This window comes from Dermacentor silvarum, chromosome 5 (genome assembly GCF_013339745.2).
Source record: "Dermacentor silvarum isolate Dsil-2018 chromosome 5, BIME_Dsil_1.4, whole genome shotgun sequence".
Classification (NCBI taxonomy): Eukaryota; Metazoa; Arthropoda; class Arachnida; order Ixodida; family Ixodidae; genus Dermacentor; species Dermacentor silvarum.
Genome location: NC_051158.1, coordinates 173880722 through 174457437, shown reverse-complemented (window position 1 = coordinate 174457437; position 576716 = coordinate 173880722). Strand labels below are relative to the sequence as shown.

Below are 576716 nucleotides of genomic sequence, written 5' to 3'. Positions count from 1 at the left end.
TTCAAACGTAAACCCTTTTCCCAGCTGCCGTTTGAGGTCTGTCTCAGTGGGCGCGGTGCGCCCCGCTCGGTTCCTTGCAACACAATCCAAATTGCGATCGCCTCCGTGCATCTGCGGCAGCGGTGGAGCCCACCGTGTGGGTGAAAGAAAAATAAATAAATAGAAAGCTCGCCTTCGTGCATAGCGTTCGCCGCCAGCGTTTCCAGGAACACATTCAGGTTACAAAAGCTACAAATGTCCAGAAAGTGTGAGAAGCAGTGAGGGATCTTTGAGTACTATCGCGTTCCCCTCTTCAAGACGAAGCTTAAGCGTCTTCAAAGCTTTTTCTTAATATTTTACATACAATATTTTATATTCTATCTACCTTACAATGCCCTTGCTTGGGCCTCCGCAAGGCCTGCAACATTTCAAATGCGAAATAAATATGCGACATACTCCGATATCGTCGCACTTTGCAATGGAACTCGCTTGCCGAGGTCCCCGACGTGCATGGCGGCATGACGAAGATAGCATAACAGCAATGAGATGAATATTGCTAAATGATGACAAAGTCAAAATGAAGATGATGCAAAATGACCCTTTCACGTAAGAACTGTGCATCATATATTTAAATTGAGTAGAGTACCTTCCACAATTATTTATACTGTGAACACGCCTCTATAAACAATGCCCCTTTTGACGTAGTTACCAAACAACTAGGAAACTCCATGAGCGATGATGAACCAACTGTAGCGCACTCTTTATTAAGAAAATAAGTGGCGGGACATGTCTGTGAGCGATGGCACAAGATACTTTCTTCATGATAATGTTATTACGTTTGCCTCCGCAATAATATTTTTAAGCTGTAAAGAAAGGCCAAGCTTACTCACGGGGAGCTTACTTCCGAACAAATAGAGTTGGGTAGCGCCGGCAATCTGCAGGGATCGGTGATATTGCCGATGCTTTTCAACATAGCTCTCGGGGGGGTTGCCGCCTGAGCTAAACGAAATCGAAGGGCTCAATCACAGCCCTACGCCGACGGCATTACGTTGTGGGTTACCGAGGGCTGCCACGGCCAGATATACGAGGGGCGTTGATAAAGTTCGTATTATCAGTGGGACAGATTTAGATAAGTCGTGCACAATATACATAAAAATGTGTTTGCGTCTGTCTAGTTTTAGCGTAATATGAAACTAATGTTCTATATATTTCCGCGCAACACCACTAGGGGGCCAAAACAAAAATGGCAGCACCCATCGGGAAAGTCTAAGCTCGTGCAGTGATCCGCTTTCTCTATTTAGAGGGACAAGATGCGAAGACAAATCACGCCGAGCTGGTAGCGGTTTACGGTGACAATGCCCCAGCCTATTACACCTTTGTCAAATGGCGCAGACGATTTCAATGTGGTCAAACAAGCCTGGACGACGCAGAACGAAGTGGCCACCCTTTTCTCAAAGGTGAACCACAAATTCCTGCACAAGTGGAGGCTCTCGTACTCGTTGACCAACGGATAACTTTTGAAGAATTAGTAGGATAGGCTTACGTAAGCACAGGCTCTGTGCAAAATATAATTCACTACAGCCTGCATATGACGAAAGTGGCTACGGGCTGGGTTCCCCATTTGCTGACGCTAGTGCAAAAAGACTTGCGGAAGGAAGCAGCCGCGAAAAGGTTGAAGTCGTCAGGGTCGCTTGTCAAAGTGACCCTGACGACTTTTTTGAACGCCTCATAACCAAGGAAGAGTGTTGGGTGCACAATTATAACCCCGAAACTAAACTTCAAAGCAAACAATGGAAGCACGCAAAATCACCCGCGCCAGAAAGGGCCAAGGTTGTAACGTCAGCAGGCAAGATCATGCTTGAGCGTCTTGTGGGACTGCCGTGGTGCTCTTTTCACAGATTATGCCAGCAAAGGCCAAGTTTTCTATTACATCAAAGTACTATTGCGAGTTTTTCACCAAATTTCGAGGTGCTATCAAGGAGAAGCGTAGAGGAAAGTTCAGGAAAGGCGTCCGTCTGCTCCATGACAATGCACCGGCTCACTCAGAAGATGTCAGGGCAGTGCATTCAGCCTCCTTAGGCTACGAAATTTTGCCTCACGCGCCATATTCACCTGACTTCGCACAAAGTGGCTTTTTCCTCTTCCCTCGCATGAAGAGCACACTGCGCGGGAAACATTTTCGGGACGACGAAGAAGTCATCGCTCAAGTCCAGCTCTTCCTGAACACTCAAAATGAAGAGTGCTACAGCACTGGACTGCGGCAGCTCATGCATCGTTGGCAGAAAAGAGTGACTTTGGGAGGAGGTTATGTAGATAAGGAATAAACTTCCAATAAAATTTCGTTTCTTTCTCTCTCTTTTTTTATGCTAATAATATGAACTTTATGAACGCCCCTCGTAATACACGTTGCAACGTGCTATCGAGACGGTCGAACAATACTTGGAGCACACCGGACTGACCTGCTCCGCAGAAAAGTCCGAACTGTTAGTTTACAGACCTACGCGAAGAGGCCGCAAGCCGAACGGCGAGACGAACGACGAGGATCCCGGTAGGGACGCAGGACTAACGACGTCCGACGTGCGCCCCTGGTTACGGGGCGCCCGTCGGACGCATGCGGGTTCTGGGCTTACACATCGCGGCCAACGGACATAATGGCGAGACTATCAGGAGAATGGAAGGTGTGGTCGCACAGACCGTCAGGTTACTCAGACGCATATCCAACAGACACAGCGGAATGAAAGAAGGTAGCATGATCAGACTATAGTTCAGGCCTTCGTAATAACCCGAATAACGTACGTGGCACCCTACCTCAAGTGACAGGTTGCGGAGAAGACAAAGATGGAACGCTTAATCCAAAAGGCTTTCAAACAGGCAATAGGGCTACCGATCAACACAAGCACGAACGGGTTAGTCGATCTGGGTCTACACAATACGCTGTGAGAATTGATAGAGGCACAGAACATAGCGCAATACGAACGCCTTTCCAAGAGCAGGACGGGCAGATACATACTAGAGAGGTTAGGCATCGGTTATCACGCTCAACACGGCGTCAAAGTCGACGTACCGAGCAGCCCACAGGGGTAGAAGGGAAAAGAGAGCACAGGACGTACAGAGGAGGTACGGCAACTGTGAAGGCGCGGTGTTCGTGGACGCGGTCAGGTACGCGCGCAGGCGCGGCTTCGCGGCTGCGGTGGTAGATCACAAGAACACTTGCAAGACTAGCGGTACGGTACGCATGGTGCACGCGGAGACAGCGGAGGAGGTGCCCATTGCGCTAGCGGTGGCCGCCACCGCGGCCGAAGCGATCATCAGCGACTCCCAGACGGCAGTTCGCAACTACGCCAAGGGCCACATCTCCCTCGAGGCGTTACGAATACTACTCGCAGGCAAAACCGAGAATAAAGAAGTTTACATCGTATGGGCGCCCGCCCACACAACCTCGCTCACTGGCCACGAGGCGGCGCACGGGGAGGCTCGAGGGCTTACGGACCGAGCCGCCAACCACACTACCGCCGCCTCGGCCGCAACGTCTGGTGAGGGGTGGGAGGATCACCTGACGAGTTACAGTGAAATAACGCAACACCACAGACTGGCGAGGTGCAATGTTCCGCCACCACACCAGAAATTGAACAAGAGACAGGCGGTCACATGGCGACAGCTGCAGACAAGAACGTTTGTAAATCCGGCGATCTTGAATCTCCGTTACTCAGAGCTTTATTCGTCAAACCAATGCAAGTTTTGTGAGGCAAGAGCAACCCTGGAACACATGTTATGGGAGTGAAAACAAATGGGGCTTCCAGACGGGGACGCAGCCTCGAACCGAACGCGCTGGGAAACTACGCTGTTCAGCTCCGCCCTCGAAGACCAACTCTGGGCCGTCCAGCGGGCCGAGGAAGCCGCCAGAGCTCAAGGGCTCGTGGCCGACACCCAGGCAGGGGTATTCGCCCAAATCCCTCTAGACTATTAATAAAGTTATGGTAGCTCGTAAAGCGTTCTATGGCACAACATGCGCAATCTTCTCGTGATGCGTATAAAAGAAAAAAAATATTGCATATCTGAAACATTACTTGAACATTAGAATATACATAAGGAAGCAAGTAATCAATTGGATAAATAATGCGTGCTACGTTGGCACATTGCCCGACGTAACAGCTCTATAGACTGCCACAACTTATTACAGTTTATACTGCGTCGTGAAATTGAGTGAGCTAAAATTTACCACATTTCTCAGAAGGTCGCAATGTCTTAAGCAATAGCTTATAAGAGGTGACGGACTATATAAATGCATATTATTCACGGATTATCACAAAGTAGGTATGACTTGCTCTTTCGCTTAGGACATGATGAAATGAAGAAATTTTCGCTCTTTCGAAATTGAAGCCAGTTGCAACATGAGGCACGCATACATTCATGAAACTTTCGGAAACACTTTCAGAAAATGCTTTCAGAATGTTACTCGTAAAATATGTGTGACCTGCTCGCCTTTGTTCTACCTTATTTTGCCCTTGAGAATTTTTCGCGAAAGCATGAATTAGATTGAAAGTATATTTTTCTCGCGCTATTATTAGGAAGGACTGCATTGAAATGGGCCCTATACTTGCAGAACTTTAACTAAACACACATGCCTTGATCCTAGACCCGGTTCCATTTAGTAAAGAGAAGTCATTACTTGAAACCCAGAGCTAAAATGTAAAAACGCATATTTCATATTTATTAGTTAACAGAATGCACGTAGTCATGCCTGCTTTCGATAGTATCTTTCACGCCAGAATACTCTATATTACAGCAGTGCATAAATTTGGCGGATATTCTTCTTTCAAGCTAGCTATATTTGAAAAAAAAAATATGGTGCTTACCTGCGGCGTGTTTATGGACATTTTTGTGGAAGCTGTAACAACCTGGTTTTGGCATTGCTTTTTTAGAATAGTAGTCCCAAGGCTTTCAGCGAAGCTCCAAAGTCACGTACGCGACAACCTTGAGTGAGAAAATAAAGCGTATAACGGTGCTTTAAGGCCATACCTATTTATTAGAGCGACATTTTATGCTTAAAACAAACCCCCACGGCAGCTGCTGCAACTAACCTACGGTACCTCGTCGCTCAATCACAAGGACAGTCCTTGAGCCATATTGCACGTGAAACTTGGGTGTTCGTAAGCATAATTTTGTGGCATTTACGTTTTTCTCATTTCAGTGTTTGTAATTTAGCGTAATGAAAGGAGTAAAAGCAAAGTTATTGGTAGATGAGTCAGGGCTGAACGTGATGCAATTTTGACCACAACTTCCCCCAATAAAAATTATTTCTTGCACGGAACAAAAACTCATGGTGATGCTATATTTGCATGAATTCAGTCCTTAAAAAACCGCATTATTTGTGGAACTACTTAAGAGATAAATTTTGAAGACAGAATAAGACCGAGTGACAACAGAAACAGAACTTAGTTTCCCTTCCGCACAATTTTGGCATGTTACAAGCAAGAAACCGAAAGTGCTCTGTTGCTTGAAGTTGATGCCTCCAACTCGGTAGCTTGCTGTTGATTTATCACAGTCATATATACTCTACAGGAAGGCGTCCTACGCACTGTCTTTGTGTTCTACTGTTTTTCAGCAGGTATTCTTACAGGCTCTGAAAAGACAGTTGTACGTTGCTCTTATTTTAATGCACTTTGGCCCATCGCAGATCGCTTCGAAGATGAGGCTTCAAAGTGATCTGGCGATTCACAGTTCTGGCGGTACTTATCGCCGAAGAAAACCCACGTGTCTGATATCTGTGTGGATGGTTTCATACTGACAGGTAAACTGAAAATTGCAAATGCACTTAACAAGTATTTTGCTCTGTGTTCACGAACGATGATGGAAAGACACCGCGCATAGCTGTTTTAAATGATATTCCACCCATCGGTGATCTAGACGTAAACGAAGCAGGCGTATTGTCCTTGCTTCTTGATCTTGATATAAATAAGTCGCCAGGCGTCGACGAAATACCTGATGCTTTTTAGGTGAGATACGCCGAATGGTGCACCAAATATCTATGCGTTATTTATAACAAATTACTTTCATGTGCAGAAATTCTACGTGATTGGAAACATGCAAAAATAATTCTCATCCGTAAATCAGACGACCGTTCACTGCTCTCCTCTTACCGTCCTATATCCCTACTTTGCACTTCATCAAAACTGATAGAACACATACATAATATTTAAGCACATCTCAGTCTTCATTGTAAGTAATGGCCTCTGCGACGAGCCGCAACACGGCTTCCGTCGTGGTAAATCCACCGTAACACAACCATTAGAAACAGTGCATGAAATTGTGGCAGCATATTAGACGGTCAAGGCCAAATTGACATGGTATTCTCAGATTTTAAGAAAGCCTTCGACCGTGTGTCCCACCAAAAGTTGTTATCGAAGCTAAAACCTATTCTCAAAAACGACCAACTACTTCACTGGATTGAGGCGTATCTTACGGGCAGGCGACAGACAGTCGTTGTTGATTATGGGAAATCAGACTTCTCCGATGTGCAATTTGGAATCTCACAGGGATCAGTCTTGGGCCCCCTCTTCTTTCTAGTCTTTATCAGTGATATAGTAAATAATATACCAGGTAAAATTCGGCTGTTTGCAGATGACTGCGTAATTTATCATTGAATTCACAGTTAGGCAGATCAGACGATCCTAAATTCATCTTTATCAGCAATAGTGACACGGTGCTTAGTGTGACAACCTAACCTAAGAAAACCAGTATCGGTGATCATTACACGGAAAAAGAAGCCGTTACCTTTTGTATACAGCATTATAGGCCATAATTTGTCCTCTGTTACAGAGTATAAATATCTTCGTTCAGTAATCACATCAGACCTTAGGTGGAATAGCCATGTAGCTTAGATAGAAAAAAAAAGCCATGAAGAAACTCGGATACCTGAGGAGGACCTTAGCTAAATCTACAAGTAACATAAAATTACTAGCATACAAGAGTTTCATCAGACTATTGTTAGAATACGCTACTTCTGTCTGGAACCCTTACACCCAAGCAAGCATAAATATTATTGAAATGATACAGCGGAAATCAGTCAGGTTTATTTTTAATTCCTACCGCCGTCATACATGAGTTAGCGCTCTTTTACAGGAGGCAAACCTGGAAACCCTAGAGGAAAGGCGATATCGAGAGAGGCTGAAAATGTTATATTTAATTCATCAGGAGCATGTAAAACTAGACAACAAATTGTATATTGCATCTTGTAGCCGGCGCCTAACGCGTTCATCACGTTCATTCAGGTTAGACGAGTATTCGCACCATACCACTTTATTTAAGCAGTTGTTTTTCCCCCTAACAATTCATGATTGGAACGCCCTGCCTGAAAACGTTTCTCAAAGCTCAACCTTATCATCCTTTGTGCACGCTCTCGTTAATCTAGGACGTGAAACGGTTCTCACGATCTCTGTCCTATTCCATATACTATGTGATATAGATCATAACATGTTAAGAGCACCCTTATTTTTGTGTGTATAAGCCATTGTGTAAACATGTGCTGTATTGCGGAATTCCTTTTATCTTCCTTCCTATCTCTTTTTTTTCCTTTTTTCATTGTTGTTTCTTCTCTTTTTCTTGCATTGTAACGAGATGACGCGTTGCGTGTTTCCACCTTCTTTTTTGACATTCTTTTTTGTGTTTCACATTTTATTAGGTTGTTAAACATTTAATGTACATCCCAGTCCTGCCTAGGGCATGTATAACAGGCTGGCAGTGCGAAATAAATAAATAAATAAATTAGATAGACAAACTTAGAATTGTCGTAACAAATTGTAGCCTTCCTGATCATGTGAGCAAAGTTTTGCATAACGGTTCTAAATTTGGGTGTGAACGTGCTATCATTTCCTTGCGAAGGACAGATGTGTAACCGCATGCATGAATTATAGTAATTGGGGTTGAACCTGCGGTGACGCAGCGAAATGTTTTTTTAAACGTCTTTATCTCTGCATTTATTAGGCGAAGCATTTATTCAGCAATGTTATTGCTAGACGTTTGAAAACGCTTCTTTTAATTAATTGGTAGACGTACCTAGTCAACCTCAGCCTTGCTGTGGCCTAGGCCGACAAAGAAGGCTTCGTCGTCATGTACCAAGGAAAGCTCGAGAGAAAAGTCATAGCCGCTATTCAAAAAAAAAAAAAAAGCTTCAAGTGAATAACTTTCCAACTACAGCTTTACGAAAGGACCGCTATCGGGCTGTTTAAAGGCATGATCCAGGAAAAACCCTAGAAGAAGGTTGAGAAGGCCGTGAAAAGTGCTGTGAAAGTCTTCTTCACAGGAAAAAAAATATCACTGACGGCTACCATACTCCCTAATTCAAAATTTCAGCGAAGGTCTATACGTGTATTCATTTCACGTTATATTGGCTGGCGCGGACAACCTGTCTCGTGCGGCACGTTGCCAAGGGAGCGAAGTATGGCGCGACTGCCTCGCTAATCTGGAGATCACGAGAGCCAGCGTGTTGGTGACGCGTGGGCACGATTCCCAGCAGAAACGCCGACAGACCTCTTAGACGCCACGCGCTACTATGGCGCCATCTCGTAGCCATAGTCGCCGTGCTACGCTTTCTCACGCTTTCGCCATGCCCTCCTCCGCTTTCCGCCTCATGCACCCTCCTCTCCGCTTTCTGCCTCGCATATTTCATGCCCCGCTCCGCATTCGATTTCATTTTTCGCTGTGCTCATTCGCTCGGTTACGTCGCTGACGCTCGCCGCAGGAACGGCCTCCTAAGAGTTGCTCTTTACAGATGCGTTCACACCGGAAGCGGAGCGTCTAAGCGGCCGAGCGGCCAAGCGGAGGAGGCTAGGTTAGGTTAGGTTACGTTAGGTTACGGCGGACGTGTCGCTATCTCGTCGCACCGGTCATCGGCGCTCACTGCCCTCTCGCTGATCTTGCGCCGAGATACACCAACGCCATCATCGTCTGGCGTTCTCAATGGCTGCGGTAATGCGGAGAGCTCCGGTGGGCGGAAAAGTCACAGGTCTGCGCGGCACACACAGCACAGTCACAGCGTGAGCTGGTGGAGCGGCTCAAGAGTAACTCTAATTTCGGCACCACGCACAACAGGGTCTTCGCGGCAAAGTCCCTTCGCCTCTTTTTGACGAGAGCAATCTGAACTGCCAGCCCGACGTCGACGGCGAGCTACGGTTTGTAATACTCTCTGCACAGCAGTCTGCTGAGCTCGATGATGGTCGGTTGTAGCCGCGCACGTAGCTCTACGATTCGCTTCTTCAGCAGCGGTTATTACCTTGCGAGGAGATGCCATAACGTGTGCCGAAGAGGTACCGAGAATACGTGGCGCACATCTCACATCGGGATCACATTTATTGCGCGCCTCGTCTGAATCGCATCTCGTTGTCTGCGCCTGTGCATGCGGCTTCTGCAGGTGCCTTAACTAGATGGCGACACAATACTGGCAGAGGCTGGGGTCGTCTGCGCCTGCGCGCGTTCCTATAGGCGCGTTTAAAGGGCCCTTTTCTGACGCTGATAGCAAGCGCTTGCGTGGCTCAGTCGTAAAGTGCCCCACTCCCACGCAGCGGGCCTGGACTCGATCCCGGCGGAGACCGGGTACTTTTTTGGCATTTCGGGCAATAGCGGCTATGCGGCGCCGGCGGCGGACAACAACGCGAAGCAAAACGGCTATTAGAATGAGCCCATAGCAGCTTACGCTGTTAAAATCGGTCCTGAGAGCAATCGGGCTTCCCGCCTCGTTTTCCGCCCGCTTTACCCGCTTGGCGAGGAGGTTTTGCCCGCTTTCGCCGCTTCGCCTTTGGTGTGAACGTGCCTTAAAAGGTTATCACGACGACCTCGTTGGCGTATCGAGGCCAAACCTAAACACAGTCGCCGGGCTGGTATTCCACGTAGTGTCGCTGAAGATTGTAGTGTAGGCTGTCCGTCCATTGCTGGTTCTTGATGCGCAAGCGGACGTGATGTCGGGACTCTTCAGCGCATTGGAGATAGGCTGTGACATCTGTGTTGTCTTCCTCGGTGACGTGCGGCAACATGACGTCCAGCATTGTCACCGGGTTTCTTCCGTATTGATGATGGTGATTTACCGGCATTCCCTTTGAAACTGGGCAGGGCCAAATCATTACCTAGCCTGCTTAAGTTACTCAGGTATGCAATCAATGATGTTCCTTGTAGCATTGTTGTAGACATCTTTTGAATCTTCTATCTTGTACGGCTTCCTATGCCTGTAACGAATCCGGTCATCCCTGCTTTTTAGAGCGCAGCTCTCAGGCTCCCGTTCCTGCGGCTAGCGCCGCCGTCGGCGGCGTAACGGAGCGAATGAGCACAGCGAAATGTGAAAGTGAACGCGGTTCGCAGCGGGGAATGAAAGACCCGAGGAGCAAAGCGGAGAGGAGGATGCAGGGGAACCATGAGGCAGACAGCGGAGGAGGGTATGGCTAAATCTTGAGAAGGAAAGCGTAGTGCGGCGGCATTCGCTATGAGAATAGGGCACGTCGTCTGGTAGGTCTTGTGGGTGGCGGCTTTTTTGAAGCGCGCCCACGCGTCATTTACGCATTGGCTCTCACAGTGCAAACGGAGCGAAGTGTGGCTCGACTGCCTCCAGATTAGCGAGGCAGTCGCGCCACACCTCGCTCTGTTTGCACCATGCCGCACGAGACAGATTGTCTGCGCCAGCCAATATATGGCGACATGAAAACACGCATAGAGCTGCGCTTAAATCTCACATTAGGGAGTATCGTAATTGCCGGTGATCTTTTATTGCGATAGCAATTACATGGACACTTCAACCGGATTTCTGCCGACGGCGTCGCCGTCGCCGTGAGGTTCGGTATAGAGAAAATCTTCCCCGCGCGCCGTATGCCCGAGCGGAAGCGTGCGGGGGACACACGCTATCACGGAGAGCGAACGCACTCAATCTCCCACGCGCAAGCAAGGAAGCGGGAAGCGAGCGCCGGAGGGAGCGGGGGGGGGGGGCACTTCTACTCTGCCAACAACCGCGCTCGTCGCTCGCCCGCACCGTCTCTTATCTCCACACGGCTCCGACCTTTATGCGCTGTGCATTCGCCGCTCAGTTTCCGTTGAAGCGATAGACCAGCACGTACCTTCGCCCGCTGCGGCGTATGCGCTTGCTGCCAGCGTTTTGACAGTCGTTGTCTGCAGTCATTCGGTGTGATCTATTCATGTTTGTGCGCGCTCACACCACAGTTAGTAATAGTCGGGCCACATTTTCCAACGCACGCTACACATGCAATGCTGCCCGGATCGGCAGTGCAGCGCTACAGGTGTCTCCCTTCGCACGCGCTGCCCACGGGAAGCGCTTCTCATGAACACCACCGTTTCACACTCGCCTTCTCGTGGTCATCGAGTCTATCTTCATGTCGGTCTACTTACGCCGCAGCACACCTGCTTACTTAATCAGCTCATGTTTACTACAATTAAAATTGCTACCAAAGCCGCTCACCTTACTTCGTATGACATTGCTGTGTTGCTTTCGCATTCATTGCTTCGCCTATAGGAGGAAACTGTGACATTTTATTTTTCCACCAATACTCTAAACGTCTTGCTTACCTCGACTGCTGACCGGTTGGTACTTCCGCTTGCTTTAAGTTCAAGCGCTGCTCGATGTTACGTGTTACGTGTTGGTCTTACTGGGTGAATTCCTTCATCGCTTTCTATTAGAAAGTGCTGAGCGTTCTCCGGATATTTTCTGCAGCATACAAATGCCTCGACTAATTAAAATAATTGCTCCCGTATGTTTTTGTCCTTAGGCAACCAGCTTGAGCCTCAAATAGCAAGGAACTTCCTTTCGTGTTATCGTACAGATTTTTCCTTCCAATTTCTTTTTCTTGGGATAGAAAATATGTGGACACTCCAGGTACATTTCTGCCATCGCCGCCGTCGTCATCGCCGTGAGCTTCCGTATTAAGTCCAATTGTGATAAAATCGCCACCGCGCACTGTATGCTGTGTATGCGAGTGAAAGCGTGCGAATGTAAGCCGGCGATCGTGGCGCGATCTCGCGCACCCAAGGGAGGAAATCGGAAGGAAGCGGGCCGTCTTCCGTTGCGCCCAAGGCTTCGGGGGAGGGTACGGAGGGGGGCGGGCGTTCTGTTCAGTGCGGCCGCTAAAATTCAGCGCACGGAGAACTGTGTCCCCGACGCAGATGGCTTTCAAGATACAGCAGCCCGCACGGGCGTGTGTGGCCGCTGGCTCCGCAAGGTTCCGGGGTGAGGATAGGGAAAGTGGGCGCGTTCTACTCGGGTTGCCCCCGGCAGCCGGGCGCGCCTGCCCGGACCGCTGCATCTTGAGCCATTGGCGTCGGGGACACAATCCGCCGTGTTTTCGTGGCTTAGTTCGCGTTGACGCGAGACGCAGCACGAATGTCAATTCGCTCGCTGCCACGCTTCCTTACTACAGCATTTTGACAGCGAGTTTCCTCAGTCATCGCGTGAGACGTTTTCATGCTTGCTTTTGCGCATGTGACACCACGCTTGTTCATTGAGTTAGTAGGCCTATGTTTATAAGTTTATACTGTCATTAAAACTACTATCCTTACTTCGTATAGCTGTCTACTAATTTGCTCTTTTGGGGAAAACTGGGGGTTCTTTCTTATTCTTGTAAAATTTCATGCCATTTTTCGCTTCCGTACGCCGTAAACCAGCTTTAACGGCGCCATCTGGGTTGTGTCTTGCACTGCCCTGTTGCAAACGAATGTCAGGTAAAGAAGGATAGAATCCCACATCTTGTGTTTCATGCCGACGTACATTGCTAACATGTCGACGAGCGTCTTGTTCTGGCATCTTGTTCGGGTTAGACTATTCCTCTGTAGGTGGTACGCATTTGTCCTCTGACATCTAGTTGGACTATATTGCAGGATAGCGCGAGTAATCTCAGCTGCAAAAGCCGTTCTTCTGTCGGTGATGAGGACTTGTGGCTCACCATGTCGCTGCAAGATGTTCTCAACGAAGAATTTCGTTATTTCCGCCTAGCAACCTTTGGGCAGGGCTTTCTTTTCGGCTCAGCGGGTAAGGTAGTCGGTGGCCACGACGACCCACTTGTTTCCGGATGTTGACGTCGGAAAGGGCACCAAGTCCTTCGCGATCTACTGAAATGGTCGGCGAGGAGGCCCAATCAGCTGTAGCAGTACCGCTGGCCTAGTCTTGGAGTGGTGTCTTGCGTCGCTGGAATTTTCGGCAGGTCTTGACGTAATGGCTGTCGTGAGCGTTCAGGTGTGGCCAGTAATATTTTATATATAGCTAAGCTGTTTATGGCTAGGGCTCTGTGGATTTTTCGTGTCCGTAAGCAAAACCTCAGGTGTCGCGTGAAAGCGCTCGTCGCACTGCTCGTGCGTTCGTCGTCGTCTTCTTCCGCAGTTGGCTCGTCGGCGTCCCTCGGATAAGCATTTTGGGTAGATTAGTAGTCAATAGGCACCATTTTCAAGATCATTAGGCTTCCAGGTAGATAAAACACTCAGAAGTTCCATTAGCTATGCCTAAGAGACCTTAAGGCGAAAGCCATTGTCATGATCATAACTATGACTTCGACCATCAACCTTTAGCCTTTTCCTTCACTTAGTACCCCATCTGAACCCATTCCATTGGTTTTTGAGTGTTAGTCTTTTTTTCGCCGAGCCATTCACATTTTTTCTGTGTTATGGTTGTGTCGCCACAACTCGCAACGCTCTCCAGAGAGGGCGTCACGTACCTGTTGGGATTGCCACCACTAGGAAGGCCGAAATGGCTACAGGCGCGCTGGGCACACGGAAAAGAAGCACGGTGTAAGAACAAACATACCTTTCGTTCTATTTTTCAAAACCCAACGTGTCTCGGTCTTCCTCCAACCCCTCGACAACACGACAAGGTGGCAGTGGTGAACAAGAAGTCGTCTAGCATCCGGTGAGGGCCACGAAGCGATCAACATGTCAGAGGATAAACGATGCTCAACAAGCAGTGGCAGCGGGCCAGCAAAATCGCGCGAACTTTTACAGCGAAGCTGTTATAGGTGAAGTTCAAGGATATCGCGTACAGCAAGGGAAGTAAATAGATGAACCGGAAGTCGATCAACTAATTTCAGCACCATGTGCGTGGGGCTTTGGCTCCATGTGCGTGGCGGTTTCCCGCGGGGTGGCGCGAGCCTATGGGGCCCTAAACTAAGGGCTCCACCCTACGAGGAAGTCACCCCACCTCATTAACAATAAATGTTTTCTCTCTCTCTCTCTCTCTCTCTCTCCCGGCAGCTGTGCCTTAGCACAGCTGTCAAAATGGATGATGGATGGCCCATTCTTATACCCCTCGCCACCGCCGATGCCTCTTTCACAAGTGTCCCGTACTCGGCGGCGGCACGTCCCACCAATCTTTGTGCCTCTTTGTCTCGTGACGTATTGATCGCGCTAGCGCTGTTATCAGCAGTTGCCCTTTGGACTCGCTATGGGACGGACGCTCGTTTAACCACATATTCCAGTATCCTGATGATTGCGTGCAGTGTGCCGCGGCTATGAACGCAGTGACTCATAGGCTGGTCTTTTTGTCAGTCAGTCGGTCAGTGTTTATTTTCACCAAACAGTCTCTGACGATGGGGAGGGGGGGGGGGGGACTTGGTGCAGCAAACGCACTACTTGGCCATCGCGCCGGGCGAAAACAAGGAGCCTGTGTCCTTGCTCTTTGACAAACATGTCGAAGACGCTTAATAGAGTCAATAACGATAATATATAAATTCGCTATAGCAATATTCACTGTAGCAGACCCACCATAGAGCTCTGAGTTTTTTCAACCCGTTTACATTTAACTGCCAGAGAAGTTGGCCTTCCGACGCCAAATGACTCGAAACGTTCGATCGCTAGGTGGGAACACTATCGCATTGTGTCAGGACTTCCCTTTCGTGGTATAAAAACACAGGTGAACACGTTCGTGTACGCGATCGGGAAGGAAGCCGAAGACGTATTGGCGTCACTATGCCTGACAGCCGCCGACCTTGCGGAAAACAAATTCGAGAGACACTCGATACCCAACACAAACGTCATCTTCAAGAGGGCAATGTCTCGAAGCATAACCTCGCAAAAACTTGGCCGAACCGAGATAAAGCTAGGTGGAGTCGCCAGCTTCGCTGTTCGCCCAGTCTTCGCACAACTAGTGTGACGCTGCCCCTAATTTTTTTGACCTCGGACTAAGTGTAAAGCTGCACTGCACCTCAGACTGCCACTTCAGTCTGCGATGAACATTGCACGGAACTCCGAAGTCGTCAAAAAGACATCCCATATCCACGAAGTGAATAATGATGAGTGGGGGAAGCACCGGGGGATCATTCGGACAAACCGCCGGAAGCGTTAGCCGGAAGCCGGAGCTTCGCGTACATATTGTTACCGGGAGTATTTATTTAACAGTAAACGGCTAGCGCTTGTCTAGTCAAGGCTGCCCAGAGCGAACAGGTTCCAGCAGGTTCCAGTCCGACAAGAGAGCCTCTGACCCAGCTCCCACTACAACATCTGTGTCTTTGCCATTGCTCGTGACATTATCCCCGGCCGATGAAGCACCGTCCCGGTGCTTGTTGTGGTCAAAATGGATTATCACAGTTGTAAAGTTTGAGGCGGGAAACATGTACGATGTCACTTCGTGGTGAGGCAGTCGATGAGGTGGATGCCATGGGAGATATCTCATAGGTGACAGGAGTTACCTGGCGCAGCACGCGGTAGGCCCCGACGTACCGCGACATTACCTTTTCACAGAGGCCGACACGACGAGATGGGAGCCCGAGAAGGACGAGAGGGACCGGTGGAAAATCAGTATCCCGCTGTCGACGATCGTAGATGGCCTTTTGTGCGGTCTGCAATGACGAGAGCCGAGCGCGGGCTACTGTGCGCGCGACGAGCGCACGCGTGATGGCATCTTGCGCATAGGAAGTCGTGGACGTGGAGGCCGCATCAGAAGGGAGCAAGGTGTCAAAGGGTAGTAAGGGATGGCGCCCAAAGAGAAGATAGAAGGGTGAGTAGCCGGCAGTTTCATGACGCGATGAGTTGTATGCAAATGTGACGAACGGGAGCGCACGTCCCAATCATGGTGGTCATCGGAAACGTACATGGAAAGCATGTCGGTCAGTGTACGGTTTAAGCGTTCGGTGAATCCATTGGTTTGAGGGTGATATGAGGTCGTGAAGTTGTGATGAGTAGCACATTATCGAAGTGGATCGTCAACCACACGAGACAGGAAGCAGCGACCGTGATCTGTGAGTAGGTGACGTGGAGCACCATGTTGGAGGATGACGTCGTACAGTAGGAAGTCGGCTACGTCTGTGGCACAGCTGGTTGGCAACGCTCGAGTAATTGCAAATCGAGTGGTATATTCCGTAGCGACTGCAATCCATTTGTTGCCTTTCGTGGAAATTGGAAAGGGACCCAGCAAGTCCAGGCCCACTCGATAAAACGGCTCGGCTGGAACGTTAATTGGCTGAAGGAGACCAGCAGGTAGAGTCGCAGGTTCCTTGCGACGCTGACACAGGTCACAAGATGTTAAGGCCCAACCACAAGGAACGGATTTCCGACGGATTTTCGGCGTCGGCGCCGGCCGGCGGCACGCGACGGCGGCCGGCGGCGTGGAGAACAATGCGCCGCCGGTCGGCGCCGCAAGACCGAGCAGGCCAGACTGTAGCGCTGACGGCGGAAGTGGCGGTAGACGCAGGAGACAAACAAAATATAGCCTCTGAGATGGTGCGTCGTGCCATGTGAGTGAGCTCGGAGGCCATTTACAAAGCGAGCTTTCGGCGTTGCCATCCGCGAGTGCCTGTGCCTCGTCTGCGTCCCAAACAGCCGATCGCTCGCGCGTGCTCCGGCCATTGCAAGTGGTGCAGCTTTGTACAGTATCATAGATAATGATGTATACTCTTTCCAGACAGGGACATGCAAGGAACGCCGAAGTACACACTTAAGGCCCGTCCACGTTACCGGCACGCCAACTCGCCGTACGCCGTTCGCGGGTCGCCGTTTGACGGTGGTTTCGCTCGCGAGCGGCGAGATTTCCTTGCCGTAGACAGGATGGGACCGGGACCCATTTGTGCTGCAGCTGTACAAGCGAAGTGGCCAATCAGTGACCGAGGGGTGGTCACCCTGGCACCGACGGCAGCCTCACCGCCGCTGATCGTTCGGCGGCGCCGATATCGTCGCTAGGCCTTCTCCGGCTAACTCGAAAGCTTAAGCTGACGGCGCTTCGGAATGAATCACCGACGCTCACCAGCCACGATATTTTCTCACCGTTGTTGTCGCTCTTCGCTATAATTATACACAAAGAAGAAAATGCGCTGATATTAGCGGCGCCGTCGGCTGCGATGCGGGCACAACCGAGCCGGTCGTCTGCCGCCGGTAGCCGTGCACTGTAGCTGAGCTCGACAAGTATCGGAGCTCTCGTTCGTGTTTAACGTTCGACAGCGGATATAGTTTTTCATACAATGTAGAATTTACGCGTCACGTTATCTAGCGGAAAGTATTTTGCTAGAACAGAAGCTGCTGGTGATGCTATGCTTGCTATGCGACTGGTGCTACGTTTTTCAGCACAGACAACCAGCGTATATGTTTGCACTAGAGCTACAGGCAATTTTTTAAGAAGTTTTAAAAGTACAAGAAGTCCTTGCTTACTAAAAACAATTGTTCTGTTAGCGGAACATTTTGCAAAACTGACCGGCTAAATTCGGGGCCAAGGATCTGGCCACATTGCGCCATGCTTGAAATACGTCGACGCCGAGAGTCTCTTGTGGTTGAGAGCCGTCAATAAACCTCGTTGAGCGTCCACGCCGCGTGCCGCCGGCCGGCGCCGACGCCGAAAATCCGTCGGAAATCCGTTCCTTGTGGTTGGGCGTTTACGCAGCGGCGAACGGTCTGATAAACATACCCGTGTTGGTTTGCGGACCAGTAAAGCGCCCTTGAACTACCCTTTTCACACTTGTGACCTAAACAGCCAAAAACACCACCCCTTCCCCTATCGCGAAAATGGGGGTGACTAGCGAAAAATCAGATGACTAGCGAGTCATCCGATTCTAGCGTTAGGGCGTCCGAAGCTCAGGCGAAACGTCAGCGAAGAGCCGTCGACCCCGAGTTTAGGGCGAACGAAGCGGAGTGCCTGTGACAGCGTCGTCTTGCCACAAGCTTCACTTACTCCCAGTTTCTGGACAGGGGAAGAAGGGCTCTGAATTTTTTCATGCTCATGATCATCATTGTCGTTAGAATAATTATGTTATGAATATTCTAACGACAATGATGATCATGTAGCGTTATTTATCATGTAATTGCCTTCGATTGATGTGTAATGTTATGGGGTTTGTAATGATCTTATTGAGCTATCGATTTTTGGTAGATAATTTTTATCGAATTTTTGTATGACTTTTGGATCCATTTTTTCAAGATCACATCAAAACGAGACATAAAAGGATTTCGCCGTAATATATGTTGCTCAAAGATTTGCCGCTGTGCGATCCGCGTCGTCCATGTCTACGTTCGCCACACCCTCTCTTTGTCGGCGTTCGAAGCGCTAGAGTATCTAGTTTCCTTCCGCTCTCCCGTGGTGGCCGTACATAAACAAACCAGAAAGACAAGTTGCCGTTCTCCAGTTTGAATTTCATTTCTCTTCTATTGTCGGTAATGGGGAGGCCGCGGATAGTCCGGGCTCCCGAGGATCAACGAGCCTATGCGGAGCGATGGCGAGAACAGATGCGTAAGTGCAATCGGCGCCGGTGGCTCGCAAACACCAATTGTCCACCGACCAAGACAAATGTTGACCACCAATCAAGACAATAAATGTGTTCGCACCTTTGTTCAAAATTCTGTGCCGTGTCTGTGTCGTGTGCTAAACACCTTCGCTGGTCATTCACTAGCGAGCGTGCGGGATTACCCGAGGTGGTCTGCCGTTGGCTGATTATGAAAGGCGTCTAGAACATCTGACTGCAGTGCTAAGGGTAAAACCGGAAGGTATTTGGCGCGGCCCGGTGAGATGTTTTTCTTTACGAAGACGTTGTTTTGCAACGAAAACGAAGACAATCCTCGCTTAAATGCCCTTGGGACAAGAGCAGCCTTATCTACACAAAACTCGACGAGGCTCCGGATCCACTCAATGCTGTTCGGCGAAGTCGTCGGCACTAAGTGTTCCTAGGAAAGAGTCGTCGCCCTGGTCGTCTTGCGGTGACGGGTCTATAGGGACGCGGGTTAGGCAGTCGACGTCAGAGTGTTTTCTTCTGGACTTTTATATCACGGTGATGTCGAATTCTTGCAGTCAGAGGCTCCACTGTGCTAGGCGTCCCAACGAGTCGTTTAAGTTGGCTAGCCAACACAGTGCGTGAGTGTCGCTTGCCATATTGAACATCCTGCCATATAGGAAAGGGCGAAATTTTGTTGAAGCCCAAAATATGGCAGCGTGTTCCTGTAGAAGGGCATGCATTCGGGGTGGTTGGTTCATGATTACGAGAAGATAAAACAGCGCTGAACAGGACGATGGGAGAGCACAGACACGGGTGCTAACTGACAACCATATGTGTTTTATTGCTTCAGTCGTCGTACATAAGTCGACAGCCACTATCACAAGGAGCACGCGCTGAATCTAACTTCAAATTAGCAACTCAGGTACGATATCTCCTTCGAACGAAGGGCAATGGGAGGTAGGCTTGCACATGCCTCTCCACTATTATGAATGTGACAGGCCTCTAAGACACGACGAGCACGTTCATCCCGGTATTTCTATAAGAAAATCAGATTTTTGAAATACGGCTCGCAGCCGCAGTCAATGCAAATGCAGTGACAGTTGACTATCAGTGGCCTTCGTTTTAACCGTTCGCGTGCTGACCAATGCGTACATTAACGCACCGGCCAGTTTCCCCAATATAGAAGCGGCCACAAGGCTTTGGATCTTGTAAACAACGGATTCGCAACATTTTTTTTTTAGAAAAATGGTTCCTATGCTTCTTGCAACTTATTGTGGCCTATGTCTCACGACTGACCTGTTGGCACATGCTACATAGCTTGTATCGGGTTGTGAACAGCAACCTAACACTTGCTCTGCTGACTACTTTTTTGAGGTTATGTGCAAGCTTGTCTACATAAGGAATAACTGCAACCGTTTGCCGCGAGTCGACCTCATACTGGGCTGCTGTCGGGAGCTTGTTTTTTAACCCCGTTACGAGGCTTTTGGCTATGCTGGATAATAGCATTTCATGAAATCCCGCAAGCTTCAACCGCGATACTTGCAATTCAACGCTAGCCACAACAAGACCTTACACGTGCCGCCTTCATGCAAGCTTTCGCAATGCCATGCTTCACAATCTTGGAGTGCGCAGAGGAAAAGGGAAGGAAACCCTTGCGCGACCGAGGAGCATAGCCCCAATAAACATGGTTTTCTGAGAACAAGAGTTCCAAGTCTAAGAATAGTAATCTGTTGTCTGACGGATTCTCCGTGGTCAATTCAAAAGAACTTAATTCAGTGCGAAATACGTCAATCATTATGGCCACCGCAGGCTGAGTGTAAGAAGGTTTAGCGCTGTAAAATATTAAAAAGTCGTCCAGGTATCGCATCACTTTTACTGTGTCTAGAATTGTACTATCGGCCACAGGCAACCTTGAAAAAGTTTTGAAAGTGTTCGCTCAAACACCCGGTATATAGATGTGAGCTATGGGTGCTTGCGATCGCACTCTTGATAAAGGCAGCACGCCAGCCGTAACGTCGACATTGAATGTTTGTTTTCGCTTTTCCACGTGGGCCTGCACTTATTTCTATATATATATATATATATATATATATATATATATAGTTATAGCCTACGCGAGCCGCACTCTGTCACGCGCCGAGTCCAATGATTCCACCACAGAGAAGGAGTGCCTCGCGGTCATTTCGGCTACTACAAAGTTTAGGCCGTATCTCTACGGGCGGCCATTTAAACTTGTGACCGATCATCACGCTTTATGCTGGTTGGCCAACCTTCGAGACCCTTCTGGACGATTAGCACGTTGGAGTCTACGACTTCAGGAATTTAACATCACCATCGTATACAAGTCAGGCAGAAAACATGAAGATGCTGACACGCTATCACGAGCACCTGTTGAATCTGAGAATCCTGACGAGGAAGATGACAGCGTCTTCCTGGGAGCCCTCAGCGGGCCGGATCTGCTCGCTAAACAGCGATCGGACACTGAGTTAAGGCCCATCATCGATCACTTAGAAGGCGGCATCGCGTCCATTCCTCGCTCGATTTCGCGACGGTTGTCGTCGTTTTGCCTACGAGAGGGCATCTTATACAAAATAAACACAGGTGCCGCCGACAAACCACATCTTCTAGTAGTGCCTCAAGCCCTTCGCGACGACATTCTATTAGCCTGCCACGACGAGCCGACATCTGGTCACTTGGGCTACTCAAGGACTCTGGACAGGGTACGACAACTGTACTACTGGCCTAGACTGACTGCTTGCGTCAAACGCTACGTGAAAGGATGTCGTGAATGCCAGCGCCGCAAGTCACCACCCTTCAAGCCTGCAGGCCTTCTACAACCCATCGACCCTCCGCGTACGCCGTTTGATCAAGTTGGAATGGACCTTCTTGGCCCATTTCCCTTGTCTTCCTCCGGCAATAAGTGGATCATTGTCGCAACCGATTACTTGACGCGTTACGCTGAGACGAAGGCACTACCACGCGGGACCGCATCTGAGGTTGCCCAGTTTTTTATGCATCACATTGTGCTTCGGCATGGCGCACCGTCATTCATCATCACTGACCGAGGGACCGCATTTACGGCGAAGCTCCTGGACGACATCTTCAAGTTGAGTTACACGAGTTATCGAAAGGCCACTGCATACCACCCTCAGACTAACGGCTTGACAGAAAGACTAAACAAAACACTGGCAGACATGATATCTATGTACGTGGATGTGCAACACAAAACGTGGGATGAAATCCTGCCGTACGTAACGTTCGCGTACAACACTGCCACGCAGGAAACTACACGATTCACGCCGTTTCGTCTCGTTTATGGTCGAGATGTCCAAACTATGCTCGACGCCATGATTCCGTATGACGACATCGATGAGCTCGACCAGTTAGCTCCTGACGTCGAGGAGTACATTCAGCGCGCCGAGGAAGCACGTCAACTGGCCCGTGTGCACATAAGACAGCAGCAGTCTACAGATGCAATAAGGTACAATCTCCACCATCGACAAGTTACCTATGAGCCCGGCGACCAAGTTTGGGTTTGGACCCCCATTAGACGGCGAGGCCTCAGCGAGAAACTCCTGAGCAAGTACTTCGGACCGTACACAGTACTAAGGCGTGTCAGCGATGTGAACTATGAAGTGATTCCTGACGGAGACCTGCCATCGTCCAAGCGCCGATTACCCCGTGCAGAGATTGTACATGTCGTCCGCCTCAAGCCGTATTTCACACGGTGATGTTCACATAGTGTACTGTTGAACAAACTTTTTGCTGTAGTGGCGTCGTCCTCCGAAGAACTCCGAAGCGAATTTTTTTTCCCGACCACAGAACGCATTTTTTGCCTAGTGTGCATGTCCGTATCTGGGCTAGCACGTTTACATTTTTTTGTGCGCCTTACCTAATTTGTGTACTTTGCATGTACGTCTTGTGTTTGAGCATCGAGTCGATGCTTCATTGGGAGGGGGAATAATGCCACCTGGGTGTTTTGAGCCAGACAACAATCATCATTGGGTGCCCAGCAAGAACGGAGAAGACGACGAAGTCGAAGATCCCGCGCCAGCTGGAGAACCGTCCCTTCGTGTCTGGCTGCTGGTACTGTTGCTTGCGCTTGCCTTTGCGCGTGACAATATATATAAAATGCAGTTTCTAAATTATGACGTTTGTTGTCACATCTAAACATATCGGACGGAAACATTATTTCACAAAACTTGTAACAAGCTCGCCCAGCTTCTATCGTTGCATTTATGACCTAGATTATCATTAGCAGAAGAATAAGGCATGACAAAACATGAATAACCTAATTGCATGTATAAAGTAACTAACTCCTAAAGCATTGGGCTGTGTTACAATTGAGATTTATTCAGAAAATCTATCCTTTTACACGGTAAAAGGCGCAATAAGCGCTAGAAAAATGTCAATTTAACTGGCTGTTTGATTTAGAACATTTTCGACAGATACGCACATTTGAGAGGAAGTGACACTATTTTCTAAAAACGGAGTAATCAATTGTGGCGTTAACACGCCCCCCCCCCCCCCCCCCATACAGCACACAACTGGCCTCGACGGGAGCCTTTGATGTACAACGTAGCGTACACATTAAAGAATGGGACGCTACCACACAGGGCCAGCAGGCCACAGCACACTGCCATTTTATATTTTCTGCGAAAACGCCTCCGCAGCTAAGAAATGATGCCTAGCGGCACGTTCGAAAAGAAAGGCTACGTGTAATTTTGTTCATGAAATGCGGCCGCTGGACACGCAGACTTTCTTCTCGTTTCTGCTGCTGCTGCATTTCGCACAACACCATCGGTCTTTGAACAAGCTGGAGCCTACTATGCAGAGAAGCAAACTAGTTCAAGCCGTCGTATATCAGGTTAGTTAACACGGAGCACTTCAGACACAATGACATCATAGACCTTGCTCCACAAAAGCTGAAGGAGAGCGTGACATGCAATAGAAAAGCGTCTGGTCAAACAATATCTCAAATATCTGTAAATTCTGCAACTTAGGCATTTGAAAAGGTCAGGCCACTGTCGCAGTGCAACACAAATGGCTCGAAGAGTGCTGACTAGGCAATAGATGGCGGGGCACTACTATTTACAACATATGTTGCGTAATTTTATTCCAACCACATTTAAAAATTGGTTGAATTGTGTATCCGAATTTACCAGAATATGTTAGCCATATTAAACATCATTGTGCATTGATGAAAGAAAACCAATACAACGATAATTATTTCAGTGATAGGCTATACACTGTTTTTCGTGACTCAGGTAAACATCATCCTGAATTATCTATCAATCTGGTTAGTGAAGTACTGTTCGCAGTTTCTGTGTGCGCAAATAAATTAACCTGTTGGTAGTATAGGCGCTTGTCCTGTCCGGTCTTCTCCCGTTATTTTCGCGCAATTTTATGCCATGAAACTTTCTTATTATCGCCATAGAATTAAGCGAGAAGAATAGAGGAAACCAAGGGGCTTTGTTTTCTGTTAGTTAGAGGCATAAGAATCATAGTTTGTCAATGAAACTAGAAAATGGATCGGAGAATTGAAGTGGTATGTTTCTCATAATTGTACAAGTAACGAGGAATGGGGAAATAATGTTCACGGAAAGAAAACTAACCGCATGTGAGAGCCGATCCAGTATCTTCTGCATTAGACATGCAGTGTTTGAACACTAGCCTACTTTGGCTGCCATCCTCTTACCCACTTTCTTGGGTATCGGTGCGTATGTACAAGATTAGTCGTGGGATTATTTACGCGGCGCCATTTACAGCCATAGCAGCGGATCTGGAACATACTTTCATCGGAAGACGTCACGATGACTGTTAATTTAGGAACTGCCAAAATTGCCAATAAACCCTCATATGCACTCTGCCATGCACTTTGAATCCTCAGACCGCGCGCGCCGACTCGAATTTCAAGATCACCGATGGGTTGCGGGGCGAAGTGATAACACAGAAAACTAACCAACATGTGGAAGAACCGAGAGCTGGGCGAGTTGGCACATGTACCAACTCGTCTAGCTCTTGACTCTTTTACAGTTAATATTGTTATACGTCGGGCTGTTTACCGTGTTACAACCCTCCAGCGCCTGTGTTGTTTCTCGCCCTCCTTCGTCCTTCCTGCGCTGTTTCTAGTCTGCCAAAAACAACCAAAAATAATGAAAGGGCAAACGTCAGATACTTTTTCTCGCGACAACAACATATGCTGTCAGTCAGTGAATCAAAGGAACTTCTGTTTCTCGATGATAAATAGAGAAACTGCTAAACGTTTTTTTTTTCTTGTTGTTGTTTAGCCAATAAATATTCTACGAATGACACGTTGTAACATGTTTTTACTTGTACCGAGTCACTACCAAAAGCTCGGCAAATATTCAACAAATCGGATATTTTCTTTATTTTTTTATTTCTAGACAAAGTTTTTACTAACATCGGCCTAATGATATGTTCATCACAAGCAAAATTATTCACGCAGTCATCTAAGTTTTATGGAATGCTAAGCAAGATGGATATTTTAAGTTTCAACCATCAGTACATTTTGTATAATTTCTTACTGTTCGAGAATACATACTAGAGAGACACAATAAAAAATATAGTAAACTTCGGCACCATGTTTAATAGCATCTTCGTATATTTCGCATTAAAGTATTTGTGGTGTGAGTTAACAAAATAAATTTCGATTTGCTTTCGTATAGACAGTTTCAAAGAAATTAGTGAGTTTCGAGAGAGTATAGGGAATGGAAAATTATTTTCCTTAAATGTACAGTAAAATACACAAATTTTATCACGAAACACGCAAGGTCGACCGCCAAGTCTTGGGCACTAGGGCATTAACAAGCCAACTGGGAATGACGACTAGTAATGATCGAAACGTAGCGGCAGTCAGGAACTTTTTTTTTTTTCGTGACACCGTAGTTTCGAACGGCAGTGTTCGTAGGCAATGGAGTGTTCAGTGTCTCGAAGACGCTGGACAAAGATGGCATTCCAGCGTATTCCGCTAGAGTCGGCATGCAACTTTCTGGTGCCAGACGGGCTATAATGGCGATATATGAGGCCGAAGATAACATATACTTTGATTCAGAAAACAAGGATTCGTTATCCACCATTTAGTAGAGACGCAAATTCTTATGCAGCAATGAATTCAGAGGGCTCATAGTGTCGAAAAACTTCAGAACCGTCTTCAAGGAACTAGCAAAGAAAAGAAAAACTTTAAAGCTGTGAAGAGTAATCAATTTCCTTTTTTTTTCTTTTGCCTTTACATTGTGAGAAGCAACTTAGTGACATTTTGGAACGAAGAGAGAAAGGGGAATTAGGCAAGGCGTCACCGTCATTCAAATAGCAGAGGTCACCTTTAAAGTTATGGTTGTTCAACTTTAATCTCCAGATGATGGAAGAGGCCGGAAATGTCAGAAAAGGTCTCTTATGCCAGATCACTGTCGTTTCTCACAAACTGACGCAGAGAAAATCTAGTTGTGAAATGTCAAGTCTAGTTGCAGAAATTGCCTTCTCTGCTCTCAAGTTTTCAAGTACAGTGCTCCCTACAGTCCTAGAATAAGGGTTGTAGCAATTGCTAACTCCGAATGATATGCATGTGTTGTCCTATACAGGGTGTTTCAGCGAACACTTTCAGAAATCCTTAAAGGTTGCCTGTGGCAGATAGCACAATTCTAGTTCATGAGCTGCTCTACTCGAAGAGGCGGACATTACTTGCACAAGAAATTGAAATGCATAATCGAATAATTAACAGAAATTCACTAATTAAGTTTTTAACTAATGACCTCATGGCCCATATTGCAATTTACAAATTGTAGCCGTGGAGTTCGCAAAGCGGATCCACTTGGAACGAATTCTCGGGATGACACCAGTTTCGAGATATTAATTCCCGAACTTTGCGGAAAAATGCATTGGCGTTTCAGTTAGGTTCTTAACAAAACGTCGCTGCATGCATTGAAGCACAAAATTAACTGGAACGCCAATGCATTTCTCCGCAAAGTTTGGGACTTCTTGAGTATAGTAATCTCACATTCATTACAATGTTTGTCGAAGGCATTGGTTTGCTGAACCCAAACCAACATGGATTCTGGAGGGGCCTATCTACTATACTGCAACTTGTCTATGCAATGCATACTTTGCTAAGGTATTACAGTGATACTGAATCAAACGTTTTCTGCCAAGATTTTTAGCCTGAATGATAGATTGGGTGCGGAAATTGGTTTTGTTTGAAAACATTGTTTTTGTTTGCAAAATACCGCGTCTAGCGGCCACACCATGAACTAGAGGAAGTGACGTTTCTGTGACGTTGTCTGTGCCGGATACCGGAGTACGAGCCATCGCCCGCGTCTCTCCACCCGCATGCACGGCGCCGGTCAGCAGCGAGCGACGTCTCAAATACGCAGTTGCTAGCGGCCGCGTATTTGTTTTCGCAAGCGGAGTTTGTGCCCAAGTCTTGAAGATCGCTGTTTGTGTTGTGTGCTAGCTGCTTTGTGATGTGACCAGTGAAGCACCTAGCACAACGCAGGGGAATGCCTCTACGCTGCTGCATGCGTGCAAGGGTGTGAGAAAAGTATCGTGGTAGCCATGTCATACCTTTCCGGCATAGCTTCGAAGGATATGGATTCGGGCTGCGCGCCCATCGCAGCAAATGTGGGTACCGTCATAGCGTGACTTTCTGTGCGGCGAACTCTTCGGGGACATTGCCTATCAGACGAGCCATGCTTCGCTGCACAGCTGTAGCATGTCAGTGAAAGGGCGCTATTGCATCGTAGTAGCAGGGTACTTCAATACTTTTCATCTGGTTATGAAACTTCCACGTAACGCAATCGGAGAGCTTCATATAGCGCCCGCAGTGGACACACCACAGCGCTGGCGCAAGTGGAACGTGCAACCGATGCCACAGGCGTTCTATGCGTACGCCGCGCAGGCGCGGATCCAGGGGGGATGTCCGGATGTCCTGACCCCCCCCCCCCCCCTCAGATTTCTGCTTCGCCCCCTCGCTGACAGGGGGATGGCCCTGTCGCAAAAAAAAATATGGCCACCAGCATTCTTCAAAAGTATTTTTCGCGAGTACCAGTGGTAGCAGCCATGTAGAAGTAAAGCTAGCTCGCTCACAAGCTTAGTTGTATTCCGTAGGGGTGTGGTGTCGCGAAGTTGCCGTAGTTAATTTTTCTCATGAACACCTTGGACCTCCTGGCGCCGGCCGTGCCTTACTCTTCCCATCGGTGGCGTCGAATGAACGATGGGACGTGCCTTTTGCCAAGCACGCAGATGCCCGCGCGAGCGCCTTCGCAACTGATCAACTCAGTTCCCGATTGGGGTGTCATCGGTTGCCTCATTGGCTGCCATCGGTTCCGCGACCAACCTGCTTAATGAAAGAGATCTCTCGCTGAAGTGTTCATATATAAATAATAACAACTAACAGATAAACTAAGAACTTCGCATAGGCAACTTTTTTTTTTAACTGTAGCACTCAGTGTGATCACTGGTTTTGGCACGTAAAACCCCAGAAAGAAGTGTGATCACAGTTACACGTTGACAATATCCCGTACGAGCGCAGTACGGTTCGTACGCTACAAGTTTTTCATTGTAACTTCGCAGTTTTATTGTAGTACATTAAGCATAGGAGGCTCAAAGCCGTCGGATCCGTTTATCTGAGTGGCCGTTCTCGCGGAGCGGGGCGAAGCCTCGAGCAGCGGCTGCGAAGTGGGGGAGCGTGACGTCAACGGCCAACGCCAGCGCGCGGGCGTTGGCCGCTAACCACGCGTGGTTAGAGAAACGGGAGCAGATGTGCGCCTTGTGTAAAAGGATGACGTCGCGTGGGAAGCAAAACATGTAGACGCTGACTCGCGCTCTCGGCTACTAGGCCACATCGTTCTTGTGGGTGGCGTCGTGAGTCTTCTTCATACGCGGTGATTCGCATATCGCAAAACAACCAGCGTAGTGGTTGCCGCGTTGGAGCTCCAAAGCAAACGAAGGTGTCTCAGCCGAACACAAAGAATCTTCTTAAGGAAATCAAGATGTCCCAACAGAACTCCAAAGATGGACCCGTGCTTACGCATTTATAACAAACCTGCGACAGATTATCCCGAATTTTATTTTAAGAAACAATACAGGCTAGATATACCGGGTGTTCAAAATTAAGCTTTATGGTTTTCTTGAAATTAGGCACTGGGAGGCACGTAAAGACCACCTGGGCAAATAAGTTATGTGGCCAGGGGGACACATAGTGAGATAATAATTATTGCCGTCAGCAGCCGAATATTACCTAAAATTGAATAATTAACTATTTATCGACTGCAGTAAGTGTGTATGTTTGTATTGAAAAGTTAGAGGCAGCCGTGTTTCTACACAGTTTCACTTAATAGAATTCTTCTAGCATGTCTATTCTCCGAGATATCCAACTCCAAATTTTAATTGTCGTTCACATGATTACGCATGCAAGAGAGTGAGGATTGGCGCAAAGCTCCTCCATGATGTGACGCGGCTGTTGGGTGCGGCGTTTAGTCTGACAACGCGGCGGAGGCATTGGCAAAGATAATAACTGTCCCCCTTCCCCTGACGGCTGGCGCAATAAAAGAAATCGAAGAACCCGTAACCGTAATCGAAGAACCCGACCGCGCAGCCTGTAAAGCTGGCGGCAGCTGCCATGCCGAGATAATGGCGCGAGCGGAGAAGCCGGAGGGCAATGCGCGTGCGTAATGGTGACTAGACGACCGGGCATGGTCATTTCCTGGGCTACGCAAATAAAGTGACTGCTGATTTGCAAGTATTGTAAGTTTTATTGAAATCAAAAGCAACAACTACACCATCAACAACAGAAACCTTTTTAGCTATGCTAACGAATATTTCATATATACTGCCCGCGTCAAACCCGTGGGGGCGCCGGGGTTGCTGCTCCGGGGACGTTCGAGCACGCTAGTGTCTCGCTTTAATTCCCCTACCCCTTCCCCCCTTTATGCCGGATCGACAATAAAGTTGTTTCACTCACTCATATATACTGCCGTTTTAAGTTTGATGTTGTCATTCACGAATCTCATGACAACACTTCACCCATCAGGATGTCAATGCCGTAAAAACGTTCAAAATGCCTCCCTTCCACAGCAACGCAAAGCATAAACCACTCCCGCGTCGATTCCATAACTCTTCGCAGTACGACAATAGAAATTTGGAGTCGGATATCTCGGAGCACGAACACGCTAGAATAATTCTTCCGACCGATACTGTGTAGAAACGCTACTGTCTCTAAGTTTTCAATACAAACATACCCACTTACTGCAGTCGACAAAAAATAATTGTTCAACTTAAGTGAATTCGGCTGCTCACAGCGATAATTATCGTCTCACTTTGTGCCCACCTGGCCACATAAGTTATTTGCACAGGTGGTCTTTGCGTGCCTCCCAGTGCCTAATTTTAAGAAAACCATAAATCTTAGTTTTGAACACCCTGTATTATCAGGCACAGCCGCCAAGCACATGGCTGTATTGGGTAACGTCCTTTTCCTTTATGCTCGGACAAACCGATACCTGGCTTCGCTATAGGGCTTCTTCCTCTTTCTCCTCTTCCGTTTTAAGTGCCAAAACCAGTTCTGATTATGAGGCACGCCGTAGTGGAAGGCTCCGGATTAATTCTGCCAACCTGGCGTTCTTAAACGTGCACTACAACGCAAGCACACGGGCGTTTTTGGATTTCGCCTCCATCGAAATGCCGCCGCCGCGGCCGGGATTCGATCCCGCGATCTCGTGCTCAGCAGCGCAACACCTGAGCTGACTGAGCCACCACGGCGGGCTACAGGTGTTGCTCTAGCCGTAAAAACGCGGGTTTATTGTGAGCATAAACGGTGCATTTCGGTTAATGAGAAAGGCTACTATCATCATCATCACCATCATTGACAGAAGCTGACCCCCCCCTCAGAAAAAAACTGGATCCGCCCCTGCGTACGCCCACTATTACGCAAGGGTTGACTGCCTGTATCGACTTGTGAATATTGTCGACACAACGTGCAAATCACCCCCCTATTTCTGCACAGCGTTCTAAAACTTAAACAGAAACAATGAACAACTTAAACGCCTTGAACTTCAGTGCGTTCAGCGCTGCTGCCGCTGTAAGCCGGCAGACATGACGTCACGGCGGTTGCACCAGCCCCGCGCGCTCACTGTCATGAAAAATACAGTCATCTGGTAAAAGATATGTGAAATAAAAAATCCGCCAGATCCCACGCCCTTCGGGAATCGATATTATGCGAAGCAGTGTGGGGGGTGCCTACCAAGTTAACGAAACGAGCAGATCAACAAGCACAGCTGTTACGTCTGTTGTAAATACGATATATAACGCTTTGCATAACAAAGAAACAGTTATTGGCATATTTTTAGACTTAAAAAAGCGTTTCATACGGTTGACCATGAACTTTTACTAATGAAACTAGCTTGCTATGGTTTTCGTGACATAGCGTTAAACTTTTTTCGAAGCTATCTCACAAACCGACAGCAGAGAGTGCATATAGAAGCAGACACTTACGATTTCTTGCAAATCTCGCATAAGGTGGCACAAGAATCGGTATTAGGGCCCCTGTTATTTTCCTTATACATAAATGACCTCCCCAACTGCCTGCATAATGGTGATGCCGTTATATGCGCTGATGACACAGCTGTACTAATTTCCGGTAAAGATAATGATGAAATAGAAGAAGCTGCTAATAAAGAACTAAACATTATATCTAAATGATTAACTGCAAATAAACTGACATTAAACTTCACTAAATCTTAATACGTAATTATTGCATCCTCAGGCAACAAAAATAAACGTTCAGTAACTTTGAAAATTGCTAACAATGAAATCGTCTAGGTGGACGCATGCCGATACCTTGGCATCACACTAGATTCCTCACTACACTTTAAGGAACATACCAGTAACGTCTGCAAGAAACTAACACATGCATGCTTTGTGCTCAATCAGGCACGTCAGCACTTTCCTCTAAGTACACTGAGAATGGCTTACTTCGCAATTTTTCATTGTCATCTTACATACTGTGTAGAATCATGGGGATAAACGTATTCTTCGTATCTAGCACCACTCATCACATTGCAAAAACGGGCCCTGCGCATTTTAACCTTTTCAAACAGCAGAGACCATACTGTGCCATTGTTTCACGAACTACAGGTTATGCCCTTTATCGTTGCAGGTGATTATCAAACAGCACGTGCTACGCATACAATTCTGTCGAGTAATCACCCACTTCCCTCCACCATTTTTATCCCCTCCAAAAGACGCGCAAGCTGTCAAGATAACCATAATTTCAATATACCAGCGGTTAACAACTTATACAGTAGGCGACTGTTAGCTTATACTGGCACAAAGATATGGAATGCTCTCTCAGTTGAGATAAAAAGAAGCCCCAATTTTTCTCGCTCACTAAAGGACATTATTGCTAAAACAATTTTCAATTTTTTGCCGATTTCTAGTGCTATGAAAATAGTTTGCCTTGTTGTTCTTGAAATACAATGTGTTCAATTTTATTTTTTTTTACTCCTGCTATTGTATGTGCTTTTGCGGATGTTGAAAAAAAAAACACCGACCCCGTTTGATTTTTTATTTATTGGTCACTTATATGATTATGATTATTTCTGTTGATTGTTACTTTCATATAATCTATCTTTTATTTTATTTCATTATTTTCATGTAATCCATCTTTTATGCATGTAAAAGTTCGAACATTATATTCATGTTTTGTTACTGGCGCCTGGGTGCATTATTTTGTGTACTTAATGCATGGGCCCGAACTAGCAAATTTCAAAGGGCCCAGATGCTTTTGTCACTCGCTTTTGTATGCATCTTTCGCAAAGTAAATAAATTGAAAATTGAAAAAAAAAACTATGAGAGCACCAAGACGTAGGCAGCTCTTTCATGACGAACATGACACGCATGTCATGAGTCCTCAGGAGTCCCTTAGCTATGACTAAGAGACCTTATTGCGAAAGCCTTAGTCATGCTCGTAACTATGACTTCTACCATCATCCCTTAGTGTTTCTTTCATTTAGTGCCCACGTCCGAATCCATTCCAGTGGTTTTTCAGTGTTAGTCTTTTTTTGGCTGAATCGTTGTCATTTTTGCTCATTCATGCTCATGACTATAACTTCTACCACTACACTTTAGTGTTTCTTTAACTTAGTACATCCGAACCCATGTAAGTGGTTTTTGAGTGTTAATTTTCGCTCGGTCATTGTCATGACCTACATGACCCGCATGTTATGACATTTATGTCATGACCTACCACTTGTATTCGTCATACACTCCTGTCATATTCATACTACGCCAATTTTGGTACCTACCAGTGTTGCGGAGTTACCACTCAGGAATTTGAATGACTCCAGAATCATTCCACATTGTCGCCATCCCGGAATGGAATGGGAATGAAATTACGTGTTTCTCCGGAAATGGACCACTTTTCCGTCGACGCACTTTTTTTGTGAAAACATGGCGAAAAACGAACCAGCCCACGTTCAAAAATTAGTAAGTCAGAAATTCGAATTTAGCCATAATGCAGTTTTTTTTCGTTCCATCGCTCTTTGTGCGGTCCTTAACTTGTTCTCGAGCTTCCTTGTTAACCTCCAAGTTTCTGCCCCATATGTTCGCACAGGTAGAATGCAATGGTTGTACACTTTTCTTTTCAAAGAGAGTGGTAAGCTCCCAGTCAGGATTTGGTAATGCCTGCCGTATGCACTCCAACCCAATTTTATTCTTCTGTAAATTTCTTTCTCGTGATCAGGGTCCCCTGTGAGTAATTGACCTAGGTAAACGTACTCCTTTACAGACTCTAGAGGCTGACTGGCGATCCTGAATTCTTGTTCCCTTGCCAGGCTATTTAACATTATCTTTGTCTTCTGCATATTAATCTTCAACCCCACTCTTACACTTTCTCGGTTAAGGTCCTGAATCATTTGCTGTAATTCGTCCCCTGTGTTGCTAAATAGGACAATGTCATCTGTAAACCGAAGGTTGCTGAGATATTCGCCGTTGATTCTCACTCCTAAGCGTTCTCAGTTGAAGAGCTTGAATACTTCTAAGCATGCAGTGAATAGCATTGGAGAAATTGTGTCTCCTTGCCTGACCCCTTTCTTGATAGGTAACTTTCTACTTTTCTTGTGGAGAATCAAGGTAGCTGTGGAATCCTTGTAGATGTTTGCTAAGATATTCACGTATGCCTCCTGTACTCCTTGATTACGCAATGCCTCTATGACTGCTGGTATCTCTACTGAATCAAACGCCTTTTCATAATCTATGAAATCCATGTAGAGAGGTTGATTGTACTCCGCAGATTTCTCGATTACCTGATTTATGACATGAATATGATCCATCGTAGAATATCCCTTCCTGAAGCCAGCCTGTTCCCTTGGTTGGCTGAAGTCAAGTGTTGCCCTGATTCTATTGGAAATTATCTTGGTGAATATTTTATACAATACTGAAAGCAAGCTAATCGGTCTATAATTCTTCAGTTCTTTAACGTCTCCCTTCTTATGGATTAGTATAATGTTGGCGTTCTTTCAGCTCTCTGGTACACATGAAGTTGTGAGGCATTGTGTATAAGGGGACGCAAGCTTTTCAAGCATGATATCTCTTCCATCTTTGATTAAATCTGCCGTTATTCCATCTTCTCCAGCAGCTTTTCCCCTGGTCATGTCTTTCAAGGCCCTTCTAACTTCATCGCTAGTTATACAAGGAGCCTCTGTATCCTGTTCTTCACTACTTCGAATTAAAGTAGCTTGGCTGCTCTGAGAACTGTACAGCTCAGTATAGAATTCTTCCGCTGCTTTTACTATGTCATCGAAATTGCTGATGATATTTCCACGCTTATATTTCAGTGCATACATCTTGCCTTGTCCTATGCCAAGCTTTCTTCTTACTTGTTTAATGCTGCGTCCATATTTGACGGCTTCCTCAATCTTTCCCACGTTATAATTTAGAATATCCCTTACTTTCTTCTTTTTGATCAGTTTTGACAGTTCAGCGAATTCTATCTGATCTCTTGAGTTGGATATTTTCATGTTTTGTAGTTTCTTTAATAGGTCCTTTGTTTCTTGGGAGAGCTTACCTACTGGTTGCCATGGTGCCTTACCTCCCACTTCAATTGCTGCTTCTGTGATCAACCTAGTTACGGTTTCATTCATTACCTCTATGTTGTCGTTATCTTCCTTTTATAGAGCTGCATATTTGTTTGCGAGCACCAGCCTGAATTGGTCTGCTTTTACCCTTACTGCCTCTAGGTTGGCCTGTTTCCTCTTGACTAATTTTATTCTTTCTCTCTTCAAATTGAGAGAAATCCTAGACCTCAATAACCTATGGTCACTGCACTTTACCTTACCTAACACATCTACATCCTGCACTATGCTTCGATCGGCAGAGAGTATGAAATCTATTTCATTCCTTGTTTCCCCATTAGGGCTTTTCCAGGTCCACTTCCTGTTGCTGCGCTTCCTGAAGAAGGTATTCATTATTCGGAGCCTATTCCTTTCCGCGAATTTTACTAACATCTCTCCTCTTGCATTCCTAGAATCGATGCCGTAGTTGCCAATTGATTGCTTGCTTACCAACCTGCTTTTTCCCCACTTTTGCATTGAAGTCGCCCATGACTAAAGTATACTGAGTTTGCACCTTTCTCATTGCTAGTTCAACATCTTCATAAAACTGTTCTATTTCTTCATCATCGTGGCTAGAGGTTGGGGCGTAGGCTTCTACTACCTTCATTTTGTACCTTCTAGTCAGCTTTATTACGACGACTGCTACCCTCTCATTAATGCTGTAGAATTCATCAATGTTGCCCGCTATGTTGTTATGGACTAGAAATCCTACCCCGGATTCTCTCTTATCTGGAAGACCTCTGTAGCAGAGGACGTGGCCGTTGGTCAGCACTGTGTAAGCCTCACCAGTTCTTCTAACCTCACTGTATCACATCGCACGCATGCGCACCAGCACATGACGGCACAAGCCGTCATCATGCCGCTGTCGCATGTACGACAGTGCACTCCCCCTCTTACGGACCGAGTGCCCTATAAATACCGACGCTCAATAAAAGCTGTTCACTGTTGTCTTGACACGGGTGCTGTTGGTTTGATCGACCTGAACAACGGCAGATACATGGTGTCAGAAGTGGTGAAGCCTGCTCCTCACGAATTCCACTAATGGTGGTCACCCGCCGACGGACGTCCTGGATCCCCCTTCAGCAGTCATGGAAAACGTCAAGCCTCCGGAACCATTGAACACATCGGGCGACACCGGAAAAAGCTGGAAGCTGTTCCAACAAAGGTTCGAACTCTTCTTGGATGCAACGTCACCTGACAAACCAAGGTCGGAAGCAACAAAAACTGCGCTCCTTCTAAGCGTAGCAGGCGAAGATGCGATAGAAATCTACAACAATGTTTCGTTCCTTGGGACGGAAAGCAAACATGACTACAAATTGGTCGTCGCCAAATTCCAGGAGTATTTCGGAGAGCAGGAGAACGAAGTTCACGAAAGATATGTGTTTCGAACGCGTGTTCAGCAGGAGGCCGAACAGCTCGAACAGTTTCTACGAGAAGTCAAGAAACAGGCCAGGGTCTGTAATTTCGGTACCCTAACCGATGACATGGTCCGGGACCAAATCGTTTTCGGAACGAACTCCCCGAAGCTGCGGGAAAAAATGCTCAGAGAAAAGAAGTTATCCCTGGAAGGTGCTATCGCCTTACGCAAAGCAGCCGAAACCTCAGCTCGCCAAAACAGATATGGTCTAGGACAAAGGAAGCACCTGAAGTCGACTCAGTAACTGCGAACAGAAAGGTGGCACGTCAGCCAGCAAGGTGTACCAGTTGCGACCGAATGCATCCGCCAAGGCGCTGCCCGGCATATGGCAAGACTTGTCGTTTGTGCAACAGGCCAAATCATTTTGCGTCGTGTTGCAGAAGGGCAGCTAATATTGGCGAAGTGCAGCAAGGAGACGATGACTTCGACGTCTTGGATGTAGCTGTAAACTGTGTTCCGACCGGACGCGACTGGCTTGTGAAAGCCACAATAGATGGGAGGAACATTACATTCAAGGTTGACACCGGATCCCAAGCGAACCTCGTGCCTCTATCAGTTTATCGCAAGTTAAATGTCGGGACGCTTCAGTCAAACTTCGCGGCGCTGCGCTCGTACAATGGCGGAATTATCAAGCACTGTGGAACGTTCTCGGCACCTCTCGTCATTGGTAACCGGCAGGATAGAGCACAGTTCTTCGTGGTGAAAAAAGACCACCAGGCCATTCTGGGGTTGGAGGCCAGCGAGCGCTTTGGTTTGATTCAGCGGAACGTTGACACTGTAGCCACAACCACCTCCGAAGGAAACAGCCCGGCAGTTCTCCCACCTATTCCGCGGAACTGGACGCCTTCATCAGGAATACAAATTGTGCTTCGCGAAGATGCTACGCCGATCGTCCAGCCAGCGCGAAGAGTGCCCCTGTCTCTTCAGCAGCCGCTGCGTGCAGAATTGGACCGAATGGAACGAGCGGGGATCGTGCGGAAGATGAGCAGCCCAACTGACTGGGTAAGCCCATTAGTCCTCGTGCGCAAAAAAGACGGCAAGCTAAGGATATGTCTTGACCCCAGGAAAATTAACCACAGCTTGAAACGTGAACACTATCAGATGCCTCGTCGCGAGGACATAGAGGCGGAACTAACAGGTGCGAAATTCTTTTCACGTTTAGACGCAAATGCCGGGTTCCATCAAATTCCGCTGGATGAGGATTCATCGAAAATATGCGCGTTTTCAACGCCTTTTGGCCGGTATTGTTTTTTGCGGCTTCCCTTCGGCATTTCCTCAGCCAGCGAAGTGTTCCAGAAAGCCCTAAATGAGATATTTGAGGGCCTTCCTGGTGTGCGCGTGTATGTGGACGACATGTTGGTTTGGGGTGCGACCAGAGAGCAGCACGACCAGCGCCTACGAAGTGCTCTCAAAGCAGCTGAGTTCGCGGGACTTACCTTCAACGCTGAAAAGTGCACGTTTGGTGCACAAAAGATTGCATTCTTAGGTGACACGATTTCCAGCGACGGTATCAAACCTAATCCAGAATTAAAAGCCAGCATCCACGCGATGCCAAAACCTGAAAACAAGCAGGCAATACAAAGGATGCTTGGGACTATCAACTATTTCAACAAATATTTGCCAGGCTTGGCGCAGCGGACTGTGCTGTTAATGTCGCTTCTCAGGCATGACGTACGGTTTGAATGGACGCAAAACCATGAAACAGAGTGGCGGGATATTTGCAAAACTCTGAGCGCAGCACCACTGCTAGCGATTTTTGACCCGAACCTGGACGTAAAGGTGACGTCAGATGCCTTGCAATACAGCGTTGGTTCAGCTTTGTTGCAAAGACGTGATAACGGATGGAGACCGGTAGCCTATGCGTCGAAATCGTTAACGGAAACGGAACAGCGCTATTCTCAAATTGAAAAAGAACCTCTGGCGCTTGTTTTTGGCTGTGAACGGTTCCATCACTTTGTGTACGGCCGCCCGGTGACACTTGAAAGCGATCACAGGCCTCTCATTGACATTGCAAAAAAGTCGATATCTGATATGCCACCACGAGTGCAGCGTTTGTTTCTCAGGCTTTTCAAGTACGATTACACAATCGTGTTCATTCCCGGCAAACAGATGGCGCTGGCGGACATGCTGTCAAGGGCACCCGCTCCTGGAGACGGCACTGCCACGGACACCGCCGATGTTGAAATTCACGCCGTCAGCGTGGTGTCGTCACTCGTCAGCGAAAGAACTGCCTTACGCCTCGCACGTGAGTCCGCATGCGACCCGTACCTGAAGATAATATTGCAAAAGGTAAAGGACGGACAGGCTGTGGAAGGACCCCTCGCGTCTGCGTCCTCCGAGCTTTCAGCCGTGAACGGAATACTTCTCAAGGGGACAAAGGTTGTAATTCCCACACGAATGCGGGCTGACATTTTGCACAGAATACACGCAGGGCACCTAGGTATAGGAAAATGCAAAAGACGAGCACGACAGTTAGTCTTCTGGCCCAACATCAACTCGGATATTGAAGCGCTAATACAAAAGTGTGCTATTTGCAGAAGCCATGCATACAACCAACCAGCTGAGCCGTTAATGCTTCGATCAATCACTTCACAGGCTTGGTTGCGTGTTGGAGTTGACATCTTTCAATACGGCGGCAAGTACTACCTGTGTGCTTACGACTCCATGTCTAACTTTCCAGAAGTCGACCAGCTGCGTGACCTGCCAACCAACTCCGTGACGGAGAGGCTCGGAGCGATGTTCTCACGATACGGCATCCCAACAGAAGTGTGCACTGAAAATGGTCCCCACTTTTCCAGCCAGGAGTTTGCCCGTTTCAGCTAAGCTGTACGACTTTCAGCACGTGACTTCAAGTCCCTGGTTCCCGCGCTCAAACGGACTAGCAGAAAAAGGCGTGCAAGTGGTGAAAAGAATATTGAAAAAGTCCACCGAAGCAAACGAAGACTTCTGGCTTGGTTTGCTTAGCTACAGAGCCAGCCCCTTGGAAGATGGGTGGTCCCCTGGCGAACTGCTTCAAGGAAGGCGTTTGCCCACCCCTCTACCTGACTTCACACCGCAGCCAGTAGTACACACAACGAAGCACAAGCAAACAAGTCGGAGGCAGCATAACTTTCCCCCGCTTCAACATAATGACGTCGTGCGAGTGAAGGGAACGTCGTGGTCAGAGAAAGCCAAGGTAATGGCACCAGCTGGACCACGCTCCTATGTCCGCACAGAGGGCCACAAGACACTACGCCGAAACCGCCAACACTTGCTAGCCACGAAAGAAAGCTTCAGTCCCGACATGTCGGCAAGTGAGTCGGACGACGAACAAGATACCACGCCGTCTGACGGTGCAAATACTCCACTAGCTGTGTCTCCATTGGTGTGCGTGGGAACAGAGAGACAACAAAGCCCGCCTCCAACGCTACCTAGGAGATTACAAAGGCAATCCAGGCCCCCGGAACGTCTGGCCTATGATGACAACTTCGAGCAAGTCAGCTACAGGCGCTGAAACGACCCAGACTTCTGTAAGAAGGGAAGATGTATCGCATCGCACGCATGCGCACCAGCACATGACGGCACAAGCCGTCATCATGCCGCTCTCGCATGTACGATAGCGCACTCCCCCTCTTACGGACCGAGTGCCCTATAAATACCGACGCTCAATAAAAGCTGTTCACTGTTGTCTTGACACGGGTGCTGTTGGTTTGATCGACCGGAACAACGGCCGGAACAAAGGCCAATAATATTCCAGGCAATGCCTGATAATTCTTCAAATAGTCCTGCTAAGCTAGCCTCACTCGAGAGGGTACGCTTGTTGAACGTTGCCAGGTTCAGTTTCCATTGGCGGCCTGTCCGGACCCAGAGATTCTTGGCACCCTCTGCCACGTAGCAGGTCTGGCCGCCGCCTTGGTCAGGTGCTCCACAGCCACTGGAGACTGAGGACCATGGGTTAATGGTCGGAATCATGAGGGATGTAGTGGCCGAATACTGCACCAGGGAGGCCAATTCCTGTTCTGGTGAGGGAGTGACTTTGATGAAGCTTAGTGGGCCTTCCTTGTTTGGCTGCACCTGAACTAGTATAGCCCCACTACCCCACGGCAATATAGTTTTTTTCTTGCCGGTGTCACGCACCACTCCATGCCTGAAAATGTGGTGGACTGGCGGAGGATTCGAGCTTACGACCTTCTGATTTGCGGCCGGGTATTCTACCTCTGCTCCACGCCAGCACCACCCCCACCACCAGTATTTTTAAAATGGCTTGGCTGATTACAAGCACGGCACGCTTATAAGCAACGCGCCTACTACAATTCTGTCCTTATACATTGAGTTGCTCCGATGTTTGTCTCGATTCTTCGCGTAACCACGGCTCCATGTCGTTGGTATCCATCGTGCGGAGCTACGGCGGCGGCTTACCCCCCCCCCCCCCCCCTTACGCCTTGTGATTTTTATTGCGATAGCAATTATATGAACACCTCAAGCGGATTTCTGCCATCGGCGTCACCGTCGTCGCCGTGCAGTTCCGTGTAAAGTCCAAGGGCGATAAAATAGTCGCCCCGCGCCGTATGTGGGAGTGAAAGCGCGCGTGGGACGTGCGCTTTCACGGAGAGCGAACGCATGACGTAGAGCAAACGCGACTTCTTCCGTGGCGCGAAAGCCGTGGGGGTATGGGAGGGAGGGGGTGACGACGGTGTGCTGCTGCACCAAATGCGTATCTTGCAACCAGGCGCAAGGGGAACTGGCGACTCAATCTTCCACACGAAAGGAGCAAAGCGGAAAGGCAGCGCAGGAGGGAGGGGGGAGGGCGGTTTTTCCTCTGCTAACAACCGCGCACTTGTAATTTGAGCCTGTGCTGTCGCGCGCACCGTATCTTGACAGCGATCTCCACCGACGGCTCGGACCTTTGTATGCGCTGTGCTTTCGCCGCCGTGTTTCGTTGAAGTGATAGACCGCACGAACCTTGGCTCGCTGCGGCGCCGCGCCTGTTCACGCCAGCGTTCTGACAGTGGTCGTCTGCGATCATCGAGTGTGATCTATCCATGTTTGCTTGTGCACGCTGACATTATGCTTGCTAACTCAGTAAGCAAATGTGTCCAATTGTATGCAGCTGATGAAACTGCCATCCCTACACCGTTTAGCTCTCTACTGATTTGCTATCGCAATTGATGCTCCGCCTTTCGGGCGAAACTGCGAGATTTTTTTTTTCACCTCGGCAGCGCCTCGGCCGCCTGCTGTCTCCCGACATTTCGCTTCTGTCGCCGTCGGAAACTCGGACGCATATTTCAAAAACCGCTTCTATAAGTTGTGATGCGTCTTGACGTGCGCTGGCGCGATGCTTGTGTTCAATGCAAGCTTTCGCATAGCACCTTGCGCACCGTCTCACCTCGTACTCGCTTGGCATGCGTGAGTGGTGACAAGCAGTGCTGCCCAGTGTTCCGTATTTGATACAAAGGCACGACAAGGTGCTCGAGCGGTGCACTGTTCCAACTAACACCAGCATATCTGGAGGGTTCTGTTCCCCATTAACCAAATCTTAGTTTCCTTCCTATTCACGACCGCTCCAGACGCGTGAAAAAACTGCTTAGTGAGGTGGAAAATAGTGTCCTTGAACACTACTTTTGTCAGCCAGCGTAAAAATGCGCTATGTCCCCATTTTAGCATTAACACATTTAAGTTTAAACAATATGAAAGCATCACAAGCCGTTGAAACATGCTGACCATGCAAATACTATGGTACAGCGGGGAGTACTGCCACTATGGGAATGAGTAGGGTGGTTTTACTGCACAGGAAATGTCACAAAGCTACTATCCCTTGACCTTGATAACGTGTTTTGCGTATTTTTGCAGTTTTTAACGCGCCTGATCACATCATCTTTATGGTGCGTTCATCGCTAACTCGATAAAACTATCAGATGCCTTTCCTACGTTGAGGAATTAAAGGAATAGAATTGAACTACCCGTCCATTCGCGGAGTGGGAATGGGCTAAGTTTTTTCATTCCAAGGAATTGAAACGAATGGAATTGCGGCAAGGTTCTAATTCGCCGGAATGGAATTGGAATGGAATGGGATCGCCCATTCCTCAACAGTGGTACCTACCAAGTTAACGATATGACCATGAGAGCACCAAGATGTAGGCGGCTCTTTCATGACCTACATGACACGCATTTCATGAGATTCATGTAATGACATATCATGTATGTTCGCCGTATACTGTTATCATAGTATGCCACTTTTGGTACATACCAATTTAACTAAACGACCATGAGAGCACAAAGACGTAGGCGGCTAGATAGACAGATAGATAGATAGATAGATAGATAGATAGATAGATAGATAGATATGGATAGATAGATAGATAGATAGATAGATAGATAGATAGATAGATAGATAGATAGATAGATAGATAGATATGGTTAGATAGATACTGTCAAAGTAGCAAATGTTCGCAAAGAAATGGTTCCCATTTAACACGGCGTATCACAACAGTCGCGTCTTCCAAGTTGAATTGCGATGCTTCACTAATTGTTTTTTTTTATATATATTTGTTTAGTATCTCTTTACTGAGCACTGTCAAACAGACACAATTTTAACGCCAGAGCGTTAAAGGGTCCCTGAAACGGTTCGGACAAATTTTGTAGACGCGTAGGGTGCAGCTACAGTAAAACATTCGTGTCACAATTTAAGTGAAGCGTCTCATATTGAGAGAGCTACGGACGATTACAAGTTACCCTCCACCCTAGCCATGCATTTCCTCCTCAACTCGCTCGCCGAGTGATCGGGGCTAAGCTCCGCTTGCGCTGGAACTACGTCATGTTGTGGCGTACGTTTCATCTATTTCCGGTTGTCATGGAGCCAGCGCACGAAGGCTCGCCAACCAAGGTCGATCCACATAGGTCGCGAAGCTTCGAGCGAAAAGCGGTTCAGAACCAATTGTCACCGACATCAGCAAGGGTGGTTATGGGAGCAGTGATTGAAGCGCGACTATGTTTGGCGGGAACAAACATTGGGAAAGGAAAAAAAGCGCTTTATAAATAGAGACACAATTAGATTCATTCAACGAAAATAAGGTTCCTAATCAATTTTATATACGCATGGCGAGAAAAGAAGAGACAATTCTATTTTACTGGATCATTATCAATAAATACCTTTTTTAAGCGCCCACCGTAAGAGCGCCCACCGATAGCGACGGGCGTTGAAGCCGTTATCACTTGCAATGAAATGCAGCTCTTGAAAAGCGCAGAAAGGCGCGCTCGTGAAGTTCACCTGTTACAATACGCCCCCCTCACATGTCGTGTTGTTTTGCTTGCCTACGTTTGCCTAAATATTGTGACGCGGGTAGTTTGATTGTTTCTTAACCTATTCAGTCAAAAGCAGTAAGTTGCGACCGCCAGGTAATTGTTTCATCAATACTTCTTTTTGGGCGAGTTGGTACATCTTGAAACTTTGGTCAACAGCGCAAACAGACGACCACAAGAAGGGAGACACGTACACACAAGCGCTGACTAACAACTGGCTTTATTGGCAAGGATAGCGCACCTTATATATGCCAGGTTGAAGCAAGGGAAAGGGGAAAAAACATAACAAGGGTAAACTCGTGCCATCAACGCAAGCGCAAACAACCAACCAAGCGCAACAAGACGCAAACAATTATTTTTATATCCGATCTGGAACCCCGATAGCCGCATCGAGAAGATCAAATTCAGCATCAAAGAGAGCAAGGGAAGGGGTGCTGAAGCACTTGCTGCCGAACTTCCTAATGTGGTACGCTTCTAAACTGATGCGCGCGGTCGTGTCACTGCTCTTTCCTACAATCTTTGTCTCTTTTAACCGGGCCTCACAATCAGTACACATGCTAACGTGCGCAACTATATGTGCGTACTTGTCATGTCGTTTTTTTTAAGCTTTTGAGCGTGTTCCCCTAAACGGTCAATGACGCAGCGACCAGTTTCGCCGACGTAAACCTTCCCACATGACATGGGGATGCAATAAACCACTCCAGTGGAACACTTGACGAACGGCGATTGGTGGTTCTTCTGGCATCCACGTTTACTGGTGTTGCAGATACGTGGGCACAACTGTCCCAGCTTATTTGGGGCAGAAAAACAAATTGGCACGCCGTGCCTACTTGCCACCTTTTTTCTTCTCGATGCGGCTATCGATGCGGCTATCGGGGTTCCATATTGGATATAAAAATAATTGTTTGCGTCTTGTTGCGCTTGGTTGGTTGTTTGTGCTTGCGTTGATGGCACGAGTTTATCCTTGTTATGTTTTTTCCCCTTTCCCTTGTTTCAACCTGGCATATATAAGGTGCGCTATCCTTGCCAATAAAACCAGTTGTTAGTCAGCGCTTGTGTGTACGTGTCTCCTTTCTTGTCGTCGTCTGTTTGCGCTGTTGCCCAAAGTTTCAAGATGTACCAACTCGCCCAAAAAGAAGTATTGATGAAGTTCATTTCTTATACAGTGGGCCCTTCTTTCTGTGTTTCACCTACCTCTTCCACCATCGACCTTCTACTGAGCCACATCGTCCACCCAACATGCCAGGCAAGACGCTTCGCCTTTTGCATCCGGAAAGGACTCGTCCCTATTGAAGTAAGTGCCCTGTTCGGCCCCGTAAAACCTTCATGGGGGCACGTGAAAAGACTTTGCAAATTAAGCCGCTCAGAACTGTGGCGTCAAGTCCGACTTTTTCAGGACGTCGGGTCCCAAGGATTAATCTCACTGATGCGTTCATAATCGTCAATCCAATATTCGACTTCAATTTCATCCGTACCGCAGAACGTCCCTGGGTCGTTAGGATGCGTAAGGACGATCGTTGACGCTGATGTCGTGGCTGGTACAGGCGTCGTACTGGCTGGCTCAGGCGGCATGGTCGTGGTCTCATCTGTCATCACGATGACCCCGACTCGACGACCACTTCGGAGCTCCGCTGTACAGCGCTGCGTCTGGAACCCCGCACCTCTACCAAATTGTCACCGGTATTCACGAGTATACGGAAGAGGCGGAATCGTATATTACGATATTTACAGGCTGCTGCTACAACAGAACTGCTGACAGCATCTCACGCGGCATGTCCGTCTTCGTTCTCTTCGTATAGCAAAGCGGTAATATAACGACATGCCCACACGCAATGCCTCGTAACAGTATGCACACTCCAGGTACATTTCTGATGTCGCCGTCGCCTTGCCGAGAGGTACGGTCTAAAATCCAAGAGTGCCGAAATGATCGCCGCGCGCCGAATGCTGTTGCGCGATTGAAAGCGTGTGATCATAGATGGTGCAAGGGTGAGCTGGCGATCGCAGCTCAATCTCGCGCTCTCAAGAGAGGGAAGTGGGAAGGAAGCGCGCGGTCTTCCGTAGTATGCAACACTCAGGGGGAGGTGAGGGAGGGGGCGCATTCTACTACGGGCAGCCCGGGCGGCGGCGTGCGCGCGCTCGGGCCACCCTATCTTGAAAGCCATCTGCGACGGAACCGAGTCCGCCATGTGCTGTGTTTTCGCGGCTTAGTTCACGTTTATGCGAGAGGCAGCAGTAACGTCAATTCGCTTGCTCCTGCTGACGTGCTTCCTCCCTCTAGCATTTTGAAAGTTATTTTCCACGGTCATCGAGTGAGATGTGTTCATGTTTTCTTGCGTGGATCGCATCGCACGCATGCGCACCAGCAGCGGGCGCAAGCCGTCATCATGCTGCTGTGGGCTATACGATAGAACACCGGGAAGGCTCTTACAGACCGAGTGCCCTCAATAAAAACTGCTCACTGTTGTCTTGACACGCGTGCTGTTGGTTTGATTGACCGGAACCGCGGTCTATAAATGGTGTCAGAAGTGGTGAAGCCTGCTGCTCACGAATTCCACTAATGGTCGTCAGCCGCCGACGGACGTCCTGGACTCCGTCGGCCCCTTCAGCAGTAATATAAAGCGTCAAGCCTCCGGAACCATTGAACACATCGGGAGACACCGGGAAAAGCTGGAAGCTGTTCCAACAAAGGTTCGAAATCTTCTTGGATGCAACGTCACCTGGCAAACCAAGGTCGGAAGCGACAAAAACTGCACTCCTTCTAAGCGTAGCAGGTGAAGATGCGATAGAGATCTACAACAATTTTTCGTTCCTTGGGACGGAAGGCAAACATCACTACAAATTGGTCGTCGCCAAATTCCAGGAGTATTTCGACGAGCAGGAGAGCGAAGTTCACGAAAGATACGTGTTTCATAGGCGTGTTCAGAGGGAGGCCGAACCGTTCGAACAGTTTCTACGAGAAGTTAAGAAACAGGCCAGGGTCTGTAGGTTCGGTACCCTAACCGACGACATGGTTCGGGACCAAATTGTTTTCGGAACGAACTCCCCGAAGCTGCGGGGAAAAATGCTCGGAGAAAAGAAGTTATCCCTGGAAGGTGCTATCGCATTGTGCAAAGCAGCCGGAACCTCAGCTCGCCAAAACGAGATATGGTCTAGATCAAAGGAAGCACCTGAAGTCGACTCATTAACTGCGAACAGAAGAGTGGCACGTCAGCCAGCAAGGTGTACCCGTTGCGATCGAATGCATCCGCCAAGGCGTTGCCCGGCATACGGCAAGACTTGTCGTTTGTGCAACAGGCCAAATCATTTTGCCTCGTGTTGCAAAGGGGGAGCTAATATTGACGAAGTGCAGCGAGGAGACGATGACTTGGACGTCTTGGATGTAGCCGTAAACAGTGTTCCGACCGGACGCGACTGGCTTGTGAAAGCCACAATAGGTGGGAGGAACAATACATTCAAGGTTGACACCGGATCCCAAGCGAACCTCGTGCCTCTATCGGTTTATCGCAAGTTAAATGTTGTTACAGGCAATGCTTACACAATTGGTTCGTTCCTTGCGAATGCTGCTTATGGGAGTTGAGACGCCCGTTGCCAATGCGGCGGTGCAAATTCTCGACGCACTCGAACCGGTGCTTGCTGCTATATAAAAGATAGCAAGAACCATGGCATCATCAACTTCAATGCTGTCACTTCAGGAAAGGATCAGCCGTTCCATAATATTTCAATTGAACGCACGAGGTCTACGAGGTCGCCTCGGAGATTTTAAACAGAGACTGCTCAAGTATCGATTTCCCGTTATTGTGATATGCGAGCCGAATAAGACTTCGAAATTTAGACTGTCTGGTTACGAACAATTCGCGTCTGAGACAAGTGAAAATCCTAGCAAAGTCTTACCATGCGTGCGATGTGACCTCACGTACTCGCTAAACCAAATTCCGGTGCACAACAGAAACGAGTACGTTTCTATAACACTCAAGCTAAAGCGCCGCACAATCTCGGTCATCGGTGGCTATATTTCTCCCAGGGGGAAGATTTGACGCTGGACACCTGAAACTTGTTCTTGACTCCAACCAAGAACCTCATGTTATCGTAGGTGACTTCAACGCACACCACCACCTTTGGGGTAGCCGGGCCATTAACATTCGAGGAAGAGAGCTTCTTGACTTCACAAAGAGCAATGGTCTTGACATCCTAAACGACGGCTCACCAACATATTTGCGAGGCACAACGTACAGCAGCTGTCTCGATTTAGCTATCGCTTCACGATGCCTTTCGTCTTTTGCTGCCTGGTACACAGATGCTGAAACGTACGGCAGCGATCACCTACCTACTTATGTACAATTTAGATGGTTCAAGAGACTCCCTAATCCTCATGCACAACGCACTGACTGGGATGCTTTTAAAAAAAAACTGGAAGAGTCCTGCGGCTGTATAACTTCTCCGCAAGAGATCGAAGAGCGAATTACAGCAGCAATGCACGCAACAACAGACATCGTCACAACATCACATTCCAGAACATCCGTTGATGTTGTATATGAGCAGCTGCGGGCAGTCCGTCGTCGCGCCGAGAGGAAATACAGGCGAACTAAATTGATATCAGACTTGAGGACGTCACGCCGTGTGCAAAATAAAATTCAAAGACGCCTAGAAAAGCTCGACAGACAGCGTTGGAGGTCCTTTTGCAGCAGCCTGGACCCAACAAAACCATTGTCCACGATATGGCATGTTGTACGAGCCTTGCCATCTACTCCACAACAACGACGTCCCTTCCGAGCTCTGGCTATCAATCAGATGCGCAGTGAGAAGGAGATCGCGGAAGATTTCTGCTTACATCTCTCCGGCTCTACAACAGTGGTATCTACGCTGTTCAGGGGCTCTCCGCCAACAGTGGACGATCGTCTCGACCTTCCATTCACGCTGCACGAGCTACGTGCTGGGATCTCTTCTTCAATACACTCAAGTGCGCCAGGGCCTGATGGCATTCCCTATTCTACTCTACGCCATCTGGGCCCTCGAGAGACTGAAGAGCTTCTGGCTTTATATAATCTCTCTTGGGCCTCGGGAACTGTGCCTGCACATTGGAAGACAAGCAAGATCGTGGCATTATTAAAGCCAGGCAAGTCACCCCATGATATGCTTTCCTACAGACCAGTGGCGCTTGCCAGTTGTATAGGAAAAACCATCGAACGGATGGTTTTGCTGCGCCTAGAATGGTTCTTGGAGAAGCGTAATATATATCCAGACGCGATGACAGGTTTCCGAAAGGGTAGGCCGTCAATCGACAGCGTAACGACTGTTGAACATCAGAAACGTCGCCGTCGATTGTCGGCTGCTGTCTTTCTGGATATCAAGGGTGCATTTGACAATGTTCTACATGATGCTATTTTAAATGCCCTTGAAGAATATGGCATCGGTGGCCGTATGCATCAGTGGATAGCCAGCTATCTTCGAGAGAGAAAGATATTTATGACAACTTTAGACGGTCATACAAGGAACCATTATGTCTACCGTGGGGTGCCTCAAGGAGGTGTACTGAGCCCAACCTTATTTAATGTTGTTCTCGTTGGACTCGTCAAAGAACTCACAGGCGCAGTCTCGGTCTCTGTGTACGCAGATGGCATCTGTATATGGACCACGAGCTTAACGCGCTTACAAGTACAAACGAAGCTACAGCGTGCTGTGTCAATAACACCACAATACCTAAATAGTCGTGGACTTCAGCTCTCACCGACTAAGAGTGCAGCCATGGCATTTACGCGGAAGTCAATGGCCTGCTACCCCGTCATGATTGATGGCAAGATTATACCTTCGGTAACCCACTATACGTTTCTCGGAGTCACCATAGACCGTGACTTATCCTGGTCTAAACACATCTCTGCATTGAGAAAAAAGCTGGACAGATTTGCACAAATTATTCGACATATGTCTGGAAATCGTGGGGGCCATCCCAATCATCTCCTCTGCAGCTCTACCAGGCACGTTTTGTTGGATACCTCCGCTACAGCGCACCCGTACTTCCTCAGATTAGTTCATCTGCCCTCCGCACACTTGAAGGAGCGCAGGCTCGCGCACTAAGAATTTGCTAAAGGTTACCACGATGTACTTCCACATAGGGCACTATTGCAGAGGCACGCGCATGCCCAGCTCGAGTGTATCTGCAACATGAGCCAATGCGAGTGTATTTAAGGCTACTGACAAGGAATAGGAATCATCCACTGACAAATGTCACAAGTATACGGCCTGACTGCCGCCTACTCAGGAGCCGTATTGTCGCAACCGGGATCTACTGCCGTCGGACTTCGCACCGCATGGCATACCGGAAGCTCCACTCTGGACGATCGCAAAGCCGATGGTGAAAATCTCAATCCCCGGAATAACGAAAAAGTCGAAAATGCCGCTTGCGGGTCTCAAACATTTCGCGTTATCCTACATTGCTTACAAGTACGGATATACCGAACATGTTTTTGGAGATGGTTCTGTTACACAGACCTCTTCCGCGGCAGCTTACACGGTACATGCAATGGGGATTACGCAGCGGTTCAAGATAGGACACAAAACATCGTCTACAGCAGCATTCGAGAAGCAGTCCGCTGCATACTACAACAAAACCTCGCTAACTGGACAGTGTTCTGCGACTCAAAACCGGCGCTGCAACTCATAAGCAATTATATGAATCGCAGAAGCGCATATAGCCCTCTAATCTACGACATCATGGCTCTGCTTACTGAGGCGTCTCAATCCGGACATACCATTGCACTGCAGTGGATTCCCAGCCACTGTGGAATATCTGGAAATGAGCAGGCTGACGCGGAAGCAAAAATGGCGCACACTGACGGGCAGATTATAAAACTTCCCTTTTGTCGTTATGACATCAACGCCTTGCTACACAACTCCATCAAAACGTCTATGGAGCGACAATGGGACAACCCCGAACATCGGCAAGAGCGCCTGTATAGACTTGACGCCGGTTTGCGATTCCGACTTCCACTTCGGATGCGGAGAGGCCAGGAAACACTAATCCATCCATTACGGCTTGGTGTGGCATACACTCGCAAATACCTTCACAAGATTGGACGAGAACGGGACCCTGATTGTAGCAACTGTCACACTCCCGAGACAATAGAACACATACTTTGCGTGTGCCCTCAATATGCGGCTAAGCGAAGGACACTAAAGCGTAGTGTTGACTGTTTGGACTCCTGCCCCTTTTCGGAAGCCAAGGTTTTAGGAGCATGGAGAAGCGTTGACCATGCCCAGCGCACCATAAGATCACTTTTGAACTTTATGTGTGAGACGGGCTTAGACGGTCGTCTCTAGTACCTGTGCAGTGATCAGTGCGCGAAATGTGTTTGTGCGATTTCGTTCTGTGTGGACAACACTACTGCGTGTAGTGTGTGAAAAGTGCACAACCGCGTATTGGACAACGTGTGTAAATAGTAGCTCATTGTACGATATCATAATCACCTGCCACCTACCTCTCTCTGTATCTCCCACTTTCCCTTACCCCAGTGAGGAGTAGCAGGCTAGAGACACGCTCTCCAAGCGGACCTCTCCTCCCTTCTCTTCATTAAAATCTGCTCTCTCTCTCTCTCTCTCTCAAATGTCGGTACGCTTCAGTCAAACGGCGCGGCGCTGCGCTCGTACAATGGCGGAATTATCAAGTACTGTGGAACGTTCTGCGCCACCCTCATCATTGGTAACCGGCAGGAAAGTGCACAGTTCTTCGTGGTGAAAAAAGACCACCGGGCCATTCTGGAGTCGGAGGCCAGCGAACGCTTTGGTTTGATTCAGCAGAACGTTGACACTGTAGCCACAACCACCTCCGAAGAAACAGCCCGGCAGTTCTCCCACCTATTCCACGGAACTGGATGCCTTCATCGGGAATACAAAATTGTGTTTCGCGAAGATGTTATGCCCATCGTCCAGCCAGCGGGAAGAGTGCCCCTGTCTCTTCAGCAGCCGCTGCGTGCAGAATTGGACCGAATGGAACGAGCGGGGATCGTGCGGAAGATGAGCGGCCCAACAGACTGGGTAAGCCCATTAGTCATCGTGCGCAAAAAAAGACGGCAGGCTAAGGATATGCCTTGACACCAGGAAAATTAACAACAGCTTGAAATGTGAACACTATCAGACGCCTCGTCGCGAGGACATAGAGGCGGAACTTACAGGTGCGAAATTTTTCTCACGTTTAGATGCTAATGCCGGATTCCATCAAATTCCGCTGGATGAGGATTCAACGAAGATATTGTCACGTAGTAGTGACGGTAAAGAAAACAGTCGTAAAACTGTGTATGACAAAAATGGTTGTTTATTGGGCGAACCTGTGCCCACAAAAGCAAGCTACACTTAAAGCACAACGATAGCGGCGAACACAGTCGGCGATCGTCGAAAATCTGATCAGCGGCGAAACGCGTCGGCTTTTATACCTGAGTCATCGAAGGTTCCAGATTAATCCCTGATGCCCGCGTGTCTCCCAGAAAGTTCTAGACAATTCGCGTCGGTCATACAATCAGATAACATAAGCGTCGGTGAAAACAGGCAACGGAATGAAGCATCGATAACGTTTAGAAACTTCCGATACAGGCGCGTCCTGCGCCGAGCGATAACGTTTAACATTTGTTAGCCGGTGGAAAGCGGCCGCCGGTGAAAGATAAACATGTATACGTGTCAATACCCTCCCCTTAAAAAGCATCGCCCCGATGCTACAAACACGAAAGCGAAAACAAAACCACGCGTACAGAAAGGGACAAAATTAACAAAGCAACAAAGGACCTATATAAGTTCGTCAGCGGGCGTAGAAAGGCTTAAGACGCACCACGTGGCTGACTTCAGGTCGTGCGCGGCGCCGCTGTGATTGCGAAATACCGTCTGGCACGACCTCATAGTCCAGTGCGCCAATACGTCGGATGATCTTATATGGTCCGAAATAGCGACGTAACAGCTTCTCGCTAAGTCCTCGTCGGCGTATTGGAGTCCAGACCCAAACACGGTCTCCGGGCTGGTACTCTACGCAGCGTCGTCGAAGATTGTAGTGTCGGCTGTCGGTTCTCTGCTGGTTCTTGATGCGCAGGCGGGCGAGCTGTCGACCTTCTTCGGCACGCTGCAAGTAGGTGGCAACGTCGATATTTTCTTCGTCGGAGACATCCGGTAGCATGGCGTCAAGCGTAGTTGCCGGTTTCCTTCCGTAGACTAGGTTGAACGGTGCCATGTGCGTCGTTTCTTGCATGGCCGTGCTGTATGCGAATGTCACGTACGGAAGGATGGCATCCCACGTCTTGTGTTCGACGTCGACGTACATTGCCAGCATGTCGGCGATGGTCTTATTTAGGCGCTCGGTGAGGCCATTCGTCTGTGGGTGGTAGGCGGTGGTCCGGCGATGGCTTGTCTGGCTGTAGCGCAGGATGGCTTGAGTTAGTTCAGCCGTGAAGGCCGTACCTCTGTCGGTGATGAGGACTTCTGGGGCACCGTGACGCAGGAGGATGTTCTCAACGAAGAATCGGGCTACCTCGGCAGCACTGCCTTTGGGAAAGGCTTTTGTTTCGGCGTAGCGGGTGAGGTAGTCCGTAGCTACGACGATCCATTTATTCCCGGACTTCGAAGTCGGAAAAGGCCCCAGTAAGTCCATCCCGATCTGCTGGAACGGTCGGCGAGGTGGTTCGATCGGCTGTAGAAGTCCGGCTGGCCTTGTCGGCGGTGTTTTGCGTCGCTGACAGTCTCGGCATGTCCTTACGTAATGGGCGACGTCGGCAGAGAGCTGAGACCAGTAGTATTTTTCTTGTATCCTCGCGAGCGTACGGGAAAAACCGAGGTGTCCAGCCGTTGGGTCGTCATGGAGAGCTTGCAGAACCTCTGGACGCAATGCTGAGGGTACCACGAGGAGGTAGTTGGTTCGGAGAGGCGAGAAGTTCTTCTTTAGAAGAATGTCGTTTTGCAAGAAAAACGACGCCAATCCTCGTCTGAACACCTTCGGCACAATGACCACTGTTCGGCAATTGCACTCTGGTTTCTAAGAGAACCTCTGCCCTTTCCTTTCGTACGACGCTCGTAAAGGTCCTCACGAAGTTCTCACGAAAAAGGTCCCACGTTACCAGGGTGGTCTCTCTGTTCTCGAACCAGGTCCGAGCAGCGTCATCCATCGAAAAATAGACATGGCGCAGCTTGTCGTCGTCGCTCAATTTGCTGAACGTCGCGGTCCACTCGTATGTCTCCAGCCAGGTTTGAGGGTCTTCAGCCGATGATCCACGGAAGGTCGGTGGCTCCCGAGGTTGTTGGAGCAGGATGGGGGTCGCTGGGGCTGCCATTGGGGTTGTTGACTTGGCCTTGATCGCTGTGGTTTTTTCGGGAAGAAGTCCGTACTGCGGGAGAAGTCCTTGCTGCCTACGGCTTGCTCGATGGTCCTTGGCGACGTTGGCGTTGTCCTCCAATTTCGGGCTTGGATCGCGGCTTTGCGGGGGCGTTCGCTGCATGAACGCACTAGCACCTCCACCAGATGTCACGTAGTAGTGACGGTAAAGAAAACAGTCATAAAACTGTGTATGACAAAACTGGTTGTTCATTGGGCGAACCTGTGCCCACAAAAGCAAGCTACACTCAAAGCACAACGATAGCGGCGAACACAGTCGGTGATCGTCGAAAATCTGATCAGCGGCAAAACGCGTCGGCTTTTATACCTGAGTCATCGAAGGTTCCAGATTAATCCCTGATGCCCGCGTGTCTTCCAGAAAGTTCTAGACAATTCGCGTCGGTCATACAATGAGATAACGTAAGCGTCGGTGAAAACAGGCGACGGAAAGAAGCATCGATAACGTTCTAGAAACTTCCGATACAGGCGCGTCCTGCGCCGAGCGATAACGTTTAACATTGTTAGCCGGTGGAAAGCGGTCACCGGTGAAAGATAAACATGTATACGTGTCAATATGCACGTTCTCAACGCGCTTTGGCCGGTATTGTTTTTTGCGGCTTCCTTTCGGCTTTTCCTCAGCCAGCGAAGTATTCCAGAAAGCCCTAAATGACATATTTGAGGGCCTTCCTGGTGTGCGTGCGAACAGCGAGACAGCAAAGTCCGTCCCCAACGCTACCTAGAAGATCGCAGAGACAATCCAGGCCACCGGAACGTCTGTCCTATGATGACAACTTCAGGCAAGTCGGCTACAGGCGCTGAAACGACCCAGACTTCTGTAAGAAGGGAAGATGTATCGCATCGCACGCATGCGCACCAGCAGTGGCCGCAAGCCGTCATCATGTCACTCTCGGATATACGATAGCGCACTGCCCCTCTTACAGACCGAGTGCCCTATAAATAGCAACGCTCAATAAAAACTGTTCACTGTTGTCTTGACATACGTGCTGTTGGTTTGATTGACCGGAACCATTGTTGATACATCGTGCGCGATTTATTTTTTACAATACATTACAGGGCCCAGAGGGCATTGAGTATGTGGGACGAACAAGAATTTTATAAGGAAATGCAAAATATTGAATTGGGCACGGCTGCAGCGCAACGAACATGTGGTCCTCAAACCCCTTTGTTTTTCTTATCCAGGCAATACTGGGAATCCTGCTAGCGACCCAGAGCAAGCAGCACGTTTCGCAACTTCCCGAATGAACCATAGATGGAAGTATAAGCACGGAATTCTGCGACGTTCCATGGGCCGATCTGTTCACCGACACACGGGAATATCAACTGCACAGCTATCATACCGTGATACCAGACTACGTGACGTCATCGACGACTGACGCTTATAAAGAGAACAGCGTACAAGATTCCGGCATTGGGCACGGCGGCACCGCAACGAACATGTGGTCCTCAAACCCCTTCGTTTTTCTTCTCCACGTGAGAAAATATTTTGGAAAATGCTGTCACAGTAATGACCTGTTTCTCCTGGTGCTGCCGTGCCCTCGGCCAATGTGTTTTATAGTTAGCCGTTGTTTTCGCATTTGTAAAACTGCTACTGCTAGTGGATGGCGATATCGAGAGCAACCGTGGACCTGACACGCCGGCGATCTTGGCAGAGATTCGAAATGTTGCTTGTGATCTAAATACTATCAAAGCAGGAGAACCAATGAGTCCTTAACACCTATACATGCTAAGCTCGACAAGCTTGCACTTCTAGAAGATAGGATAACATCTGCTGAAGAAAAGGTATCGTCGCTGGTTCCACCGACAATACAGCGTCAATCGCATGGCTATACAAATCAATGAACTGGAGAACAGAAGCAGGCGGTCAAATTTAATAGTATTTGGCATTACTGAGACCGAAAATGAGACTACGGCTACTCTTGAGGCGGAAATTACCAATAAACTTCTCAGACACCCTCGGGGTGACAATATCGGGCACCGAAAGAATTCATGGCCTCGGTGCAAAAAAAAAATAATAAGACAAGTAATATTCAAGCTTGTGGACTTCAGAGACAAATTCAAAATACTCAGAAATTGTTCGAAACTAAAAGGCTTCAAGATATCTATCGGCGAAGACTTTTCAATGAGAGTGCGGAACATAAAAAAACATCTTTGCGTTAGCAGCAAGATAGAGATAGACAAGAAAAGGTTACGCTACACTTCGATAAAATTAAGATGAAGGATCAGTTATTCACTTGGGATGAGGAGACGAACACCACAGTAGCTGTCACAAAAAACTAAGCAAAGCCGCTCACACTACCACACATATGATAGATTTACCGTCATTAATATCAACGCCAGAAGTGTCGTAAACAAGGTGGTCAAACTGGAAGCATTCCTTCTTGAGCATAGTCGTGATATTACTATCACCGAAACATGGCTCTCCCCACTTATATCAAACAGCGATATCTTTCCACCGGGCTACGTAGTGCTACGCAGCGACAGAAGTACATGTGGTGGCTGAGTTGGAATTTTAGTGAAGGACGACGTTCAGGTAACGCCCCTACCACAAATCGACGGCGCCGAGACACTTTGGTGTAAGATTAAGAAGGCGAACTCATCTGCCGCGGTTAGAACACTGTATCGCGCACCTAACTCAGGAGTAGATGGGTTACAAGCTGTGACCGAACATATGCAAATTCATCTTAAAAACGCAAAACAAATTCTTCTAACTGGAGATTACAATTTTCCTGACGTAGACTGAAATTTGAATTGCAGTGGGCACACAGAAGTAGCCTCTGCAGAAACACTGCTCGAGATAGCATTCAACTTCGATTTACGACAGATAATTCGACAACCCACTCGCGTAACTTCCACAAGCTGCAGTATTCTGGATTTTTTATAAGTGACGATGTCCTTTCAGACAGTGCCGCGTGGGAAATATTGGACGGCGTATCAGATCATAAAGCAACTAAATGTTCTCTGTTATTGCACTCACCAAAGCGTAAGGATGAGCTTTTCACGAATGTTTTAGACTGGTCAAATGCTGATGGCGTCAGCACTATTGATTTTCTTGAAAACTGTTACTCGGCTTTTCTTAATGATTACCAAAACGATACAGTTCGAGCAGATTTTAAGAACATTGTTCAAAACTGTTTAACATCATTTGTACTCGTAAGGAAAAAGAGAGTGTATAAAAAGAACCCGTTGATAACCATAGATATAATATTGTCACCTGTAGTAGTGGGCATAGGGCAAGCGCAGAGGCGCAAGAAGAAAGAAGTGCGCGTGCTAACCGCCCCGCTCGATAGCTGCCTCTCGCTGCCGTTTTCGCCAGAGCCCCAGCCGCTCCCAATAAACGTCGTCAGCCCCTTTTGAAGACCCGTGGCAAAGTGGTGGAGGTGCTGGGTATTTATCACTCATGCCACAGACTCCTCCTGGGAGCAGAAGCACCAGCCATGTGTTAGTCGATACTCCCGTCCATCGGACCAGCCGCAGGATCCGGGGACTGCCCCCTGAAGACACCGTAGTGCTTCAGACTACCTCAACCGGTATGGAACGTGCAATGACGAACCGGTATACACTTCAGAACCCGCTGGCGCCGAAGTCGTTCCATGGCGACATCTTCGAAGACGTCGAAGACTGGATGACCGACTTCGAGCGCGTCGCCGAATACAACGAATGGGACGACGCGACTAAACGTAGGAATGTCTACTTTTGCCTCGAGGACGGCGCGCGTACATGGCTTCAAAACCGTGAGGAGCAACTGACGTCGTGGCGCGAGTTCCGCCGTCATTTACTGGACACTTACGCCAGTCCTGATCGCCGCGAACGAGCCGAACGAGCAATTCAGGTCCGCGTCCAGCTTCCCAACGAAAGCGTTACCGCGTTCGTTGAAGATATGACGCGCCTCTTCAGACGAGCAGACCCTGGAATGACCGAGGACAAGAAGTTGCGTCACCTGATGCGAGGGGTGAAGGAGCAGCTCTTCGCTGGTCTGGTGCGCAATCCTCCGCAGACTGTCGCCGAATTTCTATCCGAGGCGGTCAGTATGGAGAAGACGCTTCAGCAGCGCTCTAACTTTTACGAGCGGCAAGTGAACGCGACTACGGACATGTCCACGGCCATCGGAAGCCACAATGACAACCTTCGAGACCTCATCCGCACCGTTGTGCGCGAAGAGATACTGAAGGTTTACGGCACCCCACAAGCCACGGTGAGCTCCATAGCGAGTGTAATAAGAGATGAAGTGCACCAAGCGCTCCGGTCCACCGTTCCTTTTTCTAACACCGCGCCTGCACCTTCTGTACACCACCGTGCGACCTACGCAGAAGTCTTGCGACAGCCTGCTTCGTCCCCGCCGCTGTTTGTTCAAGCCGCTCATCCGGTTGCACTCCCACCAGCCCAACCGGTGCCATACATCGAGGAACGACGCACGCCTCCACCGTTTCCCCATGCCGCTTCTCCGGTTGTGCTTCCGCAAGAGCGACCAGTGCATTACGCCGATGATCGACGCATGCCCCCTCGGAAGTCAGAGGTTTGGCGCACTCCGGATCGCCGTCCTCTGTGTTTCCACTGTGGTGAGGCAGATCATTTGTACCGCCAGTGCCCATACCGACGCCTCGGGTTGCGGGGCTTTTCTGCCTATTCGCCGCCACCCCGACTGGGCCAACGACCTCGGGACATTGAGGATTATCTGGCTCAGCAACGCATGCCACCGCCTACCGGGCGGCAGTCACGCTCGCCGTCGCCAAGGCGATTTTCACCATCGCCCCAGCGGTATTCGAGCGGACGGTCGCCAAGTCCCCGCCGGGAAAACTAACTACAGCGACCTTTGGGGGCGAGGCCGCTGGCAGTCGACGCGCTGAAGACCTCCGATCGACGCGAGTAAACAAGGGTACCGGTACGCCATCAACTGAACGGAATGACCGGCTTTCGCTCGACATACCGGTGGTGATCGACGGTTACGCGGTTAGCGCTTTAGTGGACACCGGAGCGGACTATTCTATATTAAGCGGGAAGATGGCGACGTTTCTGAAGAAAGTAATTACACCTTGGCATGGCTCGCAGATTCGTACGGCTGGCGGTCACGTCGTTACTCCACTGGGAACCTGCACGACAAGAGTTCGGATTCGAGGATCGACATTCGTGGCGAGTTGCCTTGTCCTACGCGAATGCTCCCGCGACGTCATTCTCGGAGTTGACTTCCTGCAGGAATACGGCGCTGTTATTGACTTACGGGGCGGTGTAGTCACCTTCTCAGCCGACCAAGCAATCGACGCAAACGACGACAATCGACGTGATGACGCGCTACGTGTTTCCGCCGAAAGTGTTACGCTTCCTCCACGAGCCAGTGTTCTAGTCGAAGTGATGTGCGGTGGAATGCGCGAAGGTGGAGTGGTCGCAGAAAGTAACTTAGCGCATCTACTGACACAAGGTGTTTGTGCGGCCAGGAGTGTGCTACAGCTTCGTGATGGTCGATCTAAGTTGCTAGTCACCAACTTAGTAATGAGCATCGACACCTCTTCCGCGGTACTTCGATAGCGTTTGCCGAAGAAGTGGAACACGTAGCTGAATGTTTTGCCCCTGAACCAGTGAGGCTGGCTGACAAGTCACTGGGCACCGTCGACATTAATCCTGAGTTATCTAACGACAAACAGGCAGCACTGCACGAGCTCTTGCTTGAATTCAGGGCATGCTTCGCAAGCTCGTCTAAGGTACGCCAGACTTCGGTTACAAGGCACCGGATCATCACATGCGACGACGCACGCCCGATACACCAGCAGCCTTACCGCGTGTCGGCAAAGGAACGCGCGGCGATTCGTACGCAAGTACAAGAGATGCTTGAAGATGGCGTGATCTAACCTTCCAACAGCTCATGGTCGTCTCCGGTCGTTCTTGTCAAAAAGAAAGACGGAACGCTACGCTTTTGCGTCGACTACCGGAAGCTCAACAACGTAACTAAAAAGGACGTGTACCCACTGCCACGTATCGACGACTCGTTAGATAGACTGCGGCGTGCCCAGTACTTTTCGTCACTCGACTTTGAAAAGTGGATACTGGCAGATCGAGGTAGATGAACGAGACCGCGAGAAAACTGCCTTTGTGACTCCCGACGGCCTTTACGAATTTCGAGTGCTCCCTTTCGGTTTGTGTTCAGCCCCAGCAACTTTCCAGCGCATGATGGATACTGTCCTCGCTGGATTGAAGTGGCAGACTTGCCTTGTGTATCTTGACGACGTAGTTGTCTTTTCTGAAACATTTGAGCAACATCTTCATCGCCTGCGGCATGTGCTAGAAGCGCTCCGATCGGCTGACCTCACGCCTAAACCAGAGAAGTGCCACTTCGGTTATGAAGAGCTCAAGTTTCTCGGACACGTCGTCAGCGCCAAAGGAGTTCGACCCGATCCCGACAAGCTTGCCGCTGTAGCAGCTTTTCCTCTTCCTGCCGACAAGAAGGCCGTCCGACGCTTCCTGGGCTTGTGCGCGTATTATCGCCGCTTCATTGACAACTTCTCGAAGATTGCGGAAACGTAGGGTTAGAAGGCTAAGAAAGGCTGAAAATAGGTCTGACGAATCGCACTTAACTGAACTAATCCGCAAGCTCCCCCATTATCTAAACACAAATAGAGCAGCTAAAGATAGATACCTTAATGTTACTTTAAATAACTTTATAAAAACGGCTCCCTATAAATTCTGGCGCTATTTGAACTTCCTAACTCATAAAGAAAATAACCTCCCTCACACTGAAGCTTTAAAGAAAGCGAAAATGTTTAATGACTATTTCAACTCTGTTTTTACTAGTGATGATGTCGTTTTACCCCCAATAGGAATTGATGAAGGAACTAGAAGGGAACCAATGGGCGAGATAGATAGATAGATAGATAGATAGATAGATAGATAGATAGATAGATAGATAGATATAGATAGATAGATAGATAGATAGATAGATAGATAGATAGATAGATAGATAGATAGATAGATAGATAGATAGATAGATAGATAGTGCTTCCGATGCTGCCATTCCACACTCCAGGTTTAGCCGCTCACCGTCCCCACAAGGCCGTCGATCTCGATCGCCACGACCATACCGGTCATCGTCCCCTGCACGGCCTGGCACCTACGCTCCGGAAAACTAAGCCGTGCAGCTAACGGAGGTGATGCTGCATCAGTGACCCGATATACAAATCCTCTGTTGACTGTACCTACGCGCCGAAACCTTCTGGACATTGAAGTGGACGACGTCACCGTTACGGCCCTCATAGACACCGGGGCGCAGATTTCAACAATGAGCGCTGCTCTCCGTACTCAGCTCCGCAAAGTGATTACGCCCGCAATTCAGAGCACAGTACGGGTCGCTGATAGCAGCTCGTCTGCCGTTCTTGGTATGTGCACCGCCCGAGTGTGCATTGCTGGCCATCAGACCATTGGTTTGTTTGCCGTGCTTGCGCAGTGTCCCCACGATGTGATCCTAGGCCTAGACTTTCTCTCGACGCACTCAGCCGTTATGGACTGCTCCACAGGTGTCCTTCAACTGGAAATTCCTTTTGACGCCCACGTACTATCGGACACTCCCAGCCGCTTATGTTCTGTTGAGTTCCTCCAACTGCCACCGCAAGCCTCCACGTACGTCCCATTAAGTCCCCTCCTCCTGTGTGCAATGGTGAATACGTTGTTTCCCCGATTCTCGACGTGGCCTTGATGCACTCTGTCGTTCTCCCGCACACTGTGGTTACCGTACGCGACAACAAAACCTGCCTGCCACTTTTGAACTTTGGTCTTTCTACCCACGTGCTACCTGCTGGTATCGCACTTGCCACCGTGTCGTCGTTGCAAGAATGCGCGATTTCTGTGTTAGCCGTCGACGGCCCTCGAACTGTTTCCGGCTCCTTCAGAGCCACCTTGTCGCTGTGTGCCAACTTCGAGAAAATGATATGAGCCGTCCTCCCGCATACGCAAGCAGAAGATCTTCGCCGGGCCTTGCTGTCGTATTCCGATATCTTTGATCTCGAAAATCGCCCTTTAGGCAAGACAACAGTTGTTAAGCACTCCATCCACACCAGTCATGCTCAACCGGTTCACCGGCGCCCTTATCACGTTTCCGCTGCGGAACGCGCCATAATCCAAAAGGAAGTCGATAAAATGCTGGCCAAGAACATCATCGAACCGTCCTCGAGTCCTTGGGCCGCTCCTGTTGTGCTGGTCAAGAAAAAGGACAACACCTGGCGATTTTGTGTTGACTATCGACACCTCAACAAGATCACGAAAAAGGAAGTCTATCCCTTGCCCCGTATCGACGACGCACTCGACTGTCTTCACGGCGCCCAATATTTCTCATCTATTGAACTTCGCTCAGGTTATTGGCAGATTGCTGTTGACCCACTGGACCGCGAAAAAAACCGCATTCGTAACTCCCGATAGCCTCTACCACTTTAAAGTGATGCCTTCCGGCCTTTGCAATGCGCCGGCCACATTCGAGCGCATGATGGATTCGCTTCTTCATGGCTTGAAATGGTCAACCTGCTTGCGCTACCTTGACGATGCCATTGTTTTTTCGCCAACATTTGACAGCCATCTTCAGCGCCTCTCCGTAACAATATCAAGAAAAAAGAAGCCCCTGTCGTTCATCTATGTAATAGATCAAGTACCGTTAAAAGTCACGGCGGCACCGCAACGAACATGTGGTCCTCAAACCCCTTCGTTTTTCTTCTCCAGGCAATACCGGCAATCCTGCTAGCGACCCAGAGCAAGCAGCACGTTTCGCAACTTCCCGAACGAACCGTCGAAGGAAGTACAAGCACGGAATTCTATGACGTCCCATGGGCCGATCTGTTTGCCGACACACGGGCATATCAACTGGACAGCTATCATACCGTGATACCAGGCTTCGTGACGTCATCGACTACTGACACTTATAAAGAGAACAGCTTGCAAGGTTCCGGCATCGGACACGGCGGCACCGCAACGAACGTGTGGTCCTCAAACCCCTTCGTTTTTCTTCTCCAGGCAATACCGGCAATCCTGCTAGCGACCCAGAGCAAGCAGCACGTTTCGCAACTTCCCGAACGAACCGTCGAAGGAAGTACAAGCACGGAATTCTATGACGTCCCATGGGCCGATCTGTTTGCCGACACACGGGCATATCAACTGGACAGCTATCATACCGTGATACCAGGCTTCGTGACGTCATCGACTACTGACACTTATAAAGAGAACAGCTTGCAAGGTTCCGGCATTGGACACGGCGGCACCGCAACGAACATGTGGTCCTCAAACCCCTTCGTTTTTCTTCTCCAGGTGAGAAAATATTTTGGAAAATGCTATCACAGTAATGACCCGTTTCTCCTGGTGCTGCCGTGCCCTCGGCCAATGTGTTTTATAGTTAACCGTTGTTTCGCATTTTTAAAACTGCTACTGCTAGTAGATGGCGATGTCGAGAGCAACCCTGGACCTGACACGCAGGCGATCTTGGCAGAGATTAGAAATGTTGCCTCTGACCTAAATACTATCAAAGAAGAAAACAAGAGAACCAATGAATCCTTAACAGCTGTACATGCTAAGCTCGACAAGCTTGCACTTCTAGAAGAGAGGATAACTTCTGCTGAAGAAAAGGTATCGTCACTGGAACACAGCGTCAATCGCATGGCTAGACAAATAGATGAACTTGAGAACAGAAGCAGGCGGTCAAATTTAATAGTATTTGGCATTACTGAGACCGAAAATGAGACTTCGGCTACTCTCGAGGAGGAAATTACCGGCAAACTTCTCAGAGACACCCTCGGGGTGACAATATCGGGCACCGAAAGAATTCATCGTCTCGGTGCAAAAAAACCAAACAAAACAAGACCTGTAATATTCAAGCTTGTTGACTTCAGAGACAAATCCAAAATACTCAGAAACTGTTCGAAACTAAAAGGCTCCAAGGTATCTATCGGCGAAGACTTTTCAATGAGAGTACGGAACATAAGAAAAAATCTTTGGGTTAGCAGCAAGACAAACAGAGATAGACAAGAAAAGGTTACGCTACACTTCGATAAAATTAAAATCAATGATGAGTTATTCGCTTGGGATGAGGAGACGAACACCAGAGTAGCAGTCACAAAAAACTAAGCAGAGCACGTAACCTCTCACCCTACGAGTCATATGATAACTTTACCGTCATTAATATCAATGCCAGAAGTGTCGTAAACAAGGTGGTCGAACTGGAAGCATTCCTTCTTGAGCATAGTCCTGATGTCGTCACTATCACCGAAACATGGCTTTCCCCACTTATATCAAACAGCGATATCTTTCCACCGGGCTACGTAGTACTACGCAGCGACAGAAGTACACGTGGCGGCGGAGTTGCAATTTTAGTGAAGGATGACATTCAGGTAACGCCCCTACCACAAATCGACGGCGCCGAGGCACTTTGGTGTAAGATTAAGAAGGCGAACTTATCTGCTGCGGTTGGAACATTGTATCGCGCACCTAACTCAGGAGTAGATGGGTTACAAGCTTTGTCCGAATATATGCAAATTCATCTTAAAAACGCAAAACAAATCATTCTTACTGGAGATTACAATCTTCCTGACATAGACTGGAATTCGAATTGCAGTGGGCACACAGAAGTAGCCTCTGCAGAAACACTGCTCGAGATAGCATTCAACTTCGGTTTACGACAGATAATTCGACAACCCACTCGCGTAACTTCCACAAGCTGCAGTGTTCTGGATTTGATATTTATAAGTGACAATGACCTTTCAGACAGTGCCACGTGGGAAGTATTGGACGGCGTATCAGACCATAAAGCAACTAAATGTTCTATGTTATTGCAGTCACCAAAGCGTAAGGATGAGCGTTTCACGAATGTTTTAGACTGGTCAAATGCTGATGACGTCAGCACTATTGATTTCCTTGAAAACTGTTATTCGGCTTTTCTTAATGATTACCAAAACGATTCAGTTCGAGCAGATTTTAAGAACATTGTTCAAAACTGTTTAACATCATTTGTACTCGTAAGGAAAAAGAGAGTGTATAAAAAGAACCCGTTGATAACCATAGATATAATATTGTCACCTGTAGTAGTGGGCATAGGGCAAGCGCAGAGGCGCAAGAAGAAAGAAGTGCGCGTGCTAACCGCCCCGCTCGATAGCTGCCTCTCGCTGCCGTTTTCGCCAGAGCCCCAGCCGCTCCCAATAAACGTCGTCAGCCCCTTTTGAAGACCCGTGGCAAAGTGGTGGAGGTGCTGGGTATTTATCACTCATGCCACAGACTCCTCCTGGGAGCAGAAGCACCAGCCATGTGTTAGTCGATACTCCCGTCCATCGGACCAGCCGCAGGATCCGGGGACTGCCCCCTGAAGACACCGTAGTGCTTCAGACTACCTCAACCGGTATGGAACGTGCAATGACGAACCGGTATACACTTCAGAACCCGCTGGCGCCGAAGTCGTTCCATGGCGACATCTTCGAAGACGTCGAAGACTGGATGACCGACTTCGAGCGCGTCGCCGAATACAACGAATGGGACGACGCGACTAAACGTAGGAATGTCTACTTTTGCCTCGAGGACGGCGCGCGTACATGGCTTCAAAACCGTGAGGAGCAACTGACGTCGTGGCGCGAGTTCCGCCGTCATTTACTGGACACTTACGCCAGTCCTGATCGCCGCGAACGAGCCGAACGAGCAATTCAGGTCCGCGTCCAGCTTCCCAACGAAAGCGTTACCGCGTTCGTTGAAGATATGACGCGCCTCTTCAGACGAGCAGACCCTGGAATGACCGAGGACAAGAAGTTGCGTCACCTGATGCGAGGGGTGAAGGAGCAGCTCTTCGCTGGTCTGGTGCGCAATCCTCCGCAGACTGTCGCCGAATTTCTATCCGAGGCGGTCAGTATGGAGAAGACGCTTCAGCAGCGCTCTAACTTTTACGAGCGGCAAGTGAACGCGACTACGGACATGTCCACGGCCATCGGAAGCCACAATGACAACCTTCGAGACCTCATCCGCACCGTTGTGCGCGAAGAGATACTGAAGGTTTACGGCACCCCACAAGCCACGGTGAGCTCCATAGCGAGTGTAATAAGAGATGAAGTGCACCAAGCGCTCCGGTCCACCGTTCCTTTTTCTAACACCGCGCCTGCACCTTCTGTACACCACCGTGCGACCTACGCAGAAGTCTTGCGACAGCCTGCTTCGTCCCCGCCGCTGTTTGTTCAAGCCGCTCATCCGGTTGCACTCCCACCAGCCCAACCGGTGCCATACATCGAGGAACGACGCACGCCTCCACCGTTTCCCCATGCCGCTTCTCCGGTTGTGCTTCCGCAAGAGCGACCAGTGCATTACGCCGATGATCGACGCATGCCCCCTCGGAAGTCAGAGGTTTGGCGCACTCCGGATCGCCGTCCTCTGTGTTTCCACTGTGGTGAGGCAGATCATTTGTACCGCCAGTGCCCATACCGACGCCTCGGGTTGCGGGGCTTTTCTGCCTATTCGCCGCCACCCCGACTGGGCCAACGACCTCGGGACATTGAGGATTATCTGGCTCAGCAACGCATGCCACCGCCTACCGGGCGGCAGTCACGCTCGCCGTCGCCAAGGCGATTTTCACCATCGCCCCACCGGTATTCGAGCGGACGGTCGCCAAGTCCCCGCCGGGAAAACTAACTACAGCGACCTTTGGGGGCGAGGCCGCTGGCAGTCGACGCGCTGAAGACCTCCGATCGACGCGAGTAAACAAGGGTACCGGTACGCCATCAACTGAACGGAATGACCGGCTTTCGCTCGACATACCGGTGGTGATCGACGGTTACGCGGTTAGCGCTTTAGTGGACACCGGAGCGGACTATTCTATATTAAGCGGGAAGATGGCGACGTTTCTGAAGAAAGTAATTACACCTTGGCATGGCTCGCAGATTCGTACGGCTGGCGGTCACGTCGTTACTCCACTGGGAACCTGCACGACAAGAGTTCGGATTCGAGGATCGACATTCGTGGCGAGTTGCCTTGTCCTACGCGAATGCTCCCGCGACGTCATTCTCGGAGTTGACTTCCTGCAGGAATACGGCGCTGTTATTGACTTACGGGGCGGTGTAGTCACCTTCTCAGCCGACCAAGCAATCGACGCAAACGACGACAATCGACGTGATGACGCGCTACGTGTTTCCGCCGAAAGTGTTACGCTTCCTCCACGAGCCAGTGTTCTAGTCGAAGTGATGTGCGGTGGAATGCGCGAAGGTGGAGTGGTCGCAGAAAGTAACTTAGCGCATCTACTGACACAAGGTGTTTGTGCGGCCAGGAGTGTGCTACAGCTTCGTGATGGTCGATCTAAGTTGCTAGTCACCAACTTAAGTAATGAGCATCGACACCTCTTCCGCGGTACTTCGATAGCGTTTGCCGAAGAAGTGGAACACGTAGCTGAATGTTTTGCCCCTGAACCAGTGAGGCTGGCTGACAAGTCACTGGGCACCGTCGACATTAATCCTGAGTTATCTAACGACAAACAGGCAGCACTGCACGAGCTCTTGCTTGAATTCAGGGCATGCTTCGCAAGCTCGTCTAAGGTACGCCAGACTTCGGTTACAAGGCACCGGATCATCACATGCGACGACGCACGCCCGATACACCAGCAGCCTTACCGCGTGTCGGCAAAGGAACGCGCGGCGATTCGTACGCAAGTACAAGAGATGCTTGAAGATGGCGTGATCTAACCTTCCAACAGCTCATGGTCGTCTCCGGTCGTTCTTGTCAAAAAGAAAGACGGAACGCTACGCTTTTGCGTCGACTACCGGAAGCTCAACAACGTAACTAAAAAGGACGTGTACCCACTGCCACGTATCGACGACTCGTTAGATAGACTGCGGCGTGCCCAGTACTTTTCGTCACTCGACTTGAAAAGTGGATACTGGCAGATCGAGGTAGATGAACGAGACCGCGAGAAAACTGCCTTTGTGACTCCCGACGGCCTTTACGAATTTCGAGTGCTCCCTTTCGGTTTGTGTTCAGCCCCAGCAACTTTCCAGCGCATGATGGATACTGTCCTCGCTGGATTGAAGTGGCAGACTTGCCTTGTGTATCTTGACGACGTAGTTGTCTTTTCTGAAACATTTGAGCAACATCTTCATCGCCTGCGGCATGTGCTAGAAGCGCTCCGATCGGCTGACCTCACGCCTAAACCAGAGAAGTGCCACTTCGGTTATGAAGAGCTCAAGTTTCTCGGACACGTCGTCAGCGCCAAAGGAGTTCGACCCGATCCCGACAAGCTTGCCGCTGTAGCAGCTTTTCCTCTTCCTGCCGACAAGAAGGCCGTCCGACGCTTCCTGGGCTTGTGCGCGTATTATCGCCGCTTCATTGACAACTTCTCGAAGATTGCGGAAACGTAGGGTTAGAAGGCTAAGAAAGGCTGAAAATAGGTCTGACGAATCGCACTTAACTGAACTAATCCGCAAGCTCCCCCATTATCTAAACACAAATAGAGCAGCTAAAGATAGATACCTTAATGTTACTTTAAATAACTTTATAAAAACGGCTCCCTATAAATTCTGGCGCTATTTGAACTTCCTAACTCATAAAGAAAATAACCTCCCTCACACTGAAGCTTTAAAGAAAGCGAAAATGTTTAATGACTATTTCAACTCTGTTTTTACTAGTGATGATGTCGTTTTACCCCCAATAGGAATTGATGAAGGAACTAGAAGGGAACCAATGGGCGAGATAGATAGATAGATAGATAGATAGATAGATAGATAGATAGATAGATAGATAGATAGATAGATAGATAGATAGATAGATAGATAGATAGATAGATAGATAGATAGATAGATAGATAGTGCTTCCGATGCTGCCATTCCACACTCCAGGTTTAGCCGCTCACCGTCCCCACAAGGCCGTCGATCTCGATCGCCACGACCATACCGGTCATCGTCCCCTGCACGGCCTGGCACCTACGCTCCGGAAAACTAAGCCGTGCAGCTAACGGAGGTGATGCTGCATCAGTGACCCGATATACAAATCCTCTGTTGACTGTACCTACGCGCCGAAACCTTCTGGACATTGAAGTGGACGACGTCACCGTTACGGCCCTCATAGACACCGGGGCGCAGATTTCAACAATGAGCGCTGCTCTCCGTACTCAGCTCCGCAAAGTGATTACGCCCGCAATTCAGAGCACAGTACGGGTCGCTGATAGCAGCTCGTCTGCCGTTCTTGGTATGTGCACCGCCCGAGTGTGCATTGCTGGCCATCAGACCATTGGTTTGTTTGCCGTGCTTGCGCAGTGTCCCCACGATGTGATCCTAGGCCTAGACTTTCTCTCGACGCACTCAGCCGTTATGGACTGCTCCACAGGTGTCCTTCAACTGGAAATTCCTTTTGACGCCCACGTACTATCGGACACTCCCAGCCGCTTATGTTCTGTTGAGTTCCTCCAACTGCCACCGCAAGCCTCCACGTACGTCCCATTAAGTCCCCTCCTCCTGTGTGCAATGGTGAATACGTTGTTTCCCCGATTCTCGACGTGGCCTTGATGCACTCTGTCGTTCTCCCGCACACTGTGGTTACCGTACGCGACAACAAAACCTGCCTGCCACTTTTGAACTTTGGTCTTTCTACCCACGTGCTACCTGCTGGTATCGCACTTGCCACCGTGTCGTCGTTGCAAGAATGCGCGATTTCTGTGTTAGCCGTCGACGGCCCTCGAACTGTTTCCGGCTCCTTCAGAGCCACCTTGTCGCTGTGTGCCAACTTCGAGAAAATGATATGAGCCGTCCTCCCGCATACGCAAGCAGAAGATCTTCGCCGGGCCTTGCTGTCGTATTCCGATATCTTTGATCTCGCCCTTTAGGCAAGACAACAGTTGTTAAGCACTCCATCCACACCAGTCATGCTCAACCGGTTCACCGGCGCCCTTATCACGTTTCCGCTGCGGAACGCGCCATAATCCAAAAGGAAGTCGATAAAATGCTGGCCAAGAACATCATCGAACCGTCCTCGAGTCCTTGGGCCGCTCCTGTTGTGCTGGTCAAGAAAAAGGACAACACCTGGCGATTTTGTGTTGACTATCGACACCTCAACAAGATCACGAAAAAGGAAGTCTATCCCTTGCCCCGTATCGACGACGCACTCGACTGTCTTCACGGCGCCCAATATTTCTCATCTATTGAACTTCGCTCAGGTTATTGGCAGATTGCTGTTGACCCACTGGACCGCGAAAAAACCGCATTCGTAACTCCCGATAGCCTCTACCACTTTAAAGTGATGCCTTCCGGCCTTTGCAATGCGCCGGCCACATTCGAGCGCATGATGGATTCGCTTCTTCATGGCTTGAAATGGTCAACCTGCTTGCGCTACCTTGACGATGCCATTGTTTTTTCGCCAACATTTGACAGCCATCTTCAGCGCCTCTCCGTAACAATATCAAGAAAAAAGAAGCCCCTGTCGTTCATCTATGTAATAGATCAAGTACCGTTAAAAGTCACGGCGGCACCGCAACGAACATGTGGTCCTCAAACCCCTTCGTTTTTCTTCTCCAGGCAATACCGGCAATCCTGCTAGCGACCCAGAGCAAGCAGCACGTTTCGCAACTTCCCGAACGAACCGTCGAAGGAAGTACAAGCACGGAATTCTATGACGTCCCATGGGCCGATCTGTTTGCCGACACACGGGCATATCAACTGGACAGCTATCATACCGTGATACCAGGCTTCGTGACGTCATCGACTACTGACACTTATAAAGAGAACAGCTTGCAAGGTTCCGGCATCGGACACGGCGGCACCGCAACGAACGTGTGGTCCTCAAACCCCTTCGTTTTTCTTCTCCAGGCAATACCGGCAATCCTGCTAGCGACCCAGAGCAAGCAGCACGTTTCGCAACTTCCCGAACGAACCGTCGAAGGAAGTACAAGCACGGAATTCTATGACGTCCCATGGGCCGATCTGTTTGCCGACACACGGGCATATCAACTGGACAGCTATCATACCGTGATACCAGGCTTCGTGACGTCATCGACTACTGACACTTATAAAGAGAACAGCTTGCAAGGTTCCGGCATTGGACACGGCGGCACCGCAACGAACATGTGGTCCTCAAACCCCTTCGTTTTTCTTCTCCAGGTGAGAAAATATTTTGGAAAATGCTATCACAGTAATGACCCGTTTCTCCTGGTGCTGCCGTGCCCTCGGCCAATGTGTTTTATAGTTAACCGTTGTTTCGCATTTTTAAAACTGCTACTGCTAGTAGATGGCGATGTCGAGAGCAACCCTGGACCTGACACGCAGGCGATCTTGGCAGAGATTAGAAATGTTGCCTCTGACCTAAATACTATCAAAGAAGAAAACAAGAGAACCAATGAATCCTTAACAGCTGTACATGCTAAGCTCGACAAGCTTGCACTTCTAGAAGAGAGGATAACTTCTGCTGAAGAAAAGGTATCGTCACTGGAACACAGCGTCAATCGCATGGCTAGACAAATAGATGAACTTGAGAACAGAAGCAGGCGGTCAAATTTAATAGTATTTGGCATTACTGAGACCGAAAATGAGACTTCGGCTACTCTCGAGGAGGAAATTACCGGCAAACTTCTCAGAGACACCCTCGGGGTGACAATATCGGGCACCGAAAGAATTCATCGTCTCGGTGCAAAAAAACCAAACAAAACAAGACCTGTAATATTCAAGCTTGTTGACTTCAGAGACAAATCCAAAATACTCAGAAACTGTTCGAAACTAAAAGGCTCCAAGGTATCTATCGGCGAAGACTTTTCAATGAGAGTACGGAACATAAGAAAAAATCTTTGGGTTAGCAGCAAGACAAACAGAGATAGACAAGAAAAGGTTACGCTACACTTCGATAAAATTAAAATCAATGATGAGTTATTCGCTTGGGATGAGGAGACGAACACCAGAGTAGCAGTCACAAAAAACTAAGCAGAGCACGTAACCTCTCACCCTACGAGTCATATGATAACTTTACCGTCATTAATATCAATGCCAGAAGTGTCGTAAACAAGGTGGTCGAACTGGAAGCATTCCTTCTTGAGCATAGTCCTGATGTCGTCACTATCACCGAAACATGGCTTTCCCCACTTATATCAAACAGCGATATCTTTCCACCGGGCTACGTAGTACTACGCAGCGACAGAAGTACACGTGGCGGCGGAGTTGCAATTTTAGTGAAGGATGACATTCAGGTAACGCCCCTACCACAAATCGACGGCGCCGAGGCACTTTGGTGTAAGATTAAGAAGGCGAACTTATCTGCTGCGGTTGGAACATTGTATCGCGCACCTAACTCAGGAGTAGATGGGTTACAAGCTTTGTCCGAATATATGCAAATTCATCTTAAAAACGCAAAACAAATCATTCTTACTGGAGATTACAATCTTCCTGACATAGACTGGAATTCGAATTGCAGTGGGCACACAGAAGTAGCCTCTGCAGAAACACTGCTCGAGATAGCATTCAACTTCGGTTTACGACAGATAATTCGACAACCCACTCGCGTAACTTCCACAAGCTGCAGTGTTCTGGATTTGATATTTATAAGTGACAATGTCCTTTCAGACAGTGCCACGTGGGAAGTATTGGACGGCGTATCAGACCATAAAGCAACTAAATGTTCTATGTTATTGCAGTCACCAAAGCGTAAGGATGAGCGTTTCACGAATGTTTTAGACTGGTCAAATGCTGATGACGTCAGCACTATTGATTTCCTTGAAAACTGTTATTCGGCTTTTCTTAATGATTACCAAAACGATTCAGTTCGAGCAGATGACTTATGGCTATCTTTTAAGAACATTGTTAAAAACTGTTTGACATCATTTGTACCCGTAAGGAAAAAGAGAGTGCATAAAAAGAACCCGTGGATAACCCGTGATATAATACACATGAAACGTCGGGTTACAAGGCTAAGAAAAGCTAAAAATAAGTCTGACGAATCCCACTTAACTGAACTAATCCGCAAGCTCTCCCATTCTCTAAAAGCAAATATAAGAGCAGCTAAAGATAGATACCTTAATGTTACTTTAAATAACTTTATCAAAACGGCTCCTCATAAATTCTGGAGATATTTGAACTCCAGAATTCATAAAGAAAACAACCTACCTCACACTGAAGCTTTAAAGAAAGCGAAAATGTTTAATGACTATTTCAACTCTGTTTTTACCATTGATAATGGTGTTTTACCCCCAATAGGAATTGATGAAGGGACTAGAAGGGAACCAATGGGTGAGATAATTATTACGGAACCAGGGATCTTTTCACTACTTCTTAACATTGACGAGAAAAAATCCAGTGGACCTGATGGCATTCCGAATACTTTTCTGAAAAGATACGCCGAGTGGATAGCCAAATACCTTTCACTTATTTATCAAAATCTATGAACACTGGTGAATTACCGCGTGAATGGAAAACTGCTAAGATTATACCGATCCATAAATCTGGAGATGCTACAAATCCCTCTAACTATCGTCCAGTTTCCTTAACTTGTACTGTCTGCAAAATATTTGAACATATCATACTTAAACACATTATGCAGTTCACAGACGACAACAAACTTCTATGTGAAAATCAACATGGGTTTAGAAAAGGCCGGTCAACGACAACGCAACTAATTGAAACAATCCATGACCTCGCAACTTCCATTAATAACCGTGGACAAACTGACGTTATCTTTCTTGATCTATCGAAAGCCTTTGACCGGGTATCGCACACTAAGTTATTCTGGAAACTTGATAACTTATTTGGTAATTGCAAGGTCACAAAATGGATTAAAAATTACCTTTCAGACAGGACCCAGTATACTCACTGCAACGGCTACTCATCCGAACACTCACCTGTTTTATCAGGAGTACCGCAAGGCACAGTACTAGCTCCTATTCTTTTCCTCATTTTTATTAATGAATTAGCTGAGAACTCGGATGTGACAGTCCGCATGTTCGCAGACGATTGCATAATATATAAAGAAGTCAACAATACTACAGACCAAGTTACTCTGAACAATGCACTTAGAAACGTTATGAACTGGTGCCGATCATGGCAGATGAATATTAATCTAGATAAATCTGTCTGTATGACAATATCAAGAAAAAAGCAGCCTCTGTCGTTCACCTATGTAATAGATCAAGTACCGTTAAAAGTCGTTGACCAATACAAGTACCTCGGAGTAATTATTTCCTCAGACTTAAAATGGGATAAACAGGTGTCATATATTTCATGTAAAGCCTTTTCCGCTCTTTGCTCGCTAAAACGGTCACTCCGGACTGCTTCACCAAGTACAAAACTATTAGCATATACATCATTAGTTCGCTCAATTCTTGAATATGGTATTATAGCTTGGTTTCCACACACGAAAAGATGTATTGATAAATTAGAAGCAGTACAAAGAAAAGCAATTAGATTTGTATACAACAAGTATCGACGCCGTGATTCGCCTTCTGAACTCCTTGCAAGAGCAGGTCTTTTTACAATAAACAAACGAGCAAAGCTTCTACGACTCAAGTTCGCATTCCAGCTATTAAATAATGAAGTAAACGGAAATAGCCGCCGACTTCTGTCGTTCTCAGAGACCAGGCCCACTAGAACAAAACATAGTAAACACTTGAAAGAGTATAGATTCCACAATGACACATTTAAGTTCTCATTTTTTCCACGGGCAATAACAGAATGGAATGCACTACCAGAAGACGTCGTTGGTAGCAGTTCAAGTGATATGTTTGTCTCAAGACTAACTAATTATATTTCTCTACTGCCTTAGCTTGAAAGATTAAAAGTATATATCAGTGTTTTTCAAGTGTTTTTCATGCCAGTGATTGTTTGTGAAAAGGTTTCTTTTTTATGTTTACAGTGTTATTATTACCTTTGTGTATATGAATTGCATACATTTATATGACTTGCAGGAAAGTGTCTGTACTGCCTTTATTACTTGTCCACAATATTTGGAATTGTTATTAACAGAAACTGTTTGGTAATGTTATTAACGGAAACTGTTAATCAAGTTTGATACCACTCTCACAGTTGTATTTGTGTCCCGACCCTGCTACAGCCTTACATATAAGGCTAGCAGTATGTATTAAATAAAATAAATAAATAAAAGTCGTTGATCATTACAAGTACCTCGGGGTAAATATTTCCTCAGACTTAAAATGAGATAAACAGGTGTCATATATTTCAGGTAAGTCCTTTTTTGCTCTTTTCTCGCTAAAACGGTCACTCCGTACTGGTTCAGCAAGTACAAAACTATTAGCATATACATCTTTATTTCGCTCCGTTCTTGAATATGGTATTGCAGGTTGGTTTCCGCACACGAAAACATATACTGATAAATTAGAAGCTGTACAAAGGAAAGCAATTAGATTTGTGTACAAGTATCGACACCGTGATTCGCCTTTTGAACTCCTTGTAAGAGCAGGTCGTTTCACAATAAACAAACGAGCAAAGCTTCTACGTCTCAGGTTCGCATTCCAGCTCTTAAATAATGAAGTAAACGGAAATAGCGCGCTTAATGCTATTGTTCTCAGATACCAGGCCTACTAGAACAAAACATAGTAAACACTTGAAAGAGTATAGATTCCACAATGATACATTTAAGTCCTCATTTTTCCCACAGACAATAAAGGAATGGAATGCACTACCTGAACACGTCGTTAGTAGTAGTTCCACTGATACGTTTGCCTCAAGAGTAACTAATTATATTTCTCTACTGCCTTAGCTTGAAAGATTAAATGTATGTATCGGTGTTTTTCATGCCAGTGATTGTGCGCGGAAAGGTTTCTTTTTTATGTCTACAGTGTTAATAATACCTTTGCGTATACGAACGACATACATTGGCATGACTTGCAGGAAAGTGTCTGTACTGCCTTTATTCTTTGTCCATGATATTTGGAATTGTTAACAGAAACTGTTAACCTAGTTTGATACCACTTTTACAGTTGTATTTATGTCCCGACCCTGCTACAGCGTTATATATCAGGCTAGCAGTATGTATTAAATAAATAGAAATAAATTCATTAAATAATTATACAGGGCAAAAAGGGGAAAGGGAAAGTATTACACAGGGCTAGGACTAGAAAGTAGCAACAGGCATAAGAGCAAAGTACACAAAATTATAATGGAAGAAGTATATAAATGCAGCACCACTGTCACATACATGACTACAGAAAAAAAAAGAAAGGAAAGCAGGGGTTTACAAAAATAACAATAGCTACAAAGCAGGATATTATATACACGACAAGGTTTAACGTCACGATGTCACTTGAAAGTATTCACGCAGCTGATCATGGATTGATTGATGGTAGCATCATCATCATCATCAACAGCCCATGTATAAAACCATTGCAGGAAGAAGGCCTCTCCCTGCGATCTCTAACTACCCCTGTCTTGCGTTAGCTGATTCCAACTTGCGCCTGCCAATTTCTTAACTTCATCACCCCACCTTATTTGTTTTCTGCTGTCCTCGACGGCGCTTCCCTTCTCTGGGTATCCATTCTGTAACTCTAATGGTCCACCAGTTATTCATCCTACGCATTACATCGCAGATGGCACACATTGTCCGACGGATGTCCGATTTAGGTCCGTATGTCCGGAGCCGAGCATGGACGTCCGCCGGACCTAGAACGCACGTCCCTAAGCAGACGTCGCGAGCGGGCCGTTCACGGGACATTCGCGGTACTTACGGTATCGGATGTATGTTGATCCCGTCTGAAGCCGAGCCCGAGCATCCACCGGACTTAAAATAAGTATCCCAGTGTGTACATTGCGACAGGTACACCTAAGGGACGTTCGCAGTACTTACAACCATGTATAGTAAGTTTTAAAATATATCAGGAATTAATTTACGTGCTTCTCGCCTGGCCCAATTGAAGTCCCTTCGATAAAGTGACTCGATGGTGGTATATGCGTTAGAATACTTATGTGGATACATGTGGTCTCTGCAGCTGAGTCTATATCGGTGTATTCTCGCAAAAATATTCTCGCAAAAGCGGGTGTTAGAATACCAGCGACCATCCTTTTCCCACAACGTGTGTTATACTACTGCGAGTTTACTGCAGTATTTCGAAGATGTATATTTTACATTATGGCATTGTTCAACGATCAGCAGTCTAGTTACATTATTTCATGAACCAAGTGGGTGTTAGGATACCAGTGACCATTCTTCTCCCACAACGTGCGCTGTACTACTGCGCGTTTGCTGCGGTATTTCTATTCTATGTTTTACATTATGGATTTGCTTAAAGAGCGGCAGTCTAGTTACATTATATCATCTACCAAACCGGTGTTATACAACTGCGAGTGTGCTGCTATATTTTGAATATCTATATTTTCTACCTTTGTTTTTATATTTTCGAAATAAAATTTTTAAAAACTCCACGTAGCTCTTGAAATCGTGTTTTCACGTTACGCTTGCATGATTTCTTATGAGGGAACAAGCAAGTTAAACGTGATCGGTGCGAAAATGTAGGTCCGTGAGCATTCTGCAAGAAATATTCTAATATACGTCTTTGGATATTCCAGAGACCTGTGAATGAATGTTAAAAGGTCTGGCTACGGATGGTCCACTGGATGTCCTTCAGATGTATCGTGGGGGTAAATGGATGTCCGCAGGACGTCCGGATGTCCAGAAAGAAATGTCCCTTTGGTGTTCCATGGACGAAAATGTGCCGTGTGGCATGGCCTGCCCAGCTCCATTTTTTCCTCTGAATGTCAACTAGAATATCGGCTATAGCTATTTGCTCTCTGATCCACACCACTCTCTTCCTGTTTCTTAACGTTAGACCTAACATTTTTCGTTCCATCGCTCTTGGTGCGGTCTTTAAGTTCTTTTTTGTTAACCTCCAAGCTTCTCCAAGCTTCTTTGTTAACATCCAAGTTTCTGCCCCATATGTTAGCACCTGTACAATGCAATGATTGTACAGCGGTACAATCATTGCATTGTTCAACGACAGCGGTAAGCTGCCCGTCAGGATTTGGTAATGCCTGCTGTATGCACTTCGACCCAATTTTATTGTTCTGTAAATTGCCTTCTCATGATCAGAATCTCCTGTGAGTAATTGACCTAGATACATGTACTCCTTTACAGAGAGAGAGAGAGAGAGAAATTTAATGATGCGAAAATCAGAGAGGTCGGCCTGAGGTAAAGTCCTCTAGCCAGTTACTCGGCGTTGGGGGAAGGGGAAGAGGGAAATAATGAGGGAAGAAAGAGGCGCATGATGGGTGACGATGACGAGAGCAGGAGGATGTAACACATATGGCAAGCAATTTGGCATGCTCAAAGCCTACAGTCAAGGCCTGTACTTTTTCAAAAGTTCAGTAGCGCCTGGATGGCCTTGAAACTCGATTAAGCGTCTGGCCAATCCTTCCTTTACAGACTCTACAGGCTGACTGGCGATCCTAAATTCTTCCTCCCATATCAGGCTATTGAACATTATCTTTGTCTGCTGCATATTAATCTTCAACCCCACTCTTACACTTTCTCGGTTAAGGTCCTCAATCATTTGTTGTAATTCGTCCCTAGTGTTGCTGAATGGGGACAATGTCATCTGCAAACCGAAGGTTGCTAAGATATTTGCCATCGATCCTCACTCCTAAGCCTTCCCAGTCTAAGGGCTTGAATACTTCTTCTAACCATGCAATGAATAGCATTGGAGAGAGTGTGTCTCCTTGTAGGACCCTCTTCTTGATAGGTAACTTTCTACTTTTCCTGTGGAGAACCCAGGTAGCTGTGGAATCTTTTTAGATATTGACACATGTACATGTTTATATTTCACCGGTGACCGCTTTTCACCAGCTACCAATTGTTAAACGCTAGGCATAGGATGCGCCTGCACCTACCAGAAGTTTCTCGAACGTTATCGATGCTTCTATCCGCTGTATGTTGTCGCCGACTCTTGTGTAATCTAATTGTATGAGTGACACGAATTGTCTAGTACTTTCTGGAAGACACGCGGGAATCAGGGATTCCTCTGGAACCTTCGATTACTCATGTATAAAAGCCGACGCGTTTCGCTGCTGATCAGATTTCGACATTCGCTGACTGTGTTCGCCGCTATCGTTGTGCTTCGAGAGAAGCTTGCTTTTGTGGGCACCGGTACACCCAATAAAGAATCAGTTTAATCATACACAGTTTTACAACTGTTTTCTTCACCGTCACAACTACGTGACAATATTTCCCATGATATTCACGTATGCCTCCTGTACTCGTTGATAAAGCAATGCCTCTATGACTACTACTATTTCTACTGAATCAAATGCATTTTCATAATAGCTGAAAGCCATATAGAGATAGAGAAGTTGATTGTACTCCGCTGATTTCTCGATTATCTGACTGATGACATGGATATGATTCATTGTACAATATCCCTTCCTGGAGCCAGCCTATTCTCTTGGTGTACTGAAGTCAAGTGTTGCCCGGATTCACTGGAAATTATCTTGGTGAATATTTATACAGTACCAATAGCAAACTAATGGGTCTCTAATTCTTCAATTCTTTAATGTCTCCCTTCTTATGGATAAGTATAATGTTGGCGTTCTTCCAGCTCTCTGGTACACTTGAAGTTGTGAGACATTGCGTATAAAGGGCCTCAAGCTTTTCAAGCATATCTCCTCCATCTTTGATTAAATCGACTGTTATTCCATCTTCACCAGCAGCTTTTCCCCTGCTCATGTCTTGCAAGGTCTTTCTAACTTCATCGCTAGTTATACAAGGAGCCTCTGTATCCTGTCCATCACTACTTCGAATGAAAGTATCTTGGTTGCTCTGGGCCAGTATAGAATTCTTCCGCTGCTTTTACTATGTTATCAAAAGTGCTGATTATATATATTACCATGATTATCTTTCAGTGCATACGTCCTGCCTTGACCTATGCCAAGCTTTCTTCTTACTGATTTATTGCTGCATCCATATTGGAACAACTATATTGCCGCGGGTATGTGACAGTGGGGACAAGGTTGAAGTAGCGCGGGCTTTCAGGTTGAGCGTGGAGAAGAAGAAGACGTTGTTGGTTTTTGCTTGGCGACTGATAAAGTGTCTTTGTTGGTGCTGCTCCGCGTCCTCGTCGATCCCACGTCGTTACACTGGTGGAGGTGCTGAGTATTCTCCATCCTTCATGCTTGGCACCCCTTCGCGTAGCCAACGATCGAGCCCGGAATCGCCATTGCGCATCGAAACACCGGTCCATCGGTTCAGTCGCCGCCTACTAGGCCTAGCGCCCGAGTCCGGTCCCCTGCAAGAAACCTCAAGGAATCGTTCGCCCCCTGCAACTACCATGGCCACCGCGGCTCCAACGCAAGTAACCCTGCAGAACCCTATGGTTCCGGAGAGTTTTCATGGTGATGCCTTTGAAGACGTCCAAGATTGGCTTGATCAGTTCGAGCGCGTCGCCAAGTACAACCTTGTGACCAGCTCGGCGGACAAACTTTCGAGCGTCTACTTCTATCTGAAGGACAATGCTCGTACGTGGTACGTCAACCGGGAGAGAAGCTTTGCCACCTGGGACGACTTCTGCACACAGCTGCTGGATACATTTACGAGCATCGACAGGAGGGAAAATGCGCAGCGTCTCCTCGAAATCCGAATTCAAAAACCCAATGAGAGCGTTGCTATGTTCTAGGAAGATATGGCCCGTCTTTTCCGTAGAGCAGACCCTGACATGCCAAAGGAGCGAAAGCTGCGGTATCTCTTGCGGGGAGTGAAAGAACAACTGTTTGCCGGCCTTGTGAGAAATCCACCGACTACAGTGGCGGAGTTCACAAAAGAGGCCACAGCCATTGAACGGGCCCTGCAGCAACGATACCGCCAGCATGACACGAGTAACTCGGCGGCGAACACTTCCTTTCTGACTGCAAGTAACGACAAGCCTCTGCGTGAAATTATCCGAGAGGTTGTGCGAGAAGAGCTTCGGCAGCTCGTATTTGTGACTACGGGTACGGAACCGGTGCCAACGGTATCTCTTGTAGCTGATGTGGTCCGGGAAGAAGTCCAGCAAGCTTTTTCATCGCCAGACTATGGTAACGCGCCGCGGCGCCTTACTTATGCGGAGGCTCTTCGCCGTCCAGTCAACGCAACTTCGACGCCATTGACACCCGCAACTAGACCATCACCTATGCTACAGTTGATATCGTCACCCCCGTCGACTCTACCGACATCGCCGATCACGCCACCACAAACAATGTCGTATCTTCGACACACGCACGCCAATCCTTGGCTCCATGGAGAGTCGCCACCGAACTATCAGCGTCGGAAAACCGATTTGTGGCGCACCGTCGATCGCCGACCAGTGTGCTACCATTGTGGTGAAGCTGGACACGTCTATCGAGTTTGCCACAAATGGAACAGCTATCGCGCCGCCCAATACCCTAGCTTTCCATCCAACTACTATTCTCCGTATGACGGTCGACGCGCCTACGACGCTCCTGTGAACGACCTGCCGTAAAGTACGACGACTCCCCGATCACGTTCTCCTTCGCCATCACCTGCGCGCTACAATTCACCGACTCGTCGCAGTTTAGCCGACGTCACTAGGGGCAGGTCTCCTAGCCCGCGACGGGGAAACTAGACGCAGCGACCTCCGGGGGTGAGGTTGCCAGTACTCGAAGTTCGCCATATCCCCCATTTTCGACGTATGACGATGTAAAGACTCCGATGAATGCAACGACGAATACGGCGAAGACGACGAATGCAACGACGAATATGACGGACTCAACTACAAAAGACGTAACTGACGTCGTCAGCGCCGACCTCATCGTTCGCATTGACGGCCACCAAGTAGCCGCTCTTGTTGACACTGGCTCGCATTTTTCAATCATAAGCGCACAGCTCGCCGACAAACTAAGGAAGGTGAAGACGCCATGGCACGGACCCAACATACGAACCGCCGGAGGTCAGTTGATGACACCTGTCGGGAAATGTACAGCCCGACTCTTAATCGCCGGTTCAACCTTCGTCGCCACCCTCGTCATTCTTTCTGAGTGTTGCAAGGAACTTATATTGGGGATGGATTTCCTGCGTGAGTACAGTGCCGTGATTAACATCCGCGACAGAAGCGTCACGTTTGCAACGAACGCGGATAATGTCACGCATGAGGAGCATCCACAACGTCGCTTACGTATAGCTGCAGACGACGTGATACTTTTGCCGCGGAGTAGCTCTCTCGTACCCGTGCACTGTGACAGCCTGCAGAATGGGACTGGAGTCGCTGAACGCATCAATGCGCTAGCACTGAATTGCGGCATATCCATTGCCAGAGCACTTATTAATGTAATCGACGGAAGCGCCGAACTCTTGCTGACGAATTTTAGTAAGGAGCGTCGACACATCGTGAGAGGCACTTCTGTCGCTTATTTCGACGAAGTTATGCCGATAGAAGACTGCCACTTAGCGCAGGAGACGACATCTACGATCCCCACAGCTGCGCCTATTGTAGACGTTAGTTCGACGTTAACAGCCGTTGAGCGAGACCGTCTTCTTGAGCTCATCAACCAGTACCAGGGCTGTTTCTCATCTGCCTCAAGAGTTGGTCAAACGCCACTTACCAAACATCGCATCATTACTGATGTCGACGCCCGACCTATTCGACAAAACCCTTATCGCGTGGCCCCAAAGGAACGCGAGGCAATCCAAAGACAAAGGAAGACGATGCTGGAAGATGGCGTTATTCGACCATCTAATAGTCCTTGGGCGTCACCTGTAGTTTTAGTGAAAAAGAAGGACGGTAGCCTGCGCTTCTGCGTAGACTATCGGAAGCTCAATCAGGTCACAAAGAAGGACGTTTATCCACTGCCACGTATTGATGATTCCTTGGACAGGTTGCGAAACGCGTGCTACTTTTCCTCAATGGACTTGAAAAGCGGTTATTGGCAGATCGAAGTGGATGAGAGAGACCGTGAGAAAACCGCCTTTGTGACGCCTGATGGACTTTACGAATTTCAGGTACTGCCCTTCGGTTTGTGTTCAGCACCAGCAACATTTCAGCGTTTAATGGACACTGTGCTCTCTGGACTCAAATGGCAAACATGCCTGGTGTACCTGGATGACGTGATTGTCTTTTCCGCAACGTTCGACGAACACTTACGAAGGCTGAAAACTGTTTTTGAAGCAATACGATCTGCCGGTCTCACGTTGAAGCCTGAAAAGTGCCATTTTGGTTTTCAAGAGCTCCAGTTCCTCGGTCACGTCGTCAGTAACCAAGAAGTCCGACCTGATCCGGATAAAATTGCTGCCGTCGCTAATTTCCCGACCCCATCAGACAAAAAGGCCGTGCGACGTTTTCTGGGACTATGTGCATATTACCGGCGATTTATTGCGAATTTCTCACGCATCGCGTGGCCGTTAACACAGCTCACCAGAGAAGATATACCTTTCACTTGGGGCGAAGACCAGCAGCGGGCATTTCACGAGCTCCGGCAACGTATGCAAGCGCCTCCCGTGCTTGCACACTTCGATGAAGACGCCCCGACGATATTGCACACAGACGCTAGTAATGTCGGTCTAGGGGCGGTGCTAGTACAATGGCAGGACGACAGCGAAAAGGTGATTGCTTACGCCAGCAGGACACTGTCCCGTGCGGAGGCTAACTATTCCACCACTGAAAAAGAATGTCTCGCAATGGTATGGGCAGTTCTGAAATTTCGTCCGTATTTGTACGGTCGGTCTTTCACCGTTATTAGCGATCACCATTCGCTCTGCTAGCTGATTAATTTAAAAGATCCTTCCGGCCGGCTCGCACGTTGGAGTCTTCGACTCCAAGAGTTCACTTTACTGTCGCATACAAGTCAGGAAAACAAGCACGCAGACGCCGACTGCCTTTCTCGGTCTCCTTTTGAGACGGCAGCACAAGACGATGACGACACGGTCTTTCTGGGACTCGTGGACACTGCTGATTTTTCACGCCAGCAACGGAATGACATTGAATTGCTGCCGCTGATTGATTACCTGGAAGGACGAACCAACAGCGTGCCGAGGCTATTTACAAGAGGGCTGGCGTCATACTGCTTGCGCCGCAACGTACTCTACAAGAAGAACTTCTGCCCTAGCGGCAGCAACTACTTACTCGTTGTTCCCTCATCGCTTCGACGTGAAATCTTACACGCCTGCCACAACGAGCCGACCGCTGGGCACTTGGGCTACGCTCGCACATTGGCACGGATTCGGCAGAATTACTACTGGCTGCGACTTGCTGCGGTCGTTAAGCATTATGTTCAGATATATCTGGATTGCCAGCGCCGCAAACCACCTTCCGTCAAGCCAGCCGGCCTTCTGCACCCTGTTCAAGTACCTGCCACACCATTTGCACAAGTAGGCATGGATTTTCTGGGCCCCTTCCCAACGTCTACTGCCGGCAACAGGTGGATAACCGTCGCCACGGATTATCTCACTAGATATGCCGAGACAAGTGCTCTGCGACGAGGAACAGCAGATGAAGCGGCGCAATTTTTTCTTGAATCCATCGTTTTAAGACATGGCGCTCCGGCAGTAGTCATCACGGACAGAGGTACTGCGTTCATGGCCAAGTTCTTGGACATCGTTCTACGTTTAAGTGGTACCGCCCACCGGAAGACCACGGCCTATCACCCTCAAACAAACGGGCTGACGGAACGACTCAACAGGACACTGGCTGACATGATAAGCATGTACGTCGATGTAGAGCACAAGAACTGGGACGAGGTTTTACCCTATGTCACCTTCGCCTACAATACTGCTCGTCAAGAGACCACTCACAAGACACCCTTCAGCCTCGTGTACGGCCGTGAGGTTACGACAACATTAGACTCAATGCTCCCTCATGAATTTGATGACAACGAGACGGGTGCTGAAGAGATCACACAGCGAGCAGAAGCAGCTAGGCAGCTTGCGCGTTGGCGAATCCACGAACAGAATGTGACGCCAGACGCTACAATCTTCGGCACAGACCCGTAACATACAACATCGGCGACAAAGTGTGGGTCTGGACACCTATTCGTCGGCGTGGGCTATCTGAAAAGCTCCTGCGCACATACTTCGGGCCCTACATAGTTCTTCGACGCATCAGTGACGTCACCTACGAAGTCGTTCCGGATGGCTCTACCGACTGTTCAAAGCGCCGACGGCATTTACCCGAAGTCGTTCACGTGCTTCGTATGAAGCCTTACTATAAAGACTGACAAGACTGCACAGTTCTTTTTCTTTATCGCCGTTTGCCAAGCCTCTGTCATCGGGACGATGATTTTTTTTTTCGATGGGGGGAGCCAATGGAACAACTATATTGCCGCGGGTATGTGCCAGTGGGGACAAGGTTGAAGTAGCGCGGGCTTTTAGGTTAAGCGTGGAGACGAAGAAGACGTTGTTGGTTTTTGCTTGGCGACTATTAAAGTGTCTTTGTTGGTGCTGCTCCGCGTCCTCGTCGATCCCACGACGTTACAATATTTTACGGCTTCCTCAATCTTTCCCACGTTATAATTTCGAATATCCCTTACTTTCTTCTTGTTGATCACTTTTGACAGTTCAGCGAATTCTATCTGATCTCTTCAGTTCGACATTTTAATGTTTTGTCGTTTCTTCATTAGGTCCTTTGTTTCTTGGGAGAGCTTACCTACTGGTTGCCGTGGTGCCTTACCTCCCACTTCAATTGCTGCTTCTGAGATCAACCTAGTTACGGTTTCATTCATTACTTTTATGTTGTCTTTATTTTCCCGTTCTAAACAACATATATGTTTGCGAGCACCAGCCTGAATTGGTCTGCTTCTACCCTTACTGCCTCTAGGTTGGCCTGTTTCCTCTTGACTAATTTCACTCTTTCTCTCTTCAAATTGAGAGAAATCCTAGGCCTCACTAACCTATCGTCACTGCACTTTACCTTACCTAACACTTCTACATCCTGCACTATGCTTGGATCGGCAGAGAGTATGAAATCTACTTCATTCCTTGTTTCTCCATTATGGATTTTTCAGGTCCACTTCCGGTTGCTGCGCTTCCTGAAGAAGTTATTCAGTATTCGGAGCCTATTCCTTTCCGCCAATTCTACCAAAAGTTCTTCCCTAGTGTTCCTAGACTTGATGCCGTAGTTGCGAATTGCTTGCTCACCAGCCTGCTTTCTCCCCACTTTTGCATTGAAGTCACCCATGATTACAGTATACTGAGTTTGCACCCTTTTCATCGTTAATTTAACATCTTCATAAAACTGTTCTTTTTCTTCATCATCATGACTGGAGTTTGGGGCGTAGGCTTGTACTACCTTCATTCCATACCTTATTACGACGACTGCTACCCTCTTATTATTGCTGTAGAATTGATCAATGTTGCCCGTTGTGTCCTTATGAACTAGAAGTCCTACCACGAATTCTCTCTTATCTCGAAGACATGTGTAGCAGAGGACGTGGCCGTTAGTCAGGACTCTATAAGCCTCACTACTTCCACTAATATCCCAGGCAATGCCTGATAATTCCTTAAATAGCCCCGCTAAGCTAGCTTCACTCGAGAGGGTGCGCGTGTTCAACGTTGCCAGGTTCATTTCCCACTTGGGGTCTGTCCTGACGAAGAGATTCTTAGCACCTTCTGCCGCGTCGCAGGTCTGACCACCGCCTTGGTCAGGAGCTCCGTAGTCGCTGGGGACTGAGGGCCATGAGTTAATTGTAGGAGTCATGAGGGAGGTAGTGGGCGAATACTGCACCAGGGAGGCCAATTCTTGTTCTCTTGAGGGAGTGACTGTGTTGAAGCTTAGTAGGCCTTCCTAATTTGGTTGCAGCTGGACTAGTATAGCCCCACTAGCTCTCAGCAACATTTATTTTTTGCCGGTGTCAGGCGCCACTCCATGCCTAAAATCTAGAGGACTGGTGGAGGATTCGAACTTACGACCTTCTGATTAGAAGCCCGGTGTTTTACCTCTGCTCCACGCCACCACGTATGGAACTGTATGGTAGCATACGGATCCAATATTATCGCGAAGATCATTCTAAAGAACGATGACACGTGGAAGTGCTGATGAATTGAAGGCTTGTGTTCTTCCGTGTATGCGCTTGGTGCTGTACTGATTATGTAAACAGCGCGAAATTCTTGAAGGCGCTTCGAGAGGTAACACAGATTGCCTGGTGTTGTGATGTTCTTTGTGAAATAACCATAAAAAACGATTGAACGACGAATATGTATGGTTCAAGAGATATATCAATATTGATCTGTGTTAGGCTCGATGGGGACTGTAGTTACGCGTAATGAAGCGAGCGGCTCTATTTTGTACGGATTCTAGCAGGTTGATTAACTAGCTTTCATATGGGGACCATGTGGATGCTGCATATTCTAGCTGTGGCTGCACAAGTGTTAGAGAGGCCAGTTTTGTCACGCTGTTAGGGGAATTGCGCAGGTCACGGCGGAAATACCCTAGTGCCCTTGACGCTCTTGCACAAATGGCGTTGACATGTGTGGCCCAAGAATGATTATGCGTGAGATGAATGCTTAAATAATTATATGATGATGCCTGAGACAATACCGTGCTATCTGTGAGATACGCGAAGTCAGAATTGGTACGCTTGCGGCTGAAAAGATACCCTTGCATTTATTCGAGTGAAGTGTCATTTGCCATTTATAGCACCAACTGTAAATTAGGTTGAGGTCACTTTGGAAGGCGAGATGGTCACCCAAGGAATTATTGGAGAGGCAAATGATACAGTCATTAGCAAAGAGTGGTAGACGAGAAGGCATGTTATGGGGCAGGTCGTTAATGTAAATTGGAAACAATAAAGGGCCAAGAACGCTGCCTTGAGGTTACGTGAAGTTACGTCACAGAGTGATGAAGTAAAATTGTTAACTGTTGTAAACTGCTGGCGGAAAGTTACGAAGCCATGACAGTGTAAAATAATCTAGACAAAGAGCTGATAATTTCAAAAAGAAATGGGAAAGGTGAACGTCGTTAAAAATTTTAGCAAAATCTGAAAAGATGCAGTCAGTTTGTAGGCTAGCCTGCATGTTGAAATACAAATCAGTCGTAAATCCTAGCAGTTGAGCGTCACAAGGTAATTCTTTCCGGAAGCCGTGCTGTTCAGGAAAAAAGAGAGAATTATGTTTGAGGCAATGGTAAATGTGAGAAGCAATAATGTGTGCCAGTTTTTTACAGCAAATGCATGCTCGGGAAATTGGACGGTAATTTTGGGGTGAATTTCTGTTTCCGCTTTCAAACACAGGGATGGCCTTGGCAATTTTCCCGTCTGTAGGGAGCAAGCCAGATGATAGAGATTGCTGGAAAATGATGCAAGAAATTTGACTGGATTTGGGTGCAGTGCTTTTAAACACTTTAGAATTAATGTTGTTCAACACCAGCACGTGTAGAAATCTTTATATTAGCAGTGAGTTAAGCGCTACCACCAACGGGGACATTATTAGGGGCCATCTGTTGCCAATCATGATCAGTTACTACGGGTATGTTGGATGGATCTTCCCTTGTGAATACTGATGCAAAGTATCTGTAAATGTTTGAAGGCATTCCGTGTCTGAAAGTGGTAGATGGTCATCATTGCTCTGCGAAATATGATTACTTCCACTGTCGGGAGACAGCACACGCCAAACCTTATTCGGGTTGGATATTAAAGCAGAGGGGAGGTCGTGTGAAAAATATTTGTCTTTAGAAACTCGAACAGAATAACAGTAAGACTTTAGCCATGCACTATTTTCCCCAAGCCGATGATGTAGACAGGAGCTTGGCCTTTTATTGCGATAGCAATTATGTGGACACTCCAAAGCGGATTCGTGCCGTCGGCGTCGTTATCGCCGTTGCCGTCGCCGTGAGGTTCCGTATGACGTCAACGCGGCGATGAAATCGTGGCCGCGATAAGTGGTTCTTGAGGGAAAGGGAAAGGTTGGCGCTATCTTCTGCAGCCCTTGAGGGAGCACGGCTCAGCGCCAACGTGGCCGCGCGCCGGACGCTGTATGTGCCAGTGAAAGGGCGCGAGGGACGCGCGGCGGAGAGAAAACGCGCGTTCTGCGCCGTGCTCCCTGAGGGGCTGCAGAATTAGCCTTCTCTTTGCTCCTTTACAATCACCATATATATAGAGCAAACGTGACTTGTTCCCGTCGCGCGAAAGGCCGTGGGGGGACGGGAGGGAGAGAGGGGAGGCGACGTTTAGCTGCAGCACCAAATGCGCATTTATATAAAAACGTTGCGAGGCGAGAAGGTGCTAAAGGCTTCCGACGCTGTTCGACGAGTTTCCCGTTGTGATCTCGTCGAAAACCTCCGAGCCGCCCCCAAAGGCACCGGCAACAGTCACCAACGCCGCGCGAGTTCGGCGCGAACGCGGGCAAAACGCCGACTGCGTCGACAACAGTTCTGCGCGTTGCTGATGATGCTGCATGTCCAAGTTTATACAGCTGATAAAACAACTATCCTTACTCCGTATAGCTCTCTACTAATTTGCTATCGCAATTGATGCTTCGCCTTTCGGGTGAAACTGCGACATTTTTTTTTCATTTTTTTTCGATGACGGCGCAGAACTTTTGTGAATCATGGTTTAGATTTGTTATTTGAGATAGAAATCAAGGGAACATACTTGTAAACTACATTACTTATCATATTCTTAAAAAGCACCTGGTTGTGTTCAACAGACCTGTTCGAAAATGAGTGCAAGAACGTTTGAACGAAAACTCATTAGGTGTATAATTCATTTCTATATATTGAGGTGCATTATAATCGCGAATTCGCCTGGTTGTTGTACCTTGAAATGTTAATGGGACATTGAGCTCTAAAGGGAATAAGCTTGTGATCACTAAAACTATGGAAGTACAGAACTCCGGAAATCGTTTCAGGTGCACTGCAGAAGACAAGATCTAAAATTGGAGAAACCGAGTTGGTTCAGTTACCACTTTAAAAAATTGAAGTCTAAAGTACGGCTGATAAGCTCCGATGAGGTGCTACACGAGGATGACAAGTTCGACCAGTTAATCTGCGGGAAATTGAAGTCAGTGACCAGGTAAATGAATTCAGCTGCGCATGTTTTGATGACATAAGCAATATTAGAATGAGGTTTAGTAATGAAGGAGGGATTAGAATCAGGCGGACGGTAGCAGACGCCAACCAATACTTTCACCGATGCCGTTGCACAGGCGGCCCACACCATTTCAAGAGAAGAATCACAATGTACGTTAAATGACGCAAGCGTCTTTTTTTTTTTGGTGGCGATAAGGACACCGCCACCCCTCTTAACGGAACTATCACGCCTGTATATGTTATAGGCACTTTGGCTAGGGAATATTTCATTGTCCACTACAACTTTATGTAGCCAGGTTTCTTTCAGTGCCACAATATCACTCTTAGTATCATCCAAAAACAACACACTTCACGCTTAGGAAGCAGGCTCCGGATGTGAGTAAGTGATAATGATAATTGTGGATAAGTGCTAGATGGCCTAGGCTGTACCCGAGTGCATAGGCTCTTGTCTAGCTATCTTCTTGACAGTACAACTGAGTTAGTCGCGCTATCAAAGACGTATGTTTGGTTGTCAATATGCAAGTGTACTTTTATTATTCTGGTTTCTGGTGAGTTCGAGTAGTTCCCGTCTAGCTAACATGGTCGGCAAAGAAAATTTTTCGCGAATAGAATAATTACAGCCTTTAAACTTGTGGGCGGATGCCAGAATTCGCTGTTTTTCCCTAAAAACGTTAGTTTTGCAATGATGGGTACTTGCTTGTGTACAGCGAACTTCCCCAACCGATGCACACGTTCAAACTGGGATTCGGTTACAGCGATTCCTCGTTGATTAGAGCAAAAGGTAATTATTTTCTGCCCCAAGCCATCCCAGTTCACTTTGGCGTCATCCTCAAGACCAAAGAACGCCAGGTTTGACCGACATTGCCTCTGCTCTCGGCGTCGTCACATTTCACTTCAAGTTCTAGCTTTACAGTGGCTTCACGCAATGCAAGGTAAAGACCACTGTTATCGGTTAGGTTACGTCTTTCTACCTAGGCTTTCAGCGATGTAACTCTGTCAGACAGCTCCTTAATTTCATATCTGTCGCATTAGTATTTTTTTTTTTGACACTCTCGAATTCGTGCAGTGTTGTGGCCCCACTTTACTCAAGCCTATGCATGGTTCACAACAAAAACGAAAATAACTGCTTATTTGGTCAGGAGAGTGACCACGGTTTTCCTCTGTATCACCGGCAAGTAAACCAAGAAATACAGGGCGGAGGAACAACATCGCGACACTCGCAAAAGAAAGCTGTTCGTCTTGGCGCATAACTTAGTCGCACGACACTGCGAATAGACAGTAATCGTCACTCTTAGGACAAGTAGCACCATCGAGGTAACTAACTTGCACAGTCAGAACTGTTACTTGATGCATGCCTGACCACGTGCCATGCCCCAATCCAGCGGCCGCTCGATAGCTTTCATATTCCTGGCTGGATGTGACATCGATAATTGTCGGTGAACCACGTTGCCAGATGAGTGGATCGGTGGCATCTGGAATCATCAAAAACAGCAGTCATCCAAGAAAGGATGGCATCAGTGTTTCGCGACCAAGCTCACGGTGGGTAGCCGGCCAGCAAGTGACGCCACAGAGGAGAGCGCCCTGCGCAATCAGAACTGTTAATTGATGCATGCCTTACGCGGTGCCATGCCCCTTGCCTGTTAATTAGGTGCCATGACACCATGCTTGTTAATGTAGATACTATGCGTATGTTTGCAAGTTTATAAGGTTGATAAAACAGTTTTCCTTACTACTTCGTATAGCTGTGTACTAATTTACTAGGGCAGTCGATGGGTGAAACTGCGCCTTTCGCCTTTCGAGAGAAACGGCGTTTTTTTTTCGTTTTTTTTTTTATGGTGTTAGGTTCGCCCAATAAAGAGTGAACGTTTTGAAGCCACGCTTTTGAGAGTGTGTTATTCTTCGTCATCACGACAACGTAACAGTTTGAATGTCAGAAGATGCACGCAGCCTGGAAGCACTCCTTTCTAACATGGTCGATCTTTTCATGTTTCACTGCTGGTATGGTCATCTGGATACTATAGCTATAAGCTCCCAATATGTAATTCTATCAGTAGCAGCTGTCATATCTCAATCCCCGGCGCCAGTTGTAGCTACCTTTTCTAAACTAAATGACACTACTCGTTGTAGTTGAATATGTCATGAGTTGACGTGACAACGTCAGCATATGTCTAGTGGATAATTGTGTCGTCTTAGCAGAATTTCTACAATAAATATCGTGTGATTGGCTGCATCTGGTGTCACTATATAAAAGTGAACTACTTGAGCTTTTCTTAAAGAAACTTCTTCGAAACTTCATATAAGCGCACAGACGTTTTTCGTGCCGTTTCTACATCAACGTCGGTAGAAAGAGACGTTTTAATCAAGAAAAAGCAATGAGGCTATTCTTATCATTCCAGATTATTTCTGCTCTCTTTGCATTCCAGTTCTTATGTGCTTCTGAGTTCGTGGATGAAGTGTCCAGTCAACTGGGGACATTCTGCAGTAAGTGAATTTAAATTTTTAAAAACGCTTAACCTTGTACTCGGCCACACAACGCTTGAAACAGCGAAGATGGGCGATCGTAGCCCAGCAGTTTCCTGAAGTGCGGGCGAACTTTTCATCTTATTAGTCATGAAGATAAAGCTTTTCGCGCTTCACGGACTTACGCCTGTCACTCCGCGTTGCATAGCGCAGCTTGCAACACCGACAACGCGTTCCAGGAGACCCGCTCCGGGAATGCGTCTCTCTCTCTCTTTCTGTCGCTCTAATTTTCTATGTCTCTCTCCGGAGCATAGCGCGCAAAGCCTCTTCTTCACCTCGCAGAGCCCGAGCATACGATCACGCCAGTTGTCGACGAAGACAACGACGCTCGAACGCAATCATATGGTTCGCATAAATGCATGATCTGCAAGCGTGGCTGTATAGCCTAGTGGAAGCCTAGTGGAAGAAGAAGAAGCCGCTTCGAACGGCCGTGTTCAAAATGTGCTCTGCTGGAAACAGCGCATCGGCCCTAGGCCGAGGATCTCTTGCAACGTCTACCGTGACCGGTAATTACAAGATCGTTCTTCCTCGTTTGCGATCGGGAAACACCGTTCTCAACTCAGTGTTCCTACACGCGGACCTCGCTGGTCGGCCGTACCGCGCCCAGGATTTTCGTGATGCCTTGCTCTCGGTGCTCGATACCAAGGACATTCTCGGAGCAGGCCAGTATCAGATGAGCCATCTGTGGCTCGTCACCTGTGCCAACAGCCTTTCCAAGCAGAAGATCGTTGATAAAGGTGAGCTACTAGTCAAAGGACTGAAGTGCCTTTTCAGCGACCGAGAAAGCCGGAACATCAAAATGAAGCTTCTGTGGCTTCCTCCTCACCTAGAACAGAAGCGTATTGTTGAAGCATTGGAACCATTCTTCTTTCTGGGGTTTTACGTGCCAAAACCAGTTCTGATTATGAGGCACGCCGTAGTGGAGGGCTCCGGAATAATTTCGACCACCTGGGGTTCTTTAACGTGCACTACAACGCAAGCACACGGGCGTTTTTGCATTTCGCCTCCATCGATATGCGGCCGCCGCGGCCGGGATTGCAACCATATGGCATGGTGCAATCCATAACCAGAGAAATGTGGCGTTGCGAGGGCATGGAGAGTTGGCAGATGAATCGTGATGTAGAATTCACGCTCAAAGAAGGCCTCTCTATCAGTTCCCTCCCTCGTCTTCTGACGATCTTCGGACATCAATGCTTACTTTTGATTCCCGGACGACGTCCCTTGTGCCTTCGATGCAACAGAGTAGGGCACATAAGAAGACAGTGCAAAACACCACGCTGCGCGAAGTGCCACCGTTATGGTCATAACGCACAGGCATGCGTTGGCACGTATGCTGACAAGCTTTGTGGCAATAAACCGGTGGACGATGACACCATCGTTAACCACCTCATGGATGTAAGTGAGGTCGTAGATGCCTCTGGCGAAGCGCCTGCTGAAGACCACCGGGCTGAGGAAGTGCAAATACCGACAGCTGCGGACACAGCTACCGCGAAGGTTACTGAAGAACATACAGTGACTAACCGTGAAAAGGACCCTTGTGCAACGTGGGCCGAATCACCACCATTTCGGGACCAGCTTCATCCTGCCGAGGATACTGAAATGACTGAGACATCGAAGAAGCGTCCAGCGCCGGCAGATGATTTGGAGTGCTCTGGGAAAGAGCCAAAGGTCGCAGCGGCTAAGGCGAAGAAACCCCTTCATGGAGCCCCTGTGAGTGCAGATGCCGCTGCAGTTCAAGAAGTTGCTACGTGTAGGCGCTGCGCCTCAGTAGTGGAATCATGGCGGGCGCCCTTCCCTTAACGTTTGGAGCACTGAATGTCCGTGGCTTACGTAGTAAGCGACAGCAGGGTCAGTTATTGCACTTGTTGCGTAGCCGAGCGTTAGATGTTATTGCAATTCAGGAAACAAATATTGAATCCGATGACGATACAGCGGCTGTTGTAGCTCCATTTCTTTCGGAGTATGAAGTATGTGTCAGCCACGCGATTGGTGTCTCTGGAGGATGTATGATATTTGTGCGGAAAACGCGGCAATGCAACGTGTTGGGACTGTGCACTGATAGGGAAGGGCGCCTTGTATGGTGTAGTGTCAGTATGGATAGTCATGTTTGGAGGTTTCTTTGCGTGTATGCGCCAAGTAAGACAAGCGACCGGGAGGGCTACTTTCTCTCATTGACCCAGCACTTACGCAATGACCGTGTATTAGTTGTCTTAGGTGACTTTAATTGTGTGTGTAGTGGTCAGGATCGGTCGTCTATAAGACAACGCCATCATACCAGCGTTGACGTTTTGAATGCCATGACATGTAACTACCAGCTTGTTGATGTAGGGGATCATGAAAAGGTCCCTTTTCGATACACACATTTTTAAGGTACATCTCATGCAAGGCTTGATCGGATTTATATATCTTTACCTATTCTCCCTAGACTATACGGCTACAGTGTGCACCCTGTGTTCTTCAGTGATCAATGTTTGGTGTCGGTTTGTTTTGGCAACCGGCAGTGTCAAAGTTCGCGAATGAACTGGGATTTATGGAAAATTAACAATCAGTTACTCTTACATAAGCCTTTTCTCAAGCGCGTCCCGGAAATTCTTATTGACGTTTCAAGTCGTAGTTGTTTATCTGTCTTTGCGCGATGGGAGATATTCAAGCAAGAAGTTAAAATGATAGCCATTGAAGAACCTTCCATATTGTCTTTTGAGAAAAAAGGAAAATATAATGAGTTGTGCAAGTTGCTAGATAAGCTACACGAACTTGAATGCCTGCATCCTGGCAAGTACATTGAGTACATTTAAAACATTAAGGCACAAATGCAGGCACTGAGAGATACAGAGGTGCTCTAGTTCGAGCGCGTACTCGTCGGTATTTGAAGCAACAGCCTTGTAGTCGTTCGCTTGGTATGAGCATCGACATGCTCTGTCGAAGCAAGTTCTCGAGATAGAGTATACGGGAACGATTGTTCATGACCAGGATACAATAATGAAAGCGTTCACGGATCATTACGATAATATATTTCAGTCTCATAAAGTAATTAAGAGTGAAGCTGTCACGGAAAACTTTATTTCGTTGCTGCCACAGCTCAGTCAAGAAGAATGCAATGACGTTGATAGAGACATAACTATCAAGTAAGTGGAAGCAACCATTGCTTCGCTAACTAAAGGCAAAACTCCTGGGACTGATGGCTTGAGTGCAGAATTTTATCAGTGTTTCTGCTCTATATTGGCTCCCCTTCTGCTTAAACTGTATGAAGAAGCTTACAGGATTGGATACCTACCTGCCACGCTCTATCAAGGGCACACAGTACTTATCCCAAAAAGCAGTGATGTAACAAAATTGCAGAAAGTTAAGGGATATCGCCCCATATCGCTTTGCAACGTGGATTATAAAATATTTGCTAAGATATTAGCTAGTCGCCTTCAAGAAGTACTTCAATTCAATAATTGGTGGGAGACCATCAAACATGTGGCATTAGAGGAAGATCAATTCAGACAAATATCCACGTTGCACGGTCTGTGCTTAGAGTGTGTGACAGAAAGTGCGGGTCAGGTTGCAATAGTTCAGGTTGATTTGGCAAAAGCATTTGATAAAGTTAATCACTGCTTCTTGTTTAGTATTTTAGAGCACATAAACATTGGATCTCTTCTTTTTAAAGGCATCTCCATGTGTTATGCTAATGGCACAACAAGGCTAATAGTTAATGGTTGTCTATCTGAATCTATCTACCTCAGGGCATCGGTAAGGCAAGGTTGTCCCTTGTCACCTCTATTATTCGCTCTGTACTTGGAACCGCTTTGTGCACGAATTTTGAAGGATTATGCCTTTCAAGGGTTCACATTGTTATCCAATGAGGTCCCCGTACTTGCCTATGCAGATGACATAGCCTTCTTCTGCGCTGACAAGAAAAGTGTGGAGACTGCCCTTGCCATAACGCAGCAGTTTTGCTCAGCTTCTGGTGCCACTGTGAACTTTGAGAAGAGTTCCGTATTTTGGTTCGGTCTATGGTGTACAATGCCAACTCACTTCGCAGGTATTCAGCGGAGGCAACACTTTAGGTACTTAGATGTACCCCTCTCTCAATATCGCAACAGTAATCCTCACTGGTCAGCGGGAGTTGCAGAAGTACAACGTAAGGTTAACAACTGGAAGGGGCGGCAGTTGTCCATATTTATCCGAGCTGAAGCTTGCAATCTGTTTCTAGCAGCTCGACTTATGTATGTCCTGCAGGTATTACACTGCTCGCGACTTAGGTTGCAAGCTTTCCATCGTGTGTTTGCTACCTATGTATGGAGCTCACGTGTTGAGGCCATGCGGCGTGATAACCTTTTTCTTCATCATGAGAGTGGTGGTCTTGGCCTATTTCACCTTTTTGTTAGGCAACTTGTCTCCCGGTTATTCTTCTTACGTGATGTAAACAGTCCTTTTCTAAGAGATGTTACAACGTCGATTAATGAATTACCTTCCAGAAATAGTTGTGTCGTCATCTGTCAGAGATGCACCACCTGCTCCTTGGGGCTTCTTGAAAGAGGTTGTTCAAGGCTTTCACTTTCTTAAAGCTCGCTTTCGCTTGGGTTATATTTTCACTGCCTCCCGTAAAGAAATTTATGCCGCACTGATAGACACATTGTTTCCTGTTCCCCATTGTCGTGCGCCTTATTTGGAATGTTGCTACTTAGATGTAGTCAAGCGTGTCCGTCGAATGATCATTCCTCCAGGGTTCAATCGAGGCACTTGTCAATCTTGACAACTCCTCGCTACGAGAGCTTACCGCTCACCTTAACGAAGTATGGAGGGAAGGAAACCTTCCCGAGGACTGGAAAATGGCCGAGGTTCGTCTGATACCGAAGCCAGGCAAGCCACCAGCCATTGAGAACCTACGACCGATCTCCCTCACTTCGTGTGTAGGAAAGCTCCTACTTCAATCAAGACATCCTACTTCCGCTGAAAGAGGAGGTGATTGTACCAGCGACACGCAACTCCCCCACGGCTATCCTCGCCTTAGATCTAAAAGGGGCGTTCGATAACGTCAAGCATACAGCAATCTTACAGAGGCTAAACACGCTGGGCTGTGGGGCCAGGACGTATTCCTATATCAGAGATTTCCTCTCAGATAGAAAAGCCATCCTAAAGGTCGGGGACCAAGCTACATATCCCTTCTACTGGGCAGGCGCGGTACACCACAGGGCGCAGTATTATCCCCTCTCCTTTTCAATATCACCCTAATAAGCCTCCCACCGCTGCTCGATAACATCCCGGGGATCCGGCATGGCCTATATGCCAACGACATTACCATCGGGTCGTCCACGGGGTCCATCGGGGCAATGGAGAGCCGCTTGCAGGAAGCGGCAGATGTGGTGAGCGACTATGCTGTCTTGCGGCCTCAGCTGCGCCCCCCAAAAGTCAGAGCTACTCCTGCTCTCACCGCGAAAGAAGCATGCATCCGACTCACCCACTATCAACATACAACTGGAGGGACACACCATCGTTCCGTCTCAGAGCGTAAAGATATTGGGAATGGTTTTCCAGTCGGAACGCACCAACACAATATTAATTAACAAGCTTAAGAATACCACAGCCCAAGTTACCGACATGATCCGGCGAATAACAACCAAGACAAGAGGCATGGGGGAGGCGGACACGCTTCGGCTTGTCCAAGCCTTCGTCGTGTCTCGAATAACTTACGCTATTCCATACGCACTACTGAACGCAACGGAATTCACAAAAATCAACACATTGATCAGATAGGCATATAAGCTGGCGATGGGCCTGCCGATCAGTACGTCCACAGAACGCCTACTGCGACTAGGCGTGCACAACACGGCCGAGGAGCTGATCGAGGCACATTTATCCAGCCAGCGAACAAGGTTGGCGGTTACGGAAGCGGGGAGGTCCATCCTCTTACGCCTGGAGCTCTCTGCTCCTCTCAGCCATCCGCAGCCTCAGACTGTTAGCTTACCCCATGCCATCCGGAGCAACATCACCGTACCTCCTCTACCTCGCAAGATACACCCAGTGCACCACGCACAGCGAAGGGAGGCCCGGGCTCGGGCCATACACAAGCGATACGGGACTTTGCTCTCTACAGCCTACACGGATGCGGGGTCTTACCCCAGACGCGCAGCCACAACAGCCACCGTAATCGTCAACAAAGAACTACGGAGCAGCATTTCGCTCACCCGATACAATCCCCTCCAAGCCGAGGAAGCGGCCATAGCCCTCGCGCTCTCCCAAACACAGGTTGAAGTCATTGTTACCGACTCCCAACAGGCGTGCCGCAACTTCGCTAGCGGCAGAATTCATGCCACTACTCTCAAGATAATAAATCAAAAGACGCCAACCAGATCAGTCATAATCATGTGGGCGCCAGCTCATCACGGCATTCCTGGCAACGAGGTCGCCAACCACGTGACTCGAGATTTGACCCACCTAACCGACGCCGAGGAATCTGAACCCGAGCGCATGCACCCTCTAGTCTCATACCAAGACATCACACGATACTACAAGCTAACCCGCAGGACCTATGCACCCCCACACAAGTCACTACCTAGAGAGCAGGAGCGATTTCTCCGAGCTCTACAGGTTAACACATTCCCCCACCCAACCAGAAACCACCTTATAGCCCCTACCCAATTCTCTCCGCAATGCCGCTTCTGCGCAGAGCCCGGGTCCCTCAGGCACATAGTAGGGGGCTGCAGAGAGGCACTACTCACTCCTCCGAACCCTTACCACACCAACGAGCTTTGGGAGAGAGCCTTGGCCAGCTCCGGCCTCGAAGATCAGCAGCGGCTGATTGCGAGGGCCCAGGACGCGGCCCTAGCTCAAGGCATTCTGGAATGAGGACGGCTCTCCAAAGCTGCATTTACACATTAAAGATGTTTATTCTCTCTCTCTCCAGGGATCAAAACTTCTTTCTTTAACTTACATTCGGCAACCCTTCCTGTCAAAACCTGGTTAGAAAAAAGGGGCTGTTTCGTGTTTCGGGTACAAACTGCCGTTTGTGTCCACATACTGAAACGATTGATCACCGTTTTGTCGATTGTAGGGATGCAGTGTTCTTCTGGGACATTCTCCAAAGAACACTTAGAAAAGATTTAGACATCATACCATACACAATTCGTTTCTTACATTTTAAAGATTCCTGTGACCCACCATATGACGTGTTCATAGTACTTGGTCTACATAGTCTTTGGCGCAGTAGAATGTGTGACAGGCACGCTGAACCACCGCGAAGCACTTGGTCGTTTTTTTTTTTTTTTTTTTTTTTTTGGGGGGGGGGGGGGGGGGGGAATCTGCTGCCTACGTTCGTAGTGTGTACGCCGCTCAAGAAACAGCGCTGGACTGGATGCCTTTATTGGACGCGTGCACATGCTTGCCTGGTTTTTGAATATGTACCTGTAGCGCCTTGTTTCTTGTGTTGCTGCAGAGTCTGCTCCCATGTAATAAAAAAAGGTGGCTGTATAGCCTAGTGGTTACAACGCTCTCCTTGGGACCGGGGGTACGCGGGCTAGAATCCCGCCTCGGCAAGAAAGTTTCTTTTATTTTCTTTCTTGGTAGTTTCTTGACAGGCACCACAAATTACGGCTGGCTTAAACAGCTTCGTTTATTGCTTAGGCATTTTACTGCAAATTTCAATTCCATGTGTCAAGTAACCACCCGGTAAGAAAAGAAGACTTGTGTAACGCGAAACGTGTTGCCCTCCGTCTGAAGGTTCGTGTGATACCAGGTGGTGTTTTTACAAGAAGTGCGGTGACGGGCTTCAGATCCTATCAGGTGTGATAGGTGGCGCTCGGGCGGAGCAACTGCCCGCAATTTCTGCAAGGCTAGGTACGAGTGCAGAAACAAACACACCTAGTTTTACTCGGTATAATATAATGCGTTATAATTCTTAGGGAACTTCACACACTCTACGGGGGCTATGTTAGTTGGCATGCTTGTACCTAAGCGGTTTTCTGCCTATCTGGGTCACTTGCCGAATGGCTGTGTCCGTGGCCGAATGGCTAACGAATCCGGCTGCTGTGTTTATGTAACAGGGTAAGAAGCCAATCATTGGAGCAACTTCGGCCACCGAGTATGTGGCAGTGTGCACATACGTGCCGCTCATCAATGAACCTCTTTCAAGCACACCTGGGTCATAGCAAGGTGCAAGACTCGGTAGTTACCGCTGTTAAAAGAAATTATTTGACACCGCCTTGGAGTACTGCGTAGGTGGCACTCGCTCTGTGCTGGTCTTCATTGAACGTTTTGATGCCAACTTGGGTAACTAGGGTGTGTGCCACTGGGAAGGTGCTGCTCTACAATGACGAAAGAGATCCTTAAATTTCTCGGATGCTGATTGGAATCAAACCCACGTCGCAAGGCTTTTCAAGTACAGCAACTCGACGCATTGGCAGGCTGCACCACAAATGCACTGGGTATGTGCCGCTCTTCAATGACCCTCTCGTGAACATGAGTCACTCAGTATGTGCCACTGAGTGAGCGGCAAGCGAGAAAACAATTCTCAGCGTTCGCAGGCACCGGCCCTCCACGCTTCTCGTTTCGGAGGCTACGCGCGGACTTCTCGGCAGTGCCATGAGATAGCGCTGCATGTCCAGACCTAAGCGTGAGAGAGGAACCCGGTTGTGGCATGACACGTTCCTCAGCGTTCGCGCGCACGGTGCACCATGCATTTCGGAAGCCACCCGCATGCTTCGCGTTAGCAGTGGTAGTGGGCGCCGAGTCTTTCTAGGGAGGCGTGAACGAGGAGTCCCGCTGCAGTACATGCCTCATACATTTCTATGGTGCAGTACGTTTGTCGCTATATTGATTCGATGATACCACATTACCGTCAACAGTCATATGTCAACAGATGCCAAAGCGAGCGTCTTCCAGTGCCTTCTAGTGTGAAACGAGCGCGTTGTTGACACTGTATCGCACTGCGGTCGCTGGCGCTCGCTAGGAGTCACTGGGACACCAGTGATATCGCCGGATAAGAGCAGGGTCACACTGGACGGGACGTGGGTTTCACTGCTATGAAGCTGGGGTGCACTGGTATGCGCGCTTTATCAATCAACCAATCAATCAATCATTCATTCAATCAATCAATCAAGGCTTTATTTCAGTTTGCACTGAATGTGCCAATGTGCACTACAAACTGGGGGTTTGAGAGAAAAAGCAGTCTACACGACCGCTTGACAAGGCTCTCGAACCCTTTTAACACATTGACAGTTGCGACAGGAGGAAGAGAGGAAAAAAAAGAAAAAAAAGTGGAGCAATAACAAGGTGCAATATGTGTAAATGCAATGAAATCTCTCGGACATTGTTAGTACAACAGTAGCGTATATCATTATACAATGATACATAGAACTTCATATGCAGTTAAAACATGTAGTGAATACTCGCATAATAAATACACAGTACGAAAAATATTTGAGGTCACGTCAAATGGTGCAAAATTATATTTATAAAAGAAAATGGGTGTGTGCTAGTCCTCAATGACTCCTACTGGAAACTGCGCTTGTTGCGTTTGGTGCCGCACTGCTTCCAGTATGCAAGGATCGAGTATAGGCGCTGTTGGATATTAATTCTTGATACAACTTATCGGAAGATAGTAGGGTCCTGTCCTAAATGACGGTTTATTTTGAGGTCATAGATATTTGTTTCATGTCACAGCTTGGAATAAAGATGCGTGTGACCCTTTATGCGACGTTTAGCTGCGGCACCAAATGCGTATCTTGCGACCGGGCGCAAGGGGAACTGGCTACTCAATCTCCCACGCGAAAAGAGGAAAGCGGGAAGGCAACGTGGGAGGGAGCGTGCGCGGCTTCTACTCTGCCAGGAACAGCGTACTTTGCGCGGCTGAGGGCTGTCGCGCGCACCGTATCTTGAAAGCGATCTCCACGCGGCTCTGACCTTTGAAGGCGCTGTGCTTTCGCCGCTCAGTTTCCGTTGAAGCGATAGACCACACGAACCTTCGGTCACTACTCCTGCCGCGCTTGCTGACGCCAGCGTTTTGACTGCGCTTGTCTGCGGTCATCGAGCGTGACCTATTCATGTTTGCTTGTGCACGCTGACACCATGCTTGTTGAGTGAGTGAGTGAGTGAGTGAGTGAGTGAGTAAACTTTTATTGTTCGTAAGGGGTGACACCGGAGCTCCGGTACCGCTCGTAGGCATCCAGGGAGCCCGATGTCACCCCAAGATGCAGGGGTTAGTAGACGAAGCGGCTTGCCGCTTCAGCTGCCAGACGGACAATGTTGGCCTGTGCCGCCGGGTCTTCGCTATGAAGCGCGGTCTCGCATGCTTGTTCGTCCGTGAATAAATTATATCCCGGGGAGTAGCTTCACTCCCATAGGATATGCCTTAAAGTTCCCATCTTATCGCAGAATCTGCAGAATTGGTCCTCGGGATTTCCCGCATGCGTGAGGTATCTCCATCTGGGAGACATGTGCTTCTTGGCTTGCAGCGGCGCCAGGTGACCGCCTCTGCAGACGTGAGGTACCTATCCGGGAGTGGATATTTCCGGCGTCATAATCTGTAGTGCTCTGTGATCTCGTGGTAGGTCACGAGCGTCTCGACCTTAAAGTTAGGTTGAGGCCGCCGTCCCCGCCGGAAAATGAGCGCTCGGGCGAGGGCGTTGGCGGCTTCGTTTCCTTTTATGTTGCAGTGAGCGGGGGCCGAGGTTATGGGGATCCCTCTGTCTATGTTACCTTTCGATATTATGCTGTACGCGTAGTCTGATATTTTGCCTCTGCAGAAATTTCTTACTGCTGATTTATTGTCGCTAACGATCACTCTCGCGTCCGTGCTAACGCACGCCAGGGCGATCGCTGCTTCCTCCGCTGCCGTGGCGTCTACTCCGCTTGTATATATCGCGCCCTGTTCTACTCCGGACCCGTCCCGCGCAGGGGCGTCTGCGTTAGCAGGCGTTTGGTGAGTGGCGCCACCACGTACCCGAGCACACGAGGGTTGGACCCTCTCGCGTCTAACCTTGCGCGGCTTAGCCGTGTCCGGGGAAAAGGGGATCCTGGGGGTTGAGCTGATGCCGAGTGTTTGGACCTTTGAGGCCCCTCGGTGGAGGTAAAACACCCCTTTGGCCTCGGCTTCACATAGACGCCCCCCCCCCCCGGACTGACCCACCCGGGGGAAATCGGTAGTTGCCTTTTCCTGTCTCTCTCTCCAATCTTCGTCTTTCTCTCTCGCCTCTTCATCTCTCCTGTCTTCTACTCTCTTCTATATTACTTCCGATCTTCTTGGCAGCGAGGGTTAACCCTGTGTGAGTAGCCAACCTAGCTTATTTCATATTCGGTTATAGTGGTGACGTAGAGCTGGGTTCTGCAGGACCCGTGTTTACAGGCCCTGCAGTGTCCCCATGTTGGGCTCCATGGTGGGTGGCTGGCGTTGCTGCCGAAAAATCCACATATCCTTATGCCTAGTTCCTTCCCATCACTCCCTGATCACCGTCTGAAACGAGGGCGCACCGAAGACGTGTTCCAGTTCTTCGGACATCAAAAACAAAACTTTCCACGATTTCATGTAATTCACTCGGAAAAAGCAGGAAAACAAGTACGAACAATCTCCCCTTTTCTAGTCTCTAAATCCCTTACTGATGCTCTTGGGCCAGGTTATAAGGCATCGAGAATGGCCAGTGGTGATCTCCTCTTGGAGCTCCATGATCAGAAGCAATATGAAAAGCTGCCTAATCTAGTGTCCTTTGGGAACATCCAAATAACTGTAACCCCGCACTGCACCATGAACACCACCGGTGGCGTTGTCTCAGACAACGATTTGTTGGAACTGACTGAAGCTGAACTCTTGGAGGGCTTCAGTGAACAGAATGTTGTCAACGTTAAGCGAATTAAAATGAGGCGTGATGGAAAAGAAATCCAGACTAAGCACCTGATACTCACTTTCAATTCAAGTGTTCTGCCCGAGTTCATCGAGGCCGGCTACATCAAACTTCGTGTAAGGCCATAGGTGCCAAATCATCTGAGATGTTTAAAGTGCCAGCAATTTGGGCACAGTTCACAGAACTGCGGAGGCCGGCAAACTTGTGCCAAATGCAGTAATCATGAACACACCTCTGAATCCTGTGAAAACTCTCTTCACTGTGCGAACAGTAATGGGGAGCACGCCGCGTACTCGCGGTCCTGCCCATGCTAGAAGAAAGAAAAGGAAATTGTTACAATTAAAGTATAACAAAACATTTCGTTTAAAGAGGCACGTCGGCAGGTGCCCTACCTGCCAAAAACCAGCTTTGCCGAAGTCGTGCGTCAGGGGGCTGCACCACAACGGCCTTCGGCGGCTGCCTGGCACACGCGTAGTGAGCCAGCGGTGACGCCATTCGCTCCCTTGGCGGGTACAGCCAGTACTGCTCCGCCATCCAAAGAGGGCCCATCAACCTCCGGGCTGGTGGGCTCCAAGACCCCGTCTTTCAAGGCGTGGCTTTCAAGGCAACCTTATTGCTCGAAAGAGCGCGTGTCCGGCGCCTCGAAAGAGGCCATGGACACAACACCGAGCGTGAGGGCGCAGTCAGCGCCTAAGGAGCGGCGCGATTCCATCGACCGCTCCAAAAAAGAAAAATCTCGTGTCACGGCGCCTGGAAAGGGTCTGTGAGGTAACTTTATATTCTTGAACACACAGCATAAAAATCTATCAAAATGAACACACATATCCCACAATGGAATGTGAGAGGACTTCTGCGTAATCTCGATGATATCACAGACCTCCTCCATAAATATACCCCAAAAGTGCTGTGTGTTCAGGAAACACATCTAAAACCTACCCAAACAAACTTCCTCAGACAATATGCTATCTTCCGTAAAGACCGTGATGTTGCTGTTGCCTCCTCAGGAGGTGTAGCAATAATTGTGGATAAATCTGTTGCTTGCCAGAATCTCTCTCTTCAGACACCTCTTGACGCAGTGTCCGTGCAAGCGATTCTTTTAAACAAGTTGGTAACCATCTGTTCTATTTACATACCCCCAGATTACAAACTCAGCAAAACGGAATTTTACACGCTAACTGACCAGCTCCCGGAACCATACATTATTGCAGGTGATTTTAATGCTCACAGCACTTTGTGGGGAGACTCCAGGTGTGACGCCAGGGGTCGGCTTATAGAGAACTTTTTGGTAACCTCTGGTGCGTGTCTCTTTAACAAAAAAGAGCCCACCTATTATAAGATCTATCATAATTCATTTTCTTGTATATATTTAGCGATCGGCTCTGCTACCTTATATAGAATGGAATGTTGTTAAGCATCCATTTGGCAGCGACCACTTCCCTGTGACGTTGACCTTGATAGAGGAACATGACAGTCCACCCCACGCCCCCCGTTGGAAAATAACATCAGCTAAATGGAAAGGTTTTAAAGAGTCCACCTACTTAACACAATATTTTATCAGCCATTTTAGTATTGATGACGGAGTAGCGTATTTTGCCGGTTATAAAACTCGACGCAGCGGAAAAGTTCATTCCACAAACAAAAGGTTTCTCAAGTAAAAGACGGGTCCCCTGGTGGAATGAGGAGTGCAGGCTGGCACGAAAGAAACAGAACAAAGCGTGGGGCACACTGCGTCGCTCCCCGACTGCAGAAAATGTTATGGAATTCAAACTGGCAAAATCCCTGGGACGGCGTACGCGGCGACAGGCAAGGAGGGCTAGCTGGGAGAGGTTCCTCTGTGGCATAACATCCTACACCCAAGAGTCCAAAGTATGGAATGGCCTAAGAAAGCTAAACGGGCAGAAAATCCACCCATTGCCTTTAGTTGACGACCAAGGGAATACCTTGGAAGACCAGGCCAACGCTCTGGGCGAGCACTTCGAGCGTGTGTCAAGCTCCATGCATTACTCACAAGCATTCCTAAAATATAAACAAGTAGCTGAACTTAAGTCACTGGATCGTAAATGCCGACCGAATGAACCATACAACCGTCCATTTAATATTGCCGAGCTAAGAGCTGCCCTGAGCGTATGAAGCAGCTCTACACCGGGAGCTGATAGAATCATGTATGACATGATTAAAAACTTACACACTGACAAGCAGATGACATTTCTGGGCCTTTTCAACTCTATCTGGGCTGCCGGATACATTCCATCCTCATGGAAGCAAGCTGTTGTTATTCCAGTTTTGAAGCTGGCTAAAGACCCTTCCTCGGCGGCAAGTTACCGCCCGATAGCTCTCACAAGTTGCCTGTGTAAGCTTTTTGAAAAATGATTAATCGCCGACTTATACATTTCCTTGAACTGAACAATATGCTTGATCCCTATCAGTGTGGCTTTAGAGAAGGGCGGTCCACAACTGATCATCTTGTGCGAATTGAAGGACATATCCGTGATAAATTTCTACACTAACAGTTTTTCTTGTCGACATTCCTTGATATGAAAAAGGCGTACGACACAACTTGGCGTTACGGAATTTTGCGAGACTTGTCGGGAATGGGCATCCGTGGAAATATGCTAAACGTAATAGAAAGCTATTTGTCTAAACGTACCTTCCGTGTGAAAATCGGCAACGTTCTGTCATGTCAATTCATACAGGAAACTGGAGTACCCCAAGGAGGTGTGCTCAGCTGCACACTGTTTATCGTGAAGATGAACACGCTTCGTGCTTCACTACCGCCAACTATTTTTTATTCTGTCTACGTAGACGACATACAAATAGGTTTCAAATCCTGCAACCTCACAGTGTGTGAGAGACAAGTACAACAGGGCTTGAACAAAGAGTCCAAGTGGGCAGACGAAAACAGATTCAAGGTGAACCCCCGCAAAAGTTCTTGTGTTCTTTTCACCAGGAAGAAAGGGCTTGTTGCAGATCCCACTATCGAAATGTATGGACAACAGATACCTGTCAACAAAGAGCAGAAGTTCCTAGGCATCATACTTGATTCTAAACTTACTTTCATTCCACATATAAAATATCTCAAGGTGAAATGTCTAAAAACAATGAACTTACTAAAACTTTTATCTCACACATCCTGGGGTAGCGACAGGAAATGTTTAATCAATCTTTACAAGAGTCTCATTTCATCACGATTGGACTACGGTAGCGCGGTATATCACTCTGCCGCCCCTAGTGCGCTGAAGATGCTTGATCCCGTCCACCATCTAGGTATCCGCCTGGCCACTGGCGCTTTCAGAACAAGCCCCATTGAAAGTTTATACGTCGAATCAAATGAGTGGTCACTGCATCTGCAGAGAACATACACCAGCTTCAAATATTTCCTTAAAGACCGCTCTAATCATCAGCATCCATGCTTTAATACCGGTAACGATATGGCGTGTGCTACACTTTTTCGTAATCGTCCCTCTGTAAGACAGCATTTCTCACTGAATGTCAGGGAGCTTAGCGAAGAAATGGATATCCCACTCCTCGAACATCACTTAATGCCTTCAGCCAAGCTGTTACCACCTTGCAGTGGCGTAGCCAGAAATTTTTTTCGGGGGGGGGGGCTCAAGTTGCAACGCGGCCTCCTCCTTATAAACGTTGTCGAGGCATCAAATACATGAATAATAACTGCATTGCCATTGCCAATGCCATTGTATAATAGGTGCTGAAAACGAATTATTTAACGCTACGCGCAGTCAAGGCAAGTAAATTATGTGTTTGTTTCATAAAAGAATAGCTTCGTATGTCCCAAAAATTGTGGCAGTAATAGCTGATATCAATGCTTCCACGGTTTTTTTTTTTTTGGTCTATCTAATAAGTAAAGAAAATATCACGCGAACTCTAGAACTATATCAGTTCGAAACCAGCAAAGCAGTGCATGCAGCTGGTATGAAAAACGTAAAGGCCATAAAATGAACAAGTTGACAAGTATTTTGATGAATCTTTGTCATTTAACAACCTTGTTTACATTTTTGTACATATGCAACGGCCAGGGAAAAACCTAAATGACGCTGTCCTTTGTTGCAATGGATTGCGCAGGAGCAGATGTTACCGGTCGTATATTGTAATTGCACCGAAATTATAGTTGCAATAACGAGTACATATAAAAAGCAGAAGTTCCGCAAAATATACATTAGAAATGCGAAGATAGAAGGGAATATACAAATGCCAAGATAAACGGCAAGAAAGTGTCGCGTGAAACCAAGTTCACTGCTTGTATACACAAAACCTCGCAACAAGCTATTTAAATATACGTATAAGTCTGCAATAAATCTACGTATCTAAGGAAACGTCGTTGTATATAATGCGTCAAACAAGACAAATAAACATGTTGCGCAGTCACAGATAGTACACTTCACGCATACGAGTATAAAGACAGACGATCCAGACAAGAAGAAAACTATGAACTCAGAAATTGTGATATGCATTTGGGCCATACTGCGATCGCGACAGCACCATGTGGCTAGAATAAGAGAAAAAGAATGCAGAAATCTATACGAAAATGCGTATTTTAACTGCCTGCACAACGGCAACAATTATTCTGCACCCAAAGTCAAAGAAGGCTATTGCTTCGTTTCAAAAAAGAAGTAAATACATGTAGCTAAAAAGGAAAGAAAAGGACAAACGAAAGCCACAGATGATGCGGCAAGTTGATATACCTAACATCCGAGTGCGTTTTTAGGCAACGCCGCGTGTGCCAGGCTTTCAATGAGCATGGTTTGTCAAAATTGGTTATTGATGTCCCCGTAATTTTTGTATTCCCATGATAATTTTGATCATCATGCTAACTGTTACAATAAACGGTGAAAATTTCTGTGGTTTTAAAAGCTAATGAACAGTCATACGTTTTCATAATTACGAGCTTATATAGGAACGTGAAGAAACAGATATTTTTACAGGCATTGATTTTTGCTGCTTCGCTATCTAAACGATAAACTTCACTCGGCGTGGAGGTTTAGCGAAGCGTTCAGTAACTTCGGACACGTTGATGGCGACGTTTCTGTGGGCGTATAGAAGCGCCAGCATAACCATGCGTTCCTCATTGTAAAGCGCAAGTGGTTTTTTTAGTAATCTCATGTTTCAAGATTTCTCTGCGCTGCAGTGGCACTGGAAGGGCGACTAGAATATGCAGCAGTTTGTACTAGAGCACTGCACGGGCCGATTTTTTCAGCCCGGACCCGGCCCGGGCCCGTTTTTACGTTGGGCTGCCCGCCCGAACCCGAACAAAACTTTTATGGCGAGACCCGGGCCCGGCCCGGGCCCGGAAATAATCTACGTTACCCGCCCGGCCCGGCCCGCCACCCCTTTACCTTAGGCCCGAGGCCCGGCCCGAGCCCGGCCTGAGACCGAAAAATACATGTTTTTCACAGTTGAAACGCCCGAGAATAACTCGCTGCACGTTACATGCACACCACCAGAAAGTCCGAGCCCGGCCCGGGCCCGGGTCAAAAAGCACACGCCGTGCCCGAGCCCGGCCCGAGCCCATGAAAAAAATTATCTACCCGGCCCGGGTTTTCGGGTAAGCCCGAGCCCGTGCAGTGCTCTAGTTTGTACACATATACATATAACCTGCAGTCTCCATGAGAGAGGGCATCTATTCTTGTGCTAAAACCTAAAAACACTTCGGTATCGTTTCCTCAGCACCACGCTCGACAAGGTAGACAGCCGTCCTCTTACGGAAGCCACAATTCTTGGTCCCTGGTCCCAGCCGACGTCGGAACGAACTGCTTTAAAAACGCTATTACGCTTTTTAAAAGAAACAGGACTTAGTAAAAAACTATAGAATGTGCCGACTGATACGTTTCTTTTAGTTTTTTTTAAATCTTCTTTTGTTTTCTAATCTTTTCTGCCCTTACCCCATCCCCCTGTGCACAGTAGCCAATCGGACACTTAACCTGGTTAACCTCTCTGCCTTTCACCTCTTATTTTCCTTCCTTCCTTCCTTCGATATCGTTGACATCCTTGTTTACGTACCTTGCACAAACAGTAAGCTGTTCGATTCCAGCAATATCCGTCGTTTCGTCAGCAAGTACGGAGAAGCAGCCTGCAGCGTTCACTTTTGCATCTAGGCTTTCTTTGATAATTTCACCACAAATTTCTATAATTTGGTTTTGTACATCTGGTTTAAATACGAGGCATTACTGGGGCAACTTTCCAAATGGTTCTTCAGATGTGTATCTCAACAATCAGCTCGCATGCGAAGAAGCGCGCTGGAAATACCTGTATTTTCAGCGGGGGCTTTGCTTAAATCCATAGGACCAGTGTCCCTATCGCCACGGAGAGCAAGACCTTGCCGCCGGCAAAAAAAACTGTCTCAAATTAAATAGGCCGTTGAGTTTCTTCTGTTTTCTCTTATTTTACTTTGCCTGTCCTGGTCCAGCTTATCGATCACATTGGGCGCGCTTGCTGAAAATGTTTTAAGAAAATTATCAGATGCCAGCTGACAGTCACGGTGATATTTAATATTTTCGTGTGTGTGGAAGATTGCGAACGCGTGCTTCCATTTCTGGAACGGCTTGGACACGCGCGTTCGAGTGCGTGCATGTTGGCCCAAGTTTATAAAAACATTAAACCCAGAAAGTTCCAGAATTAAAAATCAGAAGCACGCCTTTGAAAATGTCAGTGCACTTTTCGCGTCAAAAGTGTATGAGAACTTTCCGCTCCGTAGATTCCGGTGCCGCTGCGAGATGCCGCGACGCGCCCGCTCGCTATCGAAAATCCCTTGAAAATTTGTGCTCGGCTGGGGCTCCTTACGTTATGTGACTCCAGGTGCATGGGCGTTTCCACGAAATCCAGCCCGCGTTCGCAATTTTCGCGCCGAAATGTCTTTTCGATCCTCAAAAAGACATTGTAGACAAAATCCAGAATGATTCCCGGCGCCGGTGGTTGTTTTGGTCGGCGGTTCATGACAGCACGAAAAAATTTCGGGGGGGGGGGGGGGGAGGGGCTGAAGCCCCATCAGCCCCCCCCCCCCCCCCCCCCCCTGGCTACGCGCCTGCCACCTTGGGAGTGGCAGGTAGTAGCATGTGATATGTCCTTTGTAGAGGTTACAAAGCACGCGTCAGAGGTTGAAATCAGAATGCATTCCCTAGAATTACAGTCCAAGTACCCACGCACAGAATTTTACACAGACGCTTCTAAATCACATGCCGGAGTATCTTATGCAGCCGTCGGCCCGTCCTTCTCGGAATCCGGCGTACTTCACCAAGAAACAAGTATCTTTACGGCTGAGGCCTACGCAATATTGTCAGCTGTAAAGCATATAAAGAACTCAAAACTTCAAAAAACTATTATATTTACAGACGCTCGAAGCGTCGTAAAAGCCTTGAAGTCACCCTGTAAACAGAAAAACCCTATTCTCATTGAGCTCTATTCTATTCTTTGTAGAGCATACGCAACTAACCAACATGTCATTATATGCTGGGTGCCTGGGCATAGAGGCATCGAAGGCAATGTTCTTGCCGACCAAATGGCCACATCAGTCACAACACCCGCTATTAACCCTACAGCTGCTGTTCCTGCAACAGATTTGAAACCTTTCTTGCGAAAGAAACTGCGAAGCCACTGGCAACGCTTGTGGGACGCAGAAACAAGTAACAATCTTCATTTAATTAAGCCACAGTTAGGTTACCGGCCCTGCGTAACGAAAACCCGGCGAACTGATATCCTATTCTGTCGTCTCAGAATAGGACACACGTACGGCACCCACAATTTTCTATTGAGTGGCCATGATCCTCCTAACTGTGGTAAATGTGGCGAGAGGCTCATTGTCCTCCACGTCCTCCTGGAGTGTCGGGAAGCCGAAAGAGAATGAAAGAAACACTTTCCTCTAGCATATCGCTATTGTGTCCCTCTACATCCCGCTATGTTTCTTGGTAAAGAACCACTTTTTAACACCAAAGCAGTCCTCGCATTCTTGAATGATGTTGTGCTACATGTTATTAGGCCAATAAGTTCGTAGCGCATCCTCTCTTCAGAGGACGTTGTTGTGGCAGTTCTTTATAGCACATGTCTCCAGGCCCTTGTGTTTCAAGGGCTCTGTTTCAAAAACGGTGGCTGACTAATGGAGTAGCACACGAGGAATAAGGATTATAAACAGGGATAAGGTGCCTCAGAAAGGCTGGCCAACGTTTCGATAGGAGGACCTATCTTCGTCAAAGGCGGCCTCGTCATCCTCGGCGGGTTAGTTTTAAAGGGTTAGTGGAGTGACGTCACGTCGATGTCGGCTGTGGCTGGCTGTAAAGTCTCTCGCTTTACAGCCAGCCACAGCCGACATCGACGTGACGTCACTCCACTAACCCTTTAAAGCTAACCCGCCGAGGATGACGAGGCCGCCTTTGACGAAGATAGGTCCTCCTATCGAAACGTTGGCCAGCCTTTCTGGGGCACCTTATCTCTGTTTATAATCCTTATTCCTCGAGGGCTCTGTTTTAGGCACTTGTGCTTCTGGCCAATTCTTGCGTCTGTAATATTTTGTAAGTCTTATCATTCTTTTGCAATGCATTGTTCATGTCTATAGTACACATCATGAGTCATTGCCATAATCTTATTACGTGTAGATTTTACGCACTTTACAGCGACTGTTTTTAGGCCCCTTTACAGCCATGCCACATCTGTTCATGTAATTGACTATTCATATATCACTAACAAGCCATTACCATCGTCTTGGCGCTCTTTGGCCACATCTGGCCCTTGCGCCAATAAACCACAATAATCAATCTACTCCGGACCCGTCGACTACCACTGAGACGGAGCTTCCGTCTCCGCCAAGGGCGGCGTCTGTGAAGGCAACTGTCTCGGGTGGCATTCTGCTTAGCTTTGTTGTCAAGTGTTTGGCTCTGTGCTGGCGTTATTCCTGATCGTGTTGTGGGTGCATGTTCTTAGGTATCGGTGCGACCATGAGAGCTTTCCTAATTTTGAACTCAATGCTTGTTAATTCAGTTAGTAAGCGAATGTGTCCAGTTTATGCTGCCCATAAAACTACTATCCTTACTCCGTATACTCTGTACTAGTAAATTTGCTATCGCAATTGCTGCTTCGCCTTTAGGGCGAAAGTGCGACTTTTTTAAATGTGTAAGCTTTTCTACGCCTGCTCAACGAGGAAACTCGTCCATCCGTCTGTCATGAAAGATGAATCGATATAGAAATTATTGCATAAAAATACCATCAGCCCTTCCACTGTCGCTAAAGCGGGGGGGGGGGGGGTGTAAACGAAGTTTGCTCCAAGACGATTCTGTCGCAGGCGTTCCGCTTCGTTTGCCCTAAACTCAGGGTCAGCGGCTTTTCCGTGACGTTTGGCCTCAACATCGCGCTCTCGCCACTCGGGGTCCGCGGCTCTTCGCTGACGTTTCGCCTGGGCTTCGGAAGCCCTCACGCTAGCATCGGAAAACAAGCTTCGCTTACCCCCATTTTCTCGACAGGGGAGGGGCTGGTGATTTTGCCTGTTAAGGTCCCACGTGTGACAAGGGTAGTTCAAGTCAAAAGCGCGTTACAGGTTTCCGAGCCTACACGGGTATGTGCCACTGAGCTTGGACCCTTTCTGCAGAATCACCAGGATTGGCCCTCTTTTCAGCGTGACACCACCACCACCGCTGCCGAAACTTGTGAGCCTATAAAGCTTAGCTTAAAAACAGAAAACTTGGAAGGAAAAACGGTAGCTGGGGTAATTTTCGAATCTACGACCCCACGCTCAGATGCCGAATCTCTTACCTGCTGGGTTAAACAACAACGCTTAGTGAAGTTGAATGTATCTGTACCCTATGAATGCGTCGCACCAGCGATACAAAACAAATGTCAAAGAAGAACAGTTTATATTGCCACCAGCAGTAGTGGGTACAGTGCTAAGAGGCAGGCACGGACAAGAAGAAAGAAGTGCGCGTGCTTCTCCGCCCGCTCGATAACTGATTGAAATTTATTACCTTCTATCTTGATCTCCTTCCAAAAAGCACATTAATTCCCTATAAGATGAAATAAAATACGGCTCTAACATCAGTTACTTTCATTGCATAATTTCAACCCACCTGTTTAACCGCAGGATCCTTGGCCAATCCCGCGTGGTGGGTATGCGCCATGGCATAGGAAGCAAGCAAGCAAGCAAGCCAGCTCCCTGCGCCGTGTTTTTCAGGAGCCGGTATACCCTCAATGCCTTGTCCTACGCGCATGCTCCCGTGACGTAATTCTCGGGGTTTATTTTCTTCAAGAATACGGCGCTGTTATTGACCTACAGGGAGGTGTAGTCCCCTTCTCGGCAGACCGAGCACTCGATGGGTACGACCACAAGCGACGAGACGACGCCCTTCGTGTCTCCGCCGAAAGTGTTACGCTTCCTCCGCGAACCAGTGTCCCATTCGAAGTGAAGTGCGGTGGAATGCGCGAAGGTGAAGTGGTCGCTGAAAGTAACTTATCGCATCTACTGATGAAAGGTGTTTGTGTTGCTAGAAGTGTGCTACATCTTAGTGATGGCCGTTCTCAATTGCTTGTCACGAACTTCAGTAACGAGTATCGACACCTGTTCCGCGGTACTTCGATGGTGTTTGCCGACCAAATAGAGAACGTGGCTGAATGTTTTACCTTTGAAGCTGAGGGAATGGCTGACAAGTCACTGGGCAACATCGACATCAATTCAGAGCTATCGAAAGATAACCAGGCTTCACTGCAGGAGCACTTGCTTGAATTCAGGGAATGTTTCGCAAGTTCGTCTAAAGTTGGCCAGACTTCAATCACACGACACAGTATCATCACATGCGATAACGCACGCCCGATACGCCAGCAGCCCTACCGCGTGTCGGCAAAAAAACGCGAGGTAATTCGTACCCAAGTCCTAGAGATGCTTGAAGACAGCGTTATCGAACCTTCCAACAGCCCATGGTCGTCTCTGGTCGTTCTTGTCAAAAAGAAAGACGGAACGCTACGTTTCTGCGTTGACTACCGGAAGCTCAACAACGTAACTAAAGAGGACGCGTACGCTCTGCCACGTATCGACGGCTCGTTAGACAGACTGCGGCGGGCCCAGTATTTTTCATCACTCGATTTTAAAAGCGGGTACTGGCAGATCGAGGTAGATAAACGAGACCGCGAAAAAGCTGCCTTTGTGACTCCCGACAGCCTCTACGAATTTCGAGCGCTCCCTTTCGGCTTGTGTTCAGCCCCAGCTACTTTCCAGCGAATGGTGGATACTGTCCTCGCTGGACTGAAGTGGCAGACCTGTCTTGTGTACCTCGATGATGTGGTCGTATTTTCTGAAACGTTCGAGCAGCATCTTCACCGCCTGCGGAGTGTGCTAGAAGCGATCCAATTGGCTGATCTTACGCTTAAACCAGAAAAGTGCCACTTTGGTCATGAAGAGCTGGAGTTTCTCGGACACGTCGTCAGCGCCAAAGGAGTTCGACCCGATCCCGACAACCTTGCCGCTGTAGCAGCTTTTCCTCCTTCTGCCGACAAGAAGGCCGTCCGACGCTTCCTCGGCTTGTGTGTGATTATCGCCGCTTCATCGACAACTTCTCGACGATTGCGGAACCCCTGACTCGCCTTACCAGGGATGACACGCCATTTGCCTGGACGAATGAGCAGCAGGCGGCCTTCGCTGAACTGCGACAACGCATACAGTCAGCACCCATCCTGGCACATTTTGACGACGCGGCTGACACCGAGGTGCATACTGACGTCAGTAACATCGGTCTTGGCGCAGTACTCGTCCAACGTCAAGACGGCTATGAAAGAGTGATAGCTTATGCTAGCCGCTCGCTGTCCCGTGCCGAGGCAAACTACTCTACCACAGAAAAAGAGTGTCTCGCGGTGGTGTGGGCGATCACGAAGTTCCGCCCTTATCTCTACGGCCATCCCTTCAAAGTGGTGACAAGTGGTGACAGACCACCATGCTCTATGTTGGTGGCAAACATACGCGATCCTTCAGGACGACTGGCACGGTGGAGCTTGCGGCTACAGGAATTTGACGTCACTATAGTTTACAAGTCTGGGCGCAAGCACGAAGACGCTGACACACTGTCCCGTGCACCCGCCAAATCTGTCCGTTGAGAGTCGGAGGACGATGACGGCTTCCTGGGTGCCATGACTGCATCAGACTTAATTAGACTGCAGCGTGACGACCCTGAAATTCGACCTATCATCGATCACTTGGAGGGCCACGCCATCTACGTCGCGTATTGACGTCCTTCTGTCTACAAGATAACGTGCTTTACAGGAAAAATGCCCGTTCGAACGACCGAGCCTACCTCCTGGTAGTTCCTCAAGGCTTGCGCGACGATATCCTTTTCGCTTGCCATGACGAACCCACATCTGGCCACTTAGGCTCCTCACGAACGCTTGCCAGAGTGCGTGAGATGTATTACTGCCCCGGGCTTTCGGCAAGTGTCACTCAGTACGTTAAAGGCTGCCGTGAATGCCAATGACGAAAGTCACCGCCCATAAAGCCCGCCGGGTTATTGCAACCCATTGAAGCACCTCATCGCCCATTCGACCAAGTCGGCTTGGACATTCTTGGGCTTTTTCCTCTGTCAACCGACGGCAACAAGTGGGTGATTGTTGCAACTGACTATTTAACCCGCTATGCCGAGCCAGAGGCACTCCCACGAGCCACGGCTTCTGAGGTAGCGCAGTTCTTCATGTGTCACATTGTATTGCGTCATGGTGCCCCATCCACTCTCATCACAGACAGAGGGACTGCGTTCACAGCACAGCTCATGGAGGAAATTTTTCAATTGAGCGACACCAGGCATCGAAAGACGACTGCTTACCATCCGCAGTCCAATGGACTTATGGAGCGATTAAACAAGACGATCGCAGACATGATCTCTATGTACATCGACGTCCAGCACAAAACATGGGATCGCATCTTGCCTTACGTGACCTTCGCGTATAATACCGCCGTACAAGAGACGACGCGGTTCACACCGTTTCGTCTCCTTTACGGCCGCGAAGTTCCGACGATGCTGGACGCTATGCTTCCGTGTCCAGACGCCACGCATCTAACGATTGACGGCGAAGAATTTGCTGAGCGCGCTGAGGAAGCCCGCCAGCTCGCGCGGCTGCACATCGGTCAGCAACAGTGCGCAGATACACGGCGTTATAACATCCGCCACAGACACGTGTGCTACCATCCCGGAGACCAAGTGTGGGTGTGGACCCCTGTTCGCCGCCGTAACCTTTGTGAAAAGTTGATTAGCCGCTATTTTCGCCCATACAAAGTGCTGCGCCGCATTAGTGACGTGAACTACGAGGTCCTTCCGGACGGTGCGGCGCCAACACGTCGTCGAGAACAACCTCGCCCTGACATAGTTCACGTTGCGCGCATGAAACCATATGTTGCGCGTTCCTGATTATTGTTTATTCATCTTTCTACTTACGCTACTGTTTACAACCTCTCTGTTTCTTGAGAATGTGCCCGTTGCGCTTCACCGCTGCTGTGCTTCTGTTTCGTTTTTTTTTCCTGTAGCTGTCATTGTGTCCTTTGCACCATGCTTTTCCCCGTCCTTTTCTTACACCGCTTCTTGAGCATCCAGCCGATGCTCTTTCCGAGGAAGGGGGGAAATGCCACCAGCAGTAGTGGGTACAGTGCTAAGAGGCAGGCACGGACAAGAAGAAAGAAGTGCGCGTGCTTCTCCGCCTGCTCGATAGCCAGCTCCCAGCGCCGTGTTTTTCAGGAGCCGGTATACCCTCAATAAAGGTCGCGTCGCCCGTTCTCTCACAAAGCACGTGACAATATGCAAGCTTTCTTGAAAGATTTGGTGATGGTGGAATAAAAGCCATCTCTAGGACCACATGTATACCGAGCTGGCAGCATTCTAGACATTAGGAAAATTCCAAATTTGCAATAATTTTATTCCGAACACGCCACATCCGTGATACGTTTCGGTAGTCGCGGGATGCGCCTTCCGTTGGGGCGTTCGCTCACCTTCCGAAATGCCACTGATCTCTGAGCGCGCATGCGCTTCGTGTCGCGCAACACTGACAGATAAGCAGTACCAATGGATTATAAGGATGATAACGAGTGATGAGGGGTTATATGGGTGTCATCATGGTTCTTAATGGTTTGACGCGGAGGAATAACGTGCTAAAAAGCGATGAGGGCATATTATGGCGGGAGCAATTCTGGTATGGTTGACAAAGACCGATAAGAGTTGATAAGCGCCCGATCATGTCCGATTAGGTTAATAAATACAGATAAGGGTTTATAGGATTCGGACCGATTGCGAAAAAGGTGATAAACAACCGACAACTGTTGATAAGGGTCGGATCAAGCCCGATAAGGTTAATAACAAGCGATAAAGGTTGATAAGGTGAAATATAGTGCTATTAATTTTATAACGACGGATAAGGATTGATAATCCCTATCGGTCCGATGAAGTTTGATAAGATTGATACTGACACCGGGTGCGCGGAGATGAGTAAGTGGCACAATGCTTACGCATATTTGGACAACTCAAGTGGAGTTTCTTTTGTGATCTTGTTTTACAGCGGAAGCTGCTACCGGCTCATTCCAATAGCCGTTTCGGTTCGCGAATCTGTCCGCCGCCTCCGCCGACGGCGCCTGGCAAGCGTAACCGCTATCGCTGGAAATTCGAAAGAATACCCGGTTCCCGCCGGGATCGAGCCCGCGCCCGCTGCATGGGAGCCAGATACTCTACCACTGAGCCACGCAAGTGCTTGCTATCGGGTACCGGAAAAATGCCCTTTAAAGCAGGCGTAGACTATCCGAGCCTCGGCCAGTATGGCAGCGCCATCTAGTTAAGGCGCCTGCAAATGCAGCGTGCGCATGTGCAGACGACGAGATGCGATTCAGGCGAGGCACTCAGTCTAAAAAAACGCAATCCCCACCCTCCGCCAGTGTGGTGGCACCATCTAGTTAAGGTGTCTGCAAACGCAGCGTGCGCAGGCGCAGACCTCGAGATGCGATTCAGACGAGGCGCGCAATCAACGCGATTCCGATGTGAGATGTACGCTACGTATTGTGGATACCTCTTCGGTACACGTTATGGCGTCTCCTCGCAAGTTACGAACCGCTGCTGAAGAAGCGAATCGTAGAGCTACGTGCGTGGCTACCACCACGCATCATCGGGCTCAGCAGAGTGCTGTTCAGAGAGCATTACAAGCCACAGCCCACCGTCGACGCTGGACGGGCAGGTCAGGTCGTTCTTGTCAAAACGAGGCGAAGAGACTGTCGCGAAGACCCTGGTGTGCGTGGTGCCGAAATTGGAGCTACCCTTGATCCGCTCCACCAGCTTACGCTGGGACTGCTGCGTGTGCCGCGCAGGCCTGTGATTTTTTTTGCAATGCACTTTGCATTGTGCTGATAGCTATGTTCATGAAGGAATATACGCCAACGCAAATACCACCTGATTTTTTTAGTAGTTTATATTTTTTCATTCATCTAGCGTAACGAGGTCTCATTCCTCCGCAGCAGTGCATGTGTAGATTTAGTTCACGTTCACCGCTCTTGTTACGACAGGGTCTGTGTCGTTTTCCTCGGCTGTCGTCGTCATGTATACATATATATATATATATATATATATATATATATATATATATATAGTAGACAAACATTAATAAACCGAAAATTGGGTGGTAAGACGGCACCGCGGTAGTGCAATTGGTGAGAGCATCGCACTCGCAAACCGATGACGAGAGTTCGTGCCCCACATGCGGCCACTTGTTTTTTCATCCCCTTTCATTTATCGATCGTTTGTTCAACTTAATTAACAACTACAAGTAATTTCCACTATGCTGTTTTCCACTATATGCGGTTCTTGTGATATGGCTTATCAAAATCGGGCCCCTCAGTTTCCCTTCTTCTCGTTCATATGTGTGTGTGTGTGTGTGTGTTTGCGTACTCTCTGATTTGATGAGGTTCTTCTCCTTAAATACAGCACTGTTATAACAATGGTGACTTGACATAAATAGCATAATCTCTACAGCTAGCAACTGTTGCATTCAAATGACATAGAAATAGTAAAGATAACTTCACGAAAGCAACTACACGCTGAAAGTAAAACAACAGATGAATGGCAGTATTTCCGTGTTACTAAACACTCACTGTGAGGAAATGTAGCACACTCTATCGTTTATACAGCTTCTTATTAGACATAGCATAAGGATATTCTAGACTTGGTCCGTAGTACAAGAACGGAATGAAATCAAGGAAACAATCGCTTAGTAACAGCGAAGTTGTTTAAGCGAGCGGTAATTTGTGGTTCGTATCAAGAAACCATCATCATCAGTAATGAAGAAAGAAAATAATATAACCTTTCTTGCCGAGGCGAGCGTCGTAACCACTACACTATACAGCCACGCTTGCAGAACAGGCATTTATGCGAACCATATTGTCACATGCCTTGTGAGAGGACTGGCGACGCGACGTTTATTGAGGGTAGCGGCTCCTGAAAAACACGGCGCTGGGGGCTGGCTATCGAGCGGGCGGAGAAACACGCGCACTTCTTTCTTGTCCGTGCCTGCCTCTTAGCACTGTACCTACTACAGCTGGTGGCAATATGATTGCGTTCGAGCGTCGTCGTCTTCATCCACAGCTGGCGCGGTCGCACGCGCTCGTGCTCTGCGAGCTGAAGAAGAGGTTTTTTGCGCTATGCTCCGGAGAGAGACAAAGAAAATTAGAGCGAGAGAAAGAGAGAGAGAGAGAGAGACGCATTCACGGAGCGGGTCTGATGGAACGCTTTGTCCGCATTGCAACGCGGTGGAACGCGGTGTCCGCATTAGAACGCGGTGTCGGTGTTGCAAACTGTGCTATGCAATGCGCAGTGACGGCCGTAAGTTCGAGAGAGAGACACGCATTCATGGAGCGGGTCGGCTGGAACGCGCTGCCGGCATCGCAACGCGGTTGAACACGGTGTCGGCATTTCGGCCAGCTTCGCTGTCTTGAGCTTTGCGGGGCCTAGTGCAAGCTTTCGGATTTTAGATGCGAAGCATCTTATGGTCAGGGATATGTCACTCCCTCCCTCCCTCCGTCCCTCCATCCATCCATGCGTAGTAGTAAGTGGTTCGTGTGGAAAGGAAAAGGTTGACGCTAGCTTCTGCAGCCCTTGAGGGAGCACGGCTCAGCGCCAACAGGGAGGGGAAAGTGGGAGAGAAAGGGGATAGGACGAAGTCGTCACCATGGCTGGGCGAGGCAAACCGGCAGGCTGTGGCGGCACGTATCAGGCCGAGATGGTAGGCATTAGAGTGCTGCTTAGACCGCAGGGGTGTTGTTCCGGACCTGTCAGGTCTAGGGTGGGTTGGGAGGCCGCGAGGCCATCCGTCTGTGGCAGAAATCTGGTCTTTGAGGCGCGCGGAGAGCCCTGACGAGTCAAGGTACTCCACGACGCCTCGAAGTGCAGAAAGGTGATGTCGGTCAGGGAAGAGATCTTCCTCTTTGCCAGAGGGGAGGCCCAGGCGGCGGAACTCATGCAGGAGTGGGCCCCGCTGTTGAAGGTACGCCGGACAGGCCAGCAGGAGCTGCTCCGTGGTTTCCGGCTCCCCGCAGGAAGCGCAGGCCGTGAACGTCGCTCGTCCAAGGCGATGGCTGCGTGCTGCCGTCCAGCTGCAGCCAATCCGGAGCCGGAGCAGGAGCGAAGTCTCCCTGCGAGCTAGGCCTCGCTGAGGGAGTGGATGTGGGGGGCGTCCCAGTGGCACTCGCTTGTCTGGGTGCTGGGTCACCAGGTGTCACCGTAGCCTAAGTCTGGTGAAGATATTTCAGGCCCCCCTCCGTCACGGCCCAGCTGAGGGGCACAGTGGCGTGGTGGGCGTCTTTCGCCAGGGTGTCGGCTTCCTCGTTACCTGAGATCCCTACGTGGGCGGGGATCCAGTATAGGGATACCGGGTGGCCTGCATCCTGCAGCGCCGTCAGCCGGGTAGACAGCAGGGCAACCCCAAGACTGGCGCTTTTTCGCCTCTGTAAGCCGAGGAGGGCTGCCTTGGAGTCGCAGAGGATGGCTGCCGGCACGTCAGGGAGTTCCTCGGTGAGCAGATCGACGGCCAGGTGGAGGCCTGCCAACTCCGCTGCTGTCGAGCCGGCATGTCTGGGCAGACGACACTGCTTGCTCTTCTGCAGGGCAGGAGCCGTTTAAGCCGCCGTGGCAGAGCCTGTGTCTGGGACCACTGAAACGTCGACGTACACCAGGAGGTGGGCTCCGAGAGTCTCGTCCAGGAGGCTGGCGGCTGTCTGCTGCAAGGCACAGGTAGGCGAGCGCCTCCTAGACATCCCGGGGAGCTCCGTGGTGATCAGGACTGGGGGTCGCTGTGGTGGGGGCAGCTGTACCGCGTTCGCCGGTGAGTTGCCAACTACCTCCTCGTAGAGGCGGCACAGCTGGCCCATCCTTGAGGATGGACGGGTGCGACGCCGTTTGGAGCAGGCTTGGTTGCTGCCTGCTCGTTGCCGCCTGTTGGAGCAGCTTCAGGCTGTGTCCGGGGCGAGGCCTAACCGAGGCCTTTGCTCGAGGCCTAACTGAGGCCTTTGCTTGGAGGCCGCCTCTTGCTCGAGGTGGCTTGTGGAGTTGTGGCGGTGGAAGCCACCCGCCTGACACCCGTTCGAGTGCTCTGGCCACGGTAATGCAGCCGTGGGCCGTCGCCTGCCTCATTTGAAGACCCGTGCTGTCATCCGGCCTTGGCTCGCCTCCCACGAGGGTCATCGTGCGTTAGTTCATCAAGGGAAATCGTCGCGACTGCTCGAGACGACCTACCGCCGATCGACGACATCAGTACTGAATCCGTGAGGCCTATTTGCTCTTCTCTCGAACGCTGCGCGTAGGACCTCGTGTAGACGTGTTTGTTGTAAGGACTTTTGCTCTGTATGCTGTGTTTAGTGTTTGTCTTGTTTCAGTCCCATCATGTTATATAAATGTTCGTTTAAATCCGTTCGTGCGTCTCTGACGTTTATTACCGCCTGACTGCACACAGACATACGTGCCGAACTATTCCATCACAATTTCTGGCGTCCGCGACAGGACAAAGCTCTAACGTTACATCTTAGAGCCGCACGTAGTTTGTGTGTGGTAGACGATAATGGACGAAAAGAGAATGCTAGTTGAGCTCGGGAAGGAGATGGGACTGAGTGGAGAGGCTTTGAAGGAATGGGTGAGCTCAGAGCAGAAGGACATGAGAGATCAGCGAGCAAAGGAACGAGAAGAAACAAAGATAGCGGCACAGGAAGAACATGTACGAGAGTTAGCCCGCATGGAGGCTGAACGAGCGCTCCTCGAGGAGCGACGGCGGATAATAGAGGCAGAGCGTTCACAGGCGAGTGTCTTAAGCGATGAGACTGGTGGTGGTCATAGTTTTCGCAGTCCTCATAAGATGATTCCACCCTATAACGAGGATAGGGATGAACTAGACGCCTACATTCAAAGGTTTAAGAGAGTGGCTGCTAGTCAGGGTTGGCCACGAGACAAGTGGGCCTTGTCGTTAAGTCTGTGTCTGACCGGTGAAGCATTAACGGCAGTAGGTCGGATGTCTGCAGAAGATGCCACGGACTATGTAAAGTTGAAACAGACTCTTCTGCTGCGGTTCCGCTACACGGAAGAAGGGTATCGCGTGAAGTTTCGAGACGCGAAGCCAGAAAATGCTGAGACGGCAAGACAGTTTGCAGGACGTCTTCTCGGCTACTTTGACCACTGGCAAGAGTTAGCCAAGACACCGAAGACTTATGAGGCGCTGAGAGATAGCGTCGTGTCTGAACAGTTTTTACGACGCTGCGAGGCAAAGTTGGCCATCTTTCTCAAGGAACGAGGTTGTCGTGACCTTGACACACTTGCAAAGACAGCCGACCAGTACCTGGAAGCACAAGGTATTAGGAATCTTGCGAGAGGCAAGGAAGAAAAGGAGGGGAAGCTTATAGCCCACAATAAAGCAGTGGCTACAAATGAAAGCAAAGGAAAGCCGCTCTGCTTTCTTTGTAACAAGCAGGGTCACCGAGCTTCCGACTGCTGGACTAGATCCAGAGCTCCAAAGGCATCACCATGCTGGATATGTAAGAAGACAGGTCATAGGGCAGATGCTTGCCCTACTGGCTCTAACGGGCGTGGTGAAGCGTCATGCTCTCTCTTACGACCGGAACAAATCTAAGGTGAAGAGGAAAAACAACAGGAACTTGCCCAACCAAGTGCGGAAGACGATCACGACGTTCTTTACGTTGCTCAGAGTGGTACAACGTGTGCAGATGTGTCAAAAGCAATGCCGACGGTAATGGGTCAGCTTGAAGGGAAAAGGGTGACCATCCTGCGAGATACCGGCTGTGATACAGTCGTAGTGAAACGGTCCCTGGTTCCGAACTCCAAACTGACGGGTAGTACCCGCATAATACGCCTATTAGACCGATCCGCAAAGAAATTGCCAGAGGCGGAGGTGTACATTGACTCTCCGATTTTCAAGGGACACGTTCGTGCAGTTTGCATGGAGAATCCTCTATACGACGTTCTACTAGGCAACGTTGAAGACGTCTACCCGATTGACGATGCTAAGTGCAAGCAAGCAAGTTCAGAATTGTCAATCCGCAGTGCGAAAGATTCACGCGAAGACGGAATGACAGCTGCTGCAGGGACAAAGAAAGAACGGCAACAACTACCCGCACCACAAGTCAACCCGTTAAACATCAGCCCGGAGGAAATGCGGAAGTTGCAAAGCACGGACCCCACACTAGAAGCTTGTTTCACAGCATTGGACAAAAGAAGCACGTCCAAGAAGCAAGCTGTAACCGAGTTCGTGTTGGTTCGAGGCATCCTCTTCCGGCGCTACCAGACTGCAGAACGACGGGACTTGGAGCAACTTGTGGTTCCGAAGAAGCTCCGTTGCACAGTGATGAAGATGGCGCATGAAGGATTACTTGCTGGACATCAGGGACAAGAGGACGATAGACCGTGTCCTTGAGGAATTTTATTGGCCGGGGGTACAGGCGGATGTTACACGTTTCGTAAAATCGTGTGACATATGCCAAAGAACTGTGCCAAAGCACCTTGTAGGTCGCGTGCCATTAGGGAATATGCCCATCATCGGGACACCATTCCAACGAGTCGCAGTCGACATTATTGGTCCGTTGTCACCAACGTCCGACAAAGGGAATAAATATGTACTGACCATGATCGACTTTGCCACACGCTACCCCGATGCGGTAGCATTGCCAAGTATTGAGACAGAGCGGGTGGCAGAAGGCCTACTATAAATGTTTTCCCGTGTTGGTGTTCCACGTGAGATAGTGAGTGACCGTGGCAAGTCTTTCACGTCCAGCCTAATGCAGGAACTGGGACGACTACTGTCATTTAGACAACTGCCCACAACGCCGTACCATCCCATGGCGAATGGTCTCGTGGAAAGGTTTAATGGGACGCTTAAACAAATGATCCGACGCATGTGTCAAGAATGCCCTAAAAAATGGGATAGATACTTAGCCCCATTGCTGTTCGCCTACCGAGAGGTCCCACAAGCAAGCCTGGGGTTTTCGCCATTTGACCTCCTGTGTGGAAGATTTGTGCGGGGACCGATGTCCATCCTTAAGGAATTATGAACTGGCGATAATCTCGACGCCGAGACCAAGACGACGTACGGATATGTCGTAGAGCTCCAGGGAAGGTTACAGGACACATGCAAAATGGCTCATGAAGAGCTCCAGAATGCAAAAGCTTCCCAAAAGAAGTACTATGACAGAAAGTCAAGGGCCAGACAGCTTGTTGCAGGTGATAAAGTGTTACTGCTCCTTCCATCAGAGAAGAACAAGCTTATCTTGACATGGAAGGGTCCTTTCACGGAGGTCGAAAAACGAAACGACTATGACTACCTTATCGACCTCGGTTCGCGAGTGAGCCTATTCCACATCAATCTGCTTAAAAATTATGAGGAAAGGGAAACGGAACCACCCAACCAGCTGTGCGCCGCAATTACCGTCGAGTCGGATATGTTAGAAGAACATGAAATTCCATCTGTGACTCTACACCAGAGAGAGACCCATAAAAATGTCGCTGTAGCGAGGGATTTGAGTTGCCAACAGATGGAACAGATTAATAATCTTTTGGAAAAGTATCAAGACGTGTTCTCCGATATGCCAGGCAAGACGAACGTTGTTGAATGCAAGCCACGCCTCACAACAGAAACACCAGTGAATGTGCGGCCGAAGTGTCAGCACCCTTGACAGAACTTACGAGGAAGAGGGCACCAAACAAGGTCACCTGGGATGAATGCCACCAAGAAGCTTCTGAGACGCTACGTCATCTTCTATCCTCTAGTCCTGTCCTACGATCCCCGAACTTACACGAACCCTTTATTTTACGAACAGACGCCTCCTCGTCAAGCATCAGAGCCGTCCTGATGCAACGACATGACGGTGTGCTTCACCCTGTAGCCTATGCCAGCCGTAAACTTTTACCACGTGAAGTCCGGTATTCGACTGTTCAGCGAGAAGCACTGGCTCTTGTATGGGCCATTCAAAAGTTTCACGTTTATCTCTTGGGTAAATGCTTTGTGCTGCAGACCGACCACCAGCCACTTGCTTACATAAACTCTGCGAAACAGATGAACAACCGCGTACTCCGGTGGAGTTTGCTCCTTACTGAATACGATTTTACGGTGGAGTATATCAAAGGGGCAGACAACATAGGTGCCGACTATCTTAGCCGTGTATGACGTACTCTTGGACAAATGTGTACAGCAGCGTGCAAATCATGTTTCTGTATGTTGTTTAGCTGTGTGCACTGTGGACAAGTTGTTCCCCAAACAACTTTCTTAAGTGGGGGGATAATTGCGACGCCGTTTGGAGCAGGCCTGGTTGCTGCCTGCTCGTTGCCGCCTGTTGGAGCAGCTTCAGGCTGTGTCCGGGGCGAGGCCTAACCGAGGCCTTTGCTCGAGGCCTAACCGAGGCCTTTGCTCGAGGCCTAACTGAGGCCTTTGCTTGGAGGCCGCCTCTTGCTCGAGGTGGCTTGTGGAGTTGTGGCGGTGGAAGCCACCCGCCTGACACCCGTTCGAGTGCTCTGGCCACGGTAATGCAGCCGTGGGCCGTCGCCTGCCTCATTTGAAGACCCGTGCTGTCATCCGGCCTTGGCTCGCCTCCCACGAGGGTCATCGTGCGTTAGTTCATCAACGGAAATCGTCGCGACTGCTCGAGACGACCTACCGCCGATCGACGACATCAGTACTGAATCCGTAAGGCCTATTTGCTCTTCTCTCGAACGCTGCGCGTAGGCCCTCGTGTAGACATGTTTGTTGTAAGGACTTTTGCTGTGTATGCTGTGTTTAGTGTTTGTCTTGTTTCAGTCCCATCATGTTATATAAATGTTCGTTTAAATCCGTTCGTGCGTCGCTGACGTTTATTACCGCCTGACTGCACACAGACATACGTGCTGAACTATTCCATCACAACGGGTCTGGAGGCGACGCAGCAGGCCTCTGCCGTCAGGAGCATGGTGGAGGCGGTCCACATGGCTTAGTCCCTGTTGCAGAAAGATGAGCTACAGGGGCCATGCTCCCACCTACGCAAGGGTGGCGCCGACCTGCGAGCTCCGTGGGACGTCCAGGCACAGTCGGATGGCCGCCCGGTGCTGCAGCTCCAACTTTCCGAGGCGACGTGGCGGCAGCGCCACCAGCGGAAGAGCGTACCGCAGACGTCATGTGGCCGCCGCCTGGTAGAGCCGTAGGGCCCACCTGACGGAGCAGCCCTCTCCGCGGGCAAGGAGCTGTGACACGGTCTTGCGGACCCGGATCGTCTGCGCCTGCATGGCCTCGACAGCCGGTTGCCAGGTTAGCCGGTGGTCGATGCGCAGCCCAAGGTACGAAACAGTCGTACTCCATGGGATACGCACGCCCTCCAGCTGCAGCCGGGGAGCCGAGCGTCGCGCAGCTGCTCTCGGGTGGACGAGGAGGGCCACCGTCTTCCCCGTCGACACCGCAAGGCCAATGCTGTCCAGGTAGGCGGCTGTGGCGTCCAGGGCTCTCTGGAGGGCCAGGCGCACGTGACGGCTGGACTGTGGCGGTCCCCGCACCCACAGGGCGATGTCGTCCCGTACATGGAGCACTCCACTTTGTAGTGTGGGTCGGTCGGCAGTGCAGCAGGCAACCGGGCCAGGATGAGGTTGAAGAGAGATGGGCTCACCACTGACCCTTGTGGTACGCCTGCTGCCACCGGACGGGGAGTGCTCCTTGCATGGCCCACGCGGACCCTGAGGGTGCGGTCGTTCAGGAACGATGACAGGAACCGCCGCAGGCTGCCGCCAATGCCCAGGAGGTCCAGAGCCTGCTGGGCAACCGCATGCTCCCGGGAGGCCATCGAACGCCCCTTTGACGTCGATGAGGAGGAGCATGGCTAGGTCTCCGCTGGCCCTGGCGTCCTCCAGGGTGGAGACGTCGTCAGCGATGGAGTCCGCAGTGCACCTTCGGCGCCGGAAGCCTGTCTGCTGGTCCGCGAGGAACCCGCAGGCGCGGGCCACCCATTCGAGCCGTGCCAGAGCAATGGCCTCCATCACCTTACAGGCAGCGGAGGTGAGGGAGACCGGTCGGTATGAAGACAGCTCGCCGGCCGGCTTTCTGCCCTTCAAAATGCGGGCCACAATGGCCGTGCGCCAGGCCTCCGGCACCTGTCCTGACCGCGAGATCTTGTTGTAGCAATCGAGCAGGCGTCGTTGCTCACTGGTGGCCAGGTTGCGAAGCATCTGGAGTGTCTCTCCATCTGCTCCTGGCGCACTTCGACGCTTTCCCCTCCTCAGGGCGCTGCAGCTCGTGGAGCGTCAATGGGTCCTGGCAGATGGCCGCCATCTGGCTGGCCGCCTACTCAGGATGGAGCTCCAGCAGGCAGGTAGGCGGGCTGGCAGGGGGACGACCAACCGGCAGGGTGGCAGCAGTGAGGGCAGCAGGGGGGGGGGCGAAGCGGTCAGCTAGTAACTCCGCTAGTGGCGCCTCACTGATACCCAGCGAAATGGCCACCGCGAGGACGCGGTAGCGGTTTGCCTTCCTGCCGGTCAGGGACTTTAGGAGGGGCAAGGCCAGGGGGCCCTTCGAGCGATCCTCGATGGTGGCGCAGAGGCTGCCCCAGCTCTGGTTCCTTCTGCGCCTGGCCTGTCGTCTGCAGCGGGCGTCCGCCCTCTTGTACTCTGTCCAGTGCTCTGCGTTGCCCGTCCGGATAGCTCGGCGCTCCACGCGGCGCCTGGATGCACGGAGGTTGAGCAGAAGGAGATCCGGGGCAGGGGTGTCCGGTTGAGCAGAGCACTGGACTGTGGCTGCCTGGGCGCACTCTGTGATGGCGCCCAGGAAGTCACAGCCATCGACCATCTCACTGCAGCGCTTCCTGAAAAAGGGACCAGTCTGTGACGTGGTATGTCCGTGACCTTGGCCTTCTCCCACACCCGGGGGTGATCAAGATCGGGAAGTGATCAGAGCCCCAAGTGTCGGGAGTTGTAGCCCAGTCGTAGGAGCGCTGCTGGGTGGTGAGGGAGAGGTCGATGGCTGTGCTCACCCCACGGCGGACGTAGGTGGGTCCTCCTTTGTTGAGCACCATCAGGCCAGCACGGCTGATAGCATTGCAGAGGTCCCTGCCTCGGCGGGTGCACCTGCGGCTGCCCCAGTCGGTGTGGTGGGCATTGAAGTCACCACATAGGACTGTTGGCCCGCCGAGGCGTGCTGCAAGCCGCACCAGGCTGGAGGGGTCCCATTGTTGCCTAGGACGGACTTAGATGCTTGCCACGGTTGTGTCCTGCCTGTCAAGGCGTACCGTGACAGTGCAGCCCTCCATGGCGCCTCCCACGACGTCGGTGACCGGCACGAGCGTGGGGGCCAGGCTGCTGCGAACGTAGCGCCGTCCTCGGCTTCCCCCTCTTGTGGGCACCCTCCAGGCAGGGTGCATCTGTGCAGCTCTGCGTCGATCAGGTGGTGGCGCCAGAGTAGCCGATGTAGCCAGTTCGCCCTGACTGTCGAGCTGAGAGGTTGTGTTGCTTTTCGCTCCGACGACCTCGCCTCATAGAATTAAGACCAACTTTAGAGAAAGGAAACTGTACCTTCCACAGTGGTACGAAATTAAGAAGCGGCAGCGCTTGGAACTCACTGGAGTACCCGACAGATGGCGCTGCTCAAACAGGAAGCGGAAATGATATTTTTAGTGCAAAATCCAATGTGGCCGTTTTTTACCGGTCGCGCGCGCACGCTGGTACGCGCGGCGCTCGCCCGGCTGGCGTTGCGGCGTGCCTCAGTGCCTTGCCGCTTAGCTTGTGCGTTCTAATTGCCAGGAGACCAAAGAGCCTCCTACTGACGCCCATACAAACAAGCCACAAGTGAGTGAACAGGACGTACGACTTTATTGGTCGAAGACAAACAGTGCACCTTCTCGTACAAGAGCAGCAATAAAACTTGCATGTTGAGATACGCTGAAACAATAAACGCGAGCTCGTAAACTGCTCACTTTCGTCAACGCACATGGCAGTCCGGTAACGTGCGGCAACCAGCAGCGCAAGCAGATGTTTGCTCCGACAGTCACCTTTGAAGATTAGCAACTTGCATACCGAAGAAATCGGGTGACGCAGGCATCTGCTGCCGCACCCAACACAGCAACATGGACTACCGTGCGTTTTACCATTACCTCCTTTCCAAGCTGCAGGTTTATGTTTGTCTATCGGGGCCGCTAATATGTCACTGACACTCGGTGCCCCATTTTCTCTCAATATGCACAAGTCGGTTTCGTGGGCATCACCTTCGGCAGCCACTTTTGCGGGCCATTCCACCCAGGTGGCTATCAACTTCATACACTTCCGACCATGTAAGCAAGTATGCCAAATTGCGGCTCAGGAACCGCACAAGCACAATTTGCCCGCGGCTGCAGCAGGAAAGGACGGAGCGGGGAGCACCAATCACGGTTCGTGTAAATTGGGAGTCTATGTTGCTGCGCGGACTGCAGGAGCAGGTGCTTACCTCGAGAGACTGTTTCCCAATGCAAATGACCAGGCCGCTACATCCAAGAAACGTAATACAGTGACCATAAACAAGTGAGATAATAGCAAAATGGGATTCCGCATTCAATCACCGCATGAGGTTCAGACAATACACTATACATTGGCTAAGATCCACATGGTAACAGTGAGGAATGACGTACACGGGTCACTTAGGCACATTCAGTAGTCCAACTACAGGCACAGTGCTTGTGCTTGCCTTCGTTGCACATGGTAGTCTGGTAACAAGCGACAACAAGAAACGCAAACCGATTGGGCAGCATATTCCACCTGTTTGCCCCCGCAGTCATCGTTGAAGATAAGCAACTTGCATTGCGAAGCATTCGGCTCATGCAAGGCATCTGCTGCCGCCGCCAACACAGCGACATCGACTACCCAGCATTTTAGCGTTAACTCCTTTCCAGCCTGCACGTTTCTTTTCTTTCGGGGGCCGCTAATATGTGGCTCACACTTGGTGCCCCACTTTGTCTCAATATGGACAAGTCGGTTTCTTGGGCATCACCTTCAGCAGCCACTTCTGTGGGCCTTTCAACCCATGTGGCTATCAACTTTATACACTTCAGACCATGTAAACATGTACGCTGCTCTCTGTTGACGACAAATCACGGCCAACGAAGGCCACAAACAACATTTGCGCACGGCTGCAGCAGGAAAGGATGGAATGGGGAGCACCAATCACGGTGCGTGTAAATTGGGAGTCCATGTCGCTGTACGGACTGCAGGAGCAGGTGCTTACCTCGAGAGATTGCTTCCCAATGCAACTTACCAGGCCCCCCAAATCCGAAAAACGTAACATAGCGACCACGACCAAGTGTCTGCAACCAGATTGTGCAATCAACCCCTTCAGTGTAGCTTGCGCAAAAACCCAGGCTATTGAGCAAGAAGAGCAGTCCTGAACGAGACCAAGAATTAAATATGGGAATGAGAAAGCTTGCATTCAAGAAAGGCACTCTGCTCTGCAAGCAGTGAAGGTCAATAACATTAAGAAAAGTGAAATGCTACATAGCACATGGTGCAAACCTTAATGCAAGACACATGCCGATGCCGCATCTGCTATTTCAGGAGAGAAATTTAACATGGCAACGTACAGTAGAGAATACTGCTACAAAGATGTTAAGCTAATAGACAATGATGGGCCTTAAGTATGAGCAAAGAATCAGTTCACGTTTATGTTTGGATAAGGAAGAAGAATGATATCTAGCAAGAATGGTGAATGAAAAAGCTTGCACTCATAGAAAAAAATTATACTTGGCACAAATTGAATTTTACAAGGCCAGGAAGCTGATTAAGGAAGGGCAAACTGATGGAAATCTTTTGGCCAGCATCGTCCATGCTTGTTCAGAGGTTGCAGGCGCATCTAAACACGAAGAATTTCTTTTGTTGAGGTACCTGGATGACTCTGCCAATATGCGTGCTGGTGGAATGATGGCTGAGGCGCTTTTCAGTCTTGATACAGTCTATACGTAGACTTGGTATCTCATCGAAATACTTCTGGATCCGCTTCTTTGTTCGTGGTGTAAGAGCCTTGTGAGTTCGGCTCCAGCCCCTTCCTGTTGGTGTAGATATATGAGGGCTCCAGTGATGAGTGCCAAGATGTGCTTGGTGCAGACTCTGTTGGAGCAGAACAGTAACACATGAGATACAAGAGAGATTAGCCAAACTCGTGTAGTGTTTCTATCTATGTTTCAATCAATTATGCTGCACCGTAAATATGAACAAACATTCATATCATCTGCTACAAACAAATGACAATGTATCTCAAGACTAGCAAGCCAATACAGCATATATCAAGCATATTTGTTTCTGAACCCGGTGTTGTTTACCTTGTAGTAGCAGCAAAAGTCCACACGATGACCTGGTTGTAGCAGCAGGCAGTAGCTTCTCTTTAGTGTGTGTAGTGTGTTGCTTTACACTGGTGCCGTCCTCTTCATGTCCGAAAGAGAAATTTTGACTGCATCAAAAATTGAAAAAACACAATTTCACGATATGAAATGCAAGAAGCTCTGATATATATATATATATATATATATTGTAATGGTTTCTGACTGCACAACACATGTAAAAAATGTACACCGCTTGTTCTAGGGAGCTTAAGCAGCATGTTATTCACCAAATATTGATACTGTCCATAAAATTGTTGTCTGCCTAACAACAATGCGTTTGCACACCTGAAGTACTATTAGGATCACAAATGAGAACATTTTTGCGCTCATTTATACACTAGAAGAGATCACACTGCTGGTTCCACAAGCAAACGCATGAAAAACATGAATTTCATGTATTACAACTGATGCATTCTTTTCTGCACGACCGCGATGCACCGCTGCACTACTGCAAAAATAAATGCCCTAAGGTAAACCAAACTTAACAGCAAGAACACTTGGAACCAACAAGTACGAAATATGGGTTAATTAATATGCGTTCAATTCTTTGATACATTCAATTCAGGACTTTCACTTTAGTTTACCAAAGGGTTAATCGGTTTTGTGGACGAAAGAAGTTGCCGGCGGACTCGAAGAAAAAAAAACATACTGATAAGGCCCAAGGCCACGGCTACAACGAAATGAAAAATGTGCTGCGCGTTCCGATGTCGCTCTCTTTCGTGATTGTGTGCATAACGACGGTCTCGCAACTACAGGTTTATTTCAGAAACGGCAACGTAGGGTCCCGACTACCCATATGTAATGCAGGATTTAGTTCGTTAACTTGTCTCCGCCTGTGAATTAACGAGACGAATATTTAATAACGATTGAAGCAGCAATGTTAAACGACTCACCGGTATTGCCATCCTCAGTCGCAGCAGAATCCGGCTCCCGTTTCGATGCATACTTGTTCAGCATGATTCATGACCAAAACCTAGCTTTCGGGCTTGCATCTCAGCTCGCAAACACGTCACTTCACCCCAAGTAAAACAACGCGAGGTTTCGAAGCGCAATAAAGCGGTTTTAGCACAAATAATCAACCAGCATAAGTGTACCGACCAATGAATTCGTGCTTGTCGTGTCCCGAAAATACCGGTAAAAATTTTAAATCCAGGTGAGAGGTCACGTGGGAGGTTGATGATGATGAACGTTATTTTGCGTCTTTAATAACAAAAAAAACAATAGCGTTACTACTCAAAAGTAGGATGTATAATTAGGAATAATAAATATGTACTTTTTCTCATTAAATAAAACTTCGATAAGCGTGGGAGTAAGTTTGTAGGTTGAAATTGCGCTTACTACGGCGCCCCTAGCAGGAGACGACGGAACTCACCGGGCAATTTTTTTGAAAACGCACTAAGCTTGGTTTATTAGCCGCGCCCACGCGGTCGATTTTTTCGCCCTCTGTGGCCATTTGTTGAACTTGAGAGTGTGAGAGCCCTGGGTGCCCCAGAGGCACCGGCAACAGTCACCAACGCAGCGTGCGTTCGGTGCGAACGCGGGAAAAACGCCGACGGCGTCGACAACAGTTCTGCGCGTTGCTGGTGCTGCTGCATGTCCAAGTTTATACAGCTGATAAAAATAGCTCGAGTAGACCCCATGGCTGCGTCGCATACTACTCAGGGTTCCCCTACGGGAAGATGGTGTAATTTTTTTTTTTTTTTTTGATGCAGAGCTCCTAATGCAAGAAAAATATACAGGCTTCATTCAGTGCGATAAGGAATCGTCCGTTTTATTGAGAACCACTATGTTTCACATGGAATTATTTCCCCGCATTAAAACACAGCAGCCCACTGAAAATTACAATTTCTATTCACAGCCTTGCTTAACTTTGGTCATTGTCACAACAGCAAATGTTTGTTCACTTTATACAATCAGAGGCCAGTACAACCTAATTTGAGTGCTAGATGCAATAGGCATAAAGAAATATCTATATATTTCTTTAATTATCTGATATGCCCCTTATGCCAAGCCAACAGTCAACATTTATTTCATGCACACCTGGTGAACCTGACAATGTTTTCACTATTCTTGTATCATAGAGGGGGAGTAATGTCGTTATAGTTTACTTTGTGATGATCGACAAAGAATATTGGTGACGACTTTTTTTCCATTAACATGTACGTTCAACGTCTTCTCAGTCAATGGACATCTCACGAATCATGAAAAATGCACGTTAAGCTATGTCTATACTCATTTTTAGCGTAAACTATTTCGCAGACTATTGATTTATTCGGAGCAAATGGCGACCAACTTGAAAAGAACAAGCAGCAGACCGACTAACGAAAAAGCCTATAGGCGTTAACAACTTAAGGCACGTTCACATCTTATGTGGCAGGAAATTATCTCGCTATATTTCATGTAGATCAGCCCGGGCCCCGGCTGCGATTGTTACAATATTTATGTCAGTTCAGGTCCAAGCTTCTTTATCTTTTTTCTTCCCATACATCAAGATCTCAATGACGAATCAAAGAAGCAATTGTTAACATGCCTCGGAAGTGCAGTTCCGCAGGTAAGAACAACAAAACATCCAACTTTTTTTCTTCTTTTTCGGTTATCAGCAAACAGTGCCATCAGAGATAAAGTGTACTAGAAGGAGGTAGTGTCATGCATTGCCCTGAGGCGAAAAGTGTGGAAAGGTCCGGCACTTCGATGACAGACCATGCGACAGCAGCGGCGCTGCCAATGTCCGTCGATCCGTCGCTTATTCCTGCTGTTGTCAGTTGTGCTATGTGTACGTAGCTAGCGTGTAAGTCGAAGTTTGTGTTGTTTGTAATTTTGTTCGTTCGTAGTTTATGTAGTTCAAACGAAGCGTTGTTTCAAATAAAGGCTTGATTTTTCCTTCTTCTTTCTGGGGTTTTACTTGCCAAAACCAGTTCTGAGTATGAGGCACGCATGTAGTGGAGGGCTCCGGAATAATTTGGACCACCTGGGGTTCTTTATCGTGCACTACAACGCAAGCACGAGCGCGTTTTTGCATTCCACCTCCATTGAAATGCGGCCGCCGCGGCTGGGATTCGATCCCGCGACCTCGTGCTCAGCAGCGCAACGCCTTACCTAACTGAGCCACCACGGCGGGTTGATTTTCCCTGAGGTATTCCAGTTTGAATTATACACAGTGGTTATCACCGCAATATAAAGTGCTAAATGCGTTTAAATATTTACTGAATTACTTCATTAATTTTAATTATCCAACTTTCAATTAACCCAGCTAATTGACGCTTGCAATAATTAATTAATTATTATTTAGTTACGTAATGAGTCAATTAAATATAATTCTACGGTTTGTTTGCATTACTCATAAATTAGTATTTAGGTAAATATTCATTTTGTACTTAATTACTGTTTCTATATCCAATAGATTGTTGACCCTGTGACTTTTAGAAATGAAGTATAGTAAGTATCTTTACATAATATTGACGTATTGCTTGAGTGATATATGCATACGAAGGAGTAGGTTTTCATTGATAAATTTTTTCATCTGTGACCCGTAATTCTAAGAATTGCACGTGCATTTTCAGACTTGTGCGCTGTGCATTTCCAAAAATTTCTCTAACCGTACCTGTCTGCGCTAGGATCCGTTAGAGAACTTCTTCTGGATTTTTAGACAATCATGTGGATCAAATGATCATCCCACACCAACGCATTTTCTCACTGTTGTAAACTGCTTGTCATTTTACAACCTCGCAAAAGCAGTCAGCTCGGGCCATGCAGAGCTTGATTAATAAATGAACTCTGTTCTTGAACCTTGCGATGGCTCCACCCTACAAACCTGAGTTTATGACATGGACAATGCCGTCGAAGCAGGGACGCGTTAGCTTTAACTTGTTAGCAATTAAAAATATATATTGTTAAGCACGGTGTATGCAAAGCACCGTTGCGCATCGGAAGCAGTGCATGATGCGAACACCTCCCTGAACACACTACCCCATATAAAAGTACACTATAACCGAGACAAACTGGAAAAAAATGTGTTTTGGAACACCTGACAAAAAGCCAGCCTCCACTCGGTATTGAAGAACATGCAGCTACGCCCAGCATAAGATTTGCAAAATACTATACACGTAGATGTCCACAAAGATACTGCAAGAAATTCGCACTATTACTAATCATATAGTAATGAAAAAGACTAGTAGCAATATAACCTTTGCTAGGCTACAACTAAATGTTACGCTCGTGCTTTGTTCTGCGCATGTAGCTGATGAAAAGAAGTTGCACGTTAAAGAACCCCAGGTGGTCCAAATTTCCGGAGTTCCCACTACGGCGTGCCTCATAATCAGAACTGGTTTTGGCACGTAAAACCCCATAATTTAATTTTTAATTTTGAAGTTTCACGCAAAGTACTGTCAGTATTACCTGTACCCAGCCGCGCGCACTTGAAACCCTAAATGTTATTATATGCAGTGTACTCCGCTTAAACTAAACTCGAAGGGACAGGAAATAACGTTAATATTGTCAGAAACTTCATGCAAATGACGCGACAATCGCGATTTATTTTTTTAAAGCGTTGGATCTTTTCGTTTCCCTCCGACGAAAAAAAAAAGCAGCATTGCACTCTGTTGGAATGGGACAGATCCTTTGGGACATGGTATTTGTTCATGCGCACTCACTTTCTGGCAGTCCTTATCAGGGCATTGAAGCGGAACTGAACTGGAAAAGGAAAAACATGTTTCTGCTCAAACCTAAGGTGAACCAGAACGATACAATTTTTTTTTTCACTTCGAAGCGCAACAGAAAGAAAATCCTAACAGTTTTTCATTCAGGCTAGCCACTTTCTTTTGAGCTTCTCATCCATTCATTGCCAGCACTTGGTGGTCCACTACAGTACCTTATTTGTAAATACACACTATCCTTCGGTAATTCTATAAGTACCAGCACCGTTAATACGGTTTTCACCCTATCGCATCTGAGGGGAGACTAAGTGTCGCGTTAACGCGAAAAGAAGGAGGAAGGAGGAATAGACGGAAAGACGGGAAGGTTAGCCAGTTCTCATACCAGCTGGCTAATTTGTGCTGGGGAAAGGGAGTAAGGGGAATAAAACATAATTGATAAGAGATGTTACAAAAAAGGGGGGAAGAAGAGCACAAAAAAGGAAAAAAAGCAGAATACGGCACTGTTTAAATTTTGTCTCTTAGACCAGTTTTCCGCAATCTGAAAAGCGGAAGCATTCCTGAAGGTCATACCAAGCCACCAACGGCACAGAAGCGTCTCCTCTGTTTTAGATATTCCAGACGGAAGAAGCAGCTGTTGATTCGGATCCAAAATGTGGAAATAAGCGTTGGTAAATTCCGCCGAGTTCCACTGTGCAAGTGTATGTTCTTGTGCGAGCGAATGAAGCCCTGTAGCTGCGTCTGTTCTGGATAGCGGTATAGCCACACAGTGGAGACCATCAATAGCAGATCGGGTGACCTCATTTGCACGGTCGTTTCTGTAGATACCGCAATGGCCCGGAATTCACTGATACGCTAAAATATTTGCGCCGCTTCCCACGCGCAGACTCGTCAGACTGTGATGCGGTCAAGGTACTGAGGTAATAGGGAGCTTTAGATTTTGCGTACACAAACGCGCTTTTGGAAACTAAAGGGACCTATGTGTACGCAATGAGCCACGCTCGGCTTGTGTTCTTCTGTTACCCCGATGGTCTGCCTGCCATAATTTGCCGTGTGCAAAATCTAAAACATTCTAGTTGCTTATATAGTATTTGCGTACCCGTTTCTTGTCCTCACTACGAATGTTAACGGCAGGCATTGACCTTCAATAGCAGCAATTAAAAACTGTCGCATTCTCCCCCTAAACGCGAAACTTCGATGGCGATAGCAAATTAGTAGACGACTATACGAACTAAGGATAGTTATTTTACCGGCTGTATAAATTTGTAAACATTTGCTTACTAACTAAATTAACAAGCATGATGTCATGCGCGCACAGGTAAACATGAGCACGTCTCGCTCGATGACCGTGGAAACTCGATGTGAGAACGAGGGAGTGAGGAGGTGCGGCAGCAGCCGCGAGCGAATTGACCTTCGTGCCGTCTTTCGCGTCAACGCGAACTCAACGTCGAAAGCACAGCGCATACGAAGCTACCGGCACTAGTTGCGCTTTGTCCACATCGCAGATCGCTTTGAGGATGAGGCCCGCGTGGTCGCGCACTTTTTCCATGTCGCAGATCGCTTGCAAAATGCGCCGTAAGCAGCAAAATGCGCTGTAAGCTGCCGACGCCGGAGTAGAGTGCCTCCCCTCCCCCCCCCCCCACCCGTCCCCCGCCCTCCCTCGCCTCCCATCAACAGTGTCCAGCCTAGGCGACGTGACACCATCAACGTTAACAGAGTAGCAAAAAAACTTTTAGATAAAACCTTTAAAAAACCAGACTACACGTGGAAGGCCACGTGAGTCAACGGTAGCACGTGGAACACAGGTACGCATACTCCATGTCAGATAGATGAATCGACAGGTGGCTAACGCACCCCTCTGCATTTCTCCTGATGTGGAAAGCCTCTATTTTTTCGGGGACGCGGAAGCTATTTCCAGCGAAAGCAGATTCATCGGCCGTAAGATAATTTATATTTTGAGCTTTCGCTGTTTCTAACTTAAAAGGCTTGAATTGATGCCGAAGGTTCGTTCAGTAACTATGGCCGTTGAAAGGCAGAATCCGAGTGGGCAAAGGCATTCGTTGCTGATTTCCACAACTTTCTTTATGTATGCCATCCTCGTGCCCTTGTTGAGGTGATTGTAATCCTGGATCAACTTTGAGAGCATCACTTTCGCTTTTCCTGCGTCCAATCCAAGCGATTCCTAATACGACGCAGATTTCACGGTTTAGCAGTAGATGTTGGACGCCCTTGACAAAGACTTCTACGCCTGCGGTTGTTCCAGTGCCGACGGAAATGATGACGCAGAAGCGAAGCGGGATGCTGACTTCGTCTTCGAGCCCATTCAAGGCACGGCAACCAAGGACCCTATACAGCGGTATCGCTTGCTCCGCGGACAGCTTTATCGACTTGAATTCTTAAGTCAATGACTGCCCGTATTATTTGAGGAAGTCCATGCTGAGTATTAAGTACAATAAGCATTGTTGCAGGATCACGGACGTCACAGGGTAAATCTGGCCATGAATTATAACTCTTGCCGTGCAGATTCCAGTCGGCGTCATTAGGTGTCCTCCATGTGTCCGCATTTGAGGGCCGTCTCATGGAGCCTTGTATCTGTTCAACTGGCGAAGGATCCACTCATAACGAAATATTCGCCTGTTGTGTCTCCTAGGGGGCGATTTCATGGCTGTCGAGAAGCACATTGCATGAATTCGGTGGTTTCTTGTCTTGCATTGCAGTGAAGTCGCAGCGTCGGGTCACTGCTGCGTCGTATTGTTCAGTCGCTGTTACTTCTTGTCACTAAATCTTGTCACGGCGGCGTTTGCTTTACATCAAGTGTGCATCTCGATGGCGGCGTGTCATTGCTGCGTCGCTCAGAAGGCTTTTGTAGCGTCATCGTTCTTGGCATTTCGACAGTTTTCCGAGAAAAAGGACTGCCAGATCGGCCACGGGTTGGGCCAGCGTACTGCGAGTGCTGCAGCGAGAAAGGGCATGACATCGGCGAAGGGGATGGTCGTCGAGGCCCCGGCAGGGTGCTTGCGAGTTAGTCGGCGATGTCAGGAGGGCGGTCATCTGGTAGCGGGCGAGGCGCTTTTACGATGAATCCTCGTAAACCAATCTCGCGGTATGGGCAACGATGGTAGACAAGGCCAGCTCCACCGCAGTAGCTTAAGACAACGTACCACTTGTCGCCAGTTTAACTCGGCTGTTATCTCTCGGGTATGCAGTGAGATTTGGTTTTCACAACTGGTAGTAAATGCAGCAATGGTGGTTATGTGGTTTAATTTGTTTTAATGCTCAGTATAGCCATAACTGTCATATTTCTGCTCATGGTAAGCTAAAATGTTCTTCTCATACTCACTTTACAGTTGAAAAGCCGCATAATGTCTGGCGAAAGAGACGTTAGCCAATTATCCGTGAAAATCTGCAGTACTGTAAGTGCTACACATTTTGTTCCTCTTCGATCTTAATGTTATCTTTCGCATTGATGACTTGAAATGCAATGTCCCTTTTTCTTCAATCGTGCCAAAGGCGAACAGTAATTTAACGAGAAACCCAATTCCTCATAAATAGGTTCAAACGGGTATCCTGATTCAATATCGACAATTTATTTCGTAAACGTTGTGAAACCGCCATATAATCAAGCCAAGAAAATCTTAGGCACAATAACTCAGGTTTCCGGGTGTTTCCGAATGTTTCCGGGCTTATACCCTGAGGCCAAATACAAAGTGTGATGATAGAAGAGCTACATTAGAGCGTATACTCTGGGATTGCAAAATAGTTCAGATGAGAATTGAAATACCCCCGCATGAACTCAGGGCGCGGGAGAAAGCCACACTGACCAGCTCGGACCTCCAGGACCAAATTTGGGCCATCCAGCAAGCCCGGGAAGCTACCGAGAGACAGTATGCTGCCCCCGGCGTGGCCTAGACCGAGGCCATCAATTTGCAGGATATTGATTAAAGTTGTCTCACTCACTCAATAACTCAGGTAATTTTAAAATTAGTAATGATATTGTAAAGGGAGATGAAACTACAAATGAACTTCCCGCTACTCCCACCATTGGCAAATCCACTTTAATTTTCCTCTTTTCCTAATATTTCTAATAATCAATTACGACCGCAGGTAATTTAATCCATGCTTTTATTTGCTTCATTTTCTGTTGGATTGAAATGGTCGTGGCTAGTAAACGTTGCGCCGTAAGTTCACCCTGTTCTCGTTGAGTACCTCGACATTTCCAATAATCATCCAAGGAGTTTCGACCTCCAATAAATAGGGCTGGAAAGAAGGGAGCAGTATTTTGACATACAATGTTTAAAATGCATGTTCAAACAAGCAGAAAAACAATACGAAAGCTATGGCCTACTTTTACGGTAAAGCAGTTTTGCGGAAGCTCTGAAAGTGGAGGAAAGTGCATGAAAGGAAAAAAGTCACAGTATCGCCGAAAAGGCGAAGCGTCTATTGCGATAGCAAATTAGTGGGCAGCCGTACGAAGTAGGGATAGTACGTTTGTCGGCCAATCTTGTAAACGTAGGAACACTAGCTAAATGAACAACCATTGTGCCACGCGCGCACAAGCAAACATGAATACATTTCGCTCGATGACCGCAGAAACTCGATGTCAGAACGCTAGAGTTAAGAAGTATGGGCGCAGCAGTTAGCGAATTAACATTCGTGCTCCGCCTCGCATCAACACGAACTAAGCCGCGAAAACACGGCGTACGACAGTGGCTTTCAAGGTAGAGCAGCCAGGGCAGGCGCGCGCGGCCGCCCGGGCAGCCTGGACTAGTACTCCCCGGAGCGTTGCACGCAACGGTTGACGGCGCGCTTCCTTCCCACTTTCCTCCCTTGCGTGCGAGAGATTGAGCCGCGATCGCCGGCTCACCCTGGCACGATTTCACTCGCACATGCAGCATATGGCGCGTGGTGATGATTTTACCGCCCTTTGATTTATACGGAACCTCATGGAACCTCACGCCGACACCGACGGCGGTAATGCGCCTGGAGTGTCCAGGTAATTGCTATCGCAATATAATTGTCAATAATTCGCCCTCGCTCGACCATTTACTAGGATCCTATTTAGTTGAGATGCGACAGCGACTATCCCTGTAAGACATCGGTTCCATGATTGCATCCCCCAGAATAAGATGGTTATTTAGTGGCACGAGCGCGAGTGACACACTGTTTCTTGAGCAGTGACTTCCGGTTGACCACCTACTCCGGGTTCGCGCTGAATTCAAAAATTATGCCTGATCCCTCTTTCATTGGAATCGGTAGAACACGAAAGTGAAACGTGTCTACACAGAAGCTGCTGCATGTTTGCTTCGTGAACTCACGGTGCGCTGTAGCGTAAGGCAAGCGATTTGCGGGCCGGCGGTGGTCCTGCAGGTTTGCTTGGCGCGCGGCGACCTGTTGGCGAGCGCCGTCCTGCTGGCGAGTGGCTTCGGCCAGAGCCTCCTCTGTTTTTTCAATGCCAGCCAGATGCGGCCGATCCAACCATTCACCACCTTTTCCGATCACCCTTTCCCACTCTCCCCCGTTGGCTAGCGTTCGTGCCTGCTTTACGGTCGTGGGGGAGAGTACCTAAATCCTATTGATGTTGAAATGTAGCGGCGCTGTTTGACCCACGCCGCAACGACCTCGCCGGAGCCGTCCACCCCCTCTTTTTCTCCCCCTCATTCGCAGAGCCAGCGTATCCGCCACGCTCAATGGCTGCGGTCTACTCAACTAGAATATCTGCTAGTGGCGCGACCGCCTCCGCAAAAGAGGGCCTCGAGGGGAAGATGTGGCAGCGCTGTAGTCGACCGCACTTGAAAGCGCGTCAGCTTTCGGGCCGTCGCGCTCTTAGAACAACCGAAACTTCGTCCGGCGTTCTTGGCGGGAGAAGTTTACCGCCACGAAGACGGGCAAGGGACAAAGTTTTTGGTTCCAGTTTTTATTTTTTGAAGCTTCGTTATGCATATAGAAAGATTCAAATACTGTCGCTTGCGCGTTTTGCAGTCGTGGAATCGTCTGGTATCCGCAATACTTCACATTTCGCAGTGGTATTCGTTGCAGTTTGCCAGGCTTATTATCCACACTATTTTTTCTACGATAGTCTAAAACGTAAAATGAGTGTTTGCGAACGCTTACTGCGATTTTCGCGAGCGGCTGAGCTGGATAGCCTACTGCAATATGCAGGGTGCCCGAACTATCATGAACCAAATTTTTAAAATATGGAAATGCCACGTAGCTGGACAGAACCAATGTAATGTTCTTTGCCGTCGCTTGGAGATACCCAGATTATATCTTTTGCATTCCGCCTAATTACATAATTAGTCTTAATTATTCAACTTCCCAAATATTACAATTTGATGAAAAGTGTTAATGAGAAAATTGAAGAGCAACATGAAAAACTACCGATACAGGTTTCTGTTGCTCAATACATGCTACATAAAAGTGTTTTTTCGAGCGTGATAGAAGCCCGCGAACACATGCAAAATTGCCGCGCGACCGGCCGTTCGAGGCGCTTTCCGTGTATTCGCTGGTAGAGTTATGAACAATAAATAACAAAGTTGTGATATAACACTTCAATGCACTTTTATTTACACAATATGCTCACTTTTCAGTCGACCACTGTCCAACGGCTTGGTATAGTTACCCTGATAAGCGGGGGCTGCGGATTAATTTTGACCACCTGGGGTTCTTTAATGTATTGCACGTTAAAGAACTCCAGATGGTCAAAATTAATCCGGAGCCCTCCACTACGGCGTGCCTCATAATCAGAAATGGTTTTGGCACGTAACACCCCAGAAAGAAGAAGAAGACTAATTAAGCTTCAAATGTTGGTGCGACTTTCTCCGCGCTGCATCACGCAACTTGTTTAATAATAATGATAATAATAATCATAATATATGGGGTTTTACTTGCCAAAACCACCATCTGATTATGAGGCATGCCGTAGTGGGGGACTCCGGATTAATTTTGGACCACCTGGAGTTTTTTAACGTGCACCTAAATCCAAGTACACAGGTATATTCTGCATTTCGCCCCCCATCGAAATGCGGCCGCCGTGGCAGGGATTCCATCCCGCGATCTCGTGCTCACCAGCCCAACACCTAACCACTGAGGAACCACGGCGGGTGAGACTTGTTTAAACCTTTAATATAAAAGTGGAGCAAGCGTTAGGAGCAAGCGTTGGGGTCTCCCTCGGAATTATAATTAACTTCAGTTCCATTGATTATGTGCAAATAATGCCTCAAAATAAAATGCGGCTTGAAATGTAGTTCTCAAACAGCACAATCAGGGTCCAGCGGCTTGTCAAGGCTGTGGAGATTTTGCTGCCAAACAAGCCTGTGTTGTTCATCTTTTGGAGCCTTAAAAAGTAATAACTGGCGCGCCTGGGCTGTTCTTGCATAGCCAGTTGCGCAGCCTGGCGCGTAACAGAGGTTTAACTGCCGCTTGGGCGACATCGTAAACACTGACGCAGGAAAAGGCGCGAAAGAGGCGACGTTCCGCGACGACGACATCGAAAAACAACGTGCAGACGCAGAAGCGGTGCACACTCGATTTAAGCATAGAGTAACATATACAAGGATAAGAGAGGACATTTTCATAGGCCCCTGCGGCTGATGATGATGATGATATTTATTGGCATCCCCTTTGAAACGGGGCGGTGACATAGTCACCTAGCCTGCTTGATTTAATCAGGTACACTATACATGTTCTTTATCTAGCATTTTTGTATACCTCTCACTATTCTTTTTCTTTTTCAAAAATTTGCCTTGTACCGCTACCTACGATTTTAAGAGATCAGGTCGCATCGATCTTTTCCCTGCTTTTTTTCCACCAGTACTACTACTGATTTGGGTTCGCAGTGCACCTAGCTGGTGTGTGGAATCTAGACAGACTTAGAGATTGGGACCGCAGGAAACCCAATCTCGAAGGCTATCTTCAGGCGATTACAAAATTACACGGCCTCCAAGATTGCTTTTGTGCGAGTGCTCGTCTCGGAGGCTATATTTTGATTATTTAACGCGTTGCTTGTATACATTGAGTAGCTTCGTGTAAGCTGTACCACCAGAGCAGCAAGCACACGATGACCCTGTGTGTTTATGAAGATATTAAAAAAAACCATGACAAGTGTTCGAATACACCAAACTTTATTTTCAAATCGTATTCTCAGTTTTTGATGTGAAGCATTTCTTGGGGAACATTTGCTACTATGACCGTATCTATCTATGTAGCCGCCTACGACTTTGTGCTCTTGTGGTCGTTTCGTTAACTTCGTATGTACCAAAATTGATATACTATGACAAGAGTATATGACGAACATAAATGATATGTCATGACATGAATAACATAACATGCGTGTCATGTAGGTCATGACAATGACCCAGCGAAACACTCAAAAACAACTTAAATGGTTTCGGACGTGGGTACTAAGTGAAGGAAACACTACAGGATGCTGGTAGAAGTAATAGTCATGATCATGACTCAGCATAAATGACAATGACTCAGCGAAAAAATATTAACACTCAAAAACCACTGGAATGGGTTCGGACGTGGCCACTAAGTGAAGGACGATGGTACAAACCGTAGTCATGAGAATGACTAAAGCTTTCGGCTTAAGGTCTCTTAGCTGTAGCTAAAGGGACTCCTGAGGACTCATGACATGAATGTCATGACATGCGTGTCATGTAGGTCATGAAAGAGCCACCTACGTCTTCGTGCTCTCATGGTCGTTTCGTTAACTTGGTAGGCCATCCGCCCTCTGCCTCGGATAACATCGATTCCCACGGGGTGTGGGATCTGCCGGCTTTTTTCGCAACATTCGATGAACGCAAGCACAAAGAGATTGGTGTACTGCACAATACAACACATGCCAATAGAGCTGTCATATGTTGAGAATAAATTTCAGAAAATGAATAAACAGGCGATATCGTGAAAACCCCACAGAACAGTACAGCTACAGAACAGCATTGGCAATAAACTACAACTACAGCATTGGCATTAAAGAGGAAAACAACGCAGTTGTCAGCCAACCACGTTCTCTCCCTGCAGGTCCTGCCGTTGTTTATGCACCTCGCAACACAGCAGTAATTCCCGTAGTACTTGACTGTGGTGGCATGACCTGAAAAAAAGTATTGGTTATGTCTTCTCTCCCGCCTTCGCACAAATTTTCACCTACGCACTTCAGATCGCCCTTTCGCGAAAAGCGTCACGTGCAATTGTCGCAGGTAGAAAAAAAAGCAACCTTCGGTGCCATGCATGCGCTACTAAGGCAGGAGTGTTTATTCAGAATACGTCGTAGCCACAGCTTACAAACATTCTTCTCAATTCGCAAGTTCTCCCTAATTGCGCTTGTAACAAAGGCTTCAAGCAATCTGTGCACGCCACGAATAACGATCCTAAGCATAACGTTTGCATTCTTTCACACAATTGCACACACGTGCATTGAATTCACATACGCATACCGGCGTGTGCCCACTCACTTTCTCGCGCCAGGAAACGATTTTCTTGCAAACGTGCTGGGCAGCATTCCAAATTGCTGTGTCTTACATAATGTGAAGAATCCACGAACACCATGCGCGAAGTGAAGAACACAAAAAGCTCTCTGCGCCGAACAGCACAATGTGACAAATGTGAACTTATGGCTGAAGTGACAAATACATAAGCAATTTGGAAAGTAATGAAGGGAAAAAACGTAATGAAGGCGTTCTTACCAAGCAGCAGCCAAGCAGACAGATGTTCAGGCAGACGAACCCAGCGAAGACGATGGAGACGTTATTGCACATCTTTTATAGCGTCGCCTTGCCTTATCACACCATGGCCGGTATTTTATAGCAATGCGTATGCTTTATTCTATACTAGTCTTATCATCCACCGCTTACGGCCGGCTGATCTCGTTGATAACGTCTACGTCTACATTCACATAGACAAGTAGACGTATAGTGCACTAGAAAAGTTACTACAGTAGTAGCACGCGCGTTCCCTTGGAGACAGGGAGTGTTGTATTGCCCTCTAGCGGGCGGCATGAAACTGCGTAGCTCAGCCTCTTTTAGACTGTAATCTTGTAATCCGTATGTTACTCTATGCTTCAAGCGCGGGCCCAACGACAGCACCACCGCTACTTTCTTCCAAAGCGGGTAGGCGACGCGCAATAGGATGCGCCTCCGCTTGAGCAAATGCAAAACATTTTAGTACACTGTAGCTGCGGCGCTCAATACCCTGACGTCACGAAAACAGCGCGAAACTCGCTTTCGCTCGCTTCTGATTCCTCGCGCCCGCCATGCGCCTTCCCAGCTATGGTCGCCCTGCCGCATCGAACGTGTGTTTCTTTGGGATTGCTGTCTTTCCGTAGGAATCTGAGCTTCGTTCTCCGTGGAAACGCCTTGCTGCTGCACGTTTCAATGCAGCAACAGGTCAGAGAAAGGGCTACCATTATTACAGCAAAGCTGCTAAGGGCTTACTCTTAGATGGTCGCGTCCGGCAGTAGAAAAATTGGCTGTATCCTGTATGTGCGCGTGAAAGCGCGCAAGGGCGAGGGACGCGCGCTTTCACTAGGGAGCCTACATGCAAGTGCTGTTTTAGGGTGGGGAAAAACTTTTGTAATGGTACTTGTCGCCGCCAGCTGTGCAAGTACCCTATGCAGCTATGCCGGCCGGGTAAAATTTTCCGCCAAATATAGGATGTGTCAAGGTGCTTATTGACAGGATTGAGAGGTCGAACTCCCTGCGAGCAGTTAGTACAATCCCCGTGCGTAAAAACGCTGGTGATGCACCTGACTGATCGGCACTTCTTCGTCGTATTTCATACACCGGAGATGCACCTGGCTAACCGGCACTTCTTCTTCCTTACATTTGTCCTCCGGAGAAAAAGACGCCATCCTGGCGATCTAAGCATACCGTAACATAGAGGGATCGTAGAAGGGCTTGAGCCGATCTACGTGAACCGTTTCGCGACCGCGATAGCGCTGATCAGAGGACGGTGACACAGGCTCGACAACATAATTCACGGGGGAAGTTTGTGCAATTACACGGTAAGGTCCATGACATCTTGGGAGCAGCTTAGAAGAAAGGCCGGGAGCTACAGGTGGAACACACAGCCAAACCAACGAATCGGAAGGGAAGCTTGGGGGAACAGAGCCACCATGACGGAGCTTCTGATGTGTCTGATCTGCGGTGGTAAGACAACGGGCGAGTTGTCTGCATTCTTCAGCATGCTGCGCAGCTTGAGACACAGGAACACATTCCGATGAATCAGGCTGGTAGGGTAGCACGGTATCGATGGTGCAGGAACGTTCACGGCCGTACAGTAAGAAAAACGGAGAAAAACCAGTGGTAGCTTGAGTGACAGTATTATAGGCGAACGTGACGAACGGAAGCACAGCGTCCCAGTTGGAATGGTCGGACGCGACGTACATGGCGAGCATGTCGCCAAGGGTACGGTTGAAACGCTCCGTCAGCCCGTTCGTCTGTGGATGGTATGCGCTAGTGGTCCTGTGGATGATGTGACACTCCTTCAGAAGCGACGGCACGACTTCAGATAGAAATGCGCGGCCTCGATCACTGAAAAGTTCCCGAGGGGCTCCGTGACGAAGAACAAAACGCCGCAGTATGAAGGATGCAACATCTTGGGCAGTTGCAGATGGAAGTGGAGCGGTTTCAGCATAGCGTGTGAGATGATCCACTGCAACGATAATCCAGCGGTTGCCAGCACCAGTACAAGGAAGCGGGCCGTAAAGGTCGATTCCGACCCGATCAAAAGGACGGGATGGGCAAGGAAGCGGCTGCAAGGGTGCGGCAGTGGAAGTAGGGGCCGACTTTCGGCGCTGGCAGTCGAGGCAGCAGCGGACGTACTTCCGAACGAACTTGTACATGCCAGGCCAGTAATACCGGAGCCTAAGGCGGGTGTAGGTCTTTAGCACGCCACCGTGTGCACATTGAGGATCAGTGTGAAATGATGGGCATAAGTCAGCCCGAAGATGACGCGGTATTACTAGGAGCCATTGCCGACCCTCGGGGAGATAATTGCTACGGTATAGAAGTTGGTCGCGAATAACAAAGTGATGCGCCTGCCGCCGTAGAGTCCTAGACGCCGTAACAGTGGTAGGATCAGAGAAAAACTCCAAAAGCGAAGAAATCCACGGGTCTTTGCTCTGCTCAGAGCGCATGTCATCGATGGCAAGTGCTGAGAGGACAAAGTTGAGTGGGCAAAGACTGTCAGGATCAGGGTCAGGTGATATTGGCGAGCGGGAGAGAGCGTCGGCATCGGTGAGCTTGCGTCCAGAGCGGTACACAACCCGGATGTCGTACTCTTGCAAACCGAGTGCCCAGCGTGCGAGGCGGCCATAGGGGTCTCACAATGAGGAGAGCCAGCACAGCGCATGGTGGTCCGTTACTACATCAAATTGGCGGCTGTATAAATAAGGTCGAAATTTCGTAAGGGCCCACAGTATCGCTAAACACTCCTTTTCTGTAACAGAGTAGTTTAGCTCCGACTTTGTCAGCGTGCGGCTAGCATAAGCAACGACGTATTCCAAGACCACTTTTGCGTTGGGCAAGCACCGCCCCAAGGCCGACTCCACTAGCATCTGTATGCACTTCAGTTGGGGCATCGGGGTCAAAAAGCCGCAGAATAGGAGGAGAGGTGAGCAGATGGCGAAGGGTCGTGAACGCGTCATCGCATGCTTTCGACCAGGGGGATAGGGCGTTGTCTCCAGCCAGCAGTTGAGTCAAAGAGGCGATGATCATGGCGAAGTTCTTCACAAAGCGGCGAAAATAGGAGCAGATGCCGACGAAACTGCGTAGTGTCTTCAGATTAGTGGGCTTGGGGAACTCGGCAACTGCACGGAGTTTTGCAGGATCCGGAAGCACGCCTTCTTTGGATACGACGTGGCCTAAGATGGTAAGCTTACGAGCAGCAAAGAAGCCTTTTTTGATGTTAAGTTGCAGGCCAGCCTTAGTCAGACAGCTTAATGCCTCTCTTAGTCGTTGGAGGTGAGTCGAGAAATCAGGTGAGAAGACAACGACATCATCTAGGTAGCACAAACACGTGTGCCACTTGAGACTGCGCAAGATACTGTCCATCATACGCTCGAACGTAGCGGGCGCATTACATAGGCCGAATGACATGACATTAAATTCGTATAATCCGTCCGGTGTAACGAAGGCGGTTTTGGAGCGGTCAGCCTCTGCCATGGGGACTTGCCAATATCCAGACCGCAAGTCCAAAGAGGAAAAGAACTCAGCACCTTGCAAACAGTCAAGAGCATCGTCTATGCGCGGTAGGCGATATACGTCATTGCGCGTAATTTTGTTAAGACGGCTGTAATCAACGCAGAAGCAAATAGAACCATCTTTCTTTTTTACGAGGACAATAGGCGATGCCCACGGGCTATGGGACGGCTGAATCACGCCACGCCGAAGCATATCGCGCACTTGTTCGTCGATGACGCGGCGTTCAGAAGCTGAGACACGGTAAGGACGCTGCCGGAGTGGGGCGTGCGAACCGGTGTCGATGCTGTGCGACACTGTGGTGGTGCGGCCGAGAGAATGTTGATGGCAGTCGAAGGAGGCGGCAAATTCGCGTAGCAGGCTGACAAGTTGCGCGCGTTGTGTGGTTGGCAAATCACCGGAGATTGACGGTTGGAAGCACTTCAACGGCGGTCGAGTCGCATTGTCGAGCGCAGCGAGGGATGTCGAATGCGCGGTGTCGGGAGCATCGAAGAGCATTGAAGAATCCACAATTTGAGCGTAACCGAGGCACTCTCCGCAATGCAAAGTAACCGGCAGGAAAGACACATTGCACACACACATCATACCACGGCCAGCACTGATGGCGATGACGGCAAAGGGCAGCGGAAGGGAACGGCGACGGGCGAACAAGTCACATGGCGTGAATAAGACGGTTGCGTCACGTGCAGATACGCAAGACACAGAGACGACGGCGGCGGACTGAGGAGGGATATCGGTAACTTCGGCCACAATCATTTTTGTAGGTGTCACAGGATCTTGGTCCATGGCTGCAGCGGAAGGAAACGACAACTCCACCTCGGCGCGGGCGCAGTCAATGAGGGCATTGTTAAACGAAAGGAAATCCCAACCTTGAATGACATCGTGGGAGCAGGACGGCAAGACAACGAACTCAATGACATGAAGAGATTCCGCGATTACAACACGAGCAGTGCAGGCTCCCAAAGGTTCGACAGGCTGTGCGCTCGCAGTACTCAAATACAGTCCGGAAAGCGACGTCGTTACTTTTCCTATCCGTCGGCAAAGTCCTGCGTGTAACACCGAGATTGCTGCGCCCGTATCGACCAGTGCGAATGTTGGAATCCCTTCGACGTATACCTCAATTACGTTGCAGGGTGATTTCGAGGCCTTGGGTAAAGCGAAGGGGACGCAGTTCTCGCTTCGGGAACTGCGACACTTAGTTTCCCTGAGGCAGAGGGCTTGGCCGGCGTCTCATCGTTGAGATGGAACGGCGGCGTGGGGATGGCGAACGACGAGTAGTGTAGGGAACAGGGGTTTCATCTGGCGGCACAGGGGATTGTAGCTGTCGAGGGGCGTAAGTGTTCATGGGTCGGCGGTAATCATAAGTAGGCTGCATAAGGCGTCGACAAAAGCGGGCAACGTGTCCCGGAATACCACAATGGTAGCAAATTGGGCGGTTGTCGGCTGTGCGCCAAGGATTTGGCTGGCGTGGTAGCTGTGGTGCAGGCGGCGAGAAGGGAATCGGGGGCGGTCGCGCAACAGCTTGGAGATGTGAAAGTGGAGCGAAGGGCGGCCTTGCAGTGACGTCAGCGTATGTCAAGGGCGCCGCGACTGTAGGCAGTGGAATAGCAGCTGGCAGGCACTCAGCGACTTGCTCCTTGATGACGGTCTGTAACCCCCGTGTCAGTGGGGAGTGTGGTTGCGCGTTCGTAAAGGGCACCAGGGAAAGCTGCCGAGCAACTTCTTCTCGCACGAACTCCTTTATCTGGTGCATTAGAGGCGACTCGTCAACACCTAGCGTCAGACCTGAGACAGGGGCGAATTCTGAGGGCGGGTGTCGTGTGACATCTCGCTGCCTTCGAAGTTCGTCGTAACTTTGACACAGCGCAATGACGACAGACACTGTGGTCGGGTTCCGGGCGACCAACATCTAGAAGGCGTCGTCCTCAATTCCCTTGAGGATATGCCGGATCTTATCGGCGTCTGGCATCGTTGCGTCGACTCTGTTGCACAGATTAACGACGTCTTCGATATAGCTGGTGAAATTCTCACCTGGTTGCTGGGCGCGTCCGCGCAGGCGTTGTTCGGCCTGAAGTTCGGCCAGCAGGATGACCAAAGATTTCCGTGAAGTTGGTCTTGAACGCCGACCATGTCGAGATGTCGGATTCGTGGTTACGATACCACAAGTGCGCAACGTGGCCCAAGTAGAAAATTACGTTGTTGAGCTATTCCCTATCATCCCAGTGGTTGTGCCTGCTAACTCTGTCGTACGAGGCGAGCCAGTCCTCGACGTCCTGATCACCGGTACCCGCAAAAATCGCAGGATCCCGCTGACGCTGCACGCCAGGACAGATGACAGTTGGTGCCCTGACTGCAGCTTCTTGGGCTGGATCGTCAGGCATGGTTCGAGAAGACTGGGCTGGATCGTCCGGCATGGGCTGAGATAATTGAAGGGTTCGGCTTGGAAGTTCCAGCGTTGATGGAGTCGTACCCAGCACCTCCAACAAATGTCAAGGTGTTTATTGACAGGATTGAGAGGTCGAACTCAACCCTGCGAGCAGTCAGGACAAGCCCCGTGCGTAAAAACGCTGGTGATGCGCCTGGCTGACCGGCACTTCTTCGTCGTATTTCATACACCGGAGATGCACCTGGCTAACCGGCACTTCTTCTTCCTTACAGATGTGGGAATCAAAATGGCGAAACACCAGCCGGCAGACCACGTTCCACACAACCCTTGGTGACGTGAAACTAATTCACATTAAAAAACAAATTTGGCCTCAGCAGCCAGACACATAGCGTGTCTGAGAGCAGTATATGACACGTCTACATTTTAGTTAAACAGGCTTGGCAGCACAGTTTTTATTACAGCACACTTTGATCCCACTGGACGTGGGATCTGCCAGCTATTTTCGCTGAGTCATTGACGTTTATGCAGAGTCATGCTCATGACTATGGCTTCTACCACCATCCTTTAGTGTTTCCTTCACTCGGTTGGTAGCCACGTCCGAACCCATTTCAGTGTTTTTGAGTTAATATTTTTTCGCTGAGTCATTGTCATTTTTGCTCAGTCATCGTCATGACTATGACTTCTATCATCATCCTTTAGTGTTTCCTTCGCGTAGTACGCACGTCAGAACCAATTTCAGTGGCTTTGGGGTGTTAATCTGTCACGCTGCTCGCCATTGTAACAATCGTACTGTCTCCTCCCCTCAGCGACCGCCATTCAACAGTTATAATCACCCCGAACAGAGCCCGCGTCGTTACCAGCCTGCATTTGACGCCCAACAGCCAAAAAATGACACTCATGCCACTTGGAACAGTCCCTCATCGTCATTCCGACGCCACCAGCCCTCATCGCCACCAGCTCGTCAGCTATCGTCCCTATCACCGGTCCCCCGAAGCCACTACGTACATCACCCTAATGTTTCCATATGTTCCTAACAGCGTCTGCTTGCTGTCCCACCATGGACATACTGCTTGAAAGGAATTTGGCCATTCCCCATACCATGCTCACTGTTACAGGCAATCAGACTTCGCTCCCTCTACTCAATTGTTCCCAGAGGCATGTCTTTGGGCGATACCTTGCCAATCAACGTTTGCGAGATATGGGCGCTTAGCGCCGAAATTCCGCCGCCTCTACAGGAACCTCTGATTCACCGACTCTAGTCACAGATGAACTTAGTAAGATGATTGCACCGGACCTCCTTCCTACGCAAGCTCTTGACATCCGCTGTCTCTTGGAAACTTACCGCGACATATTTTACCTTGACAGCCGCCCTTTGGCCCACACATCGGCATTCACAAATCGTATTTACACTGTAGACGTCGATCCGATACGCCGTCGTCCGTACCGTATTTCACATGCTGAACGACAAGTGATACAGCAAGAAGTCGATTAGATGTTGCCAAAAGGCGTTACCGAGCCATTTTCCAGTCCGTGGGCGTCCCCCGTTGCCCTTGTCAAGAAGAAGGATGGCAGTAGGCGCTTTTGTGTCGATTACCGGCATCTCAACAAAATCACGCGCAAGGATGTCTACCCTTGCCTCGTATTGATGACGCTTTGGACTGCTTGCACGGAGCCAAGTACTTCTCGTCCACAGACATTCAATCAGGCTATTGACAAATTTCGGTAGATAACATGGACCGTGAGAAAACTGCCTTCGTAACACCTGACGGCCTCTATCTATTCAAGTTTATGCCGTTCGCCCTTTGTAATGCACCGGCTACCTTCTAAGTAATAATGGACTCCTTACTACGCGCCTATACATGGTCTACATGTATCTGTTAGCTAGACGATGTGATAGTCCCTTGACCAACTTTTATGAAGCATCGGCTATCGGCCTGTCGGCTATTCTTGCTGTTTCTCGACGTGCCAGCCTGCAATTGAACTCATCCAAGTGCCACTTTGGACGTCGTTAAAAAACCGTTCTTGGCCATCGCGTCAGTGCCAGTGGCGATCAACCCGACCCAGGCCAGATTCGTGCATAAGGGTGCTAGGACTACACCTTCAACGCAACCGAGCAAATCAGCGTACTTTGCAAGCATTACAAAGAGTAGATAATACGCTACACTTCATAGGAAGGATGTCCAATAAACACGGAGGGCTTCGAGAGAATAAGCTAATCCCTCTCATCCACGCTATTGTCCTAAGTAAGATCAGTTACGCACTACCATATCTCTCTCTCTCTCTCTAGGAAGCAAGCGGATACTGTAAATTGCTTGATGCGCAAGATGTACAAAGTCGCTCTTGATGTTCCGATTAGAGCATCCACACAAAGGGTGATGGCGACAGCCACAACTACTACGTTTCAAGAAATAATTGAAGCACATCTATCATCGCAATACCACAGACTCATCACCACTGACACTGGACGTGAGATACTGAGACAACTTTACTACGCTCCACCATTCAACGAGATCAAGCGACATCAACTTCATCCGAACATACACGGCCTACACCACATACAACCCCTACCCAGAAACATGCACCCCGAGTTTCACGTTAAATGCCGGAAAGCTCGAGCCAAGACGCTATAGCGCAGCTATGGACAGGCAGAAGGAGTCTACTATGTGGACGCCGCAGCCTACACCACTAACATCGTTATGCTCTAGCGATCGTAGGCAACCAGGGCAACATGGTTCGTTCAGCATCAGTCTAGATCACCTCGGCGGGCTACGCGAAAGATGCCGCCATTGCACTCGAATCGGGGCTACCTGATTGCCACGTCATCATCAGTGACTCGAAGACTGCTATCCGGTACTTCAGTAGCGGCTACATTAACAACTTCGCACACTCTCTCCTTGTCGCTCACCCACCAGAAAACTACATCGCTCTCGCCTGGACTCCAGCGCATCAAGGACTACCAGGCAACGAAATGGCTCATGCCGCTGTTCGAGGATTCACGGACCTAGTGGCCACAAATGTGGGCCTTACTCTAGAACCCCATGACTCCCAACAATACACCAATAAAGACACATTCATCACATTCTATGAAATATGCACATATTACAAACACCAACGCCTAACGTATACACCTCTCTCTGTGCCTAGCACGCACCAGAAAGAAATATTGTGGCGCCAACTACAAACACGGACTTTTATTACCCCGCGCACTTTGCACTTATTCTTTCCCGTCACATACCCGGCACCCAAGTTTCACTTCTGCCATGTCCATACAGCAGATCTCTCCCATATCATCTGCCAATTTCCCATCAAATCTCACCCCCCCCCACACCCTCAAACCATTAATTAGTAGCGAGGAGCTGTGCGAGACTGCCCTGCGCAGCTTCAATGCCACCTTCAAGACCGAGTCCTGAGGTGGGCTGAGGATGTAGTGGAGGCCTACCACGTCTGGCCATATAAGGTGGTGGGACTGGAGCATAGATACCTCTCTCTCTCTCACCCCCAGCCCCTCCCCTTTCTTAACAACGTAAATAAAAGTTTATTCATTCAATCAAGATTATCGCTGTCCAGAACTTTCCTGTGCCGTCTTCTACCGAAGACATAAGAAGCGTTGTTGGACTATGCTCCTATCTCATCGTTTCATCAAGAATTTCGCCGACACGGCTCGCCCACTCATCGACTTAATTAAGGAGGGCGTTGCATTCACGTGGGTCTCTGCACAAACCAAACCCTTCTCCTCACTCATACGCTTGCTAACGGCTCCCTATTGTTGGCTCATTATGATCCATCTGTCGCCACTGAAGTTCACACGGATGGCAGTGGCCATGGCATTGGGGTTACACTCGTTCAATTGCGGCGTAATGAATAGCGCGTAATTGCATACGCCAGCCGTCTCCTCCCACCCGCCAAGAGAGACTTTCCCCTTACTGAACGGGAGGACCCAGCGTTAGTTTGGGCAGTAGTTAAATTCCGCCCTTACTTGCACGGCCACACATTTTCTGTGGTTACCGATAACCACGACTTGTGCTGGCCGTCGTCACTTAAAGACCCCACTAGACGATTGGGTAGATGGGAGCTACGGCTCCAAGAATATTCATTTGTTGTCTTGTACAAGTCAGGCCGCTTGCACAAGCATGTCGACTGCCTCTCCCGTCATCCTGTCGACCACCCTTAACATGATGCGCATGACACTGACGCTTGCGTCCTGGCCATTTCACATCTGCGTGACATCCGTACTGAACAACGGCACGATGACTACCACGTGTTCTCATCGATCTTCTCAATTCTGGACATTCGAGCCCACTTTGCGCATGTTCGTACTCGGCGATAATGTTCTATCTCGTCGCAGCTGACACCGTGAAGCACCAGCTTTTTTACTCGTTGTGCGACGCCATCTACGGACATCAATTCTTGAGCAGTTGCATGCCGCACCTACTGCAGGGCACCTCGGTTTTTCTCGTACTTACGACCGCGTACGCTGCTACTGGCCAGGCCTGTACCACTCCATGCGTCGCTACGTTGCAGCCTGTACACTCTGCCAACGCCGAAAAAAACCTGCTGTGCCGCCCGCTGGACGCCCTCACCCCATCAACGTGCACTCAGAACCTTTCTTTCGCATCGGTATTGATCTTCTCTGGCCTTTTCCGACGTTGAAATCTGGAAATAAGTGGGTCGTTGTCGCGACTGACTACGCGACCCGTTACGCGATCACGCGAGCTTTGCCCACAAGCTGTGCAATTGAGGTGGTGCATTTCCTTTGACATGGAGTCATCCTCCATCACGGCGCACCCCGTGGCATGATGGACGATGATCGCCTAACTGATCGCGGCCCCACCTCCTTGTCCCGCGTTGTTGAAGGCTTACTTCATTCCTGCTCTGCCGAGCACAAGCCTTCCACCGCATACTACCCGCGGAGAAACGGACTCACGGAGAGGCTCAATCGCACGTTGATAGAAATCCTGTCTTTGTACGTTTCTGACCACCACAGGGATTGCGACAACGCGTTACCCTTCGTGACTTTCGGTTACAATTCGTCCCGTCACTCGACTGCTGGCTTTTCACCCTTTTACCGCCTGTTCGGCCGCCACCCTACTTTGCCCTTTGACACACTGCTTCCTTGCTCGACGAGCACTCCCACTTTATATGCTCAAGACGTCTTCACCTGGGCTCACACGACGTGCCAGATTGCCGGCTCCCGGCTCACCGAGTCTCAGGCCGCGCAAAAGATCCGTTACGACAGCCGACACGGGGACGTCACATTTTGCCCTGGCTCCGTTGTCCTCCTATGGACGCCATGTCGCCCCATCGACTTGTCTGAAAAGCTGCTGCCGCGCTACACAGTGCCCTACACGATATTGCGGCAGCTTGGCGATGTTAACTACGAGATCGCTCCGCTGGACTCGCCTGTACCCACTGACATTGTGCATGTGTCTCAGCTGAAGCCTTACTTTGCCGCGAGTTCACCTCCATTATAACTGGCGCCGAGACGGCACCTTTACAGGCAGTGGTTATGTTACAGCGCAACCAATATTGGCACCAAATCAGAAGACGACGATTTGACGTGTCTAGGTATAGCCAAGGGCTCTCTGCGACGCCGCGTGACTAAGAACTGTTCAAAAAATGGGAACGTGCACTTCACCGCGCTGACAAATAACTTCAACCGCATTCGGAAGTGTGCGAGCGCCATTTTGAGCACCAGTTCATTGAGCGTCACTACGCTCATGTGATAGGCAGGCAGGTTGTATAGATCCCGAGGGCATATCCGCGGCTAAGAAGCGACGCTGTTCCATCAATACTGCCTGGCACGCCTACTTACCTATTGAATACCTATTCCGCAAAGAGAAGAAGCAAGACTTCGACGGGATGTCGGCCGGCAAAATACGAGAAAAAAATAAAGCGCCTGAACTTCGACAGACTTCGACCGAATCACTTGCCAATGAAAGCAGCGCTTGTTGTAATCCGTCTGTTGTAACCATGCACTCAAGAAAACATTGATGGGAGTCAGCTACGCATTTCGCATCTTTTCTGTCGAGGCGAAGTCTTTTCATGTACAAAGAACGAATTGAGTAGAGGCACGGTTCCATCAACGCGACTGGCGCTTTTGTAAGACTGATGAAAGACGTGATTGAGATCATGACATCGTGGTCTCCTACAGACGCCCTTTGTGACAGCTCAAAAAAGCTGACCGACTTGCCGAGTTTCTCGAGTACTTGTATGAGTGGGAGCATTCCGCTGAGAACAGTGGCTTCATATCGGCGAGCACAGCGGAGGGTCTACGTGTTACGCTGTCCAGCACACTTTCCCTCTTGCAGTATGCTACCACTAAGCTTGACTTCAGGTACATCATGACGTCCAGACTGAGCCAAGATACTTTAGAACAGTTGCTTGGAATCTTGCGACAGATGTCTGGCACAAACGACCGTCCAACTCCCGTGCAGTTTTTATCCTGTCGATTAACACACGGGAATTCATGAATTTGGTCAAGAGCTCTGCTTCTGGAAACGTGTCTTCTGGCTTCTTGAGCAGCCTCCTTAGTGTAAGCGACCTCAAGGAGCAAGTGACAAAGGAACAGAAGCACGTCGACGACCTCATAGACATTGGGAACTTACAAGCAGCACACGAGGTGCTCAGTGCCTGTGAAATTGACCACAGCTGCATAGCAACAGAAAAAAGTGATGCCAGGCTTAACTTCTATGTGGCCGGCTATGTGGCCAGGAATTTCGTGGTAAAGGCAATGTGTACGAATGTTTTACTGCTTTGTCTACGCCAATAGGACAACCCCTTTCTCCAGAGTCATCACTGACAGTTACGTGAACATGGGTGGGCTGACGCTTCCTTCCAATAGTCTGAAGAACATAGTGACGTCCCTACAAAATACGTTCACGCTCTCTTTCAGTGCAAATGAGCTGAGGCATGAGAGCCTAGCAGATTTTTCATCCTACATCCTGCAGACGCCTCCAGGAATGGTAGGCTGTGAGCAATACAAATTTGAACTTACAAATAAAATTATCTAATTTTATTACATAATGCGCATTCACTTTCTTGTAAAGAGCAGGAATTTCACGTCTGGACGCACACAGGAAAAGAAAAAGCAGATGAAATTACGACATGTCTTATGACCTCAGCAATGCAGTGCTATACTTCCTAAACCTTGTTTGCTGTCATATCTTTTTTCGTTGTGTTGTTGGTGCGTGTGTGTGCTCGAAGCATGAGTGATTCATTACGTATGTGATGATCCAGAGGCTTAAATATTTTTTACATTCTATAACCAACAGCTAGTCTGCACATTACATATAATTTTGTTGCTCTCGTGTACCTACCTCGTGCAATAACATACAACAAAGAAATTACAATGGAAACACTGGTTTAATACAATAACATACTAACATAAGTTTCACTCTTAATATTTATTCGACGGCATTCTACGTTCAGTAAAACAGAAACAATCCCCGACGCGGTCTCGACAAAACACACTTCGTGCGCGAATGACGCCTCCAAACGCCCCTATAGGGCTCCTGTATATATTCTGTCGCGAAATACGAATTTTCGTCTCTCTCGCCTTAGAACTTACACAAAGCGATTACTCTGATTCACAATTAGTGTCCTTATTAATAGACTTACGTGAAAGATCTTTAGAATTGTCAACACAGGTTACATATTTTACCTCTCGATATTGGGAAAAGGTAGGTGACGGACCACTCAAATACGATACTTTCGCCATTCAAATACCTGACATGCATTGATAAAATTTATAGCTGCCTCTGATGTCACTTAAAGATGGCTTCCACTTTAAGTACACGGATAAGTGCGCCGAAGTTCCACTGCTAAACGGCCGCAGCAGCAGACGCAAATTTTGTCGTCATGATGCGGAGATGCTCTGAACTACTCTTCGTGCCCAGCGGACGGCACACCTACCCATCTAGCCACCGTACAAACGTTACTAATTGCAGTGGTTCAGCTTGTCAAGTTGGCCAAGTCGAAACTCGCCAAGCGTTGCAATGCACTGGCTTGCCACGATAAATTTAATAAGGGCGTTTTATGTCGCTTGTCGATGCATGCGTCCGTGGCCTAATGGTTTCAATATTAGGCTTCTCTGCTAGAGGTCCTTTGTTCAAATCCTGTCATCGGACAATTATAATAATATTTACTTCTTCTATTATTATTTATTGTATAATTATTTCATGAAACTCTATGCACGAGGCTACTCTTGGTTCTTTATTTCTGGCTACACCGCGTTGGAGCCTCCGCTGCGCTTTGACTACCGAAGCGCCCTCTGTCGTCGCTCGTTAGTGTCACGAGGAAGTATTTCGCTTCACCGCTCCTAGATGACGGCGCCAGAGCCGACGTCAGGACCGTTACATCCATTGCAGGAAGTCAGTCTTCAAACCCGGCATGAAACACTTTCGTGTTAAAAATGTTTCTAAATTCAAAATAAATCATTAAAAATAAAAACTCTATGAAATCGATAGTTCTACCTAATTTTGACGATATATATGACATCAGAGCATAAGTTTAGTTACAACTTGAGTTAGGTAACTGTCATGAATAATTCAAAACAATTAAGGAAAATCTTATTGCCGCACACCAAAGCACACAATCGTACACTTTAGATACACCGACCGCAAAAGTACAGCTTTGGCTCCATGTGGGTGGTGGTTTCCCGCCAGATCCGTTCGCACGCTCCTCCGAGTTTGGTTTCCCACCCGTTCCATTCGCCATGAAAGTAGACGACGAGGACGCCGGGCCTAGTGTAGTGTAGTTTGCACCGTTTCCATCAAGAATTCACCACCATTTTCTGTGCCTGTGTCGTACTTCACTTTAGTAACACAATGTTAACACAAGGAAAACACAAAGTTAGCCCAAACAATACACCAGGCCACCGCAACGCCGAGGTGCCAGGGCCACTACCAGACACCTAAGTCAAGTATTATGGTCGCCTCCAGCTTTTTTTATTCAAGTGCGAAGCTTTGTTTCTGAGAGACCGTATGTGTTTCCTTGTAGCTTCGTGCTACACTCACTTGGATTATAATTTTTCTGCTTGAAAGTTTTGATTTGCCTGAAAATTATGTTCTTAACAATGCTTTTTCGGGATAACCGGGATTTGGTGACTGGAAATATAACTGCATTTTTCAAGGATGCGGTACCATGGGAAGCGTGTAGTAATTGTTGAATGGGGCACAGAATTCGGGTACTTATTATATACAAGGGAATCAGTTTCTCCTCTTCTTCCTTTCTGGGTTTTTACGCTCCAAAACAAATTATGATTATGAGGCACTCCATAGTGGAAGGCTCCGGATTATTTTTGACTACCTAGGGTTCTTTATAACGTGTACTGACACGTTATATGATTTGTGCGACACGTTTGTGAGTTCGGTAGAAATGCACAATAACAGGGTCGGAAGAAAGGTCAACTTTCATCTCGCAGCGGTATCATATGCTTCGTAAAGTATCTGTATGGTTAACTTCACAATGACCGAGACAACTACATTATCACAGCTATAACAACGTTGTGTCGATTACGACACTATGATCACGTGACGACAGCACTTGGCTTAATAACATTCAATACAGTCTTTGTGCTCTTCTTCTTGGGGTTTTACTTGCCAGAACCAGTTCTGATTATGAGGCTCGCCGTAGTGGTGGGCTACGGATTAATTTTGCCCACCTGGGGTTCTTTAACGTGCATTACAACGCAAGCACACGGGTGTTTTTGCACTTCGCCTCCATCGAAATGCGGCCGCCGCGGCCAGGATTCGATCCCGCGACCTCGTGCTCATCAGCGCAACGCCTTAGCTGACTGTGCCACTCCGGCGGGTCAATACAGTCTTTGTGGGGGAAGCGCTGTGACTAACTAAGGTGTGGAAATAGGTGGTGCGACAGGCCGTAATTTACTAACCAAAAATAGTTAAGCATCTAAGAATGAAATCGTGTTATTTCACTTAATAGTTGACTGTCAGTGCCACTTGGTGTAAGTGAACACAAGCGTATCAATATCAATCAGCCATAATTTAGAGTCAATCAATGAAAAGATCACCAGCCCTTCCCCTGTCGAGAAAATGTGGGTAAGAGAAGCTTGTCATGTGTGTACCTGACCTACTACTTTCCTGTAGTTACGAGGCGTTCAGCACCATTGTCGGATTCCCGGAGGGCAAGACGACGCTGTCGCAGGCGTTCCGCTTCGTTTGCCCTAAACTCAGGGTCGGCGGCTCTTCAATGACGTTTGTCCTCAACATCGCACTCCCGCAACTCGTGGTCTGCGGCTCTCCGCTGACGTATCGCCTGGGCTTCGGAAGCCCTCACGCTAGAATCGATGAGCCCTTACCCGAGCGAGTTCGCGGTGCCGTTGCTCAAACTCAGCCTCCTTCTCGGCGGAACGCACCACGCGTGGCCTTCCCCACCCGTTCACAACGCGGCCTTCCCATCGACGTGGCCTTCCCCTCTGAAGCGGGGAAAGCCCGCCGGAGTGCGGGTTAACCCCCTTTCCATCCCTTTCCCTCCTCGCGGCACACCAAACGACCCTGGTTGCTCGCGCGTGTCACGTTCAGCGCCGATGCACGCCGTAAATCAGCGGAGCTGAAATCTGCGGCCCCGGTATGAGCCACACGTGATTGATTTCTTTCCTTCTATCCTTCTTTCTTTCTTCCTTCCTTCCCTCCTTCCTTGCTTTCTTCCGTTCTTTCTTTCTTTCTCGTCCCTGACTCATAACCACATACCCAATGTGCGTATGCGCCGCACCTTATTTGTTATCGTTAATCGTGGCGTAACTGACGAGCAAGTGATGTTATTGATGTCATGACTATCAGTCACGTTAGTCATACATTCGTACCCTTCCATGCCAATGTTGTTATATAGCAAGTGAACGAGACGCGATTTTTCGACAGGTTTTCGACAGGGTTTTAGCGTGACATCGCCACTACCACCGCCACTTGTGAGGCAATACTAGCTTCGCTTGAAAAAATACCTAAAAGCAATCTGAAGAACGCAATCAAACAATTATGCGCGGCGGTTCTAAAGGAGTAGCACGTGACCACCTTAAGAAGAGGAGGTGGTGCGCGGAATCTTCGTGCGCTACAACGCCGCCATTCCATCCAATGTGTCAATTGAGAGAGTTTTCACTGTCGCTGACACTCCCTTAACACAGAATGAAGAAAAGACGATGGACGAACATTTTGAAAAGCTACGTTTACTAAATGTTAGCAATGCCTGAAGGCCTGCGCTAGACAATAAATTTGTGAAAAATTAAACCCAGAAGTGAAGGAATGGTGTCAGTAGTAATTAATTTGCTTTTGTACTGCAGTAAATGGTCGATGTGAATAATTGTATTTCTGATTGAAAAATGTCGCAATTTCACCCAATAGGCGAAGCATCGATGGCGATAGGAAATTAGTAGGATATTAGGAAATTAGCAAGGATGGTAGAACTGAGGTTTGAACAACGCGAATAAAAACACGAAGAAACAAATACCACAGACGAGCGCTGACTGCCAACTGGAAGTTTACTTGAAATTCATCAGCCATTTATACTTTTTCCACCATAAGCATGCGAACACCAATCACATAAACATCAGCAAAATCAGCAACATCATGATTTATCATGCATAAAAGCTATTTCTTTCTCCGACAAAGCCAGACGGGGAAAGCTTACACATTTGTCTCCTTCCTTTCGAATGTTATATGCATCTAATATTTCTCTTTCCTTCTTAGTTGTTTATTTGCCTATGAATTTGGTCTGTTTAAAAATAGGAGTGTGTAGAAACTTTTTGCAATGCCTCGCTAAATGACTTCCATAGCCGTTCTTCTCGTTATTGTTGTGCTGACGAGCTCTATCATTGGAACACTGTCATGTTTGTCCAATATAAACTTAGCCATAGCTCAGCGATATCTGATAGATAACGTTGCGGTGCAGTCAGTGAAACGGGATTTATGATAGGTGGTGCACAGGCGCTTATTGATAGCAGTAAGGATAGCAATTTGATCGGCCGTGTAAACTTGTAAGCATCCGTATACTAACTGAATTAACCAGCATGGTGTCACGTGCGCACAAGCAAACATGAATGCGTCTCACTGGATGACCGCGGAGATTCGCAGTCAAAATGCTGGAGGGAGTAAGAGCGGAGGCAGCAGCAAGCGAATTGACCTTCATGCTGTCGCTCGCGTCAACACGAACTAAACCGCGAAAACACAGCGCAGGGCGGACTCTATCCCCGCCGGAGATGGCTTTCGAGATACAGCTGCTCGGGCGGGCGCACGCGGCATCGAACGTGGCCCCCTCCCTACACTCCCCCCGGAGCCTCGCGGCCCCGGCGGGCACGCGCAGGTGCTGGGGCCACCCACGCCTCCCCCCCTCTCTACCCACCCTCCGGAGTGTTGCGCGCAACTGGAATACGGCGCGCTTCCTTCCGGATTCCCTCCCTTGCGTGTGTGACATGAGCCGCGATCATCGGCTCATCCTTGCACGCTTTCACTCGCACATACAGCATATGGTGCGCGGTGACGATTTTATCGCCCTTGAACTTTATACGGAAATTCAAGGCGACAACGACGGCAACAGCAAGGACGACTGCGACGGCAGAAATGCTTCTGGTGTGTCCATATAATTGCATTCGCAATAATATTGGTCGTATCACCAGTCACCTAAGTGCCTTCAGAATAGCCGCATTCGTGAAAGACGCTCTGCGCACGGCAACAGACCGGAGACACAAGCCGTCTCCACGGTACTGTTATTTGCATTTCTACTGGAGAATGTCCCCCTGTCAACATTTTTAACGCCAGCCTATCCTGTTTGCCAACGAGCAGTTTGAATAGTAAGCTTGGTGCGATCCGCAAAGAACCAACACTTCTCATCATGGCCAATACGAACGTAGTGCAGTGAGCCCCTCATCACATGTATAGCAGTACAGACTGCACTTACGATAAAAAGACTGTTTCGAAATCGCCAGCTACACGTGAGGCAATCAAGCGGTTAAACACTTACAACAAGCCGCGTTCCAGCTTCAGATAAGCAGCGTGCACGGGCTAATGACACAAGCACCAACTCAGGGACGAAAACAATGTCCTTGGCAGCACAATTAAAGCGGTAAACGGCAAATATTCCGACCACAGAGAGCTTTTTAAGGGTTTCGGAAATAATCAAGATGATGGGACAAGAGCCTGGCGATGGTGGCATGACGACGTCTGAATGAAGACAATGCAGTGACACTGACGGCGGATTGGGCATCGGATGGCAAAACTGGAGTGTTGACGACAGATAGGCCTCATGGCATCGAAACTACGGCATGAGAATAAATGCATGACCACTTTATGGCAGCGAAACACTGACGACAACGGCATGACATCTGCAGCATGATCACGATTGAATGATGACACCACAAATCAGATAGAATGATGCACGAATGACCTCGATAGGACGGCGAAGGAGGTATAACGACGACGGCATGGTGAATATGGGATGATGATTCTGATGATTGAGTGGGCACGGCGAAAGCGCTTGGCGCAGGTCATTCACCATGCGATGCGTTTTCTTCGTACAGGCTCTGTTGCTGACAGCGCGCGAGGCTTCGCCAACGGCCACGCTAACGCCGGTTTCAACATCAAGCGACATCAGCGATGAAGCTCGGATACACGGCGTCATCCCGGACCCGCCCCTTCGCCCAAGCCATGGATTCGTGACGTCACCAGCCTCTGCCTTTATAAAGTCTCTACCAGACCCGAGGATTTTCAGTGGGCACGGCGAAAGCGCTTGGCGCAGGTCATTCACCATGCGATGCGTTTTCTTCGTACAGGCTCTGTTGCTGACAGCGCGCGAGGCTTCGCCAACGGCCACGCTAACGCCGGTTTCAACATCAAGCGACATCAGCGATGAAGCTCGGATACACGGCGTCATCCCGGACCCGCCCCTTCGCCCAAGCCATGGATTCGTGACGTCACCAGCCTCTGCCTTTATAAAGTCTCTACCAGACCCGAGGATTTTCAGTGGGCACGGCGAAAGCGCTTGGCGCAGGTCATTCACCATGCGATGCGTTTTCTTCGTACAGGCTCTGTTGCTGACAGCGCGCGAGGCTTCGCCAACGGCCACGCTAACGCCGGTTTCAACATCAAGCGACATCAGCGATGAAGCTCGGATACACGGCGTCATCCCGGACCCGCCCCTTCGCCCAAGCCATGGATTCGTGACGTCACCAGCCTCTGCCTTTATAAAGTCTCTACCAGACCCGAGGATTTTCAGTGGGCACGGCGAAAGCGCTTGGCGCAGGTCATTCACCATGCGATGCGTTTTCTTCGTACAGGCTCTGTTGCTGACAGCGCGCGAGGCTTCGCCAACGGCCACGCTAACGCCGGTTTCAACATCAAGCGACATCAGCGATGAAGCTCGGATACACGGCGTCATCCCGGACCCGCCCCTTCGCCCAAGCCATGGATTCGTGACGTCACCAGCCTCTGCCTTTATAAAGTCTCTACCAGACCCGAGGATTTTCAGTGGGCACGGCGAAAGCGCTTGGCGCAGGTCATTCACCATGCGATGCGTTTTCTTCGTACAGGTTGGTCACAACTGTTCGTTACGTAGTGATAATAGATTTTTAGTGGTTCTGCCGTGCCCCAAAGTTTGTATAAGTATAGCTTATGATTGTTTTTGTTCTTGCAAATTGATGATGTGTGGCGACGTCGAGGAAAACCCTGGGCCAACTGTTGAAGAAATGTTTAAATCATTGATGGATGGACAACAGGCAATAAGAAATGATATATCGGCCTTGAAGACGCGCCTTGAAACTACGGAAAAAGCTCTCGTTAGTTTTGAGAAGCGTTTCACTCAGTTGGAAGAACACGTAAAAACAAATACGAGCGCAGCTGCTGACTTGGTTGCAACTGTAGGCAAAATGGAAAAGACACTCAAATCACAGCAAGCCAAACTGATCGACCTGGAAGATCGCAACAGGCGATCAAATCTGATAGTTTTTGGCATTCCCGAAATTCCCAATGAAACTGCATCATTGTTACGCGACAAAGTTATCAACAAAGTGTTTTTGGAAAAAATGGGCGTGAGCTGTACATCGGTGGCCAGAATACATAGGCTAGGGAAGAGTTCAGAGGGCAAGCCGATTATCGTGTATTTTCAGGACTACGCGGAAAAGCATTCAGTCATGCAAAATGCACGCAAGCTAAAAGGGACAAATATTTCTATCCAGGGTGATTACTGCGCAGACACGAGGCGGAAACGCAAGTTGCTTTGGAATAGTGCGAAGGCAGATAAAGATAGCGGAAAGAAGGTCCAGCTAATACACGACAAGCTCCGAATTGATGACCAGTACTTTTCTTGGGATGACGCCTCGAACTCCCGCAAAAAGATTTCTGCAACTGACAGCTCACGGCGCCGCAAACAAAAATTTGTAACGAACTGCTCAGCAACCGAAAGCTAGCGCTTGCAGGTACATCAGCTCCGGCTACTTTCGTTCAATGCCAGAAGTATTGTAAATAAAACCGATAAGTTAGAAGATTTGCTTTTGTTATATGATCCCCATGTATGCGTCATTTCCGAAACTTGGTTGCATGAAGCCATTCGTGACGATGAAATCGTTCCACCAAACTATCGCCTGTATAGAAAAGATAGGGGTTCTCGCGGTGGCGGCATTGCAGTCGTAACGAAGTCCGATGTTCATGTAACAGTTGCAGATCAAATCATGGGACACGAAAGTTTGTTCTTGAAGGTGTCTATCTGGGGACTGTCGTTTTTCTTGTGTTCTGTATATCGAGCTCCAGGTGCCGATGACTCATATATGCATATATTGTATGATCACCTTTTAAGACTGCGAGAAAAAAACTTGATAATAACAGGTGATTTTAACCTGCCATGTTTAAACTGGAATCACTTAAATTATGGTTCGTCGGTTTCCGGTGACTTGGCGATAGACATTCTGCTCAATCTTAACCTCCAGCAGGTTATTAATAATAATACCCGGGGAAATAATGTTCTTGATCTTTTGCTCCTGAGCGAAATATTTTTTGGTGGAACGGCAGTGGTCGAGCCTGGCATATCCGATCACAAGCTCATATCTTTTTGCTGGAATGTTCCAGCGGAAATGCACCAAAGTCATAGAACCGTAAAAACAATCAGAGACTTCACTAAGGCCGATGATGTAGCAGTCATAGATTATCTAGATACACATCTTAAGATAAGTGATAATAATGTTGAGCTCTCATGGCAACGATTTCAGGATACTGTAAAGTACTGCACTGAACAGTTTGTACCTTTAAAAGCTGTTCGAAAACAACGGATGAATCCCTGGATAAATCGGGAAATTATCCAAACCAAGCGTAAAATTAAAAGATTGAGAAAGAGGAACAAAACGATGACCCCGCAAATTGAGCATCTGAAACAAGAATTACTGATAAAGGTAAATTCGGCCAGAGATAGGTTTTATAGCACGAATATTGAAGAATTTCTTTCTAGTGATCCGAAAAAGTTTTGGTTACACCTAAGTCAAAGGAAACAGCAGATAGATAGCATTAAAGTTAATGGAATTGAAATAGAGGATGCGCACAGCATTGCAGAACATTTCAATGTTTATTTTCAAAGTGTGTTTGCAGATCAAGATCAGACTGCGCTTGCAAGCACATATAGCCCGTCGGTAGATCACATTCTAATAACTCGCGAGGGTGTCCTGGAGCTGCTCCTAAATATAAATTTGAAAAAATCTGCTGGTCCTGATAACATTCCCAATGCTTTCTTGAGGCGATATGCCGAACAAATATCGGAATTTATTTCAGAGTTTTTTCAGTTATCCTTAACATTGGGAGAAATACCAGCAGACTGGCGCAAAGCGCGGGTTGTGCCGGTACACAAGAAGGGAGACTATCTCACAGTTTCAAACTACCGGCCAGTATCTATTACTAGCACGAGTTGCAAGCTATTGGAACATATTGTCGCTGGTTTCATACAAGGGTTCTTGAAAGATCATAACATACTATCACCTTTTCAGCACGGTTTCAGAAAAGGACTCTCCACGGTGACTCAACTAGTAACAACCGTACATGAACTTTCCCAAATACTTGATTTATCCGGACAAATAGATGTACTTTTTCTGGACTTTAGCAAAGCATTTGACAGGGTTCCTCATAGTAAGTTAATATATAAATTAGAAAAAATTGGACTTCCTTTTGGTATTGTACAGTGGATTTGCGCGTACCTGAAAGATAGGGAACAGTTTGTTGAAGTTAGAAATTGTAGTTCTAGTGCCCGTCAGGTCACCTCAGGAGTTCCACAAGGCAGTGTGTTAGGGCCTTTGTTATTTTTAATTTATGTCAATGATATGATTGATGTTATTCCTGCTAATATCTCCATTCGGTTATACGCTGATGACAGTGTTATTTTCAAGGAAATTGTGTCCCATGATGATCATGATGTGTTGCAGAGATGCCTTGTAGCAATCTCTGACTGGTGTTCCAACTGGGGAATGCAGCTAAATGCAGAAAAAACCGTACTTTTACGCGTAACAAGAAAGAAATTTCCCAGCAAATTTAATTACCAGCTTGAAAACAGAGTTATCACCGAAGTCGAAAAATATAAATATCTTGGCGTTACTCTTACCAATAAACTCACATGGTCAACACATATCTCGGATATCTGCTCAGCGGCATTAAAGAAACTGTGGTTTGTAAAGAGAAAGCTTAAATATGCGCCTATAAGAACTAAAATATTAGCCTACAATGCAATAGTGAGATCCAAATTAGAATATGCTGCAGAAGTCTGGGACCCGCATACTAAAAAGGACATCATGGAACTGGAGCGAGTCCAGAGAAAAGCTGTGAGATTTATATACGGAAAATATGCCAGAACTGATTCCCCGTCCTTATTAATGTTACAAAACAGAATACAGACACTACAAACACGCAGAAAAATTAATCGCCTTATACTACTACACAATACTCTTTCTGGAAAAAATAATATGGCGTTACCCGCTTCTGTATGTCGGCCTACTACGAGAAGAACACGACACAGTCACGAATATTTGCTCGCACCAATTTTCACTAGAACAAACGCCTACAAGTACGGTTTCTTCCCCCGAACGGTGAGCGAGTGGAATTCACTTCCCATTGGTGTATTTGAGTCAGATGATTTCATGGCTGCATTGGAAAAGCATTTTTGTGAATTTTAGTGATTCGTAGTGTGATCCCCGCTTCTTTTTATGCATAATGTTCATTTTATGCTACGTTATTTACACCTGTCTGTATTTTCTTTTTGCTTGCTGTAATGCAACATTATTTACGCCGGTGTGTATTTTCTTTTTGCTTGATGTAATGCCCCTCCTGCTTGGGCCAAAGTATTGGCCTGCAGTATTAATAAATAAAAAATAAAAAAATGATGATGATTGTAAAACCACAAAACAATGGCAAAGGCGGCATGAAGGCATGAGGGTAATGAGCTGACGATGAGTGTAACAGCCTGACGAGAATCGGATGATAAAGACGTAATGACGAGGATGGCACGACCACGATGGCATTACGATTACGAGCACATAACTAGTGGCCTAAGCTGTTGACAACTTCGGTCAGTGGTTCAGTGCATTAGGACGGACGGACAGACGGGCAAGCGGACGGGCAAGCGGGCGGGCAAGCTGGCAGGCAGGCAGGCAGGCAGGCAGGCAGGCAGGCAGATGAAAATTCGGTCAGAGACACTGCAGACTGCTAACATATGGGAATGCGAAACAATTACAGGCCCTTTGGTTAAACCTTAAGTCAGCCATATGGCTGCGACGTCACGTGTGCAATTGACGCACGCCTTAAGGCTGTTTCACATGAAGCGATTTTTATCTCACCGGAAGTGCGATTTCCGTCGCATGCGACTAAAATCGCAGTCGCAGACCCAACCACGCGACTTCAGCGATGCCGTCCCAGCGTCGCAACGTCGCATTGATCGCTGCGATTTTCCGTCGAAATTGCGCCGAGAGCTATTTCGCGGTTTGTTTTGGGAAATGGCCTCGGTCACTCAACACAACCTTCAGTCTGTCAGTCAGTCGAGAACTTTATTGAGGTCCTGACGAGTTTTAAGCCGTTGGAGATCCCATGCAGGGAGCTCCTCCGGCCGAAACCGTAAACGACGCCCAAGTCGGGACGGGAACGTGATGACGCTCCGCCAGTTCTTGGGCCCTCTGGACGGCCTTGAGTTGGAGTTTGAAGTTAGGGCTTTTGAGGGCATCTTCCCAGTCGGGCTCACTGGAGAGAGGGCCCTTTGGTAACGCGGTACATTGCCATAGCATCTGCGAGACTGAGCAATAAAGTTCTGGGCAGTCTGGCCAATTTGCCGGGATGTCTGAGTTGTAGTGACTTAGTAGGCCTCATTTTGTCTATAAATGCTGGCTCAACAAGCCTCGAACATTACAACTAATTTCGTGGAGCCGTGGATTGCGCAAGTGGTACGTACCATCAGCACCGACACGCGAACAAGGAAGATAAATACTCGTAGGTCAGATTTGGTTCTGTGATTTCTATGCGTTTGTTGACACGCTACGTTGCTGCTTTTTTTTTTTTTTACGTAGGTTTCAGGTGCTGATACTACGTACTTTTGCGTGCTTTTCTGTTATTCACACGCACTGCGAGTTGGTAAATACTACGAGGTGTCTCTCACCGGAAGACATGGCCTTCGGATGTCGGTCCCAATTTTGTGGTTGTACAAGCTACTCGCGATATACGAAATCGCCACAGTTGTAGCGCGGTATGCTTTTACGGACGGAACACCTTAAGGAATATGCAACTATGGACAAGTGCTGCGGTCAAATGGCCCCGCTATACGCGTGACCATTTAGTTGCAGCCGGTTGCTTTGGACTTTCACGCGCATTCTTCCCAATGAATTATCTCATTTTGAGGTTCTGTTACTTCCGCTGCGAGACGCGACTGCTTATCAAGCTCGCAAAGCGAACGTGCAAACTATATATCGTAATAAATGTTCTGCAATAGCATATTTAACGCTTTGACTGGGAATAAACAGCATCATCAATTTGTTTTCGGAGCATTATTTAAACAGTTTAATCTCATTTTTCTGATGTATCATTTTTATCCCGCACAAAACCTTCAGTGTGTTGCAGACTTTGTATCTTAAATGCACCTGTATTAACCCTCACATTAAAAGGCAATTGCATATTGCGCTTACTTCAGGGCATCGAATTTCTTTTCTTTCTCATCAATTATAAAAACACAAGATTTTCAGCATGACTCAATCTTCTCCTTCCAAAAGCAAGAACTAATTATGGGATATTTACCGCCGCGTTTTCAGGCATTTCTATGAAGTCATTTACATTATTACATTATTATCATTAGCACTTCATGAACACTTTATCTGACACAGAGTATAATTTAACGAACATAGAATTAATTAGATTTTATTCTGCTTAACCATTATGCGATGTACTGTTCAAATTACCGAGTCACTGAATTTGGCCAATAACTAATACTTCTCCTCGTTGTTAGTTTTACATGCCATTTATCCTCGGTTGAATTTCTGCGAGTTATGTTTAAGATGGCTTCCATTTTTTTTTCTTTTTAACTGTGTGATTATACTTGCAATATTTTCAATAGATTTTTTTCTCTCTTACCGTTTATTTCCGATGATGATGTAAAAATTGTACAATATATGACATCACTAACTGTTTGCCACAATCTTACTGAACCCCTTTTCAGTGTCTTATTAGGAGGTCCCCCCGACAGTTATCACTTGGGGACCATCGAACGTGTACTTATACCCATTTTGTATTTGATCTCGTTATCAAAAATAAATATTGATTGATTGATTTATGCTGGTCGTAAGATATCGCAGTATTCTAAGAAACTACTTGGCCATTACCATCCCTGCTTTTCCTTGTTTCCCTATCTCTACGTCCTGTAAAACACAAGCAACAATGTGAAAAACAGGCAAATACCTTGTTTTTATAAGCAGTAGATAACACATTAAACAAAAGCAGATCAAAATTGTAGAGTGAAGTCAGCCGGTTGCATCCCTTCCTGTGAATGATAGCACGTTTCCAATTGTGGCTGGTTCTTGCATGTCCACAGCTCATAAAGTGTGCAGACGCATCACGAGGCATAGGCCGTGGCCAACAAGGTGGAGGCAATGTTGCTAGTGAGTTTGCAGTTACATATGTGATTGCATAAACTCGTATCACCACATACCATCATTACTCAGCCGAGCTTGCGCTGGGTCATATTCACCAAAATTCTACTTAGGCGAGCTTGCTCTGACTCATATTTACCAAAGTTATACTCAGCCGAGCTTGCTCTACGTTATATTCACCAACGTTATTCTCAGATGAGCTTGCTCCGACTCATATTCATCAAAGTTCTAGTTGGCCGAGCTTGCTATGACTTATGTTCATCACAATTCTACTCAGCCGTGCTTGCTACAAGTCAAATTCGCCAAAATTATACCAAGCAGAGCTTGCTCTGACTCATATTCATCAAATTATACTTAGTTAAGCTTGTTCTGACTGATATTCACAAGAATTCTACTTAACCGAGCTTGCTATGACTTATGTTCATCAAAGTTATACCCAGCTGAGCTTGCTCCAACTCATATTCACCAAAACTATAGTAAATCGAGCTTCCTTTGAGTCATATTGACCAACATTATACCAAGCTGAGCTTGCTCCGACTCATATTCACAAACATTATACTCAGCTGAGCTTGCCTACTACCACGTGACAGTATTCACTAAAAGTTTACTCAGCCTAGCTAGCTCTTACACATATTTAAAAAAAATTCTACTCAGCCAGGCTCACAGGAATTCAGCCTCATGGTTAGGTCCAAGTCATAGTGAGCCGACGTTTGAGTGAGTTCACCGAGCTATCTATACATTACGTTTTGTGACCTGTGTGATGCACAAGCAAACATTGCATGTGAGTACGTGTTGCATCGGATGAAATAAGGACAACTGTACTCATTGCAGTTAGTTTTATAGAATTTAATTCACCGTTCCGTGAAAGGTTCGCCTCATGTCGATAACAGCAAGTGCATTGGATCTGCATCATATTTTTTGCCAATGCTGCTGGCTATCTTAGCCATTACTGGGTGACCACATTTTTTTACATTTCACCACAAAGTTGATTAATTGACTGTGGTGCAATAGATTAAAAAAGATGCTTGCATCACTGCAAGTACAACAATCAGAACATGATACAAACACATGCACATAATAAGATGGAAACAATGTTAAATGCATGAACAGACGGAATCAGTTGGTCAACACCTATTGCAAAGAAAAAAAAGCACAGGCCAACGCAGCAATGGAATCACGCACAATCATTCCCTTTGCAAGGTACACGGGCTTTAGGAAAAGCACACGTGGAACCTAGCAATTACCTTGAGGTAGCAGCCATGGAAACTTGCATTCCGCAGCTGGTCTTAACCACTCAAGTGGGTTCACTCTGTACTTGATCTATGCACACTTTTTATTGTCTATATCTTAAAAATTTAATTAGGTCTCCTGAAAATTTCACAGTTTGGATTCTGACACTTGCAAAGGTAAATATACTAGATTTATTTCATTCTTGTTCATGAAGAAAGCTCATACAAAAGCTTGGAGATATTACCAGTGCCCCTCACTTTCCCTCAGAACATATGTAGTATGTTATTGTCATTCAAGCAGCTTTTCAACAGCATGAAAGGCAGTCAGCTTCCCCTGTTTTCAGCATTGGGTAATGTAGGCAATTCAGGGAAGCATAAAGTTTTGCTAATAGAATCGGTTCGGGAATACCAGATTAGATTGTACCTTGACGCTTTCCTTGCACTTTCTTATTTTGGTCAAATAATCTAGTTCGAAATAGCTCCTATTAGCTTGCTGTACCATTTGTCTAATACATGTTAAGTACCTGACTAGCTTAACAGATTGGGTTGCTTGCTTTCATTTCCAGGAAATGAACCTTAGCACCTGCTCCAGTCGCATATGTTTTGGTTATCTGGGGTTGTCAGCCGCACTTTTAATATAATGTGCTGAAGCAGGTAGAAGCACACACATGCCATTGGCGGCTAGTTTCTATAGCTTCTTACTTTACGCTTGCTACTACGAATACAATATTGTAGCGTTCTATTTTGTTATTAAACAAACGAACGTACTCCTAACAAGGTATTTTAATGTTAGCTGTGGGGCTACGCGGCTGCGCTACGTACTGCAGAATATTGACTTAAGCTTCTTGATTCAGATCCACAGTATACTAACCTCGCCAGACACAGGACGAGAAAGTAGACGACGCCCATGCCAGAATGCTATGATGCTACGTACACAAGTGACTGCAGCTCCTCAAAATTGCGGTGTCGGCTTTTACGCCTTTCGAAATATTCAGAGAGGACTTGTACACATAATTACAGCAGACGCGCCGCGATCGACGAACCCGGCTGGAGCTAAGATTAAAGTTCACAACTCAAATTCCATTGCACGTTCAGTAATTACACACAGATCATTTGCGTCTTCCTTCAGGGACATACGTGAGCTTTCGGGTTGGTGCAAGAATATTGCTAGGAGCAGGAACCGCTTATGCGCAATTACGAGCAATATAAACACATAATTTCTTCAGAAGCTGACGTTAAGCACGGGTAGCGCGAGGGTCTCACTGCGTTGACATCACGACTTCGCTGCAGCCGAATTCCGAATACTACATATGCGAAGAAGATAGCTATATGTCTTTGTTAAGACCTCTTGTAATTTCTTGTATCACAGGCAGAACGACACGGACATGAAAGACAAACGAGACAGCACACAGCTCTGAACGACCAGCTGCTAACAGCTGTATACGTCCGCCATGTCTCCTCGCACTGAACTTCAGAAACCGCCGTTGCGCACTGCGAAACAAATGAAACTTTGAATCGTTCCAATATCTCAAAACACGTGTATTATTTGCTCCTATTAAAGACTGCTCAATAACTGTGTAATGCACACGTTTTCCCATTACATTTGAAAAATTATGCAGAGTATGCCACAAAATTTGGTGGCAGCAAGCAACCCAACTAGCCGCATTGTTGAAATCGCTATCGTGTGAAATGAGCCGTCTAAAAATCGCATTGCGACACGTGCGACCCCACCGATTTTTCTCGCTCCAGTCGCAACATGTGAAACAGCGTTTAGGCACGCCTTCAGTCAGCCAGAACCGCGGAGCCGCCGTGCCGTTGAGGAAGCGTGGTCGTTTCGCACCCAGGAGGCCCACGTTCGATTCCAACTCAGACTGAAATGTGCCAAGTTTTCGTTTCAAAACCGTTAATTTACGTTGTGTTCAGGAACCTGGCTGAGAAATTTGACGTGCATCCGAGTAATTCTTACTTATTTTTATTTTTTGCGCCATCGGTCGTTTTTTTATATCATCGTTCGGCCACGCCGCCCAGGACGACGCCGGATTTTCATGTAGTGGAGCGAATAGTGCTTTAGCATTAATAAATACAGTAAAACTCACCTGCCGATGAGTGTCGTTGGTAATGCGATTAGCATTCAAGCAATGTAGCAACACACTGTTTTGCTAAAGTCACATTTATTTAGAATCTGAAGTGATCAATTGGATACTTTCATCATTTAGGCTGCATGTGACGTACTATCGATCAAAAAAGTACAGACCAAGGGATCTGACAAAAATCTGAATATCTCCGCAGCCTCAAAACGCAGCCTGGTATTGCCATTTCCAGTCTCTACTAGTATTTGCGACCATTGTCATGTCCGGTTTTACTGGCTACGTTTAAAGGCTGCTCGGATATTTAGCGTTTTCTGAGATCCCGTGGTCCGTAAACTTTTTTTGTCGATAGTACATTATCTCCTGATCTGGCCCATTTTCTATAGCAATTGCTTGCCGTGGTCGCCTAAGAGCATGAATACGACGCAGTGATGACGATGCAATGACGTCAATGCATGAAATGACAGAGACGGTGTGACGACGATGGCATAGTGACAAAGACACGACTGATGGCATAACGACGGCAGCGTGGCGGTGACAGCTTGAGGGCAAAGGGATGAAGACGAGTGTATGACGAGGATGGCATGACGAAAACTAGATCTGCAATGACGACGATGCCATGACTAGGGCGTTATGACAACGACTGCCTGACAATGACAGAATGACGACGACAGCATCACAAGTACGGTGTAATCACGATCGAATGATGACAATATCATTGTGCTGGAATGAAGGAGAAGAAACGAAGTCGATATAAGGACATAGGCGTTATGACGATGACGCATGACGGCAATGGAATTACGTTTCTCGAGTGAAAACGGTGGTAGAACTAGCGAGTGACGACGATGCCATGACTACAATATCATGCGTGACTACAATATCAAGCGGAGCGCCGCTTACGCTCCGCTCCGCTCAGATTTCATGTTCTCATATACTGCAGAGAACTACGTACATTTCTCATTTGATAAGCGCGTCTTGCCGAGACGCGAGCGACGCGCTATCAAGTCGGCTGCAAAACGACGAAGAGGTCAAGTAGACACGCTGTCACGTTCCGCTCAGTCGGCTTTGTAGCGGAGCGAGGGATGCGGTCTTCGTTCCGCTGACGGTATGAGCGTTGTGCGCAGGCGCAATAGCGTTCCCGCTAACCGATTGTGTGGCATTTCCTAGCATATGCCGGTCTGAGCGGAGCGGGCAGCAAGCGCTCAGCCAAAGCACTCTGTTGTGACGGCTGCATAGCAATGACGCAATGAGGCCAACGGTATGAGAACAATGGGGGGACGACATGTGTGCGACCACAATGGTGTGACGACGACGGCATGACGAGAGTCGAATGATGAAGCGTGAGTAACAACGGTGAAGTGACTACGACGGCCCGCATGACGGCTGTGCAATTAACACGATCACGAAGACATTTAGTGAGTCGGCCTATAAGACAACATGGATCACTGGGTTAGGGCAGAACGCGTGACGACGACTGCATGACGAGAGTCGTACGACAGAGCTTTAATGACGACGATGAAACGACCATGACGTCCTCGCGACGTGCATGACGACTGTATAATGACAATGGTGTGGCGACGAGGGCGTGACCACGACGGCATGATGAATGTCAGAAGACAAAGCTATGATGACGACAACGCAACCACCAGGACGCCATTACTGGCCACGAGCACATACCTAGCGGCCAAACGTATTAGACGGCTTGGGGCACTGGGTCTTGGTCACCGCAGAAGGCGCGACAACGACTGCACGATGAGAGTCAGATGACGAAGCTTTAATGATAGAGCATCGATTGAGATTGAGCCGTGATCGTCGCTTCCCCAGGCGCGCGGTCGCGAAAGACGCAGTTCCCCCCCCCCCCTCCTTCCCATCCCCCATAGCCTTTCTACGACGGGAGACAGGGCGTTTCCTGTCAGCTTCCCTCTCTTGCACGCGCCACATTGAGCCACGATCGCCGGATCCCCTGGCTCGGTTTCACTTGTACATACATCATACGTCGCGCGGCGACGGTGCTATCGCCCTTGGACTTTATACGGAACGTCACGGCGACTGCTATGGCAGAAATGCACTTGGAGTGTCCATATAATTCCTATCACAGAAAAAGTTAAATTAAATTATGGGGTTATACGCGCCAAAACCACGATTTGATTATGAGCACGCCGTAGTGGGGGACTCCGGAAATTTGGACCACGTGGGGTTCTTTAACGTGCACCTAAATCTAAGTACACGGATGTTTTCGCATTTCGCCCCCATCGAAATGCGGCCGCCGTGGCCGGGATTCGATCCCGCGACCTCGTGCTCAACAGCCCAAAACCATAGCCACTGAGCAACAACGGTGGGTTAGCAGAAAAAGTTAAGCAGTACCATGACATGCGTGCTCCCTCTCTACGCCGTGACAGCAAAAAAGGATGATCGACTTGAGACCGTTTGATTGTGTCAGCATCATACATGCTTATTCCATTTTGATTACTCTAAATATAAACAATAAGCTCACACAAGATGCATATGATAAGTGAACTATTGTACGCTCTACTCAGGCTACTTGAATGAGTTGGGCATGGGCTACGTATTCTCTGATCTCTCGTGGTGCGAATAGGGTTATGTAGTAAGTGGTTTGTGTTTGTCTTTCTTAATTACTAGCTGCTTTAGCATGCAAATTACAATGAAATGAAGGCTCATGCTGCAGAAGACAGGCCCGCACAAAAAGTGAGGAAACATTTATGCACATTTCTTAAATTTTCATAACGACCGAATAGTTTCTTAGGTTCAGGTTTATAAATAATGCGCAAGGTGTTCTGCGTAAAACTGCAAGATTGGTGTGCTCCATTATCTATTTCCTATTCGAGTAGCAAAATTAATGGTACCCCCATGAGCACTGTAAAATAGAGCAAGAAAATTTGCAGTCAAGATGCCACAGTGGCTCAGCCTCTGTGCCAAACGTAAAATTGTTACAGAAGAAAAGATGTATAGTGATGAATTGGGTATGCATTTCAAATGTACTATTCAAATACGCACATTACAAATAATGAATAATTGCTTGCCGCATTGCTCACCGTTGTACAGGCTTTAATGCAGCGCTGTGTGTGTTCAGTATAATTACTTGACAAATCAAAGCTGTACTAATTCAGTACACTGAAAGCAACTTCGCGTATGGCTTATAGATAATATAATACTCCTACATATGGGCCACCTTAATATCAGTCGCTTTCTGTACGAGTTGTTCACGTTTACGCCTGACCTACACGGTGCCACCAGTCACTGCTGTATTCTTGCAGGCACGCTAGAACAGCTTGACTATGCACCAACATCCCATTCCGTTGCGCTTAAATTAAGGTTGTGCAGATTTGCTGTGAGAATGTGTTTATAAGCATAAGTGCCTACCATTAAAAAAAACGTGGATAGCTTTCACTAGTGGTGCAATGCTATCCACTAGTGGTGACGTCCACAGAATCCTATGTCGTGTACATACAGGATGTGCTGGCTCTCTCTGCAAGGCTGATAACACCATGTCCGAGGCGGACAAGATTGGTCACATACTAAAAGGTATTGCAGACGACGCCTTCAATCTCCTGATGTGTAAGGATTGTGCCACTGTGGATGCAATTATAAAGGAGTGCCGGCGCTTCGAACAAGCGAAAGGCCGCCGCGTCCCTCAACATTTCGACAGACTGCCCAATGCAGCGACATCTCCGGCTCCAATTCGTTCCGACTGTCGGGAAAGTGTGCCCGCTATCTCGCTTATACAAGCGGTCGTTCGGGAGCAAATAGCGAGTTTGGGCATTCCATCTCTCTGCTCGGTCCGCCATACGAACACCTACCAGATTTCTCCCGCCGCTTGCTCCCAGACGCAAAGCTTTCCGCCACTCCGCCGCAACCCCACTGACTGGCGCACAGCGGATGAAAGACCCATCTGTTTTAATTGTTCCGGTATTGGACACATCGCCCGTCATTGCCGTAACCGCTGTTCGTCGTCTCCTCGGTGGTCGTCTCCGAGTCACTACCGCCAAGTACCAGCCAATCGCACTTTCTCGCCCTACACGCCGCCTAGGAACATCAACGCCGACAGTGCCCCACCAAGATCCAGCCGTTCCCCGTCTCCGCAAGGCCGTCGGTCCCGTTCGCCTCTCGTTCACCGCTCTTCGTCCCCATCTCCAACCGGTCGCTTCCCTTCGGGAAACTAGGCAGTGCAGATCCCGGAGGTGAAGCTGCAACTCCGACCCGGCCCACAAATCCTCTGTTTACCCTTCCTACACGTTGAAACCTACTGGACATTGAAATTTATGGTGTTCCTGTTACATCTCTCGTTGACACAGGAGCGCAGCTTTCAGTTATGAGCGCTGCTCTCCGCCGAAGGCTAAAAAGGTTCTGACGCCCGCCGTACCGTGCACTGTGCGAGTCGCCGATGGGAGTACTTCACTGTTCTTGGAATGTGCACAGCACGTGTGACCATTGCGGGCCATTATAGCGCTTGTTTTATTTATCGTCCTCGAGCCCAGTCCACACGACCTAATTCTCGGCCTCGACTTCCTTTCGAAACACTCTGCCCAAATTGACTGCTCCGCAGGTGTTGTACAGCTGGATCTGCCGCTTCCTGCCGACGCAGACGCAACAACTTGTGCTTCACCCCGCTTATGTTCTGCTGAGTTTGCAAGGCTGTCTCCACAGGCGGCTACCAATGTCCTCATGACGCCCTGTCCTCCCGTACCTGATGGCGAGTACGTCGTGTCTCCGCTTACTGACGTGGTTCTGTCACGAAATATTGCCGTACCGATCACCTTAATCCGGATCCTCGAAAACTGCGCTCGGGTGCCCATCCTCAATTTTGGATTTTCGACGCATGTGCTGCCACACGGCATTGCCGTCGCACTTATCACTCCTTTGGATGAATTTGAGATTTCTTCTTTGGCCTCCGAATCCTTCCTGCAGAGTACCAACGCACCTTTGTCAGCCATTCCTTCGTGCTCGACGCCTGCGGACGATGTTTGTAAGATGATCGCCCCTGACCTTCCTTCCGAGCAAAGAACAGCTCTTCATCATGTCCTGTCATCTTATCGGGATATCTTTGATTTGGACGACCGTCCACTTGGTCAGACATCTGTTGTCACGCATCGCATCAACACCGGTGACGCCAGCCCCATTCATAGGCGGCCATATTGTCACGAGCCTCGAGAAGTAGCCCTGAAGGTTTAATAAACGTAGAGCAGCTGGCTCTTGGAAGACGCGACCGTCGGGGCTGGCTCGAGCAGAGAAGGAGCGCGCGGTCTTCTTTTTTCTCTTGGGCTCGACCCACTCTTGCCCTCGACCCACTACCTACAGGTGGCAATATCCCCCCTTCCGAACAATAGCATCACTTCGATGCTAAAAAAAAAAAAAGGCGTAGAAGACAAAGAAGAGGAAGGCAGGCAAAGCGAAAGTACACAAAAAAAATGTAGCTGTCACGCCGGCACAGTCAATGAACGAAGAAGCAAGCTCCCAAAGATAAATGAAAAGTAGAAACAAAGAAGGGAATGAGAGAAAAAAAATGAAAACAAAAAAAATTACGGACGCGCAATGTACGGCTTCATGCGCACAACATGAACTATGTTTGAGGTCGGTTGTCTTTGTGTCCTACTCCGTGTCTGCGATGTTGCGTCCGGAACAACTTCGTAGTTTACGTCACTGACGCGGCGGAGCACTTTATACGGACCGAAATACCGGCTCAGAAGCTTTTCACAGAGGCCACGACGGCGAACGGGGGTCCACACCCAAACTTGGTCTCCGGGGTTGTAGGACACGTCCCTGTGGCGGATGTTGTAGCGTCGTGCGTCTGCCTGCTGCTGCTGGCCGATATGCAGCCGCGCGAGCTGCCGAGCTTCCTCAGCACGCTCTGCAAATTCCTTGGCGTCAGTTGTCAATTGGTCAGCGTCTTGACACGGCAGCATAGCGTCCAGCATCGTCTGGACTTCGCGACCGTAGAGAAGGCGAAAGGGCGTGAAGCGCGTCGTCTCTTGCACGGCGGTGTTATACGCGAAGGTCACGTAAGGCAAGATCCGATCCCATGTTTTGTGTTGAACGTCGATGTACATTGCGAGCATGTCTGTGACAGTCTTATTCAGTCGCTCGGTAAGTCCGTTGGTCTGCGGATGGTACGCGGTCGTCTTGCGATGCCTGGTGTTGCTCAATTCAAAAACTTCGTTCATAAGCTGCGCTGTGAAAGCTGTCCCTCTGTCGGTTATTACAGTGGAGGGAGCACCGTGACGCAAGACGATGTGGCGCATGAAGAACTGCGCTACCTCTGAGGCCGTGGCTCGTGGGATCGCCTGCGTCTCAGCATAGCGTGTTAAATAATCAGTCGCGACGATCACCCATTTGTTACCGTCGGCCGAGAGAGGAAACGGTCCGAGAATGTCCATGCCGACTTGGTCGAAAGGCGTGTGAGGTGCTTCAATTGGCTGAAGTAAGCCAGCCGGTTTAACGGATGGTGTCTTGCGGCGCTGGCATTCACGGCAGCCTTTAACGTACTGTTTGACGCTTGCTGAAAGCCCGGGCCAATAGTACATTTCGCTTACTCTAGCGAGTGTTCGTGAAAAGCCTAAATGACCAGATGTCGGTTCGTCATGGCAAGCGAAGAGGATATCGTCGCGCATGTCCCTTGGAACCACCAGGAGGTAAGCACGGCTGGTCGAACGAGCATTCTTCTTATAAAGCACGTTGTCTCGCAGACAGAAGGACGTCAGCGAGCGGGACAGATGGCGTGGTATGGTTGTGTCGCGGCCCTCTAAATGATCGATGATCGGTCTAATCTCAGCGTCGTCACGCTGCCGTCTGCTCAAGTCCGACGAACTAATGGCGCCCAGGAAGCCGTCATCATCCTCTGTTTCCTGACTGGCAGGATCAATGGGTGCGCGGGACAGCGTGTCAGCGTCTTCATGCTTACGGCCAGACTTATAAACGATGGTGATGTCAAATTCCTGTAGCCGCAAGCTCCATCGTGCCAGTCGTCCTGAAGGGTCGCGCATGCTTGCCAACCAACAGAGGGCATGGTGGTCCGTCACTACTTTGAAGGGACGACCATACAGATAGGGGCGAAACTTGATGATCGCCCACACGACCGCGAGGCACTCTTTCTCCGTAGTCGAATAATTCGCCTCGGCACGGGACAGGGAGCGGCTGGCATACGCTATAACTCTTTCCACTCCATCTTGAAGCTGGACGAGCACTGCGCCAAGGCCAATGCTGCTGGCGTCGGTATGCACCTCAGTATCAGCATCATCGTCAAAATGTGCAAGAACGGGTGCTGACTGCAGGCGCTGTCGTAATTCAGCAAAAGCCGCCTGTTGCTCATTATGCCACACAAATGGCGTATCGTCCCTCGTAAGGCGTCTCAGGGGTTCCGCTATCTTCGAAAAGCCTTTAATAAACCGGCGATAGTAGGCGCACAAACCCAGGAAGCGCCGGACGGCCTTCTTATCGGCAGGAGCTGGAAACGCGGCCACAGCGGCAAGCTTGTCGGGATCGGGTCGGACCCCTTTGGCGCTTACTACATGCCCGAGGAACTTGAGCTCTTCGTAACCAAAGTGACACTTTTCGGGCTTAAGTGTGAGCTCTGCCGATCGGATGGCTTCTAGCACACTCCGTAGGCGGTGAAGATGCTGCTCGAACGTTTCAGAGAAGATGACCACATCATCCAGGTACACAAGACAGGTCTGCCACTTCAGTCCAGTAAGGACTGTGTCCATCATTCGCTGGAAAGTAGCCGGGGCTGAACACAAGCCAAAAGGAAGCACTCGAAATTCATAGAGCCCATCTGGAGTCACAAAGGCTGTTTTCTCGCGGTCACGTTTGTCTACCTCGATTTGCCAGTACCCGCTTTTTAAATCGAGAGAAGAAAAATAGTGGGCACGCCGTAGTCTATCTAACGAGTCGTCGATACGCGGCAGCGGGTACAAGTCCTTTTTAGTCACGTTGTTGAGCTTGCGGTAGTCGACACAGAAGCGTAGCGTTCCGTCTTTCTTTTTGACAAGAACGACCGGAGACGACCACGGGCTGTTAGAAGGTTCGATGACGCCATCGTCAAGCATCTCGCGGACTTGCGTACGGATGGCTTCGCGTTCTTTTGCCGACACGCGGTAAGGCTGCTGGTGTATCGGGCGTGCGTCTTCGTACGTGATGATCCTGTGTTTAGTGATCGAAGTCTGGCGTACCTTGGAAGAATGTGCGAAGCAGGTCCTGAATTCAAGCAAGAGCTTGCGCAGTGCTGTCTGGCTATCGGTGGACAGTTCAGAATTGATGTCGAGATGGCCCAGAGACGTGTCTGCTGTCTCCACGACTTCTGACGTGAAGCAGTTGTTAACGTTTGCTACTGCGTCAGCAAACGCTAACGAAGTGCCGCGGAACAGGTGTCGGTGCTCGTAGCTAAAGTTGGTAACAAGCAATTGCGAATGACCAGCACGAATCTGTATAACACTTCGAGGCACACAAACACCTTGCTTCAGTAGGTGTTCCAAGTTGCTTTCGGCCACCGCTTCGCCATCGCGTAAGCCACAGCATGTAACGTCGACGAGGACACCGGCTCGTGGAGGAAGCGTTACACTGTCATCCGAAACACGAAGTACGTCGTCGCGCCGTTGGCCGTCTTGCACGTCGATTGCTCGTGCGGCGGAGAAAGTGATACGACGCTCTTGCAGATCGATAATCGCGCCGTACTCCTGCAGGAAGTCAACCCCAAGAATAACGTCGCGGGAGCATTCGCGTAAGACAAGGCAGCTCGCAACGAATGTAGATCCTTGAATCTAAACTCTAGTCGTGCAGGCGCCCAGCGGAGTAACGACGTGGCCGCCAGCCGTCCGAATCTGCGAGTTATGCCAGGGCGTGATCACTTTCTTCAGCTGCGTTGCTATTTTCCTGCTTAGTATGGTGTAGTCTGCGCCGGTGTCCACTAAAGCACTCACGGCATAACCATCAATGGTCACTGGTATATCGAGCGAAAGCCGGTCGTCTCGTTCAGCTGCAGGTGATGGCGGATCGGTATGTTTCCGTAACTGCGTCCGTCGGAGGTCTTCAGCACTTCGACCGTCAGCGACCTCGCCCCCAAAGATCGCCTCAGTTAGTTTTCCCGGCGGGGACTGGTCGACCGCTCGGGAGAATAGCGCTGGGGCGGAGGTGAAAATCGTCTGGGAGACGGCGATCTCGACTGCCGCCTGGCAGGCGGTGGCAAGCGCTGCTGAGAGAGGTAGTCCTCAATGTCCCGGGGTCGCTGGCCGTATCGGGGTGGCGGCGAGTATGCGGAAAAGCCGCGAATCCCAAGGCGCCGGTATGGGCACTGGCGGTACAGGTGGTCAGCTTCACCGCAGTGGAAGCACAGAGGCCGATGATCGGGTGTGCGCCAAACATCCGACTTCCGAGGGGGCGGGCGTCTGTCGTCGACGTAGCGAACCGCTTGCTCCGAATGGTGGGCAAATGGAGCGGCATGAACAACCGGCGGCGGTGTATACCCAGCGTCGTCGTACGACATCGGCTGCGCCGACTGAATTGACACCGTAGGAGGAGCACGAACGAACCGCGGCGGAGAGGGAGAAGGGCGCTTCAGGGCTTCCGCGTAGGTCGCACGCGGATATTCAACAGGTACTGCCGCAGCGTTAGCAGGAGGCAAGGTGTCACGGAGCGCCTGGTGCACTTCGTCCTTGATAATGCTCGCTATGGAGCTTACCGTAGGGTGCGGTGTTACGGCGGCCTTTTGCAACTCTTCACGCACGACAGAGCGGATGAGTTCTCGCAGACAGTCACCGTTGCTTCCTATGGCCGTGAAAATGTCAGCAGCAGACATGCTGTTCGCTTGCCGCTCATACATGTTCGAGCGATGCAGAAGCATCTTTTCCATAGTCACGGCCTCGGACAAGAACTCCGCGACCGTCTGCGGAGGGCTCCGTACGAGGCCAGCGAAGAGTTGCTCCTTGACCCCGCGCATCAGATGACGTAACTTCTTCTCCTCCGTCATTCTTGGATCGGCCCGTCGGAAGAGGCGCGTCATGTCTTCGACGTAAGTGGTCACAGTTTCGTTTGGCAACTGGACGCGGGCCTGAATCACACGTTCCGCTCGTTCGTGGCGATCAGGACTGGTGTATGTCTCCAAAAGCTGACGACAAAACTCGCGCCACGACGTCAGTTGCCCCTCGCGGTTCTGAAACCACGTACGCGCGCCATCCTCCAGATAGAAGTAGACGTGTCGGAGTTTCTCCGTGTCGTTCCATTCGTTCACGGAGGCCACGCGCTCGTATTCGACCATCCAGTCTTCGACGTCTTCGAACACTGTGCCATGAAACGTCTTCGGGATCCGTGGGCTCTCAAGTGTGTAACGGTTCGACATCGTGCTTCCCGTACCGGTTGGGGCCGTTTGAAGAGAAGCGCTGGTCATACCGGTTGATGTGGTGGGAACTGTAGCGTTGACGACTTCTGGAGACAGTCCCCTGATCCTGCGGCTGGCCCGATGCACGGGAGTGTCGACAGGCACTGGATTCGTAGCGCGGATCCTTGGAGGGGTCTGCAACATCCGTGAAGACGCTTACCCCGCACCTCCACCAGTTTGTCACGAGCCTCGAGAAGTAGCCCTGAAGGTTTAATAAACGTAGAGCAGCTGGCTCTTGGAAGACGCGACCGTCGGGGCTGGCTCGAGCAGAGAAGGAGCGCGTGGTCTTCTTTTTTCTCTTGGGCTCGACCCACTCTTGCCCTCGACCCACTACCTACAGGTGGCAATATCGTGTCTCCACAACAGAAAGGGCCATAATCCAGAAAGAGGTCGACAAGATGATGGACAAGGACATCATTGAACCTTCCAGTAGCCCGTGGGCATCACCGGTTGTCTTAGTAAAGAAAAAAAGACAACTCGTGGCGCTTCTGCGTTGACTACCGTCACCTCAACAAGATAACAAAGAAGGATATTTATCCCCTGCCTCGCATTGACGACGCTCTTGACTGCCTTCACGGATCCCAATCCTTTCATCAATTGACCTCCGCTCCGGCTATTGGCAGATTAGCGTCGACGAGATGGACCGCGAGAAAACCGCCTTCGTCACACCGGACGGTCTGTACCAATTTAAAGTCATGCCCTTTGGATTATGCAATGGCCAGCTACATTCGAGCGCATGATGGACTCTCTGCTGCGCGGCTTGAAGTGGTCTACATGCCTCTGTTACCTCGATGATGTGATTGTGTTTTCGTCGAACTTTGAGAGCCACCTGAGGCGCCTCACGACCATACTCTCCGTGTTTCGCAGGGCTGGCCTTCAGCTAAACTCCTCCAAGTGCCATTTCGGTCGCCGTGAAATTACATGCTCGGCCATCTCGTAAACGCCGCCGGAATCCAACCTGATCCACAGAAAATCCACGCCGTGCGCAATTTTCCTGTACCTTGTTCAACAAACGATGTCCGTAGTTTTCTGGGCTTATGCTCTGATTTCCGGCAATTTGTGAAAGAATTTGCCGACATCACTCGCCCTCTCACTGACCTTCTTAAGAAAGATGCCTCTTTCTCTTGGGCCCCGCAGGGGCGTCTGCGTAAGCAGGCGTTTGGTGTGTTGCGACACCACGTACCCGAGCACATGAGGGTCGGACCCTCCCGCGTCTAACCGTGCGCGGCTTAGCCGTGTCCGGGGAAAAGGGGATCCTGGGAGTTGAGCCGAAGCCGGGTGTTTGGACCTTTATGGCCCCTCGGCAGAGGCAACACACTCCTTTGGCCTCTGCTTCACGTAGACGGCACCCCCGGACTGACCCACCCGGGGGAAATCGGTGGTCGCCTTTTCCTATCCCCCTCTCTGCCCTTTTTCTTTCCTATCTCCTTTCTTTACTGTCCTGTCTCCTATTCTCTTCTGTTACTTCCACGTTTTCATAGGCGGCTCGGGTTAACCTTGTGTATGTGCCCTCTCTTGGGTATCTTATATTGGGTTATAGCAGCAATGCACGGCTGGCGTCTGCAGCCTTACACCTTAAGTGCTGCAGCGTCCCCTAGTTGGGCTCCGTGGTGGGTGGCCGCCATTGCCGCCGAAATAAACCGAACTAATATGGGAACACCTGCATTTCCCCGTCTACTTGATCGTCACCCTCACAAGAGGGGGCGCACCGATGAAATATTAAACTTATTCAGACCGAAAGAAATTTTTCCCCGATACCAAGTTGTGCACAGTGAGAAAACTGAAATACCAGCTCGAACCGTATCCCCTTTTCTTGTTGCGAAAGGCTTGACTGACGCCCTTGGCCCAGGTTACAAGGTCACCAAAATGGCGAGCGGGGACCTCCTGCTTGAGATCCGTGACAAAGCGCAGCACAATAAATTGAACAACCTTGTGGCATTTGGAGACATACCTGTTACCGTCTCACCTCATCGGTCTATGAACACAGCACGTGGAGTAGTGTCTGATGCAGATCTAATCGACTTGTCCGAAACCGAACTATTGGAAGGTTGGAAAGAACAAAACGTAACAAACGTACAGCGCATCATTATCAGAAGAGAAAATAAGGAAATTCCCACTAAACACCTGATCCTGACTTTTGCCACTTGCGATCTGCCAGAAACCATAGAAACCGGATACACAAAGTTAGCTGTCAGGCCATACATCCCCAATCCCAGAAGATGCTTCCAATGTCAAAGATTTGGCCACGGCTCGCAGAGCTGCCGTGGTAGACTAACATGTGCGAAATGTGGAACGCAAGGTCATTCCTCAGACAACTGTGAAGCGGCACCTCACTGTGTAAACTGTGATGGTGAGCATCCAGCTTACTCCCGGTCTTGTCCGAATTGGAAAAAAGAAAAAGAAATTATCACTCTCAAAGTTCGTGAGAACATCTCCTTCAAGGAAGCACGTAAAAGGTGCTTGCCATTCCACAGCACAACATATGCCGAGGCGACGCGTCAGGGGGCAACGTCGCACCGGCTTCCGCCACCTGCCCGGCCCGCGCGCAGCGAGCCGCCGGCTGTGGCAGCCGCCCCTATGGTGGGAGCAGCCAAGGCTGCCTTGCCATCACCGAACTTGGCCACACCAGTGGCCCCTGCTAGCTCTGGCAGCAGCCAGGATAGCACGGAGGCTAAGGAGGTACCGTCAACCTCCGCACTGGTGGGGACAAAGGCTTCGTCTTCCGAGGCGAAGCCAAACCGACGCACACATCGCTCGTTAGAGCGAGTGTCCAACGCCTCGCAAGAGGCAATGGACACAACTTCTCAGACGGCACATGGAGTGCCTAGGGAGCGGCGACTCTCCCAAGAACGCTCCAAAAAAGACAAGACACCAGTTACAGCGCCTGTAAAAGGCTCTGTAAAATAGGCTGTACACACCCCTTGAAACACACAGCACCTTTTATTTTCCTCCAACATGAATAAAATAATGCAGTGGAATGTTAGGGGATTAATCCACAACCTAGACGATATCCAAGAACTTCTCAGTAAATTTAATCCAAAGGTGCTGTGTGTTCAAGAAACACATCTAAACTCCAGAAACACCAACTTCCTACGTCAGAATATTGTTTTCCGAAAAGATCGCGAGGATTCTGCCGCATCATCTGGTGGTGTGGCCATCATACTCGACAGAAGTGTAGCCTGTCAGCAACTTCCACTTAATACGGCACTTGAGGCGGTAGCCGTTCGTGCTGTACTTCTGGGTAAACTCGTTACTATTTGCTCGCTCTACATACCCCCACATTATCCTTTACACAAACATGAATTTCAGTCACTAATAGATGAATTACCAGAACCTTACCTAGTTCTTGGCGATTTCAATGCACACAGCAGCTTGTGGGGCGACACGCGTATCGATGCGCGAGGACGCCTAATCGAACAATTTCTTTTCTCCTCTGGTGCGTGTCTCCTGAATAAGAAGGAACCCACCTACTACAATCTCGCAAACAAAACGTTTTCTTCCATTGATCTCAGTGTAGCTTCCCCGTCTATATTTGCTGAACTTAAATGGGAAGTTATAAAAAATCCTTACGGGAGTGACCACTTCCCGATACTGCTGAGATCACCACTACAAAACGAACCTCCACCACAGGCACCCCGCTGGAAGTTGGATATGGCAGATTGGGAGAAATTCCAAAGTCTTACAAGTAGTATCTCGTGGTCTGAAATATCTTCGCTGGGAATTGATGCTGCTGTCGAGTTTTTTACATGTTTTATAATTGATGCCGCTTCTGAATGTATACCTGAAATAAGTGGTGAGACATGCAAACGCCGTCTCCCATGGTGGAACGAGGAATGTCGGAACGCTCGTAGGAAACAGAACAAAGCGTGGGGGTTGCTACGCGACTCCCCAACTGCGGAGAATCTTGTCAATTTTAAGAAGATAAAATCGCAGGGGAGAAGAACACGTCGACAGGCCAGGAGAGAGAGTTGGGAGAAGTTTTTATCAGGCATCAACTCGTATACAGACGAGGGCAGAGTCTGGAAGAAAGTTAATAAGATAAAAGGGCTACAAACTTATTCACTCCCATTGGTAAACACACAAGGCGACAGTCTGGAAGACCAAGCTAACTGCCTGGGAGCACATTTTGAACATGTGGCAAGCTCATCCCATTATTCGCCAACATTTAAAAGACACAAGGCTACCATAGAAAAACAGAAAATAGAAAGAAAATGCACCGGAGACGAGGCATACAACCAGCCATTCTGCATCGCTGAGCTCTATGCGTCGCTTAGTTGTTGCAACAAGTCTGCCCCAGGCACTGATCGCATAGTTTATCAAATGCTAAAACACCTTCCCCATGAAACAAAGAAAACTCTCCTCTGCCTTTACAATGCTATATGGTCCTCCGGCAAGATCCCCGCCGCCTGGAAAGAGGCCATTGTCGTCCCTATACTGAAGCAGGGCAAGGACCCATCGTCTGTTTCGAGTTACCGGCCTATAGCACTAACAAGCTGTCTCTGCAAACTGTTCGAAAAATTGATAAACCGCCGACTAATACATTTCCTCGAATCAAACAAACTGCTTGACCCGTACCAATGCGGGTTTCGAGAGGGTCGATCCACCGCCGACCACTTGATACGTATTGAAACGCAAATTCGTGAAGCTTTTGTCCATAAGCAGTTCTTTCTGTCTGTATTCCTTGATATGGAAAAAGCCTACGACACCACGTGGCGGTTTGGAATACTAAGAGACCTCTCACACGTTGGTATACGTGGTAACATGTTAAATGTCATAGAAAGTTATCTATCTAATCGCACATTCCGTGTTCGTGTGGGAAATGCTGTATCAAGACCATTTGTGCAGGAAACTGGAGTGCCACAGGGCGGGGTGCTGAGTTGCACTCTCTTTATTGTAAAAATGAGTTCTTTGCGTCTGTATATCCCAAGAAACATGTTTTACTCTGCATACGTGGATGATGTACAGTTAGGTTTCGCCTCGTGCAATCTTGCAGTCTGTGAGCGGCAGATTCAGCTTGGTCTGAACAAAGTGTCTAAGTGGGCAGACGAGAATGGATTTAGCCTTAACCCACAAAAGACCACCTGCGTCCTGTTCTCCAGGAAGAGGGGTCTGCACCCCGATCCTGACATTGAGTTGCAGGGACAACGTGTGGCCGTAAAAACAGAACACAAATTTTTAGGTGTGATTCTAGATACGAAACTTACATTTGTGGCACACATACAGTATATAAGGAACAAGTGCATGAAAACAATGAATATTCTAAAAGTGTTGTCACGCACCGTTTGGGGTAGTGACACAAAGTGCCTTTTAAATCTGTATAAGAGCCTCATACTCACACGACTAGATTACGGCGCCATAGTGTACCATTCCGCTACGCCAAGCGCCCTAAAGATGCTGGATCCTGTACACCATCTAGGCATCCGCCTAGCCACTGGTGCCTTCAGGACAAGTCCTGTGTCAAGCTTGTACGTAGAAGCGGACGTGTGGTCGCTTGACACGCAACGTTCATACTTAAGCCTTACCTATTTCCTGAAAGTAAATTCGAACTCGGAACATCCGTCCTTCTCAATCATAAATGATATGACCAGTGCCACACTCTTTAATAACCGGCCGACAGTAAGAGAACCCTTCTCACTACGTATAAGAAAAATTAGCGCAGAAATGGATATCCCACTACTTGAAAATAATTTGATGGCCCCAGCAAATCCAGTGCCACCGTGGCAGTGGCAACTCATAGAGTGTGATACTTCGTTTGTAGAGGTCACAAAAGACGCTCCAGAGGTACATATCCAGATGCATTTTCTAGAAATCCAGTTCAAGTACTCGTCCTGCACTCAGTTTTACACTGACGCTTCCAAGTCACCTGCAGGAGTTTCTTATGCAGTAGTCGGCCCATCGTTCTCCGAGTCCGATGTACTGCACCCGGAAACAAGCATTTTTACGGCTGAAGCCTATGCACTTTTATCAGCCGTGAAGAATATAGGCAAGTCAAAACTCAAACGATCAATAATATTTACAGACTCCCTAAGCGTTGTGAAAGCTATCATGACTCTACATAGACACAAAAACCCTGTACTCATTGAACTGTATTCTGCTCTGTGCAAAGCATACATGTCTAACCAGCATATTATTTTGTGCTGGGTGCCTGGCCATAGAGGCATCGAGGGCAATGTTCTGGCTGATCAAATGGCCTCATCAACTACATTGCGAGCCCTTAACCCTACCGCTTCTATCCCTGCCGCAGACCTCAAGCCCTACTTGAGAAAGAAACTTCGAAGCCATTGGCAGCGCTTGTGGGATGCCGAAACCAACAATAAGCTCCACTTAGTTAAGCCACAGATAGGTCCCTGGCATCCCGTTACGAAAATACGAAGAACTAATGTCCTATTCTCTCGTTTGAGAATAGGACATACATACGGCACCCACAATTTTCTTTTAACTGGAAATGACCCACCAACCTGTGGTAGATGTGGAGAGAGGCTTACCGTGCTTCACGCCCTCGTGGAGTGCAGAGAAGCCGAAACAGAGAGAAAAAGGCACTTTCCTCTAGCATACCGGTACTGTCTCCCTCTCCATCCCGCTATGTTTCTGGGTGACAAACCCCTCTTTAACACCAAAGCTGTCCTGGGCTTTCTTAGCGATGTTATATTGCATGTTATTTGCCCAATAGTTTCATAGCGCATCCTCTCTCCAGAGGATGCCGCTGCGATAGTAGTTTTGTATAGCACGAGTCTCCAGGCCCTTGCATTTCAAAGGGCCTGTCAAGGCAGTAGTGCTGTTTGAAAGACTTATCAGTGATAAATTCTCATTTATCATGATTATCTTGCAAATTGTTCTTTCGTCTCATAGTGCACCTCATTAGCCATTGCCATAATTTTATTACATATATATTTTACGCATTTTACAGCGATTGTTTTTAGGCCCTTTTACAGCCACGACACATCTATCTTTCGCAATTCATTGCTCCATTGTCAACCTATCAACACTGGCCTGGCGCTCTTTGGCCATACCTGGCCCTTGCGCCATTAAACACCATTCATCATCATCTTTCTCTTGGGGACCACTGCAGGAGCAAGCCTTCTCTACCCTGATCGAGCGGCTTACAACCTCCCCGATTCTGTCACACTTTGACCTTTCTGCGCCTACTGAAGTACAAACTGACGCGAGTGGTTATGGCATCGGCGCTGTACTCGCTCAACGTCAACAGTGCCACGACCGTGTCATCACTTACGCCAGCCGCCTTCTTTCCACGCCCGAGCGAAATTACTCCATCACTGAGAGGGAACGCCTCGCGCTCGTATGGGCGGTCGCGAAATTTCGGCCGTACCTTTTCGGTCGGAGCTTCTGCGTCGTAACCGATCATCACGCCCTCTGCTGGCTCTCCTCTTTGAAGGACCCAACTGGACGACTTGCACGTTGGGCATTGCGTCTACAAGAATATACATTTTCTATTGTGTATAAGTCAGGGCGCCTGCATAAAGACGCTGACTGCCTGTCCCGCAATCCCGTGGATCAACCGGACGATACCGATGCAGACTCGGACATCAGTACTCTGTCCCTCTGCGACTTTCTCCATATTGGCGACGAGCAACGCCAAGATCCTGTTCTTCGAACACTTATGAAACGCCTAAGCTCCTCGCCTAATGACCCATCTCTGCGGATGTTCACCATGCGCGATGGAACTTTATACCATCGTAGTGTTCGTCCTGATGGCCCGGAGCTCCTCCTAGTCGTTCCAAAGCACCTTCGACTGGCTGTGCTCCAGCAACTTCACGACGCTCCTACTGCTGGACATCTGGGCATCACTCGTACTTACGACCGCCTGTGGCGCCGCTTCTTCTGGCCCTGCATTTATCGCTCTGTGCGCCGTTATGTCACTTCTTGCGACCTGTGTCAGCGCCGCAAGACGCCTGCTATACCTCCTGCTGGTTTGCTTCAACCAATTGCTATCCCTACAGAGCCCTTCTTCCGTGTGGGCCTCGACCTCCTTGGCCCCTTTCCTATTTTTATGAAAGGAAACAAATGGATTGCTGTAGCAACAGATTATGCCACGAGATATGCCATTACACGAGCGATGCCAACCAGCTGCGCTACAGATGTCGCCGACTTCCTACTATACGACGTCATCCTGCACCACGGCGCCCCTCGCCAGTTACTCACGGATCGCGGCCGCTACTTTCTCTCGAAGGTCGTCGATGATCTGCTCCGCTCATGTTCTACAGAACACCAGCTGGCTACCGCATACCACCCTCAAACCAACGGCCTCACCGAACGACTCAACCGCACACTAACCGAAATGCTGGCCCTGTACGTTACCGACGATCACCGCGACTGGGACGTCGCTTTACCGTACATCACTTTCGCATACAACTCGTCCCGTCACGATACTACCGGATTCTCCCCATTTTACCTTTTGTATGGCCGCGACCCCACCTTGCCCTTCGACACGTTGCTACCTTCCGCAGTAAAATTACCCAGCACTGGTTACGCTCGCGATGCTATTGCCTTAGCCGCCCAGGCCCGAGAGGTTGCCCGTCATCGCCTCACAGTCTCGCAAGCTTCTGAAAAACGACGCTACGACCTTCGGCACCGAGACCACCATTTTTCACCTGGTTCCCTCGTCCTTATCTGGACGCCTTCACGTCGCGTCGGCTTGTCGGAAAAAATACTTTCCCATTATTCTGGTCCATACCAGATCTTACGACAACTGTCCGACGTGACATACGAGATCGCCCCAGTCGGTCAGCCTTCAGTGTCTCCCAACGTCACCAGCGATGTTGTTCACGTCGCCAGGCTCAAGCCCTATGTCCCCCCATTAAGCGACGCTCCATAACCTGCACCGGGACGGAGCTAACCCCACCGGGAGGGTGATGTTACGGTGAAGGGAAAGAAGAAGGTGACGCGAACGAGAGGAAGACGAAGACTCTGGCCGTTGCCTGAACGCCATATTTCTTCTCTTGTAAATATACATCCTTCTACACTCGTGGGCCTGCTTTCTTCCTGCAACAATATTCACTATTTGTAGCTAAAAACAGCATGCATTTCATATTTAGAGCTGAGAATAATCCGTGCAAAAGATTTTTAATGTGTCAGACATACACACGGTCACTTGTACAATGCTTTGCACGCTGGTAGCTATGTTTGGTGCAACTTGAGCAGCACATTCATAATGGACTACTGCATACAACATCCGTTTTGGACGTGTCCTTTGATATTGTCACGAGCAATGGCAAAGACAAAGACATTGTAGTGGGGCTGGGTCAGAGGCTCTCTTGTCGGACTGAAAACCTGCTGGAACCTGTGCGCTCTGAGCAGTCTTGACTAGGCAAGCGCTAGCCGTTCACGGTTAATTACATACTCCCCGCAACATCTTTTTGGTGGAGGTTGCGGGCTCTATTCCACCCGGCCCTGGATCTTCCGGGCGGACGCCACGTTTCTCCCGCCTCCATGGCCCAAGACAGTACGCAGTCATCGCAGCCCGCACCGTGGTCCTTTCGCAGCCCCTCGACCCCGGCACGTTTTGCGGCACGGACAACAAAGACGTCGACGATTGGCTCCTATTGTACGAGCGCCTCAGCAAGCACCACAGGTGGGATGAGACTCTAATGCTTGCCAACCTCATTTTCTACCTACGGGGCACGGCTCGGGTGTGGTTTAACACACACGAAGAACTTACAAGTTGGGACCTATGCAAAGAGAAGATGCGCGCATTGTTTGGCCGATCGGCCGTGCGCCAAATGACAGCCCGGCACGAGCTGGCAGCCAGAGCTCAGACGTCCACGGAGTCGTACGTCGCATACATTCAAGACGTACTAGCCTTGTGCCGTACCATTGACAAAGACATGCCAGAGACGGACAAGGTTGGCCACGTGTTGAAAGGCATAGCTGACGATGCCTTCAACGTCCTCATGTGTAAGAACTGCACCACGGTTGACTCCATTATCACAGAATGCCGGCGGTTTGAACAAGCAAAAAGCAGGTGGATTACTCAGCGCTTTGCAGACTCCCGAATACAGCTGCGACCTCCTCGTGCGATGATCCCGTGACGCTCCCTCCGTTCTCGCCGCCTAACAACTTGGCCAGGATGGTTCGCCAGGAGCTCGAAGCCATGGCTCCAGCCGCTTATCAGGCACCTGCTCACGACCATTTGGCGACAATATCTCTCATTCAGGCCGTCGTACGTCAGGAGGTTGCAAATATGGGAGTACTATTTCCACAAGCCCCCAGTTACGCCCCTCCGCCCATGTGCGCTTCCGCTCCTCCCACTGAACACCACACCGCCCCAACTGTTGCTGCTGCCGCTTCCACTCCCCGGTTCACACCCCGCTACCACAACCCTTCTGAGTGGAGGACGCCTGACGATCGCCCAATCTGTTTTTCTTGCTCTCGCGTCGGCCACATTTCACGCCACTGCTGCAATCGCCGGAATTACCGACCAAGTTTCCTCGGTGACCGCCGCCAAGATCTACAGCACATCTTTTCTTGACGACCAACTCCCGGCCCGTGATCCTCACCGTCTTTCTTCGCGCTCAGAATCGACCTACGCCGATATTGCCGCACAAGGACACTGGTCCAGCCGTTCGCCGTCCCCTCAGAGTCGCCAGTCGCGCTCCCCTCAACGCCGTCGCTCTCCTTCTCCGGCTTCCTCTGGACACCACTCGGGAAACTAGCCAGTGCAGCTCCGGGAGGTGAGGCTGCATTGACGACAAGGACCGCAAGACCTCTATCGACCCCTACTTCAAGACGCAATTTGCTCGGTGTTCTCGTCGACGGCGTGCCCGTTACTGCTCTCATTGATACTGGCGCCCACATATCTGTTATGAGTTCTACGCTCCGACGCCGCCTACGCAAAGTGCTGACACCTGCCGTCTCTCCTACTGTGCGAGTAGCTGACGGCACCCAAACACCTGTTCTTGGTATGTGCGCTGCCCGCGTTACTGTTGCCGGCCACCACACTTCAGTTCTCTTCGCCGTTCTCGACGCTTGCCCACAAGATGTCATTCTTGGCATTGACTTGAGCGCCCACTCTGCCCTCATCGATTGTTCTTCTGGCATTTTGCGGCTCGAACTGCCATTGTGTCCTGATGACACCGTATCAAGTAACGCTCGCCTACGTTCCCTGGAGTTTCTACGACTACCCGCGCAGGCTGCTACCTACGTCCTTATGCCACCGTTTCCCCCAGTCCCTGATGGTGAATATGTGGTCGCTCCCCTCACAGATCTGATCCTCTCGCGCAACATCGCACTTCCCCATACCGTAGTGCTTATTGCCAACAACAAAACGTTGCTTCCAGTCCTCAACTTTTCTACTTCAACCCATGTTCTTCCTCAAGGAATTTCACTAGCCGAACTGTCACCTTTGGAAGAATGTATTGTTTCTGCATTCGCTGCTGACGCTGAGACCGCGACGCAACCTGCCATACCGGCGCCAACCCAGGCTCTTCTGGACAAAATGATATGCCCCGACCTCCTACCTTCCCAAAGTGAAGCACTCCGTGGTATCCTATTTTCGTACCTTGACATATTTGATGTTGCGAACAGTCCACTAGGACGTACACATGTAGTGGCCCACCGCATCGACACTGTAGACGCCAGCCCCCTTCACAAGCACCCTTACCGAGTATCTCATATCTAACTCTGAGCGCGAAGTCATCCAAAAGGTGGTAGAGAAAATGCTTGATAAAGATGTTATAGACCCTTCCTCTATCCCTTGGGCATCCCCTGTAGTGCTTGTGAAAAAGAAGGACAACAGCTGGCGGTTTTGCGTCGATTATCGCCATCTCAATCGGGTAACGAAGAAGGATGTGTATCCTCTCCCACGAATTGATGATGCGCTCGAATGCCTCCATGGTGCCAAATATTCCTCGTCGCTAGATCTCCGCTTGGAATACTGGCAAATATTCGTCGATGACCGCGACCGCGAGAAGACCGCATTCATCACACCCGACGGCCTCTACCAATTTAAGGTTATGCCTTTTGGGTTGTGTAATGCTCCTGCAACTTTTGAACGCATGATGGACACTCTTCTACGCGGTCTGAAATGGTCGACCTGTCTTTGTTATCTGGACGACGTCATCGTTTTCTCGCCCAGCTTTGACAGCCACCTCCCTCGTCTGTCAGCCATTCTCGACATCTTTCGCCGGGCTGGCCTCCAGCTTACTTGAACACTTAAAACATCAAATTACTTGAACACTTAGTCGACGCTACTGCATGGTGTCCAACCGGACCCTGACAAGGTCCGTGGCGTCCGCGAGTTCCCAGTTCCACGGTCCACGCAAGAAGTACGCAGCTTTCTTGGGCTCTGCTCCTACTTTCGCCGCTTTGTTCTCAACTTCGAGGACATTGCTCAACCCCTCATGGACCTACTCAAAAAGGATGCGGCCTTTTCTTGGGGCGCGGACCAAGCGTCTTTCTTTGCGTCGTTGATTTCTGCCCTCACTACACCACCTGTGCTGGCTCATTTTGACCCGGCTGGTAGAACAGAACTTCGCACTGACGCAAGCGGCCATATGGCATTGGTGCTATCCTCGCCCAAACACAGAACGGAGCCAACCGTGTGATCGCGTATGCTAGTCGTCTTCTGTCACAGTCGGAGAAGAATTACACCATTACTGAGCGGGAGTGCTTAGCTCTCGTCTGGGCTGTCGCGAAATTCCGTCCGTACCTATATGGACGGCCGTTCGTGGTCATAACAGACCATCATGCGCTCTGCTGGCTTTCAACACTCAAAGGCCCCACAGGGAGGCTCGGCCGTTGGGCATTACGATTACAGGAGTACACGTTCTCGGTAATGTACAAATTTGGCAAGTTACACAATGACGCCGATTGCCTCTCCCGCCATCCTGTTGAACCATCCGACTCCACCGAAACGGACCCCGACACCTATGTCTTGGCGATAACAGACTTCACCCATGTGGCCGACGAACAACGTCGAGATCCATCTTTGCTCCCTCTTATTGACCGTCTGCAATCCGGCCCCCTCTACCCTTCCATCAACGAGTTCTTGCTTCAGGATAACGTTCTTTACCGCCGCAACATGCACCCCGACGGCGCAGTACTCCTGCTCGTTGTCCCGCATCATCTGCGCAGGGATGTCCTCATCCAGTTTCATGACGCCCCCACTTCCGGGCACATAGGCGTCTCCAGAACTTATGATCGCATACGACGACGCGTTTTCTGGAAGGGCCTTTATCGGTCCGTTCGCCACTATGTAACATCTTGTAACCTGTGTCAGCGTCGGAAGAAACCTGCGACTCTACCCGCTGGTCTCCTTCAGCCAATTGATGTTCCAGCCGAGCCATTTTATCGAGTGGCCCTGGACTTGCTGGGTCCCTTTCCAATTTCCACGAAAGGCAACAAATGGAATGCAGTCGCTACGGATTATACCACTCGATTTGCAATTACTCGAGCGTTGCCAACCAGCTGTGCCACAGACGTAGCCGACTTCCTACTGTACGACGTCATCCTCCAACATGGTGTTCCACGTCACCTACTCACAGATCGCGGTCGCTGCTTCCTGTCTCGTGTGGTTGACGATCTACTTCGATCATGTGCTACTCATCACAACTTCACGACCTCATATCACCCTCAAATTAATGGACTCACCGAACGCTTAAACCGTACACTGAGACATGCTTTCCATGTACGTTTCCGATGACCACTATGACTGGTACGTTGCGCTCCCTTTCGTCACATTTGCATACAACTCATCGCGTCATGAAACTGCCACCTACTCACCCTTCTATCTTCTCTTTGGACGCCATCCCTCACTACCCTTTGACACCTTGCTCCCTTCTGATCCGGCCTCCACGTCCACGACTTCCTATGCGCACGATGTCATCACGCGTGCGCTCGTCGCGCGCACAGTAGACCGCGCTAGGCTCAGGCCATCGCAGACCGCACAAAAGGCCATCTAACGATCGTCCACACCGGGATACGGATTTTCCACCGGGCTCTCTCGTCCTTCTCTGGCTCCCATCTCGTCGTGTCGGCCTGTGTGAAAAGTTAAAGTCGCGGTACGTCGGACCCTACCGCGTGTTGCGCCAGGTGACTTCTGTCACCTATGAGATATCTCCCATGGCATCCACCTCATCGACTGCCGCACCGCGAAGTGACATCGTACATGTTTCCCGCCTGAAACTTTACAACTGTGATAATCCATTTTGATCACAACAAGCACCGGGACGGTGCATTATCGGCCGGGGATAATGTCACGAGCAATGGCAAAGACAAAGACATTGTAGTGTGGCTGGGTCAGAGGCTCTCTTGTCGGACTGAAAACCTGCTGGAACCTGTGCGCTCTGTGCAGTCTTGACTAGGCAAGCGCTAGCCGTTCACGGTTAATTAAATACTCAGCGTAACAACATTTTATCCTCCGACACACACGACAAAAGTGCAGACTCGAATTTTTCTTTACGTCAATATTCAAAGGCAAGCAGGTTTTTGGCCGCGCACATCTCTATTTTCCACACGTGGCACTTATTTGCTCGTTCTGAATGTGCATTCATTGCCGATGGGATATCTTCTAATATGAAAGTACTTTTTTCCACGTGTTTTACCATACAGATACCTCCTTCAGCAATGGTGCCTTTGCTGTGCCTTCATTAGTGATGTAAATGTTACGAAAGCGGGGAATTCAGAAAATAGAAAGCCTATCCAATATAAACAAGAAACGAAAACCAGCTGAGATGGTCGTACTATTCTACTTGTTCCCACTTGTGCTGTCGAAGGTTCTGACCGATATGCTCATAGGTTTGGGTCATTAAGATTTCATGGGATGAGTGACGGTTGCATACGTGTAACATATTGCCTATGTCAATGACTTAACTACCTGTAGCAGGTTCAGCTCTGTGATTATTGATTTAGCTGAAGTGATGTATCATACACAGTTTCCGCACATAATCTGATTGGCCAACAGCATGCAGGAATTTGTCTTGGAGCTATTGGTTCAGTGGTGACTTTCCTCAAAATTGACTGTTGAACAGGCAGATTTCCCTTCATCCAAAGGCCTCCCAAGTGAAATTGAGCCTAGAACTCATCATACCAAATGCAGTCACCATGTATGACTGAAGAACAACATGCGAGAGAACGATGAGTGGAATTCATCAATTCATCTTACTAGTGTACAAAGTAAACCTGCATTGAGTATTTCAGTGCTGGTATACTAAACGCAATACAGTATATGAGTTGCTTAGATGGCATAATCAACTAGACCCCTCTAATAAGCGATGGAAAAGGCTAAACAAAAAGCTGGTGCCTCAGGTACTGCCATTGGTCTAAAACGTGCATTCTCACGTGCAGTATAGATACATACATACAGTTGTAACTGCACCACGTAATAATATTTAAATAAGGCCAGCTGAATACTGTATACAAAATATTTGATGTCTAGTTGGTGCGACACGTCTTGATATTAGAAGCTGCGTTGTTGTATTCACACACACATGCACGTAAACGCAAGGTACGCACACAAATTCTGCATAATGAACATAGCTTTCAACGCCTCTTTGACAAAACTAAAGCGTTTAATTTATCCGCCCTGCCACAGGCTACTATATACTGGAATGGTCTTGCTGGCACAATAGCTAGTATGGTTAATCCCGTGATTTTTAGACAAGAGTTAAGTGCACATTTTAAATGTTGTTTTCGAATTGATTATGCGAGTATGTCATGTGAACGTGTTTTAAATTGAATTACCTGTATATTTACAAATTTCTTACTTCGGCCTGAATTGCATAAACTGGAGGAGGAGGAGGGAAAACTTTATTTTTGTCCGATGCAGAGTTACTTAAATTACTGGGTTTCTTCTGCTAGGCGGCGTGAGGTGGCCGTAAGCCCTTGACTTTCGGCGACCTCCAAAGCCCAGTTGACGGTCCGCAGCTGGACCGCGGGATCCGAGCTGGACACCGCCACCTCCCAGTCTGAAGTGTTATTAAGCTCGAGTTCCGCCCTAGGTTTCAGCCCGGGGCAGTCGCTCATTATATGTGTCAAGTCCGCTTTATAGGCGTCGCAGTTCTTGCATTTAGGTGAGGAGCAGCCCGGATATATTAGTGAATATTTGTAAGGGTTGGCAAATGAGCCAGTCTGCAACTATCTCCAGGTCACCTGTTGCAGTTTATTCAGTGATTTATGCGGAGGGGGGTATTTTTGTCTACCGTGATCCCTCGCTGAACCCAGGTCGAGGCCTTCCACCGCCCGGCTGACGAAACCTCGGGCATAATTGTGGGCAGCCTCATTTCCTGGGTGCGAGGAATGTGCTGGGACCCAGATGATTTGAATCTGGCAATCAGGCGGTGGATATTTGTTTAGAATTTGCATGGCCGGTTTGTGGATTTTGCCACTGGCAAAGTTTCTAACTGCGGTTTTGGAATCGCTAAAAATGATTTCCGCGGTGGTGCCACTTATAGCCAGAGCTATAGCTGCCTCTTCTGCTTCCTCTGCATGCATGCAACAAATTGTATAAACTGGAAATGACCTTTATCGCAATGACCTTTATATGTTATATTGTATAAGTTCTATTCTGGTTAATTTATGTATAAGAAGATTTTTGCCCCTTTTCATTGTTTAACCTTCTGTAGCCACCTCACGCAATACTTCACTTCAGAACCTGCGAGGACCGTGAATAAATAAATAAATTTGTGTTTAGGTGTTACTGGTGTGCGTCAAATGAAAGGGACAACTTATACAATCAAGACATAAATACTACTATTTTTGTAGTGGACTAATTTCTATTAGTTACATGATTATTTTATTTTCTCACATGCAACAACTCAACTGCGTGCGTAGGTTAAGCTGATGTTGGGCTTGGGTATCATTTCCAGAATATGATAAAATAGGGTCCATATGTATGGGCCTGAAACTATTTTGACAATAACTTATCTAGCTGGGTAATTAATTTATGTCAAAAGAAAAATGCAGCACACTGACCAAAACAGTGTGGCTAATATAATATAGGGAGCAGACATTCTAAAGGCAGAGTCCCTTGAAAATTTCGCCAGCAGTTCGTCCTCATTGACTGGATTCGATCACATAACTAATGCTGACATAATTGTGAAAATTTGTGTGTACGATATTGACACGTATACATGTTTATCTTTCACAGGTGGCCGCTTTCCACCGGCTAACAAATGTTAAACGTTATCGCTCGGCGCAGGACGCGCCTGTATCGGAAGTTTCTAGAACGTTATCGATGCTTCTTTCCGTTGCCTGTTTTCACCGACGCTTATGTTATCTGATTGTATGACCGACGCGAATTGTCTAGAACTTTCTGGAAGACACGTGGGCATCAGGGATTAATCTGGAACCTTCGATGACTCAGGTATAAAAGCCGACGCGCTTCGCCGCTGATCAGATTTTCGACGACCGCCAACTGTGTTCGCCGCTTTCGTTGTGCTTTGAGTGTAGCTTGCTTTTGTGGGCACAGGTTCGCCCAATAAAGAAAAGAAACAGTTTCGTCATACACAGTCTTACGACTGTTTACTTCAGCGTCACTACTACGTGACAATATTCTCATGACAACCAATAGGCAGCCTTTATATTCTGATATCCGATATTCTAGTTGACATTGAGAGGGGGAAATGGAGCTGGGCAGGCCATATAATGCGTAGGATGGATAACCGGTGGATCATTAGTGTTACAGAATGGACACCAAGAGAAGGGAAGCGCAGTCAAGGACGGCAAAAAACTAGGTGAGGTGATGAAGGTAAAAAATTTGCAGGCGCAAGTTGTAATCCGCTAGCGCAAGACAGGGTGTGATGACAGGTTCTTTTGTCTAATATTTTCTGATGGTTCTCTGAGGCGAAGCCTCCCAGAACCCAAACGAGGACAAAGCCGTTTGTTGAAAAACACACAAGCTTTTAATAAAACCGAAACGAAAATTAACCCATAAAAACAAACACTTAAAACGACTATCAAGGCACAAAACGTTCGGGCAGCTAGTTCGGGCAGGAAGCAGGCGTGTGTGCGTACTATAGTCTCGACGCGGAGCAGCGGAGACGAGACGACGAGAGAAGCGGTGTTGGTCTCACCAAAAGGTCGCTGTATCGGACCGTCGTACAGGTTGCCAGAGCGTGGCAGCTCTGGCTCGGGGGGAGAAGACAGGCGGCTCGGCAGCATGGGCAGACGGCGGTGGCGTTCTGGCCGGGCAGCTGGTCGTGGCACTCGGGCTCATAGCCCGACAGCTCACGTTCTGCCCACGGGCGCAGACGCTCACCGGCCTCGGGCAGCAGCAGTTGACTATCGGGCAGAGTGGCGATGCCCAGGAAGGCAGGCGGCTTGGCAGCACGGGTTGACGGCGGCGGCGTTCTGGCCGGGCGTTCTGGTCGTGGAGCTCGGGCCCGTAGCCCGACACCTCTCGTTCTGCCCACGGGCGTAGACGCTCACCGGCCTCGGGCAGCAGTTCCAAAACGGATGGATTGGCGACGCCCAGGAATGGGTTGGCAGGAGGCCCCGGCCGGGTGAAGTCCTGGTGGCTCGGGTCCGGAACCCGACGGCCGTCTTCAACCCCCGATCCGATGGCCGACCTTCTCCTGGTGCCGCTTCTGGAACTCTTCCCCCCTACTGCCAGCGCGGCTCGCTTTTCTGCCGCTCTGACCGATTTGTCATTCGTTCATTGGCTTCTTGAAGCTCCGTGGTCTTTTGCGATTGGATGCCTTTTTCTTTGTTTTGTTTCTTGCGGCGCGTGTTCACGCGCCGGACGCTCTTCGACGTTGTCGTTTTCCATCAGCATGGAATTCGCCTATGAGTAGCTAGCTAGCTAGCTACTCATAGATGAGTACACAAAGCTCAGGGGCTTTGTTATAGAAGCACCGCGCGATACTCGGGAGAAGATACCAGGAAGGCGCCAACAACAAGAATGTCTTCTTCTTCTCTTGATGCCTTCCGGAATCTCGAGCAGCCAGGTCGTCGTATTTGTCGGCGCCAGGGCGCACTTGTGCACGAATACCGCCACGGCATTACCGTCCCTCCAGAGCGAGCATCGTCCCGATGCTGATTAAATCGTGGCAGATAGACTCGTAGTGGATAGCTTGGCGGTGTCCACTTCACTCGGAATTATATGGCTTCATGCGCACTACGTGCACTAGCTCAGGCACCTGTTGACGGCGTTTCGAGCAGCACGAACCGTCACCAACAACCTCGTAAGTCACGTCGCTAATACGGCGTAGAACCGTGTATGGTCCGAAGTACCGATGTAGAAGTTTCTCCGAAACCCCTCGGCGTCGGACAGGAGACCAAATCCAGACTCTTTCCCCGGGCGTATAAGCGGCAAATTGGTGGCGGGGATCGTAGCGTCGTGCGTCGCGTTCTTGCTGACTAGTTATCCCGACGCGAGCGGGCTGTCGTGCTTTCTCGGCGCGTTCAGTGAAGTCTACGGCATCTGCATCTGAACCATTGCAGTCACGAGGCAGCATACCGTCAAGCATTGTAGCGACTTCTCGACCATGGACCAGAGCGAACGGTGTCATTTTCGTTGTTTCTTGGCGTGCCGTATTGTATGCGAATGTGACGTATGGTAAGATTGTGTCCCAGTTCTTGTGCTCCACATCGACATGCATGCAAAGCGATAGTCTTGCGATAGTCTTGTTGAGGCGCTCGGTAAGCCCATTTGTTTGTGGATGATAGGCCGTCGTCTTCCTATGGACTGTGCCACTCAGCGTGAGCACAATGCGCAGAAGCTCAGCTGTGAATGCGGCTCCTTTGTCGGTTACGATGATCGCTGGAGCACCGTGTCTGAGGACAATGTTCTCGACAAAGAATCGTGCTGCTTCAGTTGCCGTGCCGTTCGGAATCGCCTTGGTTTCCGCATATCGGGTTAGATAGTCCGTCGCGACTATGACCATTCTGTTGCCGCTGTCAGACAGTGGAACGGGGCCCAAAAAGTCTATGCCAGTTTGAGCAAACGACTTTTCCGGTACCGGAGCGGTGTTCAATAGCCCAGCGGGTTCAGTCGGTGGTTCTTTGCGTCGCTGACACTCAAGGCATGTCCTCACATAGTGTTTCACCTCTTCTGCGAGTCTAGGCCAGTAGTAGCTTTGTTTGATTCGTGCTAGTGTTCCCGTGTAACCAAGGTGGCCCGAGGTGGCTTCGTCGTGGCAGGCTTGCAAGATTTCGCGGCGGAGAACTTCGTCCATTTTGTCCTGACTTTCTTGAGTTTGTCTTCCAGCGGCTCGCTCATAATTGAAAGGTCCGCGCCAGTGTCTACTAAGGCCGTCACTTCTTGCCCGTCAATCGTTACAGCGAGGTCGGCAGTCACAGTTTTGTCGGCATTATGTACGTTTTGATCGGCGTCTTCCTTTCTCGGCAACAAGGGGGGATTTTCGGCAATTTCAGGACTTGAAACCTTCCCCCTCGAGGTCGCTGCTTTCAGTATCCCCGCCGTGGGCTGGGCGAACGACCTCTCACGGCGTCAGCAAAAGTGCGGCTGTTCGGCGAAGCGAAACGTGCTGGAGACGGTGAGCGCGACCGGAGATTAGAAGAGCTCACTTGCCGGCCAGTGCGGCTGTCGTTGAAGGGGACACGGTTTTCATCAGCCAGGCGACGCGTAGTGGCATATGGGCTGCCCTGGTAGCCAGCTGGGCGATGAGCGCATGTGTCCTGGTTCTCCACAATTGTAGCACAATGGTCGCCGATCTTCAGTGCGCCATATATCGGTCCTACGGAGCTGGAGCCGTCTGACAGGTTCCCGTTGGGTCCAGGCTGCGACAGGAGGCCGTTGATAGTATTGCGGCGCCGGCAGGGAAGACAAGGGACGGTAAACAGCGTCTGTATGGCTGTATGTGTTCGGCTAGTACGGCGGCTCAGACGGCGACGGACGGCGGACCGCGTCTGCGTAGCTGTATGCATGCGGCTGGTATGACAGCTCGGTATGGATCTCGGGAGGGGCAAGCACCTGTAAGAGTTTCTGTCGTACTACTTCAGCGACGGAGGCAACCGGAAACTCGTGCGGTGGTGGTGCCTGCGGTAATGGTGCAAGCCTAGCGTTCTCCTTCGCAATTTCCTCGCGCACAATCTGGCGTATCAACTGGCGTAAGCAGGTTTCATCGTCTGTAACCAGTGCTGCGGCTCCTGTCGGTGCCCCGGCAATCAGACAATCGTACTGTTGGTACCGCTGCTGCAGCGCCAGCTCGATTGCTGTGGCCTCTTTAATGAACTCGTCCACTGTTGTCAGAGGATTGCGCACAAGGCCAGCGAACAGCTGCTATTTGACACAACGCATGAGATGGCTGAGCTTTTTAGCCTCCGGCATGTTGGGATCTGCGCGGCGAAACCAACGCGCCGTGTCTTCGGCAAACATGGCAACACCTTCATTCGGCTTTTGGATGCGCGTATCGAGAAGGCGCAGTGCGCTTTCACGTCGATTTGTGTTCCCGAATGCGTCGAGAAACCGACGCGAAAAGTCCTCCCACCTTGTCAGACTTCCCTCGCGGTTTCCAAACCACGTCTTTGTACTTTTTTCGAGGGCGAAATAGACGTTGAAAAGCTTCTGGTCTGGGCGCCAGTGATTCGATCTCGCTACCCATTCATACTTCTCCAGCCAGTCCACCGCATCTTCATGCGCGTCACCGTGAAATGGTTCAGGAATCCGAAGGTTTTGAACTGTTACCTGAGTTGGGCTGCTCGGAAGTGCCATTGCTGAAGCTGGGGTGGCGGCCGTTGATGAAGACGATGTTTGCAAGATATCAAATTCGGGGCTCAAACCTTGCAAGCGCGGCTCGTGCGGTGAACAGGCGTCTCGACGCGTGGGTGTCTTGTGGGGCTAGATGCAGGGCTGCTCGTAGAAGTGCCGATCATGAGGCGACGGTACCCAGCAAATCCACCAGTGTCGCGATACACAAAGCTCAGAGGCTTGATTATAGAAGCACAGCACCGTACTCGGGAGAAGATACCAGAGAGGCACCAACAACACGAATGTCTTCTTCTCTTGATGCCTTCCTGAATGTTGTTGTTGCTGTTGTTGCCTCAAAACATGAATCTCGAGCAGCCCGGTCGTCGTCTTTGTCGGCGCCAGGGCGCACTTGTGCACGAATACCGATGCGGCAATATGATATCCAACACGCGAGCACGCTTCTTGGCCGATTCTCTATTGTGGCTATGTGCCACAGTATGGAAATCATTGTCATCATCAACATGCGGCGACTATCCCGAAGAGCTAGATGACTTTGGCACAATATGTATCACGCGCTTCTTGGCCAATTATCCATTCTCCACAAATTCTCTCGGCAACAAAAGATTTAACGGGCACCAGGGATAAGGCGGTGATAGTGGGGGACTTTAACGCGCCCCATATACTATGGGGATACGCGAAAACATCGCCCAAAGAGTTCCTACTCGAGCGTACCGCTACACCCTTGTGCTTACGGGCAATCAATCAAACCGGCAAACCGACGCGCACGGGTAACAGCATCAGCAGAGACACGGCGCCCGACCGTGCATATACAATTAATGTCAGAGACGTACAATGGGTTTCCCTCGACGAAAACCTGGGAAGCGATCATGACACAATCAGAATAGCGCTCTCCACACCCAACATACGGAGAACAATAGGAACCACCAAGTTAACCAATTGGCCTAGCTCGTTATAGAAAACTCCAGAGGGCACTGGAGGAGTCAGATACCGCCCCGACCAACATGCGGGAATGGACTAAATTCCTTCAACAAGTGCACGGGGACACCACCAAAGCCATAGAGCGCACAGCGGAGGCACCGGTGATAGACTCTCACCTAGTCAGCCTATGGGAAGAGAGGCGGAAACTCGTCAAGAGGGCGAAAAGACAGCGCCTAAACAAACACCTAAGACAACGCATCGCTCTCTTGGCAGAGCAAGCCCAAGGCCACGCCAACGAGCTAGCTAAAAACGAGTGAGCGACGTTCTGCGGAAACCTATCAGGGACACTGGGAACGACCAGTACGTGGCGAATACTCCGGAGTATGCTAGACCCAATGAGCACACGTACTGAGAATAACAAGAAGCTCCAAATTATAGCAGACAACTTCGAGGGTACAGACCACGGAGTAAGATAAACAGGAGCGCCGACTCCGCCGCCGCGCATCGCATTCGCTCGTGACAAAATGTGCAACGCAAATTATACATCGCGTAGCGCCATCTGTCGAGGCGCGTGGAAAACACTCAACAGCTTGCTTCCATGTGCGCATGCGCTGAGTGGCGGAGACCGGCGGAGACCGGCGGCGACGGCGGCGTAGAACCGGCAGTGCGGCACGCGTAGAGCGTGTCGTCTCCTACAAACGTTGACCCTCGGCCGTCTCAATTTGACAGCAATCAAACACAAAAAATATATGCGCACAAATTATAAAAGCGCAAATAAACACGCGGTAGCGCTTTCATGCACGCATACCAAACATTTTTTAGATTTCTTTAGAGGAAACAGCCGATAAATGATGGTGTACAAAAAGACACAACAGAAGTACTTGTTTTTCACTCTACGTCTGCGCGGAAGTGAAGGTGCGAAATTTTCGTCTTCCTCGCTATGTTTACCATGTCTGCAGAATGTTTATTGATGCCTGACGGAACAAGGTATCTTGATACTTGTGCGTGAAGAGACTGAGCAACAGGGCAGTGTTTTGTTCCCGGCTGTAAATCTGGGTATGGCCAAGGACGCGAGAAGTTTTCGCTCTTCGCGGCGCCATCTGATCTTAAACTACTGCACCAGTGGTGTCAAAAAATTCCTGAAGGTAAGCGAGCGCTTAAAGCAATGGACAAAATATGTTCGCGACACTTCGAGCAGCAGCTTATTCTTAGTTATTTCAGCCATTTCTTCAGCAAAGACAAAGGCGCTGTCCTACTATATGTAAAGAAAATGTCTCGACTTCGAAGCGGAGCCATTCCTTCAATTTGTTTAGGGAAGCCTAGCATAGCTCAATGATGCTGAATGCCAGGAGGAACCAGAAGACGCCAATGCGGAAGGACGAGAGGAGCTCAATTTAAATTTGTCTACAACTACACACAGTGCAGGTGCCTTTCCTTGTCCAGAGACATGCCGTAATGTAGAGAGAGAGAAAGGGAAATAAAGACAACGAAGTTAGCCAGTGTAAATACCGGCTGGCTACCCTGTAAATTCTCAGCCTCACCTTCGAGATGATTCCCACAGTTATGCAGACACATAATCAGAGGTTCTCTTGTGAAATAATAAGCAGGAAACACTGGCAGGAATTCCCAATTATTATGTTTAGTGAGAATGTGGCGATTCTGCTCGCAAGAGAACCGGACGACACGAAAAGCACCGCGAGAAACAAAGAAGCAAGCGAAGCATCTTAGCACTTGATGCGTGCTCACATAAAAAAGAGTGATAAAGGTCAGCTTTTGCATAAAAACTTCTTTTCGTTGTCGCCTGTCATTGCTTGAGACCACCCGAACTGCCGTTATATCGCCTTACCATTTGATATAGTTTTTCTTTCCGTTTTAGTTCCCGTAATTTGTTTATTTTCTGTTCCTGTGCCTTGTAAGGTTCCATGTAGGCCACCTGACAAATGCCCTGCATTTGGCCTGTATAAAATAAATTAAATAAAGTGATACATGACTTGTTTCTCCTGCTAACGTCACTCCGTGAACCGCAAGAGCTATATGCGCTACAGGCGTCAGGGCGTGCGTGGAGCAGACGACAAAACGGATAGGCAAGCAGGCGCCGCGAGAGAGTCCCCGCGCCTTTGCTCCTTCGGTTGGTTGGGCCCGCCTCTCCGCTGCAGACTTTTTCATCACTCGTAGCGCCGTCTAGCGAACACGCCGTGAAGCAGGAACCGGCGTTGCAGAATGTGTCCCGTCCAGACGAGCTGAGTCGGCGCTTCTGTCTTATCTTCCTCCGTGGTACAGACCAAGAACTAGTCGACGTCCTTCAGAACAAATACATAGGACCCTCACCCGCGGCGGGATCGCCCTACGCGGTGAGACCATACGCGGGAGAGGCCAACCCTAAATTAGACGAAGAAATAACGTACGCGGAAGTGTACGAAGCGGCACAAGCCGCAGTTAAATACTCGGCACCGGGTCCAGACACGATCACAAGTTCAATGATTCGAAACATGGATTCGGTGGCCCTAGCGAAAATAACAAAGGCTTTCAATAGCGAGTACTGGGCCAAGGGAGATTTGCCCCAAGAATGGAAATTGGCTAAAATAATCATGATCCCCAAACCGAAAAAGAATCCCTCGATCGATACCCTCCGGCCGGTATCGCTCACGTCCTGCCTCGGTAAGCTCTATGAGAGGGTGATCCACAGCAGACTACAGCGATACCTGGAAGAGCGGAGCTGGTTCCCAGACTCCATGATAGGATTTCGCACAGGTTTATCGTCGCGTTCCTCCTACTTAGGGACGAAATTCTAACCAATATGCCGTACGGTGACGAGAGACTAGTCCTAGCACTAGACCTCAAAGGAGCCTTCGACAATGTCTCTCACGGCGCAATACTCGAGGAACTCGAACTCTCGGGTTGCGGTGAACGCACCTACAACTATATAGGGCGTTTCTTTCCAACCGCTAGGCCAACATCAGTATTGGCCAAATCACATCGCAGATATTTAAAATGCCGAGCAAAGGAACCCCTCGAGGAGCGATAATATCTCCTCTGCTCTTCAACATGGCGATGTGTCGCCTCACGCACAATCTCGATCCGACCTAGGTTAGACCCTTTACGCAGACGATATCAGGCTGTGGACGAGCAGAGGTTTCCTAGGGGATAAAGAATGTGTACACGCTCCAAACCGCGGTATTGGCGGTGGAGAAATTTTCCCGAACGAGTGGGCTGAAGTGCGCCCCCGAAAAATCCGAGGTCATCCGGATACACGCGAAAGGCTACAAATCCAGAGGGTCGATTAACATTGTGGATGAGGGCCAAACGGTCCAAGAGGTACCTACGATGCGAGTCCTGGGTTTGTGGCTTCAGAGCGACGGGAGAGCAGCACAGACGCTCAAAACCATCAAATCCGCAACCCACAACACAGCCCAAATGATTCGTCGAGTGACGTATAGAAAGGTGGGAATGCGAGAAATCGATACCCTAAGGCTCGTACAGGCCTTAGTGATTAGTCGAATCACATATGGCTTGCCCTACCAAATCCTGAACAGGGAAGAGGAGAGGCAGGCCAACACGATAACTCGAACAGCATTCAAGGCGGCTCTGGGCCTGCCTAAATCTACCTCCACGGAGTGCATGCTAGCTTTGGGAGTACACAATACTTTCGACGAACTGAGGCAGGCCACTCTGATGCGACAGAGGGAGCGTCTCAGCTTCACAAAAACTGGTAGGGCAATATTGGCACGATTTAATATCCCAGCATATCCCATTTATCTCACCGAACAGGCCGTACCTCTCCCTCCTTCGGCGAGATCCATAATTACGGTAGCATCATATTCCCAAGAATATGCATCCCGACTACAACAAGGAAAGGTGCAAAGCACGCGCAAAACATATTCAATCGATGTACTCCAATAACGCTAGGTACAATACGTACTACACGGACGCAGCTGCGTATGCAGAAGCTACCCGGCAGCGCTACCAAAGGAGGTATGCCCTGGCAGTCGCGGACGCGATCAGCCAGCAGCAAATTACCGCGTCGACCACGGCGGGCTCCCCCACCTCGGCCGAAATGTTAGCAGTGGCGATCGCGCTCGCTCACGCGGAGCGTTCGCAAAGGGACTCGGTCGTGGTCACAGACTCTCGGGAAACATGTTGCATGTTTCTTAAGGGGCACGTGACTGCGGCTAGCCTCACGATAATCCCCAAATCGTTCAACCACCGCCTTCGCCTACTCTGGTGCCCGGGACATGCGGGGGTACAGGGGAACGAACAGGCTAACGCCTTAGCTCGAGCGTCTACTAACCGTGCGATGGCGTCCTCTTCAACCCCAACCCCTCACACTATCCCTCACAAATCCCATCAATTTAAATGTCAAAGACATCCTTGCTCATCAACGAGGAGTCCGCCGAAAATACCCGCCGCCACACCCACAACTTAGCGGGGAAGAGGCCGCCGATTGGCGCAAAATACAGACTGGGGTATTCCCCCATCTAAAACTGTTAAATGCCATGTACCCCACCCGCTATAGGGCCACGTGCCCTTGGTGCGGTGGCATACCTACACTAATACATGTAACCTGGGAGGGTACTAAGCACCCTCATAAGCCAACTAATAACATCTCAATAGAGCAGTGGGAGGCACAGCTCGCCCGTTCCGACTTGGCAGGACAAAAGTCCTTAATTAGCCAGGTCAGGCAGGCGGTAGAGGCCAGTGGGGCCTTGGACTGAGGGGCTCCGACCACCGCTATACTTAAAATATTTTCCAGCCAAATAAAGCTTCTATATATATATATATATATATATATATATGTATATATATATATATATATATAATCAAGTACACATGTTACTGTAGTAGAGACCGACAATGGATATATATATATATATATATATATATATCCATTGTCGGTCTCTACTACAGTAACATGTGTACTTGATTATTTTTTTTTCTGTGACCACTCTTTCACCTGCTAACAACTTTGACATCATTGACAAGAGGCGCATTTATGTAGCCGAACATTATCGATTGTTGTCGCCGATTCCATCTGTTGCTTATTTTGTCGCCGAACCTTGTGTAACGGGATTGCTTGCGCGACGGGACTTATGTTGTGCATTCTGGAAGGCACGCGAGAACCAGCGATTACACTGGAACCTTCGGCGAGGCAAGTGCAGCCTCCTGCATTTTATTGCGATAGCTATTACACGAACACTCCAAGTGCATATTTGTCGGCGGCGTCGCCGTCGTAGTCACCGTGAGTTTCCGTATAATGTCCAGCGGCGATAAAACCGTCGCCGCGCGCCATACGCTGTGCTTGGGAGTGAAGGCGTGCGAGGGTGATCCGGTAACCCCAGCTTAACCTCGCGCACGCGAGAGATGAAGGCAGCCGGAAGCGAGCGGTCTTCGGCGAGGAGGCGACGGAGACAGAGGAGGTGGGGGTGCGTTCTGCTCTTGCGGCTGCTGCTAACGTAGCTGCTGCGCGGGCACCTTATCTTCAAAGCGATCTGCGATGGGGACAAAGTTCATGCGTCGAGTGCCGGTAGCTTCGTATGTGCTGTGCTTTCGACGTTCGCGTTGAAGCACTTTCGTAGTCCAGTGTTTTGATGAGTTTTCGCGGTCATCGAGCGAGATGTGTTTACCTGGCCGCGCGTGACACCGTGCTTGTTTATTTAGTTAGTAATGGAATATTTACAACTTTATACGACCGATAAAGCCACTGTCCTTACTTCATATAGCCGTCTACTAATTTGCTATCGCAATCGATGCTTCGCCTTTCGGGCGAAACTGCGACTTTTTTAACTATATCGTGCGAGAACACTATAATATGGTCGTGCGCCATCCTGAAGGGAAAATCGCATTAGACGACTCTTGCACAGGAGAGGGCTTAGTGCGCTTGAGTGTACTTCTGCCGGTCTCGCTGATTACCGCCGCTTAAACGCGCTAAAATGACCCGTGATGGACGCTCGCGCGATAAAGTTAAAGATGCGAGAGGCTGTACACCCGTGCGCAAAAGCATATGGAACGGACCGCGGCAGCACGTTACAAATTGCATCGACGCGCCACCTTCCGACGCGGCCCCGGCTATCGAGAGTGGCGCTCTAGCGCCGGTGCGCATGCGCATTTCAACTTATCTGACGTCCTGTAATTTTGCGTTTCTTGTCGACGTACGCTGCTTGTCGGCTAAACGTGCAACGGGCGGCCGTCTGTGCCGCTTCCTATGTTCGGTCCTAACGGCGCGTCTGTTTCACTGTGTGATTATGCCATTGCCGGCTCGCGCGTCCATCGTGCATTGCATTTCGTCGATTAATGCGCCTTCGACCGACTTCTCCGCGTCTTTTGACAACTCGGCCGGCATGTTCGCTTCTCCCTGCGCCGTGGTGTTATAGGAAGCTTCTAATATTTGCTGTCGGCGTACTGCTGCTACTTTCATAGATGAAAGTGTCGATACATTGCTCCAATCCTTCAGTGCGACAAAGGACACTGATTGGGAAACCGTGCTTCAATATTCGGCAGGAAATATGGGATTAGCTTCCTATAGCCTAAGGCCGCAACGCCGCAGTAAGAAGCAAGGCCTTCTGTGCGAGTCATCAACAGGCGCGAGAAAGGCTGCGCAATAACCGTAGAAATGCGATGCAGGATGAACGCGCAAGCTGTGGCTCTATCGCAATCACTCATTGCACAGATGTGCCGAAGCAGAGTAAGGAGCACAGACGGCTGCCAGTTGAGCGTTAAGTAGATGAGCTCGTTAAGAAAAGCAACATGAGATGCTGGCACCTATGACGGGACGCGCATGCGTACCGCCGCTCGAGCGCTAGTCTCGATAGCACACACCGCGCCGCAAGATGGCGCGTCAATGCAGTTTGGCGCGATAGTCGATTTAAGCACCTCTGGCCTCCTTGAAGCCCTTGGGTTCTGCGAGAGCAGGGGGAAAGTCAACATGTCCAGAATAGAGATTAGTAAGAGGCGATTGGAAGATTGGTGAAAGAAAAGTAGGGAAACGGCAAACAACGTACAAAAACAATGTTCCCAATAGTGGTTCAGAAAGTTCGGTGATGGGAATTCTTTGTGACTTTTTTTTTCTTTTTTGGTGACAGGTAGGCCATTAGGCAATATAAAACAACGAACTTGGTGACTCAACCCACCACCCAGTTCGAAAGGGGACGCTCCTAGCATCCATCCATCCATCCGCAGCACGCGCTCCCGTGGTCCATATACATTTTGTTCAGGGTGGATAAAAAGCCAACACTCTTGATTCGCAGAAATAAGATTTCCGCGATCGACGCATGTGCTCCGTATTGTCGTTCAGGCTCATTGTAACTTGTTTTTGTGGGTACAGGTGCGCCTGATAAAACGTTTCGTGACTCGCCGTTGCAAGACCGTCAATACTTCTTGCGAACTCACTGGCTACAATTCTTAAATTGCAATATGTGCCATATAGTAATGAATTGGAAAGATTATTTATGACTTTTTGTTCATTATTTGAATATGTGTTTCCATTTATAGCGCAGGTAATTTCCACCTCCTTCGAATAATCCACCTCAAGGACATTAGGCGATCTACCACAGGCGATGTTTAAAAATTCTGAAAATCTTAACAATCTTAAAAATTATCACGCCATATATATGAATCGCTGTTTACGTTTTATTGAAATCACAGTCCTGTGTATCTTCTTGTACATCTGTGTCTTTTCGAGATTCCTGCACTCCCATTCTTGATCTGACCATTCATGGGCATCTACATCATCAAGGATTTCTAAAATTTCAACTTTTCCTGAAATCCAAGAAACTGCTTTGGAGCCTTAAAGCTCCGCAGCTACACTGTTTGCCGATTTCGCCATCTTTGTGCCGAATTCGATGTTGCCTGCAACATTCTTTTATTGTTCTCTTGGTTACAGTGCTCCTTTCACATCATCAAAACTTTACACAGGTCCTGAGGTGGGCTAGTGCGTTAGTCTAGTTGGGCTGTTTGTTCTGCTGGGCTAGTTTCGTGTAAAGTTTCTAGTTGTATACCTGATAAGTCGTCTTTTTTGTAAATATGACCTGCTCGGTAATTTTGCTTGTCTTCCAGTGCCGAGTGGCTGAGTCACACACATACAGCATCATCTTCCTCATCTCTCTCTCTCTCTCTCTATATATATATATATATATATATATATATATATATTGACACAAGACAAAAACCGTCTTTAAATAACGCGCGCAGGTTCGTGCGCCCTCGAAGAGGACAGCGGCGTATTAGAAGAACAAAGACGAAGACGTAATGGCACGTGCATTCGCCGCACGCACGGGGATATATGTGACCGTCGCCAAAAAAGAAGAGGAAGTGGAGCGTCGCTCGAGAAAAAGAAGGCTTCTTGATCTCCTGCTTGGAACGCTGCAGCTATTTAATTTATTTACTTGCCGGGCACAAGTTCGCCCCCAATAAATAGTTATCTCAGAAGTCCTTGTATCATTCGTTACAATTCTGGTGGAGGTGCTGGGTATGATTTCCAGCCCCATTCGAGTTGAAGAAAGCAGCCCCGAGCCACGCCAACTCGGACCCAACGAGCTCACGCCTGTCCACCAGCGCACGAGTCGTCGCCTACGTGGTGAGCGACCCGAGTTTTCTCTTTTGCCGGAGCCAACTAGAATAGCAGCAGCAGCCAATACCGAAATGACATCCCAGACCGCCTCAACCCACGTCGTCGTTGATCAGCCGATGACGCCTAAGCCTTTCCACGGCGACACTTTTGAAGACGCCGAGGACTGGTTAGAAGGCTTTGAGCGTGTGGCGGACTACAATGGATGGAACGAAGATCGGAAGCGCCGCAACGTTTACTTCGCGTTGCAAGACTCTGCACGAACGTGGTTTGAAAACCATGAAGCTGCCCTCCGGTCGTGGGATGACTTCCGACGGGAGCTGCTGGCTACGTATTCGAGCACAGACCGCAGGGAAAGAGCTGAAGCCGCTTTGCAAACAAGAAGCCAACGAAACAACGAAAGCGTGGCAATGTATGTCGAAGATATGTCGCGCTTATTTCGCCGGGCCGATCCGAGCATGAGCGAGGACAAGAAGCTTCGGCATCTGATGCGCGGTGTGAAGCAGGAGCTTTTTGCCGGTTTGGTTCGAAGCCCTCCACGCACCGTTGCCGAATTCCGTGCCGAGGCGACAACTATGGAAAGGACACTCCAACAGCGAGCGAGGCTCTACAACCGCGATATGAATGTCGCATCTGTGGACGCTATATCAACGGTGTTCGGGAACGGCGTCGATGTCTTACGAGAACTCGTAAGGTCTGTGGTTCGAGAGGAGCTCCAGAGGCAACAGCTGAACAATGGCCCTACAGCGGTCTCTTCATTGGCAGAAGTGGTTCGTGAAGAAGTGAGACAAGCAGTCCGCGAACAGCACCCACAAGCACAGCCACAAGCGTCACCAACGGTACGGCCGACTGTATCGTACGCCGAGGTACTCAGAGGAACGCCTGGACGTACTTTCGTCACAGCACCTACCCATGTACCTGAACCTCAGTTCACGCCGCCTCCGCCTGAGACGAGATTGCGGAAGGCTGACATATGGCGCACTCCTGATAGAATCCCACTGTGCTACCACTGTGGCGAAGCTGGTCATCTCTACCGGATGTGCGAGTACCGCAGAGCGGGACTTCGTGGTTTTTCCGTCAACGCTCCTTGCCCAAGAAACGGTGAACGCCCTTTTGAAATCCGGGAGTATTTGTCAACGCGCCAAAGCCCACATACTTCACAGCAACACCAATCTCGGTCGACAGTACCACTGCGGTATCGATCACCAAGCCCACGTCCATCCTCAAGCTCCCCAAGGCGAAGTTCCCAAAGCCCGCGTCGGGAAAACTAATACCGGCGACCTGTGGAGGTAAGGCCGCTGTCGACGCAAGAACAGAGCCTCCAGCGCTGACTACGAAATGTAACGACAGACTCGAGAGCAGTTGCGGGAACAGCGACGTTACTTCCGATTTGTGTGTGGTGGTAGACGGCTACGAAATTACTGTTTTAATAGACACAGGCGCCGACCATTCAGTTATGAGTAAAGAACTTGCCAGAAGACTGAAGAAAGTGCTGACTCCTTGGAAAGGACCGCAAATTCGAACAGCCGGAGGACACCTTATCGACCCGATGGGCAGGTGCACTTCTAGAATTGGAATACGTGGCTTCACATACGTCGCTACTTTCATTGTCCTGTCAGAATGCTCGAGGGATTTAATTATTGGAATGGACTTCTTGCAGGCGAACGGTGCAGTAATCAACTTGCAGGAATCTTGTGTGTCGTTCTCAACGAAGCACGCCATCGCTACGTTCGAGTGTGAAGAACAATTCGATGCGCTCCAGATTATAGACGACGACGTCACGATACCCCCAAGATCCAGCATAGCTGTCGCCGTAAGAAGCAACGTGTTCACCGACTATGAAGGAATAGCAGACAGTAACATTGGCCTCTTACTCGAAAAAGAGATCTGTATGGCCAGAGGTCTTGTTCGGCTGCGTGGTGGGTGTTCTAATGTCTTTGTCACTAACTTTGGAAATGAAGTCCAGCATATTGCGAAGGGAACTGTCATTGCCCGCCTTAATGATTATGTCCAGATTATGGATTTGAACCCTTCTGAGGCTGCACCACTCAAGTCTGACAACGTAGACTCCATACTCGCATCCATCAAGATCGAAGCAGCACTATCATCGATCCAGAAGCAGCAAATAGAAAGCCTTGTACGAGAATTCGCCACGTGTTTCTCAACGTCGTCCAAAGTCCAGAGAACATCCATCGCCAAACACCGTATCATTGTCGACGAAGCTGTCAGGCCTATTTGCCAGCATCCCTACCGAGTGGCACCGAAAGAGAGAGAGGTCATCAGAAACCAAGTTGAAGAAATGCTGAGAGACGACGTAATTCAACCGTCGACAAGCCCGTGGGCTTCGCCCGTGGTGCTAGTAAAGAAAAAGGATCAGACCTTGCGTTTCTGCGTGGATTACCGGAAGTTGAACGTCGTCACAAAGCGGGATGTTTATCCACTTCCGCGGATCGACGACACCCTTGATAGACTACGGGATGCGAAATTCTTTTCCTCTCTCGACCTCAAAAGTGGATACTGGCAGATAGAAGTGGACGAAAGAGATCGTGAGAAGACAGCGTTCGTCACACCAGACGGGTTATACGAATTCAAGGTACTTCCGTTCGGCCTCTGTTCCGCACCTGCCACATTTCAGCGGATGATGGACACTGTGCTATCCGGGTTAAAGTGGCAGTCCTGTCTTGTTTATCTTGATGATGTCGTGATTTTTTCTACCACCTTTGATCAGCATGTGGAACGACTGCGGACTGTGCTCAACGCTATTAGTTCAGCAGGGCTGACGATAAAGCCACAAAAATGTAACTTCGGCTTCCATGAGCTCCTTTTCCTCGGCCATGTGATTAGTTCAGAAGGCATCCGTCCTGACCCTGAGAAGACCGCAGCAGTAGAAAAGTTTCCTAGACCAACGGATAAAAAGGCCGTCAGGCGATTTTTAGGACTTTGTGCCTATTATAGACGTTTCGTCAAAAATTTTTCGAAGATTGCCGAGCCGTTAACGCGATTGACTAAAGAAGATGTACCTTTCATTTGGCTAAGTGAACAAGAAGATGCATTCAATGAGCTACGACGCCGACTTCAAGACCACCCGGTTCTTGCGCACTTTGATGAAGAAGCGGAAACAGACATCCACACGGACGCAAGCAATTTCGGGCTTGGTGCCGTCCTCGTTCAGTGGCAAAATGGAGAGGAGAGAGTGATTGCATACGCTAGCCGCACTCTTTCGAAGGCTGAAACTAACTACTCTGCAACGGAAAAGGAATGTCTCGCAGTAATATGGGCCATAGGAAAATTCCGACCATACTTATACGGTAGGCCGTTCCGAGCAATCAGCGATCATCATTCGTTGTGCTGGCTTGCAAACCTGAAGGATCCTTCTGGGCGACTTGCTAGATGGAGTCTGAGGCTGCAGGAATACGACATAACGGTTGTGTATAGATCTGGTCGCAAGCACAGTGATGCTGATTGCTTGTCACGTGCTCCGGTCGAGTCTGCTCCTGTGGAAGATGGACACAACTTTCCGTTTCTTGGAGCCGTAACCACGTCTGAGATGGCCAAACATCAACAGTCTGACGCCGAGATGCTTCTACTCATCAGGCACCTGGAAGGACACCCCGTCCATGTTCCGCGAGTTTTCAAACGGGGATTATCATCGTATGTGATGAGAAATAACGTCCTCTACAAAAGAAATTTTGAGCACAGCACAGAGAAATTCTTACTCGTCGTTCCTTCATCCTTGCAATCCGAAATCTTGGAAGCCTGTCACGATGACCCATCCGCAGGACACCTAGGAGTGAGTAGAACATACGCTCGAATTCATGCTAAGTACTACTGGCCAAAGCTATTGAGTTCGGTGCAGCATTATGTGAGAACGTGTCGGGATTGCCAAAGACGCAAAACGCCTCCATTAAAACCCGCAGGCCTCCTTCAACCAATAGAACCCCCAGAAGCCCCGTTCGAACAAGTAGGAATGGACTTGCTTGGTCCATTTCCGACATCGTCATCAGGGAAACGATGGATTGTAGTAGCGACTGATTACCTAACCCGATATGCCGAGACAGCCTCTCTAATCAGTGCGACAGCCATTGAAGTGGCTGAATTCTTTGTCACCAACGTGGTACTACGACATGGTGCCCCTGCAGTTATTATCACGGACCGAGGAACTGCGTTCACAGCGGATTTGACGCAGTGCATTATGCAACTAACTCATACCAGCCACAGGAAAACAACTGCCTATCACCCTCAAACAAATGGGTTGACCGAGCGACTGAACAGGACGCTGACCGATATGTTGTCAATTTACGTAGACTTAGAGCACCGTACATGGGACAAGATACTACCATATGCAACATTCGCTTACAATACCGCATTGCAAGAGACCACTCAAGTGACGCCATTTCAGCTTGTTTTTGGCCGAACAGTTACCACACCCTTAGATGCAATGCTGCCAGTAAACGACAGTGCAGAACAAAACCCTGAAATCAGCGAATTTATACAGAGGGCCGAAGAAGCACGTCAGCTGGCGCGACACCGCATTCAACAAAGACAGCGCATTGACGCCGACCGGTACAACTTGCGGCGAAGAGAAGTCGAGTATGCACCAGGTGACAGAGTATGGGTGTGGACTCCCGTACGGACGCGCGGCCTGTCCGAAAAGCTTCTGCGCCGTTATTTCGGCCCTTACCGAGTACTTCGCCGCATTAGTCCATTAAACTACGAAGTTACGCCGGAAGGACAAGTGACCTCATCACGATGCCGACGTCGCACAGAAACTGTGCATGTGGTCAGAATGAAGCCATATTATGACAGGCAGTGAATGTTCTACCAAACACCTCTACTCAGTGCCATATACCACTTTAGTGTGGACAACAGCTTGTCAACAGCTTCGCCACTTTACGCATCGGGACGATGCGTTCTTGGAGGGGGAATAATGACACAAGACAAAAACCGTCTTTAAATAACGCGCGCAGGTTCGTGCGCCCTCGAAGAGGACAGCGGCGTATTAGAAGAACAAAGACGAAGACGTAATGGCACGTGCATTCGCCGCACGCACGGGGATATATGTGACCGTCGCCAAAAAAGAAGAGGAAGTGGAGCGTCGCTCGAGAAAAAGAAGGCTTCTTGATCTCCTGCTTGGAACGCTGCAGCTATTTAATTTATTTACTTGCCGGGCACAAGTTCGCCCCCAATAAATAGTTATCTCAGAAGTCCTTGTATCATTCGTTACAATATATATAATCTTCCTGATAAACTTTATTACTTCGACTGAAGAACCACTTCACACTCAGTGCACTCTTTTGTCTGCTGTCACCTGTCCCGTAGCCTGCGCTGTATCGCCATAATGGGAAAACTTCAAACGTCTCAATCATAGGGCCCTCGCGAATCCAATAGGACGTGTAGGCAGCCAATGTAAGTGGGGATTAGCGCAATGAATACACAAACAACTGGCATTGATGTTTAATTTGAGAGCCATCTAAAGGCAAGAAATACGCGAGCAATGAATTGTTTTCGTTTTTATTACTTTTACTTCGCTTCATAAATATTTATCATCAAAGGTACAACAGATATCTATACTTTGTTTTTAAAAGGCATAATAATGATTATAGCAGCAGCGAAGTGCATTAGTGTGATACTCTATATCTACCTCGTTTTTCCTGCGTATTACTAAGCCCGAATCAGTACAGCACCTCCTTCTCTTTCTTCTTTTTTTCAGCCGCCTGATCTTCCAGAGGATATAGCGGAAAAATTGGTGAATCGATCTTCTCCTTTTAGTGAGCTTAGCCGCAACAGGCGTCGCATATGAATGGCCTAGCTCACAGACAACCATTGAAACATTACGAAATAAGAGTAGTGCAACAGACAATGGGCAACGAATGAAGACACCACAAGTGATTACTCGCTACAAAAAAATCATTACAAAAACAATAATAAAGTTAATCTACTACTAACTATTCAGGCAGCATAAATGATCAAAAGAACAAAGCTATCACTCTTCAGTAGTAAACATTGGTTGAAGTAGTTAGAGAGATTATTATTATTATTATTTGATTTGTACACATATACACACAAGGACACAAAGGGATTAAGGAGGGAGCAAGCTGACAACTGCCACCGAGAGGGGCACAACGCCTGCCTACTCCTATAGGAGGAGGGAATAGAGGAAATGAAAATATGAGAAAAGAAAAGAGGAAATCAAGAAATGACGGAGACACAGGCAGAACAAAACAAAACAAAACAAAATACAAATAATGTCAATAAACGGGAGGCCAAGTCAGTGTCTTTCAGAAAACTTAGCAGGGCTCGATGGGCCTGGTCACGTCTTGCAGCGCTCCCCCTTGGAAAAAGGTAATCATCAAGGGTCGCACATTGCAGCCCCATAAGTCTATACTCCTTAATTAGTAGTGCGCGCTGCACAACGAATGCGGGACACTCTAAAACTAGATGTTCAAGTGTCTCACAGGAGCCACAAAACGTACACGACGGGCTGTCCACACGTCCTTGTCGGTATAGGCGTTCGCGCACCAACACAGACCCAACCCGTAACTTGTATAGCAGTGCTCTAGCACCGCGGGGCAAGCCTCGACCACGAACACGGGGAGGGAACGATCCGTCTGCAACACGCCGGTCTGGGTGCTGCTTTAGTAGGTGTCGGCGTATCAGGAGACGGGCATTTTCAAACGTGCACGAAATGTCAGGGCAGTCACATTCATGGTGGGCACAGCTTGAAGCGAGGCGATCAGCCTCTTCATTTCCAGCGATGCCCACATGCGAGGGTACCCACTGGGCAATGAGGGACACTCCACAGGAAGTAATTTTGCCGGAAGTTTCTTGGATACTGCACAACAATGGGCTATCGGCATCTTGTCTAAGTCTGCTGAGGGCAGCACGGGAGTCTGTAAGAATGACGACCTTCAAGGCGTTTAATTCTTCATGTACGTATTTCAGAGCAACATCAATCGCTGCTAGTTCTGCAGTTGTTGATGAGGTTGGATGTAGTATTCTAAATACCCGTCTGATGCCAGTCGAAGGGCAGAAGAAAGCTGCAGAAGCGCCTTGCGCGTCGCTGTGTACAGATGCGTCCGTGAATACTTCAATATAACCTTCAAATTTTTCATATAGGTGGGACTGGGCCAATTGAAATAGTGCCGGAACAGGCTGACTAGATTTTTTGTGGATTTCAGGAATTGTCAGTTAAATGGGGAAGGAGCATTTGTTGCGCTTCGTCGGAGTTGTGAAAGAAGTAGTGTCTCCTGACCTGTGAGTAATGTCCACAAACAATGCCGCCATTTTTCCCATCCGAGAGAATGGGCGCTGAAGCAGCCGATTAATCAGTGCTTGGCCGTCTGATGCTCGGTGCAAACGCTCGATATGGTGTAGCGCTCTCTGGTCTGCTTGCAAGCTCAGGGGCAACTGGTGCGCTTCCGTGAGTAGTGGAACAGATTGCGCCTCACGAGGTAAGCCAAGCATGACTCGGAGGGCAACACGATGGTCTCATTCCAACTCAGACATCACATTTGACGGCACGTTCAAGACTGGCAAGGCATACATCACGCCAGAGAGGACAGACGATTGGTATACCTGAAGTGCTGTCGTCTGGTCGCAGCCAGCGCCCCTAGCAGTCAAGGCGGCCACATACTTGAGCAGCGACCGGAATTTGCACCGCACAGAGGTAATGGCAGGGCGCCAAGAGAGGCGATCATCGATAATTACGCCCAGGTAGCGGTGGTGCTGTACCCATTGTACCGGTGTCTCTCCGAGGTACAGCCGGCTCATGGTTCGACGAGCCCATTGCCTTGGATGATACGCAATCGCGGCTGACTTAGCTGGTGAGATCTGCAGACCAACTTCCTCCAAGTACTCTGAAGTCGCATTCAGAGCTCTCTGCAGGATTCCACGAAGACGTGGACCATGGTACGAAGGACCGCTGATCCACAGTGCAATGTCATCAGCATAGATTGCTATACATATTGGAAAGTCTGCTTCCTGAGGCAATCGGCTTGGAAGTCCAGCAAGTACACTGTTGAAGAGAAGCGGCGACAAGACGCTGCCTTGTGGTACATCGCACTTAACAGGGCGAGAATCACTTGTTGCTCCTCCAACACGCACTTTCATGTGGCGCTCAGATAGAAAGTTTTGCACGAAATGAAGCAGTCGACCCGAAATTCCCGCATTCCTAAGGGCGATAATAATCGCCTTATGGGGAACCGAATCGAATGCTTGCTGTATATCCAGGAAGAGCATGTATGCAGAGTGCTTGTTTTCTCGAACAGACTCTAGAGATGAAACGAGGTCTGCTATGCTATCGAGGGCTGAACGGTGACGACGAAAGCCGCTCATGACATCAGGAAAGAAATTAAGCTCTTGTAGCCTGCCGTCTAGACGAAACAGTACCATTCGTTGCATCAGCTTCATAACATTAGAAGTTAGCGATATTGGCCGGTAAGACTTTAGGTGTTTTGCCGGGCGGCCGGGCTTTAAGACTGGTATCACCACAGATGATTTCCAATCATTGGGGATCAGAGACGTTCGCCACACTTCGTTATATGCGTCCAAGACATTTTGATGAAAGGCCTCATCGATGTTTCGTAATGCCTGGTACGTAACACCGTCTTCACCAGGGGCAGTGCGATGTTTGGAGAGGCTGAGGGCGTGATGCAGCTCTTCGAGAGTAAAGTCTGTTTCATCCATCTGGTAGGCTGGACCATAGCAGAACGTTGTGATGTTCTGACTTGTCAGAGGATTAAGGTCATTGTTTGCGTTGTTACTTGGCATAGGAGGTACGAAAAGGTCAGCAAATGCTTCCGCAAGAATTTTCGGAGTCCGGCCAGTCGTTATGCACAAAGCAGCAGTTGGATTCTTGCAGATCTCAGGAGTGCGAAGAGCCTTCAGTATTCGCCAAACACTTCCAAAACCATTTGCCGTATGCAGTGAACTACACAGTACTGCCCAGCTCTTTCGACGAAGTTGTTTTGTGTGCCGCCGTATGGCTGCGTCTAGGCGGTTATACACCGTCCAATCGGAGCTTCTTTTAGAGCGCTGCACTCTCCTGTAAGCGCGGCGTCGACAGGCGCGTAGCCTCAAGAGCTTAAAATCAGGGTTCGGTTTATCTATGCCCCGCCGTCGTCTTACGGTAGCTTGTTGTAGACACTCGCTCACCAGTTTAAACAACTTGTCGTGCGATGGGGCCTCTGAAATCAGCTGACGGAACTTGTTCCAGTTCGTCACTGTGTAGGCGGCAGTCTGGTGGCTAGGAGTATGTTCTGGAATCAACCCATGGGTCAGATTCACATGACAGCAGTGAAAAAAATGCACATAAGCTTGGTGGTGGTGGCATGTAGCATGTGAAAGGCTGACACCACCTTAAAACAGGGCGTGTATTTCAGTTGCATTTATGAAAGAAGGTAAAAACTCTAGTTTAAGGAGGAAAGTATACCTCGGCGTCAACCCCGATTTCGATATTCAAATAGATATAAAACACTGACTTGACACCTTAGATTGATTTGAAAATATTTGTTGTAATTGAAAAAAAATCTAACTTGAGTAATTTATAAGCATAAATGCAATAAAGGGCTTAAAGAAAATTTTCGACATTCAGAACGTTTTAAAAACTTTGAAGCCCGCGGTTTGTAAATCAGTTACCCAAAGCTCAATGTCCCAAACTATTACCACAGCTCAACAAGAAGCACCTCTTTGGGCATCTAGAGCAGGGAAATTTCATCTATAGATTTAAAGCTTACATAAAAACTTACAATGTTCACTATATCTTTGCAGAAATTCTACTTACAAATTAGCGGTATGTGAGGAATCCGTGTAAATACTACAAGTTTGTGCGCTTTAGATGTGTTAATAGGCATTGTTGCAGCGTTGGTGACGTGTTTATGAAGAACGTGCCAACCTTTGCCGTACACCCTATGGCGGTGTACCGTAGCGACCCTGTGGTCACTAAACAAATGAAAACCAGCGGATCATATATATTTCTCATGATTTAATAGTTCACACACTATCACATCTTAATAGTCTAAATTGGAAATGCATAATTCCCACTATAGTACAGCTTCGCTGGTCGTCCATCTCCACCCCAATGGAAGGGCTGACAGTTTTTTGTTATAAAGGAAATGTTTTTTTAAAGCAAACCTTTATAGGCTCACAAGTTTCGGCGGTGATGTTGGTGGTGGTGTCACGCTGTAAAGTGAGCCCATCCTGGTGATTGTGAAGAAAGGGTCCAAGCTGAACGACTGTGGGCTCGGGGACCTGTAACGCACCCTTGAACTACCCATGTCACATGTGGGACCCCAAGAGACAAAATCACCAGCCCTTCCCCTGTCGAGGAAATGGGGGTAAGCGAAGCTTGTCGTCCGATTCTAGCGTGAGGGCTTCCGAAGCCCTGGCGAAACGTCAGCGAAGAGCCGCGGACCCCGAGTTGCGTGAGCGCGATGTTGAGGCCAAATGTCACCGAAGAGCCGCCGACCCTATGTTTAGGGCAAACGAAGCGGAACGCCTGCGACAGTGTCGTCTTGCCACAAGCTTCGCTTACCCACATTTTTTCAACAGGGGAAGGGCTCATCGCAATTGTTTTTAGTGCATTATTTCCATCAAACGTGGTTTTACTGTTTCTGTTTTCTTTTTTTTTCTGTTTTATTCTATTTTATTTTATTTATTTACTTATTATTTTTTTTGCAGGAAAGCCTAGGCGACACCGGTGAGCGGACATTCAAAGATGGATTGACGAAATGCCAGAAAGACCTACAATCCTAGATATCTTCCCGCATTACTGCAATCATACCATAAAATAAAGGATATATTTTGAAGTTCAAAAAAACTCCGATTTCATAAAACATTGAAGTTTGCGTATATGGTTTCTACGGAATTTTTTTATCAGGCCTAGTATTTGCTTTGATAAGCTGATTTCACATTGTAAGTTTCAGAAAAGAATGCCGTAAGTGATGCAATCATGATGACATTGCAGATACAATGCATGTTCACAGTGTCGTATGAAAATTAATGCAGGTGTACTTCATAAAGCACGCTGGGCCTATGTGTATGGTTTGCTTGGTTTTCAAAACACATATAAAAATTTTTACCAAGATAGGGAAATTATTTTTGCAGAATATTAGCAATATGACGGACGGCTGCAGGTATAAAGAGAAAAAAACTCAACGTGCACTCAGTTACCCCTACTTGGATGAATGCGAAAGCATTGCGGCCAGCAAAAGTAGAGAGTTCGACTCCCAGCAAAGGTTGTGGGTTTGAGAGCCTCAGTTAACTATATGTTAAATAAATACGTCTTAATTACCTTGGCCTTAATTTACACCAAAGGCCGTGGTTCCACTCCCACCACAGGTTGTAGGTTCGACTGCGCTAATTAACTCTATCTTAGTGAAATATGCCTTTATTAACACCAATGGTCGTGGGTTCGAGTGCTGTAACGAAGTCTATCTCGATTAAACCTGCCTTAACTATCTTGACCTTGATTCAATCTGTCCTAATTCACTCTACTTTAAATAAATTCGCCTTAATTGACATCATCAACTGCCTCGATCAGCTCACTTGGGCTCACTTGACAACGCCGACTGCATCACCGATTTTCAGCCTCATGAGTCATATTGTAACAAGGAAAGCGAGAGGCAAAATGTATATTTACAGGAGCCTATATATGTATACGCGCACAACAGGCAATATGGCGAAATCCACACACCAGCCGAGGCGCGCCTTCATAGTCTTCCTTTCGATGCGTCCTCGTGCACGCGCTTGGGGAACGGTCCCGTGACACAATCCCCGGCGGCAGGAGCACCGACTCGGTGTTGTTCAAGGACACGAGAGGCAAGCAACAAGGGGCCGATGGGTAAGGTTAGCGGGCATAGTTGAGCCGTACCACGTGCACAATTTCACATTGTGGGTGGCGAGTCGACAATGTCGGGGTTTGGAAGGGTGCAGTTTCTTAGGTGAGGTCGGTGACCCGTCGAAGAACACTATAAGGGCCGTTTAAGGCGACACAAGTTTTCTGAGAATCCGACTCGGCGCGTTGGAGTCCATAGGTGAACGAGGGAACCTGGCGGAAAATGGTTGAGCCGGCGATGCCTGTCGTATAAAAAATTCTGTCTTGCTTGCGATGTGGCTAATCGGTGGCGAGCAAGCTGACGGGCATGATCAGCTCGAGCAAAGGCGTCGTGGGCATACTCAGTGGTGGTAGACGTATCAGAAGGCAGCAGCGTATCCATGGGTAAAGCTGGATCACGGCCGAAGAGCAAATAAAATGGAGATAAACCGTGGCGTGATGAATTGTCGCGAACGTCACGTATGGAAGGTTAACGTCTCAATCGCGGTGATCCGAGGACACGTACATCGACAACATCGACAACTTGTCCGTTAGCGTGCGATTTAAGCGTTCTGTGAGTCCATTAGTCTGGGGATGATAAGCGGTGGTGAGCTTGCGCCGGACTGCGCACTATGTAAGAATGTCGGCGGTTACTTTTGAGAGGAGCTGCGGTCCTCTGTCCGTAAGAAGTTGTTTAGGGGTACCGTGATAAAGTATAACATCGCGCAACAAAAAGTCGGTAACGTCAGTTGCACAGCTTGTAGGGAGGGCGCGCGTGATCGCGTACCATGCGGCGTAATCTGTCGCGACGGTGATCTATTTGTTCCCTAAGTAAGACACTGGGAAAGGGCCAAGCAAGTCGACAACGACGCGGAAAAAAGGCGCTTACGGGATGTCCAGGGGTGGAAGGAGACCACTAGGGGAAATGATGGGCTTCCTTCGGCGTTGGCAGAGCTCGCACGAAGCGACGTACTGGCGCACCGACCAATACATGCCGGTCCAGTAAAATCGGCGGCGCGAGCGGTCGTATGTACGAGCAACGCCGAGGTTGCCCGGCATGGGTACGTCATGAAGTTCAGCAATGACGGTCAGCCGCAGCTGTTCCGGAATAACAAGCAGGATCTCGGGGCCGTCAGGGAACAAACTTCGACGGTACAGTATTCCATCCCATAGAAAAAAAACATGTGGAGGTCGGCCTCTCAAGGCTAAGACTCCAGCCGCGCAATAAGTTGTTGCAGTGCGCCATCACGCCATTGGTCAACTCCAATATGAGTGAGGTTCGAGATCTGCATGACACAGGCTGTTGTAGTGTCGCCGGAGTCACAGTCGGGTGGGTCCACCGGGTGACGGGATAGACAGTCCGCATCCTGATCTAATCGACCAGACTTGTAGATGAAGAAATAGGAGTACTCCTGCAGCCGCAAAGCACAGCGACCGAGGCGGCCAGTTGGATCTTTCAGAGATGAAAGCCAGCATAATGCATGGTGGTCAGTGACAACAGATAACTGTCCGCCGTAGAGGTAGGGTCGAAATTTCGCGATGGCCCAGACAAGAGCGAGACATTCCCTCTCGGTGATGGAGTAGTTCTGCTAGGATCTCGAAAGAAGACGGCTGGCGTAAGCTATCACTCGGTCGTGTCCATACTGCTGTTGTGCTAAAACAGCGCCTATGCCATGACCACTTGCATCGGTGCGTACCTCCATAGGGGCGGAGTCATCAAAGTGAGCCAAAATAGGGGATGTCGTAAGCACGGCTATCAGCGTGGTAAAAGCTGAAGCTTGTAAAGGACCCCGGAGAAATGGGCGTCTTTCTTAAGAAGTTCGGTAAGTGGCCGGGCGATAGTTGCAAAATCTCTCAACGAAACGACGAAAATAAGCGCAGAGCTCAACAAAGCTGTGAACGTCATGGATGACGCGGTACGGGGAAGTAGACCACTGCACGAACCTCGTCGGGGTCTGGCCTGATACCTGCAGTATCAACAAAGTGCCCAAGGATTGTAATTTCACAGCGGCCGAAATTGCATTTGGAGGAATTCAACGGCAGGCCAGCTCGCCGGAACGCATCGAGAACCACTGACAGACGCTGCAAGTGACTTGAAAAAGTAGATGAAAACACGACGACATCGTCGAGATAGCATAGGCAAGTGGGCCATTTCAAGCCCCGAATAAGGGAGTCCATCATGCGTTCGAATGTCGCTGGGGCATTGGAAACACCAAACGGCACGACCTTGAATTGATAAATACCGTCTGGTGTTATAAACGTGGTCTTTTCGCGATCGTTGTCGTCCACTGCAATTTGCCTATAGCCCGAATGGAGGTCGATCGAGGAAAAATACGTAGCTCCATGGAGACAGTGAAGCAGGTCGTCAATTCGCGGCAATGGATAAACATCCTTTTTAGTGACCTTTGTTTAGGTGACGATAGTCGACGCAGAATCGCCAACTGTTATCCTTCTTCTTTAGGAGGACAACATGGGAAGCCCAAGGGTAGCAAGAAGGCTCAATGATCTCCTTTTCGATCATCCTGATGACTTCTGCCTGAATAACGTGACGTTCAGTCGCGGAGACTCGATAAGGACGCCGATGAATTGGGCGAGCATCACCAGTGCTGATCCGGTGTGCTGCTTGAGAGGATTGGCCCAATGGTCCGCCTTCAGAATCGAATATGTCCCGGTATGACGTTAGCAAGCGGCGCAGCTCCTGAAAGTTGGACGTAGGAAGCTCAGGGGCTATAATTTTATCGATGGTGTCGGGTATCTTAGACTGTGTCCTTGGTGAAAGGCGGCATCATCATACAGCAAGGCGGCATCATGATCAATAGGAAACTGGGCGTGTTATTTAAGGGCAGATACACTCGCTAGTCTGATGTCTTGCGGTAAGATTTGGGGGGAATGGTGCCGAAGTTCAAAAGATCCGGTGCGCGCGACAACACCGACAGCCCGTACCGGTGCAAAGTAGAAGCGCGGTTGTTGGCAGAGTAGAAGCTGCCCCCTCCCCCTCCCTACCGCGCTGCCTTCCCGCATTCCTCCTTTCGCGTCGGAGATTGAGTGGCCAGTTCCCCTTGCGCCCGGTTGCAAGATACGCATTTGGTGCGGCAGCACAGCGTGCCCCCCCCCCCCCCTCGCATACCCCCACGGCCTTTCGCGCGGGGGAAGTCACGTTTGCGCTCGGCTATGCGTTCGCTCTCCATGATATAGCGCGCGTCCCCCGCGCGCTTTCCCTCGCACGTACGGCGCGCGGCGACGATTTTATTGCCCTTGGACTTTATACGGAACCTCACGGTGACGGCGACGACGACGCCAGAAATCAGCTTTAAGTGTCCATATAATTGCTATCCCAATTAAACAAATACGCGAAATATCAAACAAAACACTTATCGCTTTTGCACGCTGCTGGTGCTGCGCTAAGAAGCACCTCCAACCGGCATTTCCGTTCCCTTCGGCTTCACTCGATGGAGTCGAAGACCAGGACTTGAAAGAGCAAGACCTAAAGCCCCTGAAACTTCGTAAAGTCGCGACACTCTCCTCCTCCTCCTTCACTCCTCCCCGTTGTTCGTCTCTTTCACGCTCTCTTCTACGCTTCAGCGTAGCAGACGACGTTTCGCAGAGTTAATGCACTCATAGCTAGGCGGTGCCCTTTAGGCGTTCGAGTTGGCTTTCTAGCTCTCAGTAACTTCGTGTACAGCATAGCCTTTCTATACGGAGGGTTATACAAATTCAGTGACGGCAGCTTTTTTTTCTGTTGGATAACTATTTTTTACAAGCATATAAACGCGCGCTTACGCCGTACCATGACGAATCCGAATGTATCGCATGCGCTACAATTAGCTACACAACATTTGTCAAGTCCACGTCGTAAGATCTTGTGTTGCGAATAACACGTTTACGATCGAATGACAACATCTGGGCCTCCAGCAAACCCCCACTAAGCTAAATAATCCGTGCCGTCCTTACCATGTGAACTCGCGGCGCGTATTAGCTATGATGCCCAAAGGCTGGCAGAGGGCAGGCACGCACCAGCCAAAGTGTCCCACTGCAAGTCCGTCTCAGAGACTAGCAGCCGTACGAACTCATAGTTGAGCGAGCAAGCAAACGACTAAACGAACGAGCAAACGACTAAATGAACGACGACTAAACCATCCAGCGAACTAGCGGGCGATCGCATGTTTTCTTTGCGAGTGCTCCACCGCCGCATCTGCACCTTCACACACTTTAAAGCTCACGCGTATTAGCACTTACGTCTCAAAGATGCTGTCGTTCGGCGACGAACGCACCCCGTAACTCGGTTTCGGGAGAGCACGCACGCTCTTCATCGATGCCTTCGTATCGCAAATTCAACGGGCGACCTACAAAGATGAACACAAACAAAAGATGCAAACAAAGCTGCTCGCGCTAAAAAGGCCTAGTAAGTATACCCACAGAGGGCAGAGAGTTGCTTTTCTAGGATGCGTTTTCACGCTAGAGCCTCGAATTTTGTCGAAAGGACTTTCGTAATCCCGTTTTCGCACCCAGCCTCACGTGCCCGCGAATTCAAGCCTGTTGGCGTAGAACACAAATAAGCGCGCCAAATAAGACAACGTAGTGCTTATATAAACAAAGTACATGTCACGTAGGGGTCGTGTTAAAGCGTGCATACAAATGACAAGATGCCCAGTGAACTGTGCAATATCTACTACGTTATAGCCCGCAACGAATTCCACAAGCCTGACACATATGAGAGACTCGCAACATAGCTTGCTTGCATAGTCTTGTGGAGGATGTTGATCCCACGCGTCGCGCTTAGCGCACGGTATCGTGTATTTGCTGAAACTATTTTGGCATCTGAAGGCGTAGTACGTCATGGTAATGGAAAATAGCGTGAAGGGACGTCGCACTTGCCACAAAACTTAGTTCATGGCATTCGCAAACCAAAAGAATACGGAAGAGCGACGGCGCGAACACGCGCTCCTCGCCGGTAGGTAGACGCTTCTCATGCGAAAATGGCGATCGAGCGCGACTGTAAACAAAAGAATCCGGCGCGAGGGCCCAAGTGATGTCATTAGGCCAATAGCGATGCGGCGTCGGCCTCGGCCAGGACCCGCGAGGAGGTGGCGGCGTTCTTCAAAGCATGGGGCTACTTTACGGTGTTTGAGGGGCTTTAGCAAGATCTAAAGCCCCTGGAAAAACCGGGAGATTAGCGCCATCTGGTGGTGCTGCAAGAAACTCAGCGGCACGCGCGGGAAGGCCAGCACAGCAGCAGCAGCGCCGTCGGGAAGAGGCAAAGAAAGCTCCGCCATAAAAAGCACACCGCTTGCAATATAAAAAATGATCTAACATTAGTTTGTTTCATTGCATAATTTCAACTATTCCGTCACATGTATTTTTTTCTTCAAGTTTCCTGCCCCCGCCCCAACCGGCCAGTCTCCCGTAGTGGGTGCGCGCCTTGATATAGGAAGCAATCAAGCAAGCACGCGCGACCGTTCTGTGGATGCTGGAACGCGCCTTGACTAGCACGCAGTATGGAACACCAAGGAGGCGGCGACGTGCCGGCGCCTGTCTTAGCAGGCAAGAAGAAAGTTTCGGGCCGAGGGCGCGGTAAGGTGGCGCGCTCGGGACCGGCAGGCTTTTCGGGACCGTCTTCGCATCCGTCGAGTGTAGCAGCACCCGCTGCGGTTACATCGCAGACGACAGCGCCCGAGGCACGCACCACCGTGCAGCACCGAGCACCACAGAATGGCCGAGTGGATCAGCCCTTGGTATCGCAAGAGGTGAGAAAATCGCCACGATCATTCCGATTCCTTTGGGCGAATCAGCAATGCGTGTATAGCGAATGCTGCGGATATTTTCCCGTCTGCTGACAAAGACCCTTGCGTGGACACTTACCGGGACCAAAAGAGGGTGTGTGGGTCAGTCTATTCGCAACTAAAATCAACCTCACGGGGCACTGCGAAGTGGCGTGACTTTGTTTGCGCAATGTTTCAAAGGAACTGCAACTCGCAGTGTGCACTGTGCCTGAGGTTGGAAGGCATGGGTGTGCAATTGAAAGTGCTGTGCTTGCAGTAAACAGGGAAGTTTGGAAGCAAGCTAAAGCAATAAATTTAACGGTAATTGACATCAACCGAGAAGTGCACCGAGCTGGCCGCGAAGGCACTTTTGTTATTCACGGGATACATTTTAGCGAAAGTGTAGCAACAACGGTTGGATATCGATTCGCAACGCGGGTAGTAGCTTTTTTAGGCGGGCCCCAGGCAATCGGGAACCAAGATTAGGTATTGAATATAGCGACACACCAGTAAACGGCACAATTAGGCCACAAGGAGTTAGGAAAAGACGCAGAAAGGATAAGAATAGACAAGGTAAATGTGTTAAAACATTCAGGGTCTCAAGCAGGAAAAATGGCTGGAAATTCAAACGCAGGTGAATGACGAAGCGACTAGCGTGTACGCCTTGACCGAAACGCATCTACGAGATTTGGAGCAGTCGCCTGTTATTGAAAATTTTGTATGGGAAGGGTGCAACAGATTGCCCAACTCAAAAGAAAGGCGGAGGCATAGGCATACTAATTAGGCAAGGTCTGAAGTGGCAAAGGGTAAAAGAGACATGTAGGGACCATTCATGGATTAGCGGCACATGACATGGCAAAAGGACGTGGCTGCGAGTAGAGTACATAACACGTTGTGATACCAGACAAAATTATTAATAATTGATCTGCATTAGAAGCGATATTAATGAGTTCAGTAAATCGGGCCAGATGGTATCAGCAAGAGATATGAAGGCGCACATGGAGGAATTAGTCGGATATACCGATTAAAATGATTCTCTAGTGCTGGATTAGTGCGATGAACAGAACCGTATACTAGTTAACAGGAATAATAAGTGTTATGGACAGGTAACGTGGCAATGCGAACACAGGTAGTCATGTACCGACTGCGCTTTAGTCTCAGAAATTGTCTACGAACAACTAGACCAAATTATAATATACGAAAGTGGGACAAATAGCCTGGGTAACGATAATAGACGTCTAACATTAAAGTTTGGTAGACATACTAAAACAAAACACGAACTAATAGCCTCAGAATTTCAAAAAAATAATGAAGAGCAAATAAGGGGAGATCACAATAGAAAATGAGAAATAGAAGAAAGTAGATGCTTTTTCTACATCAGTCTTGGAATATAAGGAACTAGTGGACGTTATTCAGCAGGAAATAAGACAGACACGGCAAAAAAATTCTTGGATTGGAACGAGGAGACCACGTAAGTGGTGGAACAAGGAAATAAAGCAAACTATTGGAGAGCGTAAAGAGGCATCTAGGGCTCATCGAGAAGCCAAAAAGTTGAGATTACAAGAAGAAGAGATGCTCCTTAGATGGAACAAATACCGAGAAATGAAAAGGGTGGCCAGTGAACTCGTGCAAGAGAAAATAAATGCCCAAAGGCGCCCGAAAAATATTCTGGAACCATGTAACAGCATTCAGAGCTCCAAATAATATCCGCAAACAGCGATAACTGATGAAGGCGCTAACATCTACGAAGGAGACGATGCACTGTGGTACATTACAGACGTTATTAGGGATAACTTCGGCACGAGAAAAAGCGTAGTTCAGACAACATGTCCAGCAACGACAGAGAGGGCTGAGAGATCAAAATTTAGCATAGAAAGGCTGCAGAAAATGTTCTTAATGACACGGCAGCAGGACCCGATGAAATTCCGATACAGCTAATCAAAGACCTCATTCCAACGATAATGCTGACTGCTGACTAATGCTATAGAGCAAGTGATTTGAACGAAGAAAATTCCGGTTGGATGGCCTGAAAGCAAGATGAACCTCATCTACAAACGCATATAATTCACACTGTAAATAGAAAACCAGGAGTCATCAGAAAGAAAGTGAGAGAAATAGAGACAGTGAATTGGATGCAAAGAATCGAAACAAAAAAATGTCGCAGTTTCGCCCGAAAGGCGAAGCATCAATTGCGATAGCAAATTCGTAGAGAGCTATTCGGAGTAGGGATAGTAGAGTAGTTTTATCGGCCGCATAAACTTGGACACATTCGCTTTCTAACTGAATTGACAAGCGTGGTGTCATCGCGCACAAGCAAACATGAATAGATCACACTGAATGACCGCAGACAACGACTGTCAAAACGCTGGCGCGGCCGCTGCAGCGGGCGAAGAATCGTGCGGTCTATCGCTTCAACGGAAACTGAGCGGCGAATGGACAGCGGATAAAGGTCAGAGCCGTGTGGAGACACGGCCGGGCTCGACTGGCGCGCGCGCTCGCTCGCTTGTTAAGAAGCGAGTGCGCGCGCCAGTCGAGCCCGGCCGTGGTGGAGATAAAGAGACTGTGCGGGCGATGGCACCACAGCCAGTGCAAGCGTATTTGTTGGCAGAGTAGAAGCTGCACCCCCCCGTTCCTCCTGCGCTGCCTCCCCGCTTTTTTTTTTTTTTTTTTTTTTTTTTTTGCTTTCGCGTGGGAGACTGCGTTGCCAGTTCTCCTTGCGCTGGGTTCAAGATAAGCATTTGGTGCCGTAGCACAGCGTCGCCCCGCCTCCCTCCCCCCCCCCCCCCCCCATACCCACACGGCTTTTTGGGCGACAATCGCGTTTGCTTTCCGCCGTGCGTTGGCTCTCCGTGATAGCGCACGTCCCCCGCGCGCTTTTACTCGTACGGCGCGCGGCGACGATTTTATCGCCCTTGGAATCTATACGGAACCTGACGGCGACGGCGACGGCGACGACGACGCCGACGGCAAAAATCCCGTTGAAGTGTCCATATAATTGCTATCGCAATAAAAGGACAATGTATATTTACAAGAATGAGAAGAAAAACATTAGAAGGGAAAATCTGTAGGATAACACGAAGGGCAGTGCCTTGCAATTTGAGGCTCAAGCCGCTTGCCTAAGGACCAAAACATACTGGAGCAAATAATCGGAACTAGATGACGCATGTGTATGCTGCAGCAAAGATCCGGAGACCACTCAACACATCCTAATGGAATGCGAAGCGGTTCTTTCAGTGAGGACCGTAGGTAATGTTCACCATTCAGAAGCGCTTGGGTTTAAAGTTGACGGAAGCATCAACCGGTCAGCAGTAGAGATAAGCGAGAGACGTTTAGACTAATGGTGGAAAAAAAGCAAGGAAAAGACTGACATGACGACGGATCTGTTACAGGCATAGGTAGCGGTACAAGGTAGAAAGAAAAGGTCTGAAGAAAAAAAATCTATAAGGAGATGTATACAATAAATGCTAGAATAAAAAGAACATGTGTAGCATACCTGATTAAATCAAGCAGGCTAGGTGACTATTTGTCACCGTCCCGTTTCAAAGGAGATGTCAATAAATCATCATCAACATCATCATCATCAGCTACAATGTGCAGCATGATGGATGCACCGAGGTCCCCGCGTCACCGCTACAGCCCCCTTTGATGATTTTTTTTTTTTTTTTTTTTTTGCAGTGTGATGTCCCTTTGCTCTGTTTTGGGGGGATAAAAGCGGGTAATTGACGTCGAGAACATCAGTTCAGTCGGTATAGACTGACGCCCCCAAACCTTTGAACGCACTTTACCTCTGCTAAAAGTATCGCCGTTATGGCTAGGCTTTAGTTCGGAAGCTTCTATCGTTTTTCTCGGCACCCACATCACCTATAAAGATTGAAATCGGGCGCTATCACGTAAAACGATTTCAAACTGTTTTGATTCCAATTTCTACAATCAGCCTCCACGATTGGTCAAAACATTTTCGGGCCACTCCCAATTTCGCCTGTCTGTCACGCGACGACACGAAAACCGTGATAGCTCCCCATCTGATATCACGTGTACACACTGATTATGCATGAATAAACCACACAAAAGAAAAATAATCATTCCTGATTCAACGCCTTTTCATAATTAGCCCACTGCTATTGGTCCAATGTTTTCTGGCTACGCCCACTTCCCCTGTCTGTCACGCGACGTCACAAAACCGCGAAAACGCACACGTCAAAGTGACGTGCACGCGAAAACAATGCATCAATATGCCGAACAAAACTGAAAATTTTTCTGAATAGCCACAGACTGCCCCGTTCCGAAAGGAATAGAAGGTGGCTGCCCACCGATCGCTCAGGCCGTCGCTACTCGCACCTGCCGGTGAGCATGTATAGTTTTGCGCATGATAAACCTTTTTGCGTGGCAACAAAACGTTATAGAGCCATTTCGGCATGCATACGACATCGCTCAGCCAACTCTTCCTTGCTGAGGATCCGTTTTAGCGGCATTCTTATCCTTCCGTTGCATGCCGCCGCAATTTTCGACCAGCCACCGCAAGCTAAGTAAGGCGAAGCGGACCAATCAAAGAAGCCGGCACCACCCTCTTCATGCGGTTATCTATTTTCACTGTGCTGGCTCGACCCCATCTAAACCCTCTCCTCGCCTCTTGTCAGTCAATTAGATAAGAAAAACCGCTGAGTGTAGACAATGTTATTGGTTTTGAAAGCGAACAAAGATGACCTCATATATAAACGAGGAGAGTGTTTGATTGGGTTGTTCAGACAACGCTGCGGGTCACCGCCCGATGCTTGCGTCGGTGGTTACGTAAATTTGACGTCAGGAGTTTGGAATCAAAACAGTTTGGAATCATTTTACGTTATAGCGCCCATGATTTTAGCTCCCGTTGTCGGCGACCTCCAAGTGACCTTGAGCCAAAAGCCAGAGCCATTATCCGAGCACTCAAACGAGACCATCCGAGCATCGTTGCAAGAAAAAAATGAGATCATACGGGCAACCAGTGAAAACTTATGAAAATGGAGTCTCTAGCCTCCAACACTTTGTTTAGCACCGCATTCCATACGCTAGTTACTGCCCAAACAAGTTACAAAAAATATTGCGTCCGAGTTCTTCCTTAATGTTTGTTCGCAATATCACTGAAGCTGTCATTTATAGTACGCCGAGGTTTCAATTGTAATTTCCAATAACGACGTTCAATAGGCAGATACAGGGCACCATACACTTGAATGTCATGTTTTAGCACTAAGACAGGGTCAACGTTAGTAGACTAGCTTCAGTTGTAAAACTCGGCGGCGTTACGCGGAACCGCCCCCTGCCCGCACCTTCATGGCGCTGCCGTCGCACCCAGCTTCACTTCCCCACTAGCCGGCTACGCGAACTGGCTGGACGAAAAACGCGGTGCAGCATTGGTGTATTCTGTGGTTGGTTGTTGACGGCGGATTTGAAGAATCATGTCATCCGCGAAACTGTAGCCTTCACCGCATTTTTTAATGATATTAGCAGACGATGTCGACGTGCTGCGTTCCTGACTACAACAAGCGGCTATCGAACGATGTCGACAGTTCGGTGCGCCACTTCTTGTGTGCTCCCAGCAATGCGACGCTTCGCTCGGCGTTGAACAGAGCGATTCCTCGTGCCGACCGGGAACTCTCTGCGAAATCCATGGTGTGTGATTTACACTTTCGTGAGCAGGACATCTTAAACTGTTTGTGCATATTATCAATGGACAGACGGCTGAGGTGCCACGACACAAGTGGACATCTGCCGAGGGTGCGGTGCCGAAAGTGTTCCCGAACTTTCCCTCGGGGGGGGGGGGGGGGGGGGGGGGGGGACGCAAACGAAGAGGGATGTTTGGTGACCTGTTCTGGGCTATCTTCGAAGACCTGTCCGAGAATACGCTAAGTCGTGTTGGGTGCCCCTCGCGCTTTCAGGAACTGAGTGCACGCATCATTAAATTTTTAACAGCGGAACTGTTTAAGCTTTTTGCTTCCCCGCATAGTGTTCGCCAAAACTCGCCTAGCGATGACGTCACTGCGCACAGCTGCGCCTCGCATCACCTTGTGATAGCCAATCAATAGCTAATCGATAATCGATCAATATTCAATAAATTCTGAGAAGTGCTGGATATGACTTGGTAGTGATTACCCTAGCCCAAATACGTGGCCAATACCTTACGATTGCCAATCAATAGGTAATCGATCAATAATCAATAAATTCCGGAAAAGCATAACCCGTATAAGGCCAGGGCCAGCTAGGTGCCGAACAGCTCCGCTATTTCTCTAGCTTTGCGCCACTTGTGCAAGCTACGCTAATTTCCATTTAGTCACTCGCATACACGCATAGCTTGCATGAAAATGCATCCTTAGGCAGGGTTCCTGGAGCAGTGGCAAGGATCCAGTCTTGAAGTAAAGGCAGCGATGAAACGTGCCAAGCTGCTGTAGGTGGAGTTGGTTTCCACGTAGGCCCAAATCATTTGCCTAGATTATGTCCCTTGCGACAGTTTAAGTCTTAGCTATATATAGGGGCATACAGTTGTCTTTTACTTCGTTTTCTTTAATGAAGCATTCAATGGTTTACAAGAAAGTTGTGCTGTTATTTTTGTGGATAACAAATTTGGGCTCGCTAGCTGGCGTATAAATGCCCCAGACCAAAGCGTTGGGCAAGTAAAAGCAGCGAGAAAACGTGCCAAGCTGCTGTATGGGACGAGTAAACGGCGTGAAAAGTTTAGGCGGCAGAAAGAAACACACGGCACTTAAAAACGCAGCTCCTGCGCTTCGTCGTATGCGTTTCTTCCTATCGTGCAGTTTACCATTCTTTCAGTATGAACCAACTAGCCCGATATATGTTATTGCTGTAGGTCGATACCGATTTCGCATGGTACCACTAATTCTAACTAGAAACGCGCGCAAGCGGCCCGTCCGCACGAGCTCAAGGCTGCGGCGAGGCGCCTGCAGTGGAGCGCGATGGAACGGCGCCGCCATCTCGCGGCTGCCCAAGGAGTGGCGACAGTGGCGGTAAGCGCTCGGGCGGAGAGTTTTACAACTGAAGCTAGTCTAGTAACGTTGGACAGGGTTGTCTGTGCTCTTTTCAACGCCAGTGGTCTGTGAGTTCCGCGGCGCGCCGGGCGCTGCCGGCTTGGTCACGCAGCGTGGCGCCATCTCTCGAACCAGCACAAGACCCGCGCCGCAGAACTCACGAACCGCTCACGTAGGAAAGAACACAGGTAACCCTGTCTGAGTGCTGAAACATGACATTCAAGTAAGTGTATGGTGCCCTGTATCTGCCTTCTCAATGTTTTGAATGTGTAGCTCAACAAAGTGCATGTTCATGGTCCTTTCGTCATTCACGATATTGTGGATCAGAAACTGTGTTGCCATTTTAGTCATTTTTCCGGAGATATAGCGACTTTTTTTGTTCTCTGCAAAGCGATAGTTCTTTTTTTTTTTGATTTAGTGACCGGCTACTTCTTTTCATGACAAAAAATCTGCAACATTTAACGACTTCAAAGTTAGGAAAGTGGCTTCCAAAACAGCCTTCTAGAGCGCACTTTATTATTCAAAAGCTATATGTTGCAGCCGAAATCGGCTCTATGACGCGCAGGCTCTGTGACCATGCTGAAGCAACAGTCGCCTTCACAGGATTACCAGTGGGCCGACATCATGCATTTTTGTTTTGTTTTTGTTCTTTATAAAACCGATTTGTATGGTCTTAGCGCTCCGGTTTCGGCACTTTAACTAAATGCGTTCGATTGGTGGACAATTACAAATTTTAATAAGAGATTTAGAACACAGGAAGTGAATAAGAAGAGATGGACTGTAGAGAGGCGTATACATAGGATCGGCTGGGCTTGCTCATGTAGATATTTAGGTGCGAATCACCTTATGCGCTCGGGCTGCCGGCGTCATCTGTCGTCGTCATCACGGTAAAGTAAGCGGCATCACTGCATGCTTCGCAGGTTTCACTTTAGCGGAGCTGCATTTCGCTCAATGGGTCATTTGACACTTACGCATAAAATTTCATTTACCGCTCAAACCGAGCCTACGACTTAACTCATGCTAACTGTAATAACTAATAAAAAAATCACCGCATATCTACGAAGTGAATGATGATGAGTGGGCGAAGCACCGGGGGATCATTCGGGTAACCGTGAATCCCCCCTACATGCGAGAGTACGGGAAGCGGCGGCAAAACAACGGAAGCATTCTCTACCAGAGGTTGGTGGCGCCGATGCTCAGTTCAAGCGCGACGCCGGCAAGCGGACCCAGAGGCGGCGAGAGCGCGGGAAGCGGCGGCAAAACGCCGCAAGCGTTCTCTACCTGAGGTTGGTGGTGGCGTCGATTCTCGGTTCAAGCGAGGGCTTCGCGAGCCCTCATCTCCGGGTCCGCTTGCCGGCGTTACCGTACTGCTGCAGCTTTGCGAGTCCTGAGGTCCGGGTCCGCATGCCGGCGTTGCCGTGCTGCTGCAGCTTCGCGAGCCCTCAGCTCCGGGTCCGCTTGCCGGCGTTACCGTTTTGCTGCAGCTTCCCGCGCCATTTACTCCGGGTTCGCGTGTTGTCTCCGTCGCCGAGCTGCAGCAACTTTGCAAGCCCTTGACTCCGCTTGCAGTTGAGCCGCCACTCTTGCCTTTTCATCCATAGCGGGCGCGCCGTTATCACAAGCGACCGTTATCATCCATGGCTGAAGAGAGAAAGAGAGCGCGCGTCGGAAATGAACGCCCTTGTGCACCGCAGCGCCCCTAGCGGACTGCATGCAAACCAGAGATATGGATGACGGGCGACGAGGGAGGGACAAGGTTCGGCCCTTAGGTGCTTCGCCCCTAAAACTACAAAAGTGCACCACAGTGCAGCGTCGTGGCAATGAAGCGCTGAAGAGGGGCATGCTTGCTTGCTTGCGTACAAAGCATTAACCCCGTTTTTTTTGGACAAAGCACTACTACGAAGAGCGTTCAGGTAGACGAGGAGGTGGAAGCTTAGTATTTTACCTGCATAAAAGGTCACATAATTGTTATCCCAACGTTAACTGGTGACCTTGAGCGTCTTCCATAGTTTTGGTATCCTTGTACAGCAGCCAAGAATTAGGAAATTTTCAGGGATATTGTTGACCAAGTGCCTTTTGCGTGGTAAATGAGATTCCTTGTGCTCTTTTGAATCGTGCTGCATTTGTAACCTTACAACCTGAGGTTAAACGCCGAATTGCAGCTGTCATTACCGTTCTTATCCAAGTATAATAGTGCCACCTGTAGGTAGTGGGTCGAGGGCAAGAGTGGGTCGAGCCCAAGAGAAGAAAGAAGACCGCGCGCCCCTTCTCTGCTCGAGCCAGCCCCGACGGTCGCGTCTTCCAAGAGCCAGCTGCTCTACGTCTATTAAACCTTCTGGGCTACTCCTCGAGGCTCGTGACAAACTGGTGGAGGTGCTGGGTAAGCGTCTTCACGGATGTTGCAGACCCCTCCAAGGATACGCGCTACGAATCCAGTGCCTGTCGACACTCCCGTGCATCGGGCCAGCCGCAGGATCAGGGGACTGTCTCCAGAAGTCGTCAACGCTACAGTTCCCACCACATCAACCGGTATGACCAGCGCTTCCCTTCAAACCACCCCAACCGGTACGGGAAGCACGATGTCGAACCGGTACACACTTGAGAGCCCACGGATCCCGAAGGCGTTTCACGGCACAGTGTTCGAAGACGTCGAAGACTGGATGGTCGAATACGAGCGCGTGGCCTCCGTGAACGAATGGAACGAAACGGAAAAACTCCGACACGTCTACTTCTACCTGGAGGATGGCGCGCGTACGTGGTTTCAGAACCGCGAGGAGCAACTGACGTCGTGGCGCGAGTTTTGTCGGCAGCTCTTGGAGACCTACACCAGTGCCGATCGCCACGAACGAGCGGAACGAGCGATTCAAGCCCGCGTCCAGTTGCCAAACGAAACTGTGACCACGTACGTTGAAGACATGACGCGCCTCTTCCGACGAGCGGATCCAAGGATGACGGAGGAGAAGAAGTTACGTCATCTGATGCGCGGGGTCAAGGAGCAACTCTTCGCTGGCCTCGTACGGAGCCCTCCGAAGACGGTCGCGGAGTTCTTGTCCGAGGCCGTGACCATGGAAAAAATGCTTCTGCACCGCTCGAACCTATATGAGCGGCAAGCGAACAGCATGTCTACTGCTGACATTTTCGCGGCCATAGGCAGCAACGGTGACTCTCTGCGAGAACTCATCCGCTCTGTAGTGCGTGAAGAGTTGAAAAAGGCCGCTGTAACACCGCAACCTACGGTAAGCTCCATAGCAAGCATTATAAAGGACGAACTGCACCAGGCCCTTCGTGACACCTTGCCTCCTGCTAACGCCGCGCCAGTACCTGCTGAATACCCCCGTGCGACCTACGCGGAAGCCCTGAAGCGCCCTGCTTCCTCTCCGCCGCTGTTCGTTCGTGCTGTTCCTACGGTGTCAGTTCAGTCGGCACAGCCGATACCGTACTACGACGCTGGGTACACCACGCCGCCCGTTGCTCATGCCGCTCCATTTGCCCACCATTCGGAGCGAGCGGTTCACCACGTCGACGACAGACGCCCGCCCCCTCGGAAGTCGGATGTTTGGCGCACACCCGATCATCGGCCTCTGTGCTTCCACTGCGGTGAAGCTGACCACCTGTACCGCCAGTGCCCATACCGGCGCCTTGGGATTCGCGGCTTTTCCGCATACTCGCCGCCGCCCCGATACGGCCAGCGACCCCGGGACATTGAGGACTACCTCTCTCAGCAGCGCTTGCCACCGCCTGCCAGGCGGCAGTCGCGATCGCCGTCTCCGAGACGATTTTCACCTCCGTCCCAGCGGTATTCTCCCGAGCGGTCGACCAGTCCCCGCCGGGAAAACTAACTGAGGCGATCTTTGGGGGCGAGGTCGCTGACGGTCGAAGCGCTGAAGACCTCCGACGGACGCAGTTACGGAAACCTACCGATCCGACATCACCTGCAGCTGAACGGGACTACCGGCTTTCGCTCGATATACCAGTGACTATTGACGGTTATGCCGTTAGTGCTTTAGTGGACACCGGCGCAGACTACACGATTCTAAGCGGGAAAATAGCAACGCAGCTGAAGAAAGTTATCACGCCCTGGCATAACTCGCAGATTCGGACGGCTGGCGGCCACGTCGTTACTCCGCTGGGCGCCTGCACGACTAGAGTTGAGATTCAAGGATCAACATTCGTAGCGAGCTGCCTTGTCTTACGCGAATGCTCCCGCGACGTTATTCTTGGGGTTGACTTCCTGCAGGAGTACGGCGCGATTATCGATCTGCAAGAGCGTCGTATCACTTTCTCTTCCGAACGAGCAGTCGACGTGCAAGACGGCCAACGGCGCGATGACGTACTCCGTGTTTCGGCAGACAGTGTCACGCTTCCTCCACGAGCCAGTGTCCTCGTCGACGTCACATGCTGTGGCTTACGCGATGGCGAAGCGGTGGCCGAAAGCAACTTGGAACACCTACTGAAGCAAGGTGTTTGCGTGGCTCGAAGTGTTATACAGATTCGTGCTGGTCATTCGCAATTGCTTGTCACCAACTTTAGCTACGAGCACCGACACCTGTTCCGCGGCACTTCATTAGCGTTTGCAGACGCAGTAGCAAACGTTAACAACTGTTTCACGTCAGAAGTAGTGGAGACAGCAGACACGTCTCTGGGCCATCTCGACATCAATTCTGAACTGTCCACCGATAGCCAGACAGCACTGCGCAAGCTCTTGCTTGAATTCAGGACATGCTTCGCACATTCTTCCAAGGTACGCCAGACTTCCATCACTAAACACAGGATCATCACGTACGAAGACGCACGCCCGATACACCAGCAGCCTTACCGCGTGTCGGCAAAAGAACGCGAAGCCATACGTACGCAAGTCCGGGAGATGCTTGACGATGGCGTCATCGAACCTTCCAACAGCCCGTGGTCGTCTCCGGTCGTTCTTGTCAAAAAGAAAGACGGAACGCTACGCTTCTGTGTCGACTACCGCAAGCTCAACAACGTGACTAAAAGGACGTGTACCCGCTGCCGCGTATCGACGACTCGTTAGATAGACTACGGCGTGCCCACTATTTTTCTTCTCTCGATTTAAAAAGCGGGTACTGGCAAATCGAGGTAGACGAACGCGACCGAGAGAAAACAGCCTTTGTGACTCCAGATGGGCTCTATGAATTTCGAGTGCTTCCTTTTGGCTTGTGTTCAGCCCCGGCTACTTTCCAACGAATGATGGACACTGTCCTTACTGGACTGAAGTGGCAGGCCTGTCTTGTGTACCTGGATGATGTGGTCATTTTCTCCGAAACGTTCGAGCAGCATCTTCACCGCCTACGGAGTGTGCTAGAAGCCATCCGATCGGCAGACCTCACACTTAAGCCCGAAAAGTGCCACTTTGGTTACGAAGAGCTCAAGTTCCTCGGGCATGTAGTAAGCGCCAAAGGGGTCCGACCCGATCCAGACAAGCTTGCCGCTGTGGCCGCGTTTCCAGCTCCTGCCGATAAGAAGGCCGTCCGGCGCTTCCTGGGTTTGTGCGCCTACTATCGCCGGTTTATTAAAGGCTTTTCGAAGATAGCGGAACCCCTGACCCGCCTTACAAGGGACGATACGCCATTTGTGTGGCATAACGAGCAACAGGCGGCTTTTGCTGAATTACGACAGCGCCTGCAGTAAGCACCCGTTCTTGCACATTTTGACGATGATGCTGATACTGAGGTGCATACCAATGCTAGCAGCAGTGGCCTGGGCGCAGTGCTCGTTCAGCTTCAAGATGGAGTGGAAAGAGTTGTAGCGTACGCCAGCCGCTCCATGTCCCGTGCCGAGGCGAATTATTCGACTACGGAGAAAGAGTGCCTCGCTGTCGTGTGGGCGATCATCAAGTTTCGACCCTATCTCTATGGTCGTCCCTTCAAAGTAGTGACGGACCACCATGCCCTCTGTTGGCTGGCAAGCATGCGCGACCCTTCAGGACGACTGGCACGGTGGAGCTTGCGGCTACAGGAATTTGACATCACCATCGTTTATAAGTCTGGCCGTAAGCATGAAGACGCTGACACGCTGTCCCGCGCACCCATTGATCCTGCCAGTCAGGAAACAGAGGATGATGACGGCTTCCTGGGCGCCATTAGTTCGTCGGACTTGAGCAGACGGCAGCGTGACGACGCTGAGATTAGACCGATCATCGATCATTTAGAGGGCCGCGACACAACCATACCACGCCATCTGTCCCGCTCGCTGACGTCCTTCTGTCTGCGAGACAACGTGCTTTATAAGAAGAATGCTCGTTCGACCAGCCGTGCTTACCTCCTGGTGGTTCCAAGGGACATGCGCGACGACATCCTCTTCGCTTGCCATGACGAACCGACATCTGGTCATTTAGGCTTTTCGCGAACACTCGCTAGAGTAAGCGAAATGTACTATTGGCCCGGGCTTTCGGCAAGCGTCAAACAGTACGTTAAAGGCTGTCGTGAATGCCAGCGCCGCAAGACACCATCCGTTAAACCGGCTGGCTTACTTCAGCCAATTGAAGCGCCTCACACGCCTTTCGACCAAGTCGGCATGGACATTCTCGGACCGTTTCCTCTCTCGGCCGACGGCAACAAATGGGTGATCGTCGCGACTGATTATTTAACACGCTATGCTGAGACGCAGGCGATCCCACGAGCCACGGCCTCAGAGGTAGCGCAGTTCTTCATGCGCCACATCATCTTGCGTCACGGTGCTCCTCCACTGTAATAACAGACAGAGGCACAGCATTCACAGCGCAGCTTATGGACGAAGTTTTTGAATTGAGCAACACCAGGCATCGCAAGACGACCGCGTACCATCCGCAGACCAACGGACTTACAGAGCGACTGAATAAGACGGTAACAGACATGCTCGCAATGTACATCGACGTTCAACATAAAACTTGGGATCGGATCTTGCCTTACGTGACCTTCGCGTATAACACCGCCGTGCAAGAGACGACGCGCTTCACGCCCTTTCGCCTTCTCTACGGTCGCGAAGTCCAGACGATGCTGGACGCTATGCTGCCGTGTCAAGACGCTGACCTATTTACAACTGACGCCGAGGAATTTGCAGAGCGTGCTGAGGAAGCTCGGCAGCTCGCGCGGCTGCATATCGGCCAGCAGCAGCAGGCAGACGCACGACGCTACAACATCCGCCACAGGGACGTGTCCTACAACCCCGGGGACCAAGTTTGGGTGTGGACCCCCGTTCGCCGTCGTGGCCTCTGTGAAAAGCTGCTGAGCCGGTATTTCGGTCCGTATAAAGTGCTCCGCCGCGTCAGTGATGTAAACTACGAAGTTGTTCCGGACACAACATCACAGACGCGGAATAGGACACAAAGACAACCGACCTCAGACATAGTTCATGTTGTGCGCATGAAGCCGTACATTGCGCGTCCGTAACTTTTTTTTGTTTTCGTTTTTTTTTTCTCTCATTCCCTTCTTTGTTTCTACTTTTCATTTATCTTTGGGAGATTGCTTCTTCGTTCATTGACTGTGCCGGCGTGACGGCTACTTTTTTTTTGTACTTTCGCTTTGCCTGCCTTCTTCTTCGTCTTCTACACTTATTCTTTTTTTAGCATCGAGGCGATGCTTTTGTTCGTAAGGGGGGATATTGCCACCTGTAGGTAGTGGGTCGAGGGCAAGAGTGGGTCGAGCCCAAGAGAAGAAAGAAGACCGCGCGCCCCTTCTCTGCTCGAGCCAGCCCCGACGGTCGCGTCTTCCAAGAGCCAGCTGCTCTACGTCTATTAAACCTTCTGGGCTACTCCTCGAGGCTCGTGACAATAGTAAAGTTCCAAGTAATAGTAAAGTAGTGTCCAAGTAAATAGTAATAGTAAAGTACATACTGCTGGTAAATTCACTGTTTATTTCTCACTCACACAGACCCTAAAGACCAACGTGACATGTTTCCGCAGAATATTTACATCATGCTCGCGCATGTTACAGTATTGCAAAACGCCTGGGTTGAATGAAGTTTACTCGAAAGTATTATCGACAATTTTAGCGACTTCGTTGCACAATTTAGTGGAAACATAGCTACTCTTTCGCCTCCTTTTAGCGACACGCTTCCAAAAAATTCTTGCTACACTGATCAGGAATTTTTCCCGAATGGCCAGACTAGGAAAATCGAGAATAACTGCCAAATTTGAGGGCTTCTGAGAGAGGACGTTTAGCAAAATCGGCCCGATCTGTGCCGTACGAGGAGCGGAATGCTGCAAGACGTCCATGCACTCTGTCACAGAGGAATCCGCACACGTTGCTTTCTGGCCAAAAACAATGTTTTATTGCGATAGCAATTATATGGACACTCCAAAGCAGATTTCTGCCGTCGGCGTCGCCGTCGCTTTGAGGTTCCGTATGACGTCAACGGCGATGAATTCGTCGCCGCGCTCCAGACGCTGTATGTGCGAGTAAAAGGGCACGAGGGACGCGCGCTTTCACGGGGAGCGAACGCACATCGGAGAGTCAACGCGCGTTCTGCGCCGTGATGATAAGTGGTTCTTGAGGGAAAGGGAAAGGTTGGCGCTATCTTCTGCAGCCCTTGAGGGAGCACGGCTCAGCGCCAATGCGCCGTGCTCCCTGAAGGGCTGCAGAGTTAAGCGTCTCTTTCCTCCTTTCCATATATAGAGAGAAAACGCAACTTTTTCCGTCGCGCGAAAGGATGCGGGGGGACGGGAGGGAGGGAGGGGAGGCGACGTTTAGCTGCGGCACCAAATGCGTATTTATATAAAAGCGCCGAGCGCGTTCGCTGCGAACGCGGGCAAAACGCCGACGGTGCCGACAACAGTTCTGCGCGTTGCTGGTGCTGCTGCATGTCCAAGTTTATACAGCTGATAAAACTACTATCCTTACTCCGTATAGCTCTCTACTAATTTACTATCGCAATTGGTGCTTCGCCTTCCGGGTGAAACTGCGACAAAATGTTTTCTCTTCCCATTCACCTTGTTCGTCAGATTTGGCTCCTACTTATGAACAGCGGATCTGTTTTTAGTCGACCTTCGCTGTCTGTCCGGTGTCACGCAGGGCCCGTGACCAGGAAGGGATGAGAGCCGCCCCGGTAAAGGGCAGGTCACGTGACCAGCAGAGGAGGAGAGGCGTGCGGGGGGAGGAGGCGACCAATGAGAGGGCGCGCTGGGCGCTAGTTGCTGCCTCTTCTCGCCTCGCAACGTTTCAATATGATATAACTTCCTGTTGTAGATCTGTGTTTACTTGTGTTTACGCAATTGCACCACGTGCAACACATGCACATGTAAGACCCGTAACACTCTGTGTAACTAACACAGCTTCGCGGTTCGACCATCTTAATGGAGTGGAAGGGGCAGTGATGTTTTCGCGGTTTTCCCAAATAAAAACCCAGCGCAAAGGTAGCCGCGAATCACAGAAGGCACTCTACGATACAGAAAAGAAGACTTCCAGCACATATTCGCAAGTTAAAGAGAACACGGCAAATTCGCCGTGCCGTGGTTGCTTAGTGGCTATGGTGTTCGGCTGCTATGCTAAGCACGAGGTCATGGGATCGAATCCCGGCCATGGCGGCCGTATTTCGATCGGGACAAAATGAGATAAACACATGTGTACTTAGATTTAGGTGCAGGTTAAAGAACCCCAGGTGGCCTAACTTATTCCGTAGTACCCCACAACGGCGTGCCTCATAATTAGATAGTGGTTTTGGCACTAAAACCCCATAATTTATTTTAGAACATGGCAAGCCCTGTATTGCTGCCCGAGGGAACCATTTTCAAGGTGATAGTGTTTGAATTCACATATTTAAATTACTTTCTTCTACACAGAGCCTCTGTAGAAACTTTTTGATACAACCTCACACATCTCGACGATCGATGAGCGTGGTAGAGTGTTAATTTTTTTTCTGGGCACTTCTGTCATTACTGAGTTAAATTCGTGACTCGCAGCTGTGCCACTGTCCGGACCTTCGCCGCCAACTTAACGTGGCAATATCAACCGCAGTGCGTGCGCATATACCAAATGACTACCGTGTCAGGGGCACTGATGAAAATTAGTACGGGAGCCCAATTCATCTGCCACTGCAGAAAGCAGGCTTCAGAGCTTAGCTCACAAACGGGTTTTCATTGCCCTAAATGAAAAGCACCTGTGATAATTGATCAGCTGTTTAAAGGGATCGAACCCCGTTTTACCGAATTCTGCAAATGCACTTCAAGTTATTATAGGCTATTTCAGAAATACTTTGCAACGAAAAGTACATCTCTGCGTCCAGCAGAAGCGGGGTTATTGGCAATCAAAAATCGCTTCTGATCCTCTTCGGGGTGCTCCCGCTTCTGCTTCAATGCGTTGCATTGCGACGGCTACAATGGAGCGAGCCGCGGCCCCAACACTCCACCTTCAGAACGTCACTATAGCGCGCAGCTCACATTTGATTTGAGACGTTCATGAACAGGTCACTACTTCCAAATTTGATCCCTACGACGCGCCAAACCCGTGTGCTATCCCTCAAAACTACGGTTGAGTTCACGGGGTCTCACAGTTGGCTGTGTTACACTGCACTGGACAGCTATATACGCGCGGCTTACTCGCACCGATTGGCAAGTAACACATTTACTTTCGAAACCAACTTTACGGTTATCAGACTATTTCCGAGCGTCGAACGAAATGTCGTCTTAACGTTCACTCGTAACTAACTTCGATCACGATGGCGGCACTCCTCGACGGTGTGCAACTCAGGAGGCAGAGGGTCTGTTGCAGTCGGGTGTTGGCACGCGGAGAGGCTCGCCACGCACCTGGAGCCACGTCACCCACACATACGACTCATAGTACGCGCTGGTTGAGCAAGACGTAGGGACCTCAGCGAGCGGGCTCCTTTTCTACGCTACGCAGCAGACGCAGCTGCCTGCAACTGTAGTGGCCAGATGTGGTGTGTACGCCAAGGGCCAGATTGCGCGCTCGCGCTCATGTTCTCCAGTCTGGGCGTGCTACGTCGTGCGGATTGGCTTTTTCCTGCTCCAGCTTGATGGACAGATAGTAGCTTCATCCAAATTGCGCACTTAGAAGCGCTGTCATTCGCTCAATACGAAGCGATGTCTGTGAAGGCGTCTAGCCAGGAGCTGCCAGGAGTGAGCGCGCGCTGACAAGCGTACGTGTGGTCTTACATAAAGCTTCGCCAGGTTCGAGGCTAGTTGACTGTTAAAAACTAATCGAAATTAGCGAGACCCAATGGCTACGATCTCATTAGGCAGTGCGGCCAATGTTTATTTCCTATGCGGGCGGCCGCGCCCTACTGTCAGCAGACGATAATCGGCTTCTTCCGGGAGTACGTTAATTCTTATCGAACTTCAATTCACGTTGCTATTGCCACAAACAACCTAGAAAGAAAGGAATGAGCAGCTTGACTAGGCCCATAAACCGGCACAAGGCAGCTGCGTACATTCAGGCATGAACGTACACGTTGGGGAAAACAACAACAAAACAAACACGGAATGTTGTTCAATCCGAATAAAACGCTAATTAGAGAATAATAACAGCTTTTGCAATAGTGTTTATATTTTTCGCACAGGATCTAGAGCAGGAATGCAAACAACAAAAATAATAGCCATTGAAACAGTGCAAACAATAAACCAGTTTCAAAGATTAAAAAAACACATTTTTATGTGTAAAGCTATTATGTTAAATCTTATATAGCAAACATTCGCAAGATTCCAGGTAGAGCAATTACGACGTAACATTGCGTAATCAAAAATAGATAACTTTTATAACTTTTTTGAACTAAATAACAAATCCATCAATACACCAGTTTAAAAGAACCATGTCTACATCAACTGTTATAGGTGTACAAACAGTATTTCATAATACAGAAAAAAAAGACGATAACTGAGGGACAATTATTTAACATTCCATTACCTGATAACAATAAAGTATAATTGTTTCCCTAAAAAATAAAAAGCTAAATTACTGCAAATTTACGAAGTGGCACTTCAATTCCTTAGAGGTTCGTATTTGTTTAATATCGCGGGCAGATTATGTTAAACAATGTAATTTAAATTTATTTCTAAATCTTGGCACTGTCCGGGATACAGAACTGCATGTACGTGTTCTGTTCCTTCGTCAGGAATGAAACGTTCGTAATAAAATATTTTAAGCTGTTAGAAGTAAAAAGAGGGGAGTATTTGATAAGCATACAAGTTATTTCCTCCTATAATACGGAAATTCTTAAATACTGAGATTCAGAAAAAAAAACATTCTGCGTTGCGGAGTAGTAGTCAAGACTAGCTATGTGACGAACCATTTTTATAAAGTGGTAATATTTTCGTAATCCTTCTTTTATTGGTAGCTGTCCCTACTAATGTGCAGTAATTGAGATGGGAAACACAGAGCAAAGTAAATCTGCATCTTGGCTCTGACCGGAAGAAGCGGTCGACAACGACAAAGCACGTCAATAACTATAGACATTGGTGACATGCCTGTCTTACTTAGCTGTGAAGTGAAAATTGAAACGCAGATTTTCGCTAACTTTAAGCCTTATTCACCGCCGCTCACATGCAAGCCATTTGACATGTACCGGGTGTTCTCTTTTGTTTTTACAAACAAAATAGCACCAAGAAGTGGGTGGCTGTTTCATGACCTACATGACACGCATGTCATGACATTCATGTCATCATTCCTCAGGGGTCCCTTTCGCCACGATTAAGAGACCTTAAGGCGAAAGCCTTAGTCATGCTCATGGCTATGACCATCAACTTCGACCATCAACTTCGACCATCAACTTTTAGGCGTTTCCTTCACTTAGTACCCCATTCAAACCCACTCCATTGATTTTTTGTGTTAAATCTTTTTTCGCAGAGTGATTGTCATTTTTGCTGAGTCATGCTCATGACTGACTTCTGCCGTCATCCTTTAGTGTTTCCTTCACCTAGTGCCGACCTCCGAAACCATTTCAGTTGTTTTTTAGTGTTAATCTCTTTTGTTGAGACATTGCATTTTTGCTGAGTTATGGTCATAACTATGACTTCTACCACCATTCTTTAGCGTTTCCTTCATTTAGTACCCACGTTCGAAGCCATTCTAGGGGTTTTGGAGTGTTAATAGTTTTTCGCTAAGTCATTGTCATTTTTGCTATCATGCTCCTTACTATGACTTCTGCCACCATCATTTAGTGTTTCCTTCACTTAATAGAAACGTCCGAACCCATTTCAGTGCTTTTTAGTGTTAATCTTCTTTCGCTGTGTCATTACTATTTTAGGCGGCTGTTTCACGATCACATGACACGCGTGTCATGACCTAATATTTTTGTTCGTCATACACTCTTGTCATACAATGCCAATTTTAGTGCCTTCCAAGTTAACGAGACGACCATGAGAGCACCAAGACGTAGGTGAATAGATAGATAGATAGATAGATAGATAGATAGATAGATAGATAGATAGATAGATAGATAGATAGATAGATAGATAGATAGATAGATAGATAGATAGATAGATAGATAGATAGATAGATAGATAGATAGATAGATAGATAGATAGATAGATAGATAGATAGATAGATAGATAGATAGATAGATAGATAGATAGATAGATAGATAGATAGATAGATAGATAGATAGATAGATAGATAGATAGATAGATAGATAGATAGATAGATAGATAGATACTGTCAAAGCGGCAAATGTTCGCCAAGAAATGGTTCGCATTTAAAACTCCCGATACAGCTTTCTGTTGCGCTATATGTGCTACATAAAAGTGTTTTCCCGAGCGTGAAAGAAGCCCGGGAATACAGACAAATAGCCTCATTAGGTAAACACTTATTTAGTGATTTTTAATTAGTGGATAATGCATTTCAATCTTTTTTTTGTGTAAGTAATGTCCGGCTCTTCAAGTAGACCAACCACCTCATGAACTAGAATTGTGCTATCTGCCACCGGCAACCTTTAAAAAATTTTGAAAGTGTTGGCTGAAACACCCTATTTAAGTAGTCTGCAATAGGTCATTAAGACCTTTTCAGTTAATAGCGCAATCCTGTGACTTTCTGTCGTATTCGTCCCTTCTTGCTTTTCCTAATCATGAGCGCACCGAACTTGTCCAGTCTGCATTTTGGCAACGTTTATGAAGGTAGGCCAATTTTTAATTAACTCTATCATGTATCACATGTATTCCTCACAGAATGACCTTACCGATGACACAAATTCAGAATGCGAACTAAAAAATGTCAAATCGGCTTTTTTTTTACGGAAGTGCATGTACGCAGGGTACGACGCAGGTAGCCTAATGTAGCTGACGCTGTGACACAGCTAGAACTAGCTTGTGTAGACGTCGAAAGGTTTAGCGCGAGATGCACATACATGCGTTTTAGGAAGTATCCTATCCTTGGATGCTTCCGTACTATTAGTGCGTAAGTGCATAATACGGTTTTTAATAACTGGTACTTAGGCCGGTAAGATGCAGTTCAGACAGCTATGGCAAGGTAATGTGTTGCGTTTAAGCTCCTCCAATTGTGTTCAAACAACGCTGGCCTTTCTTGAGGTTTCCGTCGCGAAAAACGTCGTTCAGTTTCCCGAACATGGTACTGGAATCTACAGAACGCCGTTTCCCAAGTAATCAGAGCAATGTTGTTCTAGCTACAGCGCCACAAGCTACACGGGGGAGCAGGCAGCCGCCATGTAAACCAACCACCGACGAAGCGCCGGTATACAGTGCCTAGAATATACTGGCCAGTGTATTCTAGGCACTATAGCCGGTATGATGGCCGAGGCAAACTGCCCCATAAACTGCGCGGTCTTAGTTGCGCCGGCTGGCAGAAGTTGACGCTTAGTGTGCACTAAACCCAGACCACATAGCTGCTCAGGAGGAGCGCCAGTGCTAGCGTGCGCAGCGCTTAAGCCAGTAGCGCAAGCCAGAACACTGGGCTCACTCCGCTGCCGAGCCGATTGAACGGAAGTCTACGGTGCGTCCATATGGCTTCGTTGTTTTTGCAGCCAAACGCGGTACGTGCCCTGGAGACCTTTGACAGTTCACAGGAAGTGTCGTCTTAAACGCGTCTCGAGTGTCCGCAATAATAGACAGTTTTAGTTTAGCGTTAGCGTAATAGCGGGGTTACGGAAAATAGCGTTACCGTTCCGCAAACGTACTTTGCAGAAAGAGAGTTTTAGTATAGCGTGATAGCGTAGTTTACGTGCGGGACGCTATTCCATTACGCTTTGAATTTCGCATACATAGGGCACCTAAGTCTACGTGTGTGTGCGTCCGGAAAGTGCGAGAGGCAGCGCAGTGGAAGCCAGGAGCGCGTTGTATTTTTACTTCACATGTCCGTCGATCTGCAGTGAAACAGACAAGCGTCTTCCTTGTTGCGCCCTTCTAAAACCATGCATCCGTACCAACTCGCCCAATTGTCAGTGCTACTCAAGCAGTACAAGCTGTCTACCATAGCCTCCGAAATCCTCGCATCTCAGAGGCCATATGCCGTCGTCGCGCCTATCTCCCGACTTTATCGACAGGTGGCGCTCACATCTCGAAGAAAAAGAGACAAAGGCGCCCCAAAAAGATTCTGGAACCATATAACAGCACTCGGAGCTCCAACTAGAAGCTCCAACTAGAAACTCGCAAACGGCTATAAGGGATGAAGACGGTAACATCTATGAAGGCGATGATGCGCTGCGGTACATCACAGACGTTATCAGGCATAACTTCGGTACGAGAAAAAGCGTACTTCAAACAACAGATCCAGCAACAACAGAGAGACTTGAGAGATCAAAATTCAGCATATAAAGCTTTTATTGGAAAAAGGCAGCAGAAAATGTCCCTAACAACACGGCAGCAGGACCCGATGAAATCCCAATACAGCTAATCAAAAACCTCGGTCCAAAAAGCAAGGCACTGCTGACTAATGTCATAGAGCAAGTGATTAGAACAAAGAATATTCCCGTTGGATGGCGTGAAAGCAAGATGAATCTCATCTACAAAGGCAAAGGAGATAAGGATAAGACGAGCTCGTACAGGCCAGTTACAGTAACGTCGGTGATATATAGAATGGCAATGCAAGCCATAAAATTAGAACTGTCGAAGTGGGTGGAGGAAAACGGTGTATTGGGGGAACTACAGAATGGGTTCAGGCCAGGCAGACGCTTAGAAGACAATATGTTTGTACTAACTCAGTGCATAGAGATTTCAGTAGCTCAGAAAAAACCTTTATGGGTAGCATTTCTAGATATTAAAGGAGCTTATGACAACGTAGACAGGGAATTGTTGTGGGATATTCTTCAATACGAAGGCATAGATGACGATTTCGTGGAGCTGCTGAGGGAGATATATCGAGACAACCAAGTACAAGTGGCATGGGAAGGCCGAAAAGGAAATGAAATGGTGGGAATTCACCAAGGATTGAAGCAAGGATGCCCTCTGTCACCATTGTTGTTCACGCTTTACGTCAAGGGCATAGAACGACGACTGGAAAACAGCGAATTAGGTTTTGATTTATCCTACATGCGTAATGGACAAATGGTGCAACAGAAGGTCCCTGGATTGCTGTACGCAGACGACATTGTGCTACTAGCGGACAATAAAAAAGATTTACAGATACTTGCGAATATCTGTGGGAACGCAGCGACAAATCTAGGCCTTAAGTTTAGCACAGAGAAATCAGGGATTATGATCTTTAATGAACACACGAGTAACTTCGTGGTGTCAATTCAACAGCAAGTAATACCCATAGTGAAGCAATATAAGTACCTCGGCGTACACATAAACGAAGGAAAGAATTACTCAAGCAACCACCAAGATAATCTGAAAATAAAGGGGAAGCGGAATGCAGCATTAATGAAACACAGAGCACTGTGGGGCCACAATAAGTATGAGGTGGTGCGTGGAATCTGGAAAGGAGTAATGGTGCCAGAGCTAACATTCGCAAATGCCATTATATGCTTAAAATCGGATATATTGGCGGGTTTGGAAGGTAACCAAAGATCAGTAGGCCGGTTGGCTTTGGGAGCACACGGTAATACGACAAATGAGGCAGTGCATGGAGACATGGGTTGGGCCTCTTTTGAAGTCAGAGAAGCACAAAGCAAAATTACTTTTAAAGAAAGGCTCAGGAACATGGATGAAAATAAATGGGCGGCTAAAGTGCACAAGTATCTCTACATGAAAAGCGTGGACACAGAATGGAGGAAGAGGTCAAGGAAGTTGGCAACCAAGTAGAGGATAATAGAAACTGTAAATAGACAACCAGGGGTCATCAGAAAGAAATTGAGAGAAATAGAGACCGTGAATTGGATGCAAAGAATGGAAACGAAAAGGACAATGGAGATTTACAAGAATGAGAAGAAAGAAATTAGAAGGGAAAATCTGTACGATAACACAAAGGGCAGTGCCTTGCTATTTGAGGCTCGAGCCGGTTGCATAAGGACGAAAACATATCGGAACAAATATTCGGAACTAGATGAGACATGTGTATGCTGCAGTAAAGATCCAGAGACCACTCTGCACATCCTAATGGAATGCGACGGGATCCACCCAGCGAGAACCGTAGGTAACGTGCAACTCCCAGAAGCGCTTGGGTTTAAAGTGGAAGGAAACATAAACAGATCAGCCGTAGAGATCAGCAAGAGACGATTAGAGTACTGGTGGAAAAAAAGCAGGGCAAAGATGGATACGACCTGATCTCTTAAAATCATAGGCAGTGGTACAAGCTAAATTTTTGAAAAAGAAAGATAATGAGAGGGGGGGGGGGGGGTATACAAAAATGCTAGATAAAGAACATGTGTAGTATACCTGATTAAATCAAGCAGGCTAGGTGACTATTTGTCGCCACCCCGTTTCAAAGGGGATGCCATTAAATCATCATCAAATCATCATCAAATTTCTTTCGTTAGGCTTAGGCGCGTTCGAAACGAGAAGCGATCTCGAAAACTCCCCTAAATTATCCATAAAAACATATTGTCGATCCTGCCTGAAGGTAAGCGAAAGCCATTTACGCAGTCAATTCCTACCAACGAAGTGAATTATTCAACAGCAACTCCAAATTCAGTTCGAAGCGGGCGGCCGGGACCGCCGCCATGTTTTACGTACACTACGTAAACACGCTAACACGGTAACGTTAACTCTGAGAAATAGCGTGCGCACGGTAAACGGTATGGCTCGTTTAGCGTTCTGCGCATGCGCATTTCGATCCCGCTATTCCGGTACGCCCGCTATTCCGGTAACTACGCTAAACTGAAACTGTCTAATAACGCATTCTCTCCTGCCAGTAACTCTACAATTCCATTTGAGACCTCTTCTGTGTTGGCTGTTGGTGGGCTTCTGTTGTTGGAAGGGAAGCATAGGAAACGACGAATGCGGTACCAGGCGGGTAATGGAAGCTTGCCGCTTCTACGCCTTCTTGACTATTACTGAGATGGTTTCACGTACATGCTTTGAGCAGATGCCAAATGAAATAATATTTTGGGCTTTTACGTGCCAAAACCACGATTTGATTATGAGGCACGCCGTAGTGGCGGACTTGGGGTTAATTTTGACCACCTGGGGTTCTGTAACGTGCACCCAATGCACGGTGCACGGGTGTTTTTGCATTTAACCCCCATCGAAATGCGGCCGCCGCCACCGCGGTTCGATCCCACAACTTCGGCCTTAGCAAAGCAACACCGAAGTCATTACACCGCCACGGCGAGTAGCAGCTGCCAGTACAGACGGAAGAAGGTCCTATGAATAAAACGGCGCTTCCACATTGTTGCGCGAACGAGACAATCTCTTGCGCAAATTTTCTTTTTAGATGAACTAAATTTAGGAAATGTCCTGGCGTACACAGTTACCATGTAATGGGTGCCCGTTGAGCTCGTATTTAAAATTGTCTAGAGACGCACTTGCGTGATTTTGTCATCTAATGTTTTAGTACAGCTTGTTTCGTTCGTTTTATGCTTCCTACGTTGATTAACGGTTCTCCTGAAATCCTATTCATATTCATTTCCCTTTTAAACTTACCATCCTTTCCCACTTCTGTCACCACTGTCAGAAAGTCATTACACGGAGTACGCTTGCTTCATTCTCTTTCTTCTCTCCTCCAGACTGTTTCCACACTGCCATCCCCCACAGAGCGCCAGGAGGCGGCTGCAGGCAGCGGCCTAATTTGCTCCGGAGCCATTGCGTGGAGCAAAAAACAGCCTGCTGTCTACCGGGAGATCGTTGAAAAAGCGATACAGGGTAACATTTCAGAGACACGCAGTTTACAAAATACTTGGCAAATGATAACTAATCAGATCAAACCTGACATCAAAAACAGCGAACCTGTTTAAGCCAATTCTCAAATCCGTCGGGAGTAAGTCAAGAAGCTGTACGCTTCATCCAGTGCATTTATTTCGCTCTGCCGAAGTCTCTTCATACACAACACTGCATCCCAGATTAGTTCAATTTTAGTTTTTAGTTTTTCAATAAAGCGTGTTACATTTGCGGTCAATTCTGTTACATTTGCAGTCAAATTCAAGGTGAAATGTCAACTCTGAAACTATGCGTTGTCCTGACAACCCCTCCAAAATCTGTGTCTTCTTTGTTTGTGTTTCCTGGATTAAGGACCAATCCGCAATAAATTTTACACGATCATGGAAACCACCCCGAGTGCCAAGGAATATAACTTTATCGGCGACTATAGAATGCTAACTTCTTAGCTTTCAATGCTGAATTAGCATGCTTTGTAGATGAATTTTTCTCCGACTTCTGGGCAAGATTTATTGGCGAAAAGGCGAATGATCACATCGAAAAATGCATTCCACTTCGTGTTGCCTTAAGCGGTCACCGTTGTTTAACATATGCCTGAAACGACTACAAAACAAGAAGAAACGCATCTTGAGTCAGTGAAAATTGCGTAAAACAGTTCCAAGATGGTCCGCTTACCTGACAATTGCCGCTGACTACAAACGTGCTCTCACTCGAGCTGAGCGCCCTTTTTTTCATGAAACATTTCCTCCTTAACCCGCCACTAATCATCGAAAATCTTGAATTATATTACTATGCCCGCAAAGAAATACAGACCTCAAATCTGGTAATGACAACATAGTTCCACGTTACCTTAGTTGCGTCATCTTGAACGATGCCTTTCCATAAGTTTTTTTCGGATATTGTTCATACTAGGGCACCTTACGCAGATTATAAGAACTTTCCGCTTACGCAAGGAGTAACAATCAACTCCGAAGGAATTCAAAAACTTACTGAAAGAGCTCAAGCTTCATCAGCTGCAGGTACTGACAGCATTATTTGTAATGTTATTGCGATAGCCATTATATGGACACTCCAAGCGAATTTCTGCCGATGGCGTCTGTGTCATTGTCGCCATCGCCGTGAGGTTCCGTATAAAGTCCAACGACGGTAAAATTGTCGCCGCGCGCCGTACGCTGTGTGCAGAGTGAAAGCGTACGAGGGTGAGCCTGCAATCGCGGCTCAATGTAGCGCACGCGAGGGAGGAAGACAGGCCGGAAGCGCACGGCCTTTCGCGTGCGAGGCACGGGGGCGAGGCGAGGGAGAGGGGGGTGCATTCTACTCCATCAGTTGCTCACAGGGCGGCCGCGCGGGCGCCGTATCTTGAAAGCGACCTGCCATGTGGCCGAAGTTCCCCCGCGTGGGCCTCATCTTCAAAGCGATCTGCGACGGGAACAAAGTGCATGCGCCGAGTGCCGGCAGCTTCGTATGCGCTGTGCTTTCGACGTTTAGTTCACGTTGAAGCGAGACGAGAGACAGCGCGAAGGTCCATTTGCCCGCTGCTGCTCGTGCGCTTTCTCACTGCGGCGTTTTCACAGCGAGCTTCCGGGTCATCGAGCGAGATATGTTCATGTTTACCTGTGCGCGTGTGACAATGTGCTTGTCTATTTATTTAGTAAACGAAGGCTTACAACTTTATACGGCCCATTAAACTACTATCCTTTCATCGCAATCAATGCTTTGCCTTTCGGGCGAAACTGCGAATTATTTTTAATTACTGTCATCTACTCTTATTGTAATCTTTTTATTTTCGCGGTGACTTCTATGTGCCACACTACCTGACGACTGGAAGGTGGGGCAGGTAGTTCCGGTGTATAAATCTTGTGACGTTTTTAACCCTATAACCAAAGGCCTATTCTTCTAATCCCCATTCTGTGCAAACTAATTGAACACGTGATCTCCACAACTTTAATAAGTTTCTTGGAAATCAACTCGCTCTTCTCACCTTGCCAACATTGTTTTCGCAAAAACCACTTCTATGAAACATAATACCTTTCACTCATGACTTATTTTCCTATTTATATTGCTCTTCAGGTGTTTATTGTTTATTTATTTACCTTGCGAAAGCTTTTCACACGATCTCACATTCATTGCTACTATTCAAACTCAGCCGACTTAATATATCAACACAAATAGTTTGAAATGAATTGAGTCATTTCTTGATTATAGAACCCAGCACGTGTATTTGGAACACCTCGGGTATTATTTTTCTAATTTACATTATTGACCTTTCCACTAACATTGCTTCATATACAGACTTTTTTTTGCAGATGACTGTGTTTCGTACAGAAAAATTTCTAGTGACTCAGACGTCTTCCGTATTCAAACCGACATTAACAAGATTTCCAATTGGTGCAATGTATGGCGTATGTCCCTGGATAATAAAAATGCAAAACTATGAGGATTACACGAAACACTAAACTACTGGAACCACCCACTTACTACCTCAATGGCTCGGCTATTTCTTTTGCCTTGTGTCACAAAACACGAAATTCATTGGCTATTTCTTTTGTTAATAAATACAAGAATCTTGGCATTAACATTACGAAAAATGTGACCTAAAATGCACACATCCAGTACATCTGCAACAATGCTAACCGTACACTGTGTTAACTTTTCCTAAACTTTCATTGTCCCTCTGTGCCACTAAAGCTTCTTCACTATAAGGCACTTGTACGGTCCAAGCTGGAGTACGCTCCATCCGTTAGGAACCCGCATACACTATCACTAGTTAAAGCTATCCAAGTCATTCAGGAAAGGTCTGTACCCTTTATCACAACTGATCCTTCTCGCATGTCGTGTAATACATGTATGAAGAAAAAGACATTAGGCCTCTATAATCTTTCCACTCGTCCTCTCGTGAATCGTCTGCCTTTTTCACAAGCTTTATTTGTTTTAAACGAGAACATAAAACAGTCTTTATACTGTTCCTAACTATGTATCTACGCATCTCGATCACCATGTGAAAGTTGGTATACCATCGTGCCGGACTAACGCGTACTCTGACTCGTTTATCCTGAAGACTAGTCAAGACTGGATCCACCTTCCCACTGCCATCGTCTCCACTATGGACCGAGACAATTTAAAATCCGCACTTACGCTCATCTTTTGTAATCTGTATTTGGTGAATGTATATGTATTATTACCACTCCTCCATGTAAAGCCTAAACTCCACTGAAAGCAAGTAAATAAATAAATAAATAGGCTAGACTCGTCCTGCCCAATTTTGTTAGTCTGCTCCTCTGCGAGTGGAGAGATGTGGCCGACCAGCATTTGGACGTTTATGACAATGCTGGCCATAAATTGGTCATGCTGGGCATAACGTCCTACTTTCTTAAAACCTCCCTGCAGACCACAGGTTCTTATCGCTATATTGGTGTTTACATATGCAGTGACTTATGGAAACATCACGTTGATTATATAATAGGTAAAGCGAACCAAACTTTAGGTTACTTGAAAAGAAACTTCTACCCTGCCCCGCTGTCACTACAACTGTTACTTAATACATCCTAGGTTCGGCCCCAACCAGAATACGGCTCGCCTGTCTGGGATGCGCATCAATCTACATTGATACAGGGCATTGAGGCAGTGAAAAATTGCTCCGCTCGCTTTATTTCAGCTAACTATAATCGCAGTGTCAGCGTCACAGAAATGAAAGCTACTCTTGGTCTTCCTTCCCTGGCCAACCGTAGAAAGCAGTCACGCATTTGTCTTTTAACACGAAGGTGTTTTATGCCGGGGTCCACCAAGACTTCACTGACGTATTTCCGTCACGGAAATACGTGACGTATTTCCGTCACGGAAATACGTCACACGAACATACACGAACATAATACAAAGAAAGAAACCAGAAGAAAAAGTTCCACAAACATGCAAAATTTGGAAATCGAACCCACGACCTCTCGGTCCGCGACGATAGATCGCCGAGCGTTTAACCCATTGCGCCACAAACGCATTTGTAGAGAGCTACACAGACGCGCCTTATATATCTAACACTCCTCCGTGTACCCGCGCTCTTGCTCGGGGCGGTGCCGCCGCCTACGAGCAGAAAAGAGAAGTACTGCATTATGACACTAACGCGCACCGACAGTGAACGCTTCGGTGGTCTCAGCACTACGACGCCTCGATGCCAGCATTCGAAGGGACGCTGGCATCAAGAAGTACTACCAACGCCACCTAGGTGGCGTTCACCGTACTCAGCACAGCGGAGCGTGGCCTCCGCAATTAGCTCTGAAAATGTTTCTGAAGTTGATCGCGGAGGCTGCAATTACGACGCGCTGTACGCGCTGATTTGACTCGGTGATGATTCAGTTACGTGCTTTGTCTTGCGCGTTGTATTAGTGTGTCAGTTACGTGCTTCGTCTTTCGCGTTGTGCTAGCGTGTGCAGCGTAGTGCAGCTTCCATATGCACGACGGTTGCTCATGGTCATCGACGTTGGTAGTCGTGATGGAGGAGACGTGCCACCAGGCGTCAGCGTGGGTGCATCAACGCCTAAGGGCGCTTTAGCCACAAAACACCAATAGACATTATATATCAATGTGCAATAAACATTACACTACTTCTGTGAAGACACGTTTCACTTTCGTGTTCTATACCGATTCCTATATAAGAGGGATCAACCACATTTTTTTCACAAAATGTACTACCACAAAACCGCTCATCGATCCTTGTTCATCCTACCAGTGCCATTTCGCTCATACCATCTTGATCATCCCCATAAGGTTAGCATACCATATTTTTCAACTACTGCAGGCTCGCAATCATTTGTCCCCAGAACCGCGAGGGACTGGAATCACTTACTTTCCTTCATAAAGGACATAGCTGATTCAACTGCCTTTAAAATACCCTATCAAACTTACTCTACTACCATACATTACTTCTCGTGTGTACTTTACGGCAGTATGTAATTATTCTGTATAATGCTTTGTGTAATTATTGTGTACAGTGCTTCGCTTTTTCTGTTATTATAATTTTGTGTGTTCACTTTTACTATGTATGCCACTCCCCTCTGTAATTTATTGATACCCTGAGGGCACTGGAAATAAATAAATGAATACCACGTGCTTAAGCTATCAAGCCACTTCGGTGGAAGCATTGATTTATGGGTTTTAGGAAGGAAGTTTTGCAAGCTTATATGACCAGGTTCAGAGCTCGCGCTTGATGGAGGATTAACTTCTCGAATCCTGCTCTAGCGGGTCTAAAGAGTGTCTCTGTAGACTAATAAGCGCAGTCGATGACTGATACTGCGTGCCGTGTGAAGCAATGATTGGTCGCCCGCGAAGAATTTCAGCCGGCATATCAGAGAAAATGTGATGCCCACAGAAGCTTCATAAGCGTTGCCAATTTTTCTTGTCTCATCTGGCCACGGAGCAGTTTTCAAATGGTTTCCTCAATTTACATGTGCAGTAGAACAATGAAAGACGCGACAAAAGTGGTGGATGGTGCTATTGCGTTTATTCCGAGCAGCTCACGTGTACTGCGAATATGTCCTACAAAATGGCCTCGACACAGAGGTGATATAGAACTGTAAATTTTCTGCCTTCATATTTATGAGATCACAATGACGCGGAGCGTTGTTGTTCCGGTGAGAATTCAACAGACGTGAGCTTAGCGTTCTTTCCGTTTCTCCATGTAAACAATCTGCTACTGCAGAACAAATTGAGCTAGAGCTTTTAAATAAAGGTTTATTAATTTTGAGCTCTTTCATTTTTAATGGCTGTTTAAAGGGACACTAATGGCAAGTATTAAATAAAGCTGAAGTGATAGATTAGTGCTCAATACTCTCTAAGGCGTCAGTATTATAGCGAACAAAGCTATATATAGCAATCGAGAAATTCAGTTCAGCCCAGGACACGATAAGAGACTCCCCCGGGATATTCCAGTACTTACCCGATGGCCAAGGCACTCCTCATTTATATTTTGTCACTAGTATTCAACCACTTGTTATAAAAACATCATTGTATTGCATTAAAAGACAAAAGAAAATGCAATTTGTCCATTTTTATTTTATTTTTACAAAAAACGAACTCATTGACTATTGAGAACAAAGCGGGCGGTCGAAAGGTTTAGTTTTCGCTCGACTCTGCGGCGCCCGCGCTTTCGCGTTTCAGTAGTTTCGTTATCCCGTAGTGCTGCGCTGGTTTTGCTGGCTCGCGAAACCCGCACGAACTGCAAGTGGCAGATAATTCCACTTGCATGTGATGTCACAGGATGCCCGAACGGTCCACGCCACTTGACCAAAAGCAGCTGCAGCAGCGAATCCACTGCTCTGCCTTGGCTCTGTTTCACCATGGCTGCGCGTTTGCATTTTGTGCAAAAAACCCTACCACCATTTGTCGGCCACCGTTTTACTCACCCACGGAACCAAGGGCGGTGATTGTGTATGCAACGTCACCATTGCCCGGTTGAGTGGCGGGATATTTGAATTGCGATAAAGGTATTCGGACCCTTCGGATGCAATTTTCTCGTGAACTAAGTTTGTTCTTGGCACAAGACAAGCCTTGTGAGGTTTCTGGAATGGTATTTAACCATTCCACGTCGACTTAGTATTTGCCTTTAGTGTCTCGTTAAGCTCCAATGAGCAATGCCGTCACGTTTGTGTATTCACGCATGTAATCGCACCTCCTTGTTTCATTCGAACTTTACATGAGAGATCACTTATCCTTGTGTAAGTAAATGTGTCTCCTTTCAAATAGAAAAGTCGCATCTCGCTGTTCGCGTCATAAGCGTTGCGCATGCGCACGCGAGAGCAGAGGTGTTTCTTTAAGGCGTCCCTTTGGATGCGCTGATCCATCTAGCGGAGGCGCCGTGAAGTACGCGTGTGTCACGTGTTTAAATACAATATTCTCATTGGTTAACTTTCTTTCTAATATGAGATTTTCTGGATATATATATGCCGTGGGTTTGATTCTGCCCTGCACCTCAGAACTTTTAAAGGATGCCCACTTAACTCAGTGGCGCATAGCCTGGCACCGAAGTTGTCGTGAGAGAGGTTCAGTGAACAAAAACGGCACACACTCACTGGTGCATACCTAATGAGGCGAGTTGGCTTGAATGAGTTCAGCTACAAAGCATACCCCAAACCGGACCAAGTCCCAAAAGAATGCTAATCACATTATGAACCCGTGAAATTTTTCGCGTAGACAATTTGCTACCTGACGCGACCCTCTTGTCCTGTGCGCAGACCCGGCTGCAGTGCGCGGCATTCAGTGGATGGAACTGGCCCGAGCTTGCTGCGACAGCGTCGTCGAAAGCAATGAAAACGCAGGAACGGTGGCCACGTTCTGCGTCTTTTTTAGTCAGGTAGGTTATCTAATTGATTATTCTACTACGCCCACAGCATGTAGATGATCCGCTTTAACACATGGTATAATACCGGCTGACATCGCATATCGCCAGGAATTTAACCTCATGCGTACGCAAATTTAAGAAACATGCGAGTGGCACCAATAACGATCCGTGGTAAAGGCTGGGAAAAAAATACATTTTGCAATAGCACATAGAAACTCATTTCACAGATACGGATGATAAAGATACTGAGGCGGTAAGCATTTCAAATATACACACGACATACTAGCGTAATAACTGTATCTGATACCATACTCGCTATTTGTAATATTTCGAGTCAAGGATTTACGTGCCAAAACCATCATTTGATTATGACCCGCCGTGGTTGCTCAGTGGTTATGGTGTAGGGCTGCTGAGCACGAGGTCGAGGAATCGAATACCGGCCATGGCAGCCGCATTCGATGGGTGCGAAATGCAGAAAACACCCGTGTACTTAGATTTAGGTGCACGTTAAAGAACCCCAGGTGGTAAAAATTAGTCCGGAGTCCCCCACTACGGCGTGCCTCATAATCAGATCGGGGTTTTGGCACGTACAACCCCATAATTTTCTTTAAATTTGATTACAACGCAGGCCGTAGTGGTAGGCTCCAGTTTAATTTTGACCACCAAGGCATTATTAACGTGCCCCCAATGCACGGGACACACGGGTTTTTGCACTTCGCCCCCATCGAAATGCGGCGGCCGCGGTCGGGATTTGATCCCGCGACCTCGTGTTTAGCAGCGCCACACCATAGCCGCTACGCCACCGCGGCAGGTGCTATTTGTATCATGATTTCAATGTCTTCGTGTGTGTTAAGGATACGTGGTTTTTAAAATATACATAGTGTTGTATGCCTTTCATAAATCGAGCCTGGTTGGCAAAAACATGGAATGTTCGCAATAATATTAAGAGCTCGCGCACCCTTATGAGAGTAAAGGTGGAGATTTTTTACTTACAGCGAAGCTGTATACCTCTACCAGCCAAGGAACTTTTCGGGTCGTTGGCGTAAGCAAAAAACACCATACCCCATACCAGCTGTGCGATAGCTTCTCCGATCTGGGAGAGAGGGAAAGCATAGTATAAAAACACGCTTAAGCTTCGCCTTTAAGAGTGGAACGCGATAGCGTACCGGGACTTGTTCGCATCGCATTTTTCTTTGAGTCGATTCCACGGCAGCACAGAACGTTGGAAACCAAGCTTACAAAGACCAAGGTTACACCGATCCTGTTAAAGTCGGCTTCACTTTTAAACAGAAAAGCATTGCTGGGAAGACGTCTTTGCAGGGGCAATATAAGTTGTCTTATAATAAAATGTGAAGGCCTTAGGACATTTTGTTATTATTTTATGAATTGTTTGCTATTGCGCCGACGCGCGCGCGTGTCCAAAACTCATTAGTGAGGTCAAGTCCTAATTTGAACTGCCGAGGACGCGACCGCCATCTGCATAAGATTTTCGCAAGTAGCATACCTGAGCGCGCCGCTATCGGTATGGTAGAAACAAGTTTTTTTTTTCTTTTTCAACCTCCTCAGGTATAAATGCTGGCAAAATGGGTTTTAGTTTGTTTCCTCGTAACATAATTATGTTTTCTTGAACATTCAAACAACAGTCTGACGCCACCATGTCTGTAAGTTGTGGTCAAGTCATACTTTACCATTTTACAGCCTAAGCTGTTATTGGCTCATTCCAATAGCCGTTCCGTTACGCGACGTCGCCGCCACCGCCGCCGTTGGATGCCCGACCCTCCGCCAGTATGGTGGTGCCACCTAGTTAAGGTGCCTGCAAACGCAGCGTGCGCAGGCGCAAACGACCAGATGCGATTCAAACGAGGCGCCTCTTTCTTCCTTCATAATCACCATATATAATCAACGCCATTCCGATGTGAGATGTGCGCCACGTATTCTGGATACCTCTTCGGTACACGTTATGGCGCCTCCTCGCAAGGTACGAACCGCTGCTGAAGAAGCGAATCGTAGAGCTACGTCCGCGGCTACAACCAGGCATCATCGGGATCAGTAGACTGCTGTGCAGAGAGCATTACAAACCGCAGCTCGCCGTCGACGCCGGGCGGACAGTTCAGATCTTTCTCGTCAGAACGCGGCGAAGAGACTTTGCCACGAAGACCCTGTTGTGCGTGGTGCCGAAATCGGAGCTACTCTTGAGCCGCTCCACTAGCTTACGCTGTGACTGTGCTACGTGTGCCGCGCAGCCCTGTGACTTTTTTCTGATGGATTCCACTGTGAGAAGTTCAGTTTTTGTTCACTAACATCTTGCACCACGCGGAGGGCCTGCACGGTCAGGGTGGTTCGGAAAGATTTTCTTCTGCACAACACATTGCGTCAGGCGGAGGGCCTGCACGGTCGGGGTGGTTCGGGATGATTTTCTCCGCCACGGACGCCGACATCCACGCCGACACCGGATTTTCTGCGACACGGGGCCCTTAACGACGTTAAAATAGCATCGCGCAGCATAGCGAATGCGAGGTAGAGAGTGAGGCAGACGGTAGTTGGACGCGTAAAGCTGCTCCCGATGCCGACCGCGTTCGCGCCTAACGCGCCTGGTGTCCGTGACTGCAGCCAATGCCTCTGTCGGCGGCTCGGCAGGTTTCCACCAGAGAACTGGACACTAGTTGCTTCCAAAAGATTGAAGCGAGAGCTAGGGAAGCTGAAACCAAGCGTCGCAGAAGATAACATCCCGACTCGGACAGTTCCGACATCGTGGACAGTTCCACGAAGATAACATCCCGATTTTAGATTGAGTGAAATCGAGAGTTCGCGTAGGCGAAGAAATGAAGATCAGGAGGCTTTTGAACGTGGCCGGTTGAATTCATCGCGATACTACGCAGAACATCGCGAAGAAATCCTGAGCGCCAGGTGTGGTTTGCTACCACTTTACTAGGCTTTCCCCAGCTCCGCTGGTCTCTGGTGTTTGCGGTAGCAGAGCCACGCATAATTTTACAGCGAAACTGTATACCTCTACCAGCCAAGAAACTTTTCGTGCCGTCGTAAGCAAAAAGCGCCAGGCTACAAATTGAGTACAAACAGCATATCTCCTTTGAAATCAGGCATACAGCATAAAGCTCAGCACTCGTTTTCAAAAGAAAAATCACAAAACAGGCATCCAAACCACATGATGGATGATAAGGCGCGTGTGAACAATGAGAAGACCCTCCAACGCGTTCCGGTAAAGATTAGGTTTGCAGCTGCTTAAAGGGGTTGACGTCATTCAAAACTCTCGTGAAACCATGTGTCTCTGGTTTCACTCTTTGTAGAGCCACATGTGTGAATTCAATTAACGCACAATGGGTAATCGTTGTGGGTGTCGTTTACAGCGTTCCTTCTCCCACATGTGTTTCCCGGTAAATATTACGGTTGCGTAAGCTACTTCGAGTGGAAAAATACCCAACGGCATAGAAATCACGTACTGACATCACCAAGGTCTAGCAACTCATTCAGTTCATTCCAGGCTACCATGAGTAGACCACGGAAAGTAAAGACGCCAGAAGAACATCGTGGATATAATGTCGTTGAGAAGTACTAAGCCTTGCATGTATTGTATCAATATGAAAAGCTTGTGGCTTTTCATTGTAGATGTTCTTTTTTAAAGGGTGTGGTGAAGTACATTTCACTAGTCTCTGGTTTCACTCTTTGTAGAGCCACGTGTGTGAATTTAAGTGACGTCATAATGGGTAATCGTTGCGGGTGTCATTTAGAGCTTCTGCCCAACCACCTTCACAGTGTGGATTGGAGCCACAGTTTTTTCGACTACGTCATTTCATTCCTATCGATAAAACAATAACCACGCCGAGCGGATGCCCTCAGCATTTCGCGACGTGAGATCGAACTGATCCGTGAACATTGTGGCGGCGTCGCCAGGCGCTTTAGTTTGTAAATTGTTATGTTATTCCAAGATTCAAGCTAAGCTGTCTTGCAGAGAGGTAACAAGAGTAATTCAGTTCTGCTAATTACGTATCACTAGTGTTCCCCTAGGATGTCAATAAAGTTCATTCTGTTTCCTTCCATGCTCCACCTCCGCAGATGAACAAAACGAGGGCGTTTCTGTGCGCTCTGATCCGCACTGTCCGTAAGTGGTTCGATCGGCGCGATCAGCTGCTGCAGGCGTCCAATGGTTACCCGCGTCGGTGGATGGCTTACGTGTCCCTGGTGACCGAGCTCTTCATGGGACTGAGACGGCAAGGAGCTCGCGTCAGTGACATCGAGCTCTTGGCGATGTTGATCTTTCAGTGTTGCCTCGTCATTCTGCGCACACCAATGGCGGGCAGAAACACTGAGGCGAGTGTGTATTTCGCATTCAGGAGGCACAGAGTTTCATACGGAAATCACTAGGGGTAAATGTGGTGCTAGTGTTACCGCCTGCCATCTGCACCGCACCGTGCCTATGGTTTTGGTCCAGCAGGCTAATTGTGGGTATAACCTCATCTCTGTGCTTTCAAACAAAAATATGCTTTCTCGTTTCAACGTATTATTTTCATCTAAACTTTAGAGTGGTGTAATTGCTAGCCTTGGTTATTCTATAATGTTTACCATCGTACAGTTTACACGTCAATGCACAAAAGTCTCAAATCTACCAACACATACAATACATACACTCGGAAGTGTGACAACATATTTATGCAGTCAAAGTCACGTGATATAATAAATCTCTTCCTAACTTGAAACACGCCACGGCTCTAAGGAAATGTTGTACGAATAGCACATGACAAAGTTGAACCACAACACACAAAAAAGCAGCTTCTTTCGAAATGAGACTATGCCAACTCGTAAAAAGAAACCATGTACCATTCATTACTCCCTTGGTGTTACAACGATTGCTACGCTAGGTTTACCGCTAGTAATATCAGAAGGATATATTTGAGGGCCCTGAATCCCATACGAACTTCTTCCCGTTAGCGACGTAGGCAATAAGCGGTGGCGCTGCTGCCAGCACCGATGCCCGACTGAGCTTCATGGGTTTCATCAACCCTTAAAATCACATGAAGAAGTTTGTAATAAAATTTTTAGATATATGAAACGATTCTGAGGTGCGCGCTTGTTTAAAAAGTTACATGTTCGAAACAGCAAACTGGGAGACTTGGTAGGTGAAAATCTTCGTGAACGAACAGCGCAAAACGGACGACAGCAACGCTTGGGGTGCGTTAATCCTTGTCCGTCGTCCATTTCGCGCTGTTCGCTTAAGAATATTTCTTTCATATGAGCAATTTCAAGCAAGGCATGTTCTCAAAACGCGTCTACAAGCGGAAACAATGCCGTCTGACTTCGGGACCTGCCAATGCTGACTTCGGGACCTGCCAATAGCCGGAGCGTAAATCCAACGAAGAATGAATGAATGAATGAATGAATGAATGAATGAATGAATGAATGAATGAATGAATGAATGAATGAATGAATGAATGAATGAATGAATGATTATTTTCCACAAAACATGTACAATACAGTGTGGTGGTGGGAAAGTGGTCTGGAAAGTGGGAAAAACTTCCGGACCTGCCAATAGCCGGAGCGTAAATCCAACGAAGAGAAGAATTCAGCGCATTGCAAGCTGTCAAGAGCCTCGTAAATGCGCGGTAGAGGATGCACGCCTTTTCGCGTTAGCTTACTAGGATGGCGATAATCGACGCAGAACGGAATGAAACCATCTATTTTGTGATGAGAACCACCGGTGATGCCCACGGGCTATGGGAAGGTCAAATGACGCCGCGCTGAAGCATGCCATCGACTTGCTCACTGATCACCTGACGCTCCTTGGCTGAGACGGGGTACGGGCGCTGCCGCAATGGCGCGTTGGAGCCAGTGTCGATGTGATGGCTGACGGTTGATGTGCGACCCAGAGTAGGCTGAGCGACATCAAAAGAAGAACGGAACTGGGCAAGCAGGTGAAGAAGCTGGGAGCGCTGCTCGGAAGTAAGGCCTTCGGCAACGAAAGGTGTGAATAATTCAGGTGATGGCGGAGCAGAAGTGGAAAGTGCACATCAGTCAGTGAGCTCTGCATACGAAGCATCCCGCACGTCCGTAATAAACATGTCCTCAATAGGCTGAACACGGCCAAGTGCTTCGCCGCAAAGAGCCTTCAGGGCTGTAGGAAGCGGATTGCAGATAACGATGGAGCAGAAACCGGCTGAAATGTCAAGCATGGCGAAAGAGAGGGGAACATCTTTGCGGGTTACGAAGAGTTCCGAAGGAGTGAAAAGGACAGCGCCTTCGGAGACGGCGCCACAGAAGACGGGAACAACGGCACACGAGTACGGCGGTATGACGACGTCTTGCCGAAGGACTACCTTAGCGGGAAGAGAAGTGGCGCCGACGAGGGGCACGTCACACACAGGCGATAATTCGACTTCAGTACGGGCACAGTTGATGACAGCGTTATTTCGCGAAAGAAAGTCCCACCCAAGTATAACGTCGTGAGAGGATGACTGCAGAACCACAAACTCCACAATATAGAGAACGTCCTGAATAACAACTCTAGCTGTGCATGCTGCTGAAGGCTGAACTGGCTGGGCGCTTGCTGTGCGAAGAAAGTGGCGTCGTAACTTTTCGTAAAGCGCGAGAGAGGCGTTTGCTTAGGACAGACACGGCTGCTCCAGTATCAATTAGCGCAACGGTATAGAGACGCCGTGAACAGTAAAGACGATAACCTTCGAAGGTGACAATGGAGGACTTGTACAGATCGATGGCGACGCAGTTCCTGCTTCCTGAACTGCGGTGATTAGTTTTACTCCTGCGTGGGTGAAGGGCGCCGACGCATGGGGGACAACCACAACGTGTAAGGACCGGGCGCTCGGCTGGTGGCCAGTTCGACTGCCGACTAAAAGAAGTGTCGTGGAAAGGTGGAACGTCGGCGTAGGGAGGCGACTGCACAAAACCATCAAAGTACAGCATACGGCGGTAGCAGAGTCGTGCAACATGGCCCGGAATACCGCAGGCATAACATATTGGTATGTTGTCTTGAGTGCGCCAAGGTATTAGCAAAGGCAGGAGCAGGTCGATGAACGGGATGATGAACGGGTGGCAGCGGCCGTGGATGTAGCGCAACCAGTGGTTGACGAGGAAACTGCGCGGCAACGAATGCGTAAGTAAGTTACGCTACCACAGGGTACTGCTGATGCTGCATTGGTGGAGCCTCAGCAACTTGGTCTTCAATAACCCGCTGGAGCGTCGGGGCGAGCTGTGTAGGAGGCTGTTGCCACAGCGGCTGTTGTTGGGGTAGCTCAGCGAAGGGTAGTAGAGAAAGGTGACGTGCAACTTCCTCCCGCACGAAAGCTTGGATTTGTGTGAGCAGGGGGAAGCGATCAGAGAAGACTGTCATGGAAGAGAGGGCCTCGCCAGCCGCTGAGGGGCGCCTGGTCAAATCGCGCTGCCTCCTCAACTCGTTGTAGCTTTGGCACAAGTTTATGAGCTCTGCTACGGCGCGCGGACTCTTGGCCATCAAAATTTGGAAAATGTCGTCGGCGATGCCCTTCAAAATGTGTTTCAATTTACCATTTTCGGGCACAGAAGTATCCACACATTTGCATAGGATATAACAGGTGAATGTTTCACCGGTTTGTTACAGTCGCTCTCGTAACCGCTGCACGGCGCGCAACTTGTGGACGGCGGGGCGAGCGAAAACTTCAGCGAAACTGGTCTTGAACGCGGACCAGGACTGAAAGTCGGCTTCGTCCTTTTTAAACCACAAGTGAATCACTCCCGCAAGGTAGAATATGACGCCATTTAACTTGGCGGTATCGTCCCATCGATTGTGCAAGCTCACCCGTTCGTAGGTAGACAACCACTCACTGACGTCCTGCTCATCCGTACCGCTGAAAACCGCTGGATGTCGGAGCGGGAGAGCGCCAGAGCAGGCAACGGTGGGTAGCGGCGACGTCGGCTGGGGAGCGTCAGGCATCACGGGAGGCAGAGTCCGAGACCGGAGTTCTAGGGGTAGATATTCTTGAATACCCAGCACCTTCCACAATTTTAAAGGGGTGTACTGAATAATTTAGATGGTAGCGTCTGTTTGTAACCGAGAAAGCAGGTGGCGCAGAGCTGGAACAGCTGGTTGCCCGAACGGCTCACACTCGTGCTGAGAACTGGTGAACTTGCTGGCCCACTGGTTGCACTGCAGGCATTGAACAGACGATCTGGCTGGCCTTGTCCTTGTGCTCTTCTTCACTACAATTGTAATAGTTTTGTACTTGGTGAAGCAGTCCGTGTTGACTGTTTTAGTGAGCAAAGAGTGGAAAAGGCCTTAGATCAAATAAATGTTACATGTTTATCCTATTTGAAGTTTGTGAAAATAATTACCCCGGGAGTATTTGTAGCGGTCAACGACTTTTAATGGTACTTTATTTCTTACATAGGTGAACGTGACAGGTTTCTTATTTCTTGATATTGTCATACAGACAGGTTTATCCAGATTAATATTCATCTGCCACTATCGCCACCAATTAGTAACGTTTGCAAGTGCATTATTCAGAATAACCTGGCCTGTAGTGTTATTTACTTCTTTATATATTATACAATCATCTGCGAACATTCGGAATATCACATCTGTATTCTGAGCTAATTCATTAATAAACAAAAAGTCGCAGTTTTGCCCCAAGGGCGATGCATCGAGTGTAATAGCAATTCAATGGACAGTATACGAAGTAAGTTTTATCAGCCGCAGAAACTTGTAAACATAGGCATACTAGCTAAATAACAAGCATGGTGTCACGCTCCCAGAAGCAAACATGAACACATCTCACTCGATGACCGCGGAAGCTCGCTGGCAAAACGCTGGAGTGAGGAAGCGCGGCTACCGCTCGCATCAACGTGAACTAAGCCGCGAAAACACAGTGCAGGGTGGACTCTGTCCCCACCGCAGATGGCCTCCAAGGTATGTAGAGCAACCCAGGTTGGCACGCACGGCCTCCCGGCCCGCCTGGAGTAGAACACGCCCCCCTCCCTCCCCTGTCCCCTTAGACTTGCGCGTGACGGAAGACGGCGCGCTTTCTCCCCACTTTCCTCCCTTTCGTGCGCGAGATTGAGCCGCGATCGCCAGCTCACCCTCGCACACTTTCATCCGCACATACAGCATACGGCGCGCTGCGAAGATTTTATCACCCTCGGACTTCATCGGAACCTCACAGTGACGCCGACAGCGATTGAAAAAATGCGCATGGAGTGTCCATATTGTCACGTAGTAGTGACGGTGATGAAAACGGTCGCATATCTGTCAATGACGGCACGGACTTTTTAATGGGTGAACCTGTGCCCACAAAAGCAAGTTACACTCGAAGCACAACGGTAGCGGCGAACACAGTCGGCGACCATCGAAATCTGATCAGTGGCAAAACACGTTGGCTTTTATACATCAGTCATCGAAGGTTCCAGAGTAATCTCTGGTGACCGCGTGTCTTCCAGAAAGTACTATACAATTCGCGTCGCTCATACAATCAGATTACATAAGCGTCGGTGACAACAGACAACGGATAGAAAGAAGCGTCGATAACGTTCGAGAAACTTACGATACACGCAGGCGCGTCCTGCGCCGAGCGACAACGTTTAACATTTGGTAGCCGGTGAAAAGTGGTCACCGGTGAAAGAGTACACGAGTACACGTGTCAATATGATTGCTATCGCAATGAAACGGTGAAACTGGCTGCATCAGCAATCTCGCGTCGGAGGAACCACACAAGAGTTCTCAGTGTTATGACAGGTCTATGCTGTGAAAATTATTTCGCTGGTGAAGAGAGTTCCCAAGTGTTCCGCATTTGCCACCCGTGCCAACTTTGTCTCTTCACCTACGTCAGTACACGTCATCTCTGGAATTTGTAGAGGAACATATTGAGGTCCCTTCGCATGACTCTTCGTATTGTCGCCAACACATTCAGCTCCAAGGCCAGCCTTCTGATGCTGCTCCATGACTGGCATTTAATTCTTTTCTCACAATTTTCTAACGATGAGAAGTGGCCGCAAAGACAGATGACCATTGCGGGGAAAGTCCATAAGCGTACCATGCTTGAAAGCCGAGTGGACAGCAGTTAATTTCCAGAATATTGGAGCCCTCGTAATCAGTGCATGCAGCCTTGCTCAGTGACGAGATTACGGGTCGACGTGGTCTAAGGTGCGCCATTTTCAGAAAAATAAACAACCTAGCCTTAAACACGGTCGAAATACAAAATAAAGATAGAACAAATAATTTTAAAAACATGTGCAATAATAAAGGAAAATAAAAAGCAGAATTAATGATAGAATGTATAACAGTAAATATTTAAAAAGAATAAACTATGGGGTTTTACGTGCCAAAACAACGATTTGATTATGAGGCACGCCGTAGTGGGGGACTCCGGAAATTTGGACCACCTGGGGTTCTTTAACGTGCACCTAAATCTAAGAACACGGGTGTTTTCGCATTTCGCCCCCATCGAAATGCGGCCGCCGTGGCCGGGATTCGATCCTGCGACCTCGTGCTCAGCAGCCCAACACCATAGCCACTGAGCAACCACGCAGGGTAGGGGGAGCAACAGTACCAGAGTAACATTAAAGCCGAAACAAAAAGAAAGGGAAAAGAAAAGGGAGAAACAAGCAAACACAAAAACGAATTAACCATGACAAGTTACTTAAGTTACACAATATCACAAAATCAGCAATATGGAAAGAACACGTTACTCAGACCAGTCATAAGTGCTGATAACAGAGATGACGCAGCAAAGCTAGTATTGTGACCTACAAGTACAAACTATTCAGCATAATACCAGCGCTAGCAGCAACAATAATTATGCAGACTAGTTAACGAAGTATGTAAAACATCATCATCTGTGGTCAGTGTGTTAAGTAGGACAGGCAGCGTATAACCAAACATTTGCTTTCCGGAATGAGTGCGCGGGTGAGTTACATAGCAGTATTCTGGAGATGGTGTTTGATAATGGTGTATATTCTGTTTAAGGTTGATGTGCTCTTGAAAAGATCGTCATAAGCCCATTTTTATGTACACTACAGGACGAAGACCTCTCCCAGCGATCCCCAATTAAGCCTGTCTTGTACTAGCCGATTCTAACCTACACCTGCAAATTCTCTATTTTCATCATACGGCGCAATTTCCCGCTGTCCTCCACTGCGCTTCCCTTCCCTGGCACCCATTTTGTAACTCTAATGGTCCACCGATTATCTGCCCTACGTATTGCACGAGAAGCCAGATGAGAAGGTGCGCGTAAGCACTGCCTCGTAAGCTTCACTGTATATAGATTCCAACAAACCACCTAGGATTTGCAGCACCTTTTTCTCTTAGTGTTAAATATTATGTTCCATGTTAACTAGAACTAAACGGGCACTACGTAAGGGCCGAACATCAGGCTGGTAATATTTCCTTTCATGAAAACGCTTTCAAATTCCCCTCATCAGGACTCCGCGCTCTTCGGCTGCACGCTGGTGCCGGCGCACGTCCAGTTCAAGACACGCTACACGAGATGAAATCAGTCGATATTGAACGAAACACGAGAGAGAGGACGAGGGTAAGCGGGCGTGCGTCGGCATAGCAAGGACGGGCTGGGTGGTTGGCCCAATGAATCGGAAGTGATGCCTCCATATATGCACCACTACATGAACTTCGCCCTGGAGACGTCACGTGTTTTACGCTGCTGACGTCACGACATGGGAACAACTGGAAAAGTACGGAGAGGAACATGTCATTCTTTTTCGTGTTATCAGATTTGTTTCAGCGCATCCTTAAGGCCTCTTAAGGCCTAATTTTCCGTTCAGCCTGCGAGCAGAATCAATAGACAGTATTTGATTAAGGTCTCGCAAGCAGCTTGCGCCCCTAATCTAAAAGTCTGTAATCATTCGCTCGTGGTATGTTTGAAGGTACTAACACCGCTGAGCACAAAAGGGTAGTACGGTGCTCCGTTTTCAAATCTTGCGCATTTTATTTGCGGCCCCCTCAATAATAGTATCACAACAGCTATCTTCAAGGACAGCAATAGGATGTCCATCATGTGTATTCAATAATTCAAGATGTTCAGTTCAGGTGAGTACATTAGGTGTTGATTAAGTAAGGTAAATAGTAATTTAAGGTCACTTCAAAACGTACTTTTGTTTGCTCGAGAGGATAGTGAACAATACTAGGCTGGTTGCATCTTCCTATCGCACAGGTAGATTCTTTAAAGCTTTCCAGAAGTTAGCTTAAATACCTGGTATGGTGCATGACGTTGCTAGTGCCTCTCAGAAATAAAGGGGCCTAATAATGCCTGCCGTATTGCAGTTATTCAAATTTCTTTTTCCAGCCCTGCAAGTAGTCTTTGGCGAAAAAAGGCGTTTAAGGTATGAGGCCAAGTGCTGGGAAAAAAGCTTAAAAGATGGCAAACTCTACAAATAATTGGTCTACATCATAAACACACTTCTTTAGGCCTATGAGGAATAAGGATTATAAACAGGGATAAGGTGCCTCAGAAAGGCTGGCCAACGTTTCGATAGGAGGACCTATCTTCGTCAAAGGCGGCCTCGTCATCCTCGGCGGTTTAGTTTTAAAGGATTAGTATGTGAGACTTTTAAAGTATGCATTATTTTTTAATATTTTTATTATTTGAAAAACCTAATTAAATGTGGGTCTCATGACAACAGTCATAACTCTAATTTAACTCGATGAAAAAACACATTTTTTGGCAGTGTTATATGGGAGGCTTTGATCTATGCAATGAAATAAAATTGCTGAGATCAGATGAATTCTCGAAGCATAGTGATGAAGTAACCAAAAACATGTGTGCTTCCATTGGGTGTGCCTTGGTGTAAAAGGCATCCATATCAAAACTTGTGCAACGATTTTACTTGTTGAGGTTCATTTCGTACCCAATAATGTGAGAAAAATTGTGCCGAGTTTCACAAAAGAGATCTTTATTAGGGAAAAATGTATGAAAATTTGCGTATGAAGAAATCGCAAAAAGATAGGTTCTGAGAAAACCAACAAAGATTTCTAAGCATAACGCTTGCATATGATGATCAGAAGAGCTAAAATCCCCTAAACTTGTAGCCAGTTCCGTCTTGGGTCTTGCTCTTGTCTGAGTTTGCTCGTGTGGCACCTCGACTTTTTTTTTCTAGCTTGCTTTGCAGTTTTACAGGTATTTGCAGTATGTCTCCAGGTCCGTCGCCTTGTACTGATTACCGGCAAACTTTCATTTTGTGCATCTTTGCGCTCTAAACTTTCCCATTCTGTGGCTGCCAGTAGGAAAAAGTAAGCGACAGAAAGTAAAACCAAACAATCCGCTGCTCCTTTAGCATCCTCCAGAATGTAAACAGGTGCAAAACATTGCACGTCCACCTGGATTATTTTAGGTGACAAATAAAGTGTTGAAAATGCTATTATGGCATTTTTATACTTTTGTACGTGATACGATTCTTAAAAAACCAGCAAAGAACTGCAAACCAGAGCATTTCTTCTGTTCCACAGAAAACTGACCCTTTCAGTTTCGGTTTCGTAGAAGCCGGGTGGGTTTACATTTTTTTATCTATCTTTTGAAAGAAACTGCGTAGGGAGAAACTTTTTTCAGCAAAATGATGTAGAATAAAGTCCTCATCCAACAAAGCGGAAAACAAAAAATTGACATTTTGAAAAAAAATTGCAATTTTGACTTGGCCTCGCACCTCAAAAGTTTCTTACCGTCCTTCCCGGTGACGGTAGAGCTCACAACTGTGGCGCGCAGCCTGAAGTTACAAACAGGATGTGAAGGACGCAACACTACACCTTCCTGTTGTAAATACACGCTGCGCGTTTCAGTAATCATGAGCCAACTAGAGGGGACAACAGTTTATAGGATGACCAAAAGATGCATTTGGTCTTGACGCATCAATGTGTCGGACTAAGTGGAGGATTTCTTGAGCTTCGGTGGCATCAATGGCCCTTTCGACCAGCCGCAGCTGTTCGTACTGGCCGAAGTTCGCCAAGTCTATATTCTAAAGCTCGGTAGCGAAAAGGTGGATGTTGGGGGACTAATTAGGTATTGATCACATCCGGATACCATGTGTCCCCAGCGTACGGAACACCCCGCAAATGCCGCAATGAGGGGAGTGCTGGTCAGCGTAGAATAAGCTCCCGCAATGCCTTTGGTATTTAAAGCTACACTCAAATCACTTTCCAGATGGAGTGCCTGCTGTGGGTGCTGATGGTAGCCGGTAGAGACGTGCAGAGCGCCACCCCGTGGCTCATGGTGAGGCTGATAAGGCGCATACGCGACGCCTTCGTGCAGTCGGATGCCTCGGCTATGGCGCGCCACACGCTGCTTCAACTGATCGAGCTACACGCCTCCGGATGGCAGCTGAACGCTGAGTATCTTCAGTACTAGTAATTGCCCGCACGCGAAACGGCACTGCCTCGAGGCTGGCAACAACAGCGCCACAGGAGCAGCCGCTGACGGTCCACGCTTTGAGACTGCCTATACCAACGGTTGAGGTGTTCACGCACTTGACGTTGTGAGTTGCGTGAACACCTCAACGCAATTCACGTTGTGCGGACCGTGCAGCACGCGTGCTGGTCTACACAACACATGATGTTTCTGCTGCCAGAAAGGTGCAGAGCGTGAACAATGTATTGTCAGCTCCAGACAATCTGTAGCAGAAAGTCCTAACTCTGAACAGCGCTTCATCGGTGCCGGCTCACTGGAATGAATAAATGAGAGCTTATTTCATTGTCTGCGTTGTGTTCGCTCCATTTCGTACTAGCCTTCTTTCTTTGGTTTTGGACGACACAAAGCTTCCATGGCGACTTGCAGCTAACACATCTTTTCTGCAATGACATCCTTAACCACAGCAATGGTCGATCTGCCTGCTTTCGCGCCCACTCCTGTGCATTCCCTCACTCAAATAATGTTTGGTATAGATTTTTTTTTTCATATACGCTGTGAAGATGGTCGCCCGTCGAGCAAGAAAGCCTCTCACCAATGCAGCAATTAATGAGTGCAGATGCCTTCTTAACATTACGTCGTCTAATTATCAAACTTTTCTTTGTGAACTTGTGATAATGAACTAATGTTATAAACATTGCCGTGTGTGATTAGTGCAAGTCGTAAAAGTAAGCTTTTTACTGTATGTCTAAGGAACACTGATATTGAAAAAATTCTGGTAGTAAATGCGGGGTTTTCGTTTCGGCTTCCACATTCCCTGGTAAATTACGCAAGCTTTTGAAATTTTATTTGCGTCAGTCACCATCAGCTTGCAGGCAATAATTTGAAAAGTTGTATAAATGTTGTCAACGTTATTTTAGTAACATTTTGCTTACAACTTTTATACAATAATCTTAGTTACCTATTTACGTAGGCCAACGTGTTGAACAGAACATAACTTTTTACTTGAATATCTTAACTAAGTGTACCACTAGGAAGCACAGAGGGAGGAGGAAACAACTTTATTCAAATTTTCAGATGAAGATCTGAAGGTCTTGGCCTCTAGGTGGCCTCGGTTGAGGCGACCTGCACAGCCGAGGTTGTGCAATCTTTTTGGATGGTCTTGTCTTCTGACCTTAAGAGGGTCTCCCAGGGTTCCTCCGAGGGACCTGGCAGTAGTGTTTTCGGAGGGGGCTTGCCAGAGCATCCCCAATAAGATTTTGGGTGGCCAGTTGGTTCTGGACACAAGTTAGGCAAATTGGGTCCACCTGTGCGCACGTAATATACGCCAATCAGTGTGGGCAAGGGAAAGAGTCAGTATCTGACGTAAAATCGTGGCCTGTTCCCTGGATAGCTCCTTATAAGGAACTGGATAGATTTTTCTAACCTCTTTGAAAAATCTCGGAGTAATTCGCGAGTCGGGAAGAAAGCCGGCAGCTTCACGCCCTGTGGGAATCGATGTTATGCGAAGCAGTGTGCTGGGAGCCAACCAATTTAACGAAACGACCATGAGAGCACGAAGACGTAGGCGGCTGTTTCATGACCTACATGACATATTGTGGGCATCTCTTAGTGACTTCTTCGTTGGCTGCACATGTTCATCATCTCACCGGCTTCGTCGTCTTCATCGCTTGTGGGGACTCATCTTGAGACTGATCTGTGCCTCGAGTGTGATCGGTCCGCCGCGTCTTCGGGGCGTATTAAAGGTCGTGTAAACGCTACGTCGCAAGTGGTGGAGGTTGATCCTCGGTCCCCCGTCCTCTGCTCGCCCGCTCTACCTCCTGGAGCTTCGCTCAGGTCGCCGTTTGTGCCAGCTGTCCGCCAACATGCCGCAGGACGAGCCATCGGGCACTTCTACGTCTACAATATTGGCTCCTCCTGCCGCAGCCTCTCCATCTTGGATCGTCAGTGGGCCCCAGCGCGACCCCCATCTGTTCGCTGGCTTCCGTGGTGCAGATGTGGAGGATTGGCTTGACAACTACGACCGGGTGAGTTCTGCTAACCACTGGAACGAGGTGATGAAGCTACGCCACGTCTCCTTCTACCTCACGGGCGTAGCTAGCGAAGACTTGGTTTTTCAACCACGAGATCGACCTCACCGACTGGAATATTTTCAAACAGCAGCTCCGACAGGTTTTTGGTACTCCGGCTGTTCGTTCCGCCATCGCGAAGAAGACACTCGACACTCGTAAACAACAACTCGGCGAGTCATATACCTCGTATATAGAGGATGTCCTCGCTCTGTGTCGACGCGTCAACGCTTCCATGGCCGAATCAGACAGAGTACGCCACATACTAAAAGGCATTGGGCCTCTTGCCTTCAATGCGTTGGCAATCAAGGACCCGGCTACCGTCGCTGATATTGTAGCTACGTGCCAGCGCCTCGACGAACTCGAATCTGTCCGATTGCCACCCCTGGACACCCCTGACAACAACCCTATCACCGATTGCTCGTTGCGCGCAATGGTCCGCGCAATCATACGACAAGAGCTGCAGTCTCTTGGCTTCTCGGCAGGTCCCATTCCTGCCCACACCCCCAGTACCACATTGCGTGACGTTCTCAAGGAGGAGTTGGCGTCTATGGCGGGTACTGCGTATAGGGACCCTCTAGTCCCTAGGCCGCCACCAACGTACGCGCAGGTAGCCGCAGCTGCCCCAGCACTCGTGCCATCGATGCCTCGGAAACCAACGCAGACGCACTTGGCTTCGATGTCTACCAGCACACCAAACCAAGCTTACTTTCCGCCATGGCGTCCAACCCGACCTATTTGTTACTACTGTGGATATCATAGCCACATCGCACGTTTCTGTCACAAGCGGCAGCAAGACGAACGGCGCGGATTCGACACCTACGAACGGGACGACTTTTGTGCTGGGGCCTCTTTTCACCGCCGTCCTTATGCGCCGCGTTCCGACCGCTCGCCGTCACCACCTGCAACCTCCGCGACACCTTCTAGCTACCGTCCTGCCAGACGTCGCTCGCCGTCACCCCTTCGTCGCTCTACCTCACCACTTCGACCAGCCTCTCCATTCGCCGACCGTCGCCCGGAAAACTAAATTATGCAGCTTTTGGAGGAAAAGCTGCATTGATCGACAGGACAGAAATTCCTCCAGCGCGTCCGCATAACATGCTATCTGTTTTCGTAGAAGGAGTACACGTGGAAGCTTTCATAGACACTGGCGCTAGTTTGTCAATTATTCACCGTGATTTGTGTTCGCGCCTCAGGAAAGTTACCACTCCTTATGATGGACCTACGATACTCGCTGCTCCAGGGAACGCGATTCGACCTGCCGCCATGTGCACTGTTCGTGTCTCCATTGATGGAATTCTGCATTATGTACAATTCGCAGTGCTCAGTTCGTGTACCCAGCAGCTGATATTAGGATGGGATTTTCTTTCTACGGCGTCCGCTTCTATCTGCTGTCGGAAACGTGTTCTCCACATGACCGACACCGCCTATTCGCTACATACAGATGACGCACCCCTTCGTTTGCTTGCTGCAGAAGACACCGAGCTACTTCCTTGCCATCAGCGAATTGTTGCAATCGCGTCGGATGTCATTGACCATGGTGACGTGTTCGTACAACTATCTGCGCACTGTCTCAGCAGAGGGATAGTCTTTGCATCAGGGCTGGTCCGGCTTGAGAATGGCTCCGCATTCGTCTGCGCTACCAACCCGAAATCCGAAAAACTTCTGATCCCCAAGGGCACTACGTTGGCTTGCGTCACTAAATTCGAGCATCTCTCTGTTGTTTCTGTTGAAGTGGCTTCTGTTGGACGTTCGGCGCCTCTCTCTGCCCTTGAGGCTGCCATCAGTTCCGACGTGACCTCTTCACAGTCACAGCAGTTGCTTGCTTTGCTGAAAAAGTACAAAACTTCGTTTGACGCACATGCCACTTCATTGGGACAGACTTCCGTCATCACGCATCGGATAGAAACAGATGGCGGGTCCATTGTTCGCCGTCGACCATATCGTGTCTCTCTCGCCGAGCGGAAAGTCATTGAAGAAAACGTCGACGACATGCTGCAACGGGGGATAATACGCCCCTCCGCTAGTCCTTGGTCATCCCCCGTCGTTCTAGTTCGAAAAAAAGACGGCTCTGTCCGGTTTTGTGTTGATTACCGGGCACTCAACAAGATCACGCGCAAGGATGTGTACCCTATGCCGCGCATAGACGATGCCTTGGATTCACTGCAGAATGCCGAGTACTTCTCGAGTCTTGATTTGCGTTCGGGCTACTGGCAGATACCTGTGCATGAGGACGATAAAGAAAAAACTACGTTTTCAACACCAGATGGGCTCTACGAGTTCAACGTAATGCCATTCGGCCTCTGCAATGCACGCGCAACATTTGAGCGCATGATTGACAACGTTCTGCGTGGCCTAAAGTGGAAGACTTGCTTGTGTTATCTCGACGATATTGTTGTTTTCTTTTCCACCTTCTCTCAACACCTGCAACGACTGGACGAAGTTCTCACGTGCCTTGCCAACGCTGGCCTACAGCTTAACACGAACAAGTGCCGTTTTGCCAGCAAGACAATTAAGGTCTTGGGTCACATTGTGAGCAAGGACGGCATTTGTCCTGATCCCGATAAGGTTTCAGCGGTTATTCACTTCCCTCGCCCCGAACGGACCAAAGATTTGCGCAGTTTCCTTGGCCTCGCTTCTTATTTTCGCCGCTTCATACGTGACTTCGCCTCAATAGCTGCCCCGTTGCACAAATTACTCGGGTCGGGTGTTCCCTTTGAGTGGTCTCCCGAATGCGAATCAGCGTTTACCCATCTGAAAAACTCCCTCACATCTGAACCAGTACTTCGCCATTTCGATGAAACCGCACCCACACTCCTACATACGGACGCTAGTGGTCATGGCATCGGTGGTATTCTCCTACAGCGATATGAGTCTTTACGTGAGCGGGTCGTCGCCTACGCAAGCCGCGTACTGATGCACACCGAGAAGAATTATACCATCACTGAGAAGGAGTGCCTCGCTGTCGTTTGGTTGGTACAGAAGTTTCGACCTTATCTTCACGGCCGCCATTTTACCATTGTTAGGGACCACCATGCCTTATGTTGGCTTTCCACGCTCACGAACTTGTCTGGACGCCTTGGTCGCTGGATTATCCGTCTTCAAGAATACGACTTCACTATTATTTACAAGTGTGGCAAAAAGCATCAGGACGCAGATGCGCTTTCTCGCTGCCCCCTTCCTACGACGCCATGCCATGGTTCTGCTCCTACCTTCCGCGACAAGCTTTCGGACCGTCCTTCTCCGCATGTGTTGTCTTTAACCGCTATTGACCAGACTCCTTCTGATGATCATGGATCGCTCATATCTCACCAACTCGCTGACTCCTACTGTCGACGCATCATAGACCGCCTTCGGGGAACTTCGCGCCCGCCCAACGCCCGCCTTCGTCGACAGCTGACGCAATTCAAGCTCGACAACTGCGCCCTGTACCGCCATATCTATCACCCTGACGGTCAACGCTGGGTGCCTGTTCTACCTCGCTCTCTTCGCGCGCATGTCCTTAAGGCCTATCACGACGACATGACTGCTGGTCACTTTGGTTTCCAGAAAACGTACGACCGCATCAAAGGTCGCTTCTACTGGCCTGGCGTATCCACAAGTGTAGCGCGGTACGTCGCTTCCTGCGCCATTTGCCAGCTTCGAAAGCTACCCACACAGGTCAAAGCGGAGAGCTCCAACCACTCCCGTGTCCGTCGGCACCATTCGAAGTCGTCGGCATTGACCTGTATGGTCCCCTTCCCACGACTCTCACCGGCAATCGATGGATAGTGACAGCCGTCGACCACTTGACACGTTATGCCGAAACAGGTTGCGTGACTTCGGCGTCGGCTACAGAAGTGGCTGCGTTTATACTTCAAGCATTAATCCTGCGTCACGGTGCTCCTCGTGTCATCTTTGGCGACCGTGGAAAGGCTTTCCTTTCACAAATTGTAGAAGAATTGCTCCGAGCCTCCGGCACCACCCACAAGACAACCTCCAGTTACCACCCTCAAACCAACGGCTTGACTGAGCGCTTTCATCGCACGCTCTCCGACATGATAGCTATGTACATTCAACCTGACCACACACACTGGGACGCAATTTTGCCATTCGTGACTTTTGCGTACAATACCGCCGTACAATGCACAACTGGTTACTCGCCATTCTACCTCGTATATGACCGTTCGCCCTCTTCTTTTCTTGACGTCTCTTTCTTCTCCGCCCCGGTCACTCTAGCTGCATCCTCTTGTGAACAATATATATCACGCCTCCTCCACTGTCGCCAGTTTGCCCGCATCAACACTGAAGCAAGGCAACATGACCGCAAGAACCTCTATGACGCATCCCACCGTGCAGTGTTTTTCCGCCCGGGCGATGAAGTGCTACTCCGGACTCCAGTTCGCACTCCTGGCTTATGCGAAAAGTTTCAGTTTCGGTTCATAGGCCCATACAGAGCCTTAGAGCAGACTTCTCCCGTTAATTATCGCGTTTAACCTATTGTGGTTCCAACTGACCGCCGCTGTCGCGCTGCCGAGATTGTCCACGTCTCTCGCATGAAGCCTTTCACAAGGCGTTCGCCGTCCCTTTAAGTTGCGGCCAGGCTGGCCGCTCGCACGTGGGGGAAATTAGTGTGGGCATTTCTTAGTGACTTCTTCGTTGGCTGCACATGTTCATCATCTCATCGGCTTCGTCGTCTTCATCGCTTGTGGGGACTCATCTTGAGACTGATCTGTGCCTCGAGTGTGATCGGTCCGCCGCGTCTTCGGGGCGTATTAAAGGCCGTGTAAACGCTACGTCGCAATATCATTTATGTTCGTCATACACTCTTGTCATACAATGCTAATTGTGGTACATACCAAGTTAGCGAAACGACCATGAGAGCCCCAAGACGTAGGCGGCTGTTTCATTACCTACATGACACGTCATGATAGTCATGTCATGACCTATCATTTATGTTCGTCATGCACTCTTGTCCTACTATGCCAATTTTGGTACCTACCAAGTTAACGAAACGACCACGACCGCACCAAGACCTAGGCGGTTGTTTCGTGAGCTACATTACACACATTTCATGATATTCATGTACTGACCTATCATTTATGTTCGCATACACTCTTTCCATACTATGCCACTTTTGGTACCTACCAAGTTAACGAAACGACCATGTGAACACCAAGGCGTAGGCGGCTGTTTCATGCCTACATGACACACGTCATGACCTAATATTTATGTTCGTCATACACTCTTGTCATACTATGCCAATGTCAGTACATACCAAGTTAACGAAACGACAATGATAGCACCAAGATCTAGACGGACGGACGGACGGACGGACGGACGGACGGATGGATGGATGGATGGATGGATCGATGGATGGATGGACGGATGGACGGATGGACGGACGGACGGACGGACGGACGGACGTAAAGTTGCAAATGTTAACACGCGCGCTGTTATCGTCAGTGCTCTGCCCCACTTTCCCACTGAGACTGTTTGAAGGCCCTGCTATCCAGTGCGTGTGGGTGCGTATTCACATGCTAACAGAACCTCGCTATAATCATTCCGTCGTCCGCAACTTCGTCGAGCTGGGGGAGAGAGAATTGAGAGAAGGTGAAAGCAGGGTATAAAAATAGCATCGCGCAGCATAGGGCATGCGAGGTGGAGAGGAGGAGTGAGGCAAGTGGGAGCGGGACGCGTAGAGCTGCTGCCGACGAGGACCGCGTTTCCCCGCGTTCGCCCCGAACGCACCCGGTGTACGTGACTGCAGCCGATGCCTCTGGCGGCTCCTCAGCATGCAGGTTTCGACCTGGGCACTCGTCGTCTCCGAAAGACTGAAGTGGGAGATTGTTAATCTTAGCATTCTCAATCTGCACTGGCATATCAAAAAAATTATGCGTGGCACGGCTATCGCAAACACCCGAGACCAGCTGAGATGGGGGAAGCCCAGTAAAAGTTAGACTAAGTGTGTGGTTTGCTAATAGCTCCGCTCCTGTCTGGTGTTTGCGATAGCAGAGCCAAGCATAATTTTAGGGGCGAAAGTCCTTACGCCGTGGGTCAATCTCTCCTCTGTCGTAGCCACCTCGTGTAGTTCGTGAAGTGATCACTAGATGGCGTTGGTGGCGCTCGCTCCATGGAGCTGCGGTACATCACAGACGGTACATCACGGACGGTACATCACAGACGGTACATCACAGACGGTACAGACGCTGCGGTACATCATGCGCTGCGGTACATCACAGACGTTATCAGGCATAACTTCGGTACGAGAAAAAGCGTAGTTCAGACAACAGATCCAGCAACAACAGAGAGGCCTGAGAGATCAAAATTCAGCATAGAAAGCTTTTATTGGAAAAAGGCAGCAGAAAATGTCCCTAACAACACGGCAGCAGGACCCGATGAAATCCCAATACAGCTAATCAAAAACCTTGGTCCAAAAAGCAAGGCACTGCTGACTAATGCCATAGAGCAAGTGATTAGAACAAAGAATATTCCCGTTGGATGGCGTGAAAGCAAGATGAATCTTATCTACAAAGGCAAAGGAGATAAGGATAAGACGAGCTCGTACAGGCCAGTTACAATAACGTCGGTGATATATAGAATAGCAATGCAAGCCATAAAATTAGAACTGTCGAAGTGGGTGGAAGGAAACGGTGTATTGGGGGAACTACAGAATGGGTTCAGGCCAGGCAGACGCTTAGAAGACAATATGTTTGTACTAACTCAGTGCATAGAGATTTCAGTAGCTCAGAAAAGACCTTTATGGATAGCATTTCTAGATATTAAAGGAGCTTATGACAACGTAGACAGGGAATTGTTGTGGGATATTCTTCAATACGAAGGCATAGATGACGATTTCGTGGAGCTGCTGAGGGAGATATATCGAGACAACCAAGTACAAGTGGCATGGGAAGGCCGAAAAGGAAATGAAATGGTGGGAATTCACCAAGGATTGAAGCAAGGATGCCCTCTGTCACCATTGTTGTTCACGCTTTACGTCAAGGCCATAGAAAGACGACTGGAAAACAGCGAATTAGGTTTTGATTTATCCTACATGCGTAATGGACAAATGGTGCAACAGAAGATCCCTGGACTGATGTACGCAGACGACATTGTGCTACTAGCGGACAATAAAAAAGATTTACAGATACTTGCGAATATCTGTGGGAACGCAGCGACAAATCTAGGCCTTAAGTTTAGCACAGAGAAATCAGGGATTATGATCTTTAATGAGCACACGAGTAACTTCGTGGTGTCAATTCAACAGCAAGTAATACCCATAGTGAAGCAATATAAGTACCTCGGCGTACACATAAACGAAGGAAAGAATTACTCAAGCAACCACCAAGATAATCTGAAAATAAAGGGGAAGCGGAATGCAGCATTAATGAAACACAGAGCACTGTGGGGCCACAATAAGTATGAGGTGGTGCGTGGAATCTGGAAAGGAGTAATGGTGCCAGCGCTAACATTCGCAAATGCCATTATATGCTTAAAATCGGATATATTGGCGGGTTTGGAAGTTAACCAAAGATCAGTAGGCCGGTTGGCTTTGGGAGCACACGGTAATACGACAAATGAGGCAGTGCATGGAGACATGGGTTGGGCCTCTTTTGAAGTCAGAGAAGCACAAAGCAAAATTAGTTTTGAAGAAAGGCTCAGGAACATGGATGAAAATAAATGGGCGGCTAAAGTGCACAAGTATCGCTACATGAAAAGCGTGGACACAGAATGGAGGAAGAGGTCAAGGAAGTTGGCAACCAAGTACAGGATAATCGAAACTGTAAATAGACAACCAGGGGTCATCAGAAAGAAAGTGAGAGAAATAGAGACCGTGAATTGGATGCAAAGAATGGAAACGAAAAGGACAATGGAGATTTACAAGAATGAGAAGAAAGAAATTAGAAGGGAAAATCTGTACGATAACACAAAGGGCAGTGCCTTGCTATTTGAGGCTCGAGCCGGTTGCCTAAGGACGAAAACATATCGGAACAAATATTCGGAATTAGATGAGACATGTGTATGCTGCAGTAAAGATCCAGAGACCACTCAGCACATCCTAATGGAATGCGACGGGATCCACCCAGCGAGAACCGTAGGTAACGTGCAACTCCCAGAAGCGCTTGGGTTTAAAGTGGAAGGAAACATAAACAGATCAGCCGTAGAGATCAGCAAGAGACGATTAGAGTACTGGTGGAAAAAAAGTAGGGAAAAGATGGATGCGACCTGATCTCTTAAAATCATAGGCAGCGGTACAAGGTAAATTTTTGAAAAAGAAAAATAAGGATAGGTATACAAAAATGCAAGATAAAGAACATGTATAGTATACCTGATTAAATCAAGCAGGCTAGGTGACTATTTGTCGCCGCCCCGTTTCAAAGGGGATGCCAATAGATCATCATCATCATCATCATCACCATGGCAAAGGCAAAGGAGATAAGGATAAGACGAGCTCGTACAGGCCAGTTACAGTAACGTCGGTGATATATAGAATGGCAATGCAAGCCATAAAATTAGAACTGTCGAAGTGGGTGGAGGAAAACGGTGTATTGGGGGAACTACAGAATGGGTTCAGGCCAGGCAGACGCTTAGAAGACAATATGTTTGTACTAACTCAGTGCATAGAGATTTCAGTAGCTCAGAAAAGACCTTTATGGATAGCATTTCTAGATATTAAAGGAGCTTATGACAACGTAGACAGGGAATTGTTGTGGGATATTCTTCAATACGAAGGCATAGATGACGATTTCGTGGAGCTGCTGAGGGAGATATATCGAGACAACCAAGTACAAGTGGCATGGGAAGGCCGAAAAGGAAATGAAATGGTGGGAATTCACCAAGGATTGAAGCAAGGATGCCCTCTGTCACCATTGTTGTTCACGCTTTACGTCAAGGGCATAGAAAGACGATTGGAAAACAGCGAATTAGGTTTTGATTTATCCTACATGCGTAATGGACAAATGGTGCAACAGAAGATCCCTGGACTGATGTACGCAGACGACATTGTGCTACTAGCGGACAATAAAAAAGATTTACAGATACTTGCGAATATCTGTGGGAACGCAGCGACAAATCTAGGCCTTAAGTTTAGCACAGAGAAATCAGGGATTATGATCTTTAATGAGCACACGAGTAACTTCGTGGTGTCAATTCAACAGCAAGTAATACCCATAGTGAAGCAATATAAGTACCTCGGCGTACACATAAACGAAGGAAAGAATTACTCAAGCAACCACCAAGACAATCTGAAAATAAAGGGGAAGCGGAATGCAGCATTAATGAAACACAGAGCACTGTGGGGCCACAATAAGTATGAGGTGGTGCGTGGAATCTGGAAAGGAGTAATGGTGCCAGCGCTAACATTCGCAAATGCCATTATATGCTTAAAATCGGATATATTGGCGGGTTTGGAAGTTAACCAAAGATCAGTAGGCCGGTTGGCTTTGGGAGCACACGGTAATACGACAAATGAGGCAGTGCATGGAGACATGGGTTGGGCCTCTTTTGAAGTCAGAGAAGCACAAAGCAAAATTAGTTTTGAAGAAAGGCTCAGGAACATGGATGAAAATAAATGGGCGGCTAAAATGCACAAGTATCTCTACATGAAAAGCGTGGACACAGAATGGAGGAAGAGGTCAAGGAAGTTGGCAACCAAGTACAGGATAATCGAAACTGTAAATAGACAACCAGGGGTCATCAGAAAGAAAGTGAGAGAAATAGAGACCGTGAATTGGATGCAAAGAATGGAAACGAAAAGGACAATGGAGAGTTACAAGAATGAGAAGAAAGAAATTAGAAGGGAAAATCTGTACGATAACACAAAGGGCAGTGCCTTGCTATTTGAGGCTCGAGCCGGTTGCCTAAGGACGAAAACATATCGGAACAAATATTCGGAATTAGATGAGACATGTGTATGCTGCAGTAAAGATCCAGAGACCACTCAGCACATCCTAATGGAATGCGACGGGATCCACCCAGCGAGAACCGTAGGTAACGTGCAACTCCCAGAAGCGCTTGGGTTTAAAGTGGAAGGAAACAAACAGATCAGCCGTAGAGATCAGCAAGAGACGATTAGAGTACTGGTGGAAAAAAAGTAGGGAAAAGATGGATGCGACCTGATCTCTTAAAATCATAGGCAGCGGTACAAGGTAAATTTTTGAAAAAGAAAAATAATGATAGGTATACAAAAATGCAAGATAAAGAACATGTATAGTATACCTGATTAAATAAAGCAGGCTAGGTGACTATTTGTCGCCGCCCCGTTTCAAAGGGGATGCCAATAAATCATCATCATCATCACCATAGAGATACATGGTAAAGGCTAGTGTGACGGGATATCACTAGATGGCGCTAGCGCAGCATAGTTGACGCATTAAAATACGAGATGGCGGTGCGGCGCTCGCTCCATTCAGATGTATGGGAGCGCATAGTGTGATGAGCGATCACTAGATCATTGGATGGAGGCGATCGTTCGAGATATTTCGATGCAGTGCGATTGGAGACCGCTAGGGGTGAGAGCTATAAAATGCGCTCGCTCTTGGCGCGCTTCCTCTGTCGCTCGGAGTCGCTGCGCCATATGGAAAACAAGGCGGCAGAGCGGAGGGCAGGGAAAGCGGCTGCAGCGCGCGCTCGCAGACAGAACGAGGAGGTGAGAGCCCGCGAAGCCGAAGCTGCACGGAGGCGCTGAGAAACGGATCCCGATGTTCGAGCCCGCGAAGCAGAAGGTGTGCGGCGACGCCGAGAAGCGGATCCAGAAACTGAGAGCCCGAGAAGCGGCGAGGAAACGCGCGTACAGGCGGGCGGATCCCGAGGCTGCGCGAGCGCGGGAAGCTGCTGCCAAGCGCCTCAAGCGAGCTCTGCCCGAAGTTGCAGACGCGCGTTTCATGCGCGACTTTCTAGACAATGAAATGAATAAAAGTTCTCATATAACCTCACACACTGGTTCTCACGTCTTTCATGATGATGTAATGGGCGAATTTTCCCGGAAGAGTCATGAACCTCCTCCGGAGCTTCGCCCACTCATCATCATTCACCCCGTGGATATGCTGTGAAATTTTTTCATACATCGCCGGCTTTCTTTATTGGCCGGAAAAGTAAACAAGCTTAATTTACCTTGCTCGAAAAGCGTCGTTTTTTATGTGCCTTACGATTTTCTGCAACCACCTGATTGGCATTATGACAATTCAGGTAATTAAAAAGTTAATTACTTTACTGGCGGCTTCTCGACAAGACTAGCACCATTCACTTTGTGTTATTCAGGTACTGCACGACAGCTGCAACACCATGCCTATACGATATACCGTGTTCTTTTCCAATAAAGTGTGTTGTAAGTTCAGGACTGTGGCGGTCGTCTCATCCTTAACTTGCCCCCTTTTAGTGTGCGCGCCACTTTTCATTCGTCAAAGTGAACATTGAACAAAATGTGCAAAGCTCCGATCATGCTAAACGCACCCATCTGTATCCGCTCTTTCATTACCTCCAATCGGCTGAGGAGCTGGTCACCGGGTTAATCATGGCAGAGACTTTGTCATGCTTGGGGGAAGACCCTAACAGACAACACTTGCGCTCAAGTTGGACTATGTGAAGATTCACTTGGTTTCGCTCATTCTGCCGCATCCTGCCTTTATAAGGTGATTTCTGAGCTGTTGCAAGTACGACTGTTCAAGCGATCACGTTCTTTTAGAGCGTAGTTCTTAAGGGCCCATTCCTGCGTTAAAGTGTCGGCATCCCCCCGGCGTAACCGAGCAAACGAGCACAGCGAAGGATAAAAGAGCGAACGCGGAGCGCAGCGGGGTATGAAAGACGGCGATAGCGAAGAGAGCGCGAGGAGACAAGTGGAGGAGAGGGTGCAGCGGAAGCATTAGGAGGAAAGCGGAGTGCCGCACTAGACGTGCTTCACGGCGGTGCCCAGGCATGTGGCGTCCACCGATACTATATATGGAAACAAAGCACTGGCGGGGGCTTCGAACCCACTGCACATGCGCTATTTCGCCTGCGGCACCGCTGCCGCTAGAGAATGCGCTCCGCGCAAGCCACGCGTTCCCGTGTTCACGCTTTCTTTCTGAACAACGTGCGACGCAACCGGTGGAAATGACTCGTCTGCCGCTGCTGCTAAACGAGCTTCCCTAGCAGAGGCTCAGCGCCGCCGCCGAATGGACGGTGTCGTTCAGAATCAAATTCTTTGGCAGAATATCTCGCGAACTTAAAACACCTAAACAGGTGCGCTAAAATTCACATTAGGGAATATCGCAATCGCCAGTGAATTTTTTTTCGTTGTTTCAATTAACGACAGCACGTATTCCTACTCTATAGCAGTGCTTTCGTGCTGGTATTCATGTGCAGTCATAAACGTAAGACGTTGACTATGGCAGCACCCATGCATTATGTTCTCCGTGGAAGGTACACCGAAACGATTGCACTTTGCGGGTGCCAAGATTGCCAAATCTTTATCAACCTTGGCTGTTGAACCTTCGCATCAACCTTCGCCGACAACAAACAACAACATGCCATAGAGGAACGCCAGGGGGCGGAGCTCCTTGTATCTCCCTTGGGACACTCAGTCCCATGCGGGAGCGACTAAATCCCCACCAGAGCAAACCAGTGTTGCCAGATCTCGTCTTGTGCGGTTCCCTAGATTTGCGAGGCGGAGATGTCCCTAGTGAATTCGCGCGACTGCGTGCTGCGCCGTTGGCTGCGCTCGCCTTCTTATCACAGAACGCCTCTTATCGCCTCCCTCTCCTCGTACGTGCGTGCGCCAGATTTCAACGTGTGTGCACGCAGGAGATGAACGTGGGCGCAAGGTTTACACTTGCAGCCTATTCCCAAGGGACAGTTAATAAATAAATGAAAATATATTTCATTTATTTATGAGAAATCTAAGTTAGCACGTGGTACGACGGGGTAGGTGAGCCTTCAGCTAGGCGACTGGCCACGGCCGTCTGGTGTTTAATGATCAGGCAGTGGCGAGAGGCTCTCTCGACTCGTTCATGACGCCTTTTATGCGGTCCCCCCCCCCCCTATCCTAAAATTATTTTCTGTTACGTTAGTCACTGTCGCACTCTTCAACATTCCCCTGATTTTTGAACGGCGTGGCGGCGCCTGGCATTCCTATATTTCTTTCTGCGTGGACGTCGAGGCCATTCACCTACCTGCCCTCCCACTTGTTTGTTGTGGCGCTTTCTTAGCTTCCCTGGCCCAGCACATCTTGCCGTGCGCAAATCAGCGTTCTGTAGGCCTTTCTTATCGATGCTCAACACATTTAGCAAATGTAATGCTATCTTTTCCGCAAGGCAGTTGCTAAACTAATGGTGGTGCAGTTAATTTTGCAATCAGCACCGCATAGTTCCAGCTATGATCTAGGCAGGCTGAGCGGAACCGATTATTTTAAAAATCTCGGTTCCATTTGTGCCTTTGCATATCCTGCATCTCATAACAGTACACACTGCGCGACTTATCTATTCCCAAGTTCAAATAAAGTCCGCCTATAATCTGCATTCACAAACGCGCTGACAATCTACAGGTGCATTGCAACAGTAGCCTACTTCTTCGACCTGCCACGCGGACTTCCCGTAGCTCTAACCGGCAACGGCTCACCGGTTTAAGAAAACGGAAATATCATGTTTCTAACGTGCCTTTTTGGAATCATGAGGTTTGGGTGCACAGATGTGAACAGATTGCGCAATTTGAGAACACAGAAAGAGCCTGAAGCTTGATCGAGGAGCGAACTAAATTTCTTGTCAAATAAACACACACACACAGGTTAATGCAAATAACCGATTCCTTATCGCGCACAATCGACCACTTACGTACACAAAAAGGGTCAACAATCGTCGCCACCAAGACGATTCATCGTAATGATCGCACATGCCACACAAGACCATAAGGCATCGCCGAAGATGAAGTTGTTGACAGTCGTAACAATCTCCCCGTGAATTCATGTGAGCGCTCGCGAGATAACGCAATCCTGGCTAAAACAAACAAACAAACTGAAAATATTATAAACAGAACGATACGCATAAGCGGGTCCATCATTAATCATATGGGCAGCAGCGAAAAAATATACACAGCGAGTTTCACTTCGCCTGTTCGACTTGAGTATGGAATTTCTGCCTCCATTCTGGGTACATGGAAGAGCTAGTTTTGATGAGCAGCCGAGAGTTGCCAGCATGGTGTTTTCAATATGGCTAACCTTGGGCGATGTTGCGGTTGGTATTTAGTCTCGCGCGTCCCATGTCGATACGCTGAGGCAGCGCCGCTTCCACCACTGGCGGTTGCCGGATATCCTACTGGAAATAATTCACAAACAAAACAATGCCTCCATGACGTCACTGATGAGCTCAGAAGGTAGAGGGGGAGAGCGCGCCTAGTAGCAGGAGGGTTGCCACGGAAGCCCTCCTTTCCCACTTCACATGCAAACGGGCTGTACATGTGTCCCTGCTGTCTTGTAGGTCCGCTGGCCGCGCGGCGACATTGGCCAAATCTCGAAGCAGAACCCGCTGAAGTGTGCTGTGTTTAGGAAGCGCTTTCTTTCTGCTGCGTTTACCTTGCAAGATTCAATTCGTTTTAAATCGCCGGGGAATCGCTCATCCCCACCACCGCCGAGAAATATTTATACAGCAGAAATATTTATACAGCAGAACGACGGCAAAAATAAAAGCAGAAATACAGCAGAAATATTTATACAGCAAGCCGTTGGTAACTACCAGCATTCGCTGTTAAATGTTACATTTCGTCATTTCGTGAAAGTATAGTCGCTTTGAAATTCTTGTGGTTAAGTTTCGGGCTACGGTTCAACTAGCCCACAGATAGCGGGGGGCTAGCATAAACAAAATAACTTCTTGGCACCATCATTCGGTAATTTTGATCGTCTGTTGTGAAGTGGATCAAATTAAGCTGGCCGATTTCTCAGTGAGCCAAAGCTCAAGACAAGTAAAAGTCAAACGTTTTCATTTTATTCACACATTTCGTACTGGAAAAAGATTGAGCTCCACGCAGTGCGAAAGAATCTATTGTTCGGGATATTCCTCATTACCCGATTCGCAATTTAGAAAATGCGATGATGGAAGCTGTCTAAGAGGAATTCTCACGATATCTGTTTATTAAAAAGAAACTTACACCACGACAATTTAAATAAGTCTTGCTTCCGGAAAACAGAATAATTGAGAAACCAAGCGCTTTGCTTACGGCGTCATTTATTGCAAAACAAGTTTATTATCGTTCGTGATATTCCTCATTCGCCGCTTCGCAGATTTGAAACTACGGTGATGAAAGCTATCTAAAGGGTATTCTCACTACTTTTTTACTTATAGAAACATCCACGGGAACATATGCTCGCTACCCTGGTTTATCAAAAGGAACTAACCACCAGACAATTTAAATAAGGTTTCCTTCCAGAAAACAGAATAATGGAGTGTCAATCTACACAAGGGATTTTCATTCAAAACGGAAATTTGTAGCTCATGAGCGAACATTGATTCCAGAAGATCCAAATCAGTGCGAACATCATTAACCACCACGGCCGCGTATTTTTTTCACCTAGGCTGTGCATGTCGATAAAGAGTGAAAAAAATGTATACCCCAACAAACACGTACTCAAGCCCTTCATCACAAGTATTTCACCGGGAGCAGATGGCTGCCGTCATGAATGAGTCGAGCGACACTGCTCTTATGTCAGTCCACTCAAGCTTGCACAGAACTGGTTTACTCATGCAAAATGAATACCTGCTCAGAAAATAGAGTGAACTATATATGCTCACCTGTTATTAGGAAATCTGGAAAACTGTGCTGAACTGGGAATCCCGGTGTTAGAACACCCTATAGCCGCACAAGACATGCGATGTCACGATTTAGCCATCTTCGTCAAATGCTTGGTTGGCCTGCTTTCCTGCGTCTTCCATTCCTTGCACGCCTTATCAAGCTTATCTGTCTTACCTTACCCATCTTCATACTTGACACAACTGAAGCAGGTGACCGAGCGCGATTCGACTTGTGATACCGCTGAGCGAGTGGCAAGGGTGAGCGGAGGCAAGCTCGACGGACGCACGAAGACAACCACTTTCCGCGCATCGTTCGGTTTCAAATTCACGAAAACAGAAATGAAAAAATAACTTCGGATGTCCGGCAACTGCTAGGAGCGCGCATGTTCCTTGAAACTGAAACTAGCACTCGTCTTCCAGGGGCTGGGGACGCTACGGACGCAAGTTCATCACCAATGCCGAGTAAAATTGCAATCGCGAGTAAGGAATAATTTCAATCAACATATCGCTATTTAACAAGAAGTATTTGTCTTCACCACAATTGTTTTTGTGCCTTAAAAGTTATTTACCACGAGAATGGCAGCTGTTTCACGGGCACGAAGGTCCGCTGCAGCATGACAGTGAAATTATAACGTATCACTCAACGGACACACAGTGATGAAAGTTGTAATATAATCAGCGCACTGTTTTTAGTAAATATTTTATGGAAATTCTTAAACGACATCAATTCTTGCAGCTGTAAAAAAGATTTGTACACGTTTTGACCAACTCAAACTTTCCCATCTTCTCCACTTCAAACTACTCGTCAAGACTCAAACTAGTCCAGTTACAATAAAGCTGATGCAATTCGCATTCAGAGAAAAGCCACTTCATACTAACAGACTTCAATGGTTATCCAATGAGGTAATATCTACTATTTCGCATTGGGCCTACATTGCAATCGCGAGTAAGGACTAATTTCAATCAACATATCGCTATTTAACAAGAAGTATTTGTCTTCACCACAATTGTTTTTGTGCCTTAAAAAGTTATTTACCACGAGAATGGCAGCTGTTTCACGAAGGTCCACTGCAGCATGACAGTGAAATTATAACGTATCACTCAACGGACACACAGTGATGAAAGTTGTAAATAATATAATCAGCATGTAAATAATCTACAGCATGTATTCGCCCGACATGCCTTGACAGGCCCCGATACGCTATGAGCTGTTCGGCGTACATAAAGAAAAGCCCTTGACTGAAGGGAGCCAATTATTGAACTGAAACAAACAAAAGATTTCATTTATTAAAATTATTCGTACTGTACTGCAAAAATGAAGGTTTTGAATGATGGTCGGGCTGATAACATAGTGAGCAAATAATACATCTGATTCGCACAGACATCAGCCTAAGTTTAGCCCGTCTCCTAAAATACCCCTTATTGTTTTGGTAAAAGACTCGCTTCGCATGCAACCTGTTGAAAAGACACGACATAAAACATAGATGAAGAGCTTTTCTTACTTTAATTATTGGGAAAACAAAGTGCGCGATAGCGTTTACGTCAATGCCTCCGCATGCCTCAACACAGCACAGCTGGGATGGCACCCCAAGTTCAGTCAGTGCGCTGAGCACCACCGGCATCTTCAGTGTAGTAGCGCTCTTGAGGTTCTTCCATTTTCCACCCCGAAGCTCGGAGCTCGAGAAGTTCAAGGAGCGCCATGCGTGCCTCTGGTGGACATTGTTCTGCGAGAAATCTGTCTCGCAGGCATTTGGCCAGCTCCGACACCCGGAGAGGAGCGGCTCGCTCGGCGCCCCTACCTGCGGTCTTCAGCGCGAAGTGAAGACACTCCAACTGCGGCAATGAATGCAATGGTTTTTGTTGTAGTTGCTGTTGTTGTTTTGAGACGAAACGTTTAATACATACGAAGTGCGTTTCCAATAGCATAGCATTGATGAACAGCCTCAGTTACCTGGTGCTTATGATTTTACGGTTTCGAGCGACCTTGCTGATTGTTGCAGTTACGCTTTCGAATTTCATCCATCATAAATTTCGTCTATCAAATTATTTATTACAAATATATAGGCTCTAATTGCGGGGATTCTGTGGATTTCAGAAAAGTGCTCACAAGTATTATTGGTAAGATATACAGAATAATTACGTACGGTGACTGTTACCGAGCATCTATATTTAGCAAATAGCGTATTATCTAGAAATACGGTTAATGCTATGGAAGTTGCATCTCAAAAGAGAAACCACCGTAGACAGTGGGCATGTAACAGCTCGAGAAAACGGTTGAGAAAAGCGAACAGCGCGGTTCAAACGAAAAAAAATGAAGATAACTGGGGTACCTTGCAACAAATACATTCCAAATCGTACAAAAAATGATCTGTCTTTTAACGTTCACATGGCTTTGGAAGAAATGCTTCCTACAAGGACATAGCGATGTTTTATTTGCTTGGGTTGCCGATTGTAGCGATAGATTTGCCTGCATTGCACTTTCTCTAAAACTATTTCATCGGTTGCCGCAAAGCACTACTGTTACATGCTAGGCCACATTTTCTCCCCTGGTTTGCATCAACGCTCGTGAGAATATAGAAGGTCTCGCTATTTAGCCCTGACCGAGCAGAGCATTCTCATCGACCACTCACCTCCGCAGCGTCGTCCTGTGTCATCATGTCAAGCATGACCTTGCAGCACTCACACAGCATTGCCGCCAGGCAGAAAGCGCGTCCGGAGAGCTTGGTGCCGACCACGCTTCCTCTCTCGCTGATGGCCCCCAGGAGCTCGGCCAAGAAGCTCACGAGAGCCCTCCAACGGTGGTTGGGCCCTGCCGCTGTCAGCGCCTGTTCGGTCGCTGCGCCAATTGCTCCACACCTTGGCAGAAACTGCTCGCGCTGCCTGAAGCGATCCCGGCAGTTGTCCATCAGGAAGTCGAGGAAAGTATCCTCACTCTCCTTCTGCGATCGATACCACAGCAGTTGCGATTAAGCCTTTGCGGATGCTGCATTCCCATCCAGACCCCAAGTGCCGTAGTCAACGAACCAAAAAATGCCATCGCTGGTACCAGCGCTCTACGTTGCTTCTATGTCGTCTGTATAAGATTTGCGCTGGCAAAGTTCCTCCCACATTGACGAATCAGATACAGTGTCGCGTTTTGAATTATCGTGTAAGCTAATGAACACGAACCTTGGCCTACATCAGCTCTGCGTTGTGGCCCAGCATTCTTCTTTTTCGCAATGTGTGTGTACGCTTTGCAGAAAAGAAAGCCACCCGCTCCACTGTCTCCACCTTTGCAAATTAGCCTCGTAGATTCCTCCATAAGCTCAATGGTCGCCACTCTTAATTCTCTGTCGGCAAGGACTGCTTACGGAAAAAAAATAAATTATGGAATTCTAAACATGAAAACCATTATCTCATTATCATTACCTCTTGCTTAGCAGCGCAACGCCACCACGGCGCGTGTGTTATCGCGGCTAAGATAGCGTTGATGCGAGCGCCGGCACCAAGGTGAATTCGTTCGCTCCTGCTGTCGCGCTGACTCACTCCGGCGTTTTCACAGCAAGTTTCCGCGGTCATCGAGTGAGATGCGTTCATGTTTGCTTGTGCGCTCGTGACACCATGTTTGTTAATTTAGTTCGTATGCTTACATTTACAAGATTATATGACCGATAATTTAATGTCCACTACTGTGGATATCTATACAAAGTAAGGACAGCAAAATCAACGCTCCGCCTTTCGGGCGAAACTGCGACTTTTACAGCGTAAGCTGTTACGGGCTCATTCCAATAGCCGTTTCGGTTCGCGATGATGCCGCCGCCGGCGTTTGGCCGTAACCGCTATCGCCGGAAATGCGAAAGTACCCGCTCTCCGCCGGGATCAAACCCAGGCCCGCTGCGTGGGAGTCGGATACTTCACCACTGAGCCACGCAAGCGCTTGCTATAAGGCGGCAGAAATATTCCCTTTAAACGCACCCTATAGCCAGGCGCGCAGGCGTAGACGACCCGAGCCTCCGCCAGTATGGTGGCGCCATCTTGTTAAAGTGCCTGCAACCGCCGTGCGCGCAGGCGACGAGATGCGATTCAGACGAGGCGCCCAATCAACGCTATCCCAATCTTACATGTGCGCCACGTATTCTGGGTACCTCTTTGGTACACGTTATGACGTCTCCTCGCAAGGTACGAACCGCTGCTGAAAAAGCGAATCGTAGAGCTACGTGCACGGCTACAACCAGGCATCATCGGGCTCAGCAGACTGCTGTGCAGAGAGCCTTACAAGCCGCAGCTCGCCGTCGACGCCGGGCGGCCAGTTCAGATCGTTCTCGTCAAAATCGAGGCGAAGACACTTTGCCACGAAGACCCTGTTGTGCGTGGTGCTGATATTGGAGCTACTCTGGCGCCGCTCAACCAGCTTACGCTGTGACTGTGCTGCGTGTGCCGCGCAGGCCTGTGACTTTTTTTCATGGCACGAGCACCAAGTGACACTCTTGTTTCTTGCGCAGCCACTTTTTTTAGGGACCGACTTCCGGTTTGTCAAGAGGTGCAACGAAATTAAAAATAAAAAAATAAAAACAGGTTGATATTGATGGCTCTACTTATGGTTGACATACTCGTATATGACATCAGAACACAGGTTTAATACAGTATCGAGGTAATTAGGTGTCAGGAATAATTAAAAGAAATAAGGAAGGGCCAATTGCCGTACACCAAAGCAAACAATATTACAGATTAGATACCAACCGCATCAGTACAGGTACCCCTGAAAGACCAGAAGTAACGTCATCAGTGACGTTACTTCTGCAACCCTGCAATCCTGCAATCCTGCAACCCTGCAACCAGGGCTGCAGGGCCTCTGCAAGGAAGTTAATGCGGAGAGGAGAGAGAAGTACGAATGTTCCATAAACCACCATGAACAACACGTGGACTGCATTAAAGGTACTGTATACTGAATACCTTTGTAATGTATGCGCGTGTACGTACATAGGTCAAGCAGGCCGATGTCTCAACCAAAGACTTAAAGAGCACCAGTACAATGTAAAAAAGCAGTGTCAGGCCATCTAATAATCCACTGCTAGAATTGCGGCTGCGCCCCCAGTCCTCGAAAACACAACCACTATAACTAGGGCCCAAGACCGAATGAAACGAGGTTTAACTGAAGCCTATGAAATAAACAAAAATGAAAGAAACATGTCTGAACGTTCCATCTTTGGCATTCTAGAATCATTGCCTTGAAATGACCAGGTGCGATGTGATTAGTGATGACAGGTGTGGTTACTGTACTGTATATTTATATGTTTGTCTCCTTGGTATCGATCCGCTGTCATTGTACAAATAACACGTGCGATGAAATAAAACTTTTAGTTAAAGTTGGCGCTGTGTACGTATGTGTCTTCTTATCATTGGTCCCTGTTGTGTTGCACTACTCCAGGTCATGACGACCGCGGACAGCGAGTGTCCGCGGTCATCGAGTGTGATCTGCTCATGTTTGCCTGAGCGCGCTGGCACCATGCTTGATTTAGTTAGCAAGCGAATATTTCCAAGTTTACACGGCCGATAAAACTACTATCCTTACTTCGTATAGCTGTCTATCAATTTGGCAATCGGCGCTTCGCCTTTCGGGCGAAACTGCTGCTCTTTTTACGAGAACTTTCTGACTGTTTTACCAGGGAAGCTTTCCAGGCCAGAGCTTCATCCAGGCAATGTTATTCTTGGGACACTGTTTACGTCGCGTGAAGGAGAAACACTAAGTGGCGGAAAATTCTTATTCGTTCTAAGGTCTTACGTGCCAACACCAGTTCTGATTATGAGGCGCACGCCGTAGTGGAGGGCCCCGGATTAATTTTTGACCACGTGGGGTTCTTTAACATGCACTACAACGCAAGCACACCGGCATTTTTGCATTTCGTCTCCGTCGAAATGCGGCCGCCGCGGCCGGAATTCGATCCCGCGACCTCGTGCTCAGCAGCGCAATGCCTTAGCCACTGAACCACCGCGGCGGGTGGTGGAAAATCGATGAGTCAATGTTTGAATGTACGTTAAAAATATATATAGAATATAGAATATAGAATGTACGTTAAAAATTAACTTATGGGGTTTTACGTGCCAAAACCACAATCTGATTATGAGGCACGCCCTAGTGGGGGGACTCCAGAAATTTGTACTACCTGGGGCTCTTTAACGTGCACCTAAATCTAGCTACACGGCTGTTTTCGCATTTCGCATCGATATGCGGCCGCCGTGGCCGGTATATAATGTACGTTCATTGCAAAAGCAAAAAAAAAAGTTCGTTATATTTATTTATAAGAACACTAAACATTATTATTGCGATAGCAATTATATGGACACTTCAACCGCATTTCTGCCGTCGGCCTCGCCGTCGTCGTCGCCGTCGCCATGAGGTTCCGTATAGATTCCAAGGGCGATAAAATCGTCGCTGCGCGCCGTATGCGCGAGCGAAAGCGCGCGGGGGACGCGCGCTATCACGGAGGGCGAACTCCAACGCGCGCTATCACGGAGAGCGAACGCACTGCGGAAAGCAAACGGGACCGTCCCGCGAAAGGATGTTGGGGTATGGGAGGGAGGGACGCGGGGCGGCGCTGTGCTACGGCGCCAAAGGCGTATCTGGCCCTCTCAATCTCCCACGCGAAAGCAAGAAATGGGAAGAGGGGGGTGGGGGGCAGCTTCTTCTCTGCCAACAACTTCTCTGCCCGGCGGTCGCCCGCACCGTCTCTTATCTCCACACGGCTCTCACCTTTGTATGCGCTGTGCATTCGACGCTCAGTTTCCGTTGAAGCGATAGACCGCGCGAACTTGCGCTTGCTGCCAGCGTTTTGACAGTCGTTGGCTGCGGTCATTCAGTGTGATCTATTCATGTTTGCTTGTGCGCGCTGACACCACGATTGTTAATTCAGTTAGTAAGCCAATGTGTCCAAGTTTATGCAGCCGATAAAACTACTATCCCTACTCCGAGTAACGCTCTACTAATTTGCTATCGCAATCGATGCTTCGCCTTTCGGGCGAAACTGCGACATTTTTAAACTAATTATGCAAATACACGTGTTTATATATTCGTGAGTAGGATTTTCTCTTTACCTGGTTGGTACACGTTCATTTACTTTTTATTTATTTTATTTGAGCATAGTGCAGCCCTGGAAGGGCTATTGCAGGAGCGGGTACAATCCATCAAGTACAAAAAGGTAAACATGTTAATAAAGCGCACTCGAAAATGTACAATAAATAGAAATGTTATTACGCTGCATTGCCAGCAAGTGCGACGAAAATATTGTTTGATGGGAGGGAACGCATCATCATCATCATCAGCAGCAGCAGCAGCAGCTGCATCAGCCTATATTTTATGTCCACTGCAGGACGAAGGCCTCTCCCTGCGATCTCAATTACCCCTGTCTTGCGTTAGCGTATTCGAACTTGCGCCTGCAAATTTCCTAACTTCATCATCCCATCTGGTTTTCTGCCGACCTCGACTGCGCTTCCCTTCTCTTGGTATCCATTATGTAACCCTAATGCTCCATCGGTTGTCCATCCTACACATTACATGGCCTGCCCAGCTCCATTTCTTCCGCTTAATGTCAACCAGAATATCGGCTATCCCCGTTTGTTCTCTGATCCACACTGCTCTCTTCCTGTCTCTTAACGTTAGTCCTAAGATTTTTCGTTCCATCGCTCTTTGTGCGGTCCTTAACTTGTTCTCGAGCTTCTTTGTTAACCTCCAAGTTTCTGCCCCATATGTTAGCACCGGTAGAATGCAATGATTGTACACTTTTCTTTTCAACGACAGTGGTAAGCTCCCAGTCAGGATTTCGTAATGCCGGCCGTATGCACTCCAACCGAATCTTATTCTTCTGTAAATTTCTCGTGATCAGGGTCCCCTGTGAGTAATTGACCTAGCTAAACGTACTCCTTTACAGACTCTAGACGCTGACTGGCGATCCTGAATTCTTGTTCCCTTGCCAGGCTATTGAACATTATCTGTCTTCTGCATATTCATGTTCAACCCAATTCTTACACTTTCTCGATTAAGGTCCTCAATCATTTGCTGTAATTCGTCTCCATTGGTGCTGAATAGAACAATGTCATCTGCAAAACGAAGGTTGCTGAGATATTCGCCGTTGATCCTCACTCCTAAGCCTTCCCAGTCTAAAAGCTTGAATAGTTTTAAGCATGCAGTGAATAGCATAGGAGAGATTCTGTCTCCTTGCCTGACCCCTTTCTCGATAGGTATTTTTCTACTTTTCTTGCGGAGAACCGTGCAATCCTTGTAGATATTTGCCAAGATATTCACGCTTGCCTCCTGTACTCCTTGATTACGCAATGGTTCTATGACTGCTGGTATCTCTACTGATTCAAATGCCTTTTCATAATCTATGAAATCCATGTAGAGAGGTTGATTGTACTCCGCAGATTTCTCAATTACCTGATTTATGACATGGATATGATCCATCGGAGAATATCCCTTCCTGAAGCCAGCCTGTTCCCTTGGTTGGCTGAAGTCAAGTGTTGCCCTGATTCTATTGGAAATTATCTTGGTGAATATTTTATACAATACTGAAAGCAAGCTAATCGGTCTATAATTCTTCAGTTCTTTAACGTCTCCCTTCTTATGGATTAGTATAATGTTGGCGTTCTTTCAGCTCTCTGGTACACATGAAGTTGTGAGGCATTGCGTATAAAGGGCCGCAAGCTTTTCACGCATGATATATCCACCATCTTTGATTAAATCTACTGTTATTCCATCTTCTCCAGCAGCTTTTTCCCCTGGTCATGTCTTTCAAGGCACTTCTAACTTCAGCGCTAGTTATAGAAGGAGCCTCTGTATCCGGTTCATCACTATTTTGAATTAAAGTAGCTTGGCTGTTTTGGGCACTGTACAGGTCAGTATAGAATTCTGCCGCTGCTTTTACTATGTCATCGAAATTGCTGATGATATTACCATGCTTATCTTTCAGTGCATACATCTTGCCTTGTCCTATGCCAAGCTTTCTTCTTACTGATTTAATGCTGCGTCCACATTTTACGGCTTCCTCAATCTTTCCCACGTTATAATTTCGAATATCCCTCACTTTTTTCTTGTTGAATAGTTTTGACAGTTCAGCGAATTCTATCTGATCTCTTGAGTTGGACATTTTCATCTTCTGTCGTTTCTTTATTAGGTCCTTTGTTTCTTGGGAGAGCTTAGCTACTGGTTGCCTTGGTGCCCTACCTCCCACTTCAATTGCTGCTTCTGAGATCAACCTAGTTACGGTTTCATTCATTACCTCTATGTTGTCTTTATCTTCCTTTTCTAAAGCTGCATATTTGTTTGCAAGCACCAGCCTGAATTGGTCTGCTTTTACCCTTACTGCCTCTAGGTTGGCCTATTTCCTCTTGACTAATTTCACTCTCTCTCTCTTCAAATTGAGAGAAATCCTAGACCTCACTAACCTATGGTCACTGCACTTAACCTTACCTAACACTTCTACATCCTGCACTATGCTTGGATCGGCAGAAAGTATGAAATCTATTTCAGTCCTTGTTTCTCCATTAGGGCTTTTCCAGGTCCACTTCCCGTTGCTGCGCTTCCTGTAGAAGGTATTCATTATTCGGAGCCTATTCCTTTCCGCGAATTCTACTAACATCTCTCCTGTTGCATTCCTAGAATCGATGCCGTAGTTGCCAATTGCTTGCTCACCAACCTGCTTTTTCCCCACTTTTGCATTGAAGTCGCCCATGACTAAAGTATACTGAGTTTGCACCTTTCTCATTGCTAGTTCAACATCTTCATAAAACTGTTCTATTTCTTCATCATCGTGACTAGAGGTTGGGGCATAGGCTTGTACTACCTTCATTTTGTACCTCCTATTCAGCTTTATTACGCATATTGGCAGGTAAAGAAATCCATAGGCAAATAATACGTGGGGTAAAACTGTATTTAGATGTGTTAGTGCGAGCGAAAACGGGCTTCAGGTTAAGTTCACTATAACTGCGGCTCTAAGACTGTTTAGTAACAGATGAGTATTCGCTATTTGAAAGCCGATATGAAGAGTTAATGATATATATTTTAGTGAATTATTTCATGAGGGACAGAGAGTGCTCCTAAGTTTAGTGAAGGAAGAACGGATGATGGGGGGCCTACCGCATATGCAGCATGTAAAGCACACAGCTTTTTTTTGCACCGCCTCAAGCTCTTTTTTAATACATTGAAGGCACGGAAACCACACAACTGAGACATATTCTAGTGTGGTCTGAATTAGCGAATTGTATAATAGAGGTTTAGGGATTAGCAGCTTAGAATATAATAAACGAATCTTAATCTAAGGCGCCTTAAAAATGACCAAATAATCCTGTAACTCTTTCGCGTATTGTCAGGCGAAATTAAGTGCAGCTTGCCTTAGTTTTGTATTCAAGGTGGTATAGATGTGAAGTTGAAAGGTTAACGTGCAGAAAACTGTCTTTTCTATACCATGCGCTTTTATAGTGTGCAAAATTTTGCGGCTCGATAACGCTATCTCGCACCTTGCGAGATTTTGTGAGTTGAGATTTTTTTGTATGTGAAAAGCAACTGTGTGTTTGAAAAGTAGTAGTTCCGCGGTGTCGAAGGACTTTTATGCCTCGTATAAAAATTTCAGTGGAAATAAAGGATATTCGGAACCAGTTTTGCGACTGTCCTCATCTGAACATACTCAGCTGGCTCATCCAGTGTAGTGGCGTCATCATGCTTTCCCACTAGGCTGGTTCATCGTTCATGTACACGGGGAGCATTTCAGATAGCAGATGTAAATAAAGATCAATGCCAGATATAGGTTCGCCCGACTAGTCTGAAAACACTTGCTGTACGCGCTCTCCCGTGCTTGCTGCTTCAACGTACCGCATAGCATTACGGATGCAGGAGCCCTCACTGATTTCATGTTTAAAATGAGGCAAGATATACCATCACGTTTCGCCGCCGCTTTACCGGCGCGATACTAGTCCGAAGTCCTGTCATCCACTCTCGAGCAGCGGTCTCGATTAGCGGTACGACGGTTTTCACGCCGCGCTTCCTCTTCTTCGGTCGCCCGATTCTCACGGTGATGTGCTCGGCGCGGAGACGCGGGGCATTCTGTCGCCGCCGCGGTGACGCGAAGGCATTATGACGATCAGCGCAGTGACGTCACGGCTTAGTCCGCCTTTGCAGCTGCAGCAAGGCTCGGCACGGCTAGGCGGGGGCTCGGTTGATGACGTCACGGCTTAGCTCACCTACACAGCTGTTGCGAGGCTCGGCGTTCCTAGGCGACGCGGAGTGACGTCATCGCTCGGCGAGGTTTTTGTGCCCCCACTCCACTGAAGAACCACCGGCCTCAACAGCTTCGCTGTTAAAAAACATACTCAGGGTGCCATAAATTCACCTTCCCTTGGACCAATAGTACTAGTGGTGAATTTCAGGACAAAATTCGGTGATCTTTAGAGTGATAGGCCTTCGAAAAAACGATGTTTTCCATCCGTAGTGAAATAAGAATTTTTTCAAGAAATCTGCGCTCAGTTTCGCAGAACGATTCCTTTCTACACAGACAACGACGTCATTCCTCGTACGTCATTCTATCGTAATCACGCTCTCGTCATTGGATCGTAAATATGCCGCCGTTTTCTAGCCATCATCGTCGTTGCGTCGTCATCACTAGAGGCCGGATCTTTAGGCATTAAAAAGTGCGTTTTAGGCGCCAAAAATTGGCAGGCAAAACGACGTTTTAGGCCTCCAACGTCGTAAATATAGGCACAATCATTTTTTTAAATAAATGCAAATATTTTCAAACGAAGACGTGCGTGGCCTATATCTACGATAGGAAAACAAGAAAGGTTATTGTCTATGATGGCACAAAGGCGCCAACAGTTGAACATAGCCGTGCAATTGTCCCATAAGACTGCTGGACTAATGACGATCAATTGGCTTCATCCAATAAGCACACTGCTCATATTCATGTTCAATGGCCACTGTACTCGAGCGTCGCATATAGTGAAACACGCATGAAAAAGAATACTTGAAAGCTGGGAACACTGAGTTAAAGAACCGATACTTTGTGCCTGCCTGACGCAGTTAAATTAAGACACAACAAAACAGACAAATAACCAATGCAAGAGAGACTACGATTTATTAAGAAATTAGCATGCTCGTACCTGAGGACTGTTAGGCACAACTCTTCGCAATTTCCTCATATACAATGACATTATCCGAATTGTACAGGCCAGACGTCCCAACACTGCCAAATACACTTCCGCCCATTTGAAGTGCACATGTTTGAAGAAATATGTTTGGAGAGCACGCGGAACGTCTACTAAGAATCACTGTGACGATTGTGGAAACAATAGCAAACTACCACCATCTCCAAATTTTTGGATTGAAAATTGTGCCTCTTATCACTGAGAATGATCTCGTACGCTGAGAAGGAACGCCCGACGGCGGTGAACACCTTAAAAAGTAAATTACAAACAAGACAAAAGCCGCGTGCACATCACATTTTTCTTTCTTCTTTTGCTCTGCACTCTCCTTTCCCCTGACGGCTCTCCGCGGTTTCGCATTCGCCAACAGCTCGCGCAATGTCAGCGCGGAAGCGTATGCTGGCCGGCGCGTCCCATTTCAAAGCTGCTAGCAGTTACTTTCAGGGAGTTCGTTGAACTAAAGGACTATGTTGAACCCCATAGAGTTCCGAACAGTCAATGTTGCCCGGTAACATGAATAACGGTCTCTAACAGCACTCGAAAACGAAACTTGAGGCTAAATAGTGTTCATATAGGCGCCCATATTGAAAATAGGCATTTATTGGCATTTATAGTCATTTAGGCACAAACGCCAAAATAGACATTTATAGGCACTATAAAAACACTTAAAAGGCCTTCTAACATCTAATTCATGCTGATATATCAAAGTGGGGCGATAGGAGCGCAAAGAAAAAAAGGGCATTTGCCTAAAATCCGGTCTCTAGTCATCACACAAACTATCATGTATCCGGTGTCATACCCTCGTCTTCATGTCATATGGTGGCGCCATCGTCGTCATTCGCGTTACTTCACCTGGTTGTCTTCATACCGTGGTCGTCATGCCACTGCGTCGCCATCATACAGTGGTCGCCATGCCTCCATACTCATGGGCGACCTCGGCCAGCGAGTGTCATAGCAAAGTGCGACGATATCGGAGTGTGTAGCTGATAGCTGAAGCAACTAATGTCTGGATATTACCACAACACTTGTTAAATAAACGTGACTTTGGAATATGGTCTGTCGATAAATTCTTCGATTGCTATTCGCATTACCGTCGACTGTTACCGTGGCATGAGTTCTGCCGTAACATTTTCTATCTGCATCTCACACGAAATTGAAATGACTGATATTTGTTTCAATAACTATTAACATCGGACGTTTTACAATTTGCAGTCGAACCACATGTACGTGAAGAAATCTTCAGAATACGTCGAGAACGTTCAAGCAGAGTTCTAAGAGCGTTTCGTGTCATTCGAAAGTGAGAAACAGAGCGACCACTTGTTTCACGATCATTTCGTAACGACAGAAGACTGGGTCTATAATAGAGTACAGGTAGAGCTGGATCGACCCGCAATGTTCACCGAAGTAAACCAGCGTGCAGAATAACCAACCCCTGATTCGGTTTTCTTGGAACCCCGATAAAGACAAATACGGAAACATATCCAGCAATGGATCAAAAATGGCGCCTATCTTCGGAAGCATCAACGTGTCTTAGTTTCCATTTTCTTTGATGACCATGACCAAGAATTCTATCTTCAAGAGCTGGCGTGACATACCGATCGGCGAGGAGTAGGAGTATCAGAACATGCAGTGAACCAGAAGACGGGACAGGGGGAGAAGAGGTGAACGACTACACAAGCAGTTTTGTCAGCGTAGAAGTACCAGCATGCGTGAGAGGGGGGAGTCGCAAGCGATGAGCCCCGGGACCCCTAACCCACTCTGGATCCGCCAGTGCACAGGACACCAGCAAATTACACCACGCAAAATGTCCTTAAGCCACCAAAAAGATGCTATGTTTCCTATAATGTGTGGACCGCAAGATTCCCATGGGTGCTGCTTTAGGCATTTGCCCATTTTCAGTTGTAGAGCTGTGCTCGCAACAATAGCCTCAATTTTCTATTTTAATTCTTGTTTCATTGGTATTTCGTTGTGTTATTATTCTTGCATTACCGTGTTATTTCATCTTGTTCTTGTTAAGTGTTATTGTTTATTCGTTATTTTTGTGCTACCGTCTACAACGCTGCTCAATGGGTTATTATGTGTACACCTGACAGGCCATTCCCGTATAGGCTTCAGCCTCCTGTATCTTCATTTATACGCAATAAAGCATTATTGACAATGTATAAGTCTGCTCGTTCGCATATATATATATATTGACGCCACGTTGTAGTGAAGGTCCCAGTGAACCATTAATGTACCATAGATGTCCATAGAACATCATGTTTGAGACATTGCACACGTCCTATAGATATCTATACTTCTCCAAACAACGTTACAAGTACGTACGATAGATAATCTAAGTCCCATCCAGATCACGTTGCTCTAACGTTGAAAGGATGTCGCAGCTGGACATAAGTAACCTCTAATAGATGTTCTTTTTTGGGACGCAGGACGTCCATAGAACATCTAGTGGATCTTTCCTGCTGACGCTATAATGAGCTGTATACCTGCGAGTGCCACAGTAGATGTACTATTGAATACAAATGAAATACGAACAACAGAGTGTGTGGCCAAAACGTAACTAAAAGCACAATGTGTGGCGTCGGCCAGCGATGATTGTACACATGCATGTGGTTTCGATGCAGAGTGCGGGGCTGCTTGTCCTAGTGCGTATTACGTCACCTGTATTTTGTTGGAAGCTTGTATTCTCACCTCGCCATTGCAGTGCCATTCCTATCTGTGATTACTTTTAAGGTGGCTAGCACTGTTATTGCGCATCCAATGCAATACATTTTTCGTGCTATTCAAATTACGATTAGACACTGGCAGCTTTGATGGTGGTAACAAAAGCAAAGCAATGCACGTTAGCAAGCTGGGTGCATGCCAGCTATATCACGCTACAGATGTAGCGATGGTGCTAGTCACCATAACAGTGTACTGCCAGGTGGGTATGGCACTGCCCGAGGAGAGATGAGAAAGCAACTTTCGGACAAAATACGGGTGACATTTATCGCAATAGGGCGAGCAGCACTGCACTCTTCCTTGAGAACTACATCCCCACGCACGTGCACAACGACTGGCCGATGACATACACCATATACCTTCAGTTATGCTTCGGCCACACGCTCCGCTGTTCGCATTTAATTTGTCCTCGATGGTACATCTGCTGAGGCACACTAATGGCACAGTTACCCACATTGTCGGCATGTAGCTGGTGACTTTGCTTGAAATGTTTTGTTAACGTGTAAACGTGTGAATGTGAAAATATAAACTGCAACACTTAAGGTGAAATCCTTAGATGGCTCAATGGTCGAAAAATCCGATGTCCAGCGTCGCAGCACCAAAATTCAATGGCACTAAAATTGGGGATTGAACCTTCGACCTTTGGTGTTAATTAGGTCGAAGCGAATTAAGGCACAGTTCATTAAGATAGAGTTAATTGAGGCACTCTAACCCACGGCCTTTGTTGGGAGTTGAAACCACTTGGAGATATGGGCGAACCGGCCACATCTCCAAATTATCTCCAAGTTGGATTCCAATTGACATGGTGAAGGTAGAGTTGAACCCACTACCTTGGGTGTTCATTAGAGTGAAGTTATTTAAGGCAAGTTAATTACGGCAGAGTTAATAAGGCACTCGAACTCTCGAACTTTGGTGGAAGTCGAACCCACGACTTTTGGTGTTAAGACAAAGTTAAGATACAATTAAGGCACTCAAACCCTCGACCTTTGGTGGGAGTAGAGCCCGCAACCATTGGTGTTAATTATGACGAAGTTAATTAAGGCACAGGTAATTAAGGCACTTGAGCCCACAACTTTGGTAGGAGAAAACAATAGAAGTAACAACGCATGCGAATGACAAATAATTTAATTAATGCTTCGTGAGTGCGCAGGCTTCTGCCTTCATCCTCTTCAGTGTTCGCTAAAGTGACTGTCAACTTTTATATATAGTTCTAGCGCTCATCAAAATGCGAAAACTGTGATGAGAAAACCGTAAATCCGCATTTTGATCATTATGCATCATTACAAATCCTGCAATGGATAAATGAAAAATAGTGAGTTCAGTAAGCACTAGGTAAAGCACACCTGTGAAACTCACAATGTCATACCAATGTTACTTTTTTATTTATACAACTGATAAAGCTTTATTACAAAAATGATCGGCCCCCAGCCACGCACATGTATGAAATTATTCATTACATGTTCTCGCTGTACACAAACAGGCTAAACGCGGATCTAAAAAAGAAAAAAAAGCACGTAATCAAAAACAGATTCTTGAAAATTAAACTTTATTAAAACACAAGTAACGAGTAGGCAAAATATGACTAACGAGTAGGCACAAAATGACTAGTAGGCACAGTGCCACAATTATAATTAAAAAGAATAAAACTGATTAGTAAGAGGTAGTATCACATACTAATTAATGACCAAAAGTGCATGGCCTGCTTGCCAGCAGCTGCTTCTGGGGCCACCAGATTCAAGATAGAAAGCCAGTACTTTCTAGCTGCATTGAAAAATATACGGTAAAATAAATTCCACACAAGCAGAATCCAGAGATGGAATGTTCATCTTGATAGGCAACTTGGTCAGGCAGCTTCTCAGATCACAAAAGTGCCAATAACATAATGCTGCCAGGGACTTAGATATAGGCATTGCAAATGAGAAATATCCCTGACACTTGAAGAGGAACGCCGGAAACCAAGCGATACAAACATGTGCGAAAATTAACCATCAAAACATTCCCTCCAGAACATTCCCCTAAGCGCTCTGCAAGGCGAACAAACGTACCACAAATAGCAGTCAGAAGCACAGCACGCAACTGTACAGTTCTGCCTAGTATATACGTACAATACTTGGGCCATGGTTAACCGCACAAAAGTCGAAAAGACACAAATAAAGCACACGCTGCTCGCGCCCGTTTCGGAACATTGCTGCGCACTTGCATCGAGGCGCGTGTTGCTGAATCAGTGGCGATGCGAAGTCAAAGCTATTTCGAGTTCAAGCTTCTTTTTTTCTTTATAAACTGTCGTAATACATCAGCAAGTTAAAGGTTACGTATTTTCAACAGTGTACTAATAGATATAACTGAAAAATAAATCATCTTTGTATGAGAAAGAAAATGACGTAACCGAGACCGAAAGCATAGCGAAAAAATGGCGAAAGTATTGGGGCTTTTGCGCGCGGTATCCAGCAGCAACGTTACTAGACCTCCAGCAGTGCGTGCAAAGGTCGTGCTAAATTGCAAAATAATTAATTTAATGCTTTTGCTCTCCTAGCTTCCCATTGTTAGGCATTAGAGACAATTTGCTTGTATTTCTGCGGCATAGTGCATGCATCGACTCATAACGCACAATGTACGATCAATGCACGAGAGCTTTGAATGTGCAAGAGATGTCCAAATCATAAGGACATTCGACGTCCTCTGGATGACCCTTCATTGCCACGTACTAGTCGAACATACTATAGATGTAAACTGGACGTCGTTAAATGTCTTGGATATTTGGTCTTTTGTATTACATCCAATGGATATTTGTGGTTCACTGGGGTGATGCACACAATAGCAAAATGTGAGTCACGAAACCAACTCTTCATTTGGCGAAGCTGTGCCCACAAAAGCAAGTGACACACGCAACACAACAATACCAGCGAGCACAGTCGGCGATCGTTGAAATCCGATGTGCGGGTCAGGCACGTCGACTTTTATACAAGCATACAGAAAGAAATTCAACAAGAGCGGACACTCGGCGAAAGCTGGCAACAGGAAATACGTCACGCTAGTATTCATATCAGCCGATAGCTGACGCGAGCTATCGCGAAATGTGAAATCAAGTTAACAATCGTTTTACTTTTTTTTTTCATCCTTTCCCGCTAAGCTTAAAGTAGTTTTGCGTATGAATGAACTTCTACTCTGCGACTTATTTAGCTTGCGTTACCTAGCAACAAGCCAATGATGGGGCAGACGTACCCGTCGTACGCCGGACACGCCACCGAAGCGAGCGAGGCCGGCTGCGCATGTGAGCGTTCGCCTGTTCGGCGACGGGTCTGTCTCTTTCTCCCTATTTCTTTTTTTTTTTTTTTTTTTTTGTGGGTGCAGTTTGTTTTCACGGGCTCTCGCTGTATTCTTGCGTTACTTCTGCACTTGAACACGGCACCACTCCGCTATTGGAATACGGCACGATGAGGAATTTAATTTGACAGTCTGCGCTGCATTTAAGGCTTACGGCACGGTACCGAGCGGTGTGCCGCAGTTTGGTGTGTATTGTATGCAAGGACGTTTAAGAAGAAAAATGCAGCCGGTTTCCCGAAGTGAAATTTGTCGAAACAGCGGAGCTATGGTCATTCTGCTTCTGCGATTGTAGCGGTGCTTCTGCGTATTGCCGCTCGCGCCGAGCGGCGTCCGTCGTGCGAAGAGCGTGCGGGCGGGGCGCGCGGCGCAAACACCTGCTATTTTAACCCGGTGCATTTCCTCCTCCTCGTCCTCGGCGGGCGCTCCGATTGGTCGGATCCTCCCTGCGAGCGGGTCAAGTGACCTCTCCGGCTCTGCTCCTGCATGACGGCACCGTCATCGGCGGCGCACGACCGACTAAGAACAGTTCCACTGTTAAAATTGCTGGAGTGGAAATGATGTCGGGGAGGTGAAGCCGCACCGTAGTCATCTTAGGAGGGACACGATAAAACACTAGCTTATGGTGAAGTAGCGCTTTCCTCACACTTCCCACAAGTTAATCATTTACCAGACAGATAGAAGGCTCATTTCACCAGACAGATTCGTATCTACATGTATCTCTGTATTACTGGTTTTAGTGGGGCATCTGAACATGCTGGCAAATTTTATTGGAAAGAACGTCATCGATACTCAGAAGAAGTTACTATATGCGTTGGGAACAACCAGCTTTTATCTTCAAATTAGCCTAGCATTACAATAACAGAGCCAAATCACTTAATCTTTAAGCGGACATCACCAGACAAGGCTCTATTTCAGAGGAGGAGCAAGCATTGGCTTCACCTCTCCTGGTAAGACGATATACGGGAGCTTTCACTCCAGTAATTTTTTTAATGAATCCTACTGGGACATGCTTTCGACGCTTTCTATGGACCCCAACAATAATGTAGCTTATTTCGGTACTTTTCGGGCACGCTCGCCGCACCCGGCGTTGTCACGCAGTCAGCTAAGTGCAGCTCAGCCGTCGTGACGCAGTTACTTTCGCGTGTACTGCATAGTACTAGGACAAGTTTGTGGCGCTTTCTCTGACCACCTACACTACTTCAACAAATTTCATTACTTTTGGGGGTACTTTTGAGGCACGGTGGCCGCACCCGGCGTTCTGATGCAGTTATCGAAAAGCCATTCGGCCATTGTGACACAGTTTTGCGTGTACTGAATCTAACTGCGACAAGTTTGTGACGCTTTTGATGACCACGCAACAACATATACCTTCCTTCAGTACGCACGCTTTTCGAAAACGCCACGAGCAATTGTCGAGAGCGATAACACGGTAGTGTGTTGCTTGCGCCAGCGCACCGCGCAAATGATATTGCCGAGGAGAACTTGTACGAAGAACGAAGAACTTGTAACTGGAAAATTTCGTCTCCTGCACGACTAAATACAGGCTTTGCACCCACGCATTTGTCTTGAATGCGAGTATAAGGCATTCTGCGGGTGTCTAACATAGTCTGGCTGAGATCCTGTGTTGTGGCCACCTCTGTGTCGGCTGACGCCAATTTGTATCAAAATATGCAGTCGCCCGTGTATTCGTGCTTTAAAGTGCAGGAAATAAGGCCCGGGAATAGCTTGGAAATTGGAGGTTTCCGTCATAGTTTATGTATGGTATGTTTAGGATAAGTCGGGTACTTTATATGCCATTTTTGTAAAAGCGAAGCGCGCGCGCGCGCGTGTGTGCGCCTGTGTGTGTGTGCGTGTGTGCGTGTGGGTGCGTGCGTGCGTGCGTGCATGTGTAATGTCGCCCATTCATCACTTTCACACGTTTCGCCTCTACACGCACTTTTCCTATAACTTATAAATACCAAAATGACACATGCTTGTAATTTACTTTTTCAGCTGATGCCGTCTGGTGGAGCTTCGCACGGGAACTTCTGCCGCATAACTGGTGCCACAACGTTGGATGAATGCCTCAAAAAGCTCCGGAACGAGCATTTATATAGAGTAAAAAAGTATTTCCTTATTTTCCAAGGCGTCTTGCGTCTACTTTATGAAATTGCACTTGCACAGAGGATAGATTCGATGAAGGCTTGTACGAATCACTCGTCGTCATATTTATTTAACAAAAAGAAAGCTTCCTCACTAAGACAGCGTGCGGTTGAGCCGTAGAAGTAAAAACAAATGCCGCGCTTACCAGCACAGCCGGCGTAACGCATACTAGCAAGAGTTAACACGCGCGCGCCCAGAGCTGAAACCGGAAGTGTGGTTCAGGTTTCCACATCAGCCGTTTGGTGCGCTACAGACAATTCGGCCGCTGGGTTCTGCGGGAGTGTCCGGTTTTGTAGAATGTCTTTCTCTATGGTTCATGCATAATTGCTGGTGTCCGATAATACAAGGTTTGCTGATAACAGACGATTAGAACCAGCGATAACAAACGAGAAACTTCAGATACAGAAAGGCGTGTCTTAAACTGAGCGATAGCATTGCAACACAGACTGGCTCATAAAAAAAGTTACTCCATCTCCCGCTAAAGGGAGCCATGTGTGGATGCGAAGCAGCGGGGAGATGGTTAGCTTGAGCGGGAGATGGTTTCGCGGCAGCGGCCCGAGCGCTCGTCGCGGTGCTGCACCACGGCCGGACTGGAGAGGCGCGCGCGCTTTCCTTACGGCCTTCGCTATCGCTTCGGGCACAATGGGAGCGCGTCTCCGCGGGTAACGTCACGGCTCGCCGCGTGAGGGCGCAGCGACCCTGCTGTAGTTGTAGTTTTGGGAGCTTCTTGCTACTGCCGTCCTGACATTCTCTTTTTATGTCATGTGCTGCATCGTTCGACAGAGTGGATGCTGCTAGCCAGATACGTCGTGATTTGAGCACCTTTGACTCGTAGCTTTTGCATTCTAAGGGATATGCCTTGCAATGCGAAGCAGTGAATCCGGTTGCTGTGGACCGGCCAGCGAGACCATGGTGTACTGTTGCGTACCGCACTGTTAAGTCGCAGTCAAGTAGGACTAAAGGCGTTTCCTTTCATCAATTCCCGAGTGATGCAGAACTGGTGGCTAAGTGGCTGAAAAACATTTCAAGGGAAAATTTGGTTGTCAACGACAAGTCGGCGTCAACTGTCGTTTGTAGCCGGCATTTCCTCTCCACTGACTACGTGCCTGGGTGCCGAATCGGAAACTTCTACCTGGTGTTGTGCCAACAGTGTTCGACGAGTACCCAAGTTACCTCGTGCCGAGTGCCAAGAAGCCTCGTAAGGAGCCCGCATCTAGATGTTCTGTCCCTGCTCCAAAACCAAGTAAGCGAAAAGCGGAGCCAGAAGGTGCGGTCGACCTTCCTGAATCGCAGGACGACTTCGCTGGCAAGAAACATAGTGTCTGCACTCAAACGGCAAATAAAGACGCCCAGCGAGTAAGTGCGTATGTTTCGCTTATCGGCAGGCTTCGTAAACAAGCTGCGTACCACCGTTCGAAGTGTAGCAAACTCCAACAGCAGCTGGACGCTGCAAGGAAAGCAAACGCTTTCTATCGGGAAAATAAGAGGCATGCTTCTGTCAAAGAAGTTGTTGCTGATTCTGCAAAGGGTGAAAAGAAGGCCATCTTTCTCCTTCATCAACTAGACAGTTATGGGCAGAAGCGACCGTGCTACCCAGAGGAGATAATCAGAGAGTGTGTCGTGTGGCGCTTTCTTTCGCCTAAGGGGTACGATCACGCTCGGACATCCCAGCTGCTGACACTGCCAGCAAAGTGCACGCTGCAGCGGTACATGGGACCAAGCCCGACAACGACAGGGATGAGTCCTGCGATGAGAGAAAGACTGGTTTTTGAAGCTTCCTTACTCAGCTCTAAGCAGCATATGGCAACGCTAATCATTGACGAGGCTAGCATCAAGCCGAAATGCATATACGATAGGAAATCGGACGCAGTCTTTGGCTTGAGAGACAAGCCTAGCAGTGACACACCAGGTGGCTCGAAGGAAACCCTTGCAAACAGGGTCCTGTGTTTTGTGCTTCACGGCATCGCTAGCTCCTACAGAATTCCCTGCTCGTACTATTTCACTAAGCAACTTAGCGGGAGAGACCTGTTTGCATGGACTAAGGAAGTGATCAACGCTGTTGAGTCGTGCGGATTTTTGATTGTGCGCATTGTGACGGACAATTATTCCGCCAATACTACAATATTTAAGCTGATGGGAAATGGCTGCCTATCGACTGTAGTGGAGCATCCACATGATGACAATCGGGTGATCTTCCTAAGCTTCGACCCATGCCACGTACTAAAAAACGTTCGGAGTCAATTTCTTGAACGAGAACTGACAGACGGCGTAGGGGACATCTCTGGCATATTTGTCCAAAAGCTGTACGAGCACCAGAAGGACATGACAGTCAAACTGGCAAGAAACCTAACCAAGAAACATGTCTACCCTACAAACCTGGAGAAGATGAATGTCCTTCGGGCAGTGCAAACATTCTCTCCACAAGTAATTGCAGCTATTGAGCACCTCCAAGAAAACACAGGCGGTGACTCTACCCTCACGTGTTCAGCAAAGCAAGTTCAACCATTCACTTTATGAAGACAATGAAACGATGGTTCGATATCCATGATACCACGTATGCCGGCAGCGGCCAAAAGAGCCCGATATCAAATACAGACGACCCTCGGCTGCTGTGGCTTGCAAACGAGTTCACCAGCTACATAGAAGGCATCCAGGAAAACTCGAAAGCACGGGGAAAGGATGGTTTCACTTGTGAGACATTTGAAGCCTTGCGCTTTACGACGAAGTCTACAGTCGAAACTGCACGTTTTCTTCTGCGGAATGGTGTCAACTGCGTCCTTACGCGGAAGCTGAACAGCGACCCCATTGAGGCCATCTTTGGAAGAATAAGATTCATGTGCGGAGGAAATGACATGCTCGACGCAAGGGCAGTGACGACTGCGCTTGATCACATTATCAAGTCTGAGACCTCAATTGGCAAGAAGCTCACAATACCTTGTGGTGATGCCGAAGAGCTGGCTGCAGCGCTACCACAGTCTCTGACTGAGGAGTTGAATGACCTTGCGGAATATCCAGACACCCCATCACCCTCTGTCACGTACTCTGGTTTGGTTTATGTCGCTGGATACATCGCCAAGCTAATAAGTGACTTTGAGTGTGACGCTTGTTCAATTCTCCTTGAAACGCACGAGAGAAGTGATCCTCTGTACACGCTTCTACAAAGCCAAGATTTTAGTAGGCTGCACTATCCAAAAGCCGAGTTTGTGGCACTGTTGGACAAAATTGTGTGCTTTTTTGAGAAAGCTATCCTGCACCTTCCACGGACAAATGTGCTGGAAGTACTACGAATCCTCATTCAGCCACATCTTGAAAACTCGCCGCTGCTACGTTGTCCGGAAGGCGTCGACAACAGCCACGCGATAAGGTCTGCCGGCTTGATTTCCGAGAAGTTTGTCAGAATACTTCTGATCAACTACACCCAGAAGATAACCGACAAGAACGAGAAGTCAATAACTTATGTGCACAAGCCATCCAGGAAACACTTTAGGCTTTGAATTTGTGTCCCAGGTGGGAGTTATTTCAGCAAGAAGTGATGTGCTCGACATGACCGTTTTCAAATAATGCGGTATTAGTGAAGGAAATGCTCAGTTTGTTTTTAGTTTCATCGTAAATAAATACTTGTTTTCACCGAATGTGCAGCACCATCCCTTAATTGTTTTTAATGTGAGTGGTGCTCAAACAAAATACCAGCACTACGGCTTCAGAGCTATGACGCAAATCCAAGCCTGGTGTTTCGTTCTGTGCAAACACTGCACGTTGCGCGGAAATTTATTTGCCGACTCAGACCCATTACTAGGCAAGACAAAACTGCGCGGTGGTTCTATAGGAATAAGGGTCAGAAAGTTTTTATCAGTGCATGGCACTTCCAAATAATGCGAGCATGCACGGCCGAGAGGGGAGCGAGCGCACGCTCGCCTTCAGTTCGCGCCGACGGCGCTGGCGGCAGCAGTAGGGTCGCAGCGCCACCACGGGTGCGCGGCGTGAGGGGGAAACAGCCGCAATGAGAAGGCCGTAAGAAGGAAAGCGCGCGCGCCTCTCCAGTCCGGCCGTGGCTGCACATGAGAGAGAATTAGAGTGCCTCGATGCCAGCGCCGCCGTTCAGGGTGGTGCCATCCTTTGACCGCCCCCGCGCCGCCGCTTTCTCGCTGCGACGCCATCTTGAATCACAGCGAGCGGTTGCGATTGCTTGGTGCATGTGCTTAGTTGGAGACACAGTGCGCGCGGATGCTTCGCTGACGCTTCTACTTGCTGGACAGTGTTCAGCCGCATGAATGACAAGCTTGTCAAGTGCATCGAGTCGACATGACGGGCTGTTGTGTTACCAAGTGCACCGGATCGACTTGTATAGGGCTTCGTTGTTTACGCTTCCCCCGGGACCCAGAGCGAAGGAAGAGATTGGAAGCCCAAGTAAATCGGTATCACTGGAAGGCAACGGATAGCTCCTACATTTGCGAGGTAAGTGTCAAGAAATTTTAGACTATCGCACCGTGTTTTTCATTTAAATAAGAAAGTATTCTCTGATCCTCGCTCACGTACCTACGTTCGCTCACGAACTAAGCACTGCACCGATGCTGTCTGAGTAGCCTATGGTTTGCGAGCGCGCGTCGCATATGCTTTTGCCGTTTTGATCGGCGCAGGCTATGCGAGTAGTACCCTTATTTTAAGGACTGACGAAAATGCTTCGCGCGCGAAATAGTCTTACATTAGCTACAAATCGTCATGTAAACCACCTATTTTACTTTTTCACGGGAAGCACACATCGTGTGTCTCTTGTTTATTTTTTTCCCCTGTTTTTTTTTTTTTCGCTACTGGTTATTTGCGACTAAAGAACGCAGTGCTTTTTCTAGGGAGAGCGGCTGTTGTGTACGTGGCAAGCGAAACGTTGTGATTTTCTCTATTCTCAGCAGATATCTTGCGGATCTCAGGTTGTTACGTTATATAGCTGATTTTTTTATACGATTTGTATCGTGGTGCTCGTAAGCCGATCGTCATTCGTGCTTATTCCCGATCGTAGTGGGTACTGTGACGGTCTTTAAATGCCTGTGCATGGTATGCCCAGGTGTAGTAGAGTTAAGGGGCATCATGGGACCAAAATGTTTCGGCGCTTTCTGGCATGGTGTCTGTTGTAGCCTTTGCATTTCTTCGAAACGTGTGAAGTGAGGTAATACAGCATTACTTCTGCGAAAACTTATTTTTAAGCACTGTAATGGGTTCTCTGTATTTACAAGGCAACTTTCCATATCAATAATCACTTTTGTTGTTTTACTTGTACTTAGAAACACTTTGAAGAGGACCAGTACGAGGGAAATCGACAGGATGGGCGCCGTCTGTTAAAGTCAACAGGCCTACATCATCATGGACTATATTTTCGAAGTGAAAAACATTGCTAATCTGTATTTGACTGTCTTAGTTTCATTTACGGTTTTTGTACGCAATATGTATGCAGTGTTGTTTATTTTTTGAATGTATCTATCAGTGTTCTAATGGTTATTTATAAAATGTTCTGTACTCGCCATCGATGTGTTTGGCTGATGCGACGTATTCGATGGTAGCTGATGTATTCTGGCTGGATATCTTGATTGATATTACCCGCGGTTGCGTTTTCTTGTTTGTATTCTTGTTTTCGATTTATATTGTGTGTAATAAGGTTGATGTACTCACTTGAAACCCCCCCCCATGTAATGAATAAATTAAAAAAACTCTCCCTATCCCGAATTGTGTGGGTCGAGCCTACCTTGCGATTTTTTTTTATCTCGTCTTTCAACATAACCTTCAGGCGCCACACAGTACATATAATTTTTCATGTACAAATCTCTTTCATGATTGACTGTACTAGACATTACTAAGTAAATGTATTTTGTGCCTCGTTTGGTTTCTTGTGTGTACTACGCAAGATTGACACAGACAAGTTACGTTACATTTTTCTCTACAGCACTAACTAAACCTTATTTTCACATCGCAGTTATTTTTACACCAGCTTAATCCTGTCAGCACACAGGTTTGTGGGCAAAAAAAGGAAAATTGCGCGTAGATATCGTGAAATAATTGCAACGAACACGAAGAGAACGCGCAACGCAAGGGAAACTAACCGCCGTGCGCGAGTGGCTGGCTACGGTATAGGAGGCGTGACGTTAAACCAAAACACAACAGCGAAAAAGAAAAACTTCCACACACAGGGGGTCGCAAACCTTATATACCAAGCATCGAAGCGCAAAAAAAGAGAAAATAGAGGGTATTTCAAACATACACACCGCATATTAAATGTGATTGAATTAGGCAACTTGGGGCATGTTCCAGGCGCCATACATTTACGTCTTCGACCTTCGACGAGTTAACGGCTATTGGTTATAAAGATGTGCAGATGCGATACCGATAAAAAAATCCTCATCAAGGCAAAGCACTTGGAAGGGCGCCGCGAGTAACACTTTTTATGAACGCAAGCGTAGCTGAGTCTGAGTTCGTGTGATTCAATATGGCGGCGCCAGCGGGGTTGTCTCCACCCTGAATGGCTGCGCTGGCATCGAGGCACCCTAGAGAGAATGAGGCGCGCGCACTCCGTCATTTTCATACCGCGCAACTACCGTGGCGCCCCCTGTGGAGTATGCAGCTGTCGCACCACCTGTCGTGCGCGCCGCTCCTGATTCCTAGAGAGAAAGGGGGAGCATAGGAGAGGAGAGAGGGGGAGTGGACGCGCATGGGCTGTGGGGGTGTGGCACGCGGAATCCTCCGTAGAGGATTCCTAGAGGAGAGAAAGGGGGAGCGTAGGAGAGGAGAGAGGGGGAGGGGACGCGCATGGGCTGTGGGGGTGTGGCACGCGGAATCCTCCGTAGAGGATTCCTAGAGCAGAGAAAGGGGAGCGTAGGAGAGAGAGGGGGAGGGCACGCACATGCGCTGTAGGGGTGTGGGACGCGGGAGGGACGGACAGAGCCGCCGGCAAGAAATGCTTCGCATTTAAAACATTTACCGAAAATATAAGAATTTACACTCGTGTCGGTATACATATATAACCTTTTAGTCGCCGCCGCCATAGGCGATGGTCCCACCGCCACATCTGCAATTCAAACCCGGTGGCCTTCGTGCGCTATACAAACTTCGTGGTAGGCAAGTGCGTAGCGTCTGATCGAAGCATGCGCGGCTCACTGAAAGGGCGGTAAAGCTATCTCCAAAGTAACTTCAGTTTACGGCTTCGATGTGGTTTCCAAATTACTGTGTCAGCCGGCTATCTTGCTGAACGTGGAAAATGATCAATGTTTTATCCACACCACACAAAGAGACATTGTTCTATATCCAACGAGCATGTGTAGTTTGATCCTGGAAAATATCTGAAATATGGCAGTGTTTACCTGCCTGCCACACCTGAGCGTCTCTGTAATTAATTGGAAACGCGGAGGAGCCGTCGGTGCGTGCCTTACCATGATGACGGTGGCGCAGAACTTAGCTGCCGGTTCCGCGCTGTCGGCGTCGTTGAGGGCTTTCTTGCATAGCACGTGCGCCAGCCGCTCCATCTGCTCGGGTGTCAGCACGTCTGGTTCTGTGCTCGAAGAGACGACAAGGTAATGTGTTATTTACCTAATATAATTATTCTGGTACCTGCTTCGCCTGCAATTATAGAAGGGGATATAAATCTAATTAGCACCAATATCAAACACAGGAAGCGAGATAAAAAATTTGGAGGACGCTTAAGCTTCGTATTTAAGAGTGGAACACGATAGCATTCAACAAGCCCTTCCCGGCAAATGAAGCTTTCTTTTTATTGCGATAGCAATTATATGGACACTCAAAAGCAGATTTCTGCCGTCGCCGTCGCCGTGAGGTTCCGTATGACGTCAATGGAGATGAAATCGTCGCCGCGCGCCGAACGCTGTATGTGCGAGTGAAAGGGAGCGAGGGATGCGTGCTTTCACGGGGAGTGAACGCACGGCGGAGAACAAACGCGCGTTCTGCGCCGTGCTCCCTTAAGGGCTGCAGAAGTAGGCGTCTCTTTCCTCCTCTACAATCACCATATATGTAGAGCAAACGTGCCTTCTTCCGACGCACGAAAGGCCGTGGGGGGGGGGGGGGGGGGAAGGAAGGGAGGCGACGTTTAGCTGCGGCACCAAGTGCCTATTTATATCAGAGGCTCCGGCAACAGTCACCAACGCCGCACGTATTTTGTGCGAACGCGGGCAAAACGCCGACAGCGTCGACAACAGTTCTGCGTGTCGCCGGTGCTGCTGCATGTCCAAGGTTATACAGCTGATAAAGTTACTATCATTACTCCGTATAGCTCTCTACAAATTTGCTATCGCAATTGATGCTTCGCCTTTCAGGTGAAACTGCGACAACTTTTTTCTCCAACGTTGCCTCCTCATGCAACAACCGTAAAACCCCTGAAACTTCGTAAAATAGTGACACTCTCCTCCTCCACCTGCGCCCCCCCCCCCCCGCTTCTTCTCTCTTTCGCGCTCCCTCCTCGACCGTGGCGCCGCCTACAACGTTTGAGCGTAGCAGACGACCTTTCGCAGAGTGAAAGCACGCTTATCAATGCGGTACGCTTTAAGCGTTTGCGCTGGCGTTCTAGCTCCGAGTAACTTCGTGCATAGCATAAGATTTTATACGGAGGGTTAAATTATATATATATATATATATATATATATACAAATTCAGTGACGGCAGCTTCTTTTTCCTGTTTTGGACCCCTATTTTTATAAGTATCTAAACGAGCGCTAACGTCGCACCCTGACGACTCCGAATGTATCGCGTGCGCTACATTTGTCAAGCGCGTGTCGAAAGATCTTGTTGCGAAAAGTTGTAAATAAGACGATCCCGAAATATCATGAAATACCGATCGAATGCCAACATCCTGGGCTCCAGCACACCCTCAGCAACCTAACTAATCCCCGCCGTCTTTGCCACTTAAATTCGCAACGCGTATAAGCGATGACGCTCAAAGGCTGGCAGAGCGCATGCACGCACCAGCCTTTAGTGTCCTACATACAGCAAGTGCGTCTCAGAGACAGTGTGGCCGTACGAACTGATAGTTGAACGAACAAGCAAGCGAACGACTAAACGAGCGTGCGAACCACTAAACGAATGAGCAAACGACTAAACGAACGACTAATGGGCGCGAGTTCCACCACAGGAAAAGCTGGCGCCACCATCGGCGTGACGTGGTATGAGGGATCACGTGGACAAAGCGGCCGCGTCGTCTGCTTCGTAAGCGCCGAAGCGAGAGCTGAAAACTAAAGTTTAGTCCAACGTATATGCTACGGTTCTGATTAAGTGGGGATGTTCTCCCGCTTCGGGTGTCTGCTTCAAAACACTTCAAAGCACTACAATAGGTAGTGGCTGCCTTTGAAGACGTCCGATATGGTAGGTTATTGCTCAGTACCGCAGTGCTGGACGCATACGCAACGGAGCCCGGTGTCAGGCTTCGCACGAACCCGCAGGCCAAGAAGCTGCGTGTGGCTTGGATTGCGAAACTTAGGACCGGCAAGCAGCCATCGGCTACAACTCGAGTGTGTAGCAAGCACTTCCGCGAGGAACATTTCTGCTACGGCGTTGGGGCTGCGATGTTCGGTGAGTAGCAGAAAGCGCGCAATGAGAAGCTCGCCCGCGCGCGCTGCCCGGTTAATGTCATGAAGATTTGGTCTATGAACTCGTTGATGCTAAATACTGGCAAGTTCACCAGAATGGAAAGGGAACGGTAAGAAGCACATTCAATAAAAGGCGTGGCAAACTAGAATGCTCATGTTTGTGTTAGCACCAAACAATGAATGTACGGGATTAACAAAAAGGAGCAGCGGGAAATTCCTCGCTCAGAAGACCGATAAACGTACAGTGCGACGCAACTTGAAAAATAACAATATTGAAACGTCCAGGAATTTAGAAGAACCGAAAAAATTATTGAATCGTCGTGATGGCACATCACGAGTCGCTGTATAGCGTCAAAGTCACTAGTTATAAAGAAATTATTTTGAAAAGCTCTGATAGCGTCCACACAACATTGGTTGCTTATGTACTGTCAAATGTTCAAATGATGTGGCCGACCTTGTTCACGGCATGGTGTGAAACCGCGCTCGCAGCGAAAGCGAAACAATGTGCGCGGACATGCACGCAGACGCGCAGTCAGTCGCTGCGAACCCGTGCGATCACTGCATTGAGGCTTCTTTCTGTAATGCTCTGTTTGGTTACACAGACAGCACACTATAAGAATATATTTCACATAGTCTGCTCTCAGTGATTGCCTATATACGTACCTTTCACGCAAGAATTTGGCTTGGGGCACTCCATCATGGCGACCACGCACAATGGGCGTTCACGCCCACAGTATTCGGTAAAGAGATAGCACCTGAAAACTATTCTGCGGTTTCTGCGTGCCTAAGATTATTATTTTGATAGTAAGAAACTTCCCTCGTTTGGAGAGTACTTCCAGAAATGGCCGGGAAGGCTCCCGCGTTGTGTTTTTATTGAGCGCCGACAGCCAAACCTATGAGTCTCCTCATAGCCGCTTTATCACTCATACTACGCAAGCGAGGCGCTTCCGACAGATGGTGACTCTTAAGTCCTCGCCCCCAACACCAGCCAGTGAACGAGCGGCCGACCGCACGTTCTCTTTGCGAGTGCTCCCCCACCGCATCGTAAAGTTCACACATTTCAAAGCTCACGCGAATTGGTACGTACGTCTCAGAGACCTATGATGCTGTCGTTCGGCGACGAACGCACCCCGTAACTCGGCTTCGGCAGAACACGCACGCTTTTCATTGGTGCCTTTGAATCGCAAATCCACCGGGCGGCCGCGAACGATGCACACGAACAAAAAAGGCAAACAAGGCTATTCGCTCTAATGCTGGTAAGTAACCCCAAAAGGCACAGTTGCTTTTCGAAGATTAGTTTTCACGCTCTAGTCTCAAATGTCAAAAGGATTGAGCTGAATCGTAAAAGTTTCGTAATCACGTTTTTACACGCAGCCTCGCGTGCCCGCGAATTCAAGCCTGTTGGCGTTAAAACGATTACTTTTCTGCGATTACATTACTTTGCCTTTGCTGAAACTATTTTGGCATCCGATGGCGCAGCAGGTCATGGTGATGGAAAATGCCGTGAAACGACGTCGCACTTGCCACAAAACTTAGTTCAAGGCGTTCCCAAACCAAAACAACACGGAAGGGCAACGGCGGCAACATGCGCTCCTCGCCAGTAGGTAAACGCTTCTCGGGCGAAAATGGCGATCGAGCGTGACTGTAAACAAACGAAGCCAGCGCTCGGCGATGCGACGGCCCACGTGATGTCATTAGGCTAATAGCGACGCGGCATCGGCCTCGGACAGGGCGCGCGAGGAGGAGGCGGCATGCTTCAAAACGTTTCGCTACTTTACCAAGTTCGAGGGGTTTTATAGGCGGCCGCGGAGGCGAGCGCCATCTGGATGGTCTTTTTGCAAGAAGCTAACCGCGGCGCACCGCTGTATGCGTGGTATAAATGCTAGAAAAGGGGCTTATGTTTTCACTTTCTGCGTAAGAGAATTCTGTTTTCTCGTACTATATTCAAATTACAATCCGACGCTACCACCCCTGTAGTTAGTGGTTACGTCGTACTTTGCGATATTTATGACGCATTTAACTTGGAGATATTCGATTAGTTCACGAACTCCTCTGCGCCACGTGGAGGGCCTGCGTGGTCGGGATGGTTCGGGATGATTTTCTTGGCCGCGGACTCCGACGCCGAGACCGACGCCGAATTTTCTGCGACACGGGGCCTTTAACGCTATCGCCTTAAAATAATCTATTGATACTGCGGGCACATTCGTCAGATGAAGAAACATTTCAGCCTCGATGTACTGGTGCCACCGTCGCGGTAAACTCTAGACAGATCACATCAATTACTGCAGTTTGGAGACATTCTCTCGCGGTTATTCTTTCCCAGACTGCTTTTTCTTTTCTATTTATTTAGCTGCTGCCTAGCGTTAATGAAGAGCACGTAACATCTCCTCGGATGCTTCTTTTCGGGCTTCTACGTTTTCGTTCAGTCAATACCTTGGGCTTCGCGCGAACGCGCGGGGCAGAATGAAGAGGCTTCAAACAGACAGAGGCGAAATCCAGGTTGGTCGGCTAGCAGCGCTTTCGCACTAAAAGCAATGCGCTTCTTTTCTTGCATATTTCACAGCTTGTAATTGTCGACCTCGGTTTCCCGAGATTAGTACTCTTGAATGTAGCTAAGAAATTAGTGCAAGCGAACTTCTGGATGCCATTCATATCAGGAAAAGGGGCACGGATTGCTTCAGCGGCACGTCTATTAGGAAGCGACATTTCCGTCTACCTATAAGCGCTCTAGGCGAACCCTCCCGGACTCTCTTGACCATGGCTGCCGCTGTCGTGCCGAATAAACGACACAAAAAAGTTCTTTAGATCTTTTAAAATTAAAGATCTTTAAAAATTTGGTTCAGCTAAAATGAAACACCCTGTATATTTGCATGCTAAATGACATCATAGAACCGTATCGTACAAATAAACGTAAGTGCATGCGCACCACCAGAAAAATAGTAGCACAGGCAATGGGCCGGATTACTAATATAATAATTATGGGGTTTTACGTGCCAAAACCAGTTCTGATTATGAGGCACGCCGTAGTGGAGGACTCCGGAAATTTGGACCACCTGGGGTTCTTTAACGTGCACTTAAATCTAAGCACACGGGTGTTTTCGCATTTCGCCCCCATCGAAATGCGGCCGCCGTGGCCGGGATTCGATCCCGCGACCTCGTGCTCAGCAGCCCAACACCATAGCCACTGAGCAACCACGGCGGGTGGGGCCGGATTACTGATGTTCCCGTGGGAGAAACAAAGATTTCGGCCTTTTATTGCTTATATACAGCAGCTGATTAAATCTCGAGAAGGTGAGGCTGACAGATACGGTACAATCTGTAAGTAAAAAAAAGAAATTTTTTTTTCTTACAGGCCGGGCCTGCTCATGCACACGCGGGCCCTAGCTAAGCTTAGTAATAAACGCCCGGGCCCGGGCCGGGCCCGAGCTCAGTAACACGCGCCCGGGTCGGGCTCGGGCTTGGAACCACGGGCCCGGGCCGGGCCCGGGCTGGTCTCGGTCATGTACGCCCGGGCCCGGGCCAGGCTCGGGCTTCGTATTACGGGCCCGGGCCAGGTTCGGGCCGAAAAATCAGGCCCGTGCAGTGCTCTATTTCGTACCTTGCGAGGAGACGCCATAACGTGTACCGAAGAGGTACCCAGAATACGTGGCGCACATCTAACATCGGGATAGCGTTAATTGCGTGCCTCGTCTGAATAGCATCGCGTCTGAATCGCATCTCGTAGCACGCGGCGGTTGCAGGTACGTTAACTAGATGGCGCCACCATACTGTCGGAGGCTCGGGTCGTCTGCGCCTGCGCGCCTAGGCAGGCGCGCAGGCGCGGAGGTGCAGGACGCGTAGAAAGTGATTATTTCTTCTGCCTGTTTGCAAGCGCTTGCGTGGCTCAGTGGTAAAGTATCCGACTCCCACGCAGCGGGCCTGGGCTCGATCCAGGCGGAGAGCGGGTACTTTTTTCGCATTTCCCTCGATAGCGGCTACGGGGCGGCGGCATCATCGCGACCAGAAACGGCTATTGGAATGAGCCCATAACAGCTTACGCAGTAAAAACAGTACTCGCACAACTAATTGATTTAAATGTAGATGCATCTGTACTAGCCACAGAGGTGCCAGTGGACGTCCCTATTTTCTATCAAATTATTCTGTGAGACAAGGAAAGTTGCCTAAATATTCTCAGCGCAACAAATATCCGCCTTCATGCGCATAATTCATTTATTAAAGCAAAACCTTATATCCATTCTTTCCCGGGATGTGGCGTGTCGGCTGTATTGGGTTCGTGCCGAGTAAGATGGGCCGGTCCTGGACATAGTGCAAGAGTAAACTGGGCCAGGCGCAGAGACGTGGTCCCTAATAGGCTGCAGAAAATAGCGCCTCTTCCTCGCTACAACACCTTTCTCTCTCTCTCTGATGCTGTAGATGGCGTTACGAAAAGTGTGTCGATCCCGAAGGTTGCGTAAAACCCACGGTAAAGCACGTGGGTTGTGGGGCAGGAGTTCCACTGTCTTGGTAATTTGCCGGCCAAACACCTATCGCTAATCTGCGATAGGCGTTACAGAATCTGAATAGTTTAAGAATCTGAAAAACATGGCTTCATAATGACTGTTATGTGTGCGTTGCATTCGCGTTTTTAACTATTTGGCTTCGCCGTGATGAAACTATAAAGATGGGCAGCGTTGTACACGTTTTCTCGTGTTGTCTGCGACTGCAATCAACAAGTTGTGTGTAGCACTCCCTTGCTGTCCGGTATTCAATTCGTGCTTGCTTTGATTACGCTACAATTGCTTCACAAGAAACAACGTGATTAGGATGATGATAGTGCGTGAGGACGGCTTTACCAAGCGCAATGCGATCACCGAGACGTGGCATCAAAACGGCTACTTGGAGCTCAGCAGCAATACTTAAAAGCCCCAGTAGTGAGCCATTGTGGCCCTTTGAAGCCATACCTAGCAGTGCTTGCTCCACGACACTGAGTGATCTGTCTGGGCATGCAGGCTGCTCTCGGGAATGCTGCGTCTTGTCGTCACTCGCGCCGCCGGGACGTTGCTGCTGCACGGCACCCTTGCCGCCTCTGCCCTGAGGCTGGCCGTGCTGCTGCTGCCATGGTGGACCGGCGCGATTGGAAGAGGAACGCTGCGTAGAAGAAAGCACAGCTCAATTCCAGTCTCCCAGCTGATATTTTGACGCTGCTATACAGTTGACGAAACTTCAGTCCGCTGCATTTTCTTTCAACGATAGCCAATAGATTCATCCGGCAATCGTAAAGCGCCGGCGAATACCGGTTTAAAACCATGATCTGGCACCCCACACTGCCAACTACTCACCAACTACTGATACATACATACATACATACATACATACATACATACATACATACATACATACATACATACATACATACATACATACATACATACATACATACATACATACATACATACATACATACATACATACATACATACATACATACATACATACATACATACATACATACATACATACATACATACATACATACATACATACATACATACATACATACATACATACATACATACATGCATGCATACATACATACATACATACATACATTACATTTTATAAATTAAAAGCTCCGGTTGTCATAACCTCTGATAATGCGAAAAGTCAATAATCTTGATTAGAATGCAATCGCAGCAGTGGAAAGTGCAAAACGTCATAGAAGGTTTGTAATGCTCAACCAATACTATTCCAGATGACTGTGTCTTTAAAAACAATAATGGCCCAAAACACAAATGTCAACACCCCCCGAGGGCGATGCAAATGCTATGAGCCCGCGTTATGAACAAAAGATTTTCATGGCCCCAAATGGTAGCGAAAATCCTGCGAAACACATGCCTCTCTGTCGTCATTGCATGTGGCTTATTAGCATAATTCGCGCGGCTCCGCGCACCTCTAATTATGGCGGAAAATATCTGCAATGGCGGCCCAGCGCAACATAACGTAACGTCAAATTGACGTTTTCGAAATAGCCCTTCCTGTGACGCTTCTCACAGCATATTTTTTCAATCAGCTAGCTGAAATGGCGACTGCCTTGGAACGCCACCACATATTTGCAAAATTGCAGATGCATTGCAGGGATTTGCACGGGAATCGCACGGTAGCGCGGACGCTACCGTCCACTTTCTGCTTGAAGCGCTAAAGTCTCAATATAGCTGCCAAGAACATCAAAAATGTATTAGTCGATAAAATTTGCAGCTCCACGTCACGTTTCGTCATTTTGATGAAAACGCAAAATGAAACTTCCGTTTCCTGGCACAAATTTCAAAGCACGTGACCTCTTGATAGCCAATCGATAGTCAAGACGGCGGATAATGGCGGCAGGCCATGCGTGTCGAGAATCGCCGGTCATCCACCATCACAGAGGAAAATAGCTCAGTATTTTCATTTGCTTGAATGTTGCGTCGCGATTTATTTCAAAAGATGGTGAAAATAAAAAATAATTTATTTGTTGTTAACAGCACTAGAGTAAAAGGAATAATAATGGCAACATTTTAAAAGGGACACATTCAAAACGATTATTTTAACGAGAAAGCAACCACGTTTTAATTTTTTGTTCAGTTTTTGTTTAGGAATGTTGTCCAATATTCCTTTGAGCAACTGTTCAAAATCCTTTGTCGTAGTTTTTATATATGCGCCGTAACTTATTTATGACGGTATCATTTTTTTAGTATTTAGCCTGCAAAGAGTATTCGCTATATGGAAGGGCATGAGACAACACTGACGATTTCAGCCAAATACTTATTGCAAATTTTCAGCATTAGTGAGACAGACTGATAACTTGTATATAACCATGGATCTAGTCACTCGGTTCGCTTCCCCTACGCAGTCTTCTACACCACTGAACTGTTCCTCTCTAGCGGCTGTAGATAGTAGCGCTCAGGTAAGTACAAGAACAAAACCACTCCCTTCTTGAAAAGCACTTAAACAGCCTGGCTGATTATCTGGAGGCTGTTCTGCGTGGGTTATTTATGCTCGTGAAGCCACAGTACTTAAAGAGTTTTTCACAGGTCCTTTTTGTAAAAGCTAGGCTGGTTTTCAGCATTTGAACGTATATTCTCTGTAGTTAATACATATTGTTTCATCATAATCATCATCATCAGCCTATATTTATGCCCACTGCAGGACGAAGGCCTCTCCCTGTGATGTCCAATTACCCCTGTCTTGCGCTACCTGATTCCAACTTGCACCTGCTAATTTCCTAACTTCATCACCCCACCTAGTTTTCTGCCGTCCCCGACTGCGCTTCCCTTCTCTTGGTATCAATTCTGTAACTCTATTGGTGCACCAGTTGTCCATCCGACGCATTACATGGACTGCCCAGCTCCATTTCTTCCTCTTAATGTTAACTAGAATATCGGCTATCCATGTTTGTTCTCTGATCCACACCGCTCTGTTCCTGTCTCTTAACGTTAGGCCTAACATTTTTCGTTCCATTGCTCTCTGCGCGGTGCTTAACTTGTTCTCGAGCTTCTTTGTTAACCTCCAAATTTTGTCCCATATGTTTGCACTGGCAGAATGCATTGATTGTACACTTCTTTTCAAAGACATCGTATATATATATATATATATATATATATATTCAACTCTTCAACTCTATTACATGGCGAATCTGTTGGGCGTCTCGACACTTTTGATGCCATCTTTCCGTTTGATGCGCCTTGCGATACGACACCACTGCCTATCGATGCCGTCACTTCTGCCGCCGCTCCCGCCTCACCAGACCACGACGTCTTGTTGCGCAGCGTTGATAACGCGCTCCCGCAAGCTCAGCGCAATCAGCTCGTTCAACTCCTTGACCGTTTTCGGACCTCTTTCGACCTCGGCCAACCTTGTTTGGGGCGCACGTCAGCGGTTGTTCACCATATTGACACCGGTCACCATGCTCCACTGCGTCAGCGCCCCTACCGAGTGTCACAATCCGAACGCAGCGTCATCAGTGAACAAGTCGATGACATGCTGCAACGCGGCGTGATCCAGCAGTCACACAGTCCTTGGGCTTCTCCGGTCGTACTGGTGCGGAAAAAGGACGGCTCAATCAGATTTTGCGTGGATTACCGCCGACTAAACAAGATCACACGTAAGGATGTTTATCCTCTACCACGAATAGACGATGCTCTCGATTGTCTACAAGGTGCCGAATTTTTTTCTTCCCTGGATCTTCGCTCTGGATACTGGCAAGTGCCGATGGCTGCAGCGGACCGTCCAAAAACGGCTTTTGTGACCCCTGATGGGTTATACGAATTTAATGTGATGCCCTTCGGCCTGTGTAACGCGCCTGCGACTTTCGAGAGGATGATGGATTCTATCCTCCGGGGACTTAAGTGGCGTACCTGTCTTTGCTACTTAGACGACATAGTTGTCTTTTCTCCCAATTTTGCATCTCATCTCGATCGCCTCGAGCAAGTTCTTGAGTGTCTCACGGCCGCTGGTTTGCAATTAAACATGAAGAAATGCCACTTTGGTGCCAGACAGCTTACGATTCTAGGACACGTCGTTTCACAAGAGGGAATCCTACCAGACCCCGCCAAACTGCGAGCCGTTGCCGAGTTTCCCAAGCCAGCCACTCTTAAAGAGCTCCGTAGCTTCATCGGCTTGTGCTCTTATTTTCGGCGTTTCATCCGTAATTTCGCCTCTATTATCGCCCCCTTGACTCAGCTACTTGCCAGCAGCGCTGACCTCTCGGCATGGAATCCCGATTGCGACGAGTCATTTACGACGCTCCGCCGGCTCCTTACGTCCGCTCCAGTACTGCGCCACTTCGACCCCAATGCGCCTACTGAAATTCACACGGACGCTAGCGGTGTCGGTCTTGGTGCCATCCTCGCCCAACGCAAAGACGGCTATGACGAGTATGTCGTTGCATATGCCAGCCGTACCCTAACAAAGGCAGAGTCCAACTATTCTGTAACGGAAAAGGAATGTTTGGCAATTATTTGGGCAATCAGCAAATTCCGTACTTACCTTTACGGACGCCAATTTGACGTTGTGACTGACCACCATGCCTTATGCTGGTTGTCATCTATGAAAGACCCCACTGGCCGCCTCGCTCGTTGGGCTTTACGCCTTCAAGAGTATGACATACGTGTTATTTATCGCTCGGGCCGCAAACATTCAGACGCCGATGCCCTATCCCGTTCTCCGCTTCCGTCTGACTTACTTTGTTTACAAACTTCCACCTGCGATTCGTCGTCCCTCAGCATCACCGACATGCCGGCCGAGCAACGCAAGGATCCCTGGATCGCTTCTCTGCTTGACGTTCTCTCTCAGCGTTCGCTTGAATCTGTTTCACGCACCATTCGTCGTCAAGCGCATCACTTTGTCGTTCGTGAAGGCTTGTTGTACCGCCGCAATTACCAAACCGATGGCCGCAGGTGGCTGCTTGTTATCCCCCGTCATCTGCGCTCGGACATATGGGCCGCCTTCCACGATGATCCTCAATGCGGCCACGCTGGCGTATTCAAGACCTACTCCCGCCTACGCCTGCGGTATTACTGGCGCGGCATGTATCGATACATTCGCCAGTACGTGCGATCATGCCTTTCGTGCCAACGCCGCAAGACTCCCCCTCATAGCACCGCTGGTCCTCTACAACCTTTACCGTGCCCTACAAGACCATTTGACCGTGTTGGCATTGATCTTTACGGTCCCCTCCCCAACACTCCTGCGGGCAACCGGTGGATCATTGTCGCCGTCGACCATCTCACACGGTACGCTGAAACACCTGCGCTGCCAGCTGCCACCGCGATAGACGTCGCTCGCTTCCTTCTTCGCCGCCTCATTTTGCGACACGGTGCGCCCCGTGAAATATTAAGCGATCGTGGCCGCGTCTTTCTCTCAAACGCTATCGAGGCACTGCTCCAAGAATGCCGCATTGTTCACCGCACCACCTCTGCGTACCATCCGCAAACAAACGGCATGACGGAGCGTTTCAACCGCACCCTTGGAGATATGCTTGCGATGTACGTGTCCGATGATCACTCCAATTGGGACCGGGTGCTCCCCTTCGTCACGTACGCCTATAACTCTGCGCCACAAGCTACCACCGGCTTCTCTCCTTTTTTTTCTTCTATATGGACGTGAACCATCCTGTTCCATGGACACCATTCTCCCCTACCGACCCGATGTCTCTGAAGCCTCGCCCGTTTCCGAAGCGGCTGCTTATGCTGAAGAGTGTCGTCAACTGGCTCGCTCGTTTACCGCGCAAGAGCAATGTCGCCAAAAATCTCGCCATGATGAATCCGCATCTAGCGCCCACTATTCCCCGGGAATGCTAGTTTGGCTCTGGGTCCCGTCCACTACTCCCGGCCTTTCGACCAAGCTTCTCTCGAATTACCACGGTCCCTACCGAGTAGTCGAGCAAACATCTCCGGTCAACTACATCATCGAGCCGCTCGAGCCATCTTCCGACCACCGCTGCCGAGGGCGTGAAACAGTTCACGTCACTCGGCTGAAACCGTGCTACGACCCTCCTGTGCTGTCAATCCCCTAAGTCGCCAGGTTGGCTCCTTTCTGCGTGGGGAGTGATTGTACCGGAGCACATCGGCACCAGCTCTGTGCCAGCCAGTGTGTGGAAGAAGACGTTGACGATCGTGTGGTTCGCGCTAGGTCGGTTTTCAACGATCCGGCTTGTTAAACCGCTTTATCAAGTCTACCTGTAAAATACTCTTGTTGCAATATATATAGTTAAGTTAAACCAAGCTAAGGCCTAGCAGCAACCAAGTTCATACGTAGCAGTAGCAGCCAGTAAACTTCGCTGTGCCTAAGCTTTGCGCGACCGAGTTCGAACTTGCCTGATTTTTTTTTTCTCATTCACGTCAGATTTGTGAACGTGTGGCGGGCATCGGTGCTCAGAAAATATCACGAAGTAAGGTTTTGCAGCCAAGCTAGAGCGGCATCATTCACCGCGCTTCATAATTGCCCTTAAATGTACGCACATGTGGAGACAAACAGATAGCGTAAAGCCATCCTGATAAATTACTGAGTTGTACAGACGCGAACCGTAATTGGGCATTGCACCCCACAGGCGTCACGTGTGCGATTTGTGACTGTTAAGCATTGATGTCTTACCATTTACGTTGTCGTGCAGGTTTTCCTCAACGCGTATATATATATATATATATATATATATATATATTTAAGGGCAATTATGACATTTAAGGGCAATTATGAAGCGCGGTGAATGATGCCGCTCTAGCTTGGCTGCAAAACCTTACTTCGTGATATTTTTCTGAGCACCGATGCCCGCCACACGTTCACAAATCTGACGTGAATGAGAAAAAAAAATCAGGCAAGTTCGAACTCGGTCGCGCAAAGCTTAGGCACAGCGAAGTTTACTGGCTGCTACTGCTACGTATGAACTTGGTTGCTGCTAGGCCTTAGCTTGGTTTAACTTAACTACGCATGTAGGAACGTATTCTCGAGCGATCATTTTCGGAGGTACCTTTCCTTTCGCGACATTTCGTGTGACTAGCGCTGGACGCGTGGGCATCTACGAGCGACAACGCTCCTGGCATGCCACAAACGCAGACAGGCTAACCAAGTTTGCCACAGTGCCAAGAACGCTGCTGCTTGCCGACGCTGAACGCGTTAGAGGTAGCCGCTCGATATCAATCGGCCAGCTTGGCTGTGTCTTCAGCTTTCAGTGGCCTAGTGCAAGCTTTCGCCAGTTTTTTTTTTTTCTTTTTTTCTTTTTTCTCCTGGCTCAGCGCGCCGCGTAGAGGATAAAGGCAGGGGTCGGGAAGGCAGGGAGCTGGCGAGGAGGAGACCGCATCCATGCGCGCGCGTTCTCCTCCTCCTCCTCCTCCGGGTTGCCATGGCGACCACGCTACGCACCACAAATAACGGCCGGCTTAAACAGTTTCTCTGTTAAAAGGTGGGCTCCACCAATACCAGCGCTTACAATGAGCCCCCACTAGCTTCCAGAAATAAAGCTGACGAAAAGAGCAATGCAATTTAGCTGCCATTTGAGACCAGTCATCAAACAATTGCCAATTTCGCTGGAAGTGCGAAGCATTCACAGCGACAACAACCTAAAGCACTTGAGCTCATTGGCCAGTTGTTTAACGATACGGGGAGAGAAATGTCCCGATGTAGCATTGCGTGGTAACTGCTGATTCGTAACAATACCCTGGCAACAGTTACCGGGAGTGTCACAACACTGGGGTGATGCTGAGTACTGCTAGGGTGGCTCCTGGTATTGCTAGAATGCACTAGATAGGAGAAGGGGGATCAGCGCGGGCTGCCGCGCTGAGGCCTGCACCCGAATGAGGTCCTGAAGCCGCAGTTGCACGAAGTTTTGACAGGCGTATCACTCTGCAGCATCTACTTTTTATACTCAGTGACGGAAGCACCGATTTTATTCCCCACCGACCCGTAGTCATTAAAAATGGAGAAAGAGCCAAAGGAAGCAACGCAAAGGACGCAACAACGACGGTGCGTCGAGCGCACGACAGCTACTCCGCACGCGAGGTCGCCTCTGCCTATGGGCGCTGCAGAATCAGCCCGGAGCTTGAGGATCAGACTACGGCAGCGCCCCCACGATTTCAGCGTTTCTTTAATCTCGCTCGACGCATGCCAAGGCGTCCGCTGGACCCATTCCGCTATACTCCAGTGCTTCCATCGGCGTTGCAGGCGACGCGCATCAATGATGCCCAAAATGCATTCGTAGCTTAAAATTTACTGCCGACCAAAGCCAAGGTATGCACTACAGTGTGGCGTGCACATAGCTGCAAATCACGAACCTAGTCTTTTTTCGCACAGCACTCATGCCAGCAGCGGAAGGCAAAACATCGACCTATTTTTTTGTTTTGTTTTGTTTTTACAAGAAAGTGTGTTATCCCGGGATTCACGACTTATTTCCGGCAACGGATGTAACAGATATGATAGTCGCCATCTAGGAGCGGTGAAGCGAAGCACTGCATTGTGACACTAACGAGAGATGACAGGGAGCGCTTCGGTAGTCACAGCACAGCGGAGGGTCCAACGCGGTGTAGCCATAAATACACAAACAAGTATAGCTTCGTGCACAGTTTCATACATAAAAATGCAATAAATAATCATACAATAAAAAACAATATTAATATTGTCCGACGGCAGCATTTGAACACAAACTCTGGAAGGGAAGCCCGATGTTGAAACCATTACGCCAGAGACGAGTTTTTTTTTCTGTATCGCCATATTTAATAACACATCCGTCAGCCTGTGTAAGGCTAGTGGCGTTTACTTAGGAACTTTCAACTGTGTAAGGGCATCCACTATTTGAAACAGTGGCTTGGTGTTTCAGCACATCTCTGAGTTTCGTGACATTCTCAACAAAATTTGCGGTAACTGATCATACTTGGGGATCAGCGTTTTGGAAATCCATACGTGAGCTCCATACACAAATACACAAACAAGTATAGCTTCGTGCATAGTTTTATACATAAAAATGCAATAAATAATCATACAATAAAAAACAATATTAATATTGTCCGACGGCAGCATTTGAACACAAACTCTGGAACCAAGAAGCATAAATACATCATAGGGGATGCCATTTCCTTGAACAGGGAGAAATCTTATGCCATGTGCATCTATCGGAAGGTGCTTCTGCAGAGTCCTTTGAAGGACATCCCAATATAAGGCAGCGTTCCAACAGTCAATGAAAACATTCTCTACTGTCTCTGGTTTCCTGCACAAAAGACAACTCCCCACGGCACAAACATGCGTCGTCGATCGAGCCAAGTTTTTACTCGCAGTGTGTCTGTGTGAAGTTCAAAGAAAAACGTTTTGACCCCTACAGGGACTAACAAGTTTTTGAGACGTTTCAGAACATCGTTTCCTGAATTTTTTTGATAAATCGATCTATACATAGGGACCGGAAAGACTGCGTCTGCCAGATCCCTTCGGAGGCACTTCCTGGGCACATCGCTTAAGTACTCAATAGAAAACCTGCCGATGACAAACTTATACGGTGGATACAACCTCGCATAGTTAACGGGATACCCTATAGGGACCGTTTTCAATGGTAGAGCCTACAAATTCTGGTATGGCTCCTGTCAGCAATAATTGAATGTGTGTACGAATAAAAGGATCTTTCTGATCTCTTAAGAACAAAAACCTGTTGGTCACCTGTTTTAAGAACAAGTGACTTAACCCCAAGCCTATTCCCTGACCTTACGAAAAAGATTAGTCCGCGATGTTCGCTCGTACTTGGAATCCCAGACAAATGTTGCAGAGACTCTATGAAATCGCTGGATATTGGTTCTTGTGGTACTTGGAGGTACTTGGAGGACGTACCATATTTTAGCTACTAAGAAAACGTTACATATGGTGGCTCGCGCAAATATTGATAAATCTCGTCCCTTCCAGCCTGAAGATTTTGTTTGCAATTCATTCGTTCTCAGCGTCCAAAACTGCGTATTTTCTCTGTACCAACACATACCAGGACACCAAGGTATGTGTTGGGTACTGTGCTCCGTCCGCTACATGTTCTCAAAGACCTCTCGGCGACTGAGGCCATGCACCATGCCGTAATCCCAAACTATTGTCCCTGTTCAACGGGTTACCAGTTTGGTCACATAAACTCTGCGTGATCTGCAGTGCCGCTTTTCCTGTCGGTGCATGTGATTCCAACATCATCCGCGTAGGCCAGGACTCGTACTTCACTGGACTGCAACCTAAAACATTCTAAGCTATCACTGTTAATTATTTTTCTACATTGTGGTTGTAGAAACAAAGCAAAGAACAATGGTGACACAGGACATCCCTGCGTTACAGAATAATGAACGTCAATGCGCTGTGTAAGCTCTGCATTCACAACCAGACCTGTACAGATTTTATACAGCATTCGAACTCCTTCGCATAATATAGAACCCAAGCCAACATGCTCCAATAATTTAAAAAGAATGTCATGACACACCCTATAAAAGGCTTTAGAAAAATTCACTTGTATCATCGCTGCTCTTTCTAACTGAGCGTCACAGTATTCCAGAATGCTCCTTGCCACGTGAATATTTTTAAGTATGGTCACGAGCTCTTGCCATGGACCACGGCTGCCGCGCAGACAACCACATGAAATAAAGAGGAGAATGACGTGAGCCAAGCTGCCTCGGGACCGCGCTCGAAACGCTCTCATCAACCAGATTCGCCTGGTTCGACATGAAACATCTCGTGTGTAACATTTGGTGGAGGTGCTGGGTAACTCCCACGACCTACGACGGAGCCATCAGCGCAAGAACTACGCCGAAGCCGTCGCCTCGCCCGACTTTCGCCATCGCGCTCAATAATGGCCACCGACCAAAACACCCTCACCAGCAGTGCCTTGGCGAGCCCAGTCTCTGTCCAGCGTTACCGAGAGCCACGCACGTTCTCGGCGAAGGCAGAGGAAGATGTGGATGAGTGGCTAACCCATTACGAAAGGGTAAGCCAATACAATAACTGGAACGCTGCCAGTCAGCTTAGGAACGTTGTTTTCTTTTTGGCCGGCACGGCGTTGGTATGGTACTACAACCATGCGGACATGCTAACTACGTGGACACGCTTCGTTGAAGCGATAAAGAAGTGTTTTGGTGTCTCGGACGCAAAGAAGAAACGTGCGGAATTCACATTATCCCAGAGAGCTCAAATACCTGGCGTGACTTGCACGACCTATATTGAAGAAATATTGAAGCTATGCCGAACCATCAACCCTCAAATAACAGAGGAAGATAAAGTGGGGCACGTCATAAAGGAATAGCGGAAGACGTGTACAACTTCCTCATTGGAAAAGAGAACTTGCGCACGGTATCAGAACTGATACGGCACTGCCGTACGTTCGAGGCGCTGAAAACTCGCCGAATTACACCAAAGTTTGGATGGCTGGCCAACGTAACGACCATAGCAAGTGTTGAGACGAGTCCTCCGCGCCCAGAGATTTCGTCCACCATCCGTCAGATAGACCGTGAGGAGCTCCAGCGGCATGACGAACAGGCACGTTACGCGGCGCCACGTTGCAGCTCATCCGTTTTCCGAGCAGTGTTGCCAGGTCCGACGAGGCGGCGTAGCCAAAAGCTAGAGAAGTTGTAGCCCAAATGTAGCCAAACAGAAAAAAATTGCAAAATATTTCGTAGCCAAATATAGCCATTTTAATGCGATAGCAATTATATGGACACTTCAACCGGATTTATGCCGTCGGCGTCGCCGTCTTCGTGGCCATCGCCGTCGCCGTGAGGTTTCGTATATACTCTAAGGGCGATGAAATCGTCGCCGCGCGCCGTATACGCGAGTAAAAGCGCGCGGGGGACGCACGCTATCGCGGAGAGCGAACGCACGGCGGAAAGCAAACGCGAAAGGCCGTGGGCGTAAGGGAGGGAGGGAGGCGGGCCGCGCTCTGCTACGGCACCAAATGCGTATCTTGCAACCGGGCGCAAGGGGAACTGGCAAGGCAATCTCCCACGCGAAAGCAAGAAAGCGGGAAGGCAGCACGGCAGGGAGGGGGGGCAGTTTCTACTCTGCCAACAACTATGCTTGTACTGTCTGTGGTGGCGGTCGCCCGCACCGTATCTTATATCCACACGGCTCTGACCTTTGTATGCGCTGTGCATTCGCCTCTGAGTTGCCGTTGAAGCGATAGACCGCACGAACCTTCGCCCGCTGCGGCGGCTGTGCTTGCTGCCAGCGTTTTGACAGTCGTTGTCTGCGGTCATTCAGTGTGATCTATTCATGTTTGCTTGTGCGCGATGACACCACGCTTGTCAATTCAGTCAGAAAGCGAATGTGGCCAAGTTTATGCAGCCAATAAAGCTACTATCCCTACTCCGAATAGCTCTCTGCTAATTTGCTATCGCAATTGATGCTTCGCCTTTCGGGCGAAACTGCGACATTTTTATGATAACAAAAGTAATTTAGACATTCGTGTTTAGCCTTTAATTACAGTTTAGAACTTACTCGATTAGCAGCTTAGTTTTGAGGAAACAACTTAACGCACCTTCACCCAGCCAAGTCAATCCGTGATAGGCCTACGAGCCATGAAATCGACAATTGAATTCGGAATCAGTGGCGTATAATGAATCCATCTTCATAACACATGTTAGTTGAGAGAAAGCGATAACTGCAATCACTTGTAGCGTACGAACTTCACGCATTACCACGAATCGAGTCCAGTTGTGTGCTAGGTTACAGCCCTCGCTTCGATGGGCGTCGCCACGTTTGTTGACGAAAGCTTTTGCGGCAGCTTTTGGGCCTCCCACTAAATCGATGAAATAGCGTGCCCGACGCTAAACCCAAACACAGTTTCCGCCTTGCGCATGTGAAGTGGCTTCGACGCTATTTCTTCGGGGCCCCAATACGTCTCAGGCGCCTATTCTAAAACTCTAATAATTGCTGGGGTTTCACGTGCCAAAACCACGATATGATTGGGGGGCATGACGCAGTGGGGGACTCCGGAATAATTTTGGCCACCTCGGGTTCTTTGACGTGCACCTAAATACACGGGTGTACCTGCATTTCACCTTGATCGATATGTGGCCGCCGTGGCCGGGAATCAAACCCGCGTCCCCGAACCAGCAGCCCGACACCTTACAAGCTAAGCTAACACAGTGGGTGAAGTTCATGTGACGTGGTGTACTGATGTCATCGTGGCAAACATGTTTCGATATTAGCAGAATGAGTTTGGGTATCCGTGGCGTAAGGGGCAAACCATCTAGAAGTAAAAGTAGCAGTACCCACCTTTGGCTCGGGGTCTTGCTCCCATTCTTTTTTATACGTTCTCGCATACTTGGTCCACTTCCCCATGTTTGGATTCTCCTCTCTGAGGAGGATCCGATCTTACGTCCAATTATCGAAATGAATCTCTAATCTAAGCACGAATAAAAATTCAACTAGCAGGAGAAGGAAAATGGCAGTAAAGCTTCGCGCGAGATACGTGAAGGATCCTGATCGAAAGCTGTGCCCGGTGCGATACTTGACCCAGAATTAAGACATGGTCATGAACACACTGGGGCGTGTCATCCACCCGTGGTTCCCTTCTTTCATGTTGGCGTCACGATCACCCGACGGCCCCGACCCTATGTTATTGCTCTCCCTTCCTGAGCACAGCCATGTTAGTACAGTGTACTGTGAAAAACCCACTACTCCCAGGTTCATCCCGATGCCCGGGGATCGGGAGCCTAACGTTCAAGCATGGTGTAAGTTTAAGTGCATCAAAGCTCAAAGCCACCGGCTCAGACAACGGCGCAGAGTGGAAAGGAAAGGCGGGGGGTCATTTCGCCCACGCACACACGCACTGCCACGCGGCCGGCTCAGCCAGCTAAGCACAGCCTTCTAGATTTGCTTCTACCAGATCAGAGCCACCTCTGGAGCGTGGATTAGGGCGCCACTTATAGCCCAAACACAGCCAAGTCGCAGATTTTCAGTAGCCCAAATATAGCCACATAACCAACTCGTCCAAGTCGACGCCAAAAAATTTTTCCCGTAGCCCAATTTGGCTATATATAGCCAAACCTGGTCACACTGTTTCCGAGACACTCTTTGGGAACCCCCGTCGGCTACTTGGAACCACTCGGTGAACGTCGCGGACTTTAACGGCTCCAGAGACGAACCGCATTACGACAGGACCGAACCACCACGCAATGATTCGCCCCCTCAACGTTTTGATCCACGTCCACGCAACTTTCGTCCGCGAAGACTTGCCGCTACCTACAACATTCAAGGGGAAGAGCCTCGTTATCCTCAACCGATGTCTTCGGCAGAATACTTCAATCCGCATCCTGAAGTTCGCCCTTTGCCAGTGTGTTACTTCTGCGGCATGCCTGGCCACATAGACTGTGTACTGTAGCCAACACCGAGCATCGAACTACGGACCGTCAGCGCCGACTATGCGGTCTAGCGGTCGTACACTGCGCACTCAGTGGCCAGGAGACTCCACTTCAGGAAGCCACTTCGGAGAGGACCGATGCACCGCCCAGGAGACTTACTTTGGAGGAGCAAGAACCCGCAACCGCTACCGCTCCCCTGCCTCCAACCGTACTTTGACGCCACCACCAGCCTTCCGAGCCTCCCGATCACCATCCCCTCGGCCGCGATTCACGTCACCGTCGCCTCGGCGCGTTTCGTGTCGCCCCCACCGGGAAACTAGCCAGCGCGGCCGATGGAGGTGAGGTCGCTGGAAAATTGGAGACTCAACTGCCTCCAATATTTTCATGCTTAAGAATAAGGTTCATGTACTGATTGATGGGGTCTCTACAATGGCTTTAGTCGACACGGGACCAACTGTCTCGGTCATTAGTGTGGGGTTTAAAGGCCTTCTGGGACGCAAGGTTATGTTTCTTTGGGACCAGTGCACAAGTTTCCGTGGAGTCAGTGGTGAAACATTATACCCGGCTGGTGCGTAGTATAATGTGGATGTGTCTTTGGGTGGGAGAGTTTTTAAGGCAGAGTTCACTGTTCTTCCTCGCTCCTCGCATGAAGTTATTCTGGGGATTGACTTTTTGCAATTGTGTGGTGCCAATGTTGACTGCCGGACGGGAGAACTAAGTGTCGACACCAGTGTTTCGCCTGTGCTCTTTGAAGGTGCAGCTTGCCCGGAGAGTGTGTTTTGCGTGTCTGATGACACAGTTGTGCCCACCTTATCCGCGATGCGTGTTACCGTCGCCTGTTCATCTCCGACTCCTATCTCGTTCGATGCTGCAGTGGAACCTGTACATCGGAACTGCCTGAAGAAAAAATGTCGCAGTTTCGCCCGAAAGGCGAAGCATCAATTGCGATAGCAAATTGGTAGAGAGCTATTCGGAGTAGGGATAGTAGAGTAGTTTTATCGGCCGCATAAACTTGGACACATTCGCTTTCTAACTGAATTGACAAGCGTGGTGTCATCGCGCACAAGCAAACATGAATAGATCACACTGAATGACCGCAGACAACGACTGTCAAAACGCTGGCGCGGCCGCTGCAGCGGGCGAAGAATCGTGCGGTCTATCGCTTCAACGGAAACTGAGCGGCGAATGGACAGCGCATAAAGGTCAGAGCCGTGTGGAGACACGGAAAAGACACGGCCGGGCTCGACTGGCGCGCGCGCTCGCTCGCTTCTTAAGAAGCGAGTGCGCGCGCCAGTCGAGCCCGGCCGTGGTGGAGATAAAGAGACGGTGCGGGCGACGGCCACCACAGCCAGTGCAAGCGTATTTGTTGGCAGAGTAGAAGCTGCTCCCCCCGTCCCTCCCGCGCTGCCTCCCCGCTTTTTTTTTTTTTTTTTTGCTTTCGCGTGGGAGATTGCGTTGCTAGTTCTCCTTGCGCTGGGTTGCAAGATAAGCATTTGGTTCCGTAGCACAGCGTCGCCCCGCCTCCCTCCCCCCCCCCCCCCCATACCCCCACGGCCTTTTGGGCGACAATCGCGTTTGCTTTCTGCCGTGCGTTGGCTCTCCGTGATAGCGCGCGTCCCCCGCGCGCTTTTACTCGCGCATACGGCGTGCGGCGACGATTTTATCGCCCTTGGAATCTATACGGAACCTCACGGCGACGACGACGGCGACGGCGACGGCGACGCCGACGGCAGAAATCCCGTTGAAGTGTCCATATAATTGCTATCGCAATAAAACGTGTTAGTTCCGCACTGCATGGTCTCAGTGACCAATGGATGCGCGGGGCTGTGGGCGCTAAACTGTTCCACTGAAGCGGCACTGCTACCTCAAGGCCTTAAAAATGCCACGTTTCGGAAGACTCGCCTACATCAGTGGAAGTACTTACAGAGCTACCCGATGGAGGAGCAACCAGTGTCTCGAGCCCCGGGAGCTCGAAGATACTTTTCATGATTGATAAATCACCCAGTGATCACGAGCGTCGAGTGTTGATGGCCCTACTTACGAAACACACCTCGGCATTCGACTTAGCACAGCATGAGGGCCCGCCATCGATTCCTGCGTCCAGAACTCGTCACCGCATCAACGCAGAAGCCGCCCAGCCAATACGACAAAAACCCTATCGTGTGTCCCCGTCAGAACGCAAGATAATCAGCGATCAAGTCCAAGAAATGCTATGCAAAGGCGTCATTCAAGAGTCATCAAGTCCTTGGGCAGCCCCCGTGATATTGGTGAAGAAGAAAGACTGTACGTGGCGGTTCTGCGTGGATTATCGTCAACCTAAACGCCGTTACTAAGAATGATGTATATCCGCTCCCACGAATTGACGATGCCATCGACTGCCTTTTTGAGGCATCTTACTTTTCCTCTATTGATTTATGGTCAGGTTACTGGCAAATTCCTATGCACAAGGACTACAGATAAAAGACAGCATTTGTTACGCCCGACGGACTATTTGAGTTTAACGTGATGCCTTTCGGGTTGTGTAACGCGCCCGCAACGTTCGAAAGGTTCATGGACACGATATTACGCGGCTTGAAATGCGAAGTTTGCATGTGCTACTTAGACGACGTTGTGATCTTCGGGAGAACGTTTAGTGAGCACAACAAACGTTTGGGCTTGGCCTTGAACTGCTTGGAGAAAGCGGATCTTGTGCTCAATTTAAAAAATGCCGTTTTGGGGAACGGCAAACTCTTGTGCTAGGACATCTCGTCGCTAAAGAAGGCATCCGACCAGATCCACAAAAGACTGCGGCTGCAGAAGCATTTAAGGTACCCAACTCTGTCAAGCAGTTGAGAAGTTTCTTGGGCTTGTGCTCCTACTTTCGCCGATTCATTCCCCAGTTTGCTGACATGGCTCATCCCCTTACACGCCTTCTACAAAAAGGCGTTCCCTTTCCCTTTGAGTGGACTGCAGATTGCGACTCATCCTTTCGCCAGCTAAAGTTCCTATTGACGTCCCAACCAATTCTTCGCCACTTTGATCCTTCATCACCAACTGAAATTCACACCGATGCCAGTGGCGTAGGCATCGGTGCTGTGCTAGTTCAGCGTATTGGCGACAGTGAGCACGTGATCTCGTACGCTAGCCGGTCCCAGAGCCGCTCCGAGCGCAACTACACAGTGACCGAACAAGATTGTCTGGCGGTCATCTTCGCAGTGCGACGGTTTCATTCGTATCTCTACGGGCACCCCTTCACTGTGATAACGGATCATCATTCGCTATGCTGGCTTGTGAATCTGCGGGATCCCTCAGGACGACTAGCGCGCTGGGCCCTCCGCCTACAGGAACACGATTTCGTTATTTGCTACAAAAGTGGCCGGCGACATGCTGACGCTGATTGTCTCTCTCGGATGCCACTTCCAACAACTGAATGCGATGCGGACAACTTTGATGAATGCATCAGAGGTGGTCATAGCGCTAGAAGACACGGACAAGAACGAGAGAACAGGACGAGCGCTAACTTTCAACTGAGTGTTTATTTCGAGGAACAACCGTATTTGTAGGCCCGCAGACAGAAAAGGCCCAATCATCGCACATGAAAACCAGCCACATCAAGGAACGCAAATTCATCACTCAGTTGAAAGTTAGCGCTCGTCCTGTTCTCTCGTTCTTGTTCGTGTCTTCTAGCGCTATGACCACCTGTGATGTATCTAACCAACTAGCCCAAAAAGCCCTATTTTGATGAATGCATCGCTTTTGTGTCCCCGGAATTTCCGGATATGGGTACCGTCATATCCGAGCAGCACAAGGACGAGAGCTTACAACCGCTCTTCGCGGCAGCACAGGAGTCACCAGCAGGCAGTCGCTTTCGCCTACGCGATGGTGGCGCCCTGTATAAGAAGAGCTACTCGACCACCGGTGCACGCTACCTTTTAGTTGTCCCCAAGAACCTTCGCAGCCAAGCATTATACGCCATGCACGATGACCCAACTTCCGGTCATCTTGGTTCCACACGTACGCTCTACCGGGCTCAAGAACGTTTTTACTGGCCTAAGATGCGGAAGGATATCGAACGGTACGTCGCCAGCTGCTCTCAATGCCAGCGCTACAAGCGTCCTCCACAAGCGCCACACGGCCTGCTTCAACCAGTTCCCCCTTCTAGCATCCCCTTTGAGCAAGTTGGTATATTTCTGGGCCCTTTCCCGCAATCCTCCGACGGCAGTCGTTGGGCTATCGTTTTCGTAGATCACCTTACCCACTATATATTGTGAAACCGCCGCGTTGCCATCGGCCACAGCTACAGAAGTTTCTATCTTCTTGCTGGCTCACGTTACACTCCGACATGGACCTCCTCGCATAATAATCAGCGATCGTGGGCGACAATTTACCGCGGACGTAGTTGAAGAAACCCTTCGCCTGTGTTCATGTAGCTTCCGCCACTCTACGCCCTACCATCCACAAACTAATGGTCTGTTCGAGCGCACAAACAGAACGCTTGCCAACACGCTGTCCATGTACGTCGATTCGGCACACAAGAATTGGGACAGTACCTTACCTTTCAACACCTATGCCTTTAATACCGCGAGACACGAGACTAGTGGTTACTCACCATTTTTCCTTCTTTATGCTCGTCCGCCGCGCTACACCCTCGACACCATATTGCCCTACTTCGCTCATGACAACGAGTCAGTTGATGAGATCTTCTGTCGAGCAGCAGAAGCGCGGCGCCTCGCTAGGCTACGCACCCTGGCATCGCAGGACCGGTCCAAGATACGCTATGACGGGCGTCACCGCCGCGTTTACTTCGATCCTAGTGATCTTGTGTGGCTCTGGACGCCGTTGCGGAAGCGTGGCTTGTGCCAGAAGTTTCTCGCCCACTACTTCGGCCCCTACGTTATTCTGGAGCGCCTCAGCGAAGTGAACTATCGCATTGCGCGTCTCACGAACAGTGGACGACGCTTGTCCAAGGCTGAAGTGACACACGTCGCGCGTCTGAGGCGTTACAATCCACGAGATGACTGACTCGCCCGGCGGGCTTCGTCTGCCAGCGGGGAAATGTCACGATCTCTTGCCATGGACCACGGCTGCCGCGCAGACAACCACATGAAAGAAAGAGGAGAACGACGTGAGCCAAGCTGCCTTGGGACCGCGCTCGAAACGCTCTCATCAACCTGATTCATCTGGTTCGACATCAAACACCTCGTGTGTAACAATATGCTTCTGCCTTTGATCCCGCAAGTCTGATGCGGGCCTACTGTATATGTCACGACACCTTGCAACCTAGCAGTCAAGACTTTCATAATTATTTTGTAGTCCACATTTGTTAACGTTATCGGCCTGTAACCTTGCACTGACCGAAGCTGAGCTTCTTTAGTAGACTTCAGAATCACCACTGTGTGCGCTCGTGCGAACGAGGGTGGTAATCGCTCTCTTTCGAAAGCTTGAGCAAATACACGCTGCAGGATCACTGCGAATGGCGGCTTAAAAGCATTGTAGAAGGCAGCCGTTAAACCGTCTGAACCAGGCGATTTTCTGTAATTGAGATCATCTATTACCCTTTCCACTTCCTTGACGTCGATTTCTCTTTCTAACGATGTGGTTTGCTCGCTGGTGCATTGTGGTATTTCAGGTTAGAAGTCTCTCTGAAAGTTTGGATCGTTAGGCTTTCGGTATGCAATGAGATTTCTGTAGTAATCTAGAAAGGCCAGCTTAACTGCATTTTTGTCTCGAGCCACAGTGCCTGTGTATTCTATCTGGGCTATTTCGTTGCCTCGTCCGTAAGTTTTCTCGTAGGAGAGGGCACGTTTTGTCGGCGTCTCACCCACAAGAAGTTTCTCAGATCTAGCACGAACCATTCCACCTTTGTATTTTTCTTGTTCTATAGCTTCTAATTTTGACTTTGTTTCTTTTACTTCGTTTATGCACGACCCAGGATTACTTGTTTCTTCTTGAACTACAGTTTCCAGATGGGACCGCCAAGCATCTTTCTTCCATGCACATTAAAATCTTCAGCTGGCAACCTGTTTCTATTGCTTTCATCTTAATGTTCTGTTTAAAACTTTCCCACTCATCAAATTCGTCTTGTTTCTGCTGATAAACCAAACGCTTCATTGCGCTCTTCGTGGTGTCCAGGAACTTCTCGTCCTTTAGCAGCCTTGCATTAAACTTCCCCGACCTCAGGTAACCACATTTTCTGAAACAATGCCGATTGAATTTTAAATGCACAGCATTTCTTTAACTCACATGTAGCGTGCGCCGTCCGTCCGCAACAGCTTGAGTACAGGTGCGCCCTCTCCCCCACCCCTCCTCTCCCGCATCACGCTTGCAGCACATGTGCAGCGCTCGAAGCGTCGTAGTCGCGCTCCGGCGCTGCAAGCACCGTAGCAACAGCAGGTGCTGGCGTGGTAGCGCGCCCTCTCTCCACCCCTTCTCCCTCTAACGCGCGCGCTAGGAATATAAAGCGGGTTGGCGCGGGCTCCACTCGTCAACTACTGCGCTCTCTTGCGTTCGTCGGCGGTCGCAGTTGAAAAGCGATGGAAGCAAGACCTTCAACTAGTACCTCGACGCAATCCAACATCAACACCGAAGCACCAGTTCAAGACATCGAACCATCGTCTTCGTCGACGGCGGCAGAAGACAAGGCGGCGAGGTGGCGCGCTGCCGACGCCGAACGCAAGCGTCGTAAGCGTGCTGCCGACGCCGAACTTCGTGAACGAGAAACCGCGGCCAGGCGTCAACGTCGACAAGCGGATCCCGAGCAGCGTGCACGAGAAGCCGTGGGCAGGCGTCAGCGTCGGGCCGCGGTCCCTTCGAGTCGAGAACGACACGCGGCTGCGTCACGTCAGCGTCGGGCCGCGGACCCCGGCGTACCCGAACGAGAGGCGGCGGCGAGCAAGCGTCGTCGTCTGGAGGCCGCCGCCGCCGCCGCGGAGCCCGTTGCCCCTGAGGGCGCCGGCGCGGAAGCCGTCGGGCGACGTCAACGGGACTTTGGGGGTGCCCACGCGCGCTTCAAACGCGAGTTCCTGGACCGGAGCTTCGGGCACAGCTGCGACGTGTGCGACCGGCTGTGGTTCGACAACAACTTAACCACGGTCGGGAACATGCGTAAGAAGAGAACAACAGAGAAGCAATAATAATATAAGAATCGCAGTGATGCCAATAAAAGAATAACAACTTTACATTACCTACTTACGATTCTCTCTTCTCTCTCAACCCAGACCACCACCACCACACCATCACCACCACCATCACCACCACCAACACCACGGAATCCCACTATGCTCTTCATTTACACGTGTCCCTCGCGCGGTGGCATGCGACGGAGATTTTTTTTTTTTTCTTTTTTTTTTTCAGCAGTAGGCAACATCCTGCGCTTCCAACGGCATGGCTGACACACACATTGTAATGGATACCAAAAGGTGCAACCATGTCGTTGGTAAGACTCATTCTCCACTTCCGTTTCTTGAATCGCGAGCACATTCCCATGGCAGGCATTTCAGCTGATACTGTTTGCACCTGGCGCCTAATCCGCGGACATTCAGAGTGGCCGCGCGAAGGAGTGAAGTAAACGTCGTCATAATAGTCACCAGAGGACGCTGGAAGCCTGGCGCTTACCGGCAGGTGCCGACAATCCGCAACATTCGCTCATCAGAGCGGCTGTCGCGGGGTACTGACGCCGCTTTGTTTTGGGGAACATCTTTCCGGTTGCCATCTTAGATTCGCGTTGGAGCCGACGCTGCTCGCGTTCAGTCACCGCGGCGTCCTCCTGACGGCGTCACTTCATAAGTGCTGTGTCCACGTCCATATTCACCAATGCTCCCCGGTCACTCTCGATGCAGGATCCCACAACCTCTCCTTCGCAGCTCTTTCATTTCCGGCTACTTCAGTCGACGCACTACCGTCCTTCTCACCGCTTTCACCTTCTACGGACGCCTCCGAACGCGTTTTCTGGCGTGTAGTCGTCGACTCTTCCCAAGGTGCTATGGCCTATGATTTACTACTACCTTTTTACTACATTGTGTTTCTACTTGCTGCGGCGCGGCTAGCGTTCCCGTCGCGTTGCCATTAGTGCCCCGATTTTCTTCGCTCTTTCCTTTGCCGGAACGTGATGCAGCCTCTTCTGCTTCGACTTCATCCATCAAATAAAGGGTTTCCTGGCGCTTTGATGTATCACCAATCACCGTGGCATAAGCGCGTACGCGATCCTGCCGTTCGTGACCGAAAGCGCGAAATTAGAGAGTTTTAGTATTGCGGAAAATGTTTGCGTTAGCGTTAGCGTGTTACGCACGCTAAATCTTTGCGGAACGCTGTTCGATAAAGTTTTAGTATAGCGTAAGACAACAATGCGCCGCTAAGCGCGAAACTTCGCCGTGCCCTCTAGCTGCGAGTAGTCAAAGCCGCAAACTGAGCAGCTCGACAACCAAACTAGCCCTGTGGATCCACGCCAAGCCTTGAAGAGAGCCCGCAGGTCAAGCCAAAGGGCCAAGGGTGCCGCCATGTTTGCAACGCTAAAAACTTAGCGAGCGTTTAGCGTCTCCGCTAAATTTGAAAAATAGCGGACGCACGCTACGCGCAAAACTGAAATAGCGTTCTGAGCATGCGCAGTCTGGCCCCGCTATTTTTTTGCGTTGAGCGTGATGCCATTTCCGCAATACTAAAACTGTCTACTTAGTGCGGGGCGGTGTTCGGCAGTCGCGACGGATGTGCCCCTTAATTCGATAATGCAGGCAAGTAGGTGCTCTGCCTGGCGCCACTACCGAAACTGCGGCTCTTTGGAACTTGAACAGATCCGGCAATTCATACGCGGTGATCCCGTCACGAAAGGTCATACGAGTGACGTGCGCCGTCGAATCGGCCTGTTGAAATTCCGGCACACCCCACTCCTCTAGCTTGACGTCCTTCACGTCGCCAAACTCACTAAGCACTTTTCGAACTGCCTCGTTAGGCACGTCAAAAGCGACCCAGTGTACTTTTACAGTAAGCTCCTGCTTGACAGGGTCGATAACAGCGCAGTATTGTCCTTTTACCCTAATTCATCTGCAGCTCACAAGCGATTTATCGCTTCCGGGGTACGCAGCTTGAGCATCCAAACATTACTTATTTGGTAGGGCCCGATGCCACTCACCGCTTTGATTACGCCCAGTTCTTGAACCGGTGAACAGAAATCCTCGATCCGGCACGGTCTTCCTCCAACGTCGCAATCCAGGAAAACACATGGTTTCATTGTTTCGTCTGATGGCAACGTAGGAAGAACAAACTTGTAGCCTGCAGGCGGGCTGCAACCCTTTACAGCGGGGCCAGACGCGACCGCCGCAACACGTTCGTCGGAGCAAGCCATGACGCGTCCGCACACCAAACGCGGTAAGGCGGTTCTTGACGCCACAGACGAACGCCTCGACACGCGACATAAAACGCCCTTGCTCACGGGCATTGAGACTCTTGGCGCGTTTCCATTTGGACACCTCGCCACCGTTTTAATTAAGGGCGATTGTGCGTGTCTTCTGCACTTCGAAAAGTATACATTCCTCGGAAATTTACGACAATGAAGGCATATGAAGTGCAATAAACAAAGTCACAAGAACGTCTAAATCCACAAGCACGAAGATCAGACAAATCCATGCACTTCCCATCATTCCCATCGTGGCTGAACGATTGCAACTAGAGTGTACTAGAATATGGTCGAGTGGGACGAGCGGCTGGGGCGGCGCATGCTTTGCAGTGAGGCGCCCGACGTGGAAAAATACTGGGGCGGCGCTGCGGTCGAAGTGGATTGGGCCGCATCAAGGTCGCGCCGTTGGAAACTGCTGGCGATACTGCTCGGCAGGGTCATTCGTACTACTTCGCGCGCTGGTATTTGCGTTCAGACTGCTCAAATGGTGTTCATAATTGCATATGACATGTATTTATGCCTTTCTTTTCCTTTCTTTTCTTTATTTATATATTATTATTTTCTAATGCCGCTCGGTGATTTCGCGTGCATTGCGGCCGCAGTGTCGGCTTTCATTCTACTATGTTATTGTACGGTTCCCTTTGGAGAAAATATTTTTTTCTAGTTCTTCAAGCGACAGGTATCTCTCGTGTGTATTGTTGCGCATATAGTTTTCTATCAGTAGGTCTGACGAAACGCAGACGAAGCAACATATGTAACCTAGCTTGCCGCTTCAAACAAGTAAAGCATTTCTGCCCCATCCGGCGCCTCGTACTTTGATTTACGGGAAGCACTGGTATAGATTAAAAAAAAAAAGAGTAAACTGCAGTGCAACATTCCATTCAAGTTTCCGCCTTTCTCGCGTAAGAGAATGCGGAGTAATTGGTACGGGGTCATTTATTGCAGTCGGACCTCGAGCGCCGAAAACGGTTTTAGCTAGCCATTCTATATGTTCATCTTTGGCCGTAAGCCGTACGTGGAATCTTTTTCCAGGCGATACTTCAAAAGAAAGCCTGCGCGGTAGCCTAATTAGTGCCTATATCGTGGATACGGCGTTGCGCTGCTAATTCTGGAGCTCGCGGGTTCAATCCAGGTCGCGGAATTTGATGGGAACGATATGGAAAGAGACTCGTGTACTTCTATTTAGGTGCGCGTTAAAGAACACCAGGTGGAAAAAACTAAACCGGGTGTCTCATAATCATATCGTGGTTTTGCCCAAGAATTTGCTTACATTAAAAAAAAAGAAAAAGCAGGTGGCTGCGTTCTTCGGCTTATTTATGGGTGTGTAAACAATATAAATTATTCTCGAGTCTGATTTCCGAGAAAAACATGTTACGCTTATCCTATATTTCATGCGTAAATGTAATGCCGTTCCCAAATGTATGACCGCTCAACTCTGTAGCGTTCAGTTATCCGCTGCACTATCGTAACAACTATAATGAAACAATTAAAGGAACGGCATGTCTCACACACACGTAGAGATATGTGCAGATCTGTTGCGTTCGTTGAAGAAGATAAGCGTGGTACACATGGGGCACTCAGTTTTAATGGGTTGCAAACATGGTGAGACTGTCAAAAATTCTTGTCTGAATCATGTTAGGAGATTTACAGGCTGCCCCAAAACGTGGCGTTTATATTGAATGAGAGCTAGGAACTTGTTAAGCAGGACTTATTAACACCCGTCCGTTAATTCTCTCAGGAACTGCGCCTCTGCGCAACAGCCACGACTCTCCGGCAGCAAAATTATTCGGAATAACAGTCCTCACTTGCATGCAGTCACTCACCTTTGAGATTTCAATAGTGCTGTTATGCGTTACATTCGAGCGGAAATGGGGAAATGGCTATTCCGCGTCATACAGTATAATAATAACACTTGCACACACACAAACACACGCACGCACACATATATTTATATATATATATAAGATGGTTTTGTCTGCTATGAATACTATTTCTGCGAATGAGAGTTTTATTTCCAGTATTCACTGATAAGTGTGTTTGTCACTGCAAACACGTGCGCTTATTCCGGTCGGAAGTTCTCACTTTTTCAATTGCATTTAGAAAATTTGTTATTTTTCCCTTACACACACACACACACACACACACACACACACGTATATATATATATATATATATATATATGTACCATTTGATTTAATTACCTAGAAATACAGTGGTCATTCTTCGCGCCACGCAGTTAATAAACCTGGTTTATTTCACTCTACTATTGTTTTCTTCCATCATCTTCCCTGATCAATATCCACCAACAAGAAGCGCATGTAAAATGACACGACATCAACAATAAAATTTTCTTACGTAGCCTCCATGGCGCGGAGATAGCAGTTACTTTTAGAGGACAGTGGTAAAAACAGCAGTTCACCTGGCTAAAACTACGTTTGGCACCGGCCGTCAAGAGTCATGGGCGCACCGAAGCAACTAAACCATTAAAAAATGTACTGCACAGAGGTTCTGCGAGAAAAACTGGGCGTGCGCCAGCGTCCGCGTAGCGAACGCGCGCTCGCTAGCAGACGACGCGCTTGACAACGACAGCAAAATTGAAGACGTCGCGTTGTATAATCTATGCCTCAAATATATATGTTTGGCAAAATAGTGTAAACATAAAGTTGCAGTTGAAATAAAGCGCTATTTTAAAAGCGTACTATGCGCAATCGGCCTCGGCGCCCACAGCGAAAGTGCGTTGAATATGCCGCGGAGCGCGGCTCCACCCCAATCCAGTTCGCTCGCAGCGCCCTCGCACTATTTTTCCACACACGGCGCCTCAGCGGCAGAGCGCCGTTCGGCCCACTCGACCATTGTCTAGTACACTCTAATTGCAACGCTAGAGTATGTGGCCCCGTGTAGGCAGTTACCGCACATGGTTTGGCCATATAGATGCATGTTCTGTGCTTTGGCTTTCGCGTCGGATTAGCCTATGGCGCCTCGTCGCCTACGGATTAAGGCTGCACCGTGCGTCAGCAGTGCATCGCCTACTGCTTCGCTTGCGATAGCACCACCTCAGACAACTTCTGCGCTAAGCGGCGCAGAAAGGCAACGACGTCGCCGGGCGAATCTCGTTGTGCTCCGGCGAGAGCCACTCCGGCGTAAAGCACAACGCCGTAGAGCGTTCGCGGCGGATGGTGCGTACTCTACCACTCGCATTCCTGTCGCTGAGCGCTTTGCTGCTCGACAGGATGCCCTAGCCACTGCGAAGCCGGATCAGAATGCTTGCACCTTCGCCAAAGCCATTCGCCAGCAGGACGCCACGCGCCAACAAACCTGCAAAACGGTCGCCGACCCGCAAATCGTGCGCCTTTCGAAGCAGCGGAGCGTGAGTTCACGAAGGAAACATGCAACAGCTTCTGTGAAGACACGTTTCGCTTTCGTGTTCTACCGATGCCTATGAAAGAGGGATCAACCATTTTTTTTAAGCACGAACGCACTGCACGCTTGTCCGCGTGCCTGGAGGCTCCACGCGCGTGCCGCGCAAGCGCCGTCAAATCACGGCAGGATGACGGTGTCGCTATAACTGCAACAACGAGTAGCGAGAAAGTACAGCGTACTGCAAGTAAAGACCACACGTCTGTAGGCGATCCCCAGCCGCATTTACGTAAAGGCCAAAACTGCAAGTACACTTGCCGGCGCCACAGCTCGCCTCCACGCAACTTGCGCTTGGCTTGACGCGCCTCGCGAGGAATGGCGGTTGGAACCTGAAACGCGCGCGCCAGGACATCGAAAAATTCCCTGTCAGGCGTTACGACACCGAAATTGTGTGCCACCAAAAAGTGCCACCAAAACCCACGACCAATGGTGGGAGTGGAACCCACGACCTTTGGTGTTAAGGCGAACTTACTACCTTTGGTGTTATATATGGGGGAAGTTAAGTCAGTTAATAAGGCGGAGTTAATTAACGCACTCGGGCAATAAAATTCAATGGCCCCAAAATTGGATGGCATAAAGCTCGATCGAAGTCGAACCCAAAACATTTAAATGCGAAGCATTTCTTGGCGAACATCTGCGACTTTGACAGTATTTATTTATTTATCTATCTATCTAGCCGCCTACGTCTTTGTGCTCTCATGGTTGCTTCGTTAACTTGGTATGTACCAAAATTGGCGTACTATGACAAGCGTATATGACGAACATAAATGTTATGTCATGACATGAATATGATATGCTTGTCATGTAAGTCATCAAAAGCCGCCTACGTCTTGGTGCTTTCATGGTCGTTTCGTTTACTTGGTAGGTACTAAAATTAACATAGTATGACAGTATACTATAGTATAGTACATAGTATTAACATGATATGACGAACATCAGTGATAGGTTATGACATAAATGTCATGACATGTGTGTCATGTAGGTCATGACAATGACCCAGCGAAAAAGGTTAACGCTCAAAAACCACTGAAATAGGTTCTGACGTGGGTACTAAGTAAACACTAAAGGATACTGGTAGAAGACATAGTCATGAGCATTATTCAGCGCAAATAACAATGACTCAGCGAAAAAAGATTAACACTCAAAAACCACTGGAATGGGTATTGACGTTGGTACTCAGTGAAGGAGACACTAAAAGATTATGGTAGAAGTTATAGTCATGAACAAGCAAAAATCGCAATGACTCAGCGAAAAAAGAATAACACTGAAAAACCACTGCAATGGGTTCGGTACTAAGTGAATGGGTACTAAGTGAAGGAAACACTAAATGATGGTGGTAGAAGTCATTGTTATGAGCATGACTCCGCAAAAACATCAATGACTCAGGGAAAAACATTAACACTCAACAACCAATGAAAAGGGTTCGGACGTGGGTTAAGAAAAGGCTCAAGTTTGATGGTCGAAGTTATAGTCATGAGCATGACTAAGACTTTTGCCTTAAAGAGAGTTTTAGTATTGCGGAAAATGTTTGCGTTAGCGATAGCGTGTTACGCTCGCTAAATCTTTGCGGAACGCTGTTCGATAGAGTTTTAGTATAGCGTAAGACAACGATGCGCCGCTAAGCGCAAAACCATCTAGCTGCGAGTAGTCAAAGCAGCAAACTCGACAACCAAACTCGCCGTGTGGATCCACGCCAAGCCTTGAAACGAGCCTGCATGGTCAAGTCAAAGGGCCGAGGGTGCCGCCATGTTTGCAACGCTAAACACTTAGCGAGCGTTTAGCGTCTCCGCTATATTCGAAAAATAGCGGACGCACGCTACCCGCAAAACTGTAATAGCGTTCTGAGCATGCGCAGTCTGACCCCGCTATTTATTTGCGTTTAGCGTGGTGCCATTTCGGCAATACTAAAACTGTCTAATGTCTCCTAGGTGTAGCTAAAGGAACTCTTGAGGACTCATGAGATGAATGTCATGACTCATGACATGCGTGTCACGTAGGTCATGAAACAGCCGCCAACGTCTTGGTGCTCTCATGGTCGTTTCGTTAACTTGGAAGGCTCTCCGCATACTGCTTCGCTTAATATCGATTCGAACAGGGCGTGGGATCTTCCGGCTTTTTTGGTATTTAAGGCACAGCTAATTAAGATATAGTTAAGGCACTCGAACCCACGACCTTTGGTGTTAATAAATGTGAAGGTAAAAAGGCACAGTTAATTAAAATAAGGTTAATTAACGCATCCGCACTCGAACCCACGACCTTTGGTGTAAATAAATGTGAAGGTAAAAAGGTACAGTTAATTAAAATAAGGTTAATTAACGCATCCGAACCCACGACCCTTGGCGGGAGTCGAACATACGACCTTTGGTGTTACATACGGTGAAGTTAATTAGGGCCAATTAAGGCACTCGAATACACGACCTTTGGTCGGAGAAAACAATTAATAGGAATTAACAAGGCATTCGAAGGAGAATGTGGTATAATTTAATGAATGTCTCGTGCGCGCAGGCTTTCGCCTTCATAATCTTCAGCGTATGGTAAAGTGACTCAAATTTTTTCACCTTGGTAGACCTCTTTTCATAATTTTGTGAGGCAACCAGAGGACCGATATTTGTCTGAACTAGATATCGGTGCTCGCGTCGCGCTTCGACGCGTACGATCTGTCTCGCACCATCTGCGCATGCGTGCGCGTGGACGCGAGCTTTCGCGCGCCGGCAAGCTTACGTGTAGTTTGGCCTTAAGTGTGCAGCGCAACACCCAACATTCGTTGAAAGAACGCCCCGGTGGAAAAGATATACTGGTACCGATCCTTCCTTTCATTGCGTCGCATTGAATTCCAGGCTTCTTGTGCAGCACAAGGCACGTCACAAACGCTGTTGGAAATGTGCGAATGTCACATTGGCAAAGTGTTGGCCTCGGGGCGAGCTTCCACGAAGAGTATTGGCGCCTGTATGTTTTTCGTGTTTGTCCCATGTGCGCTACAATAGCTTCCGCAAATGTAAATCAATTTGTTCACAAACAAGTCACAATGAGTGAACTATCATCAGTTCATGTTGCCACATGTGGACAAACATATGCTGAAGACGCATTTTATGTCTTAAAATTAGTGAAAAAAATGGTGGACGAGAATAAATGCGGCCTGACTGCACCTACACGCTGCCGACTTTGCCGTCAGCCTGCTTCCTTATGTGGAAAAGACTGCTATTTTTTTCTTTCAGGACAAAGGCTTTCTGAAACCAAGTCACTCCATACAATACCATCAAGAAAAATCTCGTGCCGTGTGGTTCTCAATTTAGCGCTTTTTTTAGTTTTTTCGTGCTCAGACATTTTTCATAACACTCTGCCGACGCCTCTCGCGAAGAAATGAGGATTCTATACGCGGTTGTTGACGTGGCATCTTCTATTTTGTTGTACCGCAGGCAGAACGACTGTTACCACAGAAAGGCACAGTAGACCAAACACAGCGTTGCACTTTAAACAGCAGGTTTATTTCCAGTTTTTGCCGCCGTACTTATACCCCCCAAAACATCACAGGATACCCGTAAGTTGCTGAATAAGCGTAAACACAACCGAGGAACCGCAAGCCGACACTTTTGTGGCCGTACTAATTGTTGGAAGGTACGGGATCTCATCGAATGCACGAATAAAATCATCAAATGTACAGTCAACACTCACGTGAATTGTGCATAGACTATGAATCTGATCGTTTTGATAATGCATTTGCTTCCGTTTTCACCGCTATCCGCTTCTGTCTTAAACCACCAGATCACATTCCATGACTATAATGCTGTGCTAAACGACAGCAAAAAAAAAAAAAAAGCCGGGGTTACGAACCTTGGGCAACTGATCCACTTTTGCAGTTTCATTCTGCTCATACTAAAGTTGTGAAGAGAGGAAGTCAGGCGCTAAAGAAGTCATTGCAGCACCTCGTGTCGATTCCCAAATATTGCGGCTGCGTTCGTCTTCCCTTCTGTTGTTCCGTCCCGTTGCGCGCCATATTAAGATGGTTGTCGTGTCAAAACACCAACTAGCCCAATATTAAACTCTTTTATCGTGTGCGATGGCTTCGGATGACAAATCTAAAATTAAGGCGCTGCCAAATACATTAGCCACGTGCTCTTGTCAGTCGCAAGAGGATTGCTTAAATAAGAAAGCAGAAGAAAAAAGTTCCGAGGGATGCTCAGAACTTTCTAAAAATGTAAAGGCGAAATCCTAGTTGGACCTCTCTCAGCGGCCTCTCTCCACCAATTCTGCATTCCCATTAGGGAATGCAGAATACATTAGGGAATGCTTCGCACATTTCCCTCCTCCTCCTCCCCAGCGGTGTTGCTGCCCTTTCCCTCCACGCTTCTACTGCACAGCCGTTGCCCTTTCCCTCAACTATGTGTCTGCGCTCCGTCGCCCGTACTCAGAACTCTCCTCCAGCGCTGCTGTTTCCTTTTCCCGGCTTGCTCTGTTTTTCTGTATCTCACAACGCGACCTTGAAACATTGAGACCTAAGGCTTTCGCCGTAAAAAATCCGACGACACCTAAGAATTAATGAGTTGTGAATGCGAAAGCATTAATGTCCAATTGAACGCTGCTGAGTGGTCTTTCGAGATATTAAATCCTCGCGGGAAAACGAGCGCGTTTTAACGCGATAACGTTCAGGGCCCCGTGTCACAGAAAATCCGGCGTCGGTGTCGGTTACAGCGTTAAACATCGGCGTCTGGCGTAAATAATCATGCCAAACCACATCATCCCGAAACACCCCGACCACACAGGCCCTCCGCATAGCGCAAGGCGTTAGTTAATAAAAATTTAGTTTCTCAAAGTAAAATTCGTCAGAAAAATCGTAAATTACGACTTAGCCACAACCTACAGACGTGATAGCGTCGGATTGTAATTTGAATATGCAAGAAAAAATTACACCATCTTCCCGTAGGGGAACCCTGAGTAGTATGCGAAGCAGCCATGGGGTCGAATCAAGTTCCCATTAGTTTTCAGATCGGCCCGTCGCCGCTGCCGTTTCGTGGCAGTGGCTCGAGCCCTCTTCTCCGCGGCGCTGTCCACGGCGCTGACACTGGCGTTGACGCTGGCGCTGTCCGTGGCACTCATCGCGGCGTTGCGGAAGGAGAATGAGAGGACGAAGTGAATGATGATGAGTGGGCCAAGCACCTGGGGATCATTCGGGCAAAACGCCGGGAGCGTTCTCCGGAAGCCGGAAGCTGGCTTCCTGAACCGGAAGCGGAAGCGCAACCGGAAGTGAAACCGGAACAGGAAGTGGACGCCGCACGGCGGAGGGAGGAAGCGACATAGCCCCGAGCATAAGATGCTTCGCATCTAAAAAGCCTCATAAGCAGCCAGGGATCTTTGAATTCTATCGCGTTCCACTCTTAAAGGCAAAGTTTAAGCGTCCTCCAGTTCTGATGGGGTTTCGCTGTACTTTGGTTCTAGGCAACATTGAGGGGAACGTTGAAAACCGAGCCTTTCTAAATTTTGGAGACGCGCGCGCCTCTAAACTAAATTTTAAAATAATAAAAAAAGGTCCTAGGGCCTTCACATTTTGATATAAGACGGCTTAAATTGCTCCTGTAATTCTTAAAGTGCTTTCCCAGCAATGCACTTGTGTTTAAAAGTGAAGCCAACTTTAAGGGGATCACTGTAAGCTTTGTTTTTGTAAGCTGGATTTCCCACGTTATGTGTTGCCGCGAAGCCTACATATAAAGAAAAATTTGACGCGAACGGAGCCCGATAACGCTATCGCGTTCCCCTCTTAAAGGCGAAGCTTAAGCGTCCTCCAACTTTTAGGGGCGAAGCTCCTTAGGGTGTGGGTCTGTCCCTCCTCTGTAGTATGTAGTAGTAGTAGGTAGCCATGTCTACTTTTATGAAAAAAAAAATTCCGAAAGTTGTGTCCGTAGCGCGGAATCGAACCAGGGACCCCTCGCTTACGAACGCGCGGCGCTAGCCGCTACGCCACGAAGCGCACATGGAAACACGCACCACGATGACAATAAATACCCAACATTAACGAAATACTGCGCATTTCTAACGCGTTTGTGCTAGCGCGTTACGGCCCGTGTAAGAAGCTGGTGTAAGACGCTGTGGCCTCTCCGCCTTACCCCCGTATTCATAAACGCTCCTTGACTTGAACTTGACTTGCCACCGCCTTGGGCAGCGCGTTCGAAACGCGTTGAAGGCGGTGGCAAGTCAAGTTCAAGTCGAGGAGCGTTTATAAATACGGGGGTTATACTCTCTCAGCAGTCATGTGATGGCGTCGGCAAACGCGGTGCACGTTCCGGCATGTGTAAACGGCTGCGTAAGACGCTGTGGCCTCCCCCCCTTACTAGAGAGTACTGCACCGTTTCTAACGCGTTTGTGCTAGCGTCCCCTTAAGCGGGAGATGGTGCAATTATAATGAAGGGCGCTGTTATAAAAAAATGTCACAGTTTCGCCCTAAGGGCGAAGCAATGAATGCGATAGCAACACAGCAATGTCATACGAAGTAAGGTGAGCGGCTTTGGTAGCAACAACACGCAGAACTGTTGTCGACGCCATCGGCGTTTTGCCCGCGTTAGCTCAAAATGCGTGCGGCGTTGGTGACTGTTGCTGGAGCCTCTGATATAAATAGGCACTTGGTGCCGCAGCTAAACGTCGCCTCCCTTCCCTCCCCCTCCCCCACGGCCTCTCGCGCGTCCGAAGAAGGCGCGTTTGCTCTACATATATGGTGATTGTAAAGGAGAAAAGAGACGCCTACTTCTGCAGCCCTTAAGCGAGCACGGCGCAGAACGCGCGTTTGTTCTCCGCCGTGCGTTCACTCCCCGTGAAAGACGCGCCCCTCGCGCCCTTTCACTCGCACATACAGCGTTCGGCGCGCGGCGACGATTTCATCTCCAAATGACGTCATACGGAACCTCACGGCGACGGCGACGGCGACGCCGACGGCAGAAATCTGCTTTTGAGTGTCCATATAATTGCTATCGCAATAAAAAAATGTCACAGTTTCGCCCTAAGGGCGAAGCAATGAATGCGATAGCAACACAGCAATGTCATACGAAGTAAGGTGAGCGGCTTTGGTAGCAATATGAATTGTAGTAAACATGAGCTGATTAAGTAAGCAGGTGTGCTGCGGCGTAAGTAGACCGACATGAAGAGAGACTCGATGACCACGAGAAGGCGCGTGTGAAACGGTGGTATTGATGAGAAGCGCTTCCCGTGGGCAGCGCGTGCGAAGGGACACACCTGTAGCGCTGCACTGCCGATCCGGGCAGCATTGCATGTGTAGCGTGCGTTGGAAAATGTGACCCGACTATTACTAACTGAATGAACAAGCGTGGTGTGAGCGCGCACAAACAAACATGAGTAGATCACACTGAATGACTGCAGACAACGACCGTCAAAACTCTGGCAGCAAGCGGATACGCCGCAGCGGCGAAGGTACGTGCGGTCTATCGCTTCAACGGAAACTGAGCGGCGAATGCACGGCGCAAAGAGGTCAGAGCCGTGTGGAGATAAGAGACGGTGCGAGCGAGCGACGAGCGCGGTTGTTGGCAGAGTGGAAGTGCGCCCCCCCCCCCCCCCCCCCCGTTCCCTCCGGCGCTGGCTTCCCGCTTCCTTGCTTGCGCGTGGGAGATTGAGTGCGTTCGCTCTCCGTGATAGCGCGCGTCCCCGCACGCTTCCGCTCGGGCATACGGCACGCGGCGAAGATTTTATCTATAGGGAACCTCACGGCGACGGCGACGGCCGAAATCCGGTTGAAGTGTCCATATAATTGCTATCGCAATAATAGGAATGACGTCACATATGGCGCGTGTCATTGGTGGAAGTCAATCGTTCAATTTAGTGCGGCGAGACTGGGCGAATTACACGGAAGATTCACGGTTTACCGATGATTCACTCCGGAGCTTCGCCCACTTACCATCATTCACCCCGTGGATATGCGGTGTTTTTTTTTTATTTGCCCTTACCGAGGCGCAGCTAGAACGCAGGCGAAAGCTTGCGCGGTGCAACTATAATGACCCTTTGTGGGTTGACAGTATTAACAAACAAATAAATAAATAAGGAACGTGTGGATAACACAGGCTTCCAAGAGCGAGGGTGACGTGGCATCGCGGCGATGCCGTTACCTCTGACGCAATAGCGCAGCAGCAGGTGTTCCCTTTCGCCTGCTCTGCACCGTCGAGGCCCGAGCCAGCAAGCGCTCGAGACGGGACGTCGCAGCCAATGGGAAGTTAGGTGCCGTTTCGCTGCTACAGACGCCGCCGGATTTTTCTCTCAATGGGCCATTGGGCACTTTCGCATCAAAAAGTCAGTTTCACCCGACAGGCAATGCAGTGATTGCTTACGAAGTAAGGTTAGTTATTTTATCGGCTGCTATAAACTGCTGTAAAGATTCGCTTGCTAAATAAATTAAAAAATTGCCGCGTATCTGCGTGCTTCGCTGCAAATGTCGTCGAAAGACGACAGTCTTCTGCCGGCCGTACTACATGAGTGCTGGTCTGATCCGCGGCCACCCGTGATGCTGTTCTCGTACCATTTCCGTCCTGGCATGATAAATGCAATGGAGGTTTGTTTGAACAGATTTCATTTTACCGCATTATTTCATCAAGCGGCCATTTATGTTTTTCCCTGCCTCAGACAGCGCTTCCTTTATGTTGAATCGGCCGCATCTGGCTGGCATTGATAAAATTGAGGAGGCAGTGCGTGAGACATGGACGCCATCTGGCAATACATCGGGAAACATGAGCTTGTGCAGAGGATTTCCTTCCTCCATGGCAGAGGGCGCTCGTCGGCGCGCAGTCGGGGAACGTCGTTCGTCGGCGCGCATAGCATGGCATTTTCAGCGCAGCTTAAGAAACTAGGGTCTTTAGAGTTACGTATCTATGTATTTTCTATTAAAGGAACACACCTCCTAATACTTACCTAGTGATGTTGCACCTCAGATATGCGTAATATTTACTTTGTGATCGATAACGTTCACAAGTATGAACAACCGTACCAGTTTAAGTAGTGTGGGCGGTAAGCAAGTGATCCAACTTTGGCCAGGTGGCTGAATCGGGTGACAGACAGACAAACAGACAGACAGACAGACAGACCAAATTTACAGCGTTTAAGTTCCCCAAGAAAGACTATCGTCTTTAAAAGCACTTTGACACGCGCGCACAGGCAAACACGAACACATCTCACTCGATGACCGCGGACACTCGCTGTCAGAATGTGGCGTGTTGAAGAGCGGCAGCCGCTGCGAGCGGATTCCCCTTCCGGCCGCCTCTCGCTTCGAGGCGAACTAGGCACGCGAGGACACAGCGTACACGAAGTCATCAGCTATCTCAGGTGGGCTAGCCTTCGAACACAGCTCAGATTGTCTCCGAGGTAGTGTCGCGAAGAAAGTATGCCGCGGGTCTCTTTGTGAATTCTGGGTCTTGCTGAATGAGGGGGAGCCGGGCAGAGCGCGGTGTCCGAGACTTGGAACCATGAAAGCGAGCGGTGCAGGCGAATGGCGCCTTTGCGTGGGTGTCTCGGGCATGTGCTCTCGCCCGGCCGACTGAGTCCTACCTGACGTTCCCTTTCGCTAAGAATGCACGCCTCCAAAGGATTCTTCTGCACGCGGCCTGCCTTAAAGGTACCGGGGACGATGCTGTGTATGAGTCGCGGTCGGTTCACGCTCGGCTCTACTATCGATGAGTCACGATTAGTTTTGTTCCCTGCGTGGTGTTTTTGAGACCATGTCTGGTCACTTAAACACTGGCCCCTATTGGATCGTGTCGGCTTGCCTGATTGGTCTGAGTTGGCAATTGGCGGAGAGGTCTGCGTCTCCCACGAGTCCGCGAGTCCCTTGGATGCTGGAAAATGAGATTTAAAGAAGGAGTCTCAGTCTTGGCGGGGTGAGCAAGAATACAGCAGTTCCCGGCACCCCTTCACCACGGGAGAACAAGCCAGTCAGGCAGGCCGCCGACAACCGATATGACATCGCTTTGCATATTGTTTGTTTGACAAGTGCAGAGTGTAACTTTAGAATAATATTACGTTTAACCTTGTTTCTCAAATGCTGGTCTTTGTCGTCGTCGTACCTGCCGTATCTGCGCTTGCCCCTGCCGGATCTTATCGCCCTCATCGTCGTCGCCATGGTGAGCTGAAGCGTGTCATTTCGCTACAACAGGGCGCGCGCGGCCGTGCTCAGCCGCCGCAGCTGGAGGTAAAGAGGAGAGGCGCCCACTAACCTGCCTCCCATTCCGTGCCCCTCCTGGAGCGCGCACATGTCCCCCTCCCCCCTTCGCGCGCCTGAGAAGACGGCGCGCATCCTCACCGCCTTCCTCCTTCACCAGTGCGAGAAGATACCATCTATGCACCATTCTTCTCAGCTCGCATCTACAGCCTACGGCGCGTGACCGCGATTTTATCGTAATTGGACGTTATAGGGAACATCACGGCGACGCCGAAGACCCCCGTGGAAATTCGCCTTGATTGTTCATATGACTGTTGTCGCAACAAAAGTTGTCAGCACCATAACTGTACGAGCATCGCCATTAACAACAGAAAGATTGCCGTCATACCGCACATACGTAGCTTCTCCCACAGAATTAAAGATGTTGATGGAAGTAGTGACACAAACGTTGTTTTTAGGCGCATAATAAGTTAGTACGCCAGTGCAAAAATACGTGACCAGAAGGAATCATTACTAAAGCTGCAGGCGAAAAAAAAAGCATAAGAACAAATTCATTGGATCCACCACATGTGTAGTATACAGCATTTTTCTAGCTTGTCGAAAGAGCTACATCAAACTGCGACTTGTATGACTCATAGTTTATGGGAGCGTGTTCGCAAGGTAAACAAACTGGCGGCTGGCGGTTTTCTTGCCCTCTCCTGCCAAATATGCGATGGCCAATCCAAATTAAAAGAAACAGCTATCCTGAAAAGAAGCAAGTGGGAAATGACGCGCTTTATTATGGAAGCTAGGAATAAGCAACATTCGGTGACACATGCATCCGTAGCCATCGATTTCATTACGCTCGAATATATTTGCACGCGTTACGCGGGTACCTTCTAACTATAAGGTGCTTATGTACAGCTGCGAAAACAGGAAATAAACGTGTTGTTTTAACTTAGTACTGTGTGTTTGTCTAATGTACATTTATGTGTCCCTGTCGTTCTGACTGCACTACAACAAAGTAGAACTCGCGAGGGAAGATGCACCTGGAAAGTTGAGCAAATGAGTCCAAGTTGCGTGTTCACTTCAATAACTCCTTCACAATGCCCCGTGCACAAAGTACAGTACCCTGCAAATTTCTCGCATCTCCCTATCCACAGTGGTTGGTGTGCACAATGGCCTATCCAGCCGACTAGCTCGCATGCACTAATTATGTGCCCTGCAGTGGAGGCGAAGTGTAACGAGTAAATCTGGCAAATTGTCCCTGGTGTAAATACTCTAATTGTACCAAAATTTCCCTCGGTGCTTTCTTTCTCCCCGTAATTTACTTCTTTCTGCTCTTTTGTCTTTTTCCTGCAGTCTTCTTCTGGCAGAGCGGTTGTCGTTCGCCTCAGGTGCGGCCACCATAATTTTCTCCTTTCTTTCCTTCAACGTCTGCGAGTAACAGTCGCTTTTTAATGCGAAGCATTCTTGATGACTTTAACGCAGTTTTTTTTTTTTTTTTGTAACGGCTAGCTGGCTATTCATGTGGGCCCGGTTGTGAAGGTATGCCGTCTAAAAATGTGGGCTGATCCTGGAGGTAGTGCAAATTAAATGTGAGCCGTTCTTGAGGGCGTGTGCCACTGGGCACAGCCCCTTTTCAATGAACATCTTTGCCGCACAAATTGTGGTCACTGGCAATCAAAGTAACAACGGCGAAAAAAAACATTGCACCGCACTCCGCATCATTTCGCAACACGTGGCGAAAGCATCAACCGTTCGCTGCAGAACCGTTATATGATTCATAAAAACAATACCATTAATGCTTCGCACATTAATTGTCAAGTGAAGTTGACTCTTGTGCACAATTACGCGAAAGCTGACGGCGGAGCCGCGGTTTGGTGCGCACGTGTTGTTGGCTCGGTGTCCTCGGCGATTATTTTCAATAATTTCGACGTCCTCCCTCTTTTGCTGAGCCGGCAAACGCATCATCACGGTAGCCTATAGGCTTATTCGTGCATTCGACATCGCTCACCTTTGAGCGTCCTGTCGCGGATGCAGACGACTGCTGATGACGTTGATGAGGCGCAGTGCATTCGGAAACGTCCGTGTTGTCACCGCAGCCAGCAGCGTTTGCCGTTGGGGCATGTTCGTCTCTGCGCACGGATTGGTGAGGGCCGTCCACTGCAGCCGCTGCAGGCGAATGAAACAGATTTAAAGAGACACGGATACGAAATCTCAAAATTTTACGAAAATGCTGAAAATGAATCCTCAGTGTGTGATTACACCGAAAAGAAGCAGTCACTTAGCTCGTTTTTGAGCCGATGGCTTTATTTTTGGCGTTTTTGTGAGAGCGCACTTCGCCGCCCGACCCGCGGGAGTTGGAAGGCGTGACGTCACGACACCCTTGTCGGATAGCCAGCCGGCCGGCCGCGGTCATTCGAAGCGCGCCGACGCCGCCATCGCGAGCATGGTTTCGAGTTCTAGTGCCTCCTCCAGCGATGAGTACACTTCTGAAGACGAGGACCATTCCAACTTCGCAAGAAATATTACTGCTTGCGGTTACGAGCCTTCCGCGTCAAGCGACGAAGAAGATCAGTCGGCCGCGGAAGTGCCAGTCAGGTTTTCGCGAACCGTAGCGCGAACATTTCGCTCTGCACCAGACACTTGTGCAAGAATTATTTGTCATTTCCTCTGTAAACATGCTTTTTCAAGAGCGCACGCAGGCGAAGCAGCTGCGGGGTACTTCAGCACTGCGTTGGTGACTGAATAGTAGTTTATGCCGTCCGCGTGAGCAACCGCTGTGAGGTATCAGTACCTCCGAGACTCTCACGTCCACTTCGCCAGCCGACCGACAGATGGCAGCACCTGTCTGGCGTGCTGCTCAGTTTTTTCTGCGTTTTCCCTGTGGAGATGCAGAGCTGTGTGTGTGCGTGTGTGATCTCGTAAGTCGCGCTCGCTAGCCTTGTATTGTTTTACTATGCTTTGCCAAGATCTTTAAAGACATCACTGCCTTCGTGCCCAGCCCCAGCCTCGCGCGCACACTGCTCAAGAAGGCTGCAAGTTTACGAAAACATTACCGACATCTTTTCGCCTCCTCTTTTCCAATGCGCCGCTGATCATTTGTGCCTTGCGTTTTCGTGAGAAGACCGATGGCACAACGTCAGGCTTTAAGCATTGCCTTTTGAGCGGCATGCCGACGCCTTTCAGAACAGCTAGGGCTGGTCGCAAAATTATCGTCGACAAATGGTCCGCGTAAATCAAGTCATTTTTAGAGGTCTCCAGGCTGTGCGTGATGGCTGACAGGCAGGTATCCAAAGTTTACGCACCTTCTCGTCTCTGGGAAACATGTGCGACGGCGTGTCACGACCGACGATGCTTTTATAACAGCAATGTCTGGGCATTTCCTTCGGCCTCGACGAACGCGTCAATACCGAGCGACGACCGCGGGAAGGCGCATCTAAGACGCACCACCTGCGTGGACTGCCGACGGGGATAATGTTTCGGACGGACCACGTGCGAAGATCGCCGAAAGGCGTTCAACAAACGCAGCCAGGGACCGACAACCCCGAAAACACTGCGACGGCTTTGGCCGACCTTGGCCGCGCGCGCGGGCGCGGGTAGGTGTTATATGAGTATGACGTCAAATTTCAGCTTCTGCCGGTGGCCGCTTGGAGGCAAGGTGCAAAAGAAAATCGAAAAAAAAAAAGATGTTTCTCGCTCTTTTTTTTCAAAGCAGCTTGTTGTATTCGTCATTTTCAACAGTTCAACTTTTGTTCCGACGCAAACAAACCATCCGCCAACGTTTGCGTCCGTATCCCTTTAAATGATTTCACTTTAAAGTACGCAACGGCATGGCGTCTGCAAGCCGGTTGTTGAAATTTGCATTAGATTTCAGATATTCGTCATCAAAATTCAAAGCTCAACAAATACATGGCATATTGAAATCAAGCCCTCCGGAAGAGCAGTAAAGCAGCCCTTCTATCAGACATCTTGTCAGGGGGGCACGGACTCCCCACCTTCACCCTCCACCTTAGACAAGATTCGCAAGCGAAAGTGGTAGAAGTCCAAGCAATGATGCACCCATTTCTCTTTTGTAAGGAATACGCAACCCGTTCGCATCAGAAAAGAAAAAATGTGGTTGATCCCTCTTATATAGGAATCGGTATAGAACACGAAAGTGAAACGTGTCTTCACAGAAGTAGTGTAATGTTTATTGCACATTGATATATAATGTCTATTGGTGTTTTGTGGCTAAAGCGCCCTTAGGTGTTGATGCACCCACGCTGACGCCTGGTGGCACGTCTCCTCCATCACGACTACCAACGTCGATGACCATGAGCAACCGTCGTGCATATGGAAGCTGCACTACGCTGCACACGCTAGCACAACGCGAAAGACGAAGCACGTAACTGACACACTAATACAACGCGCAAGACAAAGCACGTAACTGAATCGTCACCGAGTCAAATCAGCGCGTACAGCGCGTCGTAATTGCAGCCTCCGCGATCAACTTCAGAAACATTTTCAGAGCTAATTGCGGAGGCCACGCTCCGCTGTGCTGAGTATGGTGAACGCCACCTAGGTGGCGTTGGTAGTGCCTCTTGATGCCAGCGTCCCTTCGAATGCTGGCATCGAGGCGTCGTAGTGCTGAGACCACCGAAGCGTTCACTCTCGGTGCGCGTTAGTGTCAAAATGCAGTACTTCTCTTTTCTGCTCGTAGGCGGCGGCACCGCCCCGAGCAAGAGCGTGGGTACACGGAGGAGTGTTAAGCCCAGACCACACGTACGCTTGCGGACGCGCGTAAGCTCGCGTCTACGCGCCTTGCGGTTGCCGCGCCTAGCGAGGAATGGCGGTTTGCATCCACAAATACGCGCGACAGCGCGCGCCACTGGCTTCACTTGTTTACACCTTGGCAGACGCCACTTCGTATCAAAATGCTTCAAAATGCTTCAAAATGCTTCAAAATGCTTCGATATCTATAAACGTAATTGTTATCTTTTTGGAGCTGTTAGATCAGCACGAAAAGTGAAGAAAAAGCACTTTCTTGCATGATATAATTCTGCTTAACTGAGAGTTGAATGTACCGCGCCGTCGCTGCGTAGCCAGGCGCGCCGACGCGAGGCAGCGAGGCAGCCCAGGCGCGCGATAACTGAGAGGAGCTGATCACCGAGATCGCGCCGCGTTTCGACGCGTACGAGCCGTGACGCACCGTCTGCGCATGCGTGGGCGTGCGGACGCGAGCTTGCGCGCGTTTGCAAGCGTACGTGTGGACTGGGCTTTAGATATATAAGGCGCGTCTGTGTAGCTCTCTGCAAATGCGTTTGTGGCGCAATGGGTTAAACGCTCGGCGATCTATCGTCGCGGACCGAGAGGTCGTTGGTTCGATTTCCAAATTTTGCATGTTTGTGGAACTTTTTCTTCTGGTTTCTTTCTTTGTATTATGTTCTATGACGTATTTCCGTGTCGGAAATACGTCAGTGAAGTCTTGGTGGACCCCGGCATAAAACACTTTCGTGTTAAAAAAGACAATTTCCCCAGCACATTGTCCTAAGCATGCAACCAAACGTTATTGCTAAGTTTTCACTCCAACTCGAAGAGGGCACCGATGGAAGTCGTAAACCAATCCATTCCTGCGTTGCGCCCGCGCTACGTCGTCCTTCTGGCATTCGGGAGAACTTCTCTATTTCGTTCCTCGTGAAGACCTCGCTGCGTAAAACTTAACTGACGCACTAAAAAGCGAACCTGGGAAACTTGGCCGGCAATTTAGCATGATTAGATGTCAAGGACTGATGACGCAGAGTCTATGAGTGCGCAATTATGCGACGCGCAGACGCTCATCAGAAGGGATTTGTCAAACACGTTGTATGCGCAATGCTCGTAACGTCCCCGCAATCTCTGTTCAAACAGAGGGACCTCATCGGCGCATATCTACTTCATGTTTCATGCTGCTTCATAAATATACTTCCCTATCTAACCACTACACACGCAATTTATGTTACAATTTATCAATGCACATTAAACATTGAAGAGGCCAGTGTATTCAGTTTTTAAATTATCAGGAGGTTCCTGTTCTTGGTTTGTGGCACTTTAGCACACTTCTCATTACTGTTTATCTTTTTGCCTGGACAAGACTGTTGGGACTCTGCACCTCAACGCCTTCCAATACCCCTCCCCCCCTCCCCAAGAAAAGCATATACCCTTCCTACATGCTTGCGCGCTCTCACGACAAACCAAAACACCCCTTCCGAAAAACAACGAGCAAGTCTTCAGTTCAACGCGACAGATACTAATACGGCAGGTTTGTCATAGTAAACATCTGGTGCAATGTGCCGTATCTGCATTTACCGCTAAATGCCATCGCGCAGAATAGGTGCCGCACTTTTTCCTCGTCGTATCTGTCAGATATAAAGCGGTGCTCCTTTGGTACCACTTCGGTTTCAGTATTGTCTTAATTGAGCGTCAAACTTCGGTTATGAATGTATGTCGCATTAGAAGTGATTCCTTTAAAAATGAGGCAGAAATAAAACGCGACTGCTTCAAAACTTGCCATATATAGCTTATAGCTGCCCCAAAGGCTTTTCGAAAGGGGGGGGGGGGGGAATTCGGGTAAAAAAGTGTTCTGAAACTCACGTTATAAGCTGCAATGTCTGCCTCGCCCTACAACTGCTCTGCAAAAGCGCAATGTTCCCAACGCTCACAGTATTTTCCTTTTTTTTAATTGTACAGTGTAAAAAACACGCTGTGTGCGTACTTGCATCTTCGATAATGCTCGGCTTTGAGATTCCCGGAAACGGGCCAAAGTGAAATTTTAGCTAGCGTACATAAAGAAATAAAAACGCTTCCTACAATATTTTTCGGCTGCGTTCAGTCCTGTTTCATCATAGGTTTCGTTGTCCGCCCACAACAGACGTCATGCACCGAAATGTATACGGAAGGAAATGTAAAGTAGTATGTTCAAGGCAAAAATTGTTACATAGGTGCCTTTTAGCTCCTACCTGGACGCTTTGTCGTCTGAGTGTCAGTCTTGACGTTCTTTGAACCTGTCCGTCGAAAGGGTTTAGAAGTGTTGCTTTTCTCGCCCGCTTCTTCCTTCACCTACAAGCAATCACGCCACAAAAATGAGAATGTAAATACTGAGGAACGCGTCTCACTGTAAATCAAGCTAGCTAATAAACGCCGTACATTCTTTGCATATCTAGCAGTATATTGAGTAATTAAAGATAACCGCCCAAGCACTTTGTACTGGTGGTGTTTATCACTGTATTAATTCCGACCGTACATTAAAGTATTTCTCAATTATTGGTTACGCCTTTGTGTTTGTTAATGAGGTTACACACACGTTCGGCTGCGACGGAGAAAACAACGTCACTGACGGTATATATGCCCGCAGTATGCTGTTGTCGCAATTGCCGCTTGCGATCTTCAAAATTAAATTGCTTCAAAATTAAACTTGTCCGTCACGTGAGACAATGAATGGCTCATACCCCCTTAGGCTCATGCCCCCGTAAACGCGGCCTCCCCATTACTGCGACAGAAGAGAATTGAAATCCTACGTTGTAATGATGAGAGGCAACAGAACCAGCTGTGGAAGAAGACGACGAACGCGGCAGCCGTGGCACGAGCGCGTTCGCGCGGTTGCGCCAAGGGGCACCAACGACCAGCTGTGGAAAAGGACGGCCATGCTCGCTGACGACGACAGTTTCTGCGTGCAGGCGACGGACGGACCAATCGGCTAGCCATACACAGCCTCGCTGTAAAAATGAGGCTACTAGGCACGAGGTGCCGTTTGACCGCCACCGCCTGAAGCACATGCAAATAAGGATCACGTGCAGGAACGCCTTTCTGCACAGCCAGGTGCTTTCTGTTCAGGCGTATGAGTTTGTAATAATTACACTTACGCGGCAATGTTTCCTTCTTCTATTTGAATTATTTTAAGCAGCATGAGCAATATAGTGCTCTGCAATACCTCAGACCATCAGCCCGACAATCCATCTAAAAAAACGCCGCATATCCACGAAGTGAATGATGATGAGTGGGCGAAGCTCCGGAGGGAATCATCGGTAAACCGTGAATCTTCCGTGTAATTCGCCCAGTCTCGCCGCACTAAATCGAACGATTGACTTCCACCAATGACACGCGCCATATGTGACGTCATTCCTATTTTATAACAGCGCCCTTCATTATAATTGCACCATCTCCCGCTTAAGGGTACGCTAGCACAAACGCGTTAGAAACGTGCAGTACTCTCTTGTAAGGGGGAGAGGCCACAGCGTCTTACGCAGCCGTTTACACATGCCGGAACGTGCACCGCGTTTGCCGACGCCATCACATGACTGCTAACAGAGTATAATCCCCGTATTCATAAACGCTCCTCGACTTGAACTTGACGTGCGTTTTCAACGCGTTTCGAACGCGCTGCCCAAGGCGGTGGCAAGTCAAGTTCAAGTCGAGGAGCGTTTATGAATACATGGTAAGGCAGAGAGGCCACAGCGTCTTACACCAGCTTCTTACACGGGCCGTAACGCGCTAGCACAAACGCGTTAGAAACGCGCAGTCTTTCGTTAATGTAGACCCACACCCTAAGGAGCTTCGCCCCTAAAAAACGCCGCATATCCACGAAGTGAATGATGATGAGTGGGCGAAGCACCGGGGGATCATTCGGGCAAAACGCCGGAAGCGTTCTCCGGAAGCCGGAGGCTGGCTTCCGGCTTCCGGAAGCCGGAGCTTCGCGTACAAATACTATATACATATATATATATATATATATATATATATATATATATATATATATATATATATATACAGTTAAACCTGGATATAACGAAATTGACAAATTCCCGAAAACTTCGTTATTAAGAGGATTTCGTTATATGCAGATTCGGCACGAAAATTCGAAAGAGAAACGCTTACCGTATTTACTCGATTCTAACGCGCCCTCGATTGTAAAGCGCACCCGTTTTCCGTTTTCGTCGAAGCACTCATCCTCGGAATGCCACACCAGGTACCGGATGCGTGGACGCGTGTCGTTTCGCACAAGCGCGAGACATCGGATACGAAGAGCGAGCGTCACGATGGCGTCGTATCGTCGTATAGTGTTACAGTAGAACCCCACTGTTACGTTCGCGGGTGCTGAGTTTTCCCGGCTGTTACGTTGTTTTCGGCCGATCCCGGCACAGCTCCCATAGAAGCCAATGCATTGGTAACCCCGCTGTTGCGTCGCAACTGTGGGACCGTTTCCGCATCATACGATGCTGAACTGCCACCCCGCACCGGTCCGAGCGGCCATTTTGACTTTTCATGTCGTTTGGCTTGGTGGCTTGACGATGGCATTGACCGCCCAAAGTGCCGGGGGCGACAACTATGACGTATTTTCGGTTTCCGCCAGCAAAAGTATGGCCCTTGAGATCCGCATTAGCTATATAAAGATGCTGTCTATGACACGTTGTGGCCCTAAAATTGGTTTTGGCTCATATATGTTCCGTATAAAGTCCAAGGGCGATAACGCAGTCGCCGCGCGCCGTATGCTCTATGGGCGAGTGAACACGTGCGAGGGGAGCCGACGACCGCGTCTAAATCTCGCGCGCGCAAGAAAGAAAAGCAGGGAGGAAGCGCGCCTTCTTCCGCACCGGCGAGGGAGCGAGGGGGGGAGGGATAGCGGGTGGCGTTGTAGTGTACTCTGGCATCAACTGCGTACTGCGCGGCGGCGCGCGATCTGCGTTGGGGCAGAGTCCAGGCAGTGTATGTGCGTCGGCGGCTCGTAGCGTTGTGCGTGCTGTGTGTCCTCGGCGCTCAGTTTGCGTTGAAGCGATAGACAACAGTATGAAGGTCACTTCGCTCGCTTGTGCAGCGGCGCTTCCACACTCCGCCAGCGTTTGACAGCGCGTGTCCGCGCTCATCGAGTGTGATGTGTCACAGCGTCTGCCAGCGCGTCGGCAACATCAACAGGAAAAGGAGAGTGCCGGCTTGGCGGGCTTAAAGTCCCTAGGGACTTTAGGCGGGATAGGCCAGCTGCAGCAAGCGGCAGGATCAGGTTTGACTGAAGGTAGGGGGAAAGATCACGCCCGCGGCGGTAAGATCGCCAGGTCGAGGGATGCAGGCCCGCCTCGCACACGCTCGCACGCACGCACACGTGCGCTCGCTTCGAATTCCGTCGCAGCGGAGAAGGTGCTTCCAGTTGCTGCTCGCGAAAAAATGACAATATTTGGGGCGAAATCTCTAGGTTGTCGGCGGGGAAAATTCCTTATTTCGAGGGAGTCTCCCGCTGCCACTTCGTTACCTAGAGGTCTCAAATACATGTGCTTCAATGGAGTAACGGCGGGGAATAGAAAAACTTCGTTATATCCAGGAATTCGTTATAGGGAGGTTCGTTATAAGCAGGTCTAACTTATATACATACATATATATATATATATATATATATATATATATACATACGTGTGCGTGTGTCTGTATACATATAGATATACTGTACATGTGTACAGTATATACAGCGCTTATATAGCCCTTGTGCACCGCAGCGCCCCTAGCGGTCTCCATGCAAACCAGAGCAACGGACGACGAGGGACAAGGCTCGGCCCTGAGGTGCTTCGCCCCTAAAATTAAGCCACAAGCACACGCACAGAGCTCGCGTGCCAACGCCAAGTAGTCTTTAGCTTCGATCAGTGGGTGCGCCGCTTGTCGTACGTGGGAGCACGGTGCAAGAACCGTGGGAGCAAGTACCACGGCCAGTGCAGGCCTCGTGCATCGGCAACAGCGGGATCCGCCATGGCACCACCAGTCAAGGACTGTTGCCTAGGAACCACGTAGAAAAAAAATGCGGCCAGCTTGACACTAGCGGTGCCAAGTCTGAAGAAACAGCGGAGCTGGGCGACGTTCCTTAGCAACTAGTTGTTGTATACTTAACGTGGCTTAACTTGGCTTTTCCTAGGCAAGGTTGCGTTATCAGGGCAAGGCAAGGCTATCAGGTCAAGGCGTTGACGCTTGGCCTGATTCTCGCGTTCTCGATAGGTATTCCGGATCGGCTCGGCGACGTCCTTTATCGGCGGCTTTGTTGGCGAGGTCGGCTGGATCGGCACGAAGACTGCGATTCCTTTCCCGCGTGGCTTGGAGGTGCTTCTCTCTACGGGCAGCCTCTTCTCCCGGCGTCAAGGTGCGCTTAGGTCGAGCCATATCTCGGTAGAGCGGAGAAATGCCCGGGCGCAGCCGCGCGCACGCTTTCATTAAGGCGGTCACATGACTCTGCTGAACAGGTGCTCCGCGCAGCTACGTCGTCAATGTCCAGGCTACTACTAAGTGGTTCATTTGGAAAGGAAGGGGGTTGGCGCTATCTTCTGCAGCCCTTGAGGGAGCACGGCTCAGCGCCAACGGGGGGGGGGGGGGGGGGGGGAGAGTGGGAGAAAAGGAGGGTGTAGAGGAAGGTGTTGGTGTCGCCATGGCAGGGGCGAAGCAGACCGGCGGGCAGGAACGGGGTCACGCCATCCGGAGGGTAGGGCCTTGACAGCTCGCGTCTGGCCTGGTGTGGTCAGCCAATCCAGGCTCTTCTCGAGAGATAGATGCTCCTCCTCGCTCAACCAGTTTTAATGAGAAATCGTTTAATGGCTCATACTCGCGGCGTCCGACCGTCCGTCCGTCCGGGCCCTGGAACGGTACCAGCTGTAGCCTCTCCACCTCACACTCTCTCAGCAATCACATGATGGCACAGCGGCGCATAGCCACAGTTGCGCTATCACAGCTGTGGCCTCTCCCCCTTACACTCTCTCAGCAATCACGGGACAGCACAGCGGCGCTCGCGGCAACGCTCCTTCGTCAGACGTTTCGTTACAGCAATCGAGTTCGTCGGATGGCTCCCAAGCGGCCCGGTGATGATTCCACGGCATGCGGTTCGGAGAAGCGCCCCAAGAATGTGGATTCCCCCGGTACCAAACGCCAGAAGAAGAATGAGCCAATGCGCATGCGGCGGTAGGTAGTCGAATGGGCACAGGCTTTTGCCGAACACACTTTGAATTTACAAATTGTCCGTCAACTTTGTTAGCGTTGCACACCGGAATTTCGCCAAGCTTAAGGTGTCCGGAACGCGCTGGAAATTCCGTCGCCCGTGGAAGCCGATGCGTCTTATGCCCACAGGTAGCACCGTTCGGGCCAGCCAAGAGGCCACGAATTCAGCTAGGGCTGTCACACGTTCGCTCCCATTGCAGACCTGACGCGGCAGGCCACACCTTGTTATTAACAGCGAAGCTGTTTAAGCCAGCCGTAATTTGTGCTGCGTAGCAAGAAACTACCAAGAAAGAAAAGAAACTTTCTTGCCGAGGGGGGATTCGAGCCCGCGTACCCCCGGTACCAAAGCGAGCGTCGTAACCACTAGGCTATACGTCCATGCCTGCAGAGCATGCATTTATGCGAACCACATGATTGCGTTCGAGCGTCGTCGTCGTGCACAGCTGGCGCGTTCGTACGCTTGTGCTCTGCGAGGTGAAGCTATGTTTACGCGCTATGAGAGCGAGAATGAGACGCATTCACGGAGCGTGTCGCCTGGAACGCGGTGTCGGCATTGGAACGCGGCGTCGGTGGTTCAAGCTGCGCTATTCAACGCGCTGTGACGGCCGTGGGTCCGAGACGCGCGAAAAGAAATTATCATCATGATCATTAGTAATAAGAAGAAAAGTTTGCGCGCACTTCCGGAAAATGCTGGGCTACGATCGCCCATGCAGTTTCGCTGTTTCAAGCGTTGCGCGGCCGAGTGCAAGGTTAAGCGTTTTCTTTTTAATCCAGCGGCCGTGCAAGTACACATGCCCGCGTCCGCTTCCATCACACATAGCACGTGCTCTCTTTGTGGCGTCCGTAGGATTCGAAGCGCGCTGTGTCGCGTTTCTTCGCCGGCGTGGTTCCCGAACGCGCGACCGTAGACGCAGTCAGCTACGCGTTGTTAGTATAAATGCGCCATTTCATCCTGTCGGATTACCAGAGCTTCGCTTACATCGATTGCCAAAGCACGTGATATCTGCCTGAAAATAGGCGAGGCAGAAGCCTTCTCAATGATCTACATGCCGCACGTGCCTGGCTTGAACCTTGAATGCTGCCAAAGAAAAATCACTAAATTAAAGCGGGAATGTAAGCTAGCAAAGAAACGTTCTGGCCTCCTTTCCACCCCGTCCCCCGCTTAGACTGACCCGTGTGTCTGACCCCGGTTCGGGTTGTTTCCGCGCAGGCTACTTTACCAGTCGAAAGGAAATAATCCACTACATGCGATGCCCGAAGCAGTCAGCCAGACCGCTGTGATGTTCTCACCTCCCGAGATGCCGGCTGCTCATCTCCTTGGCCATTCTGCGGCAGGTCGTTCGCAGCAGTGCGTTCCTCGGGCGCCGACTTCTGCGGTGCAACTGCGCCGGGTACAGGCAGCTGGCTCGAAGGTGCTCCCGCTGCCGGTCCCGGACGCACCCGTTTACCGCGCCCTCGGCCCGAAGCTTTCTTCTTGCCGGCTGACAAAGGGCCCGGCATGTCGCCGCCTCCTGTGCGTTCCATAGTCGCTAACACAAAGCGCGTTCTGTAGCCTCTATGGAACGGCCGCGCGTGCTGCGCTGGCTGATGATGCGGCACACTTCGTCGTCTTCTTGATCGCCGGCCTGACTGAAAGCGAGTGCCACGGAAAAAAAAATCAAATTTCGCCCATACCGCGATGCAGAATATTGCTACATGCCTATTACGTTGTAGCGCCTCAGCATGCGGCGCCCGTCAAGGAAGACGAAGTTGGCATTCGAACGCGCGGCAGGTGCAGAGCGAGAATAAAAAAAATCAGTTCGAAAACTCAACGCTGTCAGGGCTGGATCTTTCTCGTGTTAGCTCCGACAGTTAATGGTGACCCGATAATGAACACGCAACCCCAACCATCCCGCATGGATCCCGCCGGCTCTTCCACCCAGCCTACCGGTCCTGACGCCCAAGAAGACGCCAGACCTAACAGTGCTGCGGTGGCTGCGATCCAACACGTCAACCTGCCACCATTTTGGCCAAACAACCCCTGCACATGGTTACTGCAGGTCGAGGCGTACTTCCGTCTACGGCAAATCACCAGCCAACAGACCAGGTACTGGCATCTGGTGTTCTCCTTACCTCCGGACGTAGCCGAAGACTTCACAGATATTTTAGCTTCGCCGCACCCGAGCCATCCCTACGACACGTTGAAGGAAGCTATCATTTCCCGCAAGTCCGAGTCTGAACACAGCAGACTCCAACATCTCCTCACGGCCACAGAGCTCGGTGACCGTCGCCCATCCCAGCTCCTGCGACACATGCGCCAGCTCATTGGCGGGACCTCCGCCCCTCAAGAGGAGAAGCTTTTGCGTGAGTTGTTCCTTCAGCGCTTACCGCAGAGCATGGTCCCGGTCCTCGTCGCTGCAGGAGATGTCCCAGTAGACACGCTCGCTGAAATGGCTGATCGAGTGGCAGACTACTCGCGGGCACATAGCCTCAACGCCATGACCACGTCGCCACCGGCCACCGCTGCAGACCCCGCGCTCGCGAGCATCGACAACCGTTTGGACGCCATTGTCAGACGTCTCGATGACTGCGTACCTGCGCATCGCCGATCGGCATCCAGGTTCCAGTTCCACAGTCGCTTCTCGACGTCTCCACGCTCTCCGGGACTTCAGACAACCGACGCGCCACGGGACGACTCGTCCTCGACCATGTGCTGGTACCACCGCCGATTTGGGGCCTCTGCACGCAAGTGCACTCGCCCGTGCTCCTGGTCGGGAAATGCGACGACCGGCCACTGACGGCGGCGAGTGGTCCTGGTAGAACGTCATGCCGCCTTTTCTATGTTTCTGATAAGATCACTGGCGCTTGCTTCCTCGTCGACACAGGAGCCCAGGTTAGCGTCATACCGGCCTCCTGTGCAGATCGCCGTCGCAACGAACAGACCTGCCCACTCCAAGCGATCAACAACTCCGCCATTCCCACATACGGCCAACGCTCTCTTACACTTGACTTTGGACTACGCCGTACGTTCCGCTGGATTTTCATCCTCGCTGACGTCTCGCAAGCTGTTCTTGGAGCTGACTTCCTCAGTTTTTTCAACCTTACTGTGGACATGCATGCTCATCGCCTCATCGATCTCAACACGCGCCTATCCATCAACGGTATACCCTGCACTTCCTCGTCAACGAGCCTTCGAGCTCTCACACCTGCTTCACCGTATGCAAAAATTCTCGCTGACTTCCCCAACCTCACGAAGCCGCACACCAGAGAGTCACCGGTGAAGCATTCCGTCACTCACCACATTGTGACCACTGGACCTCCCGTTTTTACACGGCCTCGTCGACTTTCTGGAGAACGCCTCACCATCGCCCGCCGTGAGTTTGAGCACATGCTTGAACTTGGCATTGTGCGGCCTTCCTCCAGCAACTGGGCATCGCCACTCCACATGGTCCCGAAGAAAGATCCTGGCGACTGGAGACCATGTGGGGATTACCGCGCTCTCAATGCCCACACCTTACCAGACCGCTACCCACTTCCTCACATACAGGATTTCACATCAAATTTGGCTGGGTGCACGATCTTCTCTAAGATTGACTTAGTGAAGGCTTACCATCAGATTCCTGTAGAACCCGCTGACATTCCGAAGACGGCCATCATCACCCCATTTGGCTTGTTCGAATATGTAAGGATGCCTTTTGGACTGCGCAACGCAGCACAGACTTTTCAGCGCACTATCAACGAGGTCACGCGAGGTCTCGATTTCGTATTTGCCTACCTTGATGACCTCCTGGTAGCAAGCTCATCGGGCCCTGAGCATGAATATCACCTGCGCACCCTGTTTCACCGTCTGGATGATTACGGCCTCGTCATAAATCCCAATAAGTGCGTCTTCGGCGTCGCTACAATCGAGTTCTTAGGCCACCTTGTCACTCCACAGGGTATACAACCGCTCGCCAGCAAAGTGAAGGCTATCCAAGACTTTCCACCCCCGACATCAATGAAACGACTCCGAGAATTCCTGGGCCTACTAAACTTCCATCGCCGCTTTCTTCCTAAGTGTGCCACTTTCCTAAAGCCCTTAACCGACCTATTAGCTATAAAAAAAGACCCGGCTGCGCCACTGGAATTGACCGACGACGCCGCATCTGCCTTCGCCACTGCCAAAAAGGCTCTGGCAGACGCCACCATGCTCATACATCCCGTTCCTGATGCCCCAATTCGTCTCATCACCGATGCATCGAGTGTAGCAGTTGGCGCTGTTCTCGAGCAGCACGCATCAGGTTGGCAGCCCCTTGGATTCTTCTCGCAAAAACTCAAACCACCGGAAGTAAAATACAGTACATTTGCCCGAGAACTCCTTGCTGTGTACCTCGCCATCAAGCATTTCCGCCATTTACTGGAGGGCCGGGACTTTTACGTCGTTACAGACCACAAGCCCCTGACGTTTGCCTTCCATCGCAATCACAGCAATTACACTGCAAGGGAGATCCGTCAACTATGCTTTATCTCCGAATTCACCGTGGATCTCAGACACGTACACGGGTCGGAAAATGCCGCCGCTGATGCACTCTCACGCATCGATGCCTTGTCGACCCAGCCACCACTAGACATGGAAGAGCTAGCAGCTGCCCAGAGCAACGATCCTGAGCTGCATAGTCTTCGCTCTTCATCCACGTCTCTATCTTTAACGGAGTGCCTACTTCCATTTTCTACCTCATTAATAACGTGCGAAACGTCTACTGGTGTTCCTCGGCCCTTCGTGCCTAAAGCGTTTCGTCGTGCAATTTTTGATCAATTGCACAACATGAGCCATCCGGGTATTCGTGCGACCCAGAAGCTAGTCACATCTCGTTTCCTTTGGCCAAGTATCAATGCTGACGTCCGACGCTGGGCGCGAACCTGCCTTCAGTGCCAGCGTGTTAAAATTCACCGTCACACGGTCACTGCACCATCCCCCTTTCGGCCTCCCGACGCAAGGTTTTCCCACGTCCATCTCGACATCGTCGGCCCTCTTCCACCATCACAAGGGGCCTGTTACCTACTGACATGTGTGGATCGCTTCACCAGATGGCCGGAAGCGTTTCCCGTTTCCGACATTACAGCACCGACAGTGGCCAAGGCTTTCACAAACGGCTGGGTATCACGCTTTGGATGCCCTTCTGTCGTCACCACTGATCGCGGTCGTCAATTTCAATCGGCCCTTTTCACCGCACTTGCCAATATCTTGGGCATTCGACACATTCACACGACTGCCTACCATCCTTCAGCCAATGGCATGGTCGAACGGCTTCATCGACAACTGAAAGCTGCCCTCACTGCTCACCAGCCAAGAGAACGTTGGCTTGATCACCTCCCCTTCGTACTTCTGGGCATCCGATCAGCATTGAAGACGGATCTCGGCTGCTCGTCAGCTGAACTAGTCTATGGCGTGTCTCTGCGTCTTCCAGGTGAATTCTTTGAGCCGTCGTCGCCCCCTTCCACTCATGATGCCGCTACGTACATTCGAGAGCTGCGCACCACGTTTCACGACCTTGCTCCTGTAATTCCTGCCGACCGACACCCCCAATCTGTCTTCGTCAGCCAGGATCTGCATGACTGCAGTCACGTTTTCGTTCGGCGTGACCAAATACGGCCACCACTCACACCGGCCTATGATGGCCCATTTCGCGTCCTCCATCGTACACCTAAAACGTTCACGCTGGACATCAACGGTCGTGAAGACGTCGTGGCTGCCGATCGACTAAAACCTGCATACATTGCCGCTCTCGCGTCCGCGGAGCTTCCATCTCAAGTCTGGACTCCCACATCCAAGCACGTTCACTAGGCGACTCCTATGGCTCACGCTCTACGGGGGGGAGCCCTGTAGCGCCTCAGCATGCGGCGCCCGTCAAGGAAGACGAAGTTGGCATTCGAACGCGCGGCAGGTGCAGAGCGAGAATAAAAAAAAAATCAGTTCGAAAACTCAACGCTGTCAGGGCTGGATCTTTCTCGTGTTAGCTCCGACAACGTGTTTCTTGTGGACGATGCGCGTGGGCGTCCCGACGAAGAAGACGAACTGCTCCTTGCTCTCGAGCTCTCGGCTGAATGTATTTATAAATTAATTTATTTCAAATTTCTATCATAATACCACCCGGTTCGTGGCCTATCCCCCTCAGTGGGTTGTGCCAAGTGTTGAGGCATCATCATCATCATCATCATCATCATCATCATCATCTGAACTGGCCAGCGATGTAGTTGCCTTTTGTAAATATCTATCTTTCTTTCTTTTTTTTTTAGACAACCAATACACATAGTTGCCCAGGGGAGCGTCGTAAAGGCACATAGAGCCTGACAGACCACCGATCACCCGCTTACACACACGTGAATAACCAGTCATACATAAAGTATGAACATAAGTTGGAAAAGAAAGCACATCGTGAATTTTTACATACGCAACCATAAAAAAAATACCTTATACACAGCTATTGACCCTTTTCGCGGCGATCCCGTGGGCGCTGCCATGTTTGATCACGTGGTGACGCGTCCATTGCTTGCCTAAACTGCCTATGTTGACTCCGTGTTTACAGTGGATGTGTATGACGCCGGTGCTGCTTAGCAAACTTCTGTTTTGGGAGATATTGTAGAGGGTGACTGGTTGAACGACACGAAGCTTCGGCCACAGCTGCAGAGCGCATGTAAAAGCGCTTTCGGAGGTCATAAAGTTTTGTCGAAACGGGGAACGCTGCTCACGCATGATGCTTGCTGTAAAAGCGGGGCTAAATATGCATCCGAAGCTATCCAAACTTTCCGCTCAGGAATTGAATCACGATTATAGTGTTTTGGTCTTCGCTCTTTATCTGGGAAATATTTTTAAGTAGCGGCTTCTCACGTTTCTGACTTAGTAAGGTTCCTCGGTGCGGTCACTATCTGATTATTTTCGGCCTAACCACTCGTGGGCATGCGCAGTTCCGTTAGATTTGTTCTTGCTGCGCACAAGGCTTGAAACGTAGCTGTTCGGCACATTATAATACCTTGTAGCAAAGACGCATCATCGCTAGTAACTCGCTTACTCTTGTGGACCGTCACGAAACATTCTGCTTCGACCATTCGTGCGCTATCGGTGTAGTACCGTCATTCATTGTGCGTAAAGAGTACGCATATGTTCAAGTGCGTGCCCATTCACTTATTCTTGACACGTTGGCGAAAGAGTGGGCGTAAGTTTCTGCGCAAGATGGGGTAGGTGTATGTAGATACTGTGCGCGAAACCTACTATGACATGAAGCGGCGCTACTCCCTTTATCTTTAACAAGCGGTACTCACTCTTGCCGACGTACCAGGGCTGAAGCCCTTCTCTTTGAAGGTTAGCAATACAACGCTGACGGATGAGCGAATTTGTGTCGCCTCGAGAAAATCTGTACATCTCGTAGTGCCGGAAACACGTACGGACAGTTGCAGCTGCGGTCCGTGAACTTGGCCCCACATGTTGATTACGTCTCTTAATATGGCAATCACTATTTTTGTAGCCGACTACTGCACACGTCTTCAATGCACATGACTCAAACCAGCATAATTCGAGCACAGTGCGTTAGCGAAAACTCAGCTGCATTTCTGACAGCTGATCGCACAGAAGCAAGGTAGAAGCGGTTCTGGTTTCGTATTCGTGCGCGGTCGCTGAGGCGACGTATGGCGCGTAACCGTAAGCGCCATCTCGTTTCTCTACAACAAACTGCTCTGCGAAAAGGGTCAATAGATAAGAAAAAAAACGAAAAAACAAACCGGTGTAGCATATGCAAGTTACATAACATAAGAGAAGGAAGTTAAAGTGGTGTTAAGTTAGCTTTGCATTATTAGAAGTTGGGCATGCATCTTCTTTTTCCAAACCCCACCCAGCTTTCCAAACCCCACCCATGTATGCATATATATATATATATATATACAATATTACCTTGACTAACAGTTACACGGGAAAGTTCGTGTGACCTCGAAAGATTGTTCACTGAAGTGACGAGCTCATATGAGTATTTGCAAGACCTCGAAGTAGGAGACACTTCAGTTTTACAGCCTCAGTCCCCTCGCACCACCAAAAGATTGGCGTCTCTTGGTTGAGCCATGCGAGAAGCGGATTCAGTTAAACACGTTATGGAGATACATGTGTTTTGTTAAACACGTTATGGAGATACATACAAGTACACATCTATGAAAAAACACTGTAACGCCTTGTAAAAGATTTAATGCAAAAGATACAATCAAGAAATCTTTTCCTGACCTAACATATATAAATATTCACAGATATATAACAATTTCTGAACACAACTTATGACTAGAATTATTAGCATAACTATAATGTGATTCAATAACGCCATAGTTTCATTACATGTCAAAGCATGCCTTATGCCTTTCGTTTCGTTTACTTTCAGGAGGCAGAACAAAGGATTACAGGAGTAAAAATAATCAGGTGCCTAAATAAATAAACATATTAACAAATAAATAAACAAGACAGCGATATCTCAAAAGCGCGAAAATACTCGATAGTGGGCTTGGTGGCTGTGCCACAAACGAGCCATCTAACCCTCTGCGTTTCGCCATGCAGGCCAATTTCCGAACTGCGCTACTGCTGATGCTTCTTCCTGGCTTGGTTGCGGTGTCATCATGCGCAGTGCCTTCTCAGGCGCCGTCACTCTGCGCTGATGACGTTCCTACAATATGCCTGTGGAAGCTGCCTACAACCAGTCTTTCTGCGCACCCACCATTGCCACATCCGCAACCACTGGTCCTCATCCCACCCTGGCTGGCCCCATCGTCAACGACAATCGTCTTGGAGCCTGCTATAAAGCTGGCGCCCCTATCCGCATCACCCTGTGGGCTTGGTGGCTGTGCCACAAACGAGCCATCTAACCCTCTGCGTTTCGCCATGCAGGCCAATTTCCGAACTGCGCTACTGCTGATGCTTCTTCCTGGCTTGGTTGCGGTGTCATCATGCGCAGTGCCTTCTCAGGCGCCGTCACTCTGCGCTGATGACGTTCCTACAATATGCCTGTGGAAGCTGCCTACAACCAGTCTTTCTGCGCACCCACCATTGCCACATCCGCAACCACTGGTCCTCATCCCACCCTGGCTGGCCCCATCGTCAACGACAATCGTCTTGGAGCCTGCTATAAAGCTGGCGCCCCTATCCGCATCACCCTGTGGGCTTGGTGGCTGTGCCACAAACGAGCCATCTAACCCTCTGCGTTTCGCCATGCAGGTTGGTCCATCGTACAGTTTATACGCTAAAAAAACCAGTCATTACGCGTTGGTACAACTGCCAAGCCCGCAGTGTTTGATTTGTATTTGTTGCGAATGTGTCGCGGTCGCGCGTGACTTGTTATTGCTCGCGGGTGATATTGAGACTAACCCCGGTCCCGAAATGGCAAATATTCTTGCAGAGCTCATGAAATTGTCCGCTGGACAGTCTCAACTACTAACAGAGGTACAAGAACTGAAAGCTCAACTTCTTCTAACTAGCAACGCTATCTCTGAACTCAGTACACGGCTGACTAGTGTGGAAACCAACTGTCTGCGTATTGAGCCTATGCGGCGGCAGCTGGAAACGTTACAGACAGACACACTTAATACAGCTAATCGAATGGTAAAACTGGAAAGCCGTTTTGACGATGCTGAGAATCAGTCCAGACGCAATAACTTGTTGTTCTACTCTATTCCCGACACCAACCCAAAAGAATCTTTCGCCAGTTCCGAAGAAATAGTCATTCGCCATTGCTCTCAGTACCTTAACTTCACATTAGATCCTCAATTAATTGAACGTGCACATCGACTGGGCAGACACACCCAAGGTCGAAACCGTCCAATTATTGTTAAATTGAATTCCTTCAAAACTAAAGAAGCGATTTTGTCTAATGGCCGTAAATTAAAGGGTACCCCTTACGGCATTGGCGAAGACTACTCCCGCCAAGTCCAAAATGCGAGGAGGCATCTTATCGCCTTTGCAAAAAACAAATCTATGCCTTATTCCCTTCATTACAAAACATTGCACATCAACTCCAAGAGATATGTCTTTGAAGAGTCATCTCAAAGTGTCCAAGAACTAACATAGCTATCACGCCGTCAAAAACTGCCTCACTGTGCGACACCTGCCGCTCGTTCAATTCCGTCATTTTCAGTTATCTACACTAACATACGAAGCATCCTTTCAAAACGTGATATTATATCAAATCTTGTCTCATCATCCGAAAGCAACCTGCTCATACTAACCGAAACATGGCTCACAGATGACGTTCCCGATAGTGAAATATTAGAAGACCTGCCAAACTTTGAACTAATCCGCAAAGATCGGCAAGGACGCAGAGGTGGGGGCGTCCTTATAGCCATTAAAAAAGAACTAACGTTTTCCACCGTTCACATAAGCTCTGACTTAGAAATTATATGGATCCTTGGTCGTGCCAAACCAAAACTACTACTTGTAGGTGTATGCTACCGCCCCCCCTGCAGTTTTGCCGATTTTCCCAGAAAACTGAATAACATCCTAAGCCAACTAGTTAAAAAATACCCTAACGCGCACATTCTGCTTTTCGGGGATTTCAATTATCCAAACATTGATTGGACTAACCCTGAAATAACTACCGGTAGCACTGAATCCAAAGAGTTCGTTAATGTCTGTCTGAATTATAACCTTTCACAATTGGTAACTGAACCAACGCGTGTCACACATGATAATGCCAACATTCTAGATCTAGTATTGTCTTCAAATCCTGAAACACTGTCGTCTCTTACTTACTGTAACGAAATAAGTGACCACAAAGTAATTCATGCTACATTCACCTTATTCCCGTCCCAGTGCCATACTCATAAAAAAACAATCCGCCTTTACGATAAAGGCAATTACCCAGCAATAAATATTGAATTAGAAGAATTTTACGAGGAATTTCAAACGGCATTTCAACAGCGATCTGTTCAAGAAAACTGGTCTCTTTTTCAGGAAAAAGTGGCACTTCTAACTGCAAAATACATACCAACATTATCGATTCATGCTAACCGCCATAAACCATGGTTCACAAAAAATCTGAAAAAACTCGAGAATAAGAAAAAGCGCCTTTTTCAACAAGCTAAGCAAAACCCGAACGATCACTCGTGGAACAAGTACTACGAAGCAGAACGCACTTATCTATCAGCAATCCGCTCACGCAAATACACTTTCTTTCATTTCGACCTGGCTAACATGATAAGCGAAAACCCAAAGAAATTTTGGCAAATCATTAACCCGCTGCCATCACGCACTATCTCCTTCCCGAATGAGCAGGGCGAAATTTTATCAGACTCCGACATTGCTAACACTTTTAATGCAGCCTTTTCTTCAGTGTTCACTAAAGAACCCGACACTCCCTTACCTACATTTCTTGCGCCGTCTCTACCTACAATGCCGGCTATCACTTTCTCGATACATGGAATTTCAAATATAATAGATAATATTAAACTTTCGTCATCCGCAGGTCTCGACGAAGTCACATCGAAATTTTTAAAAAACACCAAGTTCATCTCTGCGGCATGCCTAACATTGTTGTTTTCACAGTCACTGTCTTCTGGAAACCTTCCGAAAGAGTGGAACATGAGCAAGGTCGTTCCAGTCTACAAATCGGGCAATAAAAATGTGCCTTTGAATTACCGCCCCATTTCCATCACATCGGTGCCCTGTAAGATCATGGAACATGTCATATACACCCATATAATTAACTTCCTTGATACTAACAATTTCTTTGACCAATCCCAGCACGGATTCCGCAAGGGACTAACTTGCGAAACACAATTGGCTATTTTTCTTCACGATCTACACTCAAATCTCGATATTAACATACAAACTGACGCAATTTTCCTTGACTTCGCAAAAGCATTCGACAAAGTAGCTCACCAACGACTGCTCCTAAAACTTTCTCGGTTAAATCTACATCCTACAGTTTTAACATGGATCGAACAATTCCTTACTAATCGCATGCAGTCGGTGTACATCAATAACAATACTTCTGAGCCCCTACCCGTAACATCAGGCGTCCCCCAGGGCTCTGTATTAGGCCCCCTCCTATTTTTAATATACATTAATGATCTACCATTACACGTGTCGTGCAAAATCTGCATGTACGCTGATGATTGTGTCATTTACCGCTCAGTTACTAATAATAATGATCAAATTGCCCTTCAGGAAGACTTAAACAACATTCAAAATTGGTGTCAACGTTGGTTAATGGTCCTAAACCCTACCAAATGTAAAGCAATGTCGTTTTCTCGCCGTTCTAACCCTTTGGTATTTCAATACGAAATCACTAACGAACAAATTGAGTTTGTAAAGAATTATAAGTACCTGGGTGTTACCGTCTCAAATGATCTAGACTGGTGTCTGCATGTGACTAACGTTATCTCTTCAGCTAACAAATCACTTGGGTTCCTACGACGTCACTTAAAAAATGCACCGCAGCATGTTAAATTATTAGCTTATAAGACACTAATACGACCCAAACTGGAGTACGCATCAGCCATTTGGAGCCCTCGCCAGACTTTCCTCATTACCGCTCTTGAGGCACTTCAGAATCGGGCCATCCGGTTCATTCACTCCGCCTTTTCATACGATGTCAGTGTAACTTCGTTAAAAGCGGAATCGGGCATACAAACCCTTTCCCACCGCCGTCTAATTGCTAGCTTATCATTATTTCACAAATTCTACCACAGCGTACTCAATCGTGCACCATATATCTTGCCACCGTCACGCATATCCCATCGCATAGGACATTCCTTAAACGTAGCTCGTCCACGTGCGCGTACTATCACTTTTGCATCTTCTTTTTTTCCTCGAACAGCCAAAGACTGGAACGGCCTTGCGCACAACATAGTTTCTATACCCTGCTCATCTGCCTTCATAGAAGAAATTGCCTCGCATTATGCCTTGTAACATTTTTTTTTTTTTTAGTCTTTGTATCTCATATTTTGTAACCCACCCCTTATGTAATACCCCGAACAGGGGTCTTTAAGGAAATAAAGTGAAAGTGAAAGTGAAAGCAAATATACGAACAACGTGGATTGTGTTATTGAGAGGCAAATGCAGCTTACGACAAATAAAAATTAAAAAGGAAAAAGCAGAGATAGAATAGGGAGTGTTACGAATAGCGCAACCACGCGTCTTTTCTTACCCAAATGCCCTCACTCTGCTTGCGCTGTTATGGACCCCATTTTCTTTCCTTTTGTAGTGAAGAAGAGGAAGAAGAAGCGCTCTTGCATCTGCCGCCGTGCACGCGATCAGCGTTCGTGGACTATCTCGAATGTGTGAGACGTCATTGCCATCTAATAAATCGTCGCACTACACTTTGTATAACTTTTCGCGTTGATTTCTAAGCCAGGTGGTTCGATTTGACTAGTAAGTTGGTGCCTTTCTTTCTCCTAATAAAGACATCAGTTCGTTGTCTGATGCGATGATTTCACCATCATTGAAAAAGTGTTCGTTCGGGCACTTAATTGATCTGGAAATGCAGTCGTCGGCAATCTTAATCAAATTGATTTTGCGGGAGAGTTCTTTGTGGGCGTGAAAAAACTGCCAGATATTTCAAACGGGCTTGTCCAGTCGTCGACCGCAAGTACGTTTTCAGTCGCCGAAGGCAAGAAAGGGACCTCTCAGATGTGGCCGATGAGATCGGTATGGCCCACGCAAATTTTTTTAACTTGGCCATTTCCGGCAAAAGATTTCGCAGGTGTTCATCCTTGCCCCCCGTAAACATGTGCACGACGTCCCCAAATGTGTGCAATGATGCCGACCTTTGCTGGCTTAAAATGTCAATCAGCATATCTATGTGCAAAATCAGGCGTCCTGGTTTGAGGTCGTCACCGTAGAAGTATGTTATATAGGCTTTGTCTTCCTTCCCTATGGCAAGCTGCTCAATGTGGGGTGCATGCTGCCACATATCAGGTGGATACCTGTTGTTTAACGAAGACAGCACTGTGTCAAGTACTTCATAGAACCTCTGGCGGTACATGTCACTCGCTGATGGAAACACGTGTGCTGAGGAACCTTCTTGATAGTGACGTGGAGTCTCCTTTCACCTAGCGGCTAGAACACACGGGTCCCCAACTTAAGTTCCCTGCCTCTGCCATACATATGCGGGTCACGCGCTTCATTTTTGGAGTTAATCTGCGCCGAGTTCAAGCTTGGGCCATCCGAGATGGCTAGTCCCTTCGCGTGCGCTGTCTCCGCGCGTGCCTATAGTGTTATGTTTCCGCTGGATGGTGCTTATACGGTGGAAAATACGCTTCATTTTCAGCGTCAGACGGGTTCTGACGAAGTACCGATAAGCGAGGTGCCCACTATTGGTTTTGTCGGTGGTGCTCATGCTGTTTCTGTAGCTGGCATGCACATTGCAACCTCCGCAGCCGTGGTAGAAGTGAGCTCGACGCCTGTTTTATATTTCTCCTTTTATTATTGCCACAGCAATTGTATCGACACTCAAGGCAAATTTTCGCTGTCATTGTCGCCGTGATATTCCGTATAAAGTCCAAAAGTCATATGACTGAGCGACCTATACACTACGGATTCGAGAAAAAGCCATAACACTTGATGGACATGATCTGCCCACGCGCTCAATATTCGGGTTAGTTGGAGGTCACCTGATCAAATGCGCGCATGGGAAGGAGAGCACGCGTCTTCACATCTAGCCCTGCCGCAGCTGCAAATTACTATGCGCGGTTGACGCTTACGCGGCCCGCGTTCTGTATCCAACTGTTGGTAATCAATGGGGGGGGCAATGATCAAGGGCAAGCAGGGATGGCTGCTAACTTCATGCACGCTGTCTTCCTTCTTAGGCTGTATTTCCGCGCCCCAAATGTTGCAGATCGCATAGCCTAAGTTAAGAGACAGGGGTAATTTGAGAGCGCTGACAGAAGCCGTCCTGTAGTGGACACAAAAATATGCAAATGATGATGAATCTAATGTTCGGAGTCGCGGTGAATCGCATGGCTGTACGAACCGTTCGCCCCCGCTGCCGGCGTTCATCATAATGCCAGCGTTGTGATAGCGACTGCTCGTGGTCATCCAGCGTTTACACGTTTACACGTTTACATATTTACACGTTTACATGGTCCGTGCATTTCACGATGTTTGTTATTTTAATTAGTGAGTAAATGTCACTACAATTCATATAGGCGATATAACCAACGTACAGACTTGTGTGAGGGCCGCACTTTTTTGCCGCAATTTTGACGAGACTTACAAGGGACCGGGTCATTCTATCTCATTTTTCCAACTACGAGTATGAAAGCCGCCGTAAACGTCCACGATCGCTTCCTCTCGCCATCTATAGTCGTGTACAACTTTAGAAGGCAGTGGCCTTTGCCCTTCGAAGGCGGATGTACATGAGCATCCACCAATGGGCGTGCACTCTAGACTGACGTCATGAGCCGGACGGCCGGTGACCCCGCCGACAGAGGACATGGCAGCCCGCTCTTCGAGCTGGGCCGAGTCGCGTCAGCGGGACTATTTCTTTAGTCGCGGTGGAAATCGGCTGCTCCGCTTCAGTGGTCCGGGCTGGGCACCTCTCCTGTCTTCTTAAGTTATAACCGACTTGAAGAAGACGAATTTCCGCCAGAACGCGCTGATTCATATGGGCTTCGCCGACTATCAACGTTTTAGCCGAAAGCTCGCCAAGTGCACCTGCCTCGATTATCCGATCGGATTCCACTCGACAAAATCTGCGTTTAAATTAAAGACCAAGTTCAAGTCCGTGAGTGAATATTTCGTCATTCCACGGGACTTTAAAAATTTGAAACGGCGGAAGCCCCGTTAGGCCTCGATAGGCTTAGCGCGTGAGCTACCGCCTCCCCACTTGTTAATACCCGGATCGCCCCTCCGCTCGGACGTGTGTCCGAGCTCGGACACCGCTCGGACGTGTGTCCGAACCCCAAGAACATATGCCGGGGCTGCGGACTCGAAAATCCACCCCCACAATGACACGAATGTGACGTGAGGTGCGCCGTGTGCAGGGCGGCGGGGCGCGAGACGCGTCGGTGTCCGAACAAACTAATTGCCGCCAAGCGCGGGAAGACGACTCGCCAATCTGGATCGCGGGAGCGGTCCGAACAGAGGACCAAAAAGGTACCGGGGCACTGGTTCGAATCGACGAAGCAGGATGGCTTCTATCGACGCCGATCGAGATCCAGATCGCCACAAGGAAGCACAGCGAAGAGCAATGCCCCTTCGAGGGACCCCTCCAGCTCCAGGGCTTCGCAGCGGTCGAATTCGCCACTGCCTAAAAAACAGCAGGTGAGCTGGGCGAGGGTTGTTTCTCCCACTGCTCCAAAACAGAACTCTGGCGAAAATAAAAAATGTCGCAGTTTCACCCGAAAGGCGAAGCATCAATTGCGATAGCAAATTAGTAGAGAGCTATACGGAGTAAGGATAGTAGTTTTATCAGCTGTATAAACTTGGACATGCAGCAGCACCAACAACGCGCAGAACTGTTGTCGACGCCGTCGGCGTTTTGCCCGCGTTCGCACCGAACGCGCGCGGCGTTTGTGACTCTTGCCGGTGCCTCTGGGGGCGGCTCGGAGGTTTTCGACGAGATCAGAATGAGACACTCGTCGAGCAGCGTCGGAAATCTTACCCACCTTCTCGCCTAGCAACGTTTTTATATAAATACGCATTTGGTGCCGCAGCTAAACGTCGCCTTCCCTTCCTCCCTCCCATCCCCCCACGGCCTTTCGCGCGATGGAAGAAGTCGCGTTTGCTCTCTATATATGGTGATTGTAAAGGAGGAAAGAGACGCTTAATTCTGCAGCCCAAGGAGCACGGCGCAGAACGCACGTTTGCTCTCCGACGTGCGTTCACTCCCCGTGAAAGCGCGCGTCCCTCGCACCCTTTCACTCGAACATACAGCGTCCGGAGCATGGCGTCGATTTCTTCGCCGTTGACGTCATACGGAACCTCACGGCGATGGCGACGCCGACGGCAGAAATCCGCTTTGGAGTGTCCATATAATTGCTATCGCAATAATAAACACATTCAGAAAATGGAAAAGGAAAACGCACGATTAGAGAACAGCTCTTAGAAGCACAACGCAAACGAAAATCACTAGAGAACCAGATGTCAGAGTTAGCGGCATGACTAAATAACAAAATAAAACAGCTGGAAACACCGCGTCAGACTAAAGAAAAAGCCGAAACGAACGCGGCGACAGATATAACCTCGGACTGCGCGCCGTCTCCGACAACCTCAATCTCAAATAACGCGCAGACAACAGCAGCGCAAATGTAAGCAATGATAACGGAAAACCTAAGAATATTCATGCACGAAATGATGACATTAGTCAATAAAAAACTAATGGAATTTCAGCAGCTATGCCCGAACGATTTTGAAAAGCATAAAGTATTTGTGGCAGAACAACTTAAGGTAGTCACGAAGGATGTTCCGACCAAAAAACGCGCAATTGCGATTGGAGCGGGTTCTGCAAAAGCTAGAATAAGCCGCTGCATAACAGAATCGGACGGCTCGGACACGGAAACGTCACGGACATAAAACAAGAGTGGGCAACATGGCTAATCACACTAAGAAACCACAACGAATAACAAATTCAGAACAATTGGAGATCTGGCAATGGAACTGCCGCTCCTTCTCCAAGAAATCGGCAGCGCTCCGACAGTTTATCAAAACCTTCGAAATCGCTCCGGACGTGATATGTCTGCAGGAGGTCAGAGCCAAGCCGGCCAAAATGCAGGGATACTACACCCTGAGCGATCCCCAAAATTCAAAGGTCGCCACGCTGGTGAGCAAGTCTATAAACGCTCAATTATTAACACTTCCACAAATTGAGGGAGATACTCGTTCCATAGTTATCAGTGTGATGCCAAAGAAACGAAGTAAGGCATACACAATAATCACAAACTTGTACAGTTCCCCCAAAAGCAAAGAGGACGATCTACCACAAATTCTCTCGGCAACAAAAGATTTAACGGGCACCAGGAATAAGGCGGTGATAGTGGGGGGCTTTAACGCACCCTATATACTATGGGGATACGCGACAGCATCGCCCAAATGGTTCCTACTCGAGCGTACCGCCACAGCCTTGTGCTTACGGGCAATCAACCAAATTGGCAAACCGACGCGCACGGGTAACAGCGTCAGCAGAGACACGGCGCCCAACCGTGCACATGCATATACAATTAATGTCAGAGACGTACGATGGGTTTCCCTCGACGAAAACCTGGAAAGCGATCACGACATAATCAGAATAGCGCTGTCCACACCCAACATACGGTGAACAATAGGAACCACCAAGTCAACCGACTGGCCTCGTTATAGAAAACTCCAGAGGGCACTGGAGGAGTCAGATACGTACCGCCCCGACCAACATGCGGGAATGGACCAAGTTCCTCCAACAAGTGCACGGGGACACCACCAAAGCCATAGAGCGCACAGCGGAGGCACCGGTGATAGACTCTCACCTAGTCAGCCTATAGGAAGAGAGGCGGAAACTTGTCAAGAGGTGGAAAAGACAACGCCTAAGCAAACACCTAAGACAACATCACTCTATTGGCAGAGCAAGCCCAAGGCCACGCCAACAAGCTAGCTAAAAACGAGTGGGCGACGTTCTGCGCAAACCTATCAGGGACTCTGGGAACGACCAGTACGTGGCGAATACTCCGGTGTATGCTAGAATCAATGAGCACACGTACTGAGAATAGCAAGATGCTTCAAATTATAACAGACAACTTCGAGGGTACAGACCAAGAACAAGTCGACGTCCTTCAGAACAAATACATAGGACCCTCACCCGCGGCGGGTCGCATTACACGGCGAGACCATACGCGGGAGAGGCCAACCCTAAATTAGACGAAGAAATAACGTACGCGGAAGTGTACGAAGCGGCGCAAGCCGCAGTTAAAAACTCGGCACCAGGCCCAGACACGATCACAAATTCAATGATTCGAAACATGGATTCGGTGGCCCTAGCGAAAATAACAGATTTTCTATAGCGAGTACTGGGCCAAGGGAGATTTGCCCCAAGAATGGAAATTGGCTAAAGTAGTCATGATCCCCAAACCAAAAAATAATCCCTCGAACGATACACTCCGGCCTGTATCGCTCACGTCCTGCCTCGGTAAGCTCTATGAGAGCGTGATCCACAGCAGACTACAGCGATACCTGGAAGAGCGGAGCTGGTTCCCAGTCTCCTTGATAGGATTTCGCACAGGTTTATGGTGTCAAGACGCATTCCTCCTACTTAGAGACGAAATTCTAACCATTATGCGTACGGTGACGAGAGACTAGTCCTAACACTAGACCTCAAAGGAGCCTTCGACAATGTCTCTCACGGCACAATACTCGAGGAACTGGAACTCTCGGGTTGTGGTGAGCGCACCTACAATTACATAACGGTGTTTCTTTCCAACCGCGAGGCCAGCATCGGTATTGGCCAAATCACATCGCAGATATTTAAAATGCCGAGCAAAAGATCCCTTTAAGGAGCGATAATATCTCCTCTGCTCTTCAACATGGCGATGTGTCGCCTCGCGCTCAATCTCGATCGGATACCCGACCTAGGAAGACGCTTTACGCAGACGATATCACGCTGTGGGCGAGCAGAGGTTCCCTGGGCGATAAAGAATGCACGCTCCAAACCGCGGTATTAGCGGTGGAGAAATTTTCCCGAACGAGCGGGCTGAAGTGCGCGCCCGAAAAATCCGAGGTCATCCGGATACATGCGAAAGGCTACAAATTCAGAGGGTCGATTAACATCGTGGTTAAATTCCAAATGGTCCGAGAGGTACCTACGATGCGAGTCCTGGGTTTGTGGCTTCAGAGCGACAGGGAGAGCAGCACAGACGCTCAAAACCATCAAATCCGCGACCCACAACATAACCCAAAGGATTCGTCGAGTGACGTAAAGAAAAGCGGGAATGCGAGAAATCGATACCCTAAGGCTCGTACAGACCTTAGTGATTAGTCAAATCACATATGGCTTGCCCTACCAAATCCTTAACAGGGAAGAGGAGAGGCAGGCCAACACGATAACTCGAACAGCTTTCAAGGCGGCTCTGGGCCTGCCTAAATCTACCTTCACGGAGCGCAATCTAGCTTTGGGAGTACACAATACTGCCACGTGTACTTGTTTATCTTTCACCGGTGACAGCTCTTCACCGGCTCACAAATGTTAACCGTTATCGCTTGGCGCAGGACGCGCCTGCATGTATCGGAAGTTTCTCGAACGTTATCGATGCTTCTTTCCGTTGTCTGTATTCACCGACGCTTATGTTATCAGATTGTATGACCGAAGCGAATTGTCTAGAACTTTCTGGAAGACAGGCGGGCACCAGGGAATAACCAGGAACATTCGATGACTCATGTATAAAAGCCAACGCGTTTCGCCGCTGATCAGATTTCGACGACCGCCGACTGTGTTCGCTGCTTTCGGTGTGCTTCGAGTGTAGCTTGCTTTTGTGGGCACAGGTTCGCTCAATAAAGAATTAGTTTCGTCATACACAGTTTTACGACTGTTTACTTCGGCGTCACTACTACGTGACATCTGGTGGAGGTGCTAGTGCGTTCATGCAGCGAACGCCCCCGCAAAGCCGCCATCCAAGCCCGAAACCGGAGGACAACGCCAACGTCGCCAAGGCCCAGCGAGCTAGCCGCAGGCAACAAAACCAACCTCCGGAGTACGGAATTCTTCCCGAGAAGACCAAGAGGACAAAAGTCACGACCTCGGGAGCAGCTACCAAGGTCGATCTACATAGGTCGCGAAGCTTCGGGCGAAAAGCGGTTCAGAACCAATTGTCACCGACATCAGCAAGGGTGGTTATGGGAGCAGCGATTGAAGCGCGACTATGTTTGGGGGGAATCAACACTGGGAAAGAAAAAAAGCGTTTTTAAAATAAAGCGAGACGCAGTTAGATTCATTCAACGAAAATAAAATTCCTAATTCATTTTATATATGCATGGCGAGAAAAGATACAACTGTATTTTACTTGATCATTATCAATATATACCTTTTTTCAGGGCCCACCGTGAGAGCTCCCATCGATAGCGGCGGGCGTTGACGCCGCTATCACTTGCAATGCCATTCAACTCTTGGAGTGCGTGGAAAGGCGCGCTCGTAAAGTTCACCTGTCACAATACGCCCCCCCTCATATGTGTTGTGTTGCATGTCGACGTTTGTCTGAATTAGGTGACGCGGGTAGTTTTATTGTTTCTTGGCCTGTGCAGTCAAAAGTAGTGAGTTGCGACCGTCAGATACTTGTTTAATTTAGTTGTTTTCGTGCAACAGCGCTCGCCGACGGGCATGGCGTCCGACGAAAGGACTAGCACTCTACGCAATCTACGCCCAAAGTGTTCGTCGGCCTCCTAAGAAAGTATGTTCTGTGCAGCGATGCGATTTCGACACCCGTACGGCTGATCTTTTCCGGCATCGCTTTTCGTGCTGAAAATTCGGAACGCCCATGAAGTCGAATGGCGGGGCATTTGAATATACAGCTCTAATGGCACGCCTCCGAAAACAAATTTCGCGCCTATGAGAATAAAAGGACGTCACTTCTGTATTTGACGGATATGACGTCAAATTATTTTTTCTTCCGCTGGAAGTGTTCCCTCGTCACACAGATGGCGCTAAGCCCCATGAATCGCCGGTAAGCAACCATGTTTTGAACGTATGGGCTTCTATGGAAGCTTCGCTACCAGGTATATCTACCTTGCAGCTACCATGACAGCCCCTGCGCCAACATCTGCAATCGTGATGCAACAACCCAGGGAGCCGCCGACTTTCCGCGGTTCGCCATGTGAAGACCCCGAAAGCTGGTTGGAGGCATACGACCGGGTCGCTATGTTCAACAAGTGGGACTGCGACGACAAGCTGCGCCATGTTTACTTCTCGCTTGAAGACGGCGCCAGAACCTGGTTCGAGAATAGGGAGCGTGCACAACAACCAGGGACCTCTTCCGAGCCGCATTCCTGGACACCTTCACTAGCGTCGTCCATAAAGAAAGAGCTGCAGCCTTGCTGGAAAACCGTGTACAGCTCCCGAATGAGAGCATCGGTATGTACACTGAAGAAATGACTCGATTATTCCGGCACGCCGACCCCGCTATGCCAGAAGACAAGAAAGTTCGCATGCTCATGCGGGGAGTTAAGCAGGAGCTATATTCGCCGGACTTGTGCGGAATCCACAAACGACAGTCCAAGACTTTCTCTCGGAGGCTACGACAATCGAGAAAGCACTGGACATGCGCAACCGGCAATACAATCCCGTTCCACGCCTCACTACGCCGAAGTCCAAGGACTCTCCGACGACCTACGAGACACCATCAGGGCGATAGTACGCGAAGAGCTGCAGAAGTTGCTACCGTCGTCGCAGCCTCAAATTGCTTCCATCGCCGATATCGTGCGGGAGGAAATCCAGCAATTGCTAGTACTTCCCGAATCACCGCAACCCCAGCCGGAAGCGATGACCTACGCCGCCGTCGCCCGTCGTCAAGGCCCCCCTCCACGCTCGCGCCAGGGCCCCGTAACGCCGCAGTTCCGTCGTCCACCGCCGCCGCCGCCAGCACGCCCGCCCGTCCCCCAGCGCAGCTACCAAAGGAAGACAGACATTTGGCGCGCCCCCGACCACCGCCCGCTCTGCTATCACTGCGGGGAAGCCGGCCATGTCTACCGCCGATGCCCATACCGCGAGATGGGCCTACGAGGGTTCGCCGTCAACGCGCCGCGTCCACAGCTTGGCGAGCGACCACGTGACATCGCCGACTACTTCGCCGGAGCCCAGTGGCAACCACGACGACCCTCACGCTCGCCGTCACCGAGCCGCTACATCTGGCCGCATCGCCGTCAGTACACCGGTCCCACCCGGGGCCGATCTCCGAGCCCTTACCCGGGAAACTAAAGGCAGCAACCGATGGAGGTGCGGTTGCTGTACGACGCAATGCCGAAGATCCTCCGCCGCCGACGACGGCTATTCGCGAATCATCCCGACGAGACATCAGCATGCCGCCTAGCAACAGCCTTGACAGCACTTCGCCGCAAAAAGAAGACCTTCCGACGCGACGCAGCAGCAGCAGAGCAAGCCGACGTAGCCGTGATCTGACGCCACGAATTAACCGCAACGCCAGACGCCGGTCTACGGATCTAGACGTGGTCATCGATGGTCATAACGTCACCACTCTCGTCGACACTGGCGCCGACTATTCCGTCTTCAGTGGCGCGTTCGCCGCCAAGTTGAAGAAGGTGAAAACAGCCTGGCAAGGACCCGATGTCCGGACAGCGGGAGGCCACCTAATAACGCCGACTGGAATCCAGGTGAACTTCGTAATCCTGCAGTACCCGGCGAACTTCGTAATCCTGCAGCACTGCTCCAGGGATGTCATCCTAGGCATGGACTTTCTAAATCAACATGGTGCAGTCATCGACTTAAGGTCCAAGTCGATAACACTTTCAACGCACAACGCGATACCACCGGCTACAAGCATAAGTTACCATGCCTTGAATGTGCTTGAAGAACAAGTCACCATTCCACCTCGCTCCAGCGTAATGATTTCCGTCGGCACCGAAGTGCCAGCAGACATGGAGGGCGTCATCGAGGGCGATCATCACTTACTGCTCGACCGTGAAATTTGCGTCGCTAGAGGCATAGCTGAGCTACGTGCAGGGAAAGCAAGGGTGATGTTCACGAACTTCAGCCCCGAATACAAGCACATTAACAAAGGCACCACGGTCGCCTACATCGACGAAATAGTACAAGCCAGCAGTGATTTCGCCTTCACGGATTCCAGTGCACCTGCAACGACGACTATAATACGTGAACCAACTTTCGATGTCAATCAGAACCTTCCCAGGCATAAGAAAGAACAACTAAAAGCTCTGCTCCTGCAATACAAGGACTGCTTCTCGTCATCGTCAAAAGTTCGACAAACCCCGGTCGCCAAGCACCGCATCATAACCGACGAAAATGTCCGCCCACTCCGTCAGAGCCCGTACCGAGTTTCGGCGCGCGAACGTGAAGTCATAAGGCAACAAGTCGACGAAATGCTACGCGACGACATCATCCAGCCGTCCAAGAGTCCGTGGGCGTCCCCCGTGGTGTTAGTGAAGAAGAAGGATGGAACCCTACGTTTCTGCGTCGATTATCGTCGCCTCAACAAGATCACGAAGAAGGACGTGTACCCCCTGCCACAGATTGACGACGCCTTGGATCGACTCTACAACGCAGAGTATTTTTCGTCGATGGACCTCAAAACAGGCTACTGGCAAATCGAAGTGGACGAGAGGGACCGGGAGAAGACTGCGTTTATAACACCAGACGGACTGTTCGAGTTCAAGGTCATGCCGTTTGGTCTTTGCTCGGCACCTGCGACTTTCCAACGCGTCATGGATACAGTACTGGCAGGCTTGAAGTGGCAGACTTGCCTCGTCTATTTGGACGACGTCGTTGTGTTTGCCTCAAGCTTCGAGGAACACCTCCGGCGCCTTGAAACAGTTCTTCAAGCAATCAAGACCTCCGGACTCACGTTGAAGCCAGAAAAGTGCCGCTTCGCATATCAGGAGCTCTTGTTTTTGGGCCACGTCATCAACAAGGCTGGAGTGCGCCCCGACCCTCAGAAAACTGCAGCCATCTCCAACTTTCCTCCGCCCGCTGACAAGAAGGCAGTGCGTAGATTTCTTGGACTGTACGCCCATTACAGGCGCTTCGTCAAGGATTTTTCACGGATCGCTGAGCCACTGACGTATCTCACGAAGGCCGACGTCGAGTTCAAGTGGGAGACGCCGCAAGTCGAAGCATTTGAAGAATTGAAGCGACGCCTGCACGCCGCCAATACTTGCGCATTTCGACGAAAACGCCGATACCGAAGTCCACACCGACGCAAGCAGCGTAGGACTCGGCGCCGTGCTTGTGCAGAGGACTGACGGACTAGAAAGGGTTGTAAGTTACGCTTGCCGGTCGCTATTGGAGGCAGAAGCAAATTATTTCACAACAGAAAAGGAGTGCCTCGCCATCATCTGGGCTACATCAAAGTTTCGCCCCTACCTCTATGGCAGGCCCTTTAAGGTTGTGAGCGACCACCACGCCTTGTGTTGGCTAGCTAACTTGAAGGATCCTTCAGGTCGCCTCGCACGATGGAGACTGAGACTTCATGCATTCGACATCACCGTTGTTTACAAGTCCGGGCGAAAGCACTCTGACGCCGACTGCTTGTCTCGCGCCCCCGTCGAACCGCCGCCACAGGACGACCAGAGTGACGACACTTTCTTGGGATCCATCAGTGCCGACGAATTCGCCGAACAACAGCGATCCGACCCGGAACTAAGGAGCCTTGTAGACTACCTGGAAGGCAAGACCGTCATTGTGCCTAAGGTGTTCAGGCGAGGATTGGCGTCGTTTTTCTTGCAAAACGACATTCTCCTAAAGAAGAACTTCTCGCCTCTCCGAGCCAACTACCTCCTCGTGGTACCCTCAGCATTGCGTCCAGAGGTTCTGCAAGCTCTGCATGACGACCCAACAGCTCGACACCTCGGTTTTTCCCGCACGCTCGCGAGGATACAAGAAAAATACTACTGGCCTCGCCTCTCTGCCGACGTCGTTCATTACGTAAGGACATGCCGAGACTGTCAGCGACGATAAATGGATCGTCGTAGCTACGGACTACCTCACCCGCTACGCCGAAACAAAAGCCTTGCCCAAAGGCAGTGCCACCGAGGTAGCCCGATTCTTCGTTGAGAACATTCTCCTGCGTCACGGTGCTCCAGAAGTCCTCATCACCGACAGAGGCACAGCCTTTACGGCAGAACTAACTCAAGCCATCCTGCGATACAGCCAGACAAGCCATCGCCGGACCACCGCCTAACCCGCAGACGAATGGCCTCACCGAGCGCCTAAATAAGACCATCGCCGACATGCTGGCAATGTACGTCGACGTCGAACACAAGACGTGGGATGCCATCCTTCCGTACGTGACCTTCGCATACAACACGGCCGTGCAAGAAACGACGCACATGGCGCCGTGCAACCTGGTCTACGGAAGGAACCCGGCAACGACGCTTGACGCCATGCTACCGGACGTCACCGATGAAGAAAATCTTGACGTTGCCACCTATTTGCAGCGTGCCGAAGAAGGTCGACAGCTCGCCCACCTGCGCATCAAGAACCAGCAGAGGACCGACAGCCGACACTACAATCTTCGACGACGCTACGTCGAGTACCAGCCCGGCGACCGTGTTTGGGTCTGGACTCCGATACGCCGGCGAGGACTTAGCGAGAAACTGTTACGACGCTATTTCGGACCCTACAAGATTATCCGACGGATTGGCGCACTGGACTATGAGGTCGTGCCAGACTGCATTTCGCAGTCACAGCGGCGCCGCGCACGACCCGAAGTCATCCACGTGGTGCGTCTTAAGCCTTTCTACGCCCGCTGACGAACTTAGGTACTTCGTTGCTTTGTTATTTTTATTGTCTTTATTACGCGTGGTTTATGTTTTCGGATTCGTGTTCGTTAGTAGCATCGGGACGATGTTTTTTTAGGGGGAGGGTATTGCCACGTGTACTTGTTTATCTTTCACCGGTGACAGCTCTTCACCGGCTCACAAATGTTAACCGTTATCGCACGGCGCAGGACGCGCCTGCATGTATCAGAAGTTTCTCGAACGTTATGGATGCTTCTTTCCGTTGTCTGTATTCACCGACGCTTATGTTATCAGATTGTATGACCGACGCGAATTGTCTAGAACTTTCTGGAAGACACGCGGGCACCAGGGAATAACCTGGAACATTCGATGACTCATGTATAAAAGCCAACGCGTTTCGCCGCTGATCAGATTTCGACGACCGCCGACTGTGTTCGCCGCTTTCGGTGTGCTTCGAGTGTAGCTTGCTTTTGTGGGCACAGGTTCGCCCAATAAAGAATTAGTTTCGTCATGCACAGTTTTACGACTGTTTACTTCAGCGTCACTACTACGTGACAATACTTTCGACGAACTGAGGCAGACCACTCTGATGCGACCGAGGGAGCGCCTCAGCTTCACAAAAACTGGTAGGGCAATATTGGCACGACTTAACATCCCAGCATATCCGATTTATCTCACCGAACAGGCCGTACCTCTCCCTCCTTCGGTGAGATCCAAAACTACAGTAGCTCCAATTCCGAAGAATATGCATCCCGAGTACAACCAGGAAAGGCGCAAAGCACGCGCACAACCGGGCAGCGCTACCAAAGGAGGTACGCCGTGGCAGCCGTGAACGCGATCAGCCAGCAGCAAATTACCGCGTCGACCACGGCGGGCTCCCCCATCTCCGCCGAAATGTTAGCAGTGGCGATCGCGATCGCCCACGCGGAGCGTTCGCAAAGCGACTCCGTCGTCGTCACTGACTCCCGGGAGGCATGCTGCATGTTTCTCAAGGACTGCGGCTAACCTCGCGATAATCCCCAAATGTTCAACCACCGCCTTCGCCTACTCTGGTGCCCGGGACATGCGGGGGTACAGGAGAACGAACAGGCTAACGCGTTAGCTCGAGTGTCTACTAACCGAGCGATGGCGTCCTCTTCGAACCCCAACCCCTCACACTATCCCTCACAAAATCCCATCAATTTAAATGTCAAAGACATCCTTGCTCATCAGCGCGGAGTCCGCAGAAAATACCCGCCGCCTCACTTAGCGGGGAAGAAGCCGCCGATTGGCGCAAAATACAGACCGGGGTATTCCCCCATCTAAAACTGCTGAACGCCATGTATGCCACCCGCTATAGGGCCACGTGCCCTTGGTGCGGTGGCATACCTACACTAATACATGTAACCTGGGAGTGTACTAAGCACCCTCATAGGCCAACTAATAATGTCACAATGGAGCAGTGGGAGGCACAGCTCGCCCGTTCCGACTTGGCAGGACAAAAGTCCTTAATTAGCCAGGTCAGGTAGGCGGCAGAGGCCAGTGGGGCCCTGGACTGAGGGGCTCCGACCACCGCGACTTCAAATATTTTCCAGTCAAGTAAAGTTTATATATAATATATATATATATATATATATATATATATATATATATATATTGTGAGCATTATATTACCCCTTCATCTTCTTCATCTGTATATACTCATCATCATGGCGAGCGCCATTCGCTTCAGCGCGCGGCCTGCATAATAAACCGTCGAGGTTGAACAGCTGTCTCGCAAGTGGTGGAGAGTGCTCTCGATTCCTTGGTCCTCTACGACTTCGAGTTTCCCTGGAGCTTCGTTCCGGTCGCCGCTTGCCCCGCCTTTCAGCCACCATGCCCCAAGAAGATCCACCAGGAGCCCCCAGCGTCACCGTCTCTGCCCCACCGGCCGTTCCTTCATGGACCGTCAGCACGCGGCAGCGTGATCCCACCATGTTCGCTGGCCTTCCTAGTGAAGGCGTTGACGACTGGCTGGACAATTATGACCGAGTGAGTGAGTCTAACCGGTGGGATGATTCTCACAAGCTTCGGAGCGTCGCATTCTACCTCACTGACGTTGCCAGGACTTGGTTTCTTAACCATGAGCGCTCCTTCCCTGACTGGGCGGCTTTCAGACACCAGCTTCGGCAAATTTTCGGCGCCCCCAACGTCCGCTCTGAGGTAGCCAAGAAAAAGCTTGATGCACGCATGCAACTTCCCGGGGAAACATACACCTCTTATATCGAGGACGTCCTCGCCCTTTGTCGCCGGGTTGACGCAGCCATGACTGAATCAGATCGTGTTCGTCATATCCTCAAGGGCATTGCCCATGTCGCGTTCAACGCACTGGCCATCAAGAATCCAAATACCGTTAACGATGTTATCGCGACTTTCCAGCATCTGGACGCCCTGCAGGCCATCAGTTTACAACCTGTCGCCTGTGACACGCCTCCTTCCTCCGATACGGCCCTGCGTGTCCTGATTCGGACTCTCATACGTGAGGAACTCCAAGTGTACGGCCTGCGCAGTCCTCCCGTTCTTCAGCCGCAACCTTCGGTTCCTGGCCTGCGCGACATCATCAAAGAGGAGCTGTCCTCCATGACCTGCACTGTGGGCTGTGTCCCTCCTTCGCCGGCGCCCTCGTATGCTCAGGTTGCGGCTATGCAACCAGCGTTCGTTCAGACAACGCCTCCTGCTCCTGCTACTCCCACACATCTGGCGACTCTGGCACCTCGTGCACCTGCCACAGCATATTACCCTACCCGGCCTTCGCCCCGCCCCATTTGTTATTACTGCGGTATTCGCGGGCACATATCGCGCTTTTGTCGCAGACGACAACAGGACGAACGCCGTGGTTACGATGTTTACGAGCGAGACCCATTGCCTCTTCCAGGTGCCTACCAGCGCCGGCTTTCCCAACGCTCACTTACTCCGCCTCCAAATCCCGAAGAGCCTCGCACCTGCCGTCAAGGGCGCCGCCGCTCGCCTTCCCCTCTCCGACGCTCGACATCACCTCTGCTACCGGCCTCCCGCACTCCTGACTACCGATCGGAAAACTAGATGGTGCAAGTTTTTGGAGGGAAAGCTGCATGGCCCGCACAGACTACAATTCCTCCAGTGTGCCCGGCCAATACTTTATTAGTGTGTGTAGAAGGTGTACCCGTTCCTGCATTGATTGATACGGGCGCAGCTATTTCTGTTATTCACGCTGACTTGTGCTCTCGACTACGCAAGGTTACTACGGCCACTTTGGCTGTACTCAACACAACCACTGAGCCAGTACTTCTTCCTAAAGGCGCTGTTGTCATTTGCGTCTTGGACACTCAGCCTGTCTGTGTGCTTACCACGACTACTGCTGTTTCACGGGCACCTACCGCTATAAAGCCAGCCCCTGCTTCTGTTCTCGCTAGTGCAATCAGCACTGATCTAACGCCACAGCAGACGGAAGAGTTACTGGCGTTGTTATCCAAGCATAAAGACTCCTTCGACGTGCACTCTCCTCTTCTGGGACAGACTTCTGCAACGGCTCATCGCATACACACAGATGGAACTTCCATTGTGCGCCGGCGGCCATATCGCGTTTCTTCCGCCGAACGCCAGATCATCGATACCCAGGTTGCCGACATGCTGAAACGAAGCATCATCCGCCCTTCCTCAAGCCCTTGGTCGTCACCTGTCGTTTTGGTGCGTAAGAAAGACGGCTCAGTGCGCTTTTGCGTAGACTACCGTGCCTTGAACAAAATAACCTGCAAAGATGTATATCCACTTCCCCGAATCGATGATGCGTTAGATTCATTACAAGGCGCGGAGCATTTCACCAGCCTTGATCTACGCTCCGGATACTGGCAGATCCCCATGCACGAAGAAGACAAGGAAAAAACTGCATTGCCACTCCCGATGGACTTTACGAATTTAACGTAATGCCTTTCGGCCTGTGTAATGCTCCCGCCACATTTGAGCGGATGATTGACACCGTACTACGGGGCCTAAAGTGGAAGACTTGCTTATGCTACCTTGACGACATCGTCATATTTTCGTCGACCTTCCATCAGCACTTGCAGCGCCTCGACGAAGTCTTGACATGCCTCTCTGCTGCTGGCCTTCAGCTGAATACAAAAAAGTGCCACTTCGCCAGCAAAACCATTAAAGTACTCGGACACCTTGTCAGCAAGGAGGGCATTCGACCTGACCCCGATAAGATTACCGCTGTCCTGCGCTTCCCCAGGCCTCAACGCGCCAAAGACTTGCGTAGCTTCCTTGGCCTAGCCTCGTATTTCCGGCGCTTCATACGTAACTTTGCCACCATTGCGGCGCCGCTCCATCAACTACTTCCTTCTGGAGCTCCCTATGTTTGGTCGGACGAATGCCAAACTGCTTTTGACGCCCTCAAGCGTGCCCTCACGTCCGAACCTGTGCTTTGTCATTTCGACAACACCGCACCCACTCTTCTACATACTGACGCCAGCGGCCATGGTATCGGCGCTGTTCTTCTGCAACGTCAGCAAACTTCCGAAGAACGTGTGGTCGCATACGCAAGTCGCACGCTAACACCTGCAGAGAAAAATTATACGATTACCGTGCAAGAGTGTCTTGCCGTTGTTTGGTCCGTCCAAAAATTCCGGCCTTATCTGCACGGCCGCCACTTTACGGTCGTTACTGATCACCACGCCTTGTGCTGGTTGGCGACGGTAAAAAATTTAACGGGCCGTCTCGGCCGTTGGATACTTCGTTTACAAGAATACGACTTCGACGTCACCTACAAGTCTGGAAAGAAACACCAGGATGCCGATGCTCTCTCTCGTTGTCCCCTACCACCGTCTTCAAACACTGCCTGCTTACCACCTTCCGTGAGCAACCCGCCGGACGTCTCTCCTGCATTTCCTTCACTCGCAGCTCTCGACCGGCTCCCACCTAGCCATCCTCATACGTTTGCAACTTGCCAACGTAGTGACCCCTACTGCCACTCCGTTATGGAACGTATTCTGGGATCCTCTCGCACACCTAACGCTCGACTCCGTCGGCAGTTGAAGAACCACAAGATTCAAAATTCGGTGCTATACCGGTACGTGTTTCATCCCGAAGGACACCGTTGGGTCCCTGTAGTTCCCCGATCACTTCGGACCCAGATACTGGAGACCTTTCATGACGATCCCACTGCCGGTCACTTTGGTTTTCATAAAACCTATGAGCGAATTCGCAGCCGCTTCTCTTGGCCTGGACTTGCAACAAGCGTAGCAAAATACGTGGCTTCCTGTTCGATCTCCCAACACCGCAAACGACTGACATCACCTCCGGCTGGACTGCTACAACCTGTCCCGTGTCCTGAAGGTCCTTTCGCAGTAGTTGGTATCGACTTGTATGGTCCACTACCCTTATCGGCTGGCGGTAAACGATGGATTGTCACAGCTGTAGACCACTTGACACGGTACGCTGAAACAGCCGCACTACCTTCCGGTTCCGCAGCGGAGGTTGCATCCTTTTTCTTGGAAACCATCTTTTTACGACACGGAGCCCCACGTATTCTTTTGAGTGACCGCGGCAGGACCTTTCTGTCTAAACTTCTCGACGATGTTCTCCGTGCGTCCAATACCATCCATAAAACGACTTCCAGCTACCACCCTCAAACTAATGGCCTCACAGAGCGCTTTCATCGTACGCTGTCCGCCATGATTTCAATGTACATCAACCCTGATCACACCAATTGGGATGTTATTCTCCCATTCGTCACCTTCGCTTACAACACGGCCGTCCAACGCACAACGGGGTACTCGCCCTTTTTCCTTGTGTATGGTCGTCAACCAATCACTGTCCTCGACGTCTCTTTCTTTGACGTCCCCGTGCCATCGTCCACATCAACGTGTGAGCAATTTGTTTCGCGAATTACCCAGTGTCGCCAACACGCCCGCCTCAACACCGACGCCAGTCAACAAGACCGCAAAACTCGCTATGATGCATCCCACCGTGTCGTTTCCTTCCAGCCTGGAGACGAAGTGTTGCTGTGGACTCCAGTTCGCGTTCCTGGTTTATGCGAGAAATTTCAGTCCCGTTTTGTCGGGCCTTACACAGTTCAGGAACAGACTTCGCCAGTTAACTATCGTGTCGCGCCCGTTGTTACGCCTTTGGACGGCCGCTGCCGTACCACAGAGATTGTGCATGTTTCACGTTTAAAGCCTTTCAGGCGGCGTTCGCCGCCATAGCCAGCGGCCAGGTTGGCCGCTTCCATGCGCGGGGGTAATTGTGTGAGCATTATATTACCCCTTCATCTTCTTCATCTGTATATACTCATCATCATGGCGAGCGCCATTCGCTTCAGCGCGCGGCCTGCATAATAAACCGTCGAGGTTGAACAGCTGTCTCGCAATATATATATCATCAGCGTATATTTTATGTCCACTGCAGGACGAAGGCCTCTCCCTGCGATCTCCAATTACCCCTGTCTTGCGCTAGCGTATTCCAACTTGCGCCTGCAAATTTCCTAACTTCATCATCCCATCTGGTTTTCTGCTGACCTCGACTGCGCTTCCCTTCTCTTAGCATCCATTCTGTAACCCTAATGGTCCACCGGTTATCCATCCTACGCATTACATGGCCTGCCCAGCTCCATTTCTTCCGCTTAATGTCAACTAGAATATCGGCTATCCTCGTTTGTTCTCTGTTCCACACCGCTCTCATCCTGTCTCTTAACGTTAGTCCTAAGATTTTTCGTTCCATCGCTCTTTGTGCGGTCCTTAACTTGTTCTCGAGCTTCTTTGTTAACCTCCAAGCTTCTTCCCGATATGTTAGCACCGGTAGAATGCAATGATTGTACACTTTTCTCTTCAACCATATATATATATATATATATATATATATATATATATATATATATATATTGTACTGGAGATTATCGGTGCCGGCATGGTGAAGTGTGAAAGAGGAAGTCGACGAACTAGTAGTGCGCGCTCAATCGTTTTCCAGCTGAGAGTGCTCCATCTTCTTGTACTTTGGTCAGACGCCCTGTGGACTCACAAGAACATCCCGTGACAATTGGTGGAGGTGCTGGGTACCCGTCTTCCCCGACCTGGAGCTCCGCAGCCGTACGTTGCCGTCTGCGGCTACAATGACTGACAACGCCGGCCCTTCGCAATCCACTTCCCCCCCCCCCCCCCGGTTGTCGTGTGTTCTGGTGCGGTACGCCAGCGCGACCCTGCCATCATCAGCGGCACCGACGATCACGACGTGGAGGACTGGCTTGCAGAGTATAACCGCGTTAGCGCGCATAACAAGTGGGCTGACCGCGACAAGCTGACCAACGCCATCTTTTATCTGACTGATGTGGCACATCTGTGGTTTAGAAACCACGAAGACGAGTTTACAACCTGGTCAGCTTTCACCGACACCCTCACTTCGGTCTTCGGCCGTCCCGCTGTGCGCAGACTCCGTGCTGAACACCGTTTGCGTGGTCGCGCTCAACAAAGCGGTGAAACCTTCACGAGCTACATTGAGGACGTCATCGACCTCTGTAAGCGCGTGAATGCGTCCATGACCGAAGCCGATAAGATAAGGCATATTATGAAAGCCATAGACGACGATGCCTTCCATATGCTCATGGCCAAGAACCCTACGACAGTTTCACAAGTAATTGAGCTCTGTCAAAGCTTCGACGAGCTGCGCCAGCAGCGCCTTTCCACCCGTCGCACCAGTTTGCAATCCGCGGACCTCTCGGCCTTGGAGCCTGGATGCCTTAGCGCTGATCACTCCGGCTTGCTGCCGCAGATTCAGCAATACATTCGGGAAGAAGTGGCTCGCTAGCTATCTCTTGTGGCGTGTGTTGCTGAGCCTGCTTCCACACTATAACCGTCGCTCCGTCGTGTGATCCAAGCACAAGTTTCTGAGGTGCTCCCACCGCCGCCTGTGACTGCACCTCTGACTTACGCTGCCGCTCTCAAGTCTCAACCGACCTCCTCCGCGACCGATGCCTACTACCTCCAGACCCGCCGCTAGTTTCTACTCGTCGCCACTTCCGGTACGCCCGGTTCACGTGCTCTTATCGCCTTCCGGACCTTCTCTTGACCCTTGGCGTACTCCTGACAACCGCCCTATCTGTTTCGCGTGCGGTATTCCGGGACATGTTGCGCGTTTCTGTGGCCGCCGTAGACTTTATTTTCGTCGTGACGCGCCAAACCTCGGCTACCTTCCCCAAGAGCCTTCGCATCGTTCTATCCCTGATCCCTCGGACTCGTATTCTCGTCGCGCCGCCTTCAACTCTCGTCGGTCTCCTTCCCCTCGCCGCCGTTCCCTTTCACCCATGCTTCGCCCTTCCAGCTCTGGTCAGGAGGAAAACTGACAGCCGCAGTTCCCGAGGCAAGAACTGCGCCATCGTCGAAATTTTCAAGGCCTCATCTTTCTCCTCCTAACGAAATCGCAGTATTTGTCGAAAGCATCGCGACAACCTCTTGTCGATACAGGGGCTGCCGTTTCTGTCATAAGTGAGGACCTGTACCGCAAACTCAAGAAAGTGACGATTCCTGTACCAGATATTTCCCTACGCACGGCAAGCTCGCACCAAGTCAAGCCTTCGGCCACATGTACAGCTCGTGTTATGATTCAGGATGAACTATATTTTGTGAAATGAGGTTTATTGATACAGGCATGGATGTAGATCCTTCGGATGTAGTGGCACAGAACGGGTGGCTAAACAGTTCCGTCGGTTTGGTTTGGTTTGGTTTGGAGCCTGTAGATATAGCACAACCCACTACGGGGGATTGGCCATGAATCGGGCGGCAGTGGGAAGAAAAATGAAGGATACCTAAATGGGATTCTATTACTTAAGAATGATATAATCAATTAATTATAATCGTTAATATTAATTTTCATGCTATAGCATCTTAAAGTTTGAAGCAAATATTTTTGTTGTCTTAAAAAAAATTAGCATGGCAGTCTCTTTGTTTCCATTACAAAATTAAATATGGCATCACATACGTTCCTATTACAGTGTCCTAGTGCCGACGCCCCCAGAGATAGAATGATAGGTAACGTAATGTTCAATCCAAGTTGGCGAAGGGGACCTTCTAGAAGTCGTTTTCTATGCATGGTGAATCTACGACACTCTATAAAGAAATGATCCATAGTTTCGGGTTCATTGCAATAAAAGCATTGAGGGGAAGGCGCCAAACCAGACCTATGGGTATAGAAATTAAGCCTTGGTATTCGGCAACGCATTCTAGTAAACGACACCTCAAATTTTCTTGTTGAACACCATCTGCTGTGCCAAGGAAACCTATGGTGCTGAAAATCGGTGTTATTGAGTACACATGATTTGGCCTGTTCTTCTTGGACAGAAATTTTTTTAAATCTCGCAGAAGTGACGTATGCCGAAGGTCTTAGGATCCTCAGTACCGGGCCGTTAAGAGATGCCGCTGCTAGTGCGTCTGCAGATTCGTTTAAAGTGAGCCCCACGTGCCCAGGCACCCATACCACATGGATAAAGCGTAAATGTTGGGGGATGGATGAATGAAATTCACGGAGAATGATAGATGAATTGGGCACTGATAAAGCGGAGCAAACAGACAAGGAGTCGGTTAAGATTACGGCTGAAGTAATAGATGTGGGAAGTTTTCGCAGAACTAGGATGATCGCTAATAACTCCGCCTGAAATATTGGCGTAAAGTCGGGTAGTCGAAGGGAGAAAGACCAATTTAAGGATGCCGAAAAAATTCCCACACCTGCCTTCTCTTCACTGACAGAAGCATCTGTGGCTATTACTGCATTTATTTGGAGGTTCTCGAGGTGGTCATCTAGCAAACTTTTTAGGTATCGAATAGGCAGGAGTTTAGCGTTATTAGGAAATATATCATCGAATTCCACGCTTACTGTCGCAGTAGGGAAATTTTGAAAATCCACATCACGGATTGATATTTCTAATGGCTCTAATAGTTTCTGCACAAAAACTACCTGGGGACAATGCAGTCTGGACCATTGATTCTCAAAGAATGCAGCCGGTTCTCTAATAAACATATAGAAGGAGCGTCTCTGGGGAGAAGCATATATGTTCAGTAACGTTTGGACTGTCAGTATACGAAAACGAGTTTGAAGAGAAGGCAGGTGAGTTTCATGATAAAGAATATTATTCGCTACATATTTTGGAAGGCCGAGACATAGACGTAGTGATTCGCGTTCTAAAAGAACCAGAGGGCGTAATTTATAAATAGGACCTCCAGAAAATAACACGCATTCAAACTCTAGAATGGGGCGGACATACATACAATAAATCATCAGCAAGGTCTCTCTGCGCATTCCAAAACGATTGCTGCTGACTCGTCGTAATAAACCAACTGCGCGTGCTCCTTTAGATGCGATGTATTCTATGTATGTCTTCCAATTAAGCTTTTCTGTGTAAATCATTCCCAGATATTTTAAAGATTGCACCTGTGGAATAATCTCCTGGCCATACGACAGTGTTATTCGGATAGGAAAAGTAAAGGGAAAAACAATGATTGCACTTTTGCTGACATTTAGCGACATTTGTATTCCTTTTAGCCAAATTTCAATCTGATTCAAATACAATTGCAAAGTTTTATATAAGCTATGAATATCATTTGATACTGAGAAAAATGCGATATCATCAGCGTATACGTATACCTGTACGTCATGATGTGTCGAGATGTGATTTAGTAAAATATTAAATAATACGGAGAAAAGTACTGCACCTTGAGGAACGCCCCTTGTCTGTTTGTAAATGCGAGAAGACACACCGTTTTGATAGCAATAAAATGTGCGTCCGCTTAGAAAATTTTGAATCCATGCAATTATGTACTGTGGGAGACTCACACTTTCGACTCTGTTGATTAAGATACCGTGATCGACACTGTCATACGCCTTCGCAATGTCTAATGTGACTAAGGCAGCGTACTGGTTGTTGCGGCGAGCGAGTTGAATTCGACTCTCCAAGTCAACATGAGCACACCAAATTGAGCAGCCGGGCCTGAATCCTATTTGAGAATCACTTGATATTTGGTTCTCGCCTATCCACCTATCGATGTGACCATACAGAACACTCTCGATTAACTTTACGAGATTTGAGGTCAGAGAAATAGGTCTAATGTTATCTATTGTATATCTATCACCCGGTTTTTTGAGTAGTGGAATTATTTTGGCAACCTTCCAGTCTGGATGAATCCATGCATTTTTAATCGAGAAATTTATAAGATTAAGCAAATCCTGGGGTGATAATTCGAATAATAGTTTTATCATTGCTCTAGTTATGCCATCAGGACCTGGGGCTGAAGCTGGCAGCATGTTTACCACTCTCATTAATTCTTCTAATGTGACTGCTATGTAATCATTAGCTGTTTCAGGCGCCGGTATATGATAGGGGCGAAGTGATGTGAATCGACGCTCTAAGCCTTTTGCAATCTCCTCCAGTGATTGTACCAATTCAGTGGAAGTTAAGCTAACAGACTCTACATTTATTGGGGCTGAAACAATCTTTTTATACCGTAGAAACCTAAATAGAGCTTTTTATTACTAGACTGCGATAGGTAACTGTAATGTTTAGTGTTATAATTTTCTTTCGCTTGGTCAACTGTTTGCCTGAATGTAGTTGCAACAAATTTATAGTCATTCCAATTACGTGGACATTGATTATACAGTAACTTTCTCCAGGCTGCCTTTCTTCTTCTATATTCGCGTTCACAGTCCGGATTCCACCATGGTGAATAAGTACCCCCTTTAGTTGACTGCAAACTGAAGCTGTATTTTTTGTAACTGTCACTTATCATTTGACACAAATTAACTGCCTTAACTTCATCATTTAGACCAACCTGTTTATTTAAAGCTGATCGCAGTGAATCTTGAAATTTACTATAGTTAACAAAGGTGCGGACATGCTTTTCGACTAAATTAATTGGTCGCATGATCTCAAAAATTATTGGAAGATGGTCGCTATTTGTGGCCGACGTGATAGTAGACCAGGAGAAAATTGCACAACCCGAACTGGAAAAAGTTAGGTCTAACACCGAACGTGATTTGCCGGATACATAAGTTGGGGTTCTCGAATTTACACAGTTAAGATTATTTAACGAAACCCAATCCAACAATCTCTTACCACAAGTGTCGGACCGATAACCCCATGATACGTGGTGAGAATTAAAGTCACCAGCTATGATTAGATCCTTTCTGCAGGCTGCAAGCACAGCATCGAGAACTCCTGTACTGAGAACTCCTGTAGGAAAATAAACATTGACTATCGAAAATGGGGCGCATCCAGGAAGCGTTAAATCCAATGCTAGAATCTCACTTTCAGCAGAGAATGACTGGTGACTAATCTTAGCTCTGTGACAAATTCTTGTTGAGATGAAAAATGCCAATCCCCCTCTACGAGAAGGGCGATCTAGACGAAAACTGCGATAATTCTTTAAATGAAAACTCTTTTCTGTGGATAACCAAGTTTCTTGCAAAATAATCAAATCAGGAGAAAGTTCTTCACAGAGATATAACAAATGAGCGGCTGCAGCAAAAATGGAACGACAGTTCCACTGCAGCACTTTCAAGCTTCCTATGTTGACGATATTCCGGCAGTATTTACTGCCCTCTGTAGAATGTTATACTTTAGGAAATCATCCTTTGTTAACCTGTCATTTTGACTCTTTTTAGCTTTTAGTTTATGGAGGGTAGTTGTCGTCGGGGAGTTTGGAGAAGCACGATGTTTACACGTTCGAGCATCTAAATCCATGCTCTCAGTGGTATCTGAACCAGTCTCATGACTGTTAAAGCCCTCAGGTTCGACAGGAGTTGCGGGAGCTGCGGTGTCATCACTACTGCGAGGCGAGGCCTCTGCCGATTGGTGTTTCTTTATATTTTCATGAGAAACTGCGATTTCAGAAGGAACATTTGGATGCGCAGTAACATGCAAAAGTTGCGACAACTGAGAAGTGAAAACTTGCCCAATTGTCTCTGAAAGATTCGTAAATAAACTGTCAAAGGCTTTTGCCATAGCCTTCTCTACAGCTGCAGCTACAACATCACCAAGAGATGCATCCATAGCTTTGGAGTGACGAGCAGCAGCTTCAGCATAACCACAGGATTTCTCTAAGGCAAGAGCATGGGCTTCACGACGCGAACACCGTTTCCTTTCTATAATTTGCATAATTTCAAGCTCTTGGTCTCTCGCAGGGCATTTCGTACAGTCCGCAGGGTGGGAGCCTTCACACAAACAGCATCGTTCACTCTGAGAGGAACACGTTTTTCCATCGTGACCTTCTCCGCAAATGCGGCACCGAACATCAGATCTACATCCCTTAATACTGTGGCCATATCGCCAACACTGAACGCATTGCACTGGGCGGGGAGAAAGTGCTTCCACCCTGTATAATAAGGGCCACGCCTTGATCTCTGATGGCCTAGTTGTGCCTGCAAAGGTGACAATGACCGACTCTGTGGGGACTCTTTGGTTATCAGAAACGCGTGAACATCGGTAGACTGATACGGCACCTGCCGGGGAGAACATCTCCAGGACCTCGGAAGCACACAGACTCGCATCGACTCCACGAACTAGCCCCTTAACGCAAGCTAGATGAGGAGTAATAAAAGGCCTCACCGGGTGATTCGCAAACATTTGACACTGCAGAAGATCGGAGACACAGGTCTGGTCCGGCGAACAGCATAGAATGCCCCCTCTGCCAAACTGTCGAACATCGGTTATGCTTTGGAAGTGCGGGGTTGCTTTCCGCAGCTCTTCTTGAGTCACCTTTGGATTTTTCACGCGGATGTATCCCCCATTGGTCGGCACTAGGGCCACTGGAACGCTGTGAATACCACTGCGCAAGAAAGCCTCTATGGGAATATCATTATTGGGAAGTGAAGCCGTCCAGAGGAAAGACCTCTGGCCGGGAGAAGAAAGAGACATTAGGAACTCACAATCAGATTAATTACACAATAAGAGGAAAGGACTAAACAAAGCTAAAGAAAAAAAGCCGCCCGATACTTGACCAATTCCCCGCAACACGACTCGAACAGCACGGGCACAGGGGCACAGGGGATCGCAGCCAGCAGCCGAGGCACAGCGTGTACCCTCACGGATGATTCTTCTTGCGGATAATTCACCGCAGACGTGCGCTGGACAATTCGATAAGGTCCATCGAAGCGGGGAAGAAGTTTTGAAGTTCCGTCGGGCAGCGTTCTTAGCCGTCACTTCGGCGTCGTCTTTTGCGGAGCGATCACAATGCTGCTACTGGTGGTGGTGTGCATCATCTGCAGAGCATGTTGTACGTCTTCTTCATCGCAATTACCCCCGGGAGAAAAAGCAGCCATCCTGGCGGCTCAAACAGTAATGATCACGAGCTGCTCACGGTAAAGCTTAAGGTGATCGACGTGAACAATGTCACGTCCACGACAACGAAGGTCAGAGGGGGGAGTCAGTGGTTCGATTAGGTAATTCACCGCAGACGTGCGCTGGACAATTCGATAAGGTCCATCGAAGCGGGGAAGAAGTTTTGAAGAGAGGCCAGGAGCATGCGCAGGTACTGACAGCCAGACGAGGTCGCCGGGAGAGAAGACAGGTTGCTCACAGTGAGCGTCATGGAGCCTTTTCTGGCGTTGTTGCTCAGCGGTGGTGAAGTGGCGCGCTAACTTGCGACACTCCTCGGCATGACGTGCTGCAGTCGAAACGGGCACACACTCGAAAGAATCGGGCTGGTAGGGTAGCAGGGTGTCCACGGTGTGGGATGGGCGACGACCGCAGAGCAAAAAGTAGGGAGAAACGCCAGTGGTAGTCTGGGTTGCAGTGTTGTAGGCGAACGTAACAAATGGTAGGATAAGGTCCCAATCTATGTGGTCAGATGCGACGTACATGGCCAGCATGTTACCCAGGGTCCGGTTGAAACGTTCCGTGAGTCCATTCGTCTGGGGGTAGTGGGTGGTGGTTGTCTTATGAATAACGTGGCACTGAGCCAGAAGAGCTTCGACAACCTCAGACAAAAAGACGCGCCCTCTGTAGCTGAGAAGTTCACGAGGTGGGCCGTGACGGAGGATGAAACAGCGGAGCAGGAAGGAGGCGACGTCGCGCGCCGTGGCGGCAGGTAGTGCCGCAGTTTCAGCATATCGCGTAAGATGGTCGACGGCGACGATGATCCAGCGGTTACCGGCTGGTGTCATAGGAAGCGGACCATAGAGATCAATGCCCACTCGATCAAATGGTCAGGCGGGACAGCGAAAGGGTTGCAAAGCTCCAGCTGAACGGCACGGCGCAGATTTCCGACGTTGGCAGTCCGTACATGAGCGAACGAATTTGCGGACGTATGTAAACATTCCTCGCCAGTAGTAGCGCTGACGAAGTCGATCATATGTTTTGAGGACTCCAGCGTGGGCGCACTGCGGGTCAACGTGAAAGTATGCGCAGATAGTGGAGCGCAGGCTGCGCGGTATGACGAGTAGCCATTTGCGGTCGTCAGATGCGTAGTTGTGTCGGTGCAGAACTTGTCGGTAGCAGAAAGAGTGCAGATGTCAGTAAGGTCATCGCGAGAAGTAGCATCGGGCACGTCGACGATGTGCAGGGACCGAATGGCTTGGACATGGCCGAGACACTGGCCACGGAGCAATGTGAGCGGAGCGAACAAAAGGTTGCATACGAAAATATGGCTGAAACCAGCCGAAAAATCGAGGGTCGCGAAGGGAAGCAGTACAGTATTTTTGTAGCATTCGTCGTTCTATGCCGTGCTTCGCAGACGTTATTCTGGGTTGGTACTTTCTTTCCGCACATCATGCTGTTGTCGACTGCGCTCGCGCGCAACTGGCTTTGTATCCGTTCCGTGACACTACCGTCGACCTCCCGAACCGTTCTCCTAAAGTGGTCGTCACCGCTGACGTCATTATCGCTTCTTTTTCTGCCGCCTTGGTGCCCGTCTCTTGTGACTCTGCCCCCGCTACGACAGCTCTTTTAGGGGCGAAGCTCCTTAGGGTGTGGGTCGTTCCCTCCTCCTCCTCCGTAGTAGTAGTAGTATGTAGCCACCTGTAGTTTTATGAAGTGTTCACTAGATGGCGTTCCGGTTCCGCTTCCACTTCCGGTTCCGGTTCCACTTTGCGCGCGTTCGGTGCGAACGCGCGCAAAACGCCGACGGCGTCGACAACAGTTCTGCGCGTTGCTGGTGCTTCTGCATGTCCAAGTTTATACACCTGATAAAACTACCTTGAGTCGACCCCATGGCTGCTTCGCATACTACTCAGGGTTCCCCTACGGGAAGATGGTGTAATTTTCTCTCTCGTTCCCGACGCGCACTCTCTTTATCTCTCGTCCGTAGCTGTGGTTTACCCAAATGATCCCCCGGTGCTTCGCCCACTCATCATCATATGCTGTGATTTTTTTTACACCATCGGAAGATTGTGCGCGGCAACGGAACGTTCTACTCCCGTTTGTAGTGGTCACACTCACCGATGGTTCCGCTGCCATTTATGCGTGCAATCTATTTCCCTGTCCTTCAACAATATATATATATATATATATATATATATATATATATATATAGAGAGAGAGAGAGAGAGAGAGAGAGAGAGACCTGCAGCATTCCTACAAAAAAATCGCTGCTGCACTCACGCGAAGCTGTCGTACAGGTAGTGAAACTGTATTGCGTTTGACAGTAATTGAGCAAGCTCGAGTGACCGACTGGACCTTGACAGATGCCAAAATGACCCGAAGTACTAGAAGACGGAGCAGTCTCAGCTGGACACCGATCGAGCGCGCACTACTATTTCGTCGACTTCCTCTTTCACACTTCACCGTGCCGGCACCGATAATCTCCAGTACAATATATGTGTTGTGTTTTATGGCGCATAAGCAACTAAGGCTATCATGCGCCAACCGCAAGGTAAAATTTCTCTTCAACAGTTGGGTCACCTGATCGACAGTCCTTGTCTGCGCAAGGACCCCCAGGATCCCAACAAATTAAAAACCTCAGTCTTCTTCTCAGAGAAGAGAAGGTGAATGAGGTAGATGTAGATGTAGAGCCTTGGAGTTACTGGCACATACCCGCTCTGGGGGATTGGCCAAGAACCGGGTAGTTTGAAATAACAATGAGAAAGGAGATTTATAAAATAATGCAAACATAAATGTGGGAATATATGCGCATCTGAGAATGAATAATTAGAATATATCAAATGACTTGAATAGAATAAAAGAATAAATGATAACTAAAAAAAAGAAGTAGACAGCTAGTCATCAAATTTGTAAAAATATTTCGGTACCCTAAGCCGTGATTCTGTCATCTAAATCTTTCTGACCCTGTAATGTAATTCTGGATGGCATCTACAACCTTCCCGTCGCTGTGCCCAAGGGTAGAGGCCCCCAATGATAGTAAATTTTGAACATTTAATTCTAATCTAAGAAGGCGGAACGGTGTTTCTAAGGTTCTTTTTCGCAATTCAGAATATCTTTGACAGGCAATGAGAAAGTGATCTGTATCATAATGTGAAGTGAAGCGCAGGGTCAGATTCATAGTTTTTCAAGGACACGTGCTTCCCTTAAGAAGCTAACGACGTATGTCATATTTACTAGTGCGTCTTCGCCTAAAATTAATGATGAATGAAAAGGAATGTGTTCATTCTAAAACAAAGTAAAATATTTTTTTCTCAGTGTTTCGAGTTTCGTGCATGATATTAATATGTGGTGTTCATCATTCACTTCGTGGATATGCTGTGATTTTTTTTACACCATCTGAAGATTGTGCGCGTCGACGGAACGTTCTACTCCCGTTTGTAGTGGTCACACTCACCGATGGTTCCGCTGCCATTTATGCGTGCAATCTATTTCCTTGTCCTTCAACAATATATATGTATATATACATATATATGTGTATATTTGTATATATATATATATATATATATATATATATCATCAGCCTATATTTTATGTCCACTGCAGGACGAAGGCCTCTCCCTGCGATCTCCAATTCCTCCTGTCTTGTGCTAGCGTATTCCAACTTGGGCCTGCGAATTTCCTAACTTCATCATCCCACCTGACTTTCTGCCGTCCTCGAATGCGTTTCCCTTCTCTTGGTATCCATTCTGTAACCCTAATGGTCCACCGGTTATCCATCCTACGCATTACATGGCCTGCCCAGCTCCATTTCTTCCGCTTAATGTCAACTAGAATATCGTCTACCCCCGTTTGTTCTCTGATCCACACCGCTCTCTTCCTGTCTCTTAACGTTACTCCTAAGATTTTTCGTTCCATCGCTCTTTGTGCGGTCCTTAACTTGTTCTCGAGCTTCTTTGTTAACCTCCAAGTTTCTGCCCCATATGTTAGCACCGGTAGAATGAAATGATTGTACACTTTTCTTTTCAACGACAGTGGTAAGCTCCCAGTCAGGATTTGGCAATGCCTGCCGTATGCACTCCAACCCAATTTTATTCTTCTGTAAATTTCTTTCTCATGATCAGGGTCCCCTGTGAGTAACTGACCTAGATAAACATACTCCTTTACAGACTCTAGAGGCTGACTGGCGATCCTGAATTCTTGTTTCCTTGCTAGGCTATTGAACATTATCTTTGTCTTCTGCATATTCATCTTCAACCCAATTCTTACACTTTCTCGATTAAGGTCCTCAATCATTCGTCTCCATTGTTGCTCAATAGGACAATGTCATCTGCAAACCGAAGGTTGCTGAGATATTCGCCGTCGATCCTCACTCCTAATCCTTCCCAGTCTAAGAGCTTGAATACTTCTTCTAAGCATGCAGTGAATAGCATTGGAGAGATTGTGTCTCCTTGCCTGACCCCTTTCTTGATAGGTAACTTTCTACTTTTCTTGTGGAGAACCAAGGTAGCTGTGGAATCCTTGTAGATATTTGCTAAGATATTCACGTATGCCTCCTGTACTCCTTGATTACGCAATGCCTCTGTGACTGCTGGTATCTCTACTGAATCGAATGTCTTTTCATAATCTATGAAAGCCATATAGAGAGGTTGATTGTACTCCGCAGATTTCTCCGCAGATATATATATATATAACAGTGAATGGTGAAGTGAATGTGAAACCACGCCGAACCAGCAAACAAGAAACGCAGAGCGCCAGGAGAACAGTACGCAGAATTGGCAAAAGGGTCAACGAGTTTGGACTCGAAGCTGGACGAGATCCAAATGGATACCAGCCACAGTGAGGGAACAACACAGGAATGCCTTCGTTGAAACCCTTGTTGAGTGTCAACGGTGACTATTCTTGCTCCCTGTTGTTCCCTCACTGTGGCTGGTATCCATTTGGATTTCGTCCAGCTTCGAGTCCAAACTCGTTGACCCTTTTGCCAATTCTGCGTACTGTTCTCCTGGCGCTCTGCGTTTCTTGTTTGCTGGTTCGGCGTGATGCAGTCTATCTTCGTTCTTATTTCGTATCCCAGCAGTAACTCGGCCGGAGACTTGCCTTCTTTGAGAGGGGTTCGACGGTAGCTGCATAAGAATCTGGAGAGTCTGGTCTGTAATTTGCCCTGTCTCATCTTCTTTAATCCGTCCTTGACTGTGCGGACTGCCCTTTCTGCCAAACCGTTGGACTGGGGATGGTATGGAGCCGTGGTGAGGTGCTGTATTTGATTCCTATCCGTGAAGTGCCGGAAAAATGCACTGGTAAATTGTGTCCCATTGTCGGTTACTGCGGTTCTGGGTAGACCGAACCTTGCAAAGATGGCTCGTAGGGCGTCCACAGTGGTTTCTGACGTGGCAGACTTCATAGGCAGCGCTTCAATCTATTTAGTTGTTGCGTCTACTGCGACTAATATCATGTGCCCATCCACTGGTCCTGTGAAATCTAGATGCAGGCGGCTCCATCTTTCGTTCGAGACTGGCCATGGTACTGGCGTATGTCGTGGAAGCATCGGTGCGGCTTCTATACAGACGGTACAGGCTCTTACTAGGCGTTCAATTTTTGTATCCACGTTTGCGAACCAGAACAAGGATCTTGCTGTCTTTTTCATAGCTGCCATGCCCGAGTGATTCTCGTGTAACACATTTAAGACAGCTTTAATTGCAGCAGTAGGTATGACGATTCGATGTCCCCAGAAAATCAAATCCTGCGTGATCGTCAGTTCTTGTCTCTTGTTGAAATAGGGACGGTATCGCTGTTGATGCTCCCCTAAAAATTCGGCCAACCTTGTACAATCCACTGTTTGACCTGTTGCAAAGTAGGATTCAAGTCCGTCAGCTGTACAAGGTCCCGTGCTGTGATAGCTTTGCTTGTTGGAAAGTCTGTGTACAGCACATACTCTGGGTTTTCTTGCAGGCCCTGAGATTCTTCACTTGTCTGGAGTGGCAGTCGGCTCAGTGCATCAGCATTGACGTTGTCTGCACCCTTTCGGTACTCTAAGACGTACTGATAATTGTCCAGCAAGAGGGCCCATCTTTGTATCCTGGCTGCCGCCATGGGGGGAATGGCTTTGTTCGGATTGAAGATACCCGTGAGCGGTTTATGATCCGTCACCAAGACAAATTGGTTTCCGTACAAATATTCTTTAAACCTGGTCACCCCAAAAACAAGTGCCAACGCTTCCTTTTCCAGTTGCGAATTGCTTGATTTAACGTTCTGGAACGGAATCCTATGGGGTAGTCAATTCCATTTACACGCTGAGAGAGAACCGCGCTAACTCCTACTGCTGATGCGTCACATTCCAACCTCAATGGTTTTTTCAGGTCGAAGTGGGCTAGAAACTTCGAAATCTGGATTGCACCTTTGACGTGCTTGAAGGCTGTCTCTTGTTTGTCCCGCCACTCCCATGTGGCACCCTTCTTCAGCAAGTCGTACAGTGGAGGCAGGTGGGTCGACAAATTAGGCAAAAACTTGGCATAGTAATTAATCAGTCCTAGAAATGCCTTGAGTTCCGTCACCGAAGTTGGCGTCGGGGCCCTTACGACAGCTGCTATGTTGTCGTCCTTGGGCTTGAGGCCAGAAGCATCCACGCGGTGACCCAGAAAGGTTACTTCTTTTTGGCGAAATCTGCATTTGTTGCGGTTCAGTCTAAATCCATTCTCTCGTAACCGCTGAAGCACTTTTCGGAGTAGTGTGAGGTTATTTTTCTTCTCCGCTATGTTGATGTCGTCAAGGTAAACTTGGACACCTGGCAGATCCCTGATGAGCAAGTCCATTCGTCTTTGAAAGATGGCTGGCGCTGAACTTACTCCAAACGGAAGTCTGTTGAAGCAGAATAGGCCCTTGTGGGTGTTGAGCACAGTCAATTCTTTGGCCTTGTCATCCAAGGGTAGTTGATTGTACGCTTGTGTCAAGTCGAGAGTGGTGAACACTTCGCCGCCGTTTAGCCGTGCGAAAATGTATTCTACCCGTGGAAGGGGATATTGTTCAGTAACCGTAGCTGTGTTCACAGTGAGACGGAAATCTCCACAAACGCGGATGGATCCATCCGGTTTCACAACAGGCACGACCGGTGTGGCCCATTCCGCAGTCGTTACTGGTGATAAGATGCCATCTGCTACCATTCGGTCCAACGCCTCCGAAACTTTGTCCACCAAGGCATAAGGTAGGGAACGAGCCTTACAGAAACGAGGAGTTGCTTGCACTTTGAGTTGGAATTTCACGGGTGGGCCGGTGAATTCCCCAAGTCCAGGGGCAAATACATCGCTGAATTCATCCAGTAAAGTCTGCAGAGCTTTATCCGGTTGTGCTTGAATCATAGATACCAGGTTGGGTTTGAGCATCGCTATCCCAGATTGATTGAAGGCTTTTATAATGTCTCTTCCACAAAGTGCCGGGCCGGGGATGTCGACGACGACAAAAGATCCGACTACCGTCTGTCCATCACATGATGCAGTCATGCGTACTTGACCCGCTACGGGGAGCTCTCCCAAAAAACATGATAATCGAACAGTCGTGTTCGTTAACGGCGGCCAATGACGGCGATGCTGCCGAAACACCGATGTGGAGACGACGCTAACTGGCGATCCGGTATCCACGATCATGCGAAGTCGTACCCCATTCCAAACGATTTCCTCAACAACAGGACTCGCCATGTCTCTGTTGCTGTCTTGATGAGCCACGAGAGTATAAAGTGTTTCGTGGTCGGTTGATCGGTCATCGGCATCCGCCAACATGGCGTAGGTACCACGAGGCTTACCTCGCGTTCCAGAACGGCGCACCCGGGCGATATGTCCGCGCAGACCACACTCCCGACATATGATTTGTTGATGAAAACACGCTTCTTCGGAATGTGTGTCACTTCCGCATCTCTGGCACTTTCGAAGACGCTGCTGAAATCTTCCTTCTCTAGACGGCGTTCTCGTATAATGGACCAACCCCTGTTCCGAGGCCTGCATGTTTCTTGCCTTCTCGCTCGCGTTCTGTGATGAAATGACGAAGTCTTCTGCCTCCGACAAAGTCAAATTACGTCTGGTGAGTAAATGCCGCCGGACATCTTCATCTGCAACTCCACAAACGATTCGATCCCGGAGCATACGCTGCAGGGAGATTCCAAAATTGCACTGTTCAGCCAGACGCCGAATCTCTGCGATGAAGTCTTGTACTGTTTCACCAGGTTGCTGCGTTCGCATAAAAAATGCGTAACTTGCGGCTATCTCATTGACTTCCGGCGCATAATAATCCTGCAAATATCCAATGGCTTCTTGGTAGGTAGGGTTATTGACTTGCCTTGGGTGGCATCGTCCTTGAATAACTCTTACCGCCGCGTCGGGCAACGAAGATATCAAGATGGCGCGTCGCTTCGTCTCATCTGCTATCTCTTGCACTTCCAGGTACGCCTCGAATCGAATCTTGAAGGTCGTCCAAGTAGTCTCAATTCCATCGAACACGGGTGGTTTTCCGAGGCACATCCTTGCTTTCCTTGCGTTGTGAACCCGCTGCGTTCGCTTCTTCCTCGTCGCCACTGATACGTCGTGTGTACACAATAAATAACTACATGGTGACTATAGACAATGGAACGTTTATTGTGGGCTCCATAGTCGTATTTATAGGGCTTCATGACGTACACGCCACGTGCTCCAGGTTGCCAGCCGGAGACACCTCAAATGGCGCTTAAGCAACTAAGGCTATCATGCGCCAACCACAAGGTACAATTTCTTTTCAACAATTGGGTCACCTGATCGACAGTCCTTGTCTGCGCAAGGACCCCCAGGATCCCAACAAATTAAAAACCTCAGTCTTCTTCTCAGAGAAGAGAAGGTGAATGAGGTGTATCATAATGTGAAGTGAAGCGCAGGGTCAGATTCATAGTTTTTCAAGGACACGTGCTTCCCTTAAGAAGCTAGAAACGTACGTCATATTTTCTAGGGCGTCTTCGCCTAAAATTAATGATAGATGAAAAGGAAGGTGTTCATTGTAAAACAAAGTAAAATATTTTTTTCTCAATGTTTCGAGTTTCGTGCATGATATTAATATGTGGTTTACGGTAAGTTCACCTGTGCATTTTTCACAAACAGGCTTGTCTTGGTATGTCAGCAGGAAATTGTGAGTAAGACGCGTGTGTCCAATGCGGAGGCGACATATAATATGACTTCGATGAAGCGTTTCTGGTGTGAGCATGACTTCCATTCCTCTATGTTAGGTTTTACTAGATGTAGTTTATTGTTTACTTCTTTTTTCCATGTACACTGTCATTTATTTAGCAGTTTATGGAACACTAATTTCATGGAATCTTTGTAAGGAATTCTCACATTTATGATTTCTTTATGCCGTGCTTTCGCTGCACATTCATCTGCTTTCTCATTGACACTGATTCCGACGTAGCTCGGCACCCAACAAAATTTTATGTTGTGTCCTTGGCTTGTGGCTCTTATGTTATGTAGGATGTTGCCGATTAATGGTGTAATTGCATTTCTAGGCTGAAGTGCTCTGAGTACACTTGTTGAATCTGTGTAAATGATGCTGTTCTCAATGTTCTAATTTTTTTCTACAGCCACGGAGACTGCGTAACACTAGGCAATGAAAATAGATGCACACTGAGGTAGGCGTAGTTTTTTCCCAATTGCTTCGTATCACGGCACTTCCAACGTAGCCTGCTGTTTTGGAACCATCGTTATAAAATGCTGTGTGTTCCACGTATTTTTCGTTTAGTGCTAAATATTCTTGTAATATATGTTCATGCGGTGTTTGTTTTTTCTGAAAATGCGTTAATGTGAAGTCGCACACAGAGGGCAGGAAATACCAAGGCGGGAGTGGCTCGGGATTCTGGGCTATATGAGGTAATGTGTCCATTATATCTAATTCTTGGCATCTCTTTTCAAAGCGGAGAAGGAGTGGTCTTCTTGCATGGGGTTTGTTGGTAAACAGTGCTCGCGATGGGCACCTTGTAACTATTTGGTAGAAGGTATGTTTTGGCAGTGAACGGATTTTTAGAATGTATGAGCATGTGAGCATAGTTCTGTCTGAAAGTGGTGGTTCATTGGTTTCTGCATACAGGCTGTTTATGGGCGACGTCCTGTATGCACCAGTTGAAAGACGTAAACCGAAGCCTGGGTCCAGGCGGTTCAAGTATGACTTCCTTGCTGGACCATACACTATGTAATCATAGTCTAAGTGGGAGCGTATAACAGCACGATAAATTTGTAGAAGGCATACCCTATCAGAACCCCAGTGTTTGTGTGAAAGGGCTTTAAGTATGTTCAGGGATCCAGATGCTTTCTTTTTAAGCGCATATATGTGCGGAAGGAAAGTGAGTTTCTTGTGAAAAGTTATACCTAGAAATTTGTGCTCATTTTGGACAGGTAATTCAGTTTCGTTCAGGTGTAGGGTGAGGTCTGTCTGTAAGCCTCGTTTGAGTGAGAAAAGAATGGCCACTGTTTTCTGTGGAGAAAAGCGGAATCCATTTCCGTCTGCCCATGCTGCCAGTTTATTTATTGTTAACTGTGCTTGTCTTTCGCATGTTGATATGTTGGAGGACGTGCAGGCTATCTGAAGATCGTCGACGTAGGCTGAATACATGATGGATCTTGGGATAATTTTGCTAATGGAATTCATTTTTACAACAAAGAGTGTTGTGCTTAAAATACATCCCTGGGGTACTCCGTTTTCCTGAATGAAATTCTTTGAAAGGGTTGAGCCTAGGCGTACATGGAACGAGCGATTAGATAGGAAGTCTTAGCAGTTCAGCCTCCTGCCGCGGATGCCAAGCTCAGCCAGGTCTTTGAGAATCCCAAACCTCCAGGTTGTGTCATATGCCTTCTCTAAATCGAAAAAGACAGCAAGACAGTGTTGTTTGTGAGTAAAAGCTTCTCGAATTGTATTTGCAAAGCGAACGAGATGGTCAGTTGTGGAGCATGCCTTTTTGAAACCACATTTATGAATGTCGAGAAGTTCACGGACTTCTAGCACAAAGGTTAGTCTAATATTCAAGACACTTTCAAAGGTCTTTGCAAAACAGCTGGTGAGGGCTATGGGCCTATAACTACTGGGGGAGGTTGGTGGTTTTCCGGGTTTCAAAAATGGAATGATAATGGCTTTCTTCCAGGCATCGGGAATATTCCCCGTCACCCAAACTTTGTTAAAAAGTCTTAAAAGGGCCTCTACGGCAGGTTCAGAGATGGGCTAACATTTGATAATGTATGTCTCATCCGGACCCGGTGCAGTCTGTTTACCAGCGGACACTACTCTATGGATTTCATGAACTGTAATTAAAGTATTGTAGGGCTCATTTGTGTTGCCATTTATCGGCAGTCTTTGTTTCTCAGCAGTATTTCTGAATTTTAAAAATGATTCTGTATAGTGTGATGAACTGGAAACTGCCGAGAAATATTCCCCCAATATGTCCGCCTGTTCTTCAATACTTGTCTGCATATCTGGGGCTGTGAGGAGGGGAATTGTGAATGGGGAGTAGCTGCCATTTAGGTTTCGTAACTTCTCCCACATTTGTTTTGATGTAGTTGAGCTGTTTATGGAAGACACGTACCTTTTCCACGAAGATTTTTCGGCACTGCTGCGGATGTATCGGTCTTTTGCTCTTACTTTTTTAAAACTGATAAAATTTTCCGCCGTTGGGTATCTGCGAAAAGTTCCCCAGGATTTATTTTGTTTCTTTTTCGCTTCTCTACATTCTTGCGTATACCAAATTTTGTGGTTTTGTTTTACTACTCCAGAGGATTGAGGGATAGCTAGGCGCGCTGCGGCAATAATAAAGTTTGTGAAAGTTTCATTAAGTTCGTTTATGCGGAGATTATTCGAATTTATTTTTTCTAGGCTGACCTTTTCTCGAAAAGATGCCCAGTCGCCTAAATGGAGCTTCCACCATCGTGGTTTCGTCGGGATTACTTCCGGTGAAGATGTTAGGCTGATTATTACAGGTAGGTGATCGCTTCCATATGGGTTGTCTAGGACATCCCACTTAACATCTGTAAAAATTGAGGGTGAACTAAACGATAAATCAATACAGCTTCTTTTTCTTGAGCTAGGTGAACAATAGGTTGGTTTCCCCGTGTTTAGTAGACAGAGGTTATTGCTCAGTATAAGATCCTCAATAACTTGGCCTCTTGTATCGGTTTTTGTCACTGCCCCAAAAGCTGGAGTGTGCGTTAAAATCTCCGACTATCAAATATGGCTCAGGTAACTGTTCTAAAAGGTCTTCCAATTCATGCATAGTTATTTCAAGATGTGGCTCCAGGTATACACAGCATACTGTAATAGTTTTGAATGTGTGCAGGATGGCTGCCAAAGCTTCTAATCTGGTTGTAAGCTGATGTTCTCGAGCTGCGACCCCATTGTTAACTATAATAGCAACGCCACCCGAGAGCCTGCTTGCCTGCTCTCGGTCGCGGTGGAAGACTTTATAGTTTTTGAGTATGTTTTCGTGTTTAGGGCCTAAGTTTGTTTCTTGTAGACACAATGCTATACTGGTGAGTGTGTGGCTAGAATGTCTTTTATGTCATTCAGGTTACGTAAAGGTCCCCTGCAATTCCAGTGTATGAAAGCCATCTTGTAATTATATGTGTCGAGTCAAAGAAGACCTAGGTATAGTGTTTTTAGGCCCCGTGATTCGGGGCTTCTCTCTTTTGTGGCGTTCTAGGGAGCCCCGCCGTTCATTCGACATCGACGGCACAGGGCTGCCTTGACCTGTGTCCATTGTATCCTCAGATACGCTGGACGTCCGTGCTGGACGCACGGGTGTGTTCGAACTGGGCCTCGCCATGTGGAGAGAGGCCTTGAGGCTTGCTGACCTGAGGGTCTGCACAGCCTGCTTTTGATGGGGTGGCGCAGCACTAGCTGCTTCCACCGAAGGCACTGGAGGACCTGCCCCAGCCTCACTGCGTGCGACTTGGGCAGGCATTGGGGGCCGCTGTGCTGCCGCGCCCTTTTGCAGCACAACGGAATAACTTTTCTTTTGCACCAACGAAAGTCGCTTCCGCGCTTCTCTGAAAGTTATATTTTCTTTTACTTTGAGTGTGATGATCTCTTTCTCTTGTTTCCATGTTGGGCATGGCACGCCAGTAAGCAGGATGACTGCCCTCGCAGTTTACACAAAGGTGTGGTTGAACTTCACAATTGTCTGAGGGGTGGTCATGGGAAGCACACTTAGCGCATGTGGTTTGGCCCCGGCAGCTCTGTGAGCCGTGGCCATACCTTTGGCATTTGAAGCAGCGTCGCGGGTTGGGGATGTATGGTCGAAGTTTAAGTTTGAAGAAGCCTACCTCCCCAGAGTCACACAGTATGCTAAATGCGAATGTTAGGACGAAGTGTTTTATTTCGATTTCCTTGCCTTCTCGTCTGATTTTTATTCTGTACACATTTGTGACATGTTGTTCTTTGAATCCGTTTAGGAGTTCTTCTTCGGTCACATACTTTAGGTCATCGTCAGAAATGACGCCACGAGCAGTATTCAGTGATCGGTGGGCGCTGATAGCTATAGGAATGTCCCCAAAGGCTGTTACTACTGAAAGTTTCTCATACTGATGTTGGTACAACACCTCCAAAAGAAGGTCCCCATTGGCTAACTTCTTTATTTTATATCCTTGTCCTATGGCGTCAATTAGGGTTCTTGTAACATTGAAAGGAGAGACATGTCCTGCAGTAATTTCTGAGTTCTCACTATGGATTACATGGAATCTGGGGAAGTTGGTTTTGTTCTTCGTGAAAAACTGAGCAGTGACATCGGTGCGCCCCCTTTTGTGCGGAGGGCGATCAGTTGAAGAAAATGAACTAGCCATAAAAATTATGTCTTTTTCGGCCACGGTACCAGCCGCCCACCACGGAGCCCAACGAGGGGACGCGTCAGGAACTTGTGAGCAAGTCCTCCCCACGCCAGCTGTATACCGCAACTTTAACCCAATATGGCGTAACTCGGGGTAGTTAGCCACACAAGGTTAACCCTAGCCGCCAGGAAAAAGAAGAACTAAGAAGAGAGGAGGAGACAGGAGAGTGGAGGGAAAGAGGATAGGAAAGTGAAAGATTGAGAGGAGGACAGGAAAAGGTGACTGCCAATTTCCCCCTGTCGGGTCACGCCGGAGGTGCCGCCTATGTGAAGCAGAGGCCAAAGAGATGTGTTGCGTCCACCGGGGGGCCATAAAGGTCCGAACACCCGGCATTAGCTCAACCTCCAGGATCCCCCTTTCCCCAGACACGGCTAAGCCACGCACGGCTACGCGTGGGAGGGTCCAACCCCCGTGTGCTCAGGTACGTGGTGGCGCAACCCAGTCAAAAAAACCCATTGAGTCCAGTTGGATTTTTCAATGGGACCCAACTGGTTCCAATTGGACATCATCAGAGGCCCAAGTTCCAATTGGGTTCCACGAGAAGTTCAGTTGGTTCCAATTGGGCATCATGAGAAGTCCAGTTGGTTCCAATTGGACATCACTGGAGCTTGGTATGCCAGTTGGTCCCAACTGGACCCAATTGGAAGTCACTGAGTAATCTCATGTACGAAACAGCAGAATAGTTGATAATAATAATATAACAATTATATTGTTAGTTTTAAAGTAAAAGATCTTTGTATATTGGTGTGATCAATGGCGAAAAGCATTTAGCTTTCTGTGAAGTTAAAAATCTATCTTGAAATTTTACGAATTTCTCATGAACCACTGGCACCACTTGGTCAACCAAATTTTGCTCACATATATAGCGCCTGACATGCATCTCCCATAGTAAGTGGTCAGTAACTCACCAAACGCCTGCTTCCGCAGACGCCCCTGTGGGACGTACAATATATATATTGCAACGTGATTTATTCACGTGTAAACGTCAAGGAATGCGAGAAACGTCAGGCGAACGTCAAGAAGCAGCGAGGCGACCAGCAGTCAAAATCCTGGCAAGCGCAAGCTCGGGCGCGTGGTTAGCACTAACACTGTGGCTTGCTTGCTGACTGCTTCGTCGTCGTCTTGTCTTCATTACATTGGCCCCCGGGAAGTAGCGTAGCCATCCTGGCGACTTAAGGCGTTGACAGTATAGAGGGGTCATGATAGGGCTTGAGGCGACTCACGTGAACGATTTCTCGACCACGACGACGTAAGTCTTGAGACGGTGTCAAATGCTCAACGTCATAATTGACTGAAGATGTCCGAGCGAGGATGCGGTAGGGCCCATGATATCGGGCCAATAATTTAGACGAAAGGCCAGGTGTACTCGGAGGAATCCAAAGCCAAATTAGGGCACCGGTCGCGAAAGTAGTGAGAGATCGGTCGGTGTCGTGCCTGAGCTTCTGGTGACCTTGGTCCTCGGTTGTCAATGAATGGGCCAATTGTCGACAATCTTCGGCGTACTTGGCGACATCAGAAATTGCAGTGTACTCAAATGAGTCAGGTGTGTAGGGTAGCATAGTGTCCAGCGTGCATGATGGCTCACGTCCGTACAAGAGGAAGAACGGCAAGAATCCTGTAGTCGCGTGCGTAGCAGTGTTGTACGCATATGTGATGAATGGAAGGACGGTGTCCCAATTTGTCTGGTCTGACGCCGTGTACATCGTCAGCATATCCCCCAGAGTGCGATTAAATCGCTCAGTGAGGCCATTAGTTTGCGGATGATATGCACTTGTCATGCGATGAACGATGTTACACTGAACGAGCAAGGCTTCAATAGCATCAGACAGGAAAACACGTCCCCTGTCGCTTAAAAGCTCACGGGGAGCACCGTGGCGCAGTACGAAGTTGCGTAAGATGAAAAACGCAACGTCTCTTGCTGTGGCTGTAGGCAAAGCTGCAGTCTCGGCGTAACGCGTGAGGTGGTCCACGACGACAATTATCCACCTATTCCCAGAGGTGGTCGAGGGAAGCGGGCCGTATAAGTCGATACCGACGCGGTTGAATGGACGGGCCGGGCAAGGGAGAGGCTGAAGTGTACCGGCCGGGCGTTGAGGTGGAGTCTTGCGCCGCTGACAGGCAGTGCAAGCACGCATGTACTTGCACACAAATGCATACATTCCGCGCCAGTAGAATCGCTGGCGCAGGCGATTGTAGGTCTTGAGAACGCCGGCGTGAGCGCTTTGTGGGTCAGTGTGGAAAGCAGCGCATATGTCCGTGTGCATGTGGCGAGGTACCACTAGAAGCCACCTCCCGCCATCAGACGCGTAATTCCGGCGATAAAGGAGATCGTCGCGAATAATGAAATGGGCGGCTTGGTGACGCAGAGTTCTTGAGGCGGGATGAGTGGATGGGTCAGTGAGAAAGTCAAGGAGTGGACAAATCCACGCATCCTTGCGTTGCTCGGCATTACATACCACACGCAGCACGGCATCAAAGTGGAAATGCCAAGAACCATGCGCGACCAACTATACGTGCCCCCATTGCCTCGCAACATGCACCCCCAACACCACACGGGGAGACGTAAAGCCAGGGCAGAACACATGAACAAAAGTTACTCCAACGACAAGGAGGCAGTCTTCACCGACGCAGCCCGTTATCGAGACAGGAAGAGTTTCGTGGCGGCAGTTACTAGCCACCGAGGTAACCACCTCACGAGCGTCACCGTGAACACGACATATGCCGAAGCGGCAGAGGAAGTGGCCGTAGCACTGGCCCTTACACAAACCAAGGCTACATACGTGATCTGCGATTCGCAAACGGCAATTCGCAATTTTTCAAATGGGCGCATATCGCAAGAGGCGTATGACATACTCAAGCGACATCCCATACACCAGGGAGAGGCCGACGTCGATAACCGAAGGCACTTGCTTTGGATCCCGGCACACACTGGACTGAGCACCCCCAACGAAGCGGCTCACCGCGTTGCTCCAGGCCTCACTCACCGAGCATCATCAGAGGATGAGCCCCCGCGGGGCACTGCAAACGTCTGGGCGTGGGAGGATCGTTTGACCAGGTTCCACGACATCCCGACACACTACCAGTTACAGAGACGCGTATACCCATTCCCTCACGCTAGGTTAGACAGGGCGCAAGCAGTACACTACAGGCAATTACAAACTGATTCTTACATAAACCCAAGACTCATGCACGCCATGTATCCAGACATGTACACAACAAACAGATGCACATCCTGTGGCGAGGTTGCCACACTTAATCACATGTTATGGGAATGTCAGGACATAACAAACAATTCGGGCAGTGTCGACACCTCCGTCTCTCCACCGCCAGCCTCCGCTCGCGTTGGAAGACCGCACTGCTCAGCTCGAACCTGACAGTACAGCTCTGGGCCGTCCAGCGAGCCGAGGAAGCCGCTTCGAGACAAGGTCTCGGAACCGCGTCCGCGGCGGGTGCCCAGACCCACTAAAAATACGCCGGACTCAAATCTTATCGATTTGATAATAAAGTTTACGTTCTTCTTCTTCTTCTTGCGTTGCTCCGACGACATGTCTGCAAAGTCAATAGGCGACAAGGGAGCCGAAGAGGCTGACGGAGAAGCCGTGTCAGACGCTAGCGGCGAGCGGGACAGTGCATCAGCGTCCGAGTGTTTGCGGCCGGATCGGTACACAACACGGATGTCGTAATCTTGCAGGCGAAGCGCCCAACGACCGAGGCGTCCCGAGGGATCTTTCAGCGACGATAGCCAGCATAGAGCATGATGGTCCGTGACGACGTCGAAAGGGCGGCCATAAAGGTACGGACGAAACTTAGCCAAAGCCCAAATTATAGCGAGGCACTCTTTCTCGGTGACAGAATAGTTACACTCGGCTTTCTTGAGCGTTCGACTCGCGTAGGCAACGACGTATTCTTGGTATCCTGGTGTTTTTTGAGCCAATACCGCACCAAGGCCAACACCACTGGCGTCAGTATGGATCTCCGTAGGCGCATTAGGGTCAAAGTGACGGAGTATTGGTGGCGACGTTAGTAAGCGCTGTAGCGTTCGAAAATATTCGTCGCATTCTGTTGACCAAGCAGACAGGCCGTTAGAGGCGGTCAGAAGGTTGGTAAGAGTCAGAAGGTGCCTTCCATACCGGCTGGGATGGTCGGAGCTGCCATTGTCTCTGGGAGGAGTCCAAACTCAGGGGCTTGTCCACGGATCCTTCTGCTGGCGCGGTGTACAGGCGTAACCACCGGTACGGGACTGGAGCTCCTGCTGCTCGGAGGGGTTTGGTGCATAGATTAGATTACCCAGCACCTCCACCAGTTTGTCACGCGCTAAGGCAAGCGCAAGCAACAGTATGAGCAGCCAGACACGAAGAAAACGGTTCTCCAGCCGGCGCGGGATCTTCGACTTCGTCGTCTTATGCATATATATATATCTTATGCATATATGCATATGAAGCTAAACATTTCGACAGAATTACCTGTCTGGTTGGGAAAATTGATAAAGACTTAGAGATTGACTCCAACCAAATAAGGAAATTTACTAGACCGACGTTTCGGAACCAATTCGGCTCCTTCTTCAGGGGGTATTCTTCGGAGGTGGCGGTGTGCCGCTTTTAAAGGTCCGTCGTAACAAAGGAGAGGAAGGAAGAGAGAGCCTAAGGTGCGGAGACACTTGTCCTGGCACCTGTTCTAGACAGACCAAAGGGGTGGTGGGGTGGGGTGGAGGGGGGGGGGGGGGGGGGGGGCTTCGGCGTCGCTGGTCGGCTAGGATGACCGGTGCCGGGCGCCCTTTAGTCGCGGGAATTCGTTGACGAGGGACGGGGGAGGGGGGGGGGGGGAGGACGAGTTGTTTTGGTGTTGCTGACCTAGAGCGGGGGGGGGGGGGGGGGGGTCCTTTCTTCCCTTCGTCGCGTCTGCCAGGCCATGAACATACAAGAAAGGAAGAATGCCCTTCACGCGGTTTATATTACCCGCCGTGTTCTGAATGTGCCAAGACTCGAGTAGCAGCCTTTTTCGCCAGTTTGTCTCTGTTTGAAGGATTTGGGTTTCTTGGAAAGAAATCTTGTGGTCGGCGTCTTCGGAATGTTCGGCGACGGCGCTGCGTATTCGGTTGAATGTTCTGACGTCGTTTTCATGTTGTCTGATTCTTTCTTTTAGATTTTTGGTTTCCCCGATGTACGACGCCGGACAGTCGGCACAGCTGATTTTATAGACGACGCCTTGAGCTTTTTCTTTTGGTGGACGGTCTTTTGGTTTAGGAATGAGGATATTCAAAGTGTTCATCGGTTTATGCGCGACTTTGAGGCCTTCTTTTTTCAGTATTCGGCTGAGAGCTTCACTGGCACCTTTGACGTATGGGATGGACACTCGTTTCTGTGGTCGAGGGGGAGTCAACGGTTGTAGGTCTCGTAGTTTGTTTTTTCTTTTTTGTTGTCGGGTTGTTTTTCGAATGAATTCCGTTGTATAGCCGTTCCTTTTGAGTTCGTTGAGAACCGTTCTCCTTTCTTTCTTTTGATCTGATTCCAATGTGCAATGAGTTTCGACTCTTCTCAATAAAGAATTTACGACCGATGCCTTGTGGTTTGCCGGATGGTTGGATGAGAAGTGTAGGTAGCGGCCTGTGTGGGTTGGTTTTCGGTAGACTGAGAATTTTAGATTGCCGTTGGTTCGTGTAACTTGTACATCTAGGAATGGTAGCGATCCGTTTTGTTCGCGCTCCGACGTGAACTGTATATCCGGGTCTATGGAATTTAAATGGCTCTGCAGGTTTTCGACTTGCGACTCCTTCACGATACAGAAGCAATCATCCATGTACCTGAGGAAAACTTTTGGCTTCGGGGAAAAAGTACTCAGAGCTCTGTCTTCGATATTTTCCATAGTTAGGTTAGCCATGGTGACGGAAATTGAGGCCCCCATGGGAGTTCCTTTTACCTGCTTGTAGTAGCTGCCTCGGAAGGTGAAGTAGGTATTTGATAGGCATAGCTCGAGAAGGCGGCAGATCTCGTCTACACTCAAGGGGGTTCTCTCGTCGAGTGTGTCGTCGCGTTCCAGGGCATCCCTTGTTGCGGATATAGCTAACTGAATGGGTACTCTGGTGAACAACGAGATCACATCAAAAGAGACCAGGCATTCATCATCTTCGAGGCGTACATTTGATATCAGCTTGATGAAGTTTTCGGGGTTGCGCACGTGGGATGCTGTCCTTCCAGTGAGTGGTGATATAATCTGGTGCAAGTATGTGGATAGTGATCGAAGTGGGGAGCACGAAAAGTCTACGATTGGCCGTAAGGGGATTCCGGGTTTATGGAGTTTAGGCAAGCCGTAAAAGGCTGGTGCGGACCCGTTCCTGCACATTAATTTTAGATAAAGATTTCGAGAGCTTGGGTGGTTTCGGAAAATTTCGACGAGCGTCTTATTCAGTACTGATTGGGTCCTTGTGGTGGGGTCCTTTTTTAATTTTTCGTAGTCCTCGCTGTTAAGGAGGGTGGACGCCTTTTCCTCGTAGTCCTGCGTGTTTAACACGACGGTTGAGTTGCCCTTGTCCGCTGGTAGAATTACAATGTCCCCATCTTCCCTCAGTAATCGCAGCGCTCTTATTTCGTCAGACGACAAGTTTCTTTCTCTTCGGCGGTTGTTATTGCACCTTATTAAGCCTATTGCTTTTATTCTGAGCGGTTCCCGTACTTTAGGGTCCAGCTGCTGGATGCCGCTTTCGAGGGCGGCGATAATCTTGGGCAGGGGGAGGTTATCTGTGGTGACGTTGAATTTATGACCTTTTGCCAGGACTGAAGTTTCTTCTGTTGTGAGTTTTCTCGATGATAAATTTGTTACTGTGTGCTTGTCCAACATTCCTGGTTTTTCGGTTTGCTTGATTAAAGAAGAGAGTTTTTTCTTCTGCGTTTCGCGGTGTTTCTTTTCCTCTGAGGACGCAATGGTCTTCGCAAACGAATCAATTGATGAAAAAAGATGATGGGGTACCTTGTATTCGAGCTGTCTTCTGGCGAAGAACGCATCGACTTCTTTCTTCTTAATCACTGTGTGGCACTCGTGTATCCGCGCTGTCACCAGTCTTTGCTGAGCCTTGTTGATGATGTCCCGGCCTTCCGCTGTGTTGATAGGTTGGCGCAGCTGGAGACTTCGTGGAACGATGTTTTGGTCTTTGCATTTCCGGGTGAAATCTAAGTGGGTCTTGAAGGTGGAGATGCCTTTCAGGGCTTTGATATAGTTCTTTGCAAGTTGCACTGCCTCTTGTCCGAAGTCTGCACGTATAGACTTGAAGCTAAACATTTCGACAGAATTACCTGTCTGGTTGGGAAAATTGATAAAGACTTAGAGATTGACTCCAACCAAATAAGGAAATTTACTAGACCGACGTTTCGGAACCAATTCGGCTCCTTCTTCAGGGGGTATTCTTCGGAGGTGGCGGTGTGCCGCTTTTAAAGGTCCGTCGTAACAAAGGAGAGGAAGGAAGAGAGAGCCTAAGGTGCGGAGACACTTGTCCTGGCACCTGTTCTAGACAGACCAAAGGGGTGGTGGGGTGGGGTGGAGGGGGGGGGGGGGGGGGGGGGCTTCGGCGTCGCTGGTCGGCTAGGATGACCGGTGCCGGGCGCCCTTTAGTCGCGGGAATTCGTTGACGAGGGACGGGGGAGGGGGGGGGGGAGGACGAGTTGTTTTGGTGTTGCTGACCTAGAGCGGGGGGGGGGGGGGGGGGCCTTTCTTCCCTTCGTCGCGTCTGCCAGGCCATGAACATACAAGGAAGGAAGAATGCCCTTCACGCGGTTTATATTACCCGCCGTGTTCTGAATGTGCCAAGACTCGAGTAGCAGCCTTTTTCGCCAGTTTGTCTCTGTTTGAAGGATTTGGGTTTCTTGGAAAGAAATCTTGTGGTCGGCGTCTTCGGAATGTTCGGCGACGGCGCTGCGTATTCGGTTGAATGTTCTGACGTCGTTTTCATGTTGTCTGATTCTTTCTTTTAGATTTTTGGTTTCCCCGATGTACGACGCCGGACAGTCGGCACAGCTGATTTTATAGACGACGCCTTGAGCTTTTTCTTTTGGTGGACGGTCTTTTGGTTTAGGAATGAGGATATTCAAAGTGTTCGTCGGTTTATGCGCGACTTTGAGGCCTTCTTTTTTCAGTATTCGGCTGAGAGCTTCACTGGCACCTTTGACGTATGGGATGGACACTCGTTTCTGTGGTCGAGGGGGAGTCAACGGTTGTAGGTCTCGTAGTTTGTTTTATCAATTTTCCCAACCAGACAGGTAATTCTGTCGAAATGTTTAGCTTCAAGTCTATACGTGCAGACTTCGGACAAGAGGCAGTGCAACTTGCAAAGAACTATATCAAAGCCCTGAAAGGCATCTCCACCTTCAAGACCCACTTAGATTTCACCCGGAAATGCAAAGACCAAAACATCGTTCCACGAAGTCTCCAGCTGCGCCAACCTATCAACACAGCGGAAGGCCGGGACATCATCAACAAGGCTCAGCAAAGACTGGTGACAGCGCGGATACACGAGTGCCACACAGTGATTAAGAAGAAAGAAGTCGATGCGTTCTTCGCCAGAAGACAGCTCGAATACAAGGTACCCCATCATCTTTTTTCATCAATTGATTCGTTTGCGAAGACCATTGCGTCCTCAGAGGAAAAGAAACACCGCGAAACGCAGAAGAAAAAACTCTCTTCTTTAATCAAGCAAACCGAAAAACCAGGAATGTTGGACAAGCACACAGTAACAAATTTATCATCGAGAAAACTCACAACAGAAGAAACTTCAGTCCTGGCAAAAGGTCATAAATTCAACGTCACCACAGATAACCTCCCCCTGCCCAAGATTATCGCCGCCCTCGAAAGCGGCATCCAGCAGCTGGACCCTAAAGTACGGGAACCGCTCAGAATAAAAGCAATAGGCTTAATAAGGTGCAATAACAACCGCCGAAGAGAAAGAAACTTGTCGTCTGACGAAATAAGAGCGCTGCGATTACTGAGGGAAGATGGGGACATTGTAATTCTACCAGCGGACAAGGGCAACTCAACCGTCGTGTTAAACACGCAGGACTACGAGGAAAAGGCGTCCACCCTCCTTAACAGCGAGGACTACGAAAAATTAAAAAAGGACCCCACCACAAGGACCCAATCAGTACTGAATAAGACGCTCGTCGAAATTTTCCGAAACCACCCAAGCTCTCGAAATCTTTATCTAAAATTAATGTGCAGGAACGGGTCCGCACCAGCCTTTTACGGCTTGCCTAAACTCCATAAACCCGGAATCCCCTTACGGCCAATCGTAGACTTTTCGTGCTCCCCACTTCGATCACTATCCACATACTTGCACCAGATTATATCACCACTCACTGGAAGGACAGCATCCCACGTGCGCAACCCCGAAAACTTCATCAAGCTGATATCAAATGTACGCCTCGAAGATGATGAATGCCTGGTCTCTTTTGATGTGATCTCGTTGTTCACCAGAGTACCCATTCAGTTAGCTATATCCGCAACAAGGGATGCCCTGGAACGCGACGACACACTCGACGAGAGAACCCCCTTGAGTGTAGACGAGATCTGCCGCCTTCTCGAGCTATGCCTATCAAATACCTACTTCACCTTCCGAGGCAGCTACTACAAGCAGGTAAAAGGAACTCCCATGGGGGCCTCAATTTCCGTCACCATGGCTAACCTAACTATGGAAAATATCGAAGACAGAGCTCTGAGTACTTTTTCCCCGAAGCCAAAAGTTTTCCTCAGGTACATGGATGATTGCTTCTGTATCGTGAAGGAGTCGCAAGTCGAAAACCTGCAGAGCCATTTAAATTCCATAGACCCGGATATACAGTTCACGTCGGAGCGCGAACAAAACGGATCGCTACCATTCCTAGATGTACAAGTTACACGAACCAACGGCAATCTAAAATTCTCAGTCTACCGAAAACCAACCCACACAGGCCGCTACCTACACTTCTCATCCAACCATCCGGCAAACCACAAGGCATCGGTCGTAAATTCTTTATTGAGAAGAGTCGAAACTCATTGCACATTGGAATCAGATCAAAAGAAAGAAAGGAGAACGGTTCTCAACGAACTCAAAAGGAACGGCTATACAACGGAATTCATTCGAAAAACAACCCGACAACAAAAAAGAAAAAACAAACTACGAGACCTACAACCGTTGACTCCCCCTCGACCACAGAAACGAGTGTCCATCCCATACGTCAAAGGTGCCAGTGAAGCTCTCAGCCGAATACTGAAAAAAGAAGGCCTCAAAGTCGCGCATAAACCGATGAACACTTTGAATATCCTCATTCCTAAACCAAAAGACCGTCCACCAAAAGAAAAAGCTCAAGGCGTCGTCTATAAAATCAGCTGTGCCGACTGTCCGGCGTCGTACATCGGGGAAACCAAAAATCTAAAAGAAAGAATCAGACAACATGAAAACGACGTCAGAACATTCAACCGAATACGCAGCGCCGTCGCCGAACATTCCGAAGACGCCGACCACAAGATTTCTTTCCAAGAAACCCAAATCCTTCAAACAGAGACAAACTGGCGAAAAAGGCTGCTACTCGAGTCTTGGCACATTCAGAACACGGCGGGTAATATAAACCGCGTGAAGGGCATTCTTCCTTCCTTGTATGTTCATGGCCTGGCAGACGCGACGAAGGGAAGAAAGGACCCCCCCCGCTCTAGGTCAGCAACACCAAAACAACTCGTCCTCCCCCCCCCCCTCCCCCGTCCCTCGTCAACGAATTCCCGCGACTAAAGGGCGCCCGGCACCGGTCATCCTAGCCGACCAGCGACGCCGAAGCCCCCCCCCCCCCTCCACCCCACCCCACCACCCCTTTGGTCTGTCTAGAACAGGTGCCAGGACAAGTGTCTCCGCACCTTAGGCTCTCTCTTCCTTCCTCTCCTTTGTTACGACGGACCTTTAAAAGCGGCACACCGCCACCTCCGAAGAATACCCCCTGAAGAAGGAGCCGAATTGGTTCCGAAACGTCGGTCTAGTAAATTTCCTTATTTGGTTGGAGTCAATCTCTAAGTCTTTATATATGCATATGCATGTGCATATATATATATGCAGATAGATATATAGATATATATAGATATATATATGCTTATGCATATATATATCTTATGCATATATATATATATATGTATATATATATATCCGACTTTTTATTGCGATAGCAATTATATGGACACTTCAACCGGATTTCTGCCGTCGGCGTCGCCGTCGTCGTCGCCGTCGCCGTGAGGTTCCCTATAGATAAAATCTTCGCCGCGCGCCGTATGCCCGAGCAGAAGAGCGCGCGGACGCGCGCTATCACGGAGAGCGAACGCACTCAATCTCCCACGCGCAAGCAAGGAAGCGGGAAGCCAGCGCCGGAGGGAGCGGGGGGGGGGCGCACTTCTACTCTGCCAACAACCGCGCTCGTCGCTCCGCCCGCACCGTCTCTTATCTCCCCACGGCTCTGACCTTTATGCGCCGTGCATTCGCCGCTCAGTTTCCGTTGAAGCGATAGACCGCACGTACCTTCGCCGCTGCGGCGTATGCGTTTGCTGCCAGCGTTTTGACAGTCGTTGTCTGCAGTCATTCAGTGTGATCTATTCATGTTTGTTTGTGCGCGCTCACACCACGCTTGTTCATTCAGTTAGTAATAGTCGGGCCACATTTTCCAACGCACGCTACACATGCAATGCTGCCCGGATCGGCAGTGCAGCGCTACAGGTGTGTCCCTTCGCACGCGCTGCCCACGGGAAGCGCTTCTCATCAACACAACCGTTTCACACGCGCCTTCTCGTGGTCATCGAGTCTCTCTTCATGTCGGTCTACTTACGCCGCAGCACACCTGCTTACTTAATGAGCTCATGTTTACTACAATTCATATTGCTACCAAAGCCGCTCACCTTACTTCGTATGACATTGCATGCTGTGTTGCTATCGCATTCATTGCTTCGCCCTTAGGGCGAAACTGTGACATTTTTTTTATAGTTGCGAGTACACTGCGCGGGAAATTTGCTGTGGAGCGCGAACGGAATCCCGCTGAACGCGATTGCTTGTCGGTTCGATTTAATTATATATATATATATATATATATATATATATATATATATATATATATATATATATATATATATATATATATACAGGGTGTTTCAGCGAACACTTTCAAAAATTCTTAAAGGTTGCCTGTGGCAGATAGAACAATTCTAGTTGATGAGCTGGTCTACTCGAAGAGGCGGACATTAGTCGCACAAAAAATTGAAATGCATAATCAAATAATTAACAGAAATTCACTAATTAAGTTTTTAACTGATTGCCTGGTACCCCATATTGCAATTTACAAATTGTGGCCGTGGAGTTCGCAAGGCGGATTCACTTGGAACGAATTATCGGCATGACACCAATTTCGACATATTCATTCCAGAACTTTGCGGAGAAATGCTTTGGCGTTCCAGTTAGGTTCTTAACAAAACGTCACTTCATGCATTGAAGCTCAAAATTAACTGGAACGCCAATGCATTTCTCCGCAAAGTTCGGGAATTAATATCTCGAAACTGGTGTCATCCTGAGAATTAATTCTAAGTGGATCAGCCTCGCGAACTCCATGGCTACAATTAGTAAATTGCAATATGGGCCATCAGGTAATTATTCGAAAACTTAATTAGTGAAGTTTTCTTAATTAGTCGATTATGCATTTCATTTTTTTGTGCAAGTGATGTCCGCCTCTTCGAGTAGACCAGCTCATTAACTAGAATTAGGCTATCTGCCACAGGCAACCTTACATAAATTTTGAAAGTGTTCGCTGAAACACCCTATATATATATATATATATATATATATATATATATATATATATATATATATATATATATATATATGCGGCTCTTACACGGATTAATACAGAGATAATCTTTTTCGTGTAATTGTCTTATGCTTCGCTAGCATTAATACTGCTTCGCCTTTCCGGCAAAAGTGCAGCCTCTTTTTTTTTTTTCTTTTTTTTCTGAGTCCTAGTAGAAGCTCTGCTGCACATGACTGCTATTGATTCTGATTTCGAGTGATTCCGACTTGGCCTCACTTCGGATACTAAGTTAATTATATATATATTTATGGCCTCTACATGCACGTTGCTGTGTTTCCATCCCCAATAAATGTTGTAAATTATTATAAGTTCTTTTTTTTATGAGTCGCTAGCATTACCTACTGGAAAGAGAAACAATGCTGAGACACATATCATTCACGTGTATTTCACACACCGTTGATAAAAGACTCTGCTGAAGGGGTCACTGAAGTCTGCAGGTCTTTTTCAGTGTCAACTAAGTGTCCAAAGCAATTTATAGCGAGTTGAACATACAGCAACATATTGATTCTCTAGACATAGGCTATTAATATCATTAGAAATAATTGTTAGTTGGCTACATCTTTCTCTTTCAAAATATCATAAATTTTGTCCTGTGTACTAAGATTCCATTGTATTACTTACCTAAATCAATGTAATTAATGCTTTCAGCGCGGTGCAAGCGCGTTCGCGACTTGCTGATTCTTCAAAGGCGAATTGGTAAAACGACGACTGGTAAGATAAGATAATTCGTCACGCGGCTGAAAGATATGGCACTGCGTCCATCCATGATTGCACGCATGTTCTCAACCGGCCGCCTAGCAGCAGCGCACTACGCTGCACCATGGAGAAACGAGAAGCTTTCTTTCTCAATTTACTCCATCCATGCGCTGCTCTCACGACCGGTCGTGGCTTCGCTTCGGCTATAGTCTACTAGAATACGGTTGAGTGGGACGAGCGGCTGGGGCGGCGCATGCTTTGCAGTGAGGCGCCCGACGTGGAAAAAACACCGCATATCCACGAAGTGAATGATGATGAGTGGGCGAAGCACCGGGGGATCATTCGGGTAACCGTGAATCCCCCGTACATTGCCCACTCGAACATGCAAATGAGTGACAACACATGTGTACAGTATATACAATGTTGTTTTATTTGGTCGTATATGCTATTGAGGTGCGGACTTCGTTTCCCCTTCATTAAGACTGCCTTATTGTGATCAGAGCAGTAGCACGGCGACGCCGGCAAGCAGACCCAGAGGCGGCGAGAGCGCGGGAAGCGGCGGCAAAACGCCGGAAGCGTTCTCTACCTGAGGTTGGTGGCGTCGATGCTCGGTTCAAGCGCAAGCTTCCCGAGCCCTCAGCTCCTCCGGGTCCGCTTGCCGGCGTTGCCGTTTTGCTGCAGCTTCCCGCGCCCTAGACTCCGGGTCCGCTTGTTGTCTGCATCGCCGTGCTGCAGCAGCTTTGCGAGCTCTCAACTCCGCTTGCAGTTGAGCCGCCACTCTCAACTTTTCATCCATAGCGGGCGCGCCGTTATCAGAAGTGACCGTTATCATCCATGGCTGAAGAGAGAAAGAGAGCGCGCGTCGTGAACCAGCGCTTATATAGCTAATGATGATGATTTATTGGCATCCCCTTTGAAACGGGGCGGTGACAAATAGTCACCTAGCCTGCTTGATTTAATCAGGTCTACTATACATGTGCTTTATCTAGCATTTTTGTATACCTCTCATTATTCTTTTTCTTTTTCAAAAATTTACCTTGTACCGCTATCTATGATTTTAAGCGATCAGGTCGTATCCATCTTTTCCCTGCTTTTTTTCCACCAGTACTCTTGTCGTCTCTTGCTTATATCGATCTCTACAGCTGATCCGTTGATGTTTCCTTCCACTTTAAACCCAAGCACTTCTGAGAGTGGCACGTTACCTAGGGTCCTTGCTGGGTGGATCCCGTCGCATTCCATTAGATTGTGCTGAGTGGTCTCTGGATTTTTACTGCAGCATACACATTCCTCATCTAGTTCTGATTATTTGTTCCGGTATTCTATCTGTATCGCCCATTTATTTTCATTCATGTTCCTGAGTCTTCAAAACTAATTTTGCTCTGTGCTTCTCTAACCTCAAAAGAGGCCCAACTAGTGTCACCCTGCACTGCCTCATTTATGGTTTTATTGTGGGCTCCCAAAGCCAACCAGTGTACTGATCTCTGGTTAACTTCCAACTCCGACAAGATATCCGATATTAAGCAAAGAATGGCATTTGCGAACGTTAGCACTGGCACCATTACTCCTTTCCAGATTCCACGCACCACCTCGTACTTATTGTGGCCCCAAAGTGCTCTGTGTTTCATTATTGCTGCATTCCGCTTCTCCTGTATTTTCAGATTATCTTCATGGGTGCTTGAGTAGGTCTTCCCTTTGTTTATGTATACGCTGAGGTACTTATATATTGCTCGACTAGGGGTATGACTTGCTGTTGAATTGACACCACTTAATTACTCGTCTCATCATTAAATATCATAATTCCCGATTTCTCTGTGCTAAACTTAAGGCCTAGATTTGTTGCTGCGTTGCCACAGATATTTGCAAGTGTCTGTAAATCTCTTGTATTGTCCCGCTAGTAGCACTATGTCGTCCACATACATCAGTCGAGGGACCTTCTAATCAGGGGCGTAGCCAGGGGGGGGGGGGGGGGGGGGGGTTGGGGGGGTTCAACCCCCCCCCCCCGAAATTTTTTCGCCCCCCCCCCCACTTATCCACCCTTTTTTTCTCGTCGCTTCGCGCTCACATAATTCATGAAACCGGTGTTACTATCACAATTTCATTCCTGGGCGTTTCCGTTTGGGTTGGTAATTTACAGAGAATCATGTCTGAATAGGGAAAAAACTGTCACAGTGTTTGTTAAGGCTTTGACACTCTGCGAAGTTTTGGGCGAGAATGTGGCGGCCGCATTCTGAAGCAACAAATGCGCAACAAATGAAGCAACAAATGCGGCAGCCGCATTTTAGATGATGGCGAGAACGCTCGAGGCCCGTTTACTTAGATTTAGGTGCACGTTAAAACCCCAGGTGGTCAAAATCTCCGGCATACATTTCCGCCGCTTCTTTTCAGGTGCCGGTTAGGCCGCGCTCGCGCAGAATCTTAGCCTGCGCGAGAAACATCTCTTGTTTGCGATCGCACCCCTACGGAAGGCTGGTAATTACTGTTGTGTTGTTGAATCCCAAACCAGCTATTACGGAAGGCTGGTAGTTGCTGTTTTGTTGTGGAATCCCAAACCAGCAATGTACACAGAAGGGGTTGATGACAGCAGTGAAATTCCACCGACTCGCAACAGAATGCACGAAACAGACAGCCGACAAGCATGAATTACTGCTGTGCGCAGTACAGCGTGAGTAAATTCTTGTTGCAGGCGCTGACAGTTCTCGTCGGAGTTCACGCATCCTGAGAAATTGATTATGTGCACTGTGCACTGAACACGACCGGAGTTCATTCCTGCATCACTAGTACACCAATCAGTCGAGATTCTGTGAGGTACAAGGCCGCTTCCTGTTTGCACCGGCGTAAGTGAAGCAGAAATGAGTTGCACGCACTACTTAAAATGCGTACACATGCCATATGTATGCTGTGCGGTGAAATATTCTGTACAATTCTGAATCTGTTGACGTAAAGGCAATGACGGCTGCACGCTCGCACAAAGCGGAAGACACAGCGGTCCATGCACTTGCCGCAGGAAATGCAACCCTCTCGTATGAGGGAGCAGGGCGACGAAAGCTACGAAAAAAAAAAAAATCCTTACGCGTTTTTGCGCGTATTTAAGTTTTCTAGCGCAAAAACGCAGCGAACAAGCTATTGCTATGGGAGTAGGTATAGTCTGGTCACACGTGCATTTTCACGCGTATAGCCGTCCTTGACTTGTGAAATGCACTTCGCCCCAACGACGACGATGCTATCTATGCTTAACGGAAATTACCAATTAATGATGTCTTCTCCGATCGCACGGGTCGTCTCAATGATGCGTTTTCGAAGACTGGTCCATTCAGTGGCGCAATGAGAGACCGTTGCTCCAAACGCCCACTGTAGCTGTCGTCCTTACTGTATTTACTGAGCTTACTTTACTTTTTACATAATGTCTTCACAAACACACAGACACGTGAAGGGGGGGGGGGGGGGCGGTCCCATGTCTTTGACATACATGTATAGCGTTTGTTTAAACTACCGATATTTTTTTGTTGTCGACCACGTGACGTAGAGGAAAGCAGAAGCTTGCCCCCCCCCCCCCCCCCCAATCGGGCCGGTGAACCCCCCCGAAAAAAATTTCTGGCTACGCCCCTGCTTCTAATACACCGTTTGTCCATTACGCTTGTAGTTATCCTACATGATAATTAGGGTTTCCAAACCCTTAACATAAAGCGTGAACAACAATGGAGACAGAGGACATCCTTGCTTCAGTTCTTCGTGAATTCCCACCACTTCTTTACCTTTTCCACTTTCCCATACAACTTGTACTCGGTTCTCTCTACATATCTCCCTCAGCAGATCCACAAAATCATCCTGTATGCCTTTGTGCTTAAGAATATCTCATAACAATTCCCTGCCGACATTGTCTTGGGCTCCTTTAGCATCTAGAAATGCTATCGATATAGTATACTCTGAGTTGCTGACATCTCTATCGACTGAGTTAGCACAAACATATTATCCTGTAAGCGTCTGCCTGGCCTGAACCCATTCTTTTGTTCCCCCAGTACAACATTAACTCCACCAAGGTCGACAGTTCCAATTTTATGGCTTGCGTGGAGGCGAGTGCTACCTGCTGGTGCTGCAAAGAACCGAGCAGACACTGCGAGCACCAATTTAATTGGTGGAAGCAAGCTGACTCTAACGTGCTATGTTGAGGACATAGCGCTCGCATGTGCTGTGGCATAATCTTATCAAAGAGGCAGCCTGCTGGGCCATCATGGACTCTAGGCTCTCCTTAAATTTGTGACGGCTGCTATAGAGCTCCTGTCGGAGGTCCTCCTGATTGCGGCTAGGGTGGCCTGCAGTTCTGTCCACAAACGAGACTCCAATGCTTGCACCTGCGAGAGCATCTTAGCTTCCATTTCCTTACAAAGCTGAGCTATAGTGGTGGCACGATCAGTGGTGGTGAGGAGTGGAGAAGGTGAGAGGGTTGAGGAAGGGGGGGGGGGTTAGTAGTTGGGGAATGCAGCACAATGACGACAGGGACAAGAGAGAGCAAGAATTTATTTAATAGAAGACAGAGAGGTCGGCCTGAGCTAGCGCGCTATGGTCTGCTACTCTGCACAGGGGGAGGGGGAACAGGGAAATAAAGGTGTGATGAGGAATGCAGCTGACATAGAAAGCACGTACCGAACATGTTTGGAACACTGAACAAGCGCTGTTCAGTGCTCGTTCAGTGCTCCGTGTATTCTATGTCTCTGTCTTCCTTGCACTGCAGTCCCCAACTATGAACCAACTCGCCCAAATCAAAGTCCTGTTTGAGGTTAGTAGGTCTAAGCGATGGAGGTCCCTGCGTCCAATTGACTTACCTCTGGAGGAGTCGCCAGAGCCGTACCAATTGCAGAACTTGCCATTGGGGACGATGCTGGGGCCTTTTTGCATGGTACTTGAGGAGTAATGGTGTCCGAGGTTGCACCTCGACTCATTGATGGTTTAAGCTGACTGTTTACTGAACGTGTTCCTGAATTCTCGCGTAGTGCTTTCAGAGCGTGACACAGAAAATGACATGAAGTTGTCACGGGAGCGAGTTTCGCTGGGCGATCAGGCTTTCTCTTGCTTGCACGAGCAGGATGCTGAGCGGGACCATGGCCTTGAGCATCGTCTTTTTGAAGCAGCGGTGACACAGTTGTCGAAGTTAGCAGTCGCCATACTGAGTCATTCGGCTCACTAGTGAAGCTCCGAAACCAGCTCACACAAAGCCATCAGCTTTATCCGGTCGATTAGCCTTCGGACCAAGCGCTGATTCCTCCAAGATAAAACGCGCGCGGTCGTGCTCAGCCGCCACTGCTGGTGTAGAAGAGGAGATGCGCACTAACTTGCCCCTTCCTCCTACCCCGTCCTAGCGCACACACATCTCTGCCCTCCACCCTAGTGCATGAGATGACAGCACGCACCCTTACTCTCGTCCTCCCTTTCGAGCGCGGGGAGACATCGCCGCATCAAGTTACCATACTTTTCCACTCACCCTCGGAAGCGTTCGCTCGCACCTACAGCATACGGCGCGCGGCCGCAATGTTATCACACTTGGACTTTATACGGAACATCACGATGGCATCACGTTCTGTTTAGTCAGCTTCACCACAATAAAACCGTGCTATGTGGTGAAGCATATCAAGAATGGAAAGGAGTCACTGTCACGTAACATTGCAAGTGTAACTTTATCACACGCGCGCATCCGGTGTTCCCAGTCGCGGTATAAGTGCTGAGACATCTATTTATAGAGCAGACGCGTAGTTCTATTGACGACATTGTTGTTTCGAACCAGGGTGTGCTGAATTTTATTTTAAAACTTGATCCGAAAAAGAAAGGCAGTCCCGACAATATAGAAAATGCATTCCTCATTAGATACTCTTTATGGACTAGTCGATCTTTACCTGTTACTTTTCAGAGATCTCTCCCGACATCTGTCGTTCCTTTCGCCTGGAAATAAGCTTACGTTCTTCCACTATTCAAGTCTGGGAATAAGCAGTCCTTACTGAACTACAGACCCATCTCTATCAAATCTTATTCTTGTAAAATACTCGAACACATAATTTACAAACATATAACTCAATTTCTAGAGTCCAATAATGTTTTATCGGATGCTCAACACGGTTTTCGGCGAGGATTTAGCACCACGACCCAGCTCAGTGAATTCTCTCATGACATCATCCAGGCCCTCGATGCAGGTGATCAAATTGACGAAATATTTAGAGATCTTTCAAAAGCTTTCGACACTGTGTCACACTCCAAACTGTTGAAAAAGCTTACTGTTATTCTTAACAACCAAGCATTAGTTAACTTGATTTCTTCTTTTTTATCGAATCGGTCTCAGTACATACTCTTTAGGTCGCTTCTGTTTTTGATTTTCATAAATGATCTGCCAAGCACTATTCCTGTTAATATCCGCATGTATGCAGATGATTGTGTTTTGTACCATACAGTTAAAACTCCTTATGATCACATTATCCTTAATGAGTCATTTGCATCATTTCAATCACGGTGTGTGACTTGGCAGATGCAAATCAAGTTTCAGAAAACTGTACCTATGTCATTTACAAAACGTTCCTTCCCTTCTCGATTTATCTATTTGTTTAATGGCTGCCCTCTAGAAGATGTTTCACAATATAAATATCTAGGTCTATTCACTCAGGGCTCATCTTGGTCGCATCACATCGAACTTAGGCTACTTGCAAGATTGGGCTACTTGCAACGCACATTACGTTCAGCCCCACTTAGCACACCACTCCTCACTTACAAAACACTGGTTCGTACTGGTGTATGGCTCTGTCGTATGAAACCCACACAACATATCTGATATCAAGAAAATTGAATCTGTCCAGAAGAAAGCTGTACGCTTCATTTATCGTCGCTTTGACAGGTATTTTTCACCCAGTTGCCATCTTCTTAGTCTTCAACTTACCAGTCTCTCTACCCGTCGTCATGTCGAATCTTTGAAGTTTCTTTATATACTCTAATAAACTCTCCACGATTCCCCCTACTTAGCAAATACATCGCACCTGCTAGACCTACAACCACCAGACATCACCATCAGTTGAATACGACCACTTTTCACCATCGTACCGATGCGTTTAAATACAGTTTTTTTTTGTCCGTTCTATAGAATTGTGGAATGCTGTGCCTGGTTACACAAGATCTTTACAACTCAATGAACTTTTATTGTATATTACTGATCACTGATGTTCAGTGCTCTTTGTTATGTTTTTCTATGTATTGTATTTCCCCACTCCTGCGATAGCCCTTCGGGGCTGCAGTATGTTGAAATAAATAAATTAATAACTGTACTGGCACCCATTCAGAGCTGCGTCTGACGTTGCTGTGGTAACTTCCCCCTTCTATAAATCTTATGTTTTCCCAGCTGTTACATATTTTTTCGCGGTTTTTTGAAAAAACGTATCAATGGGCTGCTGGTGTAATTCATAAAAGGGGAGATGTTAAAGAAGTGAAAAATTCAATGCCCCTAGCTTGCTTTCAGTATTGTATAAAGTATTCACCATAGGAATTTCAAATAGAATCAGGGCGACACTCTATCAACCAAGAGAACAGGCTGGCTTCAGGAAGCAGTATTCTACAATGAATTGCATTCATGTCTGCACTCGGGTAATTGAGAAATCTGCACAATACAACCAACTTCTCTAAATGGCTTTCATAGATTATGGAAAGGAATTTTATTCAGTAGAAATGCCAGCAGTGTTGGAGGCATTGTTTAATGAACAAGTGCAGGAAACATATGTTTTAGTTTCAGTTTATTGAGCATTCTTTTTCACACAATGATATGTTAAAATACAATGATCTAAATGAAACAGTGAAAAAGACGCAAGGATAGGACTTAGAAGCTGTTGAAATAGCAGCCTGATGGGATTCCTGACCCTGATAATTTAATGTGCATGCCTTCGCAAATATCTACAAGGACACCAAAGCTACCTTAATTCTCCACAAGAAAAGTGGAAAAATACCTATCAAGAAAGGGGTCAGGCAAGGAGACAGTATCTCTCCAACGCATTCACTGCATGCTTAGACATATTCGAATTAATAGACTGGGAAGGATTAAGGGTGAGGATCAATGGCAAGTATTGAACAACCTTCGGTTTGCAGGTGACATTGTCTTGTTCAGCAATAATGAGGAAGAATTGCAAAAATGATTGATGACCTTAACAAAGAATGTGCAAGGGTGGCTTTGGAAATTAATATGCAGAACACAAAGGTAATGTTCAATAACCTGGAAAGAGACCAAGAATTCATGATTGGCAGTCGGCCTGTACAATCAGTGCAGAACTACATTTATCTCGAGCAATTAGTCCCTGGGCACCCTGATCATGAGAAGGAAAATTAAAGAATGAAAATGGCTTGGAATGCATATGGAAGGCATTACCGAATCGTGACCTCCTGGCCACGATTCGGTAATGTGACTAGGTAATGTGACCAAGATTCAGTAATCATGACCAGGAGGTCCAGCTTATCGCTATCCTCAAAAAAAAAAAGAGTACAATCCTTGCATTCTACTGGTACTAACATATGGGGCAGAAACTTGGAGGTTAACAAAGAAGCTTCAGAACAAATTAAGACCACACAACAAGCGATGGAACGAAAAATGTTAGGTATAGCATTAAGAGACCGGTGGAGAGTGATGTGGATCAGAAATCAAACAGGCGTAACTGATGTTCTAGTTGATATTGAGAGGAACAAATGAGCCCGGGTAGGCCAAGTATAATACGTAGGCCAGATAACCAGTGCTGCATTAGAGTTGCAGAATCAGTGCCAATGGAAGGAAAGCGCAGTCGAGGATGGCATAAAATTAGTTGGGCTGATGAATTTAGGAAATTTGTAGAGTTAGCTTGCGCACAACAAGGATAATTGGAGATCGCTGGGAGAGGCCTTCGTCCAACAGTAGACATAAAGATAGGCTGATGATGATGATGATAATTTTACAGTATCCTGACTGTTGTCTCTATAGCTGACGTATCCTCTAAGGTGGCTGAACAAGCTGGAGTATACATTATGTGTTGCATCACTATCGCCTATGTGTACATCAGTCAGTATCCATTGAGCAAAATTGAGTTTTGTTCAGTGTTCAGAAAACACCATTGTCTTGAATGATAAGCTTGTGGCATAAACACAGCCCAAGCACCATCACACTTAACCAAAAGACTTCTTGTGCATCTTTTTCTTCTATTACTGAAGATTTCTGTTTGGGGTGCCTTGGATGTGGTAGCTTAACGATTCTTTCTTCCAAAGCAGGGGTTCTCAGGTACGTTCATCCCAGGGAACCCTGCTAAGCTCCATAAAGTGCCAAGGAACCCCCCCCCCCCATTTAACCGAATTATCGAGGGTATCAAGAAAACAAACAAATGCTGCACTACGTCAACACGCTTTTATTTACTCAATGAATAGTCAAATCTTGTTTCTATTTAGCACAAGACCAGTGCGGAAGCTGAAATTCTCTTCATCTCATGACTGATTAGCGCTAGCAGAAGGCCTCGCGACATCCTTCGCGGCGCGCGTTTTCATCTGAGACGCGCTTTGCACCAACGGGCGCACATCCCGATTATTTTTTCGCCCCTCAGCTGCTCGCCAACAAATTGTCCGTCCATCGCGATGTAGCCGGTGCTTTTTATCTTTGACAGCTTTGCACTGAGTAAAAGCGAAACTACTGCTTGCCGCAACCGCTGTCGACGAAACCGCAGCCGCTATCGACGCGATCATGGACGGCGACCTTGCGGTTCAGAAGGCAGGCGGCTGACGCACGCACCGAGTCAAAACGAAACTACCTTTCGCTGCAAGAAGTGCGGACGAAACTGCGGTCGCTATCGACGCTGCCACGGGAGGCGACTACGCAGTTGTGAAGGCACGCAGCCGACGCGCGCATCGAGTGAAAACGAAACTACTATTTGCCGCAACCGCTGCGGACGAAACTGCGGTGGTTATCGACGCGATCAGCGATAGCGACTACGCACTTACGGAGGCACGCGGCTATCCGCCAACGCGGTGTTACGCGCGGCGATAAACGCAAGAATAAAGGCTTTAAAGGCACAATTAGGCACGAAGCGCTTCGGCGTTGCTGTCAGTCACGTGCCGCGTACGATTGCCGCTGAGGACCACGGCGATGCGGACTGCGCCGCTTCGTTTCGGTTGGACGCTACGCCGTTCTTGCTCTTCTGCGGCGCGCATTTGCGGTGCTCCGCGTTTTTTTTTTTTTTTTTTTTTTTCCTTCAACGCGCACGCTATCGGCACCTACCCTATCTACAAATAGGAGAAAGGCGCATGGTGGTAAGTTACGGCCTCCGAGATTCAAGTGCGAAAGCTTAGGCGCGCTGCCCGTTCTCAGAGGTTGGGTGGCTACAAGCTGCTTGCGTATTTATTGCGCAGTTCGCGCGTTGCTGTTACGCACTGTGATGTGCTTTTTGACACTCGGGCATGGGTAATGGACGTTCTTTGGATCAAGCGCACCTCGTGTTCGCCGTTTTAGACACTTGTCGGGAGCGGGACCAGGGAAAATTTATCTGTGGCTCGCGGAACCCCGAGCAGGGGCCTGCGGAACCCGTAGGTTCCGCGGAACCCACTTTGAGAACCCATGTTCCAAAGAATTCATTTTGCATTTACAGCCTGTGTTTATTAAAATTCAGTCGCTATAGATATATGTCTTCATTATTCCGCCTGTCTTATGGCAATTGTACACTCTCAGAAAGGGGAATTTCTTGTCCTCAGGAGCTTTGCAACTAGTTGGTAAATCACAATAAGTCGCTAAGTGCTACAATGTTCGGCAGGGAAAGTTTTATAGACAGTGCAATGTCCAAGAAGCAGTGCATATTGGGTGCGAGGCCCACCACTGGAGAGGCGGGTGCTGCAATCGTTTTGACATGCAAAGTTGGATCACTCCCACCTTGCTCCGACGAAGGGAAGTGGATGGTTGGAGGTGTTTTCTAACCACGATTTCCTAGTGTTTTTCTCTTGTAACAGCATTGTTTTGCACTCACTTCAAGTGCACGGACATCTAGAGACTATACACAAGCTGGGAAAGTGCGCTCAAAGTTATCGGCGGCATGGTACTTTACTGCTCCGTGCCTCAGTGCGCTACTACAGGGTGTGAGCTTTCATTTTTACCCCAAAGAAAAGAAACTGCGCGATGCACAGCTGATATATCTTCGAATGGGTAAGAGAGCGAACTCATACACACGTGTTTGCAGCAAGCAATTCTATGAGGAAGACTTTGTGTACGGACTCGGAGCACAAATGTTCGGTGAGTAGCAGACGGCGTTAGACGATCGCTCATGTACAGTGTTCAGCAAGTGATACACAATACTTGCACCACATGGGGGCCAGTGCTTTTTACGCCACTGGTGAGCACTATGTGATTGACGATGGGCCAAACGTGCATCACAAAGACTCGTTTTCATGCGATACAGAAATACATCATCTCGGTGTCCCCAGTGCCCACCGATAATGCAAGAAGTGCTGGCAACCAAGCCCTTCTAGTATTGCGTTTCACTCGCTGGGCACTGTTTGTTGGCCGCAAACCGCCAGCATAACATTTGTTTTTTTTCACGGCAAGGTGGAAAAGAGCGCTGCCTTATGCCCAGAGTCGTGGTGTCATATGGTGCATTTTCAATCGTGAACGAGCCCTATCGGGACCGACTTTTTTGATCGCGATTGGCCCCTTTGTGAAAGCTGCAGGTGGGAGTCAATCGTCGAAAAATTCAATGCCGATTTGGCTCAATCGCAATCGATAATGCACCATGTCGCAACCGCATAAGATTCATGCAATAAGAAACAACAAATAAATATTAAAATTGTGCTGCAGAGGTGTGCTCGTCATCATATTGGCAAAAATGTAAAATTTTATCTAGTTACAATGTCACAAAGGGAACCCCTCTGAGAAAAATAACAAAGCATAACTCTATGAATGACGCGCGCACGTGCATATGGCTCTCGTGTGTATGCCTCAAATCATGTGAAAAAGGTCGCGCTGTATGCACCTCAAAGCATGTTGGGTTGCTTCCCACAAAACAGAGAAATCACTTGAGTAGTGCTCCACGGGGGTACGGGTGCTAAACAGGAATATAAATTTGTGAATGCCATTTATTTGTTGTGTCAACCGTGGCCCGTTTGTAGATGCAAACCTACAATGAATGAAATTACACAGTGAACATGTTGTATGCCTTTCTTGCAACAAAAATATGCTTCTTTACCACAAGCACACCCTAAAGCCCATTTGATATTTAGTTTGAATTCAACACAATAGTCTCTTTTACAAAAGCAACGGACTCAGCCTCTGTGGTTTCCATATTGGTGGCCATAGCAGACGCCGCCGCCAATCGGTCTAAGGCTTTAAAAGGAAGTTAATTTTTTCGGAACAGTTATTTAACATAACATACTGTCAGTGACGAAGCCATAGCAGTATTTCACTGATTTTGTCGAAGTGAAATACAATAATAGTAATAATAATAATAAAAGACGATGCAAAAGCGACTGCCGGCAGAGCAGGAGAGGGCTGATGGAGCAATCCAACTTAACACGTCACATGGATGACTCCGCGTGGCGGCGCCACGACATGTCCTCGCCCCCAATATGAAAAGCTGTAATTTTCTAAGCCACACAGATTGATAAACGTAAACTTTATTTGCAGTACCAGCCGCTTTCTTGCATACAACTGGAAATTATGTCGAATGCCCCCCCAAAAAAAGGTTGTAATTTCAAGGAACTGCCAATTGAATTTCATGATACCTATTTTTATTTCACCGCAAAGCAAAGTGTGACCTGTGCATGTTGCACTCATGTTGCCTCATGTTGCACTTACGTGAGAAGGTGCGAGGGCATTTAGGGCACCGAAATGGCTTCTCACTTGTGTGGGTGAGAAGATGAATCTTCATGCTGGACTTATGGGAGAAGCTCCGAGGGCATGAAGGACAGTGAAATGGCTTCTCGCCTGTGTGGATGCGCAGGTGCATTGTCAGGGACGGCTTTTGTGAGAAGCTCTGAGGGCACAAATGGCACTTAAATGGACGCTCGCCAGTATGAATCCTGATGTGTGTTTCCAGATGACACAGCCTGTTGGTCTCATAGTCACAGAAGTGACAGCGGTGGCGGCGTCCCTGTCGTAAGTTGTCACCCTTGGCCGTTGATGGAGAAACAGAAGGCCTTGATGCTGCACAAAGAAAACAAAAGTGGAAGAACTTCTACAAAACAAAACAAAAGTTGGCGCAAATGGCAATTGACTGGGCGCAGCCAAAAGCAGGCAACTCGAATCTTAGCAACATGGAGCAAAGAGCGCACTTGGACCTCTGCTGGCGGTTTTGACAAGGTCGTTTTCATTACTTCCTGTAAAAAATGTGCTAGTGTCGTCGTCACAGATGTAGGTTGCTAATGCGGGCAAAGAGCAATGAGATCGTGAGTGATGAGTGCCAAACATAGACTTTTATTCTCTCACGAGACAGGGGGGCATGTGCGCCAACAGACTTGCCTATCAGGTGCACAGCATGGCGTCACAGAGTGACGCTATAAATTAGCCATTTAAATACACGCGAGTTACAGCGGCACGCGGGTAGGCGGCGACGAGGCAAGGCCTTCAAGTCCCATCATGGGAGAACTTCGCCTGATTTTCAATACAGTTGTTTCCATCCATCCATTATAGCGGAGCGTAGATGGTATTCACTACATCACTCCCTCCCCAGTGAGTTGCCGAACATTACAGGTCTAGTCAAATCGGAGCAGTGGTTCGCGTCGCACTGCGTGTGCGCTGCACTGTTGTTCGCGAGGAAGTCACAGTTACTTCTTTCATTGCTCTGACAAGAGTCGCGACAGCCACGGGACCTTCAGAGTTATCCATATGAGCCGGTTTCATGCGGTTAGTAGAGACCTCACGTCGACCATGAATGTCCACAGTAAATTGCTTGTTTGTGTGGTGGAGGACCTTGAACGGGCCGTCGTAAGGTGGTTGAAGAGGTCACTGCGCTGCATCATGCCGTACAAACGCATGGGAGCAGGACCATAGTTTCAAGTGCATGTGGACGGGTCGCGACGCTAGCTCACGCGAAGGTTTGGCACAAAGCTTGCCCAGTCTTGCAACCAGCTGGCGTAGTTGCCAGTAGCAACAGGGCTTTCACCTAAAAAATTTGCCAGGCAATCGCAGTGTTGTTTCATACACCAGCTTGACGGCGCTGCAGCCAATGTCAGCTTTCAGCGTTGTGTGGATGCCAAGAAGGACGAGTGGTAGTGCTTCGGTCCAACTGTGCCCTTCCATTGCCACAAGAGCAGCTTTCAACTGGCGGTGGAAACGTTACGCCATGCCGTTGCTCTCAGGATGGTAGGTAGTAGTTCTTATGTGAGAGGTGCCGATCAGCCGTGTTATGCTGGAGAAAACAGCAGATTCGAACTGTCTGCCGCAGTCAGTCGTAACTGTGGATGGTGCGCAAAAGCAAGCCATCCAGTGGTACAGAAAAGCATGGGCGATTGTGTCAGTGGTGATGTGTACAATAGGCCCAGCTTTATTACCCTAGCGTGCAAATCTGTCCATGCAAGTGAGTAAGTATGACTGACTATTACAAAGTGGTAGCAGTTTGACAATGTTCAAGTGCACATGCTCAAATCGTGCATCCGGTGCTGGGAACTCTGCCTATGGCATCACGGTGTGGCGCTGGACTTTGGAGCGCTGGCAGGCGGCAGTGGACTCTCGTGTCCACTGCCGGACGTTTCGATTTATACATGGCCAGATGTACCTTGCTGTCACTAGCTTTTGTGTGGCCCGAACACCTGGATGTGCCAGCTTGTGCAGCGACTGGAAGCCGGTACGACGAGGGCCAGAAGGAACGAAAGGACGAGGGTTGTCCGTTGATAAGTCGCAGCACACTCGGTCTTTCCAGCCGGACACAGGTAGCCATTGCAACTTCAGTGCGGTTCCTGTTGTTAGCAACTGACTGAGTTCTTGATCTCCTTGCTGAGCTGCCACCAGCTGAGTCAAATCAGTTCCCTCGGAAAGGCTAAGGGCATTGACAGGACTGCGTGACAGGGTGTCTGCGACCACATTGTTGACGCCGCTCACATGTCAGATGTCTGTGGTGAACTCGGATATGTAAGACATCTGACTTAGCTCAAGGGCAATGTGTGTTCCTCTGTCTGATGTCGGGAGACTCAGGGTGTATGTCAGAGGTTTGTGGTCTGTAAGCACAAAAAAATACATGCCTTCCAGATAGTGACGATAATGCCGGATGGCGGCATAGATGGCAAGCAACTCTTGGCTGAAAGTACTGTAGCACTCTTCTGAAGGGATAAGCTTTCTCGAGAATTAAGATGTCAGGCGGCAGACTCCGTTTCTCAGCTGCTGTAGCACTGCGCCGATGGCTGCGTCGAGCCATTGACCATGATGCACTGCAGTATGCTTGGCTGTGGATACACGAACAAAGCAGCGTTTGCCAAAGCCTCCTTGACTCGATAGAAAGCATTGCACGCTTTGTCAGTCCAAGTGAGGGTCCCTGCTGTGCTCTCCGCAGTAGCTAGTAGTCTGTGTAGAGGGTGCAAGATAGCTGCGCACTAAGGTACAAAATGGTGATAGAAGTGCACCAGTCCAAGGAACTCATGGAGCTGTAGCTTAGTGTTAGGCTTCGGGAATTCTCGCGCAGCTTTGACCTTTTCCGGATGGGAGCGAATTCCGGCACTCAATATACAGTCCAGCCACATAATTGTGGCCACCTCTCAAAAGCCAGAATTACCACCTTTCGCAGAGCGGACTGCTGCGAGACGTGCAGGAAGAGAGTCAATTAGTTTCCTGAAGGTGTTCACTGGGATGTTGAGCCATGCCGACTCCACTGCCGTGGCCCGCTGTGCTAGATAACGCGGTTGAGGTCCAGCCTGGACTCTTCCGGCAATGGCTGCAGGGTGTTTGCTTTCAGAGGTTTCGCGCCGTATACGCCAACGTCCATCTGTTCGATGGAGCATAAAACGTGATTCATCGGAAAACGCCACCTGTCGCCACTCAGTGGACGTCCAGTTGCGGCACTGGCGTGCAAATTCCAGCCTTCATCGCCGATGAACAGCAGTCAGCATAGGTGCATGAACCAGGCATCTGCTGCGGAGGCCCAGACGCAGCAACGTTCGCTGAACTGTAGTTTGGGAGACACTGTTAGCAGCCCCTTGGTTTATCTGGGTGGTCAGTTGCTCAACGGTAGCACGTCTATTCACCTGAACGCATCTCTGCAGCCATCATTGACCTCTGTCATCTATGGCCCGTGGTGCACCACATTTGCCACGTCACTGATTTTGGACAGCCCCATTTTGCCATGCACGGTATACTTTTACCACAGCGTGTGGGAACGCTGATGTGAAGAATGGATAGGAGCCAACCGTGGACAAAGAAGAGGACGGACGCGCGAGCAGTGATGTGAGGAACGCGCGAGCTGCGTCTGGGCCCCCTGGGGTGCAGCCAGTCGAGGCTGGAGCTGCTACCGTGGACTGCGGGACCGAAGCGTTTTCCCATATTGGCGCCCGTAACGTGCGGCCCGGCTGCGTTCCGGGATGAACCATGGTAGTGGGGAAGGCTGGAGGTACCCGTTCCACGGCTAGTAGCGACTTCAACCCGGCCATGGCGCGTGACCATGTCCGCGGTGCGAGCTGCACCTCTAGTGTTCGATGACGTGCGATTCCGCCGGTTCCTCCTCCATCGCTGTCATCGAGCCTGGCGTGGGTCCTGGTGGTGGCGTGGTTTTCTACGTGCTGCTGCAGCTCCCGGTGCCGCCGTTCGAGAAGGGCATTGCCAGCACAGGAGACATCATGAGTGCAATCGTACCAATGCCATGTTAAGAGTGGCTCCGTGCCTCGGTGCATGGTTCTCTGGTTCTCTGCTGCGGTGGTGGTGCGGTGGGTCTCTGGTGGCAAGGCATGGAGCGGGCGGCGGCTCCCTCTGGCAACCTGCTGCATGCACTTGTCAGAACAAGGTCGGATAAGAAAACCAGACCAGGTGTGCGCCAGGGGACATTTTAAGGCCTTTCGGTTTCTGCAAGACCTCAACAAGGTTTAAGGCCTTTAGTTCCTAGATCTCAACTCCGAGGCAGCAGCACCACCTGGTTCTGCTCAATCTTCGTGAGGTGTCCGTCATGGAAGCCAGTCAGCTTTAGGGCCAGCGGGTTCCTGGAAGGCCTCGGTGACTCGGACATTGACGGCTCCGCCGATCCTCGTTCGGTGCATCAGTCTCCAAGGTTCGCCCGCCGGTGGGAGTGTCATGCCGTCGCTGCCCGCCACTGTGGGCCTGTGCCATCAACACCTTCGCAGCGCAGCTGGGAAAAGTGCTGGCCATGGAGGAAGGAATGGCACTAGCAAATGCTTGCACCCATTGTGCCGACGACTAACTACACTACCCACCGCCGACTTGTTGCTTCTCGTTTTGTGCCTCGTGGTGCACTCGCTGTGACGACTTGGCAGAGTGAGCGAGTGATTTTGCAACGCAGAGCAGCGGTGTGTGTGTCTTTTGTTATTGTGTTTTTCGTGGTGATTGTGGTCGTGCTCAATGAGTGCGTAGCGTCGTCGCCCATGGCGACCCGGCATCTCTCGTCCATGCCGCCGGGTTCGACCACCGTGGGCCAGTGCAGTCAACGCCCTCGCAGAGGGAGGGGTAGTGTGGAACACTGACCCTCTCTCTGCGAGGGCGTTGATGGCAACACTGACGTGAATAGTGGATAGGAGCCACCCAGGGACAAAGAAGAGGACAGATGCCTGAGCAGTGTTGCGAGGAACGTGCGAGGTGCGGCTGGGTGCCCTGCGGCACGGCCGGCCGAGGCTGGAGCTGCTGCCGTGGACTGCGGGACCGAGGTATTTCCCCACAAGTGGAAAGCGAACAGTTCACAAACTTAGCCGTTTTGGAAATGCTTTCACCGCCTGAAAGCCAATGATCATGCCCTTTTGGACGTCGGATAAATCGCTCTGTTTCTGTATTACACCAACGAGCCTTCACACACCCTTTATATATGCTCAACTGCACTGTGCTGCCACCTGCCTCCTGTGATTTGTTATTTATTGTGGATGTCGAAAGTACGTGGTGGTCACATTAATGTGACTGGACTGTGTAGTATGGCCCATGATGGTCAGCTTGGGCACACCCAGCTGGCATTTTGTTGCATTGAAGATGATGTCATGACATCGAAAAACGGTTTGCAGGTGTTCCTCGTGTTCAGATGGAGGGGCGCTAGCGATAAGAAGATCGTCCAGGTAAATGTGGGAAAAATCTAGACCGTATAAGACACCACCCATAAACCGCTGAAACTTCTGTCCAGAGTAGCGAAGTCCAAATGGCATTCGAAGAACTTCTAATAGGCCGAAAGGTGTTGCTATCGCAGTCTTTGTGATGTCCTCTGGTGCCATTGGTATCTGATGGTATGCCTTCATGAGGCCCATCTTGGAAAATATTGTCACAGTGCGTAATGTGGAAAGAAGAGGACATGGTTGGTGCCCTGGGAGACGACAAAGAAGATTCTGGGTTTTCGCTTCTCTGCGCAGCCATTAAAACCCATCTGTAAATACCAGGACGCTTCTTCCTTCCCGTAACATTATTGGTGGACGTGCGGGGTAATCACTTGCGCAAGACGGAGCTCCGCAGCGGACATAACCTGGCCGCCATGTCATCCGAAGGGGAGTCTTCAACCGCGGCCCCGTCGACGCCACCGACGGTCATCCTAACCCAGCCCCGCGACCCTGGCATGTTTTCTGGGATTGACAACGTTGACGTCGATGACTGGTTGGCAAATTACGAACGGGTCTGCACCAACAACAGGCGGGATAACACGCTTATGCTGGCCAACGTAATATACTACCTCAAAAAAACGGCACGAGTCTGGTTTGAGACACATGAAGAAGAGATTACCAGTTGGGAGCAATGCAAACAGAAGCTTCGTGATTTGTTCGGCAAGCCCATCGGCCGCCAACGTGCTGCTCAGAAGGACCTTGGGACCCGTGCACAAACGTCCACTGAATCTTACGTGGCGTACATCCAGGACGTCTTGGCTCTTTGCCGCAAGGTGGATACGAACATGACAGAGGCAGACAAGGCCAGTCACATTTTAAAAGGCATAGCGGACGACGCGTTTAACCTTCTCGTGTATAAGAACATCACAACAGTCAACGAGATCATTAACGAATGCCGCCGCTTTGAAGAAGCAAAAAGCCGCCGCATAGTTCAGCAGTTCACGCATCTACCCAACACCGCTGCTTCATCGACGTGTGAAGACCTTTGTCTTCCGCATGAGCCCACTCCCTCCGAGAACGTCGTATATATAGTCCGGCAAGAAATTGAAGCAGCGTCTCCTGCCAAACAAGTGACGCAGTGCTTTGACGATTCCCGGCCGCTCGTGTCCCTTATTCAATCGGTGGTTCGCCAAGAACTTTCCAATGTGGGTCTGCAATCCATCTGCTCCGCCAACCGTCGTGACTTCGCTTCGTCTGCTGCTTTTGCCCCTGTTCACCGGAACCAGTGCGGTCCTTACCTGAGCTATCGCAACCCGGCCGAATGGCGCACACACGATGATCGACCCATCTGCTTCTATTGTGGATGTGTGCGCCACATCTCTCGCCACTGCCGAAGTTCCTGGCCGGCCCTCTCTCGACCAAGCTTTCCCGCCTACCGCCGCTCCCCACTGAATCCTCGCCCGCCTGCGCCCCCCACCGAGTTCGAAGAAGCACCTGACAATGCTCGAGTCACTGCGACTAACCGCTCATCATCACCGCACAGTAGCCGCTCCCGTTCACCCCAGCTGAGTCGTTCCCCGTCCCCTGCTTACCGTCGCCGCTCTCCGACGGGAAACTGACTGGGGCAGCTCCGGGAGGTGATGCTGCTCTAGCATCACGGCCTGAAATTCCTCTGTTGACCCTTGCCTACTGATCGGAACCTTTTGGATGTGGATGTGGATGGTTTGCCTGTTACAGCACTCATCGACACTGGAGCGCAAGTTTCCATCATGAGTGCTGACCTTCGAACGCACCTGAAGAAAGTCCTTACTCCTGCTCCGACTCGACTGCTACAGGTCGCCGACGGCGGAACTCCGGCTGTGCTCGGAATGTGTGCTGCACGTGTCAGTGTCGTCGGCCACCACACGTCCGTTTTGTTTAGTGTGCTCAAACACTGCCCCCACGATGTGATCCTCGGCCTCGACTTTTTGACCGCCCATTCTGCTCTGATTGACTGTTCAGCAGGTGTGGTCCAACTTGACCTACCCCTTTCCATTGACCTTCCTGCTCAAGCCCCAACTCAGATTTGTTCTGCGGATTTTATTCGTCTCCTTCCCCAAGCAGCAACCTGCATCACCGTTTTCGCCTCTCCACCTGTTCCTGATGGAGACTATGTCCTCACTCCCGCGACTTCAGTCCTGCTTTCCCACAACGTCTCCTTCCCACACACCGTCATTTCTGCAGCGGCCAATCAGACCTGTCTTCCCATCCTCAATTTCAGCCAGTGCCCTCAGGTACTTCCTCGAGGGATGTCGCTTGCCACGTTGTCACCGTCCCGTGAGTGCTATATTTCAGCTCTATCTGTTGCGACATCTTCGACCAGTGCTCGTTCTGCGCCTTCTGCATCTGCCCCAGCCGACGACATTGCAAAAATGATTGTGCCGGACCTCGACCCCCAATCCGCCGCAGAGCTCCATGACCTCCTCGAGTCCTTCGCCGACATTTTCGAACTGAGCGATCGCTCTTTGGGTCAAACTACGGTTGTGAAGCATCGTATAAATACCAGCGATGCGGCACCTGTTCGCCGACGCCCATACCGGGTGTCATCCTCTGAGCGACAAGTTATCCAGAGCGAAGTTGACAAAATGCTTGCCAAAGGGATTATTGAACACTCTCCCAGTCCGTGGGCTTCCCCTGTTGTGCTCGTCAAAAAGAAGGACAACAGCTGGCGATTCTGCGTGGACTATCGTCATCTAAACCAGATCACCAAGAAAGATGTCTACCCGCTTCCACGGATCGACGATGCTCTGGACTGTCTTCACGGTGCCACTTATTTTTAATCAATAGACCTTCGCTCCGGATATTGGCAAATTGCCGTGGATGAAATGGACCGTGAGAAGACCGCATTCGTTACACCTGATGGCCTCTGTCAGTTTAGGGTGATGCCTTTCGGCTTGTGCAATGCCCCGGCGACCTTCGAACGTATGATGGACATGCTCTTGCGTGGATTGAAATGGTCCATCTGCTTGTGTTACTTGGATGACGTCATCGTATTCTCTTCAACTTTTGCGACCCATCTTGAATGACTTTCATCTGTGCTTTCTGTTTTTCGCGCCGCTGGCCTGCAGCTCAACTCGTCCAAGTGCCACTTCGGTCACCGCCAAATAACCATGCTCGGACATCTTGTCGATTCGTCAGGCATTCGCCCCGATCCCGCTAAAGTTCGTGCAGTGCAGAATTTCCCTGTACCGACCTCTGCCAAAGATGTTCGCAGCTTTATCGGTCTTTGCTCTTACTGCCGCCAGTTTGTGCAAAATTTCGTGCATGTTCCTCGTCCCCTGACTAACCTCCTCAAGAAAAACGTTCCTTTCTGCTGGGGCTCTGAACAAGCGACTTCTTTCTCGCGCCTCATCACGCTACTCACCGCACCTCCTGTTCTCGCCCATTTTGACGCCTCCGCTCAGACAGAAATTCACACTGACGCCAGTGGATACGGCATCGGCCCAATTTTAGCCCAACGCCAACGTGGGCACAACCACGTTATCGCCTACGCCAGCCGCCTCCTCTTCCCGTCTGAGCGCAATTATTCGATTACTGAGCGGGAATGTCTCTCCCTCGTTTGGGCTGTGGGCAAGTTTCGACCTTACATATATGGTCAACCATTTACGGTTACAACCGATCACCACGCCCTTTGTTGGCTTTCTTCCCTCAAGGATCCCACTGGACGCCTCGGTCGCTGGGCCCTACACCTTCAGGAATACACATACACTGTAGTCTATAAGTCGGGTCGTTTACATCAGGACGCCGACTGCCTGTATCGTCACGCCGTCGATGCACTGAACGATTTAGTGGATGCCGCACCGATCTGCGTTCTCTTGCTTTCTGCCTTGAAAGACATTGGGGCTGAACAACGACGCGATGACTCGCTACGACAGTTTATCGAACGCCTGCTCTCTGGCCCGTCGGACCCATCCCTTCACATGTTCGTACTACAAAATGACACCCTGTATCACCGCAACATGCACCCAGACGGGCCCGAGCTGCTAATCGTCATTCCGTCTCATATTCAGCAGACTGTACTCCAGCAACTGCACGACGTTCCCACTGCTGGACACCTTGGCGTCTCTCGGACCTATGACCGAATCCGGCGACAATTTTTCTGGCCCCGTCTCAACCGCTCTGTCTGTCGCTATGTCGCCGCGTGTGAGTCGTGTCAACGCCGAAAACGACCAGCTGTACATCCCGCTGGTCTGCTGCAGCCTCTGGATATACCGACCGACCCTTTTTTTCGCGTTGGCGTTGATCTTCTCGGACCGTTCCCTATAACAAACGACGGAAATAAGTGGATTGCCGTCGCTACGGACTATACCACCCGCTATGCCATTACAAGAGCCCTTCCAACCAGTTGCGCTACAGACGTCGCTGACTTCTTGCGTCACGACGTTATCTTACACCACGGCGCACCTCGTCAACTTCTCATCGATCACAGGCGATACTTTCTTGCCAAAGTCATTGACAACTTACTTCGATCCTGTGCTACTAAACACAAGCTTACTACAGCCTACCATCCTCAAACTAACGGTCTTACTGAACGCCTGAACCGGACAATAACTGACATGCTCGCAATGTATGTTTCTTCCGATCATCGCGACTGGGACACTGCTTTACCATTTGTCACGTTTGCATACAATTCCTCGCGCCATGACACAGCTGGTTATTCGCCCTTCTACCTTCTATATGGCCGTGAACCGACCTTGCCTTTCGAGACTCTTCTTTCGACCACACTCGACTCGCCGACAGAGTACGCTCGTGATCTCATAACCACAGCGACCCAGGCACGCCAGATTGCCCGTCTTCGTCTTTCTGCTTCACAGACACGTCATAAGTGCCGTTACGATCAGCGCCACCGCGACGTCGAATACGAACCAGGTGCTCTTGTGCTAGTTTGGTCTCCATCTCAACGTGTCGGTCTTTCGGAGAAACTCCTTTCGCGATACTACAGCTCTTATCGCATCTTCCGCCAGGTGACGCCTGTCACATATGAAGTGTCTCCACTGGATGCTACCGTGCCTTCACCTCTATCTGACGTCATCCACGTCAGCCGCCTCAAACCGTTCCTTTCTGGAACCAGTGAGTCGCACCAGTAAGGTGCTTCTTCCGATGGGGGTAATGTCACAGTGCGTAATGTGGAAAGAAGAGGACATGGTTGGTGCCCTGGGAGACGACAAAGAAGATTCTGGGTTTTCGCTTCTCTGCGCAGCCATTAAAACCCATCTGTAAATACCAGTACGCTTCTTCCTTCCCGTAACAATATTATAGAACAGTGCATGTGGCACAGGGTAGTGGTCCGGTACAGTTGCTTGATTGAGTACCCGGTAATCTCCACATGGTCGCCAGTCATCTGATGCCAGTTTTGGTACCATGTGAAGCGGAGGCGCCCAAGGGCTTGACGAGGGCCGGATGATACCAAACTCAAGCATATGATTGAACATTTGGCAAGCCAAACGGAGCCTCTCAGGGGACATGCGATGCAGTCTGGCATGGACAGGAGGACCAGTCGTAGTTATATGATGGAGCACATTATGCTGAGCCGCAGTGTTGCCTTTGCTTAGCTCATAAGCCACAAAGCAAGATGTTCCGGCTGGTTCGACCAAGGTAGGGGCTTAACGGAGGGTGTCTTGAGGGCTTGCCTTGAACTGTTGCTTGCGACACAGGATCATATAGGCGTCGGTTGCGCACATCCAGCAAAAGACCACAGTGACGGAGGAAATCGGCCCGGAGGATTGCCAATTTGACATCGGCCAGTCTAAAAATCCAACAAAGTGTTCTTTTTAGGTCTAGGTTGAGAGACAGCAAGCGATGACTGTAAGTAGCGATAGTTGTGTTGTTGACTGCTCGTAACGGAGATGAGCTGGGGCGCTTACGGTCATATGGTCAGCTGGAGACGTAGGGCAAGCCTGTGTCCACAAGGAAACGGACACCACAACCACGTTCGGTAATGAAGAACACTGATGGGCGACTTTCCGTCAATATTGCAGCATTGGTCGCCCTCAATGCTGGCCTCTGACCTTTCCCGGATAGTCACAGGGCGCAACGCATTTGCCTACAGCGTCGCCATGTTTCCTGTGGTACCAGTACCAATGCAGTCGTGGATGCTGTGGCGATGGAGTGCGCTGCTTCAAAGGGCACTGCTTCAAAGGTGCTTGCTTGCAAAGCTGCCACTGTGTCGACGAGGTGCATGATCTCTTCACGAAGCTCGAGGAATTTGTTGGGAGAGGAGGCGGTAGCACTCTCCACTTGCACGTTCGCAACGGAGACAGAGGGGGTTGCCGAGTGCCATGATGGTGTCAGTGATGACGGCCATCTTGCCAAGATCCTTTTCAGTCACCGTAGCAAGCGCCATGCGCACATGTTGGAGAGACGCTGAAGAAATATCTCGCGCAGCAGCGTGCTGTTGAGACCTGTAAGGCTTACCACAAGACTCTGCCTGTGTCGCAGTAGTTGAGATGGTGTGCGGTCGCCAAGGTTTGTGTCGTTCAGGAGGTGCCGTATCCATTTGGATTCGGATGGTGCGAGATGTCGAATGAGTGTCTCCTTCAAAGTTTGGTAGGCGTTCTCCGCAGGTGGGATGAGAAGCAAATCGCGGACCTCGCTGGCTGTAGATAGCGGCAAGCCATTCATGATGTGATGGTAGCGCATTAGGTCGGCTGTGATGATCCGGGCGGCGAATTGTGCCTCGACTTGAATGAACCAGAGCTCGGGGTCGGTGGGCCAAAAAGGGGGCAGCCCCAATTGGACTGCAGACACGGTAGGCACGTCGGTGTCCCTGTGCATGCTCATGCTGGATCACCACTGTCGGTTTCTAGCGCGGGCAATGAGCAATGATACCACAAACGATGAGTTTCAAACACAGACTAAAATTTTATTCTCTCACGAGACAGGGGGGCACGTGCACCAACAGACTTACCTGTCAGGTGCATAACATGGTGTCACAAAGTGGCTCCTCAAACTAGCCATTTAAACGCGCGCCAGTCATAGTGGCGGGCGGATGGCGTTCACTACAATGCAATTAGTGGTCCCATCTAAAGAAACAAGGTCATTTATGTAAGCATTAAAAAACAGCAAACCAAGACTACTGCTCTGAGGTATGCCATGCTTAATTTTTTGTAGCGTAGCACATTTGGTTGTCAATACATATTATTTGATGTCAATTTGTCAATGAGCTTTTAGCCAGACCTGAGGCATATAACCCGCACCCCGACATTAGTGTTGAACTTTTTGCATTTTTGTTACGGCTTATACATGCCAAAGTACAGTAACAGTGCTAACACTGCCAGATAATAACATTTTGTCAATGCACGCTGTTCATAGTATGTCAACAAAATTTTTCAGACCCACAGCTACAATAATTATTTTTTTGGGATCTCATCGGAATCTTATTTTCACACAATTAGCAAAAAACTGGTTCCAGCTTAGTGGAGACTTCTGAATTTTTCTGCCGAAGACGCAATTTTTTTTCACTAAACTAAGATTGGTTTCGTGGTCCTGGGGACTTGATAAGTAAAAGATCTTTTTCACAACGAAACTAAAAGGGGTCGGAGGACATGCACCAACTTTCTTAACTGAACACACTCAGCATCTTTTTCTTCTCCTGCACAAGGGGGCTAGAGATTTCTGTTTGGGATGCCTTGAATGTGCTAGTTTAACAAGCCTTCCTTTCTTAGGATTAATTTTTTATTTACAGCCAGTGTCTTTCAAAATTCAACTGCTGTAGATGTGTCTTCACTATTTAATTAAGTATGATCGCAACAGGACACTTCAGAAATGGCAATTCCGTGTCCTCAGGAGCTTTGCAATTAGTCGGTATATCACAATGAAGTTGCTATGTACTAGTATAAAGTTCAGCAGGAAGAGTTTCACATACAGCGCAATATCTGAGAAACTGTATATATTTGAAAAGCTGTAATTTTCTCAGACACACAGGTTATTAAAGAAGCCTTTATTGCAGTACCAGCTGCTTTCTTACATATAATTGGAAAAAGTTTACAGTCACTTTAGCATACGCTAAAGAGGATAAAGGCAAAAGCCTGCACGCTCACGAGACATTAATTAAATTACTTGACATTCTCATTGAAATGCGTTGTTACTTCTTATTACTTGTTTTCTTCCACCAAAGGTCGTAGGTTCAAGTGCTTTAATTAACTATATCTTAATTTCGCCCTAATTAACACCAAATGTCATGGATTCAACTGCCATTAAAAGTTGTGGCTTTGAGTGCCTTAACAATATCCTAATTAACTTGCCCTAATTAACACTAAAGGTCGAGGGTTCCACTCAACAAAGGTCAGGGGTTTGAGTGCCTTAATTAACTTCTCCCTAATTTACACCAAAGGTCATGTGTTCGAGTGCCTTAATTAACGCCATCTTAGTTAACTGCACATTAATTATCTTTGCCTTAAGTAACACCAAAGGTAGTGGGCTCGATTCCCACCAAAGGTCCTGGGTTTGAGTGCCTTAATTAACTTTATCTTAGTTAAGGTAGAGTTAACGACCTTTGTTGGTGCCACCAACACATGGTGACATCATGAATTTTGGTGCCATAATGCCAGACATCAGATTTTTCAACCCATGAGCCATATAAGGCTTTCGCCTTAATGTGAAATGCCCCCAAAAAAGGTTGTAATAAAAAGGGATTGCAAACTAAATATTACGGTACCTATTTCTCTTTCAGTGCAATGCGAAGCATACTGTATAGCACTGCAAACTGCACTGCACTCATGTTGAATCATGTTGCACTTAAGCGAGAAGGTCCGAGGGAATAAAGGGCACTGAAATGGCTTCTCACCTGTGTGGGTTTGAAGGTGAATCTTCATGCTAGAATTTCGTGAAAAGGTCTGAGGGCACGAAGGACACTGAAATGGCTTCTCGCCCGAGTGGATGCGCAGGTGCAGTGTCAGGGATGGCTTTTGCGAGAAGTTCTGAGGGCACAAATGGCACTTAAATGGACGCTCTCCAGTATGGATCCTGACGTGTGCTTCCAGATGACACAGCCTGTTGGTCTCATAGTCACAGAAGTGACAGCGGTGGCGGCGTCCCTGTCGTAAGTTGTCACCCTTGGCCGTTGATGAAGAAACCGAAGGCCTCGACACTGCACAAAAAAAAAAGTGCAATTTATTCCAAAATGATAAAGAAATGAAAAAAAAGGCATAAATACAAAGGCTAATGATGATCTTTCTTTTCTTTCGCAAGGTCTTGAGTCATTTCAGGTTTGACAGAACACAGCTTGGCTGATGGACCTTCTAATGTGATTAGCATTCTTAGGGTACTTCACGAGCTTTCGAGGGCTGACTAGCTATGTCTCTAACTGTTTTCCCGCCATCTTGGGCCACTGGGTCCAAGTCCGTGGTCTAATGGGTTGCAGATTGGGCTGCTGTGCTGAGGTAACAGAGCTCCAAACCAACCATTGCAACAACTTGGGTCACTAGGTATGTGCCACTGTTCAGTGAAACTCTTGGATGCCAACTGGCAACAATGGTATATCTCGAACTTCAATGAACCTCTTTGACAACAATTTGAATCACCGGGTATGTGCAAGAGTGGGTGACAAATTTCTCTGAGGCCACCTTGGGTCACTGGGTACATGTCGCTGGGTATTGGCCAATCTTCACTGACAAGAACAAATCCTCTAGAACTTCTCCAGTGTTGGGGGAACCAAACCTGCATCATATATATATATTCAGACAATCTTCTCCGAACATAATGTTACGTGGAGAGGGAGAGGATACACTTAATTTCGTGGGAGAGGATACACATCCTTCTTCGTTACCCGACTGAGATGGCAATAATCGACGCAATACGACCAGCTATTTATTGTCCTTCTTTTTCACAAGCACTACAGGGGATGCCCAAGGGCTAGAGGAAGGCTCCATCACATCTTTATCAAGCATTTTCTCTACCTCCTTTTGGATTACTTGGCACTCAGAGTGAGACACTCAGTAAGGGTGCTTGTGAAGGGGGCTGGCATCTCCAGTGCCCATGCAATGGGCCACGACATGTGTACGGCCTAGTGGACTGTTCTCAACATCAAAAATGCCAAGGTAAGAAAATAGGACACCACGGAGTGCTTCACTTTGGGAAGGTAAGAGGTCGGGAGATATCATTTTGTCCAGAAATGCCTTGGTTGACGCCGGTATGACAGGTTGGGTCACGGTCTCAGTCTTCAGCAGCGAATGCAGAAACAGTACTTTCTTCCAGAGGTAACAGTTCGGTTAGTGAAATTCCTTGAGGAAGAATATGGGTCGAAGTAGAAAAGTTGATGACTGGAAGCAACGTTCCGTTGTTGGCAACAACCACTAATATATTCGTAAGCACCACACACGGAATCTATGGCAGTGCCACCAGATAGCACAGCATGTCAATACAGTGTAGACCGCTTATAACGTAAGTCGCCGGAGTCGTGAATATCTGCACTATAAGCGCTACCGCACTATAACCAAAACAACGATTTTCAAGCCCTGCACGTATGCAAAATATGTAGACCAAGCAGCCACGGGTATCTGAGAATCGAAGCGTGCAACTGGGGTTTTGCATCCGTTTAAATTTACGAACGTTGAAACGTTAATGTCCAAGTACCTACGATCTTCGCAAGAGGCAGACAAAGTGATAATTTTTTTTTAATGTCTCAGTTTCACCGGAAAGGCGAAGCATCAATTGCAATAGCAAATTAGTAGAGAGCTATAAGAGTAGGGACAGTAGTTTTATCGGCTGCATAAACTTGACACATTCGCTTACTAACTGAATTAACAAGCGTGGTGTCAACGCGCACAAGCAAACATGAATAGACTCTATGAGCGCAGACAACCACTGTCAAAACACGGCCGCGGGGAAACGTCGCTGTAGCAGCGAGCAAAGCTTGTTCGTGCGGCCTATCACTTCAACGGAAACTGAGCGGCGTAAGCACAGCGCATACAAAGGTCAGAGCCGTGTGAAGATCGCTAAGATACGGTGCGCGCGACAACACCAACAGCCGGCACAGGCGCGAACACATTTGTTGGCAGAGGAGAAGCCGCCGCCATCCCCCTCCCTCTCTCCCGTGCTGCCTTCCCGCTTTGCTCCTTTCGCGTGGGAGATTGCGTCGCCAATTCCCTAGCGTCCAGTTGCAAGATACACATTAGTGCCACAGCACAGTGTCGCCCACCCCTCCCTCCCATATCCCCACGGCCTTTCGCGCGATAGAAGTCGCGTTTGATCTCCATTGTGCGTTCGCTCTCCGTGAAGCCATGCACGTCCCCCGCGCACTTTCACTCGCACATACGGCACGCAGCGACGATTTTATCGCCCTTGGACTCATGCTCCACATCTCATGCTCCTCCTCCGCATCGCCCTCGTTGATCTCCTCTCCTACCGGTGGGTGCACCTCGTTAAGCGTGCTCGCTACCGCCCTTGTCAGCGAGATTTTCCCGCGGAAGCCTCTTTATAACCGGTATTTCGTCTCATGCGGCTGCACTGTAAGCGGTATGCATATACATGGAGTGCTATAGGAAAATTAACAGGAGTCTGAAAAGACCGTACTATATCCGGTCCTGCACTATAAGCAGTTACGTTATTAGTGGTCTATACTGTAGCAGCACGAGTGAGGAGTCAGGCTTCATAATGCATGATACATGACGCGTTTCGGTGGTGTTACTACGGTGTGTCGCTACATCGCTTCAATGCTAAACGCTTTAATATTGACATCCATTGTAAAATATGTCCTGCCGAAATTTTTTATTTGCTCAATTATTTTGTATTTGACCCACTTAATGACCTCATTTGTAGAATTTGCTGTCTTTTCCAGCGGCGCTAGAACCAGCTCAGCTTCACAGCTCTTCAGAAAAAACTGTACCAAGCAATGGAAGCTGAAACTAGCAGCTCTGTAGTCACAACTTTCTTGACAGAGAAGAGTCGTTTTCTACAAAGAGAACAAAGAGTGCTTTCGCTGCTGAGCACGAGGTCGCAGGATCGAATCCCGGCTGCAACGATCACATTTCGATGGAGGCAAAGTGCAAAAACGCCTGTGTGCTTGCGTTGTAGTGCACATTAAAGGACCCCAGGTGGCCAAATTAATTCGGAGCCTCTATGGCGTGCCTCATAATTAGGACTGGTTTTAGCACATAAAACCCCAGGAAGAAGAAGAGCAAACAGTGCCATTTACTTAACTGCCGTGCCATTTCTTTGAGCTCTGAAAGTACAGTTACGTATACAAACATTTATTCTCGAGTATAAACATGCTTTTAAGGGGTAGGTTTCAACAAGCGGCTGCTCCAATGTATGTCTGCCATGAACATTATGAAATGTTCACTGCTTCCAAGTGCCAATGCTGTTTAGGGTTAGCTTTGTTTCCACACATAAAAAATTATTTTTAAGCAAATGTAACTATTGTCAGCAGTTGCACTTGATATAAGAGTTGGCGACTTGGTGGATAATTCGATCACAGTGGCAGTCATCGTGGACTGTTTTGGGTAACGAAAGAGTATGCCGGGGTACATGTGGGCACATTCAAGCGATCAACGAATGGAAGTGAACTCACGATAGCTGTATTGCGTCAAGAAACTGCTATAGCTCAGCCCACAGATTGCTGCTTAAGCATTCTGCCAGACCACTTTAATAATGTTGCGCTGGGCTGCATTTTGCAGCCAAGCTGTTAGTCCATCTATATAGAACCGATTGAAAATGCGCATCTGTGGTTGATGGTGTTCAAAGGAAGAACTCAATTATTCACCAAGTTTATATTTGTTGAGAATGAGAAACATGCGAAGGGGGACTAAAGGACAAATTGTAATGCGTGTATTGATTAGAGGTTAAATTGTAAACACTCATTTTCTGCTTGCCTTAAGGTTTTATATGAGAGGTTTACAAAGTTTTCCTGCCCTCCAAGTAAAACCAAAAAGGTGGCAGCAATATTAATCTAGGAGAGGATAGCAGCCACGTTATAGGAAATGTGCACTGAATGTTTGAAGTGTTTAGATCAATTATGAACATAAAGATTAATTCCTGCATTATCGTTATCACCTTACCATAATTTCCGGGCTATAAGTCGCACGCACCTTTGTATAAGTCGCACCCCCCTCAAAACGGCCGTTTTTCATTAAAAAACGTATATAAGTCACACCAGTGTATAAGACGCACTTGTTCGTTCGGTAAGCGATTTAAAAACTCCTTGAGGATCAGATCGCGAGGAAATGCGACAAAAATACGCGCTTGCAGCGGTCGCCACCTCTCCACGTGTACCGCGGTAGGCAGCGCTGACACGCGTGCAAGCGCCTTCCAATGTCTAGACAGTACTTTACACAAGTACTTTATTCTGATAGCATAAACAGTGTAAATGATGGCTTACATCACGGCATTCAGTCAAAGCCATCGAAGTCATCGTCCTCCGAGTCGTTGACAAACAATGCAGCTACTTCAGGTTGCAGTTCGGCTGGCACATCACTGTCGTCTTCCGACTCGCTAGTATCCAACTCAACATCGCAATCACCCGTGAACGGGATCAACCCAGCCTTTTGAAACCCTGAAACAATGGTTTTCTCAGAAATTGAGTTCCATGCCTCACTAACCCATTTGGCCACTTCTGCATAGTCCGCGCGCCGCATGCACCCTGTTTTTGTGAAGCTATGCTCCCCCTCCAACATCCAGGTCTCCCACAAACGTTGCAGAACCGCTTTAAAACTGCGGTTCACAGAAATGTCGAGTGGCTGAAGCATCTTCGTCATGCCGCCAGGTATGATGACTGGGATGCAGTTCTTTGAACTTATCTTTTTCTTGATAATCGGTGATATGCGCCCGTATATTGTCCATCACCAGCATTCCTGGCATCACGTGAAAGAATCCATCGGGTCGACCTGAAAAACAACAGTCAAGCCACACACCCATCATTTCTTAACAAGCGTGAACAACGGTGAAGTGAGACTTCTCATGGCCTGTTGTCCTCACCGAAACAGTTTTTTCAGCTTTCTCGGCTATGCTTCTCCCAAGCGGAATATTGAAAGCCAGCGGGACTTCATTCATGTTGACAATGTGGCTTGCGCCGACATTCTTCTTCTCAATTTCCTCCCTTACAAATGAGCTGAAGTTGTCAAGCTGTGCCTGAAAGTCGTCAGGCAGCTTCTGGCACATTGACGCTCGAGCTCTCATGACCAGCTTATTCCGCCGCATAAAGCGGAAACACCACGATGGACCACCCTCGAAGCCAGCAGCATTGGTCTCTGTTGCCAGGGTGTTCGCCTTCAAACGCAGCTGCACTGTTGACAGCCCTGTCGCAGAAACGAGACGAGACAGCTGCGTTCGATGCGAACGAAATCAAGATTTTTCTTTTTTTTTTTTTCTTTATTGCTTTTCTTAGCGCGCGCGCCTTTGGAGCCCGCCGTCTTCTTCTTTCTCGTCTTGTCCACTCTCATGAGTTTCAATAGCTTCCGGCCGCGAAAAGTTTCCTTCTCATCAGTGGAAGCAACCTTCGAGTGTGTATAGGTGTTGAACAGGTATCCGAACGAGTTTTCCTTTGGATCTTAAGAGACAGGAGCGCGGTTTCCCGTCGACTCCAGAATATACTTCAATGACCTTAGCCAGGTTCCAGAAGGATCTAGGAGCACGTGCACCGATCAAAACGATATCTCCTTGGTTCACTGTCATTTCTTGCTTTCTTGCGTTACACTGCTCTCTCAGTTCTTTCAGATATTCCTTGTTCCATCTCTTCCACCAATCTTTCGTAATTTTTTGCTTATTTCTCCACATTTCTTCTATGCTGATCTTTTTTTCACTTTCTGTACTGTCTTTGATCCTATGCTTTCCACCTATTATATCAGCCGGCACAATAGGTAGAGGTTCATCTGGTTCGCTGTATACATAGGTCAATGGTCTGTTATTAAGGGCAGCTTCAACTTCAGTTGTTAGTGTTTGCATCTCTTCTCTTGATAACAGTCTTTTCCCAATAACTTTCCTCATTGTTGATTTCATGCTTCGTACCATCCTTTCATAAAAGCCTCCCCACCAAGGCGCTTGTTCTGCGATGTACTTCCATTTCATTTGATCCCCTTGGCTTGCTCTTTTGGAGACTTCTTTCTGTAGTTCTTTTATCATACGATTGATGTCTCTGTTGGCCTTCTTGAACGTCCTTGCGTTGTCACTGTAAATGATGCAACATAGCCCTCGTCTCGCAGTAAAACTTCGGAATGCATGTAAGAATGCTTCTGTTGTCGTGTTGTCCACAACTTCGAGATGTACAGCTCGTGTGGTAGCACATACAAATATTGCAACATACTGTGTTGTAGTACCTTTCATCGCGTCCTTTATAAGTAACGGACCCGCGAAATCCACTCCGATCACTTCAAATGGTTGTCGCTCGTTGACTCTGTCAGCAGGAAGTGGTGCTGTTTCTTGGTGTAGTGGTCTAGCGTCAAATCGTTGGTACTTTAGACATCCATGAATTATCTTCTTCACGAGCTGTCTTCCTTGTATTATCCAGTGCTTAGTTCGAAGCTGTGATAATGTGACGCTTATTCCTCCGTGCAGCGTGAGTTGATGGATATGGCGTACCAGCAGCTTTGTACCAGCCGTCCACTTTGGCAGCACAATAGGATGTCTTTCGTTGTATGATAATCCACTTTGAAGTAGCCGACCTTTGTGTCTTATCAGACCTTGATCGTCTTCAAAGACTTCCGTACCATGAAGAAACATCCTTGTTGTCTTCGTAGGAATGCTCTTGCTCTGTACTATGTTTTCTCGTATATGTTGTTGTTCTAGCTTGATTATTGTCGTCTCAGCATTCTTCAGTTCCTCAAAACTCAGATCTCCGATGATCGGTCTCTTTTTTCGTATATTCCGGATATACCTGAGAACCCAAGCTGTGACTCTGAGTAAGCGTATGTATGTGCCATACTTCTCCGCGTCAATCACTGCCGTATTTGAGGTGCATGTGTTAATCGCATAACTTTCACCATGCTCAGTGTCGTCTTCTGCTTCTGTTTGTTCTGTATTTTTCTTTTTCAGAACTGACCATTTTGGACCATGCCACCATAGCTCTGAGTTTATCAGACGCTCTGCGCTTACACCTCTAGTCATCAAATCAGCTGGGTTTTCTTCACTTGCAACATAATTCCACTCTGACAGTTTCGTTTTTTCCTTTACCTCCTTCACTCTGTTTTTGACAAAATTGTCTCGTTTTTTCTTTCCGCGTAACCAACTGAGAACAATGGTCGAGTCTGTCCAATATCTCATTTCGTTGAATTTTCTTACAAATCCTCTTTTGATATAATCAGAGAGGCGTGCAGATAACGTCGCAGCCATTAGCTCGAGTCTTGGCAAAGACATTTCTTTCATTGGAGCTATTCGTCCTTTTGATATGAGTAGCTCAGACTGTTTTTGGTTTTCGTAGGTATTTATCAAGTAGGCTGCTGTTCCGTAAGCGTACGGGCTTGCATCAGAAAACAAATGAAGATCCGTGTGAAGAGGCTGGCTGCCTTGGTTAATATCAAACCATCTAGGTATGCTGAAGTCATGTATTAATCGTAGCTCTTGAATCCAGTTCCTCCACGACGCCGTTTCATCTTCTGGTAGTGGGTCGTCCCAAGATGTTCCCTTCCTCCACATGTTTTGTATTTGTCGCTTAGCTGTCACTGTGAATGGAGTGAAGACGCCCAGAGGATCGTATATTCTTGCTGTTAGCTGTAGCATTTGCCTCTTAGTAATTGGACCGCTCGTATCGATGTCCTTTGTGTCAAAAGATGGGAGGTACAACAATCTATCTTCCTCGTAGTTCCATCTGATGCCAAGTACCTTTATCTGGGTTGAGGTTTCCATGCCTGTGTTTTCCTCTTGTATGTTTATAGTTCGCTGTAATCCAGGCTCATTAGTTTTGAACTTTCTGAGTGTCATTGACGCCTCTTGAAGAATGTCTTTTGACTCTTTATAAAGTTTTTCGGCTTCTTCTGATGAGTTGGCTCCCAGTATCACGTCGTCGACGTAAATGTTGTTCTTCAACTGCTTAATCGTTTCCGGAAAGCTATCTTCCAACTTGCTTAGGTGGTTTCGTACAGTTGCTGCAAGTAAGAAAGTACTCGGAGCTGTCCCAAACGTAACTCTTGACATTCTCCATGTCACGACTTTTGCGTCGCTACCGCTTGGAATTCTGTCCCACCAAAGAAAACGCAATGCGTCTCTATCTTCTTCGTGTATTGAAATCTGCAGAAATGCTTTCTCTATATCAGCTGTCATGGCTATGTGATGGTGTCGGAAGTTCATCAGCATATGCACCAGATCACAATTGAGATTCGGTCCTGTTTCGAGGTTATCGTTTAAAGAAAACCCTTTTGTCGACGATGAAGATGCATCAAACACAATTCTTATCTTTGTGGTTTGTAGATCTTCCCTTATCACTGCCTGATGCGGCATGTAGTAGCAGTGTGTCATCAGTCTACTTTTTTCGTCGACCACTTCTGCTACTCCACTATTTAAATAATCTCTGATAGCACTGTCGTAGCGCCAGAGTATGCTTTCGTCCTTCTGTAGCCGTCGAGTGAATTGTCGTAATCTGTTCATAGCTACGCTCTTGTTTTCATCAAGTTCTACGTTATCTTTCCATGGAAGTCTGACAGAATATCGCTTCTCTTCAAATTTTAAGTGCCTCTTGAAGTGCTGAATCACTGCCTCTTCTCTCCTGGTTTCTTTCTCAGGGCACTTTATGCCTAGATTTTCAATATCCCAGAAATGCCTGAGTTCTGTCTGTATGTCGCAGTTATCCACGTTGACGTTAAGTACCATTACGGTTGACTTCTCCATTATTGTTGCTGATATCCTAGCTTCACCTTGTACTGTCCAGCCGAATATGGTTTCTGCTGCTGTCAACCTCTCTTCTAGTCTTCGGATCCAACCTGTCATTACTTGCCAATACTGGTCTGATCCAATAAGTATTCCAATTTCTATGAATGATGTGCCTTTACATGAAACGTCAGCCAGCTTGAATCCGTCCTCTTCATACTTCTTTTGCAGTGAAATAGGCAGGAACGGTAATCTTTCTTTTGAAATTATGTCTACCTCCAGTGCTTCCAGTACCACTTCTTCACTACTGGAGATACTTTTCAGTTTAACTTCAACTGAATTCATGACTCTTTCATTTTGTCCTCCTCCGAATGAGCCTATCGTGAGTCTTTCTTTTCCTTTAACCTTACAGCCAAGCTTCTCAGATAGGCTTTTCAGTATGAATGATCTTTGGCTGCCAGTATCCAGTAGAACACGACAATAACATGACTGCCTTCTACCTTCTGCTAATGCAACTGCAGTCTGCAGAAATACACTTGATGAGTTGTTCATAAACTGGCATGTAGATGTTTTCTCTTCTTGATTTTCACTTTCACCAAGAGTAGATGTTGTACACTGTGCTGTCAGTTCTTTGCTTCGGCACATAGACGTCGCATGCCATTTTCGACATATCTTGCACCTAATGTTTGCCTTACATATTTTAGCAGTATGGCGAGGCCTGGTACAGCGGAAACATCTGTTTGCCTCTCTGAGCTTCATTTTCTTGTCTTCATAAGGCATTGTTTTCCTACAATCATCAGTATAATGAGTTGTATTGTCGCAAAATATGCAAAACTTTGCAGCTGTACTTTGAAAATTAACAGTTCTTGTATGCTGCTTACTCTCAGCCCTGTGGCTGTAGCTTTCTCTCCTTTCTGTTGACAAGTCCTCTCTGCACTCTACTTGATCTTCGATGTATTTCATCAAGCGCCTAAGAATATCTTCTTGACGTATAGCCACATTCTGATCTCGTGATGAAGATCCACTGAACGCTTCTCTTTGTTTTAACTGGAATCCAATGTGCATATCCACTGGCAAAGCTCTTTTCAGGATCGGAAGCAACATCGATGCATAGGACTCGCTTTTCAATCCTAAGGACTCCAATCCACGTATGTGCACTTGCACCTTTTGTGACAGCTTTCTTAAACCGTCAATGTCGTTGCAGCTTGCTACTGTATTCAAGTTAGTCAGTTCTTTCATGTGCATTTCTACCAGCACGTCATCTTTTCCGTACCTCTTCTTGAGTATATCAATGGCGTTGCTATAGTTACTGTCGGAAAATTGTAGTCCCTCCACGGCAGCTGCCGCTTTTCCGGTTAGTGATGACAGAAGGTACGTAAATTTCTGATTTTCGTTAAAGTCGGTTCTTTCGTGTACAGCTGTTTCAAATTGCCGCCAAAATCTCTGCCATTTCATTTTGTCGCCGTCAAACTTCATTAGTTCCAGCTTCGGTAGCTTCACTATTGTTGCTTGCCGAGATTGTCTAGCTTCGCCATTGAAATTGGTTTGCTCCCTCGCTGCTTGCCGTACTTCTTGCCGAGAAAGGTACGCGTTGATGTTGTGCAGAGCACTTATTATCTTTAGCTCGTACTCATTTGTTTTCGCAAACTCCGAGTCAGCTGTTTCGGGCGTTATGAACTGCTCCATCTGCTCGTCCGCTTTCTTTAGCGAGTCTGCAATACCTTTAATCTGGCTGGCTATCAGCGACATCGCTGTAGGATCTTGATTCTCCTCCAGTTTCTTTTCAGCATCGCTCACTAGATTTGTTATTTGCGTCCTCAGTGTTTTTCGCTTCTTCAAAATCACTTCTCTGTTCATCTTGAATAACTGAGGAAACTGCTGGTCGCTTACAGATTCTAGCGGCGAGACGTCATCTGAATCTTGGTCGCCCTCTGTGTCCGTGCCGCTCCTTGCCGTCGATGTCTCGTCTCGCTGCCGTTGGTTCGCTCTCGGGCCTCCTCTTCGTCCGTCTTCTGTGGCCAGTCCGTCGTTCTGGTAGTCCGTGGCCAGTCGGAAGAGGAGTAGCTGCTAAATCCTGGTCACGGCACCATGTCGCAGAAACGAGACGAGACAGCTGCGTTCGATGCGAACGAAATCAAGATTTTTCTTTTTTTTTTCTTTATTGCTTTTATTAGCGCGCGCGCCTTTGGAGCCTGCCGTCTTCTTCTTTCTCGTCTTGTCCACTCTCATGAGTTTCAATAAGCCCTCTGCCTTCGGCTCGTTGTTGCAGTATCCACGTGCGCAGACGATGCTCGAGATCCGGCCAACGTGCCTTCATGCCGCGGTTTGCTTTCTTCGTTGACTTCATTGTCCGGAGCACATCAGAGGCTTTGCGCCACTCCCGGATAATTTTCTCGCTGACTTGGAATTCCCTCCCTGCTGCTCGGTTTCCACACACCACTGCAAGCTCAACTGCACGCAGCTTGAATCTCGCGTCGTAACTTCGCCGACTTTGCTTTGCACACGGCGCCATGTTTAGCAAGGCAACACACGAAAAGTGTGCAACAACAACAGCAACGAGTGCAATGTTGATGTGACTTGAAAAAAAAAAAAACTGCTGTGCATGGCATAAGGCAACGCGCAGTAGAGCATCATTTCATATCCGCTCGATAAGGGGCGGGGCTATCGCATCCAATCCGATTTTGACTGTATATAAGTCGCATCGTTATATAAGACGCACCGACGAAAAAATCTGAAAAAAAAAATGCGTCTTATACGCCGGAAAGTACGGTATATTGTGAAACATCGTTCCAGCACACAAATAAACACAGACTAAAAGAGAAAGACAACACGACCGCTGGTCAGCAGCGCCCCCCCTGTGTACTTAAAGCCCTGTTTTCCGTGAATAAAATTCAGTTGAAGTGCGGCGAAAAAAAAAAAAAGCACCTGCGGTCATGTTGTCTTTCTCTGCTCATCCGTGTTTATTTGTGCACTGGAACGATGTTTCATAATGCTAATCACAACCAACTAGGCCAGCTGTCCACGCTTAGATTGATTCAAATATGAGGTCTGTTAGAAAAGTATCCGACCATATTTTTTTTTTCTGCAAACACCTCATGGATATGAAACAAGCACGCTTGCATCAGCCGACCTTGAACCTTCGTGCGCATGCACGAATTTTTTCCCACCTGCTGATAGCGACAGTCGCTGGGACGCAGCGTGTGAGTGAGGTAGTGTGCAGTGCTCTCGTCGGTTTTTTTATTGCAAGGAAAATGGCGGAGCGACTGGAGCAGCGCTACTGCATCAAATTTTGCCAGAAACTGGGTGACAGCCAAGTGGAAACCATTCGGAAGATTCAGACGGCTTTCGGTGACGATGCTGTGAGCAGCACACAGATTAAGGAGTGGTACAACCGGTTTAAAGACGGCCACACATCGGTGGAGAGCGAGCCACGCTCTGGCCGCCCATCAATGCCGAAATGTCATTGCCGAAGTGAACGCTGTGGTGATGTGGGACCGTCGTGTGACTATCCGAGAAATTGAGGAAGAGGTGGGCATCAGCACTTTTTCTGCACATTCCATTATGACCAAAGATTTGGCCATGAAGAAAGTTGTGATGAAATTCGTGCCGAAGCTGCTCATGGTAGAGCAAAAGCAACTTCGTGTTGAAGTCTCACAGCACATGCTGGATTCCACAAACAGTGACCATGACTTCATGAACACCATAATCACTGGTGACGAGTCTTGGGTGTGCGGGTACGACCCGGAAACGAAATCCCAGTTGTCGCAGTGGAAACATTCCACGTCACCAAGACCAAAGAAGACCCGCCAAGTGTACAGCAACGTCAAAGTTATGCTGACTGCTTTCTTTGACTCCCGCAGTGTGGTACACCACTAGTACGCACCACAGGGTCAAACAATCACCAAAGAGTACAACAAGGATGTCCTCCGTCGCCTACATGATGTTGTGCGGCGCGCGCAAGAGACCAGAGTTGTGGTCAACGGGAAATTGGCGCATCCATCATGACAATGCTCCTGCACATTCCTCGGACTTGATTCAGACTTTTTTAGTGAGGAACCAGACACCTGTAGTTCAACAGGCTCCTTACTCTCCTGATATGGCCCCCTGCGACTTCTAGCTGTTTCCCAAAATCAAGAGGCCACTGATACTAGCACATGCTCTCTTGGCGTGAGCCTCACATTCCTATCTGACAAAACGTGTAGGAAGCTGGTAAATTGTTTTCAAGGAATTGAATGGGCTGCAGAGTTGATCTTTCAGAGGGATTTATTGTAGACTTTTGGGTCTCCCAACACTGGAAGCCTTCGAGCTTGTTAAGTTTGCCGACACGGTCAGTGGCGCATCAGCCCTCAAAGCTTCCTACCTGAAGCTTTTCAGTGGTCTAGGAGCTATAATACTAGAATACAAAATTAGACTGAAGCCAAACTCGATACTTTTTGCAATTCACGTTGCATGTCGCATTGCCTTACCCTTGCGTGACCGAGTTAAGCAGGAGCTAGAGCATATGGAGTGAGATGGTGTAATCCGCAAAGATACTGTTTTAAGAGACTAGCGTTTGGAATAACGTCAGCACCCGAGTTTTTTCAAAAGAAAATGTTGCAGATACTTGAAGGAATCCCAGGCATGGTAAACATGATGAATGATGTGCTCATTTTTGGTTGCGAAAAGGCTGAACATGATGAGCGTGTGCGTCTAACTTTAGGTCATCTCACAAGTGCTGGCTTAACAAAGAAAAGTGTTGTTTTGGGGTAACTGAGATAGGTTTCTTGGCTGTGTGCTTAGTTGAGATGAAATCAAGCTGGACCCCGAAAAGGTTCGTGCCATCAAAGAACTGGTGATGCCAGCTAATGTGTCTGACGTTCGACAGCTGCTTGGTACGACTAATCATCTGGCAAGATTCATACCAGCTTTGGCTTCGAAAACGGCGCCATTACGTCACTTGCTTTGGAAGGGTTCTAAATGGACGTGGGGACCAGGCCAAGAGAAAGCGCTGGCATACGTCAAAGACGTTATCTGTTCGGCGGGCATCATGGCTAACTATGATGCAAAGTACCCTACAATTCTTTCCGCTGATGCGTCATCATTCAATTTGGGGGCGGTATTGATGCAAATTCAACCAAACGACGAAAAACGACCAGTTACCTTTGCCTTGCGCTCGTTTACGCCTGTCGAAACCAGATATCTAGAATTGAAACCAGAATTGAAAAGGAAGCATTGGCAATGACTTGGGCGGCAGAACGATTCGAAGGGTACATCAAAGGTCTTGAAATTTTGTTTGAAACCGACCAAAAACCACTTGTAATATTGTTGGGAAAGTCTACTTTAGATGTTTTACCACCTCGCATTCAGCATTTTCGCATGAGGCTCATGTGGTTCAGCTATGCGGTTGTGCATGTCCCGGGTGCATGTCCTGTCTAGGGCCCCAATTTGTGGAAAAGATACTGACCGTGCCCTGACTATTGGTGACGTCAGCAAGTATGTTTCTGGCTGTTTGTCAAACGCCGTTGAGGCCAGCCTCTTGGAAATAGTGAAAGCAGAACAAGCTGCCAATGAAGTCTGTCAAGCACTCATAAAATTCAGCCGGAAAGGCTGGCCAAAGTTGTTGTCACTTTCAATGGTCTTGCATCCATACTGGCAAGAAAGAGTCATGCTGACAGTCACTGAAGGCGTGCTACTGAAAGGTGTGCGGATGGTGATGCCACAAAAATTGCTTACAGAGGTCTTCATACGCTTGCACGACAGTCAGCAGGGAATCAAAAAATGCAGAGCTCGAGCCAGAGAGTCGGTATGGTGGCCTGGATTGAGCTGTGAACTGACAGCTTTGGTGACTAATTACCGCGCATGTGCTGAGCTAGGCAGCAAAAGTCGGAACCAATGATTCCAACAACCACTCCGCAGCTTCCTTGGCAAAAGCTAGGCATTTATCTCTGCTATATTCAAGGAAAATGGTATTTGGTGGTCGTCGACTATTTTTCTGGTTGCTATCTTCGACAAAAAAGGGCCACTGTCATTATGCACCTCAAACGTTTCTTTACAAGACATGAAATACCGGAGGTCGCTATGCCAGATAATGAAGCACAATTTGTGTTTCAGTAATATAAGCTGCTTGCTCGTGACTACGTCTTTCGTGCTGTGACGTCGAGCCCCAGATACCCCCAGGCCGATGGAGAAGTTGAGAGGATGGTCTAAACAATTAAATGTCTGATAACAAAAGCAAAGTACCCATATTTTTCGCTGCTAGCATACAGGGATACTCCGGGGCCACTTGGAAAAAGCCCTGCAGAACTTCTGACAGGCAGGCGGCTACGCACAATGGTACCTGTCTCTCCAATGAGCCTTCTGCCCCCGACGGTGAGCCTGAGCAAGTTCAGAAACCGCGATACCACTGTTCGACAGCGGCAGCGTAGGTACTTTAAACGTCGTCATAGGGCTATGTCGTTGCCCGCCCTCAAACCCGGCACAGAAATCTGGGTGACAGACTGCAAGGCGAAGGCACGAGTCTTGCATCTTGCAGAGCGGCCGAGGTCATATGTGGTTAGAACTTCCACTGGCGTAGTTCTAGAAAGAAACAGGAAATTCTTGGTTCGCTTTGTTTCACAGCCGAATGACTGCGAGGACAATGAAGGTAGCTATGATTTTCCACAGGCATATGATAGTCGGGTGGAAATATAACGGGAATCTAATCTTGCTACAGACAGCAAGACACTTCATGACCCATCTAGTCTTTCATTGCCGCGAACTGACCCTCCTGAATACAGAACACGAGTTGGTCATCATGTTCAACAGCCAGACCGCTACAGGTTCAGTAATTGACTGTTATTTCCTTCTGCGCATTGTTTGTTTCCATTATAAGTGTTCAACTTTCATTGGCTGTGCTGCTAAGTTTCGTTGCAACTGACGGCATATTCTTAAACAAAAATGGCCGACGTGGTAATAGCACCGATGCTACATGTCATGTGTCTGCGTTATCTGGCGCTGTCACCCGAAAGTCTGGAGCGGTGTTTGTACGTGACGTCACTTGTCACATGAGTGTTCCTATACATGCATGAAATAAAGATTGTTGTTATCACGCCCTTCATCGAAGTGAACGCTAAGTTTTTTCCTGCAGCCAGCCCGGCTGCGCTTGGCATACGGCAAGGCAGTAATACGACAGTATGGTGCAGGCAAAATCACGCCAAAAGATTAGCCCAACGATAGAACGGGAAATTGAGGTTCTTAAAATTGCGTTTACCTTCAAGTTAATCAACATGTCTTTTGCATTAACCGTTGCCGTGCCTAATAATAAACAGGAGAGCTGAAAATATCAATAAACACTTTCCTGAAAATGTCTTGTCAAAGTTTTGCTTCCTGTCTGTGCTCCTTATAATTAATATTATTGCTGTAGCCATTGCCGGGCTTCCCAAACTCCTGCGAAAGGACAAAGGTTTTCATGTGCAATTGGAATTGTCGCAGATCCCTGTGATGAATCAGTCGATCACAGTCCCATGTCAGGTTCAGTGTTTATCGTTCAAGTTCTATGAAACTTGAACGATATTTATAGAGTACTGAAAGATTCCCAGGATCGTTGAGACATAGACAGACGGTTCAGGAATCACTCCGGAAGAGGCAAGAAAGAGAGATGTTGCTACCAAAAGTGGTACAATAATGCTACTTGAACGTCTGTCTGACGCCTTTCAACATGTGTTACACCAGGGAGTGAGCAATATGCTTGAAGAGAGTTCGTGCCTCTGTGGGCAGATGGGTTCGACACGTGCAGTGATTGGAGGAAAGCTCGTTGGAGTTTCCATTTCAAAAGGCAACTCCGACGTGCTTTCTCTGAAATAAATAATTTGTTTCACAGAAGCTGAAAAAGAAAAAAAATACTTGCGGAGCTTTTTCTGAGGACAGAGGAAATAGCTCCTCATTTCTGAGATACCGGAACAAAAGTTCACTACCACTAACGTATAGCTGGTTGGAAGTTAGCCTACGCCATCGGCGCCTGCCAGTGTCCCGTGATCAGAAAAGGCAAATACAGTGACCCATGTCCTTTCCAATGAGGGCGCTGTCATCACTGGAAAGCACCCGAACGCCGGCCAATTAGAAAATACTCTGACAAGAGAGAAGCTCTGTGCCCAATTAGGCAAGGCACCAACACAAGAGCAGTGTCCACATACACTTTAGCAGACAGGTGCACATGCGGAAGCAACTTCAAGAAAATGGTTTCAATAGTGGAATTAATCAAACTAATAGGTTAAACATGATTGCAAACATTTCACAAACGTCAAACATCATTGTATACAGCTTTTACTCCGCGCACTTCAATGCACACCATAGGCGCTGGCCATGCGCAGCTTGTGTGGCAAACATACAACTTTCCTTCAGTCCTTTTTATTAATGTGCCCTTTATGCATGCGTCCAATGTGTTTCTGCCTGCAGCAAAAGTAAAATGCAAAGCTCATGTCAAGGAAGAAAGCAAACCAATGTAAAGGAATACACAGGCAAATGATATTTCTCTTACTACAGAAACTGCCATATGTAGTCATGAAAACAAAGGACTCGAACCATTTTTTTCAGCCTTCTTCCAAACATTGCTTCCGAAAATATATACCCTTCGGCTATAAACCTCTAGCCCTGTGGCAAGCGTACACCGAAAAGTCCATCCGTGCCGATATACCTAGCCAGGTGAGGGAATTCCTTTGTTTGGCACGAGCCATCCCTGCTGGTCCGTCACCTGCCTCATCAATGGTGCCATCTGGGCAAACTGTAGCAATCCACGCTTTGGACTTTTATATCCCCCTTCTCCAAAAGCAGTGCACTCCTTGCACCGAATTTCTCATGGCACAGGGCTACGTTGCACAAAGTGTCATTCAAAGGAGGGGTGAGGGTATGGGCTACATCCCCCCTGCCCTTGGGACAGCCGCTGTTTCACTGCTCATTTTTTAAATGCTCTCACAGGATTGCCCAGTTCATGTGTGGACACTCACAAAGGAAATTTGTGGGTTCCATTAGAGTGCATACGTTGTAAAAACGGCGAGGAACCCTTAAGGCTTTCCCTCGGAAAGCTCTGGCCCTGATCCCCCCCCCCATCCCCCCTCACATGAAGTTTACAACTAAGGCATCACCCCACCCAAAGGAGGTGCTATGTAACACGTCCTTAGCTAGACTGTTGGTTGGTGTCATATGGTTTTGTCTAAAAAAAAATTTTGCCCCTCGGTTCCCCTTCTCTTTGCAGACACCGTCGTGTGTAGACTCGAACCTCAATATAGCAAAATGGGGTATTATGAAATAATGGATGTAGCGAAGTAAATGCAGTACCCCTTAAACTCCCCATAGAGATCTATGTATTTAAAACCTTGGATATAACGAAATAATGAATGTAACGAAGTAAATGCAATTTCCCTTAAAATACCCATAAAAATCAATGTATTTAAAACAGGTATAAAACTAGATTAGTCTCCGAGACCGAAAATGTGAACCGCTACGCACCAAGCAGATCTCTTTCCGCCGAGTTCAGCACTATTCTGCGTGGCAGTTCAAGATTGCCGCGTTGAATACGCCGTCGAGCAACACTCATCTTTCTCGCCTCCGCGCCTAGCCATGTCCATGGTGGCCGTACACAAGCTGCACTTTGCTCTTATCATACCGCACTGCTCACTGCGGAGCACAGCTGGCAAAGCTAGGTGCCTGGCTGTGCTGTGAAACGTATTGATGGTGCTGCTTGCGTGCAGCATGCAAAAAAAAGTGCCCCCACTTCTCTCAATGCAATTTGCGAATTTGCCCCAGCTGCCTAGTCGGTGCACTGTGTTATGGGTCATGTGCAGCTCGAACAAGACGAACTTCGTTCACATTGTAGTGTGCTTAGCTTCACCCGAAAATATGGGCGAGCCAAGTGGAAAGTGGAAGCAAAAGACCATCAAATTGTAACAAAGGAGGCTACAATAGATGCTGTCATGTCAACTGCCAAAAGTTGCATGTTACATGTGCCAGAGATTCTTAGTCCCCATTGTAATTCCCCATTGTCCGGGAATTCGAAGGAAGGGGGGGGGGGGGTGATCTCAGCCTCCCTCCCTCTAATGCTCATGGCTAAGTGCACACACTGTAACACAGCTGTCTTAATCACTGCCTACCTGAGGTGAAGCTTGACCGATCTACAGTCTGCACGCTCTTCGACTTGCTTCCTGCTTCGAAGGAGCACCCGACAGACTTGTCGGCCACAGGCAAGCTGCACTGCACGGCAACTGTGGCCTGGCCAACCTTGAGAGGGGCATGGCATGCCACTTTGGCAACAGGGATGCATTCACCTTGGCTCATCCCCATTCTGAGGCCTGCTAAAAATCATTGGAGTGATTGCAGTCCTGTTATAGCATCAAAAACAAGTGGCAAATACAACAATCAGCTGCAGGGCAGATTACAATGCATAGCAGTGGAACACAACAAAGTGATTTTGGTACAGTAGTCCCAAATGTGGCAGTCTGAATAATGCAAACTGATTGCAAGGTAGCTAAGTCACCATCTTGAGCCTATTTAATGCCTTCTGCAGGATGAAGGTCTCTCTCAGCAATCTTCAGTTGCCCCTGTTGTGACAGTATGAAATCCATGCAACACCCCTGTTCATATCTAGATAAGCAGCACAAGTTTTGGGAATAAAGCTATTTCTATTCCTGCCATCATCGTAGCGTCAGAATGCACGCTACCACAAGTGGCGATATGGATGGGCCGGAAAACATTGGCCAAGATAGTAGCGAGCAGAATGGCAAGGTTATTGGATTTTGAGCCTTATGTCACAGTGAACATTTCACATCTTATATAGAAAGATTCGACCACTACTGGAAGATGACACAAGACAAGGATGACAGCCTGAAGAAATCTGCCTTTATAACAGCAATTGGTAAAAGAACCTACAAGACACTGAAGGACCTGCTGCTAGCTGCTGCAAAGCCAGAACAAATATACGACAAAATCATCAAAGTTCCGAAAGAACACTACACTCCAGGAAGCAAAGCCCCCCTACCAAGAGCAATCGCACATTGCAGGTAGGCCGGTCAATAGTTTTGATCAATAGTGAGAGCATCTTTTCAACCTTGCCGTTTTTGCATCCACCAATCAAAGACAGGACTGCAACTTGGAACGTACTGAGGTGCACCACTAGAAATTATAAGGCAAGCGAAAGTGCCTGTGGTCTACCAAGGACAATGCAAGATGTTGCCTGTCACGAGTGTACCTGAAAGGAAGCCGTCCCTACTTGGCCGTGACTGGCTTGGGGAACTGAGGATTGACTGCAAAACCCTCCATTGCGCAAACCGACAGAAGACTGGAGGAGCTGCTGCACAAGTGCTTTTTTTTTAACAGAAGCAGGACCAAGAAAGGAACACAAGGCATGGCTGGTCTTAAAGCAAGACACCAGACCAGTTTTCTGCAAGGCTCCACTGGTTCCCTTTTTTCTGCGGGAAGCAGTTGAAGAAATTCTACAGCTCACGTGCAATGGTGACTTGGTTCCCGTGGCCTAAAGAAACTGGGCTACACGAGTGGTCGTCATCTCTAAGGTGGACCCATAGGCAAGGTTTTTTGGACACTTCAATATTACCCTATATCCTTGAATAATGACGGAGTACTATTCCTTAACTTTAGTAGAGGGCATCCTAGCAGTACTTGTGGAAGGCAAGGTCTTCACCATCAAATACCAACAAATAGAAGTGCGCCCCAACTATCGGAAGATGTTGATGCTTAACACATACATCGGCGTATTTCAGTGTCTTCACATGCCATATGGCATTTTAAGTGCACCTGCCATATTCCAGCCGGTTATGGATTAAGTATTAAAAGGTCTGAAGAGTGTTGCCTGGTATCTGGATGATGTCCTGATCATCGGAGCATCCAAAAGAGAGTGCTTCGAACATGTTGAAGCCATTCAGACTCGGTTTTGGGAGCACAACATTCACCTCAAGCAAGAAAAATTCAAGTTTTTCAAAGACTCACATATTTAGGTCATAATATTAGCACCAGTGAAATTAAGCCGAGCACTGGAAAGTTTAAAGCTGCTTGGAATGGGCTGGCTCTAAAAAATTAATCCGGACGGTTACCCTTCTACTCAAGGTTCATTCCTAACATGTCACCACAGCCGAGGCCACTATATACCACTTGCTTAAAGGGACCGACAATCATCCAGAACATGTTGCGAGATGTTGATGGAAATGAAAATACCATGAATTATACTAATAGAATTGAGCATGTTTGCGATTTAAGTAGGAATTATATCTACTAATTGGCACAGAAAGTCGTGATAAGTTGTGCGAACTGGCAGTGAAATCTTGGTGTTTCGAATGTAGTATATGAGATTACTGTAAGTCGGTTAATTATAATTAAGCACCACATATACTTATTGTTTCAAATTGCAGTTCTTATATTATTATGCAATTGCACTATTTCTATGCATATTGCGAAATAGACAAGGTTCACGCTAACTAGCAGCAGAGCCTTCGCGTCAACATTGCATGGCGGCACACGAGTGCTTTTGTGTAATTTTGTACGTGCACGAGTTTGCGAGTGAGCACCTCGAGTTATGTGGTCTCCCTGTGTGATCAAAAATGCCACCGACTCATGGTGACATAGAAGGGTGCCAGCACTATTATAAGATGGTTCGATCCAGAAAAAGTGCACGGCACCAGAAACAAAAAGGTGCAGGTAGTGCCGGATGTGCTGTGCCAGCCTGCACCCACTTGCTGCAAGGTTCAAGGGTGCACCGTACAGCGGTGGCCACACAGCCTTACACCCCGTGCTATCTAAGAAAGGGTTCAGGGTGCGCTGCTGTACCTGGGACAATCAAGGGCCCAGATGTAGTGCAACATAAATAGGTGCAGAAGGTGCAAATAAACTTGACTGAATCACACAGACCTTAATAAGAGCACTAGTGGCATATCCTACCACTCAGCTTGGCAAGGCTAAAAAAAAAGTCACAGTTTCGCCTGAAAGGCAAAGCATCGATTGCGACAGAAAATTAGTAGACAGCTATACGAAATGAGGATAGTAGTTTTATCGGCTGTGTAAAGTTGTAAATATTCGCTTACTAACTAAACAAACAAGCACGGTGTCACGCACGCACAGGTAAACATGAACACACCTCGCTGGATGACCGCGGGAGCTCGTCAAAACGCTGGAGTGATAAAGCGCACCAGCAGCAGCGAGCAAATTGACCTTGGTGCTGGCTCTCGCTTCAACGTGCACTAAACGTCGAAAGCACACCACATACGAAGCTACCGGCACTCGGCAAATGCACTTTGGCCCATCGCAGATCGTTTTGAAGATGAGGCTCTCGCGGGCGCACACTTCGGCCACGTCGCAGATTGCTTTCAAGATAGCTCCATGAGCAGCAGCCGTGTAATCAGAACGCACCCCCTCCCCCCCCCTCCAGTCTCCATCGCCTTCTCCCCGTTCCTCGCGCGTGAATGAAGAGTGTGCGCTTCCGGCGGCCTTCCTCCGTCGCGTGCGCGAGATGCTGCAATTATCGACTCACCCTCGCACGCTTTCATTAGGACACACACTGCACGTCGCGCGGCAACGATTTTATCGCCATTGGACTTTATACAGAACATCACTACGAAGGCGGCGGCAAAAATGCGCTTGGAGTGTCCATATAATTGCTATCGCAATAAAAAGAGCCTTGACTTGTATATGATAAAGCAGTTGAGCAGGAAACCATGAAAGCACGTAGCCATAGAGAGAGACATTCAACAAGAGTAGACACTCCGCAGCCAAACTGACTGTAGCGCACCAAGCAGTTGGTATGAAAACCTGAACCACACTTCCAGTTTCAGTTTAGGCGCGCATTTTGAATGCTGGCTGGTTTATGCCGGCTGCACTGATCAGCTTTTCCTACTGTTCAGGCACACGCTTTTCATCCCCTTCAGTCACGAATTACTATCGACTGTCAATGTGTGAAATTTACATACATGTATGCCAAGGTGCTGGAGACACCACAGAAAGCAAGTCAAGGTGGGAGATTGACTCTGCATTTTTTTAGTGACCCGTGATTATTAGATAGTAATTAAATATTTATGTATTGTAGTCAGTTATACATTTCTTCATTAAAATATTAAATCACCTGCTCGAATTATATGCCCAGGTTAATTATCGGGTGCTAGCATCACAACAATTGAAAAAAGATACTTCACAATTATTACTGAAACGCCCAGCTTCAAACATCCCATCCAACAGTAGTACCTTCACCATGCAGTTGTCTGAAGCGACAAATCTCACTCAGAAGTGAAATGGGTACACTTTAGCAAAGCAGAATGCTCAATTTACTCAAACCTTAATGTCCGTTGTCTACTCCTTGCAACCACTGCACAGAAATGGCAAAAGTAAGTCGCATACAAAAGAACATGTACGCCGTGACTGAAGCGGTTATTTCTCTAAGCATGCGTTGCTCAGGGCTGGAAGCAGCATTTTGTAAAATCTGAGAATATACGGAAACGCAGCTCTCCCACAGAGTTTGTCCAACAGTGGCTTTTATATTTATTTCGCTCCATAATATACAAGAACACCAACACTGTATACAGTCACCATTTGGCACATTATAAGAAAGCTGATAGATACTGACATAACAAAACATCAGGCATTGGGGGCAATACAGAAACTTGCAGAGAAAACTCAAAGTAATGTTTATGTCACTTCATAAGAATGCAGAACTTGTACATTTGTGACCCATTTTGTGTACTGAAAGCAAATTGAATGAGTGACAAAGTAACCCCATTAGGCAATCAACACAACACAACCTGTTCAGAAAAAATCGATGTTGCTGCTTAAAAAAAAACAAGAAAGACAACCCAAAACATGCTTTATGCCCAAGAAGGAAAATTAGACGAGTAGGCACTTTCTGCACAAGTAAAGCACATTTTTGTCTCAACATATTTGATGTTTTACGGCCACTGGTGGTCCCCCTTGTTAACCAATAACTCGAGAGGTCCATGGAACGCTCCGCCCCCACGCTTCCCGCCAAGGCCGCACTTCAGGGGGGCGCATCACCCTCCACTACTACTCACCCCTCCTCACCCCCTCAACCATCACCGCCTAGTTAAGCGCATAAGTAGACCAAGATGCTTTTCACTGTGAACAAAGGAGCAGTACTGTCCCATAAGTATCAATTATATTGACAAATATTGCATGTTGCAATATATTTCTTTAAACCTTAGGCCGGTACTCAAAGCATTTTTAACCTTCATTCTGCAACATGCTCATTAAGCAGATAATAAAACGACGCCTGGGGTAATCCTCCCGCGACCACCACATTGCTTTGGTTTGCACCTCCATCCGCACCCCCTCCCCCATCCTTCAAGCTGCCCTCCCCCCCTGCACGCATCTACGTATACTTTTGACATTATGTTATCCAATCGTCAACACACACAAAAAAAGTCTTCCCGAGACCACCACATTGCTTTGCACTTAAATCCGCGCCCCCGCCAGACATCCACAGATACTTTTGACATTACGTATCCAATTGCCAACGCACAGAATTCAGTCACTTTCCCGAGCGCACCACATTGCTTCGCACTTAAATCCTTATCCACCCCCTTCGTATCAGTTCAGTCAGGTGTGCAAAATCAACACAGGCACTAAACTGTTTTACCCGAACACCAGCTAGAATAACCTATACGAGACTACCGTAGTGCGCACTGCTTCGTACTTGAACTCCTCCCCCTTAAGGCACTCGGTGAATGTTACAAAAAAAATAAATAGTTTGAAACCTGGTGCAGGTGCCTTGTTCACAATGAACAGCATTTTGAAGGACCATGTTGCTGAACCCACTTCTGCCTAATGTACCCAAGCATATTCTCCAGGGGATTCTGCTGCAGCCGAGTTAGCAAGTAGAAGAATTTGCAATTTGTAGAGATCCTCCCAAGATCCTCCCAGCCTGAACTGTTATCTGCCATCTAATGACTGTTCGCGGCTGATGCCTGCCAGAAAACTGAATCCACAGAAGTTGATCTTAAGTTTAATTATTTCACATTGAATGTTTTTAACTGCATATCAGGACTTCTGTGACTTTTCTGGGGGGGCTTGAGCTGTTCAGAGCGTCAAATGGCTTATCCATACACTCGCAAAAATTTGCTGTAGCTATAGCTGGTGCAGGAAGTTCTGAATCCACAGAAGCTGATCTTAAGTTTAATTATTTCACATTGAATGTTTTTAACTGCATATCAGGACTTCTGTGACTTTTCTGGGGGGGCTTGAGCTGTTCAGAGCGTCAAATGGCTTATCCATACACTCGCAAAAATTTGCTGTAGCTATAGCTGGTGCAGGAAGTTCATTGACGTAAACTAATGCCACAATTGCGATGTTAACAGAGGCGCTCGGGTCTTGTGCCGCTCTGCTAACCTTCATGTAAGTAAAGGGCTTCTGGTAGACGTGCTGCTCTGTTAGCTTCGAAGCCAACCGCAACCGTAATTCATGCATGGATTTGTAGAGGCGTTCAATGTGTAACTAAATTGTAATCTCGTTCCGAATGAGAAACTTATGAGCTTGGATATTGTTTTAGTTGGTTTTAATCAGATGAGGCACATCAAAGATGAAATTCACTCGCTCACCAAGAACTTCAAAAAACAGTTTCCCAACAGTAATGCCAACTTAATCACAAATCACTGCTTTCACAATAATTTTGATGGCTTTACATTGCTCAGTAATCGAGATGAATAATTTATTCATAACACTTGGCGATGTCAATACATATCCTATTGTAAACGCAACTGGCTGAACCCACCTCCAGCCAGAAGCACAACCATGGCTCTGTCAGCAATACTCTATGACCGTTTCGTGCCATGATCTACAAACCGATGGTCAATATCTTCACCTGCCAAATAAGACAAGTTCTTTTTCAGACAAGTTCATCAAAAATGAGGGTGCACACGCAATCGCATGCATTCCATACCTGAATGCTAGCTGAAATACTCTCTATAATTACAGGAATCAGGCCTGGTGAGATTCTAACTTTACCCGTGTAAGAGAACGCCGTGTAGGCAGAGAGAAAACTGGTACCAAGAAAAGGTAAGCTTGAGGTGTCCACGAAAGTTCAAATGAAAAGCAACCTTCTCGAGTCAAACAGGGAAGTGCTTGCCTTTGCCCCTCTGCTGCAACCGTATGTGTGTACACAGAAGTTTTAAATCCTCCTCCGTCACACATGGACTATCGATAACGCGCCTAGTGCCTTTGAACCGGATGGCAGTAGCTTGCTCTGCTTCTTCCGCAACCGTGTGATAGTCAACCAGCAGCTCGCTACCTTAGACTGCAGTCGTCGGATGGCTGTCCTAAATGTTTTTGACAGGCAACCCCTTGCTGCACGGTTGCAAGCAACTGTAACAGACAAAAAATATACATGTATTAATAAAGCTACAAGTACAACAAGTCCTTGATACAACACTTTCTTACCGGTAACCTCATACTCAACAGTGCATTAAGAGGCTGCAAAACACTAATATACATTCAAACAAAAAATCCGAGGACACTTAAGCACTTATTATAGGCCTTTGAGCCATCCCTGCCATCATGAGTTGTGAATGCAAAAACATTAACATCCAATTGAATGCTGTTGAGCGGTCCTTTGAGTTACAAACTCCTCACGGGCAAGTGAGCACGTTGAGACACTTGGCCAATGCCACCTAGTTGGCAAAAGGCCGGTGCACTTTAACCTGCAACATCCTGCTACCCTATCCATAGAATCTAATGGGGACGCTCCAGAGTAAACCGCGGTGATTTTGACATCACCGCTTTCGTTATGCTGGGCTTGGCAAAGGAGTAGCATGATATAAAGCAGAGCGCACAGGCCTGCTTAGATAGCAGGCCTGGTTTACCCGAGTGCGTAAGACACTCGGCTTCTCTACGAGGGTGGTAAGTTTGAAACTTGCTACTACCAACGTTCTTCCTTCAGAATTTATCGTTTTTTATACATTAATTTCTTTACAGTGATTACCGAGGCAAAGTTAGAACACAGGCAAGAGCTTCTCCGAACAAGGAACGCGCAGATAACACAGGCTTCCCAGAGCAAGGGCGATGTGGCATCGCGGCGCTGCCCTTTCCCCTCACGCAACACCTGGTGCGGCAGCAGGTGTCCCCTTTCACCCGCTCTGCTCCGTCGAGCAGAGCAAGTGAAAGTAGCCAATGGGAATTTAGGTGCCATTTCGCTGCTACAGACGCCGGCTCAATGAGCCATTTGATGTGTTCCCATCAATACAATCATCATGATTCACAGACAGTATTCCTAAACAAAGCCACCATGACCACAATTAAAACTAGATCAAGATTTCTTCATGTCAAAGCCATATACATTCACTCATGAAGGTGGTTGAGTAAATAGTCCAAAAAATCAAACAGCATGATGTTTGACTGTTCTTGAAACTTTCCATTATTACCATGAGCCAAATAACAGCCACTGTCTTAAAGAAAACCTACAAATATTCACTGGCATTATATGAACCAAACATAGACCAGGAAAGTCTCCTGAGCTTGCAGCTGTATCACTAAAGCTGCTTGTGCTTGGCGACACCTCAGACACATCATCTGCACAAACACGCAGAAGTACAAAATAATTTTCCCTGCTGGCAGAGAAGTAAAGTAGAATATCATACAAGTAACATACTGCGGTGGAAGCATTTTAAGCAGAAGCTCGTGCATCATATGCATTCCACAAGCTACAACTCTAACGAGAACATGTCTGGCACAATTTTGTGGTACTTCCCTCACCCACTGATATATAGGCAGCAGTACAAAGAAACAGTAGCTGGCGCGTTGACATACATTTTATAACGTGCAGAGCAAGACATAACCAAATCTAATGCATCAACAGTTACCACCACTGTGTTCTTCAAACGAGTCAGAGATTGCATAGCTTATAGGTTGTAGGCCCTGTGTTTATAGATTTCATTAAGCAGAAATCACCCTATGTATTTACAAAGCTCATGCTTCTGCAGAAAAGCATTCATTAAAGCTTCGTCAATTCGCGATATAATAAAAAGTAGTGGGAGAGGATGTGCAGCTATTTCTCTCAACCACACGATGTAACGTATTGATACATTCACAACAAAACTCTATTAAAAATTTACATCACAAGAACCACCCTAAAACTTTTGTACGTTTTGAGTGTGCCACAATCTCAACAGCACATCCAGTTAGGTATAGTATTGCATAAATATTGAACCGTGACCTTACAGTTAACTGCACATGTAGTCTATGCAAAGGCAATGGTCAACGAGAGTAGCACTTGATATGACAGTTACCATGAACAGCACAACACTCAGGCCTGGTGAAACTGCTGCCAGACATGTGCACTTGGAAGTCTTGTAGCATCTAGCTCGCTCAAGGAGGTGTTGCAGCCAGACAGCTCTTGTAGGCTTCCTGAATACTGCCCGTCACTGCCACTTTTCCAAGTAAAACTTGATGCCAAACTCGCCTTTGGCAACAAGGCTTGCTGTCATGAGGAAGCCTTTCTCAGATGTCTCCCGTAGGACGCTCTCTCCAGCTTGTTCCTCACTTACAGGATGGCCATAGCCGACATGGATTTATAAATTTGCGCGTTAGTGAGATTGCTGTTAGCAAACACTGGACACTGGAAGCACCTTGCGCAGCAGGGTCTTCAGTCATGGAGCTGATGAATATAGCCTCTTCCAGGTGGTCCTCTGGAATGGTGCGTTGAGCTGATGTAACTACGAAATCTCTGACAGGTGGCACCTCAACAGAATCTGCAAGAATTAAATTGAAATAAATGTCTACTTGATGCTGGTTCATGTTGGAATAAATGCCGCAAAACAAAACTGGTACCACTAAAATTCTATGAAGGCACTGAGATACATATTAGCTACAGCGAAGGTGCATCAAGACAGTGCTGAGACTTCCTGTCACATTGTGTACCTGAGCAAACTGTCGATACGGCTGTTTTAGTGAGCCGTGTGTGCCCTGGGTCCATGAAATCTTGTGCAGCAAAATGGTGGCTGCATATCCTGTATGACTTGTACAATATGCTGGCTGCCTTTTCCATAAGGTCGGCCCTTCGGGAGTATGCCACCCATTGGGCCGACCTGCGCACATGTTTTAAAACAGTAGGTCGTATCGCTAAAACAATAAGCATTTTAAAAAATGCTACAGAAACTGAGAATTGTCTACTAATGCACAAGCATTCTTTGATTCAGCTGCTACTTCACTTAAGCTTACTTATTTAGCTAGCTTATGCATGGCTACCCATCACTACCAATCATCTGCTATTACACTACTATAACGATTACCTGCGTTAAGTTGAGCAATTATGCATTTATTTTGTAGATATAAGGCATCACGGGATAGACAGACTTTGCTGGGGTGCTCACCAAAGAATGCTCACACATTAATATTCTATTGCAGGCCAGCCAGCCTGAAGAATATGTACATGCTTATATCACAATTAAATCAGGTCCCCATCATTCCCATAACTGTATTGGATTTGTTTAGCATTAATCAGGTCGAGGTTTTCATTATTATTTGGTTGTAGTTGTTATCCTGCACTTGCACTGCCTCGTCTTTGAACAGCACGTAGAGTACATGCTCATGCCGGTATCCATTAGAGGTACCCTGCATGTAGTGGCGGTATCTAATGACCACTGGTGTATCACAGAGGACGTAGCATTTCGTGCGCGTGTGCAATCTGTACTTACTTACGAAATTGGCTAGGCACATGTCTTCAATTTCCGCGGGATGTTTCTCGTACTTTACAATTATGTTTTCTTTCCACGCATTGGTGGATACATCGGGTAGGGACGCCAATTCTTGTTTAGTTTTCTTGACTCTGATTCATTCTTCTGGGAAGCAGGTGGGAATGCATATCATGCCGCGGCTCTTCTGACACACTTCCTGTCTCAGAAGGTACCAGGCGGCTTCTTCTAAAGACATTTCCACCGCTTTTAAGCATATTGACTCCGAGTACACGAAGGACTGAGGCGTAATCCATGTCGGGGTTCTCTTTGATTACTTTGAGCATGGCTTTATGCAGATTGGAGATGCCACGGTTGGCCTTATTAACGTAATCGACTATGAAGGTGGCGCACGCATAGTGGTCTAGTATGATTGGCAAATCCATGTTCAAATCTAGAATTTTCACCACCCATGGGTCAAATGCGTTTACAAACTTTTGCACCAGCGTTCTCTCGTGTAGGACGCAAAGTCGGTTGAATCCTGCCCGAAGTATGTCGAGGTATTCTTTCTCGGTTCGTACATCAAAGCGAGCTAGGAAATCTTCAGTCAATGCGAACTCGCCACACTCAAGTGCCTGATGCATTTCCTCCTACTTTTGCTTCAAGCATCCTCGACGGCTCCTTTTCCTTACGTTCTCCATCGGAGGAAACGGTACCACAATGTTTGTTTTGTTACTAGGCATGAAGGGGGGCCGAGAATCTACATTTAGTTCTGCGTTTGTAGCATGTCTGGGTGTGAGCGTGCACCTGCGTACGTCTAAGCAAGCTAGTGTGCAATGAGATTAGGGTGTTAATAATCTATATCGTTTGGGGCATATCACCTGACAAATCTTCTTCGGGAGTGTCTTCTAGCCAGAGGAGGCAGTGAATGTGGGGGCTCCCCCTCTGTTGGAATTCTACATGCTTAAAGTAATCTTTGACGACATAGGGTCTGAATGGGGAGACACGCCAGTAAAGATTCTAAGAGCTTCCTCTTAGAATCTTTAGAATTACATCGAAGATTCGGTTCGAGTATACGGTGCACGTGACAGGATCGTTATTACACAATTATACGCTTTCTAAACTGTTTAGATCTTGCACAGCTCGAGCGATTCCCTCGGGATCGACGCGCAGATGTTCCAGCGTTTCCACTAGCCTATCCCAATGGACTTCGGCTGCCGAGAGCGTGAGGAATGCATGCAGTTTACCCAGCAGGCGGATCCTGGTGAATAGTTCCTTCGTTCGATCTTGCCAGTATTGCATCGTGTTCAGGATATCCCGCATGAATGCCAAGTGCCTGTTTAGAGCTTCCTCGAGAAATTCTCCGCTTTCTAATTGCCCGCAGGTAATGGTATTCGCCATCCGATTTGTATGGAATGGCATGCTTTCTACCACATTATGTCGCATTACCTTCATTGGCATTTACCAAGACGTGTTCCGGGTGAACTCCGCGGTGATCGGTTCTACGAATTTCGCTACTTGCTCTCACGAATGGGGTCGGATGGGGGCCTGTCACTGTAATGGGTTCTCTGTAGTAAATGCATGGTAATGATGATTCCAGAGCGTATTGGTCAAGGAGTAGCGATATTGGGGTTTCACCCTCACCTGGCGCTATATAGAGGCAGTGCGTGCCTTCCCGTAATCCTTCAATGTTGGCACTGTTGCCCTTGGCCTTGCCTTCTGCAAATGCTTCTGCGTTCGTAGGAGCGAGTCCAACTGCGATTGCACCATCGTCGTAAATCATGGTATGACTCATCGTGTTTACAGCAGTGGCCATTTGCACCGAATCTTCCAAATTTGATTACTGGCGCTGGCTCGATTTCCTTGTTGTTACAGCATTCGTTGTCCTCCAGTTGGCTTAAGCGGCTCCAATCAATCTTGACCTTTAGGTAGCGATATAGCATACAATTTTCCCATTGTTTCAAGTATGCGTGGATGGTCTGTTTCTTCACGAGTCCTGATTTGTACGACCGTTTACTAAGCAGTTTACGCTTGATGTGCACGCCAATCGCAACATCGTCGGCAATGTTTCGCGGTAGCCACTGCACCGTCTTTTGCACATCGATCGGGACATGAACCAGTTGTCCTTTGATTCCATATTGGCTACTGCCATGCGTTAATCGCCCACGACAGGTAAGCGAGGTGCAATCAATCTTTTCTCCACTGGGTTTAGCCGAGGCAGGCCGGGCGAATGCGGCACGTAAGTGTAGCCACATGTGACACTCGCCCGGCTATTAGCGAATCTTTACAAGTTGAGAAAACTTGGTACTCACTGAAATTCGTGCTCGATGTTGCCGGGAATTCTCGCTTCCGTACTCCGAGGGCATTCGCTCTTGATTCGGGGTTCCGAGTGTTGCCGATCTTCACCAACGCGTCATCGAACCACAGCCTATCACACACCTTACAACTATGGCCAAACGATCGATCTAAGAAGTCTCGCTTGAATCGGGCGTCCGCTCCGCCGGTTTCGGGTAGCTGCCGTCGTCTCAGCTCCGCATCGCGTATTCGAACCTGGGGATTTGCTGCTCTCTTCTGACGTTTCCCTTGCGTGTTGCGAACTTGGGGATTCGCTTGCCTCCGCTTGCGTTCAGCTTGAGCTTCCTTAACTTTAACTGCAGGATTCGCTTGCCTTTTCTGCCATTTCGCTTGTGCCTCCTTAACTTTAACCGCAGGATTCGTTGCCGTTGAGCCTCGACGGCTGCCTGACGGAGCTGGGGATTTTCCTCTCTTCTTTGACGCTTTGCTTGTGCCTCACGTTGTCGCACAGCCGAGTCTGCCCTCCGGCGCCGCTGCCTTTCGTGAGCAAGCGCCCGCTGTCGCTTCGTTGCAGACGAAGCGACAGCGGGCGCTTGCAGACGCTCTGCTACAGTGTTCTAGTACAGTCGCAATCTTTTTGAGGGTGAACATGGGAACGCGTGGCCTTCTGAGCTAACAGCGCAGTTCAGCAGCGGCAACGGGAAGCATTGCTCATGCGCAGTGTGTCCGGCGTGCGCAAATTCTCCCGCCGCGCGCATTGCGTCACGCAAGCAAGTGGGTGTCGTCTGCTGCGCGCATACCGCAATAAGGTAGCCGTACGGTTCGAGATTGGTGACGATGTTGAACTTCTCATTACTCTCCCCACGATGCATCAATAAACTTGAAAATATATAATCTTTTGTGGGCGTTCTCAAGATAATTGTTGATCTCTAGCCAGGCCACGCATGCTCATGACACTTGTGGGCGTACTTAAAAAGCGGCTTCCGTCTTTGAGGAGCGTATATATATTCTTGCACATTACCGCATCTGTCAGAGCAGCAACTGAATTTCAGCATGGCCCGCGTTCCCGAAGAAGAGAGGTGGAAAATCGTACAATATTCGCTCAAGGGATATTCACAGCGCTCCATCGGTACTCTCGTGCACAGGCCGCTAAAGACCGCCAACAGGATTATTCAGGCATTCAGCAAGGAAGGTGGACTCTGTGATGCCCCATACAGGCGTCGACCAAAGGCAACGACGGAGGATGAAGACGCGCTTATGGTAGCTGCTGTCGTCGAGAACCCATTCCAGTCCGCGAGGCAAGTGCGGGAGCAGCTAGATGTGGACGCTTCCCTTGCTACGGTCCGGCGACGCCTCCGAAGTGCTGGACTGCGAAATTCTGTAGCTGCACGAAAGCCAGTCATCACTGCTTCGAACAAGAAGTCGCGTCTCCAGTTTGCCGAAGCACACACCTCATGGATGGCAGATGACTGGGGCCGAGTGATCTTCTCGAATGAGTCGACTTTTACAACTCGCCAAGACCAACGGATGCGAGTTTGGCGAACCAGAGGCACACGGAAAGAAACTTTTCTTAATGCACGTTTGATTTTGCGAAGAATGGTCAAAAATACGATTTCCATGCCGTTACAAGCCAGCCAATGTGCAGGGAGTCGCCGCGAGTGGCCGAAACTGCGTGAACGTGTGGGGCGCAGTTTCAAGGCATGGTCTCGGGCCTCTGCATCGCATAGAAGGCGCCCTTACATCGCAGCGATACTACACAGAAATTTTGGACAATGTGTTGCTGCCCTATGCCCACAGTGTCTTTCCCGATGCCGACTTTTTGTTTCAACATGACCTGGCGCCAGTTCACACGGCAAAAGTTGTCAAGGAACGTATAGAAAATCGCAGAATCAGCATACTTTCCTGGCCGACCAAAGGCGCTGACATGAACATCTGCGAAAATATATGGGGGTACATCAAAGCAGCCATGGTGCGAAAACCTGTCCGCCCGACGACTGGGGATGAGCTGTGGGCAGCCGTTCGACAAGAATGGGAGGACCTTCGAGCGCATCATGACTTTGTGCCAGCGCTGTACGCGTCACTGCCCTCTAGGACGGCAGCAGTCATTTCCGCAAAGGGTTGTATGACAAAATACTAACATCATCAAAGAGAAAATTATTCCTGCTTACTAATACTACTTCTAAACGGATCAATCTTTTGTTGAACTTGCACCAAATAAAAGTTCGGATGTTTGTGTTCCCTTGCCTGTTAGTTGTACGATAAGAACACAGCAGAAGGAAAACTGAACAAAGTGAAAAGTTGAAGTAATTACAATAATGCCAAGCATAAGAAGCACAACGTTCTGAATTAAAAGCATCAAAATCGTGGTTTCTGTCATAATTTGGTTTCTATTGAGGGGAAAAACTGCTAGCAGACGACACACGCGCGCTACGATGACGTAATGTGCACGAAAGGAGCCTACCCTCCCCGGGCATGCGCGCAGATATTGTGGCTGCTGTCTGACGGTGCTGGTGATATAGAAAGCCACGCGCTCCCGTGTTCACCCTCAAAAAGGTTGCGACTGTACACTGAAGCTCTGCACTCTCATGACGATATAGCTCCTGGGCCCTGTTCAGTTACGGCCCTAGCAGGCGGGCGATACTTCAGCGAAACACACGGTTGTTTACGTCGTCATAGGTAGAGCAACGCCTGTTGGGTAGAGGTAGAGCCATGGAGTTACTGGCACATACCCACTCTGGGAGATTGGCCAAGAACTGGGTAGTTTGAAATAACAATGAGAAAGGAGATGCATAAAATAATGCAAACATAAATGTGGGAATATATACGCATCTGAGAATGAATAATTAGAATATATCAAATGACTTGAATAGAATAAAGGAATAAATGATGACTAAAAAAAAAGAAGTAGGCAGCTAGTCATCAAATTTGTAAAACTATTTCGGAACCCTAAGCCCCGATTTTGTCATCTAAATCTTTCTGACCCTGTAACGTAATTCTGGATGGCATCGACAACCTTCCTGTTGCTGTGCCCAAGGGTAGAGGCTCCCAATGATAGTAAATTTCGAACATTTACGTCGTCATGGCAACAGTAACAGCAGCCGGGTGGCGCCTCTTCACCCTAGCGCTCTTTTTGTTAATATTATTATTAGTGGTAGTAGTAGTAGTAGTAGTAGTAGTATTTATTATATTATTATACACCGATCAGTTCCACAGCCCCCATGCCACACGCACCATTTTTTTTTAAATTTTGCTTTTCTTTTCGCCTGTGCCTGTGCACAACACTTTTTTTTTTGTTAGCGCGCTACGCCGCGCGCATTGTTTGTGTACCGTGCTTTGTTTGTGTGTCTGCATGCACGCAGTCTTGCTCATTACTGTGATCATGCCAGCATGTGCAAGAACAATAAAGAAATGAATCCCACTTACAACACACATATTGACTTCGTTTCCAAAAACCAAGATTTTCATACTATTGTAGTATGAGACACACTCAGAAAATGAACAGAAGGGAAGGATGCATGACATATTTTCATGACTACTAAACAACGAAACCGCTCACTATAACGTTTACAGACAGTGAAATCAAACAATAGAACACAATAAAACGTGAAGGCCGTTTCATGCATACACATATAAATAAAAGAAGCATTTTACATAATGAGCTAATGACCTAAGTGCACAATAGCTTCCGATATATGCACTCAGACATCGCACCAAACTGGACGTCTATGACAGAGTAATATGACAACTAAAGAAAGCGAAAATTCACTGGCAATGGCAATAACAATGAATACACACAAAATACGTAAAGAAATAGAATAACACAGCACATAATCTTTTATTGGCAGCCATACCATCGTCTTATTCACAGCTATACCAAAAAAAAAAATTATTCATATACGTAATTGCTCAGACATTGCACAAAAGTACGTGAAATGTGTACATGCTCATTACTCCTAAACAAAATGAAAAAGCATACCTGGCAGAATAAAAATAACATGGTACTAAAAACAGAAAGACATTATTTTGCACTTGGCCACAACTTCAGTACTGGTGGCAAGAGGGAGCAGAGAGTAGTCACTTTGTTTGCAGCAACTAGAAAGCATTCGCAGAAAAGCCTATTCCTCAAAGGCCTGGTGAAATAAGCCAGCAACACAACATTTGTTTCACTGCAAATGCAATGCTTAGCAGTAAAATTATGTCACTGAAGGCACTAAGCCATCGCTTGTATACTGGGCACTCCTTTGAGTAATAAATTCGAACTGCAAGAATCTGAATATAGGACACTTGCACTGCACTAGCTATCTAGAAAAAAAACTGTCTCATGCCTACACATGAAGGTTGTTTGGGCGGTTTTCCCATCTGTAGTTACAGAGCTAATACATAAACACAAAAAGTGATCTTTCAGCTGTTATAATCGGATACAACTTAAATCTGCAGTGAAGCCCCGCCCACGCCCTCGTAACCGCCAGCCACTGTTCCACCGCGAGGCTGCAAATAGTTCCTACTTCAAACTTTCCCCGTTACCTAGATACGGTGGCAACCACAAAAAAATGAAATTATACGCGCATAATTTTATACTTTTTCCCTCGTCTATTATAGTAGAACGTATAAGTACGACGAGTACAGTCGTATCAAGTACGACACCATTCAAAAAGGTCGCACGACGATGATTTTGTTTGCTTCTTTGATTGGCTGGTGGAGTAACTCAACCGTGCACGGTCCGTGTGCCTTTGTTGCCAAATGGTATTTTTTTAAGTTGTATCCTGCTATAGTACATTTATAGAACGTTGACACACAGAAATGTTCCTGAGGGCAGAATGAAAATGCTGGGTGCGGTTAGTGAAGTTGCGGAATGAGACTTGGCACAGAAAACCACAGGTCAAATACCAGGTGACAATGAGAAGGAACATCTATTTGTCAGCAAAGTGTAGCACAATCAAGGCACGATAACATCCGGAGACGCATGGAACACACACGTGCATAGGGCCATGTTCGTGTCCATGCGCCTTCTCGTGTCCTTCTTGCACTACATTTCTCTTCCCAAGCTGAATTACCAATAAGCCTTTATCAACATTCTGATTGTCTGTTGGCCTCTGTCTTTCTCTGCCAAGCTACATCTACACAGACCAAATTGCGAAACATCCAGAACACTCACGACATATAAAAACGCCTTTTTACAATAAACCAACTGCAGTGGCTCAAAGGTGAAGGTGTTCTGCTGCTTAGCATGAGGTCAGCTGCTCCTGGCACAATGTAACATAGGCAGAATGCAAAACGAGAAGCTTCTACATCAATTCGTCATGGTAGCTGAGCAGCTCTGGCATTGGGTTGCTGAGCGCAAGGTCTCTTGGTTAAATCCCAGCCTCCTCAACGGCCGCATTTCAATGGGGGCGACATGCAAGAGCATTTGTGTAATTAGATTTAAGCGCTTAGCATGAGGCCAGCTGCTTAGCATGAGGCCAGCTGCTTAGCATGAGGCCAGCTGCTTAGCATGAGGTCAGCTGCTCCTGGCACAATGTAAAATGTGGCAGAATGCAAAACTAGAAACTTCTACATCAAATCGTCATGTTAGCTGAGCAGCTCTGGCGTTGGGTTGCTGAGCGCAAGGTCGCTTGGTTAAATCCCAGCCTCCTCAACGGCCGCACTTCAATGGGGGCGACATGCAAGAACACTTATGTAATTAGATTTAAGCGCTTAGCATGAGGTCAGCTGCTTAGCATGAGGTCAGCTGTTCCTGGCACAATGTAAAATGTGGCAGAATGCAAAACTAGAAGCTTCCACATCAACTCGTCATGTTAGCTGAGCAGCTCTGGCGTTGGGTTGCCGAGCGCAAGGTCGCTTGGTTAAATCCCAGCCTCCTCAACAGCCATATTTCAATGGGGGGGGGGGGGGGGGGGGGGGCATGCAAGAACACTTGTGTAATTAAATTTAAGCGCCCAATAAAGAACCCAAGCAGGTCAAAACTATTCTGGAATCCACAACTACGGTATGTTCGTAATCAGATCATGGCTTTGGCACATAAATAAAACTCTAGCACTTAATAATCTTTTTTTACTTTTGCATCAACTGCAGATGCGTGTTAAAGAACCTCAGGGAAACAAAATCAGCACACAATTATCGGCTACATCATTTTGCATGAACGTAACATATCAAACACTGAGCAAGTGCTCACATTAACCATTGCAGTGTTTCAATAGCTATGGTGTTGTAGTACATCATGGGCTAGGCGATCATGTGGAAGTGCCACGTACGTACAGTTAATTTCAGGACACACAATGTGCCATGGAAATGTAATGCACAGCATGGTCATCTCAATCTAGAAAAAAAAAAAGATTCTAGCACCATCACTGACATGTCTGCTACAATAATACCATGGCTGATGGCAAACAGCAACATGAAATGCTGATAAATTTAATTTCTGCATATTCTATATTCTACTACAGGTAAAAACTGTTGCAATAACTAAATTAGTACAACTTCCAATATGATCAACCTATGAAAACGGTGGAAGAACCACAGACGAAAAAAAATGTTCCAAGAAGGAATGATCAACGAATGTTGCCGATGACATAGTAGTACGATTGAGGCTGTTAACCAAATAAGGGGCCAGAAATGAGACATCAATGACGTAATAACCAGATATCGTTCACTTTATCAGGTAGGTGCAGAAAATATTTCAGTAGAGAATACTACCACAATTTCATTTTTCAGCTTTTGCAGTTTCCCTTTAGCTGATAATTCTTATTCCCCGCAGCTTTTTAGCACTTGATTTAAGTGCCTTATGTGAAGCAGCAGCCTTGATTGACAAAACTGTTGGAAGAAGTCAGTGTGACAGCTTCTGGAGAAAACAGTGCTTGACAAAAGCTGACAGAGTTTTTCTCCTAGCAGATGAACTACAACACCAATGATGTCTAGAAAATCTTTTTATATGTCCCTTTACCGCCTAACAGACACGTTCGGAAGGCTGTGTCAGGTCGGCAAAGAGTCCCCTGGCTTACCATGATCCTGAAGCATGGCCATAAAGTGATGGAAACCTACGGATGGCTCCGCCTCGTGTCTTAAAAAATGGCTGCAAACACACTCGGCAGTGCTGCACGTGGTGACCCGTAAAGCTATCCATCCCTTTACCCTTGGCAGTTTCACCCAAAGGGCAAAGCACTGACACTGCTAGCAAGATTTAAGGTTGCTCTCAAACGACTCAGACCCTGTACTGAAAACGCACGGGTGTGACAGAACCTGCAATAAAACTCCTCTTGGGCAGGAGCTTCAGCCTCTAGGAGCTACCAGGTGTGCATTCTCCTCTTCGACGTCTAGAAGGTCACCACCTGATGTCTTGCAGGAACTTGGCACCTCTCCCTCTCCAGAGATGAGTGGGGGTGTGGCAGAACCACCATCCCTTACTTTTGCCAATAAATAGGTGTCCCCGATTGCACAGTTCCCGCAAGACATCAGATTGCTTAGCTTCCGAAAAGAATGTGTTTCAGGGCAGCAATGAACTGAAACACATTTGCATGTTCATTGCAGCCATGCTTCCTTATCACAGTGCCAAAAAAGATTCTCGAGAGGGTCTTGCTGCAAAAAGAAAGCGAAGCCAACATTTTCGGAGAGGTCTTTCCACAGCAAGAGGCCAGCCTGCATGGTGACAAGCCAGCCACGAATCATGTGAGGCTGTATGGGGCTGTCCAACCTTCAGCATTCGACGGCCTCCTGCAAAAGCTGCACATGACCAGAGTCGGCACTGATGGCGTTTTACCAGGCCTGGCAGTGATGTTCTTGCTGTAGAGACAGTCAAATAGCTTGTCAATTCTGGCAGTTTCAACTCTGCTTTAGACTTGGCAGTCCCATCCATATTCTCCACAGCAATTATGTCGACTGTCAATGCCACCAACACTGACTCGCTCAGCATCTCAGTGACAAGCTTTACCTTCACGCTGTTAAAAGGCCGCTTGTAAACATAGTAATCTGTTAGGTTTCCTTGCCAACTACATTCTAAATGGGTCAGAGCTCTTGTATATAACTCCACAACATGTTTACATTCAATAGTGTCTCTGAAAACTTTGTGAGGGGCATGCAGGCTATTTCTGGTGCACCTTATAAGGTGCGGAGTGTCAAACAGAAAATAAATTTTGTGACCAACCACTTCGAAGAATGGTTCATCTGGAGTTAGGTTTAGCAGCTTTTAAAGTGTAACATTACTTGTCCGTTGATCGCGCACCACTGCCTTAACCTGAACCACTTTTTATGAAAGTGGAGAAAAGCATTTGAAGATAAAATAGGCTATTTAAGAAATACCTTACTGCCAAAAGTGCTTAAATTCATTCAGCAGAAGCGGAGTTATTGGCAGTCAAATACGACCTTCACGGAGCTTCCACTCCTTCTTCATTGATTTGCACAGCAAAGGCTACGACGGAGTGGGGCTTGCCCACAACGCCGAACATAAGCCAAACACAGTTATCCTCAGTGAGCCGCAGCACACTTAGCCAGTGAACTCGTTGCAGCGGCCCCATTATCTACACTACTTAGCAGATCACAGCTACATGCAACTATGTGTGTATGCGCAGCGTTTGCTTTGGGCACGACAGGGCTTGAGTGCATGCTCACACTCATATGGTGCAGTCTGACCGTGGTGCGGACCGGCTTTCTCCTGCACCAGCTTGACCGGCGAATAGTAGCCACATCCAACTTGCGCATTTTGAAGCGCTATACCAATAAGTCTCCCAAGGCGGAGCAACCAGGAGCAGCTAGGAATTCCTACGCCTGCGGCCGCGGCCGAGCATGAGCAGACGATAGTCGGCTTCTTCCGGAAGTACATAATTACACATTATTATGCCCCATTATCTACACTACTTAGCAGATCACAGCTACATGCAACTATGTGTGTATGCGCAGCAGTTTGCTTTGGGCACGACAGGGCTTGAGTGCATGCTCACGCTCATATGGTGCAGTCTGACCGTGGTGCGGACCGGCTTTCTCCTGCACCAGCTTGACCGGCAAATAGTAGCCACATCCAACTTGCGCATTTTGAAGCGCTATACCAATAAGTCTCCCAAGGCGGAGCAACCAGGAGCAGCTAGGAATTCCTACGTCTGCGGCCGAGCATGAGCAGACGATAGTCGGCTTCTTCCGGAAGTACATAATTACACATTATTATGCCCCATTATCTACACTACTTAGCAGATCACAGCTACATGCAACTATGTGTGTATGCGCAGCATTTGCTTTGGGCACGACAGGGCTTGAGTGCATGCTCACGCTCATATGGTGCAGTCTGACCGTGGTGCGGACCAGCTTTCTCCTGCACCAGCTTGACCGGCGAATAGTAGCCACATCCAACTTGCGCATTTTGAAGCGCTATACCAATAAGTCTCCCAAGGCGGAGCAACCAGGAGCAGCTAGGAATTCCTACGCCTGCGGCCGCGGCCGAGCATGAGCAGACGATAGTCGGCTTCTTCCGGAAGTACATAATTACACATTATCAAAATTCGAAAGCAGATTTTAGCTTACTTCAGCCTGATGCAAACACCCTTCTTGATTGACGTCAGCTATTCGCCAATAGAAGCCGCGTTTTCTGCACGCTTTATTATGAAATAAAGCGTCCAAAAAAGAGTGAGTAGCAGGCTTCTGTTGAAAAGAGAGCATCTGAGAGAAAGGTGACCTTGCGCTCTGCTTGCGAGTTCCACGTGCCGCGCGTGCGAAATTTGGCCAAGACGTTCACAGCAGCGTACGCAATCTGCGGGCTATGTTTTTTCACCAAGCCCAAGGGGTGGTTCAGGACCCTTTCAACAAACAACTGAATTGTGCTTAGCTGTTCAATTAAGGCAAATAGCAGCCTCCTGATGCGAGTAGCATACAGTTTTGTTTGGTTCACTGCAAATGCCAAAGGCTGCACCCATGGCTTAGAAATACCGGAAAGGGGGACAACAAAGGCTTGGTTTGCTACACTTGGTGTCTTTTCAGTGCCATTGTCTGAAAAGCCCATTACGATGTCGTTCTTGGTGTCGCACAGCGAGTTTCGTCGCAGAGACATTTCATCCAACATGATGACACAGAGCCGATCCAGTAAAGGCCAATCAGTCGTGGCATCTTTAAGTACATCAAGTACCTTAGGAATAATTCTGGTTGTCATTGGCACTTCTGACAGCCACTTCCAAAGAGACCTCGAGGCTGGCAAAGCTAGCACTTTGGAGAGGTGCCTGCATGCCATCGGGCTATGAAAGAACGTGCTCAGGACAAACTCTCAATTGCTGTGGCCACCTCCTTCCATTTATTTTGTGACCACTGAGCAGGACCGAACTGTTAACGAGCTTGTAAAAATCTGGAGTCGCACCAAATTTTCGCTGGGTCCATGAAATCTGTGTCCTTGTAATGCGCCGAGCAGATTCTGTAGTTGTTTACCCTTTTCCTTGGGCAAACCCATCAGCTCTGGCCTTCCGGAATACTTTAAAAATGCTTCCACCCTGAGGAGAAGTAAGTGAAAGCCATAAATTCCAACGAGATAAAGTGCTAAGTCGTATCATGCAAAAGTGAAGTTGTTTCATCATATCGGCACCGTACAAGTTGTGATACATCTACCTTGAGTCTCAGAAACGCCTTATAAAATGATGGCAAGTGATTAGCAGGAGGCAAATGCAAACCACACATCTAAGCACGCGGTTATATGAGAGACGCAAAGAGAAACTATATGCCTCAAGTGCTTTAGGCTCGCTTCTTGTTGGTATAATGATACAGTATAGACCACTTATAACGTGACCGCTTATAGTGCAGGACCGGATATAGTACGGTCTTTTCAGACTCCCGTTAATTTTCCCATAGCACTCCATGTATATGCATACCGCTTACAGTGCAGCTGCGTGAGACGAAACCCCAGTTATAATGCGGCTTCCGGGGGAAAATCTCGCCGACAAGGGCAGTAGTGAGCACGTTTCTCAACGAGGTGCGCCCACCGATGGGAGAGGAGATCAACGAGGGCGATACGGAGGAGGAGCAAGAGACGTGGAGCATGATTCTAAGGGCGATAAAATCGTCGCTGCGTGCCGTATGTGCGAGTGAAAGTGCGCGGGGGACGTGCATGCCTTCACGGAGAGCTAACGCACAATGGAGATCAAACACGACTTCTATCGCGCGAAAGGCGGTGGGGATATGGGAGGGAGGGGTGGGCGACACTGTGCTGTGGCACTAATGTGTATCTTGCAACTGGACGCTAGGGAATTGGCGACGCAATCTCCCACGTGAAAGGAGCAAAGCGGGAAGGCAGCACGGGAGAGAGGGAGGGGGGTGACGGCGGCTTCTCCTCTGCCAACAAATGCGTTCGCGCCTGTGCCGGCTGTTGGTGTTGTCGCGCGCACCGTATCTTAGCGATCTTCACACGGCTCTGACCTTTGTATGCGCTGTGCTTACGCCATTCAGTTTCCCTTGAAGCAATAGGCCGCACGAACAAGCTTCGCTCACTGCGATGGCCACGTTTCCCCATGCCCGCGTTTTGACAGTGGTTGCCTGCGGTCATCGAGCCTATTCATGGTTGCTTGTGCGCGTTGACACCACACTTGTTAATTTTGTTAGTAAGCAAATGTGTCAAGCTTATGCAGCCGATAAAACTACTGTCCCTACTCTTATAGCTCTCTACTAATTTGCTATTGCAATTGATGCTTTGCCTTCCGGGCGAAACTGAGACCTTTTTAAAAATTATTACTTTGTCTGCTTCATGTGAAGATCGTAGGTACTTAGACATTAACCTTTCAACGTTCGTAAATTTAAACGGATGCAAAACCCCAGTCGCACGATTCGATTCTCGGATACGTCCGGCTGCTTGGTTTACATGTTTTGCATACGTGAATGGCTTGAAAATCGTTGTTTTAGTTATAGTGCGGTACCACTTATAGTGTAGATATTCACGACTCCGGCGACTTATGTTATAAGCGGTCTACACTGTATTACTGCAACATCTTGCTCTTCTCAAATCAGCCATATTTCTAAATATTAACTGTTGCTTCACTGCAGAACAGCTATGTGTGGCTGCACACACTAATTAGCCTAAATGAAAACCAGGATGCAAACTGTGCACTCACCTGTTGTCTCTAGGGAGCCAGAAGAATCTTGAAGGACTTGTGTTTGATGTATTCGTGCACCATAGCACAATGCACGAACGGTGCGAGTTGTGAAACATTGTGGCGCACAAGCACATGCTTCCCAATAACGGCAGAAAACGAAACTTCAAGACCGGGCCGGAGGCAGGTGTGCGCGGAAACATTCGAAGGTGAGGGACTTGAGAGGGACAGCGAGGGCAGCTGAGTTGCAAGGAGGGGCAGGAAAGGAGCATACTTGCTTTCCCGCCCACATGATGGATGGCACTAATTACCTGTATTTGTCACTACCTTGTATTTGGCACTAATTACCTGTATTATGTATCTAGCCATACATAGCTAAAACTGTTGATTGTGTTTAAACTGATTGTGTATAAATTTTGATGTGTTTGTTTTACCCTTGTGTAAATAAAACTGTTAATACATAGTTATGCAAATTTTTGTACACATGTATATTTAATCAGCCTTTGTTAGTGCATGCTTGTCTTTTAGTAGCAATGTTTATTATAACCTGTTGTATAACTTGTTCAATTTTTTTCGCTATGTTCCCTTTTTTGCCCCTGCTGCTTGGTCTTCGGACTGCAGTATGTAATAAATAAATCTTCTCAATAGCACTTGATAAGAGCAACCAAATAGACGCTATCTTCTTAGATTTTAGAAAAGCCTTCGACTGTGTCTGTCACGGTAAACTACTCATGAAACTTTCTAACATTGGCCTACCCATTAACTTAATTATATATGTATTCGTTTTTTCCTCTCCAACCGAAAACAGTTTGTCCAGGTCGAGCACTGCAGCTCTGAGGTTCTGCCTGTAACCACGGGAGTTCCCCAGGGTAGTGTCCTTGGTCCTGCCTTGTTTCTTATCTTCATCAATGACATCGTTTCATCAGTTGACACTTCCGCCATAAACTTAAAACTTTTTGCAGACGACTGCATTCTTTACAAGTCAATCAAATGTGAAAAGGACCAAAAGTGCTTGCAGAACAACCTGAAATCTCTTTCTGATAGGTGCAACACATGGTCGATGGAGTTAAACATTAACGAATCAGTATTTATGCGAATCTTGAATAAAATTAGCCCTTTTTCTTCTAGGTACACCTTAAATAATAATCCCCTGATTGAAGTCAGTGACTTTAAATACTTGGAGGTCAAGATTACAAGTCGACTATCATGGAGTAGCCATATTGACGACGTTTGTTCCTCCGCTTCAAGAAAACTAGGATTTCTTAGACATAAACTAAAAAACGCGCCATCTCATATTAAACTTCTTGCATATAATACTTTCATTCGACCCCGTCTAGAGTACGCATGCGTGGCCTGGGACCCATATTTTAAAAAGGATGTTAATAAACTAGAAATGGTCCAAAGGAGAGAAGTAAGATTCATCCATAACGCCTACCACAATCTTGATTCACCTTCATCACTGATGGCTACTAACAACATTCCACTCTTGAAACAGCGCAGAGTGAAACAGCGCAGAGCGATCGCGAGGCTCAAGTTTCTTTTCCTGCTCCGAAATTGGCAGTTTAGTATCGATCCCGGTCAATCCATTTCCCCCTTTTCTTCCTGGCAAACCCGACATTGTCACAATCACGATCTGACACCGTACTTTGCACATACTAACCTTTTCAAACACTAGTTTTTTCCGCGAACCATTAACGAATGGAATGCACTGCCTTCAAATGTTTGTCCAGAACGTGGCTTTCCTGATTTCGAAAAACACATGCATCTTTTCGTCTAAACTACATTGTTGTTATTGCCATACTACATTATGTCAACGCATTATCTAAGTTGTGTTTGCTTTACCCTTGTGCGCATAATACTGTTGATTGTGTTTAAACTGATTGTGTATAAATTTTGATGTGTTTGTTTTACCCTTCTGTACATAAAACTGTTATTACATAGTTATGCAAATTTTTGCACACATGTATATTTAATCACCTTTGTTAGTGTATGCTTGTCTTTTAGTAGCAATGTTTATTATAACCAGTTGTATAACTTGTTCATTTCTTTCACTATGTTCCCTTTTTTGCCCCTCCTGCTTGGTCTTCGCACTGCAGTATGTAATAAATAAATAAAATAAATAAAAAACCTCTGCCACCGAAGCGGCAAAGTTGCGAAGGCCAGTGTCTGGTGCATGGCACATGCATCAGGTGCATCTGGCTTGTTGCTAGGTATCGCAAGGAAAATAAGTCGAAAGTGTAAGTTTATTTATATATGCAAAACTTTTGTTTTAATGGGAATTAATAAAATGAATAAAACAATGTCGGTTAACTTCAATTCACATTCTTTTTTTCCCGATGCTCACGTCAGCTAACCGCTGGTAAGAATACCAGCGTGACGTATTTCCTGCTGCCAGTTTTTCCCGAGTGTCAGCTCTTATTGAATTTCTTTCTATATGACGTAGCTATTATGGTGGAAATAACTCATCACTTGAGACAACACTTGAGACAAGAACCCTTAATGCTTTCCCTCAGGAAGCTCTGGCCCTGACCCATTCTGTAGCCTTCGCCTAAGCTATCACCCCACCCAGAGGAGGTGCTATGTAACAGAGTCCTTACCTATACTGTTTGTCTGTGTCATATGGTTGTGTCTAACAACAAAAAATCTAGCCCCTCGGTTCCCTTTCTTGTCGTAGACTCTAGGTACGTTCGATTCGCCTGCACCACCTGAACCAGTTCACGAGGTGCTGCACTATGCCATTTGTTTCAGTGGTGCAGCAATGGCACCTGCTGAAACACACTTGTTCGTTTGAAAAGGTGCAGGACTGGTTGACGATTTTGCTGCACCCACTCCACTGTCGATGCCGACTTGGTGCAGGCGTACAGGCGCGCAGCAGCAGCGCAGCAGACGACGCAGCACATGGGCACAAGTGCCGTTAAAACCCCACTTACGTACGCCTGACTTACGCATTCCGTGCACATTAGTCGGACATAATGTAATGCCTGCACCAGGTTTGCACCTTGGCATTCGTTTCAAGTGTCATGCTGTGCCTGCACTGCAGAAATTAAGCTGCACAATTTCTGAACTTCTCGTGAACCACCATGAACTGGTTCACAGTGGTGCAGGCGAATTGAACAGAGTTCTGTGTATGATTATTTGTGCAAGGCACAAAGTTCTTGCTGGGATGCACGGATGCTCAGTTGGTAGTGCCATGCCATTTGAGGAATGAGTGGAAAAGATGTTGTGGAACTATTTTTAGCATTGTTAGCACATTCACAAATTAATGTGGAAAGTGCAAGACTTGCTGCTGAGCTAATTGGTTCACGGTATATAGTAAAATTAGGAAAATGCAAAAAAGGACACAAACAAGAGTGAACAACAAAAGTGCTCAGTAATAACTGACACCTCTCAAGAAAAGATGAAATCAAGAAATGAGAATACAATGTCTGCACTTGAAACATCATAGGGGAGCTCGAAACAAAAAATTCCCGCCAGTCCTTCATTAGACGTAAGGACATTGTCTACTCAACATTTCCAGATACCTCACTTTTCCCTTCCTCAAACTAACAGATTATGGTGGCGGCTACTGGGGTAGTGTAAGTAATACCCCATCTTGTGGGAGCTGCTACATGAGGTAGACGGGTAGGTGCGTGAACAACCGGGCCTGAGAGCACGCCGCGCCACTAAAAAAAAAGAAAAATGCGCATCTGCCCGAGCACTGTGATAACTGTAGGTGCGTGTCATTGCTTGGGGAGATAAAGATAATACCGTATTTATTCAATTATAAGAATTGGCAGGACCCAAGAAAACTAAACTTTAGTATACGCACCAATATAAGGTGACACAGTGTAGCCAATGGATTATCGAGACTCGGCGGGGATCGCATGAAATGCTACTAACACAGCCAAAATGCAAAATGGCGACCATTAAATATAGAGGTGGGGGGGAGCTTCAACATACGGGCGGGTTATATGCGAATTTTGCCTTTAGGTGTGGGTTCACGGCACCACGGCGTACGCCGTCGTAAAGCCGCACTGTAAGGCGAAATTCACGCTGTCGTGAAGCCACACATAAAGACGAAATTAGCGTATAAGGCGGGGGGTGACTTCGAGGCTAAAAATTATGGGAAAAAACTCGCCTTATAGTTGAATAAATACGGTACGTCAAAGCAAGGATGCTGTGCCACGGAAGCTCTTAAAGGCATTTTTTTATCAAGTAGAGGAGTGGCGATTGCGTTAGTAACACAACTGTTTGCTTGAGGAATAGAGAAGCGAGGTTGCTGGAAATGCTGAGTTGACACAGTCCTAACGTCTAATAAAGGACTGGTGAAATTTTTCATTTTGAGCACCCCTGTGATGATTATGCCGTGTATGTGCAGACCTTGAATTCTCATTTCGTCACTCCACCATTTCCTGAGAGGCGTCAGTTGTTATTGAGCACCTAGCTGTGTTGTTCAGTCTTGTCCGTGCCCTTTTAATTTGACTATATGGAAATTGCGAGCATACCGTTAACAGAGATATTTACTAACAGAAAGCTTGAAGCACATGACTAAGTATATTGCGCTTCCTCCTTGTCATGTCACCTGCAGCCATCATTCGTATGCAGTGTCAATGGACTGTGGCGACAGCAATCCCAATCACACCTCTCGGTCACGCCACTCGGATTTTCACTCGCACGGCCTGCTGCAGCACAATTTCTGTCTCAGTAACTTTGTATGGCCACGGCTGCTGCCTCTCTCGCCAATCACAGATGGCTAATCAGTCACATGACAGAAGAAATCGCAGGGGTAGCTCTTGTCAGGCTTGTGGCTCAGTAGCAAAACACCTTGAACGCACTGATTATATCACGATATTTGGCTAGGATTGTGTATCTCGTTATATTAAGCCCAAACCACACGTACCCCACTGGCATTGGCGCCAGGAGGCGTCTGATTGTGGAAAAAGCACGTATTATTCGTCCTTGCTGAAAGAGACAATTCAGCTGCCCGTACCCGTGATTGCTGACATCTGAACAACAGCCAGCAAAGAGGTGCAAAAATTTGCAGGATCTCCACCTTTGTGCATAGGTTGCATGCACAAAGGTGAAGCACCTTCCTTGACCTCCTAGGTACCCACGCCTATATCAGGCTTGTGCTGAACTGGGTGTCACGGTGAGTGTCGCTCTCGTTAAAGAAGACATTCATGTTCTTCGGGAAGGAAAAGTTGGGCACATGCACTACTTCACAGGTGCGTATCAATCATGGGAAAGCAGATAGTGAGAAACCTCCCTGTATGAAGTGGTTGGTTCACAGGGGCCTTCTGTACAGAAGTACAGTGTAATCTCGATGATACGAATCTCACGGGGTCACGAAATATATTCGTATTAGCCGAAATTTGTATCATCGAAACACAATTAAAACTAGTTAAATTAAAGAGTCGGAGGTGAACTCACTCAGGCACGCGCACGTAGAAAGCATTTACAGTATAGATTACTTATAACGTAACTGTTTATAGTGCAGAACAAGCTACAACGCAGCCTTTTCCGACTCCCGTTTACCCTCCCATGGAACTCCATGTACACGCATACCGCTCACAGTGGAGCCATGCGAGACAAAATACCGGTTATAATGCAGCTTCCGCTGGAAAATCTCGCCGACAAGGGCGGTAGCGAGCACGCTTCTCAACGTGGTGCGCCCACCGACGGGAGAGATCAACGAGGGCGATGCGGAGGAGGAGCATGAGATGTGGAGCACGAGTCCAAGGGCGATAAAATCGTCGCCGCGTGCCGTATGTGTGAGTGAAAGCGCGCCTTTCACGCGGCGGACGCGTGCCTTCACGCACGGAGAGCGAACGCACAGCGGAGAGCAAACGCGACTTCCGTCACGGCCCTGCTTCCGTTGCACGAAAGGCCGGGGGGGGGGGGGGTATGGGAGGGGGGGAGGGGGGGGGGGGGGGCGACGCTATGCTGTGGGGCACCAAATGCGTATCTTGCAACTGGGCGCAAGGGTAACTGGCGACGCAATCTCCCACGCGAAAGGAGCAAAGAGGGAAGGCAGCGCAGGAGGGAGGGAAGGAGGGAGGGGGGGGGGGGGCGGCTTCTACTCTGCCAACAAATGCGTTCTTGCACTTTGCGCCTGTGCCGGCCGTCGGGGTTGTCGCGCGCACCGTATCTTGAAAGCGATCTCCACACGGCTCTGACCTTTGTATGCGCTGTGCTTACGCCGCTCAGTTTCCGTTGAAGCGATAGACCGCACTTCCCCACGCCTGCGTGGGGAAAAGCGCAAAAGCAAGAAAAGAGCCACCGCATCAAACTCTTAGCGCCCAGTCGCAGCCTCCTGTGCTGTCCAGCGCCATGTCCGCGCCTCCGCACCAAAAGAGAAAAGGAGAAAGCACGTGACTGCGCGCTGTTCTCTTTCGCGGCCGTCGGTGGGGCAGCGCTTATTCGTATCAACCGACGTGGGTCGTAAATCGATTCGTAACAACCGTTCTCTAGCACGTTGCAAAGTAATGGGGCTTGGCCGGGACCACAGAAAAATTCGTATTAGCCGTGATCGTATCATCGAGACTCCACTGTATTTACCTGACACATTTTTAAAGAATAAAAGCGCAAACCACATTCCTGCACTCAGTATGATGCATGTGCAATCTGTATGTGCCCAATGCTGTCCGGCCCCATTGTCTGGGAATTCAAGGAAGGGGGGGCGGGGGGATTCGAGCCCTCGCTCGAATGGTCATAGGTAAAGCCACACACCAGCTGTGTTAATCACTGCCTACCTGAGGTGGAGCTCGACCGATCCACAGTCTGCATGCTCCTCGACTTGCTTCCTGCTTCAAAGCAACACCTGACAGACTTGTCAGCCTCAGGCAAGCTACACTGCACGGCAACTCTGGCCTGGCCAACCTTTGGAGGGGCATGGCATGCCACTTTGGCAACAGGGTTGCATTCACCTTGGCTCGTCCCCATTGTGAGGCCTGCAAAAAATCATTGGAGCGATTGCAGTCCTGTTACAGCATCAAAAACAAGTGGCAAATACAACAATAAGCTGCAGGGCAGATTACAATGCATAACAGTGGAACACAACATAATGATTTTGGTGCAGTAGTCCCAAAGGTCCTCAAAAGATAATGCACCTTGAATATTTGAAAGCGGGGCAAACTTTGCCTGTGCATCCTTTAGAGCAGTAGAACATTTCGCAGACTTAAGTTTTTATCTAACACCCAAGCTATTGGCGCAGTCTGACTAATGCAAACTGATTGCAAGGTAGCTAGGTCATCGTCATGAGCCTATTTAATGCCCACTGCAGGATGAAGGCCTCTCTCAGCAATCTTGAGTTGCCCCTGTTGTGACAGTATGACATCCATGCAACACCCCTGTTCATTTCTAGATAAGCAGCGCAAGTTTTGGGAATAAAGCCATTTCTATTCCTGCCATCATTGTAGCGTCAGAATGTACGCTACCACAAGTGGCGATAAGGATGGGCCGGAAAACATTGGCCAAGATAGTAGCTAGCAGGATGGCAAGGTTATTGGATTTTGAGCCTTACGTCAATGCCAGTGAACATTTTACATCTTATATAGAAAGATTCAACCACTACTGGAAGATGACACAAGACAGCCTGAAGAAATCTGCCTTTATAACAGCCATTGATAAATGCCCCTACAAGACACTAAAGGACGTGCTGCTACCTGCAAAGTCAAAAGAAATATCATACCAGAAAGTCATCAAAGTTCTGAAAGAACACTACTCTTCAGGAAGCAAAGCACCCCTACCAAGTGCAAGTGCACATCGCAGGTAGGCAGTTCAATGGGCAAGGAGATACTGTCTTGGTCAATAGCAAGAGCATCGTTTCGTCCCTGCCGTTTTTGCATCCACTAATCAAAAACAGGACTGCAACTTGCAACGTACTGAGGTGCACCACTGGAAATTATAAGGCCAGCAAAAGTGCCTGTGGTCTACCAAGGACAATGTAAGACATTGCCTGTCACAATTGTACCTGAAAGGAAGCTGTCCCTACTTGGCCGTGACTGGCTTGCAGAACTGAGGGTTGACTGGATCAAATCCTATTCAGTGCTCAGACAGACGCAAGAGTGGAGGAGCTGCTTCTTGAAAGACTGTCACATATGTGGGTCACATATTAGCACCAGTGAGATTAAACCATGCACTGAAAAGCTTGAAGCTGTTGGGAATTGACTGGCTCAAAATAAATGAATTGGTTTTAACAATATATCGGTTATAACAGTGAGAAGCTGCTGCAGCGTCAACTTTTGTATGTTTCCTATGGTGAAATAACCCGCTTACTTCAATGTCCCATGCTGCATTATCGGTTATAACGATGAAGTCTGGCTACTGGGTGCCTGTGTCGAAAGGTAATGGATTGCGAATGTGACAATCATGTGACGTCACCGAGCGGGTGGTGCAGACAATCAAGGACCAGCTCAAGAAGAATATAGCCGGGGTGACGTCACATATGATCGTCACAGCGAAATCCTTCAAAAGAAAAACGAAAATTCCGAGCCCTTCCACTACTGTGAAGGCTTCGGAAGAGATGCACTGCCGCAGCGCACCCATGGCTGTTTCACGCTGTTGGGCGTCCCGCATGCCGCCGATCGTGGCCAAGTCTCCGGCAAACCAAAGACAGTCACAGACGGCACACGTGGCGCCGAACGGGTTGCCGATGAACTCTCGAAACCTCGCCGTCGCCCTGGGGAAACGTTCCGATGGTGCGCAGTCGCGGCGGCGTGCATCGCGCTTCCATTGCGCTTCAATGGCCAGATTCTTGTCGGTCGTATTCGCCCGCTGGTGCTGGTTGCACTGACGCTTTTGCTAACGTCGGCACTCCAGGCAGGCGAGCTGCTCTTGGCGATGTTTGAATTCCCGCTCTTCTTCCTCCAAGCGAATGACATGCGTCCGTCTCATAGCGAGTCCAAAGGGCAATCTCTGATAACAGTGCTAGTGCGATCTCTATGTCACGAGGCAAAGGGGCACAACTGTTGTGACAGACACCGAGACGTATATACTGGAGAAACGTCTTTATTCCATCGGCCGCTTACTAGCAGTATCCCAGCAACCAAAAGACCCACATCGCTTTGTATCGCGTGAATGAACAGCCTTGCACATGCTCAGAACATACACTCGTCAAGTCCACCAATCACAATCGCGGCGCAGTATGCGCGCATCGATTCAATGCTGCAGCGCGTCCAATGCAACAGCGACTGGTGGGAAGTGCCGCCGCCCAGTATCGCGACACTTCTTAAACAGGCATCGGCAGTGGCGAGGCAAGGGCCACCAAAAATTGTTGTTCTACGCGTTCTCAGCTAGTTCAAGCAGGAATTATATATTCTAATTGGCACAGAATGTCGCAAAAAATGATAAGTCACGCGAACTGGCAGTGAAATCTCGGTATTTCGAATGTAGTATATGATATTACTATAAGTAAGTCAGTTAATTTAAATGACTGTTAATTTAACTAATCAGTTAATTTTAATTGTTTAAAATTGCATTTCTTATATTATTCTGCAATTGCACTATTTCTATGCATATGACAAAATATACAAAGTTCACGCTAACTAGCGGCAGAGCCTTCGCGTCCCCATTGCATGGCGGCACACGAGTGCTTTTGTATACTTTTGTACGTGCACGAGTTTGCGAGTGAGCACCTCGAGTTATGTGGTCTCCCTGCGTGATCAAAAATGCCACCGACTCATGGTGACATAGAAGGGTGCCAGCACCATTATAAGATGGTTCAATCCAGAAAAAGTGCACAGGCACCAGAAACGAAAAGGTGCAGGTAGTGCCGGATGTGCTGTGCCAGCCTGCACCCACTCGCTGCAAGGTTCAAGGGTGCACCGTAGAGCGGCGGCCACATAGCTGTTTACACCCCATGCAATCCAAGAAAGGGTTTAGTGTCCACTGCTGTACCTGGGACAATCAAGGGCACCAGATGCAGCGCAACGTAAATAGGTGCAAAAAACCTGATTGAATCGAATAGACCTTAAAATAGTACCACTGGCATATACATATCCTATCACTCAGCTTAGCTTCGCTAAAAAAAAAAAAAACTCTTGATTTGTATATTACCAAAGCTGTTAGACAGGAAACCATGAAAGCATGTAATCATTATGGCAGAAATAATTCAACACTTGAAACAATGTGAACCACGACTAACATCACCTTGATATAAATAAATATTACTTTCTTACAGGTGCGACCACACTTGTCATCTGCTTCCCAACAATGCCAGCGTATAATCACTATCGCACTCACCTACCACTGTTTCCAGCATGTTTCCAGCATATGACTACATCCTTGCTGCAGATAGAAAAATTCATTAAAATGTTCAACGACGTTTTCCATATTACCACTGTATGATTGGACACTCTGACTGGCAAGCAAGCTTCCCTTGCACAAAAGAAAAGATGGGTACCATAAAAATTGCTTGTCAGTCCCTTTCAGTGAACTCGGCAGTGGTCTAAAGACATCCAAGAGTGCTTCCAGAAGTGCAAGTGTTGGTTGACATCCCATACCTTCTACAATCCGCAGAAGACGTTAGGACTTCTAGCAGATGCATATGGAGTTGGTGCTGTACTCTTCCACGAAATCGAAGGAAACGAAAAACCAATAGCATACGATTTCGCAAAAGCTCAGTAAAGCAGAGACTGGGTAGTCACAGACAGAAAAAGAAGCGCTCGCCATTGTGCGAGACTATCAAATGATTTTACAAATATCTTTTTGGACGAGAGTTTCCTATATACTCCAACCATCTGCCACTACATGGCCTATTTGGACACAAGCCAATTCCAGCATTATCAGCTGCCCGAATGCAGCTCTGGATCCTGCTGCTTGCTGAAAGGCTCTCCCTAATGCAGACGCATTATCGCGGCTTCTATTAAAGAATGCAGCTGATGTAAGTGACCACGTGCAGTTTTTCGTGGCAACACACGAACTGCCGCTATCAGCTTTAAATATTCGCAGAGCAATAAAGAAGAATCCTGTCCTATCAAAGCTCCACTTCTATATGGTAAATGAATGGCCATCAGAAGTGGTCAATGGAAATGTATCTCCATAGTTTTACTAGATGCCACGAACTATCCTTAGATCAAAAGTGTGTGACCTGAGGTAATCACATCAGTGTGGCACGTGTGCTTATTTCCCCTGTTCAACCCCTTCAGTCACTGTGTACACATTTGTGTACGAGACTTATTTTTGCCACTTCTGTGCAATTGTGGCAAGCAAGAGACCCTAAGCACTAACTTTAGGCTAAATTAAACGCTCTGCTTATCTCAAGTGCCTTCATTTTACTCCTGAAGGAAATCTATCGCTACCGAAGATAGCTTTGGAAAAGGCGCTATAGTGTTTGACGGGAGGTGACGTGGGACGTTTCTGTAGCAATTGCGAAATTTTTTTCTTTCTAGTAAAGCTTGCAACTAAATTCACTTGTGCGCTAGTGATTCAATACTTTCTTATGAAGAAACGAATCATTACAAAGTGCACAAAATTAGATAATTAATTACCCTGTAGTTATGGTGACTCATCATAAAATGCAGGAAGAGTCATTCTACCAGCTTGACTTGCTCTTAATTGAGTCTGCAGCACCTTGGCATAAAATTATGTAAACTTCATAACTTTAGCGACAATCAATCATAATTCGTGACTGAAGGTGTTAATGTTGTTTCTAGGACATCCATGCGTGACTAGAATGAAAATGCTTGAGTAACCATGTGTGGTGGCCACAGCAAACTTTGAACATCAAAAACACTGTCCAGAGCTGTGAAGCCTGCCAATTTGCGCAAAATCTGCCATCCCAAGAGGACTTCATGCTGCGGGCCCATGAAAGCAAATGATGGGAAAGAGTGCATATGACTTTACTTCCGCAAGCTTGTGTCGGCTGCTAGTTTTTATAGATGCTTATTCCAAATGGGCAGAAGACGTGTGTATGAAAAAAACTACAGCAGAAGCAACAGTGCAAGAGCTGTGAACCATATAATCTGCGAGTTTTGGAGTAATGGAAGCTGTCATTTCGCGTCTGTTCAGTTCTCTGCATTCCTTGCCTCGAATGGCATATGCCACCACACTTCTCCACCTTATCATCTGGTTTCTAACAGGGCTTCTAATGGGGCGGCGGAACGTCTTGTGCAAACGTCGACGTCAAGGAAAGCTTGATAATATCAACAAATCGGAGACCACGAAAACATTTCAAGTCAATGCAGCACTGCATACATCAGTTTTTGTTCTCATACAGAAACACACCTTGTGCATCGACAGGGGACGTCACACCAACTTAATAAATTGTTTTTGAAGTGGGCCCCAAAAACACGCCTTAGCCTACTGCACTCAGAGTAGAGTACAGTGCCGTCCACCTATAACGATACCACAAATAACGATATATCAAATATAACAATGAGTTGAATTAAGAACATTAACTTATGCATTAGGGCTATGAGGAAAAAAAAACATATATACTGATATGAAGCTAAACATTTCGCCATAATTGCCTGTCTGGTTGGGAAAATTGATTAGGACTCGGAGAGTGACTCCAAACCAAATAAGGAAAACAAACATATGTAATGATATGAAGCTAAACATTTCGACAGAATTGCCTGTCTGGTTGGGAAAAGTGATTAGGACTTGGAGAGTGACTCCAACCAAATAAGCAAATTTATTAGCCCGATGTTTGGGAGCCAATTCGGCTCCTTCTTCATTAGACGTCAAGTAAAGCTCTAGGTAACCAACACCAAAACATCTCGCCCCCCGCACCCTTTCAACGGCATTCCCGCGGGTAAAGCACCCCGAGCATCGGTTATCCCAGCCGACCAGCACCGCCGCAGCCACCCCACCCTTTCGCCTTGTCTGTCTGTGAAGAACAGGTGCCCTGTCACGTGTCTCCCCCTCCTCCTTTTTTACGATGAACCTTTTAAAAGCTGCACACCAACACCTCCGAAGAATACCCCCGAAGGAGCTGAATTGGCTCCGAAACGTTGGGCAATAAATTTCATTATTTGGTCGGAGTCACTCTCTCTGTCCTAATATATAATGATATGACTGCATGCGGGATATGATCAAAATTTTGCCTTCTGGACAGCTTTATGCACGCAGACTGAGCTTGACATTTGCGTCGCTAAGTTTCCATAAGCGAACGATGCCGAGACGGAGCGAAAAGTTTGCCCACGCGAGTTCGTATCTCGCGCCAGCACCGCGCAGCGAAGTTTGTGTGGGTGTTCTGTGGCCGAGCATCGCGAGTTGGCGCAGTGCGCCACGAGGTGACGCCAGTGGTGACGCCAGCTGCTTCGGGTCCCCGTGGCGACGCCGTCGCACTGCTCGACACGCGTCCAGAGAAAAGAGCCGGCGGTTGGCGTGGTGCGGAATGTGCGCGGAGGTTATGCTAATCGCGCGTTATATTCATTTATATATGGGTCAAGTGTATGAGAAAAGAGATATTTACATTGGCGAACATATATATTACCACCACGCCAACAGCCATATGATGCTACGCATATCTTCGACAGTTTACGTTCAGGGAGGTTACACTATTTTTTTTTTTTCTTTTAGATATACGGGGATTACACGTTCTTAACCACAACCTGTACTTTGCACGACGTACCGAAGGGATCGTCTATGAATTGCTTCTTGAGGTATTTCCGGCGTTCGGCGTCGGCTTGCTTCTGCTGATGTTGTGGCTGTTGGTGGTGCTGCTTGATGCGTGCTCGTCGTTCGCGTTCCCTCTCGGCATTTTCACTGCGCATACCTTCCCGTTGCTTCTCCGTAAGGCGTGCTCGTCGTTCACGTTGCTGTTCCGTTTTCCGCCGTCGTCTTTCTTCGTTCCGTCTGCGTTGTTCCTCTTTGCTGAGCGGTGCTTTCTTAGGGCGACCCATCGTTTGGTAACGGGATCGACGCGACCGTCATTGCTTCATTGCTCGGCATGACGCTCGGAAATGATAGCGCTAGCACGCAGCGAGCTGCGTCAATCCAATCCAGAAGCCAGATGATCGGGGAGTTCGATGCCGGCCAAGTTGGTTCTTTAGTGGTTCTTTCTTCTATGGTTCTTTATTTTATGGCGCCGGCGCCTTGTGACACAGTAGCTCAGTGCTACCGCTGCGAACTCTGCCACTGAAGCTCAACTGCTGGCTGCTCAAGACGCTACGGAGCCGCACCTAAATGCTCGTACTTTCGCCGAAGCAACTCGGCAGGACACCCGCGCCAAGCAAACCTGCAACACGGTCGCCGACTCGCAAATCGTGCGCCTTTCGCTGCAGCGGACCGTGAGTTCACGAATCAAACATGCAACAGCTTCTGTGAAGACACGTTTCACTTTCGTGTTCTACCGATTCCTATTAAATAGGGATCAAGCAGAGAGGCGTTATACGAGGCGGCATCGACGTAAAATTGCGTCGTATAATAGAGGTTCCACTCTACATACATAATACATATACATAAATACATAATACATACATACTAACATGCATAAGTTCCCAACGAATGCTATTGCATTAAAAATTAACTTGGTAGGCAAATGTGCAGGGCAGGTAACTGACGGTCTATCAGGGTTACTGAATGGGTACCAATAGAACTGATGTTTAGGTAGTGTTATGAAAATTTGCAAGCATAGGATGATATCAGCTGGAACAAGAAATGGGGCGAATAACCATGACCTTAGGATCTTGCAATCACTTTGCATTAGTTGTATTCACCAATAGCTTTAAATGTATGAGATGAAAAAAAAGTTTGAGATATCTTCTGTAGTCATAAACCTTGCACAGAAAAAAGTTGCTCTGGTTTCAAGTATTCGATGTGGATTGTAAAGCCCGTTTCACATGGTGCGATTTTGTCTGCGAATTCGCAGCTGCGGAAAATAGGCCGCTGGACCCTTCGTGCGTGCGTTTTTTCGATGTTCGGCGTGCTGAACTTCTCTGCGAAAAACGCAGATACGGTGGTAGCCACTGTAGCGGTGCAAACAGACGACCAATAGGAGACGGCTCGCTCATATGTCATCGCCAGTCAGAATGCTCAACGAGTATGCGAAAAACGCAGCTGCCGTAGATCCATGTGAAATGGGATTGCGAATTTCGCATCTGCGGAAATCACAGCTGCGAAAAACGCACTGCAAATTCGCACCATGTGAAACGGGCTTAACTTGTAGTGCTTTAGCAACACTGAAGCAAAAGGTAGGGCGAAAGCGCAATATGTTTCTATTTGATTAATTTTATTGATCCGTTGTATTTATCTCATCTTATATATTACTCGCGTGTGTTATTAGTGCATTTAGTATGTAGTGCATGTATTTGCACATCTTGATATTATTGGGGTTGGGGGTTGTCGTCGTGGCCTATCCGAGTTCGACGTCAAACTGCGGGCCTTGCCTACGCAGTCGCTGCTACCAGTTGTCGGGGTTGAGGACGGACTTGAAGGCAGGAACATGTTCTCGTTGAGAACGAAGAGTACAGGGTTTATTTACATTATTTACATCACGAGTACGAGAACGAGACGGTACGTCTCATCAGTCTAGCTTGACCGGGTCAGAGCACCCCACATCGAAGCACTGGCTACATCTCAGGGCAGATCGGAGAGCACTCGGCAGATGGGAAAGCACTCTCGATGGCCCCCAAAGTCTCCCTTAAAACCCCTCTGTCCAAGCTGCGGTCCCACCATCCTCCAATCGGAGCGTCGAAAGTCACCGATGGTCCGCCTAGAGGGCGAGGGTGCACATAATCCCCCGGCGCCTTCGTTGCCCGACCACATTCGGAGAAGTGCCCTCGGGCACACACTGCTCACTTCCCCACATAAAGGAGGGGACACTCGTGGACAGGTGGCTTCGCACCTGACTTGAACTGGCGCCTCTGTTCCTGGAATGGGCCAGCTGGTCTGTCGAGTGGCCGTGAGAACGCGTCTACTTTTCCAAGAGCCTCCTCTTCCTATAGTGTAAAGACATGGTGGCACCGCTGATCTTTTCCCGGCGGGACGGCTTTTCAGCCTCCCGCTGGTCGCCGAACGTAACAATATCCATAGTACATATAATAATGTGTCGCTTATAGTGTAGGTATTGGTATTTATTGGTGTGATTGTTGCTTATAGTATAGGTATTTATTGATGTGACTTCATGTATTGTCACTTAATACTATTACCAATGCATTGTCACTACTGCTGATTATTGGCTTCCCTGGGCCTCTATTTTGTAGTGATACCTTTAAAGTAATAATGCCTTTTCGCGCTTATCGCGCTTTGTCAGTGGTCAGAGCGACGGTCCGCTCACGATATCAACGTTGATGATGCGAGCGGACCGTCGCTCTGACCACTGACAAAGCACGATAAGCGCAAAAAGGCATTATTACTTTAAAGGCATCGCTACAAAATACCGGCCCTGGTCTCTGTCAAGCTGTATGCTTACAGCTTTCTTGCCAGGGGAGCCTACAGCACAATTTGTATGTGTGTTGTGAATGAAATTGAATTGAACTGAAATAATGTGGTCCATGGCTATGCATTGTAACCTGCCCAGCATCTTTTTAAAGCGAAGCTTTATATGGCTAGGCAAAATAGCCAGTGTACAGAAAACTATCATCATCAGCATTGGCTCGAGCATCGTCATCTTCCGCAGCTGCCTTGTAGACGCCCCTCGGTTTGCACTCGTCCCACTGCTGCCGTGTTCGTCATCTTCTTCCACAGCTCACTGCTTTGCCACTCATCATTCCAGCGTAGAATTTCACTTCTCTTCTGTGGTCGTAATGGGGACACCGTGTTTACGGGGGTACGAGCCATTGCTTAAGGAGGTATGAGCCATTCATTTTCTTACGTAACAGACAGATTAAATTTCAAAGAATCGCAAACAGCAGTGGTGGGGGAATGCCACTAACCACGCCGCCGAGCAAACTAGACATCGAACTTAAGCGACAATGGCGGACTGCGGGCATACACAGTCAGTGACGTCATTCTCTCCGTCACAGCCGAACGTGTGTAACCTTATAATTGCAAAATACTTCAATGAGCCCTCGGGATTAACCCAGTGATAAACACCGGGGCCCCACGTTACAGCTTCGCTGGTTACCATCTTCATAGAGTGGAAGGGCCGACAAATTTTTTCGTTGTATTTACCTCTTGTTCTCAATGCTGTAACAGGACTGCAATCACTCCAATTATTTTCTACAGGCCTCACAAATGCAATGAGCCTTGATGGATGCATCACTCTTGCCAAAGCGGCATGCCCCGCACCTTCCAAGGTCGTCATTCAGGTCGAGGCTGGTGTGCAGTGCAGCTTGCTTCTGACTGACCAGTCTGTCGGGTGCTCCTTCAAAGCAGGCAGCCAGTCAAGGAGCGTGCAGACTGCAGAGACTGAGGATCAGTCAAGCTCCACCTCAGGTGGGCAGTGATTGGCACTTTCTTTTGCTTGCTTGTGTGAGTTCATGGTGTATGACCAAGTCTGCCTACCTCGGTACGACCTGCTCAAGTGTGTGTGACGTTCTACTGCTGAAGACAAGGCGGCAGGTTTGCAATTCTTGTCTGCATTCTGATTAGGGCAAATGCAAAAATACTGCTCTGAGCATATTTAAGTGCCTTAAGTGGTAGAGCTTAATCCAGAGCCCTCTTGCCCTGCTGTCTGTTGTAGCCCTTACGTTGCTTTATTACAACGTTAAACTCAGTGAGTCTCTTAGTTATGCCTAAATCAGTGTATTAGCATAAAAACATGACTATAGATCAATGTGAAATGTAAATCAACCCCCTGTTTGAGGTGAAGAAAATAAAAAAAACACATAAATTGAGGTAATTACAAAACATACATTGTTTTATCAATGTGCTCATTCATTGAGGGTGGCAAAAACTGAACGAGAACTGTCAGGATTCTCTTTCTGGAACAGGTTTGAGTCGCAACGCCCTACAGCACAGCATTGGTGATGACTGAGCAGGACTAGGCACGCGCAGCAATGAGCAGCACACATTGGGCACTGGAGGGGCAGGCCAGTGATCATTGCAGCCGAACTGTAGGCATCTTGAGGTGACTGCTGGCCATACACTCATTTTGATGGTTTTTCGCGCAGTGTTTGCAGACTGCACTGGCCAACGAGACCCCTTCCACACGGCCCTTTTGTCCCAGCAGATAGTTCTTCCGCAGCGCTCTTGTTACAATGTGCTAAAAGCTCATCCGCGTGTTTCCTGATGCGAAAAGTCAAGCATTTTCAGTTCGAGAAGGGACACACTAGTGAGCAATTTCAATTGCCTTTGCAATGAATTGAATCTGCTGTTATGGTCGATAAAATTTTTAAATTGATTAACGAATAATCGTTCGTCGGTTTAGCCTATAATCGATTAACTGCTTACGATGCGGTGCTTTTCGTCAATTAATCTATTAAGACTTTTTTTGGGGGCGTTTTAAAAAGGCTGAACACACAGTTATCTACTCACTTATGTCCCTATTTTAACGTTTGAGAGGTTGAACCAGGATAAGAAATACAAGCGTATAAACTTTGATAGAGAATAATGTTTAGTTTGTTAAAGGTCAACTATAATTGCCATTAGTGACTAGTGAAGGCATAAACAATATACAGGGTGTTCCCATTTAAGTTTTACAGAATTTTTAGAAAGTCGCCTGGTGGCAGGTAGCATAATTCTTATCGTTGAGCTGGGTTATTCGAAGAGGCGGACATTAGTAGCACGAGACATCGCAAGACGTATTCAACTAATTAACAAAAATTGCCTAATGATCATTTTAGTTAATTACTTTACCACGGCAGCCGCATTTCGATGGGGGCGAAATGCGAAAACATCCGTGTACTTAAATTTAGGTGCACGTTAAAGAAATCCCAGGGAGTCAAAATTTCCAGAGTCCCCCACTATGGCATGCCTCATAATCAGATCGTGGTTTTGGCACGTAAAACCCCATAATTTAATTTTTTTAGTTAATTACTTTACGACACATATTGCAATTTATGAATTGTAGCCGGTGAGTTCGCAAGACGCATCCAACTTGAAATGAATTTCCAGGGTGACACCAGTTTCGATATATTTCTCAAAGTGTGGGACGAAATAAATGGGCGTTCCAGTTACTTTTGTGTTTCAGTGCATTTTGGTAAAAAAAAGTGGAACAACAGGCATTTTTACGGCAAGTTTGATGGCGCATATCTCCAAACTGGTGTCATTCTTGAAATTCATTCAAGTGGTTACGCCTGACGAGCTCACCGGCTACAATTCCTTCCTACCCGCCGGGGTTGCTCAGTCAGCTAAGGCGTTGCGCTGCTGAGCACGAGGTCGCGGGATCGAATCCCGGCCTCGGCGGCCACATTTCGAAGGAGGCGAAATGCAAAAACGCCCATGTGCTTGCGTTGTAGTGCACGTTAAAGAACCCCAGATGGTAAAAATTAATCCGAGCCCTCCACTACGGCATGCCTCATAATCAGAACTGGTTTTGGCACGTAAAACCCCAGAAAGAAGGCTACAATTCCTAAATTGCAATATGTGTCGTAAAGTAATTAACTAAGAAGCTAATTAGTGATTTTTGTTAATTAGGTGAATATGTGTTTTGATTTCTCGTGCTACTAATGTCTGCCTCATCGAATAACCAAGCTCAATTATAAGAATTATGCTACCTGCCACAGGCGATTTCAAAAAATTCTTTATAACATAAAAGTGAACACCCTGTATGTTAAAAATGGCACTTACTGAGGAGGGTGGGCATGGAGGAAGGAGAAATTAGAAGACAGCTTCACAGCACTACTGACATCAAGAAGTAACGGCCCAACACGTGATTGCCACATCAGAGCGCGCGGTAGGTTTTATCTGCAGGGTGCCGGGCAGCTGTTGAAACGCCTGTTTCAAGTATAGTGGTAGCGTCGTCTGCTACAGTATGCGGCGCAGAGAAGGCGACGAGAACGAGGTTTGGAGGAAGGCGCGTGGCACGCGAAATTGCGTGCATGGACATGAAAAGAAAAAGAAGAAATGAAACCCTGAAGGGACGAGCTGACGCATTGTCTCTTGGTATCAAGGCTTGTCTGTCCCCGACGACAAAGCCTGCTCTTTCCTTCGAAAAGGCTTTCGCCTTTACATTTGGTGCCGAAAACCCGGGAGCAGGACTTCAACTTAGATGGGCCATGGAGCGCTTGAAGAAGATGCGTGCAGCTCGAAGAGCTCAGCAGACGCGACTTGTGAAAGAGATTAGTGACCTCATTGAAACCAACGAGTTCAACCTGGAAACGCTCCGTCTCGAGAAGAGCACGAATGAGCTCATGAAGATCAACGGTGAGCTTCATGCCGAGATGTCTGACGATGAGGTCGCAGCCGACTACGATTCCGTACTGGAATATGAAGACCAGGCCGCAGGCGCCCTGGGACTGCTGCGACACCATATTTTGGAGTTGTCTAATCCTCCGACCACCGCTATAGGTGTTTGTGTAGAGCCGCTGCCCATACAACCTACCAGTGCGATGCCTTCTGGCGAGAATGGTCCCCAAGTGAGTGCCCCTGCCGCACTTGGACCAAGACTGCCCAAATTGGACCTCCTGAGATTGGATGGATCAACGATGAAGTGGCAGTAGTTTTGGGACGTGTTCCGCCACAACGTGCATGAGAACTCCCGTCTCAGTGACATCGTGAAGCTCCAGTATCTCCGCTCTCTTCTGGACGGCCCGGCAGCCAAGGCTATCGCAGTGATCCTTACCACCGAGAACAGTTACGCCGATGCCATTGAGATTCTCAAGGACCGTTTCGGGAACGCCAAGATCATCGAGGCAAAGTACCTTGAGAACCTGCGTACCCTTACTCCGGTGAGCTCTTCGACCCATGTCACGGGATTGCGGAACCTGTACGATTTAGTACAGGTGAATATAAGAGGACTGAGAGGGTCTCGGAGTTCCTGCGTCGTCGTATGCAGCAATGCTCGGCGAAGTTTTAACGAAAGCCATCCCTCAAGACGTCATGGTAAATTACCATAGACACAGAAGCCTTAAGGTAAATGACGATCGGAACTTAAGGCCAACAGCGGAGGAAGACCTTGAAGATCTCCTGCAGTATTTTCGCGTTGAGGTTGACTGCAGGGAGAGGACAGCTCACGGTCCATTAGAGGGATCCAGCAGACAGTACCTGCTGCCCGGATCCGGTCGCCGACAGACACCAGCGTCATCGGCAGCAGTGCTTAAAAACAGTACCACTGGAACGTGCGTCTTTTGCGAGAAGCGTCATGCAACATCAGAGTGTGACTCCTCCTTGGACCACAACGAGAAAAGGCGTCTGCTCACGGCAAGCGGCAGCTGTTTCCGGCGCACTACCAAGGGGCATCGGGCCCAGGATTGCCGCCGCAAGGTTAGTTGCACCCACTGTGCCGGCAGACATGCCTCATCTATGTGCTATAAGAACAGATCGCAGGCGGTTACACCTGAACCAAAGCAGTCTCTCAGCAGCGCGTCGATGCATGCTACACAAGTAGGCAGCAAGAACCGTTGCAGATTTGACACTGCTATTCTACTTCAGACGTTTAGAGCATGGATGCGGGGCAGCAATCTTTGCTGCTACGTACCAGGCATTCTTGACAGCGGCAGCCAATGTACTTTTGTTAGCCAAGAACTATCGTGCAAACTGAAACTCGAAGTCATAGATGAAGTCGACTTATGCATACGCGTCTTTGGCCATCAAAGTCCCAGCCGCACTGCTCGACGAAAGATAGTTAAACTTGCACTGCAGAGTCAGTTTGACGGGACTGTCACAGCTGTCCCCGATTCGTCGTCGGCGCGAAGTCAATCGACGGGGTAGACAAGCTGGTTGGTCGTTCCGTACGCACGCGAGCACAGTGAAAAGAGTCAGAGTCGGGAGTAAACAAAAAAACAAGATATTTATCGGCTGATAAATACACACAAGTTAATAAAATACAATAATAAGGAAAGACACAAGACAGACTAACACACCTGAGCTTAATATACACAATGATAATGGACAAATAGATACGAGCGATTAACAGTACATCTAAAAATGAAACAGTGCGAGGATCAAATACACCAGAATACACTTAACAGCATTTCACTAAAACAACGTTCAAAAGAAATCAAAGTTCAAAAGAAAAAAACAAATGGTGTCATACGCATTGCCGGGCAGCAGCAGCAAGTCCATAAACCGTGGAAGTCGGGGCACAAAGCTTTCCCGAAGAATGCTGGCGGTCCGATCTTGTCGAGGTGGATGCGAATTGCTGAGCTGGGTTTCCCGGGAGTCTAGATTGGACGTCTTCTCTCAAGCAGGTTGAGCTAACTTGAGGCGAACTACCGTGAGCTTCGTTGCAGACGCTGGTTTGACGTCTCGTACGTCAACAAGTTCCTCGGAGTTCCGACGTGGCCAGGCGGCCCAGGCGATACTGGACGGCACTAGCCCCCCGATGGCTTCTCAGCAGCGCATGGGTTCAGCTTCTAGACTAATCAGCAGGGCCCAAAACATGCGCCTAAATAGCCTCTCATTTCCCTAGTTCCCTAGGTAGGGAAACTGCCGCTACGTAGCATTCTCCGAATTCAGCTCTCTTAGCTCCCAACAATCTTGGCCGCACTCGCACTATGGACGAAGAACCGCAGATCAGCCTCTCTCCCACTGTCAAGGGCCAAGGTTGATCCCGGCACTACCACGTGGCCGTACGCGCACACTTCGGGGCCCGTAATTCGGCGTGTCGATGTCGAATGCATTGTACGCTGCACAGTCAGGAGCCCACGTGTTTGCCGCTCGTAATTCGGCGTGTCGATGTCGAATGCATTGTACGCTGCACAGTCAGGAGCCCACGTGTTTGCCGCTCGTAATTCGGCGTGTCGATGTCGAATGCATTGTACGCTGCACAGTCAGGAGCCCACGTGTTTGACGCTCGTAATTCGGCGTGTCGTTAATCAGCGTCCAAACCATTTGAAAATATGCCGCTCCGTGACAGGGACCCTTGTGGAAATTGAGGCTATTGAAATCCCACACATTTGCGAGGACATTGTGGAGATTCCGCATGACAACGACTTTGTCAAGAAAATAGAGAGTCGTTGTAGGCTCCTGGCTGACATGGTTGCTTACCCTGGAACGCTACAGGAACCAGGAATTAGTTTGCTAATCGGGGCCGATCAGATTTGGAAAATATTAAGAGACGAAGTAACATGGGATGAGGCCCACAAAGAACTGGTTGCTAGAAGCTCGGCACTTGGATGGGTATTACAAGACCCAATTAGCAACGGCAGATGTCTCAATCGACGGACGCAGACGAATGTGTGTGTGCTCCGTAATTCGTGTTGCATGTTTGACAATCTATCAACATCACTGCAGAAATTATGGCAGCTTGAGAGTTTGGGTATAACTGATCAGCCAGATTTGTCTGAACATGATAATACTGCTTGGAAAGAATTAACAACAATGTTAAGCTGTGCGACCATCGCTACGAAGTAAGCCTCCCTTGGAAGACGCTTGATGCCGAACTTAAAGACAACCAGATGGTAGCGATGAAAAGGTTACAGTGCCTCCTCTGCCGACTGTCCAAGAGCAAGGACCTTCTACTTCAGTACGATACGGCGGTCACGCAGTATCTCAAGGATGGTCATGCAAAACCCGTGCCTTCGCACGACACAGTACAGAACAAGACGTATTACATGCCACATCACGAAGTCATCAAGGAGTCTTCCACGACGACTAAGCTACACGTTGTTTTTGATGCGTCATCGCATGCAGCCGGAGCGACATCCTTGAACGATCATCTGGAGAAAGGCCCAAACCTCAACAATGACCTGTTGAAAATGTTATCTTTTCGCATGCATAAGATTGGGATCATCGCAGACATTCAGAAGGCGTTTCTGCAGATTTCAATCAAGTGCGCCGACAGGGATTCTCTGAGATTCTTGTGGTTTGAGAACACGCCGACGGGTGTAGAAGACCTATGTCGAGTCAAAGAGTATCGAATGACTCGTGTTCCTTTCGGTACTACATCGAGTCCGTTTCTACTCAGCACGACTCTACAGTACCATTTCCATCATGGCTGTAAACCTTACAAGACTACTGCGCTAAAGTTGTCTAAATGTTTTTATGTAGACGACATGCTGATTGGAGTGGAGAATAACAAGGCAGCTCGCCAGCTGTATGAGGAAGCCACACATATATTTGCGGGTGCAGGCATGAAACTGCAAAAGTGGGCCACCAACAGCGCTGAAATGCGTGACTACATTGAGAAGAAAGAACAGTCTGGTACTCCTGACAAGACAAAAATATTAGGCCTTATGTGGGACACTAAAGAGGACACGCTAAGCGGGAATGTACAACCGGTATTGGAATGGTTGAAAAACGAGGAGCCCACAAAACGATTCATTTTGCAGACATCGGCTCGAATTTATGACCCACTCGGCTTTGTAGCACCGTTTCTGATCCGAGTCAAAATACTTTTTCAACGCATCTGGCGAATAGGGACGTCGTGGGATCACGGAATTCCAGACGAACTAGTTCAAGACTGGAAGAACGGGCTACGTGAATTGCCTGATATTTCATCATTGGCTGTCCCAAGACTGTGCCATCCCTCGAGCTCCTTGTCAGTCACAGTGCTGCACGTTTTCACCGACGCGAGTAATGCAGCTTACGGAGCAGTCGCCTATTTGTGCATCCCGAGACATGCTATGGACTCTGATAGGCACTTCCTAATGGCAAAGGCTCGAGTGGCTCCACTTAAAGAGCTTTCACTACCAAGACTCGAGCTCACAGCAGCTTTAGTCGGGGCAAGGCTTTCAAAGTTCATCAGGAGCACAATAAATATTCCCTCCCTGCAATATTCTTATTGGATGGACTCTATGGTGGCTCTAAGTTGGATCAAAGGATCCGTCACGAAGTGGAAGCCGTTCGTCCGTAATCAAGTTGCCGAAATGCAAGAACTAACAGATCCTTCACAATCGAACCACTGTTCTGGAAGGGACAACCCTGCAGACTTGCTTTCCAGGGGAACGTCAGCGCGTTCACTCTGCACCAACGACCTCTGGTGGAGAGGGCCGGCTTGGCTAGCGACGTGGACCGAATGGCCTCCGACAACAACTGTAGAGACCTGCCCACCACTTGTGATAGAAGAATGTGCGCCCGATACCGTCGTGTTACATGCGTCAACAGAGCCCCACCCTGCACTCTTCGACATGAGCAGATATAGCGCCTGGACTCGCGTCCTTAGAGTGACCGCCTGGATCCTAAGGTTTGCCAATGGTTCCAGACGACAAACACGTCAAAACGAAAATGTGTTACCGACTGAAGAAATTGCCAAAGTGGATGTTTACTGGCTCTCATACACCCAAACCCAAGCTTTCTCAACGGAAATAGCATCACTGAAAGCTGGGTGCGCCATCGAAACATCATCGTGAAAAGATCTCCATCCATTTCTTGGGGAGGACGACGGACTTCTACGCATAAGAACACGACTACAGAACGCAGTTACTCAGCCTAGCGTCAAGAACCCTCTTCTGCTTCCTGGCGATCACCGAGTGACGCAGCTTATCGCTCACAGTGCCCACAAGCGTCTCTTCCACGCTGGAATAGCAGTTACAGTGGCAGAGCTGCGGGAGAGATTCTGGATTGTGGCCGCCAGGCAGTGCGTGAAGAAAGTGATCGCGAAGTGCTCATGGTGTGCTCGTTTCCGTGCGAAACCCGCCTGTGTCCCAATGGCACCATTGCCTGTAGAGCGCGTGCAAACGGCTCAGCCTTTTGACAAGGTAGGAGTGGATTTTGCGGGGCCGATATATGTGAGAGGTGACCCTGTTGTGAAAGCCTATGTTGTGATCTTTACGTAAGCTGTAGTACGAGCCATTCATCTAGAGCTTGTTACACGTAATAACACTGCATGCTTTCTAGAAGCTTTTCGCCGATTCACCTCTCGCCGTGGCTACCCCCGTGTTGTTTATTCTGGCGTTATGCCTTAAGCGTGCTTCGCGAGAGCTTCGTGCGTTATATGAACTCTTACGAGGCAGTGCAGTTGGAGACTTTTTGCTTACATGGCATCTCATCGAAGTTTTCGCCAGAACGCGCTCCTTGATGGGGTCGGTTCTAGGAGCGCATGGTTCAATCTTTAAGGACAGTCTCCGAAAGGCTCTTGGCACATCGTTCATCAATTACGAGCAATTAGCCACTGTCTTCACGGAAGTCGAAGCCACCATAAACAGTCGCCCGTTAACTTATCTGTATGCTACACCGGATGAACCAGAAGTGTTAACTCCCGCTCATTTTTTGCATGGTCAGAGGCTCACTGTCCTTCCAAATTTAAAAGCACTCGAGGCTGAACCCACGACACATACTGAGCTGCTTGAAACGTGGATTCAACGGCAAGAAATTCAAGAACGCTCTGGAAGCGGTGGTATAAAGAGTATCTGATTTTATTCAGAAACGCCCATAATAGACCCGCGACTGGCTCCAACAAAAGTCAGGACAAATGATGTGGTTATTATAAAAGATTAAAATGTGCCAAGAGTTCGCTGGAAGCTGGGAAAAGTAGTTGATACTTTTCCTGGTGCTGATGGGGTAGTTCGTGCCTGTCGCTTGAAATTGTCGAACGGCCAGGTAATCTCGCGACCAGTGCAGCGTTTGTACCCTTTAGAAATGCACCCCTAGCAAATCTTGCGCCGGGAGTGTTGAACGCCTGTTTCAAGTATAGTGGTAGCGTCGTCTGCTACAGTGTGCGGCGCATAGAAGCCGACGAGAACGAGGTTTGGAGGAAGGCGCGTGGCACGCGAAATTGCGTGCCTGGACACGAAAAGAAAGAGAAGAAATGAAACCCTGAAGACGAGCTGACGCATTGTCTCTTGGTATCAAGGCTTGTCCGTCCCCGACGACGAAGCCTGATCTTTCCGTCGAAAAGGTTTTCGCCTTTACAGCAGCAGCGCAGCTGAACGGGTGCGCACCAGTTTGAAACTACTGCGAACCAAACATTATCGGCCAATACGTTGTCTCTCAGAGTCACATGTTGACCCTATACTGCGAGATAAAAAGCGAAGGAAATGGCTTGACAGGGAGTTTGCTTGCCAAGACTTGCTGCCTCATGCAATGCTCTCTCCTAGTTTATTTCTTCCTCCACAGGGGCAGGCCTCTCTCCAGCCCCAGGCAGCCTGTGTGACGTGTGCGTACAGCGGGGAATTAAGCGCTTGGCCAGCTCGGCAGGACTCGGGAAAACAGTCGACAGTTGCTTTCGGTCTTCGCTGTCGCGCTGTCATTGCTCATACTCTGCATTCTATAGTGCAATTTCAAAATTTTCACGCCACTTTAGTCACTGTCTGGAAGACGATTAATCGAAGTGGATTAATTGATTAAACAGATTAAATTAAAAGTAGAGATTGATGACGAATAATCGTTTTGCAGCATACTTTTAGTCGATTAATCGATTAACCGCTCATCGATATTACCATCCCTAGTAGAACTCCTGCATGGTGCTCAGTATCAACAGTATAGCTGTTGTGCGACAAAGCTTTCAGCAAAAATTCACAGTTACACTGTTTCACTTTCTGTTTAGAGAGACCAAACAGTGGACTGCCACAATCCTGTATGCTTCCAACGATTTTATCACATTGTTTTCAAATTCAGCAATAAAGTCAATCCCTGGCATGTTATTTTGCACCCCTAGCAGTATTCAGATTCAGATTTATTGGTTCCAAAAAAGTAGTACATCACAAATATACAGACGAGGGTACCAAGGTGAAAGAAGTGTAGTCGGGCCCTTGGTTAATAATACAACATTGATGGTGACTACACACAGCAAATGAACGCTAATAGCAAATAACATTGAGAGAATAATTTTTCTAGTAGAGCATGTCATCGTGTACCACAAAACAGCTTGCGTTGGCGTGCTCATTCGCAGAGGCAAACAGGCATCTAAGCAACATGACGTTCGTGGCGATCGTCACGTTGTGCTTTCCGGAATGTCGCGAGATCAGGGAACGGGGCATCGATTGCGTCGATATACTGATCGAAGATTTCAGCGTCGCACTCAGTCGTAGGTAGACATAAGCTCGATAGGGCAGTCAGCGTCTGCGTGGTGGTTACTGCTTTTGTAGCGTACTACAAAGTCAAACTCTTGTTAGTGCAGGGCCCATCGCGCAAGTCGGCCCGAGGGGTCACGTAGGCCCACCAACCAACAAAGATAATGATGGTCGGTGATGACTGAGAAATGACACCGTAGACGTATGGGTGAAACTTGTGAACGGCGAAAACAAACCACTGCCAGGCACTCCTGTTCTGTCACATGTGTAGTTGCGCTCTGCCTTGCTGAATGAACAGCTTGCGTAGGCAACCATGTGTTCAGCATTGTCATGGCGTTGGATGAGCACTGCTGCCAATGCCGATTCCACTGGCATCCGTATGAATTTAGGTAGGAGCAGAATAACCTAAGTGGCGCAGCACCGGCCCCGATGTCAGCATGAACTTTAGCTGCGTAAATGCAGAGTCACAATCCGGTGTCCACTGGAAAGGCACATCTTTTTGCAACAAGTCAGTCAGTGGTTGCGCCCTATCAGCAAAATTCAGAATAAAACGGCGCAAGTATTAGCATAGAACCAGAAAACTTCAGTAGGTCCTGGAGAGATTGAGGCATCTTGAAGTTGCTGACAGCGAAGACTTCTGCAGGTCCGGCCTAACACCGTTTTTATCCACAAAATAAGACTCCGAATGTAGGCAATCGATAAAGTCATCGATGCGAGGAAGCGGGTAGACGTCCGTCTTGGTTATGGAGTTGAGACGTCAATAGTCAACACAGAACCTCCACAACCCGTACTTTTTCCTAACCAAGATAACAGGCGCAGCCTAGGCACTCGACGATTCTTGAATAACGCTGGTGGTTAGCATCTCGCTGACTTGCCCTGAAATGACTTATCATTTCGACGCAGAAACCCGATAAGGCTTCTGTCGGAGAAGATGCGTAGATCCGGTGTCAATCTTGTGACGAGTGCGTGAGCTTAGTACCAGAGTTTCGTACACCGTCTGTGCAAAATCAAATACTTTAGCGTGTCTAGCCAACAATGTAACTAATGCTCTGCGCTTATTCGAGGGAAGAGACTTGCTAATCATTTTTAAGGACTCCGATTCTGTAACAGAGACATCACCAGGGTCAGAATTAGCACAGTCCCTTAGGACTCCAATGCAGATGGAGCATACCCTTCGGGAGTATAACTGACTCGGATGTACAGTTCACCACCCATAACTGTGTTTTTCCACCAGTAAGCGATACAAGGCAGCGTGGCACAAACATGTTTTTCTTCACACAAGGCAAGGGCAACGGCTCAATCACAATGTCCAAGGAAACTGCACTTTGGTCGGTTTTCGAAGCACTAACTAGCACGCTGGACGTGGACCAAGCCGGGAGAACGGAATCTTTTACTACAGCGAGGTGGTCGCTTTGACAGGGAGGCTGCTGGGCGAGAGCGGACAACAGAACCTCGCCTGCTCCACAGTCGCGCGACACTCTTGCAAAACGTCGATGCCAAGGATAGCGTCGTGCGTGGAATGAGCAAGTACTGCAAATTCTGCCTTGAAGGCCTTGCCAGCGACACTAACAGACATGGTGCATACACCGACTGGACACTCACCGACTGGCCGCTCATTGCCCGAAAGATAGTAGGTTTGTCCCAATAAAACATAACTTTACGGCCAAGTCGTTCCTTGAAAACTAAACTCATTGCAGAAACAGTTGCTCAGGTGTCTATTAAAGCCATTGTGGGAACATCGTCAACAAGCACATGAACCTTGTTTTGAAGCATCGAAACGAGTGGAGGCATACTTGTGTCCAGCGACCTCACCTCCATCGGCCGCGTAGGCTAGTTTCCCGGTGGCGGAGATGAAAGCTGCAGCCGGAGCCGTGGACATGGTGACTGTCGCTGGCGCGTAGTAGGCGGCGTCAGACTTCGCACAGAAGCAGGAGAGTCACTACGGATGTTCTGCCGGTACACGGACTGCTGTGCAATTGCATCCGAAGGCCAGTAGGCATGTTCAAATCGTTGGCTTCGACGTGGGAATGCCGCACATCGCTCGGAAAATGTCGTACATGGGCGACGTCGCGGAGAGCAGAACTGGGCTATGTGTCCACGAACACCTCACAGGTAGCACACGGGGCTTTCGCGCGGCATACCCAAAGTCACGGTATTGTGAGTGTACTGGGCACACTGTTCCCTCTCTGGAACGAAAGAAGACGGTTGGCTGGTGTCGCTGTAACTGTCACGGGTCACATAAGCCGGCTCGATGTTAGAAGCCATTGGTAGTGGAGCCCTGAGCCGAGGCCTGCGGTTTGAGTAGCTGCGCTCGTCGAAACTTGCAGCATTGATAGTTGTGGATGGTATACGACAATGTGTGTCTCTAGCTTGCACAGGAACAGAAGCATGCCGACATAGTTCCTTGTGTACAATGAGACGAATGGTGGAGGAAAGCAGCAGGAGCTTGATGTGGGCGAACTGGTGTAACATACTTGAAGGAGCCACATGGCAAGAACTCCACCAAAGGTCTGCAGGAACTGAATCATGGCATACATCGATGATGGCGACTGTCGTGACGTCGGCCAGACGTCCAAACTTCGGAGTGATGTGACGTGTTTTAAGCCTCGAAGGTTCGACAGTCAGGGTTCTCCCCAGAAAATATTGAGAGATGGACATTTAAGGACCAGAGGAGGGGGGGCACAGGCACATACTGCATAATGACAACACAACAGATGTTCGAGCGCAATCATACAACGCAACAATGCAAGAGACTTTCTATCTGGAAATGCAGCTTACAGGGGGGGGGGGGGGGCTATTCTGTTTACTTGTTGAAAACTCAAAGTCATCTTATCTAGCTGATTGGTTGAGAGCACTGGAAAGAAAGAGACCGGGAAGGGACTTTCTCTCGTTTTTAATATTGCGATAGCAATTATATGGACACTCCAGGGGCATTTCTGCCGACGTCGTCAGTGACAGGTTCCGTATGAAGTCCACGGCCGATAAAATCGTCGCTGTGCGCTGTATGCTCTATGCGCGCACCGGTTCACTCTCGCACACGTGGAGTGAACCGGCAATCGTGGCCTCAATCTCGCGCACGCAAGAGCGGGAAACGGGCAGAAAGCACTGTGCCGCTCGAGCGTCCGCGCACGCATGCCGGGCCGCAAGGCTCTGGGGGGAGGGTAGGGACGGGGGAGGCCGTGTACTACGCCGGGCGCTCCCGCCCAGGTTGCTGTATTTTGAAAGCCATCTGCGGCGAGGGCAGAGTCTCGCTTCTCTGCGCTGTGTTTTCGCGACTTCATTCGCGTTGATGCGAGTGGCGGGCTTAAGGTCAATTCGCTCGCTGCTGCGGCCGCACTTACTGACTACAGCGTTTTGACAGCGACTTTGCATGGTCATTGAATGAGATGCGTTCATGTTTGCTTGTGCGCGTGTGACACCATGCTTGTTAATTTAGTTGTATGCCTATTTTACAAGATTATATGGCCGATAAAACTGTCATTACATCGTATAGCTATGAATGCTTCGCCGGTTGGGCAAAACTGCGACTTTTCTTTTTCTTTTTTTAAAAATTCTATTGCGGAGGCGACGGCGCATCGAGTTTTGCTCTTCTTTCTGTGCACGCTTCTTCTTTCTTTCGCGCTTCTTTCTGCGGCTGTGCCAGCTAGCCGCGTGGAGAAATGCAACTTCCGTGCTCTCGGGGATGCCACACAGTCGCACTTTCCGACGTCCAGTACCGCGATCGTCCGCGTTTATCGCCAGCTTCTCGGCCTTTTTTTCTGGCTCGTGAGCGTGTGTGGCTACTTCTCACCGGCATCCATGCTTGCCTGTAACAGCGCGCTTGTGGAAACCAACCCCTCGCGCTCGTAGCTTCCACTGCACAGGCGCAGAAAGTTGTCCCCGAGCACAGCAAACGTGAAGCCCGAGAGGTGGGCCGTCCGTGGGAGTGGTGGGCGGCAAAACCCCCACCGCCCACGGTGGGGAGAACCCTGTCGACAGTGATTAATCACGTCAGGCCACTGATTCCAGACTCTCCTTGCCGATGAGGGACTGGTAAACATCTTCGGCAATACCTTTGAGAATATGGCCCACCTTGTCTTCTTCCGCCATGTGAGCATCCACCAACTTGCACAACTTCGGTATCTCTTCAATGTATGTTCTGCAAGTATCCCCGGTGACTTGAGCCCTCTGCGACATCTGCTCTGCGCGTTTCTTCTTCGTTGCTGGGTCTTCAAAACCTTTTTTAATTTCCTCCACAAATAGTTCCCAGGTTGTCAAAGTGTCTTCATGGTTCTCAAACCATACCAACGCAGTGAAATCATGGAACAACCCCACATTAGACAACTGGCTAGTGGCATTCCAACCGTTGGATCGGCTGAGCCACTCATCCACGTCGTCGCCGGGTTTTCTTGTGAATGTCCGCGGCTCCCTGTAGTAGTAAGGAGATGCCTTTGCAGACGGTTGCTGGGTGTCTCCGTTCGAGCTCATTTCTTGAGGTGCCAAGCCCGCAAGTCGACGGCTGCGGCGAAGCTCGTACTGCTGTGCTTCTGTTATTAGCAGACGGTGTCCCTCAGGTAGCACTTGGGAGTAGCTGGCTTACCCCGCACCTCCACCACAAATGTGATGATGGATCGCGTTTATTTACAAGATGATGAATGCGAAGGTATCGCTCAGCGAAAACAGTCCATGGCGCCGCACCCGAGCCAGCCCAGCTTCGTTCTTCTCTTCATTAAAAACTCCGCTCGCTGGGAAAAAAACATGAATGAAAACAATGTGGCTGAAACATAAAAAGTGACATGTGAGAGAGAAGTCTAAGATAGACTGCCAGGGTCATAGTACAGTTATCACAGGAAATGATACTATTTAAGGTAATTTCTAAATATTTCAAGAGAAGTACATGATTTTATAGTTGATGTTAATTCATTCCAAAGAGAAATTGCAGTGAATGCAGATGTTCTTTTTTTGCCATAATTGGTATGAAACATGGGTAACAAGAAATTATTAGCCATAAATCTGGTTACATTTCTATTCCACAAAAAGTCAACTGCAATGAACGGAAACGTAAGGTTATTATGAAGCAACTTCTGGAATAAGGCACTGTGTTAAACTGGAACAAATTACAGTCGACTCCCGTTAATACGAAGTTCACAGGACCCGCAAAAAAGTTCCAATTAAACGAACTTCCAATTAAAAGAAAAGCACAAAAAACGTCACCTTTATTAACTTCAAAGCGGAAAGTCTTTCATGAAAAATAGTCAGTCATCTTTGTCTGCTTCTGCTTGCCGAATCTAGCTGCGGCAAGCATGTTTTGCAAGCAGTAGACGTGTCCAAGTGCTTCATCGGCGTTGCTTTCTCCAACAAAAAATCACTGCGCGAGAGCAAGACCCGCAGCTACATCGGCAGCCCTCGGTTGTGGCTCGTTTTCGATGTCGTCGTCAGCGTCGGCGTCGCTTTCATGAATGCATTCATGGGGCCGAACGATCTGCACAATTTCGCTGTCCGTCAGTGGACCGCAAGTTTCCACAGTGCTGTCCACGGCGACGTACTGTTCAAAACTAACGTCACCGAGTGCGGCACCAAAGCTACCGTCGTCGAGCTCGCTCACTTGCACTTCCCCCGGCGGACAAGAACCATCCCCTGAAGTTTCCACGAAACCACAAGCCCGGAAGCAGTTGGCGATAGTCTCATCTTTCACGCGGCCCCAAGCTCGCGCTAGCATGTGGATGGCACTAAGTACACTTACTTCGTATTTCGAGGAGTTGTCCATGCACAAAATCATGCGCTCGACGAGGTGCTGCCTGTACAGGACCTTTACATTTTTTATGATGCCTTGGTCCATCGGCTGCAACACCGACGTCGTGTTTGCAGGCAAGTATGCAAGATGGATAGCATTCAAGGTCGGCACATTCATGTGGGCACTGCATTGGTCCACAAGGAACAACACCTTGCGGTTCGCCAACGTGAACTTGCGATCAAGTTTCGTGATCCACTCTCGGAAAATGTCGCACGTCATCCATGCCTTCCTGTTTGAGGCGTAGTCCACAGGAAGCGTCTTTATGCCTTTAAAACACCTAGGCTTTGCGGCCTTCCCGATGACGAGCAGGCGACATTGTTCGGTGCCAGTCATGTTTGCCGCGATCAGAACCGACACCCGTTCTTTACTCCGTTTGCCTCCAGCACAGTCGTCGTCCTTGAATGTCAGGGTCTTGTCTGGTAGGAGCCGGTAAAAAAGCGCAGTCTCGTCTGCGTTAAAGATGTCAACCGGCTGATACTTGCTGAGGTACTCGCGAAGCTTTTCAGCTCTCCATGTAGCGCAAGTTTCCGGGTTGACAGACCCCTTTTCTCCACACACGCTCTTGAAGACTAGGTCATGCCGATGCTTGAATTCGCGTAAGCCACCCATCCGAAGAAGCGAAATCCTTGATATCCAACATTGCTGCAAGCGATAGGGTTTTCGCCGCGACGACCTCACCACTAAGGGGAAGTTTGTTATTGCGAGCTTCTTTTATCCAAATCAGCAATGCCTTTTCCAACTCCGGGTAGGCGCCGGTGCGCATTCGCTTCCGTGACATCTTGAACTTGTCATTTTCAAAAGCATCATATATTGAACGCTTATTTTTGATAAAGTTCGAGAGCATGTTAGGCTTAATGCCGTACTTGCGTGCGATGTCTTGCTTGGCGGTGCCTCCTTTGTCAACTTCTTTTAAGACTTCGACTTTCGTTGCCAGGTCAAGTGTTCGGTAAGAACCGCGAGTTGCCATTATCAATCGTCGGCACTACGACACTTAAAAATCAGAAGCGTGGAGAAACTCGCGGAATTAATCCAATGCACAGCTGTTGCACTCAACGAAAAAGAAGAGACTGGACGAGGCCTACGAAACGCCGGCGTTGACTAAACAATCTTGCCGTTTCAAGAGATGTGGCGCTGCGGACAGCGGTGATGGCGATAAACAGTGCGTTGCAGGCAGCTGCGATGGCGACGACACGAGCGCGATCAAGTAGCTGTTTTGGCACGTGAAAAATCGCGCATTTTATTGAAAAATTACGGTAGCCTCGAGGTTCTCGATTGAAAAATAACTTCTAATTAACCAATATTATGAGATTTTAACTTCGAATTATCGAGAATTTTTTTCCGTAGAGCTGCATATAAAACGGACGGGACCACTCCTTTACTTCCAATTAACCGAAAATTCCAATTAAGCGACTTCGAATTATCGGGAGTCGACTGTATTAACACGCAAGATATTTTACAACCAAAGTAACACAGAAGCATTGGATTGCATGGAACTAGAAGTGAGAATGCGTATTGACAGATTTTGGATATGTTGAATAGATAAGTAACAAGCATACGTGTTGCCCTATGAAACAATGCCGTAATAATCTGACTGAATGAAAGCAAAATACAATGCTAGCAGAACTTCACGAGAAAAAAAAGAGCGAGCTGTGATTAATGCGTGAATATGAAACACTGTCTTCTACTTGAGATGTTGGAAGTGTCAGCGAAATGTAAGGTTAGCGTCAAGATGTAGGCCAAGAGAAGTAACATTGTTGCAAGTGGGAATTGAAAAAATTCAATGGTTTAGTTCAGGAATAAAAGTTAAGGGCCTCTGAGCACTTTTAATTAATATCAATGAGAGTTTTTAGAGGATTAAGAACTAAATAATTGTTCCTACACCATTTCAAAATCTTACTCAATGCAATATTTAACTTTGAAGTAAGAGCAGTAATAGATTTATCAGATGAAGATATGGTTCTGTCATCTGCGTATAACACGCAATGATCGTAGTTGGAGGAATTAAGAGAATCCAGAAGATCATTAATATATAGAACAAAAAGCAAAGGATCTAGAACTGAGCCCTGTGGTGGACCCTGGTTAATACATTTTATTACAGAGAAAGTATTTGCTACATGTACTGTGTATTGGGCCGGTCAAGTAAATAAGTCGAGAATGTTAGTGCAGGACCAGGTTATAACATAACACTCAAGTTTATTAAGACCTCTTGGTTAACCATGTCAAAAGCTTTAGTGAGGTCTAAAAAAACAGATCCGACTAATTTTCGCGAATTGACACATTTTTTTTTATGTAGTCAGTTACAGACAGAACAGCTAGATTAGTGGAACTTCCGGGGCAGAAACCAAATTACTTGTTTTTTTAGCAACTTAAACTTTGTTAAGTAGTTAATCAGACTTATTTTCAGAGTATTTCTCAGTTTACTAAGGCAGGAAAGAATTGCAATTCGTCGGTAATTAGTAGCTGTTTATTTGTCGCCTTTTTTTAAAAACAGGAATAATCTCAGCGTTTTTAAAAAATGAAGGGAATGAGTCGTGTTTAAACATAAGGTTGATAATATTACTGAGCGTGTCGGAAACTAAATGTGCAACCAGTTTTAAATGCCTTACACAAGTTTTGTCTAAGCCAGGCCCTGTATTTTTAAGATTATTTTTATTTATTATTATTTATTTATCAATGCTGCAATCCCCACTGGGAATTTTAGCAGGGCGGGAAACAATACATATGTAGAGAACACTATAGCATAGGCAACGAACACAATACAAATCAGGTCAACAGAGCTTGAAACATAGCAGTAGCACAGCAAGATAAAAAATTTTTACTCAATACTTGAAACAAACGCCGAAAGTGATGACTTTAAAACTTGTTCATTAGTTAGATGATTCCATTCAATGACTGTTCGTGGAAAGAAGGAATACTTAAAACAATTATTACGCGTACTAAATGGGGTTATTGTTTGGCTATGGTGTTGCCTATTAGCATAACCAGATGAAAAAGTAATTATTCCCGTGAGATAAAAAAAATTTTAGTCATGATACACGGTTTCTTTGCATTAATGGTGGCAGGATTGCTTTTGTTAAGAGGTCTGTCACTGAAGTGCGTCCGAAACTGTTATAAATGAAACAAGCTGCTTTTCTTTGCACCATTTCTTTGAAGTTTGAAGTTTATTTAATCAATTCAAGCATAGATATATTATCCAGTGGTACAGCGGGAAGGGGTGGCGAAAAGGCAACTGAATGCCCGACAACGCGCCAATCGCCGCCCAGGCCAGAATATTGCACATCACTCACCATGTCACTCTATGTAATACATAAATGCAGTGAACAAATAGATGCTATTGCTATCTTGTTAGTGCCAGTTTTAGTAAAAGGGTCCCAAATTACACATGCATAGTCTAGCATCGGCAGAATTATAGCTTTATATGCCAGTAGGCGTACAGTGGGAGTAGAAAGTTTAAAAGCCCTCCTTAAAAAAAAGAGCTTGTGGTTGGCATTCGCTACTACATATTTACGGTGCTTAGTCCAAGTGAGGTCATTTGTGATCCAGAGTCCAAGATACTTATGTGTTACTCCGCAAAGAATGATGTTATTAATACCGTACGGAAACGTTAGTTTGTGCTTCTTATGTGAAATGGACATAAAAACAGTTTTCTCGAAATTAATCGACATTTGCCAGGCATCGCACCAGTCGACAATTTGTCGAAAGCATTGTTCAGCAACTCCTGGTCAGTAATATTGTCTATTTCTGAGTACAATACACAGTCATCAGCATAAAGCTTAACCATAACTGGAATACCATGCAGCATATCATTAATGAATAAAAGGAACAAGAGAGGTCCAAGGACCGAGCCCTGCGGAACACCAGAGTCTCCTGGAAGTCGTTGAGAAGAATGATCATTAAAAACAACAAATTGTTCTCTGCCATCAAGGTATGCTGTTAGCCAATTAATTAGTCGAAAGTTTTTCAGTATCTTGCTCAATTTGTAAAGTAGTTTTTGTGAGAGACCTTGTCGAAAGCCTTTGAAAAGTCCATGAAAATAGCATCTACAGTAGAACCCCGCTGATACGTTCCCGCTTAATACGTTTTTCAGGTGTGCAAAAAGACCACTCTCATGTGCTTGTGAAGCGCTAAGTGGCAGACAGCGGCCGCGCGGCTTCTCTGCACTGCAGTTTCGTTGGCCGGACTCCGTGTTGCTTCCCTCTGCACCGCAGCCGCTGCGTTGGCCGAGAAGTCGGCACGTACATGCGTGTTCCGGTGCGATGCTGAAACGGCGACCTTACCATTTGAGAGAGGAAATTTTCGCCGTGGTATTTTTTCTTTCTTTTTTATTTCTCAACGCAGCGTTGAGGGGTCTCTCCTAAGCTTTTGCTTTATGGCGGTGTCGGAGCATTGCCAGTCGGAGGCGCCGCCACGTGATTTGGCGTGCTGCTGAAAGCATTGTCAGTGCACGGTTATGTTCAAATTAATCATCGCAAATGCTTTCGTGTTCGAATTACCGAGCGTTCTCGCCCATTGGAATACACATAATTTTCACGGGACCACAGCGTCAGTTCGAATTAACGAGATTCGACTGCAACTATGTTTTGCAAGAAATAAATGTTTTCTGCCCTTACACCTCAATATGGGCTTGTCAGCTTCAATTTTTACTGGATTCGGATCGTACGTTTTCCCGGATCGTATGTTTATTTTTCGCATATTTTTTGAAAACGTATGAACGAGGTTCTACTGTATTTGTTTCCCATTGTTAATTGCTTTCGCAAAGTCGTGCACTGTTAAAACCAATTGGGTAATTGTAGAGTAGCCTTTTCTGAATCCGTGTTGATGCTTTGTTAGTATATTATTGTTGTCCAAGAATTCTGAGATATGATTTTTCTGAATCCGTGTTGATGCTTTGTTAGTATATTATTGTTGTCCAAGAATTCTGAGATATGATTATGGATTATGGGTTCCAAAAGTTTACATGCCGTAGATGTTAAAGAAATTGGACGGTAGTTTTGAATGCAGTGCTTTTTTCCTGTTTTATGTAGTGGCTTCACTCTGGCCGTCCTCCAGTCACTCGGTACTTGTCCCTCGTACAATGACCTTGTGAACAGAACGTGCAAGTACTTTGATGCCCATTCTGCATACCGTTTTAAAAATGTGTTTGGAATGTTGTCTGGGCCAGAAGATTTTTAGTGTTCAGTTGTAAGAGCATGGTCAGTATACCTGGTTCGCTTATTTGAACATCGGGTATAGGCGGCACAGACATTTCGAAAGGTGGCATTATATCATTATCATTTGTGCAGACGGACTTAAAGTGTTTGTTAAGCGCATTTGCTATTTCTTTGCTTTCGTGAACTACCTTACCATCAGCATGATATACAACACATTCTTTGGAGGTCGGGGAAATAGAACGCCAAAATTTCTCTGGAGCCGTCTTTATGAAACTTGGTAGCGATTCACCATAGTACCATTGTTTATCGGCATGCACTTGATTTTTAAGCTGAGAGGAAATGTCGTCGATCTTTTGTTTTACTGGCTGCATGTTTTCGATTTTAAATTTTTTCTTTACACGTTTCAGTTTCCTTTAGAGCTGCAATGTCTCGCGGGAGATCCATGGATTATTGTGATTTTTCTTTTTAATCGATGACGGGACAAAGCGATCAATGCACTCTTTAACTATTTTTTTAAACCTGCACCACAGCAACACTACGTCTTCCGTGCTACTTGAAAAGTCGTCAAAATAATGCGAAAGTATATCAATAATTGACACATCATCGGCTCGAGAGAAGTTTCGGTAAGATTAGCAACCATGGAAAACTCTTCATTTGGTGTAGCTGGTAACAGGAAGATTGATTGTGTCATACGGCTTAAAGTATTATACAACTGCTTATGTAGGTCGTTATTAGTATGAATGGAAAAAAAGTCATCTGAGAAAGCATTACCAATTTTGTTGGGCTCAGAAAGAATGAGACTATTGTAATTTATTTGGATTATAGAGACATCAACAGATGACTTGTTAAGGAAAGAGTTCAGTAGCTGCCACTGCTTTTTAGGGTTATTCTTATTCTGGTCAAATTTATTTGTGTAGTACTTATTTTTCGCCTGTTTAAGTAAAGCGTTCAATAATTTACAGTACCTGTTATATAGTTTAGCCAGTCCAGTATTAAAGGGCAGACGTTTAGTTTTTTTGTACATGTTTTCCATCTTCCTTAAACTTTCTACAAGATCATCCGTCATATTACAGTGCGTGTGCTAGTCAAGATGGCCAACAAAAACAAAGGCCAAAGTTTGTTTAGTGCTGCTTCGGGATCAAACATAGAATTACAGTGAAATCTCGATGATACGAATCTCACGGGGTCACGAAAAATATTCGTATTAGCCGAAATTCGTATCATCGAAATGCAATTAAAACTAGCCAAATTAAGGGGGAATTATATCGCGAAAATCGTGAGAAAAATCGATTATTGAAAACCACGTGTTTCGGTATCTGCAATGCCTAATCTATGCTGTATCATGATGTTTTGGCTGAAAACGCCCTAAAAGTGCCCTAAAAAGATTAATTCGTCAGTGCGCAGGGTGAGAAAACAGCTATAAATCGTGCAAAATCGCCGCAGTTCACGGATACATATCTCGTATTTCCCGCCACCGAGCGCCACCATCTTGGTATCGTTCGAAAGCTCAAAGCTTCCCAGTTCCGCTTCTCAGTTCATCCATAGTCGCCATCTTGTAACAAACGCAAAATGAGCGCGGGTCTGCGATAGGTAGTCACACGGGCCCTCCGATGAAAGCGGGTCTCCGATTGGCTGCCGTGCTGAAAGGCGTCTCTCCATTGGTTGCTGCTGTGACAGGGGCAAGATGGTAACCGCAGTTGTCTGCTTCGTAAACACGCCGGCGTCTTCACTTGACACGCAGAATTCGGATTACTGAGAGCTCCCATGTTAGTGATGGATCGTCGCTTGTTGGAGAAGAAATTTTGGACGAAGCACGCCTTCAGAATATGGAAGCGCAAGCCTCCTACGGCAAGAAAAATACGGCAATTAGTGGGAGAAGCGGAGGTGCACCCGACTGAACCTGCCGCGCTATCTTGCACCATGTGACTCCGGCAACGAGACAATTTCCCTGTGCCATCGGCACCGATAACGCAGTCGACGGAAGACGCGCCAACGGAGGCTCCCGCACCTCGGCGTATGGCCGCGCGAATCAGCCGAGATCGTATTTCGGTAGACATAGCTCCCTGCGACTAGGCAAAATGGCGCACACACAAAGAACGTGGCCCGAAGCACAGCAGCCGCTCCGTCCGGCCGATGGCACGCGGAAAAGGAGGAAAAGCACAAAAGCAACAAAAGCGCCACCGCTTCAAACTCTTCGCGCCCAGTCGTGGCCTCCGCGCTGTCCGGCGCCGCGTCCGCGCCTCCGCAACAAAAGAGAAAGGGAGAAAGCGCGCGACTGCGCGCTGTTCTCTTTCGCGGCCGTCGGTGGGGTGACGTTTATTCATATCAACCGACGCGGGTCGAAAATCGATTCGTAACAACCGTTCTCTAGCACGTTGCAAAGTAATGGGGCTCGGCTGGGACCACAGAAAAATTTATATCATCCAGAAATTCGTATTAGCCGTGATCGTATCATCGAGGTTCCACTGTAGACGCTCGCATAAACATACAATGTTTGGTATAATATTCCACTGTAATTCGCAACCAATCAGTCTTACTAATGGCTTCAACAAAGGCATCTGCACTAAATACAGAAGTAAAGTAGCTAGTATCGTTCTCGTGTATTTCATTGTTGAATGTAAGAAAAATTCGAAAATGATCGGTTATGTTGGTGTCAACAACCCCGGGACAAGGTGATGGTAATATATTAGATAACACGTGATCAATGAGCGTACCACCCCCACGCGAGGCTAATTCAGTAAAACAATCAGTGTAAGTTGTGTACGAAAAGGTGTCTGTGTCAAGTAAGTTAATATTAACATCACCTACAATCAGTACATCCTTATTTTCAAAAATTAGCTTGGACAATACGAAATCAAGACAAAGCAAGAAATTGTTAAGGGAAGATGATGGTGAGCGATAATGCAACCAAGAATCAAGTTAACTGCCAGATCAAATCTGCGTGTGTAGGTGACATCTTGTGAAATAAGAATGGCGACACCACCATGACTATCAGTTGGATGATGACATTACTCTGCTTGATAAGATGGAAAACCGCTCATATTGCTATCGGCATCAGAAAGTCGTCTCCAATATGCAGACGAGAGTGAAGGCATGCTGAAGTGAGGCGCGAAAGTTATTAATTGCATCTATGTTCTTACGAAGGCTACGAGCATTGAAGTGAATGAGTGATCGTTTCTTTGCACTAAGACGAGACTTTACGTCAACGGGGGAAAGCAAGGCCACGAAAAAAAGAAAGGGGGAAAAGCAAAAAAGAAAAAAAAAATATATTACAAGTACACATAAGGATTCGAAGGTCGGATTCAGTGATATTGCGATAGACTCTGCTGTCATCAGTTTTACAAGCTTTTATCTGGCAGTGTTTTGTCCATAAGTATTTCCACTTATTTTCCTGTTTGAGTGCCAGCACCTTCGAGAACACCTTGTTGTCAATGGTCAAGTGGTCATTCACATAGATTGGCATGTTAGTGCCACCGGTGAAACCAATGTGGTCACTGCGAAGCCTAATCCTTCGTGCCTTCCCATTTTTCTTATCACGTGAGCAGAAGTGAGCAATGGTGCTCTTTTCATTTGACCTAGAGGCAACATTGTGAGCCATGTTGATATCAGTGGGTAAGATAGGGTAAGATAGCATCGCCAATTTGCTTCAGAATGGCTCTGCAATCTTCACCCTACGAGATAGAGACTCTCTTAATTTTCACATTATCAGTGGTGAAAATGCTGCACCAATCTGCACTGACTGGAATTTGTTGCTCCACATACTGCTCCAAAAGTCTTTTTCACCTAAATTGTGCCACGATGTAGTTTCCACAGTGTGAAAATTGGGAAGCTACCATGCAATACAAAAAAAAAACAAAGCGTGGCGCCATTGCATTGATTGGCCGCATTCGTTCAGGGCGTTACAGCCAGTGAGACTGGCACTGTGGCAGGTAACAGAATCGAATTGATTCCTATTTTTATACGCCAACCGCGAGGCGAGCATGAGGCTACAGTCAGTTGGGTGGCCTTGCTATAGCTTTGGGATGGCATGAGCAGCGCAGTAGTTTTACGCATCGAGGGCCGATGCATTTGAGTACTGTTAGCAAAGGTGGCCAAGAGGAAGAACTGCAGGCTGAAATCAATTCAGCTAAGATGATGTTGAGCACTGCTGTACTTCTGGTCTCAAGAGGCATGAGCAAAAAGTGCTTTGCTGATGTGCAGAGTGGCCAGGCTTTTCTAAAGGAAGGCCAGAGAAAGCTCTCCGAAGCATTGGCACACCTTCAGTCCTTGCAGAAAAGGGGGTCTTGAACCTTTCATGCAGACAATTATGATGTTATGCTTGTACCATATTTTTCTGTTGAATTGGTGTTTCTGCACTGCAAATAAATAGTCAGAAAATCTAGCTTACAAGCTTGTTATAGGCGGTGCGGCTCTCTCTCTTCCTCTTTTTATTTTTCTCATTTAGGAATTACATGGCTCTGAGTAATAGTTCTTGCTAGAGATTTTAGTGAGCCAAAATCACCTGCTCAAAAAGTTAGGAAGTCTGCTCCAAATCAGCATTTTTCCTGCTCCGAGTAGGCAATTGTCCGTTCTACCACTGTAAGTGTGCCCTGAGCAAATGCCTTTTATGGGATGCCCACACATGTTGTTAACAATACTTCACTTTTACACTGACAAGCAACACTTAATCTTGAGATCACACCGACTTTTCCAGTGACTGTTGTTGAGGGCTTCACCTGCTTCAGGAACTTCTCTAAATAATCTTGCTTGAGGCAAGTGCCCCACTAATATATGTCGACTAGTGCTGCCACAAAACAGCAACACAGATACTGTCACAATCACCTTTTTATATGCATTTTTTGTCATCTGGCACTGCCCCTTTCTTCAGCACCTTTAAAGCTTTTTGCGAACTGAACCAAGTTTTTCGTAAAACTTGATACAAGTTTCGTAGTGAAAAATTTGGGAGAGTTGGCAGGTATGCAGTCAGTACAATTGTGACCATATGTTGTTATCCCTTTGTGGGACAGTGGTACAAATATGTACCACTTTTTTATCTTGATTTAAACGCCTATAACAAGCGGTTTGAATTGGCACCACTATTACTAGTGCTGCCATCTACCGAAGTATTTTAGAAGCTTGTTCTGGTGTTTTTTCTTTACTATGCCATGTGACGCACATACGAAGTCTCTTTTTCGAAGAGCCTTGTTGGATATTTACTACCCGCTGTTGTGGCCTCAAAGAAACTCTCGAGAACGCTGTGTAAACATGCCTGGTAAGTGTTTTATTGTACCGGCTTACTAAGTGAACCCTCGTGATTCGTTTGCAACCATAAACATACATTTCTGTTCCCCTATTTAGTCAGTATTTTCAACGAATCTTTCTCGGGCTTAATTTGTTAGACCTCGCCGGGCGGCTATCGCACCGATCATGTCACCCAGGTTGAGTTTACATGCTTGCCAACTCTCCCCAATTCTCCCGGAGACTCCCGATTGCTTGCACCTTCCCCAATCGCAGGGGCCCAGTTCGGTGGATCGTTCTCTCGACGAGGAACTTGTAATAACATCACACTGCAGAGCACTCAGCTTCTCTGTCGTACAGCAGTGTTATGCGGCGAAGTGTGTGAAGTGTCTGAAGGGGGCCACTTGCTATCGTGGGTTATTGCACATTTTGTCCTGGGTGCATGTGCAGTCAATTCCACAAGCGCACTTTAATAATGAGTACTGGTATGATGTGCCATGTCTAGAAGCTTTACTTGCAACCATGCAGTGCCCTGTGTAAAAAGAAATAAACACATGTGCGACTTTGCTTTTTTCACGTCCCCCCCCTCCCCCATTCTTATCTCTTGCACGGCGAACCTCCAGATTTTCGAGGTACCTAGGTTGGCAGGTATTATGTTAGCATTTCTTATGATATCCAAGGTTTTATTCACAAAAGCAGTGTTACTTGTTAGATGCTCGTACTCCCATTTACTTGCAATCGGTGACTGCATTTGCGAAGTCATGCTAATCGGTGTATGCGCCGGTCACTAGTTGCCCTTGCATGCACACTTTCATAGCTCGGACGGCGACTCTCTATAGTGCTTGTGCATTTTGCTTCGCTTGTGAGTCGTCTCTTTTGGTGCTGTTTTCCCATATAAAAAGAAGCCTCCCGATGTTGCACGACAGAAGTTGTCGCAAATGTTTTAGTACACCGAGGTCACAAAGTGGCCAGTCATAAATTGACAGTTTCGGCTGAAAAACAGCTACAATTTGCAATCGTGTAGCGAGCACAAAATTGTGCAGCGAACGACTAAGCCAAAAAAGCTGCTTTGCGACTGAATGCGATAGTTTGCACCAGTTAATCCATGATAGGACATTTGCGGCAACCTCTTCGGGAGAGTTTGGCAGTCGCCTTTGTGAATAAGCGTAAAGGTGTAGTAGCGGATAGCTGTTGTAGTAAGAGATTCTAATATGCCTAACTAATCACTTTGCAGGTCACAACCTCACAGAAGAGGAGGCTGTTGCCTTCCTGTTTGAACTACCGGATAACCCAGATATCAGTGAAGACGATGGGGATAGTACAAGCGACGAGGAGTTTACACCGGAGCTTCCGCCTGTCAGTGAGGAAGAGATCGACAACAGCGGACAATCTTGTAGCACCAGTACTTTGAAGCGAAAGCGCTCGTATACAAAAAAAAGATCGGCAAAAAAGAAAAGGGCTCATAGGACAGTTGAAACTAAGGCTATGGACAAAGATGACAGCACTTCATGTAATTGCTGGACAAATGACCTCCTAAGAAGCATTTCAGAGATGCCAGAAACATGGGACCCGCTATATTGTTCCGAAGTGCGTGTGAACGCCAAAGAGGCATTCTGCCTGTACTTCGACAAGGACGTCCTCAACGTTCTTGTCGCAGAAACAAACAGGTATGTGTTGCAAAAACGTCAGCTAGGCTGGCATGACCTTTCTAAAGAAGAACTTGAAGCCTTCATAGGAATGCTTATTTTGATGAGCGTTAATCCTATGCCCCATACGTACCTCTATTGGAGCAGCGACAAATTTTTTAATCTAGAAGAGATAAGTAAGGTAATGACATCCAAGCGCTTCCAAGCAATCCTCAACAGTCTGCACATAACTGACATTTCAAAGCTGAAAAAAAGTGGCGAAGAAGGCCATGACCGACTTGGAAAGGTGCATCCCTTTGTTGATGCTTTGAATGAACGCTTCAAGCAGCACTACATCCCTTCGTCTCATCAAGCAGTGGATGAGAGCATGATACCGTTCAAAGTACGGTGAAGCTTGAAACAGTACAGGCCAATGAAGCCAATCAAGCGCGGATACAAGGTGTGGTGTCGGGCCGATTCTGCAACAGGGTACCTGGTACAGTTTCAGATTTACAAAGGAAAAGACGCTACCTGGCCTGCTAATCTAACCCTAGGAGAGCACGTCATATTGTCCCTCTCCACTGATGTGCAAGCAGGTTCTCAGTTGTTTTTTGATGACTTTTTTACGACAATGCGGCTCCTTGATATCCTTACAGAGAAGGGCATCCTTGCAACTGGGACTGTGCGCATGAACTGCAAATACATGCCGCCCACTATCAAGGTTGACAAGCTGAAAAAAGGGGAACACTTGTGGTGGTCCAAACGAGCAGTAACCGCATACCAGTAGAAGAACAGCAAATGCATCACTGCAATGTCCAATTTCCACAATCCGGAAGAAGTTATGGAAGTGAACCGAAGGCTTTCAAATGGGGCTTTAGCAGGAGTTACTTGCCCGAAAGCCATATCTGACTACAATGCTTGGATGGGCGGTGTAGACCAGTATGACCAAAAACGAGGTGCCTACCCATCCGACCGTCGCTCTAAAATAGGGTGGCACAGAATATTCTATCATTTGCTGGACGCTGCAATTGTGAACGCATTTGTCCAGTTTTCTGCACACCATGAGACGACATATTTGTTTTTTAGGCTTTCTCTTGGGCGCAGGCTTATCAATGGACAGACATTCCGGGCCCAGCACGCCATCATCGTCCACAAAAACAAGAAAAATGCAACTGCAACTGGTCAACAGATGGCAAGAGTGCCAGACGACGTTAGGTTCCTGGGACATCACCACCACCCGGAGCGGTTGCCTAGTCGAAGGCGGTGTAGGTGGTGCTCTACGGCACAAAAGCAACTGAGAACAAGCTACCTGTGCAGCAAATGCCAGGTTCCACTGTGTGTTGAATGCTTTGGACCATTTCACAAGTGAAGAGCACAGTTGATCTGTAAATATGTCAATTACACCTTTTTTTTACTGATACCGCCAGAGGACAGTGGTACAAATCTGTACCACCTTTCATAGCCTGTAATAAAGAGAGTGGTACATATATGTACCACTTTTTTACGAGAACTGTTGTGCAGAATTTATTAAAAATTGTGTCAAACAATTTCTTAAGTCATCCTGACTGTTATTTTGCAGGTTTCAAGTGAAATAATGTAATGGAAAAATAGCGCCTCATAAAGGGTTATAGACAACTGTAAACTCACTTCACAGAATATCCAACACAATATAACGAGGTAGTGCACCATATTAGGATGTAGCTGTGGCCAGCTGTGTTGGAGGTTTCAGGGTCATTTATTGTAATGAGATTGCACTGCATTCCAGCTACCATGCTTATGCGTTATTCCTTCATGTGAAGATGCAACAAAATTCCAAGTGCTCATCGCTCAACTATGCTTTGCAAGAACCAAGCATGAGGGTGGGCCCAAATGTAACCAGAAAATAACATTGTGCACACTTGCCTCCCTTGTTATGCATCCAGCTGTTTATGGTTTATACCTTTCCATGCTAGTGTGTTAATTTGCATTGTGCTTTGCAGAGGGAGAGGTTTGTTTGGGCCATTCTTTGTCAGTTCCAGCAATCATTTGCCACAACTTTGTGATGGCAGAGCACAAGGAGCAGAGTGCGTGTTAGATTGTTTCACTGTGAGCAGAACTGCAAGTGAAGATGTCATATTTTAAGCTTTAAAGACGACACGGAGTGAAGCCCATGTTGGCAAGATGTTTTCTCATATAAAAAATGGTCACCTGTTACTAAAAAAGAAGCTGCTGATTTTGGCATGTATAAACCACACCAAATATTTTTTAAGAATGAACAATAAAGTTGGAGTGCAGACTATTGACCCTTTTCGCGGAGCAGTTGTCGAAAAACGAGATGGCGCTTTCGACGGCGCGTCATACGTTGCCTCAGCAAAAGCGCACTAATACGAAATCATCACCGCTTCTGCCCCGTTTCTATGCTATCAGCTGTCGGAAATGCAACTGGATTTTCGCTCACGCACTGTTCTCCATTCATGCTGCAAAACGTGGAGCGGTGGATTGAAGATGTGTGCAGTAGTTCGCTGCAATAATAGTGACTGGCATATTACCTGTTTTTTTTTTTCTTGCTTTTCCCAGTTTGCACGTTGTCTGCACACATCTAGCCCTACTCGCACTCAAACTTAAGCACACTCTTACGCCAACGTATTAAAAATATGTGAATGAGCGCACACTTGAATCAGTGGGCCAAAGCGTGGGTGACAGCGACTACACCGACAGCACGCCAATGGTTGAAGGTGAATGTTTCGTGATGGTCCACAGGCGTAAGCGAGTTACCAGTGATACTACATATTTGCTACATGCTATTACAAAGTACACAACAGCTATGTTCCAAGCCTCGTGTGCAGCAAGACTAAATCTATTGCAACTGAGCACACTGGCAAGCGATTAAGCAGAAAATAATGAGATAGTGACCGCACCGACGAACTTCACTGAGTCAGAAACGTGACAAGTCGCTGCTTCAAAGTATTTGTCAAATAAAGAACGAAAAGCAAAACACTGATACTGATTCAACTCATAAGTGGAAAGCTTGGAATACATTTTTAGCCTCGCTTTTAGAACAAGCACCATATAATGTGCTCGCACCGTTTTGACAAAGCTTAATGAGCTCTGAAATTGCTTTTACATGTCTGCTGACGCTCTGGCCAAAGCTTCGTGTTGTCCACCCAGTCAGCGTCTAAGATATCCCCCAAAACAGATGTTTCCTAAGCCGCGCCAGGCGTCGTGTACATTCATTGTAAACACGGAGGGAGCCAACCTCCTTAGAGGCAGCTGAGGCAAGCAATGGACGCGTCACTACGTGATCAAACATGGCAGCGCCCACGGGATCGCTGCAAAAAGGGTCAATATAAGCGAATTTCACTATGATGTTTCCACAACGGCCGCATTGATGGAGGCGAAATGCAAGAATGCCCGTGTGCTTGTATTGTAGTGCACGTTAAAGAACCCCAGGTGGTCAAAATTATTCCAGAGCCCTCCACTACGGCGTGCCTCATAATCAGAACTAGTTTTGGCGCGTAAAACCCCAGAAAAAAGAAGACACTTTGAGGTTTGGCTTCACAGCAGCGCAGTGCACGCTGACATGAAGCCGCACCTCGGAGCAAGGTTCTCCGCTATTCAAAGTTTCGTTATCTTTTAGGAGACCCCACCATCTCTCCAGCCCTGCGTGTTAACGCTCCCTTCTCCCGTCCTTCATGGTCGGCCATTCTCCTCCTCTGTACGGGTCGCCATTTTACATTTGGCAGGTAGCGAATAGTGCATACGGTGCAGGCAAAGTAGAACTGAGATCATGATGAGCTGCGCTAAACGACTCGGCAGCATCTTCAAAAAGGGGGGAACAGAGTCACTGGCCGAAGATACAGCATAGACGAGTCGTTTATTCCTGAATCGTCCGGCTGATCGACATATTGCACGGACCGGCCAGATCATTGATGTTCTATCATTGATGCGCTGCTCCAGCTTGGCACGGACAGCATTCCAAGTGCTATCTTCACTACAGCGATATCGCCATGCCTCTAGCACAAGCATAATTTCTGCTGCGCACATCTGCGTGACATGACGACGTCACCAATCCAACCCACGAGCACCAGCCAGTGGCTATAAAAACGACGCCTATTCCTTCGAGCGGCAGTGGACACGGCAACCTGATCGTGACAATGTCACTAACTGTACCCCTACTTGTGCAGGTTGGTGGCTGGAAATGTGGTTTTTGTAGTGACTATCTTTGCTTAGTTGTGTTGACGTGTCCACGCACTATTATCGACTATATGAGTGACTGTTTTGCTGTGGCGGGCCTGTTGCTTTCACTGTTGGGAGATGTTGACAAAAACCCAGGTCCTATTATAGCAGAAATGTTTAAGGAACTACTCAAAACGCAAAAACAATCCTGTCTATAAAATTTCGCAAATGCAAGAGAAGGAAGCCTCATCCGAGTCCACTGCTTCAAGCGCAGAACAGACTACTAACATTCAGAAGAAATTTCATTGCACCGCGGAAACTTCTTAGTGACAGAGGGCGTTCGTTTCTTTACAAAGTTCTTAACGCCCTTCTCACCGCATGCCATACCGTCTATGGCACCACTACAGCTTATCATCCGCAAACGAACAGCATAACAGAATGGTTCAATCGTACTTTGGGCGACATGCTATCCATGTACATGACATCGGATCATATCAACTGGGACCTCGTTTTGCCATATGTTACGTACGCCTATAACACCGCTTCACAGCCTCACCTTCACCACCTCCCTCACCTTCACCAGCCTTCACCACCTCCCTTAGAAGCAAGAAGCCATCGCTCTCCTGGGCCGACATGGCCCGAGGGGGACGTGAAGCCCCCAGAGGCGACGACCTGCGTCGCGATTCACACCACGCGAACGAGCTCGAGAAGTTGCGCCGAGATACCATGACACAGTATGAAGTGATGCAGAAGGAAGGATGCATTGTCACGGGCTGTCGCTGTTTGCAGTGCCGCAGTGTCTACATAGAGGGGGAGGTGGTCGACAGCGACAATAATCCAGCGATTGCCAGCTGATGTGCAGGGAAGAGGGCCGTAGAGATCGATGCCGACGCGGTCGAATGGTCGGGACAGACAAGGAATGGGCTGCAAAGAACCAGAAGGACGAGGAGCAAGAAGCTTGCATCGTTGGCACGCTGTGCATGAGCGAATGTACGTTCGCACAAAATTATACATGCCACCCCAATAAAAGCGGGAGCAAAGCCTGGCGTAAGTCTTCAAGAGGCCGGCACGGGCGCATTGCGGGTCTGGATGGAGAGCGGAGCATACATCTGTGTGCAGATGGCGGGGAACGACTAACAACCATTTGCAGAAGTCGGAAGCGTAATTTCGACGATAGAGAACACCATCCCGCAACTCGAAATAAGAAGCTTGGCGGCGGATAGCACGTGAAGAGCATGTTGTTGAAGTGTCAGAAATGCAATCCGTAAGTGCCGCAATCCAGGGATCTTTGCGTTGCTCCACAGCCATGCTGACGTGCACAGGCGACGAAAACACCGATTCGATGACTGAAATATAAGTTATGTCACTTGGTGTAGGTGACCGAGAGAGGGCATCCGCGCCGGTGTGTTTACGGCCAGACCGGTAAATGATGTGTATGTCGAACTCCATAACCGTAGAGCCCATCGCGCAAGGCAGCCAGACGGATCTTTTAACATCGATAACCAACGTAGAGCATGGTGATCTGTAATGACGTCGAAGGGGCGGCCGTACAGGTAGGGTCGGAAAATCGAAGGGCCCAGATTATAGCCAGGCACTCCTTTTTGGTGACAGAGCAGTTGGATTCCACTTTCGTTAGTGTTCGGCTTGCGTAGGCTACTACGTATTCATCATGCCCACTTTTTTGCTGTGCAAGCACGGCACCAAGTCCTACTCCGCTGGCGTCGATGTGGACTTCCGTGGGGGCCTTGGGGTCGAAATGGCACAGTACGGGAGGCGAAGTGAGCAAACGCTGCATTGTTTCAAAAGCATCGTCGTAAGCTGTGGCCCAAGTAGAAAGTTGTGTGTCACCGCGAAGCAGCTGAGTCAACAGAGCAATGATAGAAGCGAAATTCCGGATAAAACGCCGAAAGTAGGAGCAGAGCCCAATAAAGCTCCGAAGTTCTTTCAGGGACATGGATTTTGGGAATTCGGCGACGGCGCGAAGTTTGGAAGCATCAGGTACTATGCCATCTTTGAAACACTGAAACTTCTTCCGTAACTACTGAAACAGTGGCACTGTGTTGAATAATGCCAGTGTGACGACTCCTTCAACAGATACTTCAATTACGTTCGTCGGAAGAGAGC

General features: G+C 48.2%; 5 protein-coding genes across 9 annotated transcripts; 3 read left to right on the top strand and 2 right to left on the bottom strand.

Annotated features, from left to right (window-relative positions):
• Positions 1-91948: 91948 nt before the first annotated feature.
• LOC125945234 (uncharacterized) lies at positions 91949-229824 on the top strand. Its single transcript, XM_049666909.1, has 5 exons — positions 91949-92191; positions 135379-135437; positions 140883-140948; positions 224725-224760; positions 229692-229824. Exons 1-5 carry the CDS (start codon positions 92083-92085, stop codon positions 229764-229766), a joined length of 345 nt encoding a protein of 114 aa, XP_049522866.1. The 5' UTR covers positions 91949-92082; the 3' UTR covers positions 229767-229824.
• A 6497-nt stretch (positions 229825-236321) lies between these two features.
• On the top strand, positions 236322-284420 carry LOC125945815 (MIF4G domain-containing protein-like). The gene is made up of 5 exons (XM_049668113.1): positions 236322-236570; positions 262601-262736; positions 269969-270087; positions 274147-274401; positions 284217-284420. Exons 1-5 carry the CDS (start codon positions 236322-236324, stop codon positions 284418-284420), a joined length of 963 nt encoding a protein of 320 aa, XP_049524070.1.
• Positions 284421-303717: 19297 nt separating this feature from the next.
• On the bottom strand, positions 303718-387415 carry LOC125945232 (uncharacterized). The gene is made up of 7 exons (XM_049666899.1): positions 387133-387415; positions 380844-380943; positions 375881-376038; positions 337088-337274; positions 329985-330103; positions 304851-305159; positions 303718-304053 (listed from the first exon to the last, which is right to left on the bottom strand). The coding sequence occupies exons 1-7, from the start codon at positions 387364-387366 to the stop codon at positions 303814-303816; spliced, it is 1347 nt and encodes a 448-aa protein (XP_049522856.1). The 5' UTR covers positions 387367-387415; the 3' UTR covers positions 303718-303813.
• A 74243-nt stretch (positions 387416-461658) lies between these two features.
• LOC119454588 (zinc finger protein 664) lies at positions 461659-538715 on the bottom strand. 5 transcript variants are annotated; one of them, XM_049666895.1, is made up of 7 exons: positions 511721-513491; positions 509722-509888; positions 509430-509552; positions 499956-500153; positions 480908-481210; positions 464490-467062; positions 461659-463142 (listed from the first exon to the last, which is right to left on the bottom strand). In XM_049666895.1, exons 2-6 carry the CDS (start codon positions 509846-509848, stop codon positions 466653-466655), a joined length of 1161 nt encoding a protein of 386 aa, XP_049522852.1. In that variant the 5' UTR covers positions 509849-509888; positions 511721-513491; the 3' UTR covers positions 461659-463142; positions 464490-466652. The 5 variants fall into 5 exon arrangements, with proteins under 5 accessions (XP_049522852.1, XP_049522853.1, XP_049522850.1 ...); XM_049666896.1 differs by having other exon boundaries at positions 512786-513491; XM_049666893.1 differs by lacking the exons at positions 509430-509552; positions 509722-509888; positions 511721-513491 and adding exons at positions 531544-531741; positions 538368-538702.
• A 95-nt stretch (positions 538716-538810) lies between these two features.
• Positions 538811-571940, top strand: LOC119453922 (uncharacterized). The gene is made up of 3 exons (XM_049666898.1): positions 538811-539025; positions 541904-542113; positions 570047-571940. The coding sequence occupies exons 2-3, from the start codon at positions 541918-541920 to the stop codon at positions 570847-570849; spliced, it is 999 nt and encodes a 332-aa protein (XP_049522855.1). The 5' UTR covers positions 538811-539025; positions 541904-541917; the 3' UTR covers positions 570850-571940.
• The last annotated feature ends 4776 nt before the right edge of the window (positions 571941-576716 follow it).

Excerpts from the sequence above, each read along its gene's own strand:
- LOC119454588 (XM_049666893.1), bottom strand. The coding sequence starts at position 538,638 with ATGGGTCGCCCTAAGAAAGCACCGCTCAGCAAAGAGGAACAACGCAGA. Across the intron at positions 531,742-538,367 it reads ATTCATAGACGATCCCTTCG|GCCTCACAATGGGGACGAGC; the intron begins GTACGTCGTGCA and ends GATTTTTTGCAG. Across the intron at positions 500,154-531,543 it reads TCGGTCGAGCTCCACCTCAG|GCCTCAGAATGGGGATGAGC; the intron begins GTAGGCAGTGAT and ends GATTTTTAGCAG.
- LOC125945815 (XM_049668113.1), top strand. The coding sequence starts at position 236,322 with ATGGAACACCAAGGAGGCGGCGACGTGCCGGCGCCTGTCTTAGCAGGC. Across the intron at positions 262,737-269,968 it reads CGTTGAAAAAGCGATACAGG|ACCCGGCTGCAGTGCGCGGC; the intron begins GTAACATTTCAG and ends TCCTGTGCGCAG. Across the intron at positions 274,402-284,216 it reads TGGCGGGCAGAAACACTGAG|ATGGAGTGCCTGCTGTGGGT; the intron begins GCGAGTGTGTAT and ends ATCACTTTCCAG.
- LOC119453922 (XM_049666898.1), top strand. The coding sequence starts at position 541,918 with ATGAGCCTTGATGGATGCATCACTCTTGCCAAAGCGGCATGCCCCGCA. Across the intron at positions 542,114-570,046 it reads TCAGTCAAGCTCCACCTCAG|GTCACAACCTCACAGAAGAG; the intron begins GTGGGCAGTGAT and ends ATCACTTTGCAG.
- LOC125945234 (XM_049666909.1), top strand. The coding sequence starts at position 92,083 with ATGAGGCTATTCTTATCATTCCAGATTATTTCTGCTCTCTTTGCATTC. Across the intron at positions 135,438-140,882 it reads TCGGAAGTGCAGTTCCGCAG|TTGAAAAGCCGCATAATGTC; the intron begins GTAAGAACAACA and ends CTCACTTTACAG. Across the intron at positions 224,761-229,691 it reads AGGATATAGCGGAAAAATTG|GAAAGCCTAGGCGACACCGG; the intron begins GTGAATCGATCT and ends TTTTTTTTGCAG.
- LOC125945232 (XM_049666899.1), bottom strand. The coding sequence starts at position 387,366 with ATGGAACGCACAGGAGGCGGCGACATGCCGGGCCCTTTGTCAGCCGGC. Across the intron at positions 330,104-337,087 it reads CGTGGAGCAAGCACTGCTAG|AACCAGACGTGCTGACACCC; the intron begins GTATGGCTTCAA and ends CTTCGAGCACAG. Across the intron at positions 305,160-329,984 it reads TCTGCGCCACCGTCATCATG|AAGGAGAGTGAGGATACTTT; the intron begins GTAAGGCACGCA and ends TATCGATCGCAG.